The sequence below is a fragment of the Pristis pectinata genome, chromosome 2, assembly GCF_009764475.1.
Source record: "Pristis pectinata isolate sPriPec2 chromosome 2, sPriPec2.1.pri, whole genome shotgun sequence".
In the NCBI taxonomy this organism is placed as follows: Eukaryota; Metazoa; Chordata; class Chondrichthyes; order Rhinopristiformes; family Pristidae; genus Pristis; species Pristis pectinata.
The window spans coordinates 33,982,804-34,559,519 of NC_067406.1; the positions used below are offsets into that span (position 1 = coordinate 33,982,804).

Genomic DNA, 576,716 nt, shown 5'->3' on the forward strand with positions numbered 1-576,716 from the left:
CCCATTGAGACAATGTACTCCAGATTGCAACCACTGAGTGAAAAAGTTCTTCCTCAGATCCTCTAAACCTCTTACCTGTCCTTTGGTTATAGACATCTACTTTGGAAAGTATCCTACTGTCCAGCACATCTATGCCCTTCCATCTTGTATACTTCAGGTCCTGCTCACTCATCTGCTTCAAAGAAATCCTGCCTATCCAGATTCTCCTCATGACTGAAACATTCCATCCCAAGCAATAGCCTGGTAAATCTCTTCTGCTTCCTCTGCAGTGCAATCATATCCTTGAAGGTTCCACTAAGTGCACGACAAAATACTCAGGTGTATTAAACTGTTTGCTTAGCTCTTTATTTTGTTAAATATCAACAGCACCCCATGCACACGTATACTATATAATAAATTATGCACACACATGGGGCAATCCAATGCATGTACTAAAAGTGCACAAATATGGCTGGTTTTGACAGGTAATATTCCCAGAATAGTTGCATGTGCCATGTTATGGCATGTGCACAGGAATGGAAGCATGTAGTATGTAATTATGGAAAAAGACATTTATAAATTCAGAATGTTACAACCTTTTATTTTGAAAAGACAGATACAAGAAAATTAAATTTACATTGCGACTAAAAATAGTGTATTTAATGAACAAGATATATTCTGGCATTTTAAAAATTGCAAAGCAATTAAACCAGTCAAATTTTCTATAATGAAAAATTAGTGAAAAGCTTTTCTTCAAAACAGATGCTAAAATAAAATACATCACTTTTTCATTGATATTCACATTTATCGTATTGAAAATAGATTTCTGGAACTAACAGAACATAGCTTATTGAAAATGTTACAGATATAACAAAGTATTGAAAAAAGCTGATGCACAAGTCTAGATGGCCGAATTGATATATTTTTCTACTGACATTGTTCTTTGTTTTTTTTTTAAAAAGGCACAACTTCCAGAACTCAGTTTGATGCTGCAAGTTTATTTACTTCTTGTATAAATCAATAAATACTCTCAGAAGGTAGCTAGAGAAATGTTTCTGAATGAATTCAAATTCTGCTTTACTCACTGATATTAAAATGAAATGTTTTCTCCACAAAATAATTTGAAAAATCCAACATTACAACTTCATATTCTCTATATTAAGTACCAATTTCTCAAATAGTTCAGCTCCCCAGTACTAGATTATCTTTTGATTTTCCCTTACAGATATAGGACAACTGCCAAACTATCAAAAATAACAATGATCCATACAAAAGTTAGTTCAGTTGGCAGTTAAATGTGGTTCTGAAATTGCGAGTACAATATTGTCCACACTAAACAAGGCTCTTGTGCCACTTAAGTAAATATATAATACATGGAGGAACTTTTACAGTGTTATCAATATCAGATCATACAATTTACCCTATTTGCAGGGCTAATGCCAGATGCTTCAGCATACAAGTCTACACACTAAACCTATGTGAGTAGCTTCTACTTGTAATCCATTAGTGACCCATACAATCAAGTTGTCAACATTCAGCAATAAATCTGCAGCACAATCAAACAGGAATCCTCCACCAGCGTTTCATGAAAACATTAAAATTTCAGTTTAAGAACTCCACCCTCTTCTACCACATACCACCAAAATTCTTTCCTTGATACATACTTCAAAAAACCCATTCACCACACAAGAAGAAATTCAACTGTTAAAATCCATAAGCAGAGTCAAAATGCCTCAACACATGACATTAGATGAAAATTTCTCCAAGTTGCCTTATTTTGTTTCCTTTTCTCAGCTGGCAATTCAAAATAGTGAAGGAAAAAGCTTGCTATCTAATTAAAACTTATCCAATTTGTACTCTTCAGGATTCAGCAATATTTACAATAGGAGATTCACAATCACTTTGAGAAGTGTTCTAGCTTCCATGCAGGTTCATTTGCATATCCCACATCTCCCCTATATCAGTATAATTGGACTACATTTTAATACAATGTTTAAAACAATTGTAGAATAACTATTGATTACTGTAGCTTAAAATAGATTTACCACAAAAATCAGTCAGTCCATGAACTGGGAATAACGATTTTAAATTGAGAAATCAAAATATGCAATTATGTAGGAAACAGTAAATCAGTTCACATGTAAACAAGTCTAAATCTTTTCAACTATCCTTATCAGTACCCTTATGTGCAGGAGTCAATTTATTTATTTAAACCTCCTCAAAAGGTCTGGGAAATAAGTGGAAACTCCCAAACAATATTTGTTCAAACTAGGAACATGGCCAGTTTTGTGGGTGGATTCATCCACTTTTGTTTTTTTTTAAAAATGTAGCACAAAAGATCATGGAAAGTGGATTTCCACTGAATGCTCCAGGATCTTTTGTGCAAGCTACAACTACTTTGGGTGATTGGTTCCAGGAAAAAATGTGTAGCGTGGAAAGCCCAGGCTTAAGTATTTACATTTGTATATTTTTACCCAAATTATTCCCTTTCAGTAACAACTTTTCAATAATGAAATCCCTGCATTATAAAGAAAAAGGTGGAGAGGTATAGATCCATGTAAAAGCAACCAAGTAGCAACCTTTCGTAATTCTGAATATTGGGCAGCAACAGGCAATAACAATTAAAATATTCAGGAGAGAGAGAGAGAGAGGACAGTCCTTGGGCTTCATGTTGGGGCCAACAATATAGTTAAGAGTGGGAAAGAGGTCCTGCTTGAAGAATACCAGGAGCAGATTACCAAGATTAAAGAACAGGATGTCAAATGTCTAGATCATTTCCTAAACCGATGTGTAACTTGACATTGGGGCTAAACAGATCAGGAAGGTAAACATGTGGCTGAATCAGTGGTGCAGGAACAAGAGATACCACTTCACACATTGTAAGCTGACTACTGAAACCAGCTCATTCCAGTGAGGTAGGACCAGGGTCCTAGCAAAAATATTAAACTAGGAAAATGTAGGGAGGGCTTGGGGCAGGGGGGAAGGTGGTGTGAAGTAAAATTGCTGCAGTTGCCTTTCTATTGGCATTAACTTTTTTTCCACTCAAACTTTATGGTGATTTTATAAAAGCTGATTTTTAGCACTCCAGGATACTCTTAACAGGTTCCCTCCCCCCTGTCGCCCCCCCCCCCCCCCCCATACGAGGTGAACATCAGGCATGACAATATCTTTCATATTAGAAATCAAGGCAATGACTGAATTTTGAAATATTGGATACAATTCAGATACAAGATCCTGGCTCAGACAGGAGAGGTTTATGAATGTCCATAGATGATTAAAAGCTACCAATCCTTATTTAAAATTAGGAATAGAGTCTATAGATATTTGAAGTTATTTTATTCTTAGGGGATCTGTTTTTTTAAAATATCTTTATGCTATTGAACAAGTTATTTTGTGAATTTTGTCTGAGATTCACAACATACTTCATTATATCAAGGGTAGTATTTTTTATATAACATTTCATAGCAAGACCAGTCTCATGGTTAACAAGCGTAAAGCAGTCATTCATGGTGTGTTTCTGGTGCCAATAATGAAACAAGGATGGAGAGAAGGGCTGTTAGAGAACACCAGAAGCTAACAGCATTGAAGCATAAAAGGAATCTGTTCTGGACTGCACTGCAGCCTGGGCACAGGCTGGGCTGGGAAACAATTACAACTGCCCTTTCATGTTTCAGGACCTGCATCCAAATTTAGAACTTCCAGTTAAGCAAAGCCAAATAATTGGAGGAGGTATCTACATTTACCAGAATACTGGTAACTGATGCATCAAGCATGGAGCAAAATGCATCATGCATTGTCTGTTCCTTTGCAATGTTCCTGTGCTCTTCAGCCCATGATGTCAATTTAAACTGCACATTTGCCTACTTGGTTCATATTCCTCCATTCCCTGCCTGTTCACGTCTAAATGCCTCTTAAATGTTGTTATCATGCCAGCTTCCACCATTCCTGCTGGCAGCATGTCACAGGCACCTATCACTCTCCGTGTAAAAAAATTTACCTCGTCAGTCTACTTTAAACTTCCCCTCTCACCTTAAACCTATGCCCTCTAGTATTTGACATTTCCACTCTGGGAAAAAGACTATTTACCCTGTTTATGTCTCTCAATTTTACAAACTTCTATCAGTCTCTAATGGTCCAGAAAAAACAAATCCAAGTTTGTCCAACCTCTCCTTATAGCTAATACTCTAAACCAGGCAAAATCCTGGTGAACCTCTTCTACACCCTCTAGAGACTCCACATCCTTCCAGTGTTGCATTGACTAGAACTGCACAGTACTCCAAATATGACCCAGTTTTATACAGCTCCAGCTGAAGCATCTGCTTAATTGTATTGCTGATCAATCACAACAATACAATGCTGCAGCACAATTTTTCAAAACTACTGGTCCTCCTCCCCCCTCCCCCCCCCAAAGTCTACAGCATTATCAACTATATCCAGTACTAATTCTCTCAAATGCCACAACTATACTTTTTTAAAAATATCAAAACATGTATCAAATACCTGTTCAAATCACCATCACTTCAGCTTTCACATCTTCAAAAGCAGTGACCTTATCCTGGGTTTCTGCTATTTTTAAAAAAAATACAGGCGAATGTTCAACAATAAAACCTCTTCAATGATGCCATCTAAAATTACAGAAAAGGACAAAGAGGATTGTGGACAATTCTCCCAGAAAACCAGTCAAAGCACAATTGCTCAAGTAGCCCCTTCTCTGTTCAAAGTGAATGACAATTATTACCTTCATGTGGCATAAAGATTTTAGCAATTTAGTCCTTGCTGCTAACACGGTTTTAAACCTCACCATTCATGTGACTCTTCTGGCAGAAGCAAGCTGATCGATTGGTTAGTACAAGTTTCAAAGAGGCTCCCTTTACAGTTAAAACCCTGCAGTTAATTCAACCAAATCTACAGTCCCAATAGTTGACAGATGTTGATCAATTTAAATTACATTCTCCCATCCAAGATGCATCAGTTGCTTCACAATGGAAGGAGTAGTTGTAAATCTTAGGCAACACGTAGACAAGTGTCTTTTCTCCTTATACCAACTGCTCAACAACTGCTTCTTCATCGTTTTCACCCGAGTGCTAATAAGTGATTGACAACTGATGCAAAGTGCATTGTGCTGCTTCCTTCTGAAAACATTGCATCTCTTGGCTGATTCACTGTCCCTAAATTTTCAGACCGTCTTTCTGACGGTGTGTTGGATCAGCAGAAGTTCCTTCTATTAAATACTGGGAAGACTGAAACCACTATTTTGGTCCCCATGATCCATACCTTTGATACCTCTTGACTACTCCAATGCACATCTGGCTTCCCTTGCTCTACTTCCTCACAAACTCAAGATCAAATACTCTCTCCACCACTGGCAGCCATCGCTTCAAATGCCAAGGTCCCAAGTTCTTAAATTTCCACTATTTCCATTTCTTCTTGTGACACTCCTCAAAATCCACCTTCTAGACTAAGGTTTTGAATATCTGACCTGCCGCTTAATTGTGTCTTGCAGTCATTTTTTGTTTATGCCTGTTATGCAGTTTGCTTCAAAGATTCCACATAAATGCAAGTTGTATATTGAGTCAATGCCATAAAAATTTAAAATCCCAGTTTCAATTTCATTCAAACCTTCAGTAGAAGTTTCTAGATACCAAATTAAAAACCATAAATATCAAAATATTGAAAAGCTTTTAAGTCAACAATAAGTCAGACATAAAAGACATGAAATAGTTGATATTTTGGAATACCGGCAATTTTGGAGAAGGATACACTTGATTTCTTTTCAGACAGCACATTTGCATCTCTTTAAAGTACACTCACTTTGGTGGATTTAAATATCAGTGGTGCCCTAGGCAATTTTTAAATTCACATTTTCATTCTACATTTCAACCTACATGACAATGCAGAGTTCAATACATCAACAATATCAAAGAATAAAAACAAATTTTTCCAAGAAAGTATTTTGCTCAAACTTTCTACAGCCTGAATATAGTGTGCACACTTCTATGGGAGTGAAAGAAGTTTCCATTTTAACAGAATCAGAACCAACCTGGAAAGGTCTCCATTCAGTAGACATTTTAAATCAATTCTTAATAAGCATCATTATAGTTTGGCAAGCTATTCTTTCAACTGAAGAGAAGCAGCCACAAGCAAGTAAAACGTTTCAATTGTGAACATAAAAAGCTCACCATTAGAATCAATAAGCTATCCTTACAATATGTGTGCCTTTTACCTAAAAGGTGTTTGATTTCTAACACAATTTGTGCAAAAAGTAATTAAAATAACTGCCCACCTTCTCTGTAAGGGGACAATTTTTTTTTGTATGATTTGTGCTCTACAGAGACAAAGCTGCAACACATGAAAACCAGTGGTGTACACAATCAGCACCATGTGCTTTCCCTCCTATGTACACCAACACCTGTGCTTTAAGGTCAAAGATAGAGCTTTCCTCATTAGCAATCACTTCTATCAAAAAGTCACAGAAAATAATTTGCAGATGAGATTCCATACTCAATGGTCAATTGCTTTAAAATAAGCAAAGACCAAAACAGGCTCAGATGTCTACATGTAATAATCACCAGGTCCTCAGCACTTAGCTCCAGCTTGCTGCTGTATAATCTTACAAGTTATCTTGTGGTTGCATGTTACTGAGGCAGTTAAAATTTGAGAGTGGTTATATTTTCTGTAGACTGTCATCTTACGACATTTGACGCATACCCGATGGCTTGTCACATTCTTTCCAAAAGCCGTCCTTTGCAAGTCCTTCAGATATTGTCTTTTTGGTTAAAATGGAGCATGTTGGGTTCTTCATATTTAAACTCTGCTTTTCAAAAACCAAACTTAATGGCAGAAACCAAACTGCATCAAGCAAGTTGTGACGCTAGGCTATGACAACATAGCCAAATTTTGGAAAAAAAGTGAAACTGAATATTGAAGGACATCCAGGAAATTCGACAACCACAATCAAAACAAATCAGCTTCCACTCCACTAAACAGTTTTGTAAGGACTTTGCATCGGCACATGTTGATTAGAAGATTAACCAATTCAACATAACTGGTTGGAAACATCTGGGCATTTTCTTCAGTTTAAAGGCCAACGGCCTATTTTTTGTGTGTTTTTTTATTAGCTGAAAATTCTTCATGGAATATTGCAGCTGGAATCCCTGTCAGTTTGATTGTTGTACATCTCAGGTGAAGATGGAGCTGAGCTACAAATAGAAAGCACATGTAGTAATAAATACTGATATGGATATGATAAAAATGTAAATTTAGGCATTGCTTACAGCCTGAATTAGATTTTATTTTTTTTAAAAAGTAATACACAGAAAAGTGCAAGACTCTGTCCCAAAACATCACATACTGTGCCCACCTTCCACTGGACACAAGCTTACATAATCCGAGGGGCAAAAAGAAATCCAACCAGGGACAATTAGGAAAAACTGATTTGAAACTTCTCCTCTGGTCTGTGGGGGTGGGGGGCAATCAAACAACTATGGAACCAATGGACGTACTAGGATTTCCAGAAGGCATTTGACAAGTTGCTACCTCAAAAGGCTAATGCAGAATATAAAGTGCATGGTGAAGGAGGTTACCCATTGGTGTGGATGGAGGATGGAAGATGGAAGATGGAAGGCTGGCTAACATTTAAATAGGAGCAGGCACAACTGGATCTGTTTCTGGTTGGCAAGGTGCAACAAGTGATGTGCACAAGGATTAGTACTGGGGCCTGACATTTTACAATTTGCATAAATGACTTGCATGAAGCAACCAAAGAGATGGTTGCTCACTCAATCTTTGTGGCATCAGCAAATTTAGCAAAGATCTGGCAAATACAGCATTATGGGGGGTGGGGGGGGGGGGGGGGGGGGGAGAGAGAAAAGTCCATTTTGGCAAAAAAGGCAAATAATTAGAAAAGCTAATGGATTGTTATTGTTTATTGCTGGGGAAATAGAAAAATGAAGGGAGGTTATGCTTCAAGTTATACTGACATTGATGAAATCGCAACTGGAATTCTGTGCACAGTATAGATCTCCTTATTTAAAGGAAGCATTTTAATGTGTTTGAAGCTGTTCAGAGAAGACTTACTGGACAGATAGCTGGAATAGGCATGTGTGGAAATGTCTTGGAATTTAAAGGACTGCCAGGTTTGGGGGGGGGGGGGGGGGGGAAGACGGGAGGGCAGCAGAATTAATTGGAACATATAAAAGTCTTGAGGGGTCTTGACAGGGTGGAGGGAATGTTTCCTCTTGTGGGAGAATCCAGAGCTAGGAGTTACTGTAAAATTAAGGGATTATTTAGGACAGACAAGGCATTTTTTCTCTCAGGGAATTGATTCTTTGGAACTCTTCCTCAGAGGGCAGTGGAAGCAGTGTTTTAGTTTTTTTTAATGATTTTTGATAGGCAAGGAATGAAAGGTTGCAATGACTAAACAAGAACGCTAGCTTGGAGCTGAAAGGCCTATTCCTAATGTGTATGCTTGTAATACACACCTTTACTTTTAAACAACTTCTCATCTTTCACATGCCAAGTGATATCTTCAACTGAAGTTATTATGGGAGAAAAGCTCCAAGGCATTTAATACCACATCAGACTTACTTAAATTACACAAGACTCAATGATGTTTCAATCCTCAATATGGATAAGCATCTTTTAACATAGTATCATGTTTCACCAGGTAGTTTTACAACCATAGCAAACGAAAAGTTAACAGATAACCAACCTATTACAGAAAATCCCCATGTTAAGGCTATTTGGGTAATGAATTACAGAATTCACAAATCACCACCCAAAAACTGAGATATGGAACTAAAGTTGCTCTCATGGAATTTGTGGGGGAAGACAAAAAAAAAAGGAAACAAAGACATTTTTACCAACTTGTGTTTGTTGACACATGCTCAGATAACACAGCTTGACATTACAAAAAAAAAACTGCAATATTGTTTCTTTTCTAGGATCACAACCCCCTGTAATGCTGGGGTCACCTGTATTATATTTCAGTAATATGTTCCAAATCAAATGCAAAAAATTGTGCTAATACCCAAACACCGATGTAAATGGCCCCTATTTTCTCCAGATTACAATAGGTGAGGAATCAGGTTGTATACATACCATTAACAATAAGGCAATGCCTTCATCAGAATGTCAGCCTTATGTGGTTCTTGCTTTTTCTTTCTGACCCTGGGAATAAAATACACGATCAATTATCCTAAAAGTTACAATAATATTTGATTCACATTCAGGCAGCAATCAAGATGATTTAGAAACCAATACACTAAAGATTTATTGTGCAAATATATTTGAGGAAACTGGACAGGCAATTAAACAATGATTGAATAATCTACTAGTTATTCATAAATTTTATTGATAGAGTTGCATCTTTATCTTTGTCCAGCACAATACACAAGGAATGTTTTGTTCAAGTAGAACTGAAGGGGGGTAAGCAATCCTTTGGCTGGTTCCATTGATGATAGGTGCAGGGTATTTTTCGATTTATTCATTTCTCAGGATTTGGGCATTGCTGACAAGATCAGCGTTTATTACCCAAACTAAACTGCCCTCAAGATGGTGGCAAGTTACTTTCTTGAACTGCTGTAATCCTTCTGGTGATGTGGTGTTGGGGAGGGAATTCCAGGATTTAGATGCTGTGACAATGAAGGGCCAGCAATACATTTCCAAATCAGGATTGCATGTGACCTGGAGATGAACATGCTGGTGGTGTACAAATTCCTTTGCCATTTTTGGTAATAGAGCCCACAGATTTGGGTGATGCTGGAGTAGCAAATATTTAGTAAGTGGTAGACTGCAGCCACTGTACATCAACAGTGGAGGAGATGAATAATGAAGAAGCAGCCAAATAAGCTGGAGTCAAATGTTGAAGACTCCAAGGATTCTTCTCTCCCCATTTATTTACCACTGTGCCATCACTCCTGGAGGTGTCTATCCTGCTAGTGGGACAAGACATAGCCTGGGATTGTGATGGAATCAGGCACATAGTCTATATGGTATGATCAGTGATTACAACTATGTTAGGCTGCTGCTCAACTAGTCTAAGGGGCAGCTTTCCCAGTTTAGTCAATTCATAGTGTCATGCAAAAGTTTGGACACCCCTAGTCAAAATTTCTGTTACTGTAGAAGACGAACTGATCTCCAAAAGTCATAAAGTTAAAGATGAAACATCCTTTTCAACATTCTAGGCAAGATTAGTGTATTATTTTTGTTTTGTACAATTTTAGAGTGAAAAAAGGAAAGGAGCACCATGCAAAAGTTTGGGCACCCCAAGAGATGAGTTCTCAGATAACTTTTACCAAGGTCTCAGACCTTCATTAGCTTGTTAGGGCTATGGTTTGTTCACAGTCATCGTTAGGAAAGGCCAGGTGATGCAAATTTCAAAGCTTTATAAATACCCTGACTCCTCAAACCTTGTCCCAACAATCAGCAGCCATGGGCTCCTCTAAGCAGCTGCCTAGCACTCTGAAAATTAAAATAAATAATGCCCACAAAGCAGGAGAAGGCTATAAGATAGCAAAGCATTTTCAGGTAGCCGTTTCCACAGTTCGTAATGTAATTAAGAAATGGCAATTAACAGGAATGAAGGAGGTCAAATTCAGGTCAAGAGAACTGCTCGTAGGATTGCTAGAAAGGCAAATCAAAACCCCCGCTTGTCTGCAAAGTTTGACTGACCATGCAGAGTGCCCAAACTTTTGCTTCGGGCCCTTTTCCTTTTTTTGTTATTTTGACTGCAAAAGACCTTCAGGAAGATTTAGCAGACTCTGGAGTGGTGGTGCACTGTTCTACTGTGCAGCGACATCTGCACAAATATGACCTTCATGGAAGAGTCATCAGAAGAAAACCTTTCCTGCGTCCTCACCACAGAATTCAGCATCAGAAGTTTGCAAAGGAACATCTAAACAAACCTGAAGCATTTTGGAAACAAGTCCTGTTATCTGAAGAAGTTAAAATAGAAATTGTTGGCTGCAATGAGCAAAGGTATGTTTGGAGAAAAGGGGTGCAGAATTTCATGAAAAGAACACCTCTCCAACTATTAAGCATGGGGGTGGATCCTTATGATTCCACCCCTTGCCCTGCCTCCCCCATCCTTCTTCACCCGCTGTGTTGCGGCCAGTGGCACAGGGAACATTTCACTGGTAGAGGGAAGAATGAATTCAATTAAATACCAACAAATTCTGGAAGCAAACATCACACTGTCTAAAAAAAAGCTGATGAAAAGAGGAGGATGGCTTCTACAACAGGATAACAATCCTGAACACACCTCAAAATCCACAATGGACACCTCAAGAGGCACAAGTGAAGGTTTTGCCATGGTCCTCACAGTCCCCCGACGTAAACATCATTGAAAATCTGTGGGTAGACCTCAAAAGAGCAGTGCATGCAAGAGGGCCCAAGAATCTCAGAACTAGAAGCCTTTTGCAAGGAAGAATGGGTGAAAATCCCCCAAACAAGAATTGAAATACTCTTAGCTGGCTACAGTAAGCATTTACAAGCTGTGATACTTGTCAAAGGGGGTGTTACTAAGTACTGACCATGCAGGGTGCCCAAACTTTTGCTTCGGGCCCTTTTCCTTTTTTGTTATTTTGAAACTGTAAAAAATGGAAATAAAAAAGTAATCTTGCTTAAAATATTAAAGAAATGTGTCATCTTTAACTTTATGCCTTTTGGAAATCAGGTCATCTTTTACTCGCTTAGCTATTCACAGTAAAAGAACTTTTGACCAGGGGTGCCCAAACTTTTGCATGCCACTGTAAATATCAGGAGTCTGGTGTCTGAACTGGGAGCTACTTTACAATGCCTGAATTTGATCCCCAAGGCAACATCAGGTGGCTAGTCTGGTTTTAATATTTCTTTTGTTTTTAAATGTAGTACTAAGCACACAAAAGTGATCTGCAAGGCCATTCCAGGAAGCAAGGGGTTGTATATAGACTGATGGAAAACAAAGTACTGCAGATGCTGGAATCTGAAACAAAACAAAGGCAGGAAGAACTCAGCCAAACAGCATCTGTGGAAAGAGAAACCAGTTAATGTTTCAGGTCACAGACCCTTCATCAAATGCAAATGTTGACTGGTTTCTCTTTCCACAGATGCTGCTTGACTGGCCAAGTCCTTCCAGCATTTCTGTTTTGTTTCACGTGCAAGCCGGACTGGATAAAGACAACAGATTTCTTCCCTAGAAGGACATTAGTGATCCAGATATGTTTTTACAACAATCTGGTAGCTCTTGTGGTTATCACTACTACTTGTTCTTCCAAATTCCAGATTATAAACAAAATTTAAATTCCATAGCTCCCATACTAGGATTTGAACTCTAGCTAACTTAACCCCTGCACCATCACCACACCTTCTACTTAAAACAATTAATGCTGTCAACATTTTTTCTCCTTAATAAATGAGATATAACAGTAACTTGTAACAATATACACAAACACAAGATAAAAAGTAAACTTTTTTTTAAAATACCATAGGACAAATGCAACCGTCATTGTGAGTAGTCCAACCAAGATGGCAATCGAGATCAATATGATAAAATCCTTATCCAGCACATCAGAACCTATGGTCAAAGCATTTGAAACGTGTCAGATTTTAATGTCATGAAATAGCAAGAGAAAAAAAAAACAAATTTATTGAAGACAGAACTTTTTAAAAGACACTACAGACCTCATCCATCGTTTATCAAATTATCTTCCGGGCTAATATGCTTCTACATTAGCACTACCAGATTAAAGTTATGATACTGTTGCTTTCACCATAAAAGTATTAAAAATTATTAGATGTGTAGAAAATGGGTATTCATTGCTTCAACTAAATCCTTATAATTAACTTATCAGTGCTTGTGGTATATTTTAAATTATTATTCTCCAATTTATCATTTAAAATTCATACAAACTGATTTAGGGGAAGTTGAACAATGTGTAAACACCCATAGTACTGAGGAATTCATTCTTCCTAAAACTAGCTTATAAACCAAGTTAATGTCAGAATTCCCTCCCGGACCTCACGTGATTTAGGGGTATATTCACACGAGCATTATTCACTGTCATTAACTTGGACCTGCTTATACAGCTTGGTAAGTTTCATTACAGTGACGTTATACACTGATCCTTGACAGAGTACCAAAAGTAACATTGAACATACTTGGAAATATTGAAGTTGGAGCAGAGGTGGACTCTGTTTGTTGATTGCAAGTGTCCACATAGTCCACCGTTAATGTAGCAACAGTAGTTTGGATACTTTCTGAAGTAGTCTCTGTAATGCAAAAAATGTTAATTTATTTACATATTGCTGGAGCAAAAACAAATCACACAAGTTTAAATCTCATAGGTCTGCATACAAAAGGTTTTAATACAGCAGCTTTGCATATTGTATGACGACATTAGCTTGTGGAAAATTAATCCCTCTACATTCACAGATTTCCTAAATTTCATTCACTGAAGCAAACAGGAAATGGGCCTGACACTCACAAGACAATGGTTTTCTATCAATCTGTCTGTGTTAGACAAAAGTTCATGGTGAGACCTTGGAAAATATAGACCACTTTCCACCTCAGTGAAGGCAGATATAGATTATGAAATTCACCACCACCTTTAATGGGGCAGCACAGCCTTTGATCAATTGATGAAATAGGTGCCTGAAAACCAAGACCTCAGAGCTAGCACAAATCTCAGTCTACTGGGCAGCAGGGATTACCCACTTAAAACATTAGATGTGGTGATTTTTGCTTGGAAGGTCATGAGACTTCAGAACTCTTCCTCAAAATGCAGTGGAAGCTCAGCCTTTGAATACTTTTAAAGGCAGAGGCAGGTAGAATCTTGATAAACAATAGGGTGTACAAGTTCCCACCACACATGGATGGGAATGTGAAGTTGAGTTTACAAAGCAGACCAGCTGCAAATTTATTAAATGGCAGAACAGAATTGATGGGCCAAGTGCCCAACCTCTACTCTTATGAATAATTGCATGCAAGTTCTTCTGATGCCCTGGCCAATATATTACCTGCCAAAGAGGACAGAATTTATTTCAGTCCTTCTGAAAATAGCTGAATGACAAAATAATGAAAGCTATCTAATTAGATCAAGGTATTCTTTCCTGCACCTGAAGGTCAGATGAATTGAGACTTGTCCTCCCTCAATGAGATTTTTAATTTTCTTTTATTGCTACATCACTTTGGTCAATGATTTATCCTTTGATCACCTTTATAAACCTCCCTCAACCATCTGTGAAAGTTGCAGTGTGTGGCGACATTTGACTCACTGTACTTGCCCAATGTCTGCTGCTGTGAGTGCTGTAGAATTTATCCCATGCAACTGCAAGTTCAACCAAACTCATTTTACACAGCGATTCTGAAACAAAGATGAAGTGCATCTGTATTTTGCAGACGATTTTCACTTACCACTCCATGTAGTGACAAGTACTTCAGAACTCCAGTCACTCCAATTCCCAGAATCAAAAAAATCTTTTGCTTTAACACGAATCACATACAGTTGTGCAGCAATGGCATCAGTAATAGTCTCTTCTTTCTTGTTTGTCTCTATCTGAAAATAAAGCATTTAAAACAAAAATAGGATTCTAAATGCAGAGATCATTATTCTGGTAGTTGGATTACAACACTAAGTGTTATTTAAACATGAATGCTTTATTTTAAGAAGTGATGACAACACCCCTTAGCATTTCTAGAACTTGCAATTACATATTTGGGCAGCGTGGTATGTGGTGGTTAGCGTAACACTATTACAGTGCCAGCGACCCAGGTTCAATTCCCACCGCTGTAAGGAGTTTGTGTGTCCTCCGTGTCTGCGTGGTTTCCTCTGGGTGCTCTGGTTTCCTCCCACATTCCAAAGATATACAGGTTAGGAGCTGTGGCTATGGGCATGCTTGTAGGTGCCAAAAGAGTGGCAACACTTGTGGGCTGCCCCCAGCATGTTCTCAGTAACGCAAAAAGACGCATTTCACTGTTTCGATGTACAACTGACTCTTGGACAAGGTAGTTTTTCCAAACTAGTGAATGTTACTCCTATTAATACCCCAACTCACATTCAATTTAAGGAAGATATTATACTGCATTATAACATTTCCAGGGACCCTAGCCAGTTGGACGGGAGCATTGTAAATATTTGATGAATCAAATAACAAGCCATCTGGATTTCAATATAGGCAGATTACAGGTTATTGGAGTTTTACTATATTGGCCAAAGATAAAGCTAACACAGACTCAAATTAATAATAAAGGAAAAGACACCTGTATTTATATAGTTTATTACTTCAAAGCACTTTAATGCCAAATACACTGCAGTTTAGTTACTGTTATAATGTGGGGAAATACAGCTGCCACTAGTCCCACAGAAAGAGTATTCTAGAAAACCTGTTTACCAATGCAGAAGGCTGAATGCCAAAGACCTTATTTAAATAGTGGCATGGCTTATAATGCATATATCCAAGAGAGTAGACTGAACTTGTGATCAACATCTCATATGAAAGAGCACATCCGATCTGGAAGCTTGAAGACAAAGGACAGAATGTGGAGCAACAATCTGCTGGAGGACCTCAGCAAGTCGAGCGGCATCGGGGTGGGGGGGGGAGTGGAGGAATTGTTGACATTTCAGGTCAAAACTCTGCATCAAGACTCAAGTAGTTCAGAAACCCTGATGCAGGCTTTCAACCTTAAATGTCAACAATTCTTTTAACCACCCCCTTTACAGATGCTCACCTGCTGAGTTCCTCCAACAGATTGTTTGCCGCTCTAAAACTTTGAAAAGGCAGAGAAAATTCAGGAAAATGGATTACACCATTTTATTATGGTGTTTCCAAAAAGAAATGTTCCCTTATTCAAAAAAAGTAGGGATAGTCCAGGGAATTATAGACCAGTGAGCCTTACGTCTGTGATGGGCAAGCTGTTGGAAAAGATTCTTAGAGATAGGATCTATGGGCATTTAGAGAATCATGGTCTGATCAGGGACAGCCAGCATGGCTTTGTGAAGGGAAGATCATGTCTCACAAGCCTGATAGGGTTCTTTGAGGTGGTGACCAGGAAGATTGTTGAGGGTAGTATGGTAGATGTGGTCTACATGGATTTTAGCAAGGCATTTGACAAGGTTCCACATGGTAGGCTTCTTCAGAAGGTCAGAGGGCATGGGATCCAGGGAGGCTTGGCCATTTGGATTCAAAGTTAGCTTGCCTGTAGAAAGCAGAGGGTTGTGGTGGAGGGAGTGCATTCAGATTGGAGGGTTGTGACTAGCAGTGTCCCACAAGGATCGGTTCTGGGACCTCTACTTCTTGTGATTTTTATTAATGACTTGGATGAGGAGGTAGAAGGGTAGGTTGGCAAATTTGCAGACGACAAAGGTTGGTGGTGTTGTGGATAGTGTGGAGGACTGTCATTGATAGGATGCAGAGCTGGGCTAAGAAGTGGCAGACGGAGTTCAGTCTGGACAAGTGTGAGGTGGTACACTTTGGAAGGACAAACCCCAAGGCAGAGTGCAAAGTTAATGGCAGGATTCTGGGTAGTGTGGAGGAGCAGAGGGATCTGGGGGTTCATATCCACAGATCCCTGAAAGTTGCCTCACAGGTGGATAGGGTAGTTAAGAAAGCTTATGGGATGTTAGCATAAGTTGTGGGATCGAGTTTATGAGCCCCAAGGTAATGATGCAACTCTACAAAACTCTGGTTAGACCACACTTATGATACTGTGTCCAGTTCTGGTCGCCTCATTATAGGAAGGATGTGGAAGCGTTGGAGAGGGTGTAGAGGAGATTTACCAGGATGCTGCATGGTTTAGAGAGCATGCATTATGAGGTGAGACTAAAGGAGCTAGGGCTTTACTCTTTGGAGAGGAGGAGGATGAGAGGAGACATGATAGAGGTATACAAAGTATTAAGAGGAATAGATAGAGTAGACAGCCAGCGCCTCTTTCCCAGGGCACCAATGCTCAATACAAGAGGGCATGGCTTTAAAGCAATGGGTGGGAAGTTCAAGGGAGATATCAGAGGAAGGTTTTTTTTTACCCAGAGTGTGGTTGGGGGCATGGAATGCACTGCCTGGGGCGGTGGTGGAGGCAGGTACATTGGTCAAATTCAAGAGATTGCTAGATAAGCATATGGAGGAATTTAAAATTGAGGGATATGTGGGAGGAAGGGGTTAGATAGTTTTAGGTGAGGTTTAAAGGTCGGCACAACATTGTGGGCCGAAAGGCCTGTATTGTGCTGTAATTTCTATGATAATACTAAACAAACAGCATCATAGCACTTCCATGGATATTCAACTCTCCTGCTCAAGTGGGGCTTAAACCATCACCTTCTGACTCAAATCAGAGTGCACTCTCGCTAAATCAAGATTCCACACCCACCAACAGCCATCCACAAAATCTTTGGAGACTCAAAACCAATAAAGAACATGTTGATCTTTTGCACAAGAGTTTATTCATATGTATTCATGGTTATTCAAATTGATTCAAAGGAATAGCAAAGCAGATGTAGTAATGAAAACTACATTTGTATTCAGCTGTGGAAAATATGGAAAAAGTTCAGTGGTTTGTGTACAGAAGGTATGCTTGAAAAGGCAAAATAGCTATAAACACTGAATTTGGTTACACCTACTGCTGAAATATAGCAAGAGGGTTAACTCAGCTTGCAAAATTCAGGGGCCCTTACTGTGAAACAAAGTATACACTGCTGCTCTTTGCATTGCTAGTTTGAGGTGGAGTTCACTCAAGTAAACAGATGCTGAAACTGCCAAGAGAAGTTTTTCAAACCTTGGAAGAGTAAAGAGCTAAGAGGATTTATGTGAATGTTGCCAGGACTTGAGGGCCTGAGTTATAGGGAAAGGTTGGGTCATACTTTATTCATTGGAGAGGAGCAGACAGAAGGGTGATCTTATAGAGGTGCGTAAAATCATGAGATGCTTAGATAGGGTTAATGCAGTCTTTTCCCAGGGAAAGGGAATCAAAAAACTAGAGGGCAAAAATTTAAAGGACTCCAGGGGCAACTTCACAGAGCGTGGTGCATATATGAAATAATCAGCCGGAGGTTGAAGCAGGTATTTAAAAGACACTTGGACAGGCACATGGATAGGGAAGGTTTAGAGGGATATGGGCAAAGGTGGGCAAATGGGACTAACTTAGATGGGCATCTTGGTCAGCATGGACAAACGAGGTAGACCAAAGGGCCTGTTTCAGTGCTGTATTGCTCTATGACTATGTTAGTCTCAACCTAATTCTTCTCTTTGGCAAGGAGTCCGAGAAAGTCATTGAATTGATCTGTCTGTCCTCCTAATATTTTCTCACTACATCAGACCTTGAAGCAAAGTAGTTGTTTCGGGACTCTGATATTGAGCATGCAAAAGATGCCCATTAGAGTCAAAGGAGTGCAATTCAAGCTTTGGCAATATTGGACCGGGAGAGGATACCAACACTGGTTTGCTTAGCAAGCCAGTGATTTGAGAATTTTGTAAAAACCATTGGCTGTGCTCCAATGCTTTGAGGTGGCTGCTATATTGTAAACAATGTTTCTGAAATGTTTGAAGATGGGGACCTTTGTTACTCAGTAACCATGATGCTTACATTGGGTTTGAGATCATGATATTCCAAAGCTCCTTTCCTCACATGATTAACAACTGTGCTGGCTTTAGAGATATGGGAAGTGGGACAGGTTTTCCAGGATGCCATAGTAAACCTTTATCAAAGGCCAGTGTTATGCAGCAAAATAGAGGAGCTAATATTGTGACTGGTCTAGGCAATGTGCTCTTGCATGTCAAGATGCATGTCAAGTGTCTTGTTTGAGTTCTTTGAATTGATCCTTCCAGTGGCTGCCTCTCTATCCTTGAGAAGCTTCCCTCAGTTTTTGGCTCTCAGTGTTGGGCCAAGTGTTTGGGCTGCAGATGGCCTCGATAATACTGAAGAATTTATGCCTCTTGTAGTTACCAGCAAGTTGCTGATCTCCTGCTTTTTTTCCATCCACCATCTACTTCATAGGTCATGTTTTTTTTCCTGAAAAAGACCTCTCTTCAAACACCTGTGGAGCCATTGTATCCTGAGTTGCCAATCAAGAACACCTTGCTTTTGTCGTCCAAGAGATCTCTTCCAAATAGATCTTCTGGATCTCATTGGAATGGCTCTCACACCAGTCAGAAGATTGTGGGTTAAAGTTTCACCCACTTAAAAGACCAATCACAAAACTTTACACTGACTTTTCAGTACGAGTGATGGAGATGGGTCCCTCAGATAAGATGTTAAACCAAAGCAATGTTTGTTTTCTCAGGTGAATATAAATGATCCTAAGGTTTTATTTCAAAAACAGGACTTATTCCCCACATCCTGGTCAATATTTGACCATCATCCATGAATGAAACAGGTTATTTGATCATCATCATCCTGCTGTTTGTGCACATAAGCTGTCTGCAAATTGAGTGCTGCCTTTCATACATTGCAACAATAACTACATTTCAAAGTACTTTTGGCTAAAAAAAAATTAAACTCGTAATAATATAATGCCATGTAACATGTTACATACATAAATCAGTGCTTCCAAATGAAAATCTAGTATCCACACAACCAAAATTCTACATGGCTCTTCACATTCTTATTACAATACAGGAGGCTGCCATTTGGCCCAGAGTCCCTGCTGGCTCCCAGAGCAACTCCATTCCCCCAATCTGTATTGCCCCTGGAGACCTGCAACATTCACTCATACCCATCAACTCTCCCCTTTTATTCGATGCTTTTGCTATTTACCTAAACTTAATGGGCAAGTTACCTGCCCGCACATCTTTAGGAGGAAACCTGAGCACTGGGAAAAACCCACAGGCTCAAAGCACAAACTCTCAGACAGCATCGAAGGTCTGTATCAAACCAAAGTTTCTGGAGATGCAAAGCAGCACTAATTGCTGCACCACTGTTCTGCCCTTCTCAAAAGTCCTGAAGTTAGGAATACCAGAATTTTAACCCAAAAGTGATGTGTTAGTGAGAATACACCCAAATTAGATATATCACTGGGTGACAGAGGAAAATTGAGGTTGATAGTATTCCCGTGCACATGCTTTCCTTGACCTTATTGACGGTAGCGATTACAAATTTAGGAGATGTGGCAGGCCTTGGAGGTTCCTGGAGTTCAACATCAAAAATATTGTTCACCTAAACCCTTATTCAACTTCAAAGCTGCCTTGGTGAATTGCTGCATTATATTTTGTGGATAGTACACACTGCAAAAACAGTGGATGACACAGGTGTTTGGCTAGTGTGAAGGTTAATGACTGCTTTGTCTAGGATGGTGTCAAATTAAGGTGTCTTTGCAGCTGCAACTCCCCAAAGGATTTTATCACATTCCTAACCTGTGGGTTATAAATGAAGTTCTAGGAAGTCAGGTGGCCAACCACTGTATCATGCCATCCCATATCGTACTTGGTCTCAGACCTGCTCCAGTAGCCACATCTATCTGGGGCCAATGACAAGCCTCAGGACATTAATGGTGAAGGGCTAGGTGAGGTTATTACCATTGAACATCAAGAGGAAATAACCAATGTCTGACATTTATGCAGGACATTACTTGCTCCTTAAAGTTGTGTGAGGGTGCAGCTAAGCGATATCTCTGCACAGGAATTCCTATCGAGGCCCTTCCACATGTTCACTCTTCACATTTCTTGAATGAATGTATCATTTGGAAATTCACACTTAGAAAAAAACAGTAGTTTAAAGCAGTCGTAGTCGTTCGAGTAAAAGTCTTATGTCAACCCCCTTACTATTGATTAAATTTCTTGGTAAAGAAACACCAACTTCCACCAACAGAACAAGAATTTCTGCAAGTTTTTTTTGTTAAGACTAATATTGTGGTATAATTATTTGGGTAGCTCTGGGGAGGGAATGGAGGGCAAAGTTTTAAATCAAGCCCATTAACTTATTTAAATTCAGATTGTGACAGCCTTAGAAGGGAATTGGCAATTTGTGGAAAATTTGAAGTACAAGTCTTTTATAATACATTTTCCTATACTTGTCACCCAAAACAAGGATTAATTCAGAAGATGACTCATGAACACACATCCCAGACTGGATGATAAATGCCTTAGCAAGACAATCATAGCTTAGTTCACAATGTCTTTGATAAAGTGCAGATTTTCCGCTCCATTGCTTTGGATTGGAACCCATCCAACAGTACATTTAGAATTAGGGAATTATCAAATGGTTCTGTCAAATAAATACCTTGTGGGAAAGTTTAAAACACTGAGCATTTGGCAGCTCATGTGAATGCTGGCATGAGAAATTCAGTTTTACGGTCCTTTGTTGCAGGCTACCCTCTAAGGATATTGAATGTACCTCAAGCAGTATTACCCATTCAAATAAATTTCTGATTTTGTATCACAAGTGAGGACATTTTGGCACTGGATAGATAAAACTACAGAAATTAAACTGCATGTTTCTTGTTTAATTCTGAGAATAGTTAACATTATATTACTGCAAGTTTCTGTTCAGTGCTGCATATTCACCATTTTACTTTTCATTGATTTTGTCTACAGTTCAATACTCAAATTTCACTCTTATAAAGTTTCAACCTTCCAAAAACTGGATTTCCACATGCTAAAACAATCCAGTCTGAGGTATTTCCTTGTTGTTTATCTAGTTATTGACCAGTTTTATGAGAGAAATGCAATTTGATAAAGTGGAAGAGTTAGTGTTATGGATTAGGTTACTATTTGGTGAATGTCCCTTTAAGACATAGCATGTGTGTCTGTGGATTTCATAATCTCTCTCTACATCTTCTCTTCAGTCAACGGTGGCTTTGCAGAAGCCTTTGCTCACGTTTCACCTTATGGCTTGCTGAACTGAACTTTGAGAACTATTCCTGGACTTGGAGTTTGGGAATTTAACACACTCACACAGGGTTTAGTTTTGGGGTTAATGTTGAATATCTAACATTTTTATTTTTCTTATTATCATTAGTTACTAATAAAATAGTTTTTGACACTTATCCACGTCTCAGTGTGTTTCTTTTGTTGCTGGTATGTAACATTAGAAAACTAAAAGGAGAGTTCCTAATGCACAACACAGAAACAGTTGCCCTCCAGGTATATGCACAGAATCCCATCATCACATTTTCCCCCTTTGGGGGGAAAAACCTACAGGACACAAAATTTAAATTCACAGAAGTGAATAAAAACTTACACAAAAGTGAGATGTTGCATTTTGGGTTAGGATTATTAGGCTTGATTGCGTAGGAGTCAGAAGACTGGAGAAAGCAAGGTGATTTAACCTGATCATGGGAAGGTCTGATACAACTAAAGTCCATCAGCAGCACTAATACTATTTTCTGCAAACCTAAATTTTGCTTACTATAGCATTCATGTTTCAACTTTCAGTGGAAATTTCCCACCACTAATACAGCAAAAAATGTGGATGAAAACTGCAATTTGATTGTACAGCTGGCATTACTTAAATTCAACAATACAAATGTTATTCAAGAGTGGCTATGTCATGCATTACACAAAATCATTATGTTTGGAACTTAGGTGTCCATTTTGCCCATTTGTTCTGCTGAACATTTTTCCCAATTTCCTCAAATTCATTAATCAATCAAAAACTTGAAAACATGCATCTGATCTACTGCAATTAAAATTGGCGCCTAGAAGCAAAATATACACTTCCAAGTTTAGTCTAGCATCAATATCAATTATAAGTACTAATGTATTTTTCTTCAGATGAAGTTTAATATTTCAAATACCTAACCACGGCAAGCTGAAGCACAATGACAACAGCCATAGCTATGCCAAAAGCATGACTGTAGATTTAGCACTTGATCAAGGACATTGCAAGGACAAATAAAATCACAATAAAAACTATCTTCAGAAATCAGTGTTGCAGTCAGACCTGAGATCTCCAAATTCATCAGAAAAGTCAACACAAACCACAAGTAGTAACCTCAAACCACTGATGAACTTACCCGAGACCAGAAGTTATTCTGCTTAAGTTTGTATTCCAGGATAAATTTTAATTCAAAACGCGAGCTCCATGATAATGGATAATTCCAATGAACTTTTATTCTTCTAGGAGATCCAAAAACAGGCTCAGCTTTTACATTTGTAGGTGGATCAGGCTGAACTGAAATAAATGCAGAAAATAATGACCATTTGAACTGCCAGAAATGCTGTAACAGACACCTGCTGATAATACAGGGTTGTTTCCTGGCAGTTAGTAGAAGGGTCAGTGGAGGGTTGGGGATAAACATTTTCCACTCAAAAACTTACAATCTAAAAGGATGGTGGACACACAAACATGTCCCATTTAAAAAGCACCCTGATGAACATTAACCTACTTGGCTGCAAACCATGAGATGGAAGGTGGGATAAACCCAGTCCTTTTTCAGCCGGATTAGTGGTATGGGCTGTATGGTCGCTTTCTATGCCATAAATATCTATGGACCTGTGATCATGAGTGTGGGTTTTGGATGAATAGCAAGTAATATTTCCATACAACAGACTAGTTGACCCACTAAATCTATGATAGTTTACAGTACAATCCCATTTCCCCACTAATTTTTACTGTAACTCTTGCATTCTCATCAATTCTACTACTATTCAATTAACCTACCAACCTGCATGTCTTTTGCACAGGGTGGGGGGTGCCGGGGCAGGGAAGAACTGGAGTGAGGGAACCCATTTGGTCCGAGAGAATGTGCAACTCATTTACTAACTAAATATGTAAAAATTAATGTGTCAAATCCAGAACTGGATGGGATTTGGTTCAGGTTTGAAAGATGGGACATGAACTGTCTACCAGCCACTCCCGAAGTGGAGAAGCATGCTATTTAGAACAGCTCAGTGCTTTTCTTTCATTCTGTGAAGGCAAGAGAGAACAAACTTTGTTCCAACCCCAGGAAAAACTGTTAGCCTATTTGGATTTCTCCATGCAATCAGATGCATTAGCCAGTCTGCAATCACATTCCACTCAATTTTGTTGTTCATAGGTCCCAGTTTTCCCCATCCTTCCCAGATCTACTCTGGTGCCTCCCATGATTTTCTCCCATGCTGCTCAGATCTTTCCACTCTTCCATCTCTCCTGGCAATCCTGCCCCCATGCACAATGTCCACCAGCCAGCTGGGAGGTGAGAAGTGTTCTTTCTGGAGTATTTCATTGGAAACTGGCAAGGGAGCAAGGTCAAACAAGCCAGATAGGGATAGAGAGAAGTAGAGGCAACAGAATAGAAGTGCTCACTTAGTACTCTCTTTTACCATTTAATCACTCCTGCCAGCTCCATAAAAATCTACCAGACTTTCCTTTAGATTATCTCCTGCTCTCTTCTTTCTCTGCATTTAAGAGAACAATTTAAAGTTTTCTCCAGTTCTAATGAAAACCATCAGCCTGAAGCATCAACCCTCTCTACAAATGCTGCCAGATCTATTTAGCATCTTCAGTGTTTTCCATTTTTACTTTTGAATTTCCAAAATCTGTGGTAATTTTTTTTCCAAATCAGTGTGCAGCTGTTTGCAGTGCTGCAAATGAGTGTTTTAGTACACTTAAAGTTCAATGACATTTTCCTACATTGGATTTCTCACACCAGTCTTGGTCATTCCTCTTCTTCCCATAAATGATAACTACCAATAATATTATTCACCCGCATTTCTTTCCTCATAGCTTAACCAATAGTCTGAAATGTAACTAACAGCATTTCCTTTTCTCATTATTGTAAGATGTTATATGTTAGCTGGCCAGCCAAATCATTGGACATTCAACTGTTTTAACAACTTAAATATCTGTTTTATATTTCAACCAAACAAAATTACTTACCAATGTCCAGTGTTACAATTTCTAACAGCGTAGTTCTGTGGCCAACTGGATTGACAGCTGTTACATTCATTACATACGGCAGTTGCGAAAATATTTGAGGGTTGTCTATTTGACAAACACTACTAGGTAACTGTGTAGTGCAATTCCAAACTTTGCTGCTTGGATCCCTAAAACAACAAAAAAAAGTTTTTAAGAACACAAATAATTCTTCAAAGATTTCAAGCTGCAAAATTTTAATCAATGGCATTGTTTCCATCCAAGGAGTGCAGCAAAAAATCTACATTTTGTAATTTAGTGATTGAAAAGAATATTACCAATAAGATTAAAAAAGCCATGACACCTTAAAAAGAATGATAAATATTGCAATACTTTTCACATTAGGTTCCGTTCTTTACAATATTTGAATCGAAAGTTAGTAGCAACAAATTCATTGTCCACTCAACATAATTTATGTGGGAGCCAAACACAATGGGTATCCAAAATTCTCTTTTTCAATCTTTTTATTTGTTTCCAAATTAATACAGATTAATATATAACATCAATGTTTGTACATGTAATACAAAGATCAGAAGAACAATCATGGCATGGATAATCATAAAAGACAATATGGTATATAAAAAAAATCTGCAGATCTGACGATCTCTTAGTGAATGAATATAATACAAAAGAAAGGAAAGAAAAAGATTAAATGCAAAAAGAAAGAAAAAAATCCCCAAAACAATAAGAAAATTTATAAAACAGTCTATCAAACCAAACTAAGCTAAGGAAAAAAAATTGAAAAAACTGGACTAAAATTTCTCAGTAGAAACAGAGCAATATTATGTCATCAACTCCATTCCTCTAAGTTGAAAGGTTATTAGAAGGGGATCTATATCATGTGAAAATATTGAATAGGGTATCCAAAATTCTTTGCACATGCACCAAACTTAGAGTGCAAAGGTACAACAGAATAAATACGCCGCACTACAGAGACATTTTATGCAATTTTGATAGCAGTTCATTCCAAACACAAGATTCAAATAGTCTTTCCACTATAATCTACACAAGGACTTCAGAATAATATGATGAAATCTTGATGGACCTTGAACTGTATTTCTAAATACTTCTTCCCTGGATGCCAATTTTCAAACAAAAAGAATATTTTACACCTGTTCTGCATCCACAACAAATAATGCAGCAAGTTGAAAGGTAACAAAACTGTTTAGATGTGGTGTTCAGTGCACTTCCAATAGTAAATAATTTTATTCATAAAATTATCTTTCTATTCCCTCCTGCTCACTGTCCTCTGGCATGTGGAAGCCGTTTCTCCTCATTTCCTCATGTAATAGTTCAATCTGAAACAAGGGAGACAGCAGGAAATTTAACTGAGCTGCACAACATTGTACAAGGCCAAGACAAAGAAGAACAAGGAGGACCCATTTTCTTAATAGGGCAGACTACTAGCATTTTTTTTTAAATAAATGGTCTTAGTTTTGCCTAATCTTCCTTTCACAATATAAACTTCTGTATTTCTGTGAAGATAACAATTATTCTAATCTATCACCACCATTGATCTATCTTGTCTATTTGCTATTTTACTACACTTGGTATCAGGTATTATTCATAACAATGCCTCAATTGCTAGCTCCATTTGCATTTCCTACTCTAAACAACAAATTTCATTACATATAGTGGCATGCAAAAGTTTGGGCACCCCAGTCAAAATTTCTGTTACTGTGAAGAGTACTATATGAACTGATCTCCAAAAGTCAAAGTTAAAGATGAAACTCTTTTCAACACCTTAAGCAAGATTAGTGTATTATTTTTGTTTTGTTCAATTTGAGTGAAAAAAGAAAGGAGCACCATGCAAAAGTTTGGGCACCCCAAGAGATGAGTTCTCAGATAACTTTTACCAAGGTCTCAGACCTTCATTAGCTTGTTAGGGCTATGGTTTGTTCACAGTCATCGTTAGGAAAGGCCAGGTGATGCAAATTTCAAAGCTTTATAAATACCCTGACTCCTCAAACCTTGTCCCAACAATCAGCAGCCATGGGCTTCTCTAAGCAGCTGCCCAGCACTCTGAAAATTAAAATAAATGATGCCCACAAAGCAGGAGAAGGCTATAAGAAGATAGCAAAGCATTTTCAGGTAGCCATTTCTTCAGTTCGTAATGTAATTAAGAAATGGCAGTTAACAGGAATGGTGGAGGTCAAGTTGAGGTCTGGAAGACAAAGAAAACTTTCCAAGAGAACTGCTCGTAGGATTGCTAGAAAGGCAAATCAAAACCCCCGTTTGACTGCAAAAGACCTTCAGGAAGATTTAGCAGACTCTGGAGTGGTGGTGCACTGTTCTACTGTGCAGCAACACCTGCACAAATATGACCTTCATGGAAGAGTCACCAGAAGAAAACCTTTCCTGAATCACCACCACAAAATTCAGCGTCAGAAGTTTGCAAAGGAACATCTAAACAAACCTGAAGCATTTTGGAAACAAGTCCTGTTATCTGAAGAAGTTAAAATAGAAATTGTTGGCTGCAATGAGCAAAGGTATGTTTGGAGAAAAGGGGTGCAGAATTTCATGAAAAGAACACAAGCACGGGGGTGGATCCTTATGATTCCACCCCTTGCCCTGCCTCCCCCATCCTTCTTCACCTATTGTGTTGCAGCCAGTGGCACAGGGAACATTTCATTGGTAGAGGGAAGAATGAATTCAATTAAATACCAGCAAATTCTGGAAGCAAACATCACACTGTCTAAAAAAAAGCTGATAAAAAGAGGAGGATGGCTTCTACAACAGGATAACAATCCTAAACACACCTCAAAATCCACAATGGACACCTCAAGAGGCACAAGCTGAAGGTTTTGCCATGGCCCTCAGTCCCCCAACCTAAACATCATCAAAAATCTGTGGATAGACCTCAAAAGAGCAGTGCATGCAAGAGGGCCCAAGAATCTCTCAGAACTAGAAGCCTTTTGCAAGGAAGAATGGGCAAAAATCCCCCAAGAATTGAAAGACTTAGCTGGCTACAGTAGGCATTTACAAGCTGTGATACTTGTCAAAGGGGGTGTTACTAAGTACTGACCATGCAGGGTGCCCAAACTTTTGCTTTAGGCCCTTTTCCTTGTTATTTTGAAACTGTAAAAAACGGAAATAAAAAGTAATTTTGCTCAAAATATTAAAGAAATGTGTCATCTTTAACTTTATGCCTTTTGGAAATCAGGTCATCTGTTACTTGCTTAGCTATTCACAGTAACAAATTTTGACCGGGGTGCCCAAACTTTTGCATGCCATTGTATGTCAAGTAAAATCTTGTTTCATATGTTAACGCTCCTGATTACAGATCATACAACATAGCGGAGGAACCAACTCAGGTGCTCCATTCTATACATACGACTACTAAAATCCCTCCAGGAATGAGGGATTAATCTTTCATTAAATCAATGTAATTTTATTCCTGTATTTATCTCTGCCTTCCGATATACATATTGAATTACACTTGAAAGGTGGGCTTTTTTCTTTTGTTAAACCACATTTCTTCCTCCAGTGGAATGCGGTTGTGCAGTATTCTGTAGTACTTCTCTAGTCAATGTTTTGCCACAGAATTTGGTATCACTTTCAAGTTAACACTCAGATTATATCCACATCAACATTTAAATAGGATAAACATTGGTTTTACATCTGGCATTAAAAACGTAAGCTGTTCTTCCCAACCTACTCACTTTCCATATTAAAAAGTCTCCTTTTAAACTGAATTAAATATCAAGTGTTTGGAGCTTAGGTCAGATTGTAATTCCTTAAATTTCATTGGTGGATTAGCTACTATAAATTCAATTATTTGATCCAAGCTTATAATAATAGTTGAAATAATACTTGCTAAAACAAGTACTAAAAATTTTAGTTTGTTAAAATGTTAAATCAGATTTTTAAAAGCTGTCTATTTTCCTAATTTACCCTTTTTGATAAAGTTACCCCAAGAAGTCCTAGTAAAATTGAAGTCAATAGGATCATGGAGACAACTTCTCACTATTGTTGATAACTTTTCCCTCTATAGATTTGAGTGTGTTAGTTCAAATTTCTGATCTTTTCAGTTGGTTGCTGACAATGTAAGGAGAGTCTAAATAGAATGCTTCTAATGGCCAGAAGCAGGGCAAACCAGATTAATCAAAGAGAACTTTCCCAATTCCCCTCAGTGGGTCAGTGGTGGTGAGAGAGGAATGTCATGAGATTTTAAGTTGACCTATAGTGTTGATTTTTTAAATATACAAGAAACTCAGCTTTGCACTTGGATACCTTGAGAGGTTGGAGTACAGCCGTTGCTGGAAGGATAAGTCTCAAAGTAGTGCTTTGACAGTATTCAGACAAGCTCAAAAGATAAATCCTGGTTAATTTATGCATCGGTTTTTCCCTCTCTCCATTATTTCTTGGTGCTTAATTTGCTGATTAAGCTTCATAGAACTTGCTATTACTCTAGCACCTCATTTATGTGGTCATGGTTTCATCTGTGTGGTCATGGTTTATATCCATGATCCTCAATAAATAATCCTGTTTGACCATCAAGATTATTCAAACAAAGCTTTTCTTTCCCTGGCAGACTAAATTGCTCAAGAAAGATTTCAAATTTTAAACTATCTGCTCCTCCAAAAATTCAAGTATGCTGAGACAATCCAATGAGAATAAAAAGTGCAGAATAGATGTTAGTTGATTGACATCTCAAAGTTTTAAATTACTACAGATAGAAAAGAGAACTAGACTAGTGAATTAGTCATTGGTCTTTAACCTCAAACCTTGGTTTAAATCCATCCCATATAAATAAGATGATTGCTTATTGCTTTTTAAGACTATAGCATACGTATCATTACTGATGAACAATAATTGTTACTTCAAAGCTGCCAACCCTGAGGATTACATCATGTGGCCAACTACTCTCTACAAAACAATGTTAGTGAAGGACTTGTTTGTGCTCCACATGTCTCAAGTGTGTGGATCTCTACATTTTGCAATGGACTTTGTTAGAGGTTAGTAATCCACAAGCACACATGACACAAAGGCAATAGATTCTTCTAGAAGATAACATTAAAAGAATCAAAATGATAACATTAAGTGACAAACACCATGTTGATTAGATAAATCTGTGAAGCTCACTATTAATTGCAGCAAGTCTGAGGTCAGACTCCACCAAAGGAAAAGATAGCACATACAAAATTGATTGTAGACTTAAAATCAAGCCCAGAAATTGTTGAAATGTTAGATAATACAAAATGGCAGGCATAGACTAGTTATATCAGAAACTCAAGATTAAACATTTGAGTGGGATAGAAGTACAACAATTTTGAGGCCATTTCCATTGATAATTAATTTCAGCAGCACAGAACATTAGTACCAGTGCAGCAGGAGAAATTGTGGGCATTCCAAAGTCTAGTCCAAGTCATGTGAAAGCAAGCCACACAAAAGGCAGGTCTGGCAAGATGCTCTGCTACTGTTACTATGGCAATTATTCAGCACATCTAAAATAGTGGCAGTCAAATAGTGCCCCTAATAGAAGGAAAGCATTTACAGTAAATACAAAAGTGGTGGCTACAGGATTTGGATAGAAAGATGAAGACAACTCAGATTTATCGGAATCAGAATTATTATCATGGATTTAAATAACATGACATGCCAGGACTGCAGACTACAACCACTCCACACAAGGGAGGTTATTAGACCATTCCAATGCATCCATATTGCTTGTGAAAGAAGAATGGACAACATTTTGGTGTTCACTTCTATTACAAGTGGCTAAAAGTAAAGCATGGAGCTAGGATCCATGTTTATGGCACACAGACTTCCTTAAAAAAAGGTTTCTGTTAAATCATTTAGATTGGATTAGATTGTTTCAGTTTGAATGATTCACAGAGCAAGAGAATAAAACTGTTTTTCTGCTTTCCTACCACCTGCCTATGATGGGGGAAACAGAAAAGTCTGTCCACAGTAAAGGAGGAATTGATGAAAGATGTTACAGAAGGTTGATCAAACTTTACCATGAAACATTAACTTATAGCTCTTTCCCCAAGCTGCAAGGCAATTTCACTCCATTGTAGGTTACATTCCTGCAGAAATATTAATGAATAGAAGACTCTGAACAGTCAAAGCTTGTCCAATCCAATTTGGAATGGACAGCAAGGGAGATTGATTAAAAGAGAGAAACATCACAGTACAAGCCCTAAGGAGGTAAAGTTAAGTCTGCTTGACAATTCATGTACTGAGTCCTTTCAGCAGTTCAGGGATAGTGGAGAGCATGGGTCTAACAATGAGCTAATGAAAATTGGACAGAAATTCTGGAAACTACATTAACTACATGATTCTTGCAAACAATAATCAGAAAAATAGCAAAGACAGCAAGACTAATGGCATTTCTAAAGTGAGTCTAACTATTGTTCAAGGCAAGTCAAGATGCAATACCCCACCTTGACTTTGATCAAACTTGTTCCAAGTCCAAGATACTCCAATCGTACTTGGTGATCTACAACTTTAACACACCAATCACAGCTGTGAAGATCACAGAAAGTGTGAAAATTGTGGCTCAATTAATGTGCGTCTTAAATCAGTTTGTTTTCTTCTGTTTAAACAAAGGAAAGCAATATAGTATATATTAATATTCTTATGTGAACAATAGTTGTTACTTTAAGGTTGTCACCACTTTACAATGATCGTCAGGCAACTAACTGGTTTTTGGATTGCATGAGTGAATAAATCGCACCCACGTGGAGCACAAAGACGGCAAGACTATACATATTGTAATAAGACTTCTTTAGATGTTAATAACCCACTGAGCATGACAAGGAGTCAGACTTGATGACCAGCCAGTTATTCTGCGAGAAGCCACTGGCTGGTCATCAACTGGCTGCAGTACATGTGGTAGTGATGCTGAATTTCAGTGCAGGGTACTGTTGGGAAAGAACTGGAGGTCAGAAAAGTACATTCTTGAATACTGTGTATCTGACACTTTTTTTCCCACCCCTGGACTCATCATTGTGTCTAGGTGCTTTCCATAGGTTGCTGCACCAAGGGGGTCCAAATACTCTCAGATACCCTTCACATCTGGCCCTCAACTAAACTCCAGCCACAGCTGGTCCATCTAGCACAGTCCCATTCTTTTGAATGGGATAGCCAGCCTTCATTTTGTAAGTTTAAGTTTTATTTTTCTTTATTTCACTATGTTTAAGTAATTAACTTTCAAACATTAAAATTCTATGATTTTGCTCTTAATATTTTAATTATTCCATTTTTGTCAAAAAGCTTTAAAATTTCTCAGTATTAGAGACATTTACAAACAGTGAAGAGGCCTTTGGTGTGTGGGTCATTCCTTCGCACCCACTTCTTGTGGGCTATTCATTACCTACAGAAGTGCAGTGGTCAAAAATTTATTGGATCACTGGGGCTGGGACTGGCAGAGAATGATTACACTCAATGAATTTTGACAACATTATCCAATTGAAGGGGAGCAGGCTCTTTCAGCACACAAGTCCCAAAACAATTATAGAAAATGGAAGCACTTCACATGGGTAATAGACAAGTGATCTTCTGCAGTAAGACCTGGGCAGCATTTCTGCCTATTACTTATGATGTAAAAGTGAAACTATCCAACAATTCATAATATCTATAATTTAAAGAGGTAGCATACTGCAGATTTAATTTTAATTCAGATCAACTTGCTGTGATCTTGGAATACTCAGGGAGCAAGAGCCTAACAGAGGGGTTTCCTTCCTGGACATGACTTACAGGAAAATAAAAGTCAGTTAAATAAATAAGAAATGCTTGACTTGGGTAAATTACAGATGAAATCTTGGTCACACAAGTGAGTCAGAAGACAACAATTCTAATTGGATCTATTAAGACAACATTAGAGGAACACTTTCTGACTGCCAAATTAATTATTGTGCTGTGACTCACGTTCTTGCATTTACTTAAAAAAAATACAAACCATGCCTCACTGAAAATTTTGGACCAATTTGCAGAAACATTGAAGTAAACACTGTTCTGGAAAGCACTGCTGGGGAGGTGGTGAAATCAGACACAATTACTACATTTGAGGCATTTAGACAGGCACTTAAATAGGAAAGGCAGAGCAGGATACAGTCCTAATTTCAGGAAGTAGGATTAGTGTAGATGGGTGAAAAGGTTGGCATAGATGCTGTGGGCCAAGGGGCCCTGTTTCTGTGCTAATCGACTATGACCAGTAGCACCTGAATAGAAATACTGCATTACATTCAGAAATATTTCAGTGTAGAAGAATTGAGCTTTTCTTTACTTGGAAATTATACTCATACTAAACACATGAAGTGAATTAATTGTACAAGACATTTCAAAACAACATTAATGGCTGATTGTGTTGTCAGACATTCAGAATTTTTGAAAACAGCACCAATGGATTTAGTTATACAACCCTTCACTGTGTGTTGTACCAATCAGACTGCACAAATATTTACCCTCTGAACAGAGCTGGGAGTTACCATTGCAAGATATTCACTAGTGCTTTAAAAATCTTGCATTCCAGGGACGTAATAACTTAAAAATACAAGATCATTCCTGGTCAGTTGGTTATCTACAATGATGAAAAACACTGATGCTGGAGGAATTCAGCAGGCCAGGCAGCATTTGTTGAGACAAGCAGGTAGTCAACGTTTCAGATCAGGGCCCTTCAGGACTGAAGATAGGAAAAGGGGAAACCCAATATATTGGTGGTGGGGGGGGGGGGGGGGGGGGGGGGGGGTGGTAGGTGGGGAAACAGAGCTGTGATAGGTGGATAAAGAGGGGAGGTGGGGTGGGCACAAGGTGGTGACAGATGCAGGTAAGAGATAGTGATAGGCAGGTGTGGGGGAGGAGGGGAGAACAATGAAGCCCTCATTTTAACAAAAAAAGCCTTTTTACATCTGCACTTTAGAATAGAAGTTGAAAGGACACTGGCCAGGAAAATGGTTACAAATTGAAATTGGCATGGAGTGCACATCAGAAAGCCAGAGCTAATTAGGCCTTGGACCTCAGCTACACAAATGCAGCAAGTTGCAACCACCAATCCTGATTCAATTCCGTGATATCAATCTGGCACTATTTCTGATGGAGCTCAAGACCCAAGTCCCAGGACATGCTGCTTACCTGCAGGCAAATCCAGGGGAGTTTGGGGTGGGTCGAGGTTAGTGGGGACCTGGTGCGGTGTGGGCGAGTACTTGTGCAGAAATAATAAAAAAAAAGACGGACACAAGAGACTACAGATGCCGGAATTTGGAGCAACACACAAAAGGCACTGGAGGAACTCAGCAGGTCAGGCAGCATCTTTAGAGGGAAAGGGACAGTCAATGTTTTGGGTTGAGATCCTTCATCTGGATCCTGCCTGACCCACCGAGTTCCTCCATTGTTTTGTGTTACAAAGTTGTAGGAGTGCACTATTGTCCCCATTGCCTGTACCACCATTCAATAAGATCATGGTTGATTTACATCAGCCGCACATTCTTGCATTAACTTCATAACCCTTGATTCCCTTTAATACCATAGCACACTTCCCAGTTTTCCCAAATTTAGTATCGGCATTCTAAACAGGCAATGGACTCTGATTGGCCTATTTGGTATGCATACATCTGGAGGGGATTAAACATGACACTCATACACTAAATCATGCAATTCCAAATTTTCAACAAGAAATCCAACAGGACACTGGCCAACTTCTTCCCAACATTTGTTATGTGATTGACCTCATCAAGGATACTTCTCTTCATATGCTGAAATGTTTTTCAACTGTTATAATTCTTGTGGTGAATATTCTCACAGGATAGTTTTGGACAGGCAATTCCAGAAGCGGTACCCAATAATGACTTAAGGTTTAGACGGAAGTCAAACATTTCATAATTATACGATATGCAAGTCCATGAAGACATCTTTACCTATAGGTTGCAATGTAGCTGGTGGGAAGGGATTCCTCATGATTCTTTTCCCAAGAACAATAAATTCTAGAAAAATTTAGAGCCTTGCAGTGCACTAATGGTTTACTTGGAGGATCTGTTAATGAAAAAGAAAGAGCACAGTTCAGACTTTTGTCCAAAATCCTGAATGTAGTTACAGTAAATGTCTGATTAAGAAAGCAATACTTGATCACTTGAAGTGCAATAATTTAAATTAAAAGCCCTGAAAAATTACAGAAATAGAAGTCTTGACTGGGTATTTAAGTGTTAAAAGTCTGTTTTAAATACTAAAAAACCTTTAGAAAATCTAACTAACCAACCACTTTCCTAATGATTTGATCGAGAGTCACATATCAGCTCATATTGCTTTATAACCCAAAGCAGCAAGGATGGAAAAGATGGGCATATGTGACCCTTTGAGGAAAGTGTTCCATCTTCACATAACTCAGTCTGAGGACTGCGACCAGACAAATGAACCACCATGTTCTAATTTCCTGAAGTAAAGCACGTGTCCAACTGTACTGCACTGGGTACTGATAGATAACTAACTTGCTCTAAAATGAGTATACATATTTACAAATCACAAATTCTCCAGCATGTAACCTAGTCTTAGTGTTTATTTGGTAGTTTTTTGGGTTCAAAGATGACTGGCTTCCACTCCAGTTCTGTGGGTTCCAAGGTTGTCCAATATGGGAACCACAAACTCTTCCAGAGATGTGGCAATGGCAGGTGAGTGTGGTTTGTGAAGTGGTACCCTCCTTCTGGTGCTTATACAGGGCTAGGGTACATTTCCAATGGATGAACTTGAGGGTTTTAAATGCATCTACTCCACTTTAAGCGGTTATAGATTAGGGATACTCACAAATGGGGTACTGCATATTCTTCGCCCCCCTGCCCCCAAGCAGTTTTGAACACATCCTTGAGTCTCTTTTTCTGTTCACCTGGTAACCTATTCCCCCTGAGAGAGCTTGAAATAAGAGTGATTTTGGGAGTCATGTGTCAGGCATGAGGGTGATATAGTTTGCCTGATGGAAACAACTGAGTGCAACTAGGGCCTTAACATTAGGGATGTTGATAAGCTTTAGCATGGCTTTGTTAAGGGCAGGCCCTGCCTTACAAGCCTGATTGAACTTTTTTTTGAGGATGTGACTAAGCACATCGATGAAGGGAGAGCAGTAGATGTAGTGTATATGGATTTCAGCAAGGCGTTTGATAAGGTACCCCATGCGAGGCTTATGGAGAAGGTGAGGAGCCATGGGATCCAAGGGGACATGGCAGTGTGGATCCAGAACTGGCTGGTCCACAGAAGGCAGAGTAGTTGTTGAAGAGTTGTATTCTGAGTGGAGGTCGGTGACCAGTGGTGTACCTCAGGGATCTGTACTGGGACCCTTACTATTTGTAATTTTTATAAATGACCTGGATGAGGATGTGGGGGGGGGGGGAGAGATGGTTAGTAAGTTTGCAGATGACACGAAGGTTGGGGGTGTTGTGGATAGTTTGGAGGGCTGTCAGAGGTTACAGAGGGACATAGATAGGATGCAGAGTTGGGCTGAGAAGTGGCAGATGCAGTTCAACCCAATAAGTGTGAAGTGGTTCATTTTGGTAGGTCAAATATGTTGGTGGAATATAGTATTAATGGTAGGACTCTTGGCAGTGTGGAGGATCAGAGGGATCTTGGGGTCCAAGTCCATAGGACGCTCAAAGCAGCTGCGCAGGTTGACTCTGTGGTTAAGAAGGCATACGGTGTATTGTCCTTCATCAATCGGGGAATTGAATTTAAGAGCCGTGAGGTATTGTTGCAGCTATATAGGTCCCTGGTCAGACCCCACTTGGAGTATTGTGCTCAGTTCTGGTCAGCTCACTACAGGAAAGATATGGAAGCCTTAGAGAGGGTGCAGAGGAGATTTACAAGGATGCTGCCTGGAATGCGGAGCATGCCTTATGAAAGCAGGTTGAGGGAACTCGGCCTTTTCTCCTCGGAGAGATGGAGGATGGGGGGGAACCTGATAGAGGTGTATAAGATGAGAGGTATTGATAGGGGAGATAGTCAGAGGCTTTTCCTCAGGGCTGAATTGGTGGCCACAAGAGGACATAGGTTTAAGGTGCTGGGGAGTAGATACAGAGGAGCTGTCAGGGGTAAGTTTTTTTTTAACTCAGAGAGTGGCGAGTGTGGAATGGGCTGCCGGAAACAGTGGTGGAGGCTGATACGATAGGGTCTTTCAAGAGACTCTTAGATAGGTATATGGAGCTGAGTAAAATGGAGAGCTATGGGTAAGCCTAGTAATTTCTAGGGTAGGGACATGTTCAGCACAACTTTGTGGGCTGAAGGGCCTGAATTGTGCTGTAATTGTTCTATGTTCATCTGAGAGAGGACGCTGACATTTATCCTTCCAGCGAATCTGGAACTTTTCAGTGACGGCACTGGTGTGTTGAGGGGTTTGCAGTAGATAGTCCAGATCTTGGAATCACATCTTCCTGACACCAGACCCCTAAAGCAGAATGCACTATTTCAAGCTCTGTAACAGGAAAAAATTACCAAGTAGACAAAAGGTTTACTAGAATTTTCTCAAAACCTCCTTGGAAAATACAACATTCCAATGGACTCTTAAGAATCCCTGGTCCCCTACAGCTTGAAGTAGAGAAATATTCAGGATGGTATCGAGTAAGTGCACCATGAGCACCAGAAGCCTTGGACAAATGGCAAATAGAGTGCATCATCTCAAACTACCACCCACCCAAGTTCATCAGGGACTTCCTGCACCATCTGCATTAAAATCTAGGATCCCCACACTGGCCTCATATGTCACCTCAGAAACCACAAAAGTGGTGTGGAAGTCAGTCATTCTCAATCCTGAGGGATACTAAAAAAAATAGAAAAGATAAATAATGTGAATTTAGTTAACAGAAAACAGGGGAATGAAAAACCAGTAAATGAATAACATTCAGCTCAAAAAGATTTTACCATTCAAGTACTTACCATTTATTTTTTTGCAATACAGCACAAACCAGCAAAAAAAAAACACTCAAGTATAAATTGCTAGGTGTGAAAGTTTCAATCCAAGCCACAAGTATGACAAAAAAACATCTCTAGGTAACCTTGCTCAGGCTTAAAGTTATTCAAAACCTCACCACATTAAAAGAACTGTTACTAATCACTTCACCCTCTGTAGTTGGTCAACTTGCTCCTTTCTGTTGCCTCCATTTGTGAAGAGATCAAAATGCCTAAATATCTGTGGCTCTTAGCTCAAATTTACAGAACCATAAGCAGTAATTGTCCTATTTCAGACCATAATAGAGATCAACTCCACTAATCACTACCATATATTTGAATGAGCCAATCTCTAGTCATTCTAAAACAATTCAAAGTCTTCTTTCCTCAAGAGTACTGAAATGTCTATAATTGGTATATTCAAGAAAGTGGATGCAGAAAATAATATTTCAGACAACAGAATGGAATGTGAAAAATGTGTGTTTTTGAAATGTACAAAAATTACTGGAATGAAGATATCCATTCTACCACTCCAGGTAAAATACTTAATTCCCCATTCCTCCATCCCCCAAAATTGTACTACTAAAGTAATCCCAAATCAAAGATCAAATTTCAATTCCAAATGGAAAGATCAACACTAAACAGAGCTGGTTTCTTATGCCTTTATAAATGAAATAATTTGATTTATAGGGAGTGACTTCAAAGAAAAGCATTCCAGCTTGAAACTGAAGGCTATAAATGGAAAACATTGCCTGCATTTTGTTGTAAAAATTCAAAGTTTATTGTACTAAATCCAATTGAGATTTTTAAGCATAATTTGCAATTACAGTTAACTGTAGCGTTAGGCAGTTTAAATATTCCAGGGTCCAACTTGGCAAATTCATCTTTCTGGAAAATTTTCCACAGCAAATTAGAGATTGGAAATGGAAACAATTTTCCAGCAAAATCTTAATCAACCCATGGTTTAGCAGTCTGTTCACAACACCTTGGTTAATTGATTATTCTATTGCTGTCTGTGTAACTAGTCTGAAGTTTAAGAATTATTACAGAAACATTTAGATACAAAAATCAATTGCAAAAGGAAATTCAATACTCCCACACATTAAGTAACATTAAAACTTTGTATGATTTCAGTAGTCTTATCCATTAGTTTCCAAGAAAGCCTCTAAAGGTTATAAATTAGAGATAAAAAAAATCATGTAGTGCACCATCCAATCAGCAAATGAATTGCAACATGCATTCCAAGTTTCTGATGTTATCACCTCTGATAAACATTTGAGAAATTATAAACTTGACTTACATCCAAGTTTTAACAGAGTCCATTGCAACATTTCTCCAGCATCGTCGTGACAACTATAGTTTCCTTCCACAGGCAAGCTTGCCATCAACAGCACAAGGTTTCCATTTTGTACTTTAGTATTGTTTGTTTGGGCCACTAGGGTCCCATTAACTTTCCATTGAATAATCCTGTTGAAGAAGATAAATACTGTAAGAATAGAGTATGCAATAAAATCTCAAGACAGTAAATCATCATATTTCAAGAATTAAAGGTATTCATGAAGATTTACACTTTAACTTGCTTTAGTGGTGGGGTTCTATTTAATATCCACACAAACATTTACTTTTTCCTTTGACTACTGAACGTTTCTTCCTTTTCATCATCTCTAGAAACATTTATACCACATCAACTTTTATCTACATGGTCAACAATGATTGGCAGTTTTATTTCTTCCAGAAAATACGTTTATATTTTGATTGGATTATCAGTCATCTCCAACTTCTGAAAAATCTTCTGCAACTTCTCTAGAAAGAGATGCTGGTTTATCATCTTATTGGATTTGGAATTGGTTTATTATTGCCACATGTAACGAGATACAGTGAAAAGCTTTTGTTTGTGTGGCATTCAGACCCATCATTCCATACACAAGTACAAGGTAGTAAAAGGGAAAAACAGAATGCAGAATATATAGTGTTAAAGTTTAGTGCAAGTAGACAAAATACAATGGCCACAAAGTAGATTGGGAGATCAAGAGTTATCTTTTACTGTACAAGAAGTCCATTCCAGAGTCTGATAACAGCTGCATTGAAGCCAACCTTGAGCCTGGTGGTACATGCGCTCAAGCTTGTATATCTACCCAACTGGGGGGGGGGGGGGGGGGGGGGGCAGGAAAAAAGAGACGAGACAAAGAGATAGAGAACAGAATGACTGGGGCGGGAGGGGTCCTTGATTCAATGGAATTATCCATATGTTTTCACTGTTTCTTTTCCCACCTTTGAAGGTAGAGATGGCCATGTCTAAAGTCTATCTGAATTTCTCAAAGTTAGAGGAATATAATCAATAAAGTCAGACAAAATATTAATGCAGTCCTATAGAAATCGGCCTACTCTAAATAACCCAATATGGAAATTTAATGGTACTATTTTCAGAGGAATTCAGACTGTATAGTTGTGACCCAACCAGTGCCTAGTAATATTCAATAGCACTTCTACATTTATTACTTATATGTATAAACCCAAAATGTTACTGTCTTCTTAGTGCCAGACGTTATTCAGTTAAAACAGCAGCAAAATTTGGTGTTTACTGTTCTTGCATCTTGAAACTGATACTTTTGGAAGATCCATCTTTCCATAAATTTGCAAAACAAAATCATAGATAGACCTTGAGTAACAATCTCAAGATATATACTCACTAAAATGTTACCCACACACTCAAATTGCAAAAAATAAATTTGATTCAATTACTCAAGTAGAACCTGTAGCCATGATTAGGCCACTAGTTTCATTAAATATAGGCAATGCTGGCATGGACTGGATTTTAACATCCAACCAGCAGTGAAAGAATGGTGTAATAAAGTTCAAAGGCCAGCAATCATATCATCTTGTTACAGTCTCACTCCTTCCCCTCACCCTGCCTGAGTTCTTAACTGAAGGCTTCAAGTTCCAATTTAATCATCGTTGTTGTATGCCAAAGATCACAGATCTGTAATTCCAATACACTCATTCATCTTGACGAACTTTTTATATCAACCAGAACTTAAATTACTGCCTGTACAGAACATGCATTTGAATAGCTTATTTTGTTCAACATTTCCATCTGTTCACAAAATTAATTCCGAAGTCATACATCTGAAATAAGACAAAATTTTTAATTCCAGTCTTCAAATGAGTTATGAGAAGTGCAGCTGCACTCATTGCAAATTCTAAATTCTGAAAGTGACCCAAGTAAAAGCAAATTTCAGAAAAGTGAATTGTATTTATTTTTTTCACAACTGTAAAATGTTACGATTTTCTATACAGCAACAGCTTCTGTTCATAAAGTATCCTTAATGTTGTAAAATGTCTCAAGATACTTCATAAAACTGTTATAAAACATTTGCAAAAAGCCAAAGAAGAAAGTGGGCCAGAGGGCTTAAAAGGTTACTCAAAGGTGGTACAAAAATCTTTGAGGAACAACCAGAGGTGGATAAAGACAGGGCTTTAGCAAAGGAATCCCAATTTAGGAATGCAAAAGCAATGCAGTGCAATTAAATCTGGGTATGTGCAGGAACCCAGAATTTACAAATTTGGAATGAGGATACAGAAAGCATGTACACTTGTATGACTGCTCAGTTACAAAACTGGGAGTCTGTCAAAGTGGAAATAAAGAGTCCTTTGTACAAAGCTTCCAGCAAAGGCCAATGATACTCTGCTCCACACCACCACCCCCATTTCTGCTCTGCTACCAGTTTTACTTTACATCTGCCTTTGCATTGGTCTACCATCATTTTACAATGGCTATCCTGTCCCATTTCATTGCACCAACCCATAGAAACCAGTCTCAAAAGCCCAAAGTCTATGCTGTTAATAAACAATGTTCCTCAACCACACTGAGTAATAAAGCAGCAAGAAAGGAGAACTAATAATGAGGTTTTGGTCTTGAATTCCCTCCTGTCAGCACTTAACATTTTATCCTATTCTATTTTGGGGAAGATATTCAAAAGAGGTTTCACTGCCAGCACTTTACTGCATACCTCTTATTATGACCATCTTTAGAAACAAACTTGCACAGCACAAATCACAAAAGAAATAGATTAGCTTTGGTGGCTGAAACATTGACTTCACACTTCCATCAATTCACTCTCTCTTAAAAACATTCAGTCCTTTTGACCTTATTTCTCCTCCAAAATCACTAAGTATTTCACTTCTCTTAATTCCTTATTTGAGTTTCTTTAACCTGGCTTCTACCCATCTTATGGCAGTGAATGCCCAAGCAAATGACTTCATCTGAACCTGGGGGGGGGGGGGGGGGGGGGGGGTGTCACAGACTTGATGCTCTATTCATTCCTATCTTCAACTCTGCAATATATGATGCAGGTGACTACATCCAACCCTTCAGTACCAATCTTCTGTGCAACTACCCACATCTTTTCTTTCCTAATTATACAGGTTACAATCCTACCTACATCAATGCAGCCAAACAAACCATGGCTATTTTTCCTACCCCATCACCACACCCAAAGCCTGCTATTCTACCTGCTATGCCTTAGCCACTTACTGCATATACAGGGTTAGCATCCAGATGTATGCCAATGATCTTCAGCACTTGCTCTCTCTCACAATGACCACTGTGCTGTCAGATTGCCAATCCAATTTCCTGATTTGAAGACGTTACCTCAACACTATGTTAGGTCAACACTGGCAAAACTGGCTATTTTCTCTTTGCCACCATCACCACCACCCATTCCCCCCCCCAAAATCAATTCTGTTCCATGGCTACAGATTTCATCCCACTATCTGACTACTTTTAGCACAAACTAGACCTCTTGCAGCATCCTGACTAACCTCATGCTGAATTTCAGCCTGCTTATCCCCTCTTATTTTCTCCTTTGCATCAATACACATTGCAACTCTAATCCAGCCCAGGTGAGCCACTGGAAGACTGGAGGGTGGCTAATGTTGTACCTTTATTTTGAAAGGGCTGCAAGGACAAGCTAGGCAACTACAGGCTGGCGAGCCTAACATCAGTGGAGGGGATTCTGAGGAACCAGGTCTACTAGCATTCATAAAATCAAAGATTGGCTAGGGATAGTCAGCATGGCTTTGTATATAGGAAATTGTCTCACAAATTTGATTGGGCTCTTTGAAGTGGTGATGTAGAGGATTGACAATGGCAGGGTGGTAGGAGTCTTCTGGATGGACTTTAGCAAGGCCTTTGATAAGGTCCCACATTGTAGCCCATTTCCAGAAAATTAGATCACATGGGATCCAGGGCAAGCTAGCCAATTGGATACAAAATTAGAGCAGTAGAAGGAATCAAGGGGGTGGTAGTGGAGGGTTGTTTTTTCTAGATTGGAGGACTGACCAGTGGTGTGCCGCGGAGATTGGTGCTAGGTCTGCTGTTTAACGTGTACATTAATAATTCAGATGAGAATGTAGTTGGCAATGGTTAGAAGTTTTTAAGATGATACCAAAATAGGTAGTATAGTGGATAGTGAAGAGGGTTACCTAAAATTACAATGGGTTCTAGATCAACTAGGGAAGTGGGCCAAGCGAATTTCACTTGGACAAATCTAAAGTATTGTATTTTGGCAAGTTAAAGCAGGGCAGGACTTGCACAGTAAACGGCAGGGACCTGAACAGTGTTGTAGAACAGAGACACATAGGGGTACAGGTAGATAGTTCCCTGAAAATGGAGACACAGGTAGACCAGATGAAGGAAACATTTGGCATGCTTCCATTCATCAGCCAGGGCATTGAGACATCATGTTGTAACTGTACAAATCATTAGAGAGTCCACACAGTATTGCATGCAGTTCTGGTCACCCAGCTATGGGAAGGATGTCATTAAGGTGGAAAGGGTGCAGAAAATATTCATGAGGATGTTACTGGGTCTGGAGGTCTTGAGTTATAAGGAGAGGCTGGACCGGTTCAGGTTTTCTTCCCCTGGAGCAGGAACCTAAGGGGTAACCTTATAGGAGGTATACAAAATCATGAGGGGCATAGATAATGTGAATGGTCAGTCTTTCTCCCCCCCAGTGTAGGAGAATTTAAAACTAGAGGGCATAGATTTAAGGTGAGGGGAAAAAGATTTAAATGGGACCCAAGGGGCAACTTTTTCCAAACAGAGGATGGTGGATATATGGAATGAGCTGCCAGAGAAAGCTGTTAGAGGCAGGTATAATTGCAATGCTTAAAAGACATTTAAACAAGTACCTGGCTAGGAAAGGCTTAGAGGGATATGGGCCAAAAGCAGGCATATGGGACCATCTCAGGGAGACAACTTGGTCAGCATTGACCAGTAGGGCTGAAGGACCCATTTCAATGCTGTATAACTATTCCTCTAATGCTCCTGAAAACATTGTACCTTCTTTTGCCATCTCCAGACTTGCATCTCCAACATTTAAATCTGAGATATGCAGTTGTCCCACAATAAGTCTCATTAGCACAGAACCTAGTCTTAGATGACCTACATCAACTCTTGTCTTACAAATTTAAAATATTTAAATTCCTTGGCAACCTCATCCCACCTTTTCTTCACACCTTCCTCCAGCCCTGTATACCCTCCAGCCTCAACTTCTATTCTTGTTCCATACATGCATCCTTCTGTTTATTCCATCACTGGTAGTACAAGCTTAAGATGTTTAGTTTCAACAGTTTGAGACTTATTACCAAGTCTTTCACAGCATGCCAGCTGTGAAAGTTGTTTGCAACATATAGGTATGATATGAACAGAAGGCGTGGTTCAGATTTGCTAATCTGAGCCAAAAGATCAAAGGATATGATATTCCTCTTGATCCTCAGCCAACAGAGGGGAGACTGCAAATGCACAAAGATCAAACCATAACTTGGATTTAAAAAAAAGGGAATTAAAGAAAAGTCACTTTTCGCACTCATCCATGATTAACAAGAACTTGAGTACCTGTCATTTGCAGCATTGCACATCAAGGTAATATCTGTTCCTATTCTTCCATACAATGCTTCTAAGAGAGGAGAGAACAAAAGAAAATTGCTCCAGATGTTTATTTCCTCATCTTATGTTCTATAGAACTGGTTATTGCAGGTTCTTTAAAGACACACCAATGTAACGTAGAGATAGGTTCAGGGTACTTAAGAACACAATAATCAAAGGCAGCCACATGTGCCTCCTACTCAAGATTGAGAGATAAAATGTTACACATTTGCAAACAAGCAGTTATAACACTTACTTTCAATATTACCAGAGAAAATCAATGCATTACATTGAACACACACTCAAGTTGGATAACAGGCTAGACTGTAGAAACCCATTATAATAAAGGACCCAATTACCAGAAAATTATATCAAAATTCATAATTTATAATACAAAAATCATTTTCTAATCAGATTTAGATTATTTGCTGTGAAAACTCTTGATGAACAAATATGTTAAATGGCCACTCAACTCTAAAGCTTTTACTAAATGCTAAAACTTATTTAATAGGAAAATCTGGTGTATATTTAACACTGTATATTTACAAACAGTAGCAGAAGCCTCTCTTTCAATACCTCACCCCAAACCGCTTTTCAGTCAATGTGGTACTTCAGAAGCACAGCCATTGTGCATTCCTTTCATCCTATTTCTGTTCCAAGGCCACTCAATCATGTCTTGAGCAAGATTTATCATCTCACTTTGATAATTTAATTGCTTCCCTTCCCATCATAACTTCAGCTGCACTGTTTGGAAGGTGGAAGACCAAATACCTGACCTATTCTTCAGAGCTGTGCCTCAAGACACAGTATTTCTTGCCTTTTTAATAATTGGCTGATCAAAAGCAAGTATCGGTGCTTTCTTTTTAAAGGCAACAAGCTTACCGTTTCCTCTGAAAGCATTTGCATCGTCTGGAATCAAAAAAGATATAGCGGCCAAAACGAGTACTTTGTAAATGCAGGAGGAAGAACCAATCATCTGGAATAAGAACAAGATAATAGACACTTGAGTTCAAAGTATTATCCAAACATACAATAGAGTTTTGGATAGAATTAAAGTCCATTCATTTCAACAGGCCCTCCAATACAAATCTTAAATAGTAGTTACATGACAAAGTCTGTTCCACAAATTTGCAGCTAAATATTTGGATATTCTTCAAAATAAATCACATTTCAGACCTGTTAAGACCCAAAAGTCAGAAAAAATATCAAATACTGAAAAATGATTGAGTAGCTAATTAGTTCCAGACTGCATTGCATTAGTCTCCTTAAAAGGCAAAAAAAAATTCCTGTTTACGTTTACAATATTGGAGGAATGCAGTCTTTTGCCCATGGTTGAGGAATCAAGAACTAGAGGACAATCGGTTTAAGGAGAGAAGGGAAGATTTCGCAGGAACCTAATGGGCAATTTCAGCAGGATTATTCAGTATATGGAATGAGCTGCCTGAGAAAGTGATCGGAGCAGGTACATTAACAACATTTAAAAGGTATTTGGACAGTTACATTGATAGGAAAGGTTCAGAGGGATATGGGATTAGCTTAGACGAGCATCTTGGTCAGCAAAGGCCAGTTGGACTGAAGGGCCTGTTTCCATGCTATATGGCTCTATGACTACAAGAGTATGTACAATGTAGCTATTTTAAATTTGTAATGTCTATTAAAACAGCAAAACTTTCCAAAATGTATCAAACTATTCACCTGTACCAAAATTCCAATAGTTTAAAATTAAAATGAAGAATTTTAATAGGCAGATACCACACATGGACTTTGCTTAGTAGTGCTCCATTTCATTAGGGAGTTATGGAAACAGACAACCATTTCCACTGGTTCTGAAGTGAGCCCAAAAAGCTCATGGGTACCATCACTGATTTGCACTCCCTATTGGACTCTAGCATGGAAGCTACAACATGATGCATACCTGAAGTGAGTTCAGGACACAAATAGAGTCCTGCAACTGGTAAAAGGAGGCACAACTGGTTCTCTAGCCATTCCTTTCCACCCAAACCAGGGGCTAGGAAAGTCTTGGGTGAGAGTTTCTTCACAAAAATATTTTTTTGCACATCTTTTAAATCTTTTTATTTAAATAAAATTAAATCATTGGGTGATGCCAACTATTTGTGAACTTGGCCTTTAGTTGCCAGATGGATGAGGTGCTCATTTAAAGTGGCATGCAAAACCCGATTAACTATAATAACATTTTGGCTGTGACCTCAGAGGAAACTGGTTTTCAAGCCAGGCTGAAGCAGATGAACATCTGGTGAGAAGAGTAAAGAATACCCTCCTAGTCAGTTGAAACACTCGGTACAAAAATGTACCGGCAAAATACACTATGTGAACTTAAGACTAGTCCACACACTATATTGAAAGCAAGGAGTACTATTGGTATTGACAGAAGGTAACTACCTGGTGTACACCCAAGATATATTGCCAGATCTGGTTTGGCCACTCTAACCTTTGCCAAAACCACCTACTATTTGAGGGCTATCCCAAGCCACGAATAAATTTGCTCTTTCTCCCTGCAGACTATTCCTTTTCTATGTGTCCCTCCATTCTCAATTAATAAACCATGGAAGGAACTAATGTTCTATCTTGGAAGAGAATGTCAGGAGCGTTCAGATTCCTCTTCATTTTCTTTCCTTCCTCTGGCTCATTAACCAAGCCACTCATACATCCATATTCAATTATTGCAACAGCATCTCTACCAATAGTTCCTCCTCCCATCCAGCCAATGATCCATCCTTAGCCCACTCCTCTTCCTCATCTGCACACGGTTAGGTACTGCATTTATGTAGATGATAGATAACTCTGCTCTTTGAACATCTTCCTCAATTTACTGCATGCTTTCCTGTTTAACAATTTGTCCCAGTTTCAAGGTAAACAGAATGAAGGCTGAAGTTATTGGCTTTGATCACAAATTCTGTAATCTCAGCATCATCTCTATGCACCTTCCTAGATACTGACTCAGACAGGAGCTAATTTTGCTACTTCCGCATCCTACTCAACCCTAAGCAGGGATTTTAAACTTTATATTCTTTCCATTATCACATTATCCAGCTTAATTTGTCCACCATGTCAAGATTATTCCACACCTCTCCAGACTACTGTTACGGCTCTCCCAGCATACTTGCTATTAACCACTTTCCCAAAGTTCATCTCATCTGAAAGTTCCCTTTCACCTCAGATTCCCTCACAAAGTTAACACATTTCATGTTCTTGCTGTCTATAACCTTCTCTAGTCCAATAGCCTCACCTCCCAATCCCATAAATACTATTTTCTGCACCTTCAGAATGTGAATTCCACTACAGTTCTGAAGAGGGCATCCTGGTACTATCTCCTCCAAAATACTTCGTGAATCTCACAATTTAACTAAACTCTTGACCATAATTTATCTTTTTAGCTCAATGAGTTTTCCTTCTGTTTAGAGAAGCTCCTTGGAACAGTTTCTGTATGAAAAGTCACTATTTATATATAAAAATAGTGACTTTATATAGCTTCATGACTTTGCTAAACGTTGAAGAAAAGAAATCGAGTAAAATTTGTCTTCTAAAGCTGAAACATAATCTATACCTTGGCAGCAATTAACATTCAATAAAAGCACCCTCTGATTGTTTGCCAACACTCTACTTAGAAGATACACCACAAAGAAATGTTTTAAAAATACCAGTCTATGTTATAAACACCAGAGAAACACTTCTCTGTTGAAGTCATTTAAGATATGGAAGACTTATTCCCAATAACAGGGTATGGCAGCAAAACAGCCAAAGCAAAGCAATGCAATGTCCATTACAATTTACAACAGGCCAGAGTACACTGAAAACAAGCTTGCAGTTCTGTGCGCAATAATGTGGAAGTGAAGATCACATTGGAAGCTGATGTGGACATATCTGACCTCTTGCTCAACCTCTCCATCCTCACCAACAAGTCCAGTAGCTTTCTTTAACTACTGAGCTGAAGGATTGGATTCAAATTACATTTGGCTCCCCGGGTTTAAACCAGGCTCAATAGATTAAAAATCAGAATTCCCATGACATGTCAAAATCCTACATTCGCATTTTCAGCCACTCAAATCTATTTTTAAATCATCTTCAGAGGAGAATAAAAATATTTCAGGATTAATCTAAAGCAGGATCCTAAATATTCTGCCTTTAGAGAGAGTGACATTTTTACCATTCTCCTGGTCCTGAGTGATGCCTTACTGGAGAACCTGTTATTTCTTAATTTCTCTCCTATATCACTGTTCTCAACCATTAATATATCATGCCAAAGATTTAACATTACCTAGTTTTCTTCCCCCAAAAAAGTTGGAGTACAATATCACTAAGTGAAATAAATTATTTCTACATTGGAGGGTAGCAAAGGCAACTCCATTTTTTTTATTAAAAAGCAGCAAGAGAAAAAAATGCAGGGAACAACCTATTAGCCCAACACTGAAAGTTGAGAAAACACTGGAATCTACAATTAGTGACACAACATCAAGACACTTCGAATGTACAATGGCAAACAAGTACAAATAGAAAAACAAAATTGAAAGATAAAGAAATAGAAGTTTAAGAGTCAGGAGATACTTTGGTTTTTTTTAAAAGAACTAGCCCTGATAATCAGGAAAATTGTTTGGGTACTAACTAGGTGCATTTATAACAGAAGCAAATACCGGAGTTCATCTCTTTGGTTGTATATTGAGAAAAAATTTAGATACAAATCCAGGATTAACAGCTCAAATGCACACAGGGAACATGGAAGAGAGTAAAAAAAATGGGTGCAAAGAAAAACCAATAGGTCTACAAAAAAAAGAAAGACCTTATCACCAGCAAAGGAGTGAAAGATTTGTTAAAGGATCAGGAGCAAAAGTTAATCTTTAATCAGAGAAACAAAAATGCTGAAGATCACTTAATTGGAATGCAATCTTATACAGTAAAATTGTTAATCCAGCTTGCTTGCAACTATGGTGGCGCCAAAGTGGCAGACTTTCTAGACTATTGGATGTTATTACTAATATTGTAACTTGCTTCTGTTTCATTAAAAAAATGAATTAATGTTACACAGTAGTATAATAAATGTTCCCAGGGCCCTGGCGAGTAGCAAGGGTGCACAGCAATCAGGGCTCCAGTAAACTAGATTCCCCCTACAAGGATTGCTGAACAGTGGGATACATCTTACTATAGAGATTATTTTTACTTAATTCAGTAAAATTATCACAATATTACAAAAAATGGGGAGCAATTAAATGTGATGACTATGGATAAACTAGGACCACAAAAGTTATCTGGAACACCAAGTGGAAAAAGCAAAGCCCTAAAGGCAGGCAATCTAACACTGCAGTAGGGAAAAGGAAATAACAATCTTGTGAACATCCTTGAATATGGAAGTTACAGAGAACTGGAGAGTTTCCAAGGCTGTTCCAAGGTTTCACTGTTCAAAAACAATCTTATCATGAAAGGGCAGATTCAGTAACATTTCTCAACAGGGAATTGGGTACATACTTAAGATAGCACGAGATTTGTTGGGCAGGGGAATCTTAATTGGAAGGATCTTTGAAAGAGCTGACACAGGTACATGTCCCAAAGTACCTCTGTGCTGTTCTGTCTCACGATTCATCCACTGTTAGTGCATCCATACTTCCACCTCAATTATGAAACAATCCCGTAAAAATGTTGCTGGATTTATCATTGCTATCTAGATTGCCAGGCTACCCATCAGCACTCAGTCACTTAATACTAACAAGCTCTAACTATGAAAATGGCTTGGCACCCGACAGCTCTACCATATATTGTGCTACAAATAAAAGGAGGAAAAAATCTGTAACGGTTATCAAAAAAACCACAAAGAACTTCCTGCCTCAATAGAAAAATGTGCGGTGGACAAGAATATAGTAATTTGAGGAAAGAACTCCTTCAGTGCTATGAAAATCCCACAGATATTGCTTGATCCACTGGATTCCTCCAGCAGATTGTTTAGCTCCAGATCCCCGCATCTGCAGTCTCATGTCTGCAAAAGTCTATGATTCCTTTGTGTTATCTTCTAAAGCATTACGTTGCTATTTCAGACCCCAGTCTGGTCATACTATAAAAATTTAATTGAAATCCTGCAGTGAAAAATTAGATTTACTAAATTTACCACACTGTAAAATCATCGGCCTCTCAAGTGGTTTGTAAAAACTGACATTGAAAGGATTTTGGCCTTTGTATTTTTTTCCCCAGTAGTTATGCAGGAGCAATGCAGTTTGGTGTCTATATTTAGAATTTTTGATCAATTATGTGGAGCTTGTTCTAACTTTGTTGTTGTTCACCCACTAATTCCTTACTGGGTCCAGCTACATATACTTGGAATCATTTTAGTAAAGTTTGAGAATGTTCCTCAGAACGAGGTTCAAAATGCAAGAAATCAAAAAGTTGAGTAGATATGAGATATAACATTTTTATATTCAAGAGCAAAACTGACCCTGGGTGGTTGTGCAAAATAAGTAATGGTTAATTGGCTACAAGCTTTTTACCAGGTCCAATTTTTCAAATGGCTGCTGAGACACTATTTGGATAAAATATATTTCAGCCTCTTAAAAAGTAAATTGTGCAGGATCTAAATTCATTTTAAGGCATGAGAAAGGGACAGATGGAGTACTTACAATGTAGTCAACCCAACTCCAGTCGTGGAGGAAGTTAAATCCTGCAGTGAAAAAAAAATCAGATTTACTGAATCTACTATTGTTATGTAACAGATTCAAGGGTCTCGAGGGGCAAGGACTCCAGATACAGTCTTTGGAGTTAAAAGGATTTATTTATAAAAGACAAACGTGGGACAGGATAATGGGAACAACACACACACTGGTGATCACACGTGGGGGAAATTGCAACAAGGGTAAGATGCACACACAGCAAATGATCAAGGAAGAAACAATACAATGCCTGCCACCCCTCGACTCAGTGTAGAGCCATGCCTGCATTATCAGGAATCTACTTCGGACGTTCCTAACCCTATGGAAGTGCACACTCTCACCAATGGTCTCTTCAGCATTGTTTCATGATTCCTTGGAGCAATCAAGAGAGAACCACACACATGTGGCACTCTTTATAGTGCTGGAGGGCTGGGTGGTCCAGCCCAGGAAGTTCAAACAAACCAGTGGCCCAAGGCCAGGTACAAAGGTGTTTACAGAGGCCAATGGTCAAGTGTAGACTAATGGCTGGGTGGAGCCAGACCTTGATTGACAGTGCTGTCTTTCGACCAGGTGATCAGTGGTGTCACGTGACAGCCATGACCCTTTATAATACAACTATACAGTAAATTCAAATGACCTCCCAAGAGCTTTGTAAAAACAGATAAAGGTTTTGGCACTTGTTTCTCTCTCCACACCACCCCCCCCCCCCCCCCCCCCCCCCCCACAGTTATCCATAAGGAATGCAGTTTGATGTCTACATTTAGAATATCTGATCAAAATTATGTTGAGCTTGTTCTAACATTTTGTGCTCCACCCATTAGTTCCTTTCTGAAATTATGATGGCAGAACTTGGGCAAGCTCTCGAACTTTTAAGATAAATGAAAATCAAAAAGCTGCTGATTTTGGAAACCCCAAATAAAAATAAAAAAGCTGATAAAAACTCAGGTAGCTGGCATACATGGAAAGAGAAGAGCATTAGCACTTCAAATCAAATAACTTTCAGGTTCCTGACTTTATCTTGAATTAAGCTTTAACCCTTGTCTAATCCTTTTCTGCTTATTAGAGGAAAAGGGGTCTTTGCAAATAAAATTGGTCTCCACAGAATTAGAAAATTACTGCACATTAGACAATTTTTATGTTAATGTTTGTCAAAATTGGAGCAATTTAGGTTACTCCAATTCATTTGCATTTGGTCTGCAGCTTGCAGGTTACAGTTTTAAGATAAAGTCACATGTACATCAAAACACACAGTGAAATAAATCTTTTGCATAGAGTGTTCTGGGGGCAGCCCACAAGAGTCACCACATTTCCGGCACCAACACAGCATGCCCACAACTTCCTAACCCATACGTCTTTGGAATGTGGGAGGAAACCCACACAGACACAAGGGGAATGTACAAACTCCTTACAGACAGTGGCCGGAATTGAACTCAGGTCACTGGCGCTGTAATAGCATTACACTAACTGCTACACCATCATGCCTGTTCAAATGTCTTTGGTCAAACCTTTTACCCTGCAACCTTTTCTCAAAAAAAAAATCACTTACCTTAAATCTACATCCCCCTAGCTATCTGCCATGGGAAATAGGCCATCCTTATTAACACTGGCTGGGCTTCTCAAAATTTAAAAATCCATGTTAAATCTCCCCTGTTCCAAAGAGGGCAAAAAAAAAAATCAGTCTAAACAGTCTCTCCTAAACCATAATTCTACAGACTTGGAAACCTCCTCAGAAATCTCTTTATAATCCCCTCTCCATCTTCTAATGCTATCGGGGGCTTCAGGTCATGCAGTGATTACAATTGCATACAACACCCACTACAGCTTGGCCAGTGTTTTTCCATTGTCCTTGTATTAAATCCCTGCTCATGTCCTGTGCCTTCAATAATAAAGGGCAATATCCTTTGTGCTACCATAGGCACCTTATCTACCCAACTGCTATTGTTGAATGATACACATTCTTGAAATCATTTTAGTTGAATGGATGTTGAAGGATTAGAACATAGAACAATTACAGCACAATTCAGGCCCTTCAGCCCACAAAGCTGTGCCAAACACACATTGATTGTTGAATGAAATCCAAGATTCACTGTTCCTCAAAACTTTTCCTCCCATTTAAACTCCCACTTAAAGCAAATAGGGGCCTATTTATGATGCCGAGAACAGCCTGCTGATATTATCAGCTCAGAATGCAATATGAAACTCAAGGAAGGGAACGTCCTGCATCGCCTGCTGCCTTGTAGCAGAATATGGACGGAGAAAACAACATGATAGAAGCTGCCTTGGTAAGTTTTTAAAAATATCTTTAATCTCTGTAGCTCAGATACAGAAGCAACCCCATGACATTACTTGTTACGACACAAGAGGCCAACTTGGTCCATGCTCACTCCAAGAGCTGATCTGATGAGTCCCTTTTGGCCTCTCATTTCCCTGCAACTTATTCTCCCATCAATTCTTCCTTAATCCTTTCTTCCCAAGGGACATTAAGGATTCAGGAGTTAAAGAATTAGGTGAATACAGCAGCCATTAATTTAAATGAGAACCAGTTCTAATGTAAATTGTAAACAGTAATCAGTTTGGAATTAAAGGACAGTCTTATAAGCAAACAGTACTAGCTGCAGAGCACTGGCCCACGGCGGGAGGCTGGCTGCTCAAGAGATAATGATTTGTAAACTGACACCGACTCCTCTGCATCAGCCAAATGTAAGACAATGTGGTATGTTAAATTGACCTATATCAAACTAGGCATGAGACAGCAGCTAAGTCATTTTGCATTATTGTGATAGAGATCAAGGAAGCTTTCAGACCAACACAAACATGGTCATAGGCATTTGCTCTATCAATAATTAGGATTTGTGTACCTAGAGAGTCAGCCCTTAACACTAATCCTGATCTTGGGCATTTAGTTTGTCCCCATAAATTTTTAAACCTTTCATGCAAATTACTTTGTTCCAGCAAAGGTGTTTGAACATTCAGAGGCATCTTGTCAGTTACAGAGTGCTCCCATTGTAAATACGCAATTCAATAGAACCATTTGTCAGACTCAAAATATTGCAATAAACAATGTCATTGTAGCCATTGAAATTGTATTGAATCACCTGCTGTTATCTTTATTCTTGAGTATAAAAACTTGACGGCTCCTGAACAAAAGAGTATTTGACTGAGAGGTTCTCGAACAGAATGCTTGCTTGATGTGATGAATAAAGACCTTTTATATGAACCAGCTTTAACCTCTAAGTAACTTCATTCAGTACTAACAAGGGGTAATTTACAGCAGCCAACTAACCCACCAGCACACCTTTGGGATGTGGAAGGAAACTGAAGTGTCCAGGAAAAATCTATGAGTAAAATATACAAACTCCACATAGACAGTGCCCGAGTTCAGGATCAAGTCAGGCTCTACGAAGCTATGAGGCAGCTGTAAGAATTGCTGAACCACTGCTAACAAACATCTCTGACCCTGTTCTTGTCCTGATCTTCTGGAACTTCCCACTCCAGATCAAGAAACAGGAAGGAATTTACAGCTCTTCCCAATGTACATGCAATAGAACCATCACCTTGGTTATCCTGGAACCCCTTCCATTTTAAAGTTCAAATCCCCATTTTAATCAGGTAGTAAACCTGATAGGTATGGGAAAGAATGTAGATGTTTATCTAAGTGGACTCATGCAAGATGTGCCTCCATGTCTGATCTGTTCATGACTACTGCAAGCCACATATCCCACCCAACCTACCCACTTGAAAGTTCAAGGTCTCTCTCACTCTGCTGAAACACTAAAATAATTGCAATGAATTCAAAACAAATCAAAAAATGAAAACATTAATGCTCAGTAAAATATGGCTTATTGCGCTATGCGAGGCTAAAAGGTGATCCAATTTTTTTGGTTTCTGGACTTAAAGGTTATGTTCCAAAAATTATTTCCACAAGCAGTAAAACTATATATAGGCCAAAATGTGGAAACTCTCTCAATCTTTTGATTAGAGGAAGCAATGGAGAGAATGTATGCTCTTTCAGCTCACTTTATAAAGACACCCTGTAATGCAACAGCCTTGAGGTAAAATTAGTCAACAACACTTGTGAAATGGTCAATTCCAAATTGGCATCATTCTAAACCGTTCCCAACTTTGTCTACTATGGGAATGGAAAATTGGATAGATTGGGAGTTGGCAATTTTGCAGTATTGCTCGAGACCAATTTTACTCTTTGTCCAAGATGTATATATTTTGGATGCTACATCCAAATAAGAGGATAAAAGGCCATGAAAATGGGAATACACAAATGTTCCTTCAGAGAAACAGCACAAAGGCACGGACAGTCTAATGCCCTCTTTCCATACTGAAATTTAATGACATTATGATCTACCCACCCATCATCACTCAAGTGTCAGTTTGCCCTCATTTCAACAATCTTGTGTACCGGGTAACCACAGTGCCATCATTCCCCAAAAATACTAGTTTTTTTTTTATATACATGTCCAAGCTACCAATGGCATGTTAACTCAGATTGAGAAATAAATATTAATCTGTACTTTAAAACATGTACATCATGCATCCATCAGCAACATATCAATCTACAATAAACCTGTAAGCTAGTTATTAACTTATTCTTCAATTAATAATGTTGCAATAATCACTTTAAAGTTGGGAAATTTTTGAAATTAAAATCACTTCATAAAAGGACATTGATGTCACTAGTCCAGCAACTTAACATTAGGCTACCATGTCTCTTGTGGGATAATGGGATGACAAGGAGTAGGATGGAAAAACTGGGACTGTCACTTGAACCACAAAGTTCAAATGTTTAGTAGAGGAAACACCCAAGTGCTGTTAACTTATTCTTAATTTTTTAAAAATTCACATTTATATTCTATTATATAAAATAAGTGATCAGATTTTACTTCAAATATCAGATACAAATGATACTGAGTCTATTAAAACAATACTGTGGACACTAAGCTAGTATTTCAACAATTATTGCACTAGAAAAGGGGAAAGGCTTGCAAGGACCACAGTTTCATATATCATCTCCCAAAACTGAAACTTCTATCACGAAAAGGACAAGAGCAGCAGGCACGTGGGGGCCCTGCATGTTGCCCTTCAACTTTGCACAGTACTCTGGCATTGAAACACATCAACAATCCTTCCACTAACTGGATCAAATTGTTGGAGCACTACCTAATAAGACTGAGAGTAAGGACAAGGAGAACATTGCTTCAAAGATGAGGCTTTATATCACACCTGCTCAAGGACAACCAAGGATAAACCTTTCCAGCAGTGCCCACATCTAATGAAGAATATAAAGTTTCAGTGATAAGACTGTGGGTTTAAGCCTCACACTGCATCTTGAGCAAATAATCTATACTGATGCTTCATGTTAGAACTGAGAGTGCTGCACTACCAGAAAATCCTTTTCAGCAAACATTTCAGGTGGCATAAAAGTTCTATGGTACTATTTAAAAAGTGGAGGAATTCTCAGATTTTGGCCAACATTTGTCCTTCAGCCACAACCAAAAAAATCATGCCCTTTTATCACAATGCTGCTTGTGGAATTTGCCTTGCACTGCTCTAGATTCATACATTACATAAATGACTTAATTTAGCTGCAAAGCAAATTGAAATGTCCAGAGATGGAACTGGTTTGGTTTATTATTGCCACATGCACTAAGACACATTGAAAAGATTTTGTTTTGCTACCATCGAGACAGATCATGCCATACATAATTACATTGAGGTAATAAAAAGAAAACAGAATATCATTGTGCAGACATAAGAGACTGCAGATGCTGGAAATCTGGAGCAACGTACATACAAAGTGCTGGAGGAACTTACTGGGTCAGACAACATCCATGGAGAGAAATGAACAGTTGACGTTTCAGGCCGAGACCCCTCATGCAGAATATAGTGTTGCAGTTACAGAGAAAGTGCAGTGCAGACAGACAAATGAAGTGCAGGATCCATGAGGTAAATTGTGAGATCAAGAGTTCATCTTTTAGCATACAAGTCCATTGAAAAGTCTGATAACAGTGGGACAGAAACTGTCCTCTAGTCTGGTGGTTTGTGCTCTCAGGCTTTTGTATCTTCTGCCCGATGGAGAGGGGGAAAAAGATAAATGACAGCAGTGGGAGGGGGTCCTCAATGATATTAGCTGCTTTTCTGAGGCAGCAGGAAGTCATTTGCAGTTTTGTGATGTGAAGCAGATGGGAGTAACAGGAAATGTGTTCTTTTAGTTTTTAGGCAGGCACAGTAGTGTAGCGGTTAGCGTAACACTTTACAGCACCAGCAACCCAGGTTCAATTCCAGCCACTGTCTGTAAGGAGTTTGTACGTTCTCCCCGTGTCTGTATGGGTTTCCTCCAGGTGCTCCGGTTCCCTCCCACATTCCAAAGACGTACAGGTTAGGAAGTTGTGGGCATGCTATGTTAGCACCGGAAGCATGGCGACACTTGTGCGCTACCCCCAGAACACGACGCAGAAGATGCATTTCACTGTTTCGATGTACATGTGACTAATAAAGATCTATGTTAATAAAGGGAAACAATTTTTTAAAAAATGCACCTTTCAACTGTCAACAGCAAATACAGACAATTATTTTAAAAAAGATTTTTTTGGTTTTTTAAAGACCGATTTACTTTAATACCAGTTCTCACTTGATTCCCACACCCACAAGAAATAGGATTCAAAGTTCACACAGCCAGCTCCACCATCCAATAAGGTCACAGCTGATCCTATATCTCAAGGCCAAATTTTGCGCCATATTCTTTCATTCACAGCAAATTTTAAAAGGAGACTCTTGGCCACTTGTACATATCTGTGACTGATAAAAAATAATTGACAAAGAAAAGAACTGGTTACTTGTCCAAATATGCACAAGTTCACACAGACATCCATGAACAGAGTGATCATTAGAATGTGACTAATGTATTGAAATCTATTCCTTCACACCATAAGCAGCACAAGTAGCACACACACACGATGATCAGTTGCAATTGTGCCACTATACTGCCATTTTAAAGAAAAAAAAGCAAGCTACAGACCAGCAATTTCCTAGGATGATTGTTTTCATGATCCTAGTTTTGAATAGCTTCCACCCCACCCCCCATCCACAAAGTTAGCTAGCATAAGTAAAATTGTTAGCAGACCAATAAAATAACTAAAGCTGAAATGAAAGAAGTCACTTGTAGCTTTATGATGTGAAGCAGGTGGGAATAACAGGAAATGTATTTTTAGTTTTTGGGGACAGGACACAACCCAAATTTAAAAGTCAGGTGGCAAGGATCACACCTCCTCCATCACCCCATTCAAGGCCCCATACAGTCCTCCAGGTGAGACAGCACTTCACCTGCAAGTCCAAGGGTGTCATTTATTGCATCCAGTGCAGCCTCCTATACATTGGTGAGGCCCAATGCAGATTGGGTGACCGCTTTGTCAAGCGCCTTCACTCTGTCCACCGCAACAGCCAGGACCTCCCAGTGGCCACCCACTTCAATTCCACATCCTGCTCCCATACTGACATGTCTATCCATGGCCTCCTCTACTGCCACGTGGAGGCCAGACACAGATTGAAAGAACAACACCTCATATTCTGCCTTGGCAGTCTCCAACCTGATGTCTTCAGCATTGATTTCTCCAACTTCTGGTAAACCACCCCACCCCCCTGCCCCCCCTCCACCCACTGTCTTCCCTTATTCCTGTGGCTCCCTTCCCTCACCTTGATGACCTGCCCATCTCCTCTATCCCTTATTCCATGGTCCACTGTCCTTGCCTACCAGATTCCTCCTTCAGCCCTTTGCCTCTTCTACCTATCACCTCCCAGCTTATTACATCTTTTCTTTCTTCTTCCCCCCCACCCCCACCAAACTGGACTTACCTATCACCTGCCTGCATGTACTCCTCCCCCACCTTCTTATTCTGGCTTCTGCCATCTTCCTTTCCGGTCCTGAAGGGTCTTGGCTTAAAACGTTGACTGTTTATTTCCATCCATAGATGCTGCCTGACCTGCTGAGTTCCTCCAGCACTTGTTGTATATGGCTCCAGATTCCAGCATTTCTTGTCTTCATATTCACACAACTTGTCCCACTTATTTTCTGGCCATTTAAATTAACCCAAGAATCAGACATGTATTATTCCCTGCATGGATTTATCCTGCCAATAATCTGCACCCACGATATACTTGTATACAGTACCAAAGTTTAGCTGTAACTGAGGGTATTGTACAGTATGACTTGATACATTATTCAGTGCAAAGTTAGTAAAGGATGGAATTCCGCACCCCCCCCCCCCCCCCCAAGGAGAACAGTAATTATGCAAGGCAATAGATGTGATGGATACACTAGCAAGCTCGAGATTTGTAAACTGCTTCATCTATTGGTGGTGGAAATGGAACATGTAGGAGTATCCCCTAGGAAAAACAACATTGTTGAGGTCCCAAGGAAAACAAAACAGGGAAATGCAGGGATAGTCAAGAAGGGGAAGATAGGGTGTTGCAGTCATCAGAAATGGACAAGAGCACAAGAAAATAGGAACAGGAGTGGGCACCTGGCCTTCCAAGCCTGCTCTGTTACTCAGTATGATCACAGATGATCTACCCCAGGTCACAACTACTCTTCTGTGCCATTTCCACCACATCCTCAGTTCCCTGATCTTCCAAAAATGTATCTATTCTTTCTATAAAAAGAAAGCCAATATGCTATTTGCCTTCTTAATTGCTTGCTGCTCCTGCCTTCTTAATTGTGATTCAGGCACAGGAACACCAAGATCCCTCCATACTCCAACCATTAGCAATCTCTCACTATTTAGATAACAGTCTGCCTTTTGATCCCTCTTACTGAAGTGCTTGACCTCACATTTTATTGAACTCCATTTGCCAAGTTTTCATGAACTCACTCAACAACCTACATCCTTTTGTAAAGTCTAAACATCCTCATCAGAACCCACCCTCCACACATCTATTTTTGTGTCAGCAGCAAAACTTGGATATGTCCAACTCTGTGCCCTTCTCCAGGTCATTCATCAAATAGCAAATAGAGGGCCAAGACTGCTCCTCAGGGCACCTCACTACTTACATCCATCCAATTGGAAAAAGATCCATTCATTCATTGTCTTCTACGTGATAACAAGACTTCAAGCTATACTTACACACTTCAAGTTTTTCCACGCTGTTTGAAACTAGACCATCTTTAGGATTTTTGCAGTTTTCTCCATGAAGACTGATACAAAGTATTGGTTTATCTGCCATTTCCTTGTTTCCCCGTTATTAACTTCTCAGTCTCACCTCCAGGGTCCCACACTTACCTTACTCTTTTACTTTTCATATATATCTGTAGTAGTTCCTGCTGTTTATTTTGATATACTTACCAGTTTTCTCTCAAGCTTCTCCCCCCCCCCCCACCCCCCATTAGCTTTTTAGTCTCACTGCTGGTTCTTGAAAAATTCCCAGTCCTCTAGTCTACAACTAGCTCCTGCCACTGTGCACTCTTGCTTTTGTTTCAATACTTTCTTTGACTTCTTTTGTTAACCAAAGGGCTCACCTTTGTCACAGAATGCCAATTTCTAATTGGGAGAAAGGTAATGGCTAATCTGCTAGCACCACAAATTACAGATGACATTTCGTTGAAGTACATAATGAAAATCCTGAAAGGGACATTTTAATCTAGCACTGGTCAGAGAGCTTCAAGCATTACATTTGTCATATGCAATCTGGTTCCACAGAAAACCATTGGCAAACGTGACCAAGCTGAAGACAAGAGGTGCAGTTTCCAGGCCTTTTTAAAATTAGGCAATGAGGGATTGTTCTGTGTGGTTTGGCAAGAGAGAATTTAGGTGAAAATGTACAAAACACCAGACTTAATGTTCGAGGAAACATACAGCATATGAAGACAAAGCCAATAAAGGAGAGGTGGTTCCAGTCAGGATATAATTCCAAAAGTACAACCTCACAGAAATGGTCATCTTCTTCGCGAGTGAGTCACGTGGACAACATAAGTCAGTTCAGCAGTAAACCTGTAGGTGAAAAGGCTGCAAGTTATGTGGGTGCACAAGGTGGAAAGCCTGAGAATATCCATTCAAGTTGGACAGATGCTATAGTTGTCACAGGGTTGAGCACATTTCATTAGGATGAATGTCGCTGAAGAAGTCTCTGGGGAACCAAAAGACTTCTGGTAGTCTGCTTTGGACACAAGGGGACATACTTAAGTATATAGGGCATCATACATAGATTATCATCATCAAATGAGGTGATAGAAACAGGGATATTGAACATAGAACAATTACAGCACAATTCAGGCCCTTTGGCCCACAAAGCTGTGCCAAACATGTCCCCACCCTAGAAATTACTAGGCTTACCCATAACCCTCTATTTCACTCAGCTCCATGTACCTAACAGTCTCTTGAAAGACCCTATTTTATCAGCCTCCACCACCATTTCCAGCAGCCCATTCCACGCACTCACCACTGAGTAAAAAAAAAACTTACCCCTGACATCTCCCCTATACATACTCCTCAGCACATTAAACCTATGTCCTCCTGTGGCCACCAATTCAGCCCTGGGGAAAAGCCTCTATCTACCCTATCAATACCTCTCATCTTATACACCTCTATCAAGTCCCCCCTCATCCTCCGTCTCTCCAAGGAGAAAAGGCCAAGTTCCCTCAACCTGCTTTCAGAAGGAATGCTCCGCATTCCAGGCAGCATCCTTGTAAATCTCCTCTGCACCCTCTCTATGGCTTCCACATCTTTCCTGTAGTGAGGCGACCAGAACTGAGCACAATACTCCAAGTGGGGTCTGACCAGGGACCTATATAGCTGCAACAATACCTCACGGCTCCTAAATTCAATTCCCCGATTGATGAAGGACAATACGCCATATGCCTTCTTAACCACAGAGTCAACCTGCGCAGCCGCTTTGAGCGTCCTATGGACGCGGACCCCAAGATCCCTCTGATCCTCCACACTGCCAAGAGTCCTACCATTAATACTATATTCCAGCAACATATTTGACCTACTAAAATGAACCACTTCACACTTATCTGGGTTGAACTGCATCTGCCACTTCTCAGCCCAACTCTGTAACCTCTGGCAGCCCTCTATACTATCCACAACACCCCCAACCTTTGTGTCATCAGCAAACTTACTAACCCACCCCTCCACTTCCTCATCCAGGTCATTTATAAAAATCACAAAGAGTAGGGGTCCCAGTACAGATCCCTGAGGTACACCACTGGTCACCGACCTCCACTAAGAATACGACCCTTCAACAACCACTCTTTACCTTCTGTGGGCCAACCAGTTCTGGATCCACACTGCAATGTCCCCTTGGATCCCATGTCTCCTCACCTTCTCCATAAGCCTCGCATGGGGTACCTTATCAAACGCCTTGCTGAAATCCATATACACTACATCTACTGCTTTCCCTTCATCAATGTGCTTGGTCACATCCTCAAAAAAAAATTCAATCAGGCTCGTAAGGCAGGACTTGCCCTTAAAGCCATGCTGACTATTCCTAATCATATTATACCTCTCCAAATGTTCATAAATCCTGCCTCTCAGGATCTTCTCCATCAGCTTACCAACCACTGAGGTAAGACTCACTGGTCTATAATTTCCTGGGCTATCCCTACTCCCCTTCTTGAATAAGGGAACAACATCCGCAAACCTCCAATCTTCCGGAACCTCTCCCGTCTCCATGGACGACACAAAGATAATTGTCAGAGGCACCGCAATCTCCTTCCTCGCCTCCCACAGCAACCTGGGGTACATCTCATCTGGTCCTGGCGATTTATCTAACTTGATGCTTTCCAAAAGTTTCAGCACCACCTCTTTTCTAATATCTACATGCTCAAGCTTTTCAGGCCGCTGCAAGTCCCCACTACAATCTCCCAGATCTTTTACCGTGGTGAATACTGACGTAAAGTATTCATTAAGTACCTCCACTATTTCTTCCGGATCCATACACACCTTCCCACTGCTGCACTTGATAGGCCCTATCCTTTCGCATGTCATCCTCTTACTCTTCACATACTTGTAGAACGCCTTGGGGTTTTCCTTAATCCTGCCTGCCAAAGCCTTCTCATGTCCCCTTCTGGCTCTCCTAATCTCTTTAAGTTCCTTCCTTTTAGCCTTGTACTCCTCCAGATCTAACATTACCTGGCTCTCTGTACCTTTTGTATGCCTTTCTTTTCCTTTTGACTAGATTTATTATAGCCTTCGTACACCACTGCTCCTGTATCCTATCATGACTCCCGTCTCATCGGAACATGTCTATGCAGAGCTCCAAACAAATATCCCCTGAATATTTGCCACATACCTTCCGTACTTTTCCCCAGAGAACATCTGTTCCCAATTTAATCTTCCAATTTCCTGCCTGAGAGCCTCATAATTCCCTTTACTCCAAGTAAACACCTTTCTAGCCTGTCTGTTCCTATCCCTCTCCAGTGCTAACATAAAGGAGATAGAATGATGATCACTATCACCAAAATGTTCACCCACCGAGAGATCTGACACCTGACCAGGTTCATTACCCAATATCAAATCAAGCATAGCCTCTCCTCTTGTAGGTATATCTACATACTGTGTCAAGAACCCTTCATGAACACACCTAACAAACTCCACCCCATCTAAACCCCTCACTGTCTGGAGATGCCAATCAATGTTTGGGAAGTTACATTTACACACTTCAGAATGACAAGGATAGTTAAAGCCAACCTATTGAGGTTAGTTGCTCTGCCATAGACCAAGACAGGTATTGTAAATACCTCAACCACTTTCCAATGAGGTAGAACCCATATGCAGGAGAGACCCTTTGAGGATTGAAGATGGACAACCACTGGATTGTCAGTGGAAACAGACAGCCTGATTGCCTATTGTCATTATGGGCCAGAGATCAAATATAGACTGAACCAAAACATTTGGATTGAGGAGGGAGCATTTTATTTTGAAAGGATCTGTGTTGGGCAGCAATGCGACTCACGAGTCACATACCTGGGAGTGTACTGGCCCCATGAATAAGCCTACAGCTTGCAAATGTTGGCATAACAGAGCTACAGCACACAACTCCAAGAATATGGTTTTATCAATGCACCATGGAAAGCATCCTATCAGGACGCATCACGGCTTGGTACAGCAACTGCTCTGGTCCAGGACCGCAAGAAACTGCAGAGAGTTGTGGACACAGCTCAGCACATCATAGAAACCAGCCTCCCCTCCTTGGACTGTCTTTACCTCTCACTGTCTTGGTGTAGCAGCCAGCATAATCAAAGACCCCACCCACTCAGGTCATTCTCTCCTCTTCCATCAGGTAGAAGATACAGGAGCCTGAGGGCACGTAGCATCAGGCTTAAGGACAGCTTCTATCCCACTACGACAAGACTACCCTTATATGATGAGATGGACTCTGACCTCACAATCTACCTTGTGACCTTGCACCTTTTTTGTCTACTTGCACTGCACTCTCTCTGCAGCTGTGACACTTTACTCTGTACTGTTATTGTTTTTACCTGTACTACATCAATGCACTCTGTACTAACTCAATGTAACTGCACTATGTGATGAATTGATCTGTATGATCAGTATGCAAGACAAGTTGTTACACTGTACCTCAGTACAAGTGACAATAATAAACCAATACCTGGTGGTTGCCATCAAACCATAATGGGTAGTGAAAGCATGCCATGATGAGGGTGCACCAACATTGGCAGTTCTCTCCACAAGATCAGATATGGGTGTCAACATGCTGGCACCATTGACAAGGAATGAGAAGCTCCAGCTGAAAGGTGAACCAAGCAGTTAACACAAGGCCTTCCTGGATGGAAGTATGCTTCAGCACTGTTTGCAAAGGTTGTTTGCCCAGGAAATCTAGAAAGGATCCTGTGAAGTAGAGTTGAAAGCTTTGATGAAATATCTTAGCAATAAATAGGAGGGTAATACACCTAGCAATGGATTTGTCATGAAGGTGAGTAGTGCCAACTCAGAATATATACTGTAATGTAAAAAGGATATCAAAGCATTCGTCCAGTCATGAATTTGCAGTGCTGACTGTTCAAGTGTGCAGTAAGGGCTAGGCACTTGTCTATTTTATTGTGGGTAAACCAAAATAAAGTAGGTACTGCATTATAATGACAGCAAGATACTAGAGCAAAAAGGTATTTATAACAAAGCACCACCTGGGTGAAAAACAAAACTGAAAAGCATAAACATTGACCAGAATGAGATGTCCCAGGGTTAAGGAAAATCATTTGGGACAGTGTCTTGATTATTTCAGAACAATTGAACTATTCACAGATCTTGATGGCAGGCAGTTCAGAGGGAGAGTCTGTAATTTGTCTGAAGAGTACACATGAGGTAACCTACAAGAGTTTCCGAACAATGGTTATGCTTTTATTATTAATAAGACAGACAAAAGACTAGACATGGTGCAGTAGTGAGATGAAAATATCCATCAAGTCTAGTACATGGTTAATATAGTTAAGCTATGAGACTTGCAGCCAAGATTTCTGGATTATTGAACAAGACAAATTTGAATCCCACGTGGCAGCTGAGTAATTTCAAATGAAAGCAGATTTCAGTAATAGTAACCATGAAGCCACCAAATTGTGTGGTTCACAAGTGCCCTTCAGGAGAAGGAAATCTGCTGTCTTTGCCCAGTCTGGTTTGTATGCGAGTCAAGTGCCACCAACATGATTGATCCTTAACTACCTCCTCAGTTCAGAGCAATTGGAAACTGACAATAAATCTCAACATTTCCAGCAACAAAGTAAAAAAAAGGTAATACTGATGGAGAAAATGAGGTGCAAGTTCTGGGGAAGAGCTCCTGTTTCATAGAATTGCTGAATTGTGTGAATCAAGAGTAGATTGATTACAGGTTTTAAAGGGCTGCATTGCAAGCTAAAGCAGTTCAAAACTCTGAAGATCTGCAAGGAATGTCAAAGTATAGACTTACCCTCAGCCCTATACAGAATAGAGTGCAGAATGACAGAAAATAGTCATTCATCGCAGAGTTGAAGCCCTTGGAGATGATCCAGAAGGGCAGAGAGATAGAAAAAAAGTCCAGTATCCAGAGTGGAAATCAGGATGCAAGGTAATGTGTAAGCATAGGCACAAAGATAGAGAGCCTTTTTTAAAAAAGCAACTGATGTTGTAATTTCTATGGTTGAGTTTATATTTTGTACATCACTGGATACCATAATGTATAAATGTGACCTGTGATAGCAGTTTCATGATTGCAGTTAGTGTACATGTTCTAAACACAATAAGAATTGTGCAAGAGTAACATGTGCAGAACAGGATGGAATATTAGATGTGTAAGAATCCAGTTTGAAGTGACCAGCCCTCAAGAAGGGTATTATACACAGTTTTATAAAGAAGAGTTTTGCAGATAAGCCAAGAAACAGTGAATTTATGATTTTTGCAGAAGTTCATATGTAAATAGTTAACTGCTTGTATAATTTTATGTAAGTAGATGATAGTGCTTTTTTCTGTTTATTCACGTTTTGAGATCCAGGGGTCATTTGCAAAGTCAGCATTTACTGCCCATCCCTGAAGGTTATGATGAGCTGCCTTCTTGACTGTAACAATCCTTTTGGTGCAGGAACTCCCAGAGAGCTGTTGAGTTTGGACTTCCTTCATAGTCACTGGTCTAAACCTTAGAACGGCGACAATTTTTTTTCCCCATCAGATTGGTGTGTAAGTTAGAGAGGAACCTGCAGATAGCAGCATTTCAACATGCCTGAAGCATGCAGGTTTGGTGATAGTAGTGCTGCAAGGCAAGTTAACTGCACAGCATTATGTAGATTGGACACACTGCACCCACGGCGTAGTAGTGGAGAGCATGATTGCTTAGAGTGGTGAATGGGTCTATATTATTCATTCACTCTTCAGGAAGTGAGCATCATTAGCAAGGCTATAATTTATTGTCCACTCACTTTCCCCTGAATAAAGTTGCTTCAGAGAAAATTTCAAGAACTGTGGGTCTGGAATTGCAAATAGGGCAGATCAGGCAAGGGTGATAGATTTTCTACCCAGTCCTAGATAGCACCAAGCTTTGAGAATCATTAAAACTGCACTCATCCAGCCAGATGGAGAGTATTCCATTAAATTCCTGACCTGGGTCTTGAAAGACTTTGGGGTGTTGAGTTAATTACCACAGGCTTCATGTCCAGCTTCATTCCTGTTTCTGCAGCCATTCTATTTATACGACTAGCCCAGCTGAGCTTCTGGTTAGTGGCAATTCCCAAAACGTGGAAGGGGAAAAGGAGGCTCAGCAATGGCATTACCATTGTACAGCAGAAGTGGTTAGACTCGTTTGTCAGAGATGGTTATTACCTGCCATTGCTGCAGCATCACTCAAGAGACCTGGGTTCTATATTGACTGAGTGAAATTTGCGTGTTCTGTGACTGCATGGGTTTCCTTCCACATATCAAAGACATACTAGCTAGCAGGGTAACTAGCCACTATAAATTGCCCTTACGTGGCAAGGGGATTAGAAGAGGGGAATGATGGGAGAAAAAAGGGGATTAGTATAGATGGTGCTTGGTAATGGTGGGCCAAAGGCTTATTAACATGCTACGTGACACTATGAATGTTACTTGCCACTTATTGGACCATGCCCGTCTTGGTCCAGTTGCATACAAGAGTGGATTGCTTCATTTGCTGAGAACTGCAAATGAAATTGAACATTGTGTAGTCTTAAGCAAACATCCCCATGTCTGAACTCATGGTGGAAGGAAGATGACTGAAACTAGGATATTGCCCTGATGAACTCTTGCAGTGATGTCTTGGAGTTGGTATGACTGACATCAAACAACCAACCCCATATTAAGTATAACAGTACCTTAAGAAGTGAGTGTACAATGTGGTATGACTTTTGATATATGCCTGCATCAAACACCATTAAGGGTATACTGCTTTAAGTGATTACTTTTGACAGCTCCATCTGTTAATTGCCTTGGTAAGGAGCAACACTAAAGAGGCTACTGACTCTACAACATCTGTCCTCCTAACTTTATAATACACACCATGCACTTTCCTGGAAAGGAGATTTGCTGTTCACTGTTATTTATAAAGTAAACTTGCACTCACTGATGATGAAAGAGATCAAGTAACAATTAGTCTTTCTATAATGACATCATAACACATTCAAGACAACTTTATCAATGCAGTGCAATCAAGCAAATTATGGTTTAGCACAGGAAAGTGATTTTGATGGAAGATCACATCTCAGTGAGCAACAGATGGTGTCAAATATATTACATTTGTCCACTGGTGCATATTCATTTGAATGATAGCCACCATCATTGCACTGGACAATGTTTTTCATTGCTAATTTTAAATCCATTGCAAGCCAAAGCAGCACAAATTTCTTATGAACCACACACATCCACACTAAAAACTCCTAAAATCAAACTAATAGATGAGAAATTTCACAGCAAGTTATGCAACAAATTTTAACTTAAAATTTTCAGGAAATTTCACTAGAAAACTCAAACACACTCCAATTTAGCAAACTGTACAAGAACAAGTCAAGTAAAACCTTAGACTGTCTCTGCAATTTAACATTACCTTACCTACAATGGATCTGTTACTGGACTTAATGATCTTTTGAGATTTGAGACTGAGATTAATAACTGCTCAGCAATACAGAAAATAATTACACTTTCTACAGTTAGACTGGATGTCAAATTTGATGGCTGTTCAACTTGTCCATACTGCCTGCAGCAATTGGACAACATTGATCCTTTAAAAATTAACTTTGTACCACTAGTACAAGGACATCTGGTTTATGTCATAATTTCAAGTGAAACTAAGTACAGGTACCTTTCCAGGAAAAAGAAAAAAAGACTATTTGAACAAGTTATACGAGCTTGTATTTAAATTGTACACAATTAAAAGTCTGCCTTAATGAAGCACATTTTCACAAGACACAATAGACTGCAGATGCTGGAGGAAAACAAAAAGCCAAACTGCAGGGGGAAAAAAATCACAGCATCTGTGGAGGGATAGTAGACGTTCCATGGACCCTGATGCAGGGTCTCAACCCAAAACATCAACTATCCCTTTGCCTCCAAGGATCCTGCATTACCTACCGAGATCCCCCAGCAGTTTGTTTTTTCCTCTATATTTTGCACAACACTTGGCTAAAAGCAGCATTTTAATTATAAATTTAGTTTTTAATTATAAATGAAGGGAATGAAAGAAAAAGCATTAAGGATCATACAATTTATCCCCAACCCTAAACATGCATCCTTGCCATTAACTTAGAGCATTACAAATTTGACTTTAAATTACTAGAGTACCTGCTCTGGTGCTTATTTAACAAGATTCTAATGATGGAACTGTATATAATGCAAGTTAAACCACAGTTTGAGTCGTCTGAACAGTTCTGGTCACCACATTACAGGAGAGATGCAATTGTACTGGAGAGAATGCAGAAAAGATTTACCAGGAAACTTACTCAGAAAGACTGGATAAGTTTAGATTGTTTTCTTTGGAATGGAGGTGCGAGAGGGGAGGATTAACTTGGGTGAATAAAGCTATGAGGGGCCTGGATAGAGTAAATAGGAAGGACCAATTTCCCTTAGAAGAGGAAATAAAGATTTAAAGAAATTGATGGAACTATGCTGGACCCCGTGCTTCACAGCAGCTTTGATCCATATACACCAGTTAAAAAACTAAGAGCAACTGCATTGTCCAAGGAGCCATGGCAAAACTGAAGTTAAAGTTCAAAAATGAAACCATCCAGTAGAAGACAATTAAAGTAAATGAAGATCTTTAATTAGTATGTTTGGATCAAGGTTTTGCAGCAGCATGGAATCAAATAGTTCTAGTGAGACCAAAGCACAAGTTTCAGCAAGGAGACTGAAGATGCATACTGGATGAAGTCAGTTTTGTTGTTTAGTTTTATTTTCACATTTAAAAACTTCTCCAATATTTTGCACCTACTGTGAACACTAATAGAAAATAGCACCACACATGTTATGTGCACTGTTGTTAGAAGATAAGCCTGCAGTTAATTAATGAACTTCCCCTCCATCACGAGGTCAGGAAAGAACTGTAGCAACTACATTCAGCACCCTTCCCAAATCCTACGATAAAGAACCATATTAGTTTACAAGACCTGGATAACATCCAGATTTGGCTGGCACAGGGAATCTAACATTTGTAAGAAACAAATGCCAATTTAGAACAGAACAGGCCCTTCAGCCCACAATGGAGCTGACATAGCTATTCCCTCTTACCTGCAGAATACCCATATCCTTCTATTTTCCTCTCATTCATGTGCCCATCGAAGCCCCTCTTAAAAGCCCACAATGAACTTGCCTCCACTATCCTATCAGGCAACACATTCCAGGCATCCACCAACCTCAGTTAAAAAAACATACCACTCATGTCTGTTCTGAACCTACACCCTCTCACCTTAAATGCATGCCCTCTGGTATGGGATTGCTCAATAATGGGAAAAAAGATATTGCTTGTCCACCCAATCTATGCCCCTCAATTTTATACACTTCCAGCAGATCACCCCTCAGCCTCTGCCATTCCAGAGAAAAGAGCCCAAGTTTGTCCAGCCTTTCCTGATAGCACATGCCCTCTAATCCAGGCAGCATCCTGGTGAACCTCCTCTACACCCTCTCTAAAGCCTCGACATCCTTTCTATAGAGGTAACCAGCATTGTATGCAATACTCTAAATGCAGCCTAACCAGAGTTCTATAGAGATGCATAACTTCTTGATTCCTATACTCAATACCCCAATTAATAAATGCAAGCATTCCATAAGCCTTCTTAACCACCCTGTCTACCTGTGTAGCAACTTTCAATGAATCATGGACTTGCACCAAGGTCCCTCTGCTCTTCAACACTGTTAAGGGTCTTGCCCTTAGGGTGTACTGCCTCTTGACATTACTCCTACCAAGGTGCAACACCTCACATTTATCCAGGTTAAACTCCATCTGCCATTTCTCTGCCCACATCTGCAGCTGATCTATATCCTGCTGTATCCGTCACCAGTCTTCTACACTATTCACAACTCCACTAATCATATGCAAACTAACTCATCCCTCAACATACTCAACCAGATCATTTATGTACATCACAAAACAGCAGAGGTCCCAGCACAGATCCCTGCGGAACACCACTACTCCAGCCTTCAGCCACCACCCTTTGTCATCTACAGGCAAGCCAGTTCTGGATCCACATAGCCAATTCTCCCATGCATCTGAATTTTCTTGATTAACCGATTATGTGGGATCTTGTCAAATGCCTTACTGAAGTCCAAATAAATGACATCCAGCTCTACCATCAATCTCTCTCATCACTGTCAAAAAACTCAACCAGGTTAGTAAGACATGACTTGCCCTGCACAAAGCCATGCTGGGGTTTCCCTAATCAAGCCAGTGGATTCCAGATGCTTGTATATCCTCTCTCTAAGAATTTTCTCCCACAATTTCCCTGCAACTGACATGAGACACACCAGTCTATAGTTCCCTGAATTTTCCCTTGTTCCTTTCTTAAATAGGGGAACAAACATTAGCCAAAGTTTGAAAGTTCACAAATAAAAATGGAAAAAAAATTGACAACACACTAGCTGCCCAGGCATCTCTGTGGCAGCCCCAACTTAAAAAGCAGACCATCAGGTTTTCAGGCTTTTGGAGAGAGCTTGGAGGAGAGTTGCATAAACCATGAAGTCCTTCATTCAGACAAATTGGGAAGCATTATTCAACAGGATCTCAAAGATTTTACTGACTGCACATCCCTCTTCCAAAGCCACAAAGACATCAGCAGCTCAAAGAATATCCTGTCACCACTTCAACTTGAACTGCTGGCTACCCTTTCATCCCATACAGCTCACCTCCAATTTCCATGCTGAATTCAGCAGAGTGAATGCAGCTCATATCCAGCCTTTTAGTTTTATCCCATGGATAACTGCCATAGGGCACAAATCCATCCAACCTTCAAAATCAGCTAGCAAGTGCAGTCAAGTTCTCCACCCATTTTATTTTACCTTCATGTTTTTAATTAATTTCTAGTACTTTTAAACTCCTTTTAATTCTATATATTATGAAATTATTCAAGTCAGAACAGTTCTTATATGCCTCTGGTTATCAGGAACATTTAACAGTTCAAATGCCTTTGATGGCAGCTAACTTTCAGAAAGCAGTCAGGACATTCCAGGGACATGACCTGAACACTGGATACCCGAGGCCAAGTTTCCATTCGGTTCCACATTGTGGGATGACTCTCAAGTATGGAAGGTCAGGTTGACCAGATCTCAAAACATGGAGCAGGTTAATGTGGGTAGGTGGGTGTTCACTACTGGCAGTGAACGGAATACAAGACAATCAGACCTATTGTCTTGCCTTTTTAAAAAAAATAATCTGCAATTATAGCTTTAAGGTTAGTATGAACACAGTACCAGGAAGTCTCATTTGCCATGGTAAGTATCACAAGAACAAGAGCGAGAAGCAGTTTAAAAGATAGGCCTGTTTTTGTACTACTTGTTGCTGTGGTGAGTGGATAGGCCTATTGATTAGCTAATTGGACAATTAGGTAGCAGCTGCCAATAAAAATTTAGGGTCAAGCAGAGCAGCCATTGTGTGAGTGAACAGCATTAGAGTGGGGAATTGAGGCTTCAGCATAAAGAGGCGAAGTAGGTGAGCAAGGCTTCTTCTGGTGGGTTCTCTGTTATTTGTAACTTTCTTTGTATAGAGCAGTGGGAATGGCAGTCAGGGCAGAAATATGCTCCCGTAGGATGTGGGAAGTCAGGGAGACCTCCAGTGTCTGAGGACTACACCTGCAGGAAGTGTGTCCAGCCGCAATTCCTTTCAGACCACATTAGGGAGTTGGAGCTGCAGCTGGATGAACTCAAGATCATTCAGGAAGCTGAAGAGATGATAGGTTGGCATTACCAGGAGGCAGTTGCATCTGGGGTGCAGGATGTAGGTAGTTGGGTAATTGTTAGGAGGGGGAAAGGAATAGGCAGTCAGTACAGGATACCCCAGTGGTAGTTTCCCTTGATAACAGGTATATCATTTTGGATACTGTTGGGGGCAGGGGGGCAGGGGGTGGGAAATGAATCACCAGTGGAGAGCTGCAGCTTTGGGAGTTAGGAAGTTTAAAAAGCAGGATCTTGAGGGTAGTAATCCTCATACATACCCCCTTCCAGCTCTCCCAAGTCCCTTCTTAAGCTCCTTCCTGGCTAACTTATAATTCTCAAGAGTGCTGTCTAATTTTTGCTTCCTCAACCTTAAATAAGCCTCCTCCTTCCTCTTGAAGAAACCTTCCACCTCCCTTGTTAACCATGGTTCCTTCACCCTACCATTCTTTCCTTGTCTCAGTGGGACAAACCTATCTGGTTGCCTGTGCCATGTGCCAGGGAGGAATAGAATAGGAAGATATGGCAGACCAATGAGTGGCTGAAGAGTTGGTGTAGGGTTCAGGGTTCAGATTTATGGATCATTGGGGATCTCTTCTGGGGTAGATATGTCTTGTAAAGAAGGGATAGGTTACACCTGAACTCGAGGGACCAACGTCCTTGCAGGTAGGTCTGCTAGAGCTGTTGGGGAGGGTTTAAACTAGGCTGGCAGGGGAATGGGAACCAGAGTGTTAGATTAGTTGATGGATCAGTTGGTGTAGAAGTAGATGCAATGTGTACAGGGAATGCAAGGAAGGATAGACAGCGGATGGGGGCATAAATACAGTCAGTTAGATGGACTGAAATGTGTTAACCTTAATACGAGAAGTGTTAAGAAGAAGGGTGATGAACTTAGAGCATGGATCAGTACATGGAATTACAATGTTGTGGCCATTAGAGATTTGGCTGTCACAAGGACAGGATTGGCTGTCTGAGGTTCTGGGGTTTAGGTGTTTCTAAAGAGGCAGAAGGAGGTGGTATTGCTAATTAGGGATAGTATCACAGCTGTAGGAAGGGAGGACATCATAGAGGGATCATCTATTGAGTCAGTGTGGGTGGAACTCAGAAACAGGAAGGGAGCAATCACTATTGCGTATTCTATAGGCCCCCAAATAGCCACCAGGAAATACTGAAGGGCCCATACTGTGCTGTACTATTCTATGTTCTAAAATCTAACTTATCCATCCCTAATATTTTCAACAAAATCTGTTAACATGACAGGAAGTACAAAGCACAACCAGCAAATGACTGAAAACAAAGAAGGATTTGCTACATTCAATGGGTGGGGAAGGAGGAAAAAGGAAAGGGATGTCAAAATTAGTTTGTAAATTTAGTGATATTGAGGAAATTTATAAGTTGCTAAAAATTTTAAACTTCAGAATCTGAAAGGATGTTTTGATTAAATAAGATTCAGTTTTATTGGGATTAAAATGACCATGAAGCTTAATGCACAGTTGCTGTACCTAGTAACTTAATGACAAAAGATGCACCACACAATCTTACTACAACTGAAAAAGCACTATTATATTAACCATGATGTAAAAGCCATCAATTTACCAACATGTTATGCCTCCAGCTACATTTATCCTAGGGTAAATGACCTAGCACCCCTAATGTAAACTTTCTGCATTTACTGATACAAATTACAGGGAAGAACAAAACATTACACAGCACAAGAACAGGCCCTTCAGCCCACAACGTTGTGCTGAACTACTTAAACTAAATGTGTAACTAAACTAATCCCTTCTGTCTACACTATGTCCACATCCCTCCATTCTCTGCACATTCATGTCTTTATCCAAGAGCCTCTTGAACACTTCTATCGTATTTGCCTCCACCACACTGGCAATGTAATCCAGGCACCCACCACTAAAAAAAAAACTTGCCCTGAACTTCCCCCCCTCCCCAGCTTTAAATCTATGCCCTCATATTAGAGATTTCAACCCTGGGAAAAAAGATACCGGCTATCTACTCTAGCTATGCCTTCATAACCTTGTAAACCTCCATCAGATCTCCCGTCACTCTGGAGAAAGCAACCCAAGTTTGTCCAACCTATCCTCATAGCACATGCCCCCTCATCCAGGCAGTATCCTGGTAGGCCTCTTCTGCACCCTTTCCAAAGCCTCCACATCCTTCTGATAATGGAGCGACCAGAATTGAATACAATAATTCAGATCCAGCCTAACCAGAGTTTTTATAAAACTGCAACATGACTTTCTGACTCGAACTCAATGCCTTGACTAATAAAGGTAAGCATGCCATACACCTTTACCACCCTATAAACTTGTGTAGCCACTTTCAGGGAGCTATGGACTTAGACCCTAAAATCCCTCTGTACATCAACCCTGTAAGGGTCTTGCTATTAACAGTGTACTCTCTCTTTATATTTGATCTCCTGAAGTGCCTCACATTTGGCCAGATTAAACTCCATCTGCCATTTCTCTGCCCATGTCTGCAACTGCTCTATATCCTGCTGTATCCTTTGCCAATCTTCTGCACTATCCACACCAATCTTTATATTGTGAATTTACTAATCCACCCATCTACATTTTCATCCAAGTCATTTATATACATCATAAACAGCAGAGGTCCTAGCATGGATCCCTGAAGAACACCATTAATCACAAACCTCCAGCCAGAATAAGTCCCATCGACCACTGCCCTCCGTCTTCTACAGGCAAGCCAATCCTGATCCTAAACAGCCAATTCACTGTGGATCGCAGGCATGTTCTGGATGAGCCTCCCAGGAGGGACCTTGTTAAACACCTTACTAGAATACATGTAGATGACATCCACGGCTCTACCTTCATCATCTTGAAAAACTCAAGTTAGTAAGATACTACTTGCCCCACACAAAGCCATGCTGATTGTCCCTAATTAGGCCATGGTTTTCCAAATGCTCATAAATCCTATCCAAGAATCCTCTCCAATAGCTTCCCCACCACTGACATGAGACTCAGAACATTACAGGCCCTTCGGCTTATGATGTGCTGACATTTTATCCTGTTCTAATATCTAACCCTTCCCTCCCATGTAGCCCTCCATTTTTCTATCATTCATGTGCCTATCCAAGAGTCTCTAAACTGTCCCAAATGTATCTGCCCCCACAACCTCTGCCAGCATCATGTTCCACGCACCCACCACTGTAAAATACTTACTTCTGACATCCCCTCCTTGTATCTTCCTCCGATCACCTTAAAATTATGCCCCCTCGTTTTAGCCATTGTCGCCCTGGGTAAAAGTCTGACTGTCCACTCAATCTATGCCTCTTATCTTGTACACCTTTGTCAAGTCACCTCTCATCCTCCTTCTCTCCAAAGAGAAAAGCCCTAGCTCACTCAACCTATCCTCATAAGGCATGCTCTCCAATCCAGGCAACATCCTGGTAAATCTCCTCTGCACCCTCTCCAAAGCTTCCACATCCTTCCTATAATGAGGCAACCGGAACTGAACACAATACTCCAAGTGTGGTCTGACCAGAGTGCTATAGAGCTGCATCATTACCTCACGGCTCTATAACTCAATACCCCAACTAATGAAGGCTAACACACCATACACCTTCCTAACAACCCTGTCGACCTGCGTGGCAACCTTGAGGGATCTCTGGACATGGACCCCAAGATATCTGTTCCTCCACACTGCTTTAAGTCCTGCCATTAACCTTGTATTCTGCCTTCGAATTCGATCTCCCGAAGTGCATCACTTCACACTTATCCAGGTTGAACTCCATCTGCCACTTCTCAGCCCAGGTCTGCATTCTATCAATATCCTGTTGTAATATGCAACAACCTTCTACACTATCCACACCACCACCAACCCTTGTATCATCCCACCTTTCCACATCCTCATCCAAGTCATTTATATAAAGAAAAAAATCACGAACAGCAGGGGTCCCAGAACGCCAGAACACCACTGGTCACTGACCTCCAGGCAGAATATGCTCCATCTACCACCACCCTGTCTTCTGTGAGTGAGCTAATTCTGAATCCACACAGTCAAGTTTCCCTGGATCCCATGCCTCCTGACTTTCTGAATAAGCCTTTCATAAGGAACCTTGGCAAACACCTTACTAAAATTCATGTACACCACATCCACTGCTCTACCTTCAATGTGCTTTGTCACATCTTCAAAGAATTCAATCAGGGTCATGAGGCACAACCTGCCCCTCACAAAGCCATGCTGACTAATCAGCCTAAGCTTCTCCAAATGCCCATAAATCCTGTCTCTAAGAACCTTCTCCTGTAATTTGCCCACCAATGAAGACTCACTGGCCTGCAATTCCCAGGGTTATCCCTACTCCCTTTTTGAACAAAGGAACAACATTTGCCATCCTCCAATTATCTGGCACTACTTCCGTGGCCAGTGAGGACAAAAAGATCATCACTGAAGGAGCAGCAATCTCTCCCCTTGCCTCCCATAATGACCTTGGACATATCCTATCCAGCCCCAGTGACTTACCTATCCTAATGGGATTTGTCCCTGATCAAAGCCACTCTCTCACCTCTTTCACCTCCGTCCCTGTCCCTTTTTAAACATCTAAGCCCCAGAATATCCAGTAGCCATTCCTGCCCTTGCAACAGCCAAGTCTCCATAATGGCCACCATTTCATAGTTCCATGTACTTACCCATGCTCTAAGTTAATCATCCTTGTTCCTGATTCTTCTCACATTAAAGTAGACACACTCAGCCCATCCAACCGACTGCAATTTTGCCCTTTCAAATGCCTATCCTTCTTCACAGTCGTTCTACATCTACTTGTACACTAAATGCACCAACCTCTGACCCATCACTCTGGATCCCATCCCCCTGACAAACTAGTTTAAACCCTCCCCATCAGTTCGAGCAAACCTGCCCACAAGAATATTGGTCCCCCTCCAGTTCAGGTGTAACCTGTCCCTTTTGTACAGGTCATACCTTCCCCAGCAGAGATCCTAATGATCAACAAATCTGAAACCCTGCCCCAATTCCTTAGACACCTATTCACCTGCCAAATCATCCTATTCTTACCCTCACTGGCACATGGCACAGGCAGCAATCTAGAGATTACTACCCTTGAGGTCGTGCTTTTCAGCTTCCTACCTAGCTCTCTGTATTCCCTCTTCAGGACTTCATCTCTTTTCCTACCTATATCATTGATACCAATATATACCATGACCTCTGGCTGTTCACCCTCCCCCTTCAAAATGCTGTGGACCTAATCTAAGACATCCCTGACCCTGCACCCAGAAGGCAACATACCATGCAGGAGTCTTTCACGTCCACAGAATCTCCTGTCTGTCCCCCTTACTATGGAATCACCTATCACTACCACCCTCCTTTTCTCCCACCGTCCCTTCTGCACCACACGACCAGGTTCAGTGCCAGAGACCTGGTCACTGCAGCTTTCCCCTGGTAGGTCATTCCCCCACCCCAACAGTATCCTAAGCAGTATACCTGCTATTGAGGGGGAATGGCCACAGGGGCACTGGGCACCTCCTGCCTAATCTCAGTCTTCCTCCTAACAGTCACCCAGCTACCTGCCTCCTGCAGCTCAGGAGTGACTGCCTCCCTGTAATTCTTATCTATGAACTCCATTATCCCTTGGCACCAAATATCAGCCAGCTGCAGTTCCAGTTCCCTAACACAGTCTGTAAAGAGTTGCAGCTGGATGCACCTCATGCAGATGTAGTTATCAGGGAAACTGGATGTCTCCCAGAACTCCCACATCTCAAGCTGAACACAGCACTAACCCTGGAGCCACTATCACTACCCTGGCTGGGACTAAAGGAAATACCAAAGCAAAGAAAGGAACTTATCAGGGACTTACCTTCACCTCTTCTCACAGAAGCCTCAAGCCAAAGCCTCAATACCCCATTCTAACACTGGTCCAGTCACACAATGGCTGCTCCACTTATACCTGCCTTCCCTTTTTGCTGCTGTTAATAAGCCAATCAACTGGTAATCATTTGCCAGTGTGCCTCGTTTAGACTCGTGCAAGGTAAAGCTCAAGCACATGCACAGAGACTCACCTCTTTTCAAAGGTCCTGCTCCAAATCCAGACTCTGCAAGGTGAAACTCACAAGCACACACAAATCTATAGTTTCAGCAGTCTATAGTTTCCAGGATTATCCCCATTTTCTTTCTTGAATAATGAAAGAGTATAGCTACTTGCCAGTCCTCTGGGACCTCACCTATGGCAGGAGAGCACACAAAGATCTTGGTCAAGGCCCCAGAAATCTCATCTCTTGCCTCTCAATAACTTGGGGTATATCCCATCCATGGGGACCTAGCCACCTTATTGTTATTTAAGAGACCCTTCTTAATCTCAAGATGCACTAGCATATTATCCTCCACATCCTTCTACTTGGTAAATACTGATGCAAAGTAATCATTTAGGACCTTTCCCATATCCTCCACCTCCAAGCGCATGTTCCCTCCTTTATCAAGTAGTCCTACCATCGCCCTAGTTATCCTCTTGCTCTTGATGTATAGAATGCCTTAGGATTCTTTTTAATGCTACTTGCCAAGGAGTTTTCATGGCCCCTCCTGGCTCTCCTAATTCCCTTTTGGTAATGGTTAGGTGCAGATTCAATGAACATAGAATAGTACAGCACAGGAAGAGGCCTTTCAGCCCATGATGTCATTGACACGATGCCAAATTAAACAATCTCTCCTGCCTGTACATCTCTCTCTCCATTCCCTGCATATTCACGTGTCTATCTAACAGCCTCTTAAATGGCACTATTGTATCTGCTTCCACCACTAACCCTGGCTGCCTGTTCCAGGTACCCACCACTAAAGAAAAACTCCCCTCCCCCCCCCCCCCCTTTAATGCATGCCTTCTAGTACTTGACACTTCTACCTTGGGAAAAAGATTCTGACCATCTACACTCCCAATGCTGCTCATAATTTTTATAAACTTCTCAGGTCTCCCCTCAACCTCTAACGTTCCAGAGAAAACAAACCAATTTTGTCCAAGCTCTCTTCATAGCTCCTATCCTCTAATCCAGACAGCATCCTGGTAAACCTCAGCTGCACCCTTTCCAAAGCCTCCACGTGCTTCCTATAATGGGGTGACCAGAACTGCATACAATACATACATTTACAACCTCATGGCTCAGATTTGAAATTAACGTTTTCAAAGTATCACACAAGGAGTACGTAAGATAATTAGTATGAAGTGAGGCCAGTTGAACCAAAGAGTTTTCTCGTGCAAGTGTACTAGAGACAGAAAAGAATGCTGGAAGATTTGAGGCTGACTAACCAAACAACTTAGCTACAATTTGATATTAAGCTTTTGATGGCATTCTGTTGCTCATTGCGCAATGAGATGCAAAGCTAATGCCAAGATTTACTGCTGGATTTGTACTTTTTGGCCAATTAGATGGAACTCTTATATACAGCATTCATGCACAAAGCTTCTTTCACTACAATACAAATGCCCTTTAATATCTGTATGCCATAGAAGATATAGGAAATCTGTTCAAGATAGATGGCCCTTTTTTTAATACTTAACAGTTTAAATATTAAATTTAATGCATTCTATGCAGGCTAACGTTTCCTGGAAAAATTTCAAAGTTTATTTCACACATGATACTGTTCCACTGAACCAGACACAAGGACAAAGTGTTCAAGGTTATTTTCACAGCTGTTAATTTTTCTAGAATTGTTAAGGGGGGGGGGGGGGGTGGTGGTAAGGAGAGAACATTATCTCTGTACATGGTCAATTGGCATAAAGTTCAATTACTAATTAAGGCAGAAGCTTGTGCTAAAAACTTATTTCTGTTTGAATACAGTAAGTATTCTTTCCCCCACCCCCCCCCCCCCAAAAAAAGAGAAATATTAAGATCAATTAAGGGTGTACTTGCAAGCATTGCAGATGGACCTTACCTCAAAAATCACCATGGGAATAGAACAGCTATAATGCACATAATAAGATTACTTAAATGGTAAAAGCAGATGCACTTGACCCGTTCTGCCATTCCATATAGCAATTAACCCTCTACCTCAAGTCCACATTGCTACCTGATCCTCATGTCCTTCCATTCTGTTGGGATGCAAAATTCCTTCAATTTCAACTCTGAATATTTACAGAGACTGAGCATCCATAACCCTGTGGGTTATAGAATGTCAAATAGAACTGGATATCCAAGCTGTTCCGGAAAAATATTGTTATTGTTCCTCATTGATGATAAAATACAGTGGAGTACAAGTCTGACAAAATACTTAAGCTATAACAAAATTTTTGATAAAATGCAAGTTACACTAACACTGAAAAGTAAAACAAAAACTGGTATACTTACAACTCATCATGTATCCAGCATTCTTTAGCACTTGATGTGCAAACTTAAATATCAACAAACACTTTTTGGTTTAAGTCAACAAACATGTTTCAGTAATTGCAGAAACATTTCTTTGGTTCCCTATAAAACAGCCAACAAATTGTTTAACAAGAATGTTTAAGAGCCAAACTTATTCAAATATCCAATTGATTTAAACTTCAAATTACCTCAGTAAAACAAAATTTGTATCATCTGCCCCAAAATATAATACTATGACAAGATTTGTGACAAAGATATTTTTAACCATATTTCAGTTGCACTAACTGGTATTCATTAGTACATAAAAATACCAGGCATGTAAACTCCAATTAGCGCAACCTCCCTCAATATATACAAGTCCTGAATAAATTACCCTTTTGTTATAGTCAAATGGCTTTAATGATGTTTTTCTTGGTTCATACTCAAAGTGCAGAAAACATGTTTTGCAGGCTCTATTGTTTTATCTAAATGTTCCTAAAGTTTGCAAAGCTGAATGGAAAAAGAGTCAAGTATTGAAATCACAATAAAGATTGCTGGTTAAAATTTTGCATTATGCAAATTAACACCAAAACTAAGCTTTCCTTATAAGCTTTTGTTTCTTTCTCCCCTTGGAAGATCTTAAAACCTACCTCTTTGACCAACCTTTGAATCACCTGTCCTGATATTTTGGATGTTGTACTATAACAGTCCTTCAAAATGCCTTAGGATATTTTACTATTTTAAAAAGGTGCCATATGTTATCACTATCTTTCATGACATTCAAAGCTAAAAGCAATCTCTGAGCAAACTTTACCTTTGCAATTCAAAGACTTGAACCAAAAGTTCTGTTAAAAGAAAGTAAATCTAAAACAGATTTTTTTTTACTTCTTGACTCAAACACGATTGGAACAAACGGTTTTAAGTGAGACAAGAATGAGATTTGCCAAATTTTCAGCTGATGAAATAAAATCTTTGGTTAAGAGCCTAACTCAACTACTTTTTCTATAAATGTGGAATGAATGCTAAAAATGTTTGTACAACCAGTGAATTAAAACCATATCATTTGGAAAGAAAATTGAGCCCCGTCTAATGTATAATAAGAACATATAGTAATTGGTTAGCGTGAGAGGAAATGTTTGAATTTCAACATTAAAGAAATTTGTATTCAGCTGAAATAATTATGTAGATGATAAGTCAAGTAAATCATGGTTTACAAACCGAGTAAACACCGAAGAATTTAACCCACTAATAGCTGAAAATATACTCCCACCACTCTTCAACTACAACAAAAATACCGAACTGCTAGAACGCAGAGAAAACTTACAAATAAGGGATTTGAAAGAAAAAAAACACACCTTTAAAAATGAAAAACCCTTATTAACTTAAGAATATTTCTTTTAATTACAAAAGCTCTCGTGGTTTCTTGAATAAGGCAACGGAGGAGGATTTCGTAGGCTAAACAGTTAACCCAGCATGGGTCAGGGAGTCACTAGGTCAAGTCTTTGGAATGCTAGATTTCAATATAAAAGTTAAACGGTGACAGAAGAGACTGCAGATGCCGAGGTGTTTGTTTTTAAATAGTTTGACTGCAATATTTTAAAGCTTAGAGTAGAAACGCCCTGTCTTGTAGTCTTTGACAAACAACCCCTTCACTGCCTGCATACCCAAACAAGCAAAATCTATCCCCACAGCTCTCTCTACTTTCTCTCTCTCTCTCGAGAAACTTTTACAGCAGATCCACAATCAGGGAAAAGTTTATTTTAACCCATACACACACACGGCAGAAATCCCGCACCCAACCCCTGTGTAGTTTTGTATATTGGTTACCTTATGCGTTGTCTATGGATCACCCAGCAGGATTAACCACGTCTCCCTGGCGCACACCGCTGTTCCAGTTTCATGAGCACTGGACATTCCTCCGTCTCCAGTCCCGCCTATCAATCAGCCGCACAGCTCCTTGCTTCCAGCCAGAGAGAAACCAGAACCGCCACAAACACCGGATGCACCGCCCCTAACAATCCCAAAACTCCATTGGCCACTTCTTGCTGTCCATCCTTGCTGGCTGCCTGGTTAGAGAAGAAAAGCCTCCAGTGTGCGGCGTAAGTGATAATATAAAGAGTCCGCAAATTATTCACAAGCGTTGGACACACCTGTAGCCATGTCTAAGGAAGATGTATTTACTCCAAGCATGAACAAAGTGCGTAACCTTTTTATTTCTCAATATTAATATTTGACCCCTCCCAGCTAGATATGAGAACTATCACTAATTGACAACAACAGCTTGCCGAGAAAGGCTCTGGTGAAAGGGTTCCAATAAAGGGTCATCGACCTGAAAGGACTTGTTTCTTTCTCCCTGTAGATGCTGCCCTGTTCTGGGCGATTCCAGCATCTGTTTTTAGCAACAGTGAACCTTGCATTATGGTATGCTTCAGGGACACTGACAGAGTACATCAGCGTTTTGGAGAAGTGCCATCAACACAGTTTCTACAACCCACTAGCAGGATAGGCAAATCAATGTTTATGTCTCTCTGACACGAAGATACATCACACTCAATCAACCCCAATGGACAGGGCAGGCCAAGTTGTCTGCGTGCCTGACCCCAGAATCCCAAAACAAGCACAGTACTCCAAGTTGAGACATGGCAAAGGACTTCCAGTGGGACCCAGAAAGTAATTCCAGAATGCCCTCAGTTGCCTCCATGAAAAAAATGTAAAATCCTCACAGCCCAATGAGAATCCGTGATCATACCTACCTCAGAGGCACACTCCTGAAACCCACCAAGGTGACAGTCGGGCACACCTCTACCCAGAGCACAGCGCCGAGGAGATTGCCATGGTTCGGACAAGCAGAGAAGCTCAGAATCGTCAAGTCGTTCACTACAGAAACAGGTCCTTCGGCCCACCATGTCCATGCTAATCATCAGGTACCCATCTTCACTAATCACATTCTCCAGTGCTTGGTCCTTGGCTTTCTATGCTTTGACAATTCAAGTGTTCATCTTGATATTTTTAAATGTTGTGAGAGTCTCTGCCTCAGCTCCCACTCAGCCCTGATGCAGGGTTTCGACCTGAAACGTTGACAATTCCTTTCCTCCCACGGATGCTGCTCAACCCACTGAGTTCTTCCAGCAGGTTGTTTGTTTATATTGTGATATCACACCCAGTTAAATGCTGCTTGATTGTCAAGGGCAGTTACCTCTGGGATTCAGTTTTTTTATGTCTATGTTTGAACTAATGATGTATAGAGCGAAGTGATCCTGACAAAACTCATAAGGTTATTTGTGAGTAAATTCCAGTTCGCTGATAATTGATTAATTTGGGTTGGTCATTACTTTCTACGGACAGGACGTGCCCTGACAATTTTCCATGCTTTCAGATGGATTTGGCAACCAAATTACAATTTCTGAATTGTTAAATTTTAATTCTCTATTCCAATCTTTCCATGGCCTTGTCCTCTCTGACTCTGTAACTTGACCAGCACTATAATCCTCCAAGAATACCTCAAGTTTTGTTTTTTGTTGATCCCTGACTTACTTTGAAGTCTGTTGATTGCTGGTCATGCCTTCAGCTGCCTGCACTCTTAGCATATGTAGCTCCATCTCCAGTGCCTCCTTTAAGACACTCAAATGTACTGTATCCTTTGCTTTGGAGACATCTTTTCTGTATGATATGTTCCTGGGTCAAAACTTGGTGTGTTTAATAGAATAAAATTTAAATGCAGGATTGTATATGGAATGGTTATCTCCATTAACAAGGAAATTACTTATAAATTACTGAATTATGTATCAATTCTAAGTGCAAGACTGTAAATTGATAATATGTAACATTAAATTAATTACAGCAATGAGATATTATTTACATCTCCTAAATTTTATACCCCTCGTTGCAATTTTCCTAAGCGTGTAAAACATTGGCATTTAAAATAAGATATAATGAAGGGAAATTGAAGTTTACGTACAATATTGTAAACTATGGCCTGTCAAAAAATTAATTAGATGGGTAGTTTTCTCTAGATTTTCAATTACAGAATTGAACTGTGATAAATTTGCATGCTGCAAATATTGTTTATGAGAAGCTTGTATAATTTCATGTCAGAAATATAATTATTTTCTCTCTTTTTCTCCAATATCCTGTTCTACAGCTGCTTTAATCCCTTCTGAACTCTCTGGATGTTGTGAATGGCTAATTCTATGCATTATATGGCCTAAATTGCAGTAACATTAATGATTAAGGTGCTAAACCAACCAGATACTAATTATCATTTGCTGTCCCTTGAGATAGTGATCTAATCCTGGAAAAATACAAAGATAATGTGGCCTGATGTCACGTATAAAAATAGTTATTGGTGGTTCTGTTTTCAAAAGAATTGTTGGATTAGAGGAATTGCATTTTGTAGTATTCTGGGGTTCTTCATTTATTCCTAATGTTGATTATTGTTTCACAACTCCATCAACATTTGCCTTATTTATTTTCAGGGATTTCCCAGAAAACATGAATTCAACGTGAATAGGCCTTCAGTTTAATTTCTGATCCAATATTCAACACATCCAACAATGCAGTATTCCCTCAGTACTGAATGAAATTTCAGCCTAGATATTACATTCAATTCTGTAGAATGGTATTTAAACCCACAGCCTTCAGTCACAGAGGCAAGAGTGCTACCAACTAAGCTATGGCAGACAATTACATTGAATGTGGTTGAATAGCTTTCAAAGTTGAGTTTATTGTCACATGCACAAGTACAAGTACAGGTGCAATGAAAAACTTACTTGCAGCAGCATCACAGGCACATAGCATCAGATACACAACATTCACAAGAAAAAAATAAATTATACACAATTTTTACAAGAAAGAACAGAAAAAAAACCAAAGTCCATTGAAGTGCATCATGGTCATAGTGTTGCTATACTGCAGGTTGGTTCAAGAAACGAATGATTGAAGGGAAGTAACTGTTCTTGAACTTGGTGCTATGGGACTTCAGGCTTCTGTACCTCTTACCCACTGACAGCTGTGATAAGATGGCATGGCCCGGCTGGTGGAAATCTTCGATGATAGATGTTGCCTTCTTGAGGCAGTGCTTCATTAAGTACTTCTGATGGTATGATACTCCATTGTTTTTCCTGTTATAATTTTCAGGCAAGCAGGATTTATGGTATTTCTGACCATCCTCTAAAGTTTAGAACAGCCTCAGCTGATTTCCAAAATTCTTCAACTAAACCTGTACTCAAAAATAAATTTCAGACACATCTTGCTTACACTCCCTCCTTGTATGTTATTGGATGTTATTGATCTTGCTACCTGCTGAGCGTTTAAGTCTCTGATTCTGAATCCCTGCTTCCCCGAATCACCTGTACACAATTTCTGCTTCTCCAAGATGAAGAGTCTTTGACCTGAAATGTTAACTCTGTTATTCTTTCTATGGATGTTGCCCAACCTGCTGAAGGTTTCCAGCATCTTCTGTTTTCATTTCAGATTTCCAGCGTCAAGTGTAAAATCACTAATCTTGGTGATGGTACCAGCGGCAGTGTGGGCTGTGAGGAAAATGCAGTGAGGGTTCAAGATGATAGAGACATGCTAGGTTAACAGATGAAGACATGCTGACTAGAATATAATGTGGAAAAATATGAGGTCATGTACTTCAGTGGAAAAATAGAAAAGCAGAGCATTTTTGAATGGTGAAAGGTTGAAAAAATGTTGGTGTTCAGAGGGACTCAAATGCCCTTGTACTCAAATTACCAAAACCAACATATATGTACAGCAAGCAATTAGAAAGGGAAACAGTCCATGCCTTTATTGCAGAGGATTTTAATGTGAGTGTATAGACATCTTGCTCCAAATATATGGAGTCCTAACGAAACTGCATCTGCAATACTGTGAATAGGTCCGATGTCCCTTCCTAAGGAAGGTTATACTTGAGATTGAGGTGATGTAAATGATCAGCAGGTACGAGGGGCTGAAGCCCCTACTCTTGTGTCTATTTCTTATGTTCTTACAACTTGTGTACTGTACATGGTGGAAAGATTTTGGGGTGTTAGGAGCTGAGTCATTCACCACTGTTTGGAGCCTTTCTTACCTGGAGTGCTCATGATTGCACAGTATTCAAAACACAACCCTGTGAGCCTTGAAGGCATGCAGCTAGACTGAATCATAAATATGGAAGGTTTGCACACTTCTTAAGGTTATTTCATGCAATCCAAACAACTTATTTTATCTTAAATGTATAAGCATAATAAGTAACCTACATAATACAAAATCTTATGACAACTTTTCTGTTGTCATAATTCCTCTCATTATTCTTCTTTTCCATTATTTATTTATTTTTGTGACTTATAGTAATTTTTCTGTCATTATGTCCTGTACTGTGTGCTGCAACAAAACAAAAAATGTCACGACATATGTCAGTGATAATAAACCTGATTCTGATTTGGAGTATGCTGGAAAAACAAAACACTTAAAGTAAGGACAAGAATTATAGGTTGTTTTATAGTGATAATACCTGCTTCTGTACTATCCTACTTCTGAATACATCATGTAGTTCTTAGTCTGATGTAAGTCTTATCAGAAAATGTTTTCTTTTGGTTTAGAAAGAAATGAAGTGGATAGGCTGTGGTTAGGAGGTTCACTGCCCTGTGTCAGTGCTATTAGAAATGTTTTCACCGAGGTCAAGCTGCAGTACATAACACAGACATACCGATGGAGGTTGGCTTTTGCTTTGAGCTTAGCTTATGACTAATTGTGAGAGTTCAAATTTTGAAAAGCAATGAGTATTTCTGTCAAAAGATTTGCCTAATCAACATGCATTCTAATGGCTTGTTCTTATATGAATCTTCATTCATTTGGCATTTACCTGTATTTAATTTTGGTTTTGTCCGAGGCTATTGGAGCTTGGTTCCTAGACCCTATCAATAAATGGTTAAAAATATCTGAGATCCTCAGCTGAAAATTTGAAGGTTATGTAGCAGTTGCTACCGCGAAATAAAACAAGACGCTAGTCGGAGGATTGTCGAACAGAAGTGGTTTATTTTCCCGCCTTGCGCGGGCCCTTTAAGGGAGACTGTTCCCGCCCAAAGCAACCGGCAATGACGTAAGTACTACGTCATCAAGACTTTCCCGCGCGCGGGTTCTCCCCGTCGCTCGGGAAAGACGAGGCCCGCCGCCATCTTGGGCCTCGTCGCTCCGACGCCGCGCAACCTGACTGCCAAGCCGGTTCACCCGACTAAACGGTGAGTCGCCACAGTTAGCAGAAATGTGTAATAGGCAGAAAAATGTATGAATTTGGCAGTAATGTAAAGTACTTTAGTGGTCAACTGATTTGATGTTTGCTAGCTAATATAATGAGAAGTTTCTGGTAATCAAGAGAATTAGCCACAAGTTAGAAAATATTGTTTTATCATGAAATGTTGTGTTACAAATTAACACTTCTAATAAAACAATCTCCAGTTTGAGATGAGAAAGAGATACCATAATGGCAGTAAATTCATCCTGGGATCTTAAATCGTGTTGTTTTGTCATTTACAACCACTGGAGCAGAAACATCTATTTCAATTTAACTCCTTAATTTTACACTCAAAAACCATTTTAAATTGGACTTCTAACCAGGTTAGGGCAACTTCAAATGGGCAAATAGAGCTATCCTTGCCAAGGAGGATAACTTCCTGAATAGAGAGATTTTTTACGCCGTATATGTGAAAACAAATGCTAATAACTAGATTTTCACCATTATTTTAACTAAAACACCTAAGCCTATTTTTTTATGTCCTTTTCAATTAGGGATCAGTATTCACATGATGAGTATTAATTTGTTTCCTTATTTTTAGTCTATTGTGTAAAATAAGCACTTACAGTACTTCCTCCTGATCTTCTGCCTAATTTCCTGCAAATTATCGTCATAAAATTAGAGCCAAGCTGTTCAGGGATAATATCTGGAGGTGCTTATTTACAAAAAGGGAATGAAAATCTGTAAATATCTCTTGCAGAAAGCTGTCCGGACAATGGAAAATTTTGTAACGGAGATTGCTAGACTTTTCAGACAAACTTACGTAGAATATGAAAGTGGGGTGAGTAAGTGGAGTTAAAATACAGAATGGCAGAGCTGGTTTGACAAATCTGTGACAGATCTACCCTCATGTACGTCTGTCATCCAATCCAAAATACTGGAATGTTGTTACAGGTAATACAAAGAAGAACTCATTTTTTTAACATTCTTTTGGCATACTGTTAAACTTCCTGCAGATGAAAAATTATGGCATGGCATAATTTTGGACACAGTTTCTTACACTATGGTCACAGCTAGAAAATTCAAGTGATGCTGCTCTTTGCTCAATGACATTGATGAATGAAAATGGTTACCTGAATTTCCAATTTGTACTGCAAAATTCTGAGCCATGAACAAAAGATTGAAAATTTGATTCTTATTCCTTTGCTTAAGTTCTTTCTGCAAATAAAATTTACATGATTATTTTTAACCATTCTTTGATGTGGTTTTGAAGCTTTGTTAAAATCAGGCCAGGAATTATTAGCTATCAAATATTTGTCTATTTGTTGATTTTCCTTTCCAAATTTTACAATTGTGACTGATCTTGTTTGATACAAACTGTGGTAAATAATTAGCCAAACAAACCAAAAGTAAGTAAACAAATGGTTAGAAGTTCTGCATGAAATCGTGTACAATGAAAGATGATCAACCTCAATGACCAGAGACAAAATGACAAACAGCATTTGAACTTTGTTTGGCACCTTGCCTGACAAATCCACAGAATGACTCTGCTTTTTTTTCAATAGCATTATGCAGTGTAGTCATGAGGAGTACACAGTCCTAATGTAATACAGAGCTTAGTGAGAAAAACTAAGAGGACTTTCCTAATAAAAATACATAGGTAAAGCCTGGTGTTATTGGACAGGAACTTAAACCTTTATGCCTTATAAAAATCCTAATAATGAAAAGCACTGTTGGAATAGCAGCCTGAACTTTGGCAACAACACTGATGTGGTTCCTGTGTTTTTCTAGGAGATGAAATACATCCTATGAAATGTTTCTTGGAACCTCCCAGAGAGACAATTGCAGAACAGTGCTTTAAATAGTGCATGCATTTATTAACAGAGGCAAACACCATTTTTCTGACCACCAATTCAGAAGAAGGCTTTTGGCACGCTGATCTTCATTAGTCAGGGCATTGAGTATAAAAGTTGGGAGATCATACAAGACACAGGTGAGGCTGCACTTGGAGTATTATGTTCAATTTTGGTCACCCTGATACAGGAAAGATGTTATTCAACTGGAAAGAGTGCAGAAAAGATTTACAAGGCTGTTGCCAGGACTTGAGGGACTGAGTTATACGGAGAGGTTGGACAAGCTAGGACTTCATTCCTTGGAGCATTGAAGACTGAGAGGTGGTCTTATAGAGGTGTATAAGATCATGAGGGGCATAAAGGGTGGCACGGCAGTGTAGCAGTTAGCGTAACACTATTACAGTGGCAGCGACCCAGGTTCAATTTCCGCTGCTGTCTAGAAGTAGTTTGTACCTTCTCCCCATCTCTGTGTGGATTTCCTCCGGCTGCTCCGGTTTCCTCCCACATTCCAAAGACATACGGTTTAGGAGTTGTGGGCATGCTATGTTGGCGCCAGAAGAGTGGTGACACTTGTGGGCTGCCCCCAGCACATTCTCAGTAGCGCAAAAAGACACATTTCACTGTGTGTTTCGATGTACATGTGACTAATAAATAAATATCTTTCATAAAGTAAGGTGAATGCATTCAGTCTTTTTTCCACGGTTGAGGAATCAAGAACTAGAGGCCATAGATTTAAGGTGAGAGGGGAAAGATTGGTCTCCTCGTCTATGGAACATACTAATATATTGGAACTGCTCCGAAAAGGCTTACTAGACAAATATCTGGAATCGACAGATTGTCTGACGAGGAACAGTTGGACAGGTGGGCTTGTATTTTCAAAAGCTCAGAAGAGTAATCAGGTATCTGTTTGAAGCATTTAAGAACTCAAGGAGTCTTGATAGGGTGGATATGGAGAGGACAATTTTCCTAGAATTAGGGATTACTGTTTAAAAATAAGAGGTCACTTGTTTAAGACAGAGATGAGGCATTATTTTTTATATTTCAGAGGGTCATGAGTCTTGATTGAATATTGACTGTGTACCCAAATTCAGTACTAGAATTTTGTTGTATGTGTGTATATATATCAGAATGCAACATTATTAAATAAATAATTATTTTTGCTATTTGTGTTTACTGAATTTTTTTCTTTCTGTCACTAGGCCAGAAACTAACAGTGAAATTGAAACGAGATTGCAATTATAGTATTCTAGATTTGGTTCTGTATCCATGATATTTGTTTATTTACAATGTACATATTACAATGCAGCACAATGAGACCAAAAACAATTTATAAAATCTTTTCATAAAACAGATTAATCATTTTCCTCAATGATCTGCAATCTTTAACAGCTAATCTAAAATTAAAGTTAAAATAATTTCATGGCTAAATTTAACCGTGATAATGCTGTATAAAACTTCGGTTAGGATGCATTTGGTTCAGTTCTGTGTCAGTTCTGTGTCAGTTCTGTGTCAGTTCTGGTCGCCCCATTACAGGAAGAATGTGCAGGCTTTGGAGAGGTTGCAGAGGAGGTTCACTAGGATGCTGCCTGGATAATCAGAATCAGATTTATTATCACTGACATATGACATGAAATTTGTTGTTTTGCAGCAGCAGTACATTGCAAAGACATAAAGATCTATAAATCACAAATATAAATAAATAGTGCAAAAATAAGGCTGAGGCAATCAAATCTCCAGAATGATTAGATCCAGAGGACTGCAAATATAAACACAGCCAATGAAATGGTGTGGAGTGGAGTGGGGTGGGGGAGATGGTGGTGATGATGATGATGGTGATGGTGATGATGATGGTGATGGTGATGATGATGATGATGGTGGTGATGGTGATGATGATGATGATGATGATGATGATGATGGTGATAATGATGGCTGTTGCTGTTGCTGGGCCTCAAGGGCAGGAGATCAAGAGTGGGTGGCAGCCCACAGACAAAGACCCCAACCTCAACAAACTGGGAAAGTGTGCTCTTCTATCAAGTGTTCACTTACTCAGATTGCAGTAATTTTCTGAGCTTTCTCCCTAGCTGCCAGGCCCCAAGGTTGCTTGGATGATTGAATAGAGTGGTGAGGGTAGAGTGCTGCAGGATAAAGGAATTTCAGCAACTAGAGTCAGAGTCTGTAGCAGCCAGAACAATGTCAAGTCTTCCATTAGGATCTGAGAGCACACTCTGCTGGCTAGGAAGAGATACTGGGAAGCATATAACAAAGAAGCACAGTGGAGGAAGGTCACGTAATCGATACTTGGTCAGTATTAACTGAGAACATAGCTGAGACAGCTTTACAGGCCTGTGAACTATCCCACTGCAAACCAACCCACCACGAACTATCTGGAGGACAGAACAAACAAATAGAGATGTTTTGGAACAATTTAGTAAATTGCAGAAAGCACATACAACATTCTGATAATTAAGGAACCAAATGGGGAGTGGGGGGGGGGGGGGCGAAGGGAGGGAGAGGCCAGCACCAGTATGAATTTGAAGAAGTTAAAGAAACACATAAGGATTGGAAGTACAGCTATGTAAATGGCAATAAAGAACAAACCAATGTTTTGAAGGAATGCAGAGAAATGAATAAAAGGTTGCCTTTTGAGACAACCAGCAGCAGTGACTCCGGAGATTAACCTCAGAAGAAGTCCCTGAGTCACTCAGAGAAGAACTTGCCAAAATTGAACCCCAGCCAGATTCATCAAGAGTGGGTAATGTCTGAATACAAGGTTTTGGAAGTTGTGAAAATAAACTAAAGAGCTGTGTAACTGAAAGAGTTCTGAAAGTAAACTAAAGAGTTAATGAGTCTTGTTTGAAAGTACACAGTGAATCTTAGAGTTGTTTGAATCAATCACAATTAATGAATACAGTTGTTTGGAAAAATCATTGTCTGGCATGTTTTATTGTGTGCTGCATTTAACTGGCAACAAGTCGTACAGCATAGAAATGGGCCTCAGCCCACCATATCCATGCCGACCTCTTTGCCCAGCTACACTAATCCCATTTGCCTACACACATGCACCCAACCTGCACATATCTAGATAAGCAACTTTTTGCCTTTTCCAATCAGTTGCACATCAATAGAATTGAATAATTTTTGATTTTTAGCTAATTTATTATTTCTTTTTGGCGGGGGTTGCTCTAGGCACTGCTGACAGGGTCAGCATTTATTGTCCCCAAGAATGTGGTGGTAAGCTGTTTTCTTGAACTGCTGCATTCAGCCAGCTGAAGGTTGTATTACAATGCTGGGCAGGGTATTTCAGGATTCAGACCCAACGATGATGAAGGACTGGTGATATACACTGCAGCCACTGTGCATTGGTGATGGATGGAATGAAATTTTAGGGTGGTTAATGGGATTAATGGTGGTTAATCAAGTAGGTTGCTTTGTTCTGGTTGTTGTCAAGCTGTTGTCAAACTGTGTGTTTCAATGTACATGTGACTAATAAAGATATCTAATCCAATCTAATCTTCTTGAGAGTTGAAGCTGCACTCAACCAGGCCAGTGGAGAATTTCCACCATGCCCTTCACTTGTGCCTTGAAGATGGTGAAAAGGCCTACGGGTATCCAAAGAGGTGAGTCATTTGCTGAAGTATTACCCACTTTTTGACTACTTTTACAGCCATGGGATTTATGTGACTGGTCCAATTGAGTTTTTGGTCAATGATGAACCCCCAGGAAGTCGATGGTCGGTATTTTAATGCCATTGAATGCTGAGGGTAGGTGCTTAGAGTGCCTGTAGTTGAAGTTGATCATTGCTTGGAATTTTTATGGTGCAAATGTTACCTGGCATTTATCAGTTCATGCTTGAATGTTATCTGGGTCTTGCTGCATGAGTTGCTTTGTTTTCTGATGAGTTGTAGATGAAACTGAACATCGTGCACTCATCTGCAAATATCTCCTCTTATAATTCTGTGCCTTTGCTACATTCAGTGTTATTCTACATGAAGGAACCCTGAGTCATCAGTTGAGGGAAGATGGGAGGTGGTATTTAGGAGGAAGTTTACCTGTCTTTGACGGTGCCATGACACTTGATTGGATCTGGATTCAATGTTGAGGATCCTCAGGGCTACTCGCTCCCCACCCATCAACAATTGTGCTGCTGCATCTTTATACCCTGTACCCAGATATGGTGATGGAGGAGTCTGGCACTTTGTCGATGCCGGGGCTTTGTCCAGTTTTATTCCTTTTCTGTTTAAATGTTGTGATATTGGTACAACCAAGCATCTTCTGGGCCACTTCAAAGGACATTTAAGAGTCAACCATGTGAGGTGGGCGACATGTAGGTGAGACTGGTTAAGGGCAGGAAAATTCCTCCCCTGAAGGATGTAAGTGAACCAGATGGGTTTTTACAACAAACAGTGGTTTCATGGTGACCAGCTTTTAATTCAATTAATTCAGGTTAAATCCCAAAACTGCCGTAGTGGGATTTGAACTCTTGTCACTGGGCCAGTGATCTCAGACCTTGGACACAACTTATGTCCAGCAACTTATGTCCAATGTCCACCTCTGACCTGCTCTTGTAACCATTGTATTTATGTGGCTGGTCCCATTGAGTTTCTGATCAATATTGACCCAGGATACTGATGAATGGGTGACTTGGTACTGGGAGTTCCATTGAATGTCAAGAGTAGGCGGTTAGATTCTCTTTTGTTGGAGACAGTCATTGCCTGGAATGTTTGTGGAACAAATGTTACCTGCCACATATAAATCCATGTCTGAATGCTATCTAGCTCTTGCTGCACGCAGGCACACGTATCATTTGCAGACTCGGTGATTCAGGAACAGCTTCTTCCCCTCCGCCATCAGATTTCTGAATGATCCATGAATCCATGAGCACTACTTTATTATTCTTTTTTTGCACTATTTATTTAATTTTGTAACCTATAGATTTTTATGTCTTTGCACTGTACTGCTGCCACAAAACAACAAATTTCACATTGTATGTCAGTGATAATAAATCTGATTGTGATTCTGAGGACCTGTGAATGGTTGTACATTATACGCCAGCAGATAGGTTTAGCAGAAAGCAGGTCTTGTGAGACACAAGAGACTGCAGATGCTGGAATCTGGAGCAATAAACAATCTGCTGGAGGAACTCAGCGGGTCAAGCAGTATCTGTTGGGGGGGCGGTGGGGGGGGGGGGTGAATTGTTGACATTTCGGGTCGAAATTCTACATCAGGTCTTGTGCCACTGCCGTTCAAGGAAGCCAAGACCCTGTATGTATAACCAGTGGGCAGAGTAGTACCTCATAAGAGCTGAAACACAGTCATGAGTCCTTCTGACTTATGCAGCTAGTGGTGGGTCAGCAACAGCCCACTGCTGTACTCAGCCTGCTCTTCCCGTGAGTACCACAGTACTGCCACATAACCAGCACCCACATTGTTGGAACTGGTACCTGCAGCAAACAAGTAGGTAAGTCCAACAGAATTGACAATGAAGGACAAGATTAGCACAATTTCTCAAAATTTCATGCAAAGTAAATAACCAACATAGCTGTGAAGAAAGGTTTTCACAGTGTCATTCAAAGAGCAGCTGTGAAGCTGGATATTAGTCATGAAAGTACATTGTCAAACCCTGAGCACTGACAAACCACTAGTATTCTGCTCTCACCAGCATTCACTGACAAGTTTCAGAGAGCTCAAGAAATACTTGTGCAAACAACTAATCTCTTCACAAGTGATTAACATACTTAAGTTACAAACCTTCATCTCCCATAGAAGTTTTCCAATCACAACTTGACATCCTTCAGTTAAATATAGAAGTCAGCAGATTCAATTCACCTTCTTGCTCCATTGATGGACTTTGACAAATTAACCTCCCAATCTCTGTTGAAACCCACTGGGTCTTATATACAAAACTCCCTGTCCTTCATTTAGGTGAACTTCTCTATCTAGATGGTAGATGGCGAAAACTTAAAAACCAATATCAAAACTAGTTCATCAAGCTGTGAAGAATGGGTAGACAGATGATAGATGTAATGTGGATAAATAGGGGATGGTACACTTTGGGTGTGAAGAGATCCTGTGGCATCTTTTGAGGAAGAGCTGGGGAGTCCTCCTACCAATAGTTATCCTTCAACCAGGCAGCTCTGCTACCTCATACAATTGTCCCTTTCCCCTACCACTAGCCCTGCTGGCTGGATTGGCGTCTGGGCCATCTAATGTGGACTGAACCATAGGGGGCATGTATTTGGTTCCCATGGGCCAGCTGAAGTATAGGGCTTGTCCTGTAAACCAATCAAACCTTTGAACAAAACTTTGGGCAGCTAACCATGAGTTCAAATCTATTCCCCTATTTCTTTTAAAAATGTTGCAATGTGGGATTCTGAACACACTGTTGGACTTTGGAAGATAAAGTACAGAAAGGAATAAAAATAAATAGTATCAGGCTGGTGAACACAAACGAAAAGGGACTTTTTGTTCTATTTCATAATCTATATTTGGATTTCTGCCAGTCACATTCAGTGTGACTTCAATAAACTAGTGGAATAATTTTGGTAGCTGTCATATCAGGAAGGCAATATGTATAAAATGTTGGGTGAAAAGATTTAAGAGTTGTTTTTTAAACAGTCTTTGTTATCTTTACAGCTCAATAAACTGACAAACAGAAATTAAACTTCACAAAAGAATGAAAAATAGCTTCCAATTTAGAAATTTAAATTCTTGAATGTTGCCAAAGGTTTTTCTTCCAATTTCAACATTGTGGTCATTTTTACTATTTTCGCTGAATGTCTATTTAACACATTTGATAAGAGAGGGATGGAAGCAGGAAGTGTATAGGGAGATAAATCCAAGAATATATTTTTCAAATATAACTGTTAATTTGTGGATGCTTTTGAAATGATTGTAACGCTGAACATAATCCTAGAAGAACAATGGACCAAATTATGGTTATGTTGGTGAGAATGAAGTTAAATTGCTACAGGGGAATTAGTAAAGGGAGAATGGGATTGATGAAATTGCTCTGCCTGGAGCCAGGATGGACCTGATGGGCCAAATGGCCTCCTGCAGTGCTATAAGTGAGTGATACTGCCCCAATCTCCCTACTCGGAATCACTGCTTGTGATCACACCACGTCCTTTCTTGTCTGTCTGAATGTGAAGGGCCCACCAGAAGCATCCCAGGACCCAGAGGTTTGACTTGACCAGGCCAGAGCCTAAAGTGACACACTGAAGAAGCCCCTTCTTCCCCCCGCCCACAAAAAAAATGTCCCTGAAAGCTTGGACAGCTGGCAAAGCTCCACTCCCAGCCTTTCCAGCTGTTTAAGCTGTAAACATCATTACATATATTTTAGATGCCTCATAAGTACAGAGATATTTGAAAGAATGGTAAAACTGAATGCAAAAAAACTAAAAGTTATTAAATTTTTAAATTAATGAAGTTAAAAGAAAACACATAATTTTTTAAATTATGTATGTCAAAGGTGCTTTGGGTTAACTTCATTGTTCATGCTGTACCATTGCAATCATTCAAGTGTGGCATTCTGCATGAGGTGATGCTGAGCTCTGCTGTTAGAGTCCAGTGCCAGAGTGAACTGACACATTTACCGTTCTGAATCTGCCTGCCAATATATCTGAGATTCCTGCTTTTGCTCAGAAGACCAGGATTTACAGATAAATTCTGGCTGTTCCATTTGGCATTAGCTAGTACGACCCATCCAATTGTATCTCATTTTAAGACTCATTTATACTGTTAAATATGCAGGACATTGTCAGTTTCCATTGTCATAAATATAACCATAAATATAACCAATAAATTAGGATTATCATTGATCCCATCAGTTTCCCTCTTCTTTTTTTGAACATCTAGATTTTACTTATTGCCAAATGCGAGGCAGCTGATTTGCATAGAACAAACTCCTGCTACCAGTACTGAGAAAATAATCATAATATTTCAGAACCAGAGTTACTCGAACCTTAGTAGTTGAGCTGCAGTGTGCAGATGACACTAGCTTTTCAGTTCATTCAGAGGCCAAGCTCCAAGCCAATATGACTCTGTACTTGAGCAAATGAGAAGATGGGCCTTTCACAAATCAAATGCCCTTTACCAACTTGCTTTTACTGAACAACACTGCCCTTTGACAATGAAGGTTCAGGGCAAGACCCTAAAAAAATGTGGATCACTTCTCATATCTTGATAGCCATTTGTAAGCTAATGCAGATCATGATGATAAAATTTACCATTATCTTCAACATGCCAGCATTTTTGTTGATTGAGCAAAAGGGTGATTGAAGATTAAAACCTTAGACCTGGCCAAAAACTCATGGTATTGGTATTGGTTTATTATTGGTATTGGTTTATTATTGTCACTTGTACTGAGGTACAGTGAAAAACTTGTCTTGTACACTGTTCCTATAGATCAATTCATTCCACAGTTCATTGAGGTAGTACAGGGTAAAAACAATAACAGAATACAGAGTAAAGGGTCACAGCTACAGAGGAAGTGCAGTGCAGGTAGGCAATAAGGTGCAAGGTCTCAACAAGGTAGATTGTGAGGTCAGGAGACCATCTCATTGTAAAAGGGAACTGTTCAATAGTCTTTTAACAGTGGGATAGAAGCTGTCCTTGAGCCTGGTGGTATGTGCCCTCAGGCTTCTGTATCTTCTGCCTGATGGGAGAGGGGAGAAGAGAAAATGTCCCAGGTGGGTGGGGTGTTTGATAATGCTGGCTGCTTCACCAAGACAGCGAGAGGTATAGACAGAGTCCATGGGGAGGAGGCTGGTTTCTGTGATGCGCTGGGCTGTGTCAACAACTCTCAGCAGTTTCTTGTGGTCCTGGGCAGGGCAGTTGCCATACCAAGCTGTGATGCATCCAGATAGGATGCTTTCTATGGTGCATTGATAAAAGTTGGTGAGTGTGAAAGGGGACATGCCAAATTTCTTTAGCCTCCTGAGGAAGTAGAGGCACTGGTGAGCTTTATTGACCGTGACGTCTACGTGGTTGGACCAGGACAGGCCATTGGTGATGTTCACTCTTAGGAACTTGAAGCACTCAACCCTCTCGACCTCAGCACCATTGATGTAGACAGGTGCATGTGCACCATCCCCTTTCCTAAAGTCAATGACCAGCTCTTTTGTTTTGCTGACATTGAGGGAAAGATTGTTGTCATGACACCATGTCACTAAGCTCTCTATCTCCTTCCTATACTCCGACTCATCATTATTTGAGATTCTACCCACTACGGTGGTATTATCTGTAAACTTGTAGATGGAGTTAGAGCAGAATTTGGCCATGCAGTCATGAGTGTAAAGGGAGTAAAGTAGAGGGCTGAGGACGCTGCCTTGTGGGGCACCAGTGTGGTGAATAATCGTGCTGGAGGTGTTGCTGCCTATCCTCACTGATTGCGGTCTGTTGGTCAGAAAGACAAGGATCCAGTTGCAGAGGGAGGTGTTGAGTCCCAGGTCTCGGAGCTTGGTGATGAGTTTGCTTGGAATTATAATATTGAAGGCAGAGCTGTAGTCAATAAACAATAGTCTAATGTCGGCGTCTTAACTGTCCAGATGCTCCAGAGGTAAGGGTAGGGCCAGGGAGATGGTGTCCACTGTAGACCTGTTTCAGCGGTAGGTGAATTGCAGTGGGTCGAGGTTTTCTGGGAGGCTGGAGTTAACGTGTGCCATGACCAGCCTCTCGAAGCACTTCGCGATGGTGGATGTCAGACCCACCGGTTGGTAGTTATTAAGGCATGTTACCTTGTTTTTCTGAGGTACCGGGATGATAGTTTCTTAAAACAGGTGGGAACCTGAGATTGAAGCAGGGAGAGATTAAATATATCTGCACATACCCCCACCAGCAGATCAGCACAATATCTGAGGACGCAGCCAGGGACACCATCCGGGCCAGATGCTTTCCACAGGTTCACTCTCCAGAAGATTGATCTTATGTCCTCATTGTTGAAGGAGCATGGCAACAGGGGTCCTAATTGTTCAGGTGCATGTTCACCTCATTGTTGTTCAGGTGCATTGGAGGCTGTCAGAGTGGGCAGTGATAAACCAATCCGCTTCTGTTCTGGGCTACCCAGTAGCAGTGATCTCTGCCCTCCCAAATGCTTCTGAGACCTGGACTACCTACAGCATTCTGGAAAGACGCCACTAATGCTGTTTCCACAAAATCCTCCAAATTCATTGAAAAGATGAGCAAACCAATGTCAATGTACTTACTAGGCCATTATCCCCAGAATTAAGATCCTAATTATCCCCAGTCATCTCCATTGGACAGGCCACGTCATTCCAAAACAAAATTTGATTCTGAGCCACATACAGAGATATTAGGAAAGATTACCAAAAGTTTGGTCACAAAGGCAGGCTTTACAGAGCGTCTTGGTATTGGTATTGGTATTGGTTTATTATTGTCACTTGTACCGAGGTATAGTGAAAAGCTTGTCTTACAAACCAATCGTACAGGTCAATTCATTACACAGTGCAGTTACATTGAGTTAGTACAGAGTGCATTGATGTAGTACAGGTAAAAAACAATAAAAGTACAGAGTAAAGTGTCACAGCTACAGAGAAAAGTGCAGTGCAGACAGGGAGATTAAGACTAGCTGAAAGGACAGCTGCAGATTGTGGATGCTTGGAGATGTCTAAGAGACCAGAATTGGATGGATACAGATATAATGAAAGATCTTAGGAGTGGAGAATGGGTGAGCCCTTAAAGGCATTTAAAATCAACTTTAAAATCAAGTGATTATTAACTGGGAGTCACTTGATTTTGCACCATGTCTGGGTAAACAATGCCTGGAAGTATGAGTTCAAGTTAATAAAGAGCAAAAGTTTTGATAATTTCAAATATATAAATGGCACAATGTTGGAAGATAGACTTTGTGATGGCATGGGTACAGGAACTGAAGCTCATCTCATGGTTAAAAAAAAATCACAGTTGCCAATAGTTCATTTCACAGAGTTGCTTGGGAGAGTGATACTGAGGGACAGTAAGTGAAGACAATATCTTGAGTTATTCCAATATTTAAAGAAAGAATATTTCTGCATGTACAGTAGTGGAATTCAGGCGTACTGTTTCCTGCACTCCCTTCAAATTCACCTTGGCCCTGTTTCCCATGCTCCCTTTAAAATCAATGAGGCTTCAGTTCCTGCACTCAGCTTATACTTACCAAGTGCTGTTTCCTGTGTTCCCTTTAAACATACCAGGACCCAATTTTTCATGCTTCTTTTAAACTCACTGGGACCTGTAGTTCCCAACTCCTTTTAAACACACCAAAGTCTTAGTTCCCACAGTCCTTTGAAACTCATTGGGGCCTGTAGTTCCCACACTTCACTTAAACTACTGGGTGCTGTTTCCGGAGCTCCCTTTACACACATTGGGGTACAGTTTCCTGTGCTTCCTTTACTTTAACTGCATTCCCCTTAAACTCATTGGGGCCAATATTTCCACACTCTCTTTAAACATACTGTGATAAGACTATTGAATGGTTCCGTTATACAATGAGATGGACTATGACCTCATGATCTACCTTGTTGTGACCTTGCACCTAATTGCACTACACTTTCTCTGTAGCTGTGACACTTTACTCTGTACTGTTATTGTTTTTACCTGTACTAAATTAATGGACTCTGTACTAACTCAATGTAACTGCACTGTATAATGAAATGACCTGTATGATCGGTATGCAAGACAAGTTTTTCACTGTACCTCAGTACAAGTGACAATAATAAACCAATACTAATACCAGTACCCAGTTTCCTGCACTCTCTTTTATCAGGACCCCTGTTGCCATGCTCCCTTTTAAATACACCAGGGCCCCAGTTTCCAGATTCCTTTTAATCTGACTGGGGCCATTTTCCTGTGCTCCCTTTAAACTCAAAGGGACCCTGGTTCCTGTACTCCCTTTAAACGTACTGGGTTTACTGCCAAATTTAATGTTCTACTCTGTAACATATAAAAAAAAGTGAATTGAAAGTAAGTTGAACTATTAAGAGGAGTATCATCTAATACTCCAGAAAATCTGCCAGTCTGCCACCACCAAAGTCTGGACAGTGCTGGATTATTGAAATTTTACTGTATAAATGTTTAAGTATAGAAGACTGATAGAGTAAGTAATATTTTTGCTTGGTTTCCATTAGCATCACTAAACTAGTAATCTGTATTTTAACACAAATATACTTGTTAAGCTACAATTTGGAGTTGATTATAAATGAATTGCTCCTTTGTTTATTTTTAAGTTATGGGCTATAATTATGATCTGCATTTCCTTCCTCCTGTGATAGATTATAACTAAAAACATCCATCCAAGCATGAATTGAGTGTTGCCAATTATATTTTAAATTTTAAACAATGAGCTGTTTATCATTGCTCACATCAGAAAAAACAAAGGAGCATTTTAAAGTTAAAACAAATTTCTAATTTAATTGACTCTCTCACTGCTTTTATAAAAAAAAGATTTTGTGTGAGTTTTATGAAAGATGTAAGGGGTTGAGCTATATTTGTGTCTCCATTTCTTAAAGGCTTCTCCATAAAGTACAAGATGAATTATGGCACTTCTTCAGGCTTTTGCTTCAGTATGCTGAAAGTTAACTTTTTTTTGACCTTGCCAAGTGAACAATAATCACAGTGGATCATTCACTTATTGCAAAAACTGTCAAATTTTAATTCAATTGATTTGAGGTGTTTATGGCTTCCATAATTAAATTGCTTCTTTGTATATGCACATGCTATTCTGAAGGTTTATTGAAAATATGTAGAAGGACAGTTAACCAGCATATAATTTTATGTTGCGGTCTCCATAGTAATGTAGCGGCTAGCTACACACTACAAAATGAAGACACAGAGTCGCTGGTTCGAAATCAGAAGTCTAATGAACGACAGGGGCGCGGTGCACCTTTAATATCCCAAAACTTCCCGCGCTACAGTTCCCGCATTGACGTCACGTGCAGGTCACCTGACCTTCCCGCGCCCAGCCTTTCCTAGCCCGACGATGGGGAAGAAGGAGGGCCTCGCGCCATCTTGGATCAGGGCCTACGACAACATTCGTGATGTCGGGAGCCGGTTCAATGCTGGTGCGGTGAGTCGCTACATAACCCCCCCCTCCCCCCCCCAAGAACCGGCAATACCGTCGTGAAAACCAGAATTAAATAAACTATGACTTGGGTGGCCTGCCCCTGCGTTGCGCTCGCTGGACCACCACGAGTTGGTCCAAGTCTAAATGAGCCGGTTTCAGCTGGTCAGTCATAAACACCTCCTCGCACCCCCCAATGTCCAGCATGAATGTAGACCCATTGTTCCTGACGACCCGGAATGGCCCTCCGTACGGCCATTGCAGCGGTGATCGGTGCGCGCCCCTCCTGACGAAGACAAACTTACAGTCTTGGAGGGAAGTTGGCATACGGGTCGGGGCCTGTCCATGTTGCGAGGTGGGAATCGGGGCCAGGTTTCCAAGCTGCTCACGCAGCCAGTGGAGCGCCGCAGCAGGTTCTTCCTCTGGCCCCCGAGGGGCTGGTAGGAACTCGCCCGGGATGACTAAGGGTGTTCCGTAGACCACCTCCACGGATGAGGCATGCAGGTCCTCTTTTGGCGTGGTGTGTATCCCCAGCAGGACCCAGGGGAGTTTGTCTACCCAGTTGGGCCCCTTAAGGCGGGCCATGAGTGCCGACTTCAGGTGGCGATGGAACTTCTCCACCAGGCTATTGGATTGCGGGTGATAGGCGGTGGTGAGGTGGATCCGGGAACCTCACAAGTCGGCGACGGCAGACCACAGGCTGGAGGTGAATTGAGCTCCCCTGTCTGAAGTGATGTGTGCCGGGACACCGAAACGGGCCACCCAAGTTGACAAAGGGCCAGTGCGCAGGACTGGGTGGAGGTGTCTGCAAGGGGAATGGCTTCAGGCCAGCAGGTAAAACGGTCAACAATCGTGAGGAGGTACCGCGCTCCTCGGGAGACTGGAAGGGGGCCGACCAGGTCGACATGGATATGGTCGAACCTCCGGCGGGTAGGTTGAAAATCCTGCAAGGGGGCCTTGACGTGCTGCTGTACTTTTGAGGTCTGGCAGTGAGTGCAGGACTAAGCCCATTCGGAAACCTGTTTACACAGGCCATGCCAGACGAACTTGTCTGACACCATCCGGATAGTAGTCCGGATGGATGGGTGTGCAACGCCGTGGATGGCATCAAACACCCGTCAGCGCCAGGCAGCTGGGACGATGGGACGGGGTCTACCTGTGGAGATATCGCAGAGTAGGGTGCGCTCACCGGGGCCTACCAGTAGATCTTGCAGTTGCAGGCCCGAGACTGCGGTGCAATAGCTGGGCATCTCCATGTCCATTCGCTGTGCCTCCGCCAAGGCGCCAAAATCCATCCCGGGACAAAACTTGGATGGTGGGCTGTGACAGTGCATCCGCGACCACCTTCTCTTTCCCAGACAGATGGCGGGCATCAGTGGTGAGCTCTGAGATGTACAACAAATGCCGCTGCTGCCGTGCTGACCAGGGATCTGAGACCTTGTTGAAGGCGAAAGTCAATGGCTTGTGGCCGGTGAAAGCTGTAAATTGCCTGCCCTCCAAGAAGTATCGGAAGTGTCTAATGGGCAGGTACAACGCCAACAGCTCACAGTCGAAGGCGCTATATTTGAGCTCTGGTGGTCGAAGGTGCCTGCTGAAGAACGCCAGCGGTTGCCAACGCCCTTCGATAAGCTGTTCTAGAACGCCTCCGACCGCTGTGCTGGAGGCGTCGACCGTGAGGGCAGTCGGGACGTCCGTGCGAGGATGCACCAACATGACCACGTCCGCCAAGGCCTGCTTGGTTTCGACGAACGCGGTGTGAGCCTCTTCCGACCAAACAATGTCCTTGCTTCCGCCTAACAGGAGAGCAAACAATGGGCGCGTGATGCGAGCTGCGGATGGTATGAACTGGTGATAAAAGTTTACCATACCGAGGAATTCCTGCAGGCCCTTGGTGGAGGTGGGTCTGGCGAAATGGCGGATGGCGTCGACCTTCGCAGGCAGGGGCTTGGCTTCGTGTTTGTCGATCCGATGGCCCAGGAAATCGATTGGCTCCAGCCTGAATGGGCATTTGGCTGGGTCGATGGTCAGGCCGAAATCCCTCAGGCGAGAAAAGAGTTGGCGGAGGTGCGTGAAATGTTCCTGGCGGCTGTTGCTGGCGATTGAGATGTCGTCGAGGTATATGAAGACGAAGTCAAGGTCGCGCCCGACCACGTCCATCAGTCATTGGGAGGACTGAGCAGCATTCTTGAGACCAAAGGTCATCCGGACGAATTCAAGGAGGCCAAAAGGTGTGATCAGCACCGTCTTCGGAATGTCATCCGGATGCACCAGGATCTGGTGATACCCGTGGACGAGGTTGACCTTGGAAAAAATGGACCGCCCATGCAGGTTGGCAACAAAGTCCTGAATGTGCGGCACGGGGTACCGGTCCGGGGTAGTAATGTCGTTGAGGCGTCAGTAATCGCCACAGAGTCGCCAGCCTCCGGCTGCCTTGGGGACGATTGTGTAGTGGAGAGGCCCATGGGCTGTCGGACCTGCGGATGATCCCCAGCTCCTCCATTTTTTTGAATTCCTCTCGCAAGGCAGAGCTTGTCTGCGGGTAGCCGCCGGGCGTGGGCGTGGAGGGGAGGGCCCCGGGTGGGGATGTGATGCTGTACGCCGTGCTTGGGCAAGGTGGTGGAGAACTGGGGCATTAGTACGGATGGGAACTCTGCCAGGACCCTGGCAAACTCGTTGGTCAACGTGGTGACGGAGTCGAGGTGTGGGGCTTGTAGCTTGGCCTCACCCAATGAGAATGTTTGGAAGGTCCTGGCATGTACCAAACGCTTACCCCGCAGGTCAACCAGCAGCGAAGGAAGTCTGCCCCAAGGAGTGGTTGCGCGACGGCGGCCAGGATGAACCTTCAAGTTGCAGGTGCCGAACTGGTATACCAAATGGGTGCCAAAGGTCTGAATGGTGCTGCCATTGGCGGCTCTGAGGGCGGGTCCTGGTGTACAGTTGCGAGTCTCGTGGCTGTTGGGAGGCATGACGCTGACTTCGGCTCCGGTGTCCACTAGGAACCGACGTCCGGAACGCCTGTCCCACACATGCAAGAGGCTATCCAGGTGACCAGCCGCCGTAGCCATCAGCGGCGGCTGGCTCTGGCATTTCCCGGAAACCTGCATGGTGGCTGGCATCTGCGGGTGTCAGCACCCCACCGCTGGTGGTAGAAACACAATTGGTCGGTCGGTGTCTCAGACCTGGTGGCAGGTGGGGTGCGTTCAATTGCCGGGTCTGGTCTGCTGGGCCGCTGGGTACGTGGCGTGGCAACATGCTCAACAGACGCCCCGCTCTCCTTTTTCGTCCGCCAAAGGACATCTGCCCAGGCGACCACCTTCCAGGGGTCGCTGAAATCGGCATCTGCCAGGAGCAGGTGGATGTCATCGGATAACTGCTCCAGGAAGATCTGCTCAAACAGCAGGCAGGGTTTATGCCCGTCTGCCAGGGCCAACATCTCGTTCATGAGCGCGGAGGGGGCTCTGTCGCCCAACCCATCGAGGTGGAGGAGGCAGGAGGCCCATTCGCGTTGGGAAAGGCTGAAAGTCTCGAGAAGGAGGGTCTTGAACTTATTGTACTTCTCCTCCTCCGGGGGCGCCTGGATGAAGTCCTCGACCTGGGCTGCGGTGTCTTGGTCGAGGGCGCTCACCATGTAATAGTACTTGGTGTCGTCCCTGGTGATCTGGCGAATCTGGAACTGGGCCTCGGCCTGGTCGAACCAGACACGGGGCTGGAGGTTTCAGAAGGTGGGCAGTTTAAGGGCTACTGCCTGTACCTCTTGCTGTGCAGACATCGTGGGTCCAAAAATGTTTGGGCCCATCGGGGTCACCAATGTAGCGGCTAGCTACACACTACGAAATGAAGACACAGAATCGCTGGTTCGAAATCATTCGACTTCTGAACGACAGGGGCGCGGTGCACCTTTAATATCCGAAAATTTCCCATGCTACAGTTCCCGCGCTGACATCACACGCAGGTCACCTGACCTTCCCGCGCGCGGGCTTTCCTAGCCCAATGATGGGGAAGAAGGAGGGCCCCGCGCCATCTTGGATCGGGGCCTCTGACGATGTTCGCGATGTCGGGAGCCAGTTCGATGCCAGTGCGGTGAGTCACTACAGTAAGATATAAAGTTGTGTGTTTTTGTAAAAGCACTGGAACATTCTCTAGTCTGATGCTTGCTTGAGGGCAGACTTTAAACCGTATTCCTATAACCCTATGAGAGTTGGAGGGCAATTGAATGGGCAAAGGATGAAAGGTAAATATGGGAGTTACCTCCTTGGGATTCCAGTTGGGCGCTGCCCTCTTATCTCAGAACAATGTTCGATTAAGCAGAATGCAGTCACCTGGTAGCAGTGCATGAGGTAAGAAATAATAATGTAATTGGACAACGATAGGTGACCTTGAGCCATTAATAGTTTCTAATGTAACAATGAAAGGATGATGAATGAAACAACGTTACGCTAGCACTACTAAGAACATTCCAAAGATCACTAAATATTGTAAACAATATTCTCAACTAATTTTCCCTGCACCCTTTTCAAAAATTATAGGGTAATAATTGTTTTTACCAATATTTCATTCTGTGTTATTAATATGAGTATGAGCACATGTAAAAATGCAAGTTGTTAATTGTCTTTTTAGAGACATAGAAAATGAGGAGGCATGAACCATCCAGCTGCTCTACCATTCAATACGATCATGGCTGATTCTCTGTCTCGATGTCATATTCCCACTCACTCCCCAAACCCCTTGATGGCTTTTGTGTGTAAAGGCTTATTGTGTATTTGGAATCTTCCTTTGCCATGCTTTATGGTTATTTGGGAGCATAGATTTTCCACTTCACCATGCCCATGAGTTGTGAAGTTGAAAAAAGGTGGAGGTCAGTTCTATTGGGTCACATTTGGTTGTGAATATGGAAGAGAATGTAAATGTGGCAATGTGGTGTAGCAGCTGAGTTCGATCCTGATCCTCGGTGCTATCTATGTGGAGTTTGCACAATCTTTCTGTGACAGCATGGGTTGCCCCTGGGTGCTCTGCTTCTGTTGATGTCCCAAGGATGTGCTGATTGGAAGGTTAATTAGTTACTGTAAATTGCCCCTATTGTGGTTGGGTGCAGGAGGATCGGGATGGGGGTGGGTGGGGTGGGGAGGGGAATGATGGGAATTGATAGGCATGTGAGGGAGAATAGATTGTAGGGAAATAAATGGAGTACTGGGATTGATGGGATTGCTCTTATAGCTGGCACAGAGTTGATAGGCTGAATGGCCTCCAATTTTGTAAGGAAGTATGAAATATAATATGAAAGAAGCTTCAAGGGAATATGGCTAAGTTGACTGAACAAGAACGTGACAGATAGAAGATAATGTGGAAAAATGTGAGATCCACCTCTTTGGAGCAAATGACAGAAAAGCAGAATATCTGTTAACTGGTGAGAAATCGAGTACTGTTGGTGTTCAAAGGGACCTAGGTGTGCTTGTAAGAATAACCGAAGGCCAAAATGTAGGTGCAGAAAGTGATTAATAGTGCTAACTTTATGTTAACATTTATTATAAGATAGTTGTTTATAGGACAACACCCGGATTAGGGTGTACAATTTTGGTCCCCTTACCGAAGAAAGGATGTACTTGCCATTGAGTGCAGCAAAGATTTACTAGCTTAGTATTAGCTTGTTTGGCATATGAGGAGAAAATAAGTAGATTGGAATTGTACTGTTTAGAAGAATCAGAAGAGATCTCATCAAAAATTATAACATTCTTAAAGGGCTTTACTGGCTGGATGCAGGAAGGATGTTTCCTCTGACTGATAAATTCAGGACCACGGGGAATAGTTTGAGAATTAGGGGAAGGTCATTTACAACTGAGAAGAAGAGATATTTCTTGTTCCAGACAGTGGTTATCCTTTGGAATTCTCCAATTCCAGATGGCTGTGTAAACTCAGTCATTGTGTTCATCCAATGCAGGGACTGAAAGATTTCTGGGCATTAAAATAATTAAGGGATATAGGGATAACACTGGAAAATGACACCAAGTGACAAGATCAGACGTCATCTTTATGAATGTCAGAATGAGCTCGAAGGACTCCTGCTTCAATTGATTGTGTATTTATATTCTTAGAGGCGGTCCCCAGGTTACGACAGGGTTCTGCTCCTAAGAACTGTCTGTAGCCTGAACTGTTCATCAGTCGAAAATGAACAAAAACAGTGTGTGGGAGAGGATCACAGAAATAGCTGTGATGGGAGAGCAAACAGGAGCAGAGAGAGCAGCCACCAGCTGGCCTCACTGACTCAGTGAGTGAGTGAGTGAGTGAGCGAGCCTGCTTAGTGCCCCTAACTCTGCTCGGCTCAGCCCAGCCCCCAATTGTTGTGACTCGGGGGTTGGGTGGGGAAAGGAATGCCCCCTTCCCTGCATCCCTGCAACAGCCGACAAATCTATCCCCATCCATCTGGCCTCCCAAACGCACATTCGTGTCTATGGGCTGTCCATAAGTTAGTTGTTTGCTACCTGTACTTCTACCTCTTATTAGCAAGAAATATCTCTTCTTCTCATTCAAGCCTTATTTTTGCTGCATCTCCAATGTATTCTTCAAATATTGTGCCTAATATATTCTTCCGGTTCTGGGAGCTAAATTGTTAATCATCTTGTCCTTATGTTTGCTTTTTTGAAGATCTTGTATTGAAGTAGTACCCTAATGTTCCATTCACACCTTTGTGCAATCCAGAAGTTCTTGCAATTGAATACTTTATGTGCAATGACTCAGAGCTGCTTTAAGCATCACACATAAACCCAAACTGCAAACATAACTTGCATCCATTATTTATACATCAGAATGAGACACTGTTTAAGGAAAGAAGGGCAGGTTTTTTTTTATTGGAAGTTGCTATTTGTCTAATATGTTGGCTTTGCAATGTTTTGTATATTTCAGCCAACTGTTTTTTTTTACAAGCATTACCAAAATATGAGCCATTACTAATGAGGAAATCCACAATGGAAACATGAAACAAGATGACTCCTGTCAGGTGAAGAGTGGCTGATTTACATTACATTGTTATTGTGAAGCTCATGTAATTGTATAACTGTGATAGACAACTAAATACTGTGTCAGTGGAGATACTAGAAACAACAGATGCTGGAAATACTGTGTCAAGGCTAGACATGTGACACTATAAATGACATGTGATGAGATAACCTTTTGTTGTCAAAATTAAAGGTGAAGTTTCACAAGAATGATCCCAGCAATGAAAGGCTTAACATACGAGGAGTGTTTGATTCTGGGCTTGTACTCAATGGAGTTCAGAAGGATGAGGGAGGACCTCATTGAAAACCTACTGGATACTGAAAGGCCTGGATAGACTGGGCATGAGGAGTATGTTTCTATTAGTAGGAGAGTCTTGGATCCAAGGTCACAGCCTCAGAATAAAGGAATGTCTCTTTAAAACCGAAATTTCTTCAGCCAGAGGGTGGTGAATCTGGAATTTGTTGCCACAGAGGGCTATAGAGGCCAAGTCATTGGGTGTATTTAAGGCAGAGATTGATGGGCTCTTGAGCGGTAAGGGGTTAAGGGTTATGAGAAGAAATCAGGAGAGTGGGGTTGAAAAAAGAATTCATCCATGATTGAATGGTGGAGCAGACTCGATGGGCTGAATGACCTAATTCAGCTCCTGTATCTGATGGTCTTATGGAAATTCTGGGCCACTTTGTTGGACAACACCAAGGCTGAAAAGAATTGTGGAGAGGCTGTGATAATTTTGATGAGTCTTAAAACCATACAGGCTGAGAGGAGAGAAAAGAAAGAGTAAACTGAGAAATACAGGTTTGGTGGCCCAGGAAAGAGTAAATCTGAAATGGTGATGATGTGAAGAATATCAAAGTGAGGACGTAGGGTTATGGAAGGCCAGAAAGAACAGTATTTAGTGAGCGCAGGGCAAGAATGTACTGAGGAGGCAGGTGCATGCAGCGTGTTCATTTGTAGGGACATATGAAAATGGCAAATAGTAAAAGACCCACTGGGACTGCCCTTAAAGTCTTCCATCCCACCCCACTCTACAGTCATTAACATTAATCTCCAGGGAGAAGTGAAAAAAAAACCTCTTGACTAAATTGTGGGTGGGGAAGTGGTGTGTAGAGAAAAAGAAATTCCTCCTTGAGCCAGAAATTCAATTTAACAAATTCCAGGAGACCATGGTGACCTCAAGACAGATTGCTCAACAGCCCAGTTTCCTTTTGTGTGTGGGGTCATCAGCCAAGGCAAGGAATTCGTTCAACTTTCCATTTTTTTAAACTGGCTGCATATTTGCACTCACTGAACAAGACAGCAAAGTGTTCAGATATTGTCTGTGGAAAGAAATATTTTTTGACAGTTAACCCTGAAAAATACATAATTTACTTAGCTCCTTTCAAGGTTCTACAAAGTCCTAAAGCAGCTTTCTGCAAATAAACACTTTTGAAGTACAGTCACAATTGCAATGTAGGAAATGCATATAGCAGGAAAGCTCCCACAAACACCAATACCATAATGACAAGGTAATCTTTTAGTTCTGTTAGTTGAGGGATACATTTTGGCTGGAATTTCAGGAAGAAATTTCCCTAACCTTCTTAAAACTCCCAAGAGAGTAGACATCATATCGTACTAGGGGACCATTCAATAGTCTTATAATAGCAGGAAGAAGCTGTCCTTAAGCCTGGTGGTTTGTGCTTTCAGGCTTTTGTATCTTCTGCCCGATGGGAAGGGGGAGGAGAGAAAATGTCCTGGGTGGGTGGAGTTGGCTGCTTTACCGAGGCAGTCTGTTGAAATTACTGTGAGGCTTCAAATCAACAGTACTGTGGGGCATTGAATCAGGGCTCTCCAAGGAGAGTTACCTAAATTATCACCCAAGTGATTATAAATTTTTAAATTTAAATTTGATTTACAGCGTGGTAACAGGCCCTTCTGGCCCAACGAGTCCACGCCACCCATTTGAAACGCAAATTAACCTACCCGTACGTCTTTGGAATGTGGGAGGAAACCGGAGCACCCGGAGGAAACCCACGCAGACACGGGAGAATGTAGAAACTCCTTAGAGACAGCGACGGGAATTGAACCCCGATTGCTGGCGCTGTAATAGCGTCGTGCTAACCGTGTTTTTAATATATTATTGAGAAAAATCAACTGTTGTCACTTATTCATTCATGGACTATGGATGTTGCTGCCATTGTTGGCATTTATTGTCCATTCCTAATTTACCCTGAACTAAGGAGATAGTTTAGGGTCAACCAGGGTAATGGAAATGGAATCATATATGGGCTATACTAGGTAATGTCAGCAAGTTTCCTTCCCTGAAAGATAAAAGTGAACTAGATGGATTTGTTATAATTAAATAGTTTAATGCATATTATTATTGAGGTTACATTTTTTAATTCCAGATTTTATTTAATTACTCGACTAACTTCCTCAGCTGCTATGGTGGGATTCAAATTCATTTCTCTTCTCCAGTGACAGAACCACTAGGCTACCATGCCACACTTCATAGCAATTTTAATAAAGTTTTGGGGGTGGTGGTGGAAGAAGTTTGGTGGGTATTGGAGGTGGAGGTTAAGTTCAGCTGGAATGTATTATGCTGCCACCCTGACTTTGTGAAAATTACCTAGCTGAAACAGGGTTCTCATTTCTTAATACAACTCTTATGGCAATACCGTGGCTTATGGCATGACTACATGTTATTTATTTTGACTTTGCTTCGTGTTTATTGCGCTTCATGTATTGCAGTGATGTAATGACATCATAACACTGTTTTCTTCGATTACCAGTGTTGTACAAATCATTACAAATTCAGCTCTTTAAATATTTAAACTATGTTCAAAGCAGCCAGCATCATTTTCTCCACAAATCTGGTGACTCATATTTGCAAAATGCAGAAACCAAGCTGAAGGGCTAAAGGCATAATCCCTTATACCACAAGCCTGAGGAGAAATGCAGTAGGTTAGAGAGGAGGCATGAATCATGGCAACATTGATAAAGCTGGGTTGGGGGGGCAGAGTACTGGATGCTGTAGAGTTTCAGGATTAATAACAGTTTATGGTAGCAAAGGCTAGTCAATGTGATTTAGGATGGGATCAATTATGAGATAATGAATCTTTCTTGCATTGTGTCTTAGTTACTGAGAGAAATGTAAGAAAAATGTCATCATATGTGGAAGTGTTCTTGCCTAGAATATGATATTCATGTTACATGCATATTTTTAACAGAAGATTAAATGACATTATCAAAATTATATGTTTTTTTACTGCTTTATTATTTTGCAATTTAAGAATTGCAATTTAAGAACTCATTTAAGGTTTAAAAACAAAACCCTCTGGGTTTCACTCTGAAGGACCTGGGTGATTCTAAGCAGGATTCAATTGAGACAAGGGCAAAGTGAGCACTTATTGCAAAAAATGGCAAATAAAACCCTATTTTCCCAGTGAACGGGGTAACTGCAAAAACTGCCCATCACATCCTGCCCTTTTTGCAACATCAGTGGAGATATCTTTGAGGTAAAGTCCCTGTCCAAGAAGGCTTATGAACCTCGAACAAAATACATAAATGTTGCATCAGCCATATGCAAAATGCAAATTTTATGATGTAAAATTTTGAAAACATGGGCAGGCACAATAGTATAGCAGTAGCGTAACGCTATTAGAGTGCCAGCGAAATGGGTTCAATTCCAGCCACTGTCTGTAAGGAGTTTGTACATTCTTCCTGTGTCTGTGTGGGTTTCCTCCCACATTCCAAAGACATATGGGTTAGGAAGGTGTGGGCATGCTATGTGGTGCTGGAAGCGTGGCGACACTTGCAGACTGCCCCCAGAACACTCTATGCAAAAGATGCATTTCACTGTGTGTTTCGATGTACATGTGACTAATAAAGAAATCATATATCTTATATCTACCAGTTTCAGTGTGGATCCAGACATAACTCTACCTGGAATTAAGAGTTAAGGGCGAAAGAAATAGGAACATAAGGGTTCCGGAGGTATGATGATTAGATTGTAAAACTGAAGAAAAAAATATTATCTACCAGTCTAAGATATTGGAATATTTAATAAACCATAGAACCATAGAACAATACAGCACAATACAGGCCCTTTGGCCCACCATGTTGTGCCGACCTTCAAACCACTCATAAGACTATCTAAACCCTTCCTCCCACATATCCCTCTATCTTAAATTCTTCCATATGCTTATCTAACAACCTCTTGAACTTGACCAATGTATCAGCCTCCACCACCACCCCAGGCAGCACATTCCATGCGCCAACCACTCTCTGGGTGAAAAACCTCCCTCTGACATCTCCCTTGAACTTCCCACCCATTTCCTTAAAGCCATGTCCTCTTGTTTTGAGCATTGGTGCCCTGGGAAAGAGGTGCTGGCTGTCCACTCTATCTATGCCTCTTAATATTTTGTATACCTCTATCATGTCTCCCCTCATCCTCCTTCTCTCCAATGAGTAAAGCCCTAGCTCCTTTAGTCTCTCCTCATAATCCATACTCTCTAATCCAGGCAGCATCCTGGTAAATCTCCTCTGCACCCTCTCCAATGCCTCCACATCCTTCCTATAATGAGGTGACCAGAACTGGACACAGTACTCTAAGTGTGGTCTAACCAGAGTTTTGTAAAGCTGCATCATTACTTTGCGGCTCTTAAACTCGATCCCACGACCTATGAAAGCTAACACTACCCTATCGACCTGTGTGGCAACTTTCAGTGATCTGTGGATATGAAGCCCCCAGATCCCTTGCTCCTCTACACTGCCCAGAATCCCGCCATTTACCTTGTATTCTGCCTTGGAGTTTGTCCTTCCAAAGTGTACCACCTCACACTTCTCCGTATTGAACTCCATCTGCCACTTGTCAGCCCAGCTCTGCATTCTATCAATATCCCTCTGTAAGCTTCGACAGCCCTCCACACTATCCACAACACCACCAATATTTGTGTCATCTGCAAACTTGCTAACCCACCCTTCCACCCCCTCATCTAAGTCATTAATAAATATCACAAAAAGTAGAGGTCCCAGAACCGATCCCTGCGGGACACCATCAGTCACAGCCCTCCAATCCGAATGTACTCCCTCCACTACAACCCTCTGCTTTCCACAAGCAAGCCAATTCTGAATCCACACGGCCAAGCCTCCCTGGATCCTTTGGCCTCTGACCTTCTGAAGAAGTCTACCATGCGGAACCTTGTCAAACGCCTTACTAAAATCCACGTAGACCACATCTACTGCACTACCCTCATCAATCTTCCTGGTCACCACCTCAAAGAACCCTATCAGGCTTGTGAGGCAAGATCTTCCCTTCACAAAGCCATGATTCTCAGTCCATGATTCATTGACTGAAATCAGTCTATGATTCTCTAAATGCTCATAGATCCTATCTCCTAAAATCCTTTCTAACAGCTTACCCACCACTGACGTAAGGCTCACTGGTCTGTAATTCCCTGGACTATCCCTACTACCTTTTTTGAATAAGGGGACAACATTCGCCATCCTCCAATCCTCCAGCACTACCCCCATGGACAACGAGGACTCAAAGATCCTAGCCAACGGTTCAGCAATCTCCTCCCTCGCCTCACGAAGCAGCCTGGGGAATATTCTGTCAGGTCTCGGGGATTTATCTGTCCTAATATTTTCTAACAGCTTCAACACATCCTCTCTCTTGATATCTACATACTCTAGAACATTACCCTTACCAACACTGTCCTCAGCGTCATCAAAACACCTCTCCTTGGTAAATACTGAAGAGAAGTATTCATTGAGAACCTCACCCACTTCCACAGCTTCCAGGCACATCTTCCCACCTTTGTCTTTAATTGGACCTACCTTTACTCTAGCCATCCTTCTGCTCTTCACGTACGAGAAAAAAGCCTTGGGATTCTCCTTAACCCTACTCGCCAAAGCCTTTTCATGTCCCCTTCTTGCTCTCCTCAGCCCCTTCTTAAGTTCCTTCCTTGCTACTCTATATTCCTCACAAGACCTATCTGATCCTTGCTGCTTGCACCTTATGTATGCTGCCTTCTTCTTCCTAACTAGTTGTTCCACCTCTCTTGTCACCCATGGTTCCTTCACCCTGCCATTCTTTCTCTGCCTCACCGGGACAAATTTATCCCTAACATCCTGCAAGAGATCCCTGAACATCGACCACATCTCCACAGTACATTTCCCTTCAAAAATGTCATCCCAATTTACACTGTCAAGTTCTCACCCTATAGCCTCATAATTTGCCTTTCCCCAATTAAATATCTTCCCGTCCTCTTTGCTCCTATCCCTGTCCATGACAATGCTAAAGGTTATTGAGCAGTGGTCACTGTCCCCCAAATGCTCACCCACCGATAGATCTGTCACCTGACCCAGTTCATTACCTAAAACTAGATCTAATATGGCATCCCCTCTAGTTGGCCTGTCGACATACTGTGACAGGAATCCGTCCTGGACACACTTAACAAACTCCGCCCCGTCTAAACCTGTGGCACTAAGCGGGTGCCAATCAATATTTGGGAAGTTAAAGTCTCCCACAATAATAACCCTGTTATTTTTGCATCTTTCCAAAATCTGCCTCCCAATCTGCTCCTCAGTATCCCTGCTGCTACCGGGGGGCCTATAGAATACTCCCAGTAGAGTAACTGCTCCTTTCTTCTTCCTAACTTCCACCCATACTGACTCTAGAGAGGATCCTTCTACATTATCCACCCTTTCTGCAGCTGTAATAGTGTCCCTGACCAGTATCGCCGCCTCTCTTCCTCTTCTCCCCCCCCCCCATCCCTTTTAAAACACTGAAAACCAGGAATATTCAATATCCATTCCTGCCCTGGTGTCAGCCATGTCTCTGTAATAGCCACAATATCGTAGTCCCATGTACTTATCCAAGGTCTCAGTTCATCTCCCTTATTCCTGATGCTTCTTGCATTTAAGTAAATGCACTTTAGCACTTACACCTTACTACTTTTATAGTCTGTACTCTGCTTCTCCTTCCTCAAAGCCTCTCAACCTGTTAGATCTGACTTTTCCCCATCCCCTTCTTCCTCTGACCTACTCCTCTGGTTCCCATCCCCCTCGCAAACTAGTTTAAACCTTCCCAAACCACCCTAGCAAACCTGGCTGCAAGGATATTGGCCCCCCCTCAGGTTCAGGTGTAACCCGTCCTCTCTGTACAGGTCCCACCTTCCCCGGAAGAGATTCCAATGATCCAAAAATCTAAAACCTTCCCTCCTGCACCAACTTCTCAGCCACGCATTTATTTGCCATCTCCTCCTATTCCTACCTTCACTATCGCGTGGCAATGGCAGCAATCCTGACATTGCTACCCCTAAGGTCCTGTTCTTCAGCCTTCTGTCTAGCTCGCTAAACTCACTTTTCAGGACCTCATCCCTCTCCTACCTATGTCATTGGTACCAACATGAACCACGACTTCTGGCTGTTCTCCTTCCCGCTCAAGAATCCTGTGGACCCGATCAGTGACATCCCGGACCCTGGCACTTGGGAGGCAACATACCATCTGAGATTCACGCTCACTGCCACAGAACCTCCTATCTGTTTCCCTGACTATTGAGTCCCCCATCACTACTGCCTTCTTCTTCTCCTCCTTTCCCTTCTGAGCAGCAGGACTAGTCCCAGTGCCAGAGACCTGGCTACTGCTGCTTGATCCCTGCAAGTCATCCCCCTCAACAGCCTCCAAAGCAGAAAACCTGTTATTGAGGGGAACAGCCTCCAGGGTCCTCTGCACTGTCTGCCTGTTCATTTTCTTTTTCCTTTTCTCTCCCCTGACAGTCACCCTTCTATCTACTTCCTGGACCCCAGAAGTACCTGCTCTAAGAGGGATGACTGTCTCCTGACGTACAGCATCTACATAACTCTCTCCCTCCCTGATGCTCTGCAGTGTTTGAAGCTGCAACTCCAGCTCATCAATTTTGAGCCGAAGTTCCTCCAGCCTCAAGCACTTACTGCAGACGTGGTCATCGTGGACCACAACAAGGTCCACGAGCTCCCACATCAAGCAGCTGCAGCACACCACCACGTCCTCCATCTGAACTAATTCTTTTTTTTCCACTACCTATTTTTTTACCTACTTAAAAATTTGTAACAGGTAAAACCTTACCTTTACTTACCAGCTACTTTCCTGCCTCGCCCCTTTACGCTGAAGCCCCTTGAGCCAAAGCCCAAAACACTCTGCTCCCACTCACTCCACTGCCCATTCTGACACTGCCCGCTGATTATGGCAGTCCTCTTTTTAAACTGCGCACGCGCTTCCGACTGACGTCATGTGCCTGCGCAGTTACTCCCCGCTATCCCCGAAACCGTTAGAGAAAAAAAATACTTATGTCTTCGGAAGTCCTCGGCTGTTGGCTTCTCGCTCCCGATCAAGACGCCAAAGACTTCCCTTCGCTTTTTAAACTGCGCATGCACTTCTGACTGACGTCATAATGTCTAAAGCTCATAACTTCTCAGCTTTTTAAGGAGTATAATCCTAAGTTAATAATTTATGTTAGCCTCAGATACTAATCTTTGTAATAAATTAAGAATTAGCAATATATTATGAATAAACTGAAGTGCAGTAGATACACTACAATCTTTATACCTTATATCCCTTGGCCTAGCGCTACAGTCAAGAGAAGGGATCAACAGGTTTATTGAGACCATATCCACAGATCCCTGAAAGTTGCCTCACAGGTCAATAGGGTAGTTAAGAAAGCTTATGGGGTGTTAGCTTTCATAAGTCGAGGGATCGAGTTTAAGAGCCGTGAGGTAATGATGCAGTTCTATAAAACTCTGGTTAGACCACACTTAGAGTACTGTGTCCAGTTCTGGTCGCCTCATTATAGGAAGGATGTGGAAGCGTTGGAGAGGGTGCAGAGGAGATTTACCAGGATGTTGCCTGGTTTAGAGAGTATGCATTATGAGGAGAGACTAAGGGAGCTAGGGCTTTGCTCTTTGGAGAGGAGGATGAGAGGAGACATGATGGAGGTGTACAAAATATTAAGAGGAATAGATAGAGCAGACAGCCAGCGCCTCTTTCCCAGGGCACCAATGCTCAATACAAGAGGGCATGGCTTTAAAGTAAGGGGTGGGAAGTTCAAGGGAGATATCAAAGGAAGGTTTTTTACCCAGAGGGTGGTTGGGGCATGGGATGTGCTGCCTGGGGTGGTGGTGGAGGCAGGTACATTGGTCAAATTCAAGAGATTACTAGATAGGCATATGGAGGAATTTAAAATAGAGGGATATGTGGGAGGAAGGGGTTAGATAGTCTTAGGCGAGGTTTAAAGGTCGGCACAACATTGTGGGCCGAAGGGCCTATATTGTGCTGTACTGATCTATGTTCTATGAGACATAGAGAACGCCATGCCTGGAGGATCACCAAATTTACTTAAAAATGAGGTGCTAACCTGTTGAAGCTGCAATATACTAAACAGCAAAAACAGCATCCAGAGGACAGAGTTGAACAATTCCACAGCCAACAGATCAGATTGGTAGTGCTGCCAAGCTCCCAAGAACAACCCCATCCTCAATGATGTAAAGAAAAGGCTGAAGTGCTTGCAACCATATTTTGCCAGATGTGATGAGTGAAATAATCCACTGGACTTCCTCCTAAGGTCCCCATCATCACAGAAGCCAGTCTTCAGCTAATTTGGTAGACTTCATGTTGTTGTAGAGCAAAACAAGCAAAACAATCACTACACAAGCTCACTCTTTGATCAAGCAAGTGTATTTATTTGATCATCCTCCCCTCTGTTGGAGGGAGAGTGGTCTGATCACCCTGTAGCTACTGATTGTACAAAGCACGGCATTTTTGTACAGAGTTTGGACATGAGGTACAACATCATCACTTTCCCCAAATAAACATCAAGACCCTTCAACTGGTTGGTATTTGAGTTCCTTTAATTCAATCAGTTAATGCCTGATCATTAATCACTCCCTCCAGAGGTCATTTTCAGCACCCTGTCATTCCTAGCCACATATGTAACCATCTGTTCAATAAATTTGTCACCTACATGCATTTCTGCAGGGATTAATTGCCTTAGGAACAGGACCATCTCAAGAGAGACCCATTATCTCCTTTATAAATTACTTCAGGCATCCCCAGCAACAGACACATAACCTCAAAGCCTGTGTATTTTGACAAAACATGATGTACTGTATACTAATAACAGCCAGCAGGTCAATCAATTCGTCATCTGTGATCAGTGAAGTTACCTTTAAGAGAACATTCCAGTGGGCTGCTTACTTGTTTTGTCTTCTATCTTAGCTACATAAACCAAGTATAACTTCCTCATTTTGGGGAGATGCTGTAACAGGTTGACTAGAAGTGCAGCTAACTCTGGAGTGCAGGTTTTCTGTACTATAGTTAAGAAGTTGTCTGGTCCCATAGACTTTTACGTATCCCATGCTCCCAACTATTTCTTGATAACATGTAAAATGAATTTTACATGAACATGAAAAATGAACATGTAACATGTAAAATAGAGGGCTATGGGTAAGCCTAGTAACTTCTAGGGTAGGGACATGTTCGGCACAGCTTTGTGGGCCGAAGGGCCTGAATTGTGCTGTAGTTGTTCTATGTTGTTCTTTGTTGAGTTGAATTGGCTGAACACGGGCTTTTATTGTTTTGGGGGGTCTCAGGAAGAAGCATGATGAATCATATATTTCCTCGGATTTCAGATCTGAATGATCAACCCCTTATTATGAGTATGACCTCTGGTTTCAGACATACTACAGACAGGGAAAACATTACTCCAGCATCTATACTGTCAAGCCCCATAAAAATGTTACATGTTGCAATGAGATCACCTCTGATCCTTCTGAACTCTTTAGAGTCTAGTCCCCCTTTGCCAAGACTCAAGGCCTGAGTTATCGGGAGAGGTTGGGCAGTCCAGAGCTTCATTCCTTGGACTGTAGGAGATTGGGCGGTGACATTATAGAGGTGTATAAAATCATGAGGGGCATAGATAGGGTGAATGCACGTAGTCTTTTTCCCAGGTAGGGGGAACTAAAAACTAGAAGGCACAGGTTTAAGGTGAGAGGTGAAAGGTTGAAAAGGGACCTGATGGCAACTTCTTCATGCAGAGGGTGGTGTATTTATGGAAAGAGCTGCCAGAAAAAGTGGCTGAGGCAAGTACATTAACAACATTCAAAAGACATTTGGATAAGGACATGGATTGGGGGTTTTAGAGGGATCTGGACCAAACGCGGGCACCATGGTCAGCATGGATGAGTTGGGCCGAAGAGCCTGTTTCCATGCTGTACTACTCTATGACTCTATGAGTCTGCTAAACTTGGTCAGAGGTTCACCAAGTATAATTTCAGGACACTAGTTTTAGGACCAATTGTAACTCAGCACTATGCAGTGTGAATTTTATGGTCATTTAATCACTTACAGCAATTGGGAGATATAGAATATACCACATAGAACAGTACAGAACAGTACAGCACAGTACGGGCCCCTCGGCCCACGATGTTGTGCTGAACTATATGAACCCTTCCCTCCTGCACAGCCCATAACCCTCCATTTTTCTTACTTCCATGTGCCTATCTAAGAGCCTTTTAAATGTCCCTATTGTATCAGCCTCTACAACTACCCCCGGCAGTGTGTTCCAGGCACCCACCACTCTCTGTGTAAAGAACCTACCTCTGACATCTCCCCTGAACATTCCTCCTCTGACCTTAAATGGATATCCTCTGGTATTGGCTGTTGCTGCCCTGGGAAAAGGTGCTTGCTGTCCACTTTATCTATAACCCTCATAATCTTATACACCTCTATCAAATCGCCTCTCATCCTGCATCACTTCAAAGAGAAAAGCCCTGGTTTACTCAATCTTTCCTCATAAGACATATTCTCTAATCCAGGCAGCATCCTGGTAGGTCTCCTCTGCACCCTCTCTAAAGCTTCTACATCCTTCCTATAATGAGGTGACCAGAACTGAATACAATACTCCAAGTGTGGTCTAGTTTTATAGAGCTGCAACATTACCTCGCGGCTCTTGAACTCAATCCCACGATTAATGAAGGCCAGCACACCATACTCCTTCTTAACTACCCTATCAACTTGCTACTATATTTCTTATCAACTATGTTTTCTTTAATGTGGATGGAGTGGGGAGGTGGTGGAGATTTCCTGCTTTTCTGTGTAAACATGGAAGAGGAAGCTGCAGAAATCCTGGGTAAATGCCAATAAATGACATTTGTGACTGTTCCCTAGAGTTCCCTCAGTTCTGTGGTAAAGTTATAACTAATTTGCAGGTGAATTTACTTATTCAATCTATAAAAAATGCATGCAATACACTCTTCCCATTCATATGGGTGTTATTCTGGACAGTGAAATTCCTAATTTAATTCCATGATATCAAAAAAGCAATTGCAAAATTAAACATTAAATTTGGAATTGCTTTTAATTTTGTAACTTTTATCATTGAGTCATAGAGACATATAGTAATAGAGCATGGAAACAGGCCCTTAAGCCCAACTCGTCCATGCTGACCAAGGTGCCTTCCTGAGCTAGTCCCATTTGCCGACATTTGGCCCATATTCTTCTAAACCTTTCTTATCCACGTACTTATCCAAAAGTTTTTTAAATGTTGTTATTGTATCTGCCTCAGCCACTTTCTCTGGCAGCTCATTCCATATAAGGACCACCCTCCATGTAAAGAAGTTGCCCCTCAGGTCCTTTTAAATTTTTCACCCCTTACCTTAAACCTATGCCCTCTAGTTTTTAGCTCCCTTTCCCTGGGAAAAAGATACATTCACCCTATCTATATCTCTCATGATTTTGTATACCTCCATAAGGTCACCCCTCAATCTCCTATACACCAAGGGATAAAGTCCTCGCTTAGCCATCCTCTCCCTATAACTCAGGCACTCAAGTCCTGGCAGCATCCTTGTAAATCTTCTCTGCACTCTTTCCAGTTTAATGATGTCTTTCCTATAACAGGGCACCCAAAACTGTACACAGTACTCCAAGTGGGGTCTTACCAATGTCTTGTACAACTGCAACATAACGTCCCAGCTCCACCACTCAATGCCCTGACTAATGAAGGCCAGAGTGCCAAATGTTTTTTTTATTTGTCAGCGTGCTAAAGAGAATTGATGGAATTCATTTCCTTGAAAAATAACAGAAGTAATTTATCACAGGAAGTGTTATCCCACCTAGGACTCTCTTCAGTGTGGGGTTGGGAACAAAGAATATATAAACAGGAAGTATCACAAAGAATTGCGTACAGCGTAGGCAGCCTCATGTACGTGAGTCTTGGTCATTTAATTAGATGTCTGATTTTTTAAATAACAGTCTGGTTGTCATATTTCTTGTATTAGAACAAAGTACATCAAAGGAACAGGCCTATTAGCCCATGATGTCTGCACTGCCCCTGATGCCAAATTAAATTGAAACTGTCTGCCTGAACATGATCCATATCTCTCCATTCCTTGCATGTTCATGTGTCTGTCCAAATGCCTCTTAAACACCACCATCATGTCTGCTTCCACCACTACCCCTGACAGCCTGTTCTGGGAACCTATCATTCTCTGTGTAAAAAACCTACCCAGCACATCTCCTTTAAATGTTCTTCCTCTCACCTTAGAGCTACATTCTCTAGTATTTGATATTTCTACCCCGGGAAAAAGACTGATTATCTACGCTATCTATAAAACTCTGGTTAGACCGCACTTAGAGTACTGTGTCCAGTTCTGGTCGCCTCATTATAGGAAGGATGTGGAAGCACTGGAAAGGGTGCAGAGGAGATTTACGAGGATGCTGCCTGGTTTAGAGAGTATGTATTATGAGGAGAGACTAAGGGAGCTAGGGCTTTACTCTTTGGAGAGAAGGAGGATGAGAGGAGACATGATAGAGGTGTACAAAATATTAAGGGGAACAGACAGAGTGGACAACCAGTGCCTCTTTCCCAGGTCACCAATGCTCAATACAAGAGGCCATGACTTTAAAGTAATGGGTGGGAGGTTCAAGGGAGATATCAGAGGAAGGTTTTTTACCCAGAGTGTGGTTGGGGGCATGGAATGCGCTGCCTGGGGCGGTGGTGGAGGCAGGTACATTGGTGAAATTCAGGAGCTTACTAGATAAGCATATGGAGGAATTTAAGATAGGAGGGGATATGTGGGAGGAAGGGGTTAGATAGTCTTAGGTGAGGTTTAAAGGTCGGCACAACATTGTGGGCCGAAGGGCCTGTATTGTGCTGTTCCATGTTCTATGCCTCTCATAATTTTATAAACCTTTATCAATTCCCCCTCAGCATCCAGAGAGAATAATCTTAGTTTGTCCAACCTCTCCTTATAGCTAATGCTCTCTAATCTAGGCAGCATCCTGATGAACCTCTTCTGCTGCCTCTCCAAAGCCTCCACATCCTTCCTGCAATAGGGCAACCAGAACTGCACACAATACTCCAAATGCTCCAAATTTTCTAAACAGCTGCAACATGACTTCTTGACTCGTCTACCTATTGCCCTAACTGATGAAGGCAAGCATGCCATAAACCTTTTTTGTTACCCCATCTGCTTGTGTTTACACTCTCAGGGAGCTATGGACTTGGACCCCAAGGTCCCTCTGTTCATCAGTGCTCCTAAGGGTCCTGCCATTTCCTGCAAATTCCAAAGCAATTATGGAGTTACAGAGTCATACGCTCTGGAAAAAGGCCCTACGGCTCATCAAGTCTGAGCCAACCCATTTACACTAATCCCCTTTTATTCTCCCCACATTCCCATTAGCTGCCCTCAGATTCTTCCACTCACCCACACACTAGGGGCAATTTACAGTGGCCAATTAATCTATGTAGGAGGACGCCAAAGGACCCAGAGGTAAATCACATCCCTTCAGATCCCCTTTAAAATTTCTACCTCTCACCTTAAGACTATGCATGTGTATCCTATATAGAGTGTGGAATGGTTGAAATGAAGATCTGTTCTATCAATGAGAAGCTTAGGGAATGCATGAGGCAGGAAGGAATAGGATATGTTAATCAGGCGCATTGTAGGATGAGATTCATGTTGAGCACAGACTCTGTCTGTTGGGCTGAATGACGTGTTTTAGTGCTGTAAATCCCAGGTAAAAAAACAGAAATTATGCCTTAATTGGTGCTGTTGCTACCTTTCACCAGCAGAAGGAGCCAATGCTCACAAATAGTCAGAACTTCACCAATAAGAGTTTTTCTAGTGGAGAAAACTGGCACAACTGTAAAGAACAACAACGTTTGTGATTTTTAATGATTTTGCTGATCATTATGTAAATGTGAAAACTTGGGAAAGTATCGTAAATAGTTTTATAACACCTGATATTAGAAAGCACAAAAATATTACCAATACGAATGCAAGATGATACAAAAAGTAAGTATATATTACCACATTTCTTTAAGATCTAGAAGGCCATTCAGCCTGTGAGGTTGATGACTATTCTCAGAGCAACCCCATTAAATTCAATGCGCCTGGCAGGCACTGTATTATAGCGGTTAGCGTAACACTTTACAACGCCAATGACCCGGGTTCAATTCCGGCCGCTGTCTGTAAGGTCGTGACTACGTGGGTTTCCTCTGGGTGCTCCGGTTTCCTCCCACATTCCAAAGAAGTACAGGTTAGGAAGTTGTGGGCATGCTATATTGGCGCCGGAAGCATGGCGACACTTGTGGGCTGCCCCCAGAACATACTACACAAAGATGCATTTCACTGTGTGTTTCGATGTATATGTGACCAATAAAGAAATCTTATCTTAAACTCATTGCCTTACTTACTTTCCTGTAACTTATTCTTTCTCAAATGCCCTTTAATATCCCCCTAAGTCTTCCTACACTAGGTGTAATTTAAAGTAGCCAATGAACATAACACAGGATGTGGGATGTGAGAGAAAACTGGATCCCCTTGGGGAAACTGATGCAGTCAAAGTAGCCAATGAACATAACACAGGATGTGGGATGTGAGAGAAAACTGGATCCCCTTGGGGAAACTGATGCAGTCACAGGGGGAATGTGCAAACTTCACACAAACAGTTCTGGAGGTCAGAATTAAAACTGGCTTTCTGGAGCTTGGAGACAACTCCATCACCTGCTAAACTATTCTGCTGCCCACTCATTCTCAGGATGTTGATGTCACTGGCAAGGCCAGAATTCAATGTTAGGGCATTTATTGGGCAGTTAACAGTCAACCACATATGCTCAGAAGTTACATCATGATTTGATCATTGCAGGCATCCAAGACTAGGAGATGTAAATATACAATCAGCACCAATAAATTCAGTGAAGAAATCAGGAGGAACTACTTTACTCCAGGAGTTCACTTAAGCATTAGGTGAAAGAATTTGATTATTTTCTGATGAAGCAAAACAACAATCATTTCTGGGTCACGTCATGGCACCCTGCACATTGAACCAGGCCTTTCAATGAACCACCAATTGTGCCCTGATGCAATTTTCTCATCAGGGGTGTGTGGGTTGGCTTCATTCTCCATGCACCAAGGAATTGTCGATGTTTTGGGTTGAAACCCTGCATCAGGACCTTTCCCTCCATGGATGCTGCTCGATCCACTGATTTTTCTCCAGATGATCTGTTTGTTGCTCCAGATTCTAGCATCTGCAGTTTCTTTGCCAGGATGTGACTATTGATGGGTACTCCAAGGCCAACCTGGTTTTCTAACTCAACTCTGACCATGACCTCATTGGGTGAATCCCTTACTTATCCGTAATTGTTCTGCAACACGTCCCCCCATTACACAACAATAACTACCCCCAGCCATGCACCCAATGTTCATGACCACTTGACCCTCAGATCCACTAAACCCACAGTCCATTGATCTGTGACATATATCATTAACCCTATCCACCCCTGGACCTTAGCGTTACTTTTCTTTTCACCCTCCCTCAATCCAAGACAGAAGCTCCAAACCCCCCTCCTCCTCCCACCTGACCCAAAGCACAAGATCCAAGTCTGCTCGGACTGCATTGGTCCAGTTCCTTCACCCCACAAGCTCCGACCACTCACCCTACCTCACTAAATCAAATACATGTCCCGGTCCCACTCCTCTCCACCTCACTGGCCTAGGTGCAATCCAGGTCCCACTTCCCTCTTCACCTCGCTGACCAAGGTACAAGCTCCAATCCCTCTCCCCCCATTCCCCACCTCATGGGCCAAAGTACAAGCTTCAATCTCTCCCCCCACCTCATTGACCAAGGTACAAGCTCCAGCTCCTACCCCACCTCACTAACTAAGATACAAGCTCGGATCCCTCCCCCCACCTCACTGACCAAGGTACAAGCTCCAACCTTTTCCCCTCGCCTTGCTGAGTAAGGTACAAGTTCCAATGCTACTTTACCCATCCTTCCACACCAATAACATTGCGAGCCCAACTAGGTTTTGGTTGCTGGCTCTTTGACAGCAGATCCCCTGACCCCTGAAGCCAGCCTTAGACTTCAGTCTCAAAGGCTCATCTTCATTCACAAAAATGTGCAACCAAAGTTTGCAGTGGTCATTACTGCCCCACTCAATGCCCAGCTGGCACCCACTCTGGGTGCACTTGAATTTCTAAGCTGTAGTCTGAAATCCTATTCTAACCAGACTGAATAACTATGGAAGAATTCATTTCCCAAAGCAAATTAAGGAATCCGTTGAGTTTTATGATAATTGGTAGTTGTGTGGTCTTCATTACCGACTGCCACTTTGGAAAAAGATTCCAGAATATATTTAATTAACCAAGTGCCCAAGCTGCCAGGATGTAAGTTGATCTGTCTCTGGACCTTAAGATTTGTCCTCTGGGTTACTGGCCCAGGAACTGGCAGTGCAGTACAAGGTATTTCATACATTCACCATCCTCGTCATTATGAAGGGGAAAGGTATCGATCATAAGATTGAAAAAGGCTGTGGAGTCAGAGCTTGCAGCTTGTGTGCCACTGTGGCATAATTGGTAGAGCCACTGCTCACAACTCAGAGACTCGGGTTCAATCCTGACCTTGGGTATTGTCTATGTGGAAATTGCATGTTCTCCCTGTGACCGTGTGGGTTTCTTGTGGGTGCCCTGATTTCCTCCTACATCCCAAAGATGTGCAGGTAGGTTAATTAGCCACTGTAAATTGCCCATAGTGCAGGTAGATGGTAGACTCCGGGGTGGGGGGGGGGGGGTGGGGGGAGGAGAATGTGGGGAGAATAAGAAGTGATGGGTTTTATGTAGGATTAGTGATATGCATGGGTATTTCTTTTCACAGAGCACAGTGAATCTTTGAAATACTCTACCCGGGAAGGTTGTGGAGGCAGGATCACTGGAGGTATTTAACGAGGAGGTAGATAAACTTTTGAATGATTGGGTAATTGAGACTGATATGGAACTGACACAGAAGAGAAGTTAATGTTTGAGGCAAATTGGCCATGATCATATTGAATGGTGTGGCAGATTTGAGGGGCCAGCTGACCTATTCCTGCTCATATTTTCTTATGTGTATTCTTATGCATGGTTCAGGTCATTGACTTTTGTGATGAAGGGTCATTGACCTGGAACATTAAGTCTGTTTCTCTCTCTGCAGATGCTGCCTGATCTGCTGAGGACTTCCAGTATTTTGTGTTTTTATTTCAGGTCCACGCAGGTGCGTCTGCCCCACATGAACCTCTTCCCCACCTTCCTCTACATGGAGAAAGCAAGTTGGCGGGACCACAGGTTGAGCTATTGGAAAATTCAGTGGATCACACCATCCAAACAATACTCCTCATGGCAAACTTCAAGAAGCTGGATGCAACAAGCACTGCCAGTCCCAAAGAAAACCTCAATAATGTGTTCAATGGGGCAAAGACCAAGCAAAATTAAATCCTCTCTCAATCTTTGCTTCCCAAACTGTCACCCATCCCTGATGTAATGTAAATCTTCTGGGAAGGATTTCAAGGCACACATCTGAGCACCTCATTGTCAACCTGTATTACGTGTCAATCAAAGTTAATTGAGGAATTTTGCCATTCTGTAGAGCACCAGCTGGCTCTGCTGTTGCTACAGAATTTAACAAGCCACAGTGATGTTCTGAGCATCATCCAGCTGCCTCTCCTAAAATCTGGCTGAGTTCTTTATATTATCAGTTGTACTTGTTACGGACTCAGTGAAAGTCCCTTTAAGATAGAGAGTGTGTGTGTATGTGTGTGTGGGGCGTGCTTACGTCAATAGAAGATAAAGGACGTAATGACGTTGTTGAAGAAGTCAGAAGAAGAAGAAGGAGAGAGAGAGAGAGAAGGGAGAGAGACACCAGCCTGCTTGTTTTCTCTATCGATGGATGAGAAACAATAACTGTGTTTGCCACTGAAATCCATGTATGGAAGTTGGAAGTAATCCGGTGGAGTTCACTTTGTTGCTGACCTGTAGAAGGAAACAGGTATTTGTGTGTGGACGACCACGGTTCGGATGCTTTTCGGGGTGAGGAAGTCACTACCGAGTAAACACTGAAGTGTCGTTTGGGTTCCATCGTGGAACATTTGGATTTCGTATGTACTCTCTCTCTGTTTTTCTACATCTACGTCTTATCTTCAGACAACGGTGGTTGTTGAAGAAGCCCTTGCTCATGTTTCACCTTATGGCTTGCGGAACTGAACTTTAAGAACCGTTCCGGAACTGGGAGTTTTGGACTTTGTCACACACACACACGAAGAGTTTAGTTTTGGGGTTAACGTTCGAGGTTTAACATTTTTGAATTCTAACATACAACATTTTTACTTTTATTTTACGTATTATCATAAGTAGTGATTAATAAAATAGTTTTTAACACTAAATCATGCTCAGTGTGTTTCTTTTGTTGCTGGTTCGTGACATACTCATAAGGAACCATTTGACAATAATGTGTTTATAACTTAGGTAATTGACAGGTCATATCTTACAGTTATACAGGGATAAGATGGCACAGTCTGATACCATATCCTTTGATAGCTGTTCCTTAAAGGCATCATCTCTCTATATCATCATGATACTTGTTTCAGGGCAGGTAGTTCTCAGGGTGTGGAGGCAGTTCACATAGGTGCTCTATGCCCATTCCCAACATCTCTTTTCGTTGTTGCACAGCCATCTGAAAACTAATCAGTAAATCATTATTAGATCTTTCATTGGTACATGATCTACCAAATTATACAAACCTTATGCATGAGACAACCACAGAACTCTGTACAACATTGCCTTCTGTTTCATAGTTGCATTTAGACGCTTCACAATTCTTGAACTGTAGGGGCCTACGGTAGGAACTCACATGTTTTGAAATTGCTGATTAATCAGTTAAAGAATCTTGAAATTAAAGGGTCTTTGAGTAAGCACTTGCACTTCACACGGTTGCTTGAGAATCCTTTGTTCACAGTTTTACCAGATATGAGCCTGTTTACTATAAGATTACAATCTCTGTTAAAATAGTAGAAAAAGGAAATCCATTTGAATACATTAAAATTTGCAGACGATGAGTCAAACCTGGTGCTCTATGTACTTTGTACACATGGCACAATTTTGCCTGACTGTCTACCACACATGTGTTTGACTGAGGTGGGCTTGGAACATAAAAGCCTTTTCTATTTGCTGTGGCAAAAATTGTTTAAGTAGTGCATGCCACATTTTTACCATTTACAAAATAATAAGAATGACTTATTGTTGGGAACTATGCATTGGAGGATAGATTTTTTATTATCCTATCTTAAATTAAACTTAAGAGCTGAAGTCTAAAAAAGTTTCTTATAAAACTTTTAGAACCATGGGTTACGAATAAGTTAATTCTTCTGAAAATGCTTGCTAATGAAAAGGGTTTACTTATTATCTACAAGAAGCTGGCGTCAAAATGTACAACACGAAAAGTTCTCATATCCTGCCACTGTCAATAATAACATTTCTGGAGATTTGCAACTATAAATAAGTCTTGTGGCAGTTCAGACAAAACCCCAGTGACTTACTTCAAGAGCTGGTTTGCCACTTAAAAATATATAAAAAAAGGATTTGAAATGTAACCTGTGTTTATGGCTTAAAGTCGAGCAGCAATAGCTACACAGCTGCTTGAAAGTGTTATAAATTGTATCGAGCCTCAAGGGAAAATAAATCTCCCAACATACCTACAGGCTATTTTATAGTGGAGCCCTCTGCTGAGGTCATTATGTATTTTTAAAAGCATAGTTAAAAAGGATAAAGAGATGCAGTCAAATAATAACATAAAAGACAACAGGAATCAACTTATTCAATAAGTTATTACTTTGGTTGGCTTGACATGTTTTAAGAAATTAGTTTTCAGATTATGGGCCTCACAGTTATGGGCAGGCCAGGGATGGTAGTGTAGCGGTTAACGTAATGCTATTACAGCGCCAGTGACCTGGGTTCAATTCCGGCCGCTGTCTGCAAGGAGTTTGTACGTTCTCCCTGTGTCTGTGTGGGTTTCCTCCGGGTGCTTCAGTTTCCTCCCACATTCCAAAGACATACGGGTTAGGAAGTTGTGAGCATGCTATGTTGGCGCCGGATGCGTGGTGAAATTTGTGGCCTGCCGCCAGAACATTCTACGCAAAAGATGCATTTCACTGTGTGTTTCAATGTACATGTGACCAATAAAGATCTCTTATCTTATCTTTTATTGTTGACAGTAGCAGGTATATGAGAACTTCTTGTGTTGTATATTTTGATGAGAGCCTCGTTAAGATTATAAGTAATCCCATTTCAGCAAGTATTTTTAAAATAATTAAATTATTCATGACCCATGGTTGTAAAGCTTTAAAAAAACTCATAAGCTTCAGTCACAGAGTCACAGAGAGGTACTGCATGGAAACAGGCCCTTTGGCCCACTGAGTCCATGCCAACCATCAACCACCCATTTATACTAATCCTACATGTCTCATTTTTTATTCTCCCAACATTCTTATCAACTCCCCTCAGATTCTATGACCTATCCACACACAAGGGGCGATTTACAGCTGCCAGTTAACCTGCATATCTTTGGGATGTGGGAGGAAACCGGAGGAAACCCATGCAGTCAGAGCGAGAATGTGCAAGCTCCATCAGGCACTGTCTGAGGTCAGGATTGAGCCTTGGTCTCTAGCGCTGTGAAGCAGTGGCTCTACTAGATGTGCCTCTGTGCCACCTCTTATATGTGCCCTTTTGAATAATCATTTGGCTGCCTAAGTGGGAATTGACTATACTGCTGCATATAATTTGTCCTGTATAGCTCAGCTCAAAGGCAATGCAGTGGACAGGGAAACAGTTGATTGACCATCCTGGATGATATATTACTGGTGGTTTAATTTGGAGCTAATGGGAGGAGTTAAAAAAAAAAGGATGTCAACTTTAAAAATCAAGGTGTCATCAGATTGAGTGACAATAGTGGTCAGTGAGTACTAACCATGTAAATGTATGTGATAATTCTCTTTTTGTTCAGGACGGGTCAGCGGTGAGAATAGTTTCATTTCACTCTCTGTGCCATCATGGTGTGTTAATTCCCCTTATATATTTTTGAGTGCTTTTCAATAAATCAATAAAAATATTTAGTGAGCATTTTGTTTAAGGATGCCAGCAGGTCAATAATGTAGAAATGAATCATCAGCAGTGATTAGGGCTGCTGCCTCACAGCTCCAGGGATCTGAGTTTGATCCTGACCTTGGGTGCTGTAAAAAGTGGATTTGCACGTTCTCCCTGTGACCACACTTGTTTCCACATGGTGTTCTGGTTTCCTCCTACATTCCAAAGACATGCTGATAGGTTAATTGTCCACTGTAGATTACTCCTCAATATATATTTGGAAGTGGTGAAAAAAAAGGATTAGAGGAATAGATGGACATCTGAGAGAGAATAATTTGCAAGGTGAATTGGGTTGCTCTTCTGGGAGTCAGAACGAATGTAATGGGCTGAATGGTTTCCTGTATCATAAAAAGTAAGTAAAATCAGACTAGAGTTCAGCAGATAGTCTGAAAGTCCATACCTGCAAGAATGGATCAGTCTTTCATTGCAGAAATAAAGTGGTATTCAAAAACTCATGCTCAGTTCCTGCATTAAGGTCTGAAGTCTTAATATTTTGATGCAGATACAGGAGATTCTGGGCCAAGCCCTCACATGTTGTACATTGGATTTTGTTTGAGAAAGGAAATTAACAACAAGAAGGGAGTTGGATAAGTCTCTGAAAAGAGTGAATTTGGAAGGGAGCAAGGGAATGGGTCTAGCTGGAGTGCTCTTACATCAAGAACCTTGTGAGCCAAATCTTCCCCAGCATTGGTGTAGCCATTCTGCTTTTCTGTGATTCTCAACAGTTCTGGATTAGCTGAAATTGGTGAAGTCTGGATACCCTATGGTTAAGAAAGAACCCATAGGAAAGATCAGTCGTTGGCCTCATGAAAGTACGGATAAGGGTTTCAGAAGGAATCAGAGATGTAAAAAGGGCAATATTCAATTGATAGGAATATCCACTTGTATTTCCAAAGTTAAAATCCCAGTGCAGGATCATCGAGGAATTCCAGAATTTTCTCTCACTATATCTGACTCAAAGATTGGCTGGGATGGTTGATGATGTCAGACCCAAAGGCACGTAGATGCTGGCAAGAGCTGAAAAGGATGACTTTGGTTTTGCTGATGTGAGCTGAAATAAATGTTGACTTATCCAAGACCCAATATCAAAGGGATCTTCATTCAATAATTGTGAGGAACTGGTCAAAAGCAAAGATTTAAAAATTGAACCAACAGATAAATCATAGAGAAATACAGGGATACGGCACTGAAACAGGCCCTTCATTCAACTGAGTCAGTGCTGCCATCAACCTCCCTTTTTTACATACATTTCCATGAACTCTCCCCACTCACCATTCATCTACACACCAGGGGCAATTTGCACTGGGCAACATTTTTGGGATGTGGAAGGAATCCAGCGCACTCAGAGGAAACCCATGTGGTCAAAGAGAAAACATATAAGCTCAACACAGAAGCACAGGAGGTCAGAATTGAACTCAGATCATGGGAGCAGTGAGGCAGCAGATCTCCCAGCTGTGCTATTGTGTCACCCCGGGTATTTTTCACTGACCTGTAAGTGTATTTTTTCAAGTGAGTGATGGAGGAATTATAGCTACCTTGCTGATTTTTAAATTGCATGGCTGTATGACTATTCAGGCTAGAGAAAAATCAGTTAAAGATTGCTAGTAATTTCAGATTTCTTTTACTTTTAGGTGCCTGGCAGTTAAGAAATAAAGGGGAATAACAGAAAAGTATTTAGATATAAAAATGCACAACAAAATCAGGATCAGTCAATGGAAAAATATTGATCTAGTTGGTTCCAACTTTCTCATGTGCTTTCTGTTTATATTCAGTGCATGAATATAAAATATACCTTTGAAATGTCGAGAGAAAAAAAAACATTGGAAGGGAGAAGATTGACTCTTAGGAATATTTTCCAAATCCTGCCTAGACTGATGAGGTAAAAGTCTGTTCTTTCTCTCTCTGTACCAGCTCCAAGAGTGTTGTGAAATTAATTAGCAGCCTCAACTATCTTCCTGGTTGGAATATAACACATATCAGAGAGTCATAGATATAGTCATAGAGTTCTACAGCATAGAAACAGGCCCTTCAGCCCACCATATCCATTCTAACCATCAAGTGCCCATCTACGCCAATCCCATTTACCACCATTTGCTCTGCAGCCTACTATTCCTTGGCAATTCAAGTGTTCATCTAGATATTTTTTAAATGCACGAAACCTGCCTCCATTACCTTTTCAGGCAGTGAATTCCAGATTGCAACCATCCTCTGGGTGAAACAAATATCTCAGATCCCCTTTAACCTCCTTATTCCTGAACGTAAGCCCATGCCTTCCAGTTGGTCGACATCTCCATTATGGGGAAAAATTTATTGCAATCTACCTTATCTATTCCTCTCATAATTTTGTATACTGTACCTCTGTCAGGTATATCTCAGCCTCCTCCTCTCCAAAGAAGACAAATCCAGCTTATCCAGTCTCTCCTCACACAATATTCCTGTTGTGGCCTAACCAAAGTTCTCTGAAGTTGTACCATGACCTTCCTGCTCTTACATGCTATATGCTGGATAATGAAGGCCAACATCCCCAATGTGTTCTTCATCATCTTATTTACCTGTGTTGCTACTTTTAGGGAATATATAGATTTTTACACCAAGGTCCCTCTGTTCCTTAGCACCCTCCAGGACACGACCATTCATGGAGTATGTCCATTCATTAGATGCATCAACTTGCACTTATCAGGATTAAGTTTCTTCTGCATTGCTCTGCCCAACGTGTCAACTAATCAATATCATTCCATATTCTATCCTCCTCAAAGATCAACAGCACCACTAATTAGTCAGATAGGATCTCCCACCAACAAATTCATGCTCAATACCCCTGATCAACCCTTGCCTCTCCATGTATAGGTTAATCCTGTCCCTCAGAATTCTTTCTAACAAACACAGATATTAGACTTACTTGTCTAAAGTTGTCCAGCTTATCCCTGCTTCCCTTCTTGGATAAAGATACTTACCATTTGCCAATAATTACTGATAACAAATATTATTTCCCATTAATTGACACAGAATTAATGATCTCACTGAGATGACTGAATAAATAACTGTTGTTACATAGGAGCTCTTCTGTAGAGGGGAGAAGGCATATTTCTGGGAAGAATCTGGCTTAGTCTTAACCTAAGACTGAGGACTCAATGTGATTATTGCCCCATTCTACAGCAGGGACAACTTTCACTTCAGTAAATTGTAAATATAAACATTGAGAAGGGCTGCAACTTAATTAGCTTTCACTTATACAATGTCATTAATATAGGAAAATGTTATAGATTACTTCACCATAGCATAAGGAGGCAGATATTGAAACTTGGGCAAAAATAGACATATTAAGATAGGTGGATGATTAAAAAGTAGGCTTTCGATGTTGGGGGTGGGAGATGTGGGGAGATACAACGAGCATTCTTCAAGGAGAGAGAGGTGGAAAGATGGGGAGGCTTAGTGAGTGATTCCAGAATTTAGAACCTTGAAACTAAAGACATGACCACCAATGTTTGGGTGGAGGGAGGAAAGGAAGTGCAAAATTGCAAAACTGGAGAAAGGTCAAGTTTTTGCAGAGCTTTAAGTCTGGAGGAGATTAAAAAGGGGATGTGGGAGGACAAGGCCTTGGAGAGATTTGATAAAACAATAGTATAAATAATGGCAGATTTATCATCATTTTTGTGTACAATGTTTACTTAGATTAATGCCCAATACATGCTTGATTGATATAGTTTTGTTAAAATAATCAGATACTGTCAAACAAATACTCAAAGGGAATGCTTTATTTGTTGGTTTAAATTCTGCTATTATGGCATTGATTGGTTGCTGTGAATTTCCCAGAGTACCCTTTAACTTTTAGCATGTAATCCATGAATTGCATAGAAACAGCTGGATTGTGCTCTAAAACACTGAGGACGCTTACCGTCCTGGGAGAGAGAAAAGACAGACTTGCATTTAGATGCTGTCTTTCTTAACCTCTGGACATCCCTACTGAATACTGAAGGACATTTTGACACGTAATTTAGGAAAACAAAGCAGTCAATTACACACAATAACATCTCGCAATCACTAATGAGATTAAAGATCAAATTACCTATTTTAGTTATGTTACTTCAGGGATAAGTAATAACCAGTAAATACAGGCACCTTACTTGCTGTTCTTCATATTATCTCCTAGGAGCTTTACCATCATACGAGTCTTTATGTGATGTGACTTCCATCTCTCTGATATCATGAAACTATGTAAGTGAGAATTGATATTACAAACATAGGGTGAATCACAGAATTATTACAGTATGGCAGGATGCCATTTGCCCGAGCAATTTTATACCAGCTCTATGTAAGATCAGTTCCATTCTTTCCTCATAGACTTGCAAATCCTTCACTTTTGGATATTTATCCAGCACCCTTTTAAATGCTGTAATTGAATTTGCCTCGACTATTACCTCTGGCAGTACTTTCCTCATCCATATAATTTTTCCTTATGCCATTTTTTGCTATTATGCCAATCACCTTCATTCTATGTCCCCTGGTTCTTGAGTCTTCCACTAGTGAGAACAATTTCTCTCTACCCATTCAGAAAGATTCTTCATGATTTTAAATGTCCCTATCAGATCCCCTTAGAACCTCCTTCACTCCAAGAGAAAAAAATCAGCTTCTCCTGTCTATACACATAACTAATATTCCTCATCCTGGAATCATTTTAGTAAATCTTTTTTGCACCCTTTCTAAAGCCTTCACATTTTTCCTAAAGTGTGGCTATCATAAATTGGACATTCTACCCCAGTTATGACTGAACCACTGGTTTACAAGGGCTCATCAGAAATTCAATATGCCTATTTGATTTCACACATAATGCCAAGGATCCCATTTGCTTTTTTGTTACCGTTTTCTCAACTTGCCCTGCCACTTTCAATAAACTATACACATATATCTCCAGTTATCTCTGTTTCTGCATCCCTTTTAGAATTTGCCCTTCTTAATCTTCTCACTAAAATACAACACTTCACATTTGTCAGCATTATATTCATCTGCTGCTAATCTGTCTTTCGCATGGGTGTGTCTCTATCTCCTACTAGTCTATAGCTTTCCTCCTTACATGTCATTATGTCTTCAGATTTTCCGTCATCTGCAGATTTGAAAATAGTGCACCCAATTCAAGTCATTAATATATGTTAAGAAAATTAATATATATGTTAGGGAACATAAGAAAGTTCCAATGAGGAACTCCTGTGTACACTTCCTTTCAATCTGAACAATAACCTTTCACTACTACTCTCTATCTTTCACTTCCTTTCTATTCCATGGGCTTCAATCTTGATGACACACTTATTGTCTTATCAAATGTGATTTGAAAACGCATATGTATGGCATCTACCAAATTTTTCTCATGGACCCTCTCTGTCATCAATAAACTCTATCAAGTCAGTTAGATATTATTTGTCTTTAACAAATTCCTGCTGACTTTCTCCGATCAATCCACACTTGTCCGAGTGACTGCTAATTGTCCTTTTTCCATAATATTTGGTGCTTTTTGTCCTGCTTTGCCATAAAACCAACTTTTATCATTATTCGAGTTGAGCTTCTGTTTTGCTTTTAATCCTAATAGTAAACAGTAAGCAGAAGTATCATTGATCACTGAAGTCTGTGCTTGTGTTACTTTAAGTCTGTCTTGTGATGAGTAGATTTATTCCCCGTTTCCTGCCAGGATCAGGGATATGCATGGTAGCATTATGTAACATTAATCAGCCTACATTAAGCAGAATTTTAATACTATTTTTGCTAAAACTATCATTTAAATCATTTTCAGAAGGAACTGGTTACTAATTACCATCGTTAACACTTGACCCACTTTACAAGGTGTTCCTGCAATGGCAGGGATAGTTGTTGACCTCTGGAATTAGCCCTGAGAAGGCTCATGGGCAGGCCATAGTAACTAAGTGGTTGTCAAATATTCTGACTCACTTGACTTTCTGGCAACTATGCAGGAAACAGTCATTCTGTGAAATGGGAATGTAACATGCTTTCTTGTCACAGTGATATCCACTGGCTACTGGTTGCAGCTTAGTACTCCTTTCAATTGTAAGAGATCCATTAAAGCCCTTGTTTATTTACTTTCCAGTTTATCCAATGCGGAGGAGATTATCTCTTTATGGCATCCAACATAGATGTTATTTGTACAAATCCTCTTTAGGAGATGCAGTTTGGTTTTAAAAGTAATGATTGCCCCACTAGATACATTACCCTTGGCCAGTCCTCTGTAGGGACTGTGGTTAAAACTGGCTGGTCGTATTGAATATTAAAACGGAAAACTAATAATACTGACTGGGCGGACAAAGCAGGTGTCTTGCCCACTGCTACCTGATCTCTGTCCGTGGCAGAATTGACCTTAGCTTCTCCAAGAAAAAGACAATGGATATGTGGAAAAGGCTGTCCAGGAAGGCAGGTAAGACTGGGGTTTATACATGGGATTTTTCCGCTCTGCATGTCCACATATAATTTACTAACCATTTAAGGAGCCAAGCTGGAACACTGTCCCTTGCCAAAATTGCTATCTATAGTTTATCTGAATGAGAAATAAAGGAAACACAGGACCAGATTAAAATAAATATTTGTGGTTTAGTGATCAGACCCAAAAACTAACACATTTCATTTGGCTTTTAATTTTAAAAAACTTTTAATTTAAAAGCTTTTGAAGGAGTAGCCAATTGAAATGTGTTAGTTTTTGGGTCTGATCACTAAACCACAAAGATTTATTTTAATCTGGTCCTGTGTTTCCTTAATTTCTCATTCAGATAAAGTATAGATAGGACTTTTGGCAAGGAACAGTCCTTCAGCTTAGCTCCTTAAATGGTTAGTAAATTGTATGAGGACATGCAGAGCAGAAGAATCCCAAGTATAAACCCTAGACTTTTAAGACAGATGTTTCATGCTGACATTAGGCGCGAGTAGCGGATCATCTTCCATTTAAAACCTTTGTTCTGAAGAATATAATATAATTGAGGGAGAATAAAAGGCATGAACAGACACATTTCTCAACTATTAATTATGATGAAATAACACCCCATGAATCATGTTAGTAATCTTCATAGCTATCATTCTACAATTTGTCCTCTGTGTTCACCAGTGATTTATTATTCATAGAACTGTTGCTGCAGTGCTTGTTTTTGGCAGATTATATTTAGAAAGTAAAATAAATCTGTGGTGAAATATGCATTCAAATTCAATATTGATTTTTAAAAAAAATATCTACTTATAATGACATCTTTTGCTATTCATGTGGAGGCCTGTAAATGAGGGGCCCCAGTAATTAAACTTTAAGTCCAAGACTGCAAACTGACAAGAGTACTTATTGTGCCAAAGTCAATTTGCCTTATGTCAGAACAAGACATCTAAAGAACAAAAATGGGAGCATAAACATCTTCATGTAATGTCACTCTATTAAATATAATTCCTGATGTGATTATGTGATGAAGTGTTCTGCTAAAGTATAAATCATGTTCTTAAAACTGTAGAGGGCATCATTTGGGAGTATATTTATATAATTTCATGATTTCACAATTTATTCAAACATATTGAAGTGTAAAAATGGGTTATAGTTATCTGTTTCCTTCCAATAGTTGGACTCCTTTGTTAGAAATAACCCAAAGGAAGTCACATTTGAGAAATAATTCTGCTCAAACCTTTCTAACTATCAATGAATGTGTACAGATCAACCAAAAAGAAATTGTTTTGCAACTTATACAAAGGTTAGTAAATTATCTGAAAAAATGCAGAGCAGAAAGATGCCAAGTATAAATCCCAATGTTTCCTGAGCTGGGTAGAATGGTAATTTGGATTTTTGCTTAACTTGCTGTGTTGGGCAAGGGGAGTCCTTACTGAAGACACAGGAGATTGCAGGTGCTGGAATCTTGAGCAACAAACATTCTGCTGGAAGACTTCATCATGTTGAGCAGCACCTATGGGAGGAGAGGAATTGTTGATGTTTCAAGTCGAAACCGTGCTTTGTTCTAGCAGGTTGAATTTATTGACCAACACAATAACTATCTGGATTCTAAAACAGTAAGGGTTATTAAGATAGCTGTTACATATTCTTTGGTTTCTTCTGATATGCTGAAATGTTAACCTTTTCTTTTTCACAATGCTGATTGACCAGTTGTGTATATCCAGACCTTTTAAAATTTTGTAGCACTATTCCTTTTTCTCTTAGTTTGATAATTGTTGCACTACTTAGATATTCCTTCCTCTGACTCTATGATCTATTCTATATCTTTATCAGTGAAAATCTACGCAAGTACTTAAAGGCAGGTCATTGATAAATTAGAAAATGAAAGTTGAGCATAGGAGAGTTCCCTGAGGAACTCAGTCATTTCCCTGATGTGTCCATTATATATTCCCCTGAATGTATCATTTCTTCATGGTTCTCTGCCCGCAATGAATGTCTGACATGAGATAGAGGAGCAGCCAAAACCAGCAGAAAATCTTATTGGTTAATCATGATAAGATATTTATTAGTCACATGTACATTGAAACACACAGTGAAATACGTCTTTTTGCGTTACTGAGAATGTGCTGGTATCGCCACTCTTCCGGCGCCAACATAGCATGCCCACAGCTCCTAACCTGTATGTCTTTTTGAATGTGGGAGGAAACCGGAGCAACTGGAGGAAACCCACGCAGGCACACGGGGAGAATGTACGAACTCCTCACAGACAGTGGCTGGAATTGAACCCGGGTCGCTGGTGCTGTAATAGCATTATGCTAACCGCTACACTACCGTGCTGCCACAGTACACTACCGTGCCGTCGAATTAAACTAACAAATGTCACCAAAGTCAGGCCATAATCATGAGGACCATCATGGCTTGATTCTGTGTTTAGACTCTTAATACATGTTCTAAAGAGGACCTAACTTGAAGAACACAGCTTTCAGCTTTAGCAAAATCAAGTTGCATGTTGCCCAGAGTGGTGAGAGAGAAACTTATGTGTGAACCAGACAAAATCAAATCTTTGTAAGATTATGCCAGAAGAAGATAAGAAAAAAATAATGAAAACCATTATAAAGACAAGCAAGCAATATCTAAACATAGATTTTGAAAAGAAAACCTTTTGATAGCTTATTCTAAAGAAGGTCTCGGGGGAAGGCTCTGATTACATCAGAACAAGATCCTGAAAGAAAGGAACATTTGTTCCCCATCAGCCTCGATAAAGCTGCCCACTTGATTGGCACCCTATCAACCACCCTAACTATTCATCCCTTCCACCATCAGTGCGCAGTGGCTCTCCAAGATTTACTGCAGTTACTCACCATGACTACTCCAATTGCACCTCCTAAACCCATGGTCTTTACTGGAAGGATAAGGGCAGTAGGCACATGGGAACACTGCCACCTGAGATTCCCATCTAAGATAAGATAAGATATCTTTATTAGTCACATGTACATCGAAACACACAGTGAAATGCATCTTCACAAGATCACAAGACAAAGGAGCAGAAGTAGGCCATTCGGCCCATTGAGTCTGCTCCATGAGCTAAACTAATACTATTCCTATCTAGCCCCAATTTCCGGCCTTATCCCCATATCCCTTGATACCTTGACTAATTAGATACCTATCTATCTCCTCCTTAAACGCCCCCAATGATTGGGCCTCCACAGCTGTACGTGGCAAAGAATTCCATAATTTCGCTACCCTCTGGCTAAAGAAATTTCTCCTCATTTCTGTTTTAAACTGGTACCCTCTAACTCTAAGATTGTGCCCTCTAGTCCTGGACTCACCCACCAAGGGAAACAGCTTAACCACATCTACTCTGTCCAGTCCTTTCAACATTCTAAATGTTTCTATGAGGTCCCCTCTCATTCTTCTGTACTCCAATGAATACAGTCCAAGAGCCGACAAACGCTCATCATAAGTAAGCCCTTTCATTCCAGGAATCATCCTTGTAAATCTTTTCTGAACCCTCTCCAACATCAGTACATCCTTCCTAAGATAAGGGGCCCAAAACTGCGCACAGTACTCCAAATGAGGCCTCACCAGTGCCCCATAGAGCCGCATCAACACTTCCTTACTTTTATACTTTATACCTCTCGAAGTGAATGCTAACATAGCATTCGCTTTCTTTACCGCCGATTCGACCTGGTGGTTAACCTTTAGGGTATCCTGCACGAGTACCCCCAAGCCCCTTTGTACTTCTGTACTTTGAATTTTCTCCCCATCTAGATAATTGCCCATTTATTTGTTTTTCCATCTTTTGCATAGAGTGTTCTGGGGGCAGCCCTCAAGTGTCGCCACGCTTCTGGCACCAACATAGCATGCCCACAACTTCCTAACCCGTACGTCTTTGGAATGTGAGAGGAAACCGGAGAACCTGGAGGAAACCCACGCAGACATGGGGAGAACGTATAAACTCCTTACAGACAGTATCTGGAATTGAACATTGAACCCGGGTCGCTGGCACTGTAATAGCGTTATGCTAACCAGTACACTAGCATGCCAGAATGCACACTATTTTGATTTGGACAAATATCACCTGTGCTTCCTCATTAGTGGATCTAAATCCTGGAACTCTTGCCCCAACAATACTGTGGGAGTTTTCACTCATGTGAGAGTCATAACCAAAGAACAAGTTAAGGGGCTGGCCATTTGAAACTGAGCTACATAGAAATTTCTTCTCTCAGAGGGAAATGAATCTCTGAAAATACCTGTCCCTGAGGCTGGTGGAAACCAGATCATCAGATGGCTTTATGGTGGAGGTATTTGAAAGATCAAAGAATTGAGGGTTACAGGAACTGGCACAGAAAAGAGCCTGAGGGCAGCACAAATCAGCTATGATCACATTGAATGGCAGGGCAGGCTTGAGGGGCATGGTGGCCTACTCCTACTCCTATTTTTTGGGATTCTTGTGTTCCTGAGTCCCTTCACCAGAAGGGCAGTAGTGGTACAAGAAGGCAGCACACCACCACCTTCTTGAGGGCAATTTGGGATAGGAAATAAATGCTGGCCCTGCCCAGCGATACCCGGCTCCTTAAAAATGAATTAAAACTTTACACTCTGCACTCACTAACACTCCAGCAGGTTTCACTGTAAGGATGAAATGTAAGAATTCTGGTTGATATTGTTTTTCACAGCCAAGGGGTGTTAAGTCTAAATTTAAGAACCATGCAATACTTACTAGCTTCCCTGATGGTCTAGTAGTTAGGATTTGGCACTCTCACTGCCATGGCCTAGGTTTGATTCCCGGTCAGGGAATAGTTTCTTTTGGGGCAGGCACGGTAGTGTAGTGGTTAGCATAACGCTATTACAGTGCCAGCGACCGGGGTTCTATTCCAGCTGCTGTCTGTAAGGAGTTTGTACGTTCTCCCCGTGTCTGTGTGGGTTTCCTCCTGGGCTCTGGTTTCCTCCCACATTCCAAAGGATGTACGGGTTAGGAAGTTGTGGGCATGCTACGTTGGCGCCGGAAGCATGATGACACTTGCGGGCTGTCCCCAGAACACTCTACACAAAAGATGCATTTCATTGTGTGTTTCGATGTACACGTGACTAATAAAGATATTTTAAAGATAGCTTCCAGTTTGAACAGCTAAGTTAGCACAATCAAAACTGTCTTGTCCAATAGCATACACTTTTATATTTACCCTGTAGGGGGAGCTCTTCTTCCTCAGTTAGATGTTACACAGTGGGTTAGCTCCTGGTAATTCAGCCAGGCCACACTGTCCAATTTATACTCTATGTCTTTTAAGTGACTAATGCCAGAACTTCAAAATCTTCAGTAGGACAGGCATCAGCAAATGAGCTAGAGAGAGAGCAAGTGTTTCATGTTGATCATCTCCCATTCACACTGATAAACTTAGACATTGTAGTAAAGTTTTTTGAATAGATAATCACCATTCTGAATTTCCTGATCCACATGCATCCAAAATCCAAATACTTATGCATCTTGGATTCCCAGAGTAGATTATGAACTTCTAGAGGTCATCATTCATTTTTCCATAAACTGCCAGATCCTATGTTGTAAACTGTTTGGTTTTATGTAGGATATATTTACATGTAAAACACAGTAAGACACACAAGTATCATTTAAAAATTACATTGGGTATACAACAATATCATCAGTAAAGGCTGACCAAGACTGGTATGTATAAATCCAATACATCCATACATAAGTTCCAACAACTTCAAACTGGAAATCTTCTATTGCATCTACCCACTTCAGACAAGAGTAGAATGGTCAAAGGTTTGCTTCCTGGCCAGTGTTGGCTTTGTTGACCACAATCTGGATGCCAGTTGACTCACTTTAGGCCTCAGTGTCTGGTGATGTTAAAGCAAATATTTATCCTTGAGGATATAATCAACTTTTATTTTGAAAGAAGCTTTTAGGTATAGGCAACCTTGGGAAGATTGACTTTTGTTCATTCCTAGTAACCCTGTTCAGAAATTAATTCCTTGTTGAGCTTCAAGGAATAACATTGGCTTCACTGGTAGAGGCAGCAGTTTGGTGGAGCAAATCAGCCACTCATCATGGAAACCACCATTTGCCACCTAAACGATAAGTTTTTAGAGTGTATTTTCCTGAATATGCAGCAGCAGGGATCCCATAATCCTGACATGAGAAATAAACATGACCTGACATCCCTGTCCAATTAATGCCGTTTCCTTTCAGCCTTTGATCTCCTCCCTATCCTCCTCTCCCCTACATTCTTACTCTTGGCTCCTTGGTTTATTTACCTTAGAACTTTGGCAGAATCAGCAGCAGCCAGATCAGGTTTTCCTCTAATTGAAAATTTTTTTTAAAACTGCAGATGCTGGAAATCTGAAATACAATCAGAAAATGCTGAATGTATTGAGTGGATCGGACAGCATCTGTGAAGAGAAAAACAGAGTTAATGTTTTTGGTCAATGATGACCCTTCATGAGACCTTGAAAAATTTGAAACTAAACATGTTCTGCTAAATCCTTCTGATGATGGGTTATTGATCTGTACCATAAGTACTCTTTCTTTCTTCATAGATGCTGCCTGACCTGACGAGTATTTCCAATACTTTCTATTTTTATTTCAAGTTTGTCTCTAAGTCAGGTGTTTTTTTCCCCACTATTCCAGCTTTGTACTGAGAGCTGAGGCACGATAGCAAGGTTTTGCAACAAACCATAATATATAGGAGCAAGGACCCTACAAGCCACCTAGTTTCTATTCCTTGATCTGAAACTCACTGCTCTGAAACAATCATGGCTCTAGCGCATTTCTGCCTGGACAAAAATAGAGCTGCAAATTCAAACCTGATTTTATTTGGAGTAAACCACGTTGGCAATCATGTTCAAGTGAAATCATCCCAGTTGTAAAATTGGACCCGGCGTTTATGGTCGTGAATCATGCTAGAATGCATGATGTTTTCCTGGCAGCGCAGATTTCAGGCCTTACCAACATAAACTTCTTCAAAGTCCACACAATTACTGTTCTAAAATAGTCTCAGGAGATATAACAGGATGCTCTGCTTACATAAGAAGACCTCACTGGGAAGTTTCAGACTTGATAGAAGGCTTTTCAAATATTTCACTCAGTCCACAAAATGTGCTACCACTAACAGGGTGTACTTTCCCCAGCAGTTACCTGCTGAACTACTCTTTCAATGGATGCCTCAGTTGTGGCACCACCATCAGAATTCCAGTTCTGGAGGCTTTGAGATTGGCAGGCAAGACCAGGGACCTTGGGGTAGGAGACAAACATATGCCCATCTACAAAGAGCCTATTCTTAGTGAGTCTTGAGACATCACATCCGCACGTAGACTTGCCTAATAAGCAATGCATTCACAGCCTTGTGTTTCCAAGTCTGTATTCACCAAGATGTGTAAAATTCTGTGGGTGATGCTCTCCTTGTGGACATGCTATGTTATGTTGTCATGCTCCTTGTGGACATACTATGTTGGCGCCGGAAGCGTGGCGACACTTGCGGGCTGCCTGCAGAACATTCTGTGCAAAAGATGCATTTCACTGCATGTTTCGATGTACATGTGACTAATAAAGATATCTTATCTTATCCTGCCTGGACTGTCCTCTTTGAGATCAAGCTGATAGTGACTCCTAATATCCTGGTCACATTCCAGGTGGCTGCATGAAACCTGTAACATGTTTCTCAATTTGTTGCTCATCACCGAGAGTTCTACTCATGAAGAAATTATTTCACCACTTTTTCATTTTAGTGAGGAGGATCACTGGGGTTTGCCAGCATTGCTCACTTCCCATGAGTGCAGGTAACTTCTACAGATGTACTGTTGAAAGTATCCTGGCTGGTTGCATCATGGGCTGGTACGGCAATTTGAATGCACAGGAATGTAAGAAGCTGCAGAGAGTAGTGGACTCAGCCCAATACAACCCTCCCCACCATCGATAGTATTTACATGAGGTGCTGCCTTAAGAAGGCAACGTCCATCATCAAAGATCTCCACCATCCAGGCCATGCCATCTTCTCGCAGTTACCATCAGGCAGGAGGTGCAGAAGCCTGAAGTTCCACATCACCAGGTTTAAGAACAGCTACTTCCCTTCAACCATTTGGTTCTTGAACCAACCTACACAACCCTAATCACTGCCTCAATATAGCAACACTGTGACCACTCGGAGCACTTTGCACTAAAATTGACCTTTTTTTGTTCTAATTGTGTTCTTTCTTGTTAAAATTGTGTACAATCTATATTTAATTTATGCTGTTTTGTGAATGCTGCTTATATAATGCTATGTGCCTGTGATGCTGCTGCAAGTAAGTTTTTCAATGGACCTGAGCACCTGACAATAAACTCAAATCTGACTTTGACTTTGACTGATGGCCCAAATATGCTCCCAGGGACTCCAATTAACACCCCATGTCTTTTCATGAAGTAAAATGATTTCCAATCCTTCCAGATGGTTGCTGATCATGACCTTCTGGACCAACCTACGATGCGGGACTTTGTCAAAAGCCTTACTAAAGTCCATGTTAACCATATCTATCACTCTGGCTTCTTCAAATTTCCAAACGCTTTTTACACATTGTAATTGTATCCAAGCCATGCTGACTCTTACTAATCAGTCCCTGCCTTTCCAAGTGAACATAAATCCTGTCCCTCAGAATCTTCCCCATCAACTTCCCAACCACTGATGTAAGGCTCACCGGCCTGTATTGTCCAGGCTTATCCCTGCTGCCCTTTTTGAACAAGGAGACAACATTAGTTATGCCCTGGTCTTCTGTACCCAAAGGAAGATACAAAAATCTGTGTGACAGCCCTAGTAATCTTCTCCCTTGCTTTCATTAACATCCTGGGATAGATCCCATCAGGCCCTGTGGATGTATCCACCCAAATGTGCTTCAATATTTTGAGCACTTCCTCCTTTCTGATACAGAATATCTGCATACACCTCCCTTAATTCTCCAGCCTTCACATCCTTCGCCCTGGTGAACACCATTGAGAATTACTCATTTAGGATCTCACCCATATCCCCTGACTCCATGCATAGATTACCCTTCTGGTCCCTGAGGGTACCTATTCCTTCCTTAGCTACCCTCTTGCTCCACTGATACTGATTATAGCACAGCAATGAATGAATCTCTGATCTAATTACGTAAAGTGCCCGCTTCTCTATCTTTTCTGTTGAGTGGTACCTAACTTAGAGAACTCTGATCTCTGCACTGAGTGCATTTTCTTGTGAACAGCTCCACTCTGCACTTGTAAACAATGGTTGAGAGATTGCACACTTTGGCCTGTTGATCGATATCTATGGCAAACATTCACCATTGTAGCTAAGGCATCTAAGAGTAATGTACATTACAATATATTTATCAGTTTGATGCACATTGGGCAGGGAGATGTACTGAGGGGGGGCTAACATTTCAAGGCAATGATCTCCACCCTCAGACTAAGTTGATTTTAGGCCATAGCACCAATTGACGATTCCAAGTGCACAATGGGGAAAAACTGATGAAATCTCAGCAATAGAATCACTGCATTCAGTTCACAACAACTGGATATGATCATTGTGGTGTCACACTTCCCTGCACAAGCAATTACTTTTGACTTCAAGTTCCTGGGCGTCAACTCCTCAGAAGAGGATCTATCTTGGGACCAACACATTGATGCAATCACAAAGAAGGCAACCCAGTGGCTCTACTTCATTAGGAGTTTGAAGAGATTTGGTATGTCACCAAAGACTCTTGCAAATTTCTACAGACGTACAGTGGAGAGCATTCTGACTGTCTGCATCACCATCTAGTATGGAGGCTCCAATATGTAGGATTGCAAGAGGCTGCAGAGGGTTGTAGACTCAGCCAACTCCATCACGAGCACAACCCTCCCCGCCATAGAGGACATTTTTAAGAGGCGGTGCCTCAAGAAGGCGGTATCCATCATTAAGGACCCTCACCACCCAGGACATGCCCTCTTCAGCGGGGAGGAGGTACAGGAGCCTGAAGACCCATACTCAGTGTTTCAGGAACAGCTTCTTTCCCTTCGCCATCAGATTTCTGAATCATCCATGAACCCATGAACACTACCTCATTATTCCTCTTCTGCACTATTTATTTATTTTTGTAACTTATAGTAATTTTTATGTCTTGCACTGTACTGCTGCCGCAAAACAACAAATTTCACAACATATGTCGGTGATAATAAACCAGATTCTGATTCTGATTCTGACTAATGCTCTCTCACCTATTCCTGTCATTTTTAATGCTGCATGTAGAGAGGACTGCTGGAGAATAGGCAGGTATTTCTTTTCATCCTGACCTCTTGCTTATATCTTTCAGAAGTCCCTCTGCAGGAAGTTGGCATGATAAGTATTGGAAGAGCAGATGAAGCAGAGTGGAAGAATTGTGAGATTGGAAAAAACTCCACATTGAAAGTTAGATTCAATCATTGCCAGAATGGAATGGCAGCTATTGCATCAATTCAATCATGGAAATTCACCATTCAATGCCTACTGGCATAAAGGTTTCACTTAAGCATGGGACTGAATACATAGCAATAATATCCGCAAGAAGGACTGTCCCGGCAGACCTATTGTCTCTGCGTGCTCTTGCCCCACTGAGCTCGTATGCTTGTACCTGGACACCATTCTGTGCCCCCCCCCCCCCACCATCCAATCCCCTCTCACCTACATCTGTGACACCTCACGTGCCCTCCAACTGTTCCATAATTTTAAGTTCTCTGGCATGCACAACCTCATATTTACCGTGGACGTCCAGTCCCTATGTACTTCCGTTCCCCACCATGACAGCCTCACTGTCCTCCGCTTCTTTCTCGACCAGAACCAGAACCAGTCTCCTTCTACTATTGGTATTGGTATTGGTTTATTAATATCACTTGTACCGAGGTACAGTGAAAAACTTGTCTTGCATACTGTTCGTACAGATCAATTCATTACACAGTGCATTGAGGCAGTACAGAGTGCATTGACGCTAAAAACAATGACAGAATACAATGTAAAGTGTCACAACTACAGGGAAGTGCAGTGCAGGTAGACAATAAGATGCAAGGTCAAACAAGGTAGATTGTGAGGTCAAGAGTTCATCTCATCATATAAGGGAACTGTTCAGTAGTCTTATCACCGTGGGATAGAAGCTGTTCTTGAGCCTGGTGGTATGTGCCCTCAAGGCTCCTGTATGTGACTTTTATTAGCACGCTGAAGAAATACTAAATGCCTCAAATGAGAATGAACTTGAATGTTGCAAGTATCTTGACAACCATTTATAGTAAAGTGAAATCTAGTAATAAATAAATATAAGAAAATGACATTTATCTATAGAGCTGAATGCACACCAGTCCATTTCCCACTTAACAACCTCGCAGGTGGGTTTCAAAATCCTTGCAGTACATTGTTGTGTCTCTTGTGTGGCTGCAGTCTGGTTGCTGGAAGGTTGCGTCCTTTCACTTTGAGTGCACACAGATATACTTGATGATGCATGAGAAGCTCTTGCCCGAGATAGGCTGATTTAAACTGTTGCCTTGGACAACTGAGATGGTTGTCTGAGAGGGTATGTTGGGAGGTGAAATGGTGTCCTCATTAGGCAAGGCACCAGTGTCTTGAGCAGTGGTTACCATAACGTTTTTTCAGTGCAAGCAACCTGGGTTCAATTCCGCTGCTGTCTGTAAGGAGTTTGTATGTTCTCCCCATGTGTCTGCGTGGGTTTCCTCCGGATGCTCCGGTTTCCTCCCACATTCCAAAGACGTACAGGTTAGGAGCCGTGGGCATGCTATGTTGGCACCAGAAGAGTGGCAACACTTGCGGGCTGCCCCCAGCACATTCGCAGTAACGCAAAAAGATGCATTTCATTGTGTGTTTCGATGTACATGTGACTAATGAATATATATCTTATCTTTCAATCAGCTGGTACGCATAACTGCACTACCATTGTTTCAACCTTCAATCCTGCAGCTGGCATTCCTGATGGTCCTTGAATTACAGCTGTCTGGTTTTGTAGCCAATCTGAGCAGGACTATGAGCAGAGGTCCACAGGTGTGGGTGGGTCATGCATGGACCAATTGTGCCTCATTCTGTGAACTCTCACCCCTCCCCTGTGTGTTCTCCCTCTACTGAGAGCTCTCTCCCCTCCCTTGCAGTTATCCATATATATTAGGTGTTGCTGCTGTGCAACTGCCATGTGGAGTGTGTCTTGAAGACCTGAGGCCCCTTGTTGCAGCGAGGTCTCAGCAGCTGCTCTAGATTTATCCTGGTCCTATCTGGAACCATGCAAGTCATCTTTTAACACTTCTTTCAGGACGTGAAGTTTCATGATGCTATTGTATACTTACTTTTGACCAATATTGTGATTTTTTTTTGAGGAGAACATGATCTGGCATTGATGCAAAACAGCATGATGTTTCACTGCACCACAAATAGGTGCAACCCAATTTCTTGGCACCTCTGCCTTAATGCACTTTTCTTACAATCTTGCTGTATTAACATACTCACTGAATAAATGCACTCAGTCCTAACACACTTACTCTCCTATTATGCTGTCCTGAAGTACTCACCACCAATAACACTCACCAACAGCCCCAATAGTAACTTGTTGGAATATATTTTTCACAACATCCCTTTCTTATTCTCCTGAACTAACTCCCGTTATTTTCCTTTGAGCAGTTCCAAAAATAAACAGGTGGTGGGGCTCTACCACAAGTGTATCCTATCATTATGGTCAGTGAACAAATATTGTAGTTATAGCATGTTTTTATAATGTGGTTTCTGGTTCAAATTGGGCAAACTGGGTGGTGTAATTCAGCTATGAAGTTGCTCAAATTAGATTCAACTCGATGGCTTGAGATCACATTGTGGAGGTAGGACTGAAACAGGTGGAAAATGATGTTTCTGGGGCTCTGTATGAAAAAGATGATATTGTACAGTATTTTTTTCCTTCCATAGTGTCCCAAACAATCTGCATCTACAAGTAAAACCATGATCACTTCAAAGAATGAAAAAGGAACATCGTAAAGTAAGTCATGAAACATAGGTCTAGTACTCCTGGACTGCTCTAGATGGCCACTGGTCTGATTTCTTCAGCATTTTGCAATTGAGCTTTACTTTTCACAGCTTAATTTATTTAAATAAAGTATTGCTACCTTCAGACATTAATAGCATCTTCTGCTGCAGCATGAGAATTAATATCAACTTGGCTCAAAAAAAGCAAGTTCTATTTGAAGAGCAGGAAGATCTCCTGATTTCCTGGCCAACACTTTTCATTTTAAGCAATGCCAAGAAAAACAGATTAACTGGTTATTCATCTCACTGCTCTTTATGAGACATCTTTATGAATAAAATGGCTGCTGCATTCATTGCATGGTAATAGTAATGATTTTGGGATGTTTCTGGGAGATGTGATAAGGTGTTATACGAATTCAATAATGGTGCGGAAACAAAAATCCAAAGCAGCTGTGTCCCTGATTTATCAAAGCAGTCAAGAAGTCTGTGTGTTTATAGATACAGAGATTGCACTGGATTGATAGACAATGAGCTTAGTCAATGTTTATAAATGCAAAGCTGGTTTTTGGCCTCCACGACTGCTTGGTGTTTATAAACTTGAAGAATGTATGTTCATAAATACAAAGATCACATCTGCATTTTTGACCAGCAGATGTTTCAATAATGCAGCAATTGATGGTTGGTCTAATTTATTTGACTGTAAAAAATACATTTGTCATAATGGAATTAAGCTAAAAGTAGACATAAAAGCTTCTCCAAACCACTGTGTAATATGAAACCGAACAGTCTCAGGAAGATGATTGTCCTGGTACTCACTGCCTAGGCTTGGATGCGAAGACAGTCACTTAGACAGGGTTCCCTGGGGTCGCCTGTGCCATTGGGACTGTATGACTGTGGGTTATTTCCTTCAAAAGAGATCAAATCCAAAAATGAATGGAGTCAAATACAATGGAGAACATAAGCATGTATACCCTGTTTACTGCTATTGTGAACACTGGCATTCAACTCTAGTGGCAGCCACACACCAGTGGTATGGCTCATTAGTTGTAATAAGTTCATTCAGAAAAATCTCATCAATTTTTTTGTCATAATTTGCTTACATTGCTTGCTCAATAAGTGGATGGTATTTGTTTAAATCAGCATAACCTTGATGGGCTTATCCCACTCATTCATCAGCATGTGTTAAACAAGGAACTTCTGATATTTTGGCCAGAGTTTCCATAGAATCGGGAAACTACAACCAAAATATCTTTGAGTATGACTGGTATCTAGAAGCTTGGACCATTTGGACAGGATATGAATTCAATCCCACTACAACAGATGAGGCATTCAAGAAGTTAAATAAGTCTGGGATAAATAGGTCATATAAGTGAGGATTACCATGAAACCACTGGATTGTTGTAAAAAACCACCAGGGTCAGGGAAGGAAATTTATCATCTTTACCTGATCTGGCCTAAGTGCAACTGCAGATCCAGCAATGTGATTGATACAAAGCTGTTTTCTGAAGTGGCCTAGTGAATCATTTTCTGACAATATTTGGGATGAACATCAAATGCCCACTAGGCAAACAATACTTACTGCCTGTGAATGAACAGATAAAAAAAGTTACACCAACAATTTCCATTAAAATTCATTTGCATCATCACAAATGTAAAATTTGTTTTGAAATAGCACCATTGTGAAGCATATGAGAAAATAATCATTTTTTTTCTTCATGTGCTTAAGAGTGGTATAGAACCAAAAGTAAACATTTTTAATAATATCAGTCAAAATCATGGCTGATTTTCTGCAAAGGGTCTAAATTCAATGAATCTTGAACATAAAGTATTGCAAGTCTGTATATTAATAGATTTGGGCATTATCCCCATGCAGTTTAAATTTCCTGATCATTTGCAGTATTTCTACTGGTTTCTGCCAGATTGAACTAGGATCTGGGTGAGATATTATCAAATAGAACTCTCCTCTGCCTCCCCTCCTCTTTTTCCAAACCTTTATTTTGCTTCATTTGCATTACTTCTAACTACTTAGCTGAAGTAATATTTACAAATTGTTCTCAAGAAATTCTGAGCGACTTGATAAAGTGATATGGATCTTATTATTGTTACTGTTTCTGCCAACATCCTTCTATAAGCTGGGCTCAAAAATCATAAATGAACAGTGGGTTTTTAGCAGCTGCTAAATCCAGCAGTTTTAGTAGTCATTTATTTTCTGAGGCAAACACAATTACCACATTTATTGAACCTGTGGGGTTTAAACTCTGATGGTCCAGTATAGTAACCACTGCTCTGCCACTATACATTGACCTTTGAGATGGCAGGAACACTGTTAAATTACTTCCCCAATGTTTTCCTTCCATTTATCTAACTACTGCAAAAATACTCAGAAGGTCCTTGTGAATATTCAGCTATTCAAGCTGCTCTATTGTCCAGTTAGTTCAGCTGCATTAGAGCCAGTTTTATTTATGAATGGAACTGTTGGTTTGGGGTGTGGGGAAGTTGGTGGGGGGGAGAAATTATTTATTTCTCTGAAACAAATTCTCAAGAGGATGTCTTCTTGCACATATCTGGAGTCTTTTTCCTAACATGGGGAGGTAGTTTAAGACGAGGCTTTTGATAAAGCATTACTATTTGAAAAGAAACCCATTTGAGGTATATCATAACATGGCTTACTGTCTTTCTTACTGTCAAGACCAATAAATGGTAAAAGAAATTACTTGCCTAAGCTTACTTAGAATAATTTGTTCCTATATGAGGGAGCGACTAAACTAATCAATTCAAGTTGAGTCAAGAGTCAAGTAATGTTTTTCAATTTGGTTAGGACTTTCTCCGACAGACATAGATTCAGTTCATTGTACTTCTCTGACTGTTTGGGATGGTGTTTGCTAGTCTGTTCAAGCTGCTTGATCAAATCTTGCTACTTGATAACTGTGATATTTTCAGCAACTTTGGTCTTTTCTGTGTACATCTCAGGGTACAATTTAGTTGCTATGATGAGGTTTGTCTGCCAAAATGATAAACCTGACATGAAACCTTGGGGTGAACTCATTTCAGTACAGCCATCCTATTTAAAATCATCTTGGTTTACCAGTTGATCTAGAAAGTACACACAGATTTATTTACTCTTCCTAATATCTAATTTAGATATTGTCTTGTACATCTTGAAATAATCCACTGTAATCTATCTAATTGGAACAAACTATCATCTGAACAGACTCTACTGCCTTTATTACCTGACATATCTCAATCTGATCACCTCTAAGATTAAGCTTCTGTCAAGTGTAGAGAAGTACTTACAAGAGCAACATGCAGAACATAAAATCTAATGATTCTGTACTGACTTACAGCTTGTGGTATTAACAGTTAATATTCAAAGATCATAAATATCTTTTTTTGAGGTTCATATTCTGGGGAGGTCCTTCACATCTATTCCAAGAAGAAGAAAATAGCCATTGAAGAACTCCTTACCATTTCTCGTTCCTGTTATAAAAGCAGGATCTGAGAAATATATTGGAGAGTCAGTGAAAGAACCAAATCACATATCTTCAACAGCTGCTATTGAGCATGAATATTCCCACTTTGTCAAGGACTCTCTGTTGCAAAGCTAGAAACTCATTTCTCATATTAGCATTTGTATGTCCTTTGTAGATGTGGCCATAGAGTATATAATTGGGTCTGCTGCTAATCCCATCATCTGCTGAAAACATTCAGGAGAACCAGAAATGTAAGAAGTTAAATATCTTAAGACCTGCATTAGCTATTCCCTGCAGCTTTTTTGGTAACATACTTGAAACTGTGAATTCAAATCACACTCCAGAGACTTGCCCACAAAGATATAGATTGTTACTCCAGGGGCTTTCCTTAGGGAGTGTGGCACTACTTTGCATTTTTAATCAGACTTTAAAACCAAAGCCTTGCCTACTTTCTTCAGTATGTACAAAAGTATCCAAAGACAAGCAGTGTGCTGGCCAATATTTATCCCCCAACAAACATTGCCATGAAATGGTTAAAGGATTGACACTTTTGACTCAATCTTGAATAATTTCTTGAAAGAACGAATCAATCTTTCTTCCTTTACATGTAGTAATAACTTTCAAAATTTAGCAGTTGTTCAAAAGGAAGCCTATTTCTTTTCTTCTTTGCAGGCAGACGGTTGGTTCTTTGGTGCTGTCTTTTGCATGTGGTTTCTCACATTACTTTCTATTCCTTCTTTTCTCCTTCCAATAATAAAAAAAAACTAAAAGAGAGGTAGTCTCTTCAAATGAAACATGCTGCAACTTTTCCATTAGCTGCAGGTAAATACCATATACAAGAAAAAATTGACTAGAAATTTGGTCACTTCACACTGTGCTTTACAGTGCTAGCCACGTTGTTTACTGTGTCAGTTTGGACCACTCTGGAAATTTGACTGGGTGCATCCCATTACAAGTGCAAATGGAATGTTTCCTTGTCTGATGCCATTCTTAAAGAGGATTGTCAGGAAAAGTTAGGGGATGTTGATTCAAAGCATCCAAAAGCAAAAAAAACCTGCTGCTGCTAAAAATTAGAAATAAAAAAAGAAAATGTTGGAAATATTTGGAAGTTCAGGCAGCATTTGTGGAGGAAGAAACAGAGTTCACATGACCTGAAACATTTTAGATCCAAAGCATATCTGTTGTTAGTTACCCACAACCCAACCTCTTTTTTGTCATTTTAAAGGGGCACTGCCTCAGCTAGCTCTAGTTTTACACTGGGAACCTGTCTCAGATAGGCCCCCTTTAAGGTATTTACTTTCTGACACTTCTGTACCTCTGCTCTAACCTCTCCCTCCCAAGCTAGTGACTCTTCCCCCTCCCAAGCTCATGACCATCACCTGACCACCCTATTCACTGATTGTCTGAGACTCCACAAGCCCCTATCACATGACCCAACCTCCCCTTCCCCCCCCCCTCCAGTTGACACCGATTATCTCAATCCTGGTATTAATCACCTGATCTCGCCCTCTCCCTGAGAACTATGATCATCTAACATGAGCCCATGATGCACTGACTGACCACCCACCCCTTGCAACTTCGAACTGTGGCACACCCACCCAGTGATACCCTTAAATCACCAAGGCAAAGAGGGCTACAGATCAAGTCATGGTAAATGGGATGAGTATACCCACCTCACCGCTGACCACAAGCCTCATCACCGTTGATCACTGGTGACAAATTTTCATTACAACTTTTACACTGATCCACAATCTACAGGCAGTTCCCCATTTCTTTCTCTCAAGGCTTTCCCACCTAGACATAGCTCCGGACTTACCTAAAATCCTTTGTGCACTTTGCATTCAACACATAACATGAAGAAAAGCCCATGCTTATATAAAGCCAAGTTTGTAATGTGACATCCCTTGGGCTATGGCTCATGACCAAAATGGTCATTGGGATGAGGTGCAACAAAGAGTCAATGTGCATGCCAAGAAGCTTCCAGGCCCATCAATAAATAAAAATGCTAAATGTAGGCTAGAAATCTCAAAATTAGAGTAAGAAGAATTTTGCAGAGTGATCAGTCCAACTTCTGAGCCTGTGTCTAGCAGCACCATGCAATGTAACAAATCACTACTAAGATCTTAGCAATAAGCTTCCTCAGAGTGTTTCTATGTTAACTCCCTGTTCTACTTATTATGGGATAAGTTAAGTTGGCAGGTCCTAAAGCAGAAGTGAAGGAATTGGCATTGATGGGATAGATTATCACTTTCTGTGTTAGCAGAAAACAGCTATAGCAACTAATCCATGCATTATATACATTTGCTTTGCCTTTCTATTGTTTTCAAGGAAATTGTGGTGAAAATGTATTTACACATTTCATGTTAAATTGTCCCGCTCTTGAGCCACCCAAATTACACACTAAAATAAAAGTCCCACTGCTCTTGGAGGTATTTATCACAATGAGATGTACGTTTTTGTGTAAGTTAAGGAAAAGCCACCGTACACTTATAAAATATTATCTGGCGAGAAGCAATTCTGCCATTCATCAAGTTTCAGGCTCAATTCTCTCCAGCAATACAAACATGTCAGTAATTGCATACGATCCTTCAGATGTTTCCAACAACCATTACGTTTGATAAAAGTGGCTAATAGCTGAAAAGCATTTGAAGAAATCACAAATGAAATTGACTTGCTCAGGAAAGTGAACATTGGTTTTCAGGGCCTTAGGGTAGAAAGAAAATGTTTGATGTTGATGGATGAGCCAGAATGATTACGTTCCGCAACAGATCAGGGAAACATTTGCTTTCCCTCAGATATTTGATCAGAATTAGAGCTGAAACTTCTTGCCTAATGTGGCTCTTTTGCTAGATTGAGTATTTGTATTGTTTAGTCAAACATGGCAAAAGATTTAATGACAACACACACTAAAGGCTGGAGGAACTCAGCAGGTCAGGCAGCATTTATGGAGGGAAATAAACAGTCGACGCTTCGGGTCGAGGCCCTTCATCAGGACTGGAAAGGAAGAGGGCAGAAGCCAGTACAAGAAGGCTGGGGGAGGGGGAGGAGCACAAGTTGGCAAGTGATGGGTGAGTCCAGGTGGGTGGGGGATGGGGATGAAAGGGAGTGATGTAAGAAGCTGAGAGGTGATAGGTCGAAGAGGCAAAGGGCTGAAGAAGAAGGAATCCGGTAGGTGTGGACAGCAGACTGTGGAATAAAGGGAAGGAAGTGGGGAACAAATGGGCAGGTCATGTGGGCAGGGAAAGGGAAGGGATGAGGGGGCCACAGGAATGACAAAAAAAAAGTGGGGGGGAAGGGGGAAAAGAAAGAAAAAGACAAAAAAGACAAAGGAAGAGGGGGAAGAGAGGAGGGGTTGCCAGAAAAGTCAATGTTAAGACCATCAGGTTGGAGACCACCAAGGCGGAATATGAGGTGTTGTTCCTCCAACCTGTGTCTGATCTCAACGTAGCAGTAGAGGAGGCTGTGGATAAACATGTCAGTCTGGGAGTGGGATGTGGAATTGAAAATTTAATTAAATCCTTACATTTATTGGGTTAATTTAGAACTAACAGTGCAGCACTTCTTGGATAGTTATCTTGCTTTTCCAAGCAGCGCAGGGAACATAATAATAACCCCTGTACCACCTAACCATCCCTCTTGTCCCCTGAACACATCATTTCTACTGGGTGAGAATGAAGTTATAATAAAATGTTATTGAAAAAAGTTGTTAAAAAAAGTAAGGGCTAGAAAAGGCCTGCATGGTGGGTAGATGTATGTCCTATGCATGATACCATTGTGTGATGTCATATCATGTATGAAGGTCAAGGCAATGTATGCAATAGAACACGTTGTGCACTCTCTGTTGATTCTGTAATGGCGGAGGTGTTAGTGGAGGAACTGTTAGGTACCAGAAGACTGGAGGATAGCTAATGTGCCTTTATTTAAAAAGGGCAGCAGGGATAAACCAGGGAACTACAGACCAGTAACCCTTACATCAGTGGTGAGAAATCTATTGGATGGGATTCTAAGAAACAGAATCTATTTGCATTTGGAAAGATCAGGACTGATTAGGGATAGTCAGCGTGGCTTTGTACATGGGAAATCATGTCTCACAAATTTGAGTTTTTGAAGAGTTAACCAAGAGGATTGATGAGGGTATGGCACTAGATGTTTTCTACATGGACTTTATCAAAGCCTTAAACAAGGTCCCGCTTGGTAGGCTGGTCCAGAAGGTTAGACCATATTGGATCCAGGGTGAGCTAGCCAATTGGATACAAAATTGGTATGATGGTTGGAGGTAGAGGGTGGGGGTGGCGGGTTGCTTTTCAGATCAGAGGACTGTGACCAGTGGTGTGCAGCAGGGATGGTTGCTGAGTCCTCTGTTGTTTATCATATGTATTAATGATTTGGATGAGCATGTAAGTAGCATGATTAGTAAGTTTGCAATGACACCAAAGTTGGTGATATAGTGGATAGTGGAGAAAGTTGTCTAAGGTTACAATAGGATATTGATCATCTGGGGAAGTGGGCAAGGGAATGACAGATGGAATTAACTCAGACAAGTGTGAAGTGATGCATTTTGGGAAGTTTAAGCAGGGCAGGATATACACACTGAATGTCAGGGCCCTGGGGAGAGTTGTTGAACAGAGAGACCTAGGGCTACAAGTACATTGTTTCTTGAAAGTGGCAATGCGGTAGACAAGGTGTGAAGAAAACATATGACATACTTGCCTTCATCGGCCGAGGCACTGACTACAAGAGTACACTGTGAATCCCTGACCTGTATCTCTATACTCGTGAGACCTGGACGTCAACATTAGACTAAACTTTTTTAAATGCATACATTCACAAAAAACAGGAACAGGTGTAGACCATCTGGCCCCTTCAGCTATCTCCACCATTCCCCAAGATCATTACTAATCTTCAACCTCAACACTACTTTTCAGTCCTTGAAATCCAGAAAACTCTTAATCTAAGTTTTGAATGCTTTCCACAACCCTGTAGAGTAGAAGATTCCAATGATTTGCCATCATCTGAGTGAGGAAATGTATCCTCATTTCAAAATATGCCTTATTTTGAGACTTTGATCCTTAGTTTCATACTCCTGGGCAAGGAGAAACATCCTGCCAGTATGTATCTATTTTGTTGAGCTCTATGAGAATTTTATATGCTTCAATGAGGTCACCCCTTATTTTTCTAAACTTTAGAAAATAGAGGCCTGCCATATTCAATCTCCCCTCATGAGACAAGCCTACCTTCACAGGAACCAGCTTGGTGAATCTTTGTAGTGTTCCCTCTATAGTAACAATATATTCTTTTTTAAGTAAGTAGACTCACATTTTATGGAATGCTCTAGATGTGATCTCACCAAGGTCCTATATAATTGTAGTAAATAGCTTTACTATTGCATTCAACTGATCTTGCAAAAGAGGGCAATGCACCATTAGCTTTCCTAACTGCACTCTTGTACCTGGATGTTAGGGATGTGCGGATAAGAACACCCAGGTCCCTTTAAACATCAACATTTCCCAATCTATCACCACCTAAGAAATACTCAGTGTTTCTGTCTTTTCTACCAAGGTTGGAAACTTCACATTTTTTCATTTTGTACTGCATCTTCCATGCCATTGCCCACTCATTCAGCTGGTGAATATCCTCTTGAAATCTTTTTGTATCCCTGTCATTTCTGACATTTCCACATAGAATTATGTTATCAGTGAACTTGGAAATGCTATAGTTGCCCCTCCTCCCACCCCAGCCACATTGTTGACTTTGATTGTGTATCACTGGAGCCCAAGAACTGATTCCTGTGATGCCCCACTAGTCACAACCTGCTAACCAGAGAAGACACCACTTGATAAGATAAGATATCTTTATTAGTCACATGTACATCGAAACACACAGTGAAATGCATCTTTGCGTAGAATATTCTTGGGGCAGCCCGCAAGTGTCGCCACACTTCCAGCGCCAACATAGCATGCCCACAACTTCCTAACCTGTACATCTTTTAGAATCTGGGAGGAAACCGGAGCACCCAGAGGAAACCCACACAGACATGGGGAGATCAATGATCAATGACACTCTGCCTGTCAGGTACATGAATATCACTTCCCATGCAGTGTTGTTGACAATGAGGTCCTATCTAAATTGTGTGCAATAACCTTCAAAAATTTGTGATAAATTAGATAAAACTGCAGAAGAATAGTATTTACTTTCTTTTAATAGTGGTAATTTGCAAAAGTCTGTAGGCATTTACATTTCTAGGCAGAAAATGACATCCTACATAAACACATTTTCTACATTTTTAAAGCACTTAGATCATGACATTAAGACATCTCTGTGCAGTATCTTACCTTAGTAATGGTTGTTCTTCAAGAACACATCTTTCTGTGCACTGCAGTTTTTGCTTCAATGTGATTGCTTTAGGGGGTTTGTGAGGTCTACCACTGAAGTAGATGAGTGGGTGGTCTGGGATTATGGTGAGCAGGCAACAAACCATGGGAGTGGTTGGAAGGGACCCCAGGATCAGTATATGGATACCAGAGACCCTGGAGTCTCGAGTGGTTTGGATGATTAACACCATGGTGGTAGCGACATGATACTGTGGAATCTACAACATTCTCAATATAGTTCAGGCCAATTTAGAGAGGCAATTTAGTTGATCACTAAAAATTAAAATCTGATAATGCATTTACAAAAAACCCTGTAAGGTCACAGTTGTAGTATTTTGGACAGCTTTAAGCTGGTGGAATGCTATTGAGGCACGAGAGAGGGTAGAACACAATTTGTTTTTATTCATTCACAATATGTGGACTTTGCTGGCATGCGTTGCTCATTCCTAACTGTCCCTGAACTGAGCAGATAGTTAGAATCAACCACATAGCTGGGTCTGGTCCCAACTAGCCGGAGCATGTAAGGATAATAGATTTCTTTCCCTGCACATGAGGGGCCTCGATGCATTTTTGTGGAAACTCAGTAGCTTTGTGATAGAGACAATCTTTACTTTATTCACAATTTTTAATTTAATTTCCTTAGCTGCCACTGTGGGATTTCAACATGTCTTCAACTCAGAGGTTTAAAATTCGGCCGCTTGTCCAGTACTTAACCACTTACTATCATCACCCTTTGTTCCCTGGAATGCTTAATTGTATGGTGAATTGCAGGTATAAAGACTTGAAAAATAAGTCTGTTTTTATTAGATGAGAGTGTGGCATTAAGAGATGATTAAAATGATGAAGGGATTAAACAGAGTATTTAGAAACAGAATAGTATCTAGAAACATGGATATAAGATTAAACATTTGTGATTTATGACATACAACAGGAGAAATGTATTTATTCAGAGTATTGTGAGGCTATAGATTATGATTGAAGCAGAACATATAGCTGGGAGGTTCCTCAAAGCTGATCTCATTCCATCGTCACATCAGCAGTGGTAAAGATCTCTGGTGCACTTTCAGTAAACAGAGCAGAAACAACTTAAATTAAGTTTCTGAATCATGCCAATTTTTGTACGGTAAACAGTTAAACAAAAGTTGAAAAAAATGGAATCAGAGAGTATGTACATAGGGTAAAGATTAGTGATCATGAGATGATAAATAGCAACATGGCCTGGTTTGTCTAAATAGCACCTTTTCTGCAAGTACTTTTCATATAATTCTACATTGAAGGAAAAAGAAAGATAAATACACAGTAGATGTAACTATTAATAATAAAATAAAATTACAAAAGAGTGAACAGATTGATTTTACTACTTTTGCCAATATAGTTCACAATATAAATTTCAATTAATAAAGTAATAAGATTGAAATATATCATGAGGAAATACCTTTTTAGTTCTTAACTCAGCACATTCTCTGCTTTGAGTTACATTAGGTTTACATGAAAACTGGCAAAGGTCCAAATTTTCAAAATTTATGCCTTGTTTTATATCAATCAAAATATTGAGAATCTTGAATGTACTCCATATTTTGATTATGTGCAATAAAATGTTATTCATTTCGGAAAAATCATTTGCAGTTGTATTTTGTGTAATATTAAAAGCTCTCTTATTCCCAAAGTGTAATTTCTAATGAGTTGGTTATTAACTTGAGTTTGGAGGGAATAACTTTCCTAATCTAATATGCGGATATAGCCATTTCAGGAACAATAACCAAGTGATGGATGGTTCTATTAACTTTCAGTCATCCAAATCTATGATTTCTCTCTGGAAATGATGTCAGCATCCAATTCATCCAGCCAATTATATATACCATATTTTAATTAAACACAAATGGTCGGAAAACTGGTGGCTGCCAAGAGTTCCTGGAATCTAGAGTTGCCAGGCAGCCACATTGAGGAGTCGATTTAAAAATTAAATGGCTTCGCTCAATAAAATTAACAGGTATAAGAAATTGAAATATAATACACTGAGAGAATTCCTAAAAACATCTGTACTCTTACTCATTGTGTAAAACACATTGTTTTAGTTTGCCATTTATATAATCCAACATAGTTTTCCTTCCTGCTTTCACTTCATTTAAATAAAATCTTATTGTATCCTCCCCTATTCTAATGGAATTTCTTCCCTCCTTGACCTTCTTTTCCTCCTACAATGTACAAGCCTCCAAATCCAAATTTGGTATCACTTAACTACAATTTCATGACTGAACTTACTTCCTGCTTTAGCCTTTTTTAATCTTGTTGATTTCTTGTGTAACAATAAAATTATAAAAATAACTAATCAGATTACATAACTTGTTAAATATGATTAATATGAATTGCCATTTTGTATTAATTTAGCAATCTTATTGAATATCAGTTGGTTAATACTTTACTAAAATAGCAGTGAGGGAAGTTTCAAACATATGCCTAACACATTCATTACTGATGTCATGCAACCTCTCTACTTCTGACTTTCCTTCTAAAATTCAGCAGAGTCACAACATTTTTCTCTTGCCAGTAGCTTCCAGTCCTTGAGCCTTGAATCTTGTTTACAAGTCCTCAATTTTCCCTCAGTCTCAATATTGTAATTTGTTGCAACTTGTTCCAGTCTTGAAATTGATCATCTTGCAGGTAATCCAATTGTTGTATATGTAGTATAATTGATCTTTGGATTTTTCTCCAGTGACAGCTGAGTTCACCAAAACGAAAGTAAACCTTGAGATTAATATTCTGATTTTCTGACTGCAAACAAAATGTATTAATTGGGTAACACTCTGCGATGTTAGCCAGTAAACTTCATCCACAAACCCCTCTTAATAACGAGGCCTGGTTCAGAAAGCAGCAGTAGTAATTCACCCTCAAGTCTATTTTCTGTGTTTGGTTCGATATGCATCTGGTAACAGTAAGAAAAGAATTCTAAACTAGGAAAGCATCGTAGACCTATCTGGTCTCTAACTGAAAGGATGTTAATTGAATGTTTTTTGCAAGAGTGGCATTTAGTTATAAAACTGGTGTAATTTTAAACTCCCCCTTTCATTATTTTATAAACAAAAGCTTAGTTTCATCAATAAAACATAATCCTTTATCATCATTCTACACTACAGCAGGTTTTTTTTAGATGGTGATTCTATTTTTTCGAATGTTCCAGTATCTAGAGTTCTTCACACACACACACACACACACACACACACACACACATACACACACACACACACACACACACACACACACACACACACACACACACACACACACACACACACACACACACACACACACACACACACACACGATAGCCCAATGCCTTGAAACATTGATTCTGTTTTTCTCTCCAATAATCCTGCCTTAATATTTCTAACATTTTCTGTTTTATTTTGAGGTTATATTATCTGAAGTACTTTTGTAAATTTTGTTGGCCTTTTTGTTTATAATCTATGAAATTTATGTAATTCTTTTATTAAATCTTTGCCTGTGCTGAAACTGATAGTAATTTTTTACCTAATCTATGTTTCTCCTGGAGATGGTGCTTTTTTTTTCTGGATTAGGATTATGCAGGAGTCAATAGCTCTCTGAATTCAAGATCAAGTTTATTGTTTTAGGCATACATTCTCAGGATATAAAGGCTATGAAAATTAGCTTTTTGCAGCAGCAGCAGCACGTTACTTTACAAACATGACAAACATAAATTAACATAAACTTAAATTAACATAAATTATACATAATTTGCATGACAAAATAAACAAAGTAAACATAACAACATTAGTGCAAGTTCAGATAGAGAAGAAGAGAAATATTGTCTTCAGAAGTGTAGGGTTTTTCAAGTCAGTTCAAGAACCTGATAGCAGTGGGGAGGAAGCTGTTGTTGAACCTTGAGGTGTGGGTCTTCAGGCTCCTGTAGCCACCCCCCCACCCCTGATGGCGGCATTAAGAAGAGGGCATGGCCTAGATGGTGGGGGTCCTTAATGATGGATGTCACCTTCCTGAGACATCGCCTCCTGTAGATGTCCTCAATGGTGAGGAGAGTTGTACTCATGATGTAACTGGCGGAGTCCACCACTCTCTGTTGCTCTTGTGTTCCTGTGCATTGGAGTTTCCATACCAGGCCGTGATGCAACCAGTCAGAATGCTTTCTACTGTACATTTGTAGAAGACTAAGTGACTACAGTTTACAACATGGGCATTACAATCCAATTTATATCTAATACATACAGGGAGTTATATTTTAACATAGATCACTCTGAACTTCCCAATGTGAAGGAGCTGGAGCTCTGATTGATTTTACCCTGCCTGAACTTGGAGTGAGTTTATTCACTGGATGTTGGGTCCCAAAACATTTTAGCATCCAAATGGAACTTCATTCAGTGTACTTTAAACAAACATCACTGAATGGTGTATTGACTTGTTAAGCCATCAGTAACTTCTTGGATCCTGCGTGAGAAATGATTATGGGTCAAGAGGGTTAGTCATAATTTTGCAATATTTGAGTTTACAATTTTATAAGCTGGAGGATTTCTCAGTTCCCTGGAACATGACATTTTCTGCTTCCAAATAAATAAAGAAGAAAAAAATAGTGCCAATAATTCCATCATTTTCATGAATTCAAGTACTCTCTGTTTCCTCAATCTATATTACAAATTGGGTGTGATGGAATGATGTTAACCATATGTCAGAAGTGTATGACTGAGAGACTGAGAGCACCTCCAGGTGGAGATGCTGCCTGGGTTAAACTCTTAAGTAAACTCACACCATGTTTCCTTTTATTTTCTCGAAACAACAGAGAGACAGATGCAATACAGCTGCAAAATATTGAAGAAAAATGAAATGAAATGTTCATAAGATTTTCCCATCCCCTCTTTCAATCCATCGTTATGTTATGTAACATTGGCAGTTGAAAAGGTGAAAAGGAGAAGGCTCTACTGAGATCATTCTAGTCCAGCCACAAGTATGTCTGGGGAAAAGGTCTGGAATAATTCTTTCAGTCGCTCTGTCTGATTCTTATCTTCTCTTTGGATAAAAGTCTGGTTCTTCCTATTCTCTCATTGTGCAGCACATATGCATGATGTCAACATGAGTTTTACTACAATCTTACTACTAATGGGAAAACCTCATCCAAAATCTCATTCTATAGTTGAATATAATTGACTTCAACTAATATTTTGTAAACAAAGGCAATCATTTTCATTTGCAATAATTATAGCACACTCTCTCAGGTGGCATTGTGGCACAGAGCCAGTAGAGCTGCTGCCTGACAGCTCCAGTGACCTGAATTTGATCCTGACCTTCGTGCTGTCTGTCTGGAGTCTGTACGCTCTCCCTGTGACCATGTCTGGGATTCCTCTGGGTGCTCTGATTTACTCTCACAAAGATATGTGGGTTGGTAGGTTAACTGGTTGCTGTAAATTGGCCCTACTGTGTATGTGAGTGATAGAATCTGTGGGGAGTTGATGGGCACTTAGAGAGATTGAATTGGGAATGAGTGTTGTTACGGACTCAGTGAAAGTCCCTTTAAGATAGAGAGTGTGTGTGTATGTGTGTGTGGGGCGTGCTTACGTCAATAGAAGATAAAGGACGTAATGACGTTGTTGAAGAGGTTAGAAGAAGAAGAAGGAGAGAGAGAGAGAAGGGAGAGAGACACCAGCCTGCTTGTTTTCTCTATCGATGGATGAGAAACAATAACTGTGTTTGCCACTGAAATCCATGTATGGAAGTTGGAAGTAATCCGGTGGAGTTCACTTTGTTGCTGACCTGTAGAAGGAAACAGGTATTTGTGTGTAGACGACCACGGTTCGGATGCTTTCGGGGTGAGGAAGTCACTACCGAGTAAACACTGAAGTGTCGTTTGGGTTCCATCGTGGAACATTTGGATTTCGTATGTACTCTCTCTATGTTTTTCTACATCTACATCTTATCTTCAGACAACGGTGGTTGTTGAAGAAGCCCTTGCTCATGTTTCACCTTATGGCTTGCGGAACTGAACTTTAAGAACCATTCCGGAACTGGGAGTTTTGGACTTTGTCACACACACACACGACGAGTTTAGTTTTGGGGTTAACGTTCAAGGTTTAACATTTTTGAATTCTAACATACTAACATTTTTACTTTTATTTTACGTATTATCATAAGTAGTGATTAATAAAATAGTTTTTAACACTAAATCATGCTCAGTGTGTTTCTTTTGTTGCTGGTTCGTGACAAAATTGGGGGCTTGTCCGGGATCCAATCCAAAGATTAACGAGTGTCGTCTGGGATCGTTCCCCAGATTGACAAGATTTGTTCGGGATTCAATCCAAAGATTGTTGAGGGAGGTCTGATAAATTCTTTTTAATTGGCTTGTGTGTGTGGAAACCAGCAGCAATGGATATTAAGGCATTTTTGGAGTCACCAACCCAAAAGGGATTGGAGGTGGCGAAAAAGGATGATCTGATAAAGATTGCTACAAGGTTAAACCTTACAGAAGTAAAGCAGTCTATGAGAAAGGCAGATATTCAGAGACTGATAGCTGGCCATTATGTGGAAAAGAAGGTGTTTGAGAAGGAAGTGTTAAAACAGTTTCCTGGCAGTGAAATAGCAATTTCTGAGGCACAGGTGCAGCTGGCAAAGATGGAGGCTGAACGAGAGCAAACCCAGTTAAAGATAGAGGCTGAACGAGAACAAAATAAATTAGAGGCCGAACAAAAGCTAACTCAGATGAAGTTAGAGGCTGAACGGGAACGGGAACTAATTCGGTTAAAGTTTGAGGCAGAGGAGAAGGAAAAACAGAGGCAGCATGAGTTACAAATGAAGCGTAGGAGTTCGGAATCTGATTCTGATGATGGTTTTTCAGCCAGCAGGGAGGTTCAATTAGTCCCTCCTTTTGAAGAAGATCAGGTTGATCAGTATTTCCAACATTTTGAAAAGGTTGCTGTGAGTTCAAACTGGCCAAGGAAAGGATGGGCTCTTATGGTACAGAGTGTGATTAAAGGTAAAGCTCAAAAAGCTTATTTTGCTTTGTCTGCTGAGGATGCAGCTGATTATACCAAGGTAAAACAAGCTATTTTGAAGGCCTATGAATTGGTACCTGAAGCTTACAGACAAAAATTTAGAGACTTGAGGAAATCTGCAGATCAGACTTATATGGAATTTGCCAATGGAAAGAGAATATGTTTTGAACGATGGTGCCTGGCTAAAAATGTAGATGGGGATTTTGATAAATTGAAAGAATTGATACTAGTGGAAGACTTTAAAAGATGTGTTCCAGCTGAATTAACAACATATTTAAATGAAAAGGCAGTGGAAACTTTACAAGAAACTGCTAGGTTGGCAGATGATTATGCTTTAACCCATAAATCCAAATGGGGACAACCTAAAACCTTTCAAAAGAGTTACAAAGACAATCCAGGTAAACCGGAGATTAAATTGGGAGGTAATCAAAAAGGAAAAGATGAAAAGAAGCCAGGGCTGGAGAAACCTGTTGAGCGTACTTGTTATTACTGTAGGAAACCTGGCCATGTGATATCTAATTGTGCTCTTTTGAAGAAAAAGAAGGAAGCTGTGCCCAATGCTTGCTTTCAGGCAATTAAAAATCAAAAAGGTTTAGGAGATGCTGTTAAAGATCAGTCCCTGCAAGAGGGAAAAGTGGAAAAGTTGGAGGAGGTGAGAAAAGAATTCCGTTCGTATGTATCAGAGGGTTTTGTTTCACTGAATGATGAGTCACCCCAGGTGCCAGTGAAAATTCTTAGAGATACTGGGGCTAGTCAATCTCTCTTGCTGGACAGTGTTTTAAATTTTGGTGGAGAAAGTGACACTGGTGAAGTAAATCTAGTACGAGGCGTTACAGGTGAGACCATGTCTGTCCCTTTTCACAGGGTGATTTTAAAGTCAAAGTTCGTAGAAGGACCAGTTGAGATAGGGATAAGACCTAGTTTGCCAGTGGAAGGAGTTTCTTTGTTATTGGGAAATGACCTTGCAGATGGAGAAATTGTTCCTGTGGTACGGTTAACAACCAAACCAAGGATTGATGAGTCTGAGAATGATCCAGATGTTTACCCATCATGTGCGGTGACTCAAGCTAGAGCTAGAGCTAGAGAATTAGCCAAGACAGACAGTCCGATGCAGTCTGATGTGGTTCCTTGTGACAGTCCTAAACAGGAAGAAAATTATGATGCCTTATCTGAGACTTTTCTGTCTCCACTGGAGGATCAACATCCTTGTAGGGAGCCTGAATTTAAAGATTTGTCTTTGTCGAGGAAGGATTTTATGGTGGAACAGACAAAGGACCCTGAGTTGACAGAATTGAAAGAAAAAGCACTCTCATGTGAGGAGATTGAAAAAGTGCCAATTGGATACTATGTCAAAAATGGAGTGTTAATGAGGAAATGGAGACCTCCTCATGTTCCTGTTACTGAGGAATGGGAAGTTATTCATCAGGTTGTTGTTCCAAAAGTTTATAGGGATGAGATTTTAAACCTGGCCCATAGTATGCCTTTGGGTGGTCATTTTGGTGTGAATAAAACTGTAGGGAAGATCTTGAAACAATTCTATTGGCCTGGTTTGAGAAAAGATGTGGTGATGTTTTGTCGAACCTGCCACACATGTCAGATGGTAGGTAAACCAAATCAAAAACCCCCTGTGGCTCCTTTGAAGCCAATTCCTGCTTTTGGGGAGCCCTTTTCGAAGGTGATTGTGGACTGTGTGGCCCATTACCAAAGTCTAAGACTGGAAATCAGTATTTGTTAACCATCATGTGTGCCACTTCTAGATTTCCAGAGGCAATACCCCTTAGAAATATTAAGGCCAAGACGGTGTCAAAGGCTCTTGTAAAATTTTTTACCTTGTTTGGTTTGCCAAAAGAAATCCAATCTGATCAAGGTAGTAATTTTATGTCAAAAATTTTTCAACAAATAGTCTATGAGCTGGGAGCAAAGCAGATTGTATCATCTGCATATCACCCAGAATCTCAAGGAGCTCTGGAGAGATTTCATTCTACTCTCAACAATATGCTGAAGACATATTGCTTTGAAAACACCAAGGATTGGGACGAAGGTATCCATTTACTTTTGTTTGCCGTTAGAGAATCAATCCAGGAGTCAATAGGATTTAGTCCGTTTGAGCTTGTATTTGGACATAGGGTGAGAGGACCTTTGGAGTTGTTAAGAGAGCAATGGGTTAATGAGGAAGTGCACTTGAGTCTGTTGGACTATGTCCAAAAATTTAAAACTCGGTTGGAGAGAGTCTGCCAGCTAGCGAGAGAGAATTTGAAAACCAGCCAGATAAGAATGAAGACATATTTTGATAAACGTGCTCGGCCTAGGACATTCGCAGTGGGGCAAAAGGTGTTGGTATTTTTCCCTAGCCAAAATAATCCCTTGCAATCTCGTTTTTCTGGACCCTATGTTATTGAATCTCGAGTGACTGATCTAACATATATAATCAAAACACCAGATAGACGCAAGAAAACACAACTCTGTCATGTAAACATGCTAAAACCTTATTATGAGAGGGATTCAGTTGTGGCCTTGGTGGATGATGTAAAGGTTGTTTCTAGAATGCCTGATGTTGATGTTGAGGAAGGCCAATTTAGACCAAATATTGTTCCATCGAAACTAAAAAACCAAAATATCATGGAGAACCTTGAAACGAAGTTGGACCATTTACAAGTTTCACAAAAACAACAGATGAGAGAATTAATTTTAAAATTTAAAAATCTGTTCCCAGATGTTCTAAACAGAACATCGATAATTACCCATGATGTTGATGTTGGGGATGCAAAACCAATCAAACAACACCCATATCGAATGAATGTGGAAAAAAGTAAACTTGTTGATCAGGAAATAAAATACATGTTGGAAAATGATATTATTAGACATTCTACTTCAAATTGGAGTTCGCCCTGTGTTATTGTACCTAAACCTGATGGAACTGTTAGATTTTGCACAGATTACAGGAAAGTGAATGCTCTAACAAAGTCAGATGCTTACCCTATTCCTAGGGTAGATGATTGCATAGATAGAGTGGGAAAGGCAAAATTTCTCACAAAGATTGACTTATTAAAAGGGTACTGGTGTGTTCCATTAACAGATAGAGGAAGGGAGATTTCAGCCTTTGTAACCCCTTCTGGATTGTATGAATACAATGTTTTGCCATTTGGAATGAAAAATGCTCCGGCAACATTTCAAAGAATGATTAATTCAGTGATTCATGGGTTAAAACATACAGATGCCTACATTGACGACTTAGTGACTGGGAATGATACTTGGGAAGATCACATCTCTGCGTTAGAAAGGTTGTTTGAAAGACTTTCCAAGGCTAACCTTACAGTTAACTTGGCTAAAAGTGAATTTGGCCATGCCACTGTGACGTATCTTGGTTATGTTGTAGGTCAAGGCAAGCAAGCTCCTGTTCAGGCAAAAGTTCAAGCAATATCTGAGTTCCCTATTCCCACAGGTACGAGGACTGTTAGAAGATTTTTGGGAATGGTTGGATATTACCGAAAATTTTGTAAAAATTTTGCTGATATTGCTCTTCCCCTAACTAATCTTCTGAAGAAGGGAGTAAAGTTTGTTTGGACAGATTCTTGTCAAGAAGCATTTGAGAAGCTGAAAGCCATTTTATGCTACCATCCTGTGCTCAAAACACCTGACTTTGAAAAGCCATTTTCATTAGCAGTAGATGCCAGTGATGAAGCTGCAGGAGCTGTGTTATTGCAGAAGGGTGACCTTGATGATATTGACCATCCTGTAGCTTACTTTTCAAAGAAATTTAATGAGCATCAAAAGAATTATTCCACCATAGAGAAAGAATTACTGTCACTTGTTTTAGCCTTGCAACATTTCAGTGTATATGTTTGCACCGCTCAGAAACCATTGACTGTGTATACAGATCATAACCCATTGGTGTTTCTGAGCCGAGTCAAAAACAAGAACAGAAGACTGTTAAACTGGAGTTTAATTTTGCAAGAGTTTGATCTCATGATAACTCACATTAAAGGCAAAGATAATGTGATTGCTGATTGTCTTTCTCGATGTTAAATGGGAAACATGTATCTGTACTAATCTGATAGTCTGTAGTTGTGTAGCATGATAATTATTAACATTACTAACTGTATGCGCGGTTAAAATTTTCTTGGGAAAATTTTTTTTAGGTGGGAGGTGTTACGGACTCAGTGAAAGTCCCTTTAAGATAGAGAGTGTGTGTGTATGTGTGTGTGGGACGTGCTTACGTCAATAGAAGATAAAGGACGTAATGACGTTGTTGAAGAGGTTAGAAGAAGAAGAAGGAGAGAGAGAGAGAAGGGAGAGAGACACCAGCCTGCTTGTTTTCTCTATCGATGGATGAGAAACAATAACTGTGTTTGCCACTGAAATCCATGTATGGAAGTTGGAAGTAATCCGGTGGAGTTCACTTTGTTGCTGACCTGTAGAAGGAAACAGGTATTTGTGTGTGGACGACCACGGTTCGGATGCTTTCGGGGTGAGGAAGTCACTACCGAGTAAACACTGAAGTGTCGTTTGGGTTCCATCGTGGAACATTTGGATTTCGTATGTACTCTCTCTATGTTTTTCTACATCTACATCTTATCTTCAGACAACGGTGGTTGTTGAAGAAGCCCTTGCTCATGTTTCACCTTATGGCTTGTGGAACTGAACTTTAAGAACCATTCCGGAACTGGGAGTTTTGGACTTTGTCACACACACACACGACGAGTTTAGTTTTGGGGTTAACGTTCAAGGTTTAACATTTTTGAATTCTAACATACTAACATTTTTACTTTTATTTTACGTATTATCATAAGTAGTGATTAATAAAATAGTTTTTAACACTAAATCATGCTCAGTGTGTTTCTTTTGTTGCTGGTTCGTGACAGTGTAAATGGGTGCTTGATGATTGCTTGATGATTGGTGAGGCTGAAGGGCCTCTGTGCTGTATCACTCTTTGACTCTATGTTTGATTAGTAAATTTGACTAAGCTTAATATTCCTTCATCACTGAACTTAAGTTTGAATTTGTTTCCTGCTTGTGGGATGCAAGTTTCAACCAGTTATAGAGCGCAACTATCCCTCTATGAATTAACTTATGACAGACTGCTGTAGAACCAAACTGAGAGATAAGCTAATTTTCATGGCATTTATACCCCCTGTATGTATGCCTTTGACAATAAATGAACTTGAAATGGAACTTGAGCCTTCATGGTCTTATCATCACTGATCAACCTGCTGCAGATGCATCTGTCTCTGACAGCCTTAGAGGAAGTGGCCACTGCACTGACCTTGTGGAGACAAAGTCCCACCTTCACACTTTGAACACCTTCCATTATAGATTTAGAGAGTCATACAACCATGCAGCATAGAAGAAGGCCCTTTGGCCCACTGTGTCCATGCTGTCAATCAAGCACCCATTGACATTAATGATTCTTGGATATACATCAACTCACCACCTCCTCCCAAATTGTCCTGTCACCCACCTACTATAGGGGCAACTTACTGTAGCCAATAAACTTACCTACCAGCAAGACTTTGGTATATGGGAGGAAACCAGATCACCCAGGGAAACACATAGTCACATGAAGAAGGTGCAAACTCCACACATAAAGTTGTGTGACACTATCATTGTTCTGAATGGGGTAGATTCAGCTCAAGACTGCACTGTGGGCTATCAACAACAGGACAATTATATGTCATCACAATGTGTAACCTCAGTGCCCAGCTCACCATACAATTCTACCATTACTATTCAGCTAAGGGACTAATCTTGATTTTGACAAGAGTAGATGGGCATGATTGGAGCTTGAAATGAGCTGCTAATGTGTTGAAACTGTAACACAATGCTACATGCACACCAACCAGCAAAAACAGCATCCATTTGTGGGATAGGCCATCCCAGAAACAATGGAACAGACCAAACGTCTGCAATTCTGCCATGTCCAGTTAAGAAGTGGTGTTGGACAAATAATTAACTAATGGGAGAGGGAAACTCCAAGGATATCCACATCATCAATGCCGATGGAGCTCAGCATGCATCCATCTTCAGCACGTGTTGAGTGGATAATCCACCTTGGCTTCTTCCTTGGATCTCCACCGTCACTGAAACCAGCCTTTAGCCAATTCAGTTCACTCAGCACAATATCAATAAACAGCAAAGACTGTGGGACTAGAAAGTGTCCCAGCTGTTGTGTGAAGATGTGTGATTTAGAAGCACTAATGTTTCTATCAAACTGTTCCAGTATTTACAACACTGGCATCTACTCAACAATGTGAAAAGGATCATGCTGTCTACAAAAAAGCAGTACAAGTCCAATCCAAGTAATTACTGCCCCATTAGTCATCTGCAAAGTGCCATCAAATGTGCTACCAACTGCACTTTGCAATAACCTGCTCACTGATGTTCCATTTGGGAGTTTCCAGCAACATTTGCTTCCAGATCTCATCCCAGCATTGGTCCAATGGACAAAGGAACTGAAGAGTAGAGGGTAATAGTCCTTGACATTAATGGTGTCATCCTATCAAGAGCCTGTTATACTGAGGCTAGTGGGGATCGAGGGGAAAATATTCTGAAGTTGAAGTCATACTTCGTTCAAAGGAAAATGGTTGTGGATGACGTCAGGCCTCACTACAGGAGTTCCTCAGGGCATTCTCCTCAGTCCAACCATCTTCAGTTGACTCGTTACCTTCTTTCCATCATAAAGATAGAAGTCAAGATGTTCACTGATGATTGCATAATATTCAATTCCATTTGCAACTCAGTAAGTAAACCAGACCTAGGCAGCAGCCATGTATGGCCTGATCAATGACCAGTAACATTCACACTTCTCAAGCACCAGGGAACGAGTATTTCCAACAAAAATGAATCTAACCCCCTATCCCTGACCATTTGCAGAACTCTTATCACAAAGTCCCTACCATCAACAACCTGGGAATCAACATTGACCAGGATTAATTTTACCAGTCACATAAACACTGTGGCTACAAGACCTGGTCTGAGATATCTTCCTCCATGCCAAAGCCTTTCCTCGATAGATCATAGATTATAGATCACAGAATTACACAGCACAGAAACAGGCCCTTTTCAGTCCATCTCTTCCATGCCAACTGTGATGCCCAAACTAATCCCATTTGCTTGCATTAAGCCTATATCCCTCTATGCCTTTCTTATCTAAGTACCTGTCCAAATGCCTTTTAAATGTTGTAAGTGTATCAGCTTCCACCACCTCCTCTGGCAGCTTGTTCCAGATAACCAGCACCCTCTGTGTGAAAAACTTACTGCTGCAAGATATAATTCAGGAGTGTGATGGAGTATTCTTGATGAGTACAGCTCGAGTAGCATACAAGAAGTTTGACAAAGTAGTCCGCTTGATTGGTACCTCATCCAGTTTGCACCATCTCTAAAATGCAATGCAGTTCCTCACTTCACCTCTGCTACCAGGAAGAATAAAGGCAAGAAGAATATGGGAACACCACTACCCAAAAGTTAAAAACTACCCAGACTTGTTATTCCTGCATCTTGTCTGAGTCAAAATCCTGGAACTCCTCACCCAACACCACTTGGGAGTACAAAAAGATTGGAGCAACTCAAGCAGAAAACTTACTGCTTTCCCAAGAACAATTAGGAATGAGCAATAGATGCTGGCCTAGCCTGTAAAGTGAATAAGATTTGGTCTCCAATCACTCTTGAGGAGTGTGATCTGCATTCCAAAAACTGACAAGGATTCTTGCTCAGAAAGGGCACCAAATTTTCTAGATCGTCAAAAAACTGCAAATGCTGAACATCAAAATAAAAATAGAAAATGCTGCAAACACTAAGAAGGTCAGGCACCATCTCTGGAAAGAGAAACAGAGTTAATATTTCAGGACAAGGAACCTTCTTCAGAGAAAAAGTTTTAAATTGCAGAAAGGGTGAGCAGGGATGAAAGGACAAAGGGAAGATCTCTTTTAGGGTGAAGCAATGGTTACAATAGTGATTAGATGTTGAGAGAGAAAACAAACAAAGGGGCGTGTAAAAGTTATGTGACTGCAGGTCAGAACTGCAAGAAATGCCCATCAGATCACTCAGATTCAGTGGAGAGAGAAAGCTCAGTTTTTCTCTCTCCACTGTCACTGCCTAATCTGATGGGCATTTACAATGGCATATTAACCAACGTATTATATTCTTGCTGCATAGGGAGTACTCATCTAAGGTTCAATTTGAGAATTAGAGAGAATAGCTTAAATGTTATTTGAAATGATTTATCTGTGCTAATTTCTCAAATAAAAAATATCTGTTCATTTCTCTGGTACTTTGATCTCTGGGCAGTTGACTTGCAGCATTGGATGCCCAATTCAATAGCTAAAAGGGTCACATGGTTTGCAGTCTCTGGCTCATTTTAATTTTGCAGGCAAGGTGTGGTGTGACAAACAGAGTAGGTGCAGCAGTAATAGCTCATGTAATTGCAAAGGGTGGAGGTCTCCAGGGTGATACAGACCATTTACTTCAAATAATTCAACACTTATCATGTTGAACCTTTGGGTTTTGTCAACCATGGAAATGGTTGAGCTATACATGATACAAGATTTGACCCATTATGACATAGAAATACATTCCAAGTACTGTTTACATTGCAGGTCTGTCATTTCCATATTAAAAAGAACATATTATTTAAAATGGGTAAGTGCTTTGAACATTCAATGGTAAGCTTTCAATATGGAGTCAACTGCATCTACAATGTTAGTGGTCTGGAAAACCTACATCTCCATTTTGAGGCTAAGCCTTTACTAATGCCAGGCAAATGTGATAAAATTGAACCTCTTCAATTTACTCTGCATGTGAGCAAAACAAAATTTATTAGAAATGTAAAATATTAATCAAAGACTTACTGAAAATTTTTACAAAGCAGATTCAATTATTAACATTGGCAGATCAGACACTAGACTACGCATTCACAGAAAATATTTCTGAAATAATAGCTCACTATCCATCTGGAATTTTGGCCAATAACTCATCTGCAAACATCTGGCAGAGAAACTTGAGAACATAGTATAATGAAATGAATAAGCAGGAAATCTCTAATGTATATAATGTTTCTGTGGCGAATAAGCAAAGATTCATTTGGATACTTGAGCACACATTTAATACAAGAAATCTTTCCCATTTATTTATAAAATCTGTGGTTATTTTTAATTTCTACTTGTTGTCTTTCGTCGTATTTGATAAGTCAACTTGAAATGTTATATATTATCTGCAAAATTCATTTATGATACAGGAATTTATAAAAAAAAATGGTAAATTGGTCTACCAAGGTACAGTGAAAAATGTGTCTTGCATACTGTCTATACAGATCATTTTATTACAACAGTGCAACTGAATTTCATAAAAATGTTAATTTCATAAGAATAGTATTTGTATAAATTAGCAGGAACAAGCAAGGAAGAAAATCAAGATACTAGTGAGAAATCACTTCAATACGTATTCATATTTACTAATCTCCTATTCTGTAGTTCAAGAACAAAATAATTAACTGGTTTTAAAATAGTTAAAATGACTAGTTAAAAATTGTGCTGCACTTCAATTATTTGTATTTGAATTGTTCTTCCAATTAATTGAATTACTTCACTCTTCTGAAACATTTTTGGCTTAGTAATAGTCCTCCCTCCTCTGAGCCAGAAACTTTGATTTCAACTCCTTTTCAGATATGGGCGTTACTGGCAAGACCATTGATAAATCTTGTTTTCATATTACGTTCATCTTTTCTTACAACATAGAAGTAGGCCATTTGGCTGGACAGATCTAAGCCAGCTCTCAGAGCAATCTCACACCCCCACTTATTTCTTAGTAACCCATTCTTTCTCACATGCCTATCAATTCCACCCTGATTTTCCTATCACCCACTAACACTATGGGTAATTTACAGTAAACAATTAACCTACGACCAGCATGTCTTTGGGCAGGTTATTGGTGACTGTAAATTGTCACTAGTGTGTAGGTGAGTGGTGGAACATGGGGAGAATAAAATGGGTTTAGTGTAGGATTAGTGTAAATGGGTGCTTGATGATCAGCATGAACTCGGTGGGCTGAAAGGCCTGTTTCTGTGATTTATAACTATATGACTCTAAGTGATCATTTGGATATTTCTTTTTAAGAGTTAGGATGCCATTCATCATGTAATTCAGGATTACCACTGTGCAGTGGGGTTGGGAAACGGTAGAAAAAGCCACTCTAAATTGTATTCATGAGACTCTATAAGCCATGATCATATTTCCATACCAGCATAATCTGCAACCTTCTGGCCTGGCATATTATAATAGAAGAACATAAGAAGTAGGATAAGGAGTAATTAAATGCCAGTTGACCTTTTGAATATGCACTAGCATTTAATTGGATTAAAGTTGACTTCTGTCTTAACTTCCATTTCCCACTGTGCATGAATATCCCATGATTTCCTTAGTATCCAAAAAGGTATTGATCTCTGTTTTGCAAGTACTCAGACTAATCAACCCAACTCCTGTGGGGTAGAGAATTCCAAATACTCTGGGCCACCCTTTCTCTGGGACCACAAGTGCTATTTCTAGACTGATTTAGTAGAAACATAGTCCCAGCATTTAATCTGTCAAGTCATTTAAACATTTTATTTGGTTCACTTGAGTTCATCCCTGACTCTTCCAAACCCTAGGCTGCATTTTCCTGTACGTAATTTTGTCTTATGAAAATTTGCTCCAATCAGTCTGCTGAATCCTTATTGAATTGCCTGACATAAGTCTACTCAAACTATATTTGGTATTGAAGTGGGTTATCTCAAATCCCTATACAATTGCAATATGATTTCTTCATTCTTATACTCCAATCCCCTTTTCAATAAAAAGCTAATATATTGTTTGTTTTCCTAATTGAATAATGCACCAAGATGCCTGAAAATGTGACAAAACTTAAATAGCAAACATTTGAAGATAGGTTCTGATCATCAGTTTAAAATTTTAACCTTTTTTATCCCTCTATAGATGCTGCCTGACCTGATGAGTATTTGTAGCACTTTCTGTTTTTATTTCACATTTTGAACATTTGTGGGATTTTGCTTTTGGATTGTTTCTAGAATAGAACCTAGGATTAGAGGGATAGCAACATTATTCCAGACCCTAAAACAATCCAGGTAATAAAACTGGATGCAGGAAATTCAGATGATACAAAACATTGCAATGCATATTGTTGGGTGAATAAATTATGAAGTAACTCTGTAAAGAAAAAAAGTGTTTTTATGCTCTTTAAATGGAAGGAAAATTCTTTTACTGGCACGTGTTCTGACCAGCTTGATTTTTTGTAATATGCTGCATCTTGTCAATTCAGTGTCACTGGGCACATATCCAGAAATGCATTCCCTAATATATTTCAATAGATTGAATGTTAAACAGGAAGAGTGCTAATTCTGAATACCTAACAGGAATGCATTGACTAGACGAGACTAAATGTTACCAGCCTATTTAAATTGCAAGGAAACGGAAGGCTGCAAATCTGTATTCTCTGTAGTCCATTACTTTTACCATTCTCTATGATTGATTAATAAATTCAGACAATTTCTCCTGATGGTTTTTGGTTAAAGTCTGCAAATCGATTGATGTAGATTGCTAATTCTATTTGCTTGAAGAGTTCAATATCATTCACTTGTATCTATGTATACAAGCAAGACTAGTTTATTGTTCTTCACATTTTATCTGTGCCGTTCTCACACTGGAAAACTGAAATAGAAGCAAAAAAACTGGAAACACTCAGCGGGTCAGGCAGCATCTGTGGAATGGGAAGCAGAGTTAATATTTCAGGTGCAGGGTCCTTCATCAGAGCTGTGAAAGAGAAAGTAATTTTGTTTCAGGTAGCAGTGAGGGTGGGGAGGGATGGGTAGAACAAAGGGAAAATCCCTGATATGGTCTGAGATCACCCTATCAGATATATTCCCTTTGTGCTTCTATAAATATCAAGCCTGTTTCAAGAAACATCTTCGATGTGAAACATTAATTCTGCTTATTTCGATATTTCAGTCTTGTGGCTGAGAGTGATTCTAGTTGTCAGTGTTGTAATAATAAAGTTCAGTTTTTATTTATATACATTTTTCACAGATTGTTACTTAGTTCCACCACAATTATATACTGAAGGTTGGCCTATCTGAAAAAAGCCACCATCATAGAATAATAGAATGATCTAGCACAAAACAGGCTATTTTCTCTATGATTTGCTCATCTTCAAGGAGCTGCATTTTTCCCCCTTTCCAAATTTTTTGTAAGCTTGAAAATTACTACAGGATCAAAATCCTTCCACCCATATTCTAGGCATTGAACATCATGCATAAGTGAATCCTTCTACTTGATGCCTCAAGTTCTTTTGCTGATGCCCTGTGCTCCTAATTTTGACCCTTCTGACATAGAGTCATAGAGTTATACAGAATGGAAACTAGCCCTTTGGCTCAACTTGTCCATGCTGACCAAGTTGCCTATCTGAGTTACTCCCATTTGTTTGTGTTTGGCCCATATCCCTCTAAACTTATTTTTTCCTATGTACCAGTCCAATTGTCTTTTAAACTTTGTAATTGTACCCATCTCCAAATTCGCGAGGCATGATTTTTCATGCACAAAGCCATTCTGACTATCCCTAATCAATCCTTGCCTTTCAGAATGCTGGTAAATCTGGTCCCTCTGAATCTCCTCCAGTAACTTTCCTACCATTAATATTAGGCTCACTGGTCTATAGTTCCCTGGCTTGTCCCTGGAGCCTTTCTTAAATAAAGGCACAACATAGCCACCCTCCAGTCTTTTGATACGTCATCCATGGCTGAAGATGACACAATTATCTCTGTCAGAGCCCCAGCAATTTCTTCTTTGGTTTCCCACAATGCCACTGGAAACAGATTCATTATTTCCCTTTTCAAAATCCTTGACTTGCAACATCTCTATCAAATCTCTTTTTAATCTTTTCTGAGGGGAACAACTCCACCTTCTCCATTTTCTCTTGGTAATTGGTAATCCTCATTTCTAGCAGCAGTCTAATAAATCTTTCCTGCACCCCACTTAAGTCTTTCGCACTCTTCCAAAGCTACAGTGCACAGAATTGAACAGGCTATTCCAGTTGAGCCCTAAGCTGTTATATTTTATAAAAGTTTGGGTTACCTTCCTTGCTTTCTCACCTTCAGACTCTATGAGTAAATCCTATATTCTCATGTACTTTTTTAACAAATTTCTGATATGTTCCTGTCCCCTCCAAAGATTCATATACCAATTCTATTATAGCTTCACCTGTTTTATAAACCTATCATTTTAACTATATTCTCTTTTTACTCTTTGTATAAAAGTGTATCATCTAACTGACCCAACTTTTATCTTCCCTCTTCACCACACTGACTCCTTCTCAACTGTATTATCTTCATTACTTACTACATTTCCAAGTGCTGTGACATCAATAAACTTTGAATTTATGCCCCACATACAATGTACATAACAAAGAGAGTGTACAAAATTATGCTAATCATTTTCCAACATCTAATTGGAGCAGAAATAATGAACACTTTGTCCTCATGGCCGGAAATTATGCTATCAAAGTAATGAATAAAATATGTACATTAATTATGAACATCCCTAAATACAATATTATGCACAGGACGCATCAGTGCCATAGTCCTTTCTCCTTCATCTAAGGCTTTTTAAGTTTATTATATTTTCCTGTGCTTAAGACAATTGACATTAACAAAAGGTTGGAAGTTAAGCAGCCTCTAAATTAATCTATCATTTTGTAAAATTACATTCTTTAAGGACTTTAGGATTTTTAAATTAATACATTTTCTCTTTGCTAATTTGTAAGATAGCTATTGCTAATTATAACCACCCGAGTGGCTGTGAGAATGACAACTTTGCAGAATTTATTAGGAACTTTTTATGTAAAATAAAGCTCAGTGGCTATTAGTTACATTTTAGCATTAATCTTTTTTTGAAAATAATGTTTGTGGAATCATAGAATAATATAGCACAGAAGGAGGCCATTCAGCCTGTTGTATCCATGCCAGTTCTTTGAAAGCCTCTCCAAGCAGCTCCACCCACTTCCATTGCCCATAGAAATGGATTTTTTTTTCCAGTATTTATCCAATTCTCTTTTGGAAGTTATTATTGAATTTACTTCCACTTCCCCTTTAGGCAGTGCATTCCAGATTATATCAATTTACTGTATAAACACTCTTTATTTTCCCTACTGACTCCTTTGGATTTTCTGCCAGTCATTGTGACCTCTGGCTACTGACCTATCTGTCAAAAGAACAGATTCTCCATTAAATCTTGTTAACATTTTTAGTGCTTCTTTAGGACTCTCTTTAGCCTTGTCGGTTCTAAGGAGATCAGCCTTAACTTACCTCATTTCTCCATGTAACGGGTTCAATTAATTATCATCTGCATCTGCTGCAAAGCATTCATGCCAATCCTAGCGTGAATTGTCCACAATTCTGCAACTGGCTTTTAGCCAGATTAAAAAGTTCACTTATTTTTGTATTCTGTACCTTTGTTTATAAACTCCAGGATCCCACACACTTGTCTTGCCATCTCCAGAGATTTATGAAAGAGTCATGTGGCACAGGAACAGACCCTTTGGCTCACCAAGTCTACTCTGAGCATCAAATACCTATCTATACTAATCCCATTTACCAGCAGTATGTTGGTGGCCTATGATGCTCTGGCAATTCAAGTGTTCATTCAGATGCTTGTTAAGTATTGTGACAGTACCTGCCTCCTTCTCCTTTTCAGGTGTTCCAGATTGAAACCACCTTCCAGATGAAAAAATAATACTTCCTCAGATTCCCTCTAAATCTGTCACCTTAATTCTATGTCCTCTCATCTTCGATACCTCTGCCATGGGGAAAAATATCTTACTATCTACCCTATCTATGTATGTCTTAATTTTGTACATCTCTAACAGGTCCCCCTCAGCCTTTCCTGCTCCAAGGAAAGTAACCCAGCCTATCCAGTCTCTCCTAATACATAGAGTCATAGAGTTGTGCAGCATAGAAACAGGCCCTTCAGTCCAATTCATCCATACCGACCAAGGTACCTTTCTGATTTAGTCCTATTTGACTGCAGTTGGTCCCATATCCCTCTAAACCTTTCCCATCCATGACCCTGTCCAAATGTATTTTAAGCATTGTAATTGTATGCAACTCTACCACTTCCTCTGGCAGCTCATTCCATACTCTCTATGTGAAAAAGTTGACACCCAGGTCTCCATTAAATCTTTCCCCTCTCACAATTCTATGCCCTCTAGTTTTAGACTCCCCTACACTGGCAAAAAGACCATGAACATTCACCTCATCTCTGCCCCTCATGATGTTATAAACCTCTATAAGATCACTCCTTAGCCCCTTACGCTCCATGAAAACAGTCCAGCTTATCCCAGTCTCTCCTTATAATTCAAGCCTGCCAGTCCCAGCAAAATCCTTGTGAATCAATTCTGCACCCTCTCTAACTTAATATTCTATGCCAAGCAACATCCTGATGAACCTTCTCTGCACTATCTCCAGTGCAATCTCATTCTTCTTTCACACGGAGAGTGGTTGGATTCTGGAATGAGCTGCACTTTATTTATTTTGTAATTTTTAGTAATTTTATTTCTTTGCACTGTACTGTTGCCACAAAACAACACATTCCACGACATATAGGTCAGCAATAATAAACCTGATTCTAATTCTGATGGTGAAGGCAGATACATAATATTTAAGAAGCATCTGGACATGGACTTGAATCACCATTGCATAGAAGGCTGCAGACCTAATGAAGGTAAAGGGAATTAGTGTAGATTGGTTTAAGGGGCAGCATGGACATGGTGGGTCAAAGGGCCAGTTTCTGTGCTGCATAGCCACGACCTTATTTCTGTATGACTCTATGACGTTATGGTCAATACTTTAAATTCATCTACCTTACCAGTCATGTTAAAATTGATGCAAATTAACCTTCCAGTCCTCCCATGTGCATTATCATGCGCTTTTTAGTCAGGGAAATGGAGTACAAGAGTAAGGGAGACTTATTGCAACTGTACAGATCTGGATTGCTGTGTATAGTTTTGGTCACCATTTAAAGAAGAACATACTTGCTTTGGAGGCAGTGCAGAGAAGATTCACTAGATTCATTCCTGGCATGACTGGGTTTCTTAACGAGGAAGAATTGAATTGATTGGACCTATATTGATTGGTGTTTGGAAGAATGAGAGGTGATCTTATTGAAATATATAAGATTCTGAGGGGTCTTGTCAGGATAAATGCTGTCAAAAGGTTTTCCCCCAGCTGGAGTCTAAACTGGGCTGAAGGATAAAAAGTCAGCCATTTAAAACTGAGATTAGAAGGAACTTCGTTTCTCAGGTTGCAAACTATTGGAATTCTCCACCCCAGAGAGTTGTGGATGTTGTTATTTAGCATACTCAAGGCAGAGATTGGTAGATTTTTGTACCCTAGGGAAATCAAGTGTATGTGGATCAGGCAGGAAAGTGGAATTGCTGCCAATGCTCAAATCAACCATGGTAGTAAATGGTGGATCACTCTTAAGGGGTTGTCCAGCCTGTTCTTACTCCTATTTCTTATAATAAAACATAATGAACTTGGATGGGAACTGGCCAATCAGCTCATTAGGCTTGGTCTGCCATTCAATAAGAGTATGCTCGATCCCATCTTATCCACATCGCCACTTTCCTGCTCTCTCCCCATATTCCTTGACTCCCGTGTTGTCCATTTGTCTTTCAATCTCCACCATGAATACATTCAGTGACTCTGCCTTCATAGTTCTTTTCGCTAGAGAATTCCAAAGACTTGTAACACTCTAAAAGGAGAAATTCCTCCTTATTTCCCATCTTATGTATGTGTTCAATTGAATAAAAGTGGATTAATGGATAATTGGGTGATTTGGTGTGATGAGCACATTGTACTTGACCTGTGAAGGAAACAGCTTAATTTTTTCTTAAATAGTACAGTACAAATGTTAGAAGAAGAAAAAGATGCAAGCTAGAAATCAGAACCAAAAATATGATACTCTGGTTAATGCAATGGGTTTTTTAGTAACTTGCAGTCATCTTGATTAATAAGTTGGTTAACTTCAGTATAAGGATAGAGGCGAAACACCAACTTTTTCTTTCTCTCTGAGTATTAATTAAGTATTGAACACATTACAGTACTGATGCTTTTGCCTATAGTAACATCTGGAAGCATTTTGTATTAAGATGGAATAAGGTTTTTGCCACACATTCAAGTGAAGCTCACTATTGCTGGATGGAATTATTGTTGACATCCAAATGTAACTTATTTTGTAAAATGCTACTGAAAAATACTACTGAACAAGAATGATTTTTAATTCTATAACTGCACCTTCTGTGCGTGGTTTAGCCCCCTTTTTCTCCTGGAAGTGTTGAGTCACACTGAGCTTTGATGGTACCTCTAGTCCTGTGTTCATGACTGAGTATAGACAAAGATATTTGTAGACTATTCTCCAGTCCTAGATATGTTCAATCCTATGCCCACCCACTGTTTATCTCAAAGGTCATAGAATTATACAGCACAGAAACAGGCCCTTTGGCTCAACTCGTCCATGCTGACCAAGTTACCTACGTGAGCTGGTCCCATTTGCCTGCATTTGGCCCATATCCCTCTAAACCTTTTCTTACCTGTCCAAGTGTTTTTTAAATATTGTAAATGTTCCAACCCCTGCCAGACCAGCTTCAACCCTCCTGAGTGGCATGAGCAAATCTCCCTGCCAGGATATTGGTCTCCTTCTAGTTTGGGTGCAACCTGTCTTTCTTGTACAGATCACTTCTGACCCAAAAGAGATCCCAATGGTCCAAGAACCTGAATCCTTCCCTCCTGCATCACTCCTCGGCCATGTATTTATCTGATCTATCCTCCTATTCCTACCCTCACTAGCACATGGCGCTAGGATTGATCCACAGATTACAACCCTTGAAGTCCTGCTTTTTAACCTTCTGCCTAACTCCCTGTATTCACTCTGCAGTACCTTTGTCATTGGTTCCCCCTTGAGAATGTTCTGCAACCACTCAGAGAAATCCTTGACCCTGGCACCAGGAGGCAACATATCATTTGGAGACTTGTGCACAGCCACTGATTCTCCTGCCCGTCCCCCTAACAACTGAATCTCCTATCACTACAGCTTTCCTTGTCTCCACCCTCCCCCGCTGAACATCAGAGTCAGTCGTTTTGCCACAGACCTGGCTGATGCTGCTGCTCTCCTCTGAAAGGTCATTGAATCCCTGCAGTCAGGAACAGAGTCAGAACTGATGTCCCTCATGGTCAATTCATTCCTTTGTCATCCTTAGGGTCACTTGTAATTGGGGGATTCCATTTATCATTATTCTGCTTGAGATTAGAGTGCAGAGATCAATGCTACTAATTTGAATTCTTATTAACAGCACTTTCAGAAGAATTCTGTAATTGCAATTTTAAATCAAAGTTCTAGTTACAGTTGCCCATGGAATCACCTCCATTTAAAAGATTTATAAAATTCTTAGATATGGGGCTATTTTGAGCATATTAGCCATTTAGTTTAGCGTTGTCCAATCAAACATAATATCTTGCTCTGTTTAAGACAAATGCATGAAGTCTGCAGAAAGTACCTTCCTTGAACTCACGTAAAACAGATTATGTTTCAAAGGTGCATGTTTAAGAAGATACAGTGAGAGTCAACCATAAAACCCTTCGAGCCCACTCTGCCATCCAATCATGTAATCATTGATCTGATCTTGGCCTCAGCCCCTATTTCCTGGCCCATAACTCTTCACTCCTTTATGGACTGAAAATCCATCTCAGCCATGAATGTATTTAATGACTCAGTCATAACTGGTTTGGGAGAGAGAATTCAAAATATTCATCAGCATCTGGGAGAAAAAAATCCTCTACATATCCATTTTAAAAGGGCAACTCCTTATCCTCAGACTCTGGCTCCTGTTCCAGATACCTGCTTGAGGGGAAACATCCTCTCAGCATCTGTCTTGTCAAATCCACTCAGAATCTCATATGTTTCAATGAGTTCTACTGAACTCCAATGAATATGGAACCAATCTACTCAACCTTTCTTCATAGGGACACCCTTTCTTCCCAGGAATCAACCCACTGAACCTTTTCTGAATTGCCTCCAAATAGGAGATCAAAGCTGTCTGAATTGCTCTGGGTATGGGTCTCATCAATGCCCAGTTAGGGCAAAACTTCTTAATTTTTATGCTCCATCTTCTTTGCACTAAAGGTCATCTCTCCACTTACCTTATTAATTGCTTGTTATACCTGCATGCTAACTTCATATTTACCTAGATTACACTCCATCTGTCAAACTTTTGCCATCTTGCTTGCCATCCCTTTACAGACTTTTTGCAAGTTGCATTGACCTCACAACCTAGTTCCTACCTTGCATTATCAGCAAATTCAGCGACAATACAGTCATTCTCTTCACCTCTCATTAACACTGATTGTAAATAGTTGAAGTGCTGGTACTGATCCCTTATGGCAACTTAGTGGTCAGAATTTTCCATTCTGAAACAGACTCATTTATTCCAACTGCCTGTTTACTGTTGGTCAATCCTTTATGTTAGCGTAACAATATTACAGTGCCAGCGGCCCAGGTTCAATTCCGGCCGCTGTCTGTAAGGAGTTTGTACGTTCTCCCCATGTGTCTGCATGGGTTTCCTCCGGGTGCTCTGGTTTCCTTCCACATTCCAAAGACGTATGGGTTTGGAGCTGTGGGCATGCTATGTTGGCGTCAGAAGAGTGGTGACACTTGCGGGCTGCCCCCAGAACACTCTACGCAAAAGGCGCATTTCACTGTGTGTTTCAATGCACATGTGACTAATAAATAAATATCTTATCTTATCTTATTAATGTAGTCCACACTAACATTTTATCCACAGTGTTGTGTCCATGCTTTGTACATGGCACCTTATTGAATGCCTTCTGGAAAATCAAATGCGTTGCATCTACTGGTTCCTCTTTATCCACTCTTGATGTTACATCCTCAAAGAACTCTAATAAATTTGTCAACACAATTTTCTTTTTATAAAGTCATAATGAGTATGCTTGATTGTACCATGACTTTCTGAATGTCCTGCTACTATTTCCCTTAAGATCCACCAGCATTTTCCCAATTAAAACCATAAAATGCTGGAAACATTCAGTAGGTTTGGCACCATCTGTGGAAAAAGATACAATGCTTTAGATCAAAGACCCTTCATCTTCTGGAGAGTGTTTGACCTGAAACATTAACTTTGTTTCTCTTTTCACAGATGCTGCCTGACCTACTGAGTGTTTCTTGTATTTTCTGTTTTTGTTGTAGTTTTCCAGCATCTGCAGTTGTTTTGATGGAGCAACTTATCATAAAATATATTGTGCTCACTGGCCTATAGATCCTGCTCTCTGTCTCTGTCCTTTCTCAAATAATACATTCACTATTTTCCAATCCACTGCAACTTTTCCAGAATCTAAGGAATTTTGAAAGATTACATCCAATGCATCCACTTCTTTTAAGTCCTGATCTTGCAGGCCATAAGTTCTATAAGATGACAGTCTTTTGTCTGATTGGTTTGACTAATACCTCATAATGGTGATTGTTTAAAGTTGCTCCCTCCCTTTTGTCCCCAAATTTTTGACAACTATTGGGATTCATTTTGTGTCTTCTACCTTGAAAGCAGATAATACATATTTATTCAAAGTGTCTGCCATAGATATAACATTCTTTTTCAAAAACACTGCTATTTTTGCAATGTTTACATGGCAAACATCTACTTCTGTAAATGAGGAAGTAAAATGTTGGCAGTGATCAAAAACAACTCAACTGTTCAATCTGTTCTCTTAATAGTACACCACCCAAACATACAATAAAGACAAATAATACCAACATCTGCTGTCTGAATATGGGAAATTAGATTACATAATGAAAAAGAGCAACTAATATTATTTTATTATTTACTAATTAAAAATGTGGCTTTCCACAACTAGATCCCCAGTTCACTGAACAAGACTGATGGAATGCATATGAAGGCAGAAATTGACACATTTGAACACAAAATAATTGGTAAATATTTACACTAATTTTAATAGAAGTTCAGATTCCATGGTGAATTCCATTTTTTTACTCAGGGTAAATAGGCTCATGCAGATCACTACTCCACTAAGAGGTTCATTTGAATGACCACTACTGCACTGTGAGGTTCACTTGAGTTGACATTGCACTGAGCTGAACTAAATTTCTTTTTTTCTTGGTAGAAACCTGTAACTTTCATTCCAGAGAAAAGATATGGAGCTGCTTAATTTTCAATTATTTTGGGGTGTATGGTGTAGAATGATAGAATCACAGAATCATGGAATTGTACAGCATAAAACAGGCCATTCGGCCCAACTTGTCATTGCCGACCTGTGGGCACCCTTCTGTAATAACCCCATCACCCAGCACTTGGTTCATAGGCCCCTATGCCTAAATGATTCAAGTGTTCAGCCAGATAGTTCTGAAATGTGGTGATTTTCACCTTTACTGTTTGGTGATGAATTGGGGGAGCTTACCAACCATCTGTGGTAAAAAACCCGTCCAATTTAAATTCAGATAAAAATCAGATGCATTTTCAAAAGAACAAACACTCTGTCAGTTTTCAGTCCAGTTAAAGTGCAAAGTTAAGTGGAATCACATTATTACAGAATGTTTAGAGCAAAGAAAGAAGCCATGCAGCCTGTTAAATTCAGAATGGCTCTATGTACTAAGAGATGCTCATAGTAATTATCTAACTGAGTGACAACAGGTACAGTGACAACAGTGTAGTGGTTAGTGTAACGCTATTACAGTGCCAGCAACCCGGTTTCAATTCCGGCCACCGTCTGTAAGGAGTTTGTATGTTCTCCCCGTGTCCACGTGGGTTTCCTCCGGGTGCTCCAGCTTCCTCCTACATTCCAAAGACGTACGGGTTAGGGAGTTGTGGGCATGCTATGTTCGCGCCGGAAGTGTGTCAACACTAACGGGCTGCCCCCAAAACACTCTACGCAAAAGATGCATTTCACTGTGTGTTTCGTGTACACGTGGCTAATAAAGATATCTTATCTTACACGGTAAAAAAGCATGTACAAATTCATTCCCTGGGAATATGCACTAATAAAATATTTAAAACAGGCAAATCTTCACATTTTTAAAATCCTTAGGCAAGGAAGGTGAATATTCCCTTGATGCAGTTGATATACAACATTAATAAGGCCCATCTGCATTAAAATCAAATTCAGGGTAAAATGGTGAAAAAAATCTTAAAATTTACTGCATTAGTAAGTCAGTTATTGAGTTAAAGAGTAAAAGCTTGTCCAGCTCATGTAGTGAACTGAGGTGGTAAATTTTCAAGGGGAAATTATAACACATACAAATACATTCAGTATATTAGTCTATCTCCAGTATTTTGGGGTAGGGCATTCCAGATTTTAGACCTAATGATGATGAAGGAGCAGTGATATATTTTGAAGTTGGAGTGGCTTGCACCTTGGAAGGGAACCTATAGGCATTGGTATTTCCATACGCCTGCTACCCTTTTCATTTTTGGTGGTGATGAGAGTGCTCCTGAGCAAGTAAATGCAATGCAATTTGTCGATGCTACTGACACTGTACAGACTGTTGAATACGTTGCCAATCAAATAGGAAGTTTTGTCGTGGATCCTGAAGGGTCTTGGCCAGGTGGGTGTGGTGAGGATGTTGCTGGAAACACTCAACAGGTCAGGGAACATCTGTGGAAAGCAAAATAGAATGATTGCTTATGGTCAGAAGTTCATCAGAACTTTCAGATTCCAGCATCTGCATTTTTTTTTGTTTTTACATCTCATTCAGTACTCTTCCCTTTCTTAGTCTCTACCAGATTTTTTTAAAATCTTTTCTCAGCGTTTATCCTGAGATAAATAGTTCTGGGTGCAATTAACATTCCTTTTCTGTGGAACTATATCAAAACCTTTAGGGAAATGTTACGGACTCAGTGAAAGTCCCTTTAAGATAGAGAGTGTGTGTGTATGTGTGTGTGGGGCGTGCTTACGTCAATAGAAGATAAAGGACGTAATGACTTTGTTGAAGAGGTCAGAAGAAGAAGAAGGAGAGAGAGAGAGAAGGGAGAGAGACACCAGCCTGCTTGTTTTTCTCTATCGATGGATGAGAAACAATAACTGTGTTTGCCACTGAAATCCATGTATGGAAGTTGGAAGTAATCCGGTGGAGTTCACTTTGTTGCTGACCTGTAGAAGGAAACAGGTATTTGTGTGTGGACGACCACGATTCGGATGCTTTTCGGGGTGAGGAAGTCACTACCGAGTAAACACTGAAATGTCGTTTGGGTTCCATCGTGGAACATTTGGATTTCGTATTTACTCTCTCTATGTTTCTCTACATCTACGTCTTATCTTCAGACAACGGTGGTTGTCGAAGAAGCCCTTGCTCATGTTTCACCTTATGGCTTGCGGAACTGAACTTTAAGAACCATTCCGGAACTTGGAGTTTGGGACTTTGTCACACACACACACGAAGAGTTTAGTTTTTGGGGTTAATGTTCAAGGTTTAACATTTTTGAATTCTAACATACTAACATTTTTACTTTTATTTTACGTATTATCATAAGTAGTGATTAATAAAATAGTTTTTAACACTGAATCATGCTCAGTGTGTTTCTTTTGTTGCTGGTTCATGACAGAAAATACACCATGTCATTGGGCCTATCACATTCCCCTTGTGTTATCACCACTTCAAAGACAAGGAAAGCCCCTCCTTGAAGCAATATTAATTTCTGCTAACCAGGTTACTGTTATAAGCTTATTATCAAATTTACTTCTGATACTCAGTTCTGCTATCTTCCATAGAATGAAAGTGACAGTGAAGGTTTTACAGTTATATGTCTACTTTGTCAACCTTTTTGGATTTGGGTTCACGATCTGCTGGTACCTTTCTAGCCTCCACTGACTCACTTACAATAATTGTCAATATCACCCTACTATTTTCCCCTCAGAGTTTTGGAATAAATACCTTCTTTCCAATGGAAAATAATTTGTTTTGAGTCCATTTAACTTGTCTGGGATATCAATCTCATTTTATAATGAAGATGATTGATTTTTCTTGGGACTTATTAGTCTAACACAAATGTCACAAATGTCTTTTCTTGTGAAGATATGAAAGAAACAATCATTCAGCACATTTAGTATTTCATACTTGCCTTCGGATTGAAGACCACATGTCTTTTATGGTTTGTACATCTTGTCTGAAATACCTTGTTTTTAAAGGTTTATCTGTGTTATTTATCCTCAAGTTATGTGCCCATTTGAAATGCCCCCTGATTACCCACAGAGTGTTTCTGTTCTTTCTTATATTTATCCCGGTTGCCACTCTTTTTGTTCCTTTATAGGAAACTATTCACCTTAAATGTTTTTGTGAAACTACTTTCGGTTGCTTCAAAATGCTCAACACATATTAAGTTTGCTGAAGGATTAAATTCCACATCTGCCACCTTCTCAATCTTACATCACTGTCCTTATAAATTTTAGCTTGTCTGCTCCCCCTTGCTGTAATCTGTCATCAATGACAAAAGCTTTTAGCTTTCATGGCCCTCGTTCTTTGCAATTTATTTCCCTCTTCCATCGAACACCTACTCAAAATCTTTATCTTCAACTATGCTGCCAATCATGCCATCAAGCTCATCCTCCAAACCCATGCTCGGTGATGTATTTTCTCCCTGGCCATTCCTCGAAGAAACCTGGAACGTTTGGGTGTATTAAGTTGCTGTAGAAAAGTACCTTGCTGTGGGTATTCTGTCAAGTTGGATGTAAACTCTGCAGACTCAGAAAGTCCTTTGTTTGGTCATATAGTTGCAGGACCTGATGCAGGGTCTTGACCTGAAATATTGACTGTCTCTTTGTCACCACAGATGGTGCTTGACCTGTTGAGTTCCTCCAACAGTTTGTATTGTTTGCTCCAGGTTCCACCATCTGCAATCTCTTTTGTGTCTCTGTTGTAATCATAACTGGGGCTGCAGTAGGAACCCCCAAAATGGTCTCAATAACAATGAACCGGGAAAAGAAAAAAAATGTCAATACTCTTAAAAATGTTAATACTCTTAGGGGTGAGCTGGCAACCAGTTGGAACAAGATCAAACATGCCATTATTGACTCTGTTAGGACACCTTTGGGAAATATGTGGATAGCAGGCATTAATACAAATGAGAATTAGTCTCCAAAAAACCTGTTCAAGTGTTTTGTGACATCAAACCAGGCATCGGACACCTTCAGCTAAGTTATTTTGCAAAGTTGTGACAGAAAACAGGCCATACCAGACTTATGCTGTCACTGAGCACATCAAACATGGTTAAAGGCATATCTGCTCTATCAATAATTGGGATATTTGTGTATCCAGAGAGTCAGCCCTTACAACACTAATTTTGGATATCTGGGATTTCTATCCTCAGAAGCTTTTAGTCCATCCATGTGAATTACTTCGTCCCAGCAAAGGTGCTTGGATATTCAGAGGTTCCGTTGCAATGTCCTCCCATTGCAAATATGTAATTCAACAGAACCATTTGTCGGATTGAAAACATCAAAGTAAACAATGTCATTGTAGCTACTGAGATTGTATTGAAGCATCATTGTCCTTAAGAATATAAAAACTTGATGTATTTTGAGTTCCAAGAGTTTCTACCGTGTTTCTCTGAGGAGATAGTTTTCCAACAGGTTTCCTCCAAAATGCCTGCTGTTGTGATGAATAAAGACCCTTTACATCTACCAGTTTCAGTCTCCAGTGACTCATTCACGGTCACATCAGACCTCAACAGTTAGCCTAACATCAGTAATAAAGACAATGCTAGAATCTATAATGTAGGATGTGATAATACAACACATGGGAAACAATAACAGGTTTGAGCAAAATCAGCATGGATTAATGAAGAGAAAATTACAGATAACAAATTTATTGGTGTTCACTGAGGATTTGATTAGTGGAGTAGATGAGGGGGAACCAGTACATGTGATGTATAAAGGTTTTTTATAGGGTTCCACACAGACTGGTGAATAAAATTAGAACACATGGAATTGGGAGTAATGCACAAGCATGGAGTATGAGTTGATTAATAGACAGCAAATAAAATGTGGGAATAAACAGGTTTCTTTCAGGCTGACAGGCTATGACTAGTGGGGTACAATTAGGGTTGGTGCTTGGGCCCCAGCTAATCACAATCTATATCGGTAATTTGGCAGAAGACACCAAGCATCATATTTCCAAGTTTTCTGATGATACAGAACTAGGTGGTGTGTAGTGAGGAAAATACAAAAGAGGCTTCAATAGGGTATGGACAAGCTGAGTGAGTGACGAGAAGATGGCAGATAGAATATACTGCGGAAAATGTGAGATCCTCCACATTGGTGTACCAAGCAGAAAAGTAGAGTATTCTTTTAAACGATGACAGAGAGTGGGAATGCTGATGACAAAGGGGCTTGAGTGTCCTTGCATACAAGTCACTGAAAACCAACATTCAAGTTACGTAAAAGTACAGCAAGTAGTCAGGAGGGCAAATGGTATTTTGACTTCTATTGTGAGAGGATTTGTGTAATTATATTGTTTGCAGTTATAAAAGGCCATCATGTGACTGCACCAGGAATATTGTGTACAGGTTTGGTTTCCTTAACTAAAAAAGTGATATACTTGCCAGCAAAGATTCACTAGATTGGTTCCTGGGATGGCAGGTTCACTGTATGAGAAGTGATTGACTAGACTAGACATGTATTCTCCAGTATTTACATGAATAAAAGGAGATTTTATTGAAACTTACTAAGTTTTTATAGGGCTTCACTGGGTGGATGTAGGAACATAGCATTGACGGAGAAGATCGCTCATGATCTTGATGTATGGTCCAACAGGTTCAAAGGACTGAATGGCCTTGTACATCTGCTAACTCTTATGTTTGTTTTATTGATAACATATTGTCTGTGAATGCATATGAAAAATGGCTAATTGGGCAAATCATGAAAGGATGATGTGAAAATGTAACACACCACGAGTTGTTGCTGTTAGAGAAAGAATAAATTTTTAAAAGATGAATAATTAGAAACGTTTTGGAAAAGAAGCATAAAAGAATAATAATAATGGGACTTCCATTGATATCAAAAGAATTGCTTCTTTATGTGCAGGACTTCCTCCCACTGCAAAACTAATAACGTGACATTTCTCAGAGTCTGAAATTTAACCAAAATGGGATTAGCATTTCTCCAAGGAGTTTGGAAAAGTGTAGTGGGAAAATGTCTGAGTCAATCCACTTTCTCCTGCACTTTTGAACATATTGTATCAGTCAGTTGTGCTTCCTCAAGGAAGGTGACATGTTTATGTTCCTTTTTAAGAAAGTTCAAAGTATTTTTTTCTCTTTAGTGGGTGATTTGAGCCTTTCATAACTAATTATTTTAATAGAAATAGAACACAAAATGAAAATATGCCTGAATATATAAACAGAAACATACTCATGAATCCACACCACAGGAGGCACAGACCAACATAAAGGAGTAAGGAGTTCATAAGGTTGTGCTTTGTTATTTTATACCTCTGAGTTATGACTACCAGTGTAAGTGAGTTATGGGACATTTTTGGTCAAAGTGCCTTTCTTTGTAGTGGAGGTAACTGGAACCCCGAACTGATGACGTGTGGCTAAAACTCCTGGGGTGAACTACACAATATGTAAAAGTAACGTGTTCATTTGAACTCCTGTCTATCTGGTACATATCCCTTGACTGGTGAAATGGAAGGCTGAATTTGGGTTTTGATCATATGGCGAGTTACTTTGTTCTGCATTGCGGGAAGAGGAAATGTAACGGCTGAAGAGGTGTATCAAAGGAAAATAGCTGAAGGGAGAAATCTGAAACACATTGATAAAAAAATACCCCATAGCTTTAGAAAAAAAGTGTAGATTCCTAAAATTTAAAGATTGTCAGACTCATCAATTCACAGATATGGAAGGGACAGGATGCATTCTAAAGTTTTCTAAGAATGTGTTTAATGTGTCATATTTTTGCAAACAATTGTTGCATTGTTGTATAATTAGATGGATGTTAATTTTCTATTATTGTACTAAATGCTTTGGTAAATTCTTCTTCATTATGCTGCCTAGTCCTTCTGCAAACTTTAACATGGTCAAGCAGACTATTCACCTCCACACGTCCTCTCTGTTATCCCACTTTTTGGGATGCTCCTTTTTAAATTCCTTTTTAAATTCTCTCAGCAATGGCTCCTCCTTCCCCACTTCTGTTGAATTCTCCAATATTCATTGTCCTTAGCAAAATTATCTAAAGACATAGATCAGCTTGCACATCCAGATCTTGTGCCTGTCAGCTCTTGTGACTCCTCCACTGCCTCTGTCTTGATAGACTGCCTGTTAATATCATCTGAGTTAACACATAAGCTTTACCTTTAACCATTAAATGGGCCAAGACATTGCCTTCAGCTGCACTACAAACCATGTTCTGTCACTATCAATTTCATCATCTTCCTACTGTCTTTGTCGGTTTGGCACCTTGGCATCCTATTTGACATAAAGATGAACTTTTCACCCCAAGTTGTTTTCAATACAAAGACTCCCGAACTCCATCTTCATAATACTGCTTCACTCTATCCTTGCCTCAGCTATCTGCTGTTGAAAGTGTTGTCCATGCTTTCCTTACCTTCATTCTCAATAACCTGAATAGTAACTCCCAAAAACCGGTGGGTTGAGGTGATGTCAGAGGTAAATTGCAAAAAAATGTGAAACAGGATATCAGCATATCTCAAACCCATGAACATCTGGTTTTAATGAAAGGTAGGACAAATGTCAGATGACCAATTTTCTCCTCCTCCCCCATCTGTAGGAAGAAGAGATCATTTATGAAGTATAACCAGACCAGCTACTTTCACTTGACATTCAATTCCTTTTTTAACTTGGACCTCAGGAAGCCAGGAAGATGAAAGTAGTTGAGAATGCATGAATACATGCAGCAGCTGGTTTTACAGCTCTGGTTGTTGGTGAGAAAGAGTAATGATATCTCCTCCAGGCTAACAAACTATCCAGTAGACTTGATTTGTTTGATTATCTTCCCATCCCCATAAAGATCACCATTCTATGTCCAATCAACATGGAACACCCACAGCCCCTTGATAACCATTTGAAATCTCTGACCACTCTGATCCATCACTACCATTGGACCACACCTGCTATGAATGAAAGGCCTTAAGTACCATTGGAACTCACTCTCCCAAATAAGCAACATGTTTTCATAGGTGTCAGTCTTGTAAACCAGTCCTCATGTCCAAAAGGCCTCCAGTCTGTAAATCTTGCTGTCACTGGGTGAAAAATGGGCATGAATTGGAATTGGTTTATTATTATCACATGTACCAAGGTACAGTTAAAAACTTGCCTTGCATACCGTTCGTACAGGTCAATGCATTATAACAGTGCATTGAGATAGTACAAAGTAAAACAATAACAGAATGCAGAATAAAGTGTAACAGCTACAGAGAAAGTGCAGTACAGGTAGACAATAAGGTGCAAAATCATAACAAAAAAGATTGTGAGGTCAGGAGTCCACCTTATCATACTAGGGAAGCATTCAGTAGTCTTATAATAGCGGAATGGAAGCTGTCCTTGAGCCTGGTGGTACATGCTTTAAGGCTTTTGTATCTTCTGCCCAATGGGAGAGGGGAAACAGAGTATGTCCGGGGTGGGTAGGGTCTTTGATTATGCTGGCTGTTGTGCTGAAACAGTGAGAAAACATTTGAAAAGTTCTGAAGTTAAAATGCTCTGCTGACTGGCACACTGCCTGAGCTCATTGGTCACTTGTCTTTCCAGGAGTGGGCTTCTGAGCATGGTCTTTCATTTGACTCACAAGGTCCAACACTGTTCAGGGCCAGAATCAGCAGACATTGACTTGGGGTTGCACTGAGGTCCAGTTAAGTCCTGCCCCAGGCTTATCATCTATCAAAGCCGTCGTTGAGATCTGTGGATGTTCACAAACATCCAAAAACACTCAAAAATGATTAAAGGTTAAAAATACCACTGAAAATGTTAACATGTTTAAAAATTAAACATGCCAAAACATTTAAAAACACTAGGAAGCAATTAAGAACAGTTAAGTAGATTTAAATCAGCTTCATGAAATCAAAAGAGAGGAAATTACCTTGTACTTGCCCTATTCCCTGCAGCCATTTCTTCTCATCAAAATGAATGGGTCCACTGGACTTGTTTAGCTGGATCGCTTTCCAGCCTAAATGCTGGAAATCATGTGAATGTTTGTGCTCTGCTGCTGGATTCTAGTGTTGAGCACAGTAATTCCAGGATCAATGAGCAGCTGAGCAGGAGCTGAACTTTTGCATTGGCTTGATAATCCTGAACTTCCACCCCATTATGTAGGTAAAAGCCAGGGGTGCAGAATGAAACTGCTAGCTTTTTATGAGAAGATCTGAGCTGACAGGTCATCTAGGAAATCATTCTTGCTGGATTCTTGAACTCACTACAGGCCTCCCTCGCTCTCCACATGGAGCTCATCTCCATGCTAAAATCCAACTCAGCATTACCAATGATTAACCATCCATCATTCTTCATAAACTTCATTTAATCCACATCCCTGGTACTTACATCCTTCTGTACACTTCCCTACTCACTAATCATTCTATAAGGTAGCTACATAAATGAGAGCTAACTTCCTTCCCCTCCACGTCCACCTGATCTCCACTACCATAGGCTTCCCTCTTCCCAATTAAATGCAAAGGATACTCAACCAATTTGGAAGCATCAGTGAGTGCTTTGTAAGGTTTTGCTTTGCTGAGGGAATGATCTGCTAGTTAAAATTCTGCATTGTTTTTCTCTGCTTCTCTGCTATACAACCATCAAAGATGCCTTCTGAGCCACTCCCCAACCTCAGACCACCAGGATGTGCTCCTTCTCCCTGCATACAAACAGAAACTGAAACTGGAGGATCCACTACAGAAAGTTGGACAGTGTTGGTCTGAGGAAACAGATGAGCTTCTACGCGACTGCTTTGAGTCAGTGCACTGGTCCATGTTCTAAGACTCAGCTGCCAGCCCAGATGAGTATGTCACCACCATCATGGACTTTGTCAGCAAGTGTGTTGAGGACTGTGTACCAAAGAGGACAGTACGGGTGTCCCAAACCGGAAACCATGGATGAACCGGCAGATCCACTCCTTACTGAAGTTGAGGACTGCAGCATTCAAATCTGGTGACCTTGAACTTTACAAGAAATCAAAATGCGACCTCCGTAAAGCTATCAGAGATGCCAAGAGACAATACCAGCCAAAATTGAGTCCCAGGTCAGCTGTCAGTTGTGGCAGGGCTTACATGCTATAATGGGCCACAAAATGAAGTTGGGCAGCATCATCAAGAGCAGCGCATCCTTTCCTGATGAGCTTAACACATTCTATGCATGTTTTGAACAGAAAGGGAGTGGATTGTCACCACCCACCCTGACAGCCTCCGATCCACCTGAACCCATGGTCACCATTGCGGATGTAAGATCAGTCTTCTGGAGATTGAATCCGTGGAAAGCATCTGGCCCGGATGGTGTCCCTGGCCACGTCCTCAGATATTGTGCTGATCAGCGGGCGGGGGTGTTTGGAGACATATTTAACCTCTCCCTGCTTCAATCTGAGGTTCTCACCTGTTTTAAGAAGACCACTATCATTCTGGTACCTCAGAAAAACAAGGTAACATGCCTTAATGACTACCAACCAGTGGCTCTGACATCCACCATCATAAAGTGCTTCGAGAGGCTGGTTATGGCACGCATTAACTCCAGCCTCCCAGACAACCTCGACCCACTGCAATACGCCTACCGCCAAAAATGTTACTCAACCTACTACCAACAGGTCTACAGTGGATGCCATCTCCCTGGCCCTACACTTATCTCTGGAACATCTGGACAGTAAAAAACACCTATGTTAGACTATTGTTTATTGACTACAGCTCCGCTTACAATACTATAATTTCAAGCAAGCTCATCACCAAACTCCTAGACCTGGGACTCAACACCTCCCTCTGCAATTGGATCCTTGACTTTCTGACCAACAGACCACAATCAGTGAGGATAGGCAGCAACACCTCCAGCACGATTATTCTCAACACTGGTGCCCCACAAGGCAGCATCCTCAGCCTTCTACTGTGTGGCCTGATTCTGCTCTAACTCCATCTACAAGTTTGCAGATGATGCCACTGTAGTGGGCTGTATCTCAAATAGCGATGAGCCAGAGTACAGGAAGGAGAAAGAGTGGCATGGTTTCATGACAACAACCTTTCCCTCAATGTCAGCAAAACAAAAAGGCTGGTCATTGACTTCAGGAAGGGGGGATGGTGCACATGCATCAATGGTGCTGAGGTTGGGAGGGTTGAGATCTTCAAGTTTCTAGGAGTGAACATCATAAACATCACCAATAGCCTGTCCTGGTACAACCACATAGACGCCACAGCCAAGAAAGCTCATCAGTGCCTCTACTTCCTCAGGAAGCCAAAGAAATTTGGCATGTCCCCTTTCACACTCACCAACTTTTATCAATGCACCATAGAAAGCATCCTATCTGGATGCATCACAACTTGGTATGGCAACTGCTCTGCCCAGGGCTGCAAGAAACTGCAGAGAGTTGTGGACATAGCCCAGCACATAACGTAAACCAGCCTCCCCTCCATGGACTCTATACCTCTCACTGCCTTGGTGAAGCAGCCAGCATAATCAAAGATCCCACCCACCTACCCAGGACATTTTCTCTTCTCCCCTCTCCCATCAGGCAGAAGACAAAGGAGCCTGAGGGCACATACCACCAGGCTCAAGGACAGCTTCTATCCCATAGTGATAAGACTATTGAACGGTTCCCTTGTACGATGAGATGGTCTCTTGACCTCACAATCTACCTTGTTATGACCTTGCACCTTATTGTCTGTCTGCACTGCACTTCCTCTGTAGCTGTGACACTTTACCCTGTACTGCCTCAGTGCACTGTGTAATGAATTGATCTGTACAAACAGTAAGACAAGTTTTTCACTGTACCTCAGTACATGTGACAAAAATAAACCAATACCAATAGCAATGCTTGAATTTCTATGTATTAATTTGAGTCATTCTATTTGAGTTGTATTCCCTGACCTTTACCAGACATGTGTAACATTCATTCCTGTCCCTCCTAGCACTCCCCTCCATAGCTTTATCCTCCCCCTGTTGTTCCAGAGTGTGCCTGGAGGACCTCTTGTTCTCCCTAGGTTGGTGGACTCTCTGCTCTTCAACTCAGTTCTCAAGTCCTGGTATGGAGGCTCCAGTGTACAGGATCGAAAGAGGCTGCAGAGGATTGTAGAGTCAGCCAGCTCCATCACAGGTGCATCTCTCTCTGCAATTGAGGTCATCATCAAGAGGCGGTGCCTCAAGAAGGCGGCATCCATCATTAAGGAACCTCACCATCCAGGACATGCCTTCTTCATGTTACTACCTTTGGGGAGGAGGTACAGGAGCCTGAAGTCAGTGTTTCAGGAACAGTTTCTTTCCCTCGGCTATTAGATTTCTGAACGATCCATGAACCCATGAACACTACCTCATTATAGTCTTTTGCACTATTTATATATTTTTAAGATAAGATAAGACATTAATCACATGTACATCGAAACACACAGTGAAATACATCTCTTACGTAGAGTATTCTGGGGGCATCCCGCAAGTGTCACCAAGCTTCCAGTGCCAACATAGCATGCCCACAACTTCCTAACCTGTACGTCTTTGGAATGTGGGAGGAAACTGGAGCACCCAGAGGAAACCCACGCAGACACAGGAAGAACGTACAAACTTCTTACAGACAGTGGCTGGATTTGAACCCTGGTCGCTGGCGCTGTAAAGTGTTACGCTAACTGCTACACTACCGTGCCTGCCCTTGTCACTTATAATAATTTTTAAGCCTTGCGCTGTACTGCTGCCGCAAAACAACAAATTTCACGACATATACCAGTGATAATAAACCTGATTCTGATTCTGATTTTTCAGTGCTGCAACAGAAAACCATGGAACCCATTCCATCCTGTGCTGCAGCAGCCTGTAATGACCTCTGACTGACTTCAAACATCAGCTGCAGCCGCCATGCATCTCCCCTTTCAGAAGTGCAGACCAGTTTTCAACAAGGCTCAAAATGGTGCTGGTGCTCACAAAACTGGGCACTGTGGTAACACGTGAATGCAATCCCCAAAGTGGTCAGCACAAGATGGAAGTTGACTTGATGATAATAATCAGGCAACAAAGGTTTTGTGTGCATCTTGCTTTGGAACAAATGGGTGAATATTAATTGTGCATTGCAATCCAGCACTATGAATTTTTGCTTCTATCACCCTTACTGATCCCATTTATTTTGATTTCTCAAATTATCACTTAATTTAGAATTAGTGCATAGCAACTTGAAGTCATTCACTGGTGCAATTACACCACTCTGGCTGTTTTACAGGCTTTCTAGTAGTGGGAAGGATATTGAGGAGCAACTCTTCAGGGAACTTGCAGAGATGTGCAAAAGCCATATTAGAATAGTGGTAATGGGGAGGAAGGGCCGTGGGAGGGGCTTTCATTTATCCAAGTATAGACCGGGATAACAATGATATTAAAGAGCAAAGAGGGGAGCTGTTTCCGAAGTGTGTTCAGAGAATTTCTTAATCACTACTTTTTAGTCCAAATGAAAATGGACCTGGTTCTGGGAAAGAAGCCAGGCCGAGCGGAAGAAGGATCAGTGCGGAAACATTTAGGAAACAGTGATCATCATATCATAAGGTTTAGAATAGCTGTGGAAAAGGATGTGAGCCACTCCAATTTGAAACACAGTCAATTGAAGAAGGGCCAATTTCAAAGGGGCGAGAACAGATTTGATACGGGTAAATTGGAATCAAAGCTTGGCAGGCAAAATTGTAATTGAACCATAGGAGGCCTTTAGGATGTAATATTTCAGCTAGAGTCTAGAAACATTTCCATGTGGGAGAAGGATAGGGAAATTAAAGCCAGAGCTTCCTTGTGGACCAAAATGATAGGGAGTCAAATAGAGTAGAAGTAAGGAGCATTTGACGGATGTCAGGTGTTAACATAAGTGACAGAAAGTTCAGAGGAGAAATTATAAGGGAAGTAAATGAGGCAAAAAAAATCATCAAAAAGACTGAAAGCAAACACGAAAAGAATCCGAAAATATTCCCTCAGCATTTGAAAATGCAATGGATTATAACAGGAGAGAGAGGAACAACCAGATCAGAAGGGAAATCATGGGATGGAGGGCATGGCTGAGCTACTAAAGGAATATTTTACATCAGCCTTCACCTTCTTCTTAGGTAGTCCTTCAAGATCAAGGCTAACCTACTTCCTGTCCAGTTTTATGTGTTTTGAGGTGGCTGATGAGGCTAAAGTATAAACTGCAGACTCTTCCACAGGTGGGGCAGGTGACGGTTGATGGAACATGTATGTGGGTGGTTTGTGAGCCAGGTCTGCTCTTTCCATACTTATCCAGAGCCTCTGTGCATTCCTGATGCATGTCCTTGAGGTTCTCAATACTATCCTGAATGCTCCTTCTGCTCTTTGAGCAGTTTGGGCCAGAGTCAGTTGGGATGTTAAACTTCTTCAAGGAGTCTTTGAGAACAATCTTGAATAATTGTCTCTGAAAGTTCTTCCCAAGACAGTGCTCAGAATAGTGTGTCAGTTTTTGATGCGGAGCATGCAACTCCTTATAGATGAGATGGACTCCTTATATGATGAGATGGATTCTGACCTCACAATCTACCTTGTTGTGACCTTGCACCTTATTGTCTACCTGCACTGCACTTCCTCTGTAGCTGTGACACTTTAATCTGTACTGTTATTGTTTTTACCTGTACTACCTCAATGCAGTCTGTACTAACTCAATATAACTGCACTGTGTAATGAATTGACCTGTACGATTGGTATGCAAGACAAGTTTTTCATTGTATCTCAGTACAAGTGACAATAACAAACCAATACCAATAACCAATACCAAACAATGTGTCCTGTACAATATACTGACTGAGCGGAGCCATGGCCTCAATGCACGTAATGTTGGCCTGGGAGAGGACATTGGTTTGTTTGTCCTTCCAAGAAATTTGGAAGAATTTGCAAAGGCATGTTAGTGGTACTTTTCAACAAGTGAGATGTCTGTTGTGGGTCATCCAGGTTTCAGAAGCCTGGACTTTCAGAGGCCTGTGACTAGTGGTGTGCCTCAGGGATCTGTGTTGGGGCCATTGTTGTTTGTTGTATATATCAATGATCTAGAAGATAATGTGGTAAATTGGATTAGTAAATTTGCGGATGACACTAAGATTGGAGGTGTAGTGGACAGCGAGGAAGGCTTTCAAAGCTTGCAGAGGGATCTGGACCAAATGGAAAAATAGTCCAGACAATGGCAGATGGAATTTAATGCAGACAGGTGTGAGGTGTTGCATTTTGGAAGGACAAATCAAGGGAGGACATACACAGTAAATGGTAGGGCACTGAGGAGTGCGGAGGAACAAAGGGATCTGGGAGTTCAGATACATAATTCCCTGAAAGTAGAGTCACAGGTAGACAGGGTTGTACAAAAGGCTTTTGGCATCCTGGCATTTATAGATCGAAGTATTGAGTATAGGAGTTGGAATGTTTTGGTGAGGTTGTATAAGTCATTGGTGAGACCAAATTTAGAATATTGTGTGCAGTCCTGGTTGCCGAACTACAGGAAGGATGTCAGTAAGATTGAAAGAGTGCAGAGGAGATTTACAAGAATGTTGGTGGGTCTTCAGGAGTTGAGTTACAGGGAAAGATTGAGCATGTTAGGACTTTATTCCTTGGAGCGGAGAAGAATGAGGGGAGATATGATAGAGGTTTACAAAATGATGAGGGGCATAGACAGAGTTAGTGCAAGTAGGCTCTTTCCGCCTAGATTAGGAGAGATAAGTACGAGAGGACATGGCTTTAGGGTGAAAGGGGAAAGGTTTGGGGGAACATTAGAGGGAACTTCTTCACTCAAAGAGTGGTGGGAGTATGGAACGGGCTGCCATCTGATGTGGTAAATGCGGGCTCGCTCTTAACTTTTAAGAGTAGATTGGATAGATACATGGACGAGAGAGGTCTGGAGGGGTATGGGCTGGGGGCAGGTAAATGGAACTAGCAGAATAATGTTTCAGCACAGACTAGAAGGGCCAAATGGCCTGTTTTCTGTGCTGTAGTTTTCTATGGTTCTATATGGTAGGGCAGGGATTATTCAGTCTTTACCAAGCAGTCATGGATAGTGTTGATTGATTAAAAAAAGACAGGGTGGTTCTTTTTTTAAAGACAAATTGTAGCTTACTAAAATTAATAGAGGTGGCTGATGTGGAAAATACAGCATAACAGATTTGTCATCAAGATTGAAGGCCAACTTATAAATGATCCAGCTTGGTTTAAAATTAACTCAGCAATAGAAAATAAAGAGTAGCTCTTAAAGGTTGCTTTTAGTTCGGAAGGGAATTATACAAGGGAGTTAATCAGGGATGGTGGTACTAGGACTTTTCTTAATATACATTAACGACTTGAACTTGGGCATGTAAAAGACATTTGGATAAGTACATGGATAGGAAAGGCTTAGAGGGCTATGGGCCAAATACGGGTAAATGGGACGAGCTCAAGTGAGTACCTTGGTCTGTGTGGATGAGTTGGGCCGAAGGGCCTGTTTCCATGCTGTATAACTCTATGATTCTATATAGAGCATAATTCCATATGTACAGGAAACAAAAGTTGAAGGTACAGTGAACTGTGTGAAGGAAAGTAATAGACTTCAAAGTAATGTGGACAGGCTGGTGATAGGGACAGATAGGTGGCAGGTGAAATTTAACACTGAAAAATGTGAAGTGTTACATTTTTGTGGGAAAGATAAAAAGAGGTAACATAAACCAAGAGCATGATTCTAAAAGGTATTGGTATTGGTTTATTATTGTCACTTGTACCAAGGTGCAGTGAAAAATTTGTCTTGCATACCGTTCATACGGATTAATTCATTACACAGTGCAGATTCATTGAGTTAATACAGAGTGCATTGAGTTAGTGCAGGTAAAAACAATAACAGAATACAGAGTAAACTGTCACAGTTACAGGGAAGTGCATTGCAGGTAGACAATGTGCAAGGCCATAACTAGGTAAATTGTCAGGTCAAGAGTCCATCTCATCGTATAGGGGAGCTGTTCAATAGTCTTATCACCATGGGATAGAAGCTGTTCTTGAGCCTGGTGGTATGTGCCCTCAGGCTCCTGTATCTTCTGCCTGATGGGAGAGGAGAGAAGAGAGAATGATCCGGGTGGGTGGGGTCTTTGATTATGCTGGCTGCTTCACCAAGGCAGCAAGAGGTATAGACAGAGTCCGTGGAGGGGAGGCTGGTTTCTGTGACGCGCTAGGCTGTACCCACAACTGTCTGCAGTTTCTTGTGGTCCTGGGCAGAGCAGTTGCCATACCAAGCCGTGACGCATACAGATAGGATACTTTCTGTGGTGTATCAATAAAATTGGTGAGTGTCAAAGGGGACATGCCAAATTTCTTTAGCCTCCTGAGGAAGAAGAGGCACTTTCTTGGCCATGGCATCTATGTGGTTGTACCAGGACAGGCTACTGGTGATGTTCACTCCTAGGAACATGAAGCTCTCAACCCTCTTGACCTCAGCACCATTAATGTAGACAGGTGCATGTACACCACCCCCTTTCCTGAAGTCAATGACCAGCTCTTTTGTTTTGCTGATGTTGAGGGAAAGGTTGTTGTCATGACACCATGTCACTAAGCTCTCCATTTCCTTCCTGCACTCTGACTCATCGATATTTGAGATATGGCCTACTGGGGTGATATCATCTACAAACTTGTAGACAGAGTTCAAGGATCCAGTTGCAGAGGGAGGTGTTGAGTCCCAGGTCTTGGAGTTTGGTGATGAGTTCACTTGGAATTATAGTAATGAAGGCGGAGCTGTAGTCAATAAACAATAGTCTAATGTAGGTGCCTTTACTGTCCAGGTGCTCCAGAGCTGAGTGTAGGGCCAGGGAGATGGCATCTGTTGCAGTAGGAAAATTGCAGTGGGTCGAGGTTGTCTGGGAGGCTGGAGTTAATGAGTGCCATTACCAGCCTCTCAAAACACTTCATGATGGTAGATGTCAGAGCCACTGATCGGTAGTCATTAAGGCATGTTACCTTGTTTTTCTGAGGTACCGGGATGATAGTAGTCTTTTTAAAACAGGCAGAAACCTAAAATTGAAGCAGGGAGAGGTTAAATATGTCTCTAAATACCCCCACCAGCTGATCAGCACAAGATCTGAGCATATAGCCAGGGACACCATCTGGGCCAGATGCTTTCCTCGGGTTCACCCTCTGGAAGACTGATCTTACGTTCTCAAAGGTGACCATGGGTTCAGTTGCATTGGAGGCTGTCAGGGTGGGTGGTGACAATCCACTTACCTTATGTTCAAAATGTATGTGCTGTTGTTAACTATGCTGCCTGACTTCGTTTTGTAGCCTGTTATAGCGTGTAAGCCCTGCCATAATTGACAGCTGGTCTGGGACACTATTTTGAACTGGTATTGTCTCTTGGCATTCCTGATAGCTTTCTGAAGGTCATATCTCAATTTCTTGTACAGCTCAGGATCACCAGATTTATGTGCAGAAGTCCTTGACTTTCTGGTTTGGGAACACCTGTATTGTCCTCTTTGGTACACGGTCCTCACCACACTTGCTGATAAAGTCCATGATGGTGGTGACATACTCATCTAGGCTCACTGCTGAGTCTTTGAACATGGACCGGTCCACTGACTCAAAGCAGTCACGTAGAAGCTCATCTGTTTCCTCAGACCAGCACTGTATGACTCTCTGTACTGGATCGTCCCATTTCAGTTTCTGTTTGTATGCAGGGAGGAGGAGCACAGCCTGATGGTCTGATTTACCAAAGTGAGGGTGAGGGGTGGCTCGGAAGGCATCAAAGATGCCTTCCGAGCCACCCCTGAGGAGTACAAGAACAGGAACCGACGAGTACAAGAACTGAGGAGTACAAGAACAGGGAGATCTAGAGGCACATGTATGTTGTTCATTGAAAGCTGCAGGTTAGAAAGTGGCTGAAAAAGTAAATAGAATATGAGAGAAAGGAAGCCACGAAGAACTTTTATAAAGCACTGATTCAGCCATAACTGCAATATTGTGTACAGTATTGTGCCATACTTCAGGAGAGATGTAAAAAACTTCAGAGAGGATGCAGAAGAGATTTAGTCAAATTGTCAAGTCAAGGTTGTTGTCATGTGCATAAGTACAGTGAGGTACAGGTACAATGAAAAACTTGCAGCAGCATCACAGGCACATAGGTACAGACAACACACAGAATATAAGTTATACATAATTTATACAAGACAGTGAAGAGAGAGAGAAAAAAAAGAATGTGCAAAAACAAGACCTTAATGTAAAAAAAAGACACAATTAGAGACAAGTCCATGGTATTGCAAGAGGTGATCCATAGTGTTCTATTGCTGAGGTAGGGTTAGGGTTGTGCAGGTTGGTTCAAGAAACTGATGGTTGTAGGAAAGTAGCTGTTCCTGAATCTGGTGGTGTGGGACTTCAGGCTTCTGTACCTCCTGCCTGATGGTAGCAGCAAGAAGAGGGCATGACTCAGCTGGTAGGGGTCTAATCCTTATCTTGGACACTGTCTGTGTGGAGTTTTTATGTTTTTCTTGTAATGGTGTGGGTTATTTCTGGGTGCTCCAGTTTCACCCACCTCCAAAAAGATGTGCAGGTTGGTAGTTGATTGGCTACTGCAAATTACCCCTGGTGTGTAGGTGAGTAGTGGAATCCGGGGAGAGTTGATGAGAATGTGAGGAGAATAAAAAAAGATTAATGTAGGATTAGTGAAAGTGAGTGGTTGATGGTTGGTGCAGACTCAATAGGCTAAGGGAATGTTTCCCAGCTGTATTTTTCTGTGACTCCTTGACTCTATGGATGAAGAACTCAAATGGACACAATGTAAAAATTAGGGTTGTTCTCCTTGGAGCACAGGAGGTTGTGAGTGGATCTGAATAGAAGTCTTTAAGAACATGAAAGAGGTAGCAATGACTCCACCAGAGTGGTGGCTCCAGAGACACATACAGAGCAGACCAGGTGAGGATGGTAATTTCCTTCTCTGAAGGATATCGGTGATGCAACTTTATGGTTATTATTGCTGAGACTAGCTTTATCAAAAAAAGAATTCCGGATTTAATTCCCTACCTATCATGGTGGAATCACATCTCTAGTTTATAGTCCACAACTTTGGTTGATACTCGTGTAACTTAACCACTATGTTACCACACCCGATTGTAAAGATAATACTGCAATCAACAGTAAGGGAAAATAGGACAAAATACTAACAGCACACTGGGAATTAAAAACATATCATTGTGAAAAACTTAGTAAATTTCATATAAACAAAATATTTTGGAAGAATAATAACCAACATTTTGCAAGGAAATGCTAATAGTTCTGCTTATCTCTGTGGGCACTTCCTCACATTAGTGACACAAAGTTAGGGCTTCCTATGTATGCAATCACCAACAATAATATCTCAAACTTGGTCATCTCCATTGATTTGAATGGAGGGGAATGATTGCAGAGGGCGTAAGGAATGTATTAGCTGATAGTGATTTTTTTGGAATGATTAGATTTGGTTTAAAGCTTTTGATTGCTTTTAAGCGGTCTTCTGTCTTTTTAGAATTAAAAAAAAATAGCTTACATTTTAAAATACCAAGAGATTTTTAGCATAGTTTAACTGTTTGGTTTTAACTGGATTTTGATTGGCTTGTGTTTTCCTGACAGTTGCTGTATTTTTCCAGGTTGTTTTCAGTTTTGTGGTCTTAGCTGCTTGAAGATCTGCATGAGCTATGTGTGGACCCATGGGGGAAAAGAGGGACAGAAGTGGCGAATCATGCTCCCTGTGCCATTTGAGAAAGATTAGATCAGGAAGTAGATACTAATGGATCTGCAAAATCTAAGGCTATTCTTACCACATATTATATTTTCTCCCTTTTTCATCAATGTTTTGATATTCATTGCTGCTCTCTAAAATTTTTCAGTTCTTATGCTGCTATTCTCCTTGACTACATTACAAGCTTCTTCCTTTGTTCTAACCCTAGATGTCCCTGTGTCCTGCCTCTAGGCTTTTAGCATCTGTAGAGGGGCAAGTGTGTCTCAATTAAAAGGTGAGCTTCCATGTATCCAGGCAGTTATGAAGGATAAAAATAAAGCAGCTTTGAGAAGACAGCATGATAAAAGATTTGCAGGAGGAACCTCTTCCAACTTGTGGCCAGCTGTTGCCACACAATATTGTATGAACTGTATGTTTTGTTAAAAACAGTTGGTTAATTTCCAAACTCTGACAAGCTTAGCGTTCATTCCATCAGGTAGCTTGTCATGTGCTGCTTAGTTTCCTCAGTTGTTACTCTTGAGCTCAGAATAGAATTGCATCTCTGTCACAATGTAGCTTTTGCAACCTACCTGCTGTTGACCATACATTTCATTTCTGAACATCATATTTGCCAAAAGAAAACTGCTGATCACTGGTTGTCTAACCACCAATCACATTGCTCAGTTGATTAGAAAGGACTTTAGAATGCTTGCTGATAGGGACAATAAAGTCACTTGGTCTTTACATGGACCTGGAGCAGAAGTAACTATTAATGGCAGCCATTTATAAATAGTTGCAAACTCCTTGGGTAATTGTGTGAATCCTGCTGGTAGTTAGGGCAAAGGTCTTGGCAGTGTTATGTTCTGAGTTTGTCATTAGTCTTACATGTTGGAATGGCTAGAACTGAAGCCTTTAGCTGGGGTGGAAGGGAATATATCGATTTAGCCTCTGAACTAAACAGCCCTCGAAGAGACCAAAGCTCAAAAAAAAGTGAACATGCAAGAAAGGTGAAGAAGCAAAACATTGGCATTGATCATCAAAAATCCTGTGAAATGGGTGGAAAAATACTGCTTTGTTGATGACAGAACATTGAATAGGTATTTAATTTGCAGTTAGAAGTTGTAGTGTCAAAGGAATTCAACATAAAGAAGCATCACAATACAGAACATTCCATTTGCCAGGAATTCACAAGACAATTTGCAAACAAGAAACATCACAAATATTAGAAAACAGTTAATTATCCAGCAAAATGCCTTACAGAAGAATTAGAAATTTTTATCATTTATTATCTAACCTTTCCTTGATCAAGATTATCATGCATAAGCAAGATAGCTTGTGCTTACAATAGCACAGAAGGACTCCATTTGCTGGCCAGCTTCCAGCAGAGCAATTCTATACCCACTCTATTTTCCTCTGTCCTTGCTGTTTATTCTCTCTCCCATTTCCACATGCCAATTATTTGATTATTTTGATAATTACCTACACTAAGGGGTAATTAATTAAATAGGTTGCATTTGAGATATGGGAGGAAATCAGAGCACCCAATTGAAACACATGCACTCATGAAGAGAATCTCCAATCTCCCTACACCCAAAGTCAGGATCAAACTTGGGTCCCTGAAGCTGTGAGGCAGTGGTTCACAGGATATTAAAGGGCATTCGGTTTTAATTTCTTAACTAACACTCTGAATGAGCTGGATATCCACCTTCAGGGAAAGGAATAGCCTGTGTCTGACCAGATTGAACTGAAACTGTTCTATATTGTATATGGCTACAGTTCTATATATGACTACATTGAGGTGATTTCTCTACCTGCCAGCAAGTTTTTTACTAGTGCAGTATTGAGTAGGGGGTTTATATTGTAGTCATGGAGAAGCTATAAGAAAGATTACTTGGGAGTAACTGTTCTCAAATTTTCATGAGGACACTGAAATACTGAAGATATTGGCTGACCCTTTTCCAGCCAAACCAAAACGGTGTACTCTGGGTAGTGTAGCAGTTAGTGTAAAGCTATTACTGAGCCAGCAACCCGGGTTCAAGTCTGGCCATTATCTGTAAGGAATTTGTATGTTCTCCCCATGTCTGCATGGGTTTCCTCCGGGTGCTCTGGTTTCCTCCCACAGTCCAAAGGTGAGGAAGTTTCGGGCATGCTATGTTGGCGCCGGAAGTGTGGCAACACTTGTGGGCTGCCCCCAGAACACTCTTCACAAAATGATGCATTTCACTGTGTGTTTCAATGTACATGTGACTAATAAAAGATACCTTATCTTATTTTATCTCCTTAAACATGTCAACCTGAAATGCTGTGACCCACTTTGTATCAAATACTGCAATGGAAGTATCGTCACTTCCTTTGGTTTCTAAAAAAATTTTGAAGAAGAGAAAGGAGGAAAAGAGAGGAGAAAGGAGACAAGAGCATAGAAATGGGGGCAGAAGGAGTGGGGCTGGGGGGGTGAAGCAATATGTTAATTTACAAACATGACTTTTTTCTGCTGAAGTTCAGTAAGTCAAAACAGTGCAACTGAATTGCAGATGGTGATGTGTGCAGTGGCTAAGTCTTGGATGAGCAGCCAAGTTCTGGACTACTGACCCAGAGACATGAGTTTGAATCTCACCATGGTAGCTGGGGTATTTAAGTTCCAGTTATCAAATAAATCTGGAATTTGAAAAAAATAGCCTCTAACAGTAACAACGAAATGACCAGATTGTTGTGAAAACCCATTTAATTCACTAATGTTCTACAGCTAAGGAAATGTATCATCCTTACTTGGTCTAGATTATAATATGTGACTCCAGACCCACCAATGTAATTGACTCTTAACTGTCTCATTTCTGTAATAATGAGGGATAAATGTTGCCATATTTAACAGTGTCCTTACTGTCCATAGGTAGGAATAGATGCTTTATTTTTCTCAGGGAGTTTATAATTTCTCAATGGAAAGTCGATACTCTACATTGACGCTTCAAAATAGTTCTCAAAATACTTGCAAGGCTTTAATCTAGATTTTTAAAAAATCTGCCTTTGCTAATTTCCCCGGCAGAATGGTTGTATTTAAATTCAATTCTCCAGCCTCTGGCCAAGTTGTAACTTTCTCAAATTACTCATAAGATTAAGTTGTGATCATTTTTCTCTGGGGTTCTACTACTATGAGATTACTGATTAACCCTGCATTATTACACAAAATAAGGTCTAAGAAAACATGAATGGTTCCATGATGTAATATTCCAGAAAATTGTTCCAAATACTTTCTGTGAGTTTATTTTCCATTTTTGGTGCCCAGATCCTTCAATAGTTGAAAACAACCAAATCACAACAGTGTGGGGTTTGAACTTGGGGTCTTGCTGTTTCTAGTGGCTGAGTCATACTTAAAAATATATCACAAACTGGTTTACTATCTCATCAGTTAAATCAGATTGTAACCCATTAGTTTAAAGTACTACAAGAACTTCTAATTACACAGTTGAAAAACAAGTGACTCTGCATAGGTCCAAAAACTCAACTTTACTGTTCAAAAATGATACATGGAATACAATAAAAGCTGGATAATATGGACACTGGTAATAAGTATTCTCAGAGAAAAAATGTTAAGCACAAACATTGGGGTTTTGGATTGTTCCTGTAAGATATAGTTATTCATAAAAGAGCAAGAAAGTACACGAAGAAAGTACACACAGTGGAATCTCTTCTATGTGTTTGTTTCGAGAATTACACAAACAAGTCTGAAATGATGAACATGTTCTTTGTGACTGAATAAAGTATTGGCACAGTATATTGCACCAGATGTGGTAATATCGTGAAATGTTACAAGTAGATGCAGTTGTAATTAGAACAATGTGGATAACTGGGTGAATAACTTGAAATGCAATCATCACTTAATGCTGTTTTTTAATACAATATTCAGAAGTATCCATTTCATCAGTTCACAAGGCAATATCTTCACCAGGAATATCTGTGATAAATATTAAACCACATGCAACAGATTACAATCATAATACAATTCATGGGAAAGAAGTAGAGTAAGCTTTAATAAATATAATGCCAATAATCATTGATGAGAATAAATCCCTGTTAAAAGTGATTTTCCCTTTGGTATAATAGAATAAACCTTACCAAGGCTCCATAGAATATAGGAACTGTGTGAGATGGAGACCAAATAATGCACAAGAAGGAACTAGCTACAATGATTTGTATGCAGAGGTAGCCAGGTAAAATTTTAATCCACTGTGACTTTCAATAAGTTTTCAAACAGGTAGTTCTAGTTTGCCTTCAGTCATGTGTAATTATATATGACTGTAATAACTATAAAACAGACAAGTGGAGAAATCTCTTGCTTCTCTCTAGTATCTGTTCATAGAAAGCCAGAGACAAATTAAAAGATATTTCTAACCCAGTGCAAAAAGCAATGGTACCTTTTTAATGAAGCTCCATTAAGTTTGACCATATCCTTGTTTGCATGGCAAAAATATTGTTTAGCACTACCTACTAAAATTTTAAAAAGCAGAGAAACTATACATGTCTTTACATTCTTAAGCCTTTAGGAGAAAAGTTGTAATGGATATTTCACTGTGTTTACAGTTGTCCAAATTTGATGGACACATGCCCAGAAAACACCGGCCTAGAAATTGGATCACTCCTAAACAGGAGCACCAAATCTGTGCTGCATAATTAGACTGTGCCTATTCTTGTTGGTGCCACTGAAGCTTGACTTATCATCAGGATTGCTGTGAAAATATCTATGTGCATTTTCAGCACACAAAATTCTAATTTGCCTTTTAGTGCATGGCTCATAACAATTTATAGATCAAAACTGTGCACGTGCTAATTAATTCATACACTAATTTTATCATGTGAATATGTCCATGAGCATTTTGAACATGCAACACTTCATTTCTTCTGATAATTCACGGTTCATGATGACCAGTAGCTGAATATCATGCACACATTGATTCATTCATGCGTTAATTTTCATCAGAAAGAGTACATGTCAATTGAGCGACAGCACTGTTGGAAGTGAACGTGCAGGTTTCTGCTAAACTGGTTGCATGGGGGGTGGTGCAGAGGAGGAGTATTCCTCCTACTTCTCAGAGGAACCCTATGGATGATGTAGAGGAAGGTTCAAGTTCTCTGCACTAGGGATGATTGCACAGCTCCCAAATCAAAGAAGAAAATGAGCTGAGAGGAGAAGCAATTGCCAGAAGTGATCCACTGCATTGATTGGAGTATTGCAGGCAGAAATTCAATCACTTCATGTATCTTGTCAAGATGTGTGCCCTGCCGCTTAGAACTGTAACTCACAAAAGCAGCTTTGAAATAGCACCTGCAGTACCTACATATTTCACAGCTCAAGACATAGATCCCTGCATTCACACATAAACTCACACACACCTATTTCAGTATGTCACCCATGAACCTAGCTGCCCTTGTACACTAGTCAATGTTTCAACTTTAGTGAACAACTCACCCAGCTCTGAATTAGTCGCAACAACTAAAATATGAAACACGTCCATTTCATCACATTGAAATGATCTTTCTCCATTGTCAGAATAAGGTGACCTAAGGCAACAAACTTAGGTGGATCTTTTCAGTTCCAAGTACTCACCAGGCTGGAGAAGAGGGTCCTCCTACTAATGGATATTGGGGTTACAAAGGGCCCAGTTCTGCTAGAGCCAAGCAAGTTTCTAGAGGACTTCTGATGTGTCTCCTCCCTTCATAAAAGTAAATATTCTATTTTTGTTTATGTGCATGTTTGCTGAACCCTCCTCCTAACATGACCATGCCTTTATTACATAGAAGAAACTACCTCCCCAGCTTCCCTCCAGTATTTCCACTCCATGGAGAGGAGGAGGAAAAGAATGAGAAGATTTTGCATCCTTGTGATTGACACCACAAAGCATCAGCTCAGATCTGGATCAAGCAGGTTAGGTGAGGGATGGAGGGACACTTGGCATCATGGGCAGCAGTTAGGTCAGAGCCATAGGGAAATTAGTGCGCCTTTCCCCTGGAGGGAAAGATCACACATCAGTTCTCCCCAGGAGGACTCAGATAATGACTACTGCAGTGGAGCATACATGGAAAGACTCTTACTGATGCAAGAGGAAATGTTTGCTGCATTCACCAGTTGGCCAACTACATACAGTATGAGAGATGTCAAGGGCTTTAGCAGTTACTCACATTGTCTAGTTAATTATGTGTATGGATTTTGTTTCTGAACTTTATCATGTTAAAAGTGGAATCTTTAGACCCTTGAGAGGAAGTACATGCAACACGCTTTGTCCTGTACCTGTCGCCTCATCAGTGAAGTTTTTCAAAAAGTCAAATGTAGACATTAATGAAATGGTGTTCTAGATATGAGGGTATTCTTAAGGTTACGTAATCACTTATAACTCATCCAGAGAATCAAAGCAGTTGGAATGGATAGGGTGGTATATGTGCTCACATTAAACAGAGCACACATCTTCAGATTATCTTCCAAGGTCAACTATCTATTTCTGTTAAGGAGATAAAATTGCTGAAATTGGTCTCACAGCTGGCAATGTTTTAATGGAATGGGCAACATTCTTCATTGGCTCTTTCTCAGGAATCCAGTGATATGAACTTGGGAAGTACCAGAGTCTACACTGCTTTTGGAAAGAAGACATCAAGGATGATTGGGGATGCTCAATGTATTCTTCACATCATCACCATTTCTTTCATTCATAAATGATAAGGTTTCATTCACTTGATTTTTCAATAGAAATGAAAAATTGATCATTCAATAGAATTTTTTTTGTTTCATAGTGCTTAATGTGGTAACATTTAATTAGCATGCCCCAGAATTATCATAGTCTTTTGTCATGATGAGAAATTACTCTAGATTCAATCCTGCTGTATAAGTAGCAAGGCAACACAGCTATTGAATCTGTTGTGAATATGAACTCCCTGGATACATGGCATTAATCACACAAATGTTTTTTTTTTAATTGTTGACCACAAATTGTATGTCCATGGTATGAGAACCCTTCCAATTCATGAAGAACCATATGTTCTCAAGGAGAGTCTGAAGATCCACACGAGTACAGTCTATCGATCCCTAGACAAGAATCCCTAAATCCTCACAAATCTACACGGATACCCTGCCTAATGATCTCTGCACAAGGAAAAGGAGAGTAGGCCACTTTACTTTGAGAAGGAAGTAAAGCTACAGTACACAACTATGATACGCAGCAGTAATGCTCTGCCACTATTTGGATTGATCTAGAGATTAGGAAGTTCATGATGACAGCGATCTTGGCCTTTTTCGGCAGCGTAATTCAAGCACAGGTCCATGATTAGAGCTCAGCCTACCTGCGGTTACAGCTTAGTCACCACTGACATAAAAAGAACAGTAGCCTTCGTAATTACTCATTGGAGAACTGTAAGAACATTGTTCTCTCTTTGTTCTTAGAATAAGGACCAGCAGACATGCTGGTCCTCTCCTCCTCTCTCTTGGTCCCTGTGCATGTATGCACTGACTCCAGTATCTGTCCTGCAGATCTCACAGCTAGAGATACCACAGAAGCTCTCATGGCAAAAGGGTAATAACTAAAGAAGTGGCAATGTCCCTTACCCAAAGTTGCTACACAGGATTTAGTGACCTCCTACATAGTCAGACAGTTTTCAAAGTGCAGTAAGAGTGAAATGAGTGAGAAGCCCTTTAAGTTGCAGTGAATTTAGCTCCATGAAAACATGGTCAGGTGATTGGTCAACAGCTCTATAAAGCTCTGGTTAGACCACACTCGGAGTATTGTGTTCAGTTCTGGTTGCCTCATTATAGGAAGGATGTGGAAGCTTTAGAGAGGGTGAAGAGGAGATTTACCAGGATGCTGTCTGCATTGGAGAGCATGTCTTATGAGGATAGGTTGAGCGAGCTAGGGCTTTTCTCTTTGGAATGAAGGACGATGAGACGTGACTTGATAGAGGTGTACAAGATGGCAAGAGGCATAAATCGAGTAGACAGTCAGAGACTTTTTCCCAGGGCAAAAATGGCTCACAGGAAGGGGCATAATGTTAAGGTGGTTGGAAGAAGGTATAGAGGGGATGTCAGAGGTAAGTGTTTTTTTTTTACACAGAGAGAGGTGGGTGTGTGGAATGCACTGCCAGCAGAGGTGGTGGAGGCAGATCTATCAGGGACATTTAAAAGACTCTTAGGTAGCCACATGAATGATAGAACAATGGAAGGCTATATGGGAGGGAAGGGTTAGATAGATCTTAGAGCAGGATAAAATGTCAGCACAACATTGTGGGCTGAAGGGCCTGTACTGTGCTGTAATATTCTATGTTACATTTTCCATGTTAACACATTTAAACAAGCAAAATGTAATCCATTTTCTGCTGCAATGCTCATCATGAGCATTGCACGGCAGATAATGTCACGTCATGTATGCACTTTGATTCAACCATCTTACTTTCATGCGTGTGTAATGCACTTGGAAGTGCCAATCAAATTTTGAAAATTGCATGGTTCATATAGAAGAACACCATTTACATATAAAGACATCACAAATCAATTGCACAGTAGTGCAAAACACAGAACTCACAATCCAACTTATAGGCCACTAGGCACTTTTTTTTAGAAACAAAGCACAGCTCAAAACTTCCATTAATCATGTTATATAAAATTGGACTTATAATTGTAAAATTATAAAATGCTATTAAATAAAAATGTTGTTTGTTGTTGAACTTGATTTTGGCTGGACAGAAATAGGGCTTGATAAGTGCATTATCATAGAGCAATGCCATTTCAAGCATGTGTAGTGAGCATGGTAATAAGTTCTAAATACATACAGAGCCTTGGCAATAAAACAGATTCTTTTATATTCAACGACACACCTTTGTTAAATGATCCTTTTCTAATAAGTAAGTTTTATTTTGTTTTTATTAAAAAAAATCAGAATTCTAATTCTTACAATGGTCTAATTCTAACACTTAACCACTAATTGTCATTTTTGTATGTTTACAATAAATTGTTAACTAAGCTGAGGACTGAGCTACTGACTTCTGTAAAATTGATTCTCTGGTCATTGATAGATGGCAGAGGACCTGTCATTTTCCCTGCACATTTAAATTTAAGTATGGTCAAGTTTATGTAGGTGGAAATATTGGAAAGTATGTGAAAAGTTAAATTGATCCCTTTTATGTTTTTTGTTTTTTTTAATTGTTTTTTAAAGAAAGATAATAATGAAGATATGTGTTTTCTTAAAACACAACAGAATCTACTATTGTTATAATTGAATAGCATACAAATATGTTTTCCAGTAAAAAAAATCAATGCAGTCCATCACAGGCATTTTAGGGCATAATGTTCATAGTGGAGCAATCCATCCCATCATTTGTTATCAGCCATAAGTACAAAACATTGTTTTAAACCAATTGTGATAAACTCACGGACCACAATTTTCACACTCAAAATTTCACAGTACTGTCACTAACAGTAACCCGACATTATTAGCAACTGCCCTCACTAAACAGATGCCTGTATTTCGGGAAGCAGAGCATTGTGGTTAAAAGTCATGGAGATCATGGTGTCTTTGGCATGATGATTTAGCTGTATGTGATTGGTTTTGTTCACATTATTTTTTGAAAATATTTCCCTCACCAGATGCAAGATTAAATGGTATTCATTTGCCCTTCAAAGAAAATACATCAGCATGACGATGTGTCCAGTAAAGATCCATGCTTTTGATTTCCTTCTGTGTATGTGTTTATGTTCTGTGAACTTTCACAAGGATCTGAGGTTCATATTCCTTGGAGTAGTCTTCAGGAATCATGTTGAAAGGGAGATGCATTGGATCCATCCACATGTGCAAAATAAAAAGCACGGATTCTCGTAATTGCTTTTCTCTTTTACTGCAGGTAAACAGAGTAATAATCTGTTGAAAGGAAGGAAAGGTGTTAGAAATATTTTCAATACAAAACTCTATTTCAAAGAACATTTTCACTATAAAAGCAATGCAACAATAGGTTCAGTACTGATTTACTTTCTTCAAGACATTCCTTAGTTGTCACAGCAAGCATTTTTCTACAATAATGACATGCAAACTGACGATGATAAGGCATCAATTATTCATTAGCAGTAGAGAAGATGCTCTATAGGAAGTTGCTGAATATGATGTTTATGCCATCCATAATTTATATGGTAAAAGCTGCAAGTTAATAATATAGCTTCTTCTATCAGGAGTGGTCAGTACACTATATTTAGCAACTTTTTTAATATTATATTACTTATAAATAAATTCATAGCTTATTGTACCTGACTGAGACTAAACAACCATCTGACTCATTTTTCTATCTCCCCTTGACTCCCATATGAAAATGTAAATGTCCAATTCCAGGCAAATATTGAATTCCTTTCATTTCCTGACTCATCACTCATGCAATATCTTATTTTTTAAGTTACATTTTATGTGAAGCTTTGGTATATTATTGTTGTTTTCATACAGTGAAACAGCAGCTTGATATTTATAAGTCATAAGGGGAACTATGAGGCACTGTGAGATCAAGTGATTACAGAGCAACATACCATTTTTGTTGGCATCAATTCAACAACAAATTCATTGTTGCAGGTTGATAGTGTTACTGCTGCTGATCTTTTCACTTTGAGAAGATCTCTGAAAGTAGCTCTAGATCAGCTACTCTCTTACATTCATGGAGTACTTTATATCAAAAGATAATGGTTTACTTTTCCCATTCTTGTTTTTATTACGAAGTATTTCTTCTCTTATATGACGATTTTTGCTTTATTAATTCATTCCATGAAATAATAAGCAAGCAATCAGTTCCCTAACTTTCAAAATCCTGCTCTATAACCTTTTACTAAGACAGCAGACTGCAGAATACCTATGATTTTATTGATACACACTTCCGGGAGACACTGGATCAAATCCCTTGCTAGAGTATGTTAGCTAAAGTTGATGCTCCTGGAATTAGAAGCAAATTATTGACATGGTTAGGAAATTGGCTAAACACTGGGAGGCAAAGAATAGGAATAATGGACAGATATTCTAATTGACAGGATGTGGCTAGTGGCATCTTATAAGAATCAACGTCAATGGTTCATTGTATTTTTTTTAATATTGGTGTAATAGAAAGACACAATTCCAGCTTTGCTGATGACACAAAGATAGGTGGCACTGTAAGCCATGTGGATGGAAGCATAGAATAACAAAGATATTAATAGATTTAACAATGGTTAAATGATTTAATATAGGTGAATGTAAGGTCAAAAACTTAACAACTAAAAAGGGTGAATCAGTGTAGTTCCCTAATGTTAAAAGCTAAAAACGGTAGAAGTCCAAAGGGACTTCCATTGAGTGTACTTCATTTGATGTTCTCCTGTACATTGGAAAAACCAAATGCAAATTGGGTGATCACTTTGCAAAGCACCTGTGTTCAGTCAGCAGAGGTGATCCTGAACTTCCAGTTCCCTCCACTTTACTTCTTTATCCCACTCCTGCTTTGACCTCTGTGGAATAGCCTCCTACAACGGTATAACAAGGCCTGATGCAAGCTTGAGAAACAGCACATTACAACCTTCTGGACTGAATATCAATTTCAACAAGTAACTCACTTTTTCTGTCTGTATCAGAACTAGCCATTTCTATTGCAAGTCATCCATATGTGTTATTGGATCAGTTTCCTTCTCCCCAATAGCACATCTTGACCTGTTAGAGACTGTATGTCCTACAGCCCTGCACTTCACAACTAACCCTTAAATCATCGGATGACCTCAACAATTTATCCTCGTGGTAATTCTGGCCTCACCCTATCAGAGATATTCCTTTTGTCCCATCCATCCCTTGCCTATTTTCTTTACAACCTAAAACTCTTTCCCAGTTCTGATGGAGGGTCTTCATCCTGAAACTTTAACTCTGTTTCTATTTCCACAGTTGCTGCTTGGCCTACTGAGTGTTTCCAGCATTTTCAGTTTTTATTTCATCTTTCCAGATTGATTTCCAAAAAGACCCATGGCATGGATAACTCAAATGTCATGTATCAATACAGGAAATAATCAAAGCAACAGATGGTTGAACATTCAAGCAGTCAGCTTCCAGCTTTAAACAACATTATTCTGAAGCCAGCTAATATCATACTAAAGAAAGTTACCCTGCACAACTTTCTCTTTTCTCTCATTTCAACTTTTGGAATGCTTCTACATTGAGACATCTGGACACAGGATCTTGGTAAGTGGCTACCTTGCTCCAATTTTAACTTATTATTTGTCAGAATTTGAAAACTGTGATACTCATCAGATACTTCCCAAACCTGCCTTAAAAACTTGGTCTTTGGAAGAAAACAAGCTTGACGTCAACCATCACTACTTCTTGATTTACACTTTTTTTTTCAGTTTCCAGGGCTGAGGTCTTTCACTTGGGTTTCTTGATTAAATTAACTGGTGACTAAGATTTGTAGTTGGAAGGTTACATCCTACACAGAGTTGCAACCCTTTATGTAATCATGCTACCTTTGGATTTCATTTATGGTACTAATAGAAATAATTAGCTAGATAATCATTGGAACCTGTAAAATTCTATCAACTGCAGAGAACTTCCCTGCATGTTGAATACAGCAGACAGTAGTTTAACAGAAAAGTCAAATGATTTTTCCCGATATCCATCATGAATTTGTTTAAGATTTTCAAAACTTTCCCTTCACTTCTGACAATTTTGATCAATTGAAAAGGCAGCAAAAGTATTCGTTTCTTCATTTGCCTTTGTTTATGTAAATTTACTCAATGAAGATTTGGGAGTTAAAAAGGCAGCATTCACAGATTGCTTTTAAATTCTTCAGTTATGCTTTCTATTTTGATTAGTTGGTTTATTTCCTGTTCTTTTTTTAGTAAAACTTTTGTATGATCCTAAAGTGTAATACTCAACCAAACTGAATTATCATCCTGAGACAACTATCAGAGGAACTTTCTGTATTTATTCAGATTACTGCATAAATGAAAATCTATTAGGTCGAGAATGATTACAAATAATTGTTATAAAAATGCCAAGGACATTTTTTTATTCTTCCTTATGCCTATTTATTCTTCCTTATGATTTCTATAGCCTTTTGATTTCTCACCATGGGAAATTTCCTTTCTTTGCTGGAAACTAATCTTCCATATGTGAAGTGGTTACATTGTTACTACAAATAACAGGCAATGGAAACTCTTCCATTTTAAACCACAGTAGCATTACTTGTATCAAGTGCTGTTTTCTTTTACCCAACATCTTCCATTCAGTTCCTGGAGGTGGTGCAGTGGCCTTCATAAACTGCTAAGCTAGTGAGCAAGTGGAAACTAGATCAGAGTGCACTGTCCCAGCAGTGAACTGGCTCAGAACCCTGACCTCAAGCCTGCTAAATACCTCTGGGATGAATTAAAAACAAAGTTGTATGAAAAGGCAGCTCTATCATGAAATGGGAGCTTGTTTGCACTGTGTTTGCAGAAGGAGTGGGCTAAGATGGAAATACACAGGAAACTGGGTTTCTCCAAGAGTTGCAGGGACTGGCCGCCATCAAGGTCATATGATACCTGTGATTATATAATGTATGTTGTTGTATCAAGAGAATTATAAAATAAGTACTTTTATTTTGGAATTTGTTGGTAGTTCAAAGCTTACAGTAGTGATTCAAGGTAGTTTGACAAGATGCAATTGTCTAAATAAATCATGTATCTAATTTTGAACATTTCAGGCAGTGAATGCTCATGCGCAATTTGAAAGGAAGAAATGATGTATTTTTCTATTTTTGCACACCTTGTACAGATAATGCCCTGACTGAAAATCTAATTAGAAAACTTATCATAGAGATAATACATTGTCATAATAGTTCATAAATAATGAACACTGTCATAATAGTTGATCAATTTAAATAATATACCAAAATCACAATGGTTGTATTATCACATTATTTCTATAGTGACATATGGTCCTGTAACAATGGAAAGTAATCCTTCATATTTTTGGAACCACCTCTTCATATTGCTTAGGTGCAGGCTACTGATAGATGGGTGACCACCAGGAGAAGTAAGGGGAGTAGGCAGGCAGTGTAGAGTTCCCCTGTGGTCATTCCCCCCACTAACAAGGGTACCCCCTTTGGATACTGTTGGGGGGATGACCTTTCAGAGGCCAGCAGCAGTAGCCGGGTCAGTTGCACTGTGCTTGGCTCTGAGGCAAAGAAGGGAAGGGTAAAGTCAGGCAGAGTGATAGTGATAGGGGACTCGATAGTAAAGGGCGCAGATAGGTGTTTCTGTGGCCACATTCGAGATTCCAGGATGGTGTGTTGCTTCCCTGGTGCCAGGGTCAAGGATGACTTGCAGAGGGTACAGGATGTTCTGAGAGGGGAGGGTAAGCAGCCAGAGGTCGTGGTCCATTTAGGTACCAATGACAGAGGCAGGAGCAGGGATGAGGTCCTGCAAAGTGATTTTAGGGAGCTAAATGGAAAGTTAAAAAGCAGGACTACCAGGGTTGTAATCTCAGGATTACTACCCATGCTACATGCTAGTGAGGTGAGAAATAGATACATACAGCAGTTCAATACGTGGCTAAGGAGCTGGTGCAGGAAGGAGGGCTTCAGATTTATGGATCATTGGGCTCTCATTCGGGGCAGGTGGGACCTGTACAAACAACATGGTTTGCATCTGAACTGGAGGGGAACCAATATCCTCACCGGGAGGTTTGCTAGTGCTACTCGGGAGGGTTTAAACTAGAGTGGCAGAGGGATGGGAACCACAGCAGCAGGGCAACAAGTGGTGGGGTTGAGGACAAGGAAGATGATATGACAAGTAAGACTGAAAGGAAGGACAGCAAGGGACAGGCTAATAAACATGGTGGGTCTGATGGGCTGAAATGTGTTCATTTCAATGTTAGGAGTATCATGGGTGAGGAGGTTTACTTGGAGCCTGGATCAGTACATGGAATTATGATGTTATTGCCATTACAGAGACCTGGATGCATGAGGGACAGGACTGGCAGCTTAACGTTCCTGGATTTTATTGTTTTAGATGTGATAGAAAGGAGAGTAAAAGAGATGGATGGGTTGCACTACTGATAAGGGAAAATATCACAGCAGTGCTCAGAGAGGACATACTGGACGGCTCATCTACAGAGGCAAGTTGGGTGGATAGGTGCAATTACTGTTCTATTTTCAATTTTGATTAGCTGGGTAAGTGGGTCGAGGAACGGTAAATGGAGTTTAATTTGGATAAGTGCGAGTTGTTGCATTTTGGGAAGACAAATGAGGGTAGGACTTGCACAGTGAATGGTAGGGACCTGGGGAGTGTTGTAGAACAGAGGGACCTTGGACTACAAGAACATGGTTCCCTGAAAATGGTGGCACAGGTACAGAGAGTGGTGAAGAAGGCTTTGGGCATGCTGGCCTATGTCAGTCAGGCCACTGAGTATAGAAGTTGTAATGTTATGTTGCAGTTTATAAGATGTTGGTGAGGCTGCATTTGGAATATTGTGTTCAGTTTTGGTCACCCAGCTATTGGAAAGATGCCATCAAGCTGGAAAGAGTGCAAAGGAGACTTACAAGGATGTTGCTGGGAGTCGAGGGACTGAGTTATGGAGAGAGGTTGAGCAGGTTGGGAATTTATTCATTGAGTGTAGGTGAATGAGGAGTGATCTTTTTCCCAGGGTTAGGGAATTAAGAACTAAAGGGCATAGATTTAAGGTGAGAGGGGAGAGATTTAATAGGAAGCTAAGGGGCAACTTTTTCACCCAGAGGGTGGTCAGTATATGGAATGAGCTGCCAGGGGAAGTGGTTGAGGCAGGTACGCTAACAACATTTAAAATATATGGAGTAGATGGATAGGAAAAATTCAGAGGGCTGTGGGCCAAACGTGGGCAAGTGGGGCTAGCTTAGATGGTAGTCTTGGTTGGCATGGACTAGTTGGACCAAAGGGTCTTTTTTTGTGCTGTATGACTCTATGACTTTGACAGCACTCCATGCCTTGACTGGGAATGTTTTTTAAGAGACCTCCACTAATCCAGGAAAACCGTATCTGCTCAGGAGACAAGAAAATAGGAGTAGTCCGGGGTGGTCCACCAGGGCCCTCAAGCCTGCCCAGTCATTGGCTATCTATGCTGCCCCCAATTCCTCTTCTGTGGCATTTCTCCATTACCTTCAATTTCTCCTGGTTGCTAACCCTGTTGGCCTCTGGTTTTGCTTCTCTGGGCTACTTCTAAGAAAGATAATGAACAACGAAGCCCAAATTTGTGTGCTATCACCGGTCTGCATACTTTTTTTTGATTGCTGAGCACATATGGTGCCGCTTTTCACAATTTGGTCAAAATATCTTCATTCTGGTTCCTCTTTGGGACGTGTGGCTGACAATCATGGCTCCATTCACCAAGATGGGTCTACTTCTGCATTTTTGGTGAACCAATACATCGCATTTTTTTTAGATGCATTCTTGCCAACAAAATACCAAGTCAACCCGAAGTCCAGAAAATAAGAAGCTCCTGATGTGGGGTGAGGTGGGGTTGGAGGTGTGAGTCCTACTTCCAATTATCACCTTCTGCATAATAGCCTTGCTTTGGAGAAATGGCTATTGCCCTCAGCTGGGAATATTAGTAAATTCAGGAGAAGGCTAGGACCATGTATATTCAAGTCTCTTATTTCTTAAATGTATTTCTTCCTGAGTTGTAGGAAAGTCCAGTAAAAATGCATTTCTTCCCCATTGCTAATTGGCTTTAAAAGGTAGTGAAAATGGACTTTGTTATAGACTGATATAATTTCTTCTGGAATCGAGCTTTCACAATGGAATTAGATAGGGGTTTCTTTTATTCATTAATGGACTGAAGCCATTTCTGACCAGGCCAATATTTATTGTCCATCCCCAAATGCCCTTAATCTTGGCTGTGTGACTAAGCCATTTTGTAGGCCCATTAAGGATCAAACGTATTGTGGGTCTGCAGTCACATATAAGCCAAACCGGCAAAACTTGGCAAGTTTTCTCCCCTAACAGATTTTAATTAATCAGATTTTTAAAAATCAACATCGCTGAAGTTCCATGGTCACAATTGTTAATACTAGCTTTTAATTCCAGATTTATTTCATTGATTGAATTTAAATTCCACAGCAGCAAGATGGGATTTGAACTCTAGTTCATGGGTCCTGGTCTCTGAATTACCAGTCTATCCAATACCAAGACTCAGCGACGATGAAGCAATGGCGATATGTCTTTAAGTCAGGATTGTGGCCCTTGCAATGCATTAGGGGATCTTTGAGCTCATAAGGTAGCTTGATTCCAAGAGATAATTCAGTCAATAACTGTAAGCTGTATGTCCTTTTAACAATAGTTCTTTGCAACATTTTTTCCGTTGTTCATCCCCCAGCCCCAAACAGATCTGACCAGCTGCTCCAGCTGTGCTTTGCAGAGCACAAATATACAAGAAAAAAACACTTCACTGACTTCACTGGAATGTTGTCAGCTGCAACAGTACATAGTAGCATTGTCAACAACCAGTAACGTAACTATTTTCTCAGAAGTATTAACATATAGTTTCCAGTGAAGTTTTTAATCCAGTGGGCTTTTTGTACTGAGAATTCTGCACAGAAGTAATCCCTTTGAGGACTAAAAAGTTTTCATAGATTGCAACACACAAACATATGTATGTTTTTCATTAGTTGCAAGTTATGAATAACTTCTCGTACATTTTTAAGTGAAATAGTGAAAGAATTTTGCTGTAGATAGCTAAATGCAGTATTCATAGTGATTTGACAGATCATTGATATAATTGGCATAAATTAAGATATCAAAACTAAAAATTTTCACAGAAGTCTTTCAGCTTCCTATTTCCCTACATCTTTAAGTTACAATCTCCAACTCCTTGAGAGTTTCCGCCCCCTTAAACATCCTGCTCCCCAGTTTATCCAGAGTTCTGAAAGAGGTAGCTGAAGAGGTTTTGGAGGCATCCGTAGTGATCTTTCAAGAATCACCAGAGTCAGGGAGCATCCTAGAGGAATGGAAAATTGTAAATGTGACACTGCCGTATAAGAAGGGAGCAAGGCAAAAGATGGGAAATTATAGGCCGGTTAGCCTGACCTTGGTGGTTGATAAGATTTTAAAGTCCATTACTAAGGATGAAATTTCAGAGTACTTGGAAGTATATGATAAAATAGGATTAAGTCAACAAAGTTTCATTAAGGGGAGATCTTGCCTGACAAATCTGTTAGAATTCTTAGAGGAGGTAACAAGCAGGTTAGACAAAGGATAGTCAGTGGATGTTGTTCACTTGGATTCTCAGAAGGCCTTTGACAAGGTGCCATACACGAGGCTGCTAAACAAGATCAGAGCCCATGGTGTCAGAAGCAAGGTACTAGCATGGATTGGCTGACTGGCAGAAGTCAGAGAGTGGGCATAAAGGAGTCCTTTTCAGAATGGCTGCCAGTGACTAGTGGAGTTCTTCAGGGGTCAGTGTAGGGACTGCAACTTTTCACTTGATACATTAATGATCTGAATGAAGGAACTGATGGCATTGTGGCCAAGTTTGCAGATGATACCAGAGTAGGTGGAGGAACAGGTAGTGTCGCAGAGGCAGAGAGTCTACAAAAGGACGTTGACAGGTTGGGAGAATGAGCAAAGAAGTAACAGATGGAATACAGCATAGGGAAGTGTGGGGTTGTGCACTTTGGTAGGAAGAAAAACATTGTAGACTATTTTCTAAATGGGGATAAAATACAGAAAATGGAGGTGCAAAGGGACTTGGGAGTCCTAGTTCAGGATTCCCTCAAGGTTAACTTGCAGGCTGAGTCGGTAATAAAGAAGACAAATGCAATGTTAGCATTTATTTTGAGAGGACTAGAATATAAAAGCAAGGATGTACTGCTGAGGTTTTGGTCAGACCGCATTTGGAAATATTGTGAGCAATTTTGATCCCCGTATCTAAGGAAAGATATGCTGGCCCTGGACAAGGTAATGAATTGACCTGTATGATCGGTATGCAAGACAAGTTTTTCACTGTCCCTCGGTACAAGTGACAATAATAAACCAATACCAATACCATACCAGAGAAGGTTCACAAGAATGATTTCAGGAATGAAAGGTGTAACATATGAGAAGCGTTTGATGGCTCTGAGCCTGTACCTGATAGAGTTCAGAAGCACAGAGATCTCATTGAAACCTACCGGATACTGAAAGGCCTGGGTAGAGTGGATGTAGAGGGAATGTTTCCCTTAGCAGGAGAGTGTAGGATCCGAGGGCACAGCCTCAGAATGAAGGGACATCCGTTAAGGCTGAGATAAGGAGGAATTTCTTCAGGTGGTGAATCTGTGGAATTTATTGCCACAGAGAGTTGTGGAGGCCAAGTAATTGAGTGTATTTAAGGCATGGATTGATAGGTTCTTGATTGGTAAGGGGGTTAAGGGTTATGGGGAGAAGGTGGAGAATGGGGTTAAAAAAATCATCCATGATTGAATGGTGGAGCAGACTCAACTTGCGAATGGCCTAATTCTATGCCTATATCTTATGGTCTTATTCCTTTAGCTCCTGCAATGTGTTGTCTCTTTTGCACCTCTTATAAACTACTGCTTACTGAGAACTCATTCTCTCCTTTTCTCCGTGATGCCCAATATGAACATTGGAATCAAAAGCCAAATGCAGCGTGAAACACAGCGTGAAGAACACTGTTCTGGAGCAGTGAAAAGGAGAAATGAATGGAACAGTTTGTCTTACAGAAGATCATTCAGTCCATCATTTTTGTATTAGCTGATTACTACTTTCCTGTAGCTCAGTAACATTTGGAGTATGAAATCTGCTATCTATATTGCTCTGGCCTATACATAACTCCAGTTCTGCAATAATGTGATTGACCCTAAACTGCCCTGTGATAAGCCACTCAGCTAAGGGACAACTAGTGAATCATTAGTAAATATCAGCCTTGGTAGTGACATAATTAATCCATTTAAAAATAATGGAAATCATTCTCCATTGTAGAAGAGGGAAAGAAAGAGAGAAAGACAATCCAGACAGAAGAGGGGAGAAGAAGAAAGTAGAATTGAATAGGTTGGAGGAAGAGAGAGAAATGAGAATGGAAGACAACAGATACTTTTGCCCATTTAACACCACCAATACACAAGTAAAAGGGCACGAGTGTTTTTGATTGAACCCACCCAAAAATGCACCAAAGCAATTCTCAAAATTTACCAACATCTGGCCATGTTTATCATCAAGAACAAAGTGCTTGAGGAAACAGGATGACCACATGTCATCCTGAATTGTATATAAATCACGATTCCTTCAATGTCTTTGGGTCTATGTTCTAGAATTCCAAATGGAACAGCTGCATGAATTCTGAAGAGCTTCCACGATTAGGTTTGCCATTGTTTCATCAAAGAAGTGAAAACCAAAAAACTCTAGTTGCTGGAAATTTGAAAAAAAAGATGGAAAATGCTGAAAATACTCAGCAAGTCAGGCAGCATCTGTTAACTGTTCCTCTTGAATTCTACCTGACCTGCTGAATGTTCCCAGCATTTCCTGACTTTATCAAGGAAAGTTGGGATGGGTAACAAATGTGGCTGAGCCATTATTAACAATAATCCAAAAAGAAATAAATGGCACGTCGGTTCAATATTTGTCTGCAATGGAATCTATTTAGACAGAAAACAACAGGTAGAATGTCAGAATTTCTAGTGTTTTAATAGTACATTATTAGGATAGAATATGTTGAGCAAGAGTCGAAGTTGATATCTTCAGAGATTTGATCAGTTATCCCCTGCCTATATCAAGAGATAACACTAAGATTCATGATATTCAACAATGCATCATGGCATACACAAATGTGTTCTACAAACTCACATAGAGATCACATCATGACAAAAACAACAAATGCACTGCAAACTTTTCACCCACAGGCAATTGTACAGCTGCTTCTACAGCAGCTGAAGCAACAGAAAAGTAATTCAGGTTCATAAATTCGCTTGAAGCTGTTGCAGAAATTGGTCATGACTTAACAGAATGGCTGACTGGGCCAGAGAGATATCATAGATGCAGCTTTATCCGACATTAATCTTTTCACGTGTTATCCCCACATTGTATGCTAAGTTGCTCAGTTTGTTGTGGCAAGTTGCTTCTGCCTTCAAAAGTGATGCATCCAGCAATTTATATTGATTAAGATACCACTAAATTCAGTTTTACTGCTCACAGCAGTTCAGTGAGTTAAATCTTTTAAGTTGCAGATGGGACTTTACCGTGAGAACTGAAACAAAAGGTTTTGGTGCTCTGGATTAGTGGCCATCTGATATTGTATCAATTATTATATAAGATGAAAAATACTAACTAAGCTTATCTGAGCTCCAGATTTCATACTGTAAGCTCTGTGATAGTGGAACTAATTAATTAAATTTACCCATCTTTGAAGTAATAAATCAAAATCATCAAAACTTTTGTTCAAATGTTTTCATTAGGCAGACAACTCCGAAGGAAAATGCAATTTGGAAAATGCAGTTCAGAAAATAGAGCAATTGTGCATCTTACCAGATAAGTAAAATCATGATCATGCCAAGGAACAACATCATGGATAATTCCACTTTCGGAGAGTTGTTTCGTCGGTTGGCGCTAACGCTTGGGGTTGTACTGGTTAAATCTTCTGAAACTGTTGAAGTAATAAAAGATTTATTAAGGTCATAGCATTTTATCAATACATTACATTTGCCTTAGCTTAGTTTTTTTTGCATCTCAGTCAAACAGTCATGGCATAACTTCATCGTTGTTTGGTAATGCTAAACATGTGCACAAGTATCAGTTGCACATTCTGCTCCATTAACTTCAATCGTCATGGGTTTAGTATTGGCAACCAAAGACAGATTTCTCTCCCATAGGTTCAAGTCCTACTCCAGGGCCAGGATATATAACATAGACTTTCTGAAGTACTGACAGAGTGCTACACAGCCAGAAGTAGTCCTACTTGCAGCACCCTCTGTTCTAGTGAACATCAAAAATCCCAAGGTAGTACTTAAGAGAGAGCAGAGTATTCTGATCAACATTTCCCCCTCATCTAACAATATCAAAAATAGATTAAGTGATTATTTGTGGGACCTTGTGGGAAATGAAATGCTTACCTAATATTCATTGCATTTCCAAGTACATCAGGTGAACAGCTTTGAAATGTTTCTGAAGGATACGCTTAGACATTATATAAATTCAAGCTTTCCTTTCTTTTTCTCCTAGCATGCAGGTTTGCTAGATAGATAGAAGGAACTGAGAAAAAAATCTTCAATTTTATTATATCATTTCTATAAACTAAGCAACAATTGATGCCCCACATGAGAAACCAGGCTATTAGAGATACCCCTTAAAATCTTTTGAGCCTCTATCCTCTTGCTTCTTAGATCTAAGATTGCTTTTTTATGTATTTTGTAATTAACCAGAATTTTGCACAGAGGAAGTTTTTATCAAGGAATGACATACATTGCCTGAGTGATGTGACATATTTTAACAGCTAGCCTCATTAGCATTGCTCGTCAGCTGCTTTTCTGAAAGAGCAGGCAGCTTGCAACCTGCAAAAACTGCAAAGACAACCTGACCCTGCTAGGCTAAACCATGAGTTAGGTAAGTTACTGAGAACGGGAGAATTTTGCAGAGGAACGATGGAAGAAATTCAGGGCTGTATTGTCACAGACTTTTCAGGTGGGTTTCAAAAAAGCCCTCCTTCCCATCTGTGCTCTGGGCTCCACACAAAGGCACGTGTTAACTTTACCTGGCAGGACCTATAACGTGTGTCTGCCAAGTTTTAGTTCAAGTGGACTATCCATTTATTAAGCAGCTCAAATCACACCTGAGCCTTAATATTGCAATATTCTAACTTACACATTTATAATGCTCCACTTGAGGCAGGTAACCACCCAGAAGATTACAAGGTGGGAAATAAATGTTATGTGCTCCATCTAGAGTTTTATTCCTGCTCCTTTTCCTTTCCACCAAATAAATATTTGGTCGGTTTAAGTCTAATGTAATCAGGGTCGATCCTATTACAGCACATTCCAATGACAAACCATTATTGGGTAAAATCATAAGGTGGAACAGCACCAGGCCATGTAAAATATGAAATTCTGGGCATGTGTTGTTAGCTGGGATGGCAGGCATGATTCTCCAGTTGGTATTCAATGGTTCCTGCCAGGCAAGAATGGATGTGAACACTGGGTTAAAATGGGATCCATTATGATGTATCACAGTGCTTAGTCATCTCTTGGTGTTCAATGTCTAGGTTCATAGTGAGCAGTAATCCCTTGAACAAAGCAATGGAGGTAGCAAACCAGTCAATGACTTTAGAAGAAATGGGAAAAAAAAAGAGAAAATTGGCAACAACAAAAATTGACCTACGTGTTATTTGAACAGTATGATTATGGCTCCTTAGGAACTGATAAGAAAACTAGTTTTTAAAAAAATTGCTTCAGGGTAGATTCAAAGCCAGGGTCCAAAAATACAAACACATACACACACACATGCTTCTACATGCGTGTAAAAATATATTATTTGTGAATGACAATTTGCATGTAAGTGACTGAGATACACACATTGTAGTAGGATAAGTTCTCACTTTCTCAATAAAAGGACAATTTTAAAGACTTGGCCAAGTGTCTCCCATACTTCAGCATCACAAGACTTTCAAAGTTGTGAGGCATACAAATCAAAAAAAAAACTGGACAGCTATGTTAGGGCATACCATTGGTAGTTTTTTCTTTAGGCTTGTAGTCTGATGTAAATGCAGTCCATGGTGTTGCATGTACAGCCTTACTCCATTCACTCCAGGTACCAATCTCACTGTCCTTAGCAGCAACTTGTATAATGTGTTCCTTCCCTTCATATGCATCAGTGATTGTATGAAATGGAACATCAGTCACCTCGACCTAGGAACAACAGAAACGGATCATCAGACAACTATTAACAAATAACGGTGGAAAGAAACAAGGCAACCACAAAACCTACCTCATTGTCACCACTTTTAGAATTGTTTCACTCTTTTTAAATATCAATTCCTCCATATTCCCTTGCAGTAATCCAGATGTCAATGTATAAAAATTGACTCCACCCTATTTATTGTGTATGCTTCAAACTATTGCAACTAGCAGTGGCATAGTAAGGCCGCAATTATTTCATCTCTTATTTACTTCAAACTACATGACACCTAGCATTTAAATTCTTCTTCACCAAATGGGCTTCACAACCTCAAGAATGAAAATATGGAGCGAACCAACCATTTAAGTGCCAATTTTACTGGTTCACCCAGTAAAATTGCCCAAGTACTACAAGATCAATAAATTACAATTAATTAATTAAAATTAATAAATTACTATATTCAAAGTTTTAAAAGTAAGAAAATTATTCTAATTTTTACCACAGAAAGAAAATAGAAATTACCATGGGAAAGTTAGCTATACTTTGGATATATGATTAAATTCAAAACCAACAAAAGCCAACTGATCACATGACCATATTGAAACTGCTAAAATAACCTTCATAATCAATAGGAACAGTGGAAACTTGGCTCAATGCCAAGTCTCTCTTCTGCTCAGATATCTTAGAAGATGTGCATTTCTACAGGAAATCATTATTCCCAAAGCAGCAAAGCTTGATTTTAGCCTGACTCGGCAGAAGTTGAGAGTTTCAGATAAGCTTAGATTTCCGGTCCAGATTTATACTTATCCTTCATGGAGAGAAACAAGCTATAGAATATATGGAAATAAAAGCAGAAAATGCTAGAAACATAAATCAAATAAATCTGCATCTGACTTTTAAAAAGAGGTTCATTAATTATTCCAGGGTGACACTTCAGCTAAAGTCTTCTGCAGAAAGATTACAATTATTCATGCCAAAGGCTGTATCCAGTAGGATCAGTATAAAATCTTTCAGAATACTCCTGATAAGTTGCTCAGGTCATGACAGATTGTTAGATCTGGCAAAAGAAAAATAATTTGGACACAGATGAGGATGGGGTATGAGGGAAGACATTGGGGATGAGAGTTGTGAAACAGCCTTAAGGAAAACACAATTCAAGGATAATTTGTAATAAGCACTTGGATAATTAAATATGACAATGAATTTACTCTTGATATTGCCTCAATATTAAAATAAAATGGACAATGTTGTGCAAATGCTGCATGATCCTCTTGGCATGTAAATAAATGCACAATAAATAAATAAGTACTTTGATAGATCAATTGTTATTTGTGTTGAGAATCCGCTATGTTCTTGGTTAGTGCAATGAAACTAAGGCAGGTTAATTTAAAATTAAGCATTGGGAACCCAGATGTGGATGCATGGATAGGCTGAGAAAGCAGCTGCAGAAAAAACTAATTTAATTTACGGAAATCACTATAGCTGTAGCCAAGCACAACACTTGGTAATTGGGTTCATCTTTAACAGTTAAAAGTACATTCACTATCTTCATGACACATGGAAAATAATTCCAATTCCTAATCCATTGATGTATCCAGACAGATTAATCTTATAGTAAAATCCATTTCCGACAGGATTGCTGAGGTTGAGTTTGTCATAATCTGGTTTAGGTTTTAAAAAGCACAATACCCAGCCTGAACAAAATTATAATCAAATGCTCCAGACATTTAAGAGGAGAAATATATTTAAGATATTGTCTAACTTTTTTTTGATAAAATAGCAATTTCAATTATACATATATCATTATTTTAAATCAATGTCAATGAGTCATTGCATTAAGATAGCTTACCCAATAGTTTAATCGATAAATGCACTTTCTGTTTTGATTTCTCTCAGAACCAAATCATTACTCATGATTGGACAGAGCTTCTAATGGCTTCATAAATGCTCTAAGTCATACAAACAAAAAGGATCAGGCTTTTGCAGAACTAGTTGATCTTAGCTACAGCACCACCTAGTAGACTACAATTCCTTCGGTATGTACAAAGGAAAATAAATCATTTTGAGGTTTTATTCTTTATTATCTTCTGGTGACTCCAGATGTAGACGTAGGATAAGAGTTAGCAGGGTAAGTGGTGTCATCAATAAATAGCATTCCAAAGGTTAGCTTTCCGAATTTCATTCTCAGGATATGGACATTGCCGAAAAGAGCAGCATTATTCCATGAGCCTTGTTCTCATGCAGCTCCCGTGGTGAATGAATGTACTCACACCATACTGCCAAGGAGGGAGCTCCAGGACTTTGGCTCAGCAAACATGAAGGAAGGGTGATACATGCCCAGGATATAATAATCCCTGAAGCGGAGGGGACCTTAAGGGATGATGATGCTTTTATTCTTTTAAGTGGTGACAAACTCTTGCTGAAAGATGCAGGTAAAGAACTCATGGCCATATAGTTTATCCTGTAGATAGCTTATACTGAAACCATGAGATGTAGAGTATGAATGTTTAGCCCAGAGAATGAATTGCAGTCAATTAATACAAGCTCCTGGATGATGCAACCTGCATTTAGGCAGATGGGAAATATTTCATTGCCAAAAGTTGTGAGGCACTCACCATAGAATAGAGTCATAGAGTTGTACAGCATAGAAACAGGTGCTTTGGCCCATCACGTTGTTGCTGACCATCATGCTAATCTATACTGCCTATCTATACTAATCTTAATTACCTGCCTTAATTCCATATGCCGATATACCTTAGTCTTTTAAGGACCTGTCCAAATGGCTCTTAAATGTTGTTACTGTTCCTGCCTCCATTACCTCCTCTGGCAGCTCATTCCAGATATCAACTACATTTTATGTGAAAAATTTACCCCTCAGATCTCCATTAAACCTCCTTCCTCTTACCTTCAATTTATTGCCCTCTATTTTTAGCCCCCAACCATGGGAAACAGACTCTGGCTCTCAACCTTATCTATGCATCTAAAGTTGGTGAATTGATTTATTATTGTCATATGTACCATGTGAAAAACTTTGTTTTAACTGCCATCCATACAGATCATTTCATCACAACAGTACATCAGGGTAGTACAAGGGAAAAGCAACGACAGAATGCAGAATATATTGTTACAGTTACAGAGAAAGTGCAGTGCAGGAAGACAATAAGGTGCAAGGCCATGACGAGATAGATTGTGAGGTCAAGAGTCCATCTCATCGTACAAGAGGTCCATTCAATAGTCTTATAACAGTGGCGTAAAACCTGTCCTTTAGTTGGTGGCATGCGCTTTCAGGCTTTTGTACCTTCTACCTGATGGGAGAGGGGAGAAGGGAGAATATCCAGGGTGGGTGGGGTCTGATTATGCTGGCTGCTTTACCGAGGCAGTGAGAAGTGTAGACAGAGTCCATGGAGGGGAGACAAGCCATATAACTTCTCAACCTCCTTTGCTCCAGGGAAAACAGATCCAACCTATCCAATCTCTTCTTATGACTCAAGCCCACCAATCTAGGCAACATCCTGTTGAATCTTTTCTAGTTAATCATACCTTTCCCAACTTCTGACCTGCTCCAGTAGCCCTGACATTGATATGGCTGATCCATTTGACTGTTTGGTTAATGGCAATGGTAACGGGCTTTGATGGGCGAGAACTAAACAATGGTAAAACTGGTTAGGTTTTTGTTTATTGAGATGATTATTGGTTGACGCCTGTATAGTACAAATATTACTTCCCATTTATCAAACCAAATGCGTGTATCATCTGGATCCTGTAATTTTAAATGATCAGTCATCAATGAATTGCCCTTTAACTGACCTAACAGAAGACAAATTTCATTGGGATACAACTGAGGATAGTTGGACAACAGGCAGTTGTCCTGAGGAACAACAGCAATGTGATTTTGGGGATGATATCATTTGCTGCCCACAATCATTCTCCTTTATGCTAGATATAACTTTAGAATGAGAAAAGAGCTAAGAGTATTTGTACCATTGCCGTTACAAAGACATTCAGTATTATGATACATTTATGATACATTTAATTCCATTTATGCCACTGTATTGCTGATTTGCAAAGAAATAATGAGAATTTGCTGGACTCTTTCTTTTAAAGCATAAGCCCAGAAGTTTCAACAGCAAGGGAGGATTGCAACTCTCCACTTTAATTCCACCACAATTATCTCCCACGTATATCTGTTGCCCAGTAGTGGGAACGACAACCCAATGGGCTAGGGGATCCAAAGATGGGAAGTTAGGTGTTGTTGCAGCCCCAGTGATAGAGCCAAAGACAGAATCCTGCTTGGTTTCTTTCTGCTGAAGCTCACTTTGCACCTATGCCTATATTGAGACAGTGCCATCTCTGGTGGGATTTAGTAGAGAGTTCACCCAGCCACCAAGCTCATTAGACATTGTGAAAGCGAGCAGGAGAAGCCCCTCCTCAGAATCTTTTCATTTCATATTCCACAAGCCAGAAACTCATTGGAGATGAGTTTTCCACAACTTCCAATCCTTCTATCACCATTACATGTGATTTGCACTTTGGTAAAGAGCAGAACTTCTAGGCTTGAATCTTTTCAAGCTGTTTAATTTTCAGCTTTATTCATATAAAACGTACAACTGGCATGAATATAATGGTGATCAAAGCATTATATAAAAAGGATTGCAAAAGAAAATAATAAAAATTAAAATTATGTAGGGCTATATTTTTTCTAGATGCCTCTCACTAGTGAACAGAAAAATCAGGACAGTTACTATCTGATTGCTGACCAGTGACCTTTATTGGCATGTGTGCACATCAGGGAAGGGCAAGGCTGAGATTTTCTTTGTTGCCTTTTGTATTATAATAGCAACTTGTCCCACAACTTGTTCAAACATTAAGAATATTTAGAACATAGAACATAGAACATAGAAAAACTACTGCACAATTCAGGCCATTCAGCCCACAAAGCTGTGCCGAACATGTCCCTACTCTAGAAATTACTAGGCTTACCCATAGCCCTCTATTTTATTCAGCTCCATGTACCTATCTAACAGTCTCTTGAAAGACCCTATCGTATCCGCCTCCACCACCATTTCTGGCAGCCCATTCCACGCACTCACCACTCTCTGAGTAAAAAACTTACCCTTGACATCTCCTCTATATCTACTCCCCAGCACCTTAAACCTGTGTCCTCTTGTGGCCACCAATTCAGCCCTGGGGAAAAGCCTCTGACTATCTACCCTATCAATACCTCTCATCATCTTATACACCTCTATCAGGTCCCCCCTCATCCTCCGTCTCTCCAAGGAGAAAAGGCCGAGTTCCCTCAACCTGCTTTCATAAGGCATGCTCCGCATTCCAGGCAGCATCCTTGTAAATCTCCTCTGCACCCTCTCTACGGCTTCCACATCTTTCCTGTAGTGAGGCGACCAGAACTGAGCACAATACTCCAAGTGGGGTCTGACCAGGGACCTATATAGCTGCAACAATACCTCTCGGCTCCTAAATTCAATTCCCCAATCGATGAAGGACAATACACCATATGCCTTCTTAACCACAGAGTCAACCTGCACAGCTGCTTTGAGCGTCCTATGGACTCGGACCCCAAGATCCCTCTGATCTTCCACACTGCCAAGAGTCCTACTATTAATACTATATTCCGCCAACATATTTGACCTACCAAAATGAACCACTTCACACTTATCTGGGTTGAACTGCATCTGCCACTTCTCAGCCCAACTCTTGCATCCTATCTACGTCCCTCTGTAACCTCTGACAGCCCTCCAAACTATCCACAACACCCCCAACCTTCATGTCATCCGCAAACTTACTAACCCACCTCTCCACTTCCTCATCCAGGTTGTTTATAAAAATCACAAAGAGTGAAATATCAGATTTATGATACGATTTATGATATGGTGAAATATCAGATAGAAGCTGATTACTGTTCAAACAAATGTAGTCCAATAAGAGGCAAAATTTTCACAGGAGAGGAGAAATATTAAAACAAAAGGGATTGGGAAAAAATAAATAAAGGAAACCTGGAATAAAATTAAAACACATTGGAAGTCTACAACAAATCAATCTTCATTTTGTGTGTGAATCTGCATTCTGTTAGTGCTGGGATAGGAGCTGGTCAATAGAATTTTCACACGTGACTTAGAATAGCCATAAGAAGGCAGGTCTTCCCTTTGGTTGTAGAAGAAACATCATTAGAAGGTCAGACTCAGAAATGACAGACTTCAAAAAGTCAGGCTTATGTGATTGTGATTGTGTAAAATCAAATTGGGTCAATAATGATTCCAACACCCCCAACACATCTCTCTTAATTATCATTTTCATCAAATTCAATCCCTTTAACTCTAATGGAAATAGAGATATATGACAATTATTTGAATTGGAATTACCCATTTTATGCCAACAGCTATAATTAGTATTACCCCCAAGTGGAAGAAAGTTTCAGGATGGCAAATTACTTCAATAAAATACAATATAGCTTAATCACTCCCAGTGGGACAAAGACCTCAATATATTAAATCCTCCTCAACTCAAATTTAGCTGCAGAATTGAGAGTGGTGGGGAACAATCAAAAACTTCCAATTGGGGATTACAGAGAAATTGAATCAAAAGGACTTATACCAGAGATAAATGAAAACAGAACATGTAAAATTCAGATTGTTTTTGTGCTGTACAAAGGACAGACTTTAATAGACTTCAAATTGGACTCTCACAGGAAGGTCCTCCCTTCAGAGCTGTGACAGCAGGTTTCCATCAAAATTTGGTAGTGCAGACCACTGCTATAATGTGCATCAATTTAAAATGGAGCAAAAATTAATGGGTGGAAAATTGGCTGGGTCCTGTTCCTAGTGTGACACCTTCCCTGAGCATTGTTCCTCTTTATGCTTCATTAGGGAGATTGTTTTAATCCAGGTTTCATTGGAGCTCCTTGTGCAGCATTCCTGGTTCACTAAGATTGCAGGACTTCTACTGTACTTATGACAAAAGTATAGCTCTGGTGGTAGCAGCTCCAAGGGCTTCATGTCCAAATGAAACATACAAAAATATGCCCAAACAAATCAGGGACAACATTTAATTTTAAGAACACTATGATGGAGAAAATGTTCTTAAACTCAGTGCAATTACCTGTCATATAATTTTGGGTATTCTATGACATATTCAAATATTTGAAAGCAGCATTGTAAATGCACGGAGTCTAAGGGCTAATGTATTCTGATTCTTCAAAGAAAGTGAAGGACATGCTTAGTTGACATTATGATTAATGTAGAGGGGTCACGTTTGCTGGGTGAATGGATGAAGGACTTTTTCACCCTGTCCTTAATCAGTTCATCCATTTTCAAAAAAACAAGGTGAACAAAAGTTCACTGCAGTCAGGGGTCATACTTGAATGCAACATTCTTGTTGTTCCAAGATTAAAAATGTGTTTTTCTCTTGCAGGTACCATGAGCTGAGAGGCAGTTGTGCCTCTGTTCAAATGCCGTGAGAACTCGGTGTGATCTGAATCGAGAATAGGGTCAACTTAAAGGCAATAATGTAAGAAAAAAAATTAAACTTCTTGAACATGGCAATATTAATTAAAAACAGGCAGGAAAGAAGATTACTGCTGAAATACTCAAGATTATCTGACCCCATCTGTTTGGTGTTAATTAACCATTTCACCAGGACCTCCAACATCTGAATACCTAGGGACAGGACTAAATGTAAAATAAACTCTCAGCGTTACTTCATTTTACATTATGCTATCTTTTTATAGTATAAGTTATTTTTGTGCTAGCATTAATTTCATTGCATTTTATGTTAGAATTAAATCCAAATATGGATGTGAGTAAGAAAGCCGTAGTATCCTGATAATGTTCAAACATATGGGTGCTGCTGAGAGAATTTTTCACCTCCAACTTTCTCCCTCCCCCCAACTCAGTTATATGGGTGAATTGTATCTATTTAACCATAATCAGAAAGAGTTACCAGACTGAAAATGGTAGGGGAGAAAAGAAAACAAAAGCTGTGATTGGTCAGGAGAGGGATGGAGAATGGGTAGTAAATCAAATAGGACATGGGAGTGATCTACTCATTGCTTCAGTATCTCTGACTTAGGAAAGGAAAGAACAAAACTATACTATATCAACATGCTGAAATTGTGTGAAAGCCCTGACACTTTTGGAAATAAATGCTGCTCTACCATGCGATTTGTAAGCTGGGGTACTGTCAGGAAGAGCTGAACAACTTCTTAAAATAGGCCAATAGTTTTCATGAAATGACAATATGGTTGGTGTGCATTTCCTTGCAGCAATTGTTTTACGTAACTGTATAGCTTCTACCAAATATCAGGATTTATGGAATTAGTCAAGAGTGTTCTGCTATTATTTGACTGAAATGTTGTCATTTCTATCCCTCTTGTGACTATAGTTTGGCCCATGTAATGGATAATCCAGTCAATTCTCAATTAAGCATTCCTAAACTCTTAAAACAGGGAGATATTTTGAGATATTTTAGATGGTTTACATAGGGGATCGGTTGTGTTTTCACCTGACTATACTATTGGAAGCATGTGGCCCACATCCAACACCAGAATCAGGTTAACAAAAAAATAAGGTTAATAAAACCGTATTGTTCTGGTTATTAAATGAGGTGGTTATTTGTTAACCTTATTCTTTCTACCGTTGTGAGATACTGTTGGAAGAAGGCCATGTGCCTCCAGGGCAACAATTTTTTTGAGAGGGAAATGTTTGGATATAAGCTTGCCAGACTGAGCAAAAATACTTCAAAAGGTCTCTTTTTCAAAAAAGAATTTCACAATAAGGTTCAAATAGAAACATAATTACTTCCATTAATCAACAATTGGATGAAACAAATGCAAAAAGAGAAAGGTTTCATTGGAATAAAAATCTCTAAAGCGCAGAGTATGAGCGAAGTGTATTGCTAGCCTTGCAACAGTTTTGCTATATCCTAATATCTTAACAAAAATGTATGTATAAGTTCAAGTAATTGTTTAATGCTTGCTGAATTGCAGAAGGACAAAGCAGCAAGCATGAGAGAATACCGTAACCGCTCGAGGTTGCCTTCCAAGTCACATAACACGATGGCTGGAAGAAGATCCCTGGCAACTCTGCCAAGTTCTCAATGACCATTAGGGATAGGCAATAAATATATGCTTACCAATGAATGCTCACATCCTACAAATAAAAGTCTGATTGTCACTGAAAGAACATTGCTGCGGTGGAATTGTAAACATTTTCTTTCTTCTCCCAAGTTTGTTCCTTTTTTTACTGATTCATACTGGGGTGCACAGAACTACAGTGCACAGAAGGAAACCATTTGGCCCATTGTGCCTGTGCCAGCTCTTTGAAAGTCTCATTAATCTGGTCTTTCCCCAGAGCCCTGCAATTCTTTCCACTTCAACTTTTAGAGTATTTATTCAATTCCCCTTTGATAGATACTATTGAATCTTATCCACCACCTTTTCAGATCTGTCCTCACTGGGTAAAAAAAAATCTTTCTCTCCAATCTGATTACTTTGGCAATTGACTTAATTGGTTACCAATTCTCCTGATAACAGAAATTGCCTCAATTATTCCAACAAAATCTCTGAATTTCAAAAACATCAATTAAATCTCCTCTTAAAATAACATGTACAAGTGAACATAAATCCTGCCCCTTTGCATTTTTTTCCAATAATTTCTCTATTATTTATGTAAGGCTCAACAGTCTATGGTTTTCTGGCTTATCCCTACTGCCTTTTTTCAACAAGGAAACAACATTAGCTATCCTCTAGTCTTCTGGTACCTCACCCATGGTACTTGTATCTTCATTAGAGCCCCAGCAATCTCCTCCCTTGCTTCTCACAACATCATAAGATAGATCCTGTCAGGGCCTAGGGGTTTATTCACATTAATGTGTACCAGATCTTTAACTCTTCTTTCTTCATGACGCAGACATACTGATTTGTACTTTTACTATCTATCCTATCTATATCTCTCATAATTTAGTATACCTCTATTAGGCCCCCCATCCACTCCAAGAAAAACCTCTGTGCTTGATGATATAATAAATGACAAAAGGTTAAGTAAATTCAACATCATTCAACTTTCATGCATGTCATTTCACAGCTGAGATCATAAACACTGATCAGAAACAAATTACCTTTTCATCTTCCTAGTTTAAGAGAAACCACAATTAGGATGCTAACTGCATCCAACCAACTTTAGTCAGTTTACACAAGATGACAGGTACATGGATGGTCATTCTCACCTGCAACCAGTCATGGATGCAAAATGAAAAATACTTAATTATGCTCAAAGGGAAGAGCAGAAGATTATATCACTTGATTTGCTTTTAATCTAATCCAGTAGTATCTCAGACTAAGGAAAGACTTTTATCCAGACTGATCAAAATCCATCCTTCCTTGTCACTTTATGTAACCTACACATAAGGAGCTCATCCTTTTCTCTCTATTTCTGGTATCTTGTGGAAAGTGTATTAACTGCAGAAGTGATAAGGTCATGAGCAAGATAAAAAACAAAATGATCAAACCATCAGGGATGCAGTCCCACAATGGACATTTGACATTAAAGACAGAAACTAACAGGAAGATAATCCAAGTGCTCTATCATTTTGTGCATGGACATATCATTTTCAGAAAATAAAGTGGAATAAGATACTCTCAGTACTTCAGAAGGAGATTATATGTAGGAAATACAAGATGATAAAAAAAACAAAGATGTGTGTGATCCAGAACTGATTTGTTTGGTTCCAAATACTAACCCCAGAAGATGAAGGAGTTGCTTTCACCTGTAACCCGTCTCCAACTTCTTTACTTAATACAATGGAATAAGATAATTGAGGGAGGAGATAGAGGAAGAGAGGAACTAAATCTGACAAACTATCTTGAGAGAGGTGACAAACTATCTTGAGAGAGAGCAGATCAATGCCATTGGCATGGGATCCATTACTTGACTAGCCAAAAACTTTGAAAGTAGAAATTTTGTCCTTCCTTCAGCTATAACTTGAAAATATCACCAGCTGAGGTTTAGCTTCTCATTTATCAGTGTTTGAAATCCCTTTCAGTGAAGAGGAAAGATTATCACCTTAATTGTCCATTATCACCTTCCTTAGACAGGGAGGTGATAATGGGCAATGAAGGAGTTGTTTTCATCTGTAACCCGTCTCCAATATCTTTACTTAATATAATGGAATAAGATAATTGAGGGAGGGGATAGAGGAAGAGAGGAACAAAATGGGCTCATAATGAATGCACAATCCATTTTACACCATGGCCTATTGCCTTTTCTACTAACCTGATAGAAAAGGTAATCAGGTGTGATGTAAAATGGGATCCTGATTCACCATCGTGAGTCATGGCTCACATCCAGGATGGGGGATGGGGAAATTATTTCCAGCCATTAGTCATCCATTACTTCTCTCAGCCCCTCACAACATCTGCTTTTTCAAAATTATTTTATGAATTAATATACATTTAAAGGCTTTAGCTAAAAATTGATTGACTTTATTTAAATATATAAAACTATGTATGTCTGTAACAGTGCAGTTGCACATATATATGGTACAGCAACTGAGAAAAGGAAGTGGGCTGATTTATACTTCAACATCATAAAAAGTAGTGATGGATATTCAAAAAGTTCTGTAGATTTCCTAGTCATGAGTGAAATTAACTGAGAATTTTTGAACCAGGAAAGAGTATTTAAAATTTCAGGGATGAGTTCCATTGGATTGAAGAGGAAGAGATCGTGAACTTGCTACCACAGTAACATTCACCCTACAGACCACTGATAAATCAGAACAACACTTGCTACTGCATCAGCGTGGTAGAAATGTATATTAATCTGATTAAGGTCAAGGATATATCCTTGAATTTTCCCTCAACCTTCCTGGCATTGGTTAATGTCACGGAGGTTGATTTCAAGATGAGATAGCATGGTGAATTCTGGCTGCAACAAATATGCCTGCCACATATGACATTGGATTCTTTGCTGGAGACTCTTCTGTCACAATGGAGGGTCATAGACAGAAAAAGCACTTACTTCCCTTGTCAATGTGGCCAGAATGGGCAAAACCCAGCATAAATAGGTTATGCATAAAATTTATTCTCACCCATTCATCCAGGTGACCACAATTCCTCCCCCAACAAGAGCTACAATTTCTGGGCTGCATTTCTGGGCAGAACTACCCTTGGATTTGTACAATTTTGAGCATAATTTGAAAGCAAAATGAATAAAGAATTTACCAAAACTTTGCGAAAGGTAATAACCTCCATTTTTACCTAAGAAATGTGTTGAACTGAGGGATGAGAGATGAGGTTAAAAGTAATGACTTACATTTAATCACTACCAATGTGAATTTGTTACCATAATTATTGTGGTGTAAATAGTTTTTATTGAGATGGATTTCATTTTTGCATTTATTAACCAGGAAAGAACATAAATTAGAGACACAAGAGACTGCAAATGCTGGAATCTGTAGCAACACTAATGCTGAAGGAACTCAGCGGGTCAGGCAGCATTTACGGAGGGAAATGGGTAGTCAACATTTTGGGTCAAGACCCATCATCGAAAGAACATCAACCAATTTGCTATTCTCAAGTTTTGAGTTTTTAAATAATATTGCAACTGATCTTATGTAATTCATGTTTTATGAAGCTATCTTCAGAATAATAAATAATGACAGTAAAGCTGACCACAATTGATCACAATTTGTATTCAGACCCATCCACTTTACAACTGTTCTGAAAGTTATTAAGCTGAAACCAAAATTAAAAGTTGTTAAAGTAACCATGTATTTATGTAGCATTCTATGGAAGTTGCAATGGACTTTAGAATCCATGACTTTCAGCTGTGATATTTATTCATTTTTTCCCCCAAGGAACCAGTCAAAGGATAATTAACTCAATGTTTGTAAAGGGTCTATTAGAAACTCACGAGGCAGTGAGCTTTGGTTTTCATCGCCATTAGCCCTGCTTCCCGACCATTATCTTTCCCTGACCATTGCCTTTCCCTGACTTGCCCTGTTGCCACATTCCAAGAATTCAGCAGTGAAGCACTTTCTACTGCTCTCACTCTCTAAAGCCTAGGTTCATAAACTCAAATGCCCCACCTCTACTATTTATCCTAATTATAAGAAATAATTAGGATTTGCAGATTAGCAGAAAAATTAGCAACAAAAACAATTCTGTCCATCCCTAAAATATCAACAAAAAGCTTAGCTTGGCATGTAATAAAAGGCAAATTTGACTTATTCAGTCTGTGTAAAGCAATAGCTACAATTATGTATCTCATGATCCAAACCATTATTGTTAAAGTGTAATGTTACCAAGTAATTAATTTTGATGGGTACTTTGAAATATGTTATAAAGCAACATCAGTGCATTCTATTGTGCCTCCAAGTTTATTCCTTTGATTTCAGAGGTAATATGCTATGATATAGCATGTTTAGTGCGACTGAGTCGGTATGAATTTCTAGGGACCTATCCTTCGACTCATCATCAACAATTCCATGGGAGAACCGCTGTTAAAAGTCTTGCTTTCTTCTTCTTAGGCAGTCCCTCAGGGTCAAGGATGACCAGTTCCCACAGTTCTGTGAGTTCTGTTGTGGCTGATGATGCCTATAAGGGATCCTATAAAGGATCTGAGGAATGATAGAGAAGGAGAAGGAATTGGTATTAAATGAGATACAGGAAAAGAGATTAAAGCTGGATTAAGAAAGGAGGAAGAAGTGGTGAAAAGAAAAAGTAAAATAAAACACATGTATAATGTGAAATGTTTAAAAGAGGAATTCAGCACACGCAGAAATGGGATTGAACCTTTTTAGATAAGATAAGATATCTTTATTAGTCACATGTACATCGAAACACACAGTGAAATACATCTTTTGCGTTGAGTGTTCTGGGTGCAGCCCGCAATTGTCAGCATGCTTCCGGTGCCAACATAGCATGCCCACAACTTCCTAATCCATACGTCTTTGGAATGCAGGAGGAAACCGGAGCACCTAAAGGAAACCCATGCAGACACGGGGAGAACACACAAACACCTTACAGACAGCGGCCGGAATTGAACCCGGGTTGCTGGTGCTGCAATAGCATTACGCTAACCGCATCACTACTGTGAAGTTGGATTCTTCCTCCATTGTAAAAATGGTTACAAGGTTTTCACTTAATATATGTATTCATATTTTTGTATTTTTTCAGTATTTGGGGTCTGGGTATTAATGGCAAGGCAAGCTCATTCATAATTGCCCTTGAGAACATGATGTTGAACACCATCTTGAACCACTGTAATCATCCTGGTGAAGGTACTCCCACTATGTTGCTGGGTATGGAGTTTCAGGATTTAGACTCAAAACAATGAAAATAGTAATGTATTTCCAAATTGCAAAAAGCTAGAATGCAGGTACAGCAATTAATATGAAAATCTAACAAAATATTATTGTTCATTGTTTGGAGAATTGAATACAAATAGAGGGAAGTTGTGCTTCAGTCATATAGGGCATTGGTGAAACCACAGCTGGAGTATTAATACTCCTTGTTTAAGGAAGGATGTTGCAAGCAATTTAGACCGAAATGTCAACTGTTTATTTCCCTCCATAGATGCTGCCTGACCCGAGTTCCTCTAGCACTTTTTGTGTCGGAGAAGGTTTACTAGCCTAAATTGGGAAGGTTGTCTTATGAGTAGAGGTTGGCTCGACTAGGATTGTATCTACTTGGAGTTTTAAAAAAGTGAGAAGAAACTTGATTGAAACATATTAAATCCTAGGGAGTGTTGATGTGAAAAGGACCTTCCCTCTTGTGGGAGAATTTGGAACTCCAGATCACCATTGCCTGTGGCCATACCAGCCTGAAACGCCCAACCTCATCTGATCGTGGAAGCTAAGCAGGCTCAAACCTGGTTAGCACTTGGATGGGAGAGTGTCTGGGAATACCAAGTGCCATAGACTTTGGCAGGCACAGTAGTGTAGTGGTTAGCATGACGCTATTACAGCGCCAGCGACCCTAGGTCAATTTTGGCCACTGTCTGTAAGGAGTTTGTGTGTTTTCCCCGTGACTGCGTGGGTTTCCTCCGGGTGCTCCGGTTTCTTCCCACATTCTAAAGATGTACACGTTAGGAAGATGTGGGCATGCTATGTTGGCGCCAGAAGTGTGGCGACACTTGCAGGCTGCCCCAGAACACTCTACACAAAAGATGCATTTCATTGCGTGTTTCGATGTACATGTGACTCATCAAGTTATCTTGTATTTAAAAAGGGGTTTCCCATTTAAGGTAGAAATGAGGCAAGATACTTTCTCTTAGATTGTTGCGACTTGTTAGATCTTCCTCAAAGTGTGGTGGAAAGTCTTTGAATATGTTTAAGGTTGAGTATAACCAAGGGAATGAAAGGTTACCATTGGGTAGACAGGAATGTAGAGTTGAGGATACAATATGATCAGCCCTGATATTGTTGAAGGACAGAACAGGCTGAGTGACCTACTCCTGATCCTAAGTCATATGTTTGTATACAGGCCATCCTCAGGTTACAACCACCCAACTTAGGGACACCACTACATAGGAATGAGCTCCCATGACATTATTAAATTCAAAAGCCTGACATACATACATACATTCGTTCCTAAGAGTGACAGAACTAGTTTTCTCTCTCTCTTCACCTTCAGTAATTTCTTATCAGTCTCTTGATGCCATTCAATACAATACTGTGGAGGTACGGTTACCATATTGAGTGATTCTCATGTATTTTCCAACTTATGGACAAAATCAACTTAAGCAGATTTGTTAAAACAGAATCCGTTCATTACTCAGGGAAGGTCTGTATTCATATAGTGTTCCCATGTACTGGCAGCCCTTATCCATCTTGACGGTAAAGGTTTGGGAGTTGGAATAAAATAAGCACTTAACAACAGTGCATTTTGTAGATGGTGCACAGTGCAACCATATACCACTGTGATGGAGGGAATGGATATTTACAAGTACCAGACAAGCAGGTTGCTTTGTTTTGGATTGTGACAAACTTCTTGAGTCTTGTTGGAGCTGCACCCACCCAGGCGAGCGTAGAGTATTCAATGACATTCCCAATTTGTGCCTTGTTGATAATAGAAAGGTTTTGGGTTGTCAGGAGGTGAGTTACTTACTGTAGAATCCCCAGATTCTGACCTGCTCGTATAGCAACAGTATTTATGTGACTGGTCTATTTCAGGTCAGTGGTGATCCCCAGGATGTTCATAATAGGAGACTCAGTGATGGTAATCTGCTTGAATGTCAAGGGTTGATAAATGTCCTGGGGCTGGGATGATTGATCTCCAAGAATCAATACTACTTTGCCTTGTACAAGGTATGACTTCAAACATTGGCATATTTTTCTTTAATGCTCATTGACTTCAGTTTTACCAAGGCTCCTTGATGCTGGAGCTGAGTGGCTTTGGCAAAATCCACTGTGTGCAATGGTGAATAGATCACTGCAGAACAAGTGATTGTTGTACGCTATGCTTTCATTTGTTTCTTGATATTATGTGGAGTGAATCAAGCCAACCTGCTACAGTGGTGATCTCAGGAGGAATCCAAGGTGTATCGACCTGTCTGCTCTTCTGACTGAACATGGTTGTAAATGCTTCAGTGTTGTCTTTAGCATTCAGATGCTGTGTCCTGCATTGCCAGCCTCACTCTCGTTCAAATAACAATGGTCCCATTGCTAATTGATCCACTTCTACATAACGTTCAACACAGACGTGTGCTGTGATCTCTGCCAGAGTGATGAGCCCATGTCTCACAGCATGGGACTTGGATCTGTGCATGTGATGAGGGAATGTAAGGGGATAGTTTGACATGCTGAAGATCTATGCTTTCAGTGTAACTTCTCTCCCCTTCACTCCCATCCCCATATTTCGCCCATCCCTGGGCCAGATTTTTCTGTAGCTACTCTGTGGCTGCTGTGGGGTTACTTTAAGGTCTCACAGCCTTCCCACAATAGACTATGCATTGTGAAAGCATTTGTCTATAACACCAAAAAGTGGTGAACTCAATTTCTAGGCAAGGACCTACAATTCCTTATTATGTTCAAATTGTCAGATTCACTGATGTATGATTTGCAAAATCTAATATCTTCCTTTTCTTAAATAATAGGACTACACAAACCAATTCATGGGAACCAATCTAAAACTGTGAGTTATTGAAATAAAAACCAGTGGCTCATATAAAACTCCCCTATTCCCTTAAATACTATGAGGTTAATGGCACTGTCTGAGGCACTATTACTTTTAAGTGCCTTAATCTTAGCTACAACCATTTCTACAGTACTTCTAATGAAGCAGTTTTAGCTACAAACCTGTTCTATAATCATGAGACTATGGCTGCATCTTCAGCCATAAATGTGAAATATGATGCCAATTATCTTTTTAAGTGCTCAGGCATATCTTTCAGTTCTTAGATAACCTGCCCTGACACATGGCTTAAAGGGACCACAGCAGTCTTTGGTTGTTCCCTTTACTTCTTGTGCAAGTAAAGAGTAATCTTGCTATCACACTAATGGTGCACTCTCCTTTTCTCTAATGTCATATTATCGTTCTTATTGCGGCTTTAATTATGCTCAGATTTTCTTTTAGTTATATTCTTGATGAAAGAATCAGAAAGAATTACTTTTGTGTTGGTTTCCTTACAAATATTTCAGGTTTGTTACTTAGACTTCATTTTGCTGTGAAGTCTTTTGTTTTTCCAAATCATATATGACTTCCCTATCTTTGAATGTTATTTTAAAAGTAATCTACTTTTCTTTTCCTGATATATCTGGTTCAATTATTCCCCCATGATTTACTATTTGCCCATCCCAAAGTCAAACATTGGGCACAATAATGTTAATTATTTCAGTAATGGAAATACAATAGTTATTCATTATTTATTCAAAGAAAGACTTGATAACAAAGTTATGTGTTACATCTAATAGGTTTTCCTTTATGCAAATCTTTCTAGCACAATGGAAATGAAACTAATTATTAGGAAAAATGACAAGGAGAGAACAAATACTTTCCTCACTCTGTTTATTGAGTACCTTAACACAGGACTGTTAAATCGCTCCTAAAATAACATTATAATATTATACTGTTTTTTTTTCCAATTTGTTCACATTCTCTTCTGTTCCTCTGGAGACCTTTTACCTTTGTGAAAATCAATCCTGGACTACCAATCCCTGCAATTGTTCTCTCTATCATAGTTATATCTTTTGTTAACAAAAAATAGCTATGGTCCTTCCTTGTAACACAACCTATCTTTGTGGAAACTTACATAAGCTCTATATTCAATTCATCCTTCTTAATCCAGTTAGATCCCAGTAGTTATTATTTCACCCTCATTTTCTTAGGGACCACATGCCCCTAATTTTTATGATACAACTCAGGCATTAATATAAACGTACTACACTGCAGGTTTCATGTGTCTTATGATTTATCCTATGTATTTATTGTAATCCCTGTAACTCATATTTGGTTTATCGGACTTACTAGTACTGAGCAGCTTAATCGCCAAGTCTTTCTGGAAAACATACATGGAGCAATGATTTTATATTATTATGTTTTTTTCCTTCATCTTAATCCTCTCTTTCCTTCACTTTCTTTGCTTTCTGTACGTGATTTTACAATGAACTAAATATTTTAATCTATATTTCCTGATTTAGCTGCTGTGAGGGAAATTTAATCCACAAAATTGGGTGCATTTAGGTCAGAAGTTTTTCGTCTTGGACCCCCAGACTAAACTGATTTCTTTGTCACAAATTGACCATGTCCCTTCACCAAATAGATGCTCCTCCAGCTCCATGAGTGATCTCCAACTCCCTAAATGGGCACATTGAGCAATCATCAGACCCCCTACATCTGTCCCTATATTTGTCAAAACACAACAGCACTTCCATTGGAAATCCTCCCCCTGCACATTCCACATCAATGTGTTCCTCGGTTAATATTCTTTAAAATGGTTAATTATAGTATAAATGTTGTGCTTTTCTTCCTCACACAATCTAGAGATGCCTTGTGGAGGATACCATGCTGAGAACTGTAAACTGCCTCTCAAAAGTGGAAAAAGTTGATGTGGGCAACTGCAAGTATTATTCACTTAGTGGGCAGGCACGGTAGTGTAGCGGTTAGCGTAATGCTTTACAGCGCCAGCAATCCGGGTTCAATTCTGGCTGCTGTCTGTAAGGAGTTTGTATGTTCTCCCCGTGTCTGTGTGGGTTTCCTCCCACATTCCAAAGACATACAGGTTAGGAGGTTGCGGGCATGCTATGTTGGTGCCAGAAGAGTGGCGACACTTGCAGGCTGCCCCCAGAACACTCTACACAAAAGATCCATTTCACTGTGTGTTTAGATGTACATGTGACTAATAAAGATATCTTTTAAAAAATCCAAGGTATGAATTAAAGGCTAACCTGCACGATTAACTTATCCAATTTTTGCACCTTATTTAGCTTCCATCATGGCCCCAATTTTCCCCATTGTAAATGCATTGGGCTGGATTTTTTTGGTTAAAATAAAGGTGAAACTATCATTCTGCAGTGTTACTAAAGTATGAATCATATATCAATCTTGATTGGTTGCATATACACAGCTAAGTTCCAAAAATTAGAATGTCATTGTCCAAGTTAGATTCTCTTCCAGATGTTCCGCAATTAACATACTTTGCTGAGCCGGCATCAAAGTGTAAATCAATCTGATAGATACCCATTGAGCTCAACAAAACAATATTTTTTTTAATCTCCATGCTAGGCTGTCCCAAATAACATCTCAAATAAATTATCCCATATAACACTGAACATTATCTTTCGTAAATGTGTAATAAAAAGAGGAAATGCTGGAAACACTTGGAAGTTCAAGCAGCATCTGTGGAAAGAGAAACAGAAGTAATGTTTAGGTCTGAGATTCTTCAATTAACAAGGGGTCGCAGACCTGCAACATTAATTCAGTTTCTCTTTCCATGATGCTGCCTGACCTGCTGGATGTTTTCAGCTTTTTCTCTTTTATTTCAGATTTCTAGCACCTGCAGTTTTTGTTTGATGATTTTCGTTTTGCAATTATGTTCCTTCAGATTGTGTTTATTATTAAGATTTCAAAAAACTTTTCAAAATTTTTCTTCCTGTTTCTTTTTTCTTTCATAATCTTTCCCTCTCTTTGTTTTGCTTTTTTTTTAACCTGATTTGGCATTGAATGAACTATTTGAATTTACACTTTCTTGTCGAGACTCAGCAATGCTCTATAATAATTAGTGAGCTAATTGATGAAGGAGATACACAGGTCCCCAATCCATTGAAATGAATTTCAAAATAACAGCAACATCCAGTGCAAAATTGCACAAGATTCATAGTTTTGTTTTAATTATTTAAATTTCTTTGCATAGTTTTTAAATGCCTTTGATCTTTAAAGGCTTTCAAGGTGTGCTGGGGCAGGACCTCAGTGGTACACAGCTAGACCTCTGGACACTGCACAGATCCTGCTCCACCTCTGGGTGCTTCTCAGGTCAGAGTAGTCAGCTTGCTCACCCCTCCACATCAGGAAACACTAAATCTGAGTGGTGCTGAGGTCTCAATAGGAACTTAAAAGGCATAACACTGACAACAATGTATTTAGAATGTCCTTAACAAAGTAAAACATCTCAAGTTTATGGGAATATAATAATAGGAAATTTGACATTAACTACATAAGACACAAAGTCAGAAAACCAAAAGACTGGGCCAAGGGCATGGGTTTTAAGGAGCATCCTAAGGGAGGGAAGAAAGGAAGAGAGATCTAAAGAAGGTTTATAAGAAACCATTTCTTGAAAGAAAGAAGCTCTAAGGTGGTAGGACCATCTATTTGAATGATTGTTTCTGTCAGTTTATAGAAAAAATGATATTAAATTGTGAAGAGTATCAAGGAGTTAAGTGGCCAAAACATTATTGTGTGTCCTCAATGCACATACGCGTTTATTTTTAGAAGTTAGATGAGGTATGTTGCCTGTGAGGATTCAGATCATATTTCACATCAACCTGGTTCTACTCAAGCTCATATTTTCCAGCACATCAATCACATGAACAGGAGAACTGGCAATTCGCTGTTTATTTTCCTACCTTTATATCCTTTGAGATTTCTTAGGCCTGGTACCTTCTCCAATCAAAATAAAGAGAGAAGACCAGTTCAACCAAGGAAGATGATAGAAACTTACTCTTGCAGTGGCTGTTCATTGTATTTTCCTTTTCTCCTTGACCTCCATTTAGCCCCTCCGCGATAATAAAACTTATGCTAGTAACATGTCAGGCATTGATGACTTACTATGTGGCAGATTCCAAGTTACAGCTAGAAACTATTGAGGCAGTTTCTAACCACACAATATAAAATGACAGTGACTTGGTGACACTGCCTGTCACTTCAATGCCACAGCTACAGTACTAAATATTTTGATTAAGATCTTTGTGGGTAAGCTGGGAGGAAATTGTCTGGATTTTAAAGTACTCATCCTGTTCAATTCTCTCCATGCCTCATCTTCCTCTCTATTTGTGATCTCCTCCAAATCCACAACTCGCTTAGATATCTGAGTTCCTCCAGTTCTGGCCTTTTGAGTATTCACATTTTTACTCCTTCACTAGTTGTCAAGACCATAAGCTCTGGAATTCCCTCCCCAAGCCCCTATGTCTCTCACTATCTCTCTTTTCTCATTTAAGATGTTCCTTAAAACAATTTTCTTTTAACCAGGCTTCTGCTCATCTGTCCTAATATTTAGCTTGGTTACAAATGTTTTGCTGATGCTCCTATGATTGCCTTGGGATGTTTTATTATATTGAATGGGCTATTTAAATACGAGATGTTATTGGTAGAGGGAATCATCTAGCAGAGGAAGAATAAGAAAGTGAAGTGGGAAAGACAATTAACTATTCCCATTATCCTTATTCTTCCAAGCAATTAGCTGAAGGCAAGATTGATAATCTTTGCTAGAAATTGGATTTAGAAGCAGGAAGGCTACGACAAGGATATAAGTGGCTGGAGAACCAGTCAAGGATCTCCAACAGCACAGAAGAATGTCAAATTTAGCAGCTGGACTTCACTGACATCTTCTGTTCAATTCCCCACCCAGCAGCTAGCCAAATAAACAGTCAGTATATTTACCGATTAGGAAAAACAGCAATTGTGACAGGAGCCTTCATGTGCAATTGGACACAATTTCTTATAATCAGCAGGTGGGCTAGATGCACATCAGTGGTTACTGATCATGGCAAGAACTTTCTTAGGGAGCAGGGAAGACACTCAGTAATTTGTATCTTTCTTATTCCCATATATCCTTTAATACTTTATTGCACCATAACCACCATGTTGAGTGGGCCAAAATAAGTACAAATAGTTCTGAGGCACTGTAGGGCCTTTACACCTGAGGTCTTACATAACCTGCAACTCTAATCTCTGGAATATTACTTATCTCCATTATTATTAAGCCAAAATATCAACCTGGTTTAATGCACTGTGTAAAAGATTAAAAGAATACTGTACCAAAACACCAAAGAAATATCCTCTTTTCTCAGTGCCTGCCATTGAATTGTTTGCATCCTTGATTTCCTATCTCATCCAAAAGACAGCACATCCAAAAGTGCAATATTCCATTAGTACTGATATGCGCTCCCTACATTACAACACTGACTGCACATTTAAAGAATGTCACAGGCTATAAATAATTTTGGGATGTCCTGAAAGGCATTTCCTAAGCATGCCTTCCTTTTCTCTGGGTCCAAACTTTCCACAATCCATCAGTCATCAGCAGTCATCAGGCAAACCACCCTTATTAATTTACTACTATTTTATGCCAAGAGGCACCTTTGGATCCATCGTGCAATTTGATATTGTCAAGACAAATACATATTTTATGCAGAAGTGAGTATGAAGTTCTCTTGCACAGCATGGTAATATCCTAACAATTAGTTGTGGAATGGCATAACAGTCGGCTTAGCAGGTTGAAATAAGAAAATTTAATTCTTGAACTTAGCCAAACTAGTGAAATGAGATATCCAGCAGGCTTTAGGCCCTTCTTGTGAAGAATGGTATCAGTAAAATTCAACATTTGGCCTTATGATAAGGAAAATAAGTAGAACTTGTAAAGCCAGAGAGAAAGTTCTCCAGCCACATTTTTGTTAAATGTGTGCTAATGGCATTATGACAAGCAGAGAGCAGTATTATGAAATAATGTAAAAATAAAATAAAAAAGGAGCGGATCTTGGACATTCACTCACCTTTAACAGCCAAAAGATTTTGGGCCTGATTATACTGTCTCAGGTCCCTTGCCTGGAAAAATGCCCACAGTTCACCCATGCTCACACTTATCTGGTCCAGATATAGAAGCCTGTGTCCAGTCAGGTACTTTAGGTGAGAAATTGGCCTCCGGTAGTAAGGAGGTTCTGCAGCCAAAGCACTCCAGGAATATTTGACAGGTAGCACTGCTGAAGGTGGGGATTTGCCAGCTCTGATTGATTTTCTGCCAGGCTTTTTTCACAGCTATATTTGCCTATTGTAGTTCTAAGGGATCAATTGAGTTGGAGGCCTGGACACAACAAGGCCTCAGGAGGCAGAGCTTAAGGCCCTATCCCAAGAATGTCTGATAGGCTTTTGACAGGTTGTCACTATCAAAGGCCAGTTTAATTAGTTGCAGTATTTTTCATAATTAGAAACATTTAAAATCAGTTCTAATAGACATTAATAACTTTAAAATGTAAAATTAAAAAGCAATATTTGAAAATACCAGGCTAATTAAAAGCATAAAGTAACAAAGAAAAATAAATCACTTTCCAGCACAAGCCTTTATAATCAACGTTGGCACTGTCATTCAAATGAATGGGGCTGCGCTATTTGCACCAGCCATGGCATTAAGCTGAGATGCCAGGTATGAAATGCATATTGCCCCTCAGCTAAGTACATTTGAGTTTCATGGCTGGTCTCAGTGGTGAGTGCAGCTGTAGAGAGGAAGCTCATATGACTTCCAAGTTTCAATGCACAAACACAGAAGCTGACCCAAGAGGAGAACATGGCTGGCAGTTCACTGGCCAGAGATGGTTCTTTTCGGCCCATTAAAATTTATATAAATAAATCAAACAATAAGAATTATTTAAACATTAAGAAAAATAACATCAATTATAAATTCATAAATTAAAAACATTAAGCAACAGAAAAATCATTTTAAAGTAAATGACTTTTCCCTTTCTTAAATCTTTTCCTTAGAATTCATTAAAATTAATGAAGTTAGGATTCCTAAAACCCGGGCTGACTTGATGGAGGATTTTAATGGTGATTCACAAGCTGAACATTACATGTTCTGATCAGAAGCACAGGCAAAATAGTGGTACAATCTATCTTATTAACTCTCCTTTTATAACCAATTTTTAAAAATTGAATATTTTTGCTTATATCAAGATGCAATGTGACAATCCATTAAAAAAGCAATAAATTCTAATATTTGGAGAAAATATTGCCAAATTAATGTACAATTTCTTTTATTCACCAAAAAAAATTCTTGGATATATTAAGGAAGCCACTACCGCTTGACAGTATGATTAACTTATTCCAAGAAAGTATTTATGATTCAAAGCTGCCATCAGCATTTCCCCTCTATTTAATTAAAAGAAGACAATGCAGATCATGCTTCAATTAAAAAAAATCATTTTGAACCACATTGACGAGACGTTCCCAGGTTTTATTCTCTGTTTTTGCTAAGGTAGCCGATATCAATTGGAGTGCCACTGCAGAGAAAATGGGTAGATATTAGAAGTAATCTTAGCAGCCCTGGGTTAGAGAGAATAAAAGATCAGCCATGGCTTCTGCATCTCATCTCTAGTTAATGACCTCTAATGGAAGTGTTTCAAATTTCAGATGAGGACAGAATCCAACTCGGCTGTGATGTCTCCTCCCTCCTCTTCCCCACCATAACCAAACAGCCCTTCGTGTCACAAATAAAGACTGATCATTTTCTATGAGGTCCTGGAAGGCTTGACCTCCCCACAGACATCTAATGGCAGGTTTGAGTTCAACTGTGATCTTTCGCACAGTGAATTGCTTAACACCAGGCACATGGTGAAAAATGACCACCTGAACAATACACCAAAAAGCAGCTTCCCATAAAGGATTACATCTTACATGAATTAGCCTCTTTACAAAAGGAGAGGCTAAAACCAGCAGGTAAAACACAAACGATGTTAAAATTTATGATCTTAAACTATGATTAGACTAATAACTTATGGAATAGTCAATACAGCATTAAGCAAAGGGATGAAGAAACACAAGAACTTTTGTAACGCAGTGGAATCTTTCTACGTCCTGTTCCGTGGGATGGCAGTATAAAAAAGGTTCATAAATCAAAAACTGTCTGAAACAGTTTGTCTCAGCTCTTCTCTCACTAGCAACAAGTTCTGTACCATTGGATCTTTCCCTTACCAAATCCTTGATTTTATTCTCTGTAACTGCTTAAACATTTCAGAATGTTTCCTCCGTGCCTCCATAGTGCAAGTGACTGAGCTCTCAGTCATTTGAGTTGTTGTAAAATATTACCAGAATTACATCCGGTGTTAAAGCTTCTGGTGGTTTTGCACTATGCTTGCGATTCTTTTGAAAAATTGATGTGTGGGAACATATTGCTTTCATATGAGGGATCTCAGTCTATTTGTCAGCCTCTTATTTTGTACCCTGTGAAGCTTACAGGGAAAAGGGCAATCATTCTCTCCTACAAGATTTGGAATGCTATTTCTATGACTAGACAAATATTCTCATTATTAATCCAAATGGAATACTTGATCACTTCAGCTTGTGGTAAAGTTTCTGCACCAACTTGTTTATTTCTCAAATAAACAACACATTGTTTATTTGAGAAAAAAATGAATTAATACTTTTCTTTGGTGTTTCTGAGGCTCTAATTCTGCATCATAACTTTCTTCCTTAAAGTAGAACATCAGTCTGACAGATGTTCCATGACATAACAGGTGTGTATCTTCAAAGCTAAAGGGGTAATTATGGCAATTTATAAGTCTCCCCCTTTGGCTCAGTTGGTAAGTGGAATAGCTGGTATGGAACTCAGCCATTCAGACAAGGAGGGTCCCAGGCTTCAATATGTAATCTGTATTGAGTTAACTGGTAAGAGCAAATAGGCATGCTACAGTCACTTTTCAGTATCACTGGATCAGGTTAAGCAGAGTAAGGGAAAGTGTAACTTCTGATCACTGCTTATTGGAAAGCAGTCACTTTTGGGTGCTAGATAAAGGCAGAAATGGCAATGATTTTGTCCCTCTCCCCTGTCATTATCATGTAGAACTATAATTGGTGGAAATGTATAATGAGCTGATGCGTCACTATCATCTGTTTCCCACCATTGCACAAAGTTAATGTTCATCACTTTGAAGCAACATGAAGATTTTGGAGGTACCTGGTGCCTATAGAACTGTCTGTTCTAAGCTGCATTGCAAAGGATGAGAAACTGAAAAAAAAACTATATTAAAACCTTGCTATAAAGGGCTCCTTAATCATTTAATCTCACTACATAATAATTTTACTATTTAAAATGGCTATTGATGTAACTTTCTAATAGCATTTAGTTTGCACCACTGCATTTTGTAGCTAATTATTTATCAGACACAAATTAATAATGTGACCCAAATTTCCTGTTTGGTAACATTTTCCTCAGCAGAAGTTTCTGTTGCATCCTCATATTATCTGCAATTTTACTGGAACATGAATCCATCCAAGATTTGAATTAATATAAGCCATTTTTATCTGAGCTTCCCCCTACCCTTCCAATTCTTGCCTCCTGTCATTCTGCCTCCTGATTGATTCAAAGTACAGTTGTACCACCTGATAGTTTTACTCCTCTATCTTGTCCAAGTGGTCATCTGCAATCATTAAGATGAGGAAAAGGGGTTTAGGCGTGACATTCCAAAGCTGATTTGGTCTTCACCTAACATCTACACATGCATTCACTTCTGCAGTGAGGATCACTGCATGGGGTAGAAACTATGGCCCAGAAGCAATTTAACACTTTATTACCAATCCTGGCTAGGGTCAAAAAATCTTCCTGATGTGTTTTTCTTAAAATATAATTTACACATTTTAAAAGGATTAAAGAAAACTTATATTTCATTCAACTACTTAAGCTGTGGCCCTACAAATATTTTAAAAGACTGAAACAAATTGACAAAATAAATTACACTTTTAACAGAGAAAGGTTTTGTTTCTTCAGTAAATAACATTTGTAAATATTTAGCAATTTAATTCAAAAATGCAATACTCAAAAGCCTGGGAGTTAAACTATTTCATCTGGAGTACAATAGCTCCGATTGTCTAAGGGTCATTTTAAAAATGGAAAAGGCCAATGTGGAGGTTATATCAAAGAACTGCACATTTCTTTAATCTGGCCGTAGCCAGATACTTACAAAGTCACATGCCTCAGATGTACTTTTTTTCTCTCTCTCTTCCTGGGTCTGTTTCTTAAAGGCTTTGTGCTGCTGCCAAAAGCCACTTTGCCCAACCATCAGCAGTCAGATTAATGGGCAATCAATACCCAGTGCATTGCGGAACCATTAGCATTGCAAAAAACAGTTATTCAGCTGTCTCCTGTGACAGCTATCTCATGAAAGTCTTTCCTTCCCCTTCCCCCTCTTCTAGGAGACGATTTCTGCATCAAACAGCACTAGACAGGAATAAAACCATGCTAATGTCATTTTGCCGAGTGTGCATTAATAATACAGTTTTGGCAGATAGCCATTATTCCTACCAAGAGATGCATGATCATTATCACCGCAGACTGACATCCAGATGGTCCTGAAAGGGCCCAAATCCCTTCGCAACTTGGGCAAGGTATCCAATGTCACCCAGTCTCAGACTCAAATATGTTGCCTTAATGCTCAACTGTCACATCTTCCTTTTTGTTCTCATTCTTTAACCTTTATTTTACTCTTTTGTTCCTCTGCACATTGTCCTATGCTTCAGTCTGAAACTGTTTCCATGGAAATCATTCATTTATCTTCTAGGATGTATTGGTTTTTAAAAAGAAACTGCATAAAGGATATGAAAATGCATCACTTTGATAGCAGATGACATTTTTCTAGTATTCTTTTAATGAAAAACATTAAATCATAGTCATGCCTGTGCAGTGTCTCTTGCCATTGCGTCTTGTGTTTCAGTTAATTCATTACAGAACTGATGACTAGATACAGCTCATTCATCCTGTGTGCATGATCAATTTGTTATACATGCCAAACATTTAAAAATATTTGTTGGATAATAAATTGCACCTAACTATGAGGTATATTTTGTCTTTTTAAGGACTTAGTTAAGCAAAATCAACATTTTGTTATATTTGATTATGTTTCCTTTGTCTTCAAGAAGACATGATCTGCATAATGTGGGCCTACTGTCTACTTTATTATGGCCAGTTAGGGCTGTGTTCTTCTGTTAAAAAGCTGCCAGTACTAAAACAATTAAACAGAGACTGTCTATGTATTTTTTTAATTGTAACTTCTTCCAGTCATCTTCTGAAGGAGATTACTCAGCCTTGAGCATGACTTTAATAGTATAATTAACCCACCAACACCCTGTGTAATTGACCATTCCGAATATGAACTTCTACAATGTGCTGGAAAAGCAATTCGACAATACAGGGCATCAAAGCCAAATACAATCCTCTTCTTTGGACTGCACTTTCTAACAAGGTCACTGGAAAGTGAAATGGAACTCAAACATTTGCTGGTTCTTTCCTCTTTGGATTAAGCAAGCAGAAGTCAATTCCAGCTCTTCAACATTTGCTCTGACTATATTGCACCAACTCAGCATGGGCCATCAGTCAGGTGATCAAGCATGATTGGTACAAAGGAGGATGAAACTGAACAATTTAGCAGTGTTTGGCCTATGTCTTCACAATTCTTTCTAAAAGTGTCTTTTACTAATTTGTGGCATTTTTGTCCATCTGCAATTATCTTTGAGAAAAGGGTAGTGAGCTGCTTTTTGAACCACTGCAGTCTGTGTGGTGGACTTATGCTTACAGTTCTACCAGGAGGAGGACTACAAATTTTGGCCCAGTATCAATGAAAAAATTGTGATACATTTCCAAGTCAATGTGGTGTGTGACTTGGAGAGGAAATTAGGGGAGGTGCCGACTGTTCTTCTAGGTGGTAGAGATCACAGGTTTGGGCGGCATTGCAGAAAAAGCCTTGGTAAATTGCCACAGTAGATGTTGAAAAGGTGAATGTTACAGTTATATTATGCTTTCACTAAGAAAGAGGATGTTCAAGGTTGTGGATTGTGTGCTTAGCAAGTGAGCTTCTTAGTCCTTGGTGGTGTTCAAGTCCTTAAGTGTTGTACCACTCATACAGGCATGTAGATATTCACCTATCATACTTTTGTGATTGTTGAAAAGCTTTGGGGAGTCAAGAAGAGAGTTACTCACTGAAGAATGCCCAGCCGCGAAATAATTAAGTTTCTGGCTACTGGTAGCCCTGGTGAAGTGGATAGTGGTGGATTCAGTGATGATAATGGCATGAATATAAAGGATAGTGGTGAGATTGGAGGAAGCCTTAGTGACTTGCTGCAGTACATTTTATAGAGAAGGCTCATACTATGGCCATATTACACCAGCGATGGAGTAAGTGAATGCTTAAAGTGGTGGATAGGGTTTCAAATGTGTGAGTTGTTTTGTGTGGGGTGGCGTCACACTTGTCACTTTTGAGGTCCACTAATTGCCTCCCATTTATCAGCCCACGGTTAAAGGTTTTTCTGATCTTATTGACTGTGGGTATGGACAGCTTCTTTACTTGAGGAGCAGCAAGTGGAACTGACCTCTGCAAACATCAGCTGACTTCTGACCTTAGGATGTTGAACAGGCTGATTGATGAAGCGGCTACAGTTATTTCAGCCTAAGACCTTGTCCTGCAGAATTCCAGTGGAAATATCCTGGGGCTAAATAAATGAACACCAACAACCACAATGACATCTTTCTGTTGTAGTAAGTGTGACTCCTGCCAGTAAAGAGCTTTCCCTCTGACTCTATGTGATTTCAATTTAGTGCCACAACTGTCTTGGTATCAAAGGCAGTCATTCCTGCCTCATCTCTGGAATTTGCCTCATTCATCCATGGATAAATAAAGGCTACTGAGACATTCATTAAATTACGAAAGGGATGAGTTCCTGGAAAATGTTTTAAGTGACATTTTTGAAATGAAAAGTCTGGGTAAAATGCATTTTGGGTATTTAGGTATAGATGGAAGCATGCTATGAATTATACTGAAAAATAAATTTGTTAATCACGAGACATGTAGTCCCAAAGAATAGATGACATTTTGTAAAATTTCATAAATTGAACATTCATTAGTCAAGGAATAACTATGATAAGATCAGAAGATGCAAACTGATCACTGGAGCAGGATATTAATGTATATTAGTGCAAAAACAAAGGTTGATTACATTGTCAATGACACCACCTTCCATCAGATGCACATGATTGAAGTTGTGGAGAGGTAATTGGACAGATTTAATTTATTCGCTCTGCTTTGTGGTCAGAATAAGTCCGGCTGATTATCCACCATTTTGGGTGAATGCTTCTTTTTCACTGTTCTGGAACCATTTGGTTGGAACCATTGCTAGTTCTAGGGCACAAGTCTTCAGTAGTACAGCTGGGATTTTGTTGGGGCTCACATCTTCTACTGCATCCAATAGACCAAGACATTTCCACTGTTTGTGTTTTAACCACAGCAGTATAGCCATTAACGTTCATCTTTGATCATGTGTTAGTGACTACCATTCATCTTTGCATCAGTATTTGTGAACAACGGTTAGTTTTATTGTAATGTTAACTCTTTGCTACTTAGCTTGCATTGTCCATCACCAAATTAGTGGTTGAATGCACCTCAACTTCAAAGCTGGAATAATTATGCAGCTAGATATTTTCATTGATATCATCAGTCTCATTTTTATATGTTCAAGATTTATCTTCCTCATTCCTCACTCCAGCTATTATCCTCTTCATCCCACAGACTTCCCAAGACAGAGGGAATATATCCTACAGGATAGGCTCATTTAAGCTTTAATGTTAACGCTATCGAGCAGATTTAATGGCTCTTTGAGGGAAATTTCTGCAAGATTTGGGATACCTTATAAAAACATAAGTATGTGACTTGAGTATAAACCTGTGAAAACAAATGTCTTGATTTTCTATCTCAAGTATCTGTGTGTAACATATTAATAAGGATATGACAATGCACACTGCTATCACTGTCCTGAAACCACATATCAAATATCACATTGTTACAGCCACAAAACTATTCTTTTCAATCGGAAAGAAAAACAGCTGAGCAATCTACAAGGTAATTAAACATTCTGAAATCAAATTCTTTTTTTGCGTGGCTTCCACCTTTAATGTCCCTTTAGAGTAAATGTCACCTTCAAACTTTAGGAAGCAACCAAGTGTTCGCTTCACTTCATGGTCGTGGATAATTCAGAATTACAGTATGCTTATTCCATTGAAGGAGGCCGTTTGGCCTATTGACTCCAGGCTGACTCTATATATGAGCTATCTGACTCCCCTGTCTTCTCCCCCAAGTATTTATTCATTTTTTTTAACACTATGTTTGAAGCTGCCTCTTTTACTCCCCAAACAGGCATTCAGATCCTTTTCTGCTATGCACCAGGTTTTTTTTCTCACTACTTTTGTTTTTTTTTATTTGCAAATCACCTGGGTTCTCTCTGTTCTGCTCCTTGACTCTTCTACCAATGAGAACAGTTTTTCTCCAGTTACTTTGTCCAGACACTTCACTGGTCTTTCTCCTGGTCCCCCCTTAACCTCCTCAGTTCAGAGAAGAACAACCCCACCTTGAATCTATCCACATCACTAAAGTCCCTTGTCCATTGAATTCTTCTAGAAAACCTCTTCTGCACCTTCTATAATCCTCCACATCCTTACTGAGAACTGAACACAATGCCATTTTATAAGCTGGCTATTTTAGATCTGGTATTATTTAATGAGACAGGATTAATTAACTTTCAGGAAGTGATGAAGTTGATTGTTGAGGGTAGGGCAGTGGATGTTGTCTACGTGGATGTTAGTAAAGCATTTGACAAGGTCCATCATGGTAAGCTGGTCCAGAAGCTTAAATCACATGGAATCCACAGTGAGTTGGTAAGCTGGATACAAAATTGGCTTTGTCATGGAAGATAGAGAAATGGCAGATGGAGTTTAATCTAGACAAGTATGAGGTGTTGCATGTTGGGAGATTAAATGCAAGAGGAAAGTATACTGTAAATAGGAGGACCTTTCAGAGAATTGATGTACAGAGGAACCTTGGAGCCCAAGTCTATAGCTCCCTGAAAATGGCAACACAATTAGACAGAGCGGTAAAGAAGGTGTACTGCATGCTTGCCTTCATCAGTTGGGATGTTGAGTATAAAACTCAAGAAATCATATTGTATCTGTGCAAAACTTTAGTCAGGTCACATTTAGAGCATTGTGTACAGTTCTGGTCGCTGCATTACAAGATGGATATGGAGGCTTTGGAGAAGGTGCAGAAGAAGTTCACCAGGATGTTGCCTGGAGTAGACAGCATTAGCTATAAAGAGATACTGGATAAACTTGGATTGTTTTCTCAGAAGTGTCAGAGGCTGAGGGGTGATCTGATCATTGTATTTACAATCATGAGAGGCATACTGAGGGTAGGTAGTCAAAGTCTTTTCCCCAGGATGGACATGTCAAATACTAGAGGGCATAACTTTAAGGTGAGAGGGGGAAAGTTTAAAGGAGTTTGATGTGGTAAGTTTTTTTTACACAGAGAGTAGTAGTTGCCTGCAACCTGCTACCAGAAGAGGTGGTGGAAGCAAATACGATAGCAGCTTTTAAGAGGTAGTTAGACAGGCACATGAACAGGCAGAGGATTGAGGGATATAGACCATATGCAGGCAGATGTGTAGTTTGGATTAGCATCATGGTTGGCACAGACATTGTGGGCCAAAGGCCTGTTCCTGGGCTGTACTGTTATATGTCCCATGTTCTAGGTTCTATGTTCCATGCACTCAACAGGTTGGTAAAAGGAACCATAGATGTAGTGTATTTGGAAAAGGCATTTTATGAGTTACCACTTAGAGATTACTGCAGAAGGTATGAATACTAAGATTGGCATAGATAAGGGAGTGGCTAACCAACAGAAAACTTAGAGATGAGACAAATGTGTTATTTTCATATCAGTAACTAATGGGATCATTTCTGAGGCCTCACCACCTTTGAACCTAGATTGATAGGCTGGAAGAAGGGACCAATTGTACCGTAGCCAAATTTGATGATGATGCAAAACTAGGTGCTTAGCAAATTGTGAGGAGGACATAAAGAGCCAGCAAAGAGACATAAATAGGTTAAGTGAGTGGGAAAGATGCTGGCAAAACTGGAGCATAGAATGGGAAAATATGAGTTTATTAATCTTGGAAGAGAGGATGAAAACACAAATAATTTTTTTAATGGAGTCAGCCTGTTGTAGTATAATGGGCACATGGGGTCCTACTGCATAAAATCAAAGGGTTGACATGCAGGTATGGCAAGTGAAGGTTAATGGAATATTTGCCTTTATTAAAAGGTGTATGAAATATAAAACCAGGGAAGTTTTGCTGTAACTTTATAGGATTGCACGTAGAGTACTGCATACATTTTTTGCCTCGATATTTAAGAGAGGTTGCACTTGTGTGGGAGGCTCTGTAGATAAAGCTAACTATGCTGATTCTTAGGATGTAGGTGTTGATGTACAATAAGAGGTTGAGCAGTTTAGAGTTTAGAAGAATAAAAGATGATCTCATTGTAATATATAAAATATATGAGGGGGATTGATAAAGGTGGATGCTGAGAGGATGTTTCCCCTACTGGAGGTATCTGGTACTTTGAGGCAGAGTTTCAGGATAATGAGCTTTCCAATTAAGATGGAGAGGAGAATGAATTTCTTTTCTTAGAGGGTTGAGAACCTTTGGAAATCACTATCCTGGAGAGCTGTGGAAGTAGAGTCAGTAAATATATTCAAGATGGAGACTGACCAATACTGGAACTACAAGGGAGTCAAGGGTTATGGGGAGAGCACGATAAAGTGATGTTGAGACCAAGATTAGATCAGCATTGATCTCATTGAATGGCAGAGCAGGCTTGAGGGGTTGATTGCTGACCTCTGCTCCTGCCTCGCATGCTCTTATGATCCGTTTGGGGCTGAACCAGTCTTTTATAAAGCTTCCTTGATCCTGCACTCTATATCCCTATTTCTGAAGCCCAGGATCCTGTGTTCTTTATGACCACAATCTGCCCTACCACTTTCCTTGAACCATGCTGATATACCTCTAGATCTCTCTGTATTGCACTCTTTTTAGAGATTTATGTTCTACATTATATCATCTTTTCTTATTTTTCCTGATGTATTCCCAGCATTAAATTCAATCCTCCAACCATCTGACAGCTTGTCTATATCTCCTTGAAGTCTATTACTATCCTCTTCACAGTTCACTACATCTCCAAGTTTTGTGTCCTTTGCTAATGTAGAGATTGTTTGCTGTACAGCCAAGTTCAATTTATTAATATACTTTAAGAAAAGCAGTGGTTGTAAGCCTAACTCTTGGGGATCTTCACCGTACACTTCACTCCAGTCCTAAAAACAATCTTCACAACTATTCTGTTTCTTGTCACTCAGCCAATTCTCTATCCATGTTGCTTTTGCCAAACCAAATGTGTCTATTGCTGTTTGGAGCATGCCTGGAGGGTTCAGATGCCCATTTCTTGATTGACGCAATTATACTGGCTGTGTGCTCTGTTTACCAGGTCATTGCCTAGTAGAGGAATATCAACCTTACTAGTAACCCTTATGGATTTCCTTGCTTATTTGAAATATATGCTCGATGCACCAAAAACTTTCTTTTTCTTGTCTTAAGAGAAATGACCTAACTGTGAAACAATATAATTTGCAGTTTACAAAGTGGAGCTGAAGTAAGAATCAGAAGCACTCACATGCTGCCAGTCATCCAGAATGACTGGCTTGTATCTAAGAAAGTACTTGAGCGGCATAGTATCTGGCTCAGGCCATGAGAGTGGATTCCTCCATTTAACTTCCAGTCTGCTTGGGGAATCAGGAATTGTATTTACTTCAATTATCTCTGGAGGGTCTGGTTTCACTAGAAATAAAACAAAAAGTCAAATAAGCATTTGCTTTTTGCATGCGATGCATAATGCTTGAAAGAAAGGTGAATTTCAATGTCAGGCCTTAACAAGTATAAAGACTATTTTACACCACATTGAGAAATAACATGAGACAATCATTGTGCTTTCAATTGTTATAATCAGGGATTATGTGATCCCTTTCTAATTCATTAACACACTGCACAGCATGTTGTTACTTTAAAATCCGCATAAACTCAGAACTCTCCTGGATATTTCAAAGGGATTAGTTAATTGGTAAACTAACCAATATTTTGTAGATGTTTTTACATTTAGTGTTCTTTAGCTAAGCATTAAGGACTCATGTTCAGTGCCAAACTGCAAGGTTTATACTGCTGATAACCATTATTCTTTTGTTGGTTTACATTTCTGTTGTCATGGTAATGGATCCAGGCTATTCAACCTCTCCAGTCTATACAATACTCAGATAAGTACTCTAATTCAAATTCATTTATCAGTTTGGTTCTGTACCTTGCCTAACATAACTCTATCAATCTGTCATATCTGTCATATCAGTCTCTTGAGCCTTTCCATCAATGCAGTATCAAAGGCTTCTTGGATGAGACTGTCTAAGACTCTGATGTCCTCCAGCCAAATCTCACAATGATGGGTCTGACAGTGGAGTGTCAATGACCTCCTGAATTTTAGGGAACACAGATAGCGAATCCACAGTGAGTTGACCAAGGCAGGTCAGAAATACAACTTTTTTCAGGGGAACAAACTGAACTGTTAAGTGTGGTTAGAACAAATTCACAGTAGCAGAACTATTACAGCAAATAGAACTTCAGATACTAGGAAACTGGGATTTTTGAGAGTGAAGTGGTAAATTTGTCTTGGGGTTAGTTGTCAGAGCCAACAGAAACTGAACACCTAACCTGACCCTATACGCACATCAGGAGTCACTCTCCCATCAAGGGTCAAGGATCAGAAGCCCCTACCTCAAATTTAGGAATTAGACCTACCCTGGCCTTTCCAAATGGCTGACAGGAGCATTGTGAATGAAAGATTTGTGTTCAAACACCACTTCGGGTTGTGGGGGGGGTGGGGGTGGTTCCAGTGTGAAACTCTGCATATGTTCCCCTCACCCACCTCCCCACCCTTTCTGTATAACTATCAGACCTATCTGTTGGCATGTCTTTTGCAGTTATTGATTATCGAGAAAACTACAATGTTTTTGGTTGTTTTCAGTGTTATGTTTCTGATATGATGATATTTAAAAGCAACTGACAGATCTTTTCTTTCAAGTTGAGCATAAATGCCAGCATGGTTGCCTCTTTCTGTGTAGCTCATTCTTTGTAATTCTGTGCAATTCTATACACCATATGATTTTCCAGACCAATTTACATATTTAGCACTCACTTTGAGTTCTGCAAATCATTACTGTGGAGTTTCATGATTTCCAGTGTTGAGACCATTTCTTTTTAAATTAACTTACTTGAGTTCAACTCCTTAGTTGCCCTGGCTGTATTTAAAGGCATGTCTGTGGATCTGTGTTCCTAGAACACTGGTTGCCTACTTAGTAAATAACTACTGTGCCCCATATGTAGTCAATACCATTGTCTTACAAGGTCATCATGAACTTTTCTAATGTTATTAAGCTCCAGTGGTTACTGATACTGCTTTCTAAAAAATAAAGTAGATCACAAATGTTCAATGTAACCTTCACATTAACTTCATAGCTGTGCCCAGCCTTTCCAGTTTCCGAATATTACCTATGGAAATCTCATTGAAAGAAATGGTTGAAGAGCTGGAGCCCAGTGCATTCCTTGCTGTTACTGTCACTGTGTATTTGCTTGTAGAAAACATTTCTGGAAACTTTATGTTGCACCTGTTCTTGTGGTTGGCCCCCTTAATGGTCTCAATTTCCTTATCTCCGTGCCTGTGAAAAACAGGTGCAATCAGTGAGAAACAATAACCTTGCACAAGTCATAATAATTTTTTCTATGATAGAAATTTCAAATGATTTCAATTTTATTACCTTTAATGTGTTAAAATAATGAACATTGCTCATATAATATATTAACAAGCTCATTAATATAGCATTGCAAGATATTAACCATAAAACAAATCTGTTCTTCAAATGTTATAAAAGAGTCAGGATGCGACACTTGTTCTCTGTGAGTGTACTGCTCATTGTGAATTATTTAGATCAATGAAGTTCGATATTCAAGCAGACCTGTCATAGAATTTTCCAAAATAGTCACCCTTTTAGTCACCCTTGCCTAGGTTATACATTCATGTTGGTTCTGTGGGTGAATATGTCTCTATGTAACTAAAATTACAGATTAGCTTTGCAACATTACAAACGTGTTGAAATAAACCATGTTAATTGTTCAGAGTCTCTAGACTTACAGCAGAATGGCTGCAGTAAATAAGAGTTCAGTCACAATTCAAACCATAAGCAAGTCAACATCAATATTTGAACTCCTACTCATGCAAGATGACCATATTAATATTGCCCCACTAATGAAGTAGGTACAATCCATGCCGCTGAGACATTACTGGAAATGGCATTATTACTTTGAACCTCTTTATGACTAACAGCCAAATACTACATGAGGTTATTTTTCTTAGAGAATTTCAATGAGCGGACTAAGTTAAGGGGGTGTCAGTGTCTCCTACACAAGCATGGCAATAGCTTACTGCTCAGGCAGAATAATATTTATGTTAATTTTAATGTCAGGCTAGTTGTTCATGAAATATTGCTGCTCAAATGGAGATAGTCAAGGAACTATATGTTCCTTCACACATTCAAATATAGAAGACTTGAAGTAGTGTTACTTTTTCAATTGCTGAGAGGATGTTTCTGAGTTAGATATAACCCACAAGACAAAGAATAAAAGCTTCTTATTCAGGAGTTGTGAATCTTTGGAATTCTCTATCTCAGAGAGCTGTGCAGGCTTTCATTGAATATATTCAAAGCCAAGATAGAAAGATTTTAGGTCTATAGAGGTTATGGGGAACAGGCAGCAAAATAGAGCAGATGCCAAGATCAGATCAGCTATTATCTTACTGAATGGCAGACCAAGCTCAAGTGACTAAGTGGCTTACTCCTAAACAATTTTTTTGAACGTTCAGAAGAAACAAAATGAGAAATGTTAAAAGATTTGTAAAAATGGTGAGTATCTCATTCCATGGCTTCCCTGTGTCTTTTAAAAATATATACTGTGCAAATAATGGTGCATTAACATTTTTACAGATGGGATTTCTATTCAACTCTTGGGCAGCCTAAAATGTCAGATATTGTTCTATAAGATCATACTTTGATTAGTGGAAAGGAGATGATTCCTAGCTGGATAAAAAACTTGTAGTATATAGGCTGCAAAGTTTTGGTCTATGCCCATATGTTGTTTGGCATCCGAGAGACCATGTTAATCCAATGGCAGCATAGCTCTTTGCTAAACCCTCATGATGTGGACCTGATTTAAAGAATGATCAATAAAAAGAACAGGAATGTGACATTGAACTAGTTCATCCTGAACATAGCATTGGTTAGTATGTTTCAATCTGCCTGATGTGGGTTAATTTATCACAGTAAGCTAGTTGTCCACAATGGAGTTGATAGCAATACCATCATTTCAGCAAAATGATGATGACAGCAGTTATATATAAATGTAAACATTACTTCACATATTTAGGATTATGTTGCTTCCAAAGTTTAAGAACTGCTGCTTGATATTGTGTGCCAGGCTATGTTAAAGGGGATGATGATTTCTACAGATGTGGTCTTCAAATTGTTTCTAATCAGATGTTAGAACTGAGTTGATCCTCCAGGTAATCAAAAGCTTAAAGTAGGCAGGCAGTGCTCCAGAGAACTGTCAACTGTCAAACTGTTTCGGTAAAATGACTACTGGGAGTTGGGATTTTCTTCCCAGTTAGCGGCAGATATCTCTGCAAATCAATGCCCAGACAGGGGAGGTGATGCTAGCTAAGGATGTTCACCAGCACTACGGTAAGCCTTTAGCTGGGTAACCTACGATTGGTATGCAAGACAAGTTTTTCATTGTACCTCGGTACAAGTGACAATAATAAACCAACACCAATACCAATACTTTGGACAACAAGGAAGTAGTCAATTAATGGCTCTTCTTAAGTAGACCCAAAGTATTTGTGTGCATTTCCTCCCAGGTAAATAGAAACGACACATTTTACCATTTAATAATATTTAGTTTAGAAGCTCTCTCAGCCTCTTTGGAACTTCCATTGGTAGTAACAGATAGTTACTTAAATAAGTAAAAAAATCACATGGCAAAGATTTTATATCCTGATTTGAAATTTTTAGCATGTGATTATGACTTCATTTGAACATTATTTGGTCACTAATACAATTCTTTAAAATTGTCATTATCATCATTCAGCTTTGAGAAACATTAAAAACAAAAGAATACTATAAATTGCAAATACATTTAGCTTCCTGTGGTCTCTTCTAAATGTAATATGGGTGTCAGCATCACTGAGGAATGACCTTGATGCAGTGATTTGCATTGAAATGCATTTACATTCTTGGCACCAGATTGGCTTCAAATGGAAATTAACATTTTGTATGCATAATTCAAACTCAGAAACCCAGAGGATAATGATCATCTAGCAGACAGTGCACTGTGTCCCATCAGCTACATATGGGGATATAGGGCTGCATTACCTGCCATTAGCATAGGAGCTGTCAGCATCATTAAGCAGTTACATTGGAGAAATATTAATGAAGCAACGCCAAAGAGACAGTAAAGTGATTATCACCGTGGCAAAGGAACTGAAAAAAAATATCAACCCCTTAGGTACCAAACACTTCTGCATGTGCTGATTAACAAAAAAACTGACAGCATTTTTTTTAATATCAGTAAAACACGTCTTGGATTTTAAGGAGTGAGAAGTGTGTAGATAGAACATAGAACAGTACAGCACCACAATGGAAAAATGTGTAGTTCATTTTTCTGAGACTTCATTGGTGGCTTTGCAGACATATGACTAGTAAATCTGGCTTCATTTTAATATTTAAAATGTACTGAAAGCAGGGCCTCAGTGAAGTTTATGTCGTTTGAAGAGATTAGCAAGGAGCGATAATGTCCATATGCCTCCATAGTGCTATTGTAAAAATATGCTATTACTATATTTTATACCTAGATGTTCCAGTGAATCCTTAAGGATGTATTGGAATGACACAGATGTGGAGGGACAAGAACAATTTTGGAACATAAGAAGTAGCAGCACAAGTAGACTGTTCACCCCTTGTGTCTACTCTGCAATTCAATGAGATCAGAGCTCACAATTTACCTCAACATCATTTTCCTTCGCTAACCCCATATCTCTCAATTCCCTTAATATCCAAAATCAATCAGTTTCTGACTTTAATATACTCAAAAGCTGAGTCTTCACAGCCTTTCTTGGGTGGAGAATTCCAAAGATACATTATTTTTGGGTGAAGAAATTTCTTGTTCATCTCTGTCCTGAATGGCCAACCACTTATTTTGAGGCCATACCCTTGGTTCTAGATAGCCTTACCAGAGGAATCATCAACTACTGAGTATGGGTTGATGGTGTCAAAATTCATTTGTAATCAAGGCCAGAAAATCTGGCAGCAAAGGTCAGAGGACTACTGACTTGTACTGTAAACACTTCAAGGCATAGGAAAGATATCATTGCTGTCTCTGCAAAATCATTCAAATCCACTGGAAGGACAAGTGAATCAATATCTGAGTTTTCTCATTGGCCAACATCCCCAGTTTTGAGGCCCTAATTACACTCAGTAAGAAGAAATAAATGGGCAGATTATTGTCTAGATGAGGAGAAAATTCAAAATTCAGAAGTGCAAAGGGACTTGGGGGTCCTCGTGCAGGATACCCTAAAGGTTAACCACCAGGTTGGATCGGCAGTAGGGAAAGTAAATGCTATGTTGGCATTCATTTCAAGAGGAATAGTGTACAAAAGTAAGGATGCGTTGATGAGGCTCTATGGGGCAGTGGTGAGACTTCATTTGGAATACTGTGTGCAGTTTTGGGCCCCTTATCTTGGAAAGGATGTACTGATGTCAGAGAGGGTTCAGAGAAGATTTACGAGGATGATTCCCGGAATGAAAGGGCTTACATATGAGGAACGTTTGTCGGCTCTTGGACTGTATTCATTGGAGTACAGAAGAATGAGAGGGCACCTCAAAGAAACATTTCGAATGTTGAAAGGACTGGACAGAGTATATGTGGCTAAGTTGTTTCCCTTAGTGGGTGAGTCCAGGACAAGAGGGCACAGTCTTAGAATTAGAGGGTACCCAATTAGAACAGAGATGAGGAGAAATTTCTTTAGCCAGAGGGTCGTGGATTTATGGAATTTGTTGCCACATACTGTGGAGGCCCAATCATTGGGGGTGTTTAATGAGGAGATTGATAGGTATCTAATTAGTCAGGATATCAAGAGATATGGGGAAAAGGCCAGAAATTGGGGCTAGATGGGAGAATAGTTTAGCTCATGGTGAAGTGGCGGAGCAAACTTGATGGGCTGAATGGCCTACTTCTGCTCCTTTGTCTTGTGATCAATTGGTTCTATGGGGCAGGGTACATTGATCAAGGGCCTGCTGAAACATGTACCCTGTTCTGAGCTCTTTCTTGGGAGGTGATTATCAGGTTGGCAGAGGAAAAGATTAAAGGGTGTTTCCAAAGCCTTCTTGAAAAAGTACATCATCCCACTGACTTGTAGGAATCCCTGGTCCACACCAGTTCAAAGTGGAGAGGAGGCATTCAGTATGGCACTGAGAACATTGAGTCTATGCACACAGAAGCTCAGTATATTCAGTGAAAGGGGCACAGCACCTATCCATCCATCAGGCATGTCCTGTCCCATATGTGGAAATGTTTGTAGTTCCCACATTGGTTTCCTCAATCACCTCAGAATCCACAGAATTGGAAAGCAAATACGTTATCCTCAGTGCTGAGAGACTGCCCATGAAGAAGGGACTGGAGAGTATCACAGTGTTGGCGGCATTGTATTGAGGTTGTTTTGGTGCTGGGTGGGCATCTAGGGAGAGGGCAAGTGGCAAAAAAAGTAGGTAAGTTTTTAACTTTCTTTGAAAGCTTCCTAGGTCAGTGCTGCAGGATTACACTCATGTGTTTCTGGGATTGCTCAGTGATGGGTACTCCCCACCCTCAGGCCAACACAGACCAAGTTCCCTACAATGTGTTGCATGGAAAGCAATCTCATCAAGGGCATCTGACATTGGATTTGCAAGGGCGACCATGCCAGAAAGCACTTGGTCAAATTTCCCTTTTGATCTGATTTGTCCTGAAAATGGTCTCCAGCATGATTTAAGCTGATTTTCAATTACATAGTGCTGAAAAAGCAATACTAGACAGTCCAAGTACTGGAGAATTCTCTTTTATGGAAAACCATAGTTATTTAAGACCTGCTGACTTGTAGGTTTTTGTACTCCTCCCTCAACAAACAATGGATGAGTTTCTCTGAGTAAGTTTGTCTGAGCCAAAATTAGTCAAATTAGGGAGAGGAAATCCTATTGAGAGAAAATAAATCTTAACTTAAACTTCACCCTAAGTTACTAATATGGATGTAACTGTACCAGTAAGTTTAACCCGCTCGCGGTACTTTTTAAATGTTTTTGGTGCAGTGCAAAAAAATAATAATAACACCATTGTGTTTTGTACATTAAAATAGTCCTTTCTTCATTCCTAACTGAGGGGATCATTCTTCATGTATTATGCAGTCTTGTTGGCCTCACACTAAGCCCAGACACTTGTTCATGTGCTTTCTAGCAGGAATCACTGAATGATATTTCAGACCTGGAATCCTGGCTAATTTTCCCCTCTCAAGCATGAGGCAACGAGACCACTACCTGCCTTGCCACCTCAGCTAAGGTTAACTTGGTGGAGGGTAAATCTGTGACTTTACTCATTTACAATGTATTAGTACATCTTCAGACTTTGTAGGAGGCTAGAGGAGAAATTGTGGAGGCCCTTGAAGAGATATTTGCTTCATTGTTAGTCATTGGTGAAGATCCCAAAGACTGGAAGGTAGCTAATGTTGTTCCATTATTTAAGAAAGTTCGCAAGGACAAGCCAGGGAATTACAGGCCGTTCAGCCTGACATCCATAGTGGGGAAGTTACTGGAGGGAATTCTGAGGTACAGGATCTACTGATTTGCATAGACAGAGGCTGATTAGGAGGAGTCAGCATGGCTTTGTGCGTGGAAAGTCATACTTGATGAACCTTTCAAAGTTTTTTGAAGAGGTAACCAAAAAAGTAGATGAGGGTAGGGCAGTGGGTGTTGTTGATTTGGACTTTAGCAAGGCCTTTGACAAGGACCCACATGGTAGGCTGGTCTGGAAGGTTAGGTCCCATGGAATCCAGAGAGAGCCAGTTAGGTGGATTCAAAATTGACTCAGAGGTAGGAAGCAGAGGGTGGTGGTTGAAGGTTGTTTCTTGAAATAGAGATTGGTGACTAGTGGTGGGCCACAGGGGTTGGTGTTGGGATCCTTGTTATTCGTTATTTATATAAATGATTTGGATGTGAATGCACAAGGCTTGATCAGTAAGTTTGCAGATGCATGAAATTAGGAGGTGTTGTTGATGGTAAAGAAGGTTATTGTAGATTACAGGGGAATCTTGATCAGTTAGGGAAGTGAGCCGAGGAATGGTAAATGGATTTCAATACAGATAAGTGTGAGGTGATGCATTTTGAAAAGTCAAAGCAGCATAGGGTTTATACTGTGAATGGTAGAGGACTAGGGAGTGTAATGGAACAGAGGGACCTAAGAGTGCAAGTACATAGTTCTTTGAAAGTGGTGTTACAGGTAGACATGGTGGTGAGGAAAGTGTTTAGCACGCTGGCCTTCATCAGTCAGGGCATTGAGTATAGGAGTTGGGACATTATGTTGCAGCTGTATAAGTCATTTGGCGAGGCTGCACTTGGAGTACTGTGTACAGTTTTGGTCACCCTGTTGTGGGGAAGACGTGGTTAAACTGGAAAGAGTGCAGAAAAGATCTACGAGGATGTTGCCAGGACGAGAGGGCCTGAGATACAGGGAGAGGTTGGCCAGGCGAGGTCTTTATTCCTTGGAGCGTAGGAGAATGAGGGGTGATCTTATAGAGGTTTATAAAATGATGAGGGGAATAGATAAGGTGGATGGTAGCAGTCTTTTCCCCAGGGTAGGAGAGTCCAAAACTAGGGGGCATAGATTTAGGGTGAGGGGGAAAGATTTAAAAGGGACTTGAGGGGCAACATTTTCATGCAGAGGGTGGTGAGTATATGGAACGAGCTGCCAGAGGAAGTGGTAGAGACAGGTACAATAGTATCATTTAAGAAGTACTTGGATAGGTGCAAGCAGGAGTGGGACTCAGAGGGATATGGGCCGAATGCAGGAAATTGGGACTAGATGGGTGGGCACTATGGTCAGCATGGACTGCTCGGGCCGAAGGGCCTGTATCTGTGCTGTGTTTCCTTATTATGACTCTGAGTATTTAAAAACTCAAACTTTAGATGAGCTGGGATTTCAATTTAATTGTATTTAAACCTTTCCCATGTCTTTGTTCTTTCTATGCACAACAATATTCTAGAAGTTGGTAGGATAGATCCTGCTCCAAGATCAGCAATGTAATTTAGAATATTAGCCTGAAGTTTATGATCAACTGTACTGATTTTTTTTCCAACACAATTCGCATGAAAACAGTTCCAACAACAGCATGCATTAAGAACACAAATTGGGTTTCCAGGCCTTCACACTGATTAAAATATTGCCAGAAGCAGGTCCAATCCATAAAACTGTCAATTTCCCAACCTTTCTCACCCACATCATCCCCGCCCCCACCCCACCTCTGTATTAAACTAACCAACACTGGCGACTTCCGCTAATTGCAGTGACTTATGGGCCTTCAAGGCGATTCCCAAAATTAAGCTGACTTGTTGGATGAAAAGATACTAATAGACATATTTTAACTGGTTTTAAATTATGTTTTTTTGACATAATGATAAAACTAACTTCTGTATACCAATACAACTAGCAAAATGTTACCTTATATATTTTGTTTTGAAGTTATATTTAGAAGGTTCCCTCAAGCATATTTAGGCATTCAGGAAAATCACAGCTGAATCCTCCACCTTGTTCACTTTCCCGCTGATTCTTAGCCATAAATATTTTGCAGTTGTTTCAAGTTAGGTTACTCACAAGTGATGGGCTTTGCACTTTGAATACAGTTCTTATTATTTTGTGATTAAACCTAATTCCACAACTGTTGATTAAACAGCATTAGCCACAACACTTACACATGCTGTTTACTCATTTTTCAAAGTTAAACCCTTTCTTTTAAAATAAATTACATTCCAAAATGCTGCCAGATGGTACTGGTTCATGGCAAGATTATACATTTGCCAATATGTAAATGAGTTTACTTCTGAAAACTGGGGCAACTTTGGCAACAGTTTTTCCGAATTGCCTATTGAGTCCAAAGAGAAAATTCCACGATTTAAAAAATAATCATACTGTAAATAACATTTGGCTCTTGAAATGTGAACAGCTTGCACATATTGAAGAGTTTTGTACCACATTTTTGTTTTCATTGCATTAATCCATAAGAGATACAGAGTAAAAGAACACATTGAATAAGGAGCAGACCACTCATTTCAAAGCCAGATTGCAATTTCCCTCTAAGGCACACTGCTCAGCCGACTTAATCTTTCAAAAGGTTGACATTTATTCTCACTATATTCATCCATCCACCTCTTTCCCACATTATTTTAGCAGCTTTGTGTACTGTGAAGCATCTAATTGTCCTGTAGAGTGTACCAATTTTATAGAAAAAGGCTTCAATCTTGTTTGTAATAAGATGTTTACATAATCTCCTTTTGGAAGGAATCAACAAATTCAGCCTCAAGCTTAAGTTACTTTCTTAAAATAAAGTAATACATCAATAACAATATAATAGAAGCAGTTATGGCAGACAAACCTTACGGAGATGTCAAATTCGGTTGGGATGTAAGTTGGGCTTGAGAGCTGCCATGTGCAGTAGAACGTGTCAGGGTAGGCATTTGATCTGCAGAGCACATTGGGTGGGACTGGAGGGTCTAGTTTGAGGAGGAAGAGAAAATATGAAATGAGTGTAGATTTTAGCCAGTATGCCACATCTTTATTCAAGAGTTCACAACATTCCAACATTTAATACCATTCTTTACAAACTAAGATTTTGGCTTGCAAATTAAGGTTTTACTCCCATTTTGGTGTGATGACAAAGAAGAAAAAATTGCATTTAAGTGATACAATTTTGTCAATAGACTTGTTTGAATACCATACTCTTAAACAAGCACCTTGGATTACCCCTGCTACCATTATGTCCTTTACCCTGGAGAGCTCTACCAGAAAAAAGTAGTGGTAATTGAAACTACAATTAACTTTGAGAGGGATTAGGGTAGGTACTTGAGGATGAAGAACTCAGTGTGTTAGATACAGAAAGAGGGAATGTGAGACCAAGCATGAATACACTTTCAAACAGTCTGAAGAGAAATGAAAGGTCAAATCTATAAATTCTGTGCTATAAATTTAAGTGATACCAGAATTATGCATAAACACAAAATGCATTTAAAACACAAGCCAAAGTTTAAAAAGAATGTTTTTAATTGTATTCAAGAATGTTCTTTACATTTAGAAACATAGAACATAGAAAACCTACAGCGCAATACAGGCCCTTCGGCCCACAAAGTTGTGCCGAACACGTCCCTACCTTAGAAATTACTAGGCTTACCCATAGCCCTCTATTTTTCTAAGCTCCATGTACCTATCCAAAAGTCTCTTAAAAGACCCTATCGTATCCGCTTCCACCACCGTTGCTGGCAGCCCATTCCACGCACTCACCACTCTCTGAGTAAAAAAACTTACCCCTGACATCTCCTCTGTATCTACTCCCCAGCACCTTAAACCTGTGTCCTCTTGTGGCAACCATTTCAGCCCTGGGAAAAAGTCTCTGACTATCCACACCATCAATGCCTCTTATCATTTTATATACCTCTATCAGGTCACCTCTCATCCTCCATCACTCCAAGGAGAAAAGGCCAAGTTCACTCAACCTGTTTTCATAAGGCATGCTCGCCAATCCAGGCAACATCCTTGTAAATCTCTTCTGCACCCTTTCTATGGCTTCCATATCCTTCCTGTAGTGAGATGTATTCAAAAGAGTATTTTTACTCTGTTGACTTGATGAAGCCATGGTTCACTGGGTAGCAATCTTACTTCTGAGTTAGACGGTTGTGTGTTGAAGTCTCACTCCAGATACATGAACACAAAAATCTAGACTGACATCTCTACTTATTTGCGGGATGTATTCAAAAGAGTATTTTTACTCTGTTGACTTGATGAAGCCATGGTTCACTGGGTAGCAATCTTACTTCTGAGTTAGACGGTTGTGTGTTGAAGTCTCACTCCAGATACATGAACACAAAAATCTAGACTGACATCTCTACTTATTTGCGGTGTCTCAAGCCCAATCTTTCTATTTGGTCTGCACAGTTCGCTATTATCGCCAACTGTTGTGGGTTGGACTGTTGCTGCAGGGCATTTCAAGAGATGATCTACAGCTTGCTTTCCCGACATACAGAATAGAGCTCCATGATTTCATAGGAAAGTTGTATTTGCTGACAGTTTAAAGCTGAAGTACTGCAATACCATTATGTCATTATCTAGAAAATCCTCTGTCTGTAGCCCATAAATTCAATATATAGAAGTGGCAGTGTCGGTACTCAGCCTCTGAAATGCAGTTCCATTGACTTCCAAGTCCTTGTGAATATTTTCCCCTCAGTCAACACAAGTGCTGCCTCACAACTTCAGCTACTCAGGTTCGATCTGATCTTGGGTGCTGCCTGTGTGGAGTTTCCAGGTCCTCCCTGTGACCGTGTGGATTTTCTCCAATTTCTTCCCACATCCCAAGACATGCTGGATGGTAGTCAAATTACCCATAAAGTAGTTGGGTAGCAAGAGAAGCAGAGTGGTGTTGATAAATAAACAAGATTATATTGTTTGTATTGCATTGTGGGAGCTTCTTGTGTTTTAATTGGCTACCACATTTCCTACAGCAGTGATGCACTTAGCTGTAAGGTTTCTCACAATAATATGGAAGATTATGCATAAATGCAAGTCTTTATCCTCACTAGCCACTATCAATAGTAGGGAGGCTATAATTTAAGTAGCCAAAGGGTCCATCTGTTTCAAGTGGCAGACTGCTTGGAATATGTAAATTAGAATGCTACAAAGTACACAGGACACTGACTACAATTATAAGGTACAAAAGAGGGAAAGATGCACAAACAGTGTTTGTACAGTGTTCTGCATGGTTTATTTTGCAAACTATGGACCTTATGTAGATTGCTCATTTATGAAGATATTTTCCACATGTTCATTACTTTGTTTGAGTAAACTAGCACATTTAACACATCAGCCAATTCTGAGTAAGTGCTGGATTGGAAAAAAATATGCAAATCAATATTCAGTGAATCATTTCACAGTTGAGGTGCTTAAATACTTGCCTACAAATCATGTTATACAGGCTGTTATCTGGATTTAAGAGTAAGTTCTAAAAATGGCATATATCCAGTTAACTTCTGAATGAGTGATTTCACTTTTAAGAAAATTTGTTTGATTGAAAGCCAACTTGAGGTAAATATTTTCAGTTTATAAGATGCTTTGGCCTTGAGATAATGACTGTGCTTATCTTTTCCAATAAAAGCCACATTCAGCAAATTAAAAGGCTTCCCATGTTGGGAAACTGACTTCATGAACTCTGAGGCGAATTTTGCATGTCATTAGTATGATTAATAGTGAAATACTGTTTCACATAAGTCCTTATGCATTAATTTGGTATTTTATTTACAGCTACAAGTAAGAACAACATCTCAATTTCAATCCATCTTTTTAGAGGATTTTCATCTATAAAGTAATGATTTGAATTAATGAGTATTTGTTGGCAAAATTGTCACAAAATTATTTATAAGATAAGATATCTTTATTAGTCACATGTAGATCGAAAAACACGGTGAAATGCACCTTTTGTGTAGAGTGTGCTGGGGGCGGCCCACAAGTGTCGGCATGCTTCTGGCGCCAACATAGCATGCCCACCACTTCCTAACCCGTACGTCTTTAGAATGTGAAGGAAACCAGAGCATCCAGAGGAAACTCACGCAGTCACGCGGAGAACGCACAAACTCCTTACAGACAGTGGCCGGAATTGAACCCGGTTTGCTGGAGCTGCAATAGCGTTACGCTAACCGCTACACTACCATGCCTGCCCTCTACACTACCATGCCTGCCCTTTTCATCAACCCTTTAAGGGTTTCCATCAACCCTTTAAGAAATCAGAAAACTTTCAGGTCAAGAAATATACAATGAATTTTTCACCAATTTAAATGTTTAGACCTACTTAATAGTGATATGGTTTCCTTAATTTAATTAACGGAATAGTTTCTCTAAAAGCTTCTTTTTGCCAATTTGGGTTCAAGCCAACAGGGTATTTTTTAACCTAATTTGCAGGCAGGAGATTCAAGGAGTTGGGACAAATCCTACTATGCACAATATTATTCTCCAGTGACTTCATTGGATTAGAAGATTAGGCAGAATAGAAGACCAACAGTGCACTTATCCCTGTCAGTTTTCCAAAGGGCAGCATGGGTTAGAATTATTCTCCAAGCCTCAGCAACTTGACAAGTATTGACAGGGCACAACGCTTTGTATAGGAGCACTGGCCAAGAATGAGAGATAGATGTAAGTTTCATGAGTTCTCAGGGTTGTGTCCAGAGAATGCTTCCAAGAAACTTTACCACTACAGTGGGAAAACAGGGTCATATGTTGGAACTATGGGGAAATTGACAATGGGTTTGACATTAATCCCTTACTATTTTGACAATATTTGATGGGACTAATACCAGGGCTGGTATAAATCAAGATTACCAATAACTTCATTGATCTCATGCCTGTGAGTCAGGTTTCAGCAGGGGGCTTTTACCACTGCATCCAATGGCAAAAACATTTTCTTCCTTATATTTTAATAAACAAGAAAATTCAATGTTGGCCTCAGCAAAAGTGGAAAGCCATTTGCCAATCCTTGGCCCACTTACCTAGATGATCAAGATCTCCGTGTAATTTTTGATAACCTTCTTCACTGTCTGCGATACCTCTTATTTTGGTACCATCCACAAACTTACTAACTATGCCTTGTACGCGTAGATCCAAATCGTTTATATAAATAATGAACAACAAAGGTCCCAGCACCGACCCCTGTGGCACACCACTGGTCACAAGCCTCCAGTCCAAGAAACAACCTTCAACCGTCACACTCTGCTTCCTACCATCGAGCCAATTATGAATCCAATTAACTATCTCTCCCCATATCCCATGCAATCCAACCTTCTAGACTAGCCTGCCATACGGGACCTTGTCAAAGGCCTTGCTAAAGCCCATATAGACAATGTCTACTGCCCTACCCTCATCTATCCTTGTGGTTACCTCTTTGAAAAACTATAAGAGATTTGTCAGACACGACTTCCCACGCACAAAGCTATGTTGACTATCCATAATTAGACCTTGTCAAGCCAAATGTTGATAGATCCCATCCCTCAAAATTCCTCCCAGTAACTTACCCACCACTGATGTCAGACTCACTGGCCTGTCGTTCCCTGGCTTGTCTTTGCTACCCTTCTTAAATAATGGTAAAACATTAGCAACCCTCCAGTCTTCCAGAACTTCACCAGTGGCTGAAGGTGAAGCAAATATCTCTGCAAGGGAGTGCCTCCACAATTTCTTCCCTAGCTTCCCACAAGGTCCGAGTATGCACTTGGTCAGGCCCTGGAAATTTATCCACGTTAATGCACTTTAAGGTCACCAATACCTCCTCCCTGGTAATTTGTATGTGGTCCAAGACATCATCACTCATTTCCCTCATTTCTTTCATAGCCATCATTTTCTTCACAGTAAAAACTGATGAGAAATATTCATTAAAAATCTCACTCACCTCTTCTGGCTCCACACATAGATGCCTGATTTTTAAGGGACCTTTCCTCTCCTTAGCCGCCCCTTTACTCTTGATGTACCTATAGAAGCTCTTGCGATTTTCCTTAATCCTGCCTGCCAGATTCATCTCATATCCTCTTTTTGCCCACCTGATTTCTCTCTTAGGTGTACTCCTACACTTTTTATAGTCATCAAGGGATTTGCTTGTTCCTGATTGCCTAAACCTAATGTATGCCTCCTTCTTTTTTCTGACCAGAGCCTCAATATCTCTCATCAAGCAAGGTTCCCTAAACTTGCCAGCCTTGCCCTTCACCTCAGCAGGATCATGCTGCACTTGGACTCTTGATATTACACCTTTAAAGATCTCACTCTTGCCAGTCATCCCTTTACCAGCAGAGTCTCATCCAATCGACCTCTTCAAGATCACACCTAATGCTTCCAAAACTTAAAGCAAAAGCCAAAGAAAAAAATTGTTCTTAGTAGTATTCCAGAGTGTTTTTCACATTTCAAAAGAGTATTTTTGCTCTATTCATTTCAGTGAAGCCAGGGTCATTGGGTAGCAATTTTACTTCTGAATCTGATGATTGCAAGTCTTACTCCAAACACATGAGCATAGAAATCCGGACTGACATTTCTACTTATTTGTGGTGTCTCGAGACCTGTCTTTCTATTTGGTGTGCACAGTTCGCTCTAAGTATTGCAGAAGCATGATTCATATTCATAGTGATGGCCTGCTTCACTGTGAGTGTCCCATGCGATCCCATGGGACATCCATGAGCAAGTGGAGTACATAGAATTAACATCAAGATGTGTGTTGCTTACTGATGGAGGTCACTGTGTGTGGCTGGGTCCCTCTACGTCTTAATGTTTTACATGCACAGAGGATCTGGAAACAAAATCACAAATCTTGGGATAAAGGAAATGAACGAAAGAAGGAATTGATTACTTTCAGCAATCAATTTTCTGCCAAAATTCTATCTTGCCACTCGTAAAACTGCTGTGCTGGGAATAGAATACTAAGCTCAAGGAAAAGAATAATGTACCTTTGTTGACCTTCTATACTAACACCTAGAAGCTTATAACTTCATTGATTAAACAAAGTGAAGTTCAACACGCTCCTGTTTTTTGTTTTGCATGAGAAGAGAATTCAATTTTTAAAGAAAGTACAAAAAATAAAAGCAGCTTTAGAAAAGCTATTTTTGCCTTGGATTTCATGGAATAACATTTGGATCCTACAATGAAGCAAATTATTTTCCCAAGATTTAAGAGAGCACATCCAAGAACACTAAAGTGCATGACCTGACATACCATTGCATACAGGGCATTTCACTCAGCTCACTGCCCCTCAGGGGGTTAATTCTCCAATAGAGCCTAATCTGCTGAATCCCATCAATGATAATGAATGCGTGAACACATAAATTAAGGAACCCTACTGTGTAATTAAAAACTAACTCAGAAAATATTCACTTCCCTGCTGGATTTATGGACTCAGCCACTCAGAGCTCAACAGTGCATTTTATCATTAACTTAAACAAAGACGTACTTAGCAATGTTTTCTACTACAAGAATTTCAAATATTCACACTACTTTCCACAGCATTCTGATTCCTGTCTTCAGAGACATTTCATGTTCACTTTTCATACTTAAAACAAAATTAACATTCAATTTGCTGTCAATTATTAGTGCAGCATGATTGAAAAATAACTTGTTCTTTTCAAGATGTATTACTTAACTAATCTGACAACTGAAAGATGTGTATAAATAAAACTCTTAAAAAACTTATCTATTTTTCTCCACTATTTTGCTAAACATACTGCTGCAATTCCATAACCACTCGCTGTCCCAGAGGGTCCTCAAATAATTCGGTCTTATTGTAAATCCATTCTCTTACCCCTCTGTTTGCACCATCATTGGAGGTTAACCCTACAGCCATCTAGGACTTACATGCTTGAATTTCTTCCTAACTGCTTTTACCTTATTTAATATCCTCAATATGTCCTTCTTTGTTCAAGTTTTCAGTCATGCCCAGATATCTCACTCTTTAGCTGTTTTGACCTTACACATTATTAAGTGCCTTTGGAAGTTACATTAAATGTGTTATATACATCCAAGCTATTTTTTGATCTCATTGAGCAGGTTTGAGCATGTTATTTGACAAATTAAGTGAGGTCCTGTAGTTACCCAGAGCAGCACATAAAACACAACTTTGCTCTTTTTCTGTATGGAACCTGAGGCTATAAATAAAGCCTCAAGTGCTACCCAATTAGCACAGACCATCATATAAAATTAGGCCTTCAGATATGAAGTAGTAACCTTGGTTTACAACAGCATTAGAAGAGCAAAAAATAATTGTTTTATTCCCATTTAAATTCAGATGGATTTTATCTTTACATTCAAACTATTTATATGATAACCTCCAGGTTTAACTAGTCTGATTTTTGTAGCTCTAAAATTGGAAGAAACTATGAAATGGAGGCTGGTATTTGGAAAATTCCAACAGGCTGAAGGAGAACGAAGCAACCAACTTATTTCCCTCAGCATAAAAGTGACAGTGCTCATTTTCCTGGGTTCTGCCCTTCTGGAGTGGAAGCCAAGCTATACCTTGATTAACAGACTTAATAACACACCATGTAAGTACAGTGGTGGGGAGGAGGGTGTGGTAGCAGGATTGCAAATGGTGATTAAGGGCAAAGTATCTTTGTAAAGAACTTAAGAGTCTTTCAAAGTAGCAAAAAAATGATCTTGTATTTTGTTGATATGGCTGCAATTTCAGGAATGGTTTCATTTTGTTAAGTCTGGCTTTCCTTTCTTTGGTATCACTCAGGTTGTGGCTTGTTTTTTGTAGAATTTTCTAGTGGCCACTGATTAAAGGACACTAGGTGTTGGAGTTTAAACTGACAACATTTTCCACTGTATTTCTATATAAGAAGAAATGTTTGTTAAAGCTACATCTGATGATTGAACAATGTAATTCACACTAACAATTCATAATACTTGGAAATGCATCTAAATAATCGGGGTACTTGTTCAATGAAAAAATGCATAAGTTAAAACCGAATTTAAAATGAGTAGCACACAAATTCTGGGAACTGTAGAAAGGCATTTTAAATCCATTGATATTGTGCTTGATCAAACATGATCTAAGTGTGAAATGAGGGAATATTTTGTTCCCATTTGAGTGGCTTGTATAAATACATATCGAAGTATAGCAATAGAAGAATTAAGAAGTAGCTTGTTGGAAGTTAAAATGAAAATATACAGTTAAAGCATGGAAGAAATGGAAGTAGAAAAAAATTATAAATGTTATTTAAGGTTTTGATTTTAAAAAATCAGTTCTGATAGCTCATGAAATGAATATCTTAAGTATAGTGGCTTGGGACAGAAATTCCTTCTCTTGTAGCAAAAAAAACCTCTGTTCTTAAAGCATACTCCAAATCCCTGAAAGGCAATACAAAGATTCTTGCACCTGTGAAAAAAAATACTTAAAACAGTTCCCTCACTCTGGATTGTGCTTGGGTGGTCCACAGAGAGTGTTGAATTATATTATGAAAGATTAGTTTTTTCAAGTTTCTCTGTTTCATGAGTCAGGAAAGAAATGAGAGCAATATTTAGAGAAATAATTACTAAATTCACACCACCCCTCTGCACACTATATGGTTTGAATTTAATATGAGAAATGACATTTGGATGTATGATCAGTGCTGATTATTGGACCAAGATGTGATTCTGAGATTGTTTTATTTTAGCTGATGGAACATTAATGACAGAATCACAGAGAGTGTTAGGGGCTCTATGCAAAAACATCCAGCCAGTCCCACTCTGCTACCCTTTCCCCACTGTACTTCAAATTCTTTCACTGCAGATAGTTATACAGCTCCCTTTTGAACGACATGATTGAATCTCCAAGCAACACTAACTCTAGAGGTGCATTCTGGACTATAAATACTTGCTGCATAGAAAAGAAAATCCTTGTGCTGGTAAAATACAAAGATTTAAATCATCAGTTATGTTAAAAATTGACAACAGTTCTTCAGCCTTCTCTTCCCATGGATCAATTAGTAATAAATAACTATGTAGTTCAAGAAAAATATTAGGCATTGCCCTCCCGATACTTTCTAGTACGCCAGTACACAGGTATTACCATGGTGCGGGAAGGCAATATAATCCTGCTTAAGATCTTAATTATTATTGCTATAAAATAGATCTTTATAGCTGTTGTTCTGTATGAGAGAGAGCTCCATATGTGTTTATTGACTGGTTTTTTGGTTTATTATTGTCACATGTACCGAGGTACAGTGAAAAACCTTGTTTTGCATGCTATACATGCAGATCATTTCATCACATCTGTACATTGAGGTAGTACAAGGAAAAACAATAACAGAATGCAGAATAGAGTGTTAAAGTTACAGAGAAAGTGCAGTGCAGGCAGAAAATAAGGTACAAGGCCATAATGAGCTAGATTGTGAGGTTAAGTGTCCATTTTATCATACTAGGGGACCGTTCAATAGTTTTATAACAGCTGAATAGAAGCTGTCCTTGAGCCTGGTGGTGTGTGCTTTCAGGCTTTTGTATCTTCTGCCTGATGGGAGGGGGGAGAAGAGAAAATGTCCAGGGTGCTTGGGGTCTTTGATTATGTTGGCTGCTTTATCTAGGCAGCGAGAAGTGTAGTCTATGGAGGGGAGGCTGGTTTCTATGATGTGCTGAGCTGTGTCCACAACTCTTTGCAGTTTCTTGTGGTCTTGGACAGAGTAGTTGCCATACCAAGCTGTGATGCAGCTGGATAGGATGCTTTCTATGGTGCATTGATAAAAATTGGTGAAGGTCAAAGGGGACATGCCAAATTTTTTTAGCCTCCTGAGTAAATAGGGGCACTGGTGAGCTTTCTTGGCCATGGCATCTACGTGGTTGAACCAGGACAGGCTATTGGTGATGTTCACTCCTAGGAACTTGAAGCTCTCAACCCTCTCAACCTCAGCACCATTGATATAAACAGTAGCATGTGCACTGCCCCCCTTCCTGAAGTCAATGACCAGCTCTTTTGTTTTGCTGAGATTGGGGGAAAGGTTGTTGTTATGCCATTAGGCTCTCTATCTCCTTCCTGTACTCTGACTCATTGTTATTTGAGATTCACCCACTACGATGGTGTCAAATATAAACTTGTAGATGGAGTTAGAGCAGAATCTGGCCACACAGTCGTGAGTGTATAGGGAGTAAAGTAGGGGACTGAGGACTCAGTATTGTGGGGCACCAGTGTTGAGAATAATCGTGGCAGAGATGTTGCTGCCTATCCTTACTGATTGTGGTCTATTGGTCAGGAAGTCAAGGTTCCAGATGCAAAGGAAGATGTTGAGACCCAGGTCTAGGAGCTTGGAGATGAGTTTGCTTGAAATTACTAGTATTAAAGGCGGAGCTGTAGTTAATAAATAATAATCTAATGTAGGTGTCTTTACTGTCGAGATGCTCAAGAGATGAGTGTGGGGCCACAGAGATGGCATCCACCGTGGACCTGTTTCAGTGATGCTGAATTGTAGTGGGTTGAAGTTGTCTTGGAGGCTGGAGTTAATGTGTGCCATGACCAGCCTCCTGAAGAATTTCATCATGGTGGATGTCAGAGCCACCATGTGATAGTCATTAAGGCTTGTTATCTTGTTTTCCTTACAAACTGGGACAATAGTGATCTTCTTAAAGCAGGTGGGAATCTCAGATTGAAGTAGGGAGAGGTTAATGATGTGATTCTTTCCTTATGACTCCCATGTCCAAACTTTTTCCACTTGGTCAACCTTGAGTGTTCAGGCATGATATGTTGGTTTTATTAATACTTCATTCACTAATCTGCATTTGCTTGTTTAGTAACAAAAGTAGGCCATCTAGTCCTTCATGCCTGACCTGCCATTCAATATGACCTTGACAGATCTTTACCTCAGCACCCTTTCCTGCACAAATCCTATCTCAATTCATTTCCTTGATATCTAAAAAAAACCTTTGTCTTGGCCTATCTGCTAACACATCATAGCTTGCAGACCCTATATCTTCAGAAACATATTTAATTGCCTCTTGAATCCATTTATGTTTTCTGCTGTGATTTTCTTCCTTGTTAGTTTATTGTACACATACATGTTTTGTATAGAGTGGCTCAGTGCAAAATCATTATTAGGATTAATTGATTAGTGAAATACTCAGGTTTTGAATAGTTTGATACTACGAAATCTAATGGTCACCCTATTTAGAGTATCTTTCAGTAGACATCCAGATTTCATTTCAAAAAACCATCATTTCCCTTTTGTTTCAAATTACGCAGGAATTACCATAAACCTTATTCAATCACAACGGAGCACTGGAATTTTCTCCAGTTTAGTCTTTAGAGTGTTACGCTTCAGGGCACTGAATCATTTTTTGCATGTTTGGGAAGAACCACTGATGCCATCATGATTTCAATTTAATTCATTCTGCCAAGTCTGGTATAAACTTGTTAAGATAATGAAGTTTACTTAATAGACAAGCTGACTGGAGCCGTATGTCTATTTATTGATGCTGACACTTGCTAATGTGTTATCTACCCAAGTCTTTTTTCAAGAACCACTTTGACAAATAATTGAAGTCACAAGGTTGACATTCTTAGTACTTAGCCTTTGCCTTTGCCAAAGATCTGATACTCCCCAATTTTCAGATTATAAACTGTACTAATTTTGTTTATTTTTACCTTTTTTCATTCCTTGTCTATCTGTGCCATCCCTGGTGAATATATATCTGAATGTCATTCTACCTAATAATGCATTAACGAAAATACTACCAGAATTGTTCTGCCAATGATTTTCGAAAACTTTATATAGGGAAAGGTTGTTAATATTCTACTGCTTTCGATATCAGTTCTACCTACGTGTCTTCGTATGATAGCCTGCAGAATCTCTTCAGAAACATGTTTAATTGTCTCTTGAACTAATTCATACTTTCTGCTTTGCTCTTGTTTTTTTGTAACTTCTACAAATCTATGCTTTGTACAGGGGAGTCCATCTGATTTTTTTTTATCCTTCATCGTACTTAACTGATCTTTGATTGCAGAGACTGATAATTTTCCACAAACTGTTTAACTTCTATATCCCTAGGTTATGAGAGTTAGCAAGGAGTTGCCAGATGGAGTACAACGTGGGAGAATATGAGATAATGTGTGAACATTCTTTAAAAGGAAGAATGAAAAAGCATATTATTATTTAGACAGAATAAGTCTACATCATATTGTGGTGCAAAGGGATCGGGGGTCATAGTGCATAAAACAAAAAGGGTTGACATGCAAGTGCAACAACTAATTGGGAATGTTGGCCTTCAGAGCAAGGGATATGGAGTATAAAAGTAGGTAGCTTTTGATGTTACCTTACAGGTAGCCAGCGGTTCAGATCTAAGGTGGAGACGAGAAGGAATTTCTTGGATGAACTATAATTTTATTGAAGGGTTGGCCTACACCAGCTCCTGTTTCTGATGTCCTCATATTCTAATTCTGGTTCACACAAGCAGAAAGGATTTCCACAGCTCCATCATCAGAGTTTGTCTACAATAGCTTCCCTGAACTCCAAATAATACTTCAAATAGGTGATGTTCTTTCTGATAGAAATACAAACTCTCGTAATGTTGCCTCCTAACTTAAATCATTGATTTTTATTAATGACAACAATGTGAATCCCACAGTGCAATATCTAAAATTGGCCATCTTACTCTGGAAAGTTTCAGACTAGACCACCAAATTGTGTTAATATTTGCACTGTTAACAATGTTTCTTCTGAAATGGTCCTGTCCCCAAGTTAATGCCAATTCATATGGTCAAGCAACTAATTCAGGTAACTTCATTTCTTTGTAGAATTTTGACATGGGTGCTTCATTCCCTTGCAATTATCTACCTTGGTGAAAAATGTACTCTAAACTTTAAATCGACTGGGATCAGTTTGACTGTGTGGTGATATGAAATGGATAATTGCAATTTGGCATCCATTTTACATCTATCCAAACTTGGCAGGTAGCTATATCATTTCTGTTACTGCATTGTATAATGTTAAACATCTCAAAGTCTTACTGTATTACAGAATGACTAGATAAGCATCACTAAGCAGATTTTAACGTATTAGCAATACTAACAAAATGCTGGAGGAACTCAGCAGGTTAGGCAACATCTATGGAGGGAAATAAACACTCAACATTTCAGGTTGAGACCCTTCATCAGTCTCGAACCAAAACGATGACTGTTTATTTCCCTCCATAGGTGGTCCCTCACCTGCTGAGTTCCTCCAGCATTTTGTATGTATTGCTCCAGATTCCAGCATCTGCAGAATCTCTTCTGTCTCTGTTTTGACTAGTTAGTCTGTACCATCAGCAAATATTAGTTGCCATATAAAAGCCCAGCACTGTCAGTTTGACTGGTTTAATTCAGGTGCCCTTTCTTAATGGTATTTTGCACTATTGTTAATAGTCTGTCATTCATAAATCAAATTTAAATTGCAATTACTGCACTGCCAGCCTCATTAGTTAAATACCAAGTATGAAATGATAAGTTATACATGGTTATTATAATTTCAAGGTCCAACTAATAGAATAAGGTTAGAAGTTAATTCTTCCATGTTTGATTGCCTGACTTATCTTAAAAGCAATTAATTAATACTCACCTTCACCTAGAGAATTTTTACTAAAATTTAGTGTTGTATGAAATGAATTTTATACTGACATTCAAAAAACTGAAATTTTAGTGAGTGAACATGCATAAAATATGTTAGATTTCTGTTCAGACTGTTATTAATGGTTTCCTGACAATGTTGTGAAACTTGATGAGTTTAGTGAGATTGAAGCCAAGCTCTTAATTGCCCAATTACTAACATTTACCAGCAGGTCTGTGGCTGATGTTTATCATATCCACCTATTCAGGTCTCATGATAAAACTATCAATTGCTATAATAATCTGGAATTGAAAAATAGTACAGAAGAAGTTCTAAGTTATGAGTTGCCAGTTATTACCAAAATCCAAAACAAAGTAAGCTTTGGATTTTATGCTGCCCATGAAAATTTATTGAGATGCTTAATAACAATCAATAGTTTTATTCTGCTAAAAATGAGATCAGATGAAAAACACTAATTCATGCAGTATAGCTTGTGTTCTAAAAAGGTTCCAAGTAGCCCACTCAAAATTAAACAGATGGCTACCATGTTTTAGTCAGCGACCCAAGTCATATGGTGCACTTAGAATTGTATTGCAAGGTTAGGTTTTGAACTGACTCAACCTGTGTCAGTGCCTAATATCTGTTTTAATTCTTCAATACTTGATGGTTAATAATAATTTAAGCACTAATACAACAATGATGGATTCTGAAGTGTTGAAAAATTTTGAGGAAAATTAACTCATCATATTGAGCCTCATGTTGCCTTCAAGCTGAATTTGCTTGTGGAAAAATCAATAAATCTCTCACACACACACACACACACACACACACACACACACACACACACACACACACACACACACACACACACACACACACCAAGTGGCTCACATGAGTACCAAATGTTTCTGTGAGTCTCACCAAGTGCAGTGGACATGGGCCAGAGCCCCAACATCTGGAAATTTTTAGGAGCAGACAAGAGATTATAAGCAGGTCAGCTTTTTGTTAACATCAATTCTTTATTCATGCTTAAAATCTTACAGGGTTGAGTACTGTAGATGGACATTTGCTTTAATCCACCTGATGGTGCACATTATATTTTCAGCGGGCTGCAGAGACTGAAGAAGAGCATTGTCAGAACTGTTCGTTGATGTGAGTTACTGGTGTCTATGTAATCTTTTGGCAGAGCTGAGAGTATGTAGCACCATTATCACCTGCATTTCTTTCGAAGAGAGTATGGGATTAATTATTTCCAGAAATCAAGAAGTCCATACTTACTTAAGCATTCTTTAATTATTATTCAATTTATACTCTTTCCTTTGTTTTATTCTTCCACCCACAGCTGCTTGTCCCAGAAGCCATCTGCAGCTGGGACTGTGGCTGAGCATGATGTGCTCTTCTTTTACCAGAGGTATCTTTTACTCGGCTTATTTATTTCAGCCTGGCAAGTTTTCTTCAATTTTGGAAAACTAGCAGGCAGGCCAAATGGGAGTATGTGAGACATGTGTGTGGTTTACTAATTAAAGTGCAAGTCCAAGCTACAACACAAAGCAGCTTTGCTGAATCTCCACAGTTTAAAGGGAGAGTGGAGAAGGATCTGCAATAATGGCTTCACTGCTGATACCGCCTCAATGATTAAGAATGAACTATTCAGTACACGTAGCGCAGAGGCTTGCTGTGGAGATTCTATTAACTAAAATCATTGTGAATAAGATTCAGCAATCCTGAAACTAAAACTCAGGAAGAAATGAACAAATGAAAAAGTAACCCTTGATCTTGATTAAATATTAAGTCTACAAAAACCTGATGTATGCTTATCTCTGACGTTAGACTGCATGACAGTGAAAGTAAACTATGCCATGGACATGAGACATGATCAGACTGAGACAGTAGCCTATAATTACACCTGTCTCACAATGAGCTTGTTGTCACTCCATCGATATTAACCCCAGCTTGTGCACTGTACTCAGAGGTGACAAATAGCTATGTTGCTACATTGTCATAAGAGAAACTGTTGGAATTGGGATTGGTTTATTATTGCCACATGTACTGAGATACAGTGAAAAGCTTTCATTTGCATGCCATCCAGACAGATCATTTCATACATAATTCTATCAAGGTAGTAAAAAGAAAAGAACAGAATGCAGGATACAGTGTTATACAGTTACAGAGAAAGTGCAGTGCAGGTCCAAAGAGGTCCTAAGCAGGCATTCGTGTTCCATCCGCCCACCCAACATTCTCCCATCTTAGAATCCCATTAACAGATCTATTTGTTATTTTCTTTCTCATATACTTATCTGTGTTCCCCCATCTATGCTCTTCACCTCTACCCTTCCTCATGATAGCATGTTCTAAATTCACACCGATCATTGGATAAAAATATTTGTTTTGAATTCCTTAATGAATTTATTAGTGGTTCTCTATTATCTAACATTCTATTTTACTGGTAAAAGCTGCTTAGAAATAGAAAATATACATATAAAAAGATTAAAAATATGTTACTTCTAAGAGGGAGAGTATTCATGTCACCCTATGTGACTGGCAATACAATGGAGTAATTATAGAACTGAACTGGTATCCAACGGTTGCAAATTCAACGGTTGCAAAGCCATGATGATTTGTACAATTTGTAATAGAACTACCAATTGCTCCAAAGCAGAAATTAAACCACATAAATGTATATCACTATGAAAATTATTATCCCCAAATTTCCTAAAGTACTATGGAAATCCTGCTGAGATTGTCAGTATCTATATCAATCTTGCCAACCAGAACTTATGTCAAAATTTCTTATGCAGCTCATTTCTATATCAATTGTTAAAAATGAGGCATATTATGTGCAAAATGGTGAATGGCCTAGATATTATATGCCGCAGCAGATGTTTGGCAGAGGCTTATATCTCTAATCCTCTTCAACTTCTTTCTGTATTTTTCAGGGTGTGTCTGTTGTGTGTCTTCCCTTTCTTTCTGAACATTGAGAGGAGATGGAGGAGAAGGATTGAAAATGTTCAGGTGCATTTGGACTGACTGCATCTGGATTAAATACAGCATAGGTTTCCAGAAGAAATATATTTTTAAAATATGCAAAGAAAATTGTTAGCAACCTCCAGAATTGTACTTGTGCCAATGCAAGGAGACATCAGGCTATGCTATGATTATATGCTTGGGCATAGAGTTACACAAATCCAGGAAATTTACATAAGCTGGTCTTTTGCATTGGAGTGGACTTATATAAATGAGGTCAAAAGTTTTCGGTAGACCTATCCTGGGAGAGGCATAAATAATTAAGTTAATTTGTGTGGGGTGACTTTTCAGAATAAAACTAGGTAAATCAGTTGCATGCAAATTCTTTGGAAAAATGTAATTATGTTGAAACTTTCCAGAAAATCCTAGGGTGCCTTTTATTTTTAATTTCTATCTCTCTTGTTGCCTACTTTTAACTATGGAGAAATATACCAATGCATTCAGCTGGATTTCATTAACAATGTAACATCAGATTAAAATAAAGAAAATCTGAAAAAGTACATTTTTAAATTAACCTTTTTCTCTTGAGTTTAGTGATTGAATGACAAGAGTGGGTGTTAGTTTAAATTTGATATCAAGCCAGTTTTGTAATGGCATTATAGATATCCTTCATCTGATTCTTCTTTGATGCTTGATTAGTGTTATCCAAGTGAGCATTGATTTCTGGGCATGGAGATCATTGCCCACAGATGCCACATGCTTAAGCATATGTGGACCCGATACAAAGGGCCTGTCTCACTTGACCTCTGAACTCTAGAGTTCAGCTGCCTGATCTGGCCAGCAACTGGGCCTCAGGTACTTAAGTGCTGAGAATTTGCCCTTGAAATACCACTGTCAAGTCATAAAGCTGAGATGGGAGCTTTGTATCTGTGAAACCTGTGTTTTATTTTAACAGTTCTTAAATGTCTTGGGCATTAAAATTGAAGTAAGTAACTAATAAAAAATAACAATCATTAAAAAGTTTATTTATAAAAAAAGACTTAAATTTAAAAAAAATTGATATAAAGCAAAATGAACTTTAAAAACATCTTGCCTTCCCTGTTGCCTCATAGATCCTGCCCTACAAATCCCATTGAAATCAGTGGGGTTTCAGATCTCAATACCAGACATGGTGATTCCTCATTTTAATGTTGGGGCTGTTGTGAGAAAAGGTTCTTTTGGGTCTTAAAGATTGAGGACTCTGGACACAGTCTTTGTATTTTAAAAAAGGGAAAATTTATTTACAAAGACAAACACAGGGACAGAATGGATGGGAACAGATGCACACTCACACACACAGGTGATCGTGAAACATGGTAGAGATTGCAACAGGGGTGATATGCGCTCACACATGCACACACACACACCCACACCAAACTGGGTACAAACAAAACAAGGAAGAAACAATATGACCCCTGCGACTCTTCTGACTCAGTGCAAGCATCGGCTCTTTGGTCCCAGGAATCCTTAACTAATTACCCTTAAGTAGTGCACAGCTTACCTCAACATCCTCAGAGACAAAGAGGCAGCAAGCCAACCTGCGGCACTTTTTATACTGCTGGAGGGCTGGGGGTGGAGCCAGCCCAGGTGATTCAGAAGCCAATCGCTCGGGGCCAGGTGCAAAGGTGTTTTACAAAAGCCAATGGTTAGGTATGCCCAGAGGGGCAGGGATGGAGCCAAACCCTGATTGACAGTGGTGTCGCTTCCGATCCGATGAGCAATGCTGTCATCTGACCAGAGGGGTCAGTGTTGTCACTGTCACATGACAGCTATGACCTTTCACACTTCACATGACAGCCATGACCTTTCACACTACAAGGGTGTCCTGGCAAGAAAGGGTGCTGCTCCTGGTTTCCATGGGAGTCCAGTTGCTGAGTAAAATGACAGATTTGGCCCCCCGAATCTGCCAATCCCCAACTTCTGCATTCGCATGCATCAACAAAAGTTCAAATGAAAATATAGTTTCCTGGAAAATCTTGTGCAAACAAATTTTCTGGAGTGATGCTGGATCATTTCTGCTAGCATCAATTCTTGATGTTTTAGGCAAAGAAATCAAGTGCTTTGTTCCATGTACAACAACAAAGAGGTTCAGTTGGGAGTCTGTCAAGAGGTTAGGACAGCATAAGTGATCTGGACTTATCCCTCTCGCACACCTTTGTGGTAAATTATATCACAAAATGAGTTGTGAAATGGGCAGGAGAGTTCCAAGGTTCAAATAATTCAAATCACTTGGGTAAGAAGTATTATTTATGATTGAAAAAATGTAATAATTAATGTGTTAAGAGATTAATGACAGAGCTTTTAGGCTCCAGATACCCCTCCCAGTGTCAAAGCAATAGGTGTGCTACAAAATGAAAATACCTCTGTGATTACCAACTGCCAGAGAGAGAAAAAAAAATTGAAAATGAATCTTTTGTGTCTTCTAGTTTCCTAATTACAGAGAAATATTCCTTTAAACACAGAAAAAAGTGTTTCATTTGGCCCTGAGGTTTGGCAAAATAATATTGTGCAGGAATGTTTCTTGAAGAAACTCTTGTGGGAGTTTGGTACATCCCACAATATTGTTTTGTGCCACAGGGATTCACTTCAGATCAGTTTGTCAAAGAACTTTTCCAAAATCTGGTTTTCCTTTCTTAGCTCTCTGCCAGCATCTGGCCAACACCTCAGCAACAGTCCATTTACAATTTAAGCACCATGCTGGAGGGTCATCCCATTCAGATTTGGAAATTCACTGAACAGGCCATAAATTAGCATTAGCCAATCCCAAGCAAGCCTCCATAAAACCATTATGTACATTTTTTACTTCTACACTGAATGTTTCTCATATATTCTCCACAGTGGGAAAGTAGTTTTTTAATACTATAGCTAATTATTATAATCAAAGATGTAAGCCCTGCTGCAATGATTCACAAAACCATCCAGAAATGTAGTGAAAGATTGCAATAAGCTTTTGCATCAAAATTATTCCATAATCTCATTCCGAAAAATCGATTACAGTCACAGTATCTTGGTGCAAATTGTATTACTGGTAACAGGACACATTGCTTGTAATGATATAAAATTTGTATGTTAGCCTGTCAAATAATGTTCACTATCAGCCACAAACAAAACACAACATCCTTTATTAAACTACTATAAAATCGTCAGTCACGGTAAGGGTTGGTGACAACAGGGCTGTAGCAATGGAGCATTTGAGCTGGATAAATCTGATTTATTTTCCAAATTGAACATGTTTACATTGTTGAGAGTCAGCTTTAGTAGGAAATCTTCCACCAAACTCCGATGCAAATATATTGAGACACCGGACCTAGTACAAGTTTCCTAATTCCTGGAAACCTTGTGAACTGGTCACTCTTTGAAGGGATTTCAAATCAACAGTGCTGCACAAGAACATCAGATCACACAGTATCTGAAAGAGAAAGGTACATTTCATGTAGGCTTTTCTTCTCTTTCAGATGATGACTGAGCTGCAATTAATCTTTCTTTTTGTTTTAATTACCAGCATTTGAAGTTTCTAAATCTAGTAAACTCCAGTCATTGCAACTATTCTAAGTATTATTTAATAGTTCCTTACAATGTAGGAGGAGGCCATTTCAGCCCATGCTAGCTCACAGAGCAGTCTCATTCATTTCTCCCCACATTCTCATCAATTCTACAGAGTCTTTCACTCATAGTGACAAATTTCAGGAGCCAATTCACCTACCAACCAGTACATCCTTGGAACGTGAGAGGAAACAGAGTACCCAGAGGAAAACTCATGGTCAGAGAGATAACATGCAAACTCCACATAGGTAAGCACCAGAGGGGAGGATTGAACTTGGGTTACTGGAGCTATGGGATAACAGCTCTAGTAGCTTTGCAATGGTGCTGCCCATCCTAACTGATATTTATTCTCCAGTATAATTTTTAGGCATCTTTAGATAATTCTTTTTAATGTCTCAGGCAATAATTATTCTTTCATCAGGAGTACACTCATGATGAGCAAACTACCATACAAGTCAATTGTGGAAAGACAGTGGAGTATCATTAACTTATCTAGTCTTGAGTAATCTTGAAGTTCATTTGAATTCAGTCCACAATGAGCAGCTTTAATCTTGTTAGATGTAACAGAATTCCCACCACTCAGTGCTACAATCCATCAAATAAAAATATAGAATAGAAGACACGATGGTGAAGGAGTGTAATCCAGTGACTCCGTCTGCAAAGTACAATTTGTGAAAGAGTTGAAATTGGCTCTGATGAGCTCCATAATGAAGTGGTCTAGTAATACCCATGAAGAAAACAGCATGAAGATATTCACGTGAACAGACTGGCACATGGCTTGGCCCCTAACACAAGCACGCAGTAGAGGAAAAAATGTTCTTACAATATTTGCATTTATTGCTGCTTAACAGTTAATCATGTTACAATAGATATTGGCCAAACACAAGAACTTGTAGGACAACAAGAATGAGGAAAAGGTTATCAGCCCAACAGGCTTTTTTTATAGGGCCAGTCAGCTCTTGATAAAGATTCATTCGGATCACTTGAAACTCCCTACCACCCCTACTTTTTTCTGCAGACTGACTAAGCTCTTCACAGAGACACTGGATTCCATGCATTCCCGCATAAGTGCCTCAAAGGCCTGTCCTTCAAAATGATGGCAAAGTTATTATTTTCAGTTTGATATCCTGTATTCGTCGGAATGTTGAACAAGTTGCTGCAGTTAGTGGCTTTCATTTCACTGAATGGAATTGACTGGATTTCATCTTGACAAATTCCATTTTGAGTGACCAGTCCATAATTTTCAAAAAACTGATGCTGAGAGGCAATTTATAGCCAGTCTTTTAAAACAGAGGTCTAATAGTTCTATGTGCTCTGATGAATCAGCATTAAACGTTTACATCAGATCTCGTTCGGCCATTCCTCCATCCAAGAATCACCATCCATGTACCCCAGCACCAACAATGAACGGTCAGGTTGTGCAGCATCATTCTCCATTCGCCGTAGCATCCAGGAATCCAGTGACATGGCCTGAATGGAAGTGTAATATATGTCTGTGGACAATTAATGCTGCTTCTGCATTAAAGATTATTTTAACTAACTGCTCTTTGTATTGCAATAGCATAGGGTAGAAAGTTCCAGAGGTAGACTATTTGGAAGAATGCTGCTTGGTACTGTCAGCACTTTATTAATAACATGATTTTGTTATCATTTTAAATGATCAACTGTTTCCAATGCCTGAGAAATGTGAATGAGGGAAATATTGAGACGTGGTGTTGGAAATCCTGGTTGATGAAATTATGAAATTTAGGTGCCCTGCATTGATAAGAATATGAAACTTCAACTGTGATCCCTTCCAACTGAAAGTTATTTCTCATTGGTCACAAGAGAATTTTACCACACTGTAAAGTCCTCAGATGGGGACCTGGAATACAAAACTGTCACAGCCCAGCTGGAAATAAAGATGTTCACTGTTATCATTTCATCACAAGCAACTAGGAAAAGGGAGAATTCTTCGATATGTTCTTAATGGAACTAAAATATTTGGCAGGTAATTGCAATTTTACAGATTTGAAGGACTTGCTCATTAGAGATTGAATTATTTGTAGAATACAGTCCAGCCACTATGTGAGAGAGCGAGCTAATTCTAGGAATGTTTGTGCATATGCAGGGAGTTAATTTCTGACCAGAGCAAAAACATTAGGCATTATTTGATTACCCTAAATCAGTTGGGATATCATCCACGTAAAAGGTATCGAGAGCATAGAATTCCTGAACTGCATTCAGGAGAATCTCTGGTCTACCCTTTCATTTCCATTGAGCAATCCCTGTCTAATACCAATTTCCCATGCAACTATAGGAGATGCAACATCTGTCCTTTTACCTCTTCCCTTTTTGCTATTCAGAGACTCAAAAAGTTTTTCCATGTGACTCAGTGATTCACTTGCACTTCTTCCAATCTAGAGTACTACATTTGGTGTTCACAATGTGGTCACCTCTACGTTGGAGAAATCAAATGCAGACTGGCTGTTTGCTTTGTTGAGCACTGCATTCAGTCCATATGAATGGACCTGTACTTCCAATTCCCTGCCACTTATCTGTGATTTTGGTTCAGTTTTTCTCTCTCCATTAGTACAGCCTGATCTGCTGAGCACGTCACATAGCCCTGCTACTAACAGCACATAACACAGACAAAAAGCATAATCACCCTCTAACATTTGACCTGGTCTCAACTTATCACAGATATTCCTTTTGTCCTCTCCATTCATTCTGCCACCTTTTCTGCAATTTAAGAATAGTTCCTTTTATCTCTTTTTTCCAGTTCTTATGAAGGGTCTCCAACCTGAAACATTGACTCTCCCTCCATGGATGCTGCTGACCTGCTAAGTGTTTCCAGCATTTTCTGTTTTTATTACTATGTTCTTTAGTCTGCAGTGGGTGGGTTACATTCTGCCATTTAGTTTTAATCACTGATTTCTATACAATTAGTTTATTCATTCTTTTTATCTTTTGATTATTTGTGAAGAATTTCATTAATTTTCAAAACTATCGAAAGCATGGTTATTTTTAAGATAAGATAAGAGATAAGATATCGTTATTAGTCACATGTACATTGAACACAGAGTGAAATACATCTTTTGTGTAGAGTGTTCTGGGGGCAGCCCACAAATGTCGCCACGCTTCCAGCACCAACATAGCATGCTCATAACTTCCTAACTCATATGTCTTTGGAATGTAGGAGGAAACCGGAGCATCCGGAGGAAACCGACGCAGCTATGGGGAGAATGTACAAACTCCTTACAGACAGTGGCGGGAATTGAACCCGGTCGCTGGCGCTGTAATAGCGTTACGCTAACTGCTACGCTACCGTGCCTGTGACATTGTGACATGGAAAACAACTTTGTATACATCTTGCTACGCAGCTTTATTGAACCTATAACAGCAGCAGAACATTGAATAATGTGATGAGAAACACAGTCCAAATCCCAGAAGTTCCTTTAGACTTAATTACCTCAACATCCTAATCATTCCATGCTCTGGTTTCCCTCCATCATTTTTTTTTGTTATTTTTATCCATGACTGTTCAAATTTGCACCCACTGCTGAATCTATTTATTACTCTGTTGCTGTGGCTGACCACAGCTGGTCCACAACACTTTCAACTTCAACCCCATACCTTCAACCACACTTCTGATAAACGTCTGTTCACATGGGGCATCTTCTGTTTTCAATTCAACTGAATTCAATACAACAGATCTGAGGCAAATAGAAAACAGGAAATGCCTTTCAACTTGCAAGAGACACTGAGTGGAAAGTAAATATTTCAGGTGTCTCACTTTGAGATCAATTTATGCAATTTGTACATTTTAAAATCTCATTTCTCATCAATGCAGAGACCAATGAGTAGTGATAGTATCTAAGCTGGAGAATATTAGTGCAATGAATGTTGGAAATCTGCTTGAAGCATCCATCTACCTTTCCCATTCAGATGCTGACTTACCTTGTATATCTCCAGCTTTTCTCTATCTAGCCTTATTGCTGAAACTTTCTTTGATTAAAGGTATTTGATATAACACTGCATTTGGCCAAAAGGAAGGGTTACCAGAACTCCAAAGCATTTCTCATTCTGCAGAATCTATACATAGTATATAAGGCAAGTTATTGTAGTTACCATAGCAAAAGAAAATTATTGTGACTACGCCTCCAACTTGCTGACAAGACCCATTTTAGATTCTCATATGTTTCCCTTTCAAAAGGTCTGTTAACATTTTACAGTTCTCTCTCCATATGAGCTAATGCCTGCAAGATTGAACATTGTGCAATGCAATCTTTTAAATCTTATTGTGCAAGAAAATGGCCTAAATTGCACTCTACTAACTGTTTCCAGCCCTCAGTAATATTTTGCTGTGACCTTTGTAGATCATTCAAACTAGGAGGACACGGGTTCACGCTACAACATATAGAAAGTTCCTAATTTCATTCGAAGAAGGAAAGCATAGCCAACATTGAAGGGGTGAATGGAATATGAAGGATATGTCAGTCAGAATATTTGATGGCATTCTGCCTGAGTGGAATGGTGCCCGGGAACAGGTTATTTACTCACTCTCTCAGCTGGATAACAGCAGGCTGTATGGATAACCAGAGGAAGGAAACTATTAAGTACACAAAGAATATATTGCATTTCAACAAGAAAAAAGTGGAGTCATAGAGTGATGCAGCATGGAAACAGGCATTTTGGCCCAATGAGCCCACATCAACCAGCAAGCACCCATTTATTTTAATCATATATTAATCACATTTTATTCTCCCTACATTCCCATCAACCTCTCGAGATCTTGCCACTCACTTACGCACCAGGAACAACCTACAGTGGCAAATCAACATCAACCCACACTCTTTGGGATGGAGGAGGAGATCGAAGCATTGAAAGGGAAACTCACAAGGCCACAGGGAGAATGTGCAAACTCCACACAGACAGCACCACAGGTCAGGATCGAACCCATAGTCATACAGCATTGAAATGAGTCCCCCTTCCCACTACATCCATGCCAGCCATTACACCCACCAATACTAATTCCATTTACTGCACTAGGTGCATAGTGTCTTATACTCTGGCAATTCAAGTGTTTGCCTAGATGATTCCTAAATGCTGTAAGGGTATTAACATCATCCTCCATCATCTCCTCAGGCAACACGTAACAGTTTCCAACCACTCTCTGCAAAAAAACTTCATCCTCAGATCCCCTCTAAACCTCCTAACCCTCACCTTATACCTATGCCTACTTGTCTTGGACACTTTCAACAAAAAAAATTCTTACTATCTACCCTTTTCTCTTTGGAGAGAAGGAGGGTGAGGGGTGACTTGATAGAGGTCTACAAGATGATAAGAGGCATAGATCGAGTGGACAGTCAGAGACTTTTTCCCAGTGCGACAATGGCTAACACGAGGGGGCATAATTTTAAGGTGCTTGGAGGAAGGTATAAGGGGGATGTCAGAGGTAAGTTTTTTTACTCAGAGAGTGGTAGGTGCGTGGAATGCACTGCTGGCAGAGGTTGTGGGGCATATACATTAGGGACATTTAAGAGACTCTTGGATAGCCACATGAATAATAGAGAAATGGGAGGGAAGGGTTAGCATTTGGGAAGGAAGGGTTAGATAGATATTAGAGCAGGATAAAATGTCAGCACAACATTGTGGGTCGAAGGGCCTGTACTGTGCTGTAGTGTTCTATGTTCTATCTATCCCACTCATAGTCTTGTATACCTCTATCAGGTTACCACTTAGTTCCAGGGAAAACAAACCCACCCTTCCAATCTCTCCTTATAATGAGATGTTCCAATCCAGGCAATATCATTTTAGGATGTGATTTATTGCACCCTCTCCATCTCAATCAGATCTTTCCTATATAGTGTGGTTACTAGAATTGTGACAATACATTGGCAAGTGTGGCCTCACCAATGCTTTATGAAGTTGTAAAATGATGAATGAGCTCTAAGATTCTATGCCAAACCCAATGAAGGCAAGCTCTCCATGTGCTTTCTTCACCACTCTCGCCACCCGTGCTGCAACTTTCAGAGATGCATTTGCTTGTACCCCAAGGTCCATCTGTTCATCAACACTCCATCAGGCCCTACCATTGACTGTAAATTTCCTACCCTTGCTTGCCATCCAAAAATGTGTCACCTTGCAGTAGTCAGGCTTAAGTTCCATCTGCCATTGTTCCGTCCAACATTCTGACTGATCCGTATCATTGTGTAGGCTTGCTATCCATTTGCTGTCTATGACACCACTAATTTTGTGTCATCAGTAAATTACTAATCATACCTCCTGCATTTGCATCCAAGTCATTAACGTACTGTAGTATGAAAGGCCAGGGGTCAGATGACAGTGACAACACTACTGACCCCCATGGTCGGATGATAGCATTGCCTGTCAGGTCAGAAGCTACACCACTGTCAATCAAAGGTCTGGCTCCGCCCCACCCACTAAAGACCACACCTGAGGATTGGCTCGTAACCCACCTTTGTTCTTGACCCTGAATCATTGGCTTGTTTCACCTGAGCGGGCTCCACCCCACTACAGCCCTATAAAAGATGGTACACGTGGGCTCTCTTCCTCTTTTTTCCGATTGCTGCTGGGGTCGAGACCACAGGTGAGAGGGTGCACTTCCACAGGGGTCTAGGAGCATCCTGAGTAGATTCCTAGTGGCGTAAAGCCGTTGTTTGTCCTGATTCAGGGGGTCCAGACAACGTATTTATTCATTTCCTGATCGTTTGTACTAGTTTGTTGTGTGTGTGTGTGTGTGTGTGTGTGTGTGTGTGTGTGTGTGTGTGTGTGTGAGCGTATGTGCACTTCACCCCTATTGCGACTCCCCCCCATGTTTCGCGATCACCCTAGTGCGAGTGTGCGAGGGTGCTTTTGTTCCTTCACATTCTGTTCCTGCGTCGGTCTTTGTGAATAAAATCCTCCTTTTAAAGTACAAAGACTGTGTGTCCAGGTACCTTTATCTTTAAGGTACCAAAAGAACCTTTCTCATAACACGTACATCACAAACATCATAGGTCCCAGCACCAATCCTTGTGGTACATCACTGGTCACAGACTTCTAATCAGAAAACGACCTTCCACCACCACCACTGTTTGCTCCTGTTTACTGGGTCAATTTTGGATCCACTTTACTAGCTTGCCATGGATCTCATGGGTGCCAAACTGTTGGAGGTCTGTGGTATATTAAGAATTTTGTCTCTGGCCATATTTTAGTTAGTTTTTCTGATAATAAATACATTAATTTAAATTTATAATGAAATTGTCTCTATAAATATTGAATTCTTTTCTAATTTTATGTGAGCAGTTACCATTTTAATTGTGATCATAGGTGATGGACATTATCTACATGGACTTTAGCAAGGCCTTTGACAAAGTCCCACATGGGAGGCTGGTCCAGAAGGTTAAGTTGCTTGGCATTCAGAATGAAATAGTCAATTGGATTCAATGTTGGCTTAGTGGGGGAAGCCAGAGAGTGGTAGAAGGTGGTTGTCTCTCTGATTGGAGGCCTGTGACTAGTGGTGTGCCACAGGGATCGGTGCTGGGCCCCTTGTTGTTTATCATCTATATTAATGATTTAGATGATAATGTGGTAAATTGGATCAGCACATTTGGAGATAACACCAACAGTAGTGGACAGCGATGAAGGCTATCAAAGCTTGCAAAGTGATATTGACCAGCTAGGAAAATGGGCTGAAAAATGGCAGATAGAATTTAATGCAGACAAGTGTGAGGTGATGTACTTTGGGAGGACAAACCAGGGTAAGACTTACACAGTGAATGGTAGGGCATTCCTGACATTAACTTTGTAGTCTGCTTCAAGTTTGACTTTCCAAAGTGTATCACTTCACACTTTTCTGGATTGAACTCCATCTGCCACTTCTCCACCCAATTCTGCATCCTGTTTATATCCTATTGTAACCTACAACAACCTTCGTGTCATCTGCAAATTTACTAACCCATCCCTCCACTTCCCCAGACCACTGCGGAACACCACTAGTTACTGCCCTCTGTGTGCAAGCCAATTCCAAATCCATGCAGCCAAGTCTCCATGGATCCCATGCTTCATGATTTTCTGGATGAGCCTACCATGGGGAACCTGGTCAAGTACCTTGCTAAAGTCCACATACACCACATCCACTGCTCTACCTTCATCAATTTGTTTTGTCACGTCCTTGGAAAACTGGGGTATATCCCATCTGGCCCTGGGGACTTAACTATCCTAATGTTTTTCAGAAGCTCCAACACTACTTCTTTCTTAACCTCAACATGCTCCAGCACATTAGCCTGTTTTATGCTGACCTCACATTTGTCAAAGTCCCTCTCCTTAGTGAACAATGAAGCAAAGTAGTCATTAAGGATCTCCCCTACCTCCTCCGCCTCCAGGTACGTTTCCCCCTTTATCCCTGAGCGGTCCTACTCTCACTCTAGTAATCCTCCTGTTCTTCATGTACACGTAGAATGCCTTAGGCTTTTCCTTAATTCTACTCACCATGAAAGGTGCCATATACAGTAAATGTAAATATTTTTTCTTCAGTTAATCTCATCTGTCTGGTGTGGGAATAATTAACTTCCTCTTCAATTTTAGCATTATTAGTCATTCAAATGGTCTGTATTTATTATACTACAGTTGCATTCTGAAAAAGAATGAGCTGGCCTTGTTGAACTTAACAAATATTTAACTAATTGTCATAAGACATTAAAGACCAGTTCAACTGTGAACACCATCACATTGTTGTTTCACATGCAGGGCTGCCAACGTCTTGCAATGGCAGTAGTCCCACACATGCTGGTCTCAGTGGATACTACAGAGTACAATTGAGTAAATACATTCTAAAAGTGCACATATAAGGGAGGCAAATTGTCTTCAGGAGTAAACCACTACAGTCAAAAGAAAATGTTTACATAGCACCTCATTTGAAAGCATTATGAGTGTTAACAGATCAGATTGCTTTAATCTCTTTACACTTTGTTATCTATCATATTCATATTTTGTCCTCTGGCCAAAAGATTCACCACATTTGACTGTGGTGTTTCTAATTGCTATGAATGTCACTTGGTACTTATCCATTGGAAGGCAGGGATAAGATGACACATTGTCGATTTTCTCTGATCCCATAGATGAAACTATGGAACATATTTTTTTAAATGTCACACTTAATCTGGTTGATTGGCTGTGAACTAAGCAAGATCATTCAACTAAGGGAAGTGAGTCAGCAGGTGAGCCAATCCTTGCCCTTAGACAGATGACTGAGTAAGAGCCAAATATTTGAGCTGTAGTGTTGCCCAGATTGCTACCGTGCTATTAATACGAATGTGAGTGAGTGGAAATAGTCTAAAATACAAGCAAATATGAAGTAAGCAAGCAATTAATGTCTGTACAACTCTATTATAATTTTGAGGATTTACAACATGCTATTAGGTGCAATAAATGTTATTTGTCAATCTATCAGTCTAGCTGTCTATCCCTCAGCTCAAGTACTTCAGAAATCTCAATTTACATTGTCTGCTGGAATGCCTTTTCTGGTATCTGACTGTACAATTCTATTCTCATTTGGTGAAATTATTATGCTGGACATCCATTATTCCTTTAGACCCTTCATTATTTTTTAAGCTGCCTTCATGTTTTATTCCCTTCTCTATTTCATTGCCTCTTCAAGATAAGGGCAGATAACTGGCCAATATTCTCAATGCTCCCACTTCCCTGCAAAAATCGTGCATCTGTGAGATGTCAAATACAGTACTCAGTAGGTGGAGAAAGAAACATGAAGTCTGTTTCTCTCCCCATAGATGCTACCTCACCCACTGAGTAGTATCAGAATTTCCTGATTTTATTGGTATTGGTATTGGTTTATTATTGTCATTTGTACTGAGGTACAGTGAAAAACTTGTCTTGCATGCCGATTGTACAGGTCAATTCATTACACAGTGCAGTTACATTGGGTTAGTACAGAGTGCATTGATGTAGTACAGGTAAAAACAATAACAGTACAGAGTAAAGTGTCACAGCTACAGAGAAAGTGCAGTGCAATAAGGTGCAAGGTCACAACAAGGTAGATCGTGAGGTCATAGTCCATCTCATTGTATAAGGGAACCGTTCAATAGTCTTATCACAGTGGGGTAGAAGCTGTCCTTAAGTCTGGTAGTACGTGCCCTCAGGCCCTTGTATCTTCTACCCGATGGAAGAGGAGAGAAGAGAGAATAACCCGGGTGGATGGGGTCTTCGATTATGCTGGCTGCTTCACCAAGATAGCAAGAGTTAAAGACAGAGTCCAAGGAGGGGAGGCTGGGGTCTGTGATGCACTGGGCTGTGTCCACAAGTCTCTGCAGTTTCTTGCGGTCCTGGGCAGAGCAGTTGCCGTACCAAGCCGTGATGCATCCAGATAGAATGCTTTCTATGGTGCATCGATAAAAGTTGGTGAGAGTCAAAGGGGACAAACCGAATTTCTTTAGCCTCCTGAGGAAATAGAGGCGCTGGTGAGCTTTCTTGGCCGTGGCATCTACGTGATTTGACCAGGACAGGCTGTTGGTGATGTTCATTCCCATGAACTTGAAACTCTCAACCCTCTTGGCCCCAGCACCGTTGATGCAGACCGCCCCCTTTCCTGAAGTCAATGGCTACACAGTCATGAATGTATAAGGAGTAGAGTAGAGGGCTAAGGACGCAGCCTTGTGGGGCACCAGTGTTGAGAATAATTGTGCCACAGGTATTGCTGCCTATCCTCACTTATTTTATATTTCTAGCTTCTGAAGCACTATGCTTTTGGATTCCAAACATATTGATGATGTTTGAGACATATATGACCAAACATTTGGCACATAAATAGAAGTATTTCTAAAATGAGTAATCTGCTGGTACATTATTCAAATGTATCCTGAGCAAACAGCTGCAAACGCCTTGTGCATGATTCTGGCTACTTAATCTTGGGAAGATTTTGTTATAATGCAAAGTGTCGAGCCTTAACATTTTATGGAAACGTTAAAATTTATGAACTCGTTTACCTTGGGAAAAAGAAATTGACTGCCATCATCCATGTAAACTGGTAAAAGTTGTAAAACCTAAACTGACAGGGAGGGAAATGGAATAAGTTTCGTCTAACAGATTGTGGATAATATACGTTCAGGATGTTCCTAAAGCAGACTATGTAAATATAAAGCTGTAAATTTAAGTCACTGTTCAGGGACTGAAAGAAGTAAAAGCCATCCTAAACATATAGGCCATTGTTGGAGTGGTAATGGAGCTTCCCCTTGGGAGCATAATTCCTTTTGGAATCTGCTGTGTCTCTTGCTTCCTTTGACTCTGTGTCTCTCACTCCTGTTTATCATGTTTCTGTCCTCTTACCCTTTGTCTCTGTGTGGAGATGGCAATGTGTGGAACAAACACCAAGCCCTTCCATTTCTTTGATCTAAAAGTATTGAACAAGGATGCTGCACGAATAAAGTTTCATCTCGTGGAGTACTTCTGAATGTTTTGTTGGTAAATTCTTATGCTAATAGAGTATCTTTCAGTTGATCATTGTAGAGTTTGCATTTGTGAAAAATTGTCATATTGCATTGTACCATGTTCCTCTGTCCACTTAATTTAATGTGACAGGTATTCAACTTCCCACTGTGCACCATGTATTTGACCATGACCAGTTGGCTAATGAGCCAATTCCATTGACAACTTGCTTGTAAAATTGTCGCGTATACATTGAGCATCTACTTTGATTAAGGATTTTAAAAGGAGCTTGTTCAGCTGTTTAAATGAAGAGAAAATCCTGCCAGGATCTTGTGTGGGAAAATGTAGATGATGAATGATTACATTTCAACATGAACACAGAGTGCATGGTATAAATCAGCTGACTCATTGAGTACAAGTTATTGATGGAACAATAAATCCCAAACTATGTTATGACAAGAAATAGAGTAAGATCATAAATAATAATAATGATGAGAAAGAAAAAGAAAAAAATTCTTACAGCAAAACACTTGGATATAATTTTAGCTATTAATTGCAGTTCTTTTCCTATTACCGTCTTTCATGTTGTGTTTTGTAAGGCATAGTGACATAAAAAAGTCAATGTTGATAGTTTGAACTGCATATTTAAAAAATGTCCAATCTTTTGTTAATTAATCAATATTAACATAATTTTATGTTTCTTAAAATAGGTTACCAATGATAGTTGATTCATGTTTTAATGGAATTTTGGCATTTTCATGCCATTTTCATAAGACTTTTTGTTAATCTGTTTGAAACACTTTATGCAAATGGAAGCAACATACCATTATGAGCTGTGTAATAAAAAGGCATTAGAAAATGAGTTTAGCAGTTGTTTTTCACAGAAAATACCTGTCTACTTTTGAAAGAGTGGGAGAAAAAGCCAGTCCCCATCTTTTGCTCTTTTCTAGTAATTTATTTGTCATGGACATGTTGGGTCCAGTGTTTCTGGATAATATGTCTCGGTTCTTGGACTCGTGTATTTGCTGTGCTACAGCTACAGATCCAGAACAGCATTAAGATTTTTAATTTATTTATATAAACCATTCTGTTTTCAATGTCATAAACTGAGAAAAAAGGATGGGAATTTTTCTGGGATAGTGCCACAACATGTGTGATTATGGTATTGTCTGCCCTTTGTACACAACACTAATGCAGTTATTCAGTTTCAGTAAACGTAATTAAATAAAAGGCAACAATCTGATACTGCCTGTTTTGTACCACTCCCCAAACTGACCTTCTACCCCAAAGATTCAATTGTAACCATCATCTAACCGGGCACACTGAAATCTTTATTTCAATTCACTTTTTGAGAACTAAATAATTTCTGATGGGACAGGACACATTGTTAACTGTTTCCAAGATTTTGCAATTTAATCTAGGTGAGCAACTTGTCATCTTCGAACAAACTATTTAGTGAATATCCCTATTGTTGCTGGTATATTGTAACCTTGTTCTTATTTCAAAATTCTTTCAGCAAGTGAAAGGATATTATATTGCATGACACTGTAGAAGAAGAGTAAAAGCAAAATACTCTTTTTCAATCACTGAAAAAATTGGCTTTTCACACTCAAAGAAAGATGAGACACCATTGACACATAATTCTGATACTACTGCTTTCATTTAATTGTTCCATGAGCTTATTTTCTAAAGCTTTTTTTAAACAAGCTCTTAAATCCCCTAAATTAACTAGAACATTACTCTTTTATTTATCTCACTTTATTCCTACTACTTTTTTCAATAATGCTCTGAATTCCACATCACTTTCTCAATTAAAAATTCTATTAAAAATAAAATTATTGCTAAATCCAAGTAATCTTAATTAATCTGTCAGCAAAATATTTATTACAAATTTATTCAGTCAAGTTCTCTTACTCTTTGCACTAAACATGATTAAGGTTCTTATTCCTATTTTCATTTTACTCAGAGAAGTGTGTGAAAGACTAAATTCATAGCTCTGCATCAAAACTCAGCAAATTGATGAACCTATTTGTTTAACCTATTCTATTTAAAAGCAATAATTGAAACTTGAAGATATTGATTGCACCATTAGAAATGTTAATGTCCAGATCACATTTAATAGCTGGCAATTTTCATTTAGCTCTTGAATGATGGTAGAAACACTCTTTAGTATTATATGTGTCCTCTGCCATACTATGCAATATTTAGCATCCCCTTTCCTTCACAGTATTCTCTCCAGATGTTAGGCGATGGAAAGTGGATACATTTTGAAATCTACACAGAGTTCAGTCATCAAAGGTTAGCATTTCCTATTGACTCATGTACAGATGATAAACAATGGACATTGCATCTATTTTATGAATTACTTCAAGTCTGAATCATCCTATATCTATATCAGTCCATATTGTTTTAATTTGTCTGATTTGAAAGACATTAATTAAACACACTTGTATTTATGATGTGCAGCCACCAGATTTTAACCCACATGTCAGCCAGTCACGAGAATGCAGTTGAGAATGTATTCTAGGTATAATCTCTCCCTATTATTTTAGTGGGTAAATGCATTATCCAATCTCAAAATCAACCAAAAAGCTCTGATAAATCACAGATTGCAGCTGAGATTAGCTGAGCATTAATGAGATCAAACAAGCAATTAATTTGAAGAAAGTATGTATTAAATACTGTATTCCCATTTCCCTTTATATAAAAGATATTCGGAAAACTGTCCCTAATGATTTTCTATGAACTTGGTGTTTTCGTTCATAGACTAAGACGATAACTAGGAATTAATCCATGGTCAGACACACCAAATGTATGTGTTCAACTACACTTCCAGCCAGTGAAAGATTTCTAGGCAAGCTACTTTTGCAACACACATGCAGCTGTTTAAGGCAAACATATATATTTCACTTTCTCCCCCGAAGTTCAGTGTGCTCACAAATAAATAATTAATACATACCAATAGAAATGATATCATAACATTTACCAGCTCTATTTATTTTACACTGCCAACTGTGTTCATCTACAGAATGCATCAATTGACATTCAAATCAGGCACAATGACAAACAACACTTTGTAATTTGATCCAAAAGATTTTTCTCCTTGTTCAATTTGGACAGATAAATATTGGCAAAGATATTTCTCAGTCTGTGATTTCAATGACAGTTCAATCAGAAACAAAATACTGTGGTTAAGGAATGCTTCACCTATATTACCTTTGCAATCAAGCTGAAACAATGCCTCCAAAATAATTTCAGTGCCTTTAGTGTAATAAAACTCCTATATTTGTATCCCAATTTGCAGTTTCTATTGGAGAAATCTAATGCATTGTTTCTGTTCACATATAACTGATCCCTGAACATCAATTCATATTTTCATAGCTTGAGAAATAATGCAAATCATTTATCTAATTCCATCTAAAGTCAGCAGATGGTGCTTGAAGTGTAATCCCTTGAGCAGTTAAAGCTACATATTAGGGATATATTTGTTTTTTGAATAATACGATAATGTTTAATGTTGATTTTAAATTAGATTTGGTTACAAAATGAATTAATAATTGGGTGCAGGGGTAAGTACTTAAAACTGGTAATTTTTAAAAACCGTATATATTACAGACTGAAAAAAAATTGGGTCCAACCATAATTCAAGCTTGTCAAATGGGGTCATACTGCTCAAATTGTATCATTTTTCAAAGGTGTTTTATAAGTCTATTTTAAAGTCTGATTTGTGTGATAGTGAAAGGTTAGGAGTAGACTCCTGAAATGGATTTGTGCCAAACTGTGTATGAGAAGCACCAAGGGACAAGGTAAACATTTCTAATTTACCCTATGACCATCTGTTACTTATTTCTATATTTTACATGCTTTCTTCCTTAAAAAGAAAAATGACCAAAATCAAGTCAGGGAAAATCATCCATGTTTATGATGAAACCCATTTGGTATATGTTAGAGAAATTTTAGAAAAATAAAACAAATTAAAGACAAATGCAACAAAAAAAACAGTTATTATTCTCAAAGAGTTTTGATAATTAAATAAGCTCTCTCATTTAGAGAATACTAGCTGCACTAGACTGATTAAAAGACGGTAATCTCACTGAGACAATCTGATGATGTCATTATTCACTAGCTTTAATATGTAATCACCATACTTGCCATAAAGAGAGAGTAAAGCCTTGGGGAAGAAGTTGGTAGAAATGCTGGTAGGCACAGAAAACAGGCATAAGGAATGTGATATGCAACTGAAGTATGTCTGTTGCTTCCAATGCAAACAATAAGCCAACTTCATGCTGACCGCTATTTTACATGATTACTGCATGCAGCTTACAATAGCTATTACCTTATCGTCTTTGGAGTGGGCCTGATTTTGTAGGTAGCTTGCATCCGAGTAACACAGTCTAAACTTTTTAAAATCAGACTGCGTTGCACAAAGGGGAGGTGCATTGTGCCTGCGGCTTGTATTGGTGAGCAACTTGTACCCATTCTGACATGGGAGACGTTCAAGAATGCACAGCATGGGAGAGAATGGGTCCTCGGTTTTTGGATGTTGCAACGGAAACCTTAATAGAGGAAACAGTAGAAGAGGAATTGTTCTGTTTCCATAGGGGCCAGGAGTCTCTTCAGAGACACACTGTAAAGGCAGAGGGAAAAAGTATTTGAGGCAATCAATACATGTAGTTCTTGAGAAGCTTGATGCAATGGTGCAAGAACACTGTGGTGTTCATGCTCAGAAAGTTGGGCAATCCTGGCCCAGAACTGCTCAAGGTAATCAACCAAGGCCATCTGCAGACTTCTGCAATGAAAGCTAACACCCTTCACAAATCCATTGAGATAGAATTTTATGGGAGCATCTGAATAGGGAAATGCACAGTAAAAACAGGCACCAGCGAAACGCACATGGGGATTAGTTTACTTTGCATACTAGTTCATATGTTCTGATTTATAACTTTGGTTTGGGATGTTAACAATATGGTGACTTTTATTTTACATTGTGTCCAAATGTGATGCTTAGCAAAAGAGGGAAGGTGAGGTTCTGTACTGTGAGTGTGTGGAGAATTAGGGATGAGATTATTTGCACTACAATTGGATGAGTTGATCTTGGAGAGTTCCACCATGAAGGTAAATGCCCAACTAAGAGGAAGATAATAACAGACTTCAAGAAGATGAAAACATTGGTAGAGTGAGTGAATGCATGGCCAGCAAAATTTAATGCAGAAATATGTGATGATAGGAAGAATGAGGAGAGGCCACTATAAACTAGGGGCCACAATTCCAAGAACAGAGAGATCCGGGGGAATAAATCATTGAAGATGGCGGGGGAATTTAAAAAAAACATATGGAAACCTGGGCTTTAGAGTACAAGAGCCAGGAAAGTCATGAGAATCCTTTACAAAATATTGTTTTCGCTACCATCAGAGCCTTATGTCAAAGAAACTACTGAAGGCCTGGGGAATGGTACAGAAGATAGTTGCTGGAAAGATTCCAAGGATAACGAACTTTAATTAAGTGACTAGAGAAGCTGGATTATTTTCCTTGGAACAAAGAAAGTTGAGAAGGGGGAGGATAGAAGGATTTAAAATCACGAAGAATCTTGAGAGAAAAGATAAGAAGAATCTGTTCCTAGTGGCAAAAGAGTGAAATATCCTGACTGGTTGCATTATGGCCTGGTACCAGAATTTCAACACTCAAGAATGCAAGAGGCTGCAGAGAGTAATGGACACAGCCTGATCCATCATGGGCACAGCCCTCCCCACCAATGAAAGCATCTACCAGGTGCTGCCTCATGAAGGTGGCATCTATCATCAAGGATCCCCACCATCCTGGCCACCCAGCTACCATTGCACAGGAAGTACAGAAGCCTGAAGTCCCATTCCACCAGGTTCAGGAACAGCTACTTTCCTACAACCATCAGGTTCTTGAAACAACCTGCACAACCCTAATCCTACCTCAGCAATGGAACACTATGGATCATTTCTTGCACAACTGTTCTGTTTTGCACAGTCTTTTTTCTTCACTGTCTTGTATAATTTATGTTTTGTGTTGTTGTTGTCTGAATCTACATGCCTGTGATGATGCTCCAAACAAGTTTTCAATTGTATCTGTACCTCACCGCACTTGTGCAGATCACAATAAACTTGACTTGACTTGATGAACCAGATGATAAAAAGGTGACTGGCAAAAGAGCCACAGGTGAGAGGAACAAAAGTATCTTTTACGCAGTGAGTGGTTAGGATTTGGAATGCTAATTTTAATTCATAAGATAAGTAACTTAAAGAAAATATAGGGAGTGGGCAAGGGATTGTGACTAGCTGGACTGCTCTTTCCTAGAGCTGGCATGGACTTGGTGGGCTGAATGGACTGAATTCTTTGATCCTGACATTCTTCTTACCCCCTCCTTCCTGCCCCCCCCACCCTGAGCCTGTAGCAGGTGGCCAAGGCTGAGTATTTATAATGGCAAGTGGTACAGCATAAAACAGAGCAGCATCAATCTCAAGGCTCACTCTGCCAACCAGTGCAGGGCTCCTTCAGTGGGCTCCAGGCAGAAAACATTGTTTCAGCGTGCTAATGGTCTGTGCTGTCATATTTTGAAAGACAACATAGTATTTGCTGCACTCAGTAGATAGTTTTCTCTGTCAATTAGCCATTTTTCAGTCTGTTGTGGCACAATCAACAAGTGGCTCTCTCAGTTCTGCAGAAGGGTCATCAACTCAAAATGATAACTCCCTTTCTTCTTCCACGGATACTGTCTGGCCTGTTGAATGTTTCCAGCATTTTCTGTCTTTATTTCAGATTTCCAGTATCTGCACTTTTTGATTTTCGTTGGGATGTTTCTCCCAGCTGAGGCATCTTGAGGCAAAGGTCACAGTCTCAGAATAAGGGGATGGGCCGTTTAGGACTGAGGTTGAATTTCTTCACTCAGATGGTGGAGAATCTTTGGAATTCTCTGACCCAGAGGGACATGCAGGCTCAGTTGCTGAATCCATTCAAAATAGAGGTTGATAAATTTTAGGGATAGTGTAGGAAAATTGTTCTGAGATAGAAAAATCACATGATGTTGATGATAATGGAGCAGACTGAAATGGTTAGATGGCCTACTCCTGCTCCTTCCTATTCCTTAAGCTCTGATGTAAAAGAAAGTTACATAAGAGGTTAACAAAAATGTGACTAATTAATGTACATTATGGAAGATTACAGTATTCTACAATGCCTTATCAAATCTGCTCAATATTAGAACAAATGTGACTCTTCCCTAGTTCTCTCAGTATCATCCAATCAGCTTCCACAGCATGAGTGACAGGGGAATTGCCCTAAGAAATTCCAGCTCTGTCTCTGTGTTCTGTCAGACTGCAAAAAGTTGTGCTTTTAAATATATCTTAAGAGGTCCTAGTTTACTGTTATGTTATTATGCAATAGCTTTGGACATCAATTTATAAAACAAAAATGAAGACAGTGGAAAGGGTTTAGCGTAGAGTCATAGAGTAATACTGAGAGGTTGAGAAGCTAGGGCTTATTTCACTAGGGATTAGGTTAAGGTGTGTTCTAATTAATATGTTCATGGGAAAATAATGAGTGAAGTGTTCCACTGGTGGGTAATGTGGTAATGAGTGAGCACAAATGTAAGATAATGTCAAAAGAAAAATTAAATAATTAAGGGTTGAAAGAATTTCCACACACAGAGGATATTAATGTTGTATTCTCTGGTGCAACCATTGCTGAAGGATGGATAAATACTTCAAGGCCCTATGGCCTACTCCTGCTCCTATTTTCTTGTGTGAAAATTGGAAAATGGTAAGTTACTTCTGCTAATAAAATTCCTCCTAATAACTAAACTTTTCTATGAAATGTTTTTTGAATTATTCAACAATATATGTTGAGTAGCTTAGATAATACAGAAAATTACTAAAATTTGGATAATTTGAATTAAGGTACTTTGGATAAATAGGACTAGAGTGTAAAGAGCATGGATTTTGAGCAAAATGATGTGATTCTCTTGTTAGATAGGTCATTGGAGAAAACTATTTGTATCAATGTCTTGTGCTGTAATTCTCACACAGTCATGATATTGTATTCCACATTCTGCTCCAATTTTTTAATCTGGATTTTCACTTCATAGAACATAGAACTCTACAGCACAGTACAGGCCCTTTATCATTTAGATTCCTTTTCTGAAACCTATTATAGCCATTGGATGGTGAAAGGATTTCATAGCCAGTTAATCACAAATGAAGTGGAATCATTGTTATCTGGGAACACGAGGCAGATAACATGGTAATAGGAAACTCCTAGAAATTACAAATGAGATGAATGACGTTAATCTATTGTTTCTACTAAAATGCTGTGGTAGCTTCCACTGTGGCTCCTATGAGGAAACAGTAATCAAAAGTTAAATCTATTCATGGGGTTAAGAATAAAAATTAGAAGCAAAATTACCTGGCCATCTTGAATGCAATGGTGATTGGGTGACATTGTGGAGTTGTGTGAACTCAAAGTGGCTGCAAAATTATTTGATTTATATGAAAGTGATAGAGAAATTAGAAATTGGTTTAAGGGGAATAATGGAATCAGAAACTAGACCAATAATGACTGCCATACAGCTATCATCAGCATAGAGCAAAATGAATTTGATATAAATATATTCGATTGTAGTTTTTCACTTTCTAGTATCCTTACACTTTTACATCTTTATACAGTGTGATGAAGAAGAGGGAGTGAATGGGTGCCTCAGAGTAGTTGTAAGGCAGTAATCCAATTGAAGGGTTCAGATTATACATAAGAGCAAAGATCAAGCAGTACATAACTGTCACCTCAACCACAAAATTAGATTAGCACATTGAAATCACTTCAGGGCATCTGCTGCTTTCTAGAACTAGACTGTGAATTTCCATGACTCCATGCTTTTGATAGCGACAATGTTTTCTGTGCCAGACTGACATTCTTGGCTTCACTGTCAACTCTCAATTCAAATAGTACTCTGTTTTTGATGCATTGGGCAACTGGGTCTCAATTATTCAACTATGCTATAGTACTGGGCAATGTTTACTAACTTTAAATGCATTCCTCCTCACGACTTCTTGGCTGAGATTGCAAACTCATACTGTGGAGTTGTAAAAGCATAAACTTCAATGAATTGCACAGATTTGTTTTGCTGTTTTGTTTTCCCCATTCTTTTTATATCAACTTAAATTGTTGACTCATGCTAGGGTATGGTTTCATACACAACTAGCAACGTAGCTGTTTTCATGTACTGTTTCCAGGTACTCTTTAGTCATGGGTGACATAATAATGAAGCTCAATTCTGAGCTCTCCCAATGTCCATCTCCAGCTAATTTTCAGCAGAGTCATAAAATAATGATCATCAGTTATCATCCAATACTTTCAAAGTTTCAAATTAGACTGGCAGGGGAGGGCTAAAGTTTCAAACCTATTGGTCATACAACTAACACTCTCCTAGTTGAGATCTGCTACCTCTGTACAAAGTGAAACAGAATTAGACTCTGACTTCTGACAAGGGGTCTTCAACCTGCAACAATGACCTGACCTGCCTTGTGCTTCCAGCATTTTCTGTCTTTACCTCAGATTTTCAGCATCTGCATTTGTTTTTATTTTCAACACTACAAAGATTTGAATGAGGACTCATAGAACATAGAACAGGACAATACAGTGCAGGAACTGGCCCTTCAAACCACTTTGTCTGCACCAACCATGATGCCAATCTAAACTAATCCCACCTGTATTGTCCATAGCCCACGTTGCTCTATTCCATGTCTGTTCATGTGTCTGTCAAAATGTTTCTTAAATGTTTCTCTCATATCTGCTTTTACTGCCTTCCCTGGCAGTGTGTTTCAGGCACCTACCATTCTTTTTGTAAAAATCTTATTTTGCACATTTCCTTTAAACTTCCCCCCTCTCATTTAAAGCTATGTCCTCTAATATTTGACATTTCCACCATGGGAGAAAGACTCTGGCTGCCTACACTATCTATACCTCTCATAATTGAAAAACTTCTATCAAGTCACCCCCCAGGCTCCAACACTCCAGAGAAAACAATCCAAGTTTGTTCAACCTCTTCCTATACCTAATACACTCCAATCTGTACAACATTCTGATGAACCTCTTCTGGACTCTCTCCAAAGCCTCCACGTCCTTCCTATAGTGTGGCAACCAGATCTTGGAACCCAATTGGCAACTAATATGGCTCAACTCTGTGTAGAGTTGTATATCTGCCAATTGAACCATTCTGGGAATTGCTATCAACCACTGACTATAAACTGCAATGCTCCTCTGAAGAAAAACAAAAATCCATCACAAAACCTGCAAGCAGAGCTTTCAAGTTCATAGTTTTGGTAATAGAAGCAGTGAGTTATTGTTGTAAGATTCACAAAGAAGTCAACAGTTTAGTAACATAGCAAAAGTGAAACCAAGTCAATGAGCAATTTATACTGAAGTAACGCTAAATGTTGTGCAAAACGTGTTACTATTGCCCTGTTAACAATGAATGAAAAGGTTGCCTCGCACAAACACCAAAATCCATGCTACAAACACAAAGAATTAATAACGGAAACAATACGCTAACATTCCAGTCTGTCAGCAGTCCTCCCCTGCCGGTCTAATTCTGCACATCTGGCCAGTCTCACTGAGCCAGACACAATTATTTAATTTTGATTAAAATGTTTACTGTTTTTTCCATGTTTACAAGGGTATCATTAAAGTTTTCTTGGAAATGGGCTCATTAAAAAGATCAGACTCACATAATCCTATGATGGTTCAGTGTGGGAGAGTACTTTGAATAAATGAAGTATTCATTAATTGTCTTTTTTTTTAGCTGCTCTAGATAATCAAAAGAATAGAAATCATTTTGGCTGCCAACTTAAAACAATGTGCTCCTTTATTAAGCATTGCCCAGGACAACACCAGGATTGAAATCCTGCCAGTCGTGCACTTGATTGTATGTTGGCAGGCTGCGGTCATCTGAAATATAGACAAAGGGACAAAATCAAAACAACTGACTTGGACTCAGATTTTTGGCAAGATCTACACAATGCTCTACTGCAGCTGACTCCAGATAAAGAAAACCGATCCCAAACGGAATTCTGATCCAGCCATAGAAGTGCAGTGAACCAAATCACTTTCCATCCACTCTCAGAAACAAAATTCCTCCTCCAGAAGAATACAACACATGATTATATAATCCCGTTTCTAGGACAAAATATTTTCTAATTACTTGTGGTCTTTTTCCTCCATTTATTGACCATTTATCCATCTGCTTCTGCTTTTTGGAGAATGGTGTCCTTTATGAAAGATTGTATTTCATCAAGAAATTATTTTCATTTCAAATTCATGCAGCATTTGTGATTAACCAAGCTGAAGTAAAAAACTGTTTTGTATAAACATTCTGATCCAAATATAATATTTACTTGGCAATCTGTTACATATTTAGTGAGATTTAACTGCATTTATATTTCAATTCATAATACATGCTTACAATAATTTATGTTCCTCTTTGGAGCTGATGGAGAAAATAGATACAAGATAAACTAGAAGAAAGCAGAATATTATTGTATTGTGGCTATTCTGCCATTCATGATTATATGGGTTACTTTACTTCCCTTAACTGAACAATTTTAGATCTGGTGTCACTGCAGAGCAAAAGCAAAATTATGGATGGTCAGAGCTGGCTGCTCTGACAACTGAATGGACCTCTTGTATGATAAGATAGACTCTTGACCTCATGGTTTACCTTGTCATGGCCTTGCACCTTATTGTCTGCCTGCACTGCACTTTCTCTTTAACTGTTACACTATATTCTGCATTCTGTTATTGCTTTTCCCTTGTACTACTTCAATGTACTGTTGTGATGAAATTATCTGTATGGATGGTATGCAAAACAGAGTTTTTCACTGTACCTCAATACATGTGACAATAATAAACCAATTTACCAATTTTAACAACCCCAATAACAAACCTCTATCCCTGCTAAATTTCATACATTTTTTGTACTATGTGAATAGAAACTTCTTTATATATTGTCTTATCACATCTTTCAGAAACATATGAAAAGAGGAATGTTCTGTTCATGCCTTCTTTTTTAATAAATTATGTCCAAGGTTTATATTTTTAAATATCATATTCAAAGCATAAGCTATTTATTCATTTGCAAACCAGGATATTTGCTTAAGGAAAAGAGACCAGTCTTGTTAGCTTGGCTGAGTCAGGAAGGTATGGCTTCAAGCCCAGTAAAATCTAAGCACATGATTTAGTTTGGAATTTCATGAAGTGCTGAAACAGTACTACTCAAATAAACATTTGTCCTTTAGATGAGATGTTAAATTGATATCCCATCTATTTGCCCATTTATATATAAAGAATCTAGTTGAAGGAGTCATCCTGGTGATCCAGCCAACATTCCTCCTTCAACCAATTCCATAGAAGTGGATTATCTAACACTCTCACTTGATGTTTCTGGATCCTTGCTGCAAGTAAAATGTGGATGTTGGCTTTCAAATTAAAACAATCTATAGGTTACAGAGCTCTAACTACTTGAGTACTATCTAAAATATCTTGATCTTTTATGAAATAAATCATAAAATTCAACAAGTCTAGTTAGCATTAGAAACAAGGCTTGCTTTGATTCAGGTGCATGCTTAATCCACTGCTCTACTCTCTCTACACTCATGACTGTGTGGCTAGGCACAGCTCAAACACCATCGATAAGTTCACTGATGACACCACTGTAGCTGGCAGAATCTCAGATGGCGATGAGGAGGCGTACAGGAGTGAGGTAGATCAGCTGGTTGAGCGGTGTTGCAACAACAACCTCACACTCAACGTCAGCAAGACCAAGGAATTGATTGTGGACTTCAGGAAGGGGAAGTCAGGAGAACTTACACCAGCCTTCATCGAGGGGTCAGCGATGGAAAGGGTGAGCAGTTTCAAGTTCCTGGGCAACAACATCTCAGGGGATCTACCTTGGGCCTAACACATTGATGCAATCATGAAGAAGGCACGCCAGCAGCCCTACTTCATTAGGAACTTGAGGAGATTTGGTATGTCACCAAAGACTCCTGCAAATTTTTACTGTGGAGAGCATTCTGACTGGCTGCAACACCACCTGGTACGGAGGCTCCAATGCACAGAATCGAAAGAGGCTTCAGAGGATAGTAGACTCAGCCAGCTCCATCACGGGCACAACCCTCCCCACCATCGAAGACATCTTCAAGAGGTGGTGCCTCAAGAAGGCGGCATCCATCATTAAGGACCCTCACATGATGTTCAAAAAAATAGATTTGTTTAATTATTAATCAAGTGAGTGGTGATATACTGTAGATGCAGTGGATCATAATGTGAAATCAGTTTGTGTGGAAGTGATTCATTAGGCTAATTACTGAATTAAGAGGATTGTCCTATCATAATGGGGTAAAAAGGTGTTCTTTAGAGTTTAGGAGAATAAAGAATGATCATTAAAACATACAAAATCCTGAAGGAACATGACCAAGTAGATGTTGAGATGTTTCTACCAGTAGGAGAGTCTTGAATGAGGGGACATAGTTCCAAGATGTGTGGACTGTCATTTGAAGATAAGAAGAGATATCTTTATTGGTCACATGTACATTGAAACACACAGTGAAATGCATCTTTTGCGCTGAATGTTCTGTGGGCAGCCTGCAAGTGTCGCCATGCTTTCGGCACCAACATAGCATGCCCACAACTTCCTAACCAGAACATCTTTGAGGTGTGATAGCTGAGGTGTGGAAGAATTTCACAGAGGGTGGCATGGTAGTGTAGTGGTTAGCGTAACATTATTACAGCACCAGCGACCCAGGTTCAGTTCCCTCCGCTATCTGTAAGGAATTCGTACGTTCTCCCCTTGTGTTTGCATGGGTTTCCTCTGGGTGCTCCGGTTTCCTCCCACATTCCAAAGACATACGGGTTAGGAGCTGCGGGCATGCTATGTTGGTGCTGGAAGTGTGGCGACACTTGTGGGTTGCCCCCAGCACATTCTCAGTAACACAAAAAGACGCATCTCACTGTGTGTTTCAATGTACATGTGACCAATAAATAAATATCTTGAATTTCTTCTCACAAAGGCTGGTGAATTTCTGGAATTCTCTACCCAGAGGTTTGTGGAGGCTAGGTAATTGGAAATATTTTTAATGACAAAGTAGATAAGTCTCTGAAAGATTATGGAATTGAGGGTTTTATGGAAGAGGAGTTGAAGCCTCGGGCAGAGTAGCCATGATCATATTAAATGGCAGGGCAGGCTTGAGGGGCTGAGGGCCCTACTCTTACTTCTACTTACAAGGGTGCATTCTTGTGTATAAACATTTTCTATCATTACCACATGTCCATCTATTTATCATTCTTTATGTAACACACTTGTATCCACTCATTTCTAGTTATTCTTTCTCATAAGTTTCTCTACCCTGCATTACTAGCTGCTTTCCATATAATACAACCTTATCCTTTAGGCAGTAGTCAGGCAATGTAAATTATGTATTAGATGCATTTATATATCAAATTCAAATCAGTTTGGCTTGCTAACCTAAATGATCCCTACAACAGAACATGTTATTTTAATGTTTGGAACAGGATTAAGTTACATAAAAATGAGTAGGAAGTTGGGAGTTTAGAATATGTAACCTTAAGATGGTGGTTTCTTCAGGGAAATCCATGCTTGTTGGGCCAGCTGACAGATGCCTTCTAAAGTTTCAGTTGGAAAACAGTGCTACTTTGAATTCTCCCACCCAGATATGAAGTTGAGTTTACGTGGCATTATTAATGCTATTTTAAACTTTTGTATCAACATGGTATAATAAAATTATACTCATTAAAAATAAATTTTAAAAGCTATAATTTTGTTTTCCTAAGCCTCCCATCCCATTCTCTTTCTTACATTGGTATGATCTCATACATTAACTTTTGATTATTTCCAACTCTCGTCCAAAATTTTTATGTTTTTTACGCTTCCACAACTTAGTGTCCTCAGTGCACACTCTGAGATTGGTCAGTGATTGCTTGTAACCATGTTTGAGTCATAGGGTTATAGAGTTATACAGCACGGAAACAGCCCTTCGGCCCAACTCATCTAATGGCAACCAAGGTACCTTCCTGAGCAAGTCCCATTTGCCTGCATTTGGCCCATATCCCTCTAAAGCTTTCCTATCCATGAACCCATCTAAATGTCCTTGTAAAGTATCTTCCTCCACTATCTCCCGCTTTCTTCTTCTACCACCCTCTCAGGCAGTGAGTTCTTGATTCCTGCCATCCTCTGGGTGAAAACATGTTTCCTCATTCCCCCTCTAATCCTTCTATCAACTGCTTTAAACATTTGGCCTGGCTTTAGACCCAAGTGCTGAAGGAAATAGGCACTTTCTATTTACCCTATAGTCAATGCAATCTTTCCTCAATGTTAAAACTTTGCAGTCCTGGCAACATTATTGTAAATATTCTTTGCACCCTCTGCAGCACAGTCACTTCTTTCCCATAATGGAGTAACCAAATCTCTGCTCAGTTTTTATCCCATGGCCTAAGTTGTGGTACGTATAGTTCCAGCAGAACCTCCTTCCTTTTATAGAAAATACTGGAAAAACTCAGCAGTATCTGTGGAAAGACAAGTAGTTAATGTTTCAGGTTGAAGACCTTCCATCAAAACTAAGAAAGAGAGAAACAAGTTAGGTGACAGAGAATGTGGAGGAGGGCAATGGGTGGAATGTCTGTAATAGGGTGAAATAGTGTATTCATTAAATGATCAGTTAAGCTCCTTCGCGTAATTTGCTGATAATCTTGTGAAGTCTGGATAATGCTGTATAGTCTGGTCTACTGGGGCATGCCCAGAAGGCCTGAAAATGCAAATAAAGGGAAAAAGAGAGGAATGGTAAGAAATAGTGTCAGTCCTGATACAAACAGAAAGAAAGAACAAGTTGTCTAAAGTTGGAAAATTCAATATTGAGTCCTGCAGGCTGTAATATGCCCAGACAAAATGGTGTATTGTTTCTCGGGCATGCATTGGGCCTCATGGTAACAGTGCAGGAGGCCATGGACAGAGAGGTCAGATGGTGAATTAAAGTCGCAGGCAAATAAAAGTTCAGCGTTAATCCTGCAGACTGCTTGTATCAGGACTGGCCATTGTTGCTTGCCATTCCTCCCTTCTTATCACCATGCTCTAGAAATCCTTTCCATTTCTCAACCACCCTCTCTCAGCCCAGCTCCCTCTCCTGTCCCAACCCCAGATCAGGGACTGGTCCTGGATTTAACTGAAGTCCATTGTGCACTCTGCACTGGTGAATTATGTGAAGGAAAGGCCTTCACTCATGTTGAGGCCAATTCAATTGTTCCCAGCGCTATTAAATTTCCGATGGTGGGCACATGAGCAAAATGGTTATCGTCCCACTGTGAAGTGACTGTTTAACTTACCTCTGCAAGCACTAGCAAACGCATCAGTAGAACCATAGGGGCTTAATGATTACTACAGTCATCTAGACCACTTTACCTCATATTGCTGGAATCATACATTTTCATTGATGTGAATTAACAGACATGTACACTGCACAGTTAATTACAATTTCTTTTTAAAACATTTGCTTTCCTCCACTCCTAAAAATTAAATCATGATTTCACTGATCTGAGAATGATGAATGCCTACTCTTTATGTGGGAGCCTGTATGGTGAATGCTGGCATAATATTTGACTGCGTAGTTTATCCCACTGGAGGCTGATTCTCTCTTCTTTACACCCACGCTTACATTCTTCAGCATAGATTGCTAGATGGTAATCAAGAGCATAATCTATGAATGATAATTATTCCTTTCCTTTAACTCCGGGGTACTGTTGCTAATTATAGTGCATTAAGGATGTTGTCACAAACAAACTCACTATGGACCACGGATAAAATTAACTTTGACCTTTTGAAGATAGAGTTTCTGATTTCTGAAGTAAAGTTCTTCAATACGTGCACATATTTTTCTTTACAAAATAAAACTGAGAAACTGAGGACTAGAATTTCACCTGCGCAGTGCCCAGAAAACAGGCTTTGCACAGGCGAATTTCGTACTAATTTGGCATAAATGAATTTTGCACACTTTTCAGTGTGAATTAACACCAATCTTTATTAAAGATTTTTTTTATGATGCAAGAAGTCTCTTATTCTAATTCTGGGTTCCAAGGATTTGCAAATAACTACAGTAGTAGTGAAATTCATAAAGCTTATTTCCAGCAAAGTCTTCCACCCTATGGATATTAATGAGACTAATGGTATCCATTCATAGAAAATAAAATAGCTTTCTTTAATGCTGAAAGTTGAGAAGCAACATTATTGAAAGGGTCAGACACATTTCTCCTGCATTTCTTGACAAAGTTCAATATGACTCGCTGCAAAATATCTCTAGCGACTGCTTCAAACTAGGATCCCGGTCAATATTCCCCCAGGTTTCAGTGACTCCCATTTCAAAAATCCATGCAAAGAGTACCAGAAGAAATCCTGCAAAGTGAGAAGTGGCTACAAAAACCGGAGAAAGACAACTAATCAAAAAACTGGCGCACAAAAGCTTAATCTACAGAGAGTGTCTTTGACCTAAAATGTTAGCTCTGTTTCTCTTCTCACTGATGTGGCTTGACCTGCTGAGAAGTTCCAGAATTTTCTGTTTTTATTTTAGATTTCCAACATCTGCATTTTTTTCATTTTTGTATAATCTACACAGGTCTGACACCAGAAAGTAGCTCTTAAAGGATCACTACGCAATAAAACTAGAACTGTTCAAACTACTGCGGACCGCTGGCAAGGAATGCTTGCAAGGTTAATAGGATCCTAGTTTGGGGAAGTCTCTAGAGGCCTATTTTGCAGAGTCATGCTATACTCAGCCAAGAAGCAGAGGAGAAATGTGTGCAAGCCTTTAAATAATATTGCTTCTGAACCTTCAGCATTATTAAAATCTGTTTTGTTTTCTGTGCATGATGGGGAGACAGCTTCCTCTCAGAAGGGCAGAGGAACTTACATAGACACCTGCAAAAGTGCACATCCAGGAGAAAACCTCCTTGAGGAAACTGCACTCATGGCAGGAAGTGGCTGGGGACATGTCTGTAATGACATGAGAGCCCTCTATATAGATCTGAAGTGCTTCTTCCAGCTCTGAATGTAAAACACATTTATCAATAATGGAAGTTTCACCACTCTGTTACTGCAGGAGTCCAAAACAAAACAGCTGTGGGTACTGCCTTATCATATATTATAGCACTAACAGGAGCTGTTAATGAAAGAAGGGCAGACATTACCCCACCATTAAATTGCGCAATGATCAGCAGGGGATCAGCCCAGATGATATCAGTTGAGTTCTATACATCCTGAAAGATCTAACTCAGAGTGCACAGAAGATAATTTTCTTTCATGCCGAATAGTCTCTCAGGAAATAAGACCCATTGGTCAAAGCACTGTATATAATGGTTAAACTACTGATAATCTCCAGAGATAAAAGCAGAAAATACTGAAAGTATTCAGCATCTGTGAAGAGAGAAGCAAAATTAACATTCTTCATTGAGAAAGTGAAAAACTGCAGATGTTGGAAATCTGAAATAAAAACTGACAACATTGGAAATACTCATCTTGTCAAGCAGCATCTGTGGAAGGAGAATCAGAATGAATGTTTTAGGTCAAAGACCCTTCAACAAAACTAGTGAATAATCTTCAACTTGAAATGTTAATTCTGTTTCTCTCTTCACAGTTGCTGCCCGACATACTAGGTGTTTCCAGCATCTTCCTCGATCCTAAGAAGAAAAGCTGTTTCACTAATATCCTTTTAGGGAATGAAATCTGCTCACCTTATATCATCCAGCCTACATATGACCTTGAAGCCATAATTCAGTGACTGACTTTTGATTGCAGCAGCTTAAAATAACCAATGTATTCCAGCCCAACAACAATATCTACTTCCTGTCAACAAATTAATTTAGAAAGTATGTTAAGTCAAAAGGCCTCACTAATGGGAATGGAGAAAATAAGATAAGATTTCTTTATTAGTCACACGTACATCGAAACACACAGTGAAATGCAGATTTTGCATAGAATGTTCTGGGGGCAGCCCACAAGTGTCACTAGTTCCGGTGCCAACATAGCATGCTCACAACTTCCTAACCCATACGTCTTTGGAATGTGGGAGGAAACCAGAGGACCCAGAGGAAACACACGCAGACACAGGGAGAACGTACAAACTCCTTACAGACAGTGGCGGGAATTGAACCCGGGTCGCTGGCACTGTAATAACGTTACGCCAACTGCTGCACTACCATTATCCAGATTCCAGGATTCAAAGTAGCACTGTATTATTGAATCTTTCAATATATCGTCATTAAAGAATGTCATTAAACTGTATGCTGAATACTCATCCAGCGTCCTTCCTGGAGCAGGATTCCAGAGTTCCAAGTACATAAGGTATAGAGCCAGAATTTGCTACGGGGACTTTAGTAAAGTATTTGCCAAAGTAGGCTGGTTCAGTAGGTTAAGGTACATGGGACCCAAGGCAAGCTGGCTAATTGAACCAAAAATTGTCTTTTGTGACAGAGAACAGAGAGTGGTAGTGGAAGGATACTTTTCTGATTGGAAATCTGTGACCAGTGGTGTACCACAGGGATCAGTGCTGGGACCTTTGTTATTTGTGATCTTTGATAATGACTTGGATGTAAATGTAGGAGGTATGATTAGTTAGTTTGCAGATGACACAAAAGCTGATGATGTGGTGTTGTGGATAGCAAGCAAGGTTGTCTAAGGTTACAGCAGATGAAAAATTGGGTAGATCATTGGCAGGTGGAATTTAATCCTGATATGTGCGAGGTGATGCATATTGGGAAGTCAAAGATACAATAAATGGTAGGGCACTGAGGAATGTTGATGAGCAGAGTGGCTTTGGGCTTCAAGTCCACAGTTCCCTGAAAGTGGCAACACAGGTAGGATGGTGAAGAAAGCATAAGGCATGCTTGCCTTCATAGGATAGGTTGTAAATGTTATGTTGCAACTTTACAAACACTGGTTAGACTGCACTGGGAGTACAGTTCTGATCACCACATTATGATTGCACTGGAGAGAGTACAGAAAAGATTCACCGGGATGTTGCCTGGATTAGAGGACTTTAGTTACGGGGAGAGATTGGATAGGTTGGAATTGTTTTCCCTGGAACAAAGGAGGCTAAAGGGTGACCTGATAGAGCTATATAAAATTATAAGAGGCATAGATAGGATAGAATCTTTTACCAATGGCAGGGGTATCAAAAACAAAAGGGCATATTGGATACGCAAGCAAATGGGATTAGTGTAGATGGGCAAAATGGTTAGCATGGATGTGATAGGCTGAAGGGCCTATTTCTATGCTGTACAACTCTATGATTTTGTCACTCTAGTTTTCTTAAGAACCTTATGTGTTAAAACTTTGGGATTCAAGAATTTGTGTACTCACAATCTCAACCACCTCCCTCAAAGAGTACATGCCATATGCCTAGCAGGAGTCGACATCCAGACCACAAAGCCCAAGCCTGGTGTTCCAGATGATCAATAGTGAAAAGCAAAAAAAAAACTTCAGATGCTGGAAATCTGAGATAAAAACAGAAAATGCTGAAAATAATCACCTGGTCAGGTAGCATTTGCAGAGAGTTAATGTTTCAGGTTGATAGCTTTCATCAACACTGGGAAAGTGAGGAAACGAGCTTGTTTTAAGTTGAGAAGGGGGAGGTGTGGAGACAACAGTGGGAATGTCCAGGTGCCAAATCATTTTTAGGCACACAACCAGGTCAAACTTTCTGAAGTTGTTTGCTTTTCCTTTGACTCAGGCTGCCATTCTTCTCGTGTATCATCAACATCCCGCCAGCACTATAGTGTAGGTGCGGTAGTGGGCAGGCACGGTAGTGTAGTGGGTAGCGTAATGCTATTACAGTGCCAGAGACCTGGGTTCAATTCCGGCCACTATATGTAAGGAGTTTGCATGTTCTCCCCTTGTCTGTGTGGGTTTCCTCCAGGTGCTCCAGTTTCCTCCCACTTTCCAAAGACGTACGGATTAGGAAGTTGTGGGCATGCTATGTTGGCACCAGAAGCGTGGCAACACTTGCGGGCTGCCCCCAGAACATTCTACGCAAAAGATGTATTTCACTGTGTGTTTCAATGTACATGTGACTAATAAAAGATATCTTATCTTATCTCATCACTGCCATTTTCCCATTAAGATGCAGTATGTTTCACTAGGCAGCATTGGCCCCCATATAATTCTGCTACATCAGGCCTCTTCTCCTCCTGTTAGCTTCCACCAGCCCACAATTTGAAACAAAAATTCAGCCACCCTTTGTGGTCTTGTCCCAGCTTCTGTAGAGTTTCCCACCAGAACCTTCTCAATCTGCCTCTGCTGTTTTGCTGAGGTACCGCAGTCTGGATTTATATACCTGTATGATCTTCAATGGGCTCTGCTAATTATCTGAGCCTGGCACATTTGGTTGTATCAAGGCAGGACAGCATGGCTAGCAGAACTCCTTTCAACACAAATTCTGATGGTGCAACATAACAAAAGGAATTTTAAGCTCTGTGATTTCACAGTTCATTACGATATTATACAAGGCCTGCTAGTTTTTATTATTAACCTGTAAAAGATGAATGGAATTAAATTAATGTCTTTTCAGTTCATTATGGTAGCAATTCTTTATATCTACACAGTAATAACATAGATTACAGAGGGAATGAAGTCACAATCAATTCAGAAGCTACTTCTGTGAACCTATTTAAATTGCAGGCTTTTGTAAGTTGTAACATTATACATTGTTCATGGTCTTCTGGACTCACCAGTATACAAATGGCATGTAGTGTAGTTAAGCAAAAAAAAACAGAATCCAACCACATCAAAGAATACAAGAAACAGAAGAGACTCGTAAATCTCAGCATTTACTATTGAAGAGAGATGGAAGGGAATATTGTGGTTTTCAAAAACCCAGTGTGGTACAATTTTTATGTGCTCGTGTCAGGATAGCACCATACCATAATGAACAGGGCTTTGGCCATCTGGAGGATTTATATAACAAACCACATGCAAAAAAAAGGAATATGTTACATAATTGTGATCAAAATAGTGGAATGCTTAAAGATATAATTATGGGGGATGCATCCTCAATATGTACACAAGTTCCCACTGTTTCTTTCTAGACCATCTGATTTTGGCCTTTGAGCATTCGGATGAAGAGTTCTGGGACATGTAATATATTTATCTCCCGTTCCCACTATTGGGAAGCCAATTGAAGGCTGGTGACCATTTATAATGCTATCTGTTGCTGCATTGCACTCTGTTTCCAAAGGTTGGGAAACCTAGTATTGAGTGAGAGGTTTTCTAGGTCTCCTTCTGGGGTAGGAGGAGCAGGACTGCCTCCCTGCATCAGGCCCTCAAGAAAGCCTTTGGCCTACTCCAGCTCCACTTGCTTAACCTCTTTCCTAGCCCTCTCATTTGTCAGATCGTCAACTCCCCTGATCATGACCTCCCATCCTATTTCCAGGGAAAGTCTTCAAGGGTCCTTGACTGCTGATTCCAGCTACAAGAGTTGCCTCTCAGCCAACAAGTATCCTTTCCATTTAGCTGCCAGCTGAATGAGAACCAATGCTTGAAGGCTGTAATTTCAGTAACTCAGTAACCTTTGGAGTTCCAGTTGCGGAGGAATTGGAGTTGTTAAATAATGTCATTCCAATCATCGATTTTTAGATATCGTTATTAATCACATGTACATCGAAACACACAGTGTAATACATCTTTTTGCATAGAGTTCTAGGAGCAGCCCGCAAGTGTCACCAACATAGCATGCCCACAACTTCTTAACCGGTATGTCTTTGGAATGAGGGAGGAAACCAGAGCACCTTCCAGACAGTGGCCAGATTTGAACCCGGGTCTCTGGCGCTGTAAGGCGTTACGCTAACTGCTACATTACTGTGCCTGTAATAGTGTTGGATTTCACCTTCTCAAACGTACACTGAGACAATAGTAGAATAAAGGGCATGGAAGGTATAGAGTTCATAAGATGCATTCAAGAGCATTACTTTTAACCAGTATGTAATATTTAACCAGTGTAATGAGCCAACAAGAAAAGGGATAGTACCAGCTACAAACATGGCAGATGGAAAAGGTGGCTGTGGGAGAACATGTTTGAGGCATAATTCAGTTAGATTTAGCACAGTTATGGTAAAAGGCAAAGGTCAGCATTAAAAGGTTTAACTTGAGTAACTTTACCAGGCTGAGATATGACAAGCATGAGGTATGGAATTCTTTACACTGGAGGGTTGCAAAGGTGAGATCTTTGAAGGTATTTAAAGAGGAAGTGGATGAAGTTTTGAAATATCAGGGCTATGGAGAAACGGCACAGAGGAGGAGGCAATGCCCAAGGCATTTCAGCTATATGACAGGGCAGGCTTGAGGTGGCCAAGAAACCTTCTCCTGCTCCTATATTCTTATGTTCTTAAAGCAGAAGAGAATTGGAAATAAGAATAAATCAATGTGAGAGCAGTGGAAGAGATGCAAGGAGGAGATAGTAAGGATTCAGCCTTTGGATGAAAGGGAGGAACTCCCAAATCAGGACTCCTATTGATGCTGAGGAACAAACAAGGTATGGTCAGGTGAAAAAGGGAAGTGTGACACATCATGAGCTTAACACAGCAGGAATCCCAGAGGACTATACATAGTACATGGTGAAAGACAAAATGAAGAAAGCAAAAAAGGCACAAGAAAAAATATTGGCAGGTAAAGTAAAAAAAAGCCCTCAGATATTTTTATATGTATATGAAAGGAAAGCAGATAACAAAGGAGAGTAGGTCCTGTTAAAAACCAAATGAGCAACATGAGCAAGGAATCTGTTCAAATATCTACTTTGAGTCCATGTGCATGGGAAAGGGTGAACAGCTAATCATTGGCATTAAGGAGAATGATTATTGGAAAGGATAAAATTAGAGATAGAGGACATATTAAGAGGCCTAGAATTTTTTCAAAGTGGATAGTTCATCAGGGATAGATAAAATGTAGCCAACACCCTTAAAAGGGAAGAAACAGAGCAAGATCTGAATATTTTCCAATCCTATGCAGAGGAGACGACAACATTAGATTGGAAGAAGAGCGATCTCATCCATTTCTCTCACCTTTTCTCTCAGCTCTCTCCTCTGGGAGAGAGCAAGAACTGAGTTACCCTTGTCCTTCCCTTCTACCCCACCAGCCTCCTTTGCAATTATCCTTTGCAATTTCTTTGAGCTCCAACAAAATTCCACCAGCAGAAACATATTTCCTTCCCATTCCCTTTCAGCATTTCGAAGGGATCACTCCCTTTGTGATTCCCTGATTTGCTCTTCTATCCCTGCCTTCCACTTCCCATCCTATGGCACTATCCTATGCAACCGCAGAAGATGCAACACCTGTCCTACCTCCTCTTCCCTTCCCACCACCCAGGCACCCAAACAGTCCATCCAGGTGAAGCACTGATTCACTTTGCATTCTTCCAATCTAGTGCTGCTTTGGAGAAACCAAATGCAAAATGGGTGATTGATTTGTGGAGTACCTGTGTCAGTGCACCGAAGTGACTCTGAGCTTTTGGAGCTCCTACCACTTTAATTCATTATCCCACTCTGACTTTTCTGCCTGTGGCCTCTGGCACTCTTACAACGAGACCTAGTACTAGCTTAAGGAACAATGCCTCATCTTCTGTCTAGGCTTGTTGCAGAGCCCTTGGCTTAATTAGGTCGGCACTGCATCATGGGCTGAAGGGCCTACCCTGTGCTTACTGTTCTATGTTCTATGTTCTCCAACTTTAGGTAACTCACTCTTTCTTTCTCTGGGTATCAAGACTGGTTATTTCTGCCTGTCATCATTTTGGCTCAGTTATTTTTTGTATAGTCCCACAGTCCTGGCCATGTCCCACAGATTCACTATTTACAGAACATTACAGCTTAATGTGCTTGCAACTGCCCATTTAACCCATTTGGACTAACTCTTTCAGAGATATTATCCTTTGTTCTACCCATTCTTCACCCTCCTTCTCTGCTACTATCAACTATCTTTTCTCTCTTTCCCAGTTCTGATGACAGGTCCTGAGTCTGAAATATTAACTGTTTCTCTTTCCACAGATGCTGCTGGACCTGTTGAGTTTCCTGCACTTTCTGTTTCTGTTTTTTCCTTTTCTGTTATTGTTATTTCTGTTATTGCTTTTCCCTTTGTACTACCTTGATGTACTTATGTATGGATGGCATGCAAAACAAAGTTTTTCACTGTATCTCATTACATGTGACAATAATAAACCAATTATTGCAGATTTCCAGCATCTTCAGTATTTTTGATTTTCCTTTACTGTAAGATACTGAGATGTGGAGAGCTAGAGAGGGATCTTGGAGTGCATTTTCACAAATCCCTGAAGGTAGTAGGACAGGTAGATTGTGGTCACTGTGGTCTGTAGAATATTTTCCTTTTCAAACAAAGCATGGAGTATAATAGGATGATCCAGCTAGGACTGTATAAAGCAGACCGTAGCTGAAGTACTATATATAGTCTGGTTACCACACTACCTGAAACATGTGACAGCATTAGAGAGGAGATTAACAAAAATATTGCCAGGACTGGAAAATTATAGTTATGACTAGGCTGGGGTCATTTTCTTGAGAACAAAGGAAACTGAGCAGGTATTTAGATGAGGTAACGTACACAAAATGCTGAAGGAACTCAGCAGGTCAGGCAGCACCTATGGAGGGAAATAAACAGTCGACCTTTCGGGTCGACCCCCTTCATCAGGACCCTCCAGTCCTGATGAAGGGTCTTGACCCGAAACATCGACTATTTATTTCTCTTCATAGATGCTGCCTAACCTGCCAAGTTTCTCCAGCATTTTGTGTGTGTTGCTCCAGATTCCAGCATTTGCAGTATCTCGTGTCTCCAATTTAGGTGAGGTGTTCAAAATTACGCAAGGGCTGGACAGGGTAAACAGAAAAGACCTATTTCCATTACCAAGGAGTTCAATAACTAGTGATCATAGACATAGAGTAATGGAAGTCTGGATCTCACTGCCTGAAAGGGTGACGGAGGCAGAAACTGTCATCGTCATCGCATTTGAAAGATATCTAAATGAGCATTTGGAAGAACTATAAGTTACACACTATGGACTGATTGAACTCTATTAATCTCTATAGCTTCATTTTTGAAGATAGTGGACATAATAGGTCAAATGACACAATTCTGTCCTGTAAATTTGTATAATTCTATGATTAATATCTGCTTACAGGAAGGATTCATCATTTTGGCATGTTTAAATATAAATGATACAGGAAGAACCTCCCTGGCCTGGTTTACATACAAAGTGAAATTCTGAGTGAAACTCTGGGCAGGCTGGTAGGTGAAATATTGTAATTTTACTCATATTCTCTGTAATGATCTCAGCAGAAATCAGGTGGGATTGTAGAGGAGAGTCACCCCAGGGAGTCTTTTCAGTCAATCATCAGACATTACATGGGAGAAGTACTGTCAATGAGCCCTAGAAGTGGAAGATGGAGCAGCTTTTTAGCCTATCATACCCCTGTGGATGCTTCATCTTAAACTGTTGTTATCAATCATAATCCTCAGTGTGGCAATGATGGGCTTCGATGCCGATATGAAAGCACCAGCTTAAAAAGCCCTGCCAAAAAGATGAGAGGTTAAAATTTCAACAGTTGAAAAGAACTGACAGCTATTGTGACACAAAAGAGACTGCAAATGCTGGAAATCTGGAGCAACACACAAAATTCTGGAGGAACTCAGCGGGTCAGGCAGCTTGTATGGAGAGAAATGAACAGTTGACGCTTAGGTTCCAGACCCTTCATCAGGACTGGAAAGACAGAGGGGAGAAGCCAGTTTCAAAGGGTGGGGGGAGGGGGTGGAGCAAGATCTGGCAGGTGATAGGTGAATCCAGGTGAGAGAGGGAAGATAGGCAAGTTAGAGGAAACAAGTTGAGGCTAGATGCAGATTAGAGGAAAAACACCTCATATTTCGTCTTGGAAGTCTCCAATCTGACTGCATGCACATCAATTTCTCTAACTTCCCTCCCTTCTGTCCCCCACTTTGTTTTCCCTTATCCCACCGGCCTCATCACCTCTTCCCTTTCCCCTCCCCTGCCCTCTTGATCTGACCATCACCCACACGTTCCTCCCTCCGGTTCCCCCCCTCACCTCCTTCCCTTTATTCCATGGTCCACAGCTCTCCTGTCAGATTCCATCTTCTTCAGCCCTTTGTCACTTCCACCTATCACTTCCCAGCTTCTTACATCATTCCCACTCTCCCCCCTCCCCCACCTGCCTCTCTTCCCCCTCTCACCTGGATCCACATATTGCCCACCAGCTCTTGCTCCACCCCTCCTCCCGCCCTCTTATACTGGCTTCTCCACTCTGTCTTTCCAGTCCTGATGAACGATCTCATCTGGAAACGTTGACTGTCCATTTCCCTCCATAGATGTTGCCTGACCCATTGAGTTCCTCCAGCGTTGTGTGTGCTGCCAACAGCTATTGTGAGCTATTTCTAAATCATTATGATTACACTGGAAGTGGGAAGCAAGGAAACAGCACTTTCACTCATTCTCTAGAACTCAGAATACTTGGCCCAGATTTACATCATTCTGTATAGTGTAAATGTGACAGAAAGGCTCCTTATTTTCTACCCTCTTTGTTTTCTCTTTCACTAATTTTTTCTTTTTTTATATGCCTTCTATCTCATTTTCTTCTTCATGCTCTTTATTTATTTCTATTTTCTTTCACAATTTCACTTTGTTCAAGTACAAGGGGAAAAAAAGGATGCAAGAGGTATGGAATATACACATAACATGTAGCTTTAGTAAATATTTATTTAACTTACAACTCCTGAAGTTTTAGTAAGAGACAGTCACTGGTTGTATGCATCTTACAATATCATAATTTGCTACAATGATGTTGGTTGAATGATAAATTCCATTCAAGACACCAGAGATTATCCCACTGCCTTTGTTCAAGGTAGAGCAATAAGATCTTCATGCCCATCTGAGAGATCAGACTAGACTTCAATTTAACCTCCAGCAAAGTCAGTATCTCTGGTAAAGTAGCATTCCCTCAGTATTGCTTAAAGGTACCTATCTCGATTTCTATGCTCATGTCTCTCTAATGGGATTTGAGTCCACATCCCTCCACCACAGAGGCGGGACATCTGCCCACTGAGCCACAGGTCATAGATGGAGTCATAAGGCACAGAAACATGCTCTTCTGCCCACATCTCTACTGACCATCAAGTATCCCTCTCTACTAATCCCATCTACCATCCTTGGCAATTCAATGCTCAACTAGATAATTTTTACAATGTTGTACGAGTACCTGCCTCCATCACCCACTCATGCAGTGCATTCCACACATACACACAAGTTACAACCTTTCAGACCCCAAGCTGGGAATCAACTAACAGCTATTCTTAAATTGACTTTGACTTCTGAATTAGTGTTTAAAATTGTGGTGTTGATCTATACAATGGCCCTTGGCTCCTCACCAAAACTGTTCAATAAAACAAAATCTGGGGGTTGTTAACAATTTGGCTTCTGTCAGAGTAATTTTGGGATTTAAGTTTTAAAGTCAATTCATCTTTGGTATTGTTAACTTGCCCAGGGTATATCACGTAGTAAAAGATGAAAAAAATGGCAGGAATTTCCTATTGCACAATTTCTCATATATTCTTAATTGTAATGGAAAATTTCACAAAATTCAAACTGTTTCAGTGCTGGATTTGGTAGATTCTCTAAGTAGTACAGACCATCATTCATGCAGAACTTGATTATCATTCTGAGTTGAGCATGTTGTAACATGAGTAATATGACCAAAAGAATATGAAGAATACACAAACAAAGTGTTTCAGTTAAAAGAAATGAGTAGAAAAGTTCATGTAGGAAATGGGATTATATTTCATTTTCTATTCACTTATCTGTAACATTAATTTAAAATTTATCTGCTTAAGTGTATTGGGCTTGTATGTAAGTGGACATGGCTATAATTTAGTTCTCTTGCTGAGGGCAAAACCTGTCAAGGCTGAAGCTTTGTAGGTCTGAAGCAAGAATTTATCAGATACCAAAGATGGTTTAACAAAATATTCAACTTGGTAAGTAAGATATCTTCTATTTGTTAAGTTTTCCCACCCTAGCCACATTGACAATGGAGAAAGGTTGGAGGCAAGTTCGGCAAGAGGGATCACCTGTCTGATAACAGGCAAGCTTTTTCTTGTATCCTTTTCATTCGACATATATTGGAAAAGCATCACCAGATATAGGAGCAGTATACAAGTTTGCAACTGAGTAGGGCTTCATTGTGAGGTATAAATTTTTGTAAAGAAAAACAGTTGGCACGAAAGGGGAGCTGCTTGGAGATAGTGGCTGAGAAATTGTCCCAGCAATTAAAATAATACCCCCGCGTTCCTAGGAAATGGTCCGTATCGTGGTTTTCTGTAACCTGAAGCCACCTCATCTGCGCATCCTTCAAGAAACACAAGCTAAAAAAAACTTTGTTTCTTACTTTTTTCACAAATTCTGTGAGGGCAAATGTTATTCCATATCTTAAATTTTTGGGTCGTGATTTGTGAATACTGTAAAGGCAAATTTCCATTACCCAAATGGCTATAATGCAAGGGTCACCTGTATTGTGCTAATGTTGTTGCAAAATATGTGAGAATTTCAAACGTGATGTTCACTGAACAACACTGTAGGTTTCAGCAAGGTGTTTGTAATTGATGGGTGGCAAGTTCTCACTGCCATCACCACTTAACTCAGCTGGTATAAACCAAACAGGTAGCACATAAAGGGATGTACTACAGTACAAGCGACACTTTTCCAGCGACTGAAGAATGTGACTGAATTAATGGATGCTGCATTGATGATGAAAGCTTCCGAAGAGGTCAGATGGATTAGGCCCTTGTGAAAAACCATGCCTGCGGGAGGCTTGTTCTTTGTGCAAGGAAGTCATGGAGATCCTATGGGATCACAGCCTGGTTCTCCTGGCAAGAAGGTTCCAAGGTAAATTCCATAAGGATAGGAAGCAGTCTCAAGAATGCCAATACTTGGGGGACATCTGCAATATGAGGGAAAGCCTGAGCCTACCCTGCCTGCTCATGTGAGCTAACTTAAAAGTAGGTGAAGTCTCCTCTCCTTGTATGGAATTTGGTTGACTTCCCTAATGCAGTAGTAAGCAGCAAACTGTGGGATGTAAAATAGATCAGAGAGAAGCAACAGGCAGGCTAGAAACAGAGGGTGACCGTGACCTTGATATCCATGAGCAAAACAGGCCAGTTATACATAAGAAATTGAATTTAACGTGTGAAGCCACTCATCTCAATGAGGACAAAGAATGCCATTTGAGCTTTGGCCCTCAGAGACTGCAGTGTTAGGGAAAATAGGCTTGGCAAACCCTGACTGATCTGGGACTAACATTATTCAGACTAGTGAGGTTGACAATCACACTACAGGTGAATGTCGTGTGTTGCAACTCTGGTATTATACCAGAAAAAAAGTGTTTGAGAGAACCCTGTCAAAAACTGAGGAGACAAGTTGCTTGAAGGGGCACTAATGTATGTAGAAATCTGCACAAAGTTGTTCTTCTCTTGGTTTTGAACAGTAAGACAACATTACTTTTAGAGTTGTGAGTTCAAATTTCTAGCTTGCAAGGGACCAACTATGGGAGTTCCAACTGAATAAGAAGAAAAGGTGATACCAAGACTATTGATAGGATAAAGAATTGAAAATGGAGCTATCACCTCTGACTTTCAGGCTTGCAAAAGCCTAAAGGGCCCAAAGTTAGGCTGAATCTTTTGCAGGCATTTCAATACCTGGGTTCCACCATTAAAGTAAAAATATATATTATAATAACATTTATAGTTGAATTCCAATTCTTTCACAGTGTCAAGCAAACCACAGCAGGTTTGCCAGATTGTTTAACAACTGAATTTTAAAAAATATATAAGCGAGCCAAAAAGATCACCACTGTAATAATCCAGTAGTCCCAAATCCTGCAGAACCTGGGTATGTTCCAAACTGGTGTGGTTGCCTAAGGTAGTAAAGTTCTATGCTTACAAAATCTCAGATACAATATTTCTGTAATGTTCTTCAACCTTGATACAAACTTAATAAGTGTTTGCATTGCTTTACTATGGCTCTGGCCTTTAGAAACATTGGCCTTTAGAAACATTGTCCTTTGCCGTATTCTTTCACACACACACACACACACACACACACACACACACACACACACACACACACACCATTCTTTAGCACTCGTCACTGTATTTATTGTTGTATTTATTATTACTATGTATACAGTTTACCCTGTGAGTTTCACGTGAGCTTCACAATAAACTAATCTGAGTCTAAATCTGCTTTATCTCTTGACCACTTCATTCAATTAACCCTTCACTGTAAGCTGCACTTGGCATCTCTGAAATATCCACTAAAAGTATCAATAATTCCAATGGATCACTTGTACAGGTCTCATATGTATCTGGTCCCACATCCTATTCTGCAACCATTGCCTCAGCATAATTACCTTCATGTCTTTGTACATATCCTTTATATATTCTGGAACACCACATTCTTGGTGTCAACCACATGAACCAAATGTCCACCAAAAACTTAACACAGACTTCAATAGCTAAAATAATTGCAATTATATATTATATTTATGACATGAATGGATACCACAAGCTCAATAACAACAATCTTGCTTCTTAAGTCTGCCATATATGTGCCTCTGCTTTCACACTTGCATCTCAAATGCCACTCCAACTCACAGTGGACATTGCTGTCATCTTTGAAATCACAAGACATCTTATCCGACCACCCCTTTCTGGATTGTTACTAAGCCTATTGACACTGCCACAACTGTTTTCAGTTTGATCTAGCACAAATAGGCTTTGCTGTATCGAGCTAATAACAGTTAGTGCATGAAATGCACTCCTTTTTCAAGGCATCCAACTTAGTTTGTACTTGGATGAGTCTATTCAGGAATTCTGTAAGTAGCAAGGGTCTTCTACACAGAGGTCTCCTCTAGAACCTGTGCAGTCTGTCTGTATTGATTTTGCCAGGTCCAATTAGTATCACTTCACAGCAGCGCCTTGTACTGAGCCTATTGCTTCCTACCTTGTTTGTGAACTCTTGAAATGACACAGCTATTTCCCTAAATCTTCTGTGACTGGCTCTTTCAGACTGTTCCAACAGATCCGAGACTCTTCCTCTCTATTGCCTGCCTTTGTGGTTTGTGAAGTCTAATGGCAGTAAGTGGAAACATGATATCTCCAGATGTGGTTTGGCAGTGAAAGTGGACAATTTTAACTTCCTGGTTTCATTCTCATCCAGACCTCACAATCCCTATCTGATGGGCTACAAATTTCATCTGTGTTGGTGTGGTGCATCACTAACCAGACAATTAAAGTCCACAGTAAGATCCTGGAAATCTTGGATTACTTTCCATATCTTGGGAGAGGCAGATATTGATGATTAAGTTTACCACTTCTTTCAGTGCACTTGCACAGCCCTTGGTTGTCTGAGGAAAAGTGTTCAAAGGCAATTGGCAAAAGACCCAAAGTAATATTTATGCAGCCAGTGGTTCTGAGTCTGGAATGCGCTATTTCCTATCTGGCCATATTAAATGGGCATTCTGAGGACCAACTCACCCAGCCTTCATGGCAAGGCTTCCCATGTTTTGTACTCTATAGCCTTTCCACCTTTTGTAAACACATGGCCGACAGATTTCCCACTGAACTCACTTGTAGCATCCATGTGGGCCTGTTCCCTGCTTAAAATCATGTCCAGAGCAAAAGTGTCTGAAGTTTTTAAGTACTATCTCTTTACAAATGGCCACCCTTCATGACCCCTCAGAGGTTATATCTAATGCAACAAACAGCTTTGCCTTAATCTGCTAGTCTACATTAAGCAATTCTGCAATACCCAATCTATAAAGGTTTAGAGTCATAGAGTCATACAGCACAGAAACATGCCCTTTGGCCCAACTTGTCCATGTCAACCCAGATGCCCATCTAAGCTTGTCCCATTTGCCTGCACTTGGCCCATATCCCTCTAAACCCTTTCTCTGAATTTACCTGTCCAAATGTCTTTTAAATGTTGTTATTGTACCTGCCTCAACTACTTTCTCTGGTAGCTCATTCCACATACGCACCACCCTCTGCGTGAAGAAGTGGCCTTCAGGTCCCTTTTAAATCTTTCCCCCCTCAGCTGAAACCTATGCCCTTTTGATTCCCTTTCCCATTTGTAAACAGCACCCTTTTTTCCAGTGTCTTTAGCTTGATCATTTGCTTCTTCTGGTCCCCAGATGCACATGAAAGAATTTGTAGCTCTTTAATATCTGTAGCATTGTTGGATTAAGATGTTTCTTGATCCAACAATAGATTGGATCTATTGTTTAAGATTTTCACTATGTTCCATTGTAATACCTGATCTGTAGTCTGTGGCGCTGGTAGATTTACTGATATGTTTCCAGCTCTGCCATTGGGAGCAATATTACATTCTTTTTCTCATTCATCACTGTGTATCTCCATTTTGTGGCATCCCAGGGACTTGCTGATGTAGTTTGCATTCAAGGATATTTCTACTCATTTCACATACAGGGTAGCTGGTTTTATGCACTAATAACTTATGCTATTTGTACAGATCTACTTAGAGAACTACATTATATACTTTTCTCACCGTGGATCAGTGTCCAGTTTCCCTCAGGATCAATGATGATTTTCTTCCACTCTGGTTTTGTTGGTTCTGAGGTTAATGAGGCCAATGTGGAACTGTAAACTCTTTTGCAAATAAGGTAGGAAGTAGTTGACAGGGTGGACAGCTGGTTAGTTTGTGAAGTGGTGGACTCCTTCAGCTGCTTAAGCAAGGCTTCAAGTGTGCACCTGATACATGGCCTCAGGATTCTTCGTACCGTCCTGAATGTTCCTACGTCACAACATTGAGCAGTCATGGGCCAGAGGTTCCCAGGCATCAATGGGGATGTTGCACATCCTTAAGAAAAGTTTGAGCACATCCTCAAATCTTTTCATCTGTCCACTTGGTAATCTACTTCCATGACAGAACTCAGAATAGAATGTCTGTTTACTATTTCAAGCAGCAACGTCTGAAACTCAGTATCAATGTACTGGTATAGGTTTCTTTGTGTTGCTGCTTGCATAAATAAAAAGAGGTGGAGCTATAAACAGAGCATCCTTTATTGAAAGCAATAATGCTCAACTAAAACTGAAGTGTCCAGGTACAGCAAAATCTTAAAAGACATACAATGGTCTCAAAGGTACCTTACATAATATATACTACACCCTTTCTTTTTTCCTCTATCTTCCACTGTTTTCTCTTTTTCCTTCAGCTTCTACTTAGCCCTAAAATATTGCTTAGTGCACATGGAATATGAGAGAAGCATAATTGTCTAGTGCAGTCTCCTGTGATGAACTGCATCTCTTATGTGACAGCTTATTCCAGTTGATAGTATTTCACTTCTGTGTCTGGAGACTTCAAGCCTCAGTTTGAGTTTGAGAAATTAATGAAGCTGGCACTAGTGAAGTACTGTAGAATTACTGCTTTTAATATTAGGATAGTTTAGTCATTGCCTATTACAGGGATGATCATGCTTCCCCCAAGGCAATCAGGCTTTCTGACTTTTGACACCTTCTGTTTAATATTCATACAATCCTAAATTTCAAGCATGTTCAGCTTATTTCTCTGTAATCTACTGAGCGTTTACTTTGATGACATTAAAGTTCATCTTAATCGTTTTGTTTGTAGTATTCCTCCTCCTTTTTTCAGCTGCATCAGTTCCATTTACCAAAAGCATGGATTAAATCTGTTCAGAACTAATATGATGTAACTCTGCAAATGACTGCATGGAGCTGAAGGTAAAACATCCTACAAATTCTGGAAAACCAGGTGCTGGAAGTTCTGCAGGCAGTGAAGAATAAGAGCAGTTTAATGTTTTGGTTGCAGACCCTTTGGATCTGATAATAGTCTTCTGTTAAAATACTAACATAACTTTTCCATTTACAGATGCTGATGAAACTTCTGTATGTTTCTTACACTTATTTAAAATGTATTATTTAAACAATGGAGTGTTTGGCACCCCCAAGGATCCTGGAATACTTAAATCTGGTCAGATAACATCAGAACCTTATTTAATCAGGTTTTGAAACCTGCAGAAGCTAATGGTATTCACCTCCATTTGATAGGAAAGACTGGAGTTTCACATGTTTTCAATAAAAAAGCAAACATCCAACCCTTAATGTACAAGGTATCCCAAAATCAGTAATGGGAGATATTAGACAACCTTGTTTAATCGTGCATAGGGTAACACAAAATTAAGTGGATTGACATGGTTTCCTTTTGTCTTGTGCTTAGCCAATGTTGTTATAATAATACGTGAAAGTCATGATAACAAACTCAGCAGTTGGTGATGAGATTATTGGTGTACTACTGACAGACTTGGTTACCCCTTACTCCCAACCATCGCCACAAGTCTATCTTTAAGATATTTCAGTCACACTACAGCAGGGTTATTTATGAACACAGTAGGGTAGTTTTGTCAAAGAACCACATCCTGAAAGATTCCATTGAAAAAATAAACACTGAAAAGCTACTTACTTCCAACTTGAATTGTTATTTGATTCTTCAAGCTTTCACTGTGTTTTTCATGGCAGCTATAGGTCCCACTGTGTAATGAATCTATGTTTATGAGGGTGAGATTGGTGCCTTGAAGAAGGTGACCTTCATTGTGGGTTATCGCATGTCCATTAAATCTCCAGATCACTGGAGTATGACTGTCAGATGTCTCGCACGGCAGGGTTACATTGGTTCCAATCCGTTTGTAGTATTTTCGCCCTTCTGAAATTAGAGAAAACATTTGTGATATTATCTTATATATTGCCTTTTACTGGTACCATCTGCTCACCAATACCTCATCCAAGTGACTACTTTTGATGTCTGAACCTAGAGGGAGTACTGTCAAGCAATATAGTCATAATAAGTAGGAATCACTGGGGTTAATCAGAAGTAGATTGTCTGAGTGATTTTTGTTTCTCTCTAAAGCACGGAGCTTTTACTTTAGCAATATTAAAGTTCAGCTCAATCATTTTGTTTGTAGTATTCCTTCCACCTTTTTCAGCTGCTTCAGTTCCATTTACCAAAAGCATGCATTAAATTTGTTCAGAATTAATTTGGTGCAACTCTGCAAGTGATTGTATAGAGCTGAAAGTAAAACATCCTACAAATTCTGGAAAACAAGGTGCTTGACTTGTCAGCAGGCAGTAAAGAATAAGAGCAGTTTAATGTCTTTGGCTACAGACCCTTTCAGATCTGATAATACATCTGCAGTCAAAACACTAACCTGACTTTTCCATTTACAGATGCTGATGAAAATGTTGCATATTTCCATCACTTCTTTAGCAGGTATTTTATTCCTTAAATAATATGTTTGTCACTACCAAGGATCCTGGAATGCTTAAGTCTTGACAGATAACCTCAGAACCTTATTTAATCTCTCCTCCCGTGCAATCTCAGTCTCCCCTCAACTGACTCTGTCTACACTTCCTGCTGCCTCAGGAAAGCAGCCAACATAATCAAAGACTCCCTCCCACCCAAGTCATTCTCTCTTCTCCCCCTTTCCATCGGACAGAAGATACAAAAGCTTGAAGACACGCACCACCAAGCTCAAGGACAGCTTCTATCCTGATGTTATAAAACTTTTGAATGGACCTCTTGTATGATAAAGATGAACTCTTGATCTCTCAGTCTACCTCGTCATGGCCCTCGCACCTTATTTGTCTACCTGCACTGCACTTCCTCTGTAACTGTAACACTATATTCTTCATTCTGTTATTACTTTTGCCTTTGTATTACCTCAATGTACTTATGTTTGAAATGATTTGTATGGATTACATGCAAAACAAAGCTCTTCACTGTATCTCATTACATGTGACAATTACCAATTAGTTTGGTTTCAATACCGACACTGAAGCCAATTGGTTCATCCTACTATTGACTTAACTAAAGCTAGCTATTTTAGCTAAAGCTGGGTATAGAACTTGATCTGTATAGGTTAGCATCACAAGTCAGTGTAATAACCTGAAATCTTATCTGTATAGTGTGCAAAAGGTACCAACTGAGTCATGGAATATAATGCTGATATAGTACTGATAATGCTCTGATTCTTCCTTCATGCAGATTTCTTTTATCAATATTCCCAAAAAATTGATAAAAATAACAAAAAAGAAGCTAAAATGGTGATCAATATTATGTGAATTTCTTCACAGATATTTCCTGCCAAAAGCTAATTATTTAGTTTCCTCTTCAACCTTTATTTCACATTCACTCTACTCTTTATTTATTAATTTCCCCGGTTTTCATTCACTCTCCAGGCTATTTTTCATCCTTTTATTTATTTCTCTGTTTCCTTTCTATCTCACTCCATATTCCAGTACTACATTGAGATTTCATTAAGAAACAGCTTTGAAATATAAAGTAATCTCACAGTGCAGTGGCAAATTGCAGCGGAAGCAATTAATGAGTTTAAGCCATCAATGATCGAGATTAAAAAGTTACTATTAGAATGGGCTGTGGAAATTTGATCATATAGAAGTTATGATTTTATTCTTGACTGAAAAATTGCTAGAAAAATCATTCAATTTGATTACATCTTAAGTGAGGCTCGTCAGAAGAGATCAAAAAAAGTCTAGCATATATTAAAGCCTTCTTCCCACTGTCTATTTTGGATTAAATGTTTTGAATAATGTGTAGTCTATTGTTGTTAAGCACTGCATTAATGATATGAAGTTGTCAGTTTAATACTTCAGCATTTGATATCTGGACTGAAGATGCAATTAGAATATTTGGAAATGTCTTTTTTTACATTTTTCTTCGGCATTTCAACATTACAAAGCCAAGATGATCATATCTATTGATTGTCTCCTGAAGATTTATGTCTTTACCCTAAGGACACACCAATTTGCCAAGTTTCTAATATTTTCTGATGAAATATCATCAACCCAAAACGTTAGCTTAATTTCGCTCTCCACAGATGCTGTCCGACCTGCTGAGTACTTCAATGGTCTCTGTTTTTATTTCAATATCTAGGGTATTTTTCCTTATGACTTTGCCAAGAACTAATACAACACAAATCTGTCTATATTCTAATCTTTTTTTCAGAACAGGCAAATCTTTTTTTCAGAATAGGTCCATCAAATCTGTTGTCATTCCTGTATCACAAAACCAGTATTTCACATGCTCACCAGATCTGTGAATACCTTCAGAGATTGTTATTGTTTCTTCAGCATATTCATATATCAGTGTTCTTCACTGCTGACTTGGGTAAAAAAATGTCCTGCCATGTTACTCTTTGTACTCCTGGCATAATCTGCTATTTGTACTCATTACTGCAAGGCAGTACAGTGGCAGAGTAGGGAGTGCCGTTGCCTCACAGATCAAGTAACCTGGGTTCAATCCTAGCCTCTGTCTGTATTCAGTTTGCACATTTTTCCTGTAACTGCACTGGTTTCCCATGCATGTTCCAGTTTCCTCCCACATCCCAAACACATGCTGGTAGTTTTTTTTAGCTACTATAAATATTGTGGATGGACGGTAGGAGAATCAGGAGGGACTTGATGGACATGTGGGAGAGAATAAGTTACAGAGAAATAAGTGGGAGGATGGGATTGCTCTGAGAGATGGCATAGACTCAATAAATCAGACAGCCTCCTTCTATGTTGTAAGCAAATATGAGAACAATTTTGCTCAGATGCATTTTGTCAGTTCCCTTCATAATCTTGAAAATTTTATTTGGATTACTAAAAACGAATACATGTGAAAACCTGGATATTATTTTATAACATTGTACTTTGCTGAAAAGATCAATTTTAACCCTGCTAAGCTGGTAGAAATCATCTATTTGCTTCATCAGTGCTAATCATGCCATCTTCCTTTGAGTTACAGTTCAGCCCACTCCAAGCAATTGAGAGGAAATCCCACTGGAAGTCAATAGGTTCCTTTATTTACATGTGAAGCTCTGATGATGGCTGACTAATTTTAAATTAAGGTTTGCATCACCCTCTGCCTTGAAAAGGAACAGGGCCAGAAGTGACCAGGAATCATATGAATTTACCTTCCTATCACCCCTATTCTCTACAAACCACTGACCAGGAGTTCTTCTTGACCTTCCTGCCGATCACTTACTTAATTTTTAGTTCAGGTAAGGAACTAAGACCTAGGAGTGAATATCTCCTGATTTCAGCAGTAGTCAGATTCTAGCTTGCCAAACTAACTAATGCAAGGATTTGGGTTCAAGAGGAGAGTAATTTAAAGTTTATGCACAGACAGAAAACTGGGAGTTGAGGTTGATGCTATTCAAAGCAAGAGACAGGAACATCATGTGGTGTATGCTAGGAGATCAATTAAAAAGCACCGATTTTCTGATTGAGAATTTTCCAAAAAAATTCCAGAGGAATCTGCAATATGAACATAAGAAAAGAAGAACTAAACCATAAGGTCCTAACAGCCTGCTCCTCATATCCCTAACATTCCCTTGCATCCAAAAATCTATTAAACCTCACAGAGAGAGTTCCCATCTGAGTAGGAAAATTCCCTGTCTCAAGTGATCCTAAATGATCAACCGCTAATATTATGCCTTGTAGTTCCAGACTTCCCAGTCTGAGGATACAACCTGTCACATTCATAATAGAGAAGAGCTCACTTGTGGTTAGATCTTACACACACCTTCTCATGGAAATAACATTTGATATCAGAGTCATAAAAAATTATGCTATTTTCAAAAGTCTGAGATCAGAATAGAACAGTCTGCTGGAACAGTTATATGTTCTATCACTGAATGTGTTCTCATAAACTTACTGAAGCCATGCCATGAGATTCTGATGGAAGAAAGTGGCTTCATAGGCAGGAATGAAAATCAGAATTGCCTGAGACACTTTTGGCTCACTGATAAAATTGTGCACTGATGGATGAGTTATTCAGAATAGAGGAGGTGGGAGACGTGCTGAGTGAAGTACTGCAGGAATGTGTGTTGGGACCATTACTGTTTCTAATTCACATCATAATTTGAACTCTCAAAACAATGGCAGACTGAACAAATTTGCGGATGATGCTGAACTAAGAGAGAAGCGGAATCGGAACAGACAGTTCAGAAACTACAATACAAGCTAGACAAAATATATAAGTGGGAAAAATGATGGCAGATGAAATTTAATATTCATATAAATGCAAAAGGTTGAGCAGACTAAGGAAAAATGAGCAAAACACACACACCATGAAAATGCTGAAAATGCCTAGGATAAAGTTGAAAGAGCCTGAAACTCTTAGTAGGCTCAGTGGTCAAAATCTCCAGCCAATGCAAAACAGCAATCAAAACAGTCAATAAATTGTTGTACAAAGTAGACCAAATAATAGAAGAAGTTATGGTCAGGAATTTAGTGCACAGTCAGTCCACAGCTTAAGCACTGGAACCAGTTCTGGTCACAAGGAGACAACAGAAGTAGTGTAAAAAAAGGCACAGATTGATCCCTAGCAATAAAGGTCTCCAAAGAAATTCTTATGTGCTAAATATGCGATAGGGTTCCATTGATGGCTATGCAACTGAAAATCACAGAGTTTAGTGCACATACACTAAATTGTACAAACAACTGAGTTTCTACCCCGAAGATATTAAAGCGATGAAAACTGATCTCTCCATAAAGTGATCCTATATACACTAGGATTACAAGGCTGAAAACAGTGTTTATATTTACTTTAAATTAAAGTGCAAGAGTCAGACAAGGACCACAGGCATAAACCAGTGAGGATTGATATTAGGAAGTGTGCTCCAAAAAAAAGGAGTGATTAATGCATGAACGCCTCAGATGGACTAAAAGTGAAACACCAGTTTTCTTGCAATTCCCCAGCAGTTACACTGGAGAATCTGTCTGCTAAACCTGCGACAGGTCAGACCTAGTGCAGATTCAGCCACCCTATTCATTTCAGTAGAGAGGAACAGTTGTGAGGGAGATAGATAGATCATTTATTGAGTTTATTTAAATTTATATCATTATTTTAGATGTTTATTTTTTAAATTTCCATAATACAATTTTTAATGTTCTCGCTATTTTATGAATAGTGTTGAATGTCACAGTGTTGACAGCTGGCTAAGACTGGGAGGGAAGCTAAAGTAGCTGTCAAAGTTTTCCAAGGGTTTCTATGGGTGAGACATGCTCAGGCCCTGGCAGGTGATGTTACTTTTACCCAGCAGGCCCTGCATTGTTCAGGCCTAACCAACCAGATTGGAGCTGCCTTTGTTGGGGAATTTGCAAATTGAAGATCTGCGTAAATTAGGTGCAAGGTTAACAGGCAAGCTTGGTTGGCTTGCTGCAAAAGTTTAAAATGAATCTCTTTATATTCACTTTAAAATTGAGTATCTTTACCAAAAGAAAACACAGATTTCCATACCTCCTTTTGATATTGAAGGAAGCCATTAGACCCATTTAGTCTATGCTGACTCTCAGACCATTACTTGCAACCTTATCTATCACACATGCCTATTAATGGGCCCTGATTCCTCCACCAGCCACCTACACTGGGGATAATTTACAGTAGTGAATTCACCGAACAACCAGCATGTCTTTGGGGTGTGGGAGGAAACCAAAGCATCCTGGGGAACCCTACAGTATGTAGTCACAGGGAGAACATGCAAACTCCATGCAGGCAGCACTGGAGACCAGAATCAAATCCCTATCTGCAGTATCATTGTGCTAATTATGTCTCCCAATTTACCATCTGTGTTACTTCTTGGCTCTGAAGATACAATTCTATACACATTTCCTACATCTATTAAAATTCAAATTCCCAAAGCATCACCGCTTACACTAAGACCTTAAATCATCAGACAGCAAGTGATCTTTTTCAAGAAAAAACAAATTTAATGCTTATTCAGCTGGCCTCCACCTTATTCAAAGGTCTATGGTTAACTTCATTAAAGGAAATCATTCCAATGCAAGAGAAAGAACTGTGTTCATGTTACCAATTCTAGGCTTGCTATTTGTGGTCTGGAATGTCACTAATGAGGTTTAAGGGTATGGTTTTGTGGAAGGAGACAGGATCATGACTACATTACTTTTGTACAATGACACTTATCTTAAATAGTGAATGATCAGCAAATGTAGTAATATAAACATGGAGTAAAATTAGTAACTACACATTTAATGTTTCAAGAATCTGCACAATTTCCAAAAGAAAACACACAGGGGAACAAAATACTTGACAGGTTCCAGATTCACGACTGAAGTTGAGTTAATTCCACTATAAAGTGTGGAATCTCTACCAATGTAGACTATTACTTTTGATCCTTCGAGCTTTGGAGATTTTCTCCACAATAATTGGACATAGTAATGAACTGTAAATGCACAGGTCAAGCCACTGTCAATGCAATCACTTCCAAATGCTAATTTGGACATTCAAGAAGTTTGGACAAGAAAAGACTCACAACCATCTTGTTAAAACCAGTTAGGAATTTTGACAAGAGCAATCTTTAAAACCTATGGGAAATCTAAATTTAAAACTTCACATTGATGTTAGCTCTTATTTTTCTGGTAGGTTTGTTTGAACCTCATAATTGTTTCATTTATGGATACTCTTTCAAAACACACAATCTTTCATAATTACTTGAAATGATGAATGCAGACTTATACAAAAGTAAGGCCTTTTATGACTTCCAAGTCGGCTGTGTCAAAGTATTTTGCATCAATAACAAGCACAAATAAAATCAACAATGCAAGTTAAGTCTGAATTTCCCACAAAGCAGATCTCTGAACAATGGTGTCAGAGAGGAATTTCATGGTCACATATGTACCACTCTGTCTTCAGTTTGATTGTATAGTATGTTAGCTATCTGGAAACAACTTAAATATAATTCAAACCCATATGGTCTACCTTTTCCCTTTGGTTAAAATCAAGTCACACCATATTGTCTTCAATTTAACATATCTTTCCAAGACTTCTACAACCATGGGTTCAGCCAGGACTGGTAAGCTCCAGGCTTTAACGCAGTCTTTTTCCAAACGTTGTCCAGAGGTGAGAGTGACTGCCCTTGACCTCAAGGCAGCATTTGACTGAGTTTTGCATCAATGAACTTTGATAAAACTGAAGACGATGGACATCAAAGAAAAAACATTCCTGCATGCAGCAGGACCTAGAGACCATTCAGGCATGGGCTGTGAGTGAAAAAGGGGCCAGACAGTGACCATCTCCAACAAGAGAGAGTCTAACCATTTCCTCTGACATTCACAGCATTACCACTGCAAAATACTCCACCATAAACATCCTGGAAGTTACCACTGTACTGAGCTCAACTGGACCAGTCACATAAACACTGTGGCTGTAAGAGGTCAGAGGGTGGTATTGGTATTGGTTTATTATTGTCACTTGTACCGAGGTACAGTGAAAAACTTGTCTTACAAACCGAACTTACAGGTCAATTTAAGGTTGGATATCCCTCAGAGTCAGAATCAGAATCAGGTTTATTATATGTCATCAAATTTGTTGTTTTGTGGCAGCAGTACAGTGCAAAACATAAAGACAGAAAAATTACTATAAGCTACAAAAATAAATAGTGCAAAAGAGGAATAATGAGGTCGTGTTCACGGATTCATGGACTGTTCAGAAATCTGATGTTGGAAGGAAGAAAGCTGTTCCTGAAACATTGAGTGTGGGTCTTCAGGCTCTTGTGCCTCCTCCCTGGTGGTAGTAATGTGAAGAGGGCATGTTCCGGGTGCTGAGGATCGTTAATGATGGATGCCGTCTTCTTGAGGCACCGCCTCTTGAAGATGTCCGCAATGGCGGGGAGGGTTGTGTCCGTGCTGGCTGAGTTCTCACCTTCTGACACGCCAAAGGCACAAGTCAGGAGGCTGATGGAATGCACTTTACCTGCCTGGATGACTGAGGTGCCAACAATTCCCAAGAAACATGACGTCATCAAAGACAAAGCAGCCAGTCTGATTGGTGACACCAGAGACTGCAGATGCTGGAATCTGGAGCAACAAAGAATCTGCTGCAGGAACTCAGTGGGTCGAGCAGCATTGGTGGGGGGAAAGGAATTTATTTAACTTTCGGAATTTATGTTTTCCAAATGTCAAACTGGGATTCATATTCATGTCTCCAAACAAATTGTCTGCTTGTCCAAAGACTTAGCCACTTTATTATGTGGACCCATTGTGACTAACATGACTTTAGTACTAAGTCAATATGAAGCTATCATCCCTGCTCTCTCACCTCTGAGTTTTATTCCTTCCTACAGTTGAGCCTTTGGAGTCTACAACACATGGACACTGAAACAGATGAATCAATTTGTCTCTTTTTGTCAGTGAGTTCAGCCCAATATAATTATCATTTTGTAACAGTCTCTGTCCCGTTTATACTAGTCAAAGCTGAATAAATGGTTATAATTGAAAGATTTGCAACCACCGACATTTGATTGTTCTCAATCTCCTCTTTAATTCTTCTAAGATTGCAAGCTGCATGGCATTACACAGTAATGTATTGTTTTCATGTCCACTAGGATGCATTAATAATTTGTACAGATATTTATTACACAATTAAATAGATTGAAACTTGTCCTTCAACTTACCTTGGTTAATAACTACATGTATTAAGCCACAATCTGCATCCAAGATGTAGTAGTTACAACCTCATATAGTTAGTAACATAGGAACAATATAAGTAATTGCATCCTCATCTGCGAATAACCAGCCACAATTGACCAACTAACACTGTTTAAAGATGTTATTATGATTGGAATAAAAGTGGGAAATGTGGGATACACACTGAAGCAATGAATACTTGAGGGAAAGATAATGAACGTAGTATACACATCAATCCCACTTCAACCTTAAACCTCTCCTTAGAGCTCTCACATTGCATTTCTAATACTTTCTGATTATATTTACAAATAACAACATTTAGCAATATTTAAGACAATGTGATTAGATTTAACAGAAACTAGGGACAATTTTAAGATGTAAGCTATTTTTCCAACTCTAAACTTTTATTCCTGGTAGAAGCCCAGTGAACATTTACTGTCTTTTTCCCTGTTTGGTCTTTATCCTATACTGAGGTTATCCAAAAGGTACTTCTGACTGATGCTTGTTGCAAACTAACAATCACTACCTTGCTCTCATATGCAATACTCCTGGTTATAAAATGCAAAATTACACTTAATTCTCATCAAATTTCCAAATGTTTTTGAGTTCTGGTAGATTCTATTTATTTTGACCATCTAAAAGAAAAAGTCACAGAGAATTCTAAAAATGAAAATTCAGAACTCAAAGCTACATTATTTATTAATTACTAATTCAAACGAGATTCCTAGCAGTTGGATTTAAGAGGCAAGCCTCCTCAAGGGTACATGGTTAGACATCTGGTTCGAATTCCTTTCAGACAGTTCATCAGTCAAGATTGACAGCTCTTTAACGTTTCAGTCCATTTGACACACACTTTTTCCTGTGAATCATTTAACCCTTCTCAAGACTTATCCCAGAATCAAATTTCACTGGTCCATTCACGTAGCCAAAAGGCATTTCCCAACCTTATTGTTGACAGCTTTGGAATATTAACTCTAAATTGAAGACGAGTGCAAATCCAGCCTCACCTGACTTTGAGTGATATAATAGAACTGAACTAAAATCTAGCAAAAAGCAGATGCTGGAAATTTGAAACAAAAATAGCGAAAGCTTGAAACATAAAGCAGGTCAAATGACAGCTGTGAAGAGAACAGGTCGTTGATCTATTTTTCAGGCATGTATTCTTCTTTAGATCACAAGTTCTGAAGAAAGGCTTTCATCCTAAAATGAAGATTATTGGTTCTCTACACAGATCTTGTTGCCCTGTTCTGTGTTTCCAATTTTTATATCTTCCCAATTAGCTTCCTATTGCTTCATACATAGCCACATAGTTTTCTTTATCCATCACTGTTTCACTTTCATTTTTAGAGATGAGACATTAAACTGAGGTCCCATCTATCTCTTCAGGTGAATGTTAAAATCCCATGGAATTCGTCTGAAGGAGAGCAAAGGAATTATCCCGAGTGTCCTGGCCAATATGTAACTCTCAATCAATACTACAAAATAGAGTATCTGTAAATTATCACATAACTGTTTTTGGGAGGTTGTTGGTACAAATTTGCTGAATTGTTTCTCATGGTGACTATACTTCAAAAAGTACTGGTTGTAAAATGTTTGGGATATCCTAAGATTGTGATAAATACAACCTAAATATAAATCATTCTTCACCCCCATCCTTTTCAATTTCTTTTATTCTTGTTGAGATACAGTCCCAAAGGTACAGCCCATATTCCAATTATCAGCCGTTCTTCACCTGTGATACAGGCCACAGTGTGGATCATCCATTCTAGGTAAGTAGTAGCAGCATCAATCACCCTTGGTGAATACAGTCCAGAGAAAAAATAAGATTGATCTGCTGATAGCAGTGAAATTTCCCCTTCTCCTGTCACTTGATGGTACAGCAAAGTGTGGCATCTGCTTTAAGATCAGCATCAAAAATCTGAGACTTCCCTGTGTTCTGTGGCTCTTAACCGATTATGCATGTAGGGAATTGGGCATACCTTCTGAAGGACTGATAGCAATGAGCTACAAGAGCTGATTTAAATAAATTCTTGCAATCATCACTGACATTTAATGGCAATCCCTAATTGCCTGTCAACCTAGGGAGCAGTTAAGACTCAATCCTATTGGTGGATCTGGATAAACAAGGTAAGAATGACAGATCTCCTTCCCTTAAAGACATTAGTAAACTAAATGGAGTTTAACAAAAAAATAATAGTTTCACTGCAATAAGCTTTTTATTTCCTGTTTATTCAATTAATTCAGTTTAAATTCTCTACTTGCTGTAGTGGGATTTGTACTTATGTCACAGTATACTAATCCAGCAACTTAATCATTATGGTTAGAATGTGAAGTTTTAGCTTGGAGTTCATCCTGATATTTTGTCAATTTGTTAAAAAATACATTCTTAAACCTGTAAAGGACTGACAATGCATTTTGTCCCTCAATTAAGCCCAGAATTTCCTGTGCCTGTCCATGCAGTCCATATGTTCTAACATGGGATAGTGAAGGATAATCCCTTCTGAAATGCATCAAAGGTTGGCTGCAGGATAGTTTTCATGATGCTCAATCAACAAGAAGATGATTAGTGAGGAACCATGTATCAGTGCTGAAGCTGTTGCAGTTTATATGATGAGTGAAAGACTTGACATGTAAGATAAAACCAAAACATAAGAACACAAGAAAATAGGAGCAGGAGTAGGCCACCTAGCCCTGAGGCCTACCATTAACATAATCATGGCTGATCTACCCCAAGCTTCAACTACTTCCTCTTTGCCAGGTCCCTATAGTTATTGATTCCCAGATCTTTCAAAAATTTATCTACCTGCGCTTTAATTTATTTTAGTAATCTAGAATCCACAACTCCCAGGGGCAGAGAATTCCAGAGAATTCTCTCTACCTCAGAGAATTCCCCTGCAAGAAAAAAATTCTACATTCCTTAGTTTTAAAAGACCTGCACCTCATCTTGAAACTATGTCCCTCTTTCACAAGTCTCCCACTAGTGAGAACATCTTGATATTTTCTCTGTCATGCCCCCTTAGGAATATGGTTCACTATGATCACCCCTCGTTCTTCTGAAGTCTAAATAATACAGATCCAACCTGTTTAGTCTTTCTTGATTGGACAGTCCTCTATCCCAGGAATTAGCCTGATGAATCTTTTTTAGACAGCTTCCAATGCCATTATATTCTTTCTTGGGTAAGGACACTGTTCCAACTTCAGATGACATTACATAGAAGAGCAGTTTAGGGAGCCTGATGGATAATTCATTCTATGTAATCTCAAGAAATGGCAACACAAGATACAGCAAAGGGTAAGAGACTAGGCAACATCCCAGCTGTAGTATCAAAGACCTGTACTCCAGAACTAGCTGCATCTCTAGCCAAGCTATTCCACTACAGAACAACACTGGCAAGTACCTATCAGTGTGAAAAATTGCCAGTAATGTCACACAGGACAAATCCAATTTGGTTGATTACTGCACAACACACACAAAATACTGGGGGATCATTAACTGTTCATTTCCCTCCATAGATGCTACCTGACCTGCTGAGTTCCTCCATTATTTTGTATGTGTTGCTCCAGATTTCCAGCATCTGCAGTCTCTCTTTTGTCTCCATAATTACTGCACAATCTATCTTCTCTCAATCATTAGTAAAGTGATGTAAGCTGTTGTCAACAGTGCTATAGTGGGCACTTACTTCCCAGTAACCTGCCTGCTGATGCCCAGTTTGGGTTTTGCCAGGACCACATGGTGTGATCAGATATTCTACATATGCCTGGATAAGAGCAGACCCAACAGTTCTCTAGAAGCTTGAAACTATCCAGTCGAAACAGCTAATATGATTAGCACCCCACCCATCACTTCGACATACCTTTCCTACACTTCCAATACATGGTGGCTATAGTGTGCACCATCACAAAATGTACTTGAGTTATGCATCGAAGCTACTCTAATAGTGCCCCCCGCCCCCAGCTCTTCTCTGTCATCCATTGACTGCAGATAAGGGTGCAAGTTTCAAGCTTTGCTTGAAAGCTTTTCATTCTCTGTACTCATAGAGTCATAGAGAGCTACAGCACAGACAGTCCCTTTGGCCCACCAAGTCTACACCAACCATCAGGCATCCTCTTTTTTTTACATCTTACCCTTGCCTATTTTATTCTCCCCACATTCCCATCAACTCCTTCCTCCTCCAGATTCTACCACTAGGGCATTTTACAGTGGCCAATTATCCTACAACCCAGACATCTTTGGAATGTGGGAGGAAACCAGAGCACCTGGAGGAAACCCATGTGGTCACAGGGTGACAAGAACATCCATAAAGACAGCACCAGAGGTCAGGATCAAACCCAGGTTTCTGGAGCTGTGAGGCAGCTGCTCTTCTACCAGTGCCATTGTGCTGTCGCTGCACTGATCACAAAATTAACAGGTTACAGTTATATGGACAGAGTACAGGTTACACAAAGATGCTGGGTATTTTTCAAGAGATGTGTTTTTTTAAAATTGAAGTCTCCAAAAGGAAGATTGACTGAAATTCATGCACAAGATTTTATAGTATCAATCCTGGAATTACATGGATCCATCGTAAGTCTGTGTCAAGCTAAGTGACAGAATCCAAAACATCTGTCTCTGCACTTCATCACTGGACTCCACATGGAGTCCAATGGCAGAGCCTGGATATGTTAGATTATGTTACAGATTCTTCCTCTCCGATCCCAGACTAGACTAGACTAGGCTTGAAGATTACAGGGGAAGAGAAAATTCTGTTTTTTCATTCACTTATTTTACTTTCAGGTATAATTAAAAAGAGTACAACACTATTTTAATAACATTTATTCACCTAAAAACAAATGTTAAAATTATTTAATTTTATTTTAATAGTTAATTAGTTCCTAAATGTCTCTAAATTTCAAGGACATTTAAAAACTTACAAAGCCTTGACAATTTTGACAGCAATTGAAGCTCTATCACCAGTCTTGTATCCTATCAAGGATTATCATGTTTTTCCAGGGCTGAAACTTCTGTGGTGTACTGCCTGAAACCTGGTCACCACTCATGCCTCACTATATTTTACTGTATGCCTCTCAGATGTAGGGTTGGTGGTAGTGATGGGTTGGATTTGCGGTCAGCTCAAATGTCCCTCCACTTTCAGACCAGTTGACAGAGGGCAGGTGAAAGTGGGATCAAATAAGCCTGTGATGTAACATTTTCTAAAGACAGTGATTAATTATATGGAGCATAATGGTCTTATTATAGGACCATACTTTTAAATCTTTCTAAATGTGTATTAATAGTGAACTTACTGATATATGCCAAGGTGTTTAAAATGATTTAAATGGACTTAGGACAACCAAATATTATTGTGATACTACAATAACCTTAATCTGAATGAATTTGATTGTAGAATGTTTTATTTATTACTTAAGAAAGTGCCACACCCAGACAAACAAGCTAGCTTTCATTAGCAAGGAAAAAATATAAGAGCAGGGAAGTTATGTTACAGCTTTATAAAACATTGGTAAGGCCACATCTGGAATACTGGGTGCAGTTTTGGTTGCTAGAATATAGAATGGGTGTGATTGTACTGGAGAGGTTTCAGAGGAGATTCACCAGGATGTGTTTCAGTTATGAGGAGGGACTGGATAAGCTGAGTTTGTTTTCCTTGGAGCAGAGAAGATTTGGTGGGGGGGGGGCTTGCGCAGAGAGAGGTGTATAAAATTATGTTGTGTATATATAGGGTAGACAGCAACAAACTTTTCCCTATAGCAGAGGTATCTTTAACTATGGGGCAAAGATTGAAGGTTTGAAGGTAAGGAATAAGAGGTTTAGAATGGATATCAGGAAGATTATTTTTTCACCAAGAAGATAGTTGGAATCTGGAATGCACTGTCTGAGAAGGTGATGAAGACAGAGGTTCTCACAACTTTTAAGAACTATCTAACATAACGCTATTATAGCGACAGCGATCGGGGTTCAATTCCCGCCGCTGTCTGTAAGGAGTTTGTACGTTCTTCCCATGACTGCATGGGTTTCCTCCCACATTCTAAAGACATGCGGGTTAGTAGGTTAACGTGGGTGTAATTGGGCGGCGAGTGCTCATTGGGCCAGAAGGGCCCGTTACCGTGCTATATAAATAAAGTTTTAAGCAACGGTGAACAATTGAATCACCAAGGTGTAGAAGGCTATTGACCAAATCCTCATAAATGGGATTAATATAGATGGATACTTGATGGTTGGCATGGACAGAGTGAACTGCAGGGCCCGTTTCTGTGCTGTATGACTATGACTTTAAGTCTATTACCTTTCTTATCAGAACATACCACAATTCTACTGGACTGGCAGCAAGTATCTGGACCCTTGATCCAGAGACATGAGTTTAAATCTCACCATGGTGGCTATGGGATTTAAACTCAAGTAATTAAATAAATCTGGAACTTAAAAGCAAAATCTAGCCTTTGTAACAGTAAGCATGAAACCACTGAACTTTGGTGGAAGAAGTATCTGCTTCACTAATATCTTTCAATGAAGAAAATCTGGTCTCCTCACACAGTGTGTATTTTATGTGACTCCAGACCCACCAATGTGATTGACACTCAACAAACACTGAGGCAATTAGGGATGGTCAATAAATGCGGGTGTTGCCAAGCACCACATTCCATGAATAAATAAAAAAAAATTACCAGGATTAGTTAGGATCTGTTTGTTCACACCTGTTTGCTGTTGAACTACAAACCTGTCCAGACAGCTCTCAGGACTTGAAGGTTTCTGTAATCATCCTTGAGTTTGAAAATGTTAATGTATTTAATAATTTAAGATGAAGAATTATGGTCATTAATGGCTCAGAAGGTCATCATTCAGCCATTGTGCCCTAGCCAGGTCCAAAGAATAATAAATATTCTTTCAGTTTGGATATAAATACAAGGAAGGGTAGGCTTACTTCCAGTCCTTAATGTTTCTGCTGTAACCAATTTGCAATCCATTCCTAAATTAGGTACTGAAAAAGGTATTTTATTTAATTTGTGGCACGCAACAGTAACGAGAGGATTAAGCATGGCAGCAAGGATCTACCTACAGCTGAATAGCCTTCCTGTCATTCCACTGTGTTATGCTCACACTCAACGTCGAACAACTTGGATGAAATGAGAATCCAGATAGAAACAATGTGCATTCAGGGAGAAAATCAGGAAAAAATATGTTGTTTTAAAGAGAAAAGTGGGTTCATTAGAGGTTCAATTTGGAATTCTTGGAATTTATTTTTTCTCTGCCTGGGGTGGAAAAGGTTAACGGAAAATGTGTGAACCAGAAGGCGAAAGGAAATTCTTTGTTTTTCAACTTACCCGGCCCGCTGTGGCTTCGAGTATGCACCAGCAGAATGGCCAGCACCACACAGTAGGCAGAAGCAACAATATTTGCCATCTGTTAAGAAAACAAGTGAAAACATTAACATCAGTCAAAAAGACAGCTCCTGGGACTCTTAATCTACAGAGCAGCATTGTGAATGTGAGCATCACTCTTTCAACAAACACATCCTCCTCTTAAGGACTTGTCTGTACAGACCCCGGGAACCAAAGTCAAACTAACAATTCAATCTGTCATCCTTCATGACTCTGAGCACTAACAGAAACCTCCTTGGTTACACTTCCAATGAGACAACTTGACAGGTAGAAATTTAGAGTCAATTGCCTGAAGAGACAGTACATCCAATGTCCCTTATTGGGATTAATGTAAACCCATAATTTTTTTTTATATCTTGTTGGTTTTGATGGCAGGGATAATAGAATCCAAACAAAATACATTCTAAAATGAACATACCTGAACATGGATTATGCTTACACAAGTGTTCGCATTTTTTTGAATTATTCTGTTATTAAGTCCCTTTGCATTCCAGATTGGAATGAAATTCAGAGAAACTGTGTCAACAACCAGTCACACCATCCTTTGATGTGTGACTGGGACTGGGGGTGCTGTTGGACTGGGTAAGGCTGAGAGATAGAGATGTACAAAGAGACAGAGAAAGCCAGATCAAGAGAAACACAGAGAATAGAGGAAGAGTACACAAAAGAAATAAAAAGAAAATTTTCCGGAACTATTCAGCCCTAGACTTCTTTAGGACCTTGATATGAATGCAAAAACTAATAAATAAAAGATGAGAGCAATTACTCAACTGCCACCATAACAGTATTCAGCTGAGTGAACCCTAGCAAAACTGATACTTGGCAGCAGAGATATAGTTTTGGTGATTGGAGGCCATTCATCACAGCATCCAAACATCTGCAGGAAAACCTTTGGGAAATACTCTCAACTCAATCATCTTTAGCCACTTTATTAATGAAGAAAGAGATATCTTTTTCCTAAATTGTCTGAGCACAGGATCTTTAAATAATGAAGCAGTGTATCCCAGTATGTATTCAGATTGACCTCAACATTATCCAAATCTATAATGTTAATTATAGGCAATATTAATACTACTTCAGTGACAAATAGTTTACCTTCTTGAATGAATGAGAGCTTACCTACCTCTCTTTGAACTTGTTAAGTTATTGTGTTGAATTCCCCACCATTAACATTCTGGAAATTATCATTCACCAGGAGCTCAACCAGTTCACTCACTGTGTCTAGAGTTCTAGAGTTACAACAATATGACAGAGCAATTTACTTGCTAGATGTTCCTGCCACTGGACTCATCATCTGGCTCCATCCACCAGCGTCACACTCTGGCTACAGTGCATATGATTTACAGGGTATACCACAGCACTCAAGTAATGTTATATCATGGTAAAATTTCCCTCTGACTTCCACTACTGAGGACGAGAGGACAGGAGTATTGTAGAAGCAGCATTATCAATATGAAGCCTTTGATGTACTTCATCATCATTACTCAGAATCTTAGAATTTCTTATTGAATAGTGTTGTGAAAGCACTATCACAAGAAGGTATATTAGGTTAAAGAACAAAGGATAGGAATAGGCTGTTCCTGCCCTGAGTATGTTCTACACCTAATTAAATCATGCCTGATTGGTACCTCACCTACAATTGTCTATTTTTATTTCATCATTCCATGATTGGTAATATGGTGGTGTAGCAGTTAAGGTGGCCACACCTCAGCTCCAGGGATTTATGTTCAATCCTGGCTATGGATGCTGCCTATTTGGAATTTGCACGCTCACCAAGAGACCATTTGTGTTTCTGCTGGGTACACTGCTTTCCTTCTAACTCCCAAAGAAATGCTGGTCACTGTTAATTTCTCTTCAATGTAGATGAATAGCAAGATCAATCAAAGGAGAGTTGATGGGTGTATGAGAGAAAATAAATTGCAGGGTTACAGCAAAAATAAAGAGAAGCAGAATGGGATTGATGGGATTGCATGACAGTGAGCCATCATGGACCCAATGGGCTGAATGGCCTCCTGTGTTGCAGCAACTTTATTTGATTAAAAATACATCTCAGCCCTGAAAATTTCAATTGATCCAGCAACCACAATCTTTTAAGGAATGCATTACCTCCTTACATCACCAAAACAAAAAAAAATGAATAAACTACTGGAAAATGTGCATCAGATTGGTCTTCTTGGGATAAAGGTAGGTTATGATTTTAGCATTGCTGTTTTGGAATTCAGAATGTTAGCGTAATCTCCTTCAAGTTGATGATTGACCCCTCCCCCACCCCCTCCCTTTCTGTTCTTCTTTCAGATTGGGAAAGGATTGCAAGCAGAAGGAAAAAAAGAATGAAATTAATAAGGGAGAGCAAGACTACAAAGATCCTAAAGCATTAAAGAATTATTTGCCTACTGCCCAAATACAAAATATAGTAATACTTGCACTGTAAACTTTTTAATTATAATCATAAAAGTGGTTGACTTACATGACACTTCCGTTTGCTTGTTGCTTCACCTAATAATCCTAAATAAGTTTCGCGTGGAAATATTTAATAGTCCAATTACCCCTCTTTACTTTAATTATCTCCTTTTTCCATGTCATACACTGAAGGAGGAAAGATATCTGTTGTCAGATATCTTTCAAATCCACTGTGTAATTGGACACTCTAAAGTGAGGCTTCCAATTTTCTGTTTCCCTTTGGAGAATGCCTCATACTGTCCAGACAAAATGGTGAGGAACCTCATGGGTAGATTTCCATCCCACTGACTGCTCACACACTATTGGTACATTTGGAACTATTATGGACTGGCTTAATATTCCATGCATGAAAATCATAGGGAGGAAGGATTTCTGTTCACTATTGGCAGCATAATCCTAAACATAAGAACAAAGAATACTTCAATAATTTAATCTGAATACCACATATAACATACTTTGCAAGTTTTTTTTTGAGTGAACAAGCAAGAATGAATTCTTATGTGATTTCTTTAGGCTAAAGATCCCGGAGTTTGCATAAAACGATCAGCTTAAAAATATTACTTTTATGTGTATTCTTAGGGAGAAAATGAGCACTGGATTAATCGATAATGGTTTACATCTGCTAACCTGCTGTTTAATTTGTGGTTCAGTACAAAATACTTTCCAGAATATGAAGATGTAATTAAACAGTTATTTTTAATGTGTTTATCAAGGCAGAGAATTGAACCTTTTTATTTTAGGCTCACAGTCGAGGACTCCCTAATCAGTTATGTGCATGCTAAATGCAAACTGAAGATCCCTCATGTGTAACCACCAAAATGATATATTTTTTTTCCATACAAGTCATCCTCTATTAAATAGTTTAAATGATTATCCATTAGAGAGGAACAGATTGAAATTATTGTGACAGGAAACAATTGTTTGTTAAGATTCTGAAATCTGGTAGGTAGGAAATCAAAATAATAATAATGCTGTAAACAGATGAGGTAGGTGTGCAATGATATAATTAGTCATGCATTATAATGAAAAGTGAGGTGAAGAACTCTCTTCAAAACAAAAATTTGTTTCATGTGTTGCCCAGTCTGTGAAGCATTAAATTACGGCATTGAGACTGCTAACTGCCAAAGGGAATGTTAACTGCAGCCACCTAGAGAGAAAATCACTTCTGAAAAAAAGATGAAAACCATAGAAGTGACATCTGCTGTCTCTTGCATATGGTTTAATCTGATGCAATGGTCCTAAATTTAAACTGTAGCTCATTCAAAGTCCTGTTTTCAGTTGCTATTGAGAGAGCAGGCTGAAAGTAAATGATTACAACACAAAACAAGTCTCGAATGACAAGGTAAAAGGACTCAAGTGGGATGAAAACTAAGGTTCAAACTACTTCTGGAATACTGCAATCTGACCACTGTACATTATCTGCTCTTAACTGCCATTACTTACCTTGGTCCACACTGTGAACAACCATCTATTTTTAAACACTGAAGAGCTTATTCATTGAGATATGTTTTGACTTTAAATTAGATCAATTCTTCTGCAGAGCCATGCTGCAGAATACTAGCACTTCTCACAGACAGACAGGCTGGTTTTAATAACTTCTCATTATCATGGTCCTTTTATACTGATACTTGTTATTCAGGAGCAATAGTGAAACAATCTAATTTACCTATTGTGAACAATAATTTTCTCATGCAAAACAATCTGGCACTGATGAAGTGGTTTAACAGACTTGGGCTCTCATAAGCTCCCCATTATGTAATGATATTAACACCTTACCCTTGATCTCATGATCACGATTAGGTTGCTGCGAAACAAAATGGTGACCCAGGCGGACACTTTGCAGTGCTTCATTTTTTCATAATCTTTGCTTTATTTAACATTGAAAGGGATATTTCTTAATTCACACTATTAATCCATCAAGCTCCAGTCTTGCTGAATTACAAGAGAGTAAAACACCAATTGGGATAACTTTGTTATCCCCTGAAAATGTGCATGAAGATTGCAATGCAAAATTAATCTAGAATATATGAATAGAATGCAAACATAATAGCAACTTCACATTGTCCCTAGTGATTTCTGCTTGTGCCAGTGCTATCATGATAGTCCATGAGTCTGGTTGCAGAGATAGAAGAAATTTAATAATCCCACAAAGTAGTCACAGGCTGCAAGTTCCAGCAAGGGACCCAATACTGTCACTAACTTACACCGTTTAAAGGTAGTCTGCCCCTCTTAAAGGGAAAGGGCATTGTAACTGGAGCAAGCATTGGGGAATCATTCTACGCAAAAACTAAGCTGGGAATGAGCAAAGAATAGGTAACCATGGATGTGATTGGAGTGCCAGGGTTGGAATAGATGTAAGAAAGAAGGGAGATATCCTATATCCTAACAGAGCAAGAGGCCTTCCAGATACATGATAAAAGGGTTACGGAAAAAAGCAAAAACTCGGATGACCTGGAAGAAGACTAATGATCTCACAAGTGCCATAAAGGCCAATAACTGCATCTCCAAATGCCATTTTCTACCTACTCTACTAACAACTTCAACAATCAGTAACAACTATATGTTTCACTCCGTGCTCATAGCTATATCACTGCTGAAAGCTTCACATGCATATCTCACAACTTGCATACATTGTCAGTAACTCAACCAAAACATTTTTCAAACAGCTTTCTCAATATTCACCGATGCTTTACTCTGTCTTGCAGGAAAAGGTGGTCTGCATCCAATGGCAATTGGAATTAATTGCAGGGGGAGAGGCACAAAAGCTATGATCCACGGCAGTGACAGTGCTGGCTATTATGGGAAGGGTCATTGATAAGTCTTTAAAGATGATGGTATCAACATATATCATTCCCCTGCTCATGATGCACTTGCCCCTCATCCCACAGTATTAACAGACTGAGAAGCTGGTGTGAACCTGCATTTCTTAATTTCTCCTCTCTGTTTAGTACAATTGTACCTGCATTTGTTTCTCCAATAACCAGGAACACTATCCAATCCAGGCAGGATATTGGGTGGGGTGGGGACAAGGTCAAATTGAAAATGCAGACAGCCTGTCACTCAAATTCATAGTTACAGCTCAGATATTTACACAGCACTTAGAAAATAGAATGGAGACACAAGGTGAAATGCAGGGCACAAGTATGCTGCAGGCAGGTTAAGGGCAACGGATAGTCCAGTTTGTGAGAAGAACTCAGATGATGATCTCATTGAAGAAAAAGAGGCTGAAAGGTGTACACATCCAAATTCTTGGAGAACTGGAAAGTTTACCAGAAACACAGAAAGGAGTAAGGAAGAATAGAATCTGGCTCCAACTTGGCATAGGGCTTGGAACCCTTCCTTTATTAATACACCCATGGTAATGATGCAACATCTCAGCTACCACTGTAGAGCAAACATTCATTCCATCCCCAAATGTTGCAGTGAAAGTGCATCATGCCATCATGCAATCTCAGTTTCTTGCTATTCATGTTCAGTCTGCAGTTACAATGGCACTGAGCACCAGCACATAAAGTAGCTCCCAAGACATAGAACATAGAAATACTACAGCACACTACAGGCCCTTCAGCCCACAATGTTGTGCCAACATTTTTTCTTGCTCTAAGATCTATCTAACCCTTCCATCCCACATAGCCCCCTATTTTTCTATCATTCATGTGTCTATCTAAGAGTCTCTTAAATGTCCCTAATGTATCTGCCCCCAGAACCTCTGCCGGCAGGGCGTTCCACGCATCCACCACTTTCTGTGTAAAACAAACTTACCCCTGACATCCCCCTTATACCTTCCTCCAATCACCTTAAAATTATGTCCCCTTATGTTAGCCATTGTCGCACTGGGAAAAAGTGTCTGACTGTCCACTCGATCTATGTCTCTTATCATCTTGTACACCTCTATCAAGTCACCTCTCATCCTCCTTCTCTCCAAAGAGAAAAGCCCTAGCTCGCTCAACCTATCCTCATAAGACATGCTCTCCAATCCAGGCAACATCCTAGTAAATTTCCTCTGCACCCTCTCTAAAGTTTCCACATCCTTCCTATAATGAGGCGATCAGAACTGAACACAATACTCCAACTGTGATCTGACCAGAGTTCTATAGAGCTGCAACATCACCTCACAGCTCTTGAACTCAATACACTGATTAATGAAGGCCAACACTCCATACACCTTCTTAATAATCCTATCAACCTACATGGCAACCTTGAGGGATTTATGGACGTGGACCCCAAGATCCCTCTGTTCCTCCACACTGCTAAGAGTCCTGCCATTAACCTTGTATTCTGCCTTCGAATTTGATCTCCTAATGTGTATCACTTCACACTTATCTGGGTTGAACTCCATCTGCCACTTCTCAGCCCAGCATTCACAGCTTTCATTTGTTTCTTCAGCACCTTCTTCCTAAACATCTCCTCCTGCTGAGAAACTATCTTCTCCTCCTATTCCTCTTCCTTCTCCATGCTGTCACTCTTCTCGAAGTTTATTCCACTGTGTGTTGACTCTGTTCATTCTCCCACTCATACTCAGTGCCAAGAGGAAACCTTCCAAGGCCACTCATATGTGCAGTGATTTGTGCACAGGCTTTTCAGTCACCAAGAAAATATTTTGGCACGAGCAAATCCACATCCAATATACTGATGGAACTTTTAACAAATATGGAAAAGCAAACAAAATGTGTAAGTTTGTACCAACAACCAGAAGAAATAATCCACAACTATTCTGTAACTAGTTGAGGACTAATTTAAACATTGCCATTGTGGGTTTTTTTATATCACTGAACACGGATGTAGCTGTGGAAAGTTGAGCAGGAGTCTAGGCTGAGGCTTGAAACTCCAAATGAATGCAAATTTGGAATTTTAAGTAACCTTGTGGTGCTCAAAAATGTCCAGTTCCAAAGCCAGTTTTCTCTCTGCTTTGCCGTATTTATTTCTTCCAACATCAAAGCAATAGCTTCTGTTTTCCAACTCCCAAGTCAAGTGCACCCTCCCCAACCCCCACTTCAATTTATTTCCAATTAGTTTTTAATTATGATCAGTTTTACACTATGGTTTTGTTCCCAGTAGGAACTAAGATGAGGCTGTCAAAGCTAATTTCTTTCAAAACACTTACAAGTGAATGCAGGCATCTGAAAGGGTTACTGATTTCATCCCAGCAGTCTGAGCTTAGTTTCAGTTAGTTTCTTTGTTGAATGAATGCTATTCTAACAGTACATTACCCATTTTAAAAGAGAAAAGATTGTTGGACAAGTCATCATGAACCTCTGTTAAACAACTCATTACACCCAATTCAAAAGTTGATTCGATATTAACCTTGGAGTGAGTTATCCATCTACCACTCTGTCCAGGGATCATATGGATGGCAGGCTCTTCAGTCCCTAACCCCTATCCTATCTTTGAAACAGGCAATATCTCATCTGTACCTGAATTCTATTTACCTGCTTTTGAACTATACCCACTCAACATATAAAATATCCCTTGATCTTAGTTTTGAAAATTTCAAATAACTCAACGGCTCAGTCTTGAGGAGGAGAGAGTTTGTACGTTTCCTTGCCATTTTGAAAGTTCTTAATTTCATTGGCTTTAATTTTATGGTTGTGATTCTTTGTTCTGGTTTTCCCTGCCAAAAAATAGTTTGTTGTCACCCTACCAAACCCTTTATCATTTTAGACTCCATTTGATCACTCCTAAACTTTCTAAAGACAGGAGAATATGACCCAAGCTTGCACAATCCATGACTGTTGAAGCCCTAGTTTATCTCTCTTTATGTATTAAGCCTTCACATGTGAAATATAAAGAGGGCAAAATGATTCATGTGGATATGAAAAAGAAATGTGAACTTCCCTCATGATGGTTGCTAAATATAGCAAAAATGCTTTGTTACTCAGCTATCTCAATCAGAAAGATCCTTGGTTCAATCACATGTACTGCAAGTCAGCTAACCAAGCTGCAAATAGCACAATTAATCTTAGTGTTCTGAGATCTAAGAGTTGTGGGCTGAATAGAAATCAACCTGCTTCTGAAGGCTATTCATTGTGCTACACCAGAAATCACATGTGATGTGAATGACAGCTGAGGATAGTTTTAGCTGCAGCTGTGTCTCTCCTGCAGTTGAAAAGCATGTCAAAGCTAACATATTGAAAATGGTTGATGTATTGGGAGCTGTTGGTACCCGCGGAAATGGAATTGCATCAAGAGTTAATACCCTCAGGAGTAAAGAACAATGGTAGAAGTATTGGAAATGGGAAAATGCAACATGGGAAAATATTTTAAAATAAGTCAAAAATAAAATCTAAAAAAAAATTCTTGTCAATTAAGTGTAAAGGAATTACCAAAAAGAATTACTGCTGAAACAGAGCTATAAGTCATAACTGCTGTATTTCTTTGAATGAATTACAATAGCCTATGAGCTGTGCAATGAGGCTTCGAGCTGCAGTTAGGGATTTTTTTTAAGAATGATGCTGTCATCCTCAGAGACTTCAATAAAAAAGAAACAGCTGATGGAGTTTCTGACAGATTCACAGCATTATGCAAAAGAGACTCCCATACTGGCTGCAGTGATTAAGACAAAGCTCTGGTAATAATGTGTTCCCTTGCCCTGGGAAAGACTCACCATTCTTCACTTAAAAGCAAGGAGATATTTATATCGATTATATAGTATTCCAAGAAAAAAAGAAAAAAAATGACAAAAAGTGATATGATATATCTGTTCTGGCTTATAACATGCCTCCTTTGCAACTGATAACTTCCAGATGTTTAAACCCACTATAGAGCAGTAAATATAATTCTTATTAATATTCTCTAATGGAAAACACATTGAGGTTGCAGCATTGAAAAAGGCATTGTTATTCAAAGGAAAAACTGGGTTCCATTTTATGTGCCATGTGTTTGGTTGTTTTTGTCCAGGTTTAGTATGACAACATCCTTATAAATGCAAGTAGATATAAATTATTGTCTTCCGTGTTAATAAATGCTAAGAATTGACGATTTGTTAGCAACAGCATAGATAAATTCCAGGATACATAAATGAAAAAAGTAAGTGGGGGAAGGAGTCAGTCAGAATTTTTCCACCCAAAGAGTAGCTGAGTTGCCTAACATGATAGGCAAGGGAGAAGTATAAATGGGTCGGCAAGACAATTAACTGTATTTTTGTAGAGGCAAAGAATTCAGCAATATGGTGAATAAGCAGGTAGATGGATCACTAATCAATAAGAAGGAATAGTTTTGGAGGATTTAGTGTTACCACTCCTTTAAATTCATATATAAGTTCTTCATATAAGTTATATATAAATACCAGAGTGGCCAGAATTTAACATTTCAACTCATTTTCCTTCCTGACAACCAAGTTGAACCAGGGAACTCAATATTCATACAAATGTAAATGGTGTCTATGTTACATGATGCTGGAGCCCCTCAATATGTTAGATGATTTTTTCACCTCTGAGAACATTTTCCTTTCAGAGGTGATTTGTACTATTATTCTCCAAAATGCTGCTCAAAAAAAAACTGTTTCTATTGTAAATGTTATGGCTTCAGGATTCATTGGATCTCAGTTTTGATGGATTCTTCAAATATTATTTGATATTATATGAACATTTTCTCTAAGAGTGAAAACTTGCCTACATTAGACTTGTATGACTCAGAGAGGAACAATTCTCTTCCCCACAGATCACGTTAAAAAATAGAACCATAAATGGTCTTTTTGGTCCTGGATATCTTCAAGGTGTGCCTGCCTCATGAAAGAAGTGATGGCCTCCTTACTCAGCTCAAAGTTAAAACTTACAGTCAAGGTAAAATGACACAAGCAGACTCGACACTGCATGCTTATAGAAGAACCCCACTGGCTTCACCCAAGCATAGTTAAAATTCTCCAAAATTTGTAAAGACTGAGGAAAAAAATTCTTTCTTTTTGCATTAAGATTGTCAGGATGCAACAGAAAAAACTAATACTGGCATCCAGACTATCCAGATGTCACTCTGTTCAGATTTAAACAACAAGTTGCAGCCTTGATGCAAATAAGCTAATAGAGCATAGATAATGCAAAATATTATATAAAGGTAAGGATGGCATGAGAAAATAATTACCTAAAAAGGCTATAATGAAAATCACAAATTACAGCTGGTGTCTCTGTCACAGTGTTGTTCTCTAATTTCTCATTTAATTCTGTCCCCCTGTTACCTTTATCCAAAAACATGATCTATGTGTTTACTGACAACATTTAGTTTCACCTCACCAGTACCTCTCTTCATCCCTCCATTGTGTTGCTAGATTATTCTGCTGACATTTAGCCTTACACGAGACAACATTTCTTCCAGTTAAACATTAAGATCAATGACAATGTACAATTTGCAGCCCTGAAGTCCTAACTACATAGAGCTGAGCTTCTAACTACTTTGGTTATACTTCGTTACTTCCACACTCGGCTATTTCAAGGCACATTTGTCTAGCTTTCCATCTTTATAAGAACATGAGCTAATCTGAAATATTTCTATGGCAGCCTAACTCAATTGACATCTTTATTAGCTCCACATCCACTGGTCTTTTTTGTCTCCTGGTCCATTACTGCAAAGCTTCTCCATTCTTACAACATTCTGAGACCTCTTGTTCCTACAACTCTGGTCTCTTGAGCATTCAGCAATTCCTTTACTTCACCAGTGATGGCTATGCCTTCAATGCTCTCATCCCTAAAGTCTGGTTATTTTCCCTTCACTTATTCTGACAGTCAGCTTTTGGAGTCATAGAATTATAGAGTTGTACAGCACAGAAATGGGCCCTTCAGCCTTAGATGACATGGCTTGCTAATCATATCACCACCAATACTATGCCATCTGCAAGCTATTAATAATACCTCCTACATTGACATTCAAGTCATTAATATATATCACAAACGACAAGGTTCCCAGCACCAATCCCTATAGTGCACTACTGGTCATAGACTAGCAATCAGGAAAACATCCTTCCACCACTACCCTCTGCTTCCTATCATCAAGTCAATTTTGGATCCAATTAGCCATCTGGAATTGGATCCCATATGCTTTAGCCTTCTGGACCAACGTATCATGTGGGACCTTGTCATATGCTTTACTAAAGTCCATCTAGACAACATCTACCACCTTGTCTTCATCAATCTTCTTAGTTACCTCCTCAAAAAACTCAATCAAATTGGTGAGGCAAGATTTCCCTGTACTATTCTGACTATATCTGGCCAATCCCTACCTTTTCAATTGTACATAAATCCTACCCCTTAGAATTTTTCCAATAATTTCTCTACCGCTGACGCAAGGCTCATCAGCCTGTAGTTAACGGGCTTATCCCTACTACCCTTCTTAAATAAAGGAACAACATTATCTATACTCCAGTCTTCTGACACCTCACATGTGATGACTAATGGCTAATGAAGATGCACAAATCCTTGTCAGGGCCCCAGTCATCTCCTTCTATGCTCCCCATAGCATCCTTGGATAGCTATCATCTAGCCATGGGGATCTATCAACCATTATGTAGTGCATGATGTCTAACACCCACACCTTGTTAATACAGACACGCTCCAACTTATCAATGTATCCCTCCCTGTACTCACAATCTTCCCCATTCTTTTCCTTGATGAATACAAATAAGAAGTATTCATTTAGGACCTCATCCTACATACGTTACCCCTTTGGTCCCTAAAGAGATCCATTCTTTCTCTGACTTGGGATTCTCCTTAATCTTACTTACCAGGGATATTTTCTACCCCCTTTTGCCCTCCTAACTTATTTTTTAAGTTCTCGCCTACACCATCTATATTGGTCAGAAGACTCACTCAATTCTAGTTTTCTTTTTCTTTAGAAACTGATAAGAACCTATTTATTTGACCATGTTTTTGGTTATATCCTCTTCTCTGGTGAGTTACTTCTGATTTTCCTACTGTGATCTATCTAGGGACAATTCATTATGTTAAGTACATTATATGAATACAAATTGTTGTTTCCCTCAGCAAGTTAATTTTAGAGTCTTTTGTTCTAATGTATTATAGCGCCAGGAAATAATCTATGCAGGGAAGTTATTGGCACAAATGGTCCTGGTTATTCTGTTTCATGGTATGAGACCAATCATTTAATAATCTGGTAAATAACTAAATCCACATACAGTGTAGGAACAAGAGAAGACTTTAAATGGTGAATGTGTTCATGAAAACAGATCTTAGCAAATGATTTATTTTTGTTTTCAAAATTACAATATGAATTATAAATGATGCATTTCAGCTTGATTAATGTCAGGATTTTCTGTTCTTGTAAACATTTAAGAAAAGATTTGCCAATTTTTTTTCACAAAGTCGGAACTTCTTTAAATGTGACCCTTTATAGTACCAGATTGGTAATGAAAAACTTTCCCAACAGCTTAATGTACAGAGATTATATAATAACTTGGAATGATTTTCCAAATAGTAATTATAAGGCTTAATTCACAATGATGACTAAGTGCAAGAGGACAGTAAATTTAAAGGTTTTGTTAGATGTTGGTTCTTGTATATGTTGCATTTTTGAAATATTTCTGTTTAAAGACATCAACTATTTTTTACTGTCCTCAGTGTCTGTAAACTAGTTACACCAACAAAGGTAGAGATAAAATAAATCATTATTATTAATAGTCTCAGCAATTGTTTTAGTTTCTATTGCAGAAGATTGTGATTCTGAAGAGTTTGAATAAAATCAACCCTTCTCCATTGTGAGATTGGCTTCACGACAGGAAATTATGCCAAGATTGCAGACCCAGGGGAAAGGACATGTACAACTGTTTGTTTCTTAGCCTACTTTTTCTCCTGCTTCCCCTCCCATTAAATGTTCCATAAACCATAGCAATTTCTTTCTCTGGCACATGGAGTGCAGTTTATAGCTGGAGCCATGCTGAAGTCTACAAATGAATCCCATTATTTTGTCTTAATAGCTGCCATCTAACTAATTGAAAATGGGCCTTTTAATTTTGTTTGTAAACTTCAAAAATAAAAACTAAAGCATATTTTTAGATGGTTTTGCATGGGCAATTTGAAACAGATGAATGATATTAAATACTTTAACCATTGAATTTTATCTGATATATTGTTTTTATTTTTCATTTTATTGCCCCATTCAGCATTGTAATTTTTGCCGAAGGCTTATTAACCCTGAACAACTGGATTGCTTTAGATGGATGTTGGATCCAGTTGGGGTTTGGATTTTACTGGGTTAAATTTTAGGTTTGGATGAAATTGCACCTTTCCCCTAAATGATGCACCTGACATCCTTCCTTGAGTTTCTGGTAAATACGGGTTCTTGGGATGGGAACTGAAATTTTACAGAGATTTATTTTCATAGAATAATGAACACAGAGCACAGCACAGAGGAGGCCATTCAACTCTTTGTGCCTGTGCTTGCCAATTTGTATCCAACTAGTTCTGTTCCCTTATTCTTATGTCAATATGCTGTAATTTTTTCTCCTTTATGTATTTATCCAATTCCCTTTTGAAAATGATTTCCACCACAATCTCAAGCAATACAATCCAAACTGTAACAAAAAATCCTCTTCTTTTCATTTTTGGCTCATTTGTCAATTGCCTGTATCTTTTGGAGACCAATTGTCCTGCCATTGGAGATGGATTCTCCCTTTCTATTCTGTCGAAATATTTCTTTGAAGATTTAATGCAAAATTAATTTTTAAATTGCTTTTCTTTCTCTTTCCCTTTTCTGTATATGAAAGATTCTGTTTGTAGTCTAATGTTAGGAAGTGATACTTCAACCGTATGACTAATTTTTATTCAGTTTGGGCTAGTAAATAGTAAACATATAGAGAGGGCGATGGAGCACAGTGCAGATTCACTAGATAGGTGCCTGGGTTTAAAGAGTTAAGTTGTGACAGGTTAGTTAAACTTGTTTCTTATTCCCTTGAGTTTAGAAGGTTGAGGGGTGATGTGATAGAGAGCTTTAAAATGACTTCCAATAGGGCAGATACAGTGAAACTATTTCCTCTTTTGGGTAAATCCTGAACAAGGGGCACATTCATAAAATTTGAGCTGGACCAAGTGGATTGAAACAGTACGTTCTCCTGCAAAGAGCAGGGTATATTCTTCATTCTCTTTCTGAAAATTATGTCCATGATAGACCAATTCAAATCTTCAAAACCAAGATGATAGTTCTTTATTAGGAAATGATGTGGAGCAAAAATGGATAAATGTAATTGAGATAAAGATGATGTGATTGAACACTGACTGGTTTACTCCTGTTACTACTGAAGTTGGTCTCGTTTATGAAATTGAGTTTACAGCAAAGAAAACACTTTTATCATTGTAGGTCACATTTCTTACCCACGGAATAAAATGAAAGTATTATACCACAATGACAGTCTTTGTATTATGTACTTTTTCCTTCTTTCTTATTCACTACTCTGACATGTGTCACTTCTGAGTGGTTCACCTAACTAAATTCATAGATATCATAAAAGGTACATAAAAGATGATAAATTATCCAGCCAGTTCATATAAAGGACATGTTAAATTCTGACAATTTATTCCACTATGGAAAAACGTATTAACATAGAGGAACTTGATTATAACATTTAGATCTCCCTCTTCTCTGTCACACTCACAGAATTCCATCAGGAGTCACATTAAGTTGATCAGAACAGAATTGGTACTAAATACCTTCTACAACTAGTCTGGTGACACAGCTAAATTCTCCATACAAACATTTACAAGAGAGATCAGAGATGGCAATGAAATATAAATACTCCAATTAATTTCCACCTCCTTATTCCAATTGATTGTAATTTCTGCGTTCATCAATGTTCAGGGAAGAAAAAAGAGAAAATAGATAAGCATAATTGATTGCCTAGACCCTAAAGAGTTAAAGTAGTAACACTACAAGCAGAAAATAGTATCTATGACAACTGGTGCAATTTTAAAGAATTTTTACTCCATCTTGCACAATCTGTTCCCTCTGCTGCAATATTTCCCGTTGGTCTCTCTCTGCTTCCGCCGACCAAACCACCCGTGGACACTGGTTTCACTTTCACATTCTTTCAGGCCAGGTTTCAAGTGTATCTTATTTTAAAAGCAAACAAGGTTTATTTTCTTTTAGCAGTGCTCTAAGAGCACAGGCCTCCCATGCTCTTCTCATCAATGTCTGACAGGGCCATTAGGATTCTATTCCCACAGCCTAGACCTTTCATTGCAAATTACCCAGACAATCCATTAAACTGGAGCACATTATTCAACTAATGCCCTGTGCTAAATTAAAGATGGATGAAAATATTATATCAAAGCTAACTCTGGTCCTTATGACTTGCATGATTTTGTGCTTTAAATTGCAGGAAAGAGAAAGAAGAAACATGACCAAGTTGTATCCATGCACCTGATTCTTTTCCTTTAAAAGGTTACAGCAAAAAAAATGTTAAATTTGTCGGATGCAATAATATATTCTTCTATAATTTTCTTACTTCATCTTTGGAAGGTGTTGTTTCTTACTGAGTAGTGTTCCACACATTCCAGAAACATTCATCTGAAGGTGTGGAAGAGGCAGAATTAAACTGAATCTTATCTTCCTTGCCCTCCTGTCATCTGTCATGAGCTCTTTCCAGCAGCAGTTACTTGGATAACTATTGGCAGGAAAACCTTGGCCTCTGTCCCCTTTCCTATCTTTACAATGAGGTGGAGGGGGGGGGGGGGGTGGGGTGGGGGGAACTAATTATAATACCTTACTCTTCCATTATCTGATAGTGAGCAGTATAGTCTGGGGACCAATCCAGGGAAGTTTGTGGTCTGTGCATCTCAGCTATATATTGCCTTAACCAGGATAGTAGATAATTAAGTCTAGCCTGAGTCATTCAATGTACAAGGGTCATAAGATGCTTAAAAACTGTTCAGTCTATGCTGATCTCATTTTAGCAGACAGATGTGACTAATGCTATGGTTTTTAAATCTACTGATGTCAGTGTAACTATTACACACAGGTAATATGTGAAGTAATGTCACTGAAGTAGTAACCTTAATTATCTCCTGTCTTGATTTGAAATTAATGTAGCAACATTAAATGCAGCACTTTTAATGTGTTAACAGCATGCCCCAAACTGTAAGCCTATAGTTGAGGAAAGAACTAAGTAATCAATATGTTTGCAGTTTAGATTTGCATTTTAGTTACTTACTGAGAATAACTGAAGTTATCTAATACAATTAACATTTGCATTTTGATCACATTTTAACTAATTTACAATACAGTACAAACTTCTTCGAAAAAGAACAGCTCCATGTGAAATTCTTTGTACTTGGGAGTATTTGTTCTCACATTGCAATGAAATACAATCATGAATTCTAACTCATTCACATATTGAATGTCATCCAGTATTGCTGCAGAATATTGAACACTTTTGCCTTATCCTTTGACTGCAATGATTTATGATCTTCTCCCTGATTGAGGAGTCTCAGACAAGACGACACAGTTTGAGAATAGGGGGTAGGCCATTTCGGACTGGATGAAGGTAAATTTCTTCACTCAGATGATGGTGAACCTTTGGCAGATGCCTGTAGAAGCTCAGCTGTTGAGTTCATTTAAAAGAGAGTTGGATATATTTCTGGGCATTAAGTGAATGAAGGGATATGGAGATAGAATTGGAAAATGACGCTGAGGTAGAAGGTCAATCATGATCTTGATAAATGGCAGAGCAACCTCGAAGAGATAGCCTACACTCCTGGTCCTATTTCTTATGTTCTTATGCCAAAATCTCTGCCTATACGCTATCATTGCTGCTGTTGTTAACAAGAAAATTGAGGTTTTTGTGTCTAGACCTAGTTTTGGTGAAAAATAGTAATTGGTAATTGGTTTATTATCGTCACGCATACCGAGATACAGTGAAAAGCTTTTGTTTGCATGCCATCTGGACAGATCATTCCAAACATAAATACGTCAAGATAGTACAAAAGGAAAAAAAAACAGAATATAGTGATACAATTACAGAGAAAGTGCAGTGTAGGTAGAGAAATAAAGTGCAAGGGCCATGACAAGGTGAATTGAGAGATCAAGAGTTCATCTTTATCGTACAAGAGCTCTGTTCAAGAGCCTTATAACAGTGGGATATAAATTGTCACAGGATTCCAATTACGAAACAAATATGATTGAAATGTTTAAAAACCTTTCCCATCTTTGGGCATGCCAAAGTCACAGGAATGAGAACATTTCTTTTAGGTTACACTGCTAGTAGATTTTTAAACAGATTTCAGGGGGAGACATATTCTCTAAGTCCACCACAAATCAATGAAACAGTTATCCCAAAGGTAGAAATGTAATTCCATCAGTGAGTAAAACAATACATTCACTCAGAATTGATTACTTATTCATTAGCATTCATCATTCTTATCCAGAATCATAACCATTGGAAAGGGAGGGGAAAGCAATAATTACTGAGACAGGCTGATGTGGTTTGTGGATGCTTTGTTGTCTCCCCTTTCTCATTGCTCAAAAGCCTGCGCTGGTATCTAATACACCCACAGAACTTCTTGCCTTATTTTTGCAAATGATTTCTTCCACTTAACCACAATGTTTTAATGGGTGCCTCAATTACATCCATAAATGGATTCTCCACTGAATCACTAATAATAGAGAAGCTCTTAGGAAGATCACCCAATGTATATTTCTAGTAGATCACAGAACAATGCAATATGAGCACAAATACTCACAAGTACAAAAAATTTCACATGCAGGGGATATTCTTTTCCAAAGAAGTTGATAAATCAATTAAAATGTGATCAAAATGAAAATACCAATCTCATTGGATAGCTTCAATTATTCTCAGGAAATGGACCAGGTTGCATCCATTTAACAGATGCAAAATCAAAGCAACAAGGATCATTTTTATGTGCCAACTCAATGATGGTAGATATACAAATGTAATTTTTAAGGCTAACCTTTCTTAGGATATCTCCACCAGACTGCACATCGTAGGATGTTCCCTGAACAGTCCTTACGATCACCATCCTGTTGTCACTTCATCCTCCTTCCCATAATCTGCCTTTGAACTATCACCAGCAAGGCAGGCTGTCTGTACTTAGTTTCTTTAAAATGTTCACGTATTTTGATCTTAACTATACTTCAAATAGTATTTCATTGACTTAAGTTATCCTGAGGTGATGAAAGGCATGATATAAATTCAAGTTACTTATTTCTTTGGTACGGAGTCATCCTTTGGATTAGTCTTTCAACACCTACATAAGTTATCTTAAATTAAGAACTCAAGATGTGGGGAATTATTTCATTTTATTTGCATTTTCAAAAATTATAATACAAGGAGACCATACTGGAGCATATTTCAGTGTTTCAACATTTGGTGAATAGATTTCGCAAGTCAGAATTTTGTGCCCTCCTGTTTCCAAGATATCCAACATGATTGCTATGGTTCTTTGATCAAATAGTTTCAACACAGATCACATTTTTGAACTGCATCATCCAAGATGCCATAATCCCTCAAACTTTACTGAGCTGCTGAACATTGCCAGAACAAGTTGAGAAAATCACATCCACAATAACATCACTTTAACTCACACAACTTTAACTGCTCCCCCAACAGGCTATCAATGATATTTCAGCAGGCAGGCCAGATCTGGTGGATGCAAGCCAATTTGAGTGCTCTGGTGGACTCCCAAAAGCTTAAAAGAGATATTAATTTTCAGCCCCAAGTTATTTTACTAAACTGCTAGGTTAGAACTTAGACCTGTGTTAATCTGTCAATTCTTTTCAAATGTACTACATTTGTCATCCAGCATTTTCTATTTAATTACATATTTGCAGATCTTTTTTGACCTCTACTATAGCATATGTTGCCTGTGGCTTTCCAAAAAAAATATCCAAAACACTCTTCTCTTTTAACATATGAGCCAATGTAGCATTCTTCTTAACATAACTGTGCCTTTAAAAGTTATATGGTGTAGGAGTATTATTTTAGATGAGTTAAAATCATGAGTGACAAAATCATTTGTTGATACCAGAAGGCTAAGATTCATGAAAGAGTGTCTGTGTCTGTATCAAACATAACCCTTGATAAAAATGCTTATTTAAAATCCAATATTAAAATACTAATTGCAGAAGGAAATACATTTCCACACAATATGTAAGGAAACTGCATTTTTTACTGAAAATTCAAAGAAATATTTTATTGTAGGAATGTGGGACCATTTTATCCCTCAAGCCAATTACATTTTTCAAAGAGATCAAAGCTAATCTGTGACCTAACTCCATATATTCATATGCATTTGCCTTTGGTTAACAAATATCTATCCTTCTCAGATTTAAAATTAATATTTGACCTAGCATCTACTGCAAAATAAAATAGTTCCAAACTTCCTATGCCCTTTTTATGGAAGAGAGTTTTCTGTAAAAGCCAAGCTCTGATTTTTGGGCCATACCCATACTGCTGCAGAGACGAACCAAAAGAAAGAAATTCTCTCTAAATATCTTAAAATTTTGAGCAAATCATTCTGAACCTTCTAATTTGCAGGGAATAAAACTTCAGTTTCTGTGACATTTCCTTTTAATTTAACCCTTAGGAGTCCAAGAATTAGCCTGGTAGATTTTACACTGCTGCCTCTCCAAGGCCAGAGGAGTGGGTGGGGGAGGGAATTCACAACATTGCTCACAGTAATCCATATGTATTAACTATTGGCTTAAAATAGCTGCAGCTTAATTTTGGCCTCTGAGTTTCTAGCTCTAGGTGTGAATGCCTACATTCTATCAGCCTTTTGGTTTACTTTCTGTACCAGTCAAAGCAATAGGTGACCTTTGTCAATGGGCTCCCAAATGTCTTTGAATATTCACTACTTCTAGCATGAAACATATTATGTTCTACAACATTTAACATCAAAGTGAATGATCTAACATTTGAAATTGAATGAGGAAAATTGTCAGTGAAAATGGTCTCAGGTTATGATTATGGCAAGTGTGTTGCAGTAAATTATCATAATTAGGACAATAATTAAATTTCTCATGATGTTAATCAAATTCTAAAGTTGCAATGCAAAACAATTTGTATACTTTAATTGGTCTTTCCTTGTGGAATACTAATATGTACTCAGCTTTCTTAGGACATCCAATTATCATATTACAACATAATGATCACTACAATCAATATTCTAGCCTATTGAAGTATTCTGGCTTGCTGGCAGCTATTGAATCTGCTTCTACTGAAAACTTGGGGAAATTTTGTTAAATTTTCATTAAAATAATGAAAATTCAACACAAATATTTGTGCTGACTTTAATGTTTAACTGTATGATGTATAATATTTTTTAATTTATGCCCAAATGTTACATGTAGAAACACAGATGCTGCTTGACCTAAGTGTTTCTAGCTTTTTACTGTTTCGTTTCAGCTCTCCAGCATCTGCAGTTTTTTTTTGATTTTCATTGACCAACATCACCTCTACCATATGGGGGTCTGCATACAATTCCCACTAGCAATTTCTGTCCTTCCTAAATATTAATTACCTCTGTATGTTGAGTTCCCATCCTTGATTTCTCTGCAGCCATGTCTCGGTAATTCCAATTATATCATACCCATTTACATCTATCTGTCTGATTAATCCATTCACCTCATTATGAATGGTCTGTGCATGGAGACACAAGCCTTTAGTGTTATCTTTTCAACATTCTTAGTCCCCTTGCCATTAAGGTGCACTTTGACCTTGTTTATTTCTGCCTTTGATTTCTCTGCCTTCCACTTTTGCTATTCCCTTTCCCGTCTTTTGTTTCTATTCTTGCTTCCCCTTCCTCTGTCTCCCTTCATAGGTTCCCATCCTCATACTCTTTTAGTTTAAACCCTCCCCTACAGCACTACCAAACTCTTCCCTGGGACATCAGTCCCAGCCCAGCCCAAATGCAGCCCATTAAACTTGCATTGGTCCCATCTCTCTCAGAAACAGTTGCAACGTCCCAGGAGTTTGATTAACCCCCCCCCCCCCTTTACACCATTTCTATCACCAGGTATTCATCTGATTTATCCTTCCACATCTACTCTGATTAGTACATGGCACTGGTAGTTATCCTGAGATTACGACCTTTGTGGTTTTATTTTTTTAATTTAGTTCCTAACTTCCAATATTCAGTTTATAGGACCTCATCTGTTTTTCCTACATCATTGGTACTAATATACACCACAATAACTGGCACCAAAAATCATCATCCCTCAGTGGTCAGTCCAAAATATCCTTGACCCAGCATCAGGAGGCAATATACCACCTTGGAGTCTTTTTTCTGGCCACAGAAAAGCCTGTCTGTTTCTTTACACTTCAATCCATGATTACTATATCACTTTCACTCATTTGTCTCCCCTGCTGTGCAGCAAAACCATCTGGGATTAAAGGCAGACTAGTCACCAGGACCTGATAGCCTGTACCCAAGGGTTTTAAAGGAAGTGGCTGCAGAGATAGATTTTTAAAACCTCACTGAATACTGGGAGGGTACTAGTGGATTGGAAGACAGCAAATGTGACTCCCTACTCCAAAATAGAGGAAGACCAAAGGTAGGAAACTTTAGGCCCATTAGTTTAACATGTATCATTGGCAAGATGCTAGTCTATAATCAAAGAAGAAATAACTAATCATTTGGGAAATCTTAATATAATCAGATCAACTCAACATAATTTCATGAAAGGCAGATTATGTTTAACAAATTTGCTTGAGTTCTTTGAAGATGTAAAAAGTAGAGTAGATAGAGGGGATCCTGTAGATGTAGTGTATTTAAACTTCCAAAAGGCATTTGACAAGGTGCCACTAAGAGGCTGGTGTACTAGGTAAAAGATCATTGCATTAGAGGAAGAGTGTTAGCATGAATTAAAGGCAGGTTGTCACATAGAAGACAGAAAATTGGGATAAATGAGTCCTTTTCAGGTTCAAAAGATGTAACTCTTAGAGTAATCTCAGGGGTCATTTCTTGGCCCTCATTAATGACCAGGAGGAGGGGGCAGAAAGATATTCAAGTTTGCTGTGATTCTGCAACTGGGTTTAGGTAGATGGAGTGATTTGGGCGATAAATCCTCAGGAGACAAACTATCCACACATAAACTAAAAAACCCTTGACTCTAACAGCTACCTTGACTACACCTCCACCCACCAGATCTCCTGTAAGATGCCATCCGTTTCTCTCACCTTCACTGTCTCCACGATATCTGCTCTGAAGATGAGGCCTTCTGTTGCAGGACATCTGAAATGCCCTCCTTTATGAGGAAATGTGGCTTCCCCCTACTGTAGTTAATCGAGCACTCCCCTGCATTTCCTCTATTTCCCAGACTTCAGCTCTCAAGCCCCCTCCCTCCACACAGCATAGAGATGAGTTCCCTTGGTCCTCACCTTGCACCCCAGTAGTCTCTGTATCCAGTATATCATCCTTAGAAGAAACATAGAAACATAGAAAAACTACAGCACAATTCAGGCCCTTCGGCCCACAAAGCTGTGCCAAACATGTCCCTACCCTAGAAATTACTAGGCTTACACATAACTCTCTATTTTACTCAGCTCCATATACACATCTAACAGTCTCTTGAAAGACCCTATCGTATCAGCCTCCACCACCGTTTCCGGCAGCCCATTCCATGCACTTACCACTCTCTGAGTAAAAAACTTACCCCTGAAATCTCCTCTATATCTACTCCCTAGCACCTTAAACCTATGTCCTCTTGTGGCCACCAATTCAGCCCTGGGGAAAAGCCTCAGACTATCTACCCTATCAATACCTCTCATCATCTTATACACCTCTATCAGGTCCCCCCTCATCCTCCGTCTCTCCAAGGAGAAAAGGTCAAGTTCCCTCAACCTGCTTTCATAAGGCATGCTCCGCATTCCAGGCAACATCCTTGTAAATCTCCTCTGCACCCTCTCTATGGCTTCCACATCTTTCCTGTAGTGAGGCAACCAGAACTGAGCACAATACTCCAAGTGGGGTCTGACCAGGGACCTATATAGCTGCAACAATACCTCACGGCTCCTAAATTCAATTCCCCATTTGATGAAGGACAATATACCATATGCCTTCTTAACCACAGAGTCAACCTGCGCAGCCGCTTTGAACGTACTATGGACTCGGACCCCAAGATCCCTCTGATCCTCCACACTGCCAACAGCCCTACCATTAATACTATATTCCACCAACATATTTGACCTACCAAAATGAACCACTTCACACTTATCTGGGTTGAACTGCATCTGCCACTTCTCAGCCCAACTCTGCATCCTATCTATGTTCCTCTGTAACCTCTGACAGCCCTCCAAACTATCCACAACACCCCCAACCTTCATGTCATCCGCAAACTTACTAACCCACCCCTCCACTTCCTCATCCACTTCTTCATTTTTGGCAGTTGCAATGGGGTTCCACCACCAACCATGCCTTCCCCTTCCCACTTCTTTCTGCTTTTCACAGGGACTACTCTCTCCATGATTCCCTGATCTGCTCATTCCTCCTCGCTCATTCTTCCCCACCCACCTCTCACTGACACCTGGCACTTTCCGCTGCAATTGCAGGAGGTGCAATACTTGTGCCTACACCTCCTCCTTCACCACCATGCAGGGCCCTAAACAGCCATTCCAGGTGAGTCAAAGATCCTTAGTGCATCTTCTCCAACCTGCATTTGGTGCTCTCGATGTGGTCTCCTCTATATCTTCTACATCAGTGAGACCAAGAACAGACTAGGCGACCAGTTTAAAAAGGGCCTGCGTTCTGTCTGCAGTTGCCATCCTGAGCTCCCAGTTGCATGCCATTTTCAACTCCCCTTCCAATTCTCACACTGACATGGTTAATGTCAGCCCTCTCCACAGCCAAGATGATGCCAAATACTGACTTGAAGAACAACACCTCATATTCTGCCTGAGTAGTTTACAACCCAATGGTATGAACATTGATTTTTCCAACTTCAGGTAACCCTTACCCGTGCACCCCCCACCGTGCCCCCCCCCCCCCCCCCGATCCACTTAGGTCCACCCACCCTCTTATATCCATAAACCCCTCTAGTCCCTACCTCCCAGTTTTGTCCCCCTCCCCCAACTGGTTCCATCCACCTATCACCCACACACCTTTCCCACATGGTCTCCTATTTTGTCCTCACCTGGTTTCAACTGCCCCATTAGCACTCTCTTCTCTTGATCCACATCAACTTCCTTATTTATCAGAGTCCAGCATTTACACCACTTGTGCCTCCACTTATCACCCTCCAGCCTCTACCTTTACTCTCCCCTCTCCCCACCTGGGTCCTTCTGCCCTCTTTTCCCCTTCTTTTGTCTGTTTCCACCTGTCGTTCCCTGCCTCTGTTTCCCAACTCCACTCCTTCCCCTCCCTCACCCCCACCTTGCTCCATCTGCTCATCATCCCTCACAACACCTAGGTCCACCTATCACCTAATAACCCTTGCATACTGTTATGGACTCAGTGAAAGTCCCTTTAAGATAGAGAGTGTGTGTGTATGTGTGTGTGGGGCGTGCTTACGTTAATAGAAGATAAAGGACGTAATGACGTTGTTGAAGAGGTTAGAAGAAGAAGAAGGAGAGAGAGAGAGAAGGGAGAGAGACACCAGCCTGCTTGTTTTCTCTATCGATGGATGAGAAACAATAACTGTGTTTGCCACTGAAATCCATGTATGGAAGTTGGAAGTAATCCGGTGGAGTTCACTTTGTCTTCTGACCTGTAGAAGGAAACAGGTATTTGTATGTGGACGACCACGGTTCGGATGCTTTTCGGGGTGAGGAAGTCACTACCGAGTAAACACTGAAGTGTCGTTTGGGGTCCATCATGGAACATTTGGATTTCGTATGTACTCTCTCTATGTTTTTCTACATCTACATCTTATCTTCAGACAATGGTGGTTGTTGAAGAAGCCCTTGCTCATGTTTCACCTTATGGCTTGCGGAACTGAACTTTAAGAACCATTCCGGAACTGGGAGTTTTGGACTTTGTCACACACACACACGAAGAGTTTAGTTTTGGGGTTAACGTTCGAGGTTTAACATTTTTGAATTCTAACATACTAACATTTTTACTTTTATTTTATGTATTATCATAAGTAGTAATTAATAAAATAGTTTTTAACACTGAGTCATGCTCAGTGTGTTTCTTTTGTTGCTGGTTTGTGACAAAATCCCTCCCTTTCTCCCCTTTATTCTGGCTATCCTGCCTCTACTCTCTCTGACCTGATGAAGGGACTTGACCCGAAACGTCAACTATTCCTTTCCCTCCTCAGGTGCTGCCTGGCCCACGGAGTTCCTCCAGCAGTTTGTTTTTTGCTCCAGATTACAGCATCTGTAGTCTGTCTCTCAACAAACAAAGCTGCACCTTAAGCCATTGTGACATGCTGATGCACAGTGCTGTCATACCACTCCACTGTACAAAGCATTTTTGCTTCCATCCCTAACTCCAAACTCTGATCTTGCCACAAACCTGGAGGAAACTAAGATTTTTCAGAAATTTAGTTTATTTGCAAATTTTTTTGACAGCCTGCCCAGTTTAGAAAATGTGCAGTTTTCGAAAATTAAATCCATCGATTTCTCATAATTTAACCCAGGAAGCTCAAAAATGATGTGAAAAACAGAACTGCACATGCAACCACAATAATTAAGTACCTCTAAACTGCTTAAAGAATATGGTCTGTGTATTCCATTGTATGTTTAACTTGTACTGCAGATGTTGCAGACTAGAATGGAAAGCATTTCTTGTACAGTCTGAACTGTCTCCTTTAATATTGGAAAATCGGGCAATGTTTAATATGTTGTGACCCATTATAAATGGTTCTTTTACAATAATTTTCAGAAGTTATTGCTTGTAGTTCCTTTATGGCTTTGTAATTTATCTCTAGATTTTCTGCCCGCCCAGACACAGCATGGGTCATTACTTATCAGAAACGTGTAATGCACTCAACACAAAAGTTTTGTTCTATTCATTTCCTTCATCAGATGGAAAATTGTGGGTTTCCAAAAACAATAATATTTGTGCCAACCTTATAAATGTGTGCAGATGAAACCAATGATGATGTATTCTTCAAGTGTTGGAGTTTAATAAATATGTAATAATTGCACCTATATTCAATGTCTCAGCTAACCACAAAAATTGAAATTTTAAAATTACTGGTAAATTACTGTAGTTTGCTATGTAAATTTGTCAAATGTACTTTGTACATTATCTCAGTGATTATGCGTCAGATGATTTGAGATGTTCTGAATTCTAGAAAAGTTCCATGAAAGATAATTATTCTTTATCTATCTGATAGCCAATTGTTAACTCACCTTTTGCTCTAACCTTGCTGTGCAATGATCACAATAATATTGAAAAGATAGGATTAAACTAGAAAGGATGTGTTGTTCCTATCTTTTTTTGCTGTCATCTTTCTTGAGCTTCAAACGTATGACACTCCACAAATAAGACTGTAGTAAATTGAACTATTGAAAAAAATATCCTGACTCTGTTCAAAATATGAACATGAGAAGACAAGAAAGCATACGGAGAAAAGTTTTCTTGGTATATCAATTTTCCTTTGACAAGGCATATTGTAATTACTTTCCCTTAGTCTTGCCCCCAATTAGTTAATCTTCTTGTGGAATATTAACCTTCTTTTACTCACTTTCAAGGTTAGTGAAAGGAAAACTATCTCATATGCCACCCCCCACCCACTTTTTTCTCTTCATACACACATTATCTTTTTGTAATTCTCATCTGTTGCTTTAGTAGTCCTTTAAATAGTGTTCTGGGGTCAAAATTCTACTCTAACTGGGAGACAAAATGTCCAGCTTCAGAACAGCCAGCCATCAAACATTACATCCACTGTATTTTTCCATTCACTGTACTTTTTACATTGATGTTAAAGGGAAGGAGAATTAGCAGCCCAAATGCTTCCGCCAAAATGGAATTTTAACCCAATTATGTTACTTAAATATATGGATCATCTTTCTTTATAATTATCATACTAATCTTTCAACATTATTTCCAACCAGATATTTCTGCAGCCCACTCTCAAGCAATTAAAAGGGTTCTCAATGTTGTCTTGCTTCTTCCAATTTTTTTTGCTTGGAGAATTCAATTGAGGGAATATGTTTATATTCATATTATAAGCTTCTCAGCAATTTTAAGTCTTGAATATCCCATATCAGTAAATGTTTCTGAATAAAATTAAATTTAGTTCTGTAAATATCGTTTTATAACTTGGATCCATGAGAGTTTTAGAATCAGTGTTAAAATCTTCTTCAAAGCTTCTTCATGCATTAGGCCAAATTTTACTTTGTCAATGTTATACACAAGGAGTAACTTATTACATTTTATACTAAAAACTCCTCCTTATTCAACCTACTGCTAAAATAGGTCCTAACAAATATGTTGCATATTTATAGTTAATGGTAGGTCTACTTTCATATCCTTTCCCTATTCTTTGCTGTTAATAAACTCTGCATTTCCAACTATACCTGCCATTGTTCTCTTGCAATGTGCATCAATTTACATTAAAATCCCCTACCTGCTTCTTTAACTGGCTCAAATCTCTTTAAAGCCTGTCTCCCTCACCTTTTATCACATATCAACATAGATTAGTAACAAAAATTACAAGATTACCAGCATGCTGCACTGTAAATATCAGGACAACTAAATCATAATAGCTGTCACCCCAAAGGAATCTTTCCCTCTGAATGTTTAGAATTCATTATTAAGTACATCTCATATCTCATCAGTAGATCTCATATCTCCAATGTTCAAGAGTGCACCCCTTTTTTCTAACTATAAGCAATACCATTATCAAAGGTTAGCAACAGAAAACCTATACTTTGTACACAATCCACTAGAATACATCACATACCACCTTACGAGCTTTCCTCTCTTTCAAAATTATCTGGATATGTAAATTGATATTCGGGCTTTGAACTAATTAACTTATTGAAATAAATTATATCATTGAACATTATGTACTTCTGTCAGTATACAAAATAACAAAAGATGCAATTTATATTTTTTCAAAACATGAACTGTTGAACTAAATTTCTTCTACTGCAAACTTACTCTAGTCAAGCTCCTTGACCAGTTTGGCACAGATTTAAAACCAAGTCGGTTGGAGGTCTTGGCTGCAAGATTCACCCACTGATTGATGTCTGAATGTGGCCTACCAATGTACATCTGTAAGAAGTCTCTTCCTCCCAACATGCAAACCACAAAGGGCTCCAGACCATCAGGAAATCTGTTCCTTTCTTTAGAAATCTGAAAATAGCTGACAGCGGTACTATTGCAGACTGGGTGCCGATCTTAAGTCTGTGACAGATGGCATAGGTACACCTCATAGATCCAGAAACAATGACAGCAGATAAACAATTTTCACAACTTAATGGAAGGGAGTAGCTATTTATCAATGTGGAATGGAGCTGCTCTCTTAAAATGCCATAAAACAATTGCTGCTGACTATGTTTACTCTCGAAAGTTGCATCCCAATTTCATCACTCTTTTATAAGAATACAGCTGAGAACAAAGTAATTTACCCTTCATTAAGAAATGCCCTATCAAATTTTGTATTAACCCCTTGCATGCTGATTTTTAGCAATACAATATTAATAAAGACATCTGCCTCAAAGCCAAACTCATCCAGCGACATACATTCCAGCAGGGGTCGCTAGATACTGATCATGAGAAGGATCCTAGCTAAGTTCTTGTCCTTATCCCATGAAGCCAACTGTAATGTCCTATCTGTGGCCTGCAAAGTTACCACTCATCGTGGAGTGAACCAATTTGATGGAAACCAATACAATATTCCAACAGCTGAACAACTGAAACAGGAGGATCTGGTACAGAGAGTCGTGCAGTGCTGGTCTGAGGAAGCAGATGAGCTCCTATGTGACTGCTTTGAGACAGTGGACTGGTCCATGTTCAAAGACTCAGCTGCCAGCCTTGATGAGTATGTCACCACCATCACGGACTTTATCAGCAAGTGTGTGGAGGACAGTGTACCAAAGAAGACAATACGGGTGTTCCCAAACAGGAAACCATGGATGAATCGGGAGATTCACTCCCTGCTGAAGGAGAGGACTGCTGCACACAAATCTGGTGATCCTGATCTGTACAAGAAATCGAGGTATGACCTTCAGAAAGCTATCAGGGATGCCAAGAGGCAATACCAACTCAAAATAGAGTCCCTGACCAGCCACCAGTTATGGCAGGGCTTACATGCCATAACAGACTACAAGACAAAATCAGGCTGCATAGCTAACAACAGCGCATCCCTTCCTGATGAACTTAACGCATTCTATGCGCATTTTGAACAAAAGGGAAGTGGATTGTCACCATCCACCCTGACAGCCACCAACGCAGCTGAACCTGTGATCACAGTGGAGGACATAAGATCAGTCTTCCGGAGAGTGAACACAAGGAAAGCACCTGGCCCAGATGGTGTCCTGGGCCGTGTGCTCAGATCTTGTGCTGGCAGAAGTATTTGCGGACATATTCAACCTCTCCCTGCTTCAATATCAGGTTCCCTCCTGTTTTAAGAAGACCACTATCATCCCAGTACCAAAGAAAAGCAAGGTAACATGCCTCAATGACTACCGACCAGTGGCTCTGACATCCACCATCATGAAGTGCTTTGCGAGGTTGGTCATGGCACATATCAACTCCAGCCTCCCAGACAACCTGGACCCATTGCAATTTGTCTATCGCCGAAACAGGTCTACAGCAGATGCCATCTCCCTGGCCCTACACTCAGCTCTGGAGCATCTGGACAGTAAAGACACATATGTTAGACTATTGTTTATTGACTACAGCTCTGCCTTCAATACAAAAATTCCAAGCAAGCTTGTCACCAAACTCCGAGACCTAGGACTCAACACCTCCCTCTGTAACTGGAGCCTTGACTTTCTAACAAACAGACCACAATCAGTGAGGATAGGTAGCAATACCTCCAGCACGATTATTCTCAATACTGGTGCCCCACAAGGCTGCGTCCTCAGCCCTCTACTCTACTCCCTATACACTCACGACTGTGTGGCCAGATTCTGCTCTAACTCCATCTACAAGTTTGCAGATGATACCACTGTTGTAGGCCGTATCTCAAACAGCGATGAGTCGGAGTACAGGAAGGAGATAGGGAGCTTAGTGGAATGGTGTCATGACAACAACCTTTCCCTCAATGTCAACAAAACAAAAGAGCTGGTCATTGACTTCAGGAAAGGGGGCGGTGTACATGCACCTGTCTACATCAATGGTGCTGAGGTCAAGAGGGTTGAAAGCTTCAAGTTCCTGGGAGTGAACATCACCAACAGCCTGTCCTGGTCAAATCATGTAGATGCCACAGCCAAGAAAGCTCACTAGCGCCTCTACTTCCTCAGGAGGCTAAAGAAATTTGGTTTGTCCCCTTTGACTCTCACCAACTTTTACCAATGCACCATAGAAAGCATCCTATCTGGATGTGTCATGGCTTGGTACAGCAACTGCTCTGCTCAGGACCGCAAGAAGCTGCAGAGAGTTTTCGACACAGCACAGCGCGTCACGGACACCAGCCTCCCCTCCTTGGACTCTGTCTTTAGCTCTCGCTGTCTTGGTGAAGCAGCCAGCATAATCAAAGACCCCACCCACCTGGGACATTCTCTCTTCTCTCCTCTTCCATCGGGTAGAAGATACAGGTGCCTGAGAGCGCATACCACCAGACTTAAGGACAGCTTCTACCCCACTGTGATAAGACTATTGAACGGTTCCCTTATACAATGAGATGGAATATGACCTCACGTCACTTGTTGTGACCTTGCACCTTATTGCACTGCACTTTCTCTGTAGCCGTGACACTTTACTCTGTACTGTTACTATTTTTACCTGTACTACATCAACGCACTGTGTACTAACTCAATGTAACTGCACTGTGTAATGAATTGACCTGTACGATTGGTTTGTAAGACAAGCTTTTCACTGTACCTCGGTACAAGTGACAATAATAAACCAATACCAATACCAACAAGTCATTGGAGGAAGAACTTTAAATTTCCTTAAACACCCAAAAATGTAGAAGTGCCTCAAAAGCCTTAAGAAATTGCAGGTAAGTTACATGTATTAGCAAGCTATAATCACTATTTCAAGTTCCTCCTCAAAGAATTCCAGTAGATTTGTGAAATATTGAACATGATCTAAATATTTTACATAAATAAATTGATAGCAAAGGGTTCACTCACATGAAGCTCCTCTACAATCAGCTTTCTTTATGGTCCAGTTAATTCAATCAATATCCAACCAGTTATATTCATTGGATTCACATGGGAATCTTGATTCCATTAGAGAATGTAAATGTAGCAATTCTTAATGTTCACCTGAGACTGCAGTGTCTGGGTTACAAACAGAATGGGACTCTGATAGTTGAGCCTATTTGTAAAGTGATATTCAATGACAATCACTCCAGATGGCAAGGATCCAGAATGAAGTTCTTAAATCACCAGCAGATCAGAAACTTTGTAAATTGAACATGATGTACTTCATTTCTAAACATGATGTACTTCATTTACAGTTGAGCGAAGTTGCAAGCTGGGAGCAGAGCTCTGCAAAATCTTTCCATGATTTCAAGTGTCACAGGTAGAAATAGCTTTAAGTTTTAGCATCTTTTCATGTTGCTTGTTTTCACTGTCATCATATGCTGTTCAACACAAACTCCAAGCAAAGTTACTGGATTACAAGTAATGTCTATTTTTTTCAATTGCTTCACAAGTCTGGAAGTGCCATGGCCAACCGTAGTAGAATCACCACCTGCCACCACAACCCCCCACCCCCATCACGCCTCAACACTCTAGCTATGATTACTTAAGTAAACAAAGACAAGTAATAAAATCTCTACGAGTATGAGCTCCACACAATGAATTTTCCCATTACGCTGGAGGAGCTCAATGTGATAAAAATTGTGCAAAAAAAGTCTTCCCAAAGTTAAAAGAACCTCTTTTCAGACCCTGTAACATACCTGATGCTGCTTCGAAGATTACACCAGTGAATTTATTTCAAAAGTACTTCTCTAAGGTTATTGAAGATGCTATATAAGTACCTGTGATTTTGCCATCTCTACATTATAGCATTGCATGCTTCAAAAGATATGTTCTATATTTTAACAGCATACTGTATAATCTCCTGAATATTTATTATTGAGATTGGTGAAAAGGTTTGCAGCTAGAAAAGAGATACAGTATATTAGTGAGAAACAGTAAAGGACAACACTATCCATTTTTTAAGAAAAATAATGACAAACAAGAAAACTCATTAGTAGTGCTTAAATATGAACATGCCAGATTCTCAAAAGTCTGTGGAGTCTAGTAAAATGGAAATATGAAAGGAGGACTGGGATTGTAGTTTTTAGGCTATTAAAACATTGAGTTAAAGTAGAAATGATATATTAGCAAGGGAATTAAAATGATAATAAATTGTAAAATTGCCTTTATGTTCCTACAGCCTCATGTAAATTTAACAATCCTTCACTGCTGACCACTTTAAATTCTCCTTGGATCAGTGTGAGTCCTGATCAATCATATATTTAACAGCTCTCTCTTCAGCAAGTATTATCTCAACATTGAGGTCACCTCAATGCAGAAAATGCAAGGAGAAATTTAGAGGTTTGGAGAACAAAGACTGGGGAAGACCGGAGGTGACCCGGCAGCTCAGAACTATCGGAAGGAAACGCAGAAAAGATATTTGAGCAGGGAGGGATAATACTTTGTCTACATGTTTAAAGTTAAAATTCATATTATTGGGATTACTGATAAAATGATTTATTGTAATATCAGCAAGTATAAAAGTAGTATTTTCAGTTTTTTGGGACTAAATCAACAGTAGATGGTTGAAATGAAGTCCTTATCTAAAATTGTTGTAAATTTTAAGTCAACAATACAAGGATTTGTCATAATTCCCAAAATACACAAAAAAGTTAAATAGATCTGCTATCAGACTTTGTAATCTGGTGGGAAGTGAAAAATTGAAAATATTTGACAGAAATTATCAAAAGCCATGATAAGGCCATATGTTGGAGGACTGGCCATATAATGTCTGCTGTTGCAGGCAAATCCAGGGATAAACATATCATATAATTATAATTTTAGAGGTAACACTTAAGACAGATTTTTTCATACAGCTTTTGTTTGTTAGGTTCTTACTAAGAAATACTAACAAATACTAAGCACAGTTCAAAGAGAGATAATAATATTTATGTAATTAGAGAAAACAATTTAAAGACATCATTTTGCATTGTTTGAATCAACATCCTATGCAGCTACAAATTAACTATTCAACAGGGTCCTTTTCACAGCCTAACATATTCATTCTTGTATGTATGCTGGAGCCTGCGTGAACACTCGTCTGGTGCCAAGAATAGCAGCTGAAATCAATTGTAGAGGTAATAGTATTTTCTAATACATTTGCCTTTGTTCTATTGATTCAAACAAAGAAATTCTTTGAACTAATAGAGCTTCAAGCTAATGAAGGGATGGGTGGCAGAATCCAGGAAAGGGTAAATTCGAAAGCAGGATGAGAAAATTCAAGGCTGTAGTGTAGGGATGTGGTTAAAAGAGTGAGACCAGGAAGGGACGGGCATTTGACAAATAGGACACTGGTGATTATATTAACTTTGTGTGTGATTTTATTGGGTTGGAGAATGATTTAGTTAGTATGAACCTAGTATTTCATAACTGAACAAAGCAAATTACTTATGCATGAAACTAAGAGAGATTGGAAAATGACTTAAAAGAAACAACAAAAGCAAAAATACAAAGACAGCAGCTGGAGATCAGATATTAAAAACAGAGTTTATGTTTCAGTTGTGACAAAAGGTCATCGACATTAAGTTCTAACTCTGTTTCTTTGTCACAGATGCTGCATGACCTGTTAAGCATTTCTAGCATTTGTTATGTTTCAAAAGATCTGTCAAGCAATAATTTATAAAGAACAATGAATACACATCCCTTTAAGGAATAAAATTAGCATTAAATTGAATAATGCCGAAGAGTTGCAAATCTAACGATGGAGAGGTTTTTACAATTTTGCAAAAAAATTGATAAAGACAAAACAGGAGTAAATTAGCAGGAAGTATAAATTACTCATAGGTACATAAAAAAGATATTAGAGAATATAAACAAGAGTCCCTTCGATGGAGAGATAGAGCCAAGTACAATGGGGACTAGGGAAATGTTGGAGATGTTAAACAAATAGTTTGAATCTGGTTTCTTGGCAGACGACATGTAAGCATTCTGGGTTAAATGTGAACCAAGGGTCCAGTAGAAAGATGAACCTAAGAAATTAGCATCAGTAAAGAAGTAATATTGGGGAAAAAGCAACAGGAATAAACACCAATAAACCATTTAGACATATTGACCTACATCTTAAGAGTTTAAAAACAAGTGGTCACAGTGAATTAGATGCTATGGATTTGATATTTTAAAATTCCTTAGATTTTTGAATGGTCTCCTTCCATTGGAACATAGCAAATATAATCTCCTAGTTTTCAAGATAGTTTAGTGCCTGCAGGCATAAGTATCCTTTATTAAATTCAGTCATCTCCCAACGAACAGCAATGCTGGTACAATATTCTAAGAAAAATTATGACATCGTTAAAAGGTACACACAGACAAATACACTACAGATAGAGAGAAGACAATAAAAACAGAACCGTAGACATGGTAGCTTGTTCCCAGTTGTAACAAGATAGCTGGAATATATTGTTTAGGACATGGTAACAGGCATATAGGTTAAACATAATATGGCTGAACAGGATTAACATGGGTGTGACAATTGCTAGAACTGTTTGACATTGTAACCAGTGGTGTATTTGGATTTCTAAGTTTTATTTCATGATACACCATTAAGGAAGTAATCACATAAATTTCCTGTCACAGCCTCAGGATAAGGAATCAGCACTTTAGAACTAAGATGAGGAGAAATTGCTTCACTCAATGGGTTGTGAATCTTTGGAACTCTACTTCAGGGGAATGAATATATTCAAGACAGAGATCAATAGATCTTTGAAAAAAATAATTAATTTATGAGATGTGGGTATCACCAGCATGGCCAAAAGCTATTGCCCATCCTTCATTGACCTCGAGAGGATGTTAGGTAGCTGCCTTTTTCCATATGATAAGAAAGGAAACCATTCAGCCTATCAGGTCTGTGCTGGCTTTCACATCATTCCTATCAGTCCCATTTCCCTGCAACCTATTCCCTCCAATGTCTATCAACTCCCCTGCCGCCTATTGACTCTGCAGGCAATTTACAATAGCCAAAGAAATGACATGTATTTGGTACGTTTGGGGAAACTGGAACACCCTGAGGAGGCCCATGGAGCCACAGGAAGAGCATGCAAACTTCACACAGATGGCATCCAAGATTGGGATCAAACCCAGGTTGCTGGAACTGTGTGGTAGCAGCTCTAATTGCTACACCACTGTACAACTCTGAATTGTTGTAGTCCATATTTTCAAAGGTATTCCAACTGTGCTGTTTAGGAATACCAAGATTTGCATCCAATGATGCTGGAAGTACAAAGATGCATTTCCATGTCAGGTTAGTTGTGACTTGGAGGGAAATTTGCTTGTTGTGAAATCCCCTTGCATTGACTGCCCTTTTACTCCAAGTTCGTGAAGACTGCAGGTTTGAGAGGTGCTGCTGAGGAGCTTTCCTGAGTTACTGCAGACTACAGCCCATTGCACCAGCAATGCAGAGACAGAGACGTGGAAACTCTTCCCTGCCTGTAATAGCATTGCAAACAGGTGGTGTGAACCAGGCAATAAGTGCTTTCCTCAAATTTCGCTGCTAAATTCTATTTGCATGAGGACCAAAACATTGTAAACAATAGGACAGAACTTACACATTTAACATGCTCAAATATCCTTTCTGATTGTGGAAGATAGGGTTGGGGTTTGAAGGTGAAGCCTTAAGTAGGTTTTCAATGCCAAATTCCTGAGTAAATCAGCATTGTGAAGGACAACTACTACTGGTTTATTCCATTCATAGGCCTTGCATGCATGCATGAACATAAAAAATGGAAGCAGGTGAAGGCCATTTGACTCCTAGTGTCTGCTCCATCAATCACTAAAATCATGGTTGATCTTTTACCTTAGCATCACATTCCTGCTCTAACCCCATCTCCTTTGATTCCCTTAATATCTAGAAGTCTATTGATTTCTGTCATAAATGATCTCAGTGTTTGGAGAGAGAATTCCAAACATACAACAAAATGAAGAATTTTTTTTCTCACCTCTGTCCTGGTTGGCTGATCAAATATTTTGAGTTTGTTAGCCCTCACAAACAGCCCCAACTTTGCATCTATACAAGTCCCTTAGGAATTACATATGGTTCAGTGAGATTCCTCCAAACCCAAATGAGTATAACTTCGGCAACAACAACCTGCTGGAGGAGCTCAGTGGGTCGAGTATTACCCTAGTCGGCTTAATGTCTCTTCATACAAGAAACCCATTATCCCAGGGATCGATCTAGTGATTTTCTGCTGCATTCCTTCTGCAACACCATTGCATGTGATAGTTCGCTGCTCTGCGTTAGTACATGGAGGACTCAAAAGGAAATCATGGACCATCAAGTGTATTTTAAGTCCAAGATCATTCAATGTGAATAATTTTGATGAAACTAGTGCACATAAACATTGTCCTCTGTTCTAAAATTTCTAGTCCTGAATCTTTAGAGGTACCCAGCCAAACATATTAAAGTGCAAACATAAATACTGACCAGATCTTTAGTGAAATTTAAATGGTATATTAAAGCCCTTGATACAAAATAGCAGCAAATTTGAAAATAATGGAGGAATATTGAAATATATCTGAAGTTGTGAGCAGATATCACCAAGATTGAATTAAAAATGTCTTCAGATAATGACCTAGCAATATTTTACATACTGAAAGCAAGTGAATTTTCTTCTCATCCAAACTAGAAGATGGACGTGGTGGCCTTAATGCCATGGGCTGCTAATAGACCAAACCTATGCAACATGAAATTTCTTTAGTGCAGAAATCATGCTATGCAAAATTAAAATGTAACTGTAATCTTACTGTAATCATATTACTAGCCATCTGGATTTGAACAGAGCATTTAAAATATTGCTTCGCTACCTGAAAATTCCCACATTCTCCTCAATTCCCATTACCCCTCCCCTCGAAGATTCTATCACTCACCTGCACATCAAGGGCAATTTACAGTGGCAAATTAACCTATAAACCCATACATCTTTGGGATGAGGGAGGAAACAGAAACACCCAAAGAAAACCGATGCAGTCATAGGGCAAACTCCACACAGAAAACACCCAAGGTCAGGATCACACCCAAGGTCAGGATCGAACCCAGGTCTCTAGTGCTACAAGGCAGCAGCTCAATTGGCTGTGCCACTATGTTGCCCATGAGGTTTTCAGTTAAATTTCAGGAACAGCAAAGAAGTTTCAGGCCTTGGGATGAGTTCATATATCCCTGATAAGTTCCGTTAGTGAAAGTGGAAAGTACTTTCCTCATTATTCTCCTTTTAAACTTTTATATTATTTATGTTAATTTTATGGTTTCATTTATAAAAGCAAGAACATTCTTTGCAAATTGTGTATAGAAATTCTATAAAAACTAACTTTTGGATTAATGCATTTACACAAGGAGGTTGCTGTGCGTGCAGTAGAGGGTCATTGGCAGGAAACTCATGATAACATCACTCTAGTGACATTCTTACATGCATACATGCTTCACAGGTTCCACGGTTCTCAAACTCAGTGAAAGGTCCATAGTGCAGTGTGAAGCTCCGTGCCAACGAAAGGTAAAGAGCTGGTTTTGAGAACTTTGACAGTGTACTCTCAAGTACAATGGCAATGTTGTCTGTCTCCCAAGTAAGCTCTCCTATATTGAAGTGAGGACTCTGAAGATTACAATCTCTGATCAGGGTCTGTCATTGGCTGTTTGAGAACAGTGATGCCTGTCAGCATTACCATTTTCCACATATCTGTCACAAAGTACCTACATACTTGAAACTACAACCACAAGAAATTGCCTGTCTGCAATTTCTGACTAGAAGGTGGCAGTGGCATGGCTAGTAGAGCTGCTGCCTCACAGCTCCCACGACCCATGTTCAATCCTGACATCTGGTGCCTTCGGTGTGGAGCTTGCATGTTCTAAATGTGTGAGTTTCCTCCAGGTGCTCTAGTTTCCTCCCAAAGCCCAACTATGTGCAGGTTGGCAGGTGAGTTGGCCGCTGTACATTGCCCCTGTGTAGGTGAGTGGTAGAATCCAGGGGAGTTGATGGGATGTGAGGAAAATAGGTTACAGGGTAGTAATGGGAGTGCTTTATGAGCCAGCATAGACTTGATGGGCCGGAATGACCTCTTCCTATGTTATAAGGAAATAAGGAATGAAAATTTAGAATATGGGAGAGTTCATGGAGCAGTTCTTATCTATCTTTAGTTGTGAATACATTCAGTAATGACACAGAGAAGGCCTAGGACACATCAGCTTAAATTGAATAAAATGTTGCTTGTCATGCTTGGTGGGGTATCACTCCAAAACAACATTAAAAATAAAACTGGCATGGGTCCCCAGCATAGCGATGCTTCAATATCTGTTTTTCTCATAGATGCAAAATAATTACTTTCATTTCCTTAGCTGGGGAATCAAATTTCTTTTACACGTTTCCAAAAATTGCAGTCAGCAACACAAATTACATGTTTAACACACGTGGATTATGAGGCATACATTGCCAAATAACAGAAAATGGTGTATTTTGCAACATTTTAAAATATTCAGCGGACAAATAATTTGAATTTTGTTTTGCTTGTGAAGTTTCTGTGAAAATCTTAGTAATGTAATCACTTCATAAGCAGAGATGCTTCTTTTGCAATAAATTTTGCAGTCTACAATGGAATGTACAAGCTTGTAGTACCTACTACATTCGATAAAACAAAATCTTGGCAGATATTCTCCAGATAGTGAGATAAGGTATAAATTCCCGCAGATACGTTCCATCTCTACAGGAAATTAGAAGGTTGGCACTGGATTAAAAGACCAGTTGTGTCCGGAGCATGTGAGACTGCAACCCAAGCAAACTTTAAAGGGGAAAGGTTTGATGTAAAACATATTATCCAACCAGATCAAAGTGCACAATCAATTATTTCAAGCTGATCGGCCAGAAAGATACATGCACAAACATCCCCCAAAGAACTGAAAGCATCAGGGTTCAAATCTGTAATGACTGGTATTCTTCCAGAAATGTAGAGCAGGATTGAGGGGCTGAATGGTATACACCTGCTCCTGTTTCTAAGCTGCATTCCTCGTTATCAGTTTAAAAGAATCAATTTGATCTTCAGCAAACCATTTATAGTGGTGGAGGCATTGTTAGACTGGGCAGCACAGCTTTAATTCCTTTAGTTTGTCAGCTCCATATCTGAGTTATGCTGAAAGAATACACTTTGGCAGAAACTGCAGTATTTCCTCATTAGGGAAGAAGAATTATTTGCCCAAAGTGCCTGCCTGAGCAATACTTTACATCCAAGGTGTATAAAAGTGGAATCATCAGTATTTGCAGTGGAGAAGCATTTCCACAAAATGACCTGCTTTTAATGAACACCTTCAAGTTAGTAAAGTAATCCACATGTATACAAATAAGACATGATGAAAGTGATGGTCAAAGAAATACATTTGTGGTGTTATGGCTAATCCCTGTGATTCTCCAGTGAAGATTATAACACAGACATTGTAGTCCACTGTTTACATCAGTGGACAATAATCTAAAGACCTAGGTTAATAATTCAGAGAAAGGCCAGTTTAAGCTGCAAAAAAATTCTGAGAAACAAAATTCAGAAAATAAACACACAAAATTTTCATATTGTCGTTTAAGAAAAAGGAGGCTCATTGATGTCTCAAGGGGGAAAAAGACCTTACCCGCTCTTATAACTGCATTCTCCAGCTAAGGAGGTTAAGTCTGAAATGGCCTAGAAATATTTCAGAAGGAGGATAATGAATTATTGATTCTGATATGATAAGCATTTAATGTGACTTAAGTTACATTCTGTGCATAAGTGAAAATCATGGATCCCAAAATCATTCATTGTTATGGTCAGAATACATATTAAAATATTAATACTAATTTATCAGCATTTTAATTAAAATTTTGTTTAAATAATTAATAAAATCAAAAAAAGGCACTTTGATGACGGTCATTGTGTAATATGAGCTGCTTATTGGCTTTCTGTGGAGAGTGCACTTCAAAAATTCCAGGAGCGATGATTAAGTATTAAATTCTCAGGGTCATTGTGGCTCTGAATAAAACTCATTTTCCCAAGCGTTAGGCAAAAGGTAGAAACTCATTTATCTGTTTGTTTCAAATATCTGTTCGCGATTCATTGCTTTGACTTCTAAAAATTTGAAACTGCTTGGATGTATCAACGTCTCCTTCTAATATTAAGTATGACATTATGATCCAGGGGAATGTTGATCATTAACAGAAGCAGCTGTACATGAGATCATAAAGCCTTACTTCACCAAAGGAGACCATTCAGCCCATTTTGCTTGTGTTAGCTTTTTGACCACACGCTTTATCTTTTTACATTTAGTCACGCATAAAATTGGAAATTGTCCTGCAACTACACAACTGTGATCATGAGTAGTAACAGGCATAAACAGATATCTGGACATACTGTATTTTGCATTCAGATTTGCATTTCTCAGAGCCATTCTAGGTAACCATAAGCCCATAAGATGTAGGAGCAGAATTAAGCCATTCAGCCCATCAAGCCTGCTCTGCAATTTTTTTCATTGTCCCACCTTCTCCCCGTAACCCTTAACCCCCTTACCAACCAAGAACCTATCAATCTCTGCCTTAAATACACCCAATGACTTGGCCTCTACAGCCCTCTGTGGCAACAAATTCCACAGATTCACCACTCTCTCGCTGAAGAAATTCCTCCTCATCTCAGTTTTAAAGGGACATCTCCTTATTCTGAGGCTGTGCCCTAGGGTCCTAGACTCTCCTACTAATGGAAACATCTTTTCCACATCCACTCTATCCAGACCTCTTAGAATCAATGAGATTTCCCGTCATCCTTCTGAACTCCATTGAGTACAGGCTCAGAGACCCAGCGGGAGATGAGATTTGAAAAATACATCTTCCTCTTATGACAGTGTTTTTGCAAGTACAGCAGTATCAATGAACCTTTCAGATGGTTATTAACAAGGCATTCTTGCAGAACTCAGTTTTAGGTTTTTATCCATTCCATATATGTGTTGCCCAAAGGTGAGATCTTGGGGTAATTATCATCTACAATAAAGGCTTATTTACTCCTGTATGCTAAATTAGCCAATCACAGCTGGGATGTCAGGAAGATTGTTAGAGATAGCTGTTCCATTCCTATATTAAAAAGTAATTGAAACAGAATTTCTGCCCTAACTGCTATGTATCCAGATTGCCATGTTATCCATGGTTTAGATGTTGGCGTGACAGGGGGTGAAATTGCTTGGGGTGCATCCTGCAGCTAAAGAAGCCTGACCACTCTTACTATCCAAACTCCTGAATTAGAAGTAGTCTCTTGGGCAGGCTAACAACGACTAACCAAAGTCCATTAAATGGTGCTCCTGCAGGAATAAGTACCCTCACCAGAAAATTAGATTATTGAAATTTGCATAATGGAGGGAATGGGTAATTGTGTGTGTGTGTGTGTGTGTGTGTGTGTGTGTGTGTGTGTGTACGTATGCACACATATCCATATACATCAACCATCAGCATTTTAAGATGCTGAGAAATTTTTTTTTATCAAATTGTCAAATTACTTCTGTGTCACACAAAACACAAAAAAATCTTAGGATATGAATTTGTCCATGTGAAAGAAGTAGATAGGAGGAAGATGAGACTGGATTATTTGCTTTAGATACTTGAACATTGGGGCAGAACTCTGCTGCCTCCCCCTGCTGTCAGTCTTGAACTTGAGGCTGCAAAATCTCAAGGTGAAGAACTGCTTTCTGAGTTATTTACAGGTGTGCCCATTTAGTATTTGGAGAAAAACTGGTAAACCCATCTTTAAAATCTTAGCAGTTCTTCAAAGAAATTTTGAAGTACACATAGTTGTTACCCTTTACAAAGATATATTCACTTGGAACTATTTTGAAATAAACAGGATGTTCGTTGGTATGATTGCTTAACTGGCCTTTTATTTGAGCATATCAGTCACAGTAATTAATGGAACTGGCACAGTACTGGGAATAAAATTCAAGAGCCTGAAGGTTTTGCAGCTGTTTTCATTCAGAGTACCAAATGGATGATCTTTCTGGATTCTGACCAAAGCCCCCAACATCACAGATGCCAGCGTGAAGCCAGTTTGGTTCACTGACTTGAAATTATAAAACGGCTGAGTGCACTGGATGTAGCAAAGATTATGGGCCATGAGATCATGCTGTAAGCCGATGAATTGTGCACTCAAGCTAGTACAGCAATGGCAATAATATCTAGTAGATAATATGGAAAGTCATCCAGATGTATCCTATCCACAGAGATCAGGCTAAATCTAACATAGCCGGTTGCCATCTTTTCTTACCATCCCAATGATCGGTATAATAATGGAGGAAATCATTAATAGCACCATCAGTGATATCTACTCAATGACCTGATCACAGTGCTCAATTCATGTTTCACCATTCAGCTGCAGGTTTCACCTTAGTCTTGATGCAGCTGTGGGCGCAGGTACAGACGGAAGGCAGATAGACTCATTGAAATTAATCATGTATTGCCCCTCATGAAACTTTAATTATTGGGATTGATGAGAAAACCATCCAGAATCAAATCTGATATAAAGAAATATGGTCAATGGTTGCTGGGAAACCAATCTCCACAGAACCAGGATGTCTCTTGGAAAATATCTCCAGCTTTTCCTGTGACAATCTACTCTCCATCATAGGAGTGGGGCCTCACACTGAAGATTCAACAATATTCAACTACATTTTTCTGCTAATAAAGCAGTACATGCTGGACTTAGATAACACCCAGTCATGGGCTGGCAGAGCATTCACACATGCAATGATAAAGGATGTTCACTTGTGCTGCCAGCCATTCATTGGTAAGGTCCAACACTCAAAAGTGACTAGAATTTCTGTTGGGACTAGCAGACTGCCTACTGGAGCACTATATGAGCCAGATGTCTGAACTTGTGAAAAGACCACCCTGATTGAGTTAAAAACACTTTTAACTGAAGGAGAGTATGTTATAGGTGCAGCTGATAATTAAATTGGTTACTCTTACCTATATAAAAAAAATCTGATTGGCCATATTTTAATTTTAAATGATCTCACCTAACTCCTTGGACAAAAAATTGTTAAAATATGTTATAGAATTTATCCCAAAAGCTTTTTTTTCATATTTTTAAACATTTGTGTGTACATATGTTTGTTATTTCAATGATTTCAATACTTGCAACTGATAAATATAACTTGGCAGTGAAAATACAGCCTTAATGCTCCTAAAATTGAGATTAATCACAGTAACAAACATGATGTTGCAATTAAACAACTGCTGAACAAACATTCAAGGATATCTTCAAAAAGTCTCATCATGCACAGTCTTTATCATTTCAAAAAGGATGAGTTGTTATCATTAGGTCATCTGTCTTTGCATGACCTTTAGTTACCCTTTTTGCAAATCTCCTGTGTTTCTCATATCATAGTAGTCGGCAGCAGCTGCAGATTGTGCAAATGCGCTCTGGACAATTTAAGGATCCATAAACTGTCCCCTTGAAGGATTTCAAATAGCTGGAATGCAATGTTTTTAAACCTTACTGCTAAAGAGACATTGTTAGTTAGATTACTATCCTGTAAACTAATTTACCAGGAAAAAATGTCAATCTTCTGAAAACATACATCACAAAAATTAGCATTGTTGAATGTGAGACATCTGTTGCAATACAGGCTCATCTTAGTGTTAAACATGACAGCTTGACAGTGGGTGTATGAAGTGACTGTTTCTTTAACCAGTCTACTACTATAACTTACTACTGAACCAAAAGGACATTAACAAAACTACTGCAGCAAATCTTTTGGTTTCAAGGCAGTAATAATGAAGGTAACAGGGTAGCAATGTTAGGGCTAGTCAATAGAAAAATCAAAATAGAAATTTCTATTTTGCATGCCCAATATCAGCATCAAACAGGCATTCCCTCTGTTTGTCTTCACCAATATACCTGACCACTGTCTTCCAATCAGACCAGCTATTCAATTGGAATTTCTTTCTGCACTTCCCATGGCATCTTTGAATGAGATCAATAATGGCTAATTTAGAGGTGATGTGGGATTCTACTCCCTGTGGAGTGGGTGACTAATGGCCAAACCTTTTTCAAACGTCCATTCCATTAGTCTATGCTAGAATGTAACTCAAATATCCACTGCTCTCTTTCAGTTTGATTGAGGTGGGTAGCAATTGGAAAGCAGTATAAACAAATCCACCTCCAGTTTCCTGCCCGAAGCCACTGCCATGAAATTTTTGAATACCTCTTGATTTAGGCTGATGCCTAACTGCCAGAAACAGCTGAGGTGTGAATATTCTTTGTTAAATGGAGACTTCATCTCTTTAGGACCTCTGTGATATTTTTGGCTGCATCAATGAGGTAAACCCCATTACGGTTTATGAATGGGAATTAACCAGGTCAAGTATATTTAAAGTACCACTGGAAGTGGGTTTGGAAATATTAATGTAAAGATTTGGATGACCTGAAATGCCTTGTGGTTTTCACCATACATTATAGCCTCAGTATTTCCTATTAATTCTGAAGAAGCTTCTAGACAAACATTTGAATTGCCAACACATGAAAGGGCCATGGACCTAATGCAGGTAAATGAGATCAGTATAGATGGGAGCAATGGTCAGTGGAGACCTTGTGGGACAAAGGGTCTGTTTCTGTGCTGAACAACTCTATGACTCTAATCCAGCCAGCCTTCCCCTCTGAGGTACATCTGCAACCCCATGCTAACAACTTACTCTCTCAAAATACCAAACTACCCATCATCACCTGAATCACACAGGAGCTAATCAACAATATTCAAATAGGGCTTAGTCATCATGATCACTTCTGCCTTTGCCAACACAAGTGGCATTTGATCATTCCAACCATAATCTCCCAGTGAATATCCAAGACCAAAGTGCCCAGGACTCGATTAATTCACTGCATTCCTAATGCTTAGAACAAAAGTTATACTTGTATTTTGGAAAGCTCATGATTCCTTCTCTTCTCAGGCAGTCCTTCAGGGTTGTAGATGGCTTACTTCTCCCTACTTATGGGGGTTCTGACATGGCTGAGACCAGTGTGAGATCGACAGACTGCCACATGTCAATGTAGTTGGTGGGGAGGGGTGGAAGGGCAGGGTAGTATGCAAAAAGATGCACTATTTTGGTATTTTTGCTATGCTTTTCGTACACCTGAAGAGATTTGTGGTTCTCAGTGCAAGCCCAGATAATCTTCCATTTTGAGCAGTCATTGGCCAGTGACTCCAACAAGTCACTAAAGGATATTATAAGATAAGATATTTATATATTAGTTACATGTGCATTGAAACACACAGTGAAATGCGTCTTTTTGCGTCACTGAGAATGTGCTGGGGGCAGCCCGCAAGTGTCGCTACTCTTCTGGTGCCAACATAGCATACCCACAGCTCCTAACCTGTATGTCTTTGGAATGTGGGAGGAAACTCACGCAGACATGGGGAGAACATATAAACTTCTTGCAGACAGCCGCAGGAGTTGAACCCTGGTCGCTGGCGCTGTAATAGCGTTATGCTAACCACTACACTACCGTGCCGCCATGATATTTTCAAGAAGGTTTTGACAATGTCCTCCAATCCTTCCCTTTGTTCTTTCCCCTTTCTATGATGGATTTGAACTTCAATGCTTAGTTTGGGGATCTAATGACAGGTTTGTGATCAATGTGGCCTATCCATTGGGGCAGGCTGAATATAACTATAGCTCTAATGTTGGGGATTTTGCCCTGGAGAGAACACTGATTTTGGTTCACTTATCCTGCTAGCAGATTTGGATGAGACAGAAGAGGCTACAGATGCTGGAATCTGGAGCAACAAACAATTGGCTGGAGGAACTCAGCAAGTCGGGCAGCATCTGTGAGAGGAAAGGAATTGTTGACATTTCGGGTCAAAACCCTGAATCAGGATATGGAGGGATTTGCAGAGAATGTGTTGATGGTACCTCTCTAATGCTTTGAGGTACTTTCACTTGGTGATCCATGTCTCTGAAAGTAACAGGACAGCGGGGATTATTGTTGTCTGATTTGGCATTTTATTCCTCAGACATTATTTCCCAGATGACCAAAAGCAGAGCATGTGCACTGGTGAGCATGATGAACTTTATCATTGGTAGCTGCCTTCATTAAGGCTGCTTCTGAGGGATGGGAATCAGTCCATATTTTCCAGTGCATCATCTTGGATGTTTATTTATGCCAGGGAGTGATGTTGTGCAGTGGGGCAGATTAGCAGCAGACCTTTATTTTGCGTAAGGCAAATTCTCTCTCCCAGTGAACAAGATGTTGACCTGCAGCTCAGTCTCTGAATATATACAAAATAATGCTTTGTCTGTGAATTGTACTGCAGACTGTGGTTAGAGTAGCCTTGCTTATGTGGTGGAGGTGACACAAATTCAACAGTTCCATTTGTCCAGTAGATCAGCTTGGAGATGGGCTGCAACATCGCAGTGAGAAAGAATGAAAGAAATGTTAGAGCAATGATTTAGGCTTACTTAACCCCAGTCTACATCAGAATGGGTCTATGTTAGACCTGTTGGTTATAATCATGGCCTGCATGCAATCATGCAGCAGACATAGACTGGATAATTTCTGAGGACAGCCAAATTTGAGAAGTGTTTTCCACGTCCTTCTTGATTGCCAGAGGCAAAGGCTTTTATAAGATCAAAAAAATGCAAGATTAGCATTTATAGTGGTTGATCTTGCTCTTTGCATTTCCTCCAGAGTTGCTGCATGTTATTTACTTATTGATGGAAGGAATCCACACTGCAAATTGGGAAACAGCTCTTCAGCCTATGGGAGAAGGCTAGTGAGATGGATCCTCTGCGATGACGTTAATTAGAGAAGCCGCTCTTCAGTTACTGCAATCAGATTTTTCTCCTTTCTTGAAGGTGGTCATAATTATGATACCTCTGTGGTCCTGTGGCAAAACTTCTACTTCCCAGGTGTGGGACATGATGCAATGGACTAGTGTCTGAAGTTATTATCTGCCACCTTAGAAATTCATCCTGGGTCCCGAGGCTTTGTTGTTTTTCAACTCACTTGTCAGTTTAACTTCTTATTGGTCTAGGATGGTGGTAAGGTTGGACTGAAGAGTGCACTTTGTAGATTCAAGGACAATCACATTACGTACAGTGTCTCGTTCATGAGATTATTTTAAGTGTTCCTTCCAATGGGTTCCCTCTGGCTCGCTATCATTGAAGATTCTTCTCCATTCTTGGTTCTCAGTGGGATTGGACATTGGGTGTTTAGCTTGACAGTGGCATTGATAACACTGAAGAATCCATGCATATTGTGGCTTTAAGAAAGTTGCTAGATTTTTATGTACAGCGCATTCTTTAAGCTGCAGTTTTTCCGTTACATCTCAGCCTTCAGGTACCTGTGGAGCTTGTTTTTTCATTCGCCTTGAAGGCAAACTACAATTGCAGCCCATATTTCTCTAATTCTAGTTGATGGGGCAGGATGTATCTTCTTTTGACCCCATTTTTACTATTATTAATGCATTGAAATTCAACATCAAAATTTCACTGTTAAAGAATTTCAACACATTCTTTTTTAGTAATTCAGGTAGTGAGTACTTCAGTGATAAATCCTTCATTTAATGTCCAATTTCCCTTGAACTCTGTCTTGCTGGGCCATTAAGAGTCAACCACATTGGTTTGGAGTCACCTATAGGCCACAAAGCAGATTTCCTCCCCCAAAAGGCATTAATGTACTGGATGGGGTTTACAATAATTTAGTAGTTCCATAGTCACTGTTGCTAATGTGAGCTTTTAATTCTAAATTTATTTAATTAATGGAATTTAAATTTCCAGATGGTATGATTTAGACTCAGGTCTCTAGATCATTAGTCAAGGTCTTTGAATTATTAGTTCTGTAATTTATGGAAAGAACACTTCAGTGGATTCACTTTAATTCCTTTATATCTATATTACTCTTGAGAAACACACATTTTTCGTCATTATTAGCCCATCAGTAATTTTGTTTAATAACCATTTCATTTAATTATTATTTTTGCTTCTTTCTTTGTTTTCCTATTCCTATTTAATGTCGACTCAAGTGGATAGTAAAGTGTAATAAATAAACTCTGTTCTGCAAAATCTATGGTGCAGATTTCATTATCCTTGCAGGAGCATCATTCATGCCATTGCCCTTGCAGTACTAGGCATTTAAAGTATCACATTCCTCTCACTCCTGTCAATAGCAGCATATCATGCTGATAGCCTGTTTTTGCACATCTGAAGTGCAAGCCAGGCACATTCCATTATACAAATCTTGGCCACAATTTTGGTGTTAAAAGGGCATACTCTCATCATTTGTTATTAATTCACAGCTGTTGGATGCACAAATTAATGAGTGACAATAATATCACCGCCTGCTTAATGTAAATACATTCCCTCCCAATGAGCTCATGAGAAAATGTATGTTGGGTGTGGAACAAAGCTAAACAGGTCAAAGAACCCCAGATATGGGTCCTGGTCTGTGTTGAATCAGCTGATAGCAGTAAGGTTGCCTGGGATTTAAAAATCGCAAGCAACGTTCTTGCTCCTGAAATAATCCAGTGGTCCTGCTATAAATTATTCATGCAGAAGTGTAAAATGGGAAAGAATCAGCTTCATATTAAATGTTTTCCCTTGTCAAATATCTAGCACATCATCAAGTATATCTTCATTAGTGGATGGTGAAAGGACCAGGGAGCAGAGATTTAAAATAATTGGTAAAGGATACAAAGGAGGTTGGCTCAAAGTAATCATAATGTAAAATTCACTGCCATCAAAAGGGAATTGATTGGTGCTTGAGAGAGAACTATGGGGAAAAAATAAGGGAATGGCACTGATGGGATTCCTCCAAGAGCTGGCATGGTCTCAGTTGGCCAAATGACCTTCCTCCATGCCACAACAATGATACAAAATTGTAAAATCTGGCTTCAAAGCCTCGATTGTTTGAACCTTATTGGTTCGAAATCGGCTCCAACATGACAACTGTGAGATGTGCACAGATTGTTTCTGTAAATCACTGCAGAAATCCTGAGTGTAAAGGGAATTAGTGCATGCAGTTTCACTCTCATCAGAAGAATACAAAGTACACAGAGATCACGATATTGATCAGTATGCAATGCTTACTGAAAAGCACCACTGCCAATTTGAAGTTCAACACTTTAACTAATGCCATGTCTTAACCTTGCATTGTTCAATATATCAGCAGGAAGGACTCCACATAGGTGGTACTTAAAGGGATCATCAGCTACTTGCACTTTAGTTGCTCTTTGTTTCTCCCTCTGTTGCTGTGTTCCATCTTGTGTTTGGTGTTTTAGTCTACAGAAAGTGGTTTGCCAAATGCAGAAGGTAGTATTTTTACTTCAAGGCTTCTGCAATAACTAATTACTCTAGACATGAGGAAATTCCTCATGGAGGACAGAGTGGCTGGGAGAAAGTACTGAAGGGATGCAGAACAGCAGTAGATGCTAGAAGAGGAAAGGAGAGAACAGTTCTCAGCAGAATGCCAAGAAGGGATGTTAACAGGAGACCAAGGCATTCCAGGATCTTCAGGGAACAATTTCCCTACTTGAATCTCGAGGCAGAACTTTGTGTTGAGTGCGTAAGGACAAGGTCACTGCAATATGCCACATGGCCCAGCCATATGAAGTTTACTGAACAAAAACATGAGGCTATGCACTTCAGCAAGAGGAATATAAGGGCAAACTATTATCTAAAAGGAGAAAGATTGCAGATGAGCAAAGTATATGTTGCAAAAAGTTAGCAGGCAGGTGAGGCAAGCAGTTGGGAACACAAATGGTATCGCACACAATCACGAGGAGAAAGGGCAAACTCTACACAGACAGCACCGAAGGTCAGGATCAAACCTGGGCCACTAGATCTGTGAGGTAGCAGACACCCATTGTGTCCCATCCAGAAGGGAATACATTCCTTTGATCCCTAGTCCATTCAAAGGGTTGGAGTTGTGCTTAACCACAGATTTAAGGGCAATGCCTTCTATCTTGACAGCAGATGTTATGCCTTCATTCTGAGCTTCAGAGAAAGAGACGAGCTAAAAATCTACTTTTAGGCTGGATTTTCCATGAACAACTTTCCTGATTTTGCTACCAATAAACTCAAGTCCAATTCTGCAGTCTCTGGCAGTTACCATCTTATCATCTACTATTGATGACATGTTTTCACGAAGTTGCTTGCTGGGTCCACAATTCCAGAATAAGATTCAGCACACAATCAAAATTGTTATTCTGAAAAATGTTAAACTGTACCATTTATCTACTCAAATCTCAACTGATCAGAGTTAAGGATTTCATCAATATCTATCTTTTACATTCCTCTGCCTACAATGTGGTTTGTGGAATGGTGCGGACTTGCAGAGGAGGTGATTGCCGAAGATATCACAGGATGGCCCTGAGCCGTACTGAACCTGAGTCAACCACCTTTGTTCTGGACCTTCCCACCATTAGTGGCAGCAGAGAGGACTGGCTGTTTGGGGAGCATCAACAAGACCATTGATGTAATGACATGACAAATACCAGCAGAGCTGTCATCCCAAGACAGAGCATAGAAGATTCATGCTGTCATTATTCAAAGGCAACACTTTAGCAATTCCAGTAAATCATTTGGAGGACAGATTATTGGACTGCTGTGACACCCTCCAGGTTCTTTTGAACAAAGCTGTACACAGACATGATAGTGTGCCAATTGTAGGAATCACCATTTCAGAATTGAGGAGGAAACGAAAAGCATAAATTAGAGAACAAATGAAATTATTTAAGCTTCTTGCATCTCAGCCCAGGATAAAAAGAAACTTGCATTCATATATTTCCTCTGATGTTTCAAAAGTCTTCACGGACGAAGAATTTTCTTGAAGTCAGTGTCTTGCAGATAAATGGAGCAGCCATTTACACTTTGCAAAATTCTGCAAATAGCAGTGAGATGAATGAACAATGTTTTCTGGATGGTGTTTATAGGAGAAATGTTGGCCAGAGAACAAGGAAAACTCCCAGCTTTTCTTTGACCAGTAGCACAAGGGGGCAGAATTTCTGTTCCAGTGCAATTCATTTGAAGGCAGCCAAACCAGAACAAAAGTGTGGAGACTTTTAACTTGAAGTTAAATTCAGCACAAATCAGTTTCCCATGATGGTTTTGGACTGGTTGGCAAAATCTTGCAATGGAAAACTAATTCTGATCTGGCCACACATCCAGACCAAATTAAGCCACACAATGAGTTTCCATTATTTATGCCTATCTGCAGCTTTTGAGATCTAAAGCTGATTTTTTTGGGTGCAAGGGCACTCATCAGCATTTTTAAAAACCTTTAAGTAGTAAGAAAATACTAAGAAACTGACAGTGGAACATCAGTGCAGCTAGTAAATGTTTCTAAATAGTTTTTAAGTAATTTTCAGTTAGCAATATGTGGTCAATTAGACATGCTTACAGAAAATGTATTGAGATCAGGCCATTTCTTAGCTGCATTGATAGAAATGATTATCATTTAAATATATCAAGCAATGTTGAGTTCTAAAACATCACTGGTTGTGTAGCTACATGGAAGATACTAGAATCTTCCAATAGCAACACAAGTAAGTTTGGGCAGAAATTTGACTGATAAATTTGCTTCAAAAGGTCAGTGCAGTTTTGACCAGAGTTTGTGTCTTCATTGCTCTTTGAACTCATAGTTGAAACCCTTTGCCAAACATCTTCGAATCAATGCTAGTCAGTTTAATCTATCCACTCAGAGGTTCAGCTGGCTGTTAATGATCATTAAAAAGCAACTTTTATTTGTTCTATACCTTATAAGAAAAATATTGCATATTTTCAACATGAGATTTACAAATATGATGGATCTATATTTAAATAAAGTGTTGTTTTACTGGGCCAGAGATAAAGTTTGTGAACTATAAAACAAGTCACCTCTGTGATTTTATTGGTGCTGTGCTGGCATAGTTCATTCTACAGATTTTGTGCTTGAATACTTAAAAGGTTTCTCTCCATAGTATTATCTCCAATTATATTAGCTAAGGCAGCTGTTGGAAATTTTTGATTAAAGACTCCCACTAAATCTTTGAAAACAGCCCAATAACTTTATTCACTGAGTAGCAGAAATGCTTCATTTTGATCCCAGACCTGTGCTGAATTAGCAGCTGAGATGGTGATAGGACCATCAGATGTAAATGTGCACGTGTGCACGTGTGGGTGTGTGTGCGTGTGTGTCAGAGGGGAAGTTTGGAGGGGGAGGAGCGGGGCCGGAAAGAGGGGTAATAGGCAGATTTTCTGTCTGCTCTTGATCATTATCAAGAACCACATTTGGAAGTGCACATGGGTGTATGCCAGGTAGGAAATGGAATCAAATTCATCTGTGGTGCTGTCTGTGGTTAAGCAGCATGCTGATACTCGTAGTAAAGACTCATATTTGAAAAGTATTCACTTAAATAACCTAATGCTGGGAAACGGGTGATTTTGGAAATTAATCTTAGAAAATGATTGTCATCTTTCAGGACTACAATGGACAGTAGGAGGTGGAGAGAAAGAAAAGCAAATGCAGATTTAAAAAAAAGGACAGACGGGAGGAGAAATTATATAAGCAAGAAATTAAGGACCTGGCTGGACATGAAATCCTTTCAGTTTTGACATGTCAGTAACGTCCATCTTTAGGATATTTAAGTAATCATCAAATGCAATTTCCAATAAATTAACACTGTTTCTTGCATAAGAAAGCACTCTTTGAGCTCTATTGGTTCTAGGGAGTAGCGTTCCATTTTTGTATTTTTAAGTTTATAACATATGGAATTTCTGTCTCACTCTACAAACAAAATATTGATCAAAGTTCACTTAAAACAAAAATAACAGGTTGGCTGACAGTTCTAAAACATCCTCCTCGGACTCTGTAAAAGATCCTTTCCCCAAATTGATCCATTGTTAGTTCTGGTACCCTGAATTCTGTTTCGATAACAGAATTTGTTTAGTATACCAACACTTGAAATGTGTTGCCCAACTCTTTCCCATGCAATTTATTACATGATATAAGCATCGAAGGTCAACTTAAGTTGGCAGTTTTAAATAGGCTATATAGTATTGATGATGTATTGCACTCAACCTCTGAAATTCAGTTTCATTGCCTTGAAAGTGGCAGGGCATGTTGAGAGAGTGATTAGTAAAACCTTGGGATTCATAAATAGGTGTACGGAGTACGCTTTATGCACATTTTGAAAAGAAGGGGATTAGAATGTCGCCACCCACCCCGACAACCTCCAATGCACCTGAACCCACAGTCACCATTGCAAACAGAAGATCAGTCTTCCAGAGGGGAACCCACAGAAAGCATCTGGCCCAGATGATGTCCCTGGCCGTGACCTTAGATCCTGCACAGATCAGCTGGGGGGCTGTTTGCAGACATTTTTAACCTCTCCCTGCTTCAATCTGAGGTTCCCACCTGCTTTAAGAAGACCACTATCGTCCTGGTACCAAAGAAAAACAAAGTAATATGCCTTGATGACTACCGCCCGGTGGCTCTGATATCCACCATCATGAAATGCTTTGAGAAGCTGGTCATGGCACCCATCAACTCTAGCCTCCCAAACAACCTCGACCCACTGCAATTCACCTACCGTCATAACAGGTCTACAGTGGATGCCATCTCCCTGGCCATACACTCAGCTCTGGAGCATCTGGACAGTAAAGACACCTACATTAGACTATTGTTCATTGACTACAGCTCCACCTTCAATACTATAATTCCAAGCAAACTTGTCATCAAACTCAGAGACCTGGGACTCTACACCTCCCTCTGTAACTGGATCCTTGACTTTCTGACCAACAGACCGCAATCAGTGAGGATAGGCAGCAATACCTCCAGCACGATTACTCTCAACACTGGTGCCCCACAAGGCTGCGTCCTCAGCCCTCTGCTCTGCTCCCTATATACTCATGACTGTGTGGCCAGATTCTGCTTGAACTCCATCTACAAGTCTGCAGATGTTACTACCGTAGTAGGCCGTATCTCAAATAATGACAAGTCGGAGTACAGGAAGGAGATAGAGAGCCTAGTGACATGGTGTCGTGACAACAACCTTTCCCTCAATGTAAGCAAAACAAAAAGGCTGGTCATTGACTTCAGGAAGGGTGGCGGTGCATACATTCCTGTTTATATCAACAGTGCTGAGGTCAAGAGGGTTGAGAGCTTCAAGTTTCTAGGAGTGAACACCACCAATAGCCTGTCCTAGTCCAACCACGTCGGCGCCACTGCTAAGAATGCTCACCGGTGCTTCTATTTCTTCAGGAGGCATCATGATGCATCATGGCAACTGCTCTGCCTGTGACTGCAAGAAACTGCAGAGAGTTGTGGACACAACTCAGCACATCACGGAAACCAGCCTCCACTCCACAGACTTTGTCTACATTTCTCACTGCCTCATTCTCTCTAACATTCTCTCTTCTCCCCTCTCCCATCGGGCAGAAAATACAAAAGCCTGAAAGCACATACCACCAGGCTCAAGGACAGATTCTATCCCGATGTTATAAGACTACTGAACTGACCTCTAGTACAATAAAATTGACTCTTGACCTCACAATCTACCTTGTTATGGCCTTGCACCTTATTGTCTACCTGCACTGCACTTCCTCTGTAACTGCAACATTTTATTCTACATTCTGTTATTGTTTTACCTTGCACTACCTCAGGGCACTGTTGTAATGAAATTAACTGTATCGAAGGTATACAAGACAAGTTTTTCACTGTATCTCAGTACATGTGACAATAGTAAAACAATTTACCAAAGGCAGTGGTATTGATTTGAACCAGTACAAAGCACAGGTTAGTGCACAAATGGAGTATTGCATCCAATTCTGGTTATCCAACAATGGAAAGGCAAGGATCCTCAAGAGAGTGCAGAAGAGATTTACTGAAATGATTCCAGGCTTGATGGATTTCAGTGAAAGGTTTGACAGGAAAAAGTGGGGTTGTTCTCCTTGGAGCAACGAAAATTTAGATGTGATTTGGTAGAGAAGCACAAGATTGTCACACAAAAAGCTAGAGGAATTCAGTGGGTCAGGCAGCATCTATGAGGGAAATGGACAGTCAGTATTTTGGATCAAGACTCTTCTTCTGGATTGAAAGATAAGGGGAGATACCCAGTATTAAAAGGTGGAGTGAAGGGGAGGAGCAAGAACTAGCAGGTGATTGGTGGATCCAGGTGAGGAGGAGTGATAAGCAGACAGGGGAGGGGCGAGTGGAAATGGTGCCAGAAGCTTGGAGGTGATAGACAGGAGCAACAAAGGGCTGAAGATGATGGAATCTGTTAGGAGAGAAAGGTGGAGCATGGAATCAAGGGAGGGAGGTGGGAGGGCAAATGGGAGTAGTAGGAGTAGTGTGAGTAGTAGTCTCTTGCGTCTCCAAGCACAAGATCGTGTTTGCTTTAGATAGGTCAAGCAAACCCAAAGCTGTTCCTATTTACAGACGATTCAAGGACAAGGATACAAAAATATAAAAAGAATTCGACAAAAGATACCAGGAGGATGTGAGGAAATATTTTTCTATTCAGAGAGTAATTATGATCTGGAATTCACTGCCTATAAGGGCGGTGGAAACAGAATTCAGCAGAAGCTTCAAAAGAGAATTAAATAGACACTTCAGGGAGAATAGTTTGCAGAGTTATTGGAAAAGACTGGGAGAATGGGATTGATGGGATTGTTCTGTGTGCAGCTGGATTGGTTGAATTATCACCTTCTGAGCAGTAGCAATTCTGTGATTCAATGAAACTGAATTTGTTATGGAGAATACAACACACTGATGCTACTTTATAGTTTGTTTGGTGCATCAGACCAGGGATGAACCTCCAGGCAACCATTTGCTTAAACTCTGTTGGAGGAATAGCATAGAAATTATTGAGGAAGTTAACAGGCCAACTTACCTCTCTTTAATTTCTATAAAATCAGAAAATAAATACACAAATCTGAGAATGAATTTGCATTCAAAGATAAACTCAGTAATCCACCATGATCACAGTACCTGTCACTTCAGTGGTGTGTTATAATCAGTCTTTTCACACTGTCTGGTTCGGACTCAGCTCTAACGCCTATCACTCAATTTTATCTTTATTGCTGCACATTGAATAAAATTTTAAAAAAACAGAAATAAAAAGAAAATCTGTTGTGTTACGGACTCAGTGAAAGTCCCTTTAAGATAGAGAGTGTGTGTGTATGTGTGTGTGGGGCGTGCTTATGTCAATAGAAGATAAAGGACGTAATGACGTTGTTGAAGAAGTTAGAAGAAGAAGAAGAAGGAGAGAGAGGGAGAGAGAGAAGGGAGAGAGACACCAGCCTGCTAGTTTTCTCTATCGATGGATGAGAAACTATAACTGTGTCTGCCACTGAAATCCATGTATGGAAGTTGGAAGTAATCCAGTGGAGTTCACTTTGTTGCTGACCTGTAGAAGGAAACAGGTATTTGTGTGTGGACGACCACAATTCGGATGCTTTTCGGGGTGAGGAAGTCACTGCCGAGTAAACACTGAAGTGTCGTTTGGGTTGCATCATGGAACATTTGGATTTCGTATTTACTCTCTCTATGTTTCTCTACGTCTATGTCTTATCTTCAGACAACGGTGGTTGTTGAAGAAGCCCTTGCTCATGTTTCACCTTATGGCTTGCGGAACTGAACTTTAAGAACCATTCCGGAACTGGGAGTTTTGGACTTTGTCACACACACACACACGACGAGTTTAGTTTTGGGGTTAACGTTCGAGGTTTAACATTTTTGAATTCTAACATACTAACATTTTTACTTTTATTTTACGTATTATCATAAGTAGTGATTAATAAAATAGTTTTTAACACTAAATCATGCTCAGTGTGTTTCTTTTGTTTCTGGTTCGTGACAAAATTGGGCTTTTTTTTCAGTGTTAACAACTATTTTATTAATCACTACTTATGATAATACGTAAAATAAAAGTAAAAATGTTAGTATGTTAGAATTCAAAAATGTTAAACCTCGAACGTTAACCCCAAAACTAAACTCGTCGTGTGTGTGTGTGTGACAAAGTCCAAAACTCCCAGTTCCGGAATGGTTCTTAAAGTTCAGTTCCGCAAGCCATAAGGTGAAACATGAGCAAGGGCTTCTTCAACAACCACCGTTGTCTGAAGATAAGACATAGACGTAGAGAAACATAGAGAGAGTAAATACGAAATCCAAATGTTCCATGATGCAACCCAAACGACACTTCAGTGTTTACTCGGCAGTGACTTCCTCACCCCGAAAAGCATCCGAATTGTGGTCGTCCACACACAAATACCTGTTTCCTTCTACAGGTCAGCAACAAAGTGAACTCCACTGGATTACTTCCAACTTCCATACATGGATTTCAGTGGCAGACACAGTTATAGTTTCTCATCCATCGATAGAGAAAACTAGCAGGCTGGTGTCTCTCTCCCTTCTCTCTCTCCCTCTCTCTCCTTCTTCTTCTTCTAACTTCTTCAACAACGTCATTACGTCCTTTATCTTCTATTGACATAAGCACGCCCCACACACACATACACACACACTCTCTATCTTAAAGGGACTTTCACTGAGTCCCTAACAGTTGGATATCACCTAAAGTTTTTATTGAACTTGTTAACCATAGGTTTTTTTCTCCATGTTTGAAAAGTTCCTTATCTTGATCTTGTTTTCAAAGTTTGATAAAATCATCAATTATTATGTCTACATACTCTATGTTGTTCATTATTCAAAAATACTGGCATTTAATATTCAGTGCTGTTTTACTGTCTTCAGATACAAAGATATTAAGGAATAAAAAGTAAGATGATGGGAGAGAATCTTGCAAGGAAAAAAAAGTAACATTACTGTGATAATTCAGCTTAAGAAGCAATGCAGCTTCACAGAGGTATGCCTGGATTAAAATTCAATATTTTATTAAATTGAAGCCAAGGATAAAGGTGCTATGTTGATCATGTATACGTAACAATGAAATAAACTTGTTACTACCACCTCCAGTGTACATTAATGAGATACCTTTTGCCACATGAAGAACCTGCTAATTTTTTCCCAGTATAATATTTATTAGACAATAAGGGGTGTTTGTGGGGTTTCAAGACTGCATAACTTCTCAAGAAGAAAAGGCACTCTGCAGGGAAATAGCGTGTATCATGCATACAAACTATGTCATGCTTATCTCTCTTTGGACTGTAAAACAAAATTCATACAATGGCCTCTTTTACACTTTGCAGCCTACTTCAAAGTACTTAAAATTATCACAGAACTGCCACGGAAACAACTTCTTTAATATTCTGAAAATCTGTTCTGTGCCATATATAAACTTAACCTCAGTAGAATTACTTTACTAATGTTTCCTGCAGTATGTGGCAAAGAACACTGCTAGGGTTTGTTGTAGCAGCACAGATTGAATTTTTAATGAAGTAAATGAGGGTCAGAACTAGGGCATAACACAAAAGAGGGTCTTAATACGGTTGCTATTGATTATGCTGTCTGCTTATTAACTCATTACCATGGTGCATTATATGTGGTTAGAATCTGGCAGCAAAATGGTCAGTTCCATAAACAAGATTACTACATTGACATAACTTATTATGAACATTTTCTATGCCACCTATTTGTTATGAATTGGGTATTAACATTTATGTAGGATTTGAGATTATTTTTGTCAAAAATACTTCAAGTACATCATTTGGGAATGAGATACCGGATACTGTTGTCCATTGTATACTTTGCTCTCTCTTTAAGCTGTGACTCATTGATGGTTACATCTTATTTCATGGTTGTTACTTGCTTAAATTCTTGTCAATTTTTGCTTTTACAGCAAATACTATATTGGTGGCATTGAAATTATCTGAGATTCATTGAAAGTAATGCCATCAGTATAAACCGAGGAATATTAGAAAGATTTTATTAAAATTGTTTTTGGCAAATTGTGGTTGAAGAGGAGTATACAAAATTTTGATAGACATTTATTACTTATTTCCTTATAGCACAGGTGAAAGCCATTTGGCCTATTGATTGATGTCAATCCTCAGAACAATCCCATACCCCAATCATTTCCCTGTAACCTATGCTCTCTCATATGCTCATTATACACCCCCTGATTCTCCCATCAGACACTCACAATAGGGGTAATTAACAGTAAAAAAAATTCACCTGACAACTACCTTTGGAACATGAGAGAACAGCAAAGCACCTATGTGGTCATAAGAAGAACAAACTCCAGACAGACCATATCAAAGATCATAATCAAACGCAGGTGCCTGTGGGTGGTGAGAAAGCTGCACTACCTGCAGCGCCACTGTGCCAACCAGTTGTATTGTAGATCAACACTTAGTTCTATTGTATGCTAAGGCTCCCAGAGAAAGCTGTTTGAGCATGCATGGTTACGTAGAAATTTTGGTGGCAACTTTCAGTTCTGATCGAGGACCTTCTAACTAGCTGGAAAAGAAAGGCATGTCATTGCTGACCCATGTGGTTGGAATGAGTTTAAATATCATGATAACCATGCCAATGACTGTGGCTACTCATCTTGTCTGACTGGCTTGGCTGTCACAATCTGCTTGAGAGTAAATAAACTACTCAGATGCATCACAATATTTCAAGTGAAATCAGAGCTGATATTGCAAAGTGATTGCAATCCTAGCTGGGATCATCTTGGAGTACTTAATTCTGAAAAAGAAATGGTCATTTTTCTGCAGTAGTAATCATTTTGATGAATTAAAATATCATCAAAAATATAAATGTAAAATAATGATGATTGGTGCAGATGTATTATATGCTGTCACTCAGTCTGTAGTATGAATCTCCTAAGCCAGTAGTATGGTAGTTTAATGATTGCAAGTCTCTCAACCCAAAAATTTGAGTTTAAGTATTAGCAAAGGAAGTTGTTAACTACATTCAGTAAATCTGAGTTTACAGCATGCAGGAAAGGAACAAAATTGACTACAAAAGATGCAAGGATGTATCTTCACTACTGTTGTCCTTCAAGAAAGGAACCTGCCCCTGCCACTTCTACCTTAGTCAGTCTTCACAAGATTTGTGTACTCTGCCCCAGGGTAAACATTGATTAGAAATAAATGCTGTTTTGACAGTTCAAGCCTGTCCCATTGTGAAATACCAGTATACGAATGCTTCACGGATATTGTCTTTTGCCCCAACTATTAATTCAGAGGAGAGAGAAATGTCAATGTGGAGAATGTGGAAACAAAGGCCTGATGCACTAGGTAGGGGGAGAAATAAAACAGTTGGAGTACCACCTTTAGCTGCATGCATGCATCTTCACATTTCATGGGCCTCATTGCTCTTAGCCAATAATAACAAAAAGTGAAAAACACAATAGAGATTTGAGGAAGTAGAGAACTTAGAGCAACTCCTTGGCAACATAAATCCTTGAGATAATTATTTTTACATTCAAAATTGTGTTGAAGCAGAACAGTAAAGTCCATGAGTTCACATCAAGAAACAAAAATAAATTGTACGCATAGTTGACATGAGCATATATCAACAAAGGAAAATAATACATTTTGGGACACCATTAGGACTTCAGCAATGAAGTGGATATATTACATATGTTTCCTGTATTTATTCACTAAACTTAACAACATTACACTAAGTATTATATAATTGTGTTTCTTTTACATTACATTAAGAAGCTGCATGTTTCCATTTAGCATTTTTGGCAAAGAGTTTTTATTATTCCATCAATAACAATTTTCTGAATAGAATTATTTCAAAAGTCAAAGAAATTTGGACAGGAGAGTCAGGCAGGGATGCTGAGTGGTGTACTGGATTGTTATGTTCTGTTCTTTCACCTCTTGGACTCAAGGTTAAGCCTGACACAAGTTAATGCAATGAATCCTGCTTTTTTTATGGACTGTTTCATATCAAATGAGTTTTGGCAGTCATAATCCAGTTCGAAGTAAGAGTGGGCAAACAGCACAATGTTGGCCTCAGTTTACTGATTGAATCCCCACTGGACAGGCTTTTAGGATAAAACCAGACCACCACTTCACACACACACACACACACACACACACACACACACACACACACACACACACACACACACACACACACACACACACACACACACACACACACACACACACACACACACACACACACACACCCATTTAATGTGAGAGAATTTTCACTGCCACCACAATAATAAATGAAATTTACTAATAGAGAAACTGCTGTTAATATCAGCTTGATACTTACTTATACATAAAACATTAATTCCTTAAATCGACCATCTACATGCACGCTATGTGGATAATTTTACATAAAACATTCTTATACCGTATAATTTCATTGCTATAGGGTAGCAATTCACATATAGAAGTTCTAAAATAATGGCTCACACATACAAAATAATCGATTAAATTATTAATTGTGAACAAATAATCAAATTGGTCAAGGGAAAATTCATTAGTTATGTGCCAAATGTTTCATTCCAACAATATCTCATCCTCTGCAGTTCAATCATTGCATGTCAAATATGATGATCGAGTGTTCCAAAATAAAAAAAAATAACATTTTTCAGGCATTGATGTTATAACCAATTAAATACTTTTTGAAATATAGTCACTGTTATAATGTGGGGAGGGAGGGATAAATATTGGCTAGGACAGCAGGATTAGCCCTAATGTCTATCAAAATAGTGTTATGGGGTCTTTTGCATTCACCTGAAAAAGCTGACACGTTCTCAGTTAAAAGTCTTATCCAAAATCAACAGTGCAGCATTCCTCCAAAATATACTGAAATGTTAGCCCAGATTTTTGTGCTTAATATCTCATAGCCGCATAAAGTGCTTTTGACTCTGGAGGCTTTAACCCACGAATTAGGAGCAGAAGGCGGCCACTCAGCCTTTCAAGCCCACTCTTGTTCAATAGGATAATGTCTGATGCGACATTAACTTTGGCTCCACATCCCTGCCTATCCAATGTAACCTTTCACCCCTTTGTGTATCAAAAATTTACTGCCCATCTTAAAAATATTCAAAGACTCTGCTTTCAACATCCTTCAAGGAATGATCAGCCAAATAAATATCTCCCCTCAAGAGAAAAAAATGCCCTATCCATTTGCCATGCCCTCTTTGACACTCGCCAATTTTTAATTGATGCACCATAGAAAACATCCTATCTGGATGCATCACGGCTTGGTATGGCAACTGCTCAGCCCGGGACCGCAAAAAACTGCAGAGAGTTGTGGACACAGCTCAGTACATCATGGAAACCAACCTCCCCTCCATGGACTCTGCCTATACCTCTCGCTGCCTTGGTGAAGCAGCCAGTGCAGTCAAAGACCCCACCCACTCCGGACATTCTCTCTTCTCCCCTCTCCCGTCAGGCAGAAGATGCAAAACCCTGAAAGCACATACCACCAGGCTCAAGGACAGCTTCTATCCTACTGTTACAAGACTATTGAACGGTTCTCTAGTACGATAAAATGGACTCTGGACCTCATAATCTACCTCGTTATGACCTTGTGCCTTATTGTCTTCCTGCACTGCATTTTCTCTGTAGCTGTTACATTTTATTCTGTATTCTGTATTGTTTTACCTGGTACTACCTCAATGCACTGTGTAATGAATTGATCTGTATGAACAATATGCAAGGCAAGTTTTTCACTGCACAAGTGACAATAATAAACCATTTCCAATTCCCTGACTTTTAAACGGTGATCTCTAATTCCAGGTTCTCTGACAAGAATATGTTCATTCCACTGAAAGCAAATTTGGAGACATGTCATTGGTAGCTCGATTATCACTGTCATTTTTATAGTCTCCCAAAATGAAACATGGTGTACTTGGTAGGAATCACTCATGTTGGTTCCAAAAAAATGTATATTTCTTCATCTGTTATCTAAAAACTAAACACAGATTCAAATTTTGAATGGATTTACAAATCTGCCTCCTATCATTCTAAACTCTTTCACGTTGACAGCTCAAAGTTAAAGAAGAGTAGGAATGTGTCTTTTATTAATTGTGAGGACATCTCTATTTATCTTTCTAGCTCTATTGGACTTGCTATGCAACATTGTTTAAACTGATAATATGGTTGCAGCTTCACATCACTCAAGATTAAGTTCTATGATTCAGGTGTGAGGTTCCTAATCACTCTGAAGTGGGAGATACTGAAATACCTGCAGGATTAGATACAGTATCTGTAAATGCATCTACTCCTACATATCACTCACACAAAACACTATTCTTCACTATCATGAATGGACTTTATTTTGCAGAGATACAGTTTGCAAGATACGAAACAAGTAACCATTTTGTGTGAACCTAAACAATGGTTTTGATGTTCTGGTCACCAGTGAAGCAATAGCATTCACTGTTGAGCTCAAACAAAGCTCATAAAGATTTAGTGATGTCTGCAACACAGGCTTTCCTGGTTGTTGTAAAGCGTCAGTACAGGATGCTTGGATCCAGGACTCATAATCTCACTCAGGTAACTCTTCTTACAGATAGCAAACCAGGCAGATAAAAGCAGAAATTTTAGCAAGTAAATCAAACATTTTACAATGCACAAAATAAAGATTGGAACAAAAAATATATAGAATATCACAAATAAATGGAATAGTCTTTTAAAACATTTTCTTGTCAATTTGATTTACTTCATATTCTGATCTACATTTTTTCAATATTTCTGACCAATACACAAGACTCCAATTATACCTCAGCAGCTTAATTAAAATAATAAAATTAGCCTCAGAAATGGAATAACGCTGGAAACTAACATGAAACAAATGATATGATTGAAACATATGCCCGAAGCTTGGTGGAAATTATGCCTGACCCACCACCTGCATTAAACCAATAAGCACTGGGTGCCAGTCAAGGATACATTTCTAGCTCACTGGTTAAGGCCTTGAGGAATTTTTCACCCATTTTACACTTCTGCCCATTCAGACTTATACACGATCTCATCCTTATGCAACCTCAAACAAAAGTTTCGATTTTGTCTAGTAAGTAGATGAGATTTCATCAGCGTGGAAGACCCACAATTCATGAATGCCACAGGCAAAAGTGAGTTGTCAGCTCTTTCTCATGAATGAATTAAACCCTGTAATGTACCACGACCAGTGCAATATTCCATTTATTATACATCTGGTACTGTTTAGATGTGGGAAAAGATAATAAAAAACAACCATTTTAAGTTCAGAAAGGTAGTTGAAAGCTCTGAAGTCTTAATAAAAATCTTGTGGAGATATGGAATGTTTTGATGGTTATGTGGTGCACTTGCCACTGGCAAGTGCATAGTATAGACAGTGGGTGATATTTTGACAGGTGTGTAAGATCATGTGGACTTTCATTGTTGTGAAACCTTACATGTAAGGTGCATTGTAACAATAATAGATTTTTGTCACACTCTGAATTGAGTCTTTCACAATCACTTTCATTCATAGAAGAAAAAAAGTTTCAATATTGATCTTAAATTTATTTAAATCTATTTAATACTTTACTACTGTTTTTTGGTCTGAAGTAGTATTATGGATCTCTACCATGTGCAAAGTATTGTATACAAGGTGTTCAGGAGAGATAAGGAAGGAAAGAAAGGAAGGGAATGTCAGTACTGATTAAAGAGAATATTTCAATACTTTAGACAGAAGATGTGCTACAACAATCTAGGACCGAGTTATCTGTTGAGAACTAGGACACAGAGATGTTATTATACTACTCAACTTATTCAACAAAGCTGCCACTAAAGGGATGTGTATTGAGGAGCAAATTTTCAGAAATGTGTACAAATCATAGGGTAGTGATAGTGGGGGACATCAGCGATTTAAGTAAAGACTGGAATAGCAAATAATGGGAAAGATGAGGAGGCGTTCCTGAAGTGTGTTCAGGAGATCTTTCTTAATTAATATGCTCCAGCCCAATGAGAACAGCAGCATTGCCAGACTCGGTTTTGGGAAATGAGCCAGGCCAAGTGGAGCAAGTATCAGTGTGGGAACATCAGGGAAACAGCGATCCTAAGAGCATGATTTAGAATAGCTCTGGAAAAGGACATAGATCACTTTAAGGTAAAAACAGTCTATTGGAAAAGAGCCAATTTCAAAGGGATAAGAACAGATCTGGTCTGGGTAAACTAGAATCAAAGCTTGGCAGGGAAAAACTGTAATTGAACAATATTCTCATGGGGGAAAATGGTGGGGAAATTAAAGACAGAACTCCCTGGATGACCAAACAGATAGAGTAAAATAAAGCAGAAAACAGAGCACATGACAGATGCCAGGTTGTTAACACAAATAAGAACCAGACTGATTACAGAAAGTTCAGAGGGGAAATGAAAAAGGAAATAAGAGAGTCAAAGAAAGAGCATGAGAAAGGACTGCCAGCAGACATAAAAGGGAATTCAAAAGTATTCTACAGGCATGTAAATGGGGAAAGGGTTGTGGGAGGAGAGATGAGTCAAATCAGAGTATAAAAAAAGGAAATGCACTCATTGGGGCAGGGGGCATGGATGAGATACTAAATGAATAGCTTATATCAGGGAGTAATGGAAAATATAGTTCAGATTTTGGATGGGCTAAAATTTGATAAAGAGGAGGAACTGGAAAGTTGGCTACATTTAACATGGATAATTCATCTGGTCCAGATGGGATGCAACTTATGATGTTGAGGGACGTAAGGGAGGAAGATGAAGAGGCCCTATCCATAATCTTATAAACATTAGCAGCTTCAAGGGTGAAGCCTGAGCACTAGAAAATTAAAACAATTAAGCCCTATTCATAAATGGTGATTACAGATCAGAGAAACAAAGGACTGCAGATGCTGGAATCTAGATGAAAAACACAATGATACTGGAGGAACTCAGCAGGCCAGGCAGCATCCATGGAGAAAAGCAGGTGGTCAACGTTTCGGGTCAGGACCCTTCTTCTGGACTGAGGATAGGAAAAGGGAAAGCCCAACATATAGGAGGGAAAAGTAGAGCAGTGATAGGTGGACAAAAGGGGGGAGGCGGGGTGGGCACAAGGTGGTGATAGGTAGATGCAGGTAAGAGATAGTGATAGGCAGGTGTGGGGGAGGTGGGGAGAACAGATCTACTGAGGGATGGGTCAAAGGTAAGGATGAAAAAGGTGACTACAGACCATTCATTTTAAACTCAGTGGTGGGGAAATTCTAGGAATGATAATTGGGGGCAGAATTAGTCATCACTTGGACACATGTGACTTGATTACAGAAAGCCATTTAGGAGATATTGAAGTCAAATTATTTCTTACTATTTTGGTTAAGTAACGGAGAGAGTTCATTAGGGAAATGTCAAATATGTAGGATATTGGATTTACAACATATATTAGATAAGGTGCTACATAATAGGCCTGTCATCAAGAATGAAGACCGTAGAATAAAAAGGGACTGTGACAAAATGGATCAAAATTGACGAAAACAGGAGACAGAGAATAGAAGTGAAAAGTTGCTTTTCAGACTGGAGGGTTGTAGAATAGAGTACACCAGATATCAGTACTAGAATTACTCTTTTTCTTAATACATATTAATGATCTGGGCTTGGGTATGCAGAGTACAATTTTCCATATAGGTGGAAAATGAAACTTAATGCTAAGCTGTCTTAATGTTACATTTTGGTTGGAAGACAGATTTAAAGTTGGCTTTTTATCTTTGGATCAGTCTGATGGGATAAAACATGTTATTTTCTACTGGATCAAAGGGTATTAAATGAAATAGTTTTGGAGTTTTAATTTGAATTGACGTTATCAAACAGGTGTTGGGGTGACAATTTCATTCCAAGAGGCCATGCAGAAGAAAACTTTACATCGGCCAGTTGGGAAATCAATTTACAAATGTAAGTTGTAGGTAGGCCAAGTACTGAGAGTGGTGTTTTTTGTTCCTGATCTGGCAGCCCTGATAATGCTGCTGCAGGAATGAGAATGATACTTCCAGGAATGAAGAATTAAAACAGAAATTGAGTGATTCAAGTATATTGTGTTTTTGCACTTGATTTACTACTTTGTTTTCTGTGCAATGCACTGAAATATAAATAATTTAGAGAGAAGACTTCCCTATTCATCACAAAATCTTCTGGGTAGATTGTCAAAAATCAAGGTGAAGTTGAATTTGAGTGTAAAAACCAAAATCTGAAACCAGGTAGTATTAACAGTGAGTCCTCAAATATCTTAGATACAGCTATTTGCACTCAGAGATCTTCAGATATACCACCAGGAGGAATAACAGATGGATATATAGGTTAATTAAGCAGGCAAAGATCTGGCAAATGGAGAATAATGCAGGAAAATGTGAAACTTTCCATTTTGGCAGGAAAAATGTAAAAAAAAGGCATATTATCTAAATGGTGAGAGATTGCAGAGCCCTGAAATGTAGAGGGATCTGGGTGTCCTTGTGCATGTTTCACAGTAGGTCTGTATACAGTTACAGAAAGTAACAGGGAAAGCAAACAGAATGATACGGCTTATTGTGAACGAAATTGAATATCCATGAAAGGACATCATGCTTCAGTTGTACAGACCAGGGATGAGACCATATTGTGTAAGGTATTGGACTCCTCGTTTACAGAAGAATGTTAATGTATTGGAAACATTTCAGAAAAGGCTACTGGACAGCATTTTAAATGGTTGAATGGAACGGAGGTATTTTTAAACAAGGGATGGGGTGAAATTTCTTCTCTCATATGATCTGGAGTCATTAACTGATACTTTCTCAAGGTACAATGGAAGGGAGTCTTGGAATATTTTTAAGGTAAAGCTTAAACAAGATGGTGAAAGATTACCACAGATGGATAGGAATGTGGAATTGAGATCAGGTACTAAAAGAACGCCTGACTGTTGGGAAACTTTCCTACGGGTGGGTTCTGCTTTCATTGTTTTCTTAGCACTTGGTCATAACACCTTCACCCCCCCCCCTTCATGATGTTTGCTGATGATGACCTCAGCATCCCCTATTCTCCCAATAGAGGGGGTTAGAGTCAGAGAGTTATACAGCAGGGAAACAATCCATTCAGTCCATCATGTCTACGTTCAGCCTTCAGGTATCTAAGTGTACTAACCCTGTTATCCAGCACTTGGCTTGTAGCCTTCTATGCCATAATCTATCAGGTGTTCATGTAAATACTACCTTAAACAACATTGTGTGTCGACCTTCACCACACAAACTACTAAAGCTTCAGAAAATTGTCAAAACATAAATTTCTCAAGGACAACGAGGAATGGGTTTACCGACAACACCCACCCACACCCCATAAATGGACAAAAGTTCTGGCATCATGCCACACCAGAAGGGGTTGCTACAACTTTGTCTAGTGACTCTATTCTATCCCTCACTTATGCAGTATGAAGGTATTGCCTTGTCACCACTACCCAAAGCAGGACTCATTAATTTTCATTCCTCTTTGGAGGTCAATACATCTCATCTGAAGGCACATCAGCTTCCAGATCAGTGGGCTGGGAAAGCAGGAACCTTTTAACGTAAAGAGTGGCTGTCACCACTTCTTCACTTTGATGTACAAGTCAGACCCTCTGCCCAGTCACATGGCCAAGAAAAGTTTCCTAACAGTGATTAAGAAAAGGAGCATCTGGATACAAGGTTTCTCTCTAAGCCATTTGACCAGACTCCCACTGGAGTCAAGATAGGAGACTGGTGAAATGTCTGTGGAAATGCATCCCCAAAATAATATTGACTAATGATACAGCTACAACAGACATTGCAATATAAATGGTGCCTGTGAAAGTGAGGAGGGCTATAACTGGGCAACATATGACTAGGGTTTCATTCTACAATGCTTTTAGCTATGTAGGAGAACCACAAACAGAATTTGTATCACAACTCACTCAGATCTTGGCTGCAGTGTTCTCCTGTAAAATTGATTGCAGTTTGTAAACTAAAAAGAGATTTGGAAACTTCCATCCTCATGTAAATAACATGGGAGTGCACTAAACATAGTAGAGATTGGCTTACAAATCTATTCTGTCCATCACTCTGGCTGTTGCCATTTTGAGGAACTTTTGGCTGCTGAATTAAGTAAACACCCAATTTGGATATTTAAATTTGCTTATGACACTAGCAACATTTCTGGACATATCTGGGAAGAGCAAATGTCATGCACGTTATCTGCTGACCATTCTACTGAAAATGAGTCTGCAGGCAAGTTCTCACTTATTTGTTCAGGTTCAGAGTTTGGTGGCCCAGAGCTGGCAAGCTGCCCAAGATCACCGGTAGCTCTTCCCTCTGACACAGGAGTTAATGGGTGGGGTGAGAACTGACTGGCTGGAAAAGCTGGTTATGCTGAGATGAGATGATATCTCTGACATGAGATGATGGATTGCGTTCCAGGTTTCTAAAGGAAATAGGGTTGCAATAAGGTTTGCATAATCTTCCTTTCTTTCCTAGAAGTGGAGAAGGAGCTAAAAGACTGGGAACTGGAAATATTAAATCCTTATTCAAGAAAAAGTGCAGGAATATTTCCAATAATTGTAGGCAGTCAATGTAACACTAGTGGTGGAGAAGGTTGTAGAAGCAATAATCTGGGGGGATAAAGTAATAAGCAATTGAAGAGGTTTGAGTTAATTAAGGAGAACCAACATGCGTTTATAAAAGGCAGATCATGTTTGACCATACAAAGCGATTTTTTTCAATGGAGTAATAGAGAAGGTTGTTAAAGGGATTGTTTAAAAATTCACTTTGGAATCTGGGTGTCACTGGCAAAGACCATTCCTAAATTGCCCATTCCTAAATGTTTTTGAGAAGATGGTGGTGAGTCCAATGCCTTGAGCTGCTGCAGTCAGTCTGGAGGACGTATTTCCCCAGTGCTGTTTTGTAGGTGGCTCCAGGATATAGACCCAGCAACAATGAGGGGCTGGCAATATACTTTTAAGTCAGGATAGTGTGCAACTTGGAGGGGAGTTCCCACATACCTGCTGCCCTCGTCCATCTTAATGGTAGAGGTAGAGATTTGGGAGGTGTTGTTGATGTAGTCTGGGCAAGTAACATTTTGTAGATGATGCACTTTGCAGCCACCCTGCACTGCTTTTGGAGGGAATGGAATGTTCAGAGTGGTGGAGAGGGTGCCAATAAAACAGGCTTTTTGTTCTGGATGAAGTGAAAATTCTTGAAAGTCATTCTTGGTACTGCACTCATCCAGGCAAGCGAGGAGTATTCCAATACACTCCTGACTTGTGCCATTTAGATGGTGGAAAGGCCTAGGGTGTCAAGAAGTAAATCACTCACCACAGGATACCCAACCTCTGTTAAGGACTGTGAAAGCTTCCATCACTCTGCTGATGATTTAGAACAGACTAAATGGGTAGTAATTTAGTACGCTGGATTTGTCCTGCTTTCTGTGAACATTGCTTACCTGGGAAATATTCCACATTGCAGGGTAGATGCCAGTGTTGTAACTGCACTGAAATAGCTTGTCTAGGGGAGCAGCTAGTTCTAGAGTACAAGTCTTTGGTATTACAACAATGACTACATGATTCCAAATCAAAAAGTATGTCTGAATCCTGGCTTTTTCTCTGAGCCATTTGATTATAATCTCACTGGAGTAAGACACGAATCTTAACATAATCTACAGAGCCAAGCCATTATGTTGACAAGGCATCCTATCAAGACCTTTGGATATTAAAATAAAGGAAAAGTGTATCCAAAATGCTGAATGAGACATTCACCATCAATCCCTCTTTTACATGGGAAAGACTTACTCCACCTGGTATGCTGATGGTAATATTCACTCTATGGTAGCCCTTTCTATTTTGATGATTTTACATTGTCTTTTACCACCATCTAAATCTTAAAATATTTGGCTGTTAATTCAGAACTCAGGTGCTTTGGGTAAATTTTTTTTTGAAAAGAAAAGAGGGCAAATATTATTATTTTCTTCTATTTTTATTTTGTAGATGTCATCATTTACTTGGATGTCAGATTAGTCTAACAGATAAAAATATTTTTTTAATTGCAAAGATTCTAGTGAAAACTATACCACATTGGTGTGTTGCAAGTACATTGCATATTTATTGCACAAGAAATGCTTCTGGCAGGTATCAGGAAAAGCCTGAAACTTGAAGTTTTAGAGCAGCACAGTGACGCAGCTAATAGAGCTGCTACCTCGCAGCTTCAGCAACCCGGGTTCGATCCTGACCTCCGGTGCTGTCTGTGTGGACTCTGTACATTCTCCCTGTTATTGCGTGTGTTCCTCCAGGTGCTGCAGTTTGCCCTCACATCCCAAAACAGTGTGGGTTGGTAGTTAATTGGTCACTGTAAATTGCTCACAGTGGTAGAACCTGAAAGGGGGGGTGGGGGTTGGTGGTGAGTCTGGTGGGAGAATGAAGGGAAAGTGGGGAGAATAAAATGTGTTAAGGTAGGATTAGTGTAAAAAAGGTGCTTAATGGACGGCATGGACTCTTTGGGCTGAGAGGCCGGTCTCCGTGCTGTTTCTTTCTATGACTATGAGCTATGAAAGAGGCAATATGGCTCCCTTAAACTCAACTGCAAGTGTATGAAAACTACTTGGTAATTTTTCCAGATGGGTCAAATCAGTCCAGTTCTCTTTCACAAAGTGCATTATCTGAAACCTGAAACCAGTTAGTCACCTTTGGTTTGCAATAGTGCAAGTGCACATCAGTTGTTCATCATACCGTCAAATACTTCAATCAACCCATCATCACATGATGAAGATCAGATACAATGAATGTGCATCGAACAAAGAAATATCCATCTTCCATGTGCTACTTAAAGCTGCTTGCTTAACGAGGTACAAATATGAAACAATTCTGAAAACCACAGTCAGAGATGCTGGTATTTACAGAGGTTACCCTGGTCTTCCTGTTTGTGGGAACAGACTTTCGCATTTTAGAGAATATGATCAAAAAAGAGTTACCTACCAGGAGGGGTTGTTGAGGCCAGGACGCTCAAGTTTTAAGAACCTGGTGCTGCAATGAAAAGATGGTATGATTTGTTACTTGGTAATGAGCCAAAGATTCTTTTTCTTCTGAATTTATTCAACAATCTTAAAGTGCATTAACACTATATTAAGTTTAGTTTGTTTTTATTTTTCCCTTTGTTTTGATAATGCTTCTCACCACAAATCATACCCACCCAAGAGGACAGGAGCTTTCTGATTTCCAATGAGCCCTTAAAATAATTCACTTTTAAACTCTATGGGGTGGAAATGATTTTCTCTTGGATTATTTTCCGATTTACCCTACAAGAACGAATTGACATCTGGTGCCTTACTTGTCTCTCAGTTTTATCCACATTTTGCCCCAAGACACTGCTAGGAGATAGTCCCACATCATTTCGTCCACTATTAGCTCGTCTACATTATGATTTCTAAGGCAGCAGCATCATGGCTAATTTTATCTCACCCAACATCCACAAATAAAGTTTTCCACAGAATAATAATGATGGAAGCTAAAGTCATGACCATTTTGTTTTCTCGTTTTGGACTACTGGCACTGAGGAGGCTTCTTGCAACTCCATCATCATTTTGGTTAAAATCAGCAGACTCAACACAGATTAAGGATCAGACATGAGATCTCCTGCTGCATGCCTTTAAATACCAATTATAAGAAATAGACTCAAGAATATTATGACAAGACTAACCATTTGTGTATTTTGTGTTAATTAACGGTATACAATAGATTCCTTAATTAAAGTAAATGTGCATGCTTGCAAAACTTCTGATATTTCTGTAGTCTATCTTAACCTGGGATAATTAAGCTAGTTGCTGATTGTGTTAAGCTTAACTAATAGTTTGTAACTAGCATCAGTGAAAACCAAACATCAGTGATGACAGCTATGAAAAGATAAGGGAAATAGAGAGATGTGTATGCAATCAGAAAACATGAGGGAACACAATTGGAATGAGTGTAAAATATGCAAAGAAATAAAGTCACTGAGGAGCATCATCTCAATGCCTAGATCTCCCATGACTGTACCCTTCTATGAAATGAATACTGGTTACCTGCCTAATCCCAAGTCTTTCGTGAAGGTTATAACCCACTCCAAATGTCCCATTTGATTTGGGTAATATTGTTCTGTCATTTAGTTCTAATGTATTGATTTTAATGTCTTATTAGCTGCATACTTTAAACCAACATCTGCTTCTTACATATCCTAACATTTTGAAGATAACGTTCTTAAATACTGGTCCAGATAAGCAGACACTATGCAATTCAGTTTTTTTAAACTGGTATGTCTGGACACACACTACAAATGTCCTTTCTAACGGAGTGAAAATATTATTCCTAGTCGTTGGAATATTTAAAGAAATAGTTATGATTAGATAATTAATGCTACAGAGGCCAGATATTGAGTTTCATATGCCAAGCTCTTCTGTGCCCATAGAACTGAGACAGCAGGAACATGAGATTAACAAAGAGCTGAAAGAAATAGAGAGCAAGTTATTTAAGATGAGACAATGCCAAGAACTGTGGCGAAACTGGAGTCGTGACCAGTTCTACATTTTCCAAGAAAAGGTTTCAGCTGCCCAGCAGTGACTCTGACCATGGGAACAGAAACAAGGGGAAAAAAATACAGAAAAAAAATGAAAAATTGAAAAAGAGAGTGGAAAATTCTTGAGGCATCCTTCACAAATTCTTTGAGCATCTCAAGAAAACTACTGATTATGTAAATCAAAGATCCATGAATTAAACAGAAAACTAAGCCAACAGACCACATTTGTGGTTGCCTTCTTTCCAATACAGGTTAAAAGTTAGGTTGATAATGATGGCTCAGATTGGGAGAACATGGGAAGGAAGGCAGTGTGTTATTGTCATCTGGATATGGGCAGACACAGTAGTGTAGTGGTTAGCATAATACTATTACAGCACCAGCGATCCGGGTTCAATTCCGGCCGCTGTCTGTAAGGAGATTATATGTTCTCCCCGTGTCTGCATGGGTTTCCTCCGGGTGCTTCAGTTTCCTCCCACATTCCAAAGGTGTACAGGTTAGGAAGTTGTGGGCATGCTATGTTGGCGTTGGAAGTGTGGCGACACTTGTGGGCTGCCCCCAGAACGCACTACGCAAAAGAAGCATTTCATTGTGTGTTTCGATGTACATGTGACTAATAAAGAAATCTTATCTTATCTTATTGTGATAATCCAAACAAAGCAGAGAAGTCTCACCCAGTTAACCATACGTGTCTGTCAGGACTATAATAATCAGTTAACAGCAAACACAACTGAGAGCAAAACTCTCAAACATGAAACAGCTGCACGCTCTCAGAAGTTTGATGTTATTAATTTGGGGGAATATGGTATTACCTTAGTAACTTGATTGGGAGATTTCAAACTGGATCATGTGGAACTGGAAGACAGTGTTGTTAAGTTCCTCTTCGCCTCCCTCTCCCAAAACATGTTTCAAGATTTCCTGTTGCAGTTTCCTGGGCAAGTCTGAATTCGGATCCTTTATGCCTCAACGAAGTGGATATTAAATTTGGCCTTTGTGTCTGCTCCACCACTCAGTAAGATTATAGCTGATCTTTTATCTCTGTGTTACTTTCCTGCACAAAAGCATCGATTTCCTTACTATTCAATCAGTTCCGCAAAGAGGGGGCAAGCCAGGATGGCCAGTATAAACCCACTGCAACTGAGGCTTGCCTGATATGTTTTCTCTTAGTTATCTGAGGTATCTGTGAGAAGACAGATACCTCATCTGCCTCAAGTATTCTCCCACGTCATACCGTGGGCAAATTACAAAACCAAGTGAATAGTCTGGGCTAATGAAATGAAAGGTGAACAATGAGCTAAGGTACTAATTCCTTCTGTGCCTCCACCTAGTCAATTTGACTCCACTAATTAAAGGGTTCTGACCTCCCCAATTCAGATAGAAGAAAGATTCTACATGCTTCTTCTGTATTTGGAGGCCTACAGCAAACCATGCCAGTGGTCATGGAAATGGCCATTACCTCCATTTGTACTCAAAAGCTTGATGTTTTTCCGAGCTCCTTAATGAGTTAGACTAAATTTGACAGCCCTCAAAATTGGGTTACGCATGGCTGGTTCTTTGGTATGCTTTATTTTTAAAAATGTGCCATTATTTAACAGAACCTGCTTGTGTGTGCATTAGACAGTCATGGTATTCTCTTGGGGAGTGTTGTCAGGTCAGAAAATGGTGCTGCTATTGATTATACTAATTGTTGGGGTCTGGATAGTGTGTCAGTCCACAGTTTATTTGATCTTCATGCAGTGTTTGTAATTAAGAAATTGTTAAGCTTTTGACAACTTTACCTTTCCCCTTTCCTCTGCAATCTAATGATCATAATGTTAGTATAAAGGAACTTTTGCTCAACACAAACATTACTGTGGATGAAAGGATGAAGGGGCCATTAACAGATCCCTCCTACTGAAGTCTGTTTTAATGTTAAATATGCCACTGATAGATTGTTGTTGCTGGCTTTAATACACCTAGGTATATAAACTATAGATCTATTTGGCTTCTTTCAGTACACATCAGAGTTATATGTGGTCTGCCATCTGGAGGGGTTTCAAAATATTCCAACCAATTTACACCAAGGATGGCTGGGATACTATAGTACTTAGCTGCTCCCCATAGTTTATTTCCCCTTAGGCAGTTCCTTGGGATTTAGGATGACTTGCTTCCAGTCTGGTTTTGTGGCTTTCTGAGATGGTCATTGAACCAATGTGGGAACCACTGACTTTTCCACAGATGGCATAGGATGTGTCGGATGGGGTGCATGGGTGGTAGGGTAGTTTGCAAGGTGCACTCTTCCGTATCTTATACAGGGTTTCGGTGTGCTCTCGAGGTTCTCAGTGGCATTCCCATTGCTCCCTCTTCAGTTTGAGTGGGCATGGGCCAGAGGTTCCCAGGAGTTAGTGGGGGTGTTGTATTTCTTCAAGGAGGCTTCAAGCACGTCTTTCCATCTGGTGTTCTCTTTTAACTGTAACATTTACTTGACCAAGTACTAGCCACCATGATAGAAGAGGACAGTTCTTAAAATAAAGCCATGAAAAGTACAAGTGTTACAATCCTTGGAAGTGTGTCTCTCTCCTGATCAACTAATATAGTCCTGGTCCCTTGTACCCATACCCCGAAAAAAATCTAGAGTGCACTCAATTTCAGGGTCAGAATGATACCAACAATGAATCATTCCTGTGTTTGCTGAACCTGCCAAGTCACTATGAGTTCCTAAATAAGAACAGAGGAAAAAGTGCAAGAACAATGGGCCAAGGAATGCACTGCATTGGTTAACTTGTTGAATGAACTTGTTGTGTAGGGTGAAAGCCAAATAATGCAGGATCCAACTCAGTCATTCTCCATAGAGTTAGGATCCCCATCTGATGTCGAGAAGTCCGAGGCAACGCTGCAGTCTGTTCCCATGAATGGTGTATCCCATTGGGGAGCATCTTTTGACTAACTTCTGTATGGTTACACACTCCACCTGGATCAGCATGCTCAAGTAGATGGTGCTACACAGTCTCCAATGTCCCTCAATCTCATGGAGTCATGATTATTTCATTTGGCTCGGCTAAGTCCTTCTTCCTTGCTGTTGTTCCAAGATACCTTTGGTGTCACGTCTTGAAAAGCCTTGCTGCAATTGTTTCCATGCAAAGGCAGAGCATATGAATATTTAGGACCAGCCAAAGAACCTTAACCAACACTTGTATCCCAATCTTCTGTCCCTGATATGGATCTGTACTATACTAGGACAGGAATACGATGACTAAGACTAACTATTGTTGCAATCCACAGTTGTAGCCCTCATGCCATCAATGTGCACAGGTTGTTGTCCATTTTCTGCTGCTCATTTAACGAGGCCAACCAATTTATATTTGGTTCAACAGTGCCTCAGTGATTAACACATTGTTGTTACCACTTTATAATAGAAGAAATTCCTGACCCTCAGTACACATTTTCCTCTTGCGAGATTTATGAGAGACTTAAAAGAGCAGAACTGCCCTTATAATAGAAAAGTTAAAGCTAATTCAGAATTAGACATAGTGCCCAAAGGAGTCACCACACCAAGATCCATCAAGATGCCCTATTTTACTATGCTTCAGTCTTCCAATCCACCAGGTAATTGTGTCACTGAATGGGACTGAGCTGTAAGTCTGCTTCAGCAACCTGCTCTCCTGTATACTAGGCTGCTCTTGTCAATGGCAAGGTGCCTGAACTCCCATTCTTTAAGTCTACAGGAGAAGCTCTTTGAGTTGAAATGTTCCCTTGCCTTGAGTGAGGAACTTGGAATTACAGAATTGTTAGAGACCAAACCCATCAAGTCACTGCTCTTCATGGACAAATCCCAATAGTTCCATTCCCCTGTTCTTTCCTCATAACTTTGTAGATTACTCTTTCTTAAGTGCCAATATAATGTTTGTTCAAATACACCAATTTTGTTTCCACCATTCTTATTGGCAGTGAATTTTAGATCATAACAAGTCTCTTGAATAAAATGATATTTTTCTCACATTCTTGTATTTTTTTCTTTGAAAATATTAAATCAGCATCCCTCTGCTCCTTAACCCATCTATAATGGGAACAGTGACACTTCTTGAACTGTTCTATTTGCATCCTGTAAATGGATACTACAGGATCAACCTGTGCCAAGTTGTTATGAGCAGATGGTGTCCTGCTGCCCAAGATGACACTAGTGCTCCCAGTGATGTACCATTGATTCCATGCAATGCCCCTTTAGGGCCAGTCTATCCGGAGATGCAAGCAATCAGAGTAGATATCGTCAGATAAAAAGATGGCACATTTACTCTACCAATCATGGATTGTGGCTACAGTACAAACTACAATGGCTACCATAAATGATTCATGACTGTATTTTCCAATGCCACATGCCACAAAATCACTGAGATCTAAAGTCCACATGAAATGCATGGTATCCATGAGTTTAAATGTTATCCTGAATTGTCTTAATAATTATAGTTTATTGTTTACACTGCTTAATTAAAAAAACAAGATAAAAGGTAAATAATTTGGATCCAGCAAGTTTAATCAAATCATGAAGTATTGAGAGAGGGTAATAATGATCTGGATATTTCCCTCTCAAGGTGGGGAACTGTAAGAAATAAAATGAAATAATATCATGCCCAGATTAAATTAAGGGTATATATTTTCCATTAATTACTCATATAAAATAGAACTTTTAATCAAAACATATGTACATGCTAACAAGACTTTTAGGTGTAAATATTCACAATACCTTGGGATATTGCCTGTTGCAAATTAGAAACATAGAAAACCTACAGCACATACAGGCCCTTCGGCCCACAAAGTTGTGCCGAACATGTCCCTACCTTAGAAATTACTAGGCTTACCCATAGCCCTCTATTTTTCTAAGCTCTATGTACCCATCCAAAAGTCTCTTAAAAGACCCTATCGTATCCGCCTCCACCACCATTGCCGGCGGCCCATTCCATGCACTCACCACTCTCTGAGTAAAAAACTTACCCCCTGGCATCTCCTCTGTACCTACTCCCCAGCACCTTAAACCTGTGTCCTCTTGTGGCAACCATTTCAGCACTGGAAAAAGCCTCTGATTATCCACACGATCAATGCCTCTCATCATCTTATATACATCTATTAGGTCACTTCTCATCCTCCATCGCTCCAAGAAGAAAAGGCCGAGTTCACTCAACCTGTTTTCATAAGGCATGCTCCCCGATCCAGGCAACATCCTTGTAAATCTCCTCTGCACCCTCCCTATGGCTTCCACATCCTTCCTGTAGTGAGGCAACCAGAACTGAGCACAGTACTCCAAGTGGGGTCTGACCAGGGTCCTATATAACTGCAACATTACCTCTCAGCTCATAAATTCAATTCCACGATTTATGAAGGACAATACACCATATGCCTTCTTAACCACAGAGTCAACCTGTGCAGCTGCTTTGAGCGTCCTATGGTCTTGGACCCCAAGATCCCTCTGATCCTCCACACTGCCAACAGTTTTACCATTAATACTATATTCTGCCATCATATTTGACCTACCAAAATGAACCACTTCACACTTATCTGGGTTGAACTCCATCTGACACTTCTCAGCCCAGTTTTGCATCCTATCTATGTCCCGCTGTAACCTCTGACAGCCCTCCACACTAAGTTGTATAGAATAAATTATCTAGATTGTCTAGAATAAGGAGCAATCTAATTGAGACCTTGTGTTTGTTGAGGTTATTCTCCAAATCTCATCAGTGGTAGTTTAGAAATATTTTAAAAAGATATTAAATGGCATGGTACATAAGTGGGAACTTACAAATATTCTGTGTGATTATATATTTAATTAAAATAATATTGATAATTTGGGTTGAAAACAACTATTTTCAACTTTATCAGGCCTGAATTTTTCCTCAATTGGGTAATCAACTAACCATTTAGTTATATCTGCAAGCAGTTAGAAAATTTAATTTTGGCTGCACATAGGAGAATTTCAGTTTCTTATCTCAGGACATGAATGCAGTTTCATGTCAGCAGACTTTGACGGCTGGATGATTTAAGCACTTTAATATATCTTTTAATGGTGGCTTGGTGTTTGTGATGAATGTGCTAATTATCTTTCTTTTGTACATGGAATAATTGTTATCATTCTTAACCTCTGACCTCTCGAAGCTGTTTGATGCCTCGTCAAAGTGATCATCACAGTGGAATAACTAAGAATTTACCTACTGGCTTGTCACATGGGCACTTATCCCTCATCTGAATCCAGTCAGGAATCCTGCAAGTGATCAGCTTGCAACCTTTTTATTCTATCACCTGCAGGATTTTTGGGGAGAATTCCATCAAGCTAACCACCACCACCAACCACCGCCCCCCCCCCCCCCCCCCGCCACTTTAAAAAATGTATTCCAAAACTTTTGTGAGTAGAATAAAGGGAATAAAAATGGATTGGTACTTGATGATTGCCATGAACATTACTCAGTTTGTAGATTGAACCTGTAGATTGAACCTGTACTTTAGATATGGGAGGCATAGGTAGACAGTTATACCAGTCTTCTTTCTTCTTCTGTGCTATTTCCTAAGCTATTCTCTATCCTTAGCAATGTAAAAGCTGCACCAAACTAACCATATGGAATTTTAACTGAATTTGATGAAGCTAATTGGAGAACTAGACTAATGCTAGGTCCAAACAGAATCAGAAGATTCTGTCCAGGTGCATGGTAACTATTTCAAATGTTACGTTGCATTAAAATTATACTCAATTATTTTGCTGGTAATAGTTCCTCTTCTTGAAACTTTGTGTCGTTCTTGCAATCACTTGATTGAAGTAAACCTTGCCTTATCATTTTTCCAAGTTCAATATTTTAAATCTGCATCTGCCAAATCATGAAACTACTAGCCCAGCTGCTTTCTTAAATAGAATACTGAGAAAGGAGAATGGGAACAAATAAGTTTTTTGAGAAGCATTAGCCAGATCATCAACAAATAAATACAAAGCTGAAATTCCAATTTTCCTGACCATTTACACCTTGCCTTGATTCAGTTTGTTCCAAGGATCCCTTCGTTAAATTTTTCAATAGGTATTAAAAGATATCTGGACAATAAGATTGAATATAATAACATTCTTACTTGGTGAAATGCAACCAATTTTAAAACCAACTGTTGTGTCATATTTGCATGCAAAGGGCTTATTAAAGTATGCTCTGATATGCTTTTTCTCTCTCGAAGAGATTCTCAAATGAAGGGTGCATAATGAGGGGTCAAGGCACATGATATGAATGTCATTAGGTAACAAAAAGGATTTAATCTTTAAAGCCATGTGCTATTTTAATAGTTTGAGAACACTCCAGTAAGGAACATTCATCATTGTATTGATCATATTCTGCTTTCTGCAATATAACATAGTCCAATTTAATTACAACTTGCATCCTCCTCCTAGGATCATAATATTCTAATGTGTCTTTCAAAGTTGTGCAGAGCTAGTATCATGGTGAGAGGTAGAGGAGTATTTGCATTGTGCAAAAGAGTAAAGCCACAGAAGATTAGGATTTTGGATAATTAGAGGAAGGAAGTGAAAACCTTCACAACATCAGATGCAGTTTATGTGTGAAATGTTTGTGTCCTAACACAGAACATAAAGCATTTATTTCACTCTACAAGTTTTAACACTAGACAACCTGCAGTAGATAAACCATAATCTGAACCGCAGCCACACTGATCTTTCACTTGTATTAAATATTTGGTGACATATTCTGTGCTGGAATCCACCTTGCAACTCATTTTTGGAGCACTTCCACTCCAAGCTGCCCTTTTTTTAACCATGCACACAGGCTTCCTCACAGTTCGCCACCGACACAGCCAGTGAAAACCTCAGCCTTTCCTACTTCTCACAACAACCTTCTTGTTAACCTTCATGTTGCAGCCAGCTGCAAAGTAATCACCCTGATAAACTGCTCAAGTAATTCATGTCACATAGAGGACAGGATTTCAGATAAACCGTACCAAGAATCATACGAGATCAAATTCAATATAATTTCCTTAGTATAAAATATCCCAGATAATCGGAGACACATCAAAAGCATATATAATATACACATATGGCACAAATAATTTACAGACAATATTTTTCTTTGGCACACGGTTAAACCTGTTTGCTTGATAGAATATTTGAAAAGGGCAGTTTCTGCATCCATTGATTCTCAGTCACGGGATATTTCTCAATTCCACTTAAGGCAACGCTTTAAAAATTAAATATTCATTCTCCAATTTCTTACCCCGAGGGCTTTTTTTGTTGCTTTCTGGCTTTAAATTAATGTTGTGACCCCTGTAAACAACAGATTTTTCTTCTAAACACCTGCCTGCACAGACGATTGCAGTGAATTGATGAATCATGCCATCCTATTTTGAGTTATAGTTCTTGTTAAAATTGTAGCACAGAATAAATTACCTGATAGACTTTTCCGCAAAATAAATGAGTAAATGGGCTGTCATTCCTATTAAATGATAGCAGTGCAGCATCTAGAAAGGCTTCCGTCTTTACTGGAAAATAAAAAAGGTCAGACCAAAGGGACAAACTGTTCCTCAAGTCTCTCCATCTCAAATGCACTGAATCTCAGTTTCAACACTTAGCCTTCAGTCCACCCACTCCTGATTCTAAAAGCATCATGTTTGGAGAAATAAAGAAAACAGGATATTCTATAACTGTTGGCAGCTGAATTTAAAAATTCCCCTTCAGCATACATTTTTATTTGCTCACTTGAAACTGACTAACGGTTGTGTCCTGCAAATAAAACACCGTTGGAAGATTAGCAATTAGCAGCTAGCAGTGATAAGCTAAGCACTTCCCTGATCTGAAGGTTTTTGGAAGTAATGGAGCACTAGCAGAGAGAAAAGAGAGGAAAAAGCAAGAGGATTTCCGCTAAATCTAATCAATCAGGAATGCATAATAGCTTCCATGCAGAACTGCTGACACTGGGTCACCAGCTTCTGTGACCCCTAAACACAAGACCAGCACTACAAAAAAAGATGAGAGAATCCGAGCTAATTGTCTAGCAGTGCAGTGCTTTCTTCACTTTCACCCAGCAATACAGCTTCAACCACACCCGCACATTTCATGACAATCCAGTGAAACATCTTTCATCTTCTTTATTTTAATTATTTTCCCTTTTTCCATTAAAGTCCCCCTTGCTTACCAGCAAATGTGCAGCAACAAAGAAAAAAAATGCAATATCTAAATAAAAGCATTTCTAAACCAACATTGTATTTTAAATATTATTCACTGTGCCCATAAAAGAAAAATATAAGCAGCTTATTCAGGCTTGCTGTCATCTTTTGATTTTTTTTTACTTACTGAAAACGCTCTCACAGTAGCACCTCGCAGCAGAAGAGAAAGTTGCCAGTGTTGCCAGATTATTTCTACTTTGCCACCAGCTGCTCCGCACTGGATGCAGATTAAAGCACTTTTAAACTCCAGAGCCTCACCATGTGACCAGGCAATCATTTGTGATGGGCAGAATAAATTATCAGACGAGCCGTGCACCCCCTAGCCAATGTTTGGGGAAGTGTAGCTTTTCTTAAAAAAACTTACCAGTGTCTGCCAAACCTCCTAGAGCTCAGCCTCCAGACAAACGCACAGAAGATAAAATACCTTCTCTTCATCTACACATGATACAAATATGTATCTATTCTCTTGAATTTTGCTGGGAATAGTAGAGCTTTCTGATTGTGGGGTGTTGGGGGGGGCTTGTTGGTGCTGGTGGAAATATAATCGATTGGGGAAGTCTTACATTTATTTCTTTTTGTGTGTGCTTTTTTCTCTTTAACCCTCTCTGCCTGGAGAGCAAGCTTGAAGCTAGTTTCTAAAGCACGGCAGCAAAACACACAGTACACATTAACAAATCAATACAAACAAAGGTCCTCGAGCCTCTGCATAAAACATGAGGCTCTTTATCCTAATTGAGCTCTGATCCTGCCACCTCATTCAGAACGCACTATCTGCTGTCTCAGCTGACAAGTGTGGGGTGATTATGTATATCCATACACTTTAATATATTTAGGTACATGCCAGAAATATGGAAATGATATCTATTTTTCTTTGATTACTCCATATTCCTGCACAGCTGCTGCATCCATTTACTCAAAATATTCAAGTGATGTTTATTTGAATTGTCTTAAAATTTGGCATTCTTTTAAACATCCTTGTTCCATAGATCTTTGACCAACTTTCCTTACAAAGTTTAGCCTGTAGGTAACCATTGGCTGTATAATTATAAGAAAAGTAACTCATATGTTAAATTTTGCTCTGATTTAAGAGATTCAGAAAAGCGGGGTTAACTCTCATGGTTACTGGCTAGTGCTAAGATAGTTGACTGATCCTTCAGTATTATTCATTCTGCAATTCTCTGCTCCTTCTGTGTCATTTTCTTCAAAAGGTATTTTTCTCAACCTCACTGGAGTTTTGCCTTAGCACTTCATGCAAGCTTCTCAAAAAAATTCAACAATCTGAAGTAGGAATTAAAAATAATTTATAGTCATTGTTTAGCTTGACGGCTGAAATTAATATATCTGTGGAAGTTGTAAGAAGTTTGCTGGCCTCTGTGATTATTCCTACTATTAAAACTTCTGTCAGTAACGTTATTAGTAATGTTTTACAGGGCATCTGAAATAGCCCAAGAGCTGAATTCTTTTCTTTCCCGATGGTGGTGAGTTCAGATCTGACAAATGAATTGCCTTTTTGCCAAGAAATCCTTTGCTTGGCTGAGGGTTTTTAATCTTCAGAATGAAACAGCCAATTTGCAAATTTAATCATTCACTAAGCAATTCAATCTAAACAGTAATAGCAGAAAACACTCAAGAAAATCGTATTTCACGCAAAAGTGATTAGCCTTCTGAAAGCATGCTTGAAGTTTGGCAGCATTTTGTGTATTTTATGTGCTGATCATTAAAGAAATTCTCTAGCCTAAATTACTAACAGGAGAACTATTAAAACTTAAACAAGTAATTGATGCTGAGAGTGGTAGTACGCTAATGCTACTGCCAGAATTTACAATAATATGAGCCTATTTCACATCATCTGCTCTCTTTACACATGTTTGTGTTGATAGAGTCCGTTCCACACTTTTTCTGTTATTCCCCCTCCTAATTGTATTGCTAACAGAAAACCCAGAAAGTATGCACTATAAAGGCTTTCCTTTATGGTTCAGTGAAAAGTGCATGATGAGCTGCTGAACGAGTCATACACAATAAGGAAGTTGCAGGCAGAATGACCATCCTGTGCTAACTTACCCAGACTTGGTTAGGGCAGTTGGTGTCATTATCTCTGAAGTAAGGAAGAGGAAAAAAAATGTCTCCTTTAGTTGGATCCTTATTGACCTTTTCAACATTCCTTTTTTCACCCTGTGGACAGCTACCCTTGCTGCCATATAAATCCAGAGTTTACCCAAATGGCCATTCTAGAACATTACAGTGAAAACCTGTAGACTATTGGACCATGGTAGGCATCACAACTCATTCAATGTCCACATAGGTCTTTGTAGAGATCACTCGATGGTGATTCATATTAGAAAACCTGAGTTGTACCAAACTATTCACTTGAGACACGTGTGGAAATCTGCACAACTTACAAGTCCATCTGTTGCCTTTGTTGAGATTGGATAGCACACCACAGAAATGGCATTAAAGCTGAGTCCATATTGCTTATGGAGCATTGTAACATGCCAAACTAAAGCTTTCAAGATTGACAAGTACCAATGGATATAGATCTTTAAAAATCTTAAAGATTGAATTGTGATCTGATTCTTGATTTCTTGAGAGCAAGAAATGATATGGTAACACAGTAATGGTCACTATTCTATTATAGAGTCATAGATTTATACAGCGTGGAAAGAAGGCCTTTGGTCCAACTCATCCATGATGACCAAGTTGCCTACTGATCTAGTCCCATTTGTCTGCATTTCGCCCATATCCAAACCTATCCTACTCATGTACCTATCTAAATATCTTTTAAACGTTGAAATTGCACCCATGCCTACCACTTTCTCTGGCAGCTTGTTCCATATACCCACCACGCTTTGTGTGAAAAACATGTCCCTCAAGTCCCCTTTAAATCTTTCCCCTCTCACCTTAAACCTATACCCTTTTGTTTTAGTCTGCCCTACCCTGGAAAAAAGGCTGTGTCCATTCATCTTATGTATGCCACTAATGATCTTATATACCTCTATAAGGTCAACCCTTAGCCTCCGATGCTCTAGGGTAAAAAACCCAAGTCTATCCAATACGTTCTTATAATTCATGGCCTCCAATCCTGGCAACACCCTTGTGAATCTTTTCTGCACCCTTTCCAACTTAATTACATCCTTCCAATAGCTAGGCAACCAGAACTGCACACAATGCACACAAAGTGTGGTATCACCAATGTCTTGTACAATTATAACATGACATCCCAACTCTTGTAGCCACTGCCCTTACTGATGAAGGCAAGCGTGCCAAATGCCTTTTTCGCCACCCTGTCTAGCTGTGTCACCACTTTCAGGGAACTATGTACTTGTACTCCTAGGTCTTTCTCTGTTCTACAACATTCTCCAGGGCCCTGCCGTTTACTGTGTAAGTCCTGCCCTGGGTTATTGATCTGAAGGTAGGTATGGTAGTGTAGCGGTTAGCGTAATGCTATTACAGCTCCAGCGACCCAGGTTCAATTCCTGCCCCTGTCTGTAAGGAGTCTGTGCATTCTCCCCGTGTCCACGTAACATCCCAATATCCCATGTCTGCATGGATTTCCTCTGGGTGCTCCGGTTTCCTCCTACGTTCCAAAGTTAGGAAGTTGTGGGCATGTTATGTTGGCGCCAGAAGGGTGGCGACACTTGTGGGCTGCCCCCAGAACACTCCATGCAAAAGATGCATTTCACTGTGTGTTTCAATGTACATGTGACTAATAAAGATATCTTATCTAGGTATGGGTTCGAATCCCACCACGGCAGATGCAGAAATTAAATTCAAGGAATGTTATTTTTAAATGGCTATTATTATTAAATGTGACATGAAAGTACTGATATGTCATAGAAATCTGATTCACTAAGGTCCTTATAGGGAAGAAAATTTGCTGATTTACTTATTCTACCTTCTTTATGAACCTTAACCTACCAATGAGGTTCACTAATGGCCAAAAATATAATTTGGCTTGAGTAGAAGTTAAGAATAGGAGGTAAATGCTGACTGTTCCAACAACTTCCATAACCTGTGATCAAATAATTTAAATTAAATATATTAGATCTGCATTAACCAGGTAAAACTATCTGTTCTGATATTTATTTGAGTATAAATGAGACCTGTGGACAGTGCATCCAGGAACAGACTGATCAATATTAAGATGGAGATTTGCTGCCTTCTCAGTCTGAAAGTGTCACACTCTCACCATAACAAAACCAAATGAAAGTGGAGACAGTTCATGTGCATGGATAAATCCCTCACCCAATCTGCATACAGAAATAACCCTGAGTGGTTTGCAAACCTCAAAGCATGTATGGATTGATGACTGTCTGCAGTCAGCTGCCAGAGCTTTACTGTGCACTGGTAAAACAGCATTAGTTCGGCTCTAGGCAGGTTAAACCACTCTACTATGATGAGAGAGAAGCATGAACATGTGGTTCTGATAATGCCTGGCTTTCTGTTCTAGATATGTACTCCAGAGGAAAACAACTGGACATGAGCCTGATTGTGTCACAGCCAAATTGGTACAACTGGAGTGAAAAGGAAATGGGTTGGCACTGAAATCCCTTTATCTGAGATCAGTTCTATGTATATCTCACCGGTGACTGGTGGTTTAAAATAATGTTGGCATTATCCAGAAGAAGAACTTAACTAAAAGCAGAGCAAAGAAAAATTTGCACTTAGATAGCACCTTCCATGATCTTTGGAGACCCTAGTGTGCTTTTGAGCTAATGGTGTACTTTTGAAGTATACTTACTGATGTAAACAGGTATGATAGATTTCATGCATTGCAGGCATGTCAAACAGTTCAGTAATGTTCCAATTTTCTCCATGGTGCCCTCCTCAATAATTATTTCTCAGATATCATTATTAGAACAGATTATCTAGCCATTATCACAATGCTGTTTGCAGGAGCTTGGTGAATTCAAATTGGCAGCCATGTTTCCTATATTACAATATTACAGGATTGCCCTCGGCTAAATTTTTCCTAATGCTCAAATAATATCAAAATTAACAGTCTAATATTACACGTGTAAAACAGACAGTTGAATCAGATAGAATGAGAACAACCAAAGGGAAAGTGTATCAAGATGAGAACAAAAAAGAAGGAAAGTGAAATTGAAGGAATAAAGAATGACAGAAGGAAGCAGGAGGAAAATGGAGAAAATTGAAATCATCCATCAAGTAAGTGTCACTATGTTGACCTTCTGCAAGTTAAATTAAAAAATTGCCACATTGACAGAAAATAATAGTTATAAATCCATTACGTGTAAGCACAAAGCATGTGATATGAAGGCACAAGTTCATGAATGTGTATAAACAGACGTGTATTATGTTGGTCTTTCTATTCAAGAACAAAAACACTGCTAGTTGAATATCCTTGGTAAGGTATTGTATTAATTATACATTTCCTACTTGTAAAGAAAATCTGCAGTTGAATCTTAAATAATTTAGTTGATTTTTTTTGGATATTTCCCATCTAACAGGAACCGAAAATTGAGCCTTCTATGTCCACGACTACAATGAGAATAGTTTGCCTTTCAGGTAAGAAAATGTAGAAATTTGAAAAAATGTGACATATTAATGGAACTGTAGGTTTTAATTAGAGACAAGTATAAGGGCATCCAATCAAAGTTTGGCAGCCCACTTATAAATTAAACTACAACTTTGATGAGAATTCTCATTTCACTGTTGACCCTACTTTACCTAATATACCGCTCTTAATGTTTTATACATATGAATCATCATTATTCTTTTGTGGCTCAAGGCAAGGCCAGCAGAATATGTCATTCCCTTGAATGCCCACTATACCCAATGATGGAAAGACGAAGGAACTGGAGTGTGCAGGCTGGCACATTGGAGGTAGAAGTGTTGTCACAGTGCACGTTTTGAACCAACCAAAAGCTGAACAACAGAGGATAATCAGAGGAGATGAAGAGGAGATCAGCCACGCCAAACACCGTGGAGTGGTTGTGGTGGATAAGAAAGGGTAGTTTGCTACCGCTGAGAATTTTACTCGGTGACCTTGGAGAAATGGTAAAGTAGAAACTGAACTCAAGGGGAATCATGTTGAAGATGAGCCCAGACATCGGAGTAGAAAGAAAGTACAACAAAGAAAGAGTAGATGTTGAATAGGAAGAAGGCTTTGAGAAGGGTTTGACTGTGGCACTTTTGAAGAGTGGTGGAGCAGAGCCTAATGATTGACCTATTAGCAAGCATTGGGATAGATGTGGTTACATAGGCAAGAGTCCAGCTGAGATAGGGTCAATAGAAAGGAAAGCAGTTTTATGGATAAGATTTGCTTCAAAGAACAGAACTGGGAAAACATGAAGGTTGGGGGAGCCAATCTTTATTTCATCTTACTTTACCTGAGTAATGCTGAAGAAGGTGAAAGAATCAGTTGAAAGAAAGATTAAATACTGCTTACTGCAGAAGGATTAAATACTGCTTACTGCAATTGTTCAGCTTTTGGTTGATTTCAAAACATGCACTATGACAACACTTCTACCTCCAATGTGCTGGTGGGACTCAGTGGGTCAGGCAGCATCTGTAGAGGGAAATGGATGGTTGACATTTTATCTCAAGAACCTGTATCTGGATTGAAAGGCTCCACCTATCACCTCCCAGCCTCTGTTGCTATTTACACCCTTCCCTCCCCCACCTGACTCCATCTGCCAATCACCCCTCCTCAATTGGATCCACCTATCACTTACCAGCTCTTGCCCCTCACCCCTTTATACTGGCTATCTCCCCTCCACTTTTCCAGTCAACATAAAGGGTCTTGACCCGAAATGTCGACTGTCCATTTCCCTCTACAGATGCTGCCTGACCTGTTGAGTTTCTCCAACAGTTTGGCTTTTGCTCCAGGTTCTATCATCTGCAGTCTCTTGTATATCCAAATACTGCTTACAGTTATAATGACAAATTCCAAGGAGACAAACAAGTTAGAAGAAGTAGCTTTACAAAACTCTGGTTAGACCACACTTAGAGTACTGTGTTCAGTTCTGGTCACCTCATTATAGGAAGGATGTGGAGGCATTGGAGAGGGTGCAGAGGAGATTTACCAGGATGCTGCCTGGATTAGAGAGTATTGAATATGAGGAGAGGCTTAAGGTGCTAGGGCTTTATTCACTGGAAAGGAGGAGGATGAGAGGAGACATAATAGAGGTATATAAAATACTGAGAGGAATAGATAGAGTAGACAGTCAGCGCCTCCTTCCCAGGGCACCAATGCTCAAGACGAGAGGGCATGGCTTTAAGGTTATTGGTGGGAGGTTCAGGGGAGATGTCAGGGGGAGGTTTTTCACCCAGAGAGTGGTTGGTGCATGGAATGCACTGCCTGGGGTGGTGGTGGAGGCAGATACATTGAACAGGTTCAAGAGCTTGTTGGATAGGCATCTGGAGGAGTATGGGATGGGGGGATATGCGGGAGGAAGGGGTTAGGTAGTGTGAGGGTGGTTTGATGGACGGCACAACATGGTGGACCGAAGGGCCTGTTTTGTGCTGCATGGTTCTAAGTGGAAACGTACAAGAGCCTTGAGACAAGGACAAAGCAAAGAAAAGGTTGATCAGTAAGCTGGAGGTTGTTTAAAAGAATCAAGGCAAAGAGCGGGTAAAAAAAACTCTGAGTGAACAAACTTAAAATGTGCAACTGGTCACACTTCAACATACACATAGACTTTCCAGCAGTGGAGACCAGAGAATATTCAGGAGTGGGAACTCTGGCTGATTTTTACTCTTAGGAACATGAAAAATCTTGAGGCAGGGCAGGAAGTGATTGGAGATAATCTTGTCAATGATTTAAACTTTGGAGGTAGCACTGTGATTTAGTTAATATCTTGGCATCCAGAGGGCTGGATTATTGATCCTGAGACTTGATTAAAATCTCATCATAGACTTGGGAATTTAAAATTGAGTATGTAAATAAAAATCTGGATTTACAAAGCTAGAATCAGTAATGGCAATCATGAAACTACCAGATTATTGTAAAGACCCATATGGTTCATTAATGTCATTTGGAAAATAATGTGTACTGCTCTTACTGGGTCATGCAACTCCAGATCCACCAATGAGGTTGATGCTTATTCCTTCAGAAATGACCTTTCAGTCCTTGATCCAGGGGGTTTTGAGAGAATGCTGGCCTTGCTAATGGTATCCACATTTTATAAACAAATACATTGAAAGAAAATAAGACCTTGAATATAAAACATGCTGACTGTGAAAATGAGTGAGTGGTATTGAGTGAAGGCAGAAAGAGCACCAGAAAAATTTATGGCAGAGACTTTATAAACCATTGCCTAAAGTCTAGAGCAGATCATGAGATGCAGGAATCAGCCACTTGGCCCCTCAAGTCGGCTGCATCATTAAGTAAGATTGTGGCTGATTTGATCTTGACCTCAATTCATTTTCCTGCCTCTTTCCAATAGCACTTCACTGCCCTATAATATAAAACCTGTCTACCTCAGAGTTGAACATGTCAGAAATTTAGTTGATTTTTCCTTCCCTAGTCAAGCATTATTCAAAATGTTTGCTATGCCAAGTTCCTAAGATAGTCAAGAATGTGCTCAAAGCTTCCTTAAAGAAGAGTAACATCCCCACTGATTCCTCTCTGCTCAAATTGGAAAAAGAGCATTGTGGATGGTTTTGAGAATCTCAAACCCTTACACTGAAGTACACAGCACCACATTACAAATTACCCAACCTTCTGTACTATCAGGCATCTCCTGTTCTATCTATGAAAAATTCTATGGTTCCCACCTTGGTCTCATGAGCTATTTCAGAAATTGTAGTGGTATTAGGTCACCCTCCATCCCAAACAAGTAATAAACTCAGGTGAATCAGTCTTAATCTGCCTTAGATCCTAGATTGTTGAATCTTAGATCTTCTTGACATTCTCTGCCAGAATTGTCTTGTTAAATTTAGTTTGTGGGAGCTTACTATGTGCATTTGGCTTCTCTATTTCTTACATTATGACAATGATTATATTTCAAGAATACAGAGCTCTTTGGCTATAAAATGTTTTGGAACACTCAAAGATATAAATGGTATTAGATTACTGCAAGTTATTTTTCTTTTTTCATAGTTTCATGCTAAACAGAACAAGGATCACTGGGGAGTCTGAGCTAATTGTCCTTAGCCAAACTATCAAAATACTTCTCTTGAGATTTTTGAGAAGAACTAGCCAATTGTTATTCACCGCACACTTCAAGTTTATTCACATGCTAAATGGTTAGCATTCTTTTATCACCATTGTGAACAATTACTTAATGATGTATCATACACTTATATTGACCTCAGTGGATAGAAGAAATGTCACACTGGGTCCTTTGGGAAAATCATGTTCATAACATTGTTTGATTCTTACCACCAGAGGGAGACCAACGCCTTGCCTTTAAGCAATGCATTTTGGGTAGGATGACCCCAAAATGGCTGCCACTGCTATCATTAGACTACAAACCTTTTCATAGAATCTCAGCACATGAAATAATAATAAATACCTGTTGTTTTGTGTCAAAATTCCATGGAATCTTTTTATAGTGCATGTGCAGAGCAAAACCTTGCTACATTGATGTTATAATTCCCAAAGTGTATTGTGTGAAAGATATCTCCTTCCATCCCCAACCCCACACACTAATACACACATATTAGGAGATGAAAATGTATATATCTGCAAGCTCAAGATTTCTTTAGAGCATAAAACTATGGCCTGATCTTCAAAACTGAAAATTAAGAACAGTTGTGCTTTCAAACTTTACTTACTTTTCTGAAACTGCCATAGATGCCAACAAAGATCTCATGTTTACAAAATGAACTAAAATGTCACTTAATGAATATGCTTACATTCCACTAGTGTTCTTACCTTTGTCTCGTTTTACCCTCCCATTGTCAGATGCAAAATATTTGCATTGGAACCAGAGTTGGTTTATCTGATCCCAGATGGATTCTGATTTTAACAAGGTTAAAACTTCAAAGAGGTTGCACTTATGTGCCTTTACTCTGCTGAATAGAAAATGGTCAAAATGGTGGTTCCTCCAGACCCACAGCATGTTCATGTGCATGGTCAGCAAATTCACCCAGTGGTCAGTTTGAGCTGCCAGAACTCTGCAAGCAGATTTAATTAATAATTGCATTTCCTTGAGGAACATTTGTTCATACAATTTTCTATCTCACAAATCAGCTCCAGGACCTGGAGTGATAGCAGTTTTCTGTCAGCCTGCAACAGGTTCAAGAGTTTTCTGATGTAATACATCCTATCAAATATAGGAGGGACAAACCACCAGTAATTTACAGAAAGTTATGGGCAGTTTTGACACTGAGATCCAATTTGGAATGTTCTACTATATTAAACATATTTTTCAGTGCAAGATATTGTTGATGTTGAATATTGATCAAATTCATTTCAGTTTGGGTTCAAACAGTTCAAATAGTCTTAAATAATTAAAAATATGAAAAAAATTAAAAATGAAACTAAATACTCTTTCAAGTACAAGAAAGTAATTAAAGTAAGAAAGAATATTCACTCTCTTGATCAAGATGGATTCAGGCACAAGTAATCTTAAAAATGGAAAGTAAAAATTGAAGCCAAAAGGCCTGTTACTTATTGATGGATCAGATTTACCCATCATTCACTCATCATATGTTTTAGTCTCTTTTTTCTAGAATGGCATTTAATTAGATTAGATGGTAATGTTTCTAAACTGTCCTCTAAATCTGCCACCTGCAATGCTCCCAAATGCACTCTAACGTGTTCCAGATACAGAAGGCAGGTCAAGTTGACATTCTATTTCTGAGACTTCTCCCATGAAGCATCACAAGTGACAAATAATGACCAGGCCTCAGGAGGTAGATCCTGTGGCTCCGCCCAAGAATGCTGTGACAGCTCCCTGCTGTAAAAGGCCTTTGAACTATTTTCAAATTTCTCTAATAATCAGAAACATTTAAAAACAGCTCATGTATTCTTAAATAATGAAAACTAAAATATAAAATTAATTAATATCTCCAAGTACCAGAAATCGGTTAAAAAAATAAGATAATAGAACATAGAACAGTATGGCACAATACAGGTCCTTCCGCCCACAATGTTGTGCCGGCCTTTAAACCTTGCCTAAGACTATCTAACCCCTTCCTCCCACTTATCCTTCTATTTTAAATTTCTGCATATGCTTATCTAGTAACCTCTTGAATTTGACCAATGTACCTGCCTCCACCACCGCCCCAGGCAGCGCATTCCATGCCCTAACCACTCTCTGGGTAAAAAACTTCCCTCTGATATCTCCCTTGAACTTCCCACCCATTACTTTAAAGCCATGCCCTCTTATATTGAGCATTGGTGCCCTGGGAAAGAGGCACTGGCTGTCCACTCTATCTATTCCTCTTAATATTTTGTATACCTCTATCATGTCTCCTCTCATCCTCCTTCTCTCCATGGGTAAAGCCCGAGCTCCCTTAGTCTCTCCTCATAATCCATACTCTCCAATCCAGGCAGCATCCTGGTAAATCTCCTCTGCACCCTTTCCAACGCTTCCACATCCTTCTATCAATATAATGTTAAATAAAGAAAAAAATGAACCAGTTACTTGTACTTAGCTTTTTACTTGAGGTCAGAAAAACGTGATAATGAATGGTGTTGCACTACTTACAATTGCTGTGGTACAGCCTCCATATCCTTAGCATGTTCACATGTATGAGTAGCAACATCCAATATATTTTCAGCTCAGGATAGGTATTTGGCCTTATGTAAAGCTAAAGGTCAAACGCCAATTGCACCTGACCCTCCAGCTCAGCATGTCAGTGCTCCATTGCTGTCCTCAGTGGTGAGTCTAGAGGTGAAGTCTGAGGTCAGATATGCCAGCACTTTACCTCAAGCTTGGTTCTGACTTTATGTTTTAGTGTGTGATGTGTAATTCAAAGATGAGCTGGCCCACCTGAAAGACATTGCCATTTGCTATCTATGGAACAGCCAGCTAGACATGAGTGTGGTTTGACCCATTATCTTTTAAGTTTGCTTGAAACTATTTGGTTGCCTTGTTCAGCAAGACTTTGCACAAGTATATCACTTTTTGTTTTACCCTTTGTATTTGAAGCATTTCAATTGAAAGTAATAACAAGACAGCAGGACAGCAAAAATCTGCGATCTCATTGTGATTTGCATTGAGGAGACCAAATGTGACTTGGTTGACCACTTTCAGAACACCAGTCCAATCTGCAAGCATGTCATCAAGTTCCTGGCCTCTCTGTCCTGAGCCCCCCGTACCATCCCACTGATGCTCAATAAGTACAAGGAATTTCACTTCATTATTTTTTCTGCTTCGACACGGAGCTTAACAATTTTAGATAATGATTCTACTACTTTCTCTCCTTCTGTTTATTTGTCCTATTACTGTCCTCATTGAGGTTGCAGCATCATCCATTTAGTCATTTCATTTACATTTACATTTCTTCTTTCCTCCACTTCTACTTTTCTCTGCACTTTAAAATTCATTTAGCTCTAACTATTCGAGTTCTGATAAAGGTCATTGCCTGAAACTGTAACACAGTTTCCATCTTCACAGTTGCTACCTGAGATATTGAACACTTCCAGCAGTGAGCAGTTTTATTGATGGTCCAACAGCTGCATTATTTTGCTTTTGTGTTGGGCATTTAGGATTTTTTAAGGCACAAGATACAACTTAGGTATTATAGTGAGGACAATTTTCCTTTTACTGCAGCAAACAAATTTTACTTTCCTGGTTAGGTATAGAGCAAGGATTGCAGTGCACTGACAAGTTACCACATGACTGGTCCCCTGAAAATGAGATCATCAAACGAAGGCTGACTCATGCACTGCAACAAGACTTTGTCATTTGAAACCAAGATTGCAACTGTTCCCTGCCCATAATCTCTTACAATTTTTCTTATCTCATCATCACAGTGTGCTGGATGATGAGATAAATTGCTGGAGCCATAACAATGAACATGGATTTCTCATTTTCAGTTTTGATTTAAAATTTTCATAGGACTAATTAAGGGTAAGACTCTGTCAATGAGCCCCCTAGAACCAGTATCACTGAACTTTGTAAATAATTGAGAATTGTCAGATGGCTTTCAAGTCTCTTGCTTGTCTTCTTGAGTTTTTGTGATATTCAGTATAAAAACTGATATTTCCTAGACTTATTTGGGTCATTTGGAGTGCATTTTCCATTGATGTTTTCTTATTTAAACATAAATAAAACCTGAAACCCACATTGTAATTGCCATTAATTTTTTTTCTTGCAGAATTAAGTTGCATGGAGTGGTAAAAATGGATAACAAACTGAAAAAAAGCATATAAAATGAAACTAATCAATTGATCCCTCCTTAATGAGATTGGAAAATAATGACACGTGGTGTGAGATCTAAGAGTAAAATTATTGGGCATGGTGATCATGCTTCGTGCTTTTTCTGCTAATGGTGAAAGAGATGCTGATAGTGAGGTAATGAGCAAGGAATGCCACTAGGGGTCATGAAGCATTACAAAGGCTCTACAAATAGAGATGGGTTCATGCAATGATGATTATGATTACAAGTAGGTTTCCAGCTGTAACAAGGATAATGATTGCTTCTGTACATGTTTGAAGAATAAATTCTAGCCTCTCTACCCAGTGCATACACTTTCAGAGCAAACTAACTAAGCTAATTCTGTTCAACAACGGCAACTTAGCAACGTACATTGGTTTACCTTTTAGTAAAAAAACAGCAAGAAGTTATTTATAAAAGAAATGGAGACACTGTGAAGGAAAGAGGGAAGAGATTATCGAAGAAGATTAAAGTGACAGGTTTTCAGAATGTTTTTCAAATTAAAAAGGAGAGATAATAAGGGCAAGTATAAAGGGAAAGTGCCACAAGTCAGCAATAACAGCACCGATTGTCTTCCCTCTCAGCCCTTTTGCAAGGTCTTAACCCGATACATTGACAATTCCTTTCCCCCTACAAATGCTGCTCGACCCGCTGAGTTCCTCCAGCAGCCTGTTTTTAACAACGGCAACACTCAGCAACAACAACACATGAAGCCTTTAACAATGGAAAATGTTCCAGGGTGCTCCAAAATGGTATATTCAAACAAGATTTCACACTAAGATAAATAAGCAGATTTTAAGACAAGGAAACACAACTTGATGAAAAATGTAAGTGCATAGAGTGTCTTAAATAAAAGAGAGTGGGTGGGGGGGGGGGGGGCAGATAGGTTTCGGAAATGCATTCTAGAGCCAAGATTCCAGGCAACAAAATGCACAGCCAACAATGGTGAAGTGTATTGTACAAACAAAATAGTGGCTGAAGGTTGTACTGATGATGATGAAGCAGAATTAGAGAGGTTGTTCAATAGACAAGCAGCAGAATTTATGAAGAGTTAACAGACAAGATTACATTATCATGAACACCAGCTGGACTGTAAAACCTGTTTCAATTGTGAATTCTAAAGAATTTCATGCAGGAGATATTAGCCAAGGATTGACTGGTTGTCCGATTGTCTCATTAGATAGAGAGATTCCACTGCAGAGACTCAGACTCCAGAATCCAGGGTGATACATCAATTCAGAGTTGACAAAATGCTGCACAGACATAAATGAGAAATTGTATTGTTTGTTAACTCTTGTGGATATTGATTTGAAGAATCCTGAGGAAGTTGACCTGACGATATTTATCCTACAACCAACATCTCTAAAAAATCAGATTATCTGGCCATTTTCACAAGTTGGGAGACTGCATAATGCATATTGACTGCTGTCTTTTTTGTAAATCTATCTGTTCAGTGCATGTGGACATTGCTGGAAATGCCAGTATTTATTGGCCGTCCTTAATTGCCTCTGAACGGAATGTGCAGTTACAGTGAAGCACATTTGTTCTGGAGTCACATGTAGGCCAGACCAGGTAAGAATGACTGACACAAGAGACTCCAGATGCTGGAATCTGGAGCAACAAACAATTTGCTAGAAGAATTCCACAGGTCGAGCAACATCTGAGGGAGGAAAGGAATTGTCAACATTTTGGTTCGAAACCCTGCATCAGGACTAATGCAAGGTTTTGAACTGAAACATCGACAATTCCCTTCCTCCCACAGATGCTGCTTGACCCACTGAGTTCCTCCAGCAGATTGATTGTTGCTCCAGGTTAGGATAGCAGATTTCCTTCCCTGAAGAACGTTAGCAAACCAGATGGGTTTCAACAACAATCCAGTTGATCTATGCCTGCCATACTGTGATTTGCCTTTTGTTTAAATTCCAGAATTATTTACGAACTTAAATTTAAATACTTCAGCTGCCATCATGGAATTTGAACGTTATCCTAAATCTATGGTTCCAGACTCTGGCTCAGTCCATTATTTGAGCCATCACAACCCTGTGAAGTGATTACACTTCATAAAGTAATTAATTAGCTATTAAGTATTTTTGAACCATGAAAGGGAATGTAAATGGAATTCTTTCCTCTTCCTTTCTAACTACTGCTGGGAAACAGGGAGAGGGAATACCACAACCATACAGAAACTGAGAAGAGTATGAGAAATTAGTAGCAAATCAGCTAACCATGGAAATGATTGAAGTTATAAGATGATGCACTGACAAGACTTCTAAATGGGAAGACTACTGACTGGAGGGTTCTGGATAGACTTGGAGTTTGTATAGATTGGAAACGGGTTAGGTCAGAAAGAGAGATGGTGCAAAATTTGAACTGTAGTGAACATATAGATCAGAATATCAATATAGGGAAAATTAGATAATGACTAAGACATGTAATTACTGGGGGAAATAAGTGAACTGAACGTAGAATATGAAACTCTAATTGGAATCCAGCAGGTTAACATCTCTTTTTTTTTAACCGAGCTAACAGCTGATGCTCGGAAAGGTAAGTGTGCAGCTTAAGACAGAAGACGTCTGATTTTAACCAGTAGTGACAGAAAATGGGGAGCAGTATCTGTGCTGTACCTACTTGATCTCATCCTCACCAATGTACCCATCACAGGCAGATTTGTCCATGACGGTATTGGCAGGGTTGATGATTGCACAATGTGTTGAGTGTACTTTTAGCACACAGTCTTCAGTGGTCCAGAAAGGTGTCTTGACACCACTTTCTCAATGAGACAGGCCATAACACTCTGTACTATATACACTCTGTACTAACTCAATGTAACTGCTCTGTGTAATGAATTGACCTGTACAATCGGGTTGTAAGACAAGCTTTTCACTGTACCTCGGTACAAGTGACAATAATAAACCAATACCAATACCAATAAATGCTGGCCTTGCCAATGATACTCTCCATCCCATAGGATATCAGGAACAACAAAGTAATTTAAAGTATGTGGTAATATGGAAGAAATTAATCCACAGCTAGGTCCCACAGACAATTGAAAATATATTGACAATCATTTTCATGAGGACTGAACTTTGGCTAGAATGCCAGAAAAAGTTTCCATTCTCTCGTTTGAGCAGGACCTGGGGTGGGGCTTAAATCTGATAGGAGTGAGGATGCTAAAACTGAGATATAGGTGCTACTTCAAAAAAAACAGTTAACATAAAAAATACTGGGCCATTGCAGCATGATGTGTGGTGTGGTACTGGTGTCACAGGTCATAGTGTTTGCCCTGCCATAAATAGCATGATCAACTAATTACAATAGCCAGATGTTTTCCGGCTGTCTAAATACAACCAGAGATGGCTCTCATTCATGGGGGGAGGGCAGTATCACTACAGGAAGAAAAGACTTGGAGGAAACTTCAAGACCTGGTTCAACAAGATATAAAAAAAATCTTGCTACTGCTTAAAAGAACGATTGCTGCTCCAGACGCAGCAACAAATCTGAGCAACTAGATAACAACCAAATCTAAGAAATGAGTAGTAAGTTAGCTCAGAATGTTAGCCAAATGAAAATACCAGCCTAGAAATTGATCCAAACCATTCCCTTGGTATTAGCACACATTGTGGGTCACCCTAACCCTGTGAAACATACAATTAGAATGAGAAGCCCAAATGCAAAGTCAACAGATCAGTGTTCTTAGCATTGTCTTTGTAACATCATGCTGAAACAACATCTTCAGTTTCAATTGCCTAATTGATGTGTTGCATGTTTTTGCAGATATCAGCCTGTTGCACAGCAGATGCTACTTTTCCAGTCAGCTCTTAAAGGGCTGTATCATAATACAAAGAACACTCTTCCAGGTTTAGGAGAGTGCTGCTACTGAATGAAGATTTAGTATGATTCAATGAAGACTCAGGGATGAGAGAGGGTGTGGGAGAGTGGCCCCAAGTAGTCAGAAGGACCTGGACAATGCCTGCAAAAGGTATGTCCTTTGTGCAAAAGGGCCTTAGAAATCTTTCAGAGTTACAACCAGGAGCACAGTCTTATGAATGCCTGAATTTTGGAGAAGCAGCAATGCAGACAAATTTTGGTGCCTGCTCTGCCCACTTCTGTGGGCTGAAGGAAAAGAACATGAAATATTCTCTGCTTAATATGATTGCCACTAACAAACACTCTCTGTCCCAAGTACCCCTATTCTGTCTTGGCCTCTACTATCCTTAGTCTGATCACCCCTATCCTTGGCTTGACTATATCGACCCCTTCCACTGGCCATATCAATCCTCTCTTCAGTGACTGCCATCCTCACACTGGCCAGTGCCTTCACCCTGAACCAACTGTCTAAATGAAGGTGGATCTGAATGTTCCACGATCTCAAATCAGGAATCTGAATCCATTATTTTAATTTTGTCAGTGAATCGTCATTTCTGTACTTTTCGTGAAATCAGGAATATTGCTGCTGAAGCTTTCCCAGGAGGTCAAACTGATGGAGCACCTTATTCCACACCATATTCCCTCCTTGAATCTTTCAGAACCTAAATTTAATGCCATTTAATTTTTTTTGTTCTTGATCTATCTCACCAACACTATACTCTTTTCAGTTTCTAACATTGGGGTGGGAGGTTGACTTTTCACCCACTTCCTTGATTAAAAAATATCTGTTACCCACCATTTGGTACAAAAGTCTTATTGATCAATGCAACAGTTTGCTACTTGAATAGGCTTAATTGCTTACAGTTTAGACTGATGTTAAGTTTTGATTGTGTTTACCTCAAAATTGGATATGTTCTTAAGGCATCAAGGACTGAAGCATATATAGCTCAGATGGAATAGCATATGCACTATATATAGTCTCCTGCAGCCTTTATATACTTACAATAATCAAAGAGGGAGCAAATCACAAGCTTAAATTAAGTTAAAACCTAATTAAAAATCCTCACCAGTTTGCTTTCATATACTATACATATGGTTATCTCAGCAGGGGTAACTTTCAAAGCTTTATTTCTGGCATGAACTTTTATTATGCTTTTCTTTAAAAAAATATCACTCTCATCAGTTAATAAGCCTCAAGCAAGACTAGTGATTAGAAAAGCTTTTCCCACAGAGTTGTGGGCATGTGGAACAGACTCCCAGTGAAAGCAACCAAGGCTACATTCAGCTGAATAAATGTGCAGAGCTTAGATTTAAGGAGGGGGGGGGGGGTCTTTCATTTTATACTGCTTGAGGGATAAATCATCACAAAGCCGTAGAGGGAGAGCAAGTAGGGAGATTCACTCGTCCGTAATGGAGCCAACATAATTAAATGAATAGGTAAAATGCAGTCAAGCCCCTCTAAAGGTATGTAATTCTCCCTGCCTGGTTTCTCCTCATACTTTCTACCAAAGCAATCCTTTGTGCCTAATTGGTATAAGAGGAAAATCTGACCTTTGTATTTGTTAGGAAATTGTATGCCCAAGTTAAAAAGCAAACAAATTAAATTGTCCTTGCCCCTCACTCCTACTGTCCCATTTGATAAAGGAATTGAAGGTTTTTCATTTTTCTTTCATATTCATGCGCAATTTTCAAGGAAAACTACTGGCCAGAGTGGAGCTGCGATGAAACGGGGAAGATAATCTGGAGTTTTACTTGATCTCTTCGGGGCATGAGGGAGGAATGTAACAGAATTTGTCCAGGAAGAGGTTTGCTGGGTTGAATGACTTTTAGTTATTCTCATTTCCTTACTTTAATAAAAATACATAAGCTATTCAAGGAAGCTGCCTTCACAAAATCTCCCTATTGCAGAAAGAAGCTCTTGGTGTTTTACTAATGCTGTTTAAATTGACAAGGTGACTTCTAATTTGGACGTTTTACTGAATTCTTAAGGGTAGGAATTGACATCTGGGATGCTCCCTATTAAGCATAAAAGAGGCATAAAACTGACAAATTTATCTGCGAGATGACGCACAGAATTTGTGCATGAGTTTGGGTCACTGCTGAATGAGACAGGCACATTTTAAGCTTTCTTGGGTGTCCTTCTGAAATTAATACATTTGGCTCCTTGTAAATATTAAGAATCTGTCCAGAAAATTTGTTTCCATTGAATGGAGACAGTGCTCCTCTCAATATCCTTCAATACTTATTGAGGTCAATAAATAACTTCTTAGAGCACTCCCGTGGAGCCTGTAAATCCTTGACTTTATAATCATCATATTGTTTGTTTCACCTTCATCCCCATTACCGAGATTTAAACTTAGACAGCTGGCAGCATTGCAGGGACACAACAACTGCAAGGCAGGGGCACACCAATTTGCCATTATCCATGCACTTGCCTCAGTACCTATCTCGAAGATACGGGAAAACAAGTAATAGGTCAAAACAACAAGAAGGGTACTTAGTTAAAGGAAAGAACAGCTTACAGTGACAGGACAGGTTCCCTGAAAATGGAGTCACAGGTAGACAGGGAGGTGAAGAAGGCTTTTGGCATACTGGCCTTCATCAGTTCGGGCACTGAGTACAGAAGCTGGAAGGTTATGGTGCAGTTGTACAGCACGTGGGTGAGGCCGCACTTGGATTATTGTGTTCAGTTTTGTCACCACACTATAGGAAAGATGTCAGTAAACTAGAAAGAGTGCAGAAAAGATTTACAAGGATTTTTCCAGGACTCAAGGGTTTGAGTTATAGGGAGAGGCTGGACAGACTGGGACTTTTTTCCTTGGAGCGTAGGAGAGAGAGCTGATCTTATAGATGTGTATAAAATCATGAGGGGCATAGGTAGGGTGAATGCACTCAGTCTTTTTCCCAGGGTTGGGGAATCAAGAACTAGAGGGCATCAGTTCAAGGTGAGAGGGGAAAGATTTAATAAGAACTTGAGGGGCAATTTTTTTTAAACAGAGAGTAGTATGTATATGGAACGAGCTATCAGAAGAAGTGATTGAAGCAGGTACAATAACAATTTTTAAAAGACAGTTAGACAGGTAAATGGAAAGGCTTAGATAGTTATGGGCCAAACACGAGCAAAAGGGCTAGCTTGGATGGGCACCTTGGTCGGCATGGACCAGCTGGGCCAAAGGGCTTGTTTCTGTGCTGTATGACTCTATGACTCAAGGAGAGTATCTTACTGTGGGTATCTTCACAGAACAAGACAGGCTTTGGAAATTTACACACTACATATTGTTGCAACATCACAGTGAGCAGTTGTTCATGTGATACAATTTGTTTATGGTACAACCTTAAAACAACCATGATTGCTCCCTATTTTTACATGTTACAGTCACCTTCAATAATGAAAAAATAAAAAGGCGGGGGGTGGGGGGTAGAGGGGAGGATCCAAAGTCACTCTCCAGTCTCTGGATAATTTACTTTAGCAAAGGAACTTATGGATACTTGAGTTGTTTCACAAAAGACTACAAGTGCTGGAACCTGGAGCATCACACAAGATGCTGGAGGAACTCAGCAGGTCAGGCCGCATCTGTGGAGGGGAATGAATAGTCATTATTTCAGGTTGAGACCCTTCATCTGGATTCAATTGGATCACATGAACAACCGAATCAAACAACTTGAATCAAAGGTTGGTGGGCAAATCTATGATTGAACAATGGGAAGCCTTTAAAATGGAGATATTTCAACTGCAGATTACAGACCAGCCACATAAACACAGTGACTAGAGAGCAGGTCAGGGAAGCTTGGTATCCAGTGACAAATGACTGACTTCCTGACACCCAAACGCTTTCAAGAGGAAGAAAGTTGCATCTACAAGGCATAAATCAGGAGTGTGATGGAATACTCTTCAGCTCCATCAACACTTCAGAAGCCCAACACCGTCCAAGATAAAGTAACAAATCCATCATCCTAAACATTCATTCCCTCCATTCATTCCCTCCACACAGTGGTTGCAGTATGTATCATCTACAAAATGCACTGCCGCTACTCACCTCATCTGCTCTGACCGCACCTTCTACACCCACAATCCATCATCAAGAAGGACTAGGAATGAGGCATTAAGGTGAACAGGAATGTGGCCACTTGCATGCTTCCTCCAAGTCGCACACTATTCTGAGTTTGAAAAATATTTTTATTCCTTCATCAATGCAGGCTCTAAATCTTGGAACTCTTACCAACAGCATTATAGAATTACCTTCACCAGAGGACTACAGTGACTCAAGAATGAGACTCACCATCTCAAGGGCAATGTGAAGAGGAAAATAAAAGTTTCACTTGCCAATGATGTCCAGATCCTGAAAAATGTGCAAATAAGAAATATGAGGGACTTTAGTTGTATTGATTGATTGGAGAATCCAGAGTCACTCTCCAATAATAATTGACTGTTATTGAGGTAATAAAAATCATGAGGTTATTGGGTATTTAGAGAGAAACTGTTTCCATTGGTGGAAAGGTCAAGAACCAGGGGTCATAGAGTGAAAGCGGCTGGTGAAAGAGCTGAATCTAACATATGGAACATTTTTTGTTGGTAGCAATGCATTGTCTGGAATGCATTGTCGGGGTGATAATTGAGGAAGTTTCAATTGTTACATCTGAAGGAGAACTGGATAAGTGTCTAAAAGGAAAGAATTTGCAGGGCAATAGAGAGAGTTCTCCATTTGGGGTGGAGGAGAAGGGGAATCAGTGGTGGGTGGTGGGTGAAACAAGCTGGATGACTCATACATAAAGCCAATACAGACTTGATGGACTGAATGACCTTCTGTACTGTAGCCATTCTGTGATTCTGTGGAGTCTCTGCACAGGACAGCTTGTCTCACATGGAAGTAAGGTCCTAAGACCAGTTCAATAGCATAATGTATCTCTTTCCATCCAGTCTGAATGACTTGTTTCCAGTATCCTCTTGTCTGTTAGCATCCTTGATCTTATGCAACAACAGCTGAGAGACTGGAATATTTCTTGCTATGTTGATTTTCTCAAGCTCAATATCCTTGGCATTTCGTGTCCTTGTGGTAGGCCTACTTTGACTACGTGAATGTCATTGCCTAGACAATGCTGAACTTTTATGTCATATATATACATTCCACTAGTATTCCCACATTCTCACTAGTATTTCCTGTAACAATTTCAGTCCTCTTGCAGGGGCTTGACAGCAATGATCTTGAGTAGCTAGTGATCATTGTGCATATATGTAGTCCTCTAATATCTGTATTGTAAAATTTATATCACAACCAGTTTAATAAATAAGTGAGCTTTAGCATGTTGACTTAATTTATTTGCCCCAAAGTATACTCTCTCAATTGAGTCACAAAGCTCTGTTTCTTAACACACAGCCACAATTGGGATAGAGCTTGCCTGATTTTCTGTGTTCTAATCTAAGCACAGCATCTAAATTTCATTGGTTCGTCAGCCAGTTCCTCTGGCGCCACGTCTCAGAATCTCTCTTCAAGATATTGGAAAATAATTGGTAATTCAAACTAAAATCAAGGTACATTATTAAATAAAATAAATGTTCACAAGGCCAGCATTTCTCATTGTGGCTTTCTCCACAGAGACAGACAGAGCCACATAACTTTCAACACAAAATATGTTGCATAATACATGATACTAAAGTGGTACAGTCTTAAAACAAATGTGATTATTTTCAAGCCATACCACATACAACAGAAATACCATGGCACTCAATGTCTGTGGAGATCTGATTGGTACTAGGATAGAACATGGACATAGAACAGTATAGTACAGGACAGGCCCTTCAGCCCACCATGTCTGCATTGACCATGATGCCAATCTAACTAATCCCATCTGCCTGCACATGGTCTGTATCCATCTAAATTACCTGCCTGTGCATGTGCCTGCCTAAATGCCTCTTAAACATTGCTATCGTATCTGCTTCTACGACCTCCCCTGGCAGTGCATTCCAAGCACTGTGTAAAAAAAAACTTACCTCATAAATCTCCTTTAAATGTTTCCCTTCTCACCTAAACCTATGCCCTCTAGTATTTGATATTTCCTCCCTGGGTAAAAGACTCTGATTATTTGCGCTATTTATGCCTCTCATAATTTTATAAGCTTCTATCGGCCTCTGAAACTCCAGAGAAAACAATCCAAGATGTTAACATTCAGGGAGCTATGGACTTGCACCTCAAGATCCCAGGATCTCACACATATGTTGTTAATATGGCCCAAGTTCCATCTCCGAGCTGCCCACATACTTTCTGGATGAGGATGTGGAACAGCAAATATATGGGGCCAGCTAAACTTCTACCACATTCTGTTTGCTATTTTTCATAGAGGTTACGGTTAATTTAAAGCAAGTCCTCTCAAAAATTGCTTTCAACAAATGAACCAAACTAAAGTCTTAGAATGGAGACACAAGAAACTGCAGATGCTGGAATCTGGAGCAATAAGCAGTCTGCTGGAGGATCTGAGTGGGTCGAGCAACATGCGGGATTTTGACCCGAATCATCAACATTTCCTTTTCTCCTACAAATGCTGCTCGACCTGCTGAGTTTCTCCGGTAGATTTTTAGTTGCTTTAAAGTCTTAGAATGTTTAATTACTTTAGGGTATGGTGGTTTCTATACCAGTACTTTAACAATAGAGGTTTTCAGTCTTCAACCAGCACCTTAATTACTCTTGTGAATTAATTTTCTGCCAGAACCAAACAATTTGCTATACTTGTAGTCCAGAACAAGAACAGTCTGAAAACAAATGTTATCATTAATTGGCGGTGTGATAAATAATCTAATTTTCTATATGGGTCTGCTCTGGTGAACTTCCTTTCGGTCCTCAACATTTCAGTGTTTACAAGGTGAAGGCCAACTCAGAGTATATTTTGTAATTTTTTATTTTCTTATGGAGTTGAAATTTATATTCTAACTGGCTCAGTAAATAAATCACATTCTGGTGTTGTAATGAACCATTTCTGTAACTGATAACCATCCACATTTTACTCTGGTTGCAAGTATCGTGGGGTCTAGTTTATGCTAACTTTCATCCACACATGCAGACTTGGATTCAAAATGCAAACCACAACAGGAATAAAAATCCAATATAGCAGCTTGACATGACAGAATTAACATAAAGAGGAAAGCAATAGGAGACTACAAACAGAGATTGAAAATGAGAGAATGTCAATCCATGCATCATTACAGGGGAGAAACAATTCATAGTGACTTTGGGGATAACAGAGAGATTCTATGATTAGTAATTAAAACTTTCATATATAAAGCACACCACTATAATATACCAGTTTGGCAAAGGTGGACTGGATAAAATGACTTGAAGTGGCAGAGCACTGGAGAGCATTCAAGGAGGAGACAGGAGAAGTTAGAGGGCCAAGACCAAATAGGAGAAGGTAAAAGCTTCAGACCAAATTGTTCCCAATAAAAGAAAAAGGGAAATTCCCAAATCTAAAACCCCATAGATACTGTGGAACATTCTTGAGAGGATAATAAATAAAATGGAATGAAGACAAATACCTAGTGCTCAAAACTTCAGAAGGCCAAGAGGAGTATAGAAATTGAAGTGATAAAATTAAAAACGCAATTCAGAAGGCAATGAGGATGAATGAAAATATATTGGTAGGTAAAATAAAGGAGGGCCCTAGGGTGTTTTATGAATTTGTGAAGGAAAGAAGGATAACAAAGGAAAGAATGGGTCATATTAGAGATTGAAACGGTAGCCTGAATGTAGAGGCGGAAAGCTCACAAATAATTCTAAATGAATACTTTGTGTCTGTTTTCATGGAAGAGAAGGGTGACACAGACATTGAGATTAAGGAGGAAAATGTGAAGTCTTGGAAATGAGAGAGAGAAAGAGAGAGAGAGAGAGATTATATCTTAAGGTCTTGAGGTGTCTGGCATCTTTGTAGACCAAGCACTGTGAATTGGATGTAATTTGAATCCTAAATATGTTTGGCTAGCATGGATAAAATGTCCTGAATGGCATCCTTCGAAGCAGAAGCACTATTGATCTGCTGACTCTCTCTAAAATTATTACTGTAACAATATATATTAAAAGGAAAAAATTCTCTCCCACTCTTGATGTAGCCGATGGAGGTTAAAGTGATGATGACTGAGATGTTATGACATAAAGGATCTAGAGGGTTATTAGCATTCCAACCACTTCTGCCCTGAAGGGCTGTTGAAAGTTTAGAACTCACTGAAGGATGATGAGCACTGTTATGCAAACTGAAGAAAATGAAATCTTCCTGTCGGGGACAAGCTGTCTGACCCATAAAAATGGCTATTTACAAAACATACATCAGACTGAGTCACTCCTTGTAAGATCCCTGCGGGCCATCACCATCAGCACAAGTTTGGGAAAAGAAAGAACGTCACCTGCAGTAAAATGATAAAAATAGTACCAGCTGCATAATGCAATCCAATGAGTCACTCAGAAGATCAATAAAGCATTAGTTAGTTTGTGTCAACCCAGAAGAGTGGTGGACAAGTTAAGGCAATAACTTTGGAGTGTTTGGAATAAGATAAACTATTCATACATGATTGATGCTCCCAATGAGAAAATTGCTTACTGTTTACACAATTATAGTAACATTGGGGAGGATTTTGCAAGGGCATATTGGCCACTACATGAATGACTGCTGACATTCCCATGAAACCAACAACTCCACAATTTCTATGCTAACCTGGGGGCCCTGTTTGCTGCCAGATGTTTGTGGTATCTTTCAAGAATGTGTTTCGACACATTCAAATTTCTCCATTCATTTCAATGAAACAACACAGCTGCAAGGGACAAAGGAAATTTTCAATTAATTTAGATCTGTTGAAATTGTTTCAGTTTAATTAAATGTGCTTAATTGTTTTTGTGCGTGTTGAAGTGTGTTGAAGCATTTTTAAACTAAATGGGAGCAGGAATGGGCCAAACAGCCTTAAGTCTGCTCCGTCCTTCAGTAAAATCATGGCTAATCTGAGTTTGGTCTCAGCTCCACATTTCTTCTTGATCCACTTAACCTCCATTCTTGAATGTACTTAAGTAGCCTCTGTGGCCCTGTGGGTTAGGGAACAATACATTGAGAGAAGAAATCTCTTTTCATTTTAATCTCATCCTGAGACTATAAATCATTGTTCTAGGTTCCCTCATGAGGGGAAGCATCATCTTGGCATCCACTGTGTCAAGCCCTTTGGAATCTCATGTATTTCATTCTTCTAAGCCCTAATGTGCCTAATCATTCCTCAGTTGCCAATGCTTGATAATTTTTTAAAGCAGAGTTGCCATTGCACTCCAGTTATTGCATGGATTTCGCAAAGAAAGATCTTGATGTAATAACGATAGGGATCAAGACTTCTGGAGATCAGGCTCTGCTGAATAGGTACCAGTGCTCCCACATAGTTGGGCACAGGATACTCATATGTACTTTCACAATGGCAGTGTCACTCAGGGCAATCACACCACAGATGCCCTATTGTGGTACAAAAAGTGCTGTCTGTAGGAGCTTCACCTCGCAAAAGGCTTTTGGAGGAATGCAGAAGCAACCATCTCATCCCTACCTTCTCCAATAGTGCACCACAAAAGAAAAATTGGAAGCTGTGTTAGAAAAGGTCAGCAAGAGACAGTGGCACCAAGTGGAGACATAACGGAAAGAATTACAATAATCGAGGAAAAGGCTTTCATTAAAAGGATTGGTTAAATATTGTTTTTGACAAAACCTTTCCATACTTAATCTTGTACACCAAGATGAAAAAGAAAACCATTAAAATGCATATTCATTTCAGGTCATGAGCATCAACAGATCAGATCAAAACTCTATAGTTCTGCCACATCAAGTCGTGAATGGTGGTTGACAAGTAAGCAGTTAATACAAGAAGGAAGCTCCAAGAACATCCTTATAATAGCAATATTTTCCAATTATCTGTCCACCAATGACCAGGTTGTGTTTTGCAAGGGTCGGTTAGCTCCACATCTCATCAAACATGGATCAAAGGGTGAGATGAGGTGAGAGTGACTTCTCTTGACAGCAAGGCTGCAGTCAACTGAGTTTGGCATCAAGCACCCTGGTAAAACTGAAGCCAATGGTTATCAAGGGGAAATCTCTCTAATGAATTGTCATACCTCACACAAAGGAGATGGTGCAGTTGCTGATAGTCAATCATCTCTGCCCCAGGACATCAATGCCAGGAGTTCCTCAAGGGCAGTCCAAGGGCCATCCATATTCAAATGTTTCATCAATGACCTCCCTTCCATTATAAGGTCAGAGCTGGGGATGTTCAATGATCATTGCCAGCTTGTCGGAAGACTTAGACATCAGGCATGGGCTGGTCAGTGGAATGTAACCTTAACGCCACAAATTGCTAGACAATAACCAACTCCAACAAGAGAGAATCCAAATATCTACTATTAACATTCAGAAGCATTCCCATTTCTGAGTCCCTCACCACCAACATCCAGGGGTCACCACTGAACAAAGAGTCTACTGGATCAGCCACATGAAAACAAAAGCTGCAAGAGTTTGTCAGGGGCTGGGCATCTTCAGTGAATGACTCAATTCCTGACACCTCAATGCCTTTCTACCATCTACAAGGCACAAGTGAGGAGTGGGATGGAATTCTCTCCACTTTCGTAATTGAGAACAGTTCCAACAGTTCTCAAGAAATAGGACAAAACAGCTCACTTGATTTCAATCCTTTACACCAACCTAAACATTCATCCATTCCACTACCAGAGCATGCAAGCTGCAGAAAGTACTGTCTACAAAGGATGCTGCACTTACTCTCTAGAGTACTCCATTAGCACCCACCAAACCCACAACTTCTACCACCAAGAAGAATAAGGGCAGCTGGTACGTAATAACATCAGCACCTGTATTTTACCCTCCAAGTCACTCACCATCCAAACTCAGAAATATATGGTAGTTCAACACCATTGGGTCTCTATCCTGGAACTCCCTACCCAATAACACAATGAAAGTATCTTTACCATAAGGACAATAGCAGTAGAATCCAGTGGCTTGCTGTCACATTTTCAAGTGCAATTAAGGATGAGCAATGGGATGGGAAATTTCTCTGGAACATCAAAGGCAGAGAGGCAACATGATAGAAGCACATAAAATTGTGAGAGGCTTGAATAGGGTAGATAGTCAGACTCTTACCGAGGGTGAAAATATCAAATACTAGAGGGCATAGCTTTATAGTGAGAGGGAGAAAGTTTAAAGGAGAATTGGTGGACAAGTTTTTTTTACACAGAGAGCAATAGGTGCTTGGAATGCGCTGAAGGGGAAGCAATGGAAGCAGATACGATAGCAACATTTGAGAGGCAGTTAAATAGACACATAAACTGGCAGGGAATAGAGGGATAGAGACCACATGCAGGCAGATGGGATTAGTTTAACTTGGCTTCAAAGAGTCATAGAGTCATAGATCATGGCCAGGAAAGGGCCTGTTCCTGTGCTATTCTGTTCTATGTTTCATTACTTCTGGAATTGCCAGCAATGTCCAGATCATAAAAAAGGAATAAATTTTAAAAAATCAGATATGAAATATTAACCCTGTTTCTCTCCCCCACAGATGTTGCCCAACCTGCTGAATAGTTCCAGCATTCTCTGTTTGCACTTCAGATTTCCAGCACCTGCAGTATTTTACTTTTGGTCAAAAATAACACATTTTCCTTCTTGACTGCTTTACTGAGCCAAATTAAAACCGGAACATGACGGAAACGTTCAACAACAACTTGGGTAGAAACTGAGGAGAGAGTCGTGCCTTGTAGATGTAAAAAGGCATTGAGATGTCAGGAAATGAGTCATTCACTGAAGATGCCCAGCCCCTGATAAACTTTTGCAGCTTTTGTTTCTGGAGCTGTAGCTGGATGACCTTCAGCTCATACGGGAGAATGGGGATGTGATAGATAAAAGCTACAGGGAGGTAGCCACACCTACGTTGCAGGAGGCAGGTAGCTGGGTGACTGTCAGGAGAGGGGAAGGGAATAGGCAGGTAGTGCAGAGTACCCCTTTGGCCATTCTCCTCATTAGAGGTATACTGCTTTGGATACAGTTGAGGGGGGGGGGGGACCATGAGCCAGGGGAAAGCCGCAGCACTGACTCTGGCTCTGTGGCTCAGAAGGGAAGTGGGGAGAAGAGGAGAGAAATAGTGATCGGGGACTCTGTAGTTAGGGGAGCAGACAGGAAATTCTGTAGACTCCTGGATGGTATGTTGCCAGGGTCAGGGACATCTCAGACTGGGTCCACAGCATTCCACAGGGAGAGGGTGAGCAGCCAGAAGTCGTGGTACACATTGGTACCAACGACATAGGTAGGAAAAAGGATGAGGTCCTGAAAAGTGAATATGGGGAACTAGGTAGGAAGCTGAAAAGCGGGACATCAAGGGTAGTAATCTCTGGATTGCTGCCTGTGCCATGCGTCAGTGAGGATAAGAATAGGTTGATTTGGCAGATGAATGTGTGGCTGAGGAGTTGATGCAGGGGGCAGGGTCTGACATGTACAAAAGGGATGGGTTACTCCTGAACTGGAGGGGGACCAATATCCTTGCGAGCAGGTTTGCTAAAGCTGTTGGGGAGGGTTTAAACTAGTTTGGCAGGGGGATGGGAACCCGAGTGATAGGTCAGAGGATGGGGCAGTTGGTGTACAGTTTGATGCAGCGTGTAGAGAGAATATGAGGAAGGATAAGCATCTGATTGGGCAAAATTGCAGTCAGTTGAATGGGTTGAAGTGTGTCTATTTTAATGCAAGAAGTATCAGGAACAAGGGTGGTGAACTTAAGAGCATGGGTCAATACATGAACTACAATGTTGTGGCCATTACAGAGATTTGCCTTTCACAAGGGCAGGAAAGGCTGCTAGATATTCAGAGGTTTAGATGTTTCAAAAGGGACAGGGAGGGAGGTAAAAGAGGTGGGGCAGTGGCATTGCTAATCAGGGATAGTATCACAGCTGCAGAAAGGGAAGACATCCTGGAGGGATTGTCTACTGAGTCAGTGTGGGTGGAGGTCAGAAACAGGAAGAGAATGATCACTCTGTTGGGAGTATTCTACAGACCCCAATAGCAACAGAGACACCGAGGGACAGATCGGACGGCAGATTTTGGAAAGCTGCAAAAATAACAGGGTTGTTGTCATAGGTGATATTGCTATTATTCCCTATTGTTGCTTGGCATCTCCTTAGTGCAAAAGGTTTGGATGGGGCTGAATTTGTTAGGTGTGTCCAGGAAGGGTTCCTGACACAATATGTAAACAGGCCGACAAGAGGAGAGGCCATTCTTGCTCTGGTACTAGGCAATCAACATGGTCAGGTGTCAGATCTCTTGGTGGGTTAGCATTTGTAGACAGTGACCACAGCTCCCTGACCTTTACCCTTGCCTTGGAGAGGGATAGGAACAGACGGTATGGGAAAGTATTTAATTGGGGGATGGGGAATTATATTGCTATTAGGCAGGAGCATGGGATTGTAAATTGGGTGCAGGTATACTCAGGGAAATGCACAATGGAAATGTGAAGGTTGTTGAGAGATCACTTGCAGGGGATTCTGAATAGGTTTGTCCCATTGAGGCAGTAAAAGGATGGTAGGGTGAAGCAACCATAGTTAACAAGAGATGTGGAATATCCAGTGAAGAGGAAGAAAGAAGCTTACTTAAGGCTTAGGAAGCAAGGATCAGACAGGGCTCCAGAGAGTTACAAGGTAGCCAGGAAGGAGCTTAAGAATGGACTTAGGAGAGCTAGAAGGGGGCATGAGAAGGCCTTGGCGAGTAGGAATAAGGAAAACCCCAAGGTGTTCTACATGTATGTGAAGAATGAGAGGATGACTAGAGTGAAGGTAGGACCAATTAGGGATAGAGGAGGAAACATGTGCCTGGAGTTGAAGGAGATAGGGGGGATCCTTAATGAATACTTTGCTTCAGCATTCACCTGTGAGAGAGACATTGGCATTTGTGAGGACAGCGTAAAACAGGCTGTCAAGCTAGAACATGTCAAATATTAAGGAGGAGGATGTGCTGGAAATTTTGAAGAACATTAAGATAAGTAAGTCACTGGGGCCGGACGGGAAATATCCCAGGATACCACGGGAAGCGAGGGAAGAGATTTCCGAGCCCTTGGCAATGATCTTTGCATCCTCACTGGCCACAGGAGTAGTATCAGATGATTGGAGGGTGGCAAATGTTATTCCTTTGTTCAAGAAAGGGAGTAGGGATAACCCTGGGGATTATAGACCAGTGAGTCTTACTTCAGTGGTGGGCAAATTACTGGAAAAGATTCTTTGGGACAGGACTTATGAGCATTTGGAGAAGCATAGTCTGATTAGGGATAGTCAGCATGGCTTTGTGAGGGGCGGGTCATGCCTCACGAACCATAGAAAACTACAGCACAGAAAACAGGCCATTTGGCCCTTCTAGTCTGTGCCGAAACATTATTCTGCTAGTCCCATTTACCTGCCTCTAGCCCATACCCCTCCAGACCTCTCTCACCCATGTATCTATCCAATTTACTCTTAAAAGTTAAGAGCGAGCCCGCATTTACCACATCAGATGGCAGTCCATTTCACACTCCCACCACTCTTTGAGTGAAGAAGTTCCCTCTAATGTTCCCCCTAAACCTTTCCCCTTTCACCCTAAAGCCATGTCCTCTCATACTTATCTCTCCTAATCTAGGTGGAAAGAGCCTATTTGTATTAACTCTGTCTATGCCCCTCATCATTTTGTAAACCTTTATCATATCTCCCCTCCTTCTTCTCCGCTCCAAGGAATAAAGTGCTAACATGCTCAGTCTTTCCCTGTAACTCAACTCCTGTAGACCCGGCAACATCCTTGTAAATCTCCTCTGCACTCTTTCAATCTTACTGACATCCTTCCTGTAGTTCGGTGACCAGAACTGCACACAATATTCTAAATTTGGTCTCACCAAAACATTCCAACTCCTATACTCAATACTTTGATTTATAAATGCCAGGATGCCAAAAGCCTTTTTTACAACCGTCTACCTGTGACTCTACTTTCAGGGAATTATGTATCTGAACTCCCAGATCCCTTTGTTCCTCCGCACTCCTCAGTGCCCTACCATTTACTGTGTATGTCCTCCCTTGATTTGTCCTTCCAAAATGCAACACCTCACACTTGTCTGCATTAAATTCCATCTGCCATTGTCTGGACCATTTTTCCATTTGGTCCAGATCCCTCTGTAAGCTTTGAAAGCCTTCCTTACTGTCCACTACACCTCCAATCTTAGTGTCATCTGCAAACTTACTAATCCAATTTACCACATTATCTTCTAGATCATTGATATAGACAACAAACAACAATGGCCCTAACACAGATCCCTGAGGCACACCACTAGTCACAGGCCTCCAATCTGAGAAACAACCATCCACAACCACTCTCTGTCTTCTCCCACTCAGCCAATTTCAAATCCAGTTTACAACCTTTCCATGGATACCCATTGACTGAACCTTCTGAACTAATCTCCCATGTGGGACCTTGTCAAAAGCCTTACTAAAGTCCATGTAGACAACATCAACAGTCTTACCTTCATCTACTTTCTTAGTGACCTCCTCAAAAAACTCCACAAGATTCGTTAACCATGATCTACCACGCACAAAGCCATGCTGACTATCCTTAATCAACCCTTGGCTGTCCAAATACTTATATGTCCTATCTCTCAGAACACCTTCCAATAATTTACCCACTACTGATGTCAGGCTCACTGGCCTGTAATTACCTGGTTTACTCTTCGAGCCTTTCTTAAACAATGGAACAACATGAGCTATCCTCCAGTCCGCTGGCACCGCACCCGTGGCTAAGGAGCTGCAGATTGAAGCCTGATTGAATTGAGGATGTGACAAAACACATTATTGAGGGTAGAGCAATGGATGTGGTGTATGTGGACCTTAGTAAGGCATTTGATAAGGTTTCCCATGAAGGAAGGTTGGGAGGCATGGGATGCAGGGAAACTTGTCTGTGTGGATTCAGAATTGGCTTGCCCATAGAAGGCAGAGGGTGGTTGCAGGTGGACAGTATTCTACCTGGAGGTCAGTGACCAGTGGTGTTCCTCAGGGTTCTGTTCTGGGACCCCTGCTCTTTGTGATATTTATAAATGACTTGGATGAAGAAGTGGAAGGGTGTGTTAGTAACTTTGCAGATGACGCAAAGGCTGGTGGTGTTGTGGATTGTGTAGAAGGTTGTCGAGGGTTACAACGGGACGCTGATAGGATGCAAAGCTGGGCTGAGAAGTGGCAGATGGAGTTTAACCCAGAAAAGTGTGAAGTGGTTCACTTTGGAAGGTCGAATTTGAAGGCAGAATACAGGGTTAATGGCAGGATTCTTAGCAGTGTGGAGGAACAAAGGAATCTTGAGGTCCAAGTCCATAGATTCCTCAAAACTGCTGCACAGGTTGATAGGGTTGTTAAGAAGGTGTATTGTGTGCTGGCCTTCATTAGTCGGGGGATTGATTTCAAGAGCCACGAGGTAATGTTGCAACTCTATAAAACCCTGGTTAGACCACACTTAGAATATTGTGTTCCATTCTGATTGCCTCACTATGGGAAGCTTCAGGAAGGGTGCAGAGGAGATTTACCAGGATGCTACCTGGATTGCAGAGCATGACTTATGAGGATAGGTTGAGCGAGCTAGGGTTTTTCTCTTTAGAGTGAAGGAGGATGAGAGGTGACCTGATAGAGGTGTGCAAGATGATAAGAGGCATAGATCGAGTGGACAGCCAGAGACCTTTTTCCCAGAGTTGAAATGGTTAACATGAGGGGGCATAAGGTGAGTGGAGGAAAGTACAGGAGGGATATCAGAGGTAAGTTTTTTACACAGAGTGGTCAGTGCATGGAACGTGCTGCCAGGGGTGCTGGTAGAGGCAGATACATTAGGGACATTTAAGAGACTCTTAGATAGGCACATGGATGATAGAATAATGGAGGGGTATGTGGGAGGTAAGGGTTAGATTGATCTTAGAGTAGCTAAAAGGTCGGCACAACATTGTGGGCCAAAGGGCCTGTACTGTGCTGTAATGTTCTATGTTCTATGTAAACAGAGTAAATATTTCAGGACTGAAAATTGATGGAAACTCATTGACTGGTAATGTTAACAGTTTTTCTCTTCAAAGTTGCTGAGCATTTGCAACAGTTTATATTTTTATTTCAGATTTCACGTATCCATGAACCTTTTTCCTTAGTGTAGAGTCATAAAATCATACAGCACAGAATTAGGCCCTACGACCCATCGCAGTTATGCCGATCATTAAGTATCCATCTATAATAATCCAATTTATCAGCTCATTTGGGCTCATTTAGGCTCATTTTCTCTGAATTACTGGTTCAGTCACCAAACCACCAAACTATATTAAGGAGCAACAAACAATCTACTGGAGGAACTCTGCAGGTCAAGCAGCATCCGTGGTGGGAAAGAAATTGTTGACGTTTTGGGTCAAAACCCTGCATCAATATTTCAGGTCAAAATCTTGTATCAGGACATAATTCATTTCCCCTCACAGATGCCACTTAACCCCCTGATTTCTTCCAGTAGATTGTTTGTTGCTCCAGATTCCAGCATCTGCAGTCTCTTGTGTCACCAGGCTATACTCCTTGGTTTCACTTTGTGAAGTACAGTGTTTACATTGCTGCTGCTGTAATTTGTGTCAGGCAAGTGGTTAGCAAGTGGTTACCAAGTATGTCCTGTGCTGTCTGATGAACCTCATACCTTGCATTCCTCATCCTCCTCATCTTCCTGTTCTGCTTCCAAATTCTTTCGTAATGGTATTCCCAAAGGAAATCCCATAATCAATTAGGCAGCATGGTAGTGTAGCGGTTAGCATAACGCTATTACAGCGCTAGCGACCCAGGTTCAATTCCAGCCGCTGTCTGTAAGGAGTTTGTACATTCTCCCTGTGCCTGCGTGGGTTTCCTCCGGGTGCTCCGGTTTCCTCCCACATTCCAAAGACATACAGGTTAGGATTTGTAGGCATGCTATGTTGGCGCCCGAAGAGTGGCGACACTTGAGGGCTGTCCCCAGCACGTTCTCAGTAATGCAAATAAAGATGCATTTCACTGTATGTTTTGATGTACATGTGACTAATAAATAAATATCTTATATCTTATTGATTGTATGAAGAGACAAAATTGAAAACTTCTCATCAAAGGAAGGTGAATGCACATCCAGCATTGTAAAGTAACAAATAAAAGGATATACAATATTATCTGAAGCTGTTTCTACATTACTGTTACATTGCCAGAATGTGATAGCAGTCCTACTTACATGCCTCATACCTGGCGAAACTGCAACAATGAAGCAGGAGCAGCTCGAAGGAAATTCCTGGGGTATGTTTCTATGCTTCTTTTAACAGAAACTAAAATCCCAAAAACCAAAATCCCAATGGTGTGTGGTTTGGTAGATTAATTGACCCCTATAAATTACTCCAAGTGTGCAGGTGAGTATCCACTTGGAGTATTGTGCTCAGTTCTGGTCGCCTCACTACAGGAAAGATGTGGAAGCCATAGAGAGGGTGCAGAGGAGATTTACAGGGATGCTGCCTGGAATGCAGAGCATGCCTTATGAAAGCAGGCTGAGGGAACTCGGCCTTTCCTCCTTGGAGAGACGGAGGACGACGGGGGAACCTGATAGAGTTGTATAAGATGATGAGAGGTATTGATCGGGTGGATAGTCAGAGGCTTTTCCCCCGAGCTGAATTGGTGGCCACAAGAGGACTTAAGTTTAAGGTGCTGGGGAGTAGATATAGAGGAGATATCAGGGGTAAGTTCTTACTCAGAGAGCGGTGAGTGCGTGGAATGGGCTGCCAGAAACAGTGGTGGAGGCTGATACGTTAGGGTCTTTCAAGAGTCTGTTAGATAGATACATGGACTGAGTAAAATAGAGGGCTATGGGTAAGCCTAGTAATTTCTAGGGTAGGGACATGTTCGGCACAGCTTTGTGGGCCAAAGGGCCTGAATTGTGCTGTAGTTTTTCTATGTTTCTATGAGTGGTGGCGAGGGTGGGGTGGGTGGGTGGGGTGGGGGTATTGATAAGAATATGGAGAGAATAAATTAGTGTAAGTGGGTGGATGATGGTTGGTCTGGATTCCATGTGCTGAAGGGCCTGTTTCTGTGCTGCATCTCTCTATGACTTGAAAACAATCTTGTAAAAACACACTTTCCTTTATCTTACAGTTTAACAAAGCTGGATGGCATTTATTTGTGGAATCTTTGGTAGTAGAGACCATAAAGGACAATATTCATGGAAAATGTGATGACTACCATTAGCATCCCATTCACTTTCTTGCCGACCTGTGGCTGAATTATTTCCACTGCTTCCATTAGTTCTGGTGGGAAACTGAAAATGTTTTTTTTCCCCTGGTGGGGATGCGACATGATGTAGCCCAGCCAGATTTCGCAAACCACTGTTCAGGAGCAGGAGCTAAGTACAACCTGGAAATTCTCGATGTAACCAAGCATGACCAAGCAAACAATTTCCAATGCCTGAGGGTCATTGCTGAAGTCAAATGTGGGTTTCTGAAGCAATCTCAACCAAGTCAGATTGGTTTCTTTTCAACTGCATGGAACCATACAATGCAGACGGCGATCAGTCGGTCCAGTGTGCTGTGCTGACCATTAATCATTACTAATTGACAACAAAGGATGTTATCGATGAAGAGAAGAGGAACCGTCATTTCATGCATTGAATATTGAGGGAAATATTAAGGATGTGGTTAATTAAAAATGCCTAGACTACTGAAAGGTCTAGTTATGAATGCTGAGTAGTTCATGTGTTTTTGGCACAAGCTTGAAGATATAATGAAGTGTTAACAAACCTTATGGTGCTATTCTGGGTAAGTTCACAGGTCAGTCTTTGTGAGAGCAGAGATGCTTCAGAAGCTCTCCATGTACAAATATAGCAAGTGTGAACATTTGTAAATGCTGGTAAATAAACATTTATAAATGACTTTTATGCACATTTTCATTGTCAGGGAGATTAACTACATTGTACAGATATGTAGTCAACATTGAACAAAGCCACCTATAGGGATCTTTATCATGTAAAGCTAAAGATAACCTATCCCAGCTGGTTAGCTGTCATGTGTGATTCAGCTGGTAAGTGGACCATTTGTGGACTGAGTCAAAGGGCAGAATTCTCTTTATCCCGGAGGTGTTCTGGCAGAGTAAATTCCCCAACTATTCCTCTGACCATGCTTGACCCATTTCCCTGAATCTTTTTCCTGATGCAGTGAGCACCTGTGGTATGTCCAACACTGGGAAACTTAACAAGGCACCGAAGAACTAAAAGATCAGAAAATGATCACCACAGATACTTCCTGACCTGAGGCGTATATCCAGGAATTGCTGTGGCTTTATATTTTAGATTTCTATCAACTGTATTTTGCTTTCCTACTTAGAGATTCAATAGCTCCATTTTGAAGTATTACAGGATGGTTGGTTGATTTACACATCCATATGAGGAAAATAATGTGGGATCTGATATACCAGGTTTGAATTCTGCCCAGCAGCCAGTGCTTAGGCAAATATCAACCTGGTCAGACCTCCATCCTTTAAAGAGACCTCCTCCATGGTGGACTGAAGTAGTCTGGTTGGAAGAATGGCCGATAGGTGAGGAAGGGAAAGGTGCATTCCCACCACCCCTACGCCACCTGCTCCTCATGTAAAACCCCCTTATCTTCCACACGCACCACTTTTACAGACAAAATCCCAGAGATTTTGGTGGATGATATTCATGCCAGAAGAGAGGTGCAGTGTGCCAGAAGGACCAAGAGCCCTTCAAAGGCCTAAATCAGTAGAAGGTGAAAGAAGGCAACAGCCAAGCTGTCTGGCAAGAATAAAATTTAACAGACTGTGGAACAAAACTTGAAAAAGTACTGTGACCTCACACGAGAGCTCTACTTCACCTCGTTCCTCAAATTTGTTCCTCAACTATCAGCCTTCAGCTACAACACATCCCACAGCAAGCAGAAACCTGCACATTGAACAATCTAGCACATGACTAGACCCACCAGCTCATCACCATGTCTGAGCTGACCATAATGCCAACCTAAACTAATCCCATCTGCCTGCACATGGTCATAACCCTGACTGTTCATGTGCCTGTCTAAATACCTCTTAAATGTTGCGATCGGACCTGCTTCTACCACCTCCCTTGCTAGCTCATTCCAGGCACGTACCACTCTCTGTGTAAAAAACTTACCTCGTACATCTTTAAATTTCCCCCTTCTCACCTTAAACCTATGCCCTTTAGTATTTGACAGTTCAACCCTGGGAAAAAGACTGACTATCTGCCCTATCTATGCCTCTCTTAATTTTATATACTTCTATCAGATTGCCCATATATCTACACTTAGACACAGACGGGCATACATCTACACACACCTACAAACAAACAACAAACACACACACACACACACACACACACACACACACGCACGTGTATACAAGCAACACCCCCTAACCATCCCTCACACACACACAAACATATATACAAACAACCCCCTACCCACCTCTCCACTGCGAGCGAGCGTGCGCACGCACGCACACACACACACAACACCACCCCATGCATACACATACACACAGAGAACAGAAATGCCAATATCATATACTAAGACAACAATGTAATCGATTAACGAATAAGAAAAAACTTCTCTCTGTTTTCCAGGCTATAGATCCGAGGAGTTGTGGATTGAGTCAGCAGACCGAAGGGAGACGCTCTCTGGTCCAGGATGAGAAGAGACCATCTTTCTCATGAAGACTGGTGGGCAGTGGAGGAAGCCATTAATCTCCCTTGCGAGCACTTATCATACATCTCTTCCTCATTCCTCCATCACTTTTTGCACCTAGATATGTGATGGCCACTTTTCTCAAAAGGACCACACACACAGCAATGTCAGCCTTCTTTTTTACTTTTCATTGTGTGCTTACCAGAGAGAGTCCCATAAAAATCATTCACCTTGAAGAGAGGAGGAAACTAAGAAGCATGTGGAGGAAGGAAGGCAGGATGCATCATTGCACAATATCACTGAGCACCAACTCAGACACAGGCACTGTGAGGGAATAGACTGGAAGGAAACATTGCACAAGGGGAGATGCCCAGTACTAGTGGGTTAGAGTTGGACAAATGACAAAGACTTGTTGTGCCCGCTTGGCGAAGATGAACTTCACATGTCAGTTCTACCTAAAAGAACTTGAATGAGAACTACAAAATGGAAGCAGTGCTCTTGAGAAGGCTAGTGCAGCAGTGCATAGTGAGGTGTTTAGCATAACTTTCAGAGCAAATGCACAAGATAGCAGAGAGCTTCTATCCCACTGTTATCGGATTCTTGAATGGACCTCTTGTATGCTATAAGGTGAACTCTTGATCTCCCAGTCTACCTCGTCGTGGCCCGTGCACTTTATTTGTTTACCTGCACTGCACTTTCTCTGTAACTGTAACACTATATTCTGCATTTTGTTTTCCTTTTTACTACCTCAATGTACTTATGAATGGAATAATCTTTCTGGATGGCATGCAAACAAAAGATTTTCACAGTGTCTCAGTACATGTGACAACAATAAACCAATTCCAATTCCAACCTGGATGAGCTCCTCTCAAAAGCTGATTGCAAGCCAAATAAGATCTTAAGTGATGCTATAAATATGTGGGAAGATCATACTTGGAGTGCTGAGTACAGTTTTAGCCCTGTTATTTAAGGAAGGATATACCTTAAAGAATGATCACTAGATTGATTCCTTAAGAAGGAATTGTCTTTTAGGGACCAATTGAGAATATTAGATTTACGATCCCCTTGAGTTTCGATGAATTAGAGGTGATCTTACTGAAACACTGTTCTGCCGAAACCATGCGCCTGCTCAGCCTCATGTTCTGTGCTGAAACAGAAATGGAGGAGATTCATTTTCATACAGGAGAAAGTGATGATGTGGTGAGTAGAAAACTGCATAATAGCACAAAGATCAATCATGCCTACCTGGACTGGTCTAGGGGCTGGCTTTAAGGCAATGGGTGGGAAGTTCAAGGGAGATGTCAGAGGGAGGTTTTTCACCCAGAGAGTGGTTGGTGCATGGAATGAGCTGCCTGGGGTGGTGGTGGAGGCTGATACGTTGGTCAAGTTCAAGAGATTGTTAGATAAGCATATGGAGGAATTTAAGATAGAGGGATATGTGGGAGGAAGGGGTTAGATAGTCTTAGGTGTAGTTTGAAGGTTGGCACAACATGGTGGGCTGAAGGGCCCGTATTGTGCTATATTGTTTCGTGGTTCTATGATAGGGGCTGGGAAGGTGAAGGTGACAGAAAATCTTGATCTCGGCCGATAGGGCTGTCCAGATAATGGTGGGTGGCTGGTGCTATGGCCACCCAAAGTCGCATATTGTTGCCATGATTGACTTGGAAGAGCTCAGCCTGTGGAGGCATTACTCCATAGTAAGGTTGAGAGAGGAGCACAGGTCCTGGTACATCCTGTGGGTATAGGGTCTCTGAGTATGAGCTTCCTCACTCTGGATTCCAGACTTTACCTGTGGCACCTGTGAGGTCTAGACTAAAGCTCCCATTCAAAAACTGCATGCAACATGACCATCGCCAAAGCGCCATTTGTGAGATGTTTCCAACTGCTGAACTGGCAGTGTAATCAACAAGAACAATTGCCAGATTAAGAAGTCAGCATTCTGATGGAGAGTTGTTGACCTGTAACATTAACTCTGTTTTGTTCTCTATTACTACTGTCTGACCTTTTGAGTAGTTCCAGCATTGCAGTGGTCTGTAGTAGACAGCGGATGTTAAAATATTTACTGTGTGTGCCCCATTAAAACATACGGCCAGAGAGGAAGTTGCCCTATGATAAATTGATTGGGTTGTGACTGCAAAATGAAAGGCACACTTTGGAATAAAACAAGCTAATTTCTACTGGCAAAGCTCTACAATTGTGTTGTACAAGGAATGATGTTATTACGTTTGAATCTGATATGTGAAATGCATCATCAACACAAGAACAAATCACAAGTGGAAGTTGGCTGCCACATTTCAGAATTGTTCAATTCAACACAGAAGCGGTAGTGTCAGCCTTCCATTCCAGAAATAATCTATTTGCAATCTCAGAGCACTTTAAAACCAGCTCTATGCAATAGGATTTCTACAGTGGCATTTTTACCAAGTGTCTGCTTCACTTGTGAACTCTGGGGTCATTACCACCTTCAATCAAAACTGCAGCCGTCTTTGAGCAGATAAATTTATCATTTATCATAATACATGTTTGTATGGCCTTGCTAAGTGTCAGTTGACTGCTGCAATAACAGTCTTCTTGTAGCTACGATGTGCTTTGGAACATAAGACACATAATAAAAATAGTTATTTTTTATTTCATTTGTAAAAATATTTGATTGGGAGCTCTTTTTCAGCTTGAGGTCAATATGTCCTACATTCTTTTGTTTGTTAAAATGTGTTTTTCAGTCAGCCTTGTTTAAATTATGTGAGTCATCTGAAGCCAACAGGGAAATAACATTAGCTGTCAACACCAAAATTAATCTTCATTTTCAAAACCAAAGTGGAACCAAGATATTTTATGAAACATAATAATACACTCAGTGTGTTAGCACTAGTATATTTGCTGATGTATTAAAGGTTGTCACTTTGCAAAATGGCATTAGCTGAGTGGATATTATGTTTTGCTCATATCATCAACTTCAGTCTAAAACCAAAACCACAGTCCTGAGGTTAACTTGTTTGTTTGTTCACATAGTTCTGATGATTATTAGTTCCAAAGAAACTATTTTGGAACTTTACCCTAATGGAACACAGGAGCCACCTGGAAATAATATGGGGCTTCGTTTGGCCCTGGATGGGATCGATGACTACTGAAGGTTGCACCAGGCCATTAAAGCCTAGGGTGGAATTCCTGAAGTTGGAATGAGCCCTGAAGACAAAACTGTCAAAGCAATATATTGGAGATAGGCAGAAGATGTGTTGCTTCTCTTAACAGTAATCTGTGAGGCATTTTTAAATGTTGTCAATTTCCACAAGAATTATCTGAAAATTGTGTCAAAATTGGCTAGATTTTTACTCATTGTGAATATTCCCCATTTTTTCTTTTATTTTACATTGAAAGTTAAAAATTAAGTTGGACAGCATCTGATTATCACTTCTTGATTTATCTCATCTTCACTCATGACCTTTACAACTCTGGTAATAACCAATGATTTTGGCATTCTTCTTTCACAAGCATCTCATCATTTTTCAGATGAAATTTCGGAGACTCTTCTTCACAATGTTGAGATTTGTGGTCACAGAAAATATATTTTCTACTCTGTAATTTTTCATCCTTTTTTTTTGCATTAACACATTTGGTTTTACAAATTAGAAAAATGATAAACCCATAAAACAAGAGATCTCCAATTCTGGAGAAACTGCAAAAAGATGGAAAGTTGGTACATGGGCATCTCCATTCTACTTTATAAACTGAACAAGCAACAAGTTAAAACTCTTGGTATTACTCTTGCAGTGAATACATGCTGTAGTTTTCACCTCAGTCCAGGTTATCTACAGAAGTACATTCAATTCCTTCTTACTTACATTGGCTGGAGAAGACAACAAACTCAGTCATGGAGTGCAAGCATTTGCTCTTAAGTGTAACCAATGTCTCTGTCTCCCCAGATGGAATCTCCTTCAAACTTTGCATGCACCTGGGTGTTAATCCCAAAATATAAGATCTGTTTCATGCTGCCTGGCTCCTCAAATGATACTTGTATGTTACTTATTAAAGAAAATTTTGTTTCTCCAATACTGATAGAGGATCAAATTAACAAAAGAGCCTATAACACTATTACCTTCAGGAGCCATATAAACCAGGATATTGATTAAAAATGAAAGAAAAAGCAATTTTTACCATGACTAACACTGAGGCAATCCATGCTCATTGTTATAATGGAGTAAATTTGACAGCAATTTCCTGCTTCCACACATGAAAGTGGAAGAGGGGAAATTGTTGCTTATGTTACATGCTTCTCCACAAATCTTGTTACACCAGCATCTTGCTGAGTGGCTCTGCATTAAATCAGGTGAAGAACATGTAGTTAGTCCACTAGTTATACACTAAATACAACAGAAAAAGTTAGGGCTTGCATAATCAAGACTATGTGAATTTTTGCATTCTAGTAAGCCTTAACTGCTGTCAAACAATCTATCTGGCACTGACAACTATATTTATAAATGTTTATTTCATTCCTACAGATTTTAACTTTTATGGATAAAGAAAGACAAATAGAATAATTATTGTTTCTGTCCTGTTTTCTCTTCACCCAATCTTGGCATTCTGCGAATGACTTTAAATGGAATTAAATATTTTCATTCATACTTCTTAATTCAAACTCTGCAAGGAAGAAACTCATCTTCCCCTCCATGCACAAAGTACACAAAATGCCTCTTCTTCCAAAATTTAATTACACTGACTTCAGTGGAATGGAATTTCAGAAGCAAGGTTCCACACACATGCACTATTGAATGATGTACTTGGTGCAAGTGACCAAGGACAGTATGTCTTCCTCAAGATTTTTCATTCTAATTGATTAAAGAGACATACTGTTGTTTGAGCTGTTCACCTGGCCCTTGATACTTTGTGGAGGATGCAACACTGGAATGGACTTCTAATAACTGCAAGCTGCTGCCCAAAAGTACCTGTAAAATTAGTGGGCAGCTGCCAGCATGATGAATAGCGAGCAAAATTCCTTCAATGCTGAAAGCTAAAATTGAGCCATCATTTTGAGTCACTAGTGAATTAATAACCAGTTTTGACCCTCAAGTATTAGTTCAAGGTAATGTGACCTTTTTGCAAATCACCAGTCTTGTGAACTAAGAGTAACAAACATTGAAACACAAGCTCCTGCTAATAGCAATGCCAAAACATACACGGGTCTGCAAGGTCAGAATTCCAGCAATGCATGCTAAAATGATGGTAAGTTAGCATTGGTATAACAGTAATTTCCTCTTGACCACAAAGTCAAAGGAAGCCAGCCAAATTAATTTGTCTGTAAGGTGTCTACACTTCTTAAGTTCTAAAGAAACTGCTTCATTGCATTGAAGTGAATCATTGGTTGTTGGGTGTAAAGAGGTGTAAGGGGAGGAAACGCTGACATCACTAAAGTCAACCCACAGATTACTTCTGTTGATTGCCAACCACAGAGAAGCAGCAATGAAATAAATAGACTTTGCTTAGCCTGGTCATCTGGTTCCAGGGGAATGCATGTTTGGAGTTCTCTGCAATGGAAATAAAATGGGGTAAAACGGGAAGGGAGCACCGGTTTCCCAAAATAAGAAATTAACAGAAAAACAGTTTTATTTATCTCCTGTAAAATACTTCTGGCATGTTTAAATGGTAAACTCTTAGAGCAAAATGATAAACATCAATTGGATTTTAACCACAAAGTTTAGTTTACAATCTGAAAGAGAAATTCTGGTTGGAATGACTATCCTGGAGATGCATTTGGGCAAACCTGTAAATGTGATAAAATATGTATTTTGGCAGAAGGGTGTTGACTGTTCGTGGGAATAAACAGCAGAATGTATGTTTTTATTCCCTGAGCAGCATTTTTCATTTCTTAGATAAAGAATGATTTTCAAAACCCTTTATGTAAAATAGTATTATGAAACAAAATACAGATAAAATAAAGAACTCATAGATGTTACAACTACATTGTGCATTTATAAAGGATGAAAATTATTATATAAATATACATATTTATACATAAATAGTTATCATTGCACCAGTTTTCCAAATGGGAAAAAATAACTAATTTGAAAAAGCTATGGCGTATTGCTTTCATGTTAGTCTTAGGATTTGGCTTCATAAATGCTTTGAAACTTTAAGCTACAATGGTCTAACTTTGCTGCATTCTCCAAGGGTGGCAGTTATAATACAGGTTTTGTCCAACCACAGCCCACAAGGTCTTCTCCCCACATGGATCACCACTTATATTGAGGGAATGCCCAACAGCAAATGAACGGCAGGAGATGTTGCAAGTGATACGGAGGTATTTAAGGGCAACACACTGTGCCAAAAATTCTACCACTTCACTCGAGCGATTACAGACACTAACGATACAAGACGATACACTTCACTTTTGAAGATTGATTGTGCCTTTCTTTAATGTCCTAATTTGAACGAGCTTAAAGGTGGGAGTTTGGGAGTCACCTAAACAATGATATTCAGCAATAATTCCTTTCAGTCTTTCCTCCGATAACATGCACTTGCAAAACAACTACAATGCAGCAAAATGCAGCAAGTCCTATTTCACAAGAACATTGTCAGAGTGTATTTGATGCTAAGCCAGAGAAGAAGTTGAAAGAGATTTAAATTCCTGGGCGTTAACATATCGGATGACCTGTCCTGGGCCCAGCACACAGATGCAATCATAAGGAAAGTGCGCTAGCGTCTTTACTTTCTTAGGAGGTTAAGGAGGTATGGCTTGTTACTGAACACTCTAACAAACTTCTATAGATGAACTGCTGAAAGTATCCTGACTGGTTGCATCATGGTCTGGTACAGCAATTCAAATGTGCAGGAACGCAAGAAGCTGCAGAGAGTCGTGGACTCTGCCCAATACATCACGGGCATATCCCTCTCCACCATCGGTAGTATCTACAGGAGGCGCTGCCTCAAGAAGGCAACATCCATCATCAAAGATCCCCACCATCTGGGCCATGCCATCTTTTTGCAGCTACCATTGGGCAGGAGGTACAGAAGTCTAAAGTCCCACACCACCAGGTTCAAGAACAGCTACTCCCCTTCAACCATTCATTTCTTAAACCAACCGGCAAAACCCTAATCACCACTACAGTTCAGCGACACTATGATCGCTCTGATCACTTTGCACTAAAATGGACTTTTTTTGTTCTAATTGAGTTTTTTTCTTGTAAAAACTATGCATAATTTATGTTTAATTTGTTTTTCTTGTGAATGCTGCTTATATGATGCTATGTGCCTATGATAATGCTGCAAGTAAGTTTTTCATTGCACCTGTGCATACATGTACTTGTGCATGTGACAATAAACTCGACTTTGACTTTAAAAGTAGAAATCACACATTGTACTTGCTGACTAAGTATGGATATGGGGGGAGGGGGGGACAGGGGGAATCTCACTGAAGACAACAGCATACACTAAGTATGAACGTAAGTTACACTGGAAACAGAGCATAAATCAGATAAGTGGGGAGAATGGAGGGGAATTAACAGCTGACACCAAAAGAATAAAAACAAAAGTTATTGGACACATTCAGCATTCTTAGAGTCAAAGTCATAGAGTACTATAGCACAGAAACAGGCCCTTTGGCCCATCTCGTCCATGCTGCCTGATCTTCTGCCTGGTCCCATCTACCTGCACCCAGACTATATCCCTCCAAATCCCTCCTATCCATGCACCTATCCAAACCTCTCTTAAATGTTACAATTCAACCCGCATCCACCACTTCCACTGGTAGCTCATTCCATACTCGCACCACCCTCAGTTCTGCTTAAGTATTTCACCTTTCACCCTAAACCTATGTCTTCTAGTTCTCGTCTCATCCAAACTGAGGGGAAAAAGCCTGCATGCATTCACCCTATCTCTACCCCTCATAATTTTGTATACCTTTATAAGATCTCCCCTTATTCTCCTGCATTCCAGGGAATAAAGTCCTAACCTATTCAACCATTCCCTATAGCTCAGGTCCTCAAGTCCTGACAACATCCTTATAAATTTTCTCTACACTCTTTCAAACTTATTGGTATCTTTCCTGTAGGTAGGTGACCAGAACTGCACACGATACTCTAAATTCGTCCTCACCAACGTCTTGTACAACTTCAACATATCATCCCAACTCCTGTACTCAATGCCCTGATTTATGAAAGCCAAAGTGCCAAAAGCTCTCTTTCTGACCCTACCTTCCTCTGACGCTACTTTCAAGGAATTATGGATCTGTATTCCCAGGTCACTTTGTTCTACCGCACACCTCAGACCCCTACCATTCACTGTGTAAATCTTACCCTGGTTTGTCCTCCTAAAGAGCAACACCTCACACTTGTTTGCATTAAATTTCATCTGCCATTTTTCAGCTCATTTACTTAGCTGGTCAAGATCATACTGCAAGCTTTGATAGCCTTCCTTGCTGTCCACTACACCCCCAATCTTGGTGTCATCCACAGATTTGCTGATCCAATTTACCACATTATCATCTGAATCATTAATATAGATTTATATAATATAGGTCAGGCAGCATCTTCAGAGAAAGAAACAGGGTTAACATTTCAGGTTGATGATATCAAAGTAACCTTGAAGAATTACAATCTCATCTTTGGACAAGACAGTCTTTTCAGTGTATAATGCAATTGGCCATTTCAAATGAAAGAGCTCATATTGGTTATTATAACATCAGTTATAATATTATCTCTGTTTTCCTCTCACTAGAGATGCTTCCTGACCTGCTGAGTATATCTAGAACTCTCTGTTTTATTTCATTTTTTCGGCATTTTGTATTTCACAGTACCAGAATTGATCTTTCTTTCTCTCCCCTCTGATTCATTCATCTTCTTTCATGTTACACCTCCTTCAGACACATCAACTGTGATGAACAAATTTTCACCACTCTCTCAGCCAGCGCGACCACTACTTGTGTCATTCAGCCTCTCTTGGTCTCCAACCTAACAGAGACATTCCCTTTGTTTTCTCCACCCCTTCCCCTTCTCTGCAACTTAAAACGTGTGATTTCTATTTCTACCTTTGATCAAAATTCATTGTCCTTAAATGTAAACACTTTCTCTCTCCACAGATGTGGCTTGAACTATTGAACATTTCCTGCATTTTCTGTTTTTATTTTCGATTTCTACCAGCTGCAGTTTTGTTTATCTCTCTGGGTGAAACGAGGGACGTGCGCATATGTGGAGAGGTTAATAGAAGTCTATTAATGTAACACCAGGATAATTCAGACCTGTCTAATTACTGCATCAGTCTGATGACCGTCTTAACTAAAAATTCTCTCTTGTGATCTTATGACTAGTTTCAGCTTCTAGCTGCCTTTACTCTCTGACTGCCTCATTTCAACACAAATTGTGGACAGCATTTCTTCTCATCGTATCCAGTGTAGGTGAAGGGTCTTGACCCAAAATGTCAACTGTCCATTTCCCTCCATGGATGCTGCTTGACATAAAAGCATCTTGTTTGTTGCTTCTGCATTTTATTACATATTTCTACATATTAAGGAAACTTAATCCACATAGCCGACTGCAACTGACAAACCCATGAAAGTGCAGAAAACTAAGTTCTTAGGCCATCCTTGATCAGTACAAGCACCACAATTGCTATTTGCAGAAACCAAAGAGCCAATATGAGCCTAGTGAGTCCAATTATCACATTATGCCTCCTGTGAACTCTTTTAACTTTGGTAGCCAAAAGCTTGATTCCCCCAAAAGCTATTCTGGGAATTATCTTAGCCTTTTGGCTGGCTTGAGTGGAAAGAATCATGGGAGCTGCAGGGTAAAATACATTTGCTCTCTTGATCCTGTTCCTGTGCTTGCAAACCACATAAACATTCATGGAACAGTGAAGCTTTCTGTTCATGAATGGCGCTACATTCAGCCTAGGGACATGCATGGCCACGTTTGAGTGCAGTCAATTATGAAGTAAACTTTTGGAAGTCCTGCCAAACAGTGGAAATTCCAGACCCTTTCTTGATGCTGGCTGTTTTATTTAGAAAATGGTATTAGTTGCTTGGTTTTAAACAATGCATCATTTACCTTCTTGATCTAATTATGGAGATCTCCTTCACCTGTCTGGAGGAAACCTGCTACAGCCATAGCTGGCCACAACTGACAGACCTATGAATGTGCAGCAACCTAAGTTCTAAGGCTAGCTACGACAAAGTGCTGAGTTTACTGATGGTTTTCTTCAGGCATCTCTCAATATTCACAGATTCTCAAGACAGTTTAAAATAAGAGGCAATGGCCTAGAATTCGAGAGGGTCCAAACACCAAATGTACTGGAGCAGGGAGCTACACAGTACATATCTGTTTTTGTACTAGACAGCATTTAATATTCAGATTACCGGTGCATTTTCATGAGTCAGCCATGCAGGCACACCCTAGCTCCATCTCCTTATGTTCAAACATTCACCATATTTCAGCAGAAACTTCCTTAAACTTCACATCTATGTATTGTATCCTGGCGGATCAATCATGACAATCAATCAGTGAAGACCTCATAAAACTATTTGTAACATTTGCCCTTCTTGTAGGAGAAGTTTTTAGGAATCTGGCATGTCAAGCTACCTTCATTCTCCCCCTCAAAGAAAGCATGTTGGCAGTGCTGGAAGAGACATCACATAGGGTTACTTCGTATATCATCTTTCTAAAAAAAATCATTACTTCAATTGTTCTGCATGGCAAAATGTAGAAACTCAGACCAGCTATATGTTCTGGTACGCTCAAAGATACATATAGTACCAACATCATTCCCAGATTGAGTAGTCCACTGCCAATCAAGTCCAGTCAAGTTACCATTTAAGTATTTTAATTTGATTTTATACACATAATTTGTATCTAACCCATGCAATTTGCATCTAACTTACTGCAATTTTTGTGGAAATTAACCTGATTTTATTGGGAAAAGTCTCTGCTGCAAATTGTTTCTTCCACTGTTAAATAGACGCTGCTTTGTGAGTTAATTTACTTTATTTATCTGCTTATTTATTTTATTTGTCTGCTTGCTGTGATTCCAGGCACAAATTCATTAGATGGCTCAATGTTGTCAATAAAAATCTCTGCATACTAAAAGCTCATCTTTGTCTTTCCCTCTCTAATAGATATGGAAATCACAAGTGACGTGTAAATGAGCTAAGGTGGTGGTGGCTGGCGAGGGGGAAGGGGGAATACAATGGCAGACATTCAAGTTTATTAGAGGATGAAATTGTATACTAGAACTGCTGTCAATGATAAACTACTGACATGCAATGGTCCAGACTATTGAAGCAGGCTGATTGTCATGATTGCAGTAAGTGTGCTAATTAGCCTGCTGGCAAGTCTGTGCACAACGTTAAAGAGTATGGACTCCAGCTCTGACTTGTATCAAAATAATGCACACTTAACTCTGTCCGCTGTAACTGAGTGGTAAATTCCATTAAGTTGACTGTAATCCGCACAGTCATGGAACCTCTTCCTGTCTCCTCTTATAGACAATAGACAATGAGAGCAGAAGTAGACCATTCGGCCCTTCGAGTCTGCACCGCCATTTTGAGATCATGGCTGATCCTCAACAATCAATATCCTGTTCCTGCCTTGTCCCCATATCCCTTGATTCCCCTATCTATAAGAAACCTATCTAGCTCCTTCTTGAAAGTGCCCAGAGAATTGGCCTCCACTGCCCTCTGAGGCAGTGCATTCCACAAATTCACAACCCTCTGGGAGAAGAAGTTTTTCCTCACCTGTCCTAAATGGCCTAGCCCTTATTCTTAAATCATGCCCCCTGGTCCTGGACTTCCCCAACATCTGGAACATATTTCTTGTCTCTATCTTGTCCAATCCCTTAATAATCCTGTATGTTTCAATCAGATCCCCTCTCAATCTTCTCAATTCCAGTGTGTACAATCACAGTCTCTCCAACCTCTCAGCATAAGTCAGTCCCGACATCCCCGGAATTAACCTCATAAACCTACGCTGCACGCCCTCTATAGCCAGGATATCCTTCCTTAACCCTGGAGACCAAAACTGTACACAATACTCCAAGAGTGGTCTCACCAGGGCCCTGTACAAATGCAAAAGAATCTCTTTGCTTTTGTACTCAATTCCCCTTGTAATACAGGCCAACTTTTCATTAGCCTTCATCACTGCCTGCTGTACTTGCTCATTCACTTTCAGTGACTGATGAACAAGGACTCCTAGATCCCTTTGTATTTCCCCCTTACCTAACTCCACACCATTCAGATAATAATCCGCCTTCCTGTTCCTGCTCCCAAAGTGGATAACCTCACACTTATCCACATTAAACTTCATCTGCCAAGTATCTGCCCACCCACCCAACCTATCCAAAATCACCTTGAATCTCCTAACTTCCTCTACACGTCGCACTGCCACCCAACTTTGTATCATCGGCAAACTTGCTAATGTTATTCACAATGCCTTCATCTAAATCATCAACATCGATCGTAAACAGCTGCGGTCCCAGCACCGAGCCCTGTGGCACCCCACTAGTCACGGCCTGCCATTCTGAGAAACATCCATTCACCCCTACCCTTTGTTTCCTATCCGCCAACCAGTTTTCTATCCATGTTAATACCCACTCCCCCCCCCCAATTCCATGAGCCCTAGTTTTACCCACCAATCTCCTGTGCGGCACTTCATCAAGTGCCTTCTGAAAGTCGATTGCTAAGGAAGATCAGACAGTTGGTGCCTTGCCTTTGGGAATCATAGAGTCATACAGCATGGAAACAGGCCCTTCGGCCCAACTCATCCATGCCGACTGTGTTGCCCTGCAAGCTTGTCCCATCTGCCTGCATTTTGCCAATAGCCCTCTAAGCCTCTCCTATCCATGTACTTATCTGGATGGCTTTTAAATTTGCTAATGTGCCCGACTCAATCACTCCTTCTGGCAACTCATTCCAAGTACGCATCACCCTGTGCATGAAGAAGCTGCTCCTGATATCCCTTTTAAATCTTTTGCCTCTGATCTTAAACCTCTTGTTTTTAGCACCCCCCCCCAATGTGCTTTCACCCTGTTACCCTGTTTATGCCCCTCATATACCTCTATCAGGTCACCGCTCAATCTCTTATGTTCAAGAGAATAAAGTCTTAGTCCACACAACCTCTCCTTGTAACTCAGCCCCCCAAGTCCAGGAAACATCCTGATAAATCTTTTCTGCTCCCTTTTTAGCTTAATAACATCTTTCTTATAACAGGGTGACCAAAACTGTACACAATACTCCAAGTGCAGCCTCCCCAACGTCTTATACAACTGCATTATAACTTCCCAACTCCTGTACTCAGTGCCCTGACTGATGAAAACCAGCTTGTCAAATGCCTTCTTCACTATCCATCTACCTGTGATGCTGTTTTCAGCAAACTATGCACTTGCACTCCTAGGTTCCTCTGTTCCATAACACTCCCCAGGGCCCTACCATTCACTGTATAAGCCTCCCTGGTTTGATCTCCCAAAATGCAATACCTCACATTCATCTGGATTGAAAGCTATTTGCCAATCCTCAGCCCACATAGCTATCTGATCAAGATCATCCTGTAATTTTTCATAACCTTCTATGCTGTCTACAATACCAGCTGTTTTAGTATCATCCACAGACTTACTAACCATGCCTTGTACATTCACATTCAAATTGTTTACATAAATTACAAACAACAAAGGTCCCAGCACTGAGTCCTGTGGCACACCACTAGACACAGGCCTCCAGTCCAACAAACAACCCTCGACCATCAGCCTCTGCTTCCTACCACTGAGCCAATTATGAATCCAATCAGCTATCTCCCCCTGGATCACATGCAATCTAACCTTTCAGACTAGCCTGACATGAGGGACCTCTTGGTTAGCTCCTCAAAGAACTCCATGAGATTTGTCAGACACGACTTCCCACACACAAAGCCATGCTGACTGTGTCAAATCTCTCTCTAAATGTTGGTAGACCCTGTCCCTCAGAATCCCCTCCAGCAATTTACCCATCACCGATGTGAGACTCACAGGCTTGTAGCTTCCTGGCTTGTTTTTGCTACCCTTTTTAAACAACGGTACCACATTAGCCACTCTCCAGTCTTCTGGAATCTCACCTGTGGCCAGAGATGAAGCAAATGTCAAACAAGCTGCATAGTTTAATTTCCCACAGCATGATTCAAAGCCACTCCCACATTGCTCTGAAGTGACCACAATAGAATACGATAAATCATCAATGAAAATCAAGACTGCAAATACTGAAAATCTGCAATAAAAAGAGAAAATGTTGGAAATACTCAGCAGTCAGGCACCACCTGTGAAAGGATCTTTTCTTTCTTCTTTTTCAGCATCGCTTCTTTTTCTTTTTCTCTTTCCACAAATGCTTCCTGACCTGCTGAATGTTTTCAGCATTTTCTGTCATTATTTATGATAATTAGTCATTTCAATTTTGAGTTTCATATTTATTATTCTATCAAGAAAAGTGAAACAACCTCTTGAAATGGCGCAATGGCACAAAATGGCTCAACTCTTCAAAGTGAAGAGTTCCCTGTCAGGAAGATCCTGATTAGATCCCAGTCTATGTTGAATTTATTAATTGAAACAAGGCCCTACAGAGGTCCGTGTGCTACAGCTCTCCTGAGACAGGAAGACAAGAACTGAGCACTCCAGACTACTATGGCAAAGAGCTGGCACAGACAGGATGGGCTAAAAACCCTCCTTCTATGTTGTATACTGTTCTGGTTGTGTTATAATGTCATAAATTTTAATGTCCAGAATCAATGAATTCATGTCTCATAAGGGTCCACTTGTGGCATATTGTATTAGAGCTCCATTATAAGTTACTACCAGGCCATGTTATCTGAACAATTATTTTTATCTACTTTAAATCAATGGGAGAATCTGGATCTGAAAGAAGTGAGGGATAATTTTCCTTTCGGTTTCGGGTCTGACATTCAATGTGAAAGACCCCACAACCTCCATTCCTCATCTTTCTGAAAAACAGTATATAGGGAGCATCTGATATATTGAGAAGTGCACTGTCAACCATTCATATGACTTTTGAATTGAAAAAAAGTTCTTTTCTTCTTTTTGTTAGGAAGCATAATTTCACTAGTCCTGACAACCCCATGGTGTCTTGCTTCAGTAGGTACTCTTCATCTGTAAACTTTAGAGCATCGTTATCCATTATAAACTGAAGTTATGTGATTTAGCAAAGACATATGGTAGTTTACAGCACAGAAGAAGAATGTGTGCCGACTTCTTGCTAAGGCTATTGAAAATTAATCCCAATTTTCTGGCTCTCCTCCTGTGCTTATTTGCATAGTCCGATATCTATCCTTACCTTAACCAGTTATTACCTTTTACTTCAAACAAATAAAATTGCCTCTGCTTCACATGATCCCTGTACAAAGAACTCCATTCTCTAATAACTTTCTGTCTGAAGACATTTTCCCTTCTCTCTCTTCAATGTTTGAAAGGCAACTTTAAATTGATGGCCATTCATCCCTGATTCCTTCCACTACAATTCTTTCCATTAATTTAAAACTATGTATTGGAATTCCTCTCATAAATCCCTGCTCCATTGAAATATATCCATTCTCTCAAGAATCCCTCAAAACTATGATTGATTATTTCTGAGGTTTTAATTGTGGGACATTGCTCAACAGGCAGCAGCAGAAAGCAGAAAAATAAAAAAACCTGAAGGGAGAGACACCCTGCACTTTTGCTCAGAAATCCATAACCATCTGTCAAGAAAATGCCCCTTCAATCTGAACATTTACATCATATTTTGTTCCTTATTAATAATACCCAACAATCTCAGTCAGAAAAAAAAATCAGTTGGTCCAGTATCCACAGCCTTTTGAGAAAGTTGCACCAATACTTCTGTGAAAATAGCATCATGATTTTTTCCCCAAATGGATTAACAGTAAAGTTAGCATCATACCCTAGGGTCCCCACCCTATTAAAGCACAGTTTGTTTAATGTCTTGATATTATTCTTGTGAAGCTGTGGTGTACGTTTTCTAAAGCTATCATCCCAAGACCAAAACCCAAGAAGGCATGAGGTATGCCAAGTGAGGTCTCATCATGTCTATATATGGATGCTTTACAATTAGAGCACCAACTTCTCATTTCTGCAATGCATTACCCTTGACCCTTGAACAGCTCCTTAACATATTAATTACTTTTAACTCCTGTACACTAGCTTTAATAACCCCTACACATGGACAGCTAAATGTCTTTGCTCCTACTTAGTTCTTGATCACCTTCAGCAAGAAAATATTCCAAATTGTCTTTTTCAAATCTAAAATTGAAAACATTATATTTTACAACAATGAATTTCACTTGCCATTGTCTTGACACCTTAATGTATTAACACCCCTTTGTAACAGCTTCCATCATACCATAGAACCATAGAACCATACAGCACAAAACAGGCCCTTTGGCCCACCATGTTGTGCCATCCATCAAACCACCCTCACACTATCTAACCCTTTCCTCCCGCATATCCCTCTATCTCACATTCCTCCATATGCCTATCCAACAAACTCTTGAACCTGTCCAATGTATCTGCCTCCACCACCACCCCAGGCAGTGCATTCCATGCACCAACCACTTTATGGGTGAAAAACCTCCCCCTGACATCTCCCCTGAACCTCCCACTCATAACCTTAAAGCCATGCCCTCTTGTCTTGAGCATTGGTGCCATGGGAAGGAGGCGCTGACTGTCTACTCTATCTATTCTTCTCAATATTTTATATACCTCTATCATGTCTCCTCTCATCCTCCTCCTTTCCAGTGAATAAAGCCCTAGCACCTTAAGCCCCTCCTCATATTCCATACGCTCTAATCCAGGCAGCATCCTGGTAAATCTCCTCTGCACCCTCTCCAATGCCTCCACATCCTTCCTATAATGTGGCAACCAGAACTGAACACAGTACTCTAAGTGTGGTCTAACTAGAGTTTTGTAAAGTTGAATCATCACTTCGCGGCTCTTAAACTCAATCCCACGATTTATGAAAGCTAACATCCCATAGGCCTTCTTAACTGCTCTATCCACCTGTGAGGCAACTTTCAGTGAACTGTGAATACGAACCCTCAGATCCCTCTGCTCCTCTACACTGCCAAGTACCTTGCCATCTACCCTGTACTCTGCCCTAGAGTCACCTCCTCAAAGAACTGTATACAATATACAGTGTTTCCTAACAGTATAATCTGCATATTGAGGTAACTGACTCTTTATTCCCTCATCTAAATAATTAACGAATGAAAAATTCATGTTCAGATTAGTTGCACAAATGTACAGTAGAGAAAAATGTGTGTATAGAATTGGAAGTAACCTTGCTTTGCCAGGGAACCAAGTTGGAGAACCAGAGTACAATGTGCAGATGATACAATTTTGTACATTTAATGCTACCAAACTAAATTTCAACCTAAATTTCTATGCAATGGTGAAAAGCTGAGCATCTATCCCCAGGGAACGTAATCCATCACAATTTACCTATCAGAATGCATCCTTAATTTTTTGTCTCCTACCTCCAAGTTAATTATGACCCATTGCCTCTGTTACTTCCAGTTCCATCCACAGCTATTTTGTTCTCTACATCCTGTTCCTTATAGTGGTGCAGCTGCTGGAGCTGCTGCCTCATAGCTCCAGTGACACATGTTCAATCCTGACTTCTGGTGCTGATTGTGTGACAGCCTGGGTTTCCACTGGGTGATCTGGTTTCCTCCCACATCCCAAACACATGCAGGTTCCCCTCTCCCACTGGTCCCATGTGCCCATCATCCCTCCCTTATCTGTTTCCATTGATCACCTTCCCTACAAATCAGGTTCCAGAATCTACAGTTCTCTCCAGTTATCACCTTCCAGCCTATGTCTCTAACTCCATCATCCCCTCCCCCTACCTGGCTCCATCTACCTATCATCCCTCTACTCACCTGGTTCTACCTATTGCCTGCCAGATCCTCCCTCACCCATCCCCTTCACCTCAATAATTGGCTCTCTCTCCTCTACACTCTCAGTCCTAATGCAGCTGTCTTAACCTGAAACTTCACACCATGTTGACAGGATAATTGGCACTGTAAAAATTTGTCCCAGTGAGTGGTAGAATCTGGAAGAGTTAATGAGATTGTAGAGAGAATAAAACTGGGTACTGTAGGATTGGTGTAAACAGGTGTTTGATGGTCCACATTGACTTGATGGGCTAAATGGCCTGTTTCCATACTGCATGAATCTATGACTCCAAACCTTATCAGAATCAGGTTTATTATCACTGACTTTAAATTTGTTGTTTTGTGGCAGCAGTACAGTGCAAGACACAAGGACATAAAAATGTGAAAAGGGCATGTCCCAGGTGGTGAGGGTCCTTAATGATGGATGCTTAAAGATGGATGCCACCTTCTTGAGGCACCTTATCAAATGTCTTTGGAAGTGAGTACAATTGAATCCATAGATACTTGACTACCAGAAAAGAAAAATAAAGCAGCAAAAAAAATCAAATTTAATCTTAAGTAGCTGAAAATGTGCCTGAACACATTGTTATCCACTTCTCATTTTAAGAATTAATCCTCAAGATATTGGTGTGATTGTCAAGGTCAACATGTTCCCACCTACCTGTAGGTGTTAAAAATATGGTGGTGACTCTTCTTCTTTAACCCTTGTGATCTGTGTGGTGAAGGCCCTCCTACAAACTCTCAATTAGGGTTTTTATGGACATTTTGGTCATTGCTTTATTATTGTCACATGTATCAGGATACTATGAAAAGTTTTTGTTTGCATGCCAGCCAGACAGATCATTCCATACGTAAGTACATTAAGGGAACACAAAAGGAAAACACAAACAGAATGCAGAATTTAATATTACAGTTATAGAGAAAGTGCAGAAGCCATGACGAGGTAGATTGGGAGATCAAGAGTTCATCTTTATCATATAAGAGGCCCATGGCAGCGGGATAGAAGCTGTCTTTGAGCCTGGTGGTACGTGTTCTCAAGCTTCTGTATCTTCTGTCTGATGGAAGAGGGGTGAAGAGAGAATGACCGGGATGGGAGGAGTTCTTGATCATATTAGCTGCTTTCGCAAGGCAGCGGGAAGTGAACACAGTGAATGGAATGTGGGCTGCGCAGGAGGATCAAGAAGTGAAGTGTTGTAACCACTATATTCAAGGCCCATGCAGCAGCTAAAATCAAAATCCCTCAAGCAGCAACTGATTTAAATGATAGCCTAATCAGCTTTTCTATTGTTTCCTGAGAGATAAATGTGATCAATGCACCAAAGGAATTCCTTGCTCTTCTTTAAGTAATGTTACGGTATCTTTTACACCCTACAGCATAAGCAGATGAAATCTTGGTTTAGCATCTCACGCAAGACGTTATATCCCCAACAGTAAGGCACTTCATCAATGCTGCGGCGAAGTGTCTGTCTAGATTACAAGTAGAAGCAGTGAACATCCAAAAGGTAAATGTTGTTCTTTCTTTAATTTTGATTTTTTTTTGCTTTAAAAATGTATTTCAAAAGCCAATAAAATAAACTGCAAATGGCCTGGAATGCTGAGATTGTGGTGTTCTTGAAAAATATTTTTTAAAGATGTGTGAGTTGGCGTAAAAGATAAAGAACCCAGATAAAAACGGCTTTTAATTCACCTTATTTACATTGAAAAATTATTCGACTTTGCATCCTAAAAATACAGTTAAGAGTTGTCTGTGAATATTTTAAGGTAAGAACATTTTTCCTTACCTCTTCTGCTGCCCAGTTTTTTTTGGTGTTCAAGGAAGCAAAGGGAAAACACTTCATATTGACACCAGGGCTAATATTGGGTGCATTTGGTGTTTGTTAGAACCCTACCAAGTTTCCCAGTGCTGTCCAGGGTTCACAGAAGAATTTAAGATCATTAAAAAAATAAAAGCAGGAGAATCTCTTGTGCCTGCTCAGCCATTCAATAAACTTGTGGCTAATCTTGTGCCTTGTGCATTCTCCAGTCTCATCACCAAATCATTTGATTCCTTTCGTTTCCAAAAATTTAGTGATACCAGTCTTGAATATCCTTAACATACTGTACAAAATATTGGTCAGGCTGCACTTGGGGTATTGTGTACAGTTCTAGTCGCCACTCCACAGGAAGGATGTGGTAACATGACAAAGAGTGCAGAAGTGATTCACCGTGATGTTGCTGAAATAGGTTGCAACTGGGAATTCAAGATGACCATGGCAGACAGAGCGCAGGTGCTTGACAAAGCAGTCACCTCCTACGGTCGTAGGGGAAGATGTGACTGATGATGTGATCGTGATGCAGCTAGCGCGATCCCCTCCACACCTCTTTCTGCTTTCCGCAGAGACCACTCAGTCCATGACTCCCTGGTTCATTCATCCTTCCCCATCCATCCCCTGGCATTTTCCACTGCAACCATAGGAGGTTTAATACCTGTCCCTACTCCTCCTCCCTCACCACCATCCAGGGACCTAAACAGCCCTTCCAGGTGAGGCAGAGATCCACATGCCCCTTCTCCAACCTTGTGTATTGCATTAGGTGCTCTCAATGTGACCTCCTCTATATCAGCGAGACCAAGCGTAGACTGGGCAACCGCTTTATGGAGCACCTGCGCTCTGCCTGCAGTGGCCATTCTGAGCCCTCTGTTGCAAACCATTTCAAATCCCCTCCATGTTCCTACAATGATCTGTCTGTCATCAGCCTCATCCACTGCCAGAGTAAGACCCAACACAAATTAAAGCAACAACACCTCATATTCTGCCTGGGTAGTCTACAACCTAATGGCATGAACATCGAATTCTCCATTTTCAAGTAATCCCGACCTCCTCTGTCCCTTTCTCTCTCCTGATCCACCCTGGTCTTCTCAGACATACTGTCACAAACCAGCAACAAAAGAAACACACTGAGCATGATTCAGTGTTAAAAACTATTTTATTAATTACTGCTTATGATAATACGTAAAATAAAAGTAAAAATGTTAGTATGTTAGAATTCAAAAATGTTAAACTCGTCGTGTGTGTGTGTGGCAAAGTCCAAAACTCCCAGTTCCGGAATGGTTCTTAAAGTTCAGTTCCGCAAGCCATAAGGTGAAACATGAGCAAGGGCTTCTTCAACAACCACCGTTGTCAGAAGATAAGACGTAGATGTAGAAAAACATAGAGAGAGTAAATACGAAATCCAAATGTTCCACGATGGAACCCAAACGACACTTCAGTGTTTACTCGGTAGTGACTTCCTCACCCTGAAAAGCATCCAAATCGTGGTCGTCCACACACAAATACCTGTTTCCCTCTACAGGTCAGCAACAAAGTGAACTCCACCAGATTACTTCCAACTTCCATACATGGATTTCAGTGGCAGACACAGTTATTGTTTCTCATCCATCGATAGAGAAAACAAGCAGGCTGGTGTCTCTCTCCTTTCTCTCTCTCTCTCCTTCTCCTTCTTCAACAACGTCATTACGTCCTTTATCTTCTATTGACGTAAGCACGCCCCCCCCCCCACACACACACACACACACACTGTCTACCTTAAAGGGACTTTCACTGAGTCCGTAACACATACCCTTCTTCCCACCACCCCCCCAACCTGTGCCCCCACCCCCACTACCAAACCCCCCACCCAGCCCTTGGTTTCTTTCCCTTCCACACCTGGTCAGCCTATCACCCACACAATTCATCCCCGCATCCCCTCCCCCTACTGTTCCTATCTGACCACTATCCCTCTCTTACCTGCTTCCACTCACCACTTTCCTTTCTTATCAGCTTCCATAAACTGCACCTCTTTGTTGGCTCCACTTAGCACCTCCCAGTCTCTGCTGCTATCTCCATCCCTCCCTCCACAACCTGGCTCCATCTACCCATCAACCACTCCCCACCTGGATCAATTGCCAGCTCATCCCTCATCCTCCTCCCTCACCTCTTTATACTGGCTCCCTCACCTCTTTATACTGGCTATCTCCCCTTTATACTCTCAATCCCGATACAAGGTCTCATCTTGAAATGTCCACTATCTCTTTGCCTCTACAGATGCTGCTGAACCCCTTTGAGTTCCTCCAGCAATTTGTTTTTTGAGCCACAGCTGATATTTTGTTAGATTGACATCCTTCAAATGTAATTCATTTATCTTTAGCAGACAGGAATACTCCTCCTCTGTCACATGTATCATGTCATCTATCTCGGCAAAACATTACAGTTCTCACAATAAACTACTTTTTTCCTGAGCCTTGTGCAGACTCTACCTTGGTGAAATCCCCCATTGGAAGATTTGATCCTACAAGTATCACATTCAAAACACAGTTCTCCACAGCTAAGTGGCCAAATTCTGTGACATGAACACAATGTGGTCAGTATATAGAATGAGCTGCCAGAGAAGGGGTTGAGGCAGGTCCATTAACAACATTTAAAAGGTACTTGGACAGGTACATGGATAGGAGAGGTTTAGAGGGATATGGGCCAAACGTGGGCAAATGGGACTAGCTCAGATGGGAACCTTGGTCAGCATAGACCAGCTTGGCTAAAGAGTCTGTGTCTGTGTTGTATGACCCTATACAGTAAGTCTCTGACTGTAATTCTCAACACAGAGCCACTGACTGAAATTTATAATGTGTTAAATATAAATTGTCTTTAAAATAAATGTAGTATGTTCTTGTATGTCCTGACAGGCCTGTTATGTCCCTGAATTAATCTTAAACCAGCTGAGTCTACATTTTAAAAATCCGCAGACTGTCATTCCCATTAGAGTAAACAGGAAACAAAGTCTTGTAAATGTTTTCATGCAAGTGGTTTACTGAACTGCTGCTTACCCTTCAAACTTGTTGTGTATCCTGAGATGTTGCTTTACTGCAATTAATTACATTGTTTTAATCTGGAAGCAAGAACAAACTTGCCATACACTTGTTTGGTCTTCAATAGCTTGGTTATCTAAATGATGACTCTGATTCATAATGACATATGGAGCATCTAGGTTCATTCTAGGATTGAAAGTACCTTTATCATACAACAATATTGAGATTCTGGGAGTTGAAAAGTAATTTTGACAAAGAAAAACACAAACTATAAATAAGAAAGAAGGTGATCAAAACTGTAGAATAATACAGACAGAAAGAGACCACACAAGCTTCACTTTCGGAAAGACTTAGTACCATCTAGCTCCACTTTCTTGCCCTTTCCCAACATTTTTTTGGGGGATTTTTCAAATATTTGATTTCATTTTTAAAAGTCTGTATACATTTTTCTTTCAGCATTCAGCTTTCCCTCTGCTAGAATATTCCATGACTTAACAATCTCCTTCATGAAAAGAAATCGCCTCATTTTTTTCCATCATTAAGTAATGATTGTAGTGGTGCTGCCTGGTTCTTCACTCACAAGCAAACAAAAATAGTTACCTTTGATTACCGTAACAAAACTTTTGAACAGTTCTGAGGTTTTATTTTCACTGCTACATTTTAGCCCATTTCTCTGATCCTCAGAAGCAAAGCTTCACAGCTTTGATTTTATCTCACTGAATCATTCCTGCAGCCTTTTCCACAGGCTTGCATTGGTCCTAAAGGAAGTAACTCACAATTGGACACAGCATTCTGACTACACGAGTAATATGTTTACTCTTAACATTATCTCTTTGTTTTATGCTGTGTGCCTGCATTTAGAGTCATTGAATCAGAGTTATACAGCATGGAAACAGGCCCTTTGGCCCAACTCATCATGCTGACCAAGGTGCCTACCTGAGCAAGTCCTATTTGTTTGTGTTTGGCCCATATCCCTATCCACACACCTCTCCAAATGTCTTTTACCTATTGTAATTATACCTGCCTCTACCACTTCCTCAGGCAGCTCACTCCATATACCCACCACCTTCTGTGTGAAACTTGCCCCTTGGCTCCCTGTTAAATTTTTCCCCTCTTACCTTAAGTCTATGCCCTCTAGTTTTAGACTTGGTCACCTCTTCAACAATCTCAATCATAAAATATGATTACCAGGCAGAAAGCTATGCTGACTATCCCTAATCAGTCCTGGTCTTTTGAAACGCAGATAGATCCTGTCCCTCAGAATCCCTTCCAATAATTTTCCCACCAGCCTGTAGTTCCCTGGCTTGTCCTTGCAGCCCTTCTTAAATAAAGAGACAATATTAGCCATCCTCCAGTCTTCTTTCCTCATCCATGGTTAAAGAAGATACAAAAATCTATGCCAGGGCCCCATCAATTTCTTCCCTTGCTTCTCACAATGTCCTAGGATGCATTTGATCGGGCCCTGGGGATTTATCCACCTTTATACGCTTCAAGACAGTCAACACCTTCTCTTTTGTAATGTTAATATGTTTCAAGACATCACTGTTCTCTTTCCTGAACACTCTAGCTTCCATGATCATGACCTTTGAATAATATCTGAGAAACAAAGGACTGCAGATGCTGGAATATAGATGAAAAACACAATGATGCTGGAGGAACTCAACAGGCCAGGCAGCATCCGTGGAGAAAAGCAGGCAGTCAATGTTTCGGGTCAGGATCCTTCTTCAGGACTGAATAATATCAGAATAATATGTTGTTTTGTGTTCGTTGCTGTACTTATTAATATGATGTATACTGTTTACTCAGTGTGCTTCACGTGAGCAAGGAATTTCATTGCACCCTGCTGTCTATGACAATAAACTAATCTGAATCTTTTCAATAGTAAATACAGATGATAAATATTCATTTAAGATCTCACTCATCTCCTTAAAGGGATCTATTCTCCCTCTATTTACCCTTTTGCTCTTAATATACTTATAGAATCTTAGAATTCTTCTTTACCTTATTTGCCAAGGATATCACATGTCACCTTTTTGCCTTTCTGATTTCCTTCTTGTGTATTACTACAACCCTTATACTCTGAGGGATTCACTTGATCTCAGCTGCCTATACAGTACCTGACATATGCCTCCTCCTTTTTCCTGGCCAAACCCTCAATATCCCTCTTTAACCAGGGTTTCCTAATCCTACTAACCTTGCTCTTCACTCTAACAGGAACATATTGGCCCTGAACTCTCTCTCTCTCACTTTAAAAAGTTTTCCACTTGCCAGGTGTCCCTTTACTTGCTAACAGCTTCTCCCAACCAATCTTTGCAAGTTCCTGTCTAATGCCATCAAAATTAGCCTTAGTCCAGTCCTTTCTTTTTCCATAACTATCTTAAAACTAATAGAATTATGGTCACTGGTCCCAAAGTGCTCCCCCACTGACAATTCAGCAACTTGCCCAGTCTCAATTCACAATAGGAGGTTGATTGCTGCTCCCTCTCTAGCTGCTTCAGCAAACTTTCCTGGACACACTTAACAAATTCTGCCCCATCCAAACCCTTAGCACTATAGCAGTCCCAGTCAATATTAGGGAAATTAAAATCACTTCTATTCCAACTCTATTACCCACACATATTTGCTCCTCTAATTCCTGCTATTGGGGGACCTATAATACCATCCCATGAAAGTGATCACCTCCTTCTCACTTCTGAGTTCAACACATATGACCTCTCTGGCTGTTCCACCAGGAATATTCTCTCTCAGTACTGCCATGATTTTTCCCTTAATCAATATTGTAACTCCCCCTCCTCTCTTACCTCCACCTCTATCACATTATGCTCCTATAAGCCCGGAACACTGAACTCCCAGTCCTGCCAATCCCTCAACTATGTTTCTGTAATACCTATAAGATCACAATCCCATGAGTCTATTCATGCCGAGTTCATCTGCCTTACCTGTCAGGCTTCTTGCATTAAATTAAATGTAGTTTAGCCTATCAGATCTTCCTCGTTTCCAGTCCTGTCCCTGCCTACCGGACTTGCTCATTTTCACTTCCAAACATGCTTCAACCTTCTCATCTGCCACACGAGTATTTTGGGTCCCACCTCCCTGTCAGACTGGCTTAAACCCTCCTGAATAGCTCTAGAACATTTCCCCACCAGGATATTAGTCCCCCTCCAGTTCAGGTGCAACCCATCCCCATTGTACTGGTCACCTCTGCTCCAGAAGCAATCCCAATGATCCAAGAACTTGAATCCCTCCCTCCAGCACCAGTTCCTCAACCATGCATTTATCTGTCCTATCCTCCTATTCCTACCCTCACTAGAACATGGCACTGGGAGTAGTCCAGAGATTACGGCCCTTGAGGTCCTGCTTTTCAACCTGCTGCCTAACTCTCCATATTCAGTCTGCAGTACCTCATCCCTTTTTCTACCTATGTCATTGATACTAATGTGTAATATGACCTCTGGCTGCTCACCCTCACCCCTTGAGAATGTTCTGCAAATGCTCAGACACACTCTTGACCTTGGCACTCAGGAGACAACATACCATCCTGGAGTCTTGTTCACAGCCACAGAATCTTCTGTCTGTCCACCTAACTACTGAGTGTCCTATCAGTGCAGCTGTCTTTGACTCCACCATCCCCAACCGTGCATCAGAGCCAAGACATGGATCCCATGTGCCCATCAAAAGAGAGTAGAAATGGGTTATTTATTCTATGTGCTTTTTGAAGGCCCTGATAACTTCCCCTGCTATCTCTGGACCTCATTTTTTTTTATATATTAAGGTACAAATATTGGAGTTTGCTAACTTTAGGACCCAAACCAGTATCAGGCTTGTTACTCATTTACCATTGCCTCAACAAGAGAACAATTGTTCCAAAAGAGAACAATTGAAACTACAACCCAAAGATACAGATTTCAAGAAAATACTTCCCTGAATCTGGATATAAAAAGACCAGTAGCCTTATTCAGGCACTAAATGAGCACCCTTCCTATCTCCCATTTCCACCACTGCTGAGGGCCTCCCTGCCCACTCACTTTAATTCTTCAACTGGTTCTATCAACTGATAACTGTATTAATTCCATCTTCACATGACTGCTGTGATGAAGTTATGACTGGTTCTCTCAGCTCACCAGTGCTATTTCAAACAAGGTCATTACATTAATTAAAATTCCTCACATTACACTCCACGGACTGGATGGATGGATGGATCACCATCACTTCACAAGAAGTCCGGTCTTGTTCATAACCCCAAACCTACCCCAGGTTAAATTGATCATCCATTTCCTAATCTAATTTTTTAAAAAATAACTATTATTTACTAGTTTCTGCTGTTTTAAGAGCACTATTATTTCATTCTCACCTATTGTTTTGCTTGTTCTGTGTATTTTCCATACCATTAATGACATTTTTAAGAAGACTTGCTCAGTAGTTTAAACAGTGGCCACTTTGTATGAGTTTCCAAGATTACTGGCACACAGCAGAGACAATGAAGCCAAGGAGATGATGGAGGAAAGGGCCATTAATGGCAGAGTCTAAGGTATGAGTGAAGGCTGTATGAAATTCCATATTCTACAATTTTCTTTAATATTAATAGAATTTTCAATATTGAAAGGAAGTAACAGAGAATCAGCTCTGTAAAAGGGTAGAAAAATGGAGCAACGTTGAAAGGGTAAATGGAAAGCAACACCAAGTTAAGTCATGGACCCTGGGAGAAGGGGATGTAGGTACAACATGACCAAAAACATGCTCAGGAATGAGGTCATCAAATCCTTCCCATGCAACGAGTGATCAACAACATCTGGAATAAACCTCAAGGAGAAAGTGAAGTCCAGGCTTGTTCAGTAGACCACAAAAAGTAAGTTTTTTTTTTGAAATGCTAGTTTTTAAAAAATGGATTGACTTATCTTTTCCATAGGGTCATTATAGCCCAAATTCCAGAATAACAATTCATTTACCATTTTCTACAGTTGATCAGCACAGATGAATTGTGTCAGTGAACAACAGCCACAACTTACAATTTTTCAATCCCATGTGCTGTTTTCCTATCAATGTTTATGTAAAAATTGTTTAATATCCCATTGGATCACTAGTAGATCCCAACTTCCAACCATTTTCTGCACAGAATGCCAATGAATCCTAGGTTGGAAATTCTTTTTGGCATAAGTGCTTATTTAATAGAAGTTATTTAAACAGGACTGGAAAATCGCAGGTTATGGAAATTTTCACTTCCTGCTACCTAAGTTATGCTCTGTAGATGCCTTCTGCAGTAGGTATTCACTCATAATGTGCAATATCTTCATTAGCAACAAAAATTCACAAATGAATCCTGCCTAATGGGGCAGTGTGCCATTTTGTTGTTCTCTCTCACTGCATGCTCAGTGTGTTAATTTGCCCATTTCAAGTGGGAGTTAGTCTCAATGACAAAGACAATAAATAACACATTTAATAAAGTAAAATAAAACAGGGTGCTTAATACAGAAAAAAATAAACCAAACAACAGGAGATGTGATTTACTACTTTAATTCCAACTGAAAGTTGAGCTATTAAACAGGGAATAGAGGTCAGGGGGATTCTGCCTTCAACAGGAATTAAATATTAGTTTAGGGCAAGGTCAGGGAGAAATTAGTAAACAAAAATAAGGAGATTGAATCTGTTGATTGAGAGACAAAAAAACACAGGAGATCATCAAGGATAATGGAACCAAAGATCCAATACAGGATTCAAATGGTCAAACCCTATGGGCCCTTTCAGAGGTTGAATCTTCAAGTAACAGAACATATATAGATTCTGTAGATGCACCATAGAAAGAATCCTATCTGGATGCATTACAGCTTGGTATGGCCACAGATCTGCCCAAGGCCACAGCCACAAGAAATTGCAGAGGGTTGCGAACATAGCCCAGTCCAGCACACAAGTGAGCCTCCCCTCCATTGACTTTGTCTACACTGCCTTGGGAAAGCAGCCGACATAATCAAGGATGCTTCCCACCCTGGTCATTCCCTTTTCTCCCCTCCCCCATAAGGAAGAAGATACAAAAGCTTGAAGGCATGTACCACCAGACTCAAGGACAGCTTCTATCCAACTATTATCAGTCTTTTGAATGGACCTCTCATACGCTAAAGATGAATTCTTGATCTCCCAATCTACCTCATCATGGCCCTTACACTTTACTTGTTTACCCGCACTGCACTTTTCTCTGTAACTGCATTTTGTTTTCTCTTTATTACCTCGATGTAATGTATGGCATGATCTGCCTGCATGGCACACAAACAAGGTTTTTCGTTGTATCTTGGTCCATGTGACAATAATAAACCGATACCAATACCAGTTTAACGGATTGGGAGTTTAGTGATACTGGGAATTAAGCAAGGACAGAAAGGAGGTGGACAATCTCATGAAGGTAAATTTTCTTGTTTAGCCCTGGGTGGGTAAAGACATTTATAAACTTGTCTATTCTTGAGTTCAGTACAAATGTCTCCCTCACATATAAAGACTACATTCAATGATTCTCATCATAATTTAATATTTAGGGGATGAGAAGGAATAGAAAAAATGATGCCAAGGATGTCTGGGGGTGGAGGGGGGGGAAGGGAACCTTAAAGGTAACATTGTTGCATCCACCAGTACACAACTTACCAGATCTGTGGTATCAAAACCAGAGGATTCTGGAGACATTGAGAAGGGTGGGCAGTATCTGTGGAAGGTGAAATGGACTTAACATTGCAGGTCAGAGACCTATCTTCAGAATCCAAAATGTTAACTCTATTTCTCTTTTCACTGATGTTTCCTGACCAGTTGAGTGCTCCCAGCATTTCCCATTTTATTTCAGATTTCCAGCATCTGCAATATCTTTTTAAATTTTCACCAGATTCTTAGTCAAGTCATTGATGAACTTCCTCTGTTGGCTTGTTAAGAAATTGTGCACTTTGCTTCAAGAAAGTGTTTCATGGAATATGAATGAAAGGTACTGGGAAACTAATATTCATGACTCAATAATTATTAATTAAAATCATCAAATCTTATTAAATGATTGCTTTAATTATTTAATATGTTTATGGTTTTACTGGTGTTTCATGTTTTTAAATGTTTTAATCATTGTTTTCTAATTAGTTTAACTTTCATAGCTTTTAATGTCACTGAATTTTTAATGTTTTATGTCTCTGAATCAAATTTTTTAAAATCCTTAACAGATTTGACAGAAGGCAAAGTTCTGCACCAAGATTTGCCTTTGATCAAAGCCTGACACTAGCCCTCTACAGTAGGGTCTGTGTGTTTTGTCACCTGATGCCTGATCATCACTGAGAGCTTGCTGCAGAGGGCCAGCAAGATCGGCCTTCACATTAGGACCAAGTGCATGCATGCAGGCAGGGATAACCAACAACGGGCCAGACCAAAGTGAGTGCATCCCAAAGACATCAGCAATTAAGCACTCATACAAAACTCTGTTCTTCCTCTTTGACTTTCAAGGAAACTGGATTTCATTGACTGCACAAAATGCATTGAGAAAGTGATTCCATTCTATGAATGTAGAAGTGGTTTCATACGCTTAGAATCTCATAACCGCAAAAGTACAAGCAACTCAGAAGTATCTCATGACTTATTTACTGTGTTCCAATCCCTGCTGCCCCCAAGTCTTTGAAAGAGATGGCAGATGGCCAAGTATGGTCCACAAGTGCCTGTGAAACACAGATATAGTGATCAAAAGAATGTTTGGTATGTTTAAAGTACACTTTCCTTCCCTACAGTGATCAGGAGGTGCCCTATAGTATGTCTCATGATATGTCCGCCAGATATTTGTGGTACGCTGTGTCTTGTACAGTGTGAGCCATGAAGTATTGGCATTGCATAGGATCCTCATGAAAAGAGAATGCATGCCTTTGAAATACAGGATAGCAATCTACAAAGCCGAGGTAGATTGGGCAGATGATGTCCTTAAAGTGGCAAGTGAAGGAAAATGTTATTCATGCATTTTTTTTTAAAAAACTTAACTACAACACAAATACCACACAAAAACACCATTTCTCCAGATATTTACCCCCACTGGAATTTATTCCTGAAGAAGGTGGATAACCTTTTAGCAGCTTACTTTGCAAGTTTCACAATCACAATTTGATGTGAAAAGCAAAAGAAATCAGTTACAAAATTGGGTTGCATTAGCAGAAGGACATAGTACAAGTTAACATACATTAATCAGATACCAATGTGAATGCTATTATTGCTCTGAGGTGTATAAAATCATGAGGGACATAGATAGGTTGAATGCACAGTCTTTTTCCCAGGAAAAGGTAAACAAAAGCTAGAGGGTATAGGTTTAAGGTGAGAAGGGAAAGATTTAAAAGGGACCTGAGGAGCAATTTTTTCCTCGCAGGGGGTGGTGCATATTTGGAATGAGCTGCCAGAGGATGTGGTTGAGGGAGGTACTCTCACAATATTTAAGTCACTTGGACAGATACATGGATAGGAAAGGTTGTGAGGGTTATGGGCTAAACGTGGACAAATGGGATTAGTTTTGATGGGCATCTTGGACAGCATGGATGAGCTGGGCCGAAGAGCCTGTTTCCAAGCAGTATTACTCTATGACTCGAAGAAAACATTGCCTTCAGTTGCTTTAGAGGCAAATAAGTCAGTTTTAATTTTTTTTTAAGAAAGATGTAGGTTAGATTCAAAATAGATTAAAGATGAAAAAATGATGATAGTATTGAAGCATTTATATGAAAAGTGATAGAAGAGCAGAGAGGCAATATGATCCTCTACCAATTATTAGAAAATGTCAGAGTGTGTTTGAGAGAAAGAGTTTTGTTTGGGCCTTTAATCTTCCTACCCCTTTCCTCTGCAAGGGGACATTGCTTGGCCACTATTTAGTGCTGAACCAATTCAGTGCTATTTAGGTAGGCAATGTGGTATAATGAAGAAAACTGAGATCCACCATTCCTGAGGGTTTGGGTTTTGGATTGTAAATATCCATCCTGCATCTGGAATTGATTCTGGACCAGAAATGGCAGGATTGTGTTTGCAGTGGTTGATTCTAGGGTCAATGATGGTAGGGTCTTCTCCAACTGCTTTAAGATCTTTATCAGTCACGTGTATATCAAAACACAGTGAAATGCATCTTTTGCATAGTGGTCTGGGGGCAGCCTGCAAGCGTTGCCATGCTTCCGGTGCCAACATAGCATTCCCACAACTTCCTAACCCCTATGTCTTTGGAAGATGGGAGGAAACCTGAGCACCCGGAGGAAACGCACGCAGACATGGGGAGAATGTACAAACTCCTTACAGACAGCAGTGGGAATTGAACCCAGGTCTCTGGTGCTGTAAAGTGTTACACTAAACACTACACTACTGTGCCTGCCCTACCTAGGATGCATCATTTGCAGTTGTTGCCCATTTAATCCAGGGTGATCTAAAACCAGGAGAAAAACTGACCATGCTGAGGATTATGGAATGAACTTTTAACATGGCTCTGTGCAAATATGTGAGGGGGCAATAACGAACCTGGTCCTTCCTAGTAATCATTGAAAAAAGGCATGAAATTGTGGAATTGCAGACACTTGTACAAGTTTATTCCTCAACAATTGGCCAGATTGAACTCTGATATGGGTGGCAGTTCCACAGGAAACCATTGCTTGTCTGCCCTCCAATGTTCTGCAAGTCTTTGACTCGTACTTCTGTGCACTGCAACCAGCTTTGAGTCTAGTGGTGATTCTGGATCCACCAATTCACTTTACCAGAATGGTAAGTGTACTAGTGGTGAACCCATTTGATTAAACAGCCAGATTTACATGGAGTTAATGTGTATGGAGAGGAGAGTGATAACAATACATTAAACTTATGCAGCAATGGTAACTAAATTATTTTTTATTTAATTATACATTAAAAAAATTCATTTTTAGAATTGCATCCAAGAAATAAAACAGATAGGGCAATTATGGGAGCAGACCATCCAGTTCTACCACCCAAGGCCTGGTCACCATTCACAACCTCATCTGACTTATGGAAGGGCCATAGAGAAGAGGCCTCTGGTACATTGGATCTGGCAGGGTTACCAAAGGTTACATTGACTGTGGGGATTATGTGGGGTGGCCAAACACGAGGGACAGGCTTGTTCAAGTTAAATATGTGCCCCTTCGAAACCCAGGGAATCTAAATTCCTGTGTAATATTTAAGTATTTATTTTAAAAATAATTTTTAAAAAAGCATAGAATGTTAGTTATTCCATATGCTAGCTGAGTTAGTTCAGTTTTCCTTTAATCTCTTGTATATCAATAGTTTTGTCACTTATCACTATACACATCAGGTTTCAAGTCTGATTGTTTAAGTCTCCCAAAAATGTCCTTTCATGGTGAGGCACCTGCATGTGCTCGCTGAGGCACTCCAACCTTGATTATCCTATAGACTCAGGCACCAAACTTGGTGTGCATAGCAGTTGGGCAAAGAGAAGCAACCATTTGGAGAAGGGATTATTCCTCAAACTTGTTTCTCATTTTAATGCAACAGTGAGATCCAACATGAAGTGTGCTCCTTGCCAAGTTTAAAGAGGAAATCAGGCACACTGGTCATGTCTAAGATGGCATGACTACCTGCCCCTGTGGTTCTTTTCAATACTACTCCTTTTACTGCATTTGGGATGGTCATATGAAAGTCCTTTTGGCTTTCATTCATTAATTTCCAGATTAATAATTCACTTCTATGAAGGAAATTTGTTATCAGTTATGGTCTCTATTCCCTAAAGATTCCTTTCTTTGATTCAATTAAATTCTATGCATTCCTTCATTTTGTGTTCCAAAGAAGGGTTGAAGCCAAACCTTTGAGTACACTCTTCCATTTATTCTGACAGACCACTGCATTTCAATATTTTCCAATTTGCTTTCTATTCACAATGAGCTTGGCCTGTTCTGTTTTTCTTTAATGTAGATTCCAATTGCTTCATTTTATTGACAAACTACAAGGAAAAAGACCTGCAACTTACACTTTCATTGCTTAACTTAACATTGCAAAATTAAAAACAATTTGAATGGAACAAAGATGTCAAAAATTGGCATTTTAATGGTTGGAATGTATAACTACATTTAAAACCATAACACATTTACAATACAGGTAGTATCATACAGCTGGCTGATTATCAATTTCTATCAATTCAACATTTACAGAAATCTTATAAAACTTTGAAAATATATCTTACTTGACTATTGCCCATGCAGTGAGTTCCCAGGAGCTGTTATTCTAGAAGAATGGAAACTCAAAGTTCCCACATGGAAAAATGAAAGTTACCAGAGGTTGTTCACCTAGGCTGCTTTCACACATTTCCTATTTGTAGGCAAGTAACACTGGGAAAAGCTTGAAACATTTTTGACTGTCCTCTTGCTGTTGGCTTGTTTGTGGTATAAGGAGGATTTGACCATATTTTAATTGGCAAAAAGACAGACAAATAAATTTTCAATGACATAGTTGAGTGTACTATTGAGGAAAAAAGCAAAAAATTGTTTTTTCAAAAAATTGTTTTTTCCACAAATTGGCTCTCCCTCGCTCTTTAGCTATTCACACATCCTCTGCGCTTCATATACGTATGTCTTCAATTTCTCTCATGCCTATCACTTTTTCTTACTGTACAGTTTTGAAAATCTTTTTCCATCTATTTTACAGATAGGTCTTTCTCTATTCTTGTGAATGAGCTGATTTTTATTCTGCATCCTTTTCCTTTACCCTGTCTCTTCTTACAAGCTGTTTATTTGTCATATCTTTCATTCTGAAAATGTACTGAAAGTTATGAAACATAACCCAGTATCTTTTGAGAGAGTAATTCACTGGTTGTTTTTATGTTTCTATTTTTATTTCAAAATATTACTTGGGACCACCTGACTACTCATTCTTAATACATCCAATTTATCTTCTTTTACCTCAGCAGTTCCCAGCAAGATGCATCTTCAAGGATTTTGGAAAAAAAATCTCTTCTCAGTGAGAAAAAAAGGATGTTAGGACTGTGAGCTTACAAATATTATTTGATGCTAACTAACAAAACAAGCAATGTTAATTTTGTTGCTGTGTCTCTTGAACAAAAAAGTCCTGATTATGCAAAATTAAGAAAAAGCTAGCAAACATCAATAATAAATAATAGATAAGACATCAAATATGTTGGTGTTTCAAACCTGGGTTCCTTTAAATGGAAAAATCATTGCTCTGCTAACACAGCCTCCCAACCACACCAAAAAAAAGGAACATTTCTTCCTCAGCCATTGTAAGAATGGTACGCAATAGGGACCTTTAGCAGCAGTGGGAACACAATATTATGATCCTACATAATTTACATTAAGCAAGTAGTTCATATGATTTGTTCAGTTAATGCTATACCAAGGATTTGTCTTTGAGGAATCAAGATTTGAAAGCAGTAATATGACAACAGTATAATTTAGTAAGGGGCAAATAGAACTGCGATGATGTGGAAATGAAGAATTACAAAAGAAAAATAAACCAGCAAAATCTAACAAGCTAAAATACACTGGATTTGCTTGCTTTTTCATTAATACTAATTTAACTTATTTTCTGGTTCAATAGTTAAGCGATTAAATCTTGAGCTCCATGTGTTTTCAATGTACCAAAATAATTTGTCATTCATCCTAATGTAAAACATTCCTCTTAACTGTAAAATGCAGAAAATTGGTTCTAGCTAACAAATTACACACTGCTAAATTGTGAATAAAGCTTAAAACACATTCCATCTGCATCACATTTTAATGATTTAAGTTTAATTTCCATACAAATTGTTTACAGCAGTTTCTACATGGGCTTATTCTCGATCGGATGTCCCACCTTGTAATCCTTCAGAAAGCTAACCAAGGTCATTACTCATGTTAGTGAGAGGGTTGGAGATTTGCCCACCACCTACCAATAGGGAGCCACATGACAAACACAGGCATGATATAAACATCAATGTTCATTGTCATCAAGCCACCCAAAGACAAGGATATTTTTCAAACCTAACTTTCAAACGCAACAGAATAATTGATTCATTTGGTGCAGTACCACCCAGAGAATCTCTAGACACCAACACCAACAACTTGAAAGCACTTCAGAACACACTACTTTGTGCATGTGCCAATGCAGTGATGGCAGTTCATTTTCAAGTCCCCTGCAATGATACATATGGTTTTGGATAAATTCATAGAACGTATCCCCATTGAAACAGAAATAGAGCTGAAATGATGCAGCTGTTAAAATGGCATTTAATTTCTTGTTTCTCTTCCTTTGATAGTAAAGGTTTATTTCCTCTCTGATTGTCCATTCTTTCCATCTCCTAACATGTCCATTGATTGATGCACATCCTGAGCAGATGGCTCCATCTTGGTACTTTGAGAGTTCTGCATTTTCATACGTGCCCTCTTTTGGGTAATGCTTTAACCTAGTATGGAAGAATGCTACAGGTTTCACAGCACGAGTCAAAGAAAGATAGGGAAATCTGTATGCTGGCAATATTGTTCCTTCAATAAACACTACTAAAGATTTAGTCACTAACTCATTAATTTGTTTCTAGAACTTCGCTACCCACAGATTGCGCTGGTTGATTCACCTACACATTGAAAGCAATATATTTGCTGCACATTGTTCTGGATGTGCTCTGGTATTATATTTAATTTTTGAGTTAGTGTTCACTGTTCATCACAATTTCAGGTAACAGCAGTGGCATTTTTCTTAGTTGTCAACAGAAATGGGGAATCAGTACTCATTTTTTCCAGTTCTCACATCCTTTACCCCTACTAGACACAGAAATGAAAGCCAGTGTGCTCCATTTCTCTGTCTTCGGCATATTTAAAGCCATGTTTAATACCCAACTATAATAATAGCTAGAAGATAAGTGCCAGCAATTTTCTTTCACATTACTTACAACCATGAAACAAATTTAGTATACTAATCTGTTGGTTTATATCTCTCAAAACAAAATTTATACCCAATATTCAACATATTTTAATCCCTACCTCTCAATTTGAAGCCATCTTAAGGTAGATTTTTTACAACAAAATAATCAGGGAATATTGGACATAATACAGGCAACCCCCACATTACAGAATTTGGGTTACAGAAATTTACCCTTACAGAATTCACAAATCACTACTCAAAAATTGGAGATACAGAATAAAAATTGCTCTCACTGAATTTTTGTGAATAAAAAAGCAATTTTTCTTCAACTTATTTCTTGACCATGCACAGATGATATCGTTTTGTTACGGAAATTGGCAATATGGCCCTTTTTCTACGAATGCAACTCCCCTCTAACGCAGGGTCATCTGTATTTTAAAAAAAAGCAATGAAATGAAAAATGATCTGAAGAGTGAAAAGACTCAACAAACTGGTGGGTATCTGTGAGAGGAAAACATCTTTAAGTCACAAATGAGCACTTAGTGATGTTGCATTTTTGCTAATTCAGTCAACTGAATCTCTCTCTCCAATTTCTTGCACTACAATAATATTGGCAAGAAAAATGTCCACCAGTTGTCCTTTCCTTCTCAGCTGCTGAATGGCCAGTTGTGTATTTCCACGACTTTAAAAAATGTTTCAATCTTGTCAAAAAGTTTCTATTTACCCTATCTATGCCTCTCATAATGTTATATAATTCTACCAGGTCACCTCTCAGCCTCCAGCAGTTCAGAAAACAATCCAAGTTTGTCCAACCTCTCCAATCTATGCAACATGCTGGTGAACCTCTTCTGCACCCTTTCCTAAGTCTCCACATCCTACCAGTAATGCGGCAACCAGAACTGCATGCAATATTCCAAATGCGGCCCAAACAAAGTTTTATACAGCTGCAGCATGACTTCCTACCGTTATACTCAGCACCCCAACTGACGAAGGCAAGTATGCCATATGCATTCTTTACCACCCTATCTGCTTGTGATGCCACTTCCATGGAGCTACAGACTTGCACCCCATGATCCCTTTTTACATCAATGCACTTTCCTCTCATATCCGACTTCCCAAAGTGCATTATCTCACACTTATCCAGATTAAACCCCACCTGCCAATTCTCTGCACACGTCCACCTGGTCCACATCCTGCTGAATCCTTTGACAACTTCACGACTCCGCCAATTTGTCATCTGCAAGCTTACTAATCAGTCCACCTAAATTTACATCACAAACAGAAGTCCCAGCATTGAGCTGTGCGGAACACCACTGGCGACAAACCTCTAGTAAGAATAACACCCCTCCACCACTGTCTATCACCAAGTCAATTTTGAATCCAACCTATCAAGTCATCATAGGCAAGTATGAGAGTTTTTTTTCCCCTCTCAAAATACATTAGCAAGTCAGATCCAATATTCTGATAGCTTCATGGTCATCAATGATGAATTATTTATTCCAGGCTTATTTAAATACTTCAGTTTAACTTCTCCAACTATCACGGTGTGGTTTGAATTCTTGTTCCTGATCAGTAATCCAGGCCTCTCGATGCTTGTCCAGGAACAAGCATTTGGGTCCCAGAATCATATAGCATGGAATCAGGCTCATCAGCTCACTGATTTGCTAACCATGAAACACCCATTTATACTAATCCTACACTAATCCACTTATTCTCCCCACATTTCCATCAACACCCTCAGATCCTACCACTCACCAACACACTTGGACAATTTACAATGGCCAGTTAACCAACCACATCTATGAAGTGTGCAAGGAAACCAGGGCGCCTGCAGGAAACTCACGCAGTCATGGAGAGGCCATGAAAACTCCATACAGACAGTGCCAGAGGTTAGGATTGAACCCAAGTCACTGGAGCTGTGAAGCAGCAGTTCTACTAGCTGCACCAGTGTGCCTCCAATTTAGCTAAAATAGCCATTATCCTATTCTGGCTGCACCAATTGGCCTCTTTCCAGGCTATAAAATTTTACAATTCAACGAGTATTTTTTCAACCAGATAAAATATGATAAAAGTGAAATCAGTCTAAAGAATCATTCTCTGTACTTGCGAAGGATGATCATTGTTCTAACTCCAAAGGACTTTCCTTAGTTCCAGCTCTCTCAAAAAAGATAACAATCCTTTTTAAAAACTGTTATTTTAACCTCCACTCCACTCAACAAGGCAAAAAAAAGAATCATTCAGCTTTGATTATTTGATCTAAAAGATTAAAGTGGATATTAACTTTTCAGTTTATAATGCAAAGATTTAAAATTAGCAAACTTGGGTCAAAAATCCAGACATCATACACTTTCATTTACAGATCTTCAAAGGATCCAGCAAAATCCTTTGATCTGCTTATCTTTACACTTTCCATTTATTTGCACATTCCACTTACTTTACACAGCCTCAAGCATTGGAAAAGGCTATGAAACTTCCCTCAAAACATATTTCCATTGCTGCTTTAAATACCAGGCAGTTTAAGGGGCTCATTAGCTGGTCCTGTGGAGGTGTTGTGGTGATACAGATCAGTTGTGAATTCCAGAAAGACTGAAAAAGTTGAAGAAACCATTCCAAGTTCAAACCTTTCATTCCCTTATTTACCTAATCCTGATATCAAGAAATAATAATCACTTCTGTTATAAAGAATATTTAGTTGATAAAACACAAGAGAAATTCTCTATATCCCTAAGTTAAAACATCATCCATCAGCCTCCGTACAATTTTCTGTCTACTTTTCAGGGTGATGTTGGCTTACCCCCAGTGGGTCTTTCAAAAGCAGCCTGCTTGCCATCTTTGTGGCTGATCAGCATTGAAGATGATTCCTGTACGCCATCCTGGCTCAGATTAGCACAGACCAAGGATCAGTACCAAGGTCCTTTTGGCTCAGAGAAGTGTTGTTACCAACTGAGTCCTTGGGGAGCTTTTAAATGCATTAGCCTTGAGATTGGATAGATGATTTAAATCATCCCTGTATTTAGTACCAACACCCATTTCATTCAGCCACAAAAAAAATCTTGAAATTGGCAAAAAGAACATTTAAAACAACATTAGGGAAGTTCAGTTGGTGAAATGGAACCTGCAAGATTGGCAAAGGGACAAGGCTCAATTGATTGCAGCTGCTGCCAATTTACTGTCCACTAATGACAGAAGAAAATCCTCCCTCAAAGGCTCACTCCCTGTGGCAAGGGAACAGCAGCAACATGTGCCACAGCTACCAGTGAGGACTTATGATGCAGGAGAAAGCTCTACATTTACACAATGTGACACTGGAATACTGATGAAGATAGAGGAGACCCACTAGCATTTCCATTAGAAGAGCTTGGCGGAAGGTAGCTAATGTCTCCTCCATTTGATAGAATTCACCCACAAAGAAGAAATACTCAAATTAATTTTGCTGTTCTCACAAAAAAGTGTCAGGTTGAACTGCAGACCACTAAACAGTTACATAAAGCCATTATAGTAATTAATCAGGGATTCATTTATTGATGTTTTACAAGCAGTGAAAGTAGGCCTGTAAAGCACCATGCAAAATATTTGAGTATCAACTGACTTGCCTGGCTGACATGCTGTGTACTTTATTACTTGCTACTATTGGAGTGTGCAGAGGGCCTAGTGCTTTGTTCTGGGGACTATCACAGCTTCCTGATGAAAATCATAGAATTGTAACAGCACAGAAGACAATTCAACCCGCTGTCTTTGTTGGCTCTTCATCAAAGCAATTCACTAGTTCTTCCCTCAAGCCCCTTCTCCATAGCCCTGCAAATTTTTCCTCACCATTTAGCCAATCTCGGAGGCCCACACTGGAACCTACCTTCACCATGCAGGCAGGCAGTGCATTCCAGATTCTAAATACACACTACAAAAAAGGAGACAATAGACTGCAGATGCTGGAATCTGAAGCAACACACAAGCTGGAGGAACACTGCATAACATTTTCCCCATGGCACTCTTAATTCTGTCCCCTTTTATATACTTGATCTCGAGTCCTTGGCCCCTCCACCAAAAGGAATAAGTTCCTACTATCCACTCTCCTAGACCCCTCAATTTTATATACTTCTATCAAATCTTCTCTTCTCCAAAGAAAACAGGACCAGGCTTTCTAACCATTCCTTGTATCTTTAGTCCCAAATCCCTGGAATCATTCTCAAATATTTCTTGGGTCTTCCCCAATTTCTTCAAATCCTTCCTACAACCAGAATTGAACATAATACTCTCATTGAGGCTGGATCAGTACTTTATAAATTCAGTGTATTTATTATACACTTTTTTTTATACTCTATGCTTCAAGTGATAATATACAGAATTATGTATGCCTTATTAACTGCTTTCTCAACTTCACCCGGCCACTCTTAATGATTCTGAACATACACCCTCAGGTCCCCGTTCCTACATTCCTCTTAGAACAGTATCCTTCATTTTACATTGCTCTCTTCATTCCTCCTGCCAAAATACATCATATTTTTCTGCACTGAGCTATATCAGTCATGTGTCTGACCTTTCCACCAACCTGTCTGCATCCTACTGCCATCTATCATTAACACTTCAGTTGCATTAATACATCTGCAAATTCAGAAATTGCAACTCAAACTTAAGTCATGAAAATAGGTCAAAAAGAAACAATGCCTTCAACACAGGTCCTTGCAGTCCAGAAACCAACCAGTTACCACCTCCTGTCTGTTACTTGCCAAACTTTGTATTCATGCTATATTTCCCTTCTGCCATGCAGCTGCTTATCAAAAGCCTTGCAGAAATCCATGCAGACTACATTGACTGCATTACCCTCAACAATTCACTCAAACTGGTTAAACATAATTTGCCCTTAACAAATCCTTGCTAGCTTGCCTTGATTAATCAATTTACCTCTTGATGACAATTAATCTTATCCCGGTGCCCAAGATGACACCTATTCCTCACTGAAATCAAAGTAAAGGAAAGCATTTCTTTGTGAACAGAGTGTTTTGGGATCTTCTCTGATGCAGAGGTGAGCAGCAGATTGGGAGAGACAAAGATTTTGTGACAAGGAAGTTGAGAGTCAACTTGACTTTGTCCTCCATGGAGAGACCAGTCCAGGCACGAAAGCTTTAAGTCTTCAGAATAGCAAGTGCTCTATTGGTGACAATCTTGCAAAACTCAAGCAACTAAAAATATTGCTCAGTAATAAGCTTTAAATAAGTAGTAAAGATACACAGTTCACATACACTTCACTGATGGGCATTCCTGTCTTGAGGTCCTGGATCTACCCAGTGGTCAACCATCTCCATAATGCCTCCAGCTTGGAGTGTTGACAGTGGTGTCACCACTGAGGCATAAGTAACTTGGCAGTTAAATGCCGAAATAAATACTCCCTATTAGTTCAGACACATTCAGAGACATTGGAGCAACCCCACAATGAGTTCAGAAGCTTTCTAGTCAGAATCTTAGTGTAGTTTTTTTTAAAAACTAAAAGTTACATGATGTGATTATAATTGTACTGAGACTGCCTCAATAGTCATGACTGCAGTTCTGAGCAGCAATTTATGTTGCTAGAGGCAAAAATGAGATTTTGCACTAATAGCGATGTCACTGGGCGAGTGGCTGATGTTGCTATCAAGCATGCTTATATGAATGGCACATGAAAGTGCCCAGTCTAATTTTGGAATGGGCATAACTTTACTCAGAAACTGTCACTAGTCCAATCTATTCCAGGTTAAATCATTTCATGCAATTGTGCATAAATAGGGGTGCTAATTCATCTCATTTCTAAGCTATTTTTCTCCCCCAGCGGCTTCAAATTTTATCAAAGTAGGATTAGTGAAGCAGAAAATGTAGATATTTCTTTGGATTGCAATAAATGGCACACATCCAAATCAAATAACAAATCACACTGAATTTGCAGGTGTCCTTGAGGCAATACTTTTCCACTCACTTCACAGAAAATTGATTATGGCAACTCAGAATTAGCCAGACCAGCAAATCACCTTGTAAAGATCATGCCTCGTCCTTGCAAACAAAGGATTATTTTGATTTCTCAACAGATGGGTCACAAAAGAATAACCTTCAAAGAGCCTTTGGTTTAGGCTCACTTTTATCCTCTGGGAAAGTCAATCATCTAATTGCTGGATGTATTGGCACATTAACACTGGTGACACAACATGGACATTGCTGTCTTATTAGCAGCTATTGCTGGTCACTCTTCAATGTATCAGCTGCTACTGGTGATGCAGAAGACAAAAGCTTGTGGGATTCCTAATATGCAATTCAAACAATTTGTACCAGGAATACTGTGGAACTCAACTCCAAGGCCAATTCTGGGACATATTAGAGGAAAATAAAACCCTTTTTTGATTTTCACTTTCTAAATGTATGCATGTTTTATATATGTATGTTGTGTTCATTGCAAAGTTCTTTTACATGGTGTTTAGAAAAGAGTATGGTGGTGCATTTGGTTGTAAACATTAGGAGTGTTCCTGAAGAGAATGCAGCCATGATAGACTTGTAAAAAAGTCTGTGGGGTTTATAGGATTTAAAAAGTTCTGCTTGCATGGGGTTTCCCTCATTCTCATCATGGAGATATCTGATCCACCTCTATATGGCTATCTGATATTCTTCTCTCCTTTCCTTCCTTGTGTATCACTCAACCATACAACCTTTCACCTTTCATCTCTGGAACATGGCCTTTCAATCCCCTAACACAACTTTACATATTGCTTCAAAATGACTGAATGCAGTGAAGGAAATACAGGAAAGTGGTGCTGAGATAGAAGATCAGCCACAATCTGAATAAATGGCAGAAGGTTTGAGAGGCTGGATGGTCTACTCCTATTTCTATTACATCTGTTCTAAATGCCATCCTCAATAGAAAAACTAAGAATTTTCTGTCAACAAAAACATTAGCATCATAGATCCTCAAGCAGGCCCTTCAGCCTACTGAGTCCATGTTAATCATCAAGCTAAGTTTATTCACACTAAGTTTACTCAAATCCCATTTCATACTCCCCGTAATCCCAAAAACTCAAGATTCTACTACACAACACCACATATGGGGCAATCTACAGTGAGCAATTATAAGATACTGTAAGATCATATTTATTTATTAGTCATATGTACATCGAAACTGTGAAATGCACCTTTGTGTTACTGAGAATGTGCTGGGGGCAGTCCGCAAGTGTCGCCACTCTTGTGGCACCAACATAGCATGCCCACAGCTCCTAACCTGTGGGTCTTTGGAATGTGGGAGGAAACCCGAGCACCCAGAGGAAACCAATGTAGACACATGGGGAAAACATACAAACTCCTTACAAACAGCGGCTGGAATTGAATCTGGGTTGCTGGCACAGTAGTAGCATTATGCTAACTGCTACACTACCATGCCAGATAATCTACCAACTTCCATGTCTTTGAGATTGTTGAGAAAAACAAAGCACCCCAAAGAAACCCATGTGTTCACTGCTAGAACTTACAGAATCAGAATTAGATTTATTATCACCAACCTATGAAATTTGTTGTTTTGCAACAGCAGGACAGTAAAGACAGATTATTAATTACAAAAATAAATCAATAGTGCAAAAAAAAAAGAATGAGGTAGTGTTCATGGGTCATTGACCATTCATGATGGTGGCCCCTCCAAAGAAGCTGCTTCTGAATCATTGAGTGTGGTTCTTCAGGCTCCTGTACCTCCTCCCCAAATGAGGTAATGAGAAGAGGACATGTCCTAGATGTGAGGGTCCTTAGTGATAGATGCCACCTTCTTAAGGCACTTCTTCCTGAAGATGTCCTTGATGGTGGGGAGGATTGTGCCCATGATGGAGCTGGCTGATTCTACAACCCTCTGCAGCCTCTTGTGATCCTACACATTGTAGCCTCCATACCAGACTGATGCAACCAGTCAGACTGCTCTCCACCATACATCTGTAGAAATTTGCAGAAGTCTTTGAGGAGATTTGGTATGTCACCAAACTCCTAACAAAGTAGAGCTACTGGCATACCTTCTTTGTGATTGCATCAATGTGTTGGGCCCAGGATAGATCCTCCAAGCTGTTGACACCCAGGAACTTGAAGCTGCTCACCCTTTCCACCACTGACCCCTCAATGAGGTCTGGTGTGTGTTCTTCTGACTTCCCCTTCCTGAAGTCTACAGTCAGTTTTTTTGGTCTTGCTGATGTTGAGTGTGAGGTTGTTGTTGCTGCGACACTACTCAACCAACCGATCTAGCTCACTCCTGTACACCTCCCTATCACCATCTAAGATTCTACCACAAACAGTGGTATCATCAGCAAACTTGTAGATGGTGTTTGAGCTGTGCTTAGCCACACAGTCATGACTGTAGAGAGTGAAGCAGTGGGATAAGCACGCATCCTTGAGGTGCACTGGTATTGATTGTCAGCAAGGAAGAGATGTTACTACTGATCCACACTGACTCTGGTCTCCTGATAAAGTCAAGGATCCAGTTACAGAGGCAGGTACAGAGGCCCAGGTTTTGAAGCTTGGTGATTAGTACTGAGGGGATGGTGTTGAATGTTGAGCTGTAATTGATAAACAGCAGCCTAACGTATGCCTTGTGGTTGTCTAGGCTGTCCAAAGCTGAGTGGAGAGCCAGAGAGAGTGCATCTGCTGTAGAATAAGAACAAATTCCATACAGATAGCACCAGAGATCAAGTGGGAGTGAACCTAGGTCACTGGAGCTGTGAAGCAGATCTTCTTCTTGCAACACTGTCACTAGTATTCTCACCACTGTATTAACCTTCATGCTGCCTGTATCAGCTGATCTTTTCATCTCAATTTATCTTGAGTGTATGGTTAAACCAAACCCAGGAAACCTGAAACTGTTCTTCCATTTGCCCTCATGTTAAAAAAAATGCAGACTAAGTCAGTAGTGACTCAGCAGGCTAGTTGTAAGAAAACCTTGACAGCAATGTGGGGTGAATCTTGGAGAGGAAGTGATTAAACACTCATGACTGTAGCCAGATTCTGCTCTAACTCCATCTATAAGTTTGCAGATGCTACCACCGTTGTAGGCCGTATCTCAAACAGCGATGAGTCGGAGTACAGGAAGGAGATAGAGAGCTTAGTGGAATGGTGTCATGACAACAACCTTTCCCCTCAATGTCAACAAAACAAAAGAGCTGGTCATTGACTTCAGGAAAGGGGGCAGTGTACATGCACCTGTCTACATCAATGGTGCCGAGGTCAAGAGGGTTGAGAGCTTCAAGTTCCTGGGAGTGAACTTCACCAACAGCCTGTCCTGGTCAAGTCATGTAGAAGCCATGGCCAAGAAAGCTCACCAGCACCTCTACTTCAAGAGGCTAAAGAAATTTGGTTTGTCCCCTTTGACTCTCACCAACTTTTACCAATGCACCATAGAAAGCACTATCTGGATGCATCATGGCTTGGTACAGCAGCTGCTCTGCCCAGGACCACAAGCAGCTGCAGAGATTTGTGGACACAGCCCAGCACGTTACAGACACCAGCCTCCCCTCCTTGGACTCTTGTCTTTACCTCTTGCTGTCTTGGTGAAGCAGCCAGCATAATCAAAGACCCCACCCACCCAGGACAGTCTCTCTTCTCTCCTCTTCCATTGGGTAGAAGATCCAGGAGCCTGAAGGCACATACTAGACTTAAAGACAGCTTCCAGCCCACTGTGATAAGACTATTGAACGGTTCCCTTATACAATGAGATGGACTATGACCTCATGATCTACCTTGTTGTGACCTTGCACCTTATAACACTGCAGTTTCTCTGTAGCTGTGACACTTTACTCTGTACTGTTATTGTTTTTACCTGTACTACATCAATGCACTCTGTACTAACTCAATGTAACTGCACTGTGTAATGAATTGACCTGTACAATCAGTTTGTAAGACAAGCTTTTCACTGTACCTCAGTACAAGTGACAATAATAAATGAATACCAATAAAGTATTACTGTAGAATGCACAGTTCAGAAAAGACTATTTCCATAAAATAGCTGTCAGTTCAGCATGACCATTGAGTGATAAACATAAAAGGCAGTAACACACCATTATATATAGATCTGCAATGCCACGAGATCTTATGGGTAAGATGCTATATTTCCAATGTTCATTTTTAATTGCCTCAGCACATTCTCACAGGTATCCATGGCTCTGCACTCTAATTCCTAAACTCAGCAGAGTATTCCAAAGTATAGTCTCCTGCCAAATCCTTTTGCCAATCTTTATGAGCTACACATTTCTAATTTCTCAATAGCTCTAGTGAGCAAGTCCATACATGGAATTTTTGGAGGTTCTAGACAATGAAATTCAGATAATCAGTATATAGTTGTCAAAGCCAGGGCATAATAGAGACAAAGGTACACTATTGGAAGGTTGGGGATTACCTAGCTTCCATTGACCCTTTTGAAGAACTGCTCTGCCAGAAGAGGAGAAAGAAGAAGCACAATCATAATACAAAGTTAGTTTAAAAACAGCCTTTGAGTTACCAAAGGTATGCATTCCTGGAAAATGTTTTGTCAAGTGAAATTTGGTAAATTGGTAAAACTCAGCAAAATGCATTGTGGGTATATCAATATTGTACATTCCCATGGGTGGAATGTGGCACACTTATGGCAAAAATAGGTTCATAAATCAAAAGACATGTACACCAAAGAGTCAATGTTGTAACAGTGAAAATTTGTAAAACATGGAATGCATGTACTTCACTCCATCCTACTCAATTGCACAATCAACATGTCAGTTTTTCATTTGCTAGGTGAAAAGTTTTTCCACTTTCTATTCAAGAGTACATATTCTGGTGATTTCTCAACATTATTGGGAAGGAAAATTTTCTCTGCTCATATTCTGGTCAAGCCATCCAGTTGTCAATTTCGTCAATTGTGTAACTCATTCAGTGCATCATACTACTGCAGCCTTTTAAAATCCTTTTTTAACAAAATATTCTATAAAATCTCTTAAAGTAAGGAATCTTGCAATATTTGTATTCTGCCTTTTTAAAAAATTACATCATTACCAATTATTTGTAATTCTAAGATACTTTATACATTTTTACAGTTAATGACTGTCACACATCATTAAGTCATAATGTTATGATTATTGTATCAGGTACAAGAAAATCAGCTTTGGAATGTTCTGAATACACAATTTTAAATATAAAACAAATAAAACTGTCAGTTAAAAATGTAAATTACTGAATTCACTTTTGACATGCATGTTATCAACATAAGAAATTAGCAATCATATATAAAAACACAAGATGAATAGAGCTCAAGATATATCTCAAAAGTTTGATTTCCATTTTCAACAAATAGATTAAGTGCACATTGGAAATATTGGCCTACAGGTAAGAGCTTAGACTTTGCCCAAGGACAAATGTATTTGTTGATAGATTACAGTCAAATCTTTCTGCTCACAGCTGTAAAGTTTAAAGGTTTGAAGAACCTCACAGCATCCTTTGTATTTATCAGTAAGACACACTTATTGAAGTTTGAGAGTGCAGCCTGAAGGACTCCTTTAATCATAATGCTTTGTAACAGATTTTTTTTAAATGAAGGGTGAACTGTTGGTGAGACTTGCTAAGCAGCAGATATATATATAATATTCTGTATATGATTTCCTTGAATAAGAAGCAATTTTTTTTAATTTAAGATTTCAGTTCTTGTTATTTATTTCAAATGTCTGGTGACTAATCAGTGTTCAGTTTTGGTTGTGCCATAACCTTATGAAAACTGCAACAGTCACTTTGGTGGGAACTTAGCCTTTACAGATTTTAACTGATTGGGACGTGGACAATGCAACTTTAACCTTTCTTCACCACATGCAGTTTCAGATGTGCTTTTTTAGTACAATACAACTGCAGTGATAATTTGTTCTTTGTCGGCCAAAGGCTTCCCAAATGAACTTTCACATTCCACACCAATGAATGAACATTACTATTGGAAACACCAGAAACGCAAAAGCTCAGAGTTAAACAACCCCACTGTTCCTACACAATTTTATCCAGAGGTCAGCTGCTTTACGACTTGTGCCCTTTGACACCATTAAAGCAGGACTTCTGCCCTTTGACATCAACCAACACAGTTACACACGTACTTAAAACAATTGCCACCATTAGTCCAGATGTGTGCTGCTGACTTCCTTTTCCTTTCTGACATGGAATTTTGCTCAAGGGAACCATAAAACCAACAGCAACTGCATTCTTTTTCTGGGAGAAAAGTTTGAAAAAGCAACACAATATTTCTTCTAAACTGGAAAAGGTGATCTCTGGAATACAACAATTCCTTTAGCTGAGTACTGGGAAACAATGCAGAATTTTCACAACCCCTCAGTTAAGTGGGGTTGTGACAGCAGCATCAATAAATATCTTATAACACAGTATAACGATTCTCTCAAAGTACTTACATTCTAATGCACCGAATGCTCCTTTTCTGTTTAACAAATACAGCACATACTATTGATGGGTAAGACGTGTGTTGTACTTTAAATTCCATGTTCAAAGGATATTGGATACGCTCCAATTTTCTCCCTTCCTCTCCCGAAGGCACGGATTTATGCGGGCATGCAGTCCAAGGGACCAATTCATTTACTGGCATTCTGCCCAAGTGGCCAGTCTGTTTGAGAGAGCCAAGGCAGAAGCTACAAGCTACTGAATCATTAGGTGGGAGGAAAAGCAATGCCAAACCTGATTCTGCCTTTACACAAGATGCATATACAGTATTCTTTTGTCAGTACTTTCACCTCTGTCCAGTAACTAATGTAAGCCAGTACAGACTGGTATGATGTATTGGTAAGAAGTGGCCAACACAATCAGTAACAATCGGCTGGAGGAACTCAGCGGGTCAAGCAGCATCTGTGGGAGGATAGGAATTGATATTTCAGGTCGAAACCCTGCAATCAGGACTGAGAGTGGAGAGGCAAAGTGGCCAGTATAAAGAGAAGGGGAGTGGTGAGAAAGGATTCCAAGGTGAATGGTGGACAAAGAAGGGGGGATAAGATGACAGACAAAGTAATGCCAGGTAGGGAAGGTGAGCAGGGCTGGAGTTGTAAGACAGTGGCAGGTGAATGATAAATGAAGGCAGAAAAAGAGGGAAAAGGGAGGAAATAAAACAGATGGAGCAAGGTAGGGGGAGGGGAGTGTGAAGATAGGAGATAGCTGCTGGAGGAACACAAAGCGTTATCAGTGCTAGATTCTGATCAAGAAAGGAGATGAGAATGGGAACCATTAGGGGAGAGGTGAATGGCAGATGGAACCAGATGAGGAGCGTGGGTGGGTGGGGGGGGGGGGGGGGGGGGGGCAGAGGAGGAACCTGTGTGTGATGCCCTTCCTCAATACAATCAGTAAACCTGGGTTAAATCAGCAGTGTAAGCCTAAAAGGCACACCGGTAAGGAATTTAGGTTAATTTCACCTGTATTACTGGATGGAAATCAGAAGTGGGAATCCCAGTGGGTGTTTCCCCTCCCTCTAGGGAAAGCACAGCTAATTGACAAATTTAACCCTATAAAAGGCACACCAACTGAAGTTGGGACGTTTACCACATAATCATAGAAAGATACAACACAGGAGACCATTATCTCACTTGTGCTGGCTTTTCAAACGAGTTATCAAATTAATCCCTTTCTTCTCTTTTTGCCATTACCCTTCAAAATTTTTCCTCTTCAAGTGGTTCTCCAATTCAATTTAGAAAATTACCACTTAATCAGCTTATATGAATCTTTATTAGTTTATGATGTTTTTTAGTTTAACCATTACTGAATTCAAGACCATAACATGTTGGGTAAATGAGATTTTCACAATGTCCCCTCTGGTTCTTTTGCCAATTATGTTAAATCTTTTTTTTGCTTATTGACTCTTTAGCCAGTTTCCCCCTACTTACTCTGTCAAACCCAATTTTGATTTTGGACACGAAGTAAATCTCCTCTAACTGCTTTACCCTAATTTCTCCATGTAACCAATGTTCATTACTTCTGGTGTCATTCCTGTAAATCTACACTGTAACCATTACAACCTTTCAAGCATTGTTCCCAGAAATGGATGCAATGGCCTAAATTTCAGTGAATGAGTGGGTTTTGGCCGGGGGGGGGGGGGGGGGGGGGAGGGGGTGTAGTGAAAGAGGGGCAATGTCAGGTGTTAGCCTGCCAAAAGTAACAATGCATCAGCAGGCTGCATTCCTGATTTAACCTAAACACACTGGCTGCATGGAGGCTTCTTACTCAAGGGTGGTGGATTTCTAACTACAATGTGTTAATTGCTCATGAAAATTAATTCTAATTGGATTATTGATACTGCCCAGAGGTTTGCCATTTTTCTGGAACTTACCATTCCTCTCCCTGTTCCCTATCACACTGCAAATTTCCCTTTTTCAACTGTTTTTTCAATTCACTTTAGAAAGTTACTATTTCATCAGTTTTAAGCATCTCTTTCTAGCAGTGAATTCGGCATCATAAAATTTTGGGTGAAAGAAATTCAGTGCTTTTGGTGGTTCTCTTGTCAGTTATTGGCATTGGAGGCAACCGAAATTCTGACAGACAGATCTATTGATAAGTATTGCGAACTCAGAGTCATGGAAAAATACAGCAAAGATACAGGGCCTTTAGTCTATTGACTATGTTGACCCATATACACTAATCCTACATTAATCCCTTTTTAAAAATTCTCCCCACATGCTCATCATCCTCCCCCAGATTCTTTAAGTCATCCGCACACTATGAACAATTTTCAGTGGCCAATTAACCTCCCTACCTGCACGTCTTTAGAATGTGGGAGGAAATTTGAGCACCTGGAAGAAAACCATGTGGTCACAAGGAAAACATACAAACTCCACACAGATAGAACAAAGTTGGGATTGAACCTAGGTCTCTGATGTTACAAGGCAGCAGCTCTGCCAGCTGCACCACTGTGTCACCCACTGTTTTCTTGAGTAACCCTGTAAATGGCTCAGCTCATAGTAAACTGGGTTGGGAAGATACTCAGAAAAGTTTGGACCAGCTTTGCAAACATTGAAATAAAGTTTGTAAACTCGGCAATTTGGTTTCCAAACATTGGAGGTGACCACATGTGAACTCCACTTTGTAGATCTCAATCATCACAGATGGTGATTCAAAGGAGGACAACAACAAACATCAGTACTTCAAGCGTACCCATGGGATGCTTTTCATCACTCTTCAGCTACCCAGATGGGAGGACATAAACAGAGTGCAGCTCACAGGTGCCAACACCTGTCACACAGGGTATATAAACAGACCAGAAGCTTTTCCCACATGACTAAGAGGCTCAGCATATCATGCTAGGTAGTGGCCATTATCAAAGGTCAGAGCTAACCTTTTACCTCAATGCCATTTTCCAGTATCATCATTTCTTTTGATTCCCTTACTGTCCAGAAAACTATTGATCTGTTTTGAATGAAAACAATGACCAAGCCTCAACAGCTGTCAGAGTTAGGGAATTCCAAAGGTCTTCAACCTGAGGGAAGAAAATTTTCTTTGCTCCATTTCTATATGGTCAATTCCTTATTTGGAAAGTATGTCCCCAGTCCTAGATTCCACAGCCAGGGGGAATATCTTCCCTGCCAAGCCCTTCAAAAATTATGTAGATTTTGATGTGATCTACTCTCTTCTAAACTCTGGAAAATAGTTGCTTTCTTCTAGCGAGACCCCAACTGGATCTGGTGGCCATGATTAACCTGTGACTGTTGATGTCACTACTATCTTCAACTAAGTATTACTCCAGTGTCCTGCTGGAGGCAACTGAAGAATCTCACAGGCTGATGTACACAATGGGAGAAGTCTGATTGCTTGTTTCCAGGCAACTACTTACATAAATTTTGCTTCTGATGAGGCCAGTCAGAATGAACAAGTACTCTTGAAATAGCATTGAACAAACTATTGGTACATTGAAGGTGTCCTTGAAGTGCCAGAACACACTTGGAGGTGTCCTTTAATATGCACAAGTCTGAGTTTCCAGAATGGCAGTGAGAAGCTGCAGTTTGCATATCAGTATGTGGCAGTGAGGGTTGTTCCTGCAGGAGTCACAACGTAGAGAAGAGCATTCTGTTCCCCTGTACAGTGTCTTGCGCACTTTACCTATCAGAAGAAAGTGAAGCAACCTACTAGTAAGAGTAATGGTATGTGTTGAATAAATGAGTGAAGGGTATCATTTGATGGTGACTATAATATCATTGAGTAAATGTGGGGAAGATGTCAGTGGTTCAATATTGCAAGTACTTCCATTCAAGATGGTTTGTAAGCAGAGAGGATAAGTGTACCTGCAATGTGAGTTGGAGAGAGGAGTGCTGGGCTAGAATAAACTTCAGTGGGCTGATGAGAGGTTCAGAGAAACACACATGCCTCATGATTCAGTCAATGCACTTCTAAACTCCCTTTTCCTGATCTCATGTGGTGATGAGACCATCTGCAGTACTGAACTTAAAAAGGGATCAGACTGGTTATTTATTTAATTGTGTGACTGGAAAAACTTTTGCCCTGATCAGCCATCATATCATGTTCCTAGGGACATTTATAGCACCTAAACAAGAGGTCCACTAGATCTAGGGTAAGCTGAGACTCACTCTACATTGTACTTGCTGATTGTTCTGTAGCTAACAATAATAATCCCTTAGACTTCCTGTTTGCAAATTCCTTTAAAATAAGAGTTGAAATTAAACAAACTTTGCTAACATACCCACTTAGCACAATTGATCAAGATGCTTCAAAGTAGTACCTTAATGCAGCATCTTATCAGCTACTGATAACGATGCAAAGCCTTCTAAATTTCCAGTCAACAAACCAACACCATGTCACTTTCCACACATTCTTTTGCCCACCATCTCCACATTCAATGCAATCAAGATATTAAAATTCTACTAAATACACAGGTTGAGTCTTAACAGTGATTATACAGTTTTAACATTACATCTTTTCTTTTGTAGCCAATTCCCCTGTAGGCTTATAAAAGTAATGGACCCCATATATCCCTTTAAGTCTTCTCCTGTCACCTTCAAAAATTCTTCTCATCTTCATGTTCCTAAGTTCCTTTAAAGTAGGTAAATGATGCTGAAATTTCAAATTATGTTATTTTTACCAGCATTGCTAGTATGGTGGATTATAAATACAGGTCAGAATAATTTTAATAACATGTTTTATATTAGATAAAATTTACAAGGTGAGTGTAATCTACCCTGCAATCTGTGAGAGAAACTTTGATCTGGACTTGTGTCAAAAGCAATTTTTTTTTTTAAACACAGCAAAATAATAAATGGTCTATTTTCTTTGTAAACACAGGCATGTCAATACACTTTATGCTAAAGCATTCATTGTCCTGTTCATACATAGAACACTACAGCACAGTCCAGGCCCTTCAGCCCACAATGTTGTGCCAACATTTTATCCTGCTCTAAGATCTATCTAACCCTTCCCTCCCACATAGCCCCCTATTTTTCTATCATTCATGTGTCTATCTAAGAGTTTCTTAAATGTCCCTAATGTATCCGCCCCATAACCTCTGACAGCAGTGCATTCCATGCACCCACCACTCAAAAACTTGCCCCTGACATCCCCCTTATACATTCCTCCAATCACCTTAAAATTATGTCCCTCGTATTAGCCATTGTCACCCTGGGAAAAAGTCTGACTGTCCACTCGATCTATGCCTCATCTTTTACACCGCTATCAAGTCACCTCTCATCATCATCCTCTCTAAAGAGAAGAGCCCTAGCTCACTTAACCTATCCTCATAAGACATACTCCCAGTCCAGGCAACATCCTGGTGAATCTCCTCTGCACCCTCTCTAAAGCTTCCACATCCTTCCTATAATGAGGCGACCAGAACTGAACACAATACTCAGTGTGGTCTGACCAGAGTTCTACAGAGCTGCAACATCACCTCGTGGCTCTTGAACTCAATATCCTGACTAATGAAGGCCAACACTCCATATGCCTTCTTAACAACCCTATTGACCTGCGTAGCAGCTTTGAGGGGTCAAGGACGTGGACCCCAAGATCCCTCTGTTCTTCCACACTGTTAAGAGTCCTACCATTAACCTTGTCTTCTGCCTTCAAATTCAATCTCCCAAGGTGTACCACTTTGCACTTATCTGGGTTGAACTCCATCTGCCACTTCTCAGCCCTGTTCTGAATTCTATCAATATCCTATTGTAATCTACAGCTGCCTTCTACACTATCCACACCACCACCAACCTTTGTATCATCAGCAAACTTACTAACCCACCCTTCCACATCCTCATCCAAGTCATTTATGAAAATCACAGAGCAGGGGTCCCAGAGCAGATCCCTGCAGAATACTACTGGTCACTGACCTCCAGGCAGAATATGCTCCATCTACCACCACCCTCTGTCTTCTATGGACAAGTCAGTTCTGAATCCACACAGCCAAGTTTCCCTGGATCCTATGCCTCCTGACTTTGAATAAGCCTTCAATGAGGAACCTAATCAAACACCTTACTAAAATCCATGTATACCACATCCACTGATCTACCTTCATCAATGTGCTTTGTCACATCTCAGGGAATTCAATCAGGCTTGAGGTGCAACCTGCCCCTCACAAAGCCATGCTGACTGTCCCTAATCAGGCTATGCTTCTCTAAATGCCCATAAATCCTGTCTCTAAGAATCTTCTCCAGTAATTTGCCCACCACTGAAGTAAGACTCACTGGTCTGTAATTCCCAGGGTTATCCCTACTTCCTTTCTTAAAGAAAGGAACAACATTTGCCACCCTCCAGTCATCTGGCACTACTCCTATGGCCAGTGAGGACGCAAAGATCATCACCAAAGGCGCAGCAATCTTTGCTAGCTTCCCGTAATAACCTTGGATATATCCCATCCAGCCCCAGTGACTTATCTAATGTCTTTCAATAGTTCCAGCACATCCTCTTCCCTCATGTTGACATGCCCTAGCATGTCAGTCTTTCGTACACCATCCTCACAAATGTCAAGGTCTCTCTCTGGTGAATACCAAAGTGTTCATTAAGGACCTCCCCTACCTCTGACTCCAGGCACGTTTCCTCTTATCCATGATCAGTCCTACCCTCACTCTCGTCATCTTCTTATTCTTCATGTGTAGAACACCTTGGGGTTTTCCTTGATCCTACTCGCCAAGGACTTCTCATGCCACCTTCTAGCTCTCCTAAGTCCATTCTTAAGCTCCCTCCTAGCTACCTTGTAACTCTCCAGAGCACTGTCTGATCCATGCTTTCTAAACCATAGGTAAGCTTCTTTCTTCCTCTTGACAAGATATTCTTATTCTACATCTCTTGTCAACCATGGTTCCTTCACTCTACCATCCTTACCCTGCCTCAGTGGGACAAACTTATCCAGAGCCCCATGCAAGTATTCCTTAAACAACCTCCACATTTCTGTTGTGTACTTTCCCAAGAACATCTGTTCCCAAATTTCCTGCTTGATAGCATCATAATTCCCCTCCCCCATATCATCTGCTCCTATCCCTCTCCAAGGCTATGGTAAAGGTCAAGGAGTTATGGTCACTATCTCCAAAATGCTCTCCCACTGAGATCTGAAACCTGATCAGGCTCATTGCCTAGTACCAGGTCCAGTATGGCCTCTCCTCTCATCAGCCTGTCCACATACTGTGTCAGGAATCCTTCCTGTACACATCTAACAAGCTCTGTCCCGTCTATCCCCTTTATACTAAGGAGGTGCCAATCAACATTAGGGAAGTTGAAATCACCCATGACAACAACCCTGTTATTTTTGCACCTCTCCAAAATCTACCTCCCAATCTGCTCCTCAGCATCTTTGCTGCTACTGGGGGGGTCTGTAGAATACTCCCAATAGAGTGATCACTCCCTTTCCGTTCCTGACTTCCACCCACACTGACTCAGTGGATGATTCCTCCAGGACATCCTCCCTTTCTGCAGCTGTGACACTGTCCCTGATCAGCAAAGCCATTCCCCAACCTCTTACCTCTGCCCATCTCTTGATGGATCTAAACTCCAGAATATCCAGCAGCTATTCCTGCCCTTGCGACAGCCAGATCTCTGTAATGGCCACCACATCAAAGCTCCACATACTTACCGACGCTCTAAGTTCATCAGCCTTGTTCCTGATACTTCTCACATTAAAGTAGACACATTTCAGCCCATCCAACTGACTGCAATTTTGCCCTTTCAACTGCCTATCCTTCTTCACAGTCTTTCTACACTCTGCATCCACTCGTACAGTAAATAACTAAGCTCTGACCTATCACTCTGGTTCCCATCTCCCTGCTAAACTAGTTTAAACACTCTCCAACAGTTCCAGTAAACTTGCCCACAAGAATATTGGTCCCCCTCCAGTTCAGGTGTGACCCATCCCTTTTGTACAGGTCATACCTTCCCCAGAAGAGATCCTAATGATCAATGAATCTGAAACCCTGCTCCCTGCACCAATTTCTCAGCCACACATTTATCTGCAAATCATCCTATTCTTACCCTTACTGGCACGTGGCACAGGCAGCAATCCAGAGATTACTACCCTTGAAGTCCTGCTTTTCAGCTTCCTACCTAACTCCCTATATTCCCTCTTCAGGACCTCATCTCTTTTCCTACTTATGTCGTTGGTACCAATATGTACCACGACCTCTGGCTGTTCACCCTCCCCCTTCAGAATGCTGTGGGCCCAATCCAAGACATCCCTGACACCAGCACAAGGGAGGTAACATACCATCCAGGAGTCTCTTTCACAGCCACAGAATCTCCTGTCTGACCCCCTTACTATGGAATCCCCTATCACTACCACTCTCCTCTTCCCCCCCACCCCCCCTTCTGCACCGCATGACCAGGCCCAGTGCCAGAGACCTGGTCACTGCAGCTTTCCTCTGGTGGACCATCCCACCCCACAGTATCCAAAGCGGTATACCTGATATTGAAGGGAACAGCCACAGGGGTACTCTGCACTATCTGCCTACTCACCATCCTTCTCCTGAGAGTCACCCAGCTACCCGTCTCCTGAAGCCTCAGAGTGACTGCCTCCCTGTAGCTCTTGTCTATGTACTCCTCAGTATCCCATAGGAGCCAAAGGTCATACAGCTGCAGCTCCAGTTCCCTAACATAGTCTGGAAGGAGCTGCAGCTGGATGCACCTCATGCAGATGTAGTTATCAGGGAATCTGGATATCTCCCAGAACTTCCACATCTCACAAGTTGAGGACACCCTGGAGCCATTCTCAGTACTCTGCACTACAGGGAACACCAAATCAAGGAAGGAAGGAAAGAAAGAAAGAAAGACACTTACTTTCACCTCTTCTCACAGAAGCCTCTTGAGCCAAAGCCTCAGCTCCCCACTCACACAATAGCTGCTCCCAAAATGGCCACTCTACTTATACTTGCCTTACCTTTATTTGCTGCTGTTCATAAGCCAATCAGAAGGTAACAATTTGCAAATGTGCCTCGTTTAGACTCTTGCAAGGTGAAACCCACCAGCTCAGGCACAGAGACTCACCTCTTTTCAAGCGTCCCACTCAAAATCTCGCTCCAACTCCTGACTCTGCCAGTGAAACTCGACGTAAATCAAATGTGTCTTTTCATATCAGTTGTAAATGCATATGAGCCATTTTTCAATTAAAGCATATCAAGAGAGCAGTAGGCGATAGACAAAGATATGGTTAGCAGGAGGACTGAACTATTTCTATGGTTAAGACTCATTTGAATTGGATCAATTTACCATTGAGTGGAGTGTGATCACCACAGATTGCACCAATGGGTTTTTAAAAATGGTGCTCAGCTTCCACAACTATCATTTTACCCACTTATAAATAATTGAGGAAGGCTTCTGCATGTTTCAAACAGACATTGGCACTTTTTCAAATGCCTTTACACTGCACTGTTCAAATAGATGGTATTAGAACGAAGAGATTGAGTTGAGGTAGATATGTGAGAACAGAAACAGAGTAAGATATTGAAGTGACTATTTTTTGCATCTGTGCCTTTAGCAGACCAGCTACTAAACTTTGGAGTATCCTCTCCAAGCCCCTCTATCCTTCTTTCCTTCTTAGTAATATTCACTAGTACCTACCTCTTTGACCATGCTTTTGGGAATCTGTCCTGATATCTCATTATATCTCTCAGTATCAAATTTTCTTTGATTCATTTCCTGTAAAGTATCCAGGGGTATCTTACTGCATTAAAAGATGCCATATCATTGCAAATTGTTATTGCTGTAATTGTCATGGAATGCAAAAAGGAGAAATTATTTTCTTTGGTGAACAAGCAAGCATAATAAAGCTGTAATAATCAGGAAGCTCTATTAAAACAAATGATGGTAGAAGACTGGAATTCTCTGCCTAAAATGCAATGGATGCTGGTTATATATTTCAAACTGAAATTGATATTTGTTAGTTAAGTGTATCAACGGATTTGAAATATAGGCTGGTAAAATATAGTTGAAGTAAAATTACCCATTATCTAATTGAATAGTAGGACATGCTCAAGGGGCTACATTACTTCTATAACTTTAATCTAACACAGATGATGTGGCAGTAAAGATTATATATGATACCAGCAACTCTGAATACTGCCAAGTAACATTTACAACATCACTGCATCTGGCTCTGATAATGTTATTTATTTCTCATTTGCTAAATAATAACCTTTGTTCCATTCATTCATCTCAACCAAAACCCTGTGAGCCCTCATTGCATATATTAATTTTTGTGTGGTTTTTCAAATGTCTATTTGAAAACCCAGATGTACCATGTCCTCTGTATTGTATTGGGATGGTAGTATTAACTTAATCTCTTTCCTTCAGAGAAGACTTTGACAAACTCCCACATGAAAGGCTGGTGAGCAAAATTGAGGCTTCTTGAGTATAAAGGTCATTGGCAGCAAAGAAGGAGAGAACCATGATAAATGAAATAAAAATTCTGGAAATACATAGCAATTCAGGCAGCATATATGGACAGAGGAATAGAGTTAACATTTGAGGCTCATGACCTTTCGTTCAGTAACTGGTTCTGATGAAAGATCATTGACATGAAACTTTAACTCTGTTTCTCCTTGTAGATACAGCCTGACCTGCTGAATATTTCCAGAACTTTCTGCTTCTGTTTCAGTTTTCAAGCTTTGGAAATCTTTTGTTTGTTTAGATATGAGGGTGGTAGACGGTGGTCAGTGCTTGGGTCACTGTTTTCCTAATATATATTGATGACTCGAATATGGGCATGCAGGCTAACAGATAATGCAAAACTTGAAAGTTTGATAAAGAGTAAAGATGATCGAAATGAATTGCAAGAGGGCATAGACAGGGAGGAATGTAGATAAATGCAGATGAAAATTAATGTAGGCAATGTGAAGTAATGCATTTTGGCAGGAAAAAGCAAGAGAGAGAGTGACCATTGGCTAAATGACATCATTCTGAATGGTATGCAGAAGTAGAGAGTTATGTGCATGTATATTCATGAATCTTTAAATTTGCAGGATATGTCAAATGATTGATTAGCAATGTACAATGGATCCTGGAATTCGTAACTAGAGGCAAATGCCTGGAAATTCAAATTCACCTATTTTTGAAACACTAAAGTAGCATTAGTGCTGGTTGGTGTCCACCTCAAAAACAAAACCTTGAAGTTGTGGGAAAAAAATAAGATAAGATATTTATTTATTAGTCACATGTACATCAAAACATACAGTGAAATGCATCTTTCTGCATTGCTGAGAATGTGCTGGGGGCAGCCAGCAAGCTGGCACTCTTCCAGTGCCAACATAGCATGCCCACAGCTCCTAACCTGTATGTCTTTGGAACATGGGAGGAAACCGGAGCACCCGGAGGAAACCCACGCAGACACAGGGAGAATGTACAAACTCCTTACAGACAGCGGCAGGAATTGAACTCAATTCACTGGTGTTGTAATAGCATTTCATTAACCGCTACACTACCATGCCACCCAATTTGAAACAGCTTTTGGGTAATTTACACCCAGAAAGAAGCTACGAAACTGAAATGCACGGAAGTGTCAGCAGCTGCACTGAATAGAGTTTGGACCTGTTGCAAGAAATAGGAAGGACATTGTGAATGCAGCAACTCTAGAGCTTGGAGCAGATCATTCTCCACCTCATGAGCAGAGGGGTCACAGGTGCATACATCACTTCTGGAGCAAAGTCCATGTAGCTTCTGCAAGGTATGCTCCCTGACAATATTTTATTAGGTTTGCTATATCCCCTTTAATTCAATTAACTGTGGGGATTCTCATTTCCATGCATTCTGTTACATCATCATAGAGGTGTTTTTGGGCACAGTTTACAAGTGAAACTACTTTCTGCTGTGTCTTTGTAGGGTATCACAACAGGCCCCCAAACAGTAAGACAAAGCAGAAGGAAGTCTAAAGGGAGAGGAGAAAGGAGGGGTATGATGTTCATATTGATGAAAATCAAACCTTGTCATTTGCCCAACACCCCAAAACATCACCTCAGAGACCATTACTACAGGGGATGAGCAGAATCAGTGACACTAACTTTCTGGTTGCCTGTCATTTAAATTCTCCATCTTTATCCTCTTCTGGTCTCTCTTCCTATGGCTTCCTGTGCTCTTCCAATGTCCAATGTAAGCTCAAAGAACTTCCCCAGTCCCTGAGGCACACTTGATGCAAGAAATGGAAAGCAACAGGGTTAGGCGAGAATGCGTCAGTGAAATGTGATGACTTTTTCAGGAAAACATGACACTACATTGATCAGATCCAATTATTACGAGCTGAATGAAGTGCAATGATTCCATGTTGTCTTCCATTTAGGCACATTCCACAGTGCTTTCTAAAACCGGTTCATTTAGGGCAAAAGCTTCTCATGGATCATCAAGGCCATCTGCACAGATTAATGTAAAAAGGAGTGGCTTTCCAGCAGTCAACAATAGTTCTAGGACATCAAAGTCCACCAACAAGGATATCAAATCACACTTTGAAGAAAAATTGTTATGATTTTCCTTTAATGTTCTTTTAAGGTTGTGAATATTATACATGTCATGTGAACTTAGTTAAGCAAAATCTTGAATGCAACTAGACAGTGAGTGATGCTTTCTCCTCAAAAATTATAGCCTCACTACAAGCAACTACTCATTTGTAAAGTAATTAGACTCACGCTATGGTTGCCATATTATCCTGGCAATGATTGCTTTTGACTTCCAATGTAAAGTTAATAACTACCTTGTGATTCCTATACCCTAACTGTTCTGCTCTTACAATACTTATCATAGCCACCTCTGAAAGAAGTCATATGAGGGAGGTCGCATGTCAAGGTGAAACATCTGTTTCACATTGTTCCCACTCCCTGAGGGTCACTTTATGCAAGAGGTTGAAAGCAATAGGATTAGGTGAGAGAGCATCAGTGAAATGTGATGGCTTTTTTCAGGAAAACATTGATCAGATCCACTTATTGTGAGCTGAATGAAGTGCAATGATTCCGCCACTAATACGTTATCGGTTCTGTCTCATTGTGTATCTTGAAATGGTCGATTGGTGCAATGACTTTCCATAAACCTGCTACTTTTGTCCACATGTGCACTATTTTTCACTTTATATGTTAATGATCTGGATGATGGATTGATAGCTTTGTGGTCAAGTTTGTAAATGATACAAAGATAGGTGGAGGGGCAGGTAGTGTTGAGGAAGCAGGGAGTCTGCAGAAGGACTTGGACAGGTTGGGAGAATGGGCAAAGAAGTGGCAGATGGAATACAGTGTGGGGAAGTGTACAGTCATGCACTTTGGTAGAAGGAATAAAGGCGTAGACTATTTTCTAAATGGGGAGCAAATTCAGAAATGGGAGGTGCAAAGGGACTTGGGAGTCCTTGTACAGGATTCCCTAAAGGTTAACTTGCAGGTTGAGTTGATAGTAGGGAAGGCAAATGCAATGTCAGCATTCATTTCAAGAGCACTAGAATATAAGAACAAAGATGAAAAGCTAAGGCTTTATAAGGCATTGATCAGACCACATTTGGAGTATTGTGAGTAGTTTTGGGTCCCACATTTAAGGAAGGATGTGCTGGCGTTGGAGAGGATCCAGAGGACGTTTACAAGAATGATCCCAGGAATTAAAGGGTTAATGTACGAGGAGCATTTGATGGCTCTGGGCCTGTACTCACTGTTTAGAAGGATGGGGGGGGGGGGGAGGTGGGGGTGGAAATCTTATCAAAACCTACCAAATATTGAAAGGCCTGGATAGAGTGAACATGGAGAGAATGTTTCCACGATCAGAGGGCACAGCCTCAGAATAGAAGGATGTCCCTTTAAAACAAAGTTTAGGAGGAATTTCTTTAGCCAGAGGGTGATGAATCTGTGGAACTTATTGCCACAGACGGCTGTGGAGGCCAAGTCATTGGGTATATTTAAAGCGGAGGTTGATAGGTTCTTGGTTAGTAAGGGTGTCAAAGATTACAGGGAGAAGGCAGGAGAATGGGGTTGAGAGGGAAATATAAATCAACCATGATCGAATGGTGGAGCAGACCCAATGGGTCGAATGGCCTAATTCTGCTCCTATGTCTTATAGTCTAAACTTCAGTTGGAATACCTTGAATGTTTTCTCATTGTTGAGTAATCGTGGACTTCATTGTCTTGAAGCGATAGCTTCAAAAAAAAAATTCCCCACCCACTAATTTCTAAGCAGAAAATGTTGCAGTGTGCAGTATTGATGGGGCAAAACTGATGAAGTATTAATGACGGAACCATTTCATTTCATTCAGCTCTCAACAATTGGATCGGTTCAATTCAGCGTCATATTTTCCTGAATAAAGCAACCACATTTTATTAATGCTCTCTCATCTAATCCTATGGCTTCAGTTCCCTGCATGAAGTGAAACTCCTGGAGAAGAGGAAATATGGAACAAATGTTTCATCTTAGCATATTCTCAGCTACACCTGCCACAATGCTAACTAGCACAATTAATGTTGAGCAGAAGTGCTTCGACCTGCGGATTGTTCATCCAAAGGAACTCTCTTCCGTGCAAGGGTTTGTTGTTTAAACAAGGTACCATTCCTCAGAAAGTACAGAGATGTTGTAAGATTTTAAATTATAGGATCAGAGAATGTGTTATATTCTGTGCAGATGGACCTGTACAACACAACATGGGAGGAAATTAAACAATCATGTGGCTGATAATGGGGTAACATGTTAGTCCTAATGATTGTAATGTGAAAAGGATCACATGGTTTACAGTAGGCACTATGGTTTTGCATTCTCTTTACAAAATCGTCCCTCTGTTGGGGAATCCCTTATACCCCTTTTGGCCAATGCTTGTCTCCTCCACTTAGCTGGGGCATGAAGCGTGGATGGGGGGCAGAAGTCTGCACATCAGCCTTGCATGTGCTGCAAAGTGTCCCTGGAGTGATGCAGGCAACAAGTTCTCATCTTCAAGAGACCACTGGCATTTTCCACAACAATCCTGCTGCTTACGTGGCTCTTGTACATTTGTGCTCAGCTTCTTTGCTTAGAGAATGCTCATCTATGGAACATCAAAACTAATGTATCTTCAATCTCAACAACCATTTCCTTTAGATCCCTTGGATTCAAGTCCTCAAGTACTGGGGATTTGTCAGCCTTTAGAACTATTAGTTTGCCTAATACCTTTCCATGTGTGATTTTGATTCTTCTAAGTTCCTCCTTCCCTTTTACTTCCTGACTTCCCATTATTGTAGTGGGAGGTAGGGATTGTGTCCTGTTCTGTTAAGGCAGATACAAAACATTTATTTAACAATTTTGCCATTTACTTATTTTACTGTTATCCATCGCCCATGTCTCACTTTCTCAGGAACCAACATTGATTTTTACTGAAGCTTTGGTTGTTCTCATTGGAACAAAGGTTGAGAGGAGATTTAAAAGAGGTGTACGTGATCATAACATGATTTCAGTAATTAAAGAGATAGCTTGAGCAATGGGTAAAAAACAAAGGGTATGTCGGGAGCTTCTTATACAATGGATATGATTGTGAAAACAATTCAAATACTTAAGAATGAGATGAAGACAATATCCTCATCTTTGGAATTCTTAAACTGAGGCCTCTTGATGTTCAGTTGTTAAGTGTATTCAAAGCTGAAATTGAAGAATTTTTGGACACCAAGTGAATCAGAGGATATGTGGGAACGTGGACAGGGCACAGGATCAGCCACAATCTTCTTGAACAACAGAACAGGCTTGAGGGATCATGAGGCCTATTCCAGTTTCTATCTCTTAAGTTCAAATCACTCTGATGTCTTGATAGGCCGCACATCCTCCCTTAGAACATAGAACATTACAGCAAAGTACAGGCCCTTTGGCCCATGATGTTGTGCCGAAATTTTATCCTGCTCTAATATCTATCTAGCCCTTCCCTCCCACATAGCCCTCCATTTCTCTATCATTCATGTGGCTATCTGAGAGTCTCTTAAATATCCCTAATGTATCTGCCCCCACAACCTCTGCCAGTAGTGCATTCCACGCACCCACCACTCTGTGTAAAAACCTTATCCCTGACATCCACCTTATACCTTCTTCCAATCACCTCATAATTATGCCCCCTTGTGTTAGCCATTTTCGCCCTGGGAAAAAGGCTCTGACTGTCTACTCGATCTATGCCTCTTATAATCTTGTACACCTCTATCAAGTCACCTCTCATCCTCCTTCTCTCCAAAGAGAAAAGCCCTAGCTCACTCAATCTATCCTCATAAGACATGCTCTCCAATCCAGGAAGCATCCTGGTAAATCTCCTCTGCACCCTGTCTAAATCTTCCACATCCTTTCTATAATGAGGCGACCAGAACTGAACACAATACTCTAAGTGTGGTCTAACCAGAGTTCTATGGAGCTGCAACGTTTCTACGTGGTTCTTGAACTCAATACCCCGACTAATGACCCTATGGACGTGGACCCCAAGATCCTTCTGTTCCTCCACACTGCTAAGGAGCCCTGCAATTAACCTTGTATTCTGCCTTCAAATTCAATCTTCCAAAGCAGTATCGCTTCACACTTTTCTGCCTGAACTCCATCTACCACTTCTCAGCTCAGGTCTGCATTCTATCAATATCCTGTTGTAATCTACAGCAACCTTCTACACTATCCACAACACCACCAACCTTTGTATCATCAGCAAACTTAGTAACCCACCTTTCCACATCCTCATCCAAGTCATATATAAAAATCATAAAGAGCAGGGGTCCCAGAACAGATCCCTGCAGAACCCGCTGGTCACCAACCTCCAGGCAGAATACGCTCCATCTACCACCACCCTCTGTCTTCTATGGGCAAGCCAATTCTGAATCCACATCACCAAGTTTCCCTGGATCCCATGCATCCTAACTTTCTGAATGAGACTTCCATGAGGAACTTTATCAAATGCCTTACTGAAATCCATGCACAACACATCCAGTGCTCTACCTTCATCAATGTGCTTTGTCACATCCTTAAAGAATTCAGTCAGGTTCGTGAGGCGTGACCTGCCCCTCACAAAGCCATGCTGACTGTCCCTAATTAGCCTACACTTCTCCAAATGCTCATAAATCCTGTCTCTAAGAATCTTCTCCAGCAATTTGCCCTCCACTGAAGTAAGACTCACTGGTCTGTAATTCCCAGGGTTATCCCTACTCCCTTTTTAAACAAAGGAACACCATTTGCCACCCTCCAGTCATCTGGCACTACTGCTGTAGCCAGTGAGGACACAAAGATCATCGCCTAAGGCACAGCAATCTCTTCCCTTGCTTCCCAGAAGAACCTTGGATAGATCCCGTCCGGCCCTGGTGACTTATCTATCCTCATGTTTTTCAAAGGTTCCAGCATATCCTCTTTCCTCACGTCGACATGCCCAAGCGTATCAGCCTGTTGTACATCATCCTCACAAATGTCAAGGTCTCTCTCTTTTCCCTCTTCCTTCCTTTTTTGTCTTTTTTTCTCCAATTTGTTCTTTTTTTGCAAAAAGCATACGAATTCCTGTTGAACAAATCTGATCAGATGGGTAACCAAACCATCATGAGATGCAAATCACTTCTGGGTACGTCAAACATAGTAGATGGGAACAAAATCCAAAAGAACAATCTGAAAATTGCCTCAATTACCAACCAGAGGAGAAATCTATTGACTAGGTTTTACCGTCAAGGACATAAAGGACTAAATCAAAAGCATGCTGGATAAGATGAGGGAAACAAGGACATAGATACTTATACATATGTATTGCCTGCAATTAATCCAAAGGAAATACTTCCTATGATCATTACATGCCAACAGAAACATTGCAGCTAATGAAGCAAAGGTAGCCATTTCTGTTTTCCATCTTAACATCTCCCAGGCCAATAAAACACTGTATGTTCTGTTTAATGAAATAAAAATAATGCATGAAAGGCAGCTACAGTACATTGGAGTCACTCTAAATATAACTCTTAGTTGTTCCTAACTCTTCATAACCATTGGCACAAAGACAACAAGAGTAATCAAAGAACCAAATCTTACTGGCAATTACAGATTATTTCAATCCAGATCTGCCAACATTTGGCTGTCAAAACTGCAGCGGTTCCCAGATCTGGTCACATGTGTTGTCAAAAGTGGACATCCAGGACCACAAGGAGGTAGTTGCGAAGACCTGTCTAGCTGGAACTGCCCAGCATTTAAGCTCAAGAATTGTCCCTCAAATCCTGTATTGGGTCTCAGATCCCCTCAATTGGGATTGTAGGACAAATGGTTAGGAGCAAAGATTTTAAGTAATCTTTTAAAAATTTTTTTGCTTTAATTTAATGTTTTTAATTATTTTATATGATTTGCCTGTTTGTAGATGATTTTTAAAAATTATTTAAAGATGTTTTTGTTTATTTAGCAGATGCTTAAGGGAAACTTAAGTGAGGTACAAAGTTATAAGAGATGTAGAAGAAATATATAGGAAGGACCTAAATAGAAGGATCAAAACCCAAGGACTATAGATTTAAAACAATTGGTAGAAAGATTAGAGGGGAGGTGAGGAAAGATTTTTTTTCTCCCAGAGGATGGCAGGGACCTGAAACTCCGTGCCTGGGAGGCAGGAGACCTCATTACATTTAAAAAGTTCTTAGAATATATCTGAAGAGACATGACCTTCAGGGCTACAGATCAAGTCCTGGAAGGTAGGACAAACCTTGAAAGCTCAGCAGCACAGTGACACAGCTAATAGCACTGCTGCCTCACAGCTCAAGAACTCAGGTTCTATCCTAGTCTCCGGTTCTGTCCATGTAGAGTTTGCACGTTCCCTGTGTCACTCATCATGTCAGTTTCCTCCATGTGCTCAGGTTTCCTCCAACATCCCAAAGACATACAGGTTGGTAAGTATTGGTATGGGTATTGGTATTGGTTTATTATTGTCACTTGTACCAAGGTACAGTGAAAAGCTTGTCTTACAAACCGATCTTCTACCCGATGGAAGAGGAGAGAAGAGAGAATGTCCCAGGTGGGTGGGGTCTTTGATTATGCTGGCTGCTTCACCAAGACAGCGAGAGGTAAAGACAGAGTCCAAGGAGGGGAGGCTGGTGTCTGTAATGTGCTGGGCTGTGTCCACAAATCTCTGCAGTTTCTTGCGGTCCTGAGCAGAGCAGTTGCCGTACCAAGTCATGATACATCCAGATAGGATGCTTTCTATGGTGCATCGATAAAAGTTGGTGAGTGTCAAATGGGACAAACCAAATTCCTTTAGCCTCCTGAGGAAGTAGAGGCGCTGGTGAGCTTTCTTGGCTGTGGATTCTACATGATTTGACCAGGACAGGCTGTTGGTGATGTTCACTCCCAGGAACTTGAAGCTCTCAACCCTCTCGACCTCAGCACCATTGATGTAGACAGGTGCATGTACACCGCCCCCTTTCCTGAAGTCAATGACCAGTTCTTTAGTTTTGTTGACATTGAGGGAAAGGTTGTTGTCATGACACTGTTCCACTAAGCTCTCTATCTCCTTCCGTACTCCAACTCATTGCTGTTTGAGATACGGCCTACAACGGTGCTATCATCTTCAAACTTGTAGATGGAGTTAGAGCAGAATCTAGCCACACAGTCATGAGTGTATAGGGAGTAGAGTAGAGGGCTGAGGACGCAGCCTCATGGGGCACCAGTGTTGAGAATAATCATGCCAGAGGTATTGCTGCCTATCAGTCCTCGTGTGCAGGTGAGTGGCAGCATCTGGGGAGAGGTTGTGGGAATGTGGCAAGAATAAAATGGGATCAGTGTAGGATTAGCGTAAATTGGTCCATGGTTGTTGGCATGGATTTAATGGGCTGACGGGTCTATTTCTGTCCAGAATTACTCTTTCTTGTCTTGCCTGGACACAATGGTCTCTGTCTGAGGTGTAATTGTTCTATGATTTAAATCAGTGTTAAAGGAATTAAGAACTATTAAAAAAGCAATCTCGTTATTACAGCTAGGAAAGCCCTGTCCCATATTGTGTTGGGTGTAAAAGACTGTCTGGGGCATTTGGAGGCCAGAGTTTCCTCCTCCAACACTGTTGCTATCCAGGCCATGCTTCTGGTGTTTAGTATGTGAAAAGTCAGTGAGATAGGTCTTTCACGTCCAGTCCATGAAGGTGTCAGTGTGGGAGTCTGCATGAGGTGAATACATGTGGAGCAATTACACCTCTGCAATGAAGAGTCACTCGGACCTGACGGATTGAAAAGAACTTTGCAGAAGTATTCTGGGGAAGATTTGCTCCTTCCCTCCATTGATTGACCCAGCACCTAGTCCTCTTTACAGCTGAATACCGTGCTTCCGTTTGGCCTCAAAGTCAGTGTCCAGATAAAAGTCACCAAACAATAGTCAGTGATGCTCTGAAATCATTGACACTTCCGTAGCTGTCAGTGTTATCAAATGTCCCCTGGTGGAATGGATACGTTTCTTCTTCTAGATTACAAAGAAGTCATTTCTGACCCTGAAATTCCACTGTATGAGAAAAGCAACCACCTAGAAAGAAGTAAGTTTAAGTCAAGGAAACTCTCTGATGCCCCGCATTCTAAATTGTGTCAAGCAGCTCGTATACTGAGAGCAGATGGCAGGAAACACACCAATGTCATACAAAAATTTGATCAGAGGTCCAATCATTGATCTTCCAGGTTTCTACCTAAAGCATAAATACTGGACCACTTTAACCACATTCACATGCGACACAGAAAGTTTATTAAATAGTCACAGACTCTCTTTACAGCATTTGCTGTCTGATGCAATTAGTGAACCATATCACGAAGTCCTGTCCTGAAGCTGGATATCATGGAGCGTCTGGGACAATCCATTTAGCTGACATGAATGTCATCAAATGGCTTCAACCTATATCTTTTCTAACCATTGTTTATCCTAGTATGCAAAAGAAATAGAAAAACTGACAATGCATATTTACTTCACAAAATTATTTTTTCTCAAACTTTATAATTTTCATTTTCATATTTGTCAATAGTCCACAGTATTTTAGAAATCGTGCCTTGAAAATAACTATTCAAAAGTAGTTGTCTTTAGCACGCAATGCAAGTTATGCAACTCACCTATGATGTTGTTTTTCATTCACTTGCTTCAGCAGAAATATATCACGTTTCATAGTATTATATTATCTGACAACTCTGACTTTAAATGTCAAAAACCTGTACTAATAATACAAAAGTAAAACACTTAGACTTATCCTCCCAAATATTGCTGGTTTCACAGAAGCAAGAAATAGCTTTGATTACAAAAGGAAACGTAACAAGCCTGATCTTGTTAACAACCTTAAAAATGTCAACAACAAATGTTCAAAGAAACAGCAAATGTTGCATAAGTCTTTAAAGACCAAATTGAATAAATGTCAAGATATAATATAACCCTTTACAAATGCCATAGGCCTCTTGACAAAGTCAAGGATACATTTTTTCTTGACAAGTGAAGCAAACAAGATGAATTAATATCTCGGCCATGGATTATTTCAAAAATGGATTAAAATTGTCTTTTTGGCACAGATACAATTAACATTTTTAAAGGCTGTACACCAATAGTTGTCGTATTTTAGAGGAAATGTTTGAACATAGCTATTTGTACCACTTTAATAACAGCACTCACACTAATTAATCTATTGTAATGTTTAAAATTGAAGTATTCCAAATTGTGCCTGGGGTCCTATAATATAAAATTTGTGCATGAGGTGGAAATACAGTGACACATAGAGGGGAGAGGATGTGAAGAGGTCAGATATGGATCAGAAAATACATGCAGACATGCAAAATATAGAATTACAAATGTACTGCAGATACTCTAAGTACTCAGCAAATCAAGTCTTTTGAGAGAGAATGCGGTTTGGATTTTGCTGAGTTTTGTCAGCACAAATGTGGAAGTCCCAATCTTTCTTCCTGAACTTTGCCAACAATTGTCTTCCACCACTGGCATAGAGTTCAACAGTGGGACCAGAGATTGATGAAAGTTCCCAGCTCTTCCATAAGGCAGTGTGCACTAGAATGCTTTGCCTTGTTGTCACTGTGTTGTGTTTACTCTAGAGTATTTAATTATTTTAAAATGTTTAAATTTTTTCAGACAATTTTCCTTTTAATGTCATTATTAATATTGGTGTTGGTTTATTATTGTCACTTGTACCGAGGTACAGTGAAAAGCTTGTCTTGCATACCGTTCATACAGATTAATTCATTACACAGTGCATTGAGGTAGTACAGGGTAAAAACAATAACAGAATACAGAGTAAAGTGTCACAGCTACAGAGAAGTGCATTGCAGGTAGACATTGCAGGTAGCAAAATTTTAATTGTGTATTTATTATAATGGATTCACGATTTTTCCAAGTGACTGGGATTTTCAAAAGTATTGAAAAATCTTGACAGCTTTGACGGGCAAAAAAAAGGAAGCATATCTTAGCCACCTTCTGAAGACTTGCAGTGGAGTTTCATGAGCAATATTTGTTCTGGCCCACCCATGGTTCTCAGTTATGTTGTCTGAGGTCCATGAGTCACATAGCTCGGAGCATTCCAGCTCCAAGATTAGCAATAGGGATCTGGATCATGCAAATTCTAAGCAATAGGGCATGTGAGTGGTGAATGAAGACGCTGAGCTCCATTCAACAAAATCTGGACCACTATATCAGATTGAAGGTTTTCACCAGAGGTGAGTATGTGGACTGCAAATAATTACGAAGATTTTGAATTTATTGGCATACAGGGTTTCACCAGACGTTAGCCTTGGCAGTCGTCATGGCTATCCCTCGAGGTCGAGGATGATGGTCTTTGTTCTGTTGATCTATTTATGGGCTCTCAAGTGGCTTATGAGTCCAATCTTGGCTTTGAGAGTTCTTCCGCATTCAGGACAGGTAGTTCCAGATGGCAGATCAGGCTTTGGTTGTTGCTGCCTCTCTTTCCATTTTCTTCTCTTTTCTTCTAATTCTGCACATCTGTTGGCTTTGAAAATTGCTGTTCCTTCTCGGATGATAGTTTGCCAGAGTTTCCTCTCCTTGGCATTGGTTTCCCAACTGTTGATGTCAATGTTACGTTTTTTCATGTTGGCTTTTAAGATGCCTTTGAATCTCTTCTGTTGTCCACCTCTTTTACGTTTGCCTACTTTAAACTGGGAGTAGAAGATTTGTTTTGGCAGATGTTCGTCTTTCATCCAAACAACATGACCGCTCCATCTTAGTTGGTTCTTGATAATGTAGGCTTCAATGTTTTTGCTTCGTTTAGCACACTGACGTTGGTTCTTCTTTCTTCCTAACTGATATTTAAGATATTTCAAAGACAGTGTTGATGGAATTTTTCAAGTGCCTTCAGATGTTGTTGGTATGTTGTCCAAGTTTCTGATGCATACAGGAGCGTTGGGATCACCACTGCTTTGTACACTAACATTTTAGTGTCTGTTCGGATGTCACGATCAGGAAAAACTCTTGTTCAGAGACGTCCAAAATTTAAGACGATGTTGGATCTCGTCACTAGGGTCGACATTAGAGGAGAGGTGACTTCCAAGATATGGAAAGTGGTCCACATTTTCCAGGGTTGTTTCGCCCTGAATTGTTGAGTTGAATTGATGGTTCTATCCGATTTGTCTCAGTTGGTGATGGTTGGTATGATCTTCATGACCTTCACAATGCGACAACTGCAAGAAAAATGTTGTGAACAACTTCAACCTTTGTACATGGCAGTCATCGACCTCACCAAAGCCTTTGACTCAGTATCAAGGGAACTCCTATGGGATGTCCTATCCACCAATGGATGCCCTGAAAAGTACATTCGAATCCTGAGACTCCTCCACGATGGCATGCTTGCCACAGTCATGGTCAGCAACAGTAACTGTGAGCCTTTTCAAGTCAAATCAGGAGTAAAACAGGGATGCATGATTGCCCCAACTTTGTTCACCATCTTCATTGCGACAATCATCCACATCATCAAGGACGATCTACCCCCAGGAATCGAAATTGTCTACAGAACAGATGGCAGACTTTTCAATCTTGCCCATCTCAAGTCCAAAAACAAGACATCCATGAGTTCCCTCATCGAATTCCAATATGCAGAATATGTATTGCAGCTCTCTCAGAAAACCACCTACAACAGATTCCGACTGTCTTCAACCGTGCGTACACGAAACTTGGACTTACCATCAATTCCAAGAAGACTCTCTCCTTGGCAGTGGTGATAAAGGGAGCAGAAAACATGTTTACAATGGAGTTTTAAATATACTTTATGAAGTGAGAACTCAGGAGACTGTTCAAAAAGCCTCAGATAGCAGAATTGAGCAAGATGAATGTGTCAATACCAACATAACCTTTGGTTGCCAACATTCCAGGATTAAGATTCACCTCCTGGATAGCTCTGCATAAAACCCAGAAGAAAATGAAGTCACCAGCACATTAAAAATAACCATACGCTTATATAATTTCATTGCAAATGTTGTTTATGAATTACATATATATTGTAAACAGTAATAAAGATTACTTGTGGTGGTTAGTGATAGAAGGTCATGTGAAGTAACTGTAGTTAAACACACGTTTTCCCTGACAATATCTATTTGAACCTGACAAGACTTCTGTGATTGAAAGCTAACAGTGATGGCTGACGAGCACAAGAATCATGCCATTTCTTCTATCTTATTAACAAAACAACTCAATAAACACTGTTGAGGAAGACAGTATTATGGGCTGAGAGGTTGGACATCTGGTTGAAGGTCAGAGGAAACAGTTTGTTATTAAGAAGAGGAATTGGAGGATACCTTTGTATCCTTATCACCCAGATATTCAAAATAGTTGAAGGATTTAGCTGAGGAGAAGGAAACATTGCTGGGTTAATCCAGCCAAACCAAGCCTTTCAAATTCATGCAACTCAGATGTAAGTAAGCAATGACAAGACTGGGAGGTTATACGGAATTTGGAGGTAACAAGATTATTAAAGTCAGCAGGAAAGGAATAACTAAGTAGGTCACCAGCAGAATGTGCTGCAGTACAGAATCAAAACAATGCAAAGAATTTGAAATATACTGAAATCAACTCTCTCAATATTATGTTGAAACCAATCCATATCAGCACATCTGTGGACAAGTAGCCTATAAATTTTCTCCTTCACTATAAACTATGGCATGAAAATTACTGTCTTAATGCTGGCATAATTTTTTTGAATGGATGTTTGAGAGCAATTTAGGACAAGACAATAAAACAATGGCACTAAGTATAAATTCCACTGAAAGAATAATCTTGTGTTCTCATAAAAAGAGTTTGTTTTTGTACTCTTGTGCACTAACTTTTGCCTGAAAATTTTTCAAAACTTTCATGCTGGGCTGAGACAAGTTTCTTATTTTGAAAAAATCCACTAAGGCTTTAAAAATCCAGGGGCCCTAAATGATTCATGCCACAAATCATACATATAGGATTATAGAAATTGAAGTATGGTTGGGATTAGCCCCTAAGGGCTTCAGAAAGGTTCTGGTTGATCTGTGATCCAATTTTATCCATCCGCCTCTTCTTTAATATCATTGGTAACAAAAATACATTAAGTTCAGGTTTAAAATGAACAAATAACCTGGCATCAATTGAAATATGTGGAAGAAAGTCAGATAGTACTACCTCCCTTTGAATACAGAAGCATCAAACTCCTGAAAGGACTGGCTAATTTTTAGTCTATCCATCCATGTCATAGAACAAAGGATCTGCACGAATGGTTTCTTTCTAGCTATTCTATCAGTTCCCTTAACTATGGTGAAAGCTTCAATCAGATCATCGTTTTCACAGTTTGAAATTCCAGGCTATACAAGTTCAGGTTGCATAATCACACCTCAGAATTTAAATATTGGAGCTTAGATATAATTTTATGAAAAATACATTGACCTTACCACAAAGCCAATATATGCCACTATATGACATAGTGTCATTCTCAGAACAGCTAACAATTTTTAAGTGGGTAAAACAAGGGCTTTTATTGTGAATTATGTTGTATCGTAACATATCTTCTGCATCATTTCTCCTTATATTTAAGGCTGGCTTTCCACTGATCTCTTTGATCATACCTTTGTACTTATTTGTGTCCCGTCCTTCTTCATCTTCAATGGATGTTTTTCATTTCTTTATTCAGTTTACAACTATTTTACCATTTATTTTACATTTCCTTGCTGTTGTCCATCTACATTGCGTATAATTCCACCTATCTTTGTGCCTTTAGCAAGCTTGGATATACGACTTTCTATCCTTTAATCTAAATCATTTATAAACACAGTGAATAGTTGAGGCCCAATAACAGATCTTTGCTGATGTCCAGTGCAGTACTGAGGGAGTACTTCACTGGCAGAAGATTCAGACAAAGAGTTAAAGTAAGGTCCCATCTCTCTGCTGGCCAGGCGCAAAAGTTCTTAGGGCACCGTTTTTAAAGTAGTGCAGGGGAATTATTCCTGGTATCCTTACTATTTTTCAATCACCATATCATTGTCACATTCCAACTGGTGAGACCTTACTGTGCTCAAATTGACTCGTATCTCCTATCATATAATAATGACTACAACTAAAAGTACCACATATTCTGTAAGGTGCTTTTGGACCATGTGAGTCAAAAAAGATGGTATGTAAATGTACGTTTTTTTTAAACTTGTGACACACCTTAGTCACATCCTGCCAGTTTGGGCACCTGCTCATTTACTCTCTGTCTCCTGTCATTCTGCCAACTTTTTAACCTTAAAACATTGAGCAAATAAAACTCTACAGAAGCCATGCAGCAGTGAACCTAAACTGTAAGTGCCAGTCTGCAAAAGTTCTTTAAGTTTTAAACTTCAATCACAGGCCCCCTATTGTTTGCACCAAACCTGACTCTATTTTTAAATCATTCCTCCTAAGCTTTAAATCACAAGCAATCCTTCAAACTTCAACTTTAGATAACAGTTTCTTACAAAGGACTTTATCAAACGCCTTCTTAGAACTCAATGCGTGCAGCATCCATTGGCCAGACTTATCTTTCATCTTTGCCCAGATCCTCCAGAAAATTCTAAAGGGAGTTTTAGGGTAGGAATGTGGGACAGTTTTATGAACCGTAAGAGGAATCATTTAAAAATTGTCAAGTTTGGTGGAAGCTATAGGGTGCCTCTTGCTTGAAGTTCAGAACCTAAAGAGCTTTTGTAATGTGGCACTTACATTTCAGGTTCCCTGCTGTAGGGTTCCTGCTATGCAAGTATTTTCAGAAAATGGCTCAATAAATTCTTCATGGAATGGAAACTACAAGGCTGTAAATACTCCTCACAGAGTAATTCAACATAATCAGTTTCCTCTTTTAGATTCTAAACTGTCCCTGTAGTCTGGGTAATTGGCTCCAGTGCATGAGATCTGGCTGAGAAAGCAGATGAAGTGGTATGAAAGTAGGTAGCTCTGCTGGCATTGGTTCTTCCTATATGAATCTAGACATAGACTGAAAATATACCTTGTGAATAGAGATATGTTAATGATTATTATCTCATAATATTAGCATGAAGCAGTGGTGAGAGAATGGCTATCAACTATTTAAGCAGGAATTAATGGTAGACAAATATAGTGTGAAGAAAAGAGCCTTGGAGCATATATCCACTATTGCCTGGCTATTTCCACCTCCAGACCTCGACCCCAAGTTTGGCTCATCTGCTGCTGAAACCCACATCCGTAGATTTCTGACCTCAGGACATAACTGATTCAATACATCCAATGGCTGATCTACCCCCAAATGTACAATAGACACTAATAAGTGCATTAGGAGGTTCAGTGGAAACCTTTGTTATCTAAAGTGTGCCTACAAAGTGAAACTCTCGATCATAAGGATTAGTTGGGATGACGAGCACAAACACACTTAAGAGGAACACAGAAGAGAAAATAGAATAGAAGGATACCGTGCCTCCACCACCTCTGCCTCCTATTAGCAAGCCAGCTTTGAATCTAATTTGGCAACCTGCCCTGGATCCCATGGGCTCTGACCTTTTCGACCAGTTTCCCATGTGGGACCTAATCAAAGGCCTTAATGAAATCCATGTAGACTACATCAACTGCACTCTCCTGATAAATATCCTTCATTCCCTCTTCAAAAAGTTAATCAATTTTCATCCATCTACTTACATGGCCTTTCAATGACATCATGCTAACTTCTGCTTTGGTAAGTGCCCCCATAATATAATAATAACAGTATTCAAAATCAGTCAATACTTAAGAAAATTATACGATTTACAATGTAAGGAATTGAGTAGAACAAAATACTAGAAATATAGTGCTATTCAGACAGCATCCGTGGTGAAAGAAACAGTAAGCAATACAGTTCAATGAACTTCCACCAACATTTTTATTTTTATTTCAAATTGCTAGCATCTGCAGGGATTTTTTTTGTCTTTCAAAAGAATTGAATTTATTTGCCAATAAGCTTAAAATGATAAACCAATCTCAAATTCTGCTGCTGCCTTTTTAGGAAAGAAATATTGCCTTTTCTCTGACACAGAGTGTTTTATAAGTTGCCTTGAGTGCTTTGAGCTTTCATTAGATTTCATCTGACATCCCTGTATTAGTTAAATGGTGAAAGGCCAAATAAATTCTGTATGACATTCTGCTTAATCTTGCAGGAAAAAAAGCCTGTAATATTACTGAAACAACTATCTGAACTCTTGAAATATTTAATTCTAGAAAATTTTTTTTTGCCCATTCGTTAAGCAGGCTAAAGTAATTGGTCATAGAAAACTGTCGGTTCCATCATCACGACTGAATTCAGGTGGGAATTATTGACTGATGAATCTTTAATGAAGTAAAATGTCATTGTGCAATGAATTTAATAACCTTAGAATATAGAACATAGAACAGTACAGCACAGGAACAGGCCCTTCAGCACATCATGCCTGTGATAACCATGATGCCAATTTACCCAATTCCATTTGCCTGCACATGGACTATATCACTTCATTCCCTGCCTGCCTAAATGAACATTCTTGTTCTGAACATTGCCATCGTATCTGCTTCTACCACCTCCCCTGGCAGCGTGTTCCAGGCACCTATGTAAAAAAACTTACCACGTAAATCTCCTTTAAACTATCCACCTGTCACCTTAAAACTATGGCCTCTGGTATTTGACATTTCCACGCTAGGAAAAGACTCTGACTATCTACACTATCGATGCCTCTCATAGTTTTATATACTTCAACCAGGCCTCTGATGCTCCAGAGTCGAACTTCTCCTTAATATACATCAGTTGAAGCAAAATCCTGGTGAACCTCTTCTGCACCATCTCTAAAGCCTCCACCTCCTTCCTGTAGTATGGCGACCAGAACGGCACACAGTACTCCAAATATGGCCTAACTATAGTTTTATACAGCCGCAACATGACCTTCCGACTTTTATACTCAATGCCCCAACCATTGAAAGCAAGCATGCCATACAGCCTCTTTACCACCCAATCTACTTGTGCTACCATTTTTAGGGAACTATGGACTTGCACGCCAAGATTCCCCCAGTATATCAGTTCTCCCAATTACTGTATATTGCCTTCCAAGTATGAAGTGCTTTAATATGACTAGTATTGTAAGGGTGTTAATGTTCAGTACTGCAGTAAATATGAAAAGTTCTTTAATTTTTCTACACCTCTTTCAAATTTTAACTTTTCATCAGTGTAAACAATAAACAAATATATTAAAATCAGCAGGAATATAAAGGAAAAGCATTTACCAGCATGCTTAAAGTTGGCACAAAAAGGAAGCAATCACAGCAGTTCTTCTGAAGATACTCATAATTCACTGGAGTATAGATCCAGCAACTCACTGAGATACAATTAACTAGCCAACAGACTGACCAACAGACTACAATCAGTAAGGATAGGTAGCAACATCGCCTCAACACTGCTGCCCCACAAGGCTGCGTTCTCAGCTCCCTATTCTACTCCATATACACTCACGACTGCGTGGCTAGATTCTGTTCTAACTCCATCTACAAGTTTGCAGATGACACCACCATAGCGGGCTGAATCTCAAATAATGATGAGTCGGAGTACAGGACGGAGATTGAAAGCCTAGTGGAATTTGAATCCCATCACTGCATCTGGGAAATCTGAATTCAGATAATTAAATAAATATTGAACTAAAAATAGATTTAACTAGAGACTTTAAAACTATCAGATTGTCATAATAACCTATCTGATTCACTAATGTTCTTGGATTCATAGCATCATACAGGAATACAGCATGGAAATAAATTTTTCGACCCAATGAATTTGCACCAACCATCAAGCAACCATTTTTACACCAATCCTACACGAGTCCACTTTATTCTTCCCACCTTCCCATCAACATCCCCCTCTCAAAATTTTACCACTCATCTGCACGATAGGGGCAATTTACAGTGGCCAATTAACCTACCAACCCATACATCTTTTAGGATGAAGGAAACCCATCCAATCACAAGGATGCAAACTCCACACAGACAGCATTGGACGTCATGAGTGAATACGAGTCGCTGGAGCTATGAGGCAACAGCTCTATTAAATGTACCACTGTGCCACCCTTCAGGGAAGGATATCTGCCATTCCTAACCAGTCTCATCTATATTGACTCTATTACTCACCAATGTGATTGGTTTATAATCATTTCCTCAGTTCATGGAAAATTAGTGGCATCCACACCCCGTGAATGAGCAGATAAACCTGACTCCACAATCCAGAACTCATCCTTAATCTTTCTCACTTCTTATAAAAAGTCATCACTTTGAATTGTTAAGACCATAAGACCATAAGACAAAGGAACAGCAGTCAGCCATTCGGCCCATCAAGTCTGCTCCGCCGTTCTATCATGAGCTGATCCATTCTCCCATTTAGCCCCACTCCCCCGCCTTCTCACCATAATCTTTGATGCCCTGGCTACTCAGATACCTATCAATCTCTGCCTTAAATGCACCCAATGACTTTGCCTCCACAGCTGCCCGTGGCAACAAATTGCACAGATGTTGTCATGCTGAGTATTTTCTGTTTTCATTTCAGATTTTCTGCACCCACTATATTTGTTTTCATAAATTGTTTTTGAAATATTCAATGTTACGGAATGTAAAGTTACTATACCAGTCCATAAAGGGTCTATTCACCCTACTTTGAAAATGGGGACAAAACCTCATTCTCATTGATTTTTATCTGGCTAATGGAAGTATTGCTGCTACCATATGTTGTTGATGGCTAAATGGCACACAGATACATCCCCAGCCCCCACACTTTTTGATTGCAGATAAGCTCCTGAATTTCATTAAACATTTGCAGCTCATCAAGCACATCAAAATGAAGCTCAGTTATGAAAATAGTTGATGGTGGTACCATTGGACAGTTGGTTCCATAACCTTGCCACTCAATGTGTAGTTTAGGTCATAATTCATTGCTTTATTTTGTTAAGCTACTGACAATTACACTTACATCATACAGGAAAGGTCAATGTGGTTATTACTTTAAGGCCAGCAATGACCACAATATTGGAACAAAATATTGTCACAGATATAATCAAATTAAAGTTTTCATCACCACAGAGGTCATAAGTATTTGGCAGTCAGATGGTGATCTTTTGTGGTTTCTGGTGAATTCTTAATGTTGTTTCTGAGAGTGCTCCTGATCCAATTGTGCTCTTGGGTGGTGAGTCACCATCCCTCTTGCAGTTTCAAGCCAACTTGTCACTCTCTTGCAGTTTGTCTGCTCTGTTATTTAAATAACCAATTGGCCCTGTGTAAATGAATGTTTGGGCTCAGAGTTTCTTTCTGTTTTGTTGCCAGTGCCTGAGCCAAGTCAAAGTTGGTTCACATAGTTTGTTTTTAACAATCAATTATAACATTAATGATTGTGAAACCTGTAACAAGGCTTCATTGCTCAATAGTCCTTTCTGTCTGGCTGCTGTCACATTTATAACAATGCCAAACAATTCATTAAAGAACTGTCCCAAACCTTGGCTTTCTACTGGATTTGCATAATAAAAGAATGCTCTCTAATCTGACATATTATTTATCAACTCTCACATACCAGCTAGTCCAAAAGTCAAAATCCACCAAAGGTTCATGAAACATTCACTTTGAAAGCCAGTTTGGGACAGTGATGAATAAAACTGGGTGCTATTGATAAGGGCTAAAAGTACTTTGAGTTTCATTAGTTTCTACAATCGTATCATCTATGAAGAAAATTCAAATCACAATCTGAATGCATCAATGGTACACAAATATAAGCATTTAATCTCATGGCCCAACTGCTACAGTAAAGGAAAACAAACTCCCCTCTTTTACATAAAACTGTGGTGAAGATAGAAAACTATAGGAAGAAAAGGGTGAATAAGTCACAGGGAAAAAAAATAGAGCAACAAAAGAAGAAAGTTGAATAAAAGCTTTAAATCCAAAATTGCTGGGGAGCTTTAGAAGCAAAAATAGACAAGCCATTTCAGTATAGTTGACCTCCTGAGATGGAGACAGAGGGATCCAGAAAAAGGAGAGAAGTGTCATAAATAGTCCAAGTGAATTTGAGGGCAGAGTGGAAGTTAATAGCAAAGGTGATAAAATTAATGAATTCTGCATGAGTGCAGGAAGCAACACTAATGCAGTAGTCAATGTAGGAGAGAAAGAATTGGGGAGGGGTGCCAGAGTAAGTTTGGAACAAGGACTGTAGCACATAGCCAACATAAGTCCACACATGCTGCTTGACCTGCTGAGTTCCTCCAGCCATTTGTATTTTGCTCCAGATTCCAGCATCTGCATTCTCTCTTGTGTTTCCAAGGAGCTTACCTGCTTTTGTCATCACACTACTTATCTGCCCATACAACGAAAACAGAAAATTCTGGAAACATTCAGCAGGTAAAGCAGCAAAGAGGAACAGTGATTGTTAAACTGGGAAGAGGCAGAAACCAAAATAAATCATCCTGACGAATTTGGGATTAAATTCTAGCTCCTCACACTAGCTTTCTGACATAAATGATTCTTCCTTTCTCAGAGAACTGTTAGATCTTTCACAAGATCATGTTAACTGCTCAAGAAGAAAAACATTCAGCATATCACATTACATCAATCTACAAAGATCATAAGGCTCTTCCATTATGTTTTCTATTGTTTCTTGAGTAACTCCAGCTTTCTTCTCCACCCATCTATCAAGAAGTTAATTCAACAGGTATGATCAGCTTTAGCGAGGAGAAGAATTTACTCAATAGCAATTATAAGATTATATTTTACAAGTTTGAACCCGTCTCCCCTTGTACTTTTGCAAATTTAATTTGAAAGGTCAGATTTGCACTTCTTGTTTTCAGAGTTTAAGAACATAGGAGCAACCATAAAATCACTCAAATTGTTCTATTTCTAAACCTTTCCTTGTACATCTCCATTCTAAGATTAAGATTAAGATTTCTTTATTAGTCACATGCATATTGAAACACACAGTGAAATGCATCTTTGCATAGAGTGTTCTGGGGGCAGCCCGCAAGTGTTGCCACGCTTCCGGCGCCAACATAGCATGCCTACAACTTCCTAACCCATACGTCTTTGGAATGTAGGAGGAAACCGGAGCACCCAGAGGAAACTCACACAGACACAGGGAGAACGTACAAACTCCTTACAGACAGCAGCTGGAATTGAACTCGGGTCACTGGCACTGTAATAGCATTACACTAACTGCTACACTACCGTGCCTTCTTGATGAAGGATTCAAATTACTCAAGTTCTTCCTCACAGTTAAGAACTATGAAAATGGGATCAGTCTTGTATTTCTTCCTTGCACTGTCTCAAATAGTTGAGAATACCTTAGATATTTGAATATGCCTGATATGCTTGAATATGCTTGAATAATCATGTTGCTCAGGTTGCCATATGACCAGAGCACTAGACAGTTTTTGCATGGCTTACTCCAACTAGTAGTCAATTGTCTTTGTAACTCATGTTTCCCTTATTTCAATGGAATGGAATGAAGTAGCTTACTGGTGTGGGAGGAAACAACCCTGTTCCTCCCAGCCCACAAACAGTCCAGGCACCTACATTTATCTCAAAGCTGCCCTTGTCTCCCTTGAGCTGCCAGGTTTCTTGTCACTTGTGAAATCTGGGAAGCCAGGATTAAACAGAGTACAGATTAAATATGAAATCCAAAGCATAATTTCTGCCCATCGGGCAGAAGATAAAGAAGTCTGAAAGCATGTACCACCAGGCTCAAGGACAGCTTCTATCCCACTGTTATAACTGTCCCCTAGTATGATAAGATGAACTCTTGGTCTCACAATCTACCTCAATATGGCTTTGCACCTTTTTGCCTGCCTGCACTGCAGTTTCTCTGTAACTGTAACACTTTATTCTGCATCTTGTTATTATTTTCCCTTGTACAACCTCAATGCACTGTTGCAATGAAATGATCTGTATGGATGGCATGAAAAACAAAGTTTTTCATTTACCTCGGTACACATGACAATAATAAACCAACTTACCATTATGATATTTAACAGCATCCTGGAAGTGAGTTGACTATCTGCCCTCTGTCCCACCTCCACTCAGGTAGCGTGGATTTGAGCTTTACTTATTTTTATAAATCCCACTCAACTCCAATTACCCATTTTTAAAGGATAAAGTTACCCCAATTTTCTGGGTCTTTTTATTCAGATCCTTAACTTTGCACTTCCTCCAGATCAACCCTTAGCCTTCTCTTTTTCAGAAAGTAGAGCCTTGGATGGTTCAGTCACTCCAGTTAAATGCATCCCTAAGATAAGTAACTATTTAGAGAAGCTTCCCTGAATCTGAAGGACATTTCATTCAGCTTGTAATATTGGCTGATTACTGTTATGTGAAGTGCTTTAGGATATTTTTTTCTACAATGAATACAAATTGCAATTGCTAGTATTAACTAATTTCATTATATGTGGAAATGGCTGAATTTTGTAGCAGTTATTATACTTTAATTTGTAACCTAACCATATAATTAACCTGTCCAATTTATCTCCATTTAAATTTGCTTGAATTCTGTTATATTTCAGTTTGACTGTGTTGTCAAATACAAGTTAAGTTCCCAACATCTGTCTTCCCTCCTTCACAAACTTCTATTACTCATCTATAAATTAGAGGTAATAGAGCCAAAATTCTGGCATTACCAGTCCAGCTAGCTGCCTGGATATTATAATACAGACCTGATTCCAAACCAGAGAGAGAGTCAACTGAATAACTATGGTAGCTTATGAATGTTTACAAGATTGTTTCAATGGCACCGCTTTGATTCACCTCTGCAAAGTATTCCATTCCCTCAATGTGCCATGTATCCATGACCACTGACAGTGCACAATGCCCTGTTATTCAGGCGGATGCCTACTATTCAGAGAGTTGCAGCAATGTATTTTAATGGTACACTCAGCCATTCCATAGATTTATAAGTTGCAACATAACAGAAAAAGTTGACAACTCAGTGTCAAGGAACACCCCCAACATGATGGTCTTGGCAACCTTGGATAAAGAGCCCCAAAAAACATTGATGACACAAGAAATTCTACAGATGCTGGAATCTGGAGCAATACACAAAAAGTGCTGGAGGAACTCTGCAGGTCAGGCAGCATCAATGGAGGGAAATAAACAGTTGACGTTTCAGGCTGACACCCTAAACCTTCAAGGCTAAAGTAGAAAGAGTTATGAGGATTCTGCTTGGAAAAGAGCAATCCTGTCTCTTCTGAAAGGTATAAAAAATCCTTCTGGGAGCAATTATCTTTGCTTTCCAAAACACTGGGCCAAAGGTGCAAACAGGCACTAAGTGAATGCTTTGGTTAATGAGAAACATTTGTTTGAATTCAGATTTAGTGCATGGTTTGGAGGGTAATTGTTAATTATTAGAATTTGAATGTGCCTCAAGCACTAACCAGAAACCTGCAACTTATCAGTCAAGCGCTGATTAGACATGATTTCCATGGAGTGGTAAATATAGCTTTGCACACCCACTTCCACTGAAAAGGTGGAATATGTTGCTGGGGCTAGAATTTAACCTCAGCAAGCAAGCCAGCAGGCGCAAAGGTTCACATTTACATGGCAATGGAGGCCATAGTGAAGCAGCTAGGCAAGGATGGCAATCATCTCTACCCATGGGAGCAATCTGGACATAGAGGCAGCTGCTGTGCTGCATGTGGAATGAAATCACCCAAGAAGTCTCTCTACAAAGTTATTTCTCATTCCCACCTGTATATCATATTATCATGAATACCCCACCTTTCAGTAGCCAAAGGCACAGCATCCTAAAAGCTACCAGCTTTATCATTGCAAGTCCCAGGAGGAAAATTATCTTCTTGTTCAGATGATTGGTATACCAAGATTTTGTTAAATTTATCCACCAAGGTATCATGCAAGCTCATTGATGACCAATAACAGGCAACCTTCTTGAATCCTCCAGACATATGCATTTCAAATCCTATACCAAGATGAAGTAATGTGCTAAGCATAAGCGAAAATGGTTATGAAGATGAAGGTCCCATATTGACCAAGTCTTTACCTTTTTAATGCCTGAAGTATTTGACCAAAATCGTACTATTGTGTTTCTGACTGGGCTGTCAGCAGTAAGATTGGAGGCTCCCTGCTGAGGTGGAGTTAAAATGGGAAACTGTTCACCCTCCATGCATCCACTCCAGATCATTCCAACCTTAGTCTTTGAAATATGGTGAACAGATGATGTTTCTGTACCCTCACACTTGGAAGTGGTGCTCTAAACATCATAGACATTTTCACCAAAGTGTAAGAGGAAGTGGGCCTCATGCAAAACGTTCGAAAGCAAAAGGTCCTTCACCAAACCATTTCTGCCAAACTGTACCACCCTGCACATGGTCAGGCCATGGAAAAAATAGAGTACCTTCCAAAACTCAGAAGTCATTAATGAAATCTTCCACTACGTCCAGCACAGCATTTGTTCAGTTGGGTAAGAGTGTTTGACCAAGCCTCAAACGACCTGCTCATGGTCTACTGAGCAGTGGTGATCCCGTGAGCAACTTACAGAAAGTACTGCAAGACACTAGAGAAGTTATCTTTGAAAAATCCGTTGGAAAAGCAGACAAGGTAATGCCAGTGACTTCTCTCAGGCTGATATCCCTAGCAATGAGGCACAGATCACACTCAGTCCTCAATACTGGATTGTTCTAAGTTCCTGGCTGAGGAACTTTGAACAAGGGTTCACAGTCTCAGAGGGGTAGATGGTTTGGGACTGAGTTGAGGACAACTTTATTCATTTTGGATCTTCAGAATTCTCAACCCCCAGATGGCTGTGGATTCATGTCACTGAGGTCATTCTAAACACAATACTGAAATCCAGAGCATTGTTTTTTGCTCCAGATTCCTGTATCTGCAGTCTCTTGTGTCTCCACACTCAATCTGTTCAACTGAATGGGCCACAACATAAAGACGCCTGACATCAGTCTCTTGAAATAAGTCCCCTATTTAGAAATCTGCCATAACAAACAATCTCCAGGAGGAACAGAAAAAATGCTTCAAGTATGTTCTCAAACATCCTTGTAAAAGTGTAACATCAGCAATAACATTTGTCAGTCCCCAGCCAAGGACAACTCACACTGATGAAGAAGCATTCAGGAAAATGCTAAGTACTTTGAGACTCTCCAACAAAAATATACCAAAGCTAACCACAGACAGGAGTTCAAACCATCCCCCCTACCTGTCCCGTCAAGCACCTTCAGCCCCACCTGCAGCAGGTCTTGTAGAGTTCACATAAAAAAAAGTAAAATTTCACAGTACTGGAGTGGAAATAATTTATCCTTGACCTCAACAGGCAGCCAATGGAGAAGCTGAGGTGAACATTTTTTAATAGAAGTAGTCAACAGAAGAAGAGGATTGATTCTGAAACTACGGTCCTGAATCTAAATGAAGGAAACTATGAAGGTATGAGGCACAAATTGGTAATGATAAACTGGGGAACTTTACTCAAAGGATTGACAGTGGATTTAAAGACTACATCGATGAATTACAGCAATCATTCATTCCTGCCTGGTGCAAAAATAAAACAGGAAGGGTCAGATTTCAAAAGTAGTTAGAGATAGTATAAGAGCCAAGGAGAAATATAAAAAGGCCAGAAAAAGCAGCAAACCTGAGGATTAGGAGCAGTTTAGAATTCAGCAAAGGAGAACAAAGAGATTGCTTAGGAAGGGGAAAATAGACATAAAAGCTGACTATAAAAGTCTCTATAGATGTGTGAAGAGAAAAAGATTAGCAAAGGCAAACATAGGTCCCTAAAAATAAGTAACGGGGGGAGGGGGGGATTCATAATGGGAAACAAGAAATGGAAGACCAATTAAATTCACAGTTTAGTTCTATCTTCACAAAGGAGGATACAAATATTCTTTGTGAAACTTTATGTAGGTGACATGAAAATTGGTGGAGTCGTTGACAGTGAAGAAGGTTGTCTAAGGAACAAGCAAGACATAGTTCAGCTAGAAAGTTGGACAGAGTGGTGGTAGATGGAATTTAATCCAGACAAGCGTGAGGTAATGCATTTTGGGAAATTAACCTGGTAGAAGATATAAAGTAAATGGCAAGGACCGTAGGATCGTTGATGTACAGAGGGACTTCAGAGTGCAAGTTCATAGCTGTAGTATGAAAGGCCAGGGGTCAGATGACAGTGACAACACTACTGACCCCAATGTTCGGATGATAGCATTGCCTATCAGGTCGGAAGCTATACCACTGTCAATCAGGGGTCCGGCTCTGCCCCATCAGGTAAACACCTTTGTCCTTGCTGGGCTACCCAGCCCCCCAGCAGCATAAAAGTGCTGCATGTTTGGTTTTTCTTTCTCTTTTTCTGTGTCCGAGGATGTTGAGGTAAGCTGTGCACTACTTCAGGGCAGTTAGTTAAGGACTCCCGAGACTAAAGAGCCAATGTTTGTCCAGAATCAGGGTGTCCAAACATTGTATAGTTTATTCCTTGATCATTTGTACCCAGTTATTGTGTGTGTGTGTGTGTGTGTGTGTGTGTGTGTGTGTGTGTGTGTGTGTGTGTGTGTGTGTGTGTGTGTGTGTGAACCTCACCCTCTGTCACGATTTCCCTCCACATTCATGATCTCATGCTTGAGAGTATGCGAGTGTGCATCTGTTCCCATTCATTCTGTCCCACGTTTGTCTTTGTTAATAAACCATTTTTAAATTACAAAGACTGTGCGTCCAGACCTTTATCTTTAAGATACCAAAAGAACCTTTCTCACAACATTTGGCGCTGCGAGCAGGGTCTTGAGGGTATTGGCTGGACACAGATGCGGGTGGGATGTTCTGGAACAAGGGGAAGAAAGAAAGTGTAGGCACTGAGGAGAGGATCCCAGGATGGACAGATGTGAGTGAGGGATTTGGAAGCTTGGCCAACGTGCTGGCAGACCATGGTAAGCCAGTGGACTGGGCCGAGCAGTTAGATCCACGTGGTGAAAAACTGGGACACCATGTGGTGGCCCTCCTCCAGCAGTCAGGGTTCCCCAGTGCCAAGGGGAGCCGAAGGGAGGCCCTCTGGCTCCTGGCCTCCCTCCTGAGGCGCCAGGTCAAGATTACTGGCCAGTTGCAGGATACCTGCCTGCAGAGGGAAAGAGAGATAGAGACCCTCTGGCAACGGTTTTGCACGCTGCAAGAGGCAGTTCAAACGGCTCAGACCTGGGCCAATGACCTCGAGGTCCGGGGTACCGAGGTCGCCTACAGGCTGATCCAGGCACAGCAGGCACAAGCCGCCCGCAGGGCTGGCTGGCGGCCAGATCCACTTAAAATCCGAGCCATGGTCCGGCGTGGTGTCGGGCTGGACGCGTGGCTGGGAGATGGGGATATATGGATGGATACGGACGATGAGGGGGCGCTCGACGAGAAGGGGCTCCCTTGCGCCCGGCCTCCTCCCTACCCACCCGAACCCCTGTATGCTCGACCTGTCACCATGCGGTCCCAGGTCCACCACAGAGGGGAGGGGAGTAAGGATGAGGCCCCCGCAGGGGGAAGTGCCCATCATCCCTCCGAGACCACAGAGACCCAGGATTTCTCCATCAAGGAGCTAACCCAGCTGGCAGACCAGTACCGCCAGCAGCCAGACGAGCACCTGGCTACATGGTTGGTCCTACTGTGGGATGAGGCTCCCCCAACGTGAGCCTGTCTCACCAGGAAGCAAGCGCCCTTGGGAGCTTGTCTGACCAACAGAGCACTAACAATGCCCTGTGGGCGGCACGTGGAGGGACTGGGAGCAAGACTACCTGTGGGATTGGGTAGTGACCGCAGTGAGGGTCCGGTACCCTACCCTCCTTGAATGGGACTTATATGGGCGACCACAGCAGAGCACAGTCAGTGAGGGCACTGGGGTCGTCAGGGAATGGGCGCTGGTGACAGGCATCTATGAGAGGCCCGGCAATCGCGGGTTGTTAGAAAACACCAGGGTGACCAGAGCGCTAACGGGATACCTGGTCACCACCGCGCGCCCTGATTTGAGGCCAGTGGTCCTGCCGCTCATGGGACCAGCTAATGGGAAGACCGTGCGGGATGCCATCACCCTCCTGGAAGGGCTAGAGTTCTTGCAGTGGGGGAAGCCCACCCAGGTCCGTAGGGCAAAGACGAGGGCTGGAGACACAACCCCCCGTTTTGCGCGCAAACGGCTATCCGTGGACCTGCTGCATGCAGGGGTGGACCGTGCCAGCATAGATGGAATCCCGACCTCCGCCATTTATGCGGTCTGGAAAGAGCAGTGCGGGGGGACACCTGGCCAGGGGAAAACCCATAACCACCCCGGGATCAAGTCCGACACAGGGGGCGCCCCCAACTTCCAGGCCACACAGGCTGTCCCCGACGACACTACCTCTGTCCCTCCCCCACTCGGAGCAATCTCTCCTGCCCTCAAAACTGAGCTCCGGGACCTGCTGAGGCAGGAAATAGCCCATCTCCGCCCGCAGGAACCTTCACCCACGGGGTGGCAGACCCCTATCCCCCTCCCA

The 576,716-nt window shown here is 39.9% G+C and overlaps 2 protein-coding genes across 7 annotated transcripts; both read right to left on the reverse strand.

Annotated features, from left to right (window-relative positions):
* Positions 1–569: 569 nt before the first annotated feature.
* Positions 570–83,460, reverse strand: il11ra (interleukin 11 receptor, alpha). 6 transcript variants are annotated; one of them, XM_052010044.1, is made up of 14 exons: positions 83,223–83,459; positions 81,399–81,518; positions 51,191–51,231; positions 45,456–45,549; positions 44,544–44,604; positions 38,946–39,112; positions 34,639–34,753; positions 24,743–24,909; positions 22,899–23,056; positions 14,372–14,513; positions 13,117–13,227; positions 12,442–12,532; positions 9,079–9,147; positions 570–7,178 (listed from the first exon to the last, which is right to left on the reverse strand). In XM_052010044.1, exons 4-13 carry the CDS (start codon positions 45,547–45,549, stop codon positions 9,081–9,083), a joined length of 1,173 nt encoding a protein of 390 aa, XP_051866004.1. In that variant the 5' UTR covers positions 51,191–51,231; positions 81,399–81,518; positions 83,223–83,459; the 3' UTR covers positions 570–7,178; positions 9,079–9,080. The 6 variants fall into 6 exon arrangements, with proteins under 6 accessions (XP_051866004.1, XP_051866006.1, XP_051866002.1 ...); XM_052010046.1 differs by lacking the exon at positions 51,191–51,231 and having other exon boundaries at positions 83,223–83,460; XM_052010042.1 differs by lacking the exon at positions 81,399–81,518 and having other exon boundaries at positions 83,223–83,458.
* Positions 83,461–214,682: 131,222 nt separating this feature from the next.
* Positions 214,683–448,196, reverse strand: LOC127567310 (ciliary neurotrophic factor receptor subunit alpha-like). Its single transcript, XM_052010049.1, has 9 exons — positions 448,138–448,196; positions 364,699–364,777; positions 348,356–348,595; positions 281,087–281,204; positions 271,861–272,027; positions 269,942–270,105; positions 234,799–234,982; positions 232,611–232,728; positions 214,683–221,016 (listed from the first exon to the last, which is right to left on the reverse strand). Coding segments are annotated over exons 2-9 (1,071 nt in total). The 5' UTR covers positions 448,138–448,196; the 3' UTR covers positions 214,683–221,015.
* Positions 448,197–576,716: the final 128,520 nt, after the last annotated feature.

What these genes read in the sequence shown, in the direction of transcription:
- il11ra (XM_052010046.1), bottom strand. Translation starts at nt 45,549, where the DNA reads ATGATTGGTTCTTCCTCCTGCATTTACAAAGTACTCGTTTTGGCCGCT. An exon ending in AGCTACATTGCAACCTATAG is followed by an intron (nt 24,910 to 34,638) that starts GTAAAGATGTCT and finishes TTGTTGTTTTAG; the next exon opens with GGATCCAAGCAGCAAAGTTT. An exon ending in AATTGTAACACTGGACATTG is followed by an intron (nt 23,057 to 24,742) that starts GTAAGTAATTTT and finishes CATTTATTTCAG; the next exon opens with TTCAGCCTGATCCACCTACA.
- LOC127567310 (XM_052010049.1), bottom strand. Translation starts at nt 364,777, where the DNA reads ATGGCAAATATTGTTGCTTCTGCCTACTGTGTGGTGCTGGCCATTCTG. An exon ending in TTTCAATGAGATTTCCATAG is followed by an intron (nt 270,106 to 271,860) that starts GTAATATTCGGA and finishes TTTTATTTCTAG; the next exon opens with TGAAACCAGACCCTCCAGAG. An exon ending in TTCTGGATGACTGGCAGCAT is followed by an intron (nt 234,983 to 269,941) that starts GTGAGTGCTTCT and finishes TGTTGTTCCTAG; the next exon opens with GTCGAGGTGACTGATGTTCC.